This window comes from Podarcis gaigeae (genome assembly GCF_964106915.1).
Source record: "Podarcis gaigeae genome assembly, chromosome: 11".
NCBI lineage: Eukaryota > Metazoa > Chordata > Lepidosauria > Squamata > Lacertidae > Podarcis > Podarcis gaigeae.
In genome coordinates this window covers 6587694-7155148 of record NC_139687.1, presented here as the reverse complement: position 1 = coordinate 7155148, position 567455 = coordinate 6587694, and the positions used below count along the sequence as shown (strand labels likewise).

The 567455-nt window shown below is 42.8% G+C and overlaps 3 protein-coding genes, 1 long non-coding RNA gene and 1 pseudogene across 19 annotated transcripts in view; 4 read left to right on the top strand and 1 right to left on the bottom strand.

Moving 5' to 3' along the window:
- The window catches only part of AGTPBP1 (ATP/GTP binding carboxypeptidase 1), an 84307-nt gene extending 36814 nt beyond the window's left edge, over positions 1–47493 (top strand). The window contains exons 2-27 of one of the 6 annotated variants that reach the window (XM_083701901.1): positions 6264–6350; positions 11299–11426; positions 12691–12758; positions 13545–13608; positions 13890–14036; positions 15575–15706; positions 17084–17177; positions 19634–19671; positions 20528–20736; positions 23419–23596; positions 25226–25317; positions 25973–26089; positions 28406–29112; positions 30084–30122; positions 33451–33534; positions 36209–36295; positions 36378–36526; positions 37141–37228; positions 37804–37948; positions 38635–38788; positions 39119–39299; positions 40542–40671; positions 42507–42638; positions 44153–44329; positions 45002–45162; positions 47167–47493. In XM_083701901.1, the coding sequence (XP_083558027.1) occupies positions 6316–6350; positions 11299–11426; positions 12691–12758; positions 13545–13608; positions 13890–14036; positions 15575–15706; positions 17084–17177; positions 19634–19671; positions 20528–20736; positions 23419–23596; positions 25226–25317; positions 25973–26089; positions 28406–29112; positions 30084–30122; positions 33451–33534; positions 36209–36295; positions 36378–36526; positions 37141–37228; positions 37804–37948; positions 38635–38788; positions 39119–39299; positions 40542–40671; positions 42507–42638; positions 44153–44329; positions 45002–45162; positions 47167–47344 (3714 nt within the window). In that variant the 5' untranslated portion in view covers positions 6264–6315 and the 3' untranslated portion in view covers positions 47345–47493. Of the gene's footprint in view, positions 1–6230; positions 6351–7638; positions 7856–11298; positions 11427–12690; positions 12759–13544; positions 13609–13889; positions 14037–15574; positions 15707–17083; positions 17178–19633; positions 19672–20527; positions 20737–23418; positions 23597–25225; positions 25318–25972; positions 26090–28405; positions 29113–30083; positions 30123–33450; positions 33535–36208; positions 36296–36377; positions 36527–37140; positions 37229–37803; positions 37949–38634; positions 38789–39118; positions 39300–40541; positions 40672–42506; positions 42639–44152; positions 44330–45001; positions 45163–47166 lie in introns of those variants that run through there. The other 5 variants (XM_083701900.1, XM_083701898.1, XM_083701903.1 and 2 more) reach the window with 5 other exon arrangements.
- A 64527-nt stretch (positions 47494–112020) lies between these two features.
- LOC310826689 (RNA-binding protein 8A pseudogene) lies at positions 112021–112890 on the top strand (annotated as a pseudogene). The gene has a single exon. The product of its transcript is annotated as an RNA-binding protein 8A pseudogene (transcript).
- Positions 112891–128822: 15932 nt separating this feature from the next.
- On the top strand, positions 128823–287549 carry LOC310826847. Its single transcript, XR_014556024.1, has 2 exons — positions 128823–128969; positions 287415–287549. It is a non-coding gene; the product is annotated as an uncharacterized lncRNA (long non-coding RNA).
- On the bottom strand, positions 203817–392020 carry NTRK2 (neurotrophic receptor tyrosine kinase 2). 9 transcript variants are annotated; one of them, XM_083701950.1, is made up of 19 exons: positions 391048–391576; positions 369915–369989; positions 369057–369128; positions 355268–355336; positions 349132–349283; positions 336480–336616; positions 333752–333884; positions 332393–332692; positions 327924–327974; positions 326980–327012; positions 320792–320895; positions 319638–319737; positions 299129–299194; positions 265325–265513; positions 245368–245498; positions 239492–239664; positions 233306–233540; positions 211105–211263; positions 203817–210831 (listed from the first exon to the last, which is right to left on the bottom strand). In XM_083701950.1, exons 1-19 carry the CDS (start codon positions 391296–391298, stop codon positions 210646–210648), a joined length of 2616 nt encoding a protein of 871 aa, XP_083558076.1. In that variant the 5' UTR covers positions 391299–391576; the 3' UTR covers positions 203817–210645. The 9 variants fall into 9 exon arrangements, with proteins under 9 accessions (XP_083558076.1, XP_083558077.1, XP_083558084.1 ...); XM_083701951.1 differs by having other exon boundaries at positions 332396–332692; XM_083701958.1 differs by lacking the exons at positions 299129–299194; positions 327924–327974 and adding an exon at positions 391753–392020 and having other exon boundaries at positions 332396–332692; positions 391048–391564.
- A 76754-nt stretch (positions 392021–468774) lies between these two features.
- SLC28A3 (solute carrier family 28 member 3) lies at positions 468775–515645 on the top strand. 2 transcript variants are annotated; one of them, XM_083702026.1, is made up of 19 exons: positions 468775–469065; positions 479039–479131; positions 480855–480937; positions 481614–481705; positions 486295–486484; positions 488864–489008; positions 490862–490975; positions 496368–496445; positions 498915–498995; positions 500480–500560; positions 501543–501668; positions 502364–502494; positions 504061–504229; positions 505170–505367; positions 507092–507173; positions 508668–508766; positions 510390–510498; positions 511970–514818; positions 515189–515645. In XM_083702026.1, exons 1-18 carry the CDS (start codon positions 469006–469008, stop codon positions 512088–512090), a joined length of 2052 nt encoding a protein of 683 aa, XP_083558152.1. In that variant the 5' UTR covers positions 468775–469005; the 3' UTR covers positions 512091–514818; positions 515189–515645. The 2 variants fall into 2 exon arrangements, with proteins under 2 accessions (XP_083558152.1, XP_083558153.1); XM_083702027.1 differs by lacking the exons at positions 508668–508766; positions 510390–510498; positions 511970–514818; positions 515189–515645 and adding an exon at positions 508521–508661 and having other exon boundaries at positions 468895–469065.
- The last annotated feature ends 51810 nt before the right edge of the window (positions 515646–567455 follow it).

The following is a 567455-nucleotide window of genomic DNA, read 5'->3' as shown; positions in this document are numbered from 1 at the left end:
GTAGGTTTCGCAGTTGAGAATTTCTACAAATGAGGTGTCACTGTTGGAAAAGCTTCACTTTGAATCAGTGCTTGCCCTTCTGGGCTTCAGCTGGAGAACTTAGTCAGGCACTCCCCAAACTCAGCCCTCCAGATATTTTGGGACTACAACTCCCATCATCCCTAGATAACAGGACCAGTGGTCAGGGATGATGGGAGTTGTAGTCCCAAAACATCAGGAGGGCCGAGTTTGGGGATGCTTGATCTTAGTGCTTGTATGGGAGAAGGCACTTCTGAGGTATTCTGGAGACAAAATAATTTAAAGCAGAATAATAAGATTGGTTGTCGTAATCATTTTACCCGTAATGGTGTTGAGTTCAAGATTTGAGATTCTTGGTAAAATGACTAATCAAATGATATGGGGTGGAGTGAAGTGACTCAAAGATCCAGGAAGCCCATGGTTTGCAGAGAGATTCAGTGTAGCTGAAGGTCTGCATTTTGAGCAGTTACAAACCTGAGTGACTTTTGAAGATTGATTTGGAAGACTGATGCTGTCTTTGAGCAACTATAAGCCATATTTGTGTGACCTTCAAAACTTTCTCATAACAAGTTTGGATTTTAGCACGCACATTCAAAATGAATTTATGTAGCAAAACTGCAATGTAAAATGTTTAAAGTGGAATTGATTAATGTTCTCTAAAGTATTTATAAACAATAACTCACTGCTTGCTTGTATTTTATTTTGCCAGTCTTGAAATTACATTGCAAGTGCAACTAAAATTAGGTCAGATACTATTAAAATGGTTAAACTCATAAAGTTGCTGTTCACAGAAGCCACTTATATCCATTGGAGATTTCCCTGAACTGAAGGGAGAGGAACGAGATTTCTAATAATTTCCCCTTTCTACTGCAGTCTGATGTAGCACCATCTATACTTTTCCCAAAGGGCCCGTCAACAACTGTCTGGAACAGAGTTTGGTGTTCATGGAAGCCTCTGCTGGACCCAAGAGCCTTCTATGAATGGAAGAACATTGCTAGATACAGCTCATAGTAAAGTCAAAGCAGTGCAGTCTATCTGTCAAATCACATGGGCCTCCTGTGCAGCTCATTGGTTGTGTAGGAGAGGAACAACACCAAGACAGAACTAGGTCCAAGGTACACCAAAAAATGTGGTTTCTTGGGCCCACTGTGTTTTGAATGGGGGAAACATGGGGAAATTGCCTTCCATGTTTTTTACCACAAAGTAATTTTGAGGAGCAGGAAGAAAAAAAAAGAAGCTTCCTCTTACCTCCTTCATTATTTCTTACTGCGAGCGTTTGGGATTTGGAAGCAGTGCAAAAGGACACCAACAAACTAGGCCGATGCCCTTTAGCATCACTTGTTGGCAACCACCCAAGACGGTTTGCATTGCTAACAAAGCTCTTAAGCTCTTGGCTAAGCCCATCCCCTTGTCCCAACAGAGGGAAAGCGTCAAGTTTGCAGTTTGCAATAGGCAGTTTTGTTCATCTGTAGTTACGGGTTTAATTTTACAAGCATTGAAATGAACTGATTATGGAATTCTGATTATTTTAGTTTCCATCAACTCGCCGTAGCCAAAATGTATTTGTTCAGCATTTTAAAAATTATTCTATCAAAATCAACTAGAGAGATGATTACCTTTTCAAATGGACTGTGTTCTCTGAGATATTACGCCACCTTGTTTTTCTTCATAATTCTGAATTTCCCTTATAGTGTTTTTTACATGTCAGCTGCAGATCTTTCAAAAGGTTACAGGGCAACCACAACTGAGAGTCTTACTGTGCTTCATTTGGTTATCACTTAGACAGCTTGCTCACTCCACCCTAGTATATGGATGTGTCTGTCTGAGATTACGGTTCTTGATCTATGTAAAGGTCTCCAGGAAGGTATCTACTGTCTTCATAGATATCCTTGCCTCACTCGGTTTGCAGAAAGAAGCAAGCTGTCATTTTGCATCTGTGAGCACACTAGAAGTCAAAAGCTGCTTTTTTATTTCTCCATGTTGCTGTGAGACTGATGCACTGAGTGGCTGTAAAAAGAAAATTCATGTTATATTTGGCCAGAGATTTAGCTGATTTATCCCTTTATATTATATGAGCCATGAGCCATTTGCCCTTTATTTCTTATAGCAGCTATGTAGAAATGCTTTTTTGTGGCTCCATCTCATTATTCTGCTGAAATGTTTGATCCTGACTGTATGTTTAAAGCCCTTTAATTTCAAGGGTTCTTCTCATGCAGTGGCTACCCAGTGAGAATTAATGCTTGATTCTCTATGTTTGCTGTTGAACAGCAGCAGCATGGAATAATGTCATATAAAAATGACTCCCATGCTACTCTTACAACATATAAAAGGTCTCCGAGAATTGGTGAGTGTTGATATTTGTATATAGCAAATGTTGTAGGACCTGTTTAGGCAGAAAACAGACATTCTGGACTAAGCAAAATTGAGAAAGAAAGAAGAAACGGGAATGATGTAAGAACTGTAAGCAGTGTCACAAGACACCGTAGAATCATAGAATCTAGAATAAAACTGCCGAATTTGTTCATATTTAAATAATCCTAGAATCATAGAATAGAATCATAGAATCATAGAGTTGGAAGAGACCACAAGGGCCATCGAGTCCAACCCCCTGCCAAGCAGGAAACACCATCAGAGCACTCCTGACATATGGTTGTCAAGCCTCTGCTTAAAGACCTCCAAAGAAGGAGACTCCACCACACTCCTTGGCAGCAAATTCCACTGTCGAACAGCTCTTACTGTCAGGAAGTTCTTCCTAATGTTTAGGTGGAATCTTCTTTCTTGTAGTTTGGATCCATTGCTCCGTGTCCGCTTCTCTGGAGCAGCAGAAAACAACCTTTCTCCCTCCTCTATGTGACATCCTTTTATATATTTGAACATGGCTATCATATCACCCCTTAACCTCCTCTTCTCCAGGCTAAACATGCCCAGCTCCCTTAGCCGTTCCTCATAGGGCATCGTTTCCAGGCCTTTGACCATTTTGGTTGCCGTATAACAGTATAACATCAATCCTCATGAAAGACACTGGCTATCTAATTGCTGCTAGGCCCAATTCATGGTGTTGACTTTAACATTGAAAGCCCTAAATGACTTAAGGCCCAAATACTTGATGGCACTCCTCCTCAAATCAGCCAGGTCAGGCCCTATGGGTCTGTCTTGTGGGCCCTTTGATTAATTATTTAATTTCTATGCTGCTTAATATGTTAAAAATTGTAGAAGAAATTGACACAACAGAAATTTAAAATATTACAGAAGTTACATAGACATTAGTTGTATCTATCTAAATCAATAGCAATTCATTTTCCTTCTGACACACCCTCTCAGCCTCCAGGTTCTCACGCAGGGTCCAAACAAACACTCATCTCACCCACAAAAGTCTCACAAGAAGAGTTTTTGGAAACGGCAGGCATCCCCCCAGTGCCTCACTTAAGACTTGCTTTTTCTGAGCAGGCCCAAGGTGGATGGGGCTTTATCAGACTGCCCACAGCTGTGTCCCATTTAGTACAGCAAGTTTGTTGAGTTTTCTAAGGCAAAACTATAGGGGCATAGGAAGTTGGTTTATATCTAATCAAACTATTGGTTTATATAGCTAAGTATTGTCCACACTGATAGATAGTGACTGTCCAGGATTTCTGACAAGGTTATTTCCCTACCCTACTTGGAGATGCTGGGGATTGAATGTGGGAACTGCTTAATTGTTTTGTAGTATTTTTCTGTATATTAGCTATACTGCAGAATTTTGATTATATCTGTTGAGTGGGTATTTTTGTTTGTAGTAAATTCAGGTGAGTGTTGTATCTCCGGTTTTCACCTTCAGTTTTAAATTTTATTCGTCCTATGTGGAAGTGTCAATACTATACATTCACAAAACAGTTGGTCTATTTGGGGAAAGGTCTTAACGAAGTTTATGATTTAGAAAAGGGAAATGCTCATGAAAACAAAGTCAGCCACAGCCAACCACAAATGAACAGCCACACACTCCAGGTGAGAGAGAGGCCTACTCTCTCACCACCAAAGAAACACAAGTGAACAGCAGAGAACCTGCACAAGCAACACTGACACCAAACCCTACATATATTAAGTAAAATAGAAACATCGCCACCCAACCCCCACCACCCATCTTCCCCCCTCCGCCTCTTTTCCCATTTTCTTCCTAAGGTTTCAACAAATGAAACTGATTTGTAAAAATGTTACATTGGGGGGGGGGGGAATGCGAGAGAGAGACATTGCACGCACTTGTAAATCAAGAAAATCTTTAAGAAAAGAAAAGTGAAATGCACTTTAAGGTATTTGATACTATGAAAAGCAAAACAGTAGTTTATATGGAGCATGAATAGGTTTTATAATATAACAGCCAAAATCAAAATATAGCTGGAAAGGGTGGCCAGCCAATATAGCTGGAAAGGGTGGCTACCAAACAGTGCCATGTATGGATCTAGCATTTCTTATCCAGCAACCTTTGTTTTTTCCATTTTTTTTATTGATTTCCCACATTTATCTCAAAATGACACAACAAAACACACACACAAAAAGAAAAACACCCCACAATACAACCTTTGGAGCTTAAACACTTCTTCCTCCCCCTGCACATCTGACTGCAAAGGAACTTCCTGGTTGGTTAAACCACATTTTCTGTTTTTGGTTGGTCATGGCAAACATGTGGTTTCATAAACCAGGAAGTTTCCTCTGAAGCCAAGTGTGAGGAAAGGGGAAACATTTGAGTTCACAGCTCATTTATTTTTCAAGAAACCATACATCTGAGTCAGGCAATGTCTGATATCAGCTGACTTCCCTGTCATGAATCTTTCATATGGGGCAGTGATTTACAGGGCATAGGAACACACAGACTGTTTGTTTTTGGCCAGGATATGATCCTCAGAGAGCACTGAGTTGCTTTCAGAGCGATTTGTCTGACTGTGAGGATCAAGAATCAGAGTAAATAAGGGACATTCTCTGCAGGACCTGGGAGAGTTCCTCCTGCAAAAGAACGGGGTTTTTAGCCAGTAGATGCAGAGCATGCAGATTGCACAATATCTGGTTCCCATGCATTTCTGAAACTCCCCAGGCCTTGGCTGCCTTGAGGAAGGATTGTGTTATGTCAGCACGACATAATTTTTTTGTGGATTTTGTCTTTAGTTTATAAACTCCAGTTTTGCTGATATAAGTAAGCTAAGAACTTTTTGGAGTAGAACTGAGGACTAAATGAGATGAGTAACTGATAACTCCCTGATACACAACTGTTGAAATAATGTTTCTCCAGTAAAAAGGGGGGCTTATCCATTAAAAGGGTTAGCTGGAACACATGGATGGCACCTTCTTAGTTCCAATTTGTTATGAAAATCTTGATTCCAGTAATGGTAAATGCAAGCAAATGACAACTTGGTGTCTGTTATGAAATCATTTAAAGAATAATAACAGTTTAGAGACCCCTATTATAAGTAAATCTTTCGTGAATAGAAATTACAGGGGTGATTATGAAGCAAAGCATATTATTCCAGCAAAGTAAATTATTTTGAATTTACTTAGTAATATAGTTGAGAACATACTAGCATCTATTAACAAACAAACAAAAAAAAAGCTGCTCACAAAGATAGAAAATTCGGTATTCTGCGAAACATTTTCCTTTTAAAGCAGGTATGCATTCAGTAATAAACTGGATTTGTTTATCTGAAAACAACTACTAGACTTTGGAAAAGCTTTTGGCACCAATAGCTTCTTATATATAATTGCTGATACCTTGTTTTGATTGGGTAATGTTAATATCAAGCAGCTTCTATGAGGGCTGGTCAGAAAATATTACATGTGGCATTTCCCGAATGGAAAGTACTAATTTTCTTCAGGATTTTGTACGGAGCTGCAGTTTTTTCAATTTACCATTTTGGGCCAGAAATGAGTGAAAAACTTCAGCGTGGCAAAACCTCCCTATTGCCAAGAGGTACAATAGTCTCCTATTACTCTCCCCAGCAATATTTTCCACTGATTGCTTATCCATGTATTTTTCCACAGTCTGTGCCATCTTTGTCACTGCTACACCCTCTTTAGCAGGCACCTTTGCTTTTTGCTTAACCAATGGCTACAGCTCCATTTTCCCCCTGACATTTTTGTTCCCAAGCCCTTATAAGGCTCTATTTGCTGGCTATCTTGGTGTTATTTCTGCTGTGTTTTCTCAAACATTATCCTGTTTCTCACACTAGAATTTGAGTATACTTACACACACTTCTTCTTTTTTCATTTTTGCCGATCATTAGAGATGTTGCTGTGGAAGAACTAAGCTTTCCAGATTGATATGAAGAACTTTACATGATGAATAAAGTAAAAATGGCATCAGAAAAAAGGTAAGGGGATTGGGGGGAGATGCAGATGTTGTTTAATCTTACTTGCAGGATATTTTTTTTCAATAGCTGGGTTTGTATTCCTTGAAGATAGCTTGTAAATGAACCCAAAGCTATCAGGCTTATTCAGATGATTAAGAAAAAGATTTTCCGTAATAGTTGGTGACCTGTAATTATAAATTTTATTTAGATTTTATTGTGTACATATAATTGTCACTTTGATATTTTAATGAACTATACAAGTACTTATATGCTATCCATGTAATTTTACAATAACCCATTGTTTTTTGTTTGAGCAAAACAAACCATGATCCCTGGTTTGGAGTAGATACTAAGATAGAGATTCCGATGCAATCCATCAATGGCTACAGACTCAAAGGGATCGCAGTGGGAACTACCTCAACATTTGCGATAAACCATTAACTAGTGTTCACCATGATATGTGAACTAGGAGATTGGATTGGATCCAAGGGTTGCATGAGCAGACGGCTGCTCTTTTCATGTCTTTCCTTTCCCTTCTGCTTTACATACTACACCTCTGGTTAGAAATTAGTGATGGCATCCTGTAAACTGACACTTACTATTATCTTGCATGTGTGCTTATCACTGTTGAGCTTATCACTGGTTTGGGTTAGTAGTCAACATATGCTTAGAAGTTGCAGTTAGTCGTGATTTCAGTTGTATATAATAAACACAATGGAAATTGATACTCCTCTGCTGGCACAATAGACTTCTGTGTGTGCAATGGAACTTCCTCTTCGGTCTGCTCAAGCTCCTTGCACACCCTCAAAATCAGCTCCAGATGGTTCAGATGTGCAGTGGGAGGAGAGGAAATGAAAGCTACTAGCCAGCTGTTAGAAAGGAGAGTGCTCTGGTACTCAGGTCCTACTTGTGTCTCATTGGCCGCTATGAGAACAGGGTGCTGGACCAAATGTTGGCCTGATCAAGCCATATGTAAGAATGTAAGTGGGGCTTACATTATGCCAGTGGGACTAAGCACACGGAACATTGGATACATGTGCTTAAAATAATCTGAACTGCTCTGCATATAAGTTATATAATACGTCATCCATTGAAGTGCCAGTTATTTTGGAATTGGTACTTTGTTGGGGCCATTCTTCACCCCATATAAGGAAACTTGTTTGCAAATAAATTTAAACATTTCTTATGCTTATTCCAGAATCATTTGATTGAATCCAATAAAACTCTCTGAGAGTGTGTAAACTTAGAGGAATTGTAGCCTTATGACACAACATGGTTTCCATGGTAACTTCCTACGATGCAATTGTGTCTGGGTTGGACTCTAGAATAAGGTCACTATGTAAGAAATGGTTAAGCTGTAGGTTGCACTTAGTTTGTAGCTTGGTCAAAGGCATTATTAGCGGAAATAATGCAAACATGAGGCGCAGCACTCGGATCCATATCAGAGTCAGGATGTTTAGACCACTTGGGAAGTGGGTAGGATCTGACAACTCTTCTCATCCTTGGCCTGTAGGAACTAATCCCCGGTGAGTGGAAAAGCCTGTGGAATGATGATAATACCACGGGAAACATTCTTACTATTTATTTAACATTTATTTATACTTACTATTTACTTAACATCTATTTTTGCTTCCAGCTGCTCAGTTTATTTTCATATCAGCCTTGAGAGTAGTTGGGAGCTCCATAACAATTTATTTTAAGACTAGTCCTAACAGCGTATCTGTTTCCAGTTACTTAAGTTTTGCTGGTGCTCTAAGTATCCTAAAAGTAATTCTCTAGAAAATTCCTATTTCTTATACTATTAGTTGTTGGTCCCAAAACAAACTTCCATATATCACGTGGAAGAGATTAATCTTTCTGAAAGATGTAATAAGAGAGAATGTTACTTCCTCTAAACTTTTAAAATATTTTGTCTTTAAATGTACAAAGCTGCACCCCGTTTTCAGAATAGGTTGCCTGTTTAAAACACCTCAACTCCACTCTCAGATTAATAATAATAATAATAATAATAATAAGTATTTATATATAGTTTGGAGGGTTTTTTTTCCAAAACACATCTACTTTTATATGGATGTCATCCTTCCAGATTGGTCGGCGGCTTTAATTGTGCAAGTAGCACATACAATTTTGTAATCAGGATTATGCCAGTTGTGCGAAGTTGCCAATTTTGACGTGATGTAATAGTGCTTGGAACCTTGAGATAGCTTTTACCTGCTACACTGACCCTTGGTTATTTGAATGTGTGCCAGTGTATCAGTTTCTGTGTTGCTGCATGTTCTACTGCAGTATCTATGCAGGAGTACAGTGGCACCTCGTGTTGCGTAACCTCCAGGTTATGCAGGAAACCTGGAAGTGGGTTTGCCACTCGTGTGTGCGCAGAAGCAGTCCTTCGGTTACGAAATTTTCGGGATACAGCTGGGCCTCCAAAACAGATCCCATTTGTAACCGGAGGTACCTCTCTTTGTGGCTGCCTCTTACTAGAATAGTTTTGTGAATTTTAGATGAAGCTTGTTTATACCCCAACTTCCACCAAGTTCCTGGGGCATCTTACAAGTATTTGATTGAAATACAGCCATATGTCAGCAGGGATAGCCAGCACAGTACCCTCCAGATGTTGGTGGGCTCTGACTCCCTCTATCCCTGGCCATTGGCAATTCTTGCTGGGTTTGGCGAGAGTTGGAGTCCAACAACATCTGGAAGGCACCACATTGATGATCTCTGTCTTAGAGCAACTTGGTGGTAAATACAGAATCATTTTCTAACTGCAGTTGAACTGTTTTCAAGCTGCTGAGCGAAGAATAGTAATTTATCATATCTTTGGTAAACCAGCAGTGGCAGTATTTATTAAACTAGTGCCATATACTTTTAGTTTTATTGCAGCTAACCATATTTCATTGTAACGTGTATAACAAATTGTCACTTGCTGTGTAAGCTAGCTGTATGGTAAGCTGACAAGCAGAATGGCTTATGGTGCCAGTTAAATGCAACAGGAGCATTTTGTCACTCTAGAAAGGCAATGGCAAAGGAAAGTTACATAACGATATCACTCCAAAAATAATGTGTGTACTTTTACCAGTGGAGTCACATTTTGGACGTCATTAATGGCTTAAAGATTGTGTTACACTGTAGATGCTTAGAGGTAAGTTGAGGTGTGTGTGTAAAAGTGTGTAAGAGATCCATGGCTGTTCTGAGCCCTGATGATGACTCAGTGGACTTGTTAGGAGTATTGCCATTTGAGCATTCCAGTAAATAAAATAATCTGTTTTCAGATAATAGGTCTAGAATTCATGACAAACCTCATACTAACTCAATTGCTTAAAAATACCATCCTGGGTTGAAACTGATCTGTGAACATTGCAATGATTATCTCAATCTATGCAGAATCAACACTTCTTTCAAACCAACCAACCTAAAGTGCTATTTGTAACTAGTCCAGTGCAGCCCTGTCTCCATGGATGATTTTGTGTATCTTCTTGCTTTAAAGCAAGGATGGGAAGCCTGTGGTCCTCTATATTCACTCATTCCCAAGGAGTGAATATTGGCTAGGGCTGGTGAGAGTTGGGAGTCAGCAACAACTGGAGGGGGCAGCATGGGAGCCACCCCTGCCTTAAAGGCTCCTGGTAAAGACACAGAGACATACGCCTAGCCTGACAAGGCAAAATGAATTTTGTCCTGAAGTGGGGTGAGAGGAAGAGGTGAACACAGAGGTATTCTCACCTCCTGGATTTCAGATCGGGTAAAGCAAGATGTTAAGTGATATTGTTAGCATCAGATACTTGAGTCTGCCCCTGATGTGAAATCCAGTTGGCCTATTTTAGTTTGAGAGTTTCAAAAGACAGCTGCCTCTGGATCCATGGCAGAGAGTAGAATTACTTTCCTTTAAAATGAAAACATTTTACGTTATAAATATCCTTAATTAAATGTATTATAGAATGAAAAACATTGCTTAATCACATTCCTGCAGCTCAGTGTGTAAGCCAATGTAAATCACTGGGCTGCCTGATAAAGCTAAAATTTATTTGAATAAACTTCCACTTTTTTGCAGTTTATATTTCTTCTCTTGGGCTATGTTAAGGCTACATAATGGATTAATTAATGGACCTTTTGATACTAATCAGATCTGAAATTCTGCCAAGATGGGAAATTCTTGTTGTCTCAACTAGAGATGGTGTGAAAGTCTGTCTGAGGCTGGCTTGGAATAGAAACCAAGGTGTTAATAGGACCTGAATCCAAACCGGAAACAAGTGTTCAAATGTCTACCCTTCCTCTCCAGAGCTTTCAGGAATTCTTAGAAGATGAAGTTTCATGCCATCATCAGCACTCCCTCCCCTGCTTTTCGAAAGCAGCAGCAATGTCAAAAGGCAAAAGAGAGGATTTTTCTCTCCTGTTTTTCCATCAGAAATTCTGGGTGTAAAGGATTCTAGGATGGTAGCCCTGGCTAAGAGTGTGATGTCACAATGGATAACTGGGACTTGTGGTTTATTTTCAGTTGCTGGAACCTTTAAAACATGGGTCACGCAACTTTTTTGGACCAATGGATGCATCACAAATTTTGAGAGGGTGTTGTGGGTGCCAGTCAAAAATTGGCTGCCAAGTGGGTGTAGCATAACACCAAATGGCTGTGATAGGGTGGCATGGCATAACAGAAAATTAGAGAGAACAGTAATTGCTACTCCCCTGCCCCAACAATTGTGAACAGGCTTAACTTGTTCAATTTCTGCTTCACATACAGCCCTTAAAGGCACAAGGACCCTGTTTTTCCACAGTGTCAACCTTAAACAAAGACCAAGGCTACATTCTTACCTGAGAGTAATTAACTAATTATTAATTTTTGGATCATCACCCTAATGTTAAGCATTCCTAAAATACCACTCTGAAAAATGCCTGTCATATTAAAAGTGACAGTAACTAATAATAATAATAATAATAATAATAATAATAATAATAATAATAATTTTATTTGCTCCAGTCTAACAAACAATTCTCGGATTCTGAGTTTGCTGTCGCAACTGGAAAAGATCAACACAGAATGTTTGGTGGAAGCTGACACTACCAGATATGTTACATCAAAAATTCTCCACCTGGCTCAGAGTCAAGGTAAATATTTGTACATTGAAATCAGCTTTTAAATTTATATGCACTTTACTCTTGAAAATATTCTGTATATAATATATGTATGTCATCCCATATGTCATGGTACATTGTTATGTTCTGATTGTAAACTGTAGTCAGTATGCTTGCATACATAGAACAAAACACTTTTTTTCTTGCTTAGAAGATGTAGTCACTTAGCTCAGGCTGGATGTAGACATGTCAAAGAAGCATTTCAGTTTAAAACATTGTAAATTTAAACTGGGAAAACAAGTAGAGAAAAATGGGACTCCACATCGCCATCTGGTGGCACAATGTTATATCACATATATAACTTCCAGTAGCACCTTAAAGACCAACTAAGTTAGTTCTTGGTATGAGCTTTTGTGTGCATGCACACTTCTTCAGATACCTCTTCTTCAGATACTTCTTCAGGTATCTGAAGAAGTGTGCATGCACACGAAAGCTCATACCAAGAACTAACTTAGTTGGTCTTTAAGGTGCTACTGGAAGGAATTTTTTTGTTTTGACTATGGCAGACCAACACGGCTACCTATCTGTAACTCACATATATAACGCTTGCCTTTTCTTTACCAGTCTAGCTGAGTTCTCAGTATTTAAAAAGTTCCCTTTTTATAATGAGGTTCATTCCTAATAAGGGGACACGGGTGGCGCTGTGGGTAAAACCTCAGCGCCTAGGACTTGCCGATCGTCAGGTCGGCGGTTCGAATCCCCGCGGCGGGGTGCGCTCCCGTTGCTCGGTTCCAGCGCCTGCCAACCTAGCAGTTCAAAAGCACCTCCGGTGCAAGTAGATAAATAGGGACTGCTTACTAGCGGGAAGGTAAACGGCGTTTCTGGGTGCTGTGCTGGTTCACCAGATGCAGCTTGTCACGCTCGCCACGTGACCCGGAAGTGTCTGCGGACAGCGCTGGCCCCCGGCCTCTTAAGTGAGATGGGCGCACAACCCTAGGGTCGGACACAACTGGCCCGTACGGGCAGGGGTACCTTTACCTTTACCTCATTCCTAATATTAGTCTTCTTCTGTTGATGCAGATAGGTAGGAATTATTACATTGTTAAAAGGAATAATTTCAAGCATCTGGTATTTTTGCATTGTAGATTGTTATTTATTAATTAAAGTAATCACCACTGGGGATTAAAAACATTTTTTTACTATTGAACTTTATGCTTTTCAGCAGCTACTATCTGGTTGCCCACATTTGAAATTAATTTCCTGGTTTATCAAGTGCTCACATGTATTTAACTTTCAGAAAAAATCAGGAAGGAAATGACTGCAAAAGGTTCAACTGGAATAGAAGTTATTCTATCAACTTTAGAGGTACTATTTTTATTTTAAAAACTAATTTATGGTAAAATAGTGGGTCGGTATGACTTAAGTTTCTTGCACAGTTTGAATTTCTAAAGTTTGCTTCTCAGTCAGCGTAGTCACTCTGTTCACTGGATTTTCATGTTTGGGATAGACGAAGAGGTTTGTTACTTTCCTTTAAAGTAGATGTTAGAGATTTTAGCTATAGCAAATTCTTTTGAAATTAAGGATTCAAAACTTAACACAAAGTTGATGGTGTCCCAAAGTAGTGGCATTTAAAAGAATTGATACTTTTGGTTAATTGGCCAGTGCCACTGTTAAGATGTGATTTGAAAACCTAGTGTAGGGCATTGATGTCAGAGATAGAGCTGTCATTTTTTATATCTAAAACAAGCATAGGCAAACTCTGGCCCTCCAGATGTTTGGGACTACAATTCCCACCATCCATAGCTAACAGGACCAGTGGTAAAGGATGATGGGAATTGTAGTCCCAAAACATCTGGAAGGCTGGAGTTTGCCGATGCCTGATCTAAAATATTACTGAATGTTCATGGTCCTGATTCTGGAATTTTTGTACTTTTTAAAGCTTTAAGTCAAAGCAAGGGAATGTGTGGCCCTCCAGATGTTGTTAGACTTTAGCTGCCATAATGCCTGACCATTGACCACAATGGTGGAGCAGATGGGAGTTGTGAGGGCACTAGGATCTCCATCCCAGTGCTTTAAGAATGCATGTTTGTATATATATATATATCATGAAAGGTATAATATGATAACTAAGAAATACTCTGTTCATTTCAGAATACCCGAGATCTTCAGACTACACTAAATATCTTGAACATCCTAAATGAGCTGGTGGCAGCAGGTGTGTTTTTATATTGAATTGCAAATTTGTAATATCTGTCTAGGCTTGTAGTGTCTTTTATCTAATAAATGTGAATGGTTATCGTCTTAGACAGTTTAGAAACACTTACATAGCTAAGGTTTTCTGCCATAAAGAGAATAAATACTTCATGTGGCCTTTTATATATGACCGGCCTTATACATGTGACCTTATACTTGTGACTATATTTTTAAAAAGTAAGAGTTGGTAGTAAAATCTGAGTACCTTAGCATTGCTGCTAATGGCTCGCCTTCTATTTTTAGGCAGTAGCAGAAGAACAAGTGTTCTTGTTTCTAGAGGAGGGACACAGATTTTACTGCAATTGCTTGTGAATGTCAGCAAAGATTCCCCTCCAAATGAAGAATTAATGGTGCTGCTTCATTCTCTTCTTGCAAAAATTGGCCCAAAAGGTAAGTCAAACCTAACTAAAATCCTCTTGCATATGTTGTCTTTGTGGAACTGCCGTCGGATGGCTTTCCCAGGCTCAGAACCCCTGCAAAAAACCAACTCATTCTGCTACTGGCACTGTTCAGTAAAAGCCGTGATTGCTTCTTCTGCAGGTCTGTTCTACTAAGGATTAGCAGATAGTGACATTCCCACTTGTTTTTCACTTTATTGTGTTCAGGACTGGACACACAATGCAAACTGGGCCTAGTTCCCTCCCCACAAAACTGCACCCTGCCATTGGAAGAACAGTGGTAGAACTGAGTGGGGAGGCGCCAACAACTCGCTCTCCTTCCAGTGACTACTGCAGGTGTGATACCGTTTGTATGCAGCGAGATTGTGTAATGGAAGGGGGGAAATGGATAGCAAGGTGGGAAAACAAACTGAAGGTACTCTAATTTAACTACATGGCTATGAAGGAGGCTTTCAAATTCATATGGGAAACAGTTTTGGCAAGATAAAGCTAAACTGGGGCCACTTGAGGCACCTGAATTAGTAAATTGGTTCTTGCATCATTTGCACAGATTGGCTGTAGGTTGTGCAGGTCTCTTTTCCCAAAAAGTCCATGGCCAGGAATTGAATCTTGGGCCTCTGCTTAGCTTGGGCTGTTCTACTGAGCAATAGCCCTATGTAGGGCCTTCTTGGTACCAAACTATGTTACTGAGATCAACCCATGCACGGGGCTGGAAGGGAAACAAATCAAGTGAATATTGTTCAGAGACTAACATGAACTTCTCTTCCACCTTCTGTGGGTAATTCATTGTCCTGTGCTGTGTGATTTGTGGGTTCTGTCACTGCAGTCTCCCTCATTGGTTGCCAGTTTGTTTCTGGGTTCAGTTCAGTCATCACATCAGTGTTTAAAGCCCAGTATGACTTAGACCAGAGGTCGGCAAACTAAGGCCCACGGGCCATATCCGGCCCGCGGGGGTCATTTAGACCGTCCCCGAGCCGCCTCTGAACCTTACCGCCCGCTTGGCAAGTCCCCGCGCGCTGCGCTAAACTGGCACACAGACACCTCCGCCGCACCTCCTTGGTGCCAGAAATAGCGCATGCATGTGCACACGCATCTGTGAACACACACGCAATCTGGCCCGCAGAGAGAGCTCTAGGGGAGTGGACCGGCCCAGGCTCCGTAAACTTTGCCGACCCCTGACTTAGACCCCCAAATATCTTGTAGTAGTTCCACCACCCCAAAAATTGCAGGAAATGGTGGCTGAGGAGAGGGATTTCTCTGTGGCAGCCCCTAAATTGTGGACCCTCCCTCTCCACTGAGGTGAGTCTACCACCATCATTATTCAGCTTCTGCTATGTGATGAAGATGCATGTCTTTACTAAGCTCATTGTAACCTACCCAGGATCTTATGGTGGAAAGCTAGGAAATTTTATAAATAAGAAAATAAGAACTGCCGTTTTTTAATCTAAAAAGCTGTGGCCAGCTAACCCCCACCCCAAATTATAGTTTTCATGGCTTCTAATATTGCTGCTATTCCTTTTGAATTTCCAGATAAAAAATTTGGAGTAAAAGCCAGAGTTAATGGTGCTTTAAATATAACTCTTAACCTAGTGAAACAGAACTTGCAGAATCAAAGGTTAATATTGCCTTGTCTACAAGTTTTACGAGTCTACTCAACTAATTGTAAGTACCGTGACGTTCTTCTCTCAGTGTATCTCAGTTTTCAAAGATGTTTAATATGAAAGATCAAAGGACCTTCATCTCCCATTTACATTAGTGCTGAAAGCTAGTAGGCATTCTTTTTTCTTATAAAAATCTGTATGTTGGCTTTCTAACTCCTGAGCATGGAATCTTGCTGAGGAGGTATGTAGATCTAGCAATTTTAGTGGGTAGAGGGAGAAAGATTTTGCCAGCCGTAAAGTTCAGTTCTGCACATGTGTACTTTTGCCCCATTGAATTCAATTTTATATACAGCCTCCACCTTAGTTAAATGTTTAATTGCTAACATTAATCATACTTAATGATAGCCAGGATTCCCTTGAAGATTTGCCTGCAAACTTGCACTAGCATTAGCCATTATTAATTTACTACCAACATAACCCTCAAGAATGGTTAAGGACAAGGGGAATTCAGTAACAGGTGGAGAGGGGCTTAGAATTAGGATTCTTTTGGCCCAGTGCCTTAATCACAATTAAGCAAGAATTGTGTCTCAGCATAGTAAAATTTCCAGAAATGCTGAAGCTGTGAAAAAAAGTTTCAAAATGTTCAAAAACCAAGGCATAGGTTCTGATAGGTGCAGGTGCTCTGGAAACAATAGTCAACAGGCGCATATCTGCAAAACATAGTTAATATTCCAGTGTAATAGCAGATATTCTGCATTAGAGTTTATACATATACCGTATTTTTTGCTCTATAGGGTGCACTTAGTTTTTTTTGGGGGGGGGGGAAATAAAGAAAAAAAAATATCCCCCCCCCCCCAGTCCCAAAGAGCAAAGAAGCCAAGACAGCCAGCGGGATCCATCGCTTTTTAGCTGCGGGGCTGGGGTGGGGGAAGGTTGCGTGCAACCTCGCCTTCGCTCCCGGAGCTTGCTGCTATCCCGTCGGGCTCTGAAGGTTTGCGGATAGCTGCCCAAAGCCTGGGGTGCACAACTCTGCGCTCCCCGGGATTCGGGCTGCTGCCTGCTATCTGCAAGCCTTCTGAGCCTGGAGGGAACTCCCGCCCCGCTCCGAAGGCTTGCGGATAGCTTCCTGAAGCCTGGAGAGCGAAAGCCTGCATTCGCTCCATAGGACGCACACACATTCCCCCTTCATTTTTGGAGGGGAAAAAGTGCGTCCTATAGAGCGAAAAATACGGTAAGTAGCATTTAGTTATCCTGAAACTTCACTAGACATGTGCATACAGAATTGCAAGTTGAATGCTTAGTTTTGGGATTTTTATGCTAAGTTAGTGAAATATAAATAGGTAAGATGGTGTTTTGGTTATATTTGCCTTGCTTCAAGTGTAAGCATTTATATCTATAACTTTGCACTTTGGTGTAACTTTTTTTTATAAAATTTCAGCTGTAAATGCTGTATCCTTGGGCAGGAATGGACTCGTGGAATTGATATTTAAGATAATAGGCCCTTTTAGCAAAAAGAACACCAGTCTTATGAAGTGAGTAGAAAATCTGAATATATATATATATATATTAATATTGTGGACCGTATTTATTTTAACACAACATTGCTGTTTTGTGCTGCTGTTTTGTTAACTTTGACATTTGTTCGTTTTGTAGTTTTGTTTTACAACTTTAATGTAAATTGCTCCTGATTTAATTGTGATACTTTTTGTAACCCACCTTGGGGTCATTTGGTGAAGAGTGGGATGTAAGTACAAACAATAGATAAATAAAACCCAGCGGTTGTGGTGCGGAGGAGAATGTGATTTGTATGGGTCAGTTGAAGTAATTATGCTAAACGAGTCTTGGAAAACAATTGAATCGATTCATCTCTGTTTTCAAGTATTTGTCCTTGAGACTTAATATACTGAAATAGCCTATCTACTGCTTTCATAGGCCACAATCCAGAGAACCATGTGACTTGTTCTGTGTGCCTTACAGGGGTTTGGGTTTCCTCCCACCACAAGCTCCTTCTAGCAAGAACCAGCACCTGATACATTCACAGAACTAAGGAAGAATGAATTGATGATAACATAAATGCACCAGACAATCTATATTTAACATCTGAATTCTTAATTACGTACCCAAAAGACATGCCGCCTGATCATTTGCACATGTGTTTTGAATTAAGGCCCACTGATGTCCATGAGATTACCTAAGTTTTTTCTTTTTTTTCTTTTTCCCCCATTGCTTCTGAATTTTATTAACCAATGAAGATTGGGTGGTATTTGATACTTAATTGTTTATTGGTTTTTTTGTTTGTTTTTTCTATTCAAAGTTATAACAAGACATATTATCCAAAAACATATCCTTATTCTCCCCCCCCCATTTTTCCTCCCCCCCAAACCCACCCCCACCCCACCTCTCGACTTCCCTCAGTTCCAGTCTTTGGTTTCTCTAATATTGCTATTTTCTACATGTTCCAAAGTTGTATAGATCCTCAAACTGTTTAGCTGATTATTATCAGTAAAAAAAAATTGTGGATGTTTATTCAAAACCTGCCAAGGAGTCCAGTTCACTTTGTTGCGTCTTCAGAAACTTTGTGAAAGGTTCCCATTCATCCTTAAAGTCACAGTTATCCTTGTCCCGTAGCTTATTTGTCAGTTTTGCCACTTCTGCATAGTCCATCAATTTTTCTTGCCATGATTCTTTAGTTGGGGTTTCTTCAGTCTTCCATCCTTGTGCAACCAGAACATTTTCTTCAATTCATTGTATATCATTTCCCAAAATTTTTTAATTACCTTACACTCCCACCACATATGATAAAATGTTCCCTCCTTTTCCTTACACTTCCACCATATATTTGAACTAGTTTTGTACATTTCCCCTAACTGCACTGGTGTTGTATACCATCTGTACATCATCTTCATGTAGTTCTCCTTCAATAGGGAACAATCTGTAAATTTTAAGTCAGTTTTCCATAATTTAACCCAATCTCCCATCATAATGTTGTGACCTACGTCTTGTGCCCATTTAATGAGATTGCCTAAGTTATTTCAACACGGGTAGAGAACTTTTAGCCCACAGGTGGGAAATGACTTGGGCCCTCCCCACCCTGTCTGTGGCTTCCTCTCCTCTGCCCTGTCCTCCCATGCGCTAACTAAGCTTTAAAAAACTTCCGCTGTGCTGAATTTTTGTGTTGGAGGGGGGCAAGGTGGGGAGGCGTGGCAGCTGGGAAAACACGGTGAGTATAAATGTGCTCTGTGCCCGGTTCTTGTGCATATTAGCCATTCAACTCACACTGCCCCCAAGATACTTGCTGTTGCAGGTAAACCAAACTTATGGAATATAAAACAAATTAAAATTCATTTTCAACACTTGATCATGTTTAGAATTGCAGTCACATGCAGAGGTAGGATGCTTATCAGTGATCAGGAATGTTACCTAAATCTTCAATGTCTGGACAAGATACAAAGACTTATTTGAAAATAAAACCCCAAGGTGGCTATCACCGATGGAAGCGAAGGCCCAGAAAAAGCTCAACATGGAGGCCAAATGGCCAAAATATTGGGAGATTTTGGAACAAGAAGGAGACAAATTGAAATTGCAGAGCTTTGAGAAACTAAAAGACAAAGTGCGAGATTGGCTTCATTATTTTCAAATAAGGGAGGCTTACAATTTGGACAAGAAAAATGGCTTCCAGGTGGAAAAATCAAAATTGGAAACAGAACTGTTGGACCCCCAAAACTAAGATATTATCAAGGATGTACAACTTGCTGTTGAAATGGAATACTCGGGATGAAACGGTGAAAGACATGGAAGGATTGACTTGTTTTTAATTGGTTTTACTTCTTTGTATTTTGTATTTTCTATTTTTTTATTCTTTTTTGTTTTGTTATTTTTTATTTTTGTGATTTGTTTGAAACTCTAATAAATATTATTTTAAAAAAAGGAATGTTACCTAAATCTAATAGTTTGTCTGTTTTGTGTTTGTCTATATTTATATTCGCAGAGTTGCTTTAGACACCCTTGCTGCATTGCTAAAATCAAGTAAGTGTGTGCCTTAATATTTCAGAAGATATGGAATGTGAGCAGATTAAAATAAGTTTTGCTGGCAATCACCCTGTGTTTACACAGGTAAAACTGAAAATAGACATTTTAAAGATTGCAGCTTAGTAGCCAGTATTGTGCATTGAAAGACTCAGCAATTCCGTGATTATTATATCGGTGAGCTGTTCTGATGAGGGAATAGAACAAAATATGCAGAAAATGCATACATCTGTTAGGCACACTTTGGATTAATCTCTGTTTTGCAGTACTCGTCATGCTATTTGGAATTGCTTCCAATATCTATTTTTATTGATTGGGGGTTATTAAAAATTGCAGTTTGTTTCCTAAACTTTCTGCAGTTTGTTCAGAAATGTATACATTCACCCTGGCCTTCCATTTTAATTTTTCAACACTGTGAGGTTGGGATGAAAGAACGTTAGATGATCCTAGGGCACAGCGAGTTTAATAACCTAAATGGGGATTTGATTCAAGTGTCCCCAATCTAAGTCTAGTACTCTGATAGCCACCCCACACTGACTTCTGTATGTAATAACTCTTCATGACTATTGCTTGGTATCGGCAGATAAGTCTATTTCTTGTCTGTGCCAATTTTGCATATGTTCATACGTCCATTCCATCCTATAATCACAGCGATCAGCAAAGATTTTTTTTAAAAGCATATAGGGGAGGAAATATTTAAGTGCATATTTTATTACAAGATAATCTTGGTGTGTGCATTTCTAAATGTATTTTATCCTAAAAGACTTTGAAAAAAGATTTACATATTTTGGTACATTTTGGCATGTTGTAACTGCTTATAGTTTCTTGAGATCTCTTGATTTTTCCCCCCTCCAAGAAACAAATGCAAGGAAAGCCGTAGACAGAGGCTATGTCCAAATGCTCTTGACAATTTACGTCGACTGGCATCGCCATGATAGTCGGCATAGACACATGTTGATCCGCAAGGGCATCTTGCAGTCTATAAAGAGCATTACGAACATCAAGTTGGGAAGAAAAGCATTCATTGATGTCAATGGGATGAAAATTCTGTACAACACTTCACAAGTAAGTGTTTAAAAAGCTTATATTGCTCTGAATGCACAGCGAAGCGCATTTATATGTACCATTAAGATGATAATACAAAGTTGCCTGTGTGCATGTCCCAATACGTGGGTAAAATCGTAAAAGTTGTATTATTGCTATTCTTCATCAACTGAAGAATCATCATACCTCACAGGAAATGCATTCAATCTCATCCACTACTTTTGACATTATAAATTTAAATTAATCTGTACTTGACAGTTCATTACCCAATCACCTCATCTCTTAACAATTGATATCCCTGTTCTGTATTAATCTGTTTAGTCCTCTATGAATCTTTATTATCACTATCAAGGAATCATGCTCAAAAAAAGAGGGGTGGTGGATTTTAAGAAAGGGAAGAAGTACACATAGAGAAGGTACACTAAAAAAAATCTTTAAAAGCTATTTTTAAAGAATTGTATCTTAGAAAGGGTTAGTGCGGAACTTCAGATAGTTTTTGAGGGAGACTCAGATTGAGATTTAAACCAATTGGAGACAAAAAAACGATTTCAATGTATTGTACCTTAAAAGTCGAACGGAATCCGTTCTGGAAGTCCATTTGACTTCCAAAGCGTGGCTTCTGATTGGCCTCAGAAGGGTCCTGCGGCCAATTGGAAGCCACAGAAGCCCCATTGGATGTTTGGCTTCCAAAAGAATGTTCGAAAACTGGAACACTCACTTCCAGGTTTTGATCTTTTGGGAGCCAGTTTGTTCAGGAGCCAAGGCTTTTGAGATCCAAAGTACGACTACTTAAAAGTACAGTGGTGCCCCGCAAGACTAATGCCTTGCAAGACGAAAAACTCGCTAGACGAAAGAGTTTTCCGTCTTTTGAGGTGCTTCGCAAGACGAATTTCCCTATGGGCTTGCTTCGCAAGACGAAACATCGGGCGAGTTCTTGCGAGTTTTTTTTCCTTTCCCCCCCTTTTCTAAGCCGCTAATAGCCGCTAAGCCGCTAATAGTGCTAATCCGCTAAGCCGCTAAAAAGGGTGCTTCGCAAGTCGAAAAACCGCAAGACGAAGAGACTCGCGGAACGGATTAATTTCGTCTTGCAAGGCACCACTGTAGTATGATAGCATCAATGTCTGCAGTGTTCTTGGTGCTAAGGCTGAACCAGCCCACCTCTATCTACTGCAAATGCAGCAGCAAAATGAAATGCAAAAGTCTGCTGAATGTTATGCCAGTTCTTCCCTCAATCTTCTTGGGAGCAGATTCTACACCTGTGCTGCTATTGATTTGTTCCAAACTGAATTATGACGTTCTAGTTTTTACAGTTATGCAAGGCCATTTGTCTTGAAATTGGATTGTGTACATTGTTGGGTACTTGACCTACTTGAAGTTGGTTAATGTACGTAATCAGGAATTTGATCATAGACTTTTTGCAGAAGCATTTGAACCAAGACTGAACATATGTCCTTTGCAACATTTTGCAATATGTTGGTAAACTGCAGTCATTCTTGAACATCCCACTTGGGATGTTATGCTCTAGTGGAAAAACTTCCTTGCTGCTTGAACTTTGATTTTAATTCCATTAACAGTTGTGCTTCAGTGATTCCAGCATCTCTACCTTGTATCAGGAGGACATGAGATTTACCTTGTTCTTTCCCAACTTCCTTGGGCTATGGCGCCCTTTGAACTTGAGCAGTAGTTCATGAATGATGTTCATTTCACTAGAGTTATGCTACAATTTTTACTGATAACTCCAAGCCCCACGGTTATGTGGCAGTTAGCAGTTTCCAGTTAGCAGTTATGTGTCACTGAAATTTGGGTTGGTAGTTCCTATTCTTTGGAGCTCTAACCCTGTATGTGTTGCACAGGCACCAAATTTATATATTTTTCCAACACTTACTGAAAACTTTCTTTTTTTCTCAGGCTTTGATTAGACTGCATTTTATCTCCATTCTAAGTTTACTCTATTATATACTTAAGTTTGTGATTTGTATCTGTAACTGTCTTTTATTGTATTCTGTATATTGTCTATGTGAACTGCTTAGATCAGGCATGGCTAAACCTGGCCCTCCAGATGTTTTGGGACTACAACTCCCATCATCCCTAGCTAACAGGACCAGTGGCCAGGGATGATGGGAATTGTAGTCCCAAAACATCTGGAGGGCCAAGCTTGGCCATGCCTGGCTTAGATCATTTGAAGGTATGTGTATACAGTGGTGCCCTGCAAGACGAACGCCTCGCAAGACGGAAAACCCGCTAGACGAAAGGGTTTTCCATTTTGGAGGCGCTTCGCAAAACGAATTTCCCAATGGGGTTGCTTCGCAAGACGAAAAAATCTTGCGAGTTCCCGCGGTTCCCCCCCCACTTCCCCCCTTTTCCTAAGCCGCTAAGCCACTTAACAGCTGATCCGCTGATAAGCCGCTTAACAGCTGATCGCTAAAAGCCGCTAGACTGCTAATAGCGCTAATCCGCTAAGCTGTCAATGGGCTTGCTTCGCTAGACGAAGAGAATCGCGGAACGGATTCTTTTCGTCTTGCGAGGCACCACTGTATTAATAATGACAATACATAATCAAGACAAATATTCCATCATAAAATGAAGAGATTTCTTCAAGAGTTCCTATTCCTAGCATTTTACCACAGTAGAACTATAGTGCACAAACAGTGAAATTATTTGACATGCAGTGCTTTGTTTTATAATGCTTGTTTATTGTACTAGGAATGCCTTGCGGTAAGGACGCTTGATCCACTGGTCAACACATCCAGTCTAATCATGAGAAAATGTTATCCTAAAAACCGTCTTCCACTGCCAACCATTAAAAGTGCTTTCCATTTCCAACTACCTGTCATCCCTGTTAATGGTCCAGTGTATCAGCTGTATAGTTTGCCTCCTGAAGGTATGCTTAATTTTGAAACATCATGGTCTTGTGTATATCTGCTTTCCTATGAGAATTAGGGAAAAACATAGACACAGAAGCTTACAATTATCTGGTTGTTCTAGCAGCCTACTATTGAAGTCATAATACTACACAGTTCAATGCAGAATGTGTTTTTTTTTTTAAAAAAAACCAACAACCTTATATCCCCCTTTTAAAGAAAAGATTATATATTTAGATGATTGAAATTTATGCCTCATAAATAGGAGACCAAAATGTGACACCTCCGTTTTCATTTTAAGTCAAATCAAAAACACAAAGATAAATTCTGCAACAAAGTTTGTTGCCTTTTGAAATCTTTAGAATGTATAACAAGCCTGACAGATCTAAAAGAATGAGTGTGTGCTGTTAATTTTATTAATCCAGCATTCAAAACATTAAAATTATAATTTGCTTGTGTATCTCAGAAGTGAAAGTACTTTCACACTTCATCCACTTAAGGTTTGAAGTTGACAATGAATGGGTGCATTGGGGGTATGGTCTAGTGTACAGCCATGTGTACGGTCTTCTTGAAGTGTATCTAAAATAAAAAGTTGTGCTGCCATTCATGAATTGAAGACATACACTTTGGTAGAAATGGTGGGCATGGAATGGGTTAAGCCCACAGGCTATTTTTCTCACAAATACAACTTTTCCTGAATCTGCATTGCATGCATGCATGCACACATACATAATTTTCTTTGTATGCCACCTTTCCCTAGTTCAAACTATGTTCAAGGTGGCTTATAACCTGAAAAACATTTACATAATTACAAATATAACAAATGCAGTCCTAAACAATAAATAAAACACATCAAAATGTACACAACCAAATTGAACAATTTTCACTAAACATAGAATCATAGAATCATAGAGTTGGAAGAGACCACAAGGGCCATCGAGTCCAACATAAAGATACCAAAAGAATAAATAAGTAACAACAACAACCACCACCACCGCCTGCAACACACTCCCTGAAGCATTACCCCAGCCCAAGAGTCTGGTTAGCAGCCTCAGCTTTTGTAGCTGGAGTCAGTCAGGGCCCCTCCCTCCCAGTCCAGGTGGAAAAAGGCCTGCAAGGCAGGGAGCAGGTCTTCCAGGACTCACAACCAATGCAGGTTTTGGAGCATGCTTTTGTCAAGATAAATGTAATTCCACCCTTAAAAGGCCTTGCTGTAAAACTGCCGAATTTGTTCATATTTAAATATTCCTGTATAGGAACAGTTACATAAGCCATCATTCTATTCTGTACTCCCCTGGGCTTCTACTTGAGGTGCCTTATTCAAGGATGCTGGAGTGCCTCAGAAGGGCAAAAACTACCAGATTTCTTTCTACTCTCTGGATGATACAGAGAACAGCTTTCGATAGCTTGGATAGCCTTAGCTGTTCTGCCTTACATTGTTCATGTCCTCTTATGTGTAACAGATTTGTTTCTGTAACATTGAGAATCTGTGTAATTACAAATGCAGCATGTGGTCTCATTTAATTTCATAAGTAGTATTAGGTTTCAGTTGGAGAGTGAAAAGTTTCACATGCATCATTTCTTTTCTGGGATGTACATGTTGTAGAAAACGTACATCTGCCCTACTTATAGAGCATTTTATATCACAGTGGATGACGTAGTAGATGAAAGTGATGACAATGATGACGCCGAAACAGAGTCTGAGATTGAAAATGATAATGAAGATGACATAGATTTTAAGGTTAGTGGAACTCAGATATTGTGCAATTATTTTCATTAGCTTTCAGAAAAATTGCTTGTGTGTGCATCAAATCATAAATATGCTTGTTTTTCAAATCATAAATATGCTTGTGAATTAATTGTAAAAACAGTCGGGGAAGGGACAGGTGTTGCATTGTCTTGTTTCAAGCAAAGCATTTTGAAAATGCGCGTTGAGCCATTTGTCTGCACTCTCAGTGTGTGGATAGGGGGTAGTGATATATACATGGAAGCCACAACCCAACATCATTGTGCATATTAGCCCCCCGTCTCCAACCATCCCCATACTGTTTGACAAAGGAAGCTTCTCTTCTCTTCATTTGATCATTATCTGTGTATATTTTTCCTCACAATACATCACAACACTTCCAACAAATCAGGGCATTAACCAGTATGTTAGCATCTTGTTGTAAAATCATTTCAATGGGTTGAACGGAGGAAGATTCCTTCTTTTGGGATCCATTCCAGTATCAGCTTGCCAGTCAATAAGAGCTTTTGTGTGTTTTCTCTTGAGGTGCAAAAGAACCTTATTTGCAGTATGAAGAAAATACTAGACATTCTCAGTAACCTTAAACTGGAAATTGTATCATGTATCCCACAAATCTTTTAGTAATGAAAGTTCACTTCCTCCCCTATAGAATGATGACATAGAGACTGATATCAACAAACTGAAACCAAAGCAGGAACTGGGGCGATCAGTGGAAGATCTGAAAATCTATGAACAGTTCTTCCCAGAACTTATAGAGGACTTTCAGGTACAGACATTGATATCTTTAAAGAATAATAATGATAAAAGCATAGTTTAGGAATCTTGCGTTTTATTTGGCTGCTACTTCTGTTGAAATACATATCAGCATTCAAAGCTTGCAGAGTTGCTATTCAAACAACTGAACTGGAGAAAGAAAATGAATTGCCACAGTAAGTACAAGCAGAAACCATTTTAGGTGTGTCCAGTTGACGCGAGATTGCTGACATGCAGGTCCTTTGGCACCCAGAAGAAGGTAGGACGGGGCGTGCTTATGCATATTCCACTGATGCACGCAGGGGCCGGGAACAGAACCCCCACATGAATTGGTTGCCACCTGTAAATAAACCTGCACATTTGTGATTCGAGGACCTGATCCCTGCTTGGGGAATGAAGACACGTGGACACAGCTTTATTGATTACAGCATGTGAGAAGGTATTGGCTTAGGCATTGGACCACGGACAGTTTGACTCCACCCACTCAGAGAGGGGTGAGTCTGCTGAGGGTTTAACCACCAGCAGGGAGAGCCTGTTGATGCAAATACAACTATAAGCTCTCCCTTGATGTCACCGAGGGTCATGCCATGGCCCCCCGCCACACCGGGCATCGGACAGGATCCACGACCACCAGATCCCTTTAACGGAATACCCAAAAGTGATGGGGTAGGCGATGGCCACACCTTGCCTTTCCACACACCAACAACACATTCCAATGCCTAACCGCCAAATACCAAGAAAGTTGTGACGATTGCTACGAGGTAGGCGAAAAAAACCAAGAGGCCAGTGCCAATTTGCCAATTGGAAAAAAACTCCTACCAGGCCCCCTGGGCAACCTGGGTGACCAACCGTGGGTCCATAGCAAGGCCAAGAGAGAAGCTACGCCCTAGAGGAGTGGTGGGTGGGTGACACGCGGTAGATCGGGAGCGAATGGCGGGGAGAGCTGGCACGGCCACATTTGAGCAGCTAAACCACGCCTCCCCATTGGCACCCGATTGGGTGCCCACCTGGGGGGGGGGGCGTGGCGCGCCAGCGAAGGTGAGGGCAGGGGGCCAACGCCCCCTGCATGGCGCAGGAATCGTCTCCCAGTCACAAACCCTCCCCTCCGGAAGGAGGAGAGGCTTTCTGTAAGTTAAAAGTGGAGATCTTAAGGCAGGGATAGTCAGTGTGATGCTCTCCAGATCTTGATTGACTCCAATTCCCCATCAGCCCCAGTGGTCAGGGATGGTGGGAGCTGGAGTCAGAAACATCTGGAGGGAACAGCATCTGCCTTTGCCCGTAAGCTGTTAGAATGCCTCTTTTGACACTTCCTTAGCATACCCCTCCTTTTTCTTCATAACATTCCTCACTTTCTACTCATCTGATTTCAGATGAGAAAAACACCTAATTAGACCTCCCTTTTTCTTTTGCTGCTACCCTTTCATCTTCCCTGCGTGACTCCTTGAATGAATGGCCTTCACTTAATGGAATGCACTGTAACCAAGATTTCTAATAACCCTTTTCCAGCTAATTGTTTCTTCTCAGCACTCCTCCTTCAGCTATCTGCTGCTTTTGTTAATTTGTTAATGGTGACTTTGGTTTCTGTGACACTTTTTCTTCCTGGTTCTCTCGATGTCTTTCTGAGTGCTGTCCCTTTCTGATGATTTCCCCTACTTTAACGGTCTTTTGACCTTATCTTTCCATTTTGTTCCTATGGCTTCACCAAGCACCTTTATATTGCTGACTCTTTCTTTTTCTCTCCACTTCTTTTTCATCCCCTGTCCCATTTCGCATCTTACTGGAAGCGCCTTCTGAGTGAATTTTTAAATCTAAAGATAACAAACTGATTTTGCCAATGGTGGGGCTCTTCATGTCCTGCCAAAGTCCAACATACCCTTTGCTGTCAGACTCAGGGATATTCTCTTTCCCTAAATGTAGCCTGTTGTCAGGGTCTACTCTTTTCCTTCTCAGAAATGCTAAGTAGGATAAGATATTTGCTATTTCTACATATTGCTAAATTGTTCCTTAATGCTTGTAAAGTGATTCCTTTTCCATTTCTGCATTAGTGTGTAAGCTCTTTAGAAATACATCTCTATTCTCATTTTTTTCACATTCTGCTTGTTCTTGCAAACAAGTTCACCTGCATTTGGCACCTCCTTTTTTATTCTGCTTCTAGGTATTCTGCTGCTGTTGCCTGGAAGTTTCTCCCTTCTTCCACTTTTGAAAACTTAAGACTGTAAGGTCTCTGGGCAGGAGTTTTGGTGTTATTTATGCATTGTTAAATCAAGTATCTAAATGTTCCTAATAATTATTTTCCCTTCTCTTTTTCCTTTCTCTCCTTAATGTTAAGGAGTGTGACTTAGTTTCCAAGGAACCAAAGCCTTTTTCACCCAATGTAACCCTAGGAGGGCCTATTGTTGTTCCTACCGCTGGAGAGGAGCCATCTCCAGCCAACCCTGCAACAGAAGTTCCCGTGAAGGAGGCTCCTCCTCTACAAACAGAGGACTGTAACAAAAGACCCATCTTTTTGGGTCTGGTAAACCGTGATAGCAACACGGACAATAGCTTACAGAATCAAAGCGATCGCAAGAAATTGTTCTCATCATGCCAGTGCCTAAACCATGAAATAGTTAGAGACTTTGACAGAATTTCGTTGCAAAATGCTTCCAAAAATGAGCACTCTTACAGTACAAGGGCCATGACCAAAAAAGAGTGTAAAACTAGCCCCAGTGAAGTTGCCTGTAATAAACCCTTTCAACACGCTTCATCCTGCGGAAGTGTGTTGTTTGAAGGACGGTCTGTCCAGCTGGGGAAGCTGTGCTGTTCTGGAGCGGAGCCTGAAGAGGAGGAAATTTCCTGTTCCATTTCTCTGGGAGAGCGAGTCATGCTGGAGGCGCCTGATAAGCTACAACTCCACGACCCAGAACTTTATATTGAGGTAGTGAAAAATACGAAGTCTGTTCCTGAATATTCAGAAGTGGCTTATCCTGATTATTTTGGACACTTTCCACCTCCGTTTAAAGAGCCTATTCTTGAAAGGCCTTATGGTGTGCAGAGGTGAGTTTCCAATTTTTCTTAACACGTTTCAAGGATCATCTAAAGCTACGATTTACAGTGGTACCTCTGGATCCGAACGGGATCCGTTCCGGAGCCCCGTTCGCACCCTGAGCATAACGCAACCCGCATCTGCGTGTGTCGCGATTCGCTGCTTCTGCACATGCGCGTGATGTCGTCTTGAGCGTCTGTGCATGCGCGAGCGGCGAAACCCGGAAGTAACCCATTCTGTTACTTCCGGGTCGCCGTGGAACGCAACCTGAAAACGTTCAGCCTGAAGCATATTTAACATGAGGTATGACTGTGCTGTGAACAGTAAAGTTAAATAAAATATTGTTGGGTTTAATACAGAGGGGTTTTTTTGGGAATGGAAGAGACTTTGAGCGAGTGCAGAGGAGGCCATTTCCCCCTATATCCCCCACAATTCAGACTAATTCCCCCCACAATGCGAACCTCCCTGAAACTGTCTTTGGGGATTTAGAAGGGCTACAGAGGAAGTAAAGAACTGATAACACCCTGTTCCATGAGTGGCAACTCCCTTTGTGACTATTGCTCTTAGCTAATACAGGAGAATGTTTATTGAACACAGAATTTTATTTTCTCTTAAGCTCCCTCCCCCCTTAATAATAATGAAGCCCACTGAGAACTTGAAATAAATATTCTGAAGTATATATATAAAGCAGGAGATAGATGTATGCAATAGCAAACTGAGCTGAGCTGGGAAGCCCCCTGTCTAGCTCTCATTCTGCCATGAACCTCAGTAATCTGTCAGTTTCCTTATTTGCAGTGTTTAATTATAACAACAACCTGTTTCACAGGGAGGTGGTATAACTTGCTGGGTTATATAAATTGCCTTGAGCATGCTAAAGTATGATGTTAATGCTAAGATCTGTTGTTGTGAAAAAGAAAAAAAAAAGGAGTTGGACTTTACAGGTGTTTCATAATCTCAAACTTTATTCCCTTTCTTCCACAAGGAAGAAGAGAATGGCTGGCAGTCACATGCGAACTCTGATGTATGTGAAAGAAATATTGGATATTTCTCCTTCATAACATCGGGGTCTCTTGAACTCCTTTTTGGCAATAGTTGGCAGTGAATGGGTGTGTGCAGTTTCCTTGAACCTTATTCCAAATTGATAGGGCAGAAAATCATTTTTTTTAAAAAATGATCTTGTTTTCTCTCTCCTCTTTCAAAATCTTCCTTTCTTTTCCATTACATCAAAAACACATGGGATTGCTCTAATACACAGTGTGAATTGCTACTAAAGCTTGTGGTGTGGTGCTACGTAGAATCTACAGTCATTCCAGAGTCCCAGCATGGTGTGCAGATAAGTGGAGCAACTGATGCTGGTCATTTGTTGACAAAACACTCAGAAAGACTTTGGGGAACCTTAAGACCCTGCTTTCATTTGTTCATAGGGCACCAGATGCAAATGTTCTGATGTCCTCATCTTTAAACATTTTTGTGCTGTCATTCTTGGTTCTGTGTTTAAGGTTAGAATTTGACTACAACAAGGTTTACATTATTGAGAAGGTGGACTGTACCTCAGATTATTACCTGAAAGGAAGTGTTTGCCTTACAAATTAGATCAGGTTTCATTTGCTACCGGAAGGGCCAGAGCTAGAAAATGCGATGGAGATGCCCTCTGCACCTCAGTTTTGGTTCAACATTACTCCTTCTTGTTGCATGTGTCTTGTACAGTTACAAATGCAGTGACAACTAAGACTCCAGCACCACATTCATAATGGTTCCAGAGAATTTCATGTTAACATTGTGCGAGTTACAGATAAATGTAGCAACGTTCATAGTTAAAGATTTGGTTTGCCATGCACTGTACATTCAGTGAGTGAAAGATTCAAAGGTGTACTAGAAGTGTTAACACTTCTGTTTGTTAGTTAGTCATGGCTCCAAAGAATCAAAGTTCCAAAATAATAAATAAGTGTAATTACAACTTGACCACTGAGAGATATTCAGTGTCTAGCTTAATACTATTTTTCAGGTCTTGGCAATACCCCCAAATCAGATAATGTTGGTCTCTGGTATTGAGAAAAAATAGGTAAGATAATTTCAAAAAAATTGAATTGACTAGCGTCACAAGTAGACTTTGAAAGCATGTTCAAAACTATTCCATTAAAAGACGTGTTTTTCCTACTTTCCTTCTGAAACGATTTTAATATAATGACTGTGTTTACAGTTCAACAAGCCAAGGGCCATCTTGCAGAGAAGCAAACAAATTAAGCTTTTTTAAAAAACACAAAAAACCACACACACAAACAAAAAGTTGCCATTGCCATCTACCTTTGTAACCTGGAATGTACCTGAGGTGGAGTTGCCAAACAGACCATAGCTGTTGTGTTCAGACATAGTGCCAAGCCATAGTTAAAGCAAACTGTACTTCATAAGCCAGTCACCACCCATGGTTTCACATTGTGGTTTGTTGCCGGAAAATAAAGCATGGTTAGTCTGCTAAGCTGGGTTCAGACATTCATAAATTACACTTTGGCTAAACAAACCTTGACTTAGTGTCATGTGTGAGCTGGGCCACTTAACAATATGCAGAAAATATTAAGGCATAATAAAATAAACAGGGAAGCAAACTTAGAATATGTATGTCAATGATTTTGTTTAGTTGTAAAGGAACAAATATTCTAAGATAATTTTAATATATAAGAACTGAATAAAACAAAACATTATTTCCAGAGTAATTCCAAACATATTATATTATTCATTACATTGCATTATATTATACATTATTATTATTATTATTACATTACATTATTCCTGTAATCCTAAATATCATGTTTGTCTTAAGAAACAAGTTTGTATGAGCCTAGTTAGGCTTGATGGAGAAAATACAGTGGTACCTCGCAAGACGAATGCCTCGCTAGAAGAAAAACGCGCAAGACGAAAGGGTTTTCCGTTTCTGGAGTTGCTTCGCAAGACAATTTTCCCTATGGGCTTGCTTCGCAAGACAAAAACATCTTGCAGGTTTGCTTCCTTTTTCTTAAAGCCGGTAATACCCAGGGAATCCACGCTAGTGGATTTTTTCGCAAAACGAAAAAATCGCAAGACGAAGCAACTCGTGGAACGAATTAATTTCGTCTTGTGAGGCACCACTGTAAGACTAATTTCCGTAGCAATGGATCTTTAAAAAATGTCAGTAGTCAGATGTGTCCTTAACGGTGACATTAAAAAAACTAAATTGTGGCAAGTGTGTCTAGGTTTTACTTGCTAACGATTCTAAACTTATCTTCTTGACATTGTATAAACATTACTTTTGACAAGAGTAGAAGAGTGAAGCTGTGAATTAGATGTTAGTTATTAGTTTAGCTACTCATTTCTATATTTTGGTGCCTGTGCTTAATATGTCTTCTGAATGATAGTTTACAGTAGGTTTTCATTTTGTTCACACTGTCAGCTTACCACACAATAACTCCATTCTGTTTTGGCACAATTTCTACATCGCATATCAAGGCCAGTCGCGATATATTTTCAGACACAGAATGGCAATTGAGAAATATTTTTCAATGTCAAAATCTACCTCTTTGTTTTTATTATTGTACGTGCTTTTCACTCTTTACTATTCAGCTGTTGAATAAAGCTGATTTCCAGGGTGTTCAACTTTTCTGAGCAGGTATTTCCAACTGCATAGGCTTTCTGTGCCATGAGGCATAAGAAGATTTCTTTCTGACATAGACAACACATTTGTGTAGGGAATTTTGTGTCTCCTGTGCACATGGTTACAGACATGCTTGTACATCTGGTTCAAGAGTTCTTACAGCATCTATACATGGCAGAATAAAAGCACCAGATATAATGCTCCACAGAGTGGGAGCACAGAATTATTTTCGCAGAAATGATAGTTGTGTCACATGGTTAATCTTGCATTAAGTGTATGTTTTATTTATAACCTCATGTTTAAGCAGAGGTTTCCGTAGGTGAGAAGCTCGCACACTAACCCAATCACTGCACAGTACTCTTTGAAACTTTATTTACTGCAGCTGTAATTGCATGAATTGCTAATATAACTTAATTGTTCTCAAAGCTTAATTAGTTTTAAACTAATAATACTAATTGATATAATAATTGATATCTGATATTATGCACTTTGGAAGGAAAAGGAATCCAACATTTGATCTTGAATCTTTGATGTCTTCTGTATAGGTTGATTCTCTCCATAAGGAAAATAATTGGGATGTGTCCCCCAGATAGATAATCACATTCTATGCAAAATTAGATACCTCATCTCATGGTCTTTCCTTACCGTATGATGTATTTTTAATAACTGGCGTTGTACCTTTTTCGTTATGAAACATGAGCTAAGGGCTCTCTCTATTTTATAGGACAAAAATTGCCCAAGATATTGAACGGCTGATTCATCCTAATGATATCATAGACAGAGTTGTGTATGACCTTGATAATCCCAGGTAGGTTTCACAGGTAAAGTTCCTGTTTTAACTTTCTCTTTGGTCTGGTTTTCCTTTCGTTTTAAATTAATTTATACATACAGAAAATAAGTAAGAAAATGCAGCTGATCAGAAAGTGAGGTTATGGTAGCCAGTTGCTTTCCTAGACTATTCATATAGTTGTAAAAATTCTGGGAGTTAATTCCTGCTCAAATGAGATGCAGCTATAGCTTAAAATATCAGTTGTAATTGTTTGTATTTAAACAAGAATTAAAAGAACCTAAATCTCACTTTATTAATTGGTAAAATAGGTTGCTTTGATTCACTGTAATATTTACTTCAAGTGGTTTCAAATTTTGCAGCTTTGTGTAACCCATTATGTGCCTCCTTGTCTGCTGAGGACCCTCTCTATGCCTGCAATGAAACACTTGTGTGTTGCAGAGTATTCTGGGAAAGTAACTCACCATTAGTCCATGAAATGTGAATTGAAAATACTTCCCTAACACCCTCCCATGAATGCACACTGCAGGTGAAGATTGGCGTTAGTGAGCAAACTTCTGAAAGTGTACTTTCTCTACCTCTTACTAGTCTTCTCCTTGACAAACTCCATAAAAGCTTCCTAGTTATTCTACCTTGGAAACTTGAAAAACACCGCTTTTAGCCAGTAGAGCAGCAAACTGAAGCAATTAAATAACTTAACGTGTGCTGATTTAACTGCACGCTTAGATATTCATTATGCCAAATACTCCCATATTCTTGTTTATATGGAATGTGTTATTCCATTATTTTTTGTCAAGTTAAGAAACTTCTTTAAAGAAATATTATGGGTGATTCCAACGTCACATGAATGGATGTGACGGGATTTCCCTTTCCTCTCCCTCCCCTCCGTAGCTATGCATGTCCCCTCCTGCAGTCTGCTGCAGAGGTCCCCAACATCTGTGTGAGCAGAGGTCCATTGCATCAGCAGGTTGACTCCACTGAAAGTCACTCCAAGAGAAACAAAGATTACTCTAATATTTAAACATCTTCTTAAACATTTTCGTTGGGTTTAAGTAAATCCCTGAGTTAATTGGATATTTTATTTCTGCAAATAGCAGGTACCGTATTTTTTGCTCTATAGGACACACTTTTTTCCCCTCCAAAAATGAAGGGGAAATGTGTGTGCGTCCTATGGAGCGAATGCAGGCTTTCGCTGAAGCCTGGAGAGCGAGAGGGGTCGGTGCGCACTGTCCCCTCTTGCTCTCCAGGCTTCAGGAAGCTATCTGCAAGCCTTCGGAGTGCGGCGGGATAGCAGCCTGCAGCCCGAAGCCCGGGGAGCTCAGCGCTGGGCACCCCAAGCTTTGGGCAGCTATCCGCAAGCCTTGGGAGCCCGGTGGGGCTTGCGGATAGCAGCAAACTCCGGGAGCGAAGGCAAGGTTGCGCACAACCTCGCCCCCACTCCTGGACCCGTTCTGGGGGCTGGGGTCGGGGGAAGCTTGGGCTTCCCCCGCCCAAGCCCCGCGGCTAAAAAGGAAGCCAAGACAGCGAGCGGGATCCATCCCGCTCGCTGTCTTGGCTTCTGGCAAAGCCGAGAGCAGCCTCTCCCGGCTGGAGAGCTTGTGTGTGGCTAAAGAGGAAGCCAAGACAGCCAGCGGGATTTTTTTTTTCTTTATCTCCCCCCCCCCCAAAAAAAAACAACTAGGTGCGCCCTATGGTCCGGTGCACCCTACAGAGCGAAAAATACGGTATCTGTTTGAGGTTTTTGCAAAACTCTTTGTAAATTCAGTGAGAATAAGATTGAAGAAATGTTATTCTCTGGTAAACACACATCATGGTGGGTTGTGCTACCCTATTGTGTAAGAAGACCAGAAAGGTTGGGGAAAGTAAAATGTATGGCAGCCATTCCCAGCCTCAGATGTTTTGGGCTACAACTTCCATGTGTCTGTGTCAACACAGACATATGCTGCCTGGGGCTGATGGGAGTTGTAGTCCAAAACATCTGGAAGGCCACCAGGCTGGGAAAGACTGCTCTATGACAACTGAGCATTACATAGATACTTCAGTTGATGTTCTTTACCCTAGAATAGGGATGCGGGTGGCGCTGTGGGTTAAACCACAGAGCCTAGGACTTGCTGATCAGAAGGTCGGCGGTTCGAATCCCTGCGATGGGGTGAGCTCCTGTTGCTTGGTCCCCGCTCCTGCCCACCTAGCAGTTCGAAAGTGCAAGTAGATAAATGGGTACCACTCCGGCGGGAAGATAAACAGTGTTTCTGTGCGTTGCTCTGGTTCACCAGAAGTGGCTTAGTCATGCTGGCCACATGACCTGGAAGCTGTACGCCGGCTCCCTCGGCCAGTAAAGTGAGATGAGCGCCGCAACCCCAGAGTCAGCCACAACTGGACCTAATGGTCAGGGGTCCTTAAAAAAAACAAAAACCCCTAGAATAATCCTACTGATGAGCAACATCAAAACTCCTGTAGGCTCTCTCTTATTGGTTGAATCAGATTCAAAAGAAACCAGGAATATGAAGCCCTGAATAATTAAAGTCATATAACTAAAAGTGATTATTTGTAGCCATCGTAAGGAGGAACTGTTATTATTTATTTTCCATCGCGCACTTCATTATATGCACCCAGCTATATTTATAGTATAGTATAAAATTGGAATGATAAATATATATATATAACTTGCATTTCCCTGTGATTTTATTTCTTTAAGCTGTCCAGTGCCAGATGAAGGAGACGTCCTGAAATTTAACTCCAAATTTGAATCGGGAAATTTACGCAAAGTTATTCAGATCAGAAAGTAAGATGTTGTCATTTGTTTTGCTTTGTTTTTGATTTTGAAGCTGTTCTTCATTTTAAGACTTGTTTCTGTTCATCTTTAGAAATGAGTATGATCTCATTCTGAACTCTGACATAAACAGCAATCATTATCATCAGTGGTTTTACTTCGAAGCCAGCGGAATGCGATCAGGTGTTGCCTACCGATTTAATATAATCAACTGTGAAAAGACAAATAGTCAGTTTAATTATGGTAAGACCTCTTTTTCTTCACTTATTCAAAAGAAGTGCCTAGGAAGAATGTGGATTTATTCAGATGTACAAAACCTTCACAGTGCTTTCCCCCCAATGATAAAGAAATATATATATTGAAGGGTTAGATTGTTACACAGTTTTATGAACTCTCAGCAATCAAAATGACACTCAAACTTAGTTGATTATTTATCTTGGCATATTCAGAATGCAGAATGATAACTTTTTAATATATTAGATGGTATTTTCCTTGATTAAAAAGTTAAGTTTTCTTTTAACTCTATGCTCTCTAGACCATGGGTAGGGAAACTAAGGCCCAGGGGCCGGATCCAACCCAATCACCTAAATCCAACCCGCGGATGGTCCGGGAATCGGTGTGTTTTTACATGAGTAGAATGTGTCCTTTTATTTAAAATGCATCTCTGGGTTATTTGTGGGGCATAGGAATTCGTTCATCCCCCGCCCAAAAAAATATAGTCTGGCCCCCCAAAAGGTCTGAGGGACAGTGGACCGGCCCCCTGCTGAAAAAGTTTGCTGAGCCCTGCTCTAGACGGGTATATTTCTTCACTGAATGCATGCAACCATGTTGAATCACGTAATATATTTTGTTTGAAGGTATGCAGCCTCTAATGTACTCTGTTCAAGATGCACTAAATGGCAGACCCTGGTGGACTCGTGTAGGAACTGATATTTGTTACTACAAGTAAGTATAACTGTAAATGGAGGAAATAAAACATTGAATTAAATGGGCTGAAAAACTAACTTAACTATATTCGTAATTAACACTGTTTTAAAAACTAATAATGTTAGGGTATATTGAACTGGCTAGATTAACAGAGGCAATTAGAGATCACACTAGACAAGAGTTTCAAAAAGCATGGGGAAAATGCAGAGAATACTTCACAAAACAGCGCCTTAAAATACATACCTGGACTTGTTTCGATTATTGTCTGCAGGAGACTTTGTGGATATTTAAGTTATAATTAGAAAAATATTAATAATTATTCATAAAGGAAGCAGTTTGTGCTCACTGTATGTTATATTCACGTTTAACGAGGGTGGATTTGTGTATTTGGGGTGGGGGTTTGTGTTATGTTGTAAATAAAATTCCAATAAAAATTTAAAAATAAAAACTAATAAAAGGAGAATTCAAATTTCAACCTTTGTTAATTTGTACTAAAGGTAATAGTTGAGTGAGTGATGCGTCTCTGCAGATTATTTACCATAAATTGTAGCATGCACTGCATCTTTAAGCTAATTCTAACATGTTGTTTCTAGGAATCACTTTTCAAGAAGTTCCATTGCAACTGGTGGCCAGAAGGGAAAATCCTACTACACAATTACCTTCACTGTCAGTTTCCAGCATAAGGATGATGTTTGTTACTTTGCTTACCATTACCCATATACTTACTCAGCTTTAATGGTGAGTTAATTTGAGCTTAGGTAGAGGCATAATTTGTTTATGCACATTTTTACTTTAACAATTTCAAGTATTTTAGCTACATGGTTTGATAGTGATCACAAAAATAGCTAGATGCAAATGCTCTTTCTGTTTGAAAACACCTGAAATGTTCATACGTAAAGTTTAGGAAAGTAATAATAATAAAAAAAATTACTAGTAAAGCTCCTGTAAACTAATGCGGTAAAAAGTTTAGCATTAATTCTGAATAACCAGGACTTTGCAGATGTAGAGCACAACGTTGGCTCTAGTAGATTTGTTTCAGCTGTAGGCCATAGCAATGCAGATTAGAGACTGGGTTTGACAAAATGATGTTGGTACAAAAATAAGAAATGTAAACTTTAATGCATTCAGTTTGCAAGAGGTTACGGTCCATAAATGTAGGAATACATATAACACTTTACAGATGTCAAGTGCCCCCCCCCAAAAAAAGTATGGTGGCCTCTGTCGGGCGGGGGGTGGTCTTCAGAAAAACTCTGTTTTGAAATAAAACTGCATTGTTTTACAAATATACTGGTGGAGAACAGTTCTAGAACTGCTGGTGGTGTTTGCTGTCTTTTAAGCACAGGAAAAGCTAAACCTGTAGTTATGGTAAAATATGAAACAAACCCTGGCTGTAGGCTTACAGTCTAATTATTTTTGTCACGAAGATGCATCTCAAAAAACTGGACTCCACACACAATCCTCAGCAGATATATTTTCGACAAGACGTTTTGTGTGAGACTCTCTCTGGAAACAGCTGTCCCATAGTAACTATAACAGCCATGCCAGAGTCAGATTACTATGAACATATCTGTCAGTTCAGTAAGTACAACGTTTTTCTCTTTCTCACTGGGAATTTATATATATATTTGTTTTCCTGATTGCAGGCTGCTTTGTAAAAGATACGTGAATTGCATATAGATGTTCTGGAAAGCGTAATTTGTGGGCCTAATTAAACATGCCAGGCGGCCAAATCTACTTGTTCAACACTTTATGCCATATGTATATTCTACTTTAATGAATTCAAGTGCTTTAATTACATGCATTTCATGTTCCAGGTCATATGTGTCAATTCGTAATAAACAAGCTGCTGTGACTTGTGATTGTATCATGCTATTTTGCTTGTGCTGTGTTTTTTTTGTGTTTTTTTAGGAAACCGTCCTTATATTTTCTTATGTGCTCGTGTTCATCCTGGAGAGACCAACGCGAGCTGGGTTATGAAGGGAACTTTGGAATATCTCATGAGTAATACTCCTGCTGCCCAAAGTTTACGAGAATCCTATATTTTTAAAATTGTACCAATGCTTAATCCTGATGGGGTCATTAATGGAAAGTAAGTTTTTAAGTGTATTTGGCAGCAAAGGTTATGCTTCTTAGGCACTTCCAAACCAAGTTTAGGCCATGGACCTTTTGTCCTTTTGCCTCAATAGTCAATGAACAGCGCAATGAAAATGTCAGCACAGTATGCAGCAGCTGTGAACTCCATGTTAGGGATCAGTAAAAAGCGATAAAAAATAATATCAGAATAACTTTATACAAATCCATGGTGTGCCCACACTTGGAATATAGTGTACAGTTCTGGCTGTCGCACCTCAAAAAGGATATTGTAGAGCTAGAAAAAGTCAGAAAAGGGCAACCAAAATTATCAGGGGCTGGAGCAACTGGCTTATAAGGAAAGATTACAGCATTTGGGGTTACTTGCCTTTTTTCTAAACTAAATGAGAACATGATTTATATGTGTAAAATTATCCATGGTGTGGAAAAAGTATACAGTGGTACCTCTGGATGCGAACGGGATCCGTTCCGGAGCCCTGTTCACATCCTGAAGAGCACACAATGTGCGCGGGTCATGATTCGCCACTTCTGCGCATTCGTGTGACGTCATTTTGAGCGTCTGCGCATGCGCGAGCGACGAAACCTGGAAGTAACGCGTTACTTCCGGGTCGCCCCGGAGCGCAACCCAAAAACGCTCAACTTTAACCCGAGGTATGACTGTATAGGCTTTCTCCTGTCGTAACACTAGAACCCGGCGTCTTCCAGTGAAACTGAAATGTGGGTGACAGGGGTGCCCACTTGAATAAAATATTGGGGGGACCCAAGGTAAGCCCTGCCCCACATAATTATTCACATGATGTGGCACACAAACACCGTTTGAATGGTCATGCCCATCAGCTTGGGGGGCAGTGCCCTCAAAAAAAACTTTTGGGGGAGGAAAGGCACCTCGGCCTCTAAGGGTTTGCTCTTATGGGGGAAATTCAGGACAGACAAAAGTAAGCACCTTTTCATGCAGCACATAGCTAAACTGTGGAATTTACTATCGCAAAATTTAATAATTCCCACCAGTTTAGACAAATACTGCATACAAGCAGGCTAGCTTTCTAATATCATGATTCATTTTCACTGAACTGGTTTTTTAAAAATCAAACAGTTAAAACAAAACTTTAAAGAGCCGCCTTTTTTGTCTTAATAAAATTGCACAAAATAGCCACAAAAGTTGTCTCGCAAACTTACTTGGAGGGGGAAACATGTTTGCTTGGGACAGTAAGAACTTACTGAGATTGTCTTTCTCCTGTAGTCATCGCTGTTCTTTAAGCGGGGAGGACTTGAACAGACAATGGCAAAACCCCAACCTAGATCTGCACCCCACCATTTATCATGCCAAAGGCCTGCTGCAGTATTTGGCTACTATAAAACGTTTGCCCCTGGTAAGTGTTCGTATCCGTGTGCTCACCCAGTTCATTCCACTGAAGTAAAAGCATCGTAAGTAAAAGTCATTCTGGCATTGCATGAAAATGCCCCTTCCTCTCCCAAAATATATGAAATCTGTGAGGGAACTCTTTTGACAGATGTTTCTCATCAGAAACTTCTACAGTTCTACCTCCACAGATCCCATGCTCTGCTTTTAAATGTGGTCAGTATTATTAGCAGTCATAGACAGATGAGACTCTTCACTTGGTTTTCTGTAGGTGTGGCTTTCGGTAGATCAGGAGTGGCTAACTGTTGTTGGTCCAACAGCCATATTGACGCTTTGCCACCACCCCCGCAGGCCTCATGTCAGTTGTGTGTGCGGCCAATGTGTGTGCATGCATGCATGTGCATACGTAGACATGCAGGTGCACAGTACTGTTTGCTATGCATAGGTCATTCATAAAGGTAAGGGATCGCTGACAGTTTAGTCATGAACAACTCTTGGGTTGCGGCGCTCACCTCGCTTTACTGGCCGAGGGAGCTGACGTTTGTCTGCTGACAGTTTTTCTGGGTCATGTGGCCAGCATGAATAAGCTGCTTCTGGCAAAACCAGAGCAGCACACGGAAACGCCGTTTACCTTCCCGCTGGAGTGGTACCTATTTATCTACTTGCACTCTGACGTGCTTTCAAACTGCTAGGTTGGCAGGAGCAGGGACTGAGCAACGGGAGCTCACCCCGTCACGGGGATTCGAACCGATGACCTTCCGATCAGCAAGCTCAGTGGTTTAGACCACAGTGCCATCCGCATCCCAACATAGGTTATTCTAGGCAACATAAAAAGCAGTATTTATCCCTACTCCAGCATTGGATATGTGTGGAAATGTTGCATTTCCCTCTGAAAAAGCAAGCAGGTTTTATCCCAAATCTTAGTTCTGTGGTGTTTCATGCTAAGATCAAAGGTCTCTCTTTAGAGAAAATCTTTGAAGAGCAGGCAGAGGAAATTAGACTTTAGGATCCCAGGATGTTTGTATGTGAATGGAGGCAGAATGTTGGTGAAAAGGGAAAGACATGAATGCTTCAGTTACATTTAGTTGGGCCTAATTTTCGTTCTTCCTTTTTTACATAGTTGAACCATCTGAGAGAAGAGGTTTTGGAGTATTTCTCAGGATTTGTTACTTGATTTCATTGTTATGTAAAGTGACTTTTAACAATACTTAATTCCATTTCATTCATTTCTTTTTTATGTTATGTTTCCTTCTCTCTTTTTAAAATCAAAGTTCTAAGCCAAACTTCACGCTTTTGTCCTCGTTCATATGCAACAGTCCTGATCTGATAAAACATTGTGTGCTCCTTCTTGGCCCTTTGCACAACCAAACTGGGAATCTGTGACTAAGAGTTCCCGATTAAAAGCAGGATCTGATTCTGGTTTCATATCCTCATTTGGAGTTCAAGCATCATAAGAAACTGGTTAAAGAAACAGATAGATTCACTGAAGCTGCTTATGTGAGGGAAGGCAGGAGCATACAGTTAGCTCCTGAGCCAATAAACCATAGTTTATTAGCCTGGGATCATTACATCAGAACGTGGCCTGTGACTCCTTGAAGAAATGGGATTCATTACAGAGTAATAAAAGACAGCACAGAAATTGAACAAACGGTATATAATTGATGAGCTGGCATATTTGTGAAAATATCTCTGCCCCCAGTTAATTGATATTGTTATAATTTGGCTATTATTGGAATATTTGAAAACTAATAAAATATCATTACAAAAAAAGACAGTATCTCTGCCCCACTACAGATACAAGAAAGTTTCATCTTTTATAACTTTTGAAAACTTTATTTCTCATAGGTTTTTTGTGATTATCATGGTCATTCTCGCAAGAAAAACGTATTTATGTATGGCTGCAGCATCAAGGAGACCATGTGGCACACTAATCTTAGTGCTGCTTCTTGCGATGTGGTTGAAGACCTTGGCTATAGAGTGAGTTGTTGCTTTAAAAATCCAAACAAGGCCACAATAGATTCATAAATTCTATTTCTATTTATTTTGTCTAATCCTCAAGTGATAACACTGTCAGTAGTATGCCAGTAGCATTTGCCCAGAGGAGATCCATTGAAATTGAAAGACCTAAGTTAGTCATATCCACAAATTCCAGTGGGTCCACTCAGTGAGCTTCGAACATGAATACAACCCACTGTTTTGGAAAATTTAACTATCTGGTTTTTAATTAGTGAAGTGAACATAAAACAGCTTCCTTAAAAAAACAGTAAAATTTCATGTAAGAAACTATTAAAACATTGGGGATAGATAGATAAATGTTCTATATATTATTGATATGCATCATATGTAAATATATTTTAATTAATTTTCACTATCTGTTCATTCTACGGCTATAGCCTGAAACCCCAATAATATATTATTACTGTACTAAGGAGAATGCTGTATTGTGATGACAGCAGAATTATAAAGGATAAATAATAGAAGTATATTTATTTTATTTATTTTTTAATAATTTTTATTGCTTTTCCAATAAAACTGCCAGTCAGCATTTCTGAATCATAATCAAATTAAAAATAATTAACTAAAATTAAAAAAACAAAACAAATTGTAATACAAAATGTAATTATTAATTTTTCCGGGCTCCCCGTAGTCTGGACCTCAGAAGCATATCTCCAAATCTTCGTTCCTACCTCTTCTCATTGTTTTCATATTTTCCACCTTAAGAATAGAAGTATATTTATAATACAATTGGAGAAGAATTGGCAAACCAGATCCTCAACAGTTTGGGCAAGTTTCATGAGGCTAGAAGCTCCTTCCCCTCCGTTCTACATCTGGTATCACTGCAGTGGGATATAAAATCACAGCCTCCACATGCTGGGTTGTATCTCATACTGCTGTTCCTCTCACATAGTGGACTTCCATTTGGTTGTACAAACTGTGTAAATAGGGAATGCCCTGCTTTTTTAAAAATAGCTGGGTGGTAGTCTCATGAGTGGCCACTACATCAAAAAAGTTCCCCTCATTTTTTGTGTAGTTTTCCCTGCCTCTGGCTACTTTTAGGCACACGGTGAGAACTTTTTTTATTCTGCCAAGTCTTCGTGGTGTAATAATTTTTCTGCTAACTATCTTGCTGTTTTATTACGGTCATTTTCTGTGTTTGTATTGGTATTTTAAGTGGAGCTTTTTGCTGCTATTGTATTTTGTGTTGTTATAATTATATATTTGTTAACTGCCCTGGGCTCGCTTTTGGGGGAATAAATCGGTTGAAATAAATTATTGGAATGCATCCTTCTTCTATCCTTAATTTTTTATTTATTTGCATCTAAATCATATGTAGCCTGAAATCCACAGGAATTCAGTTCCGGTTATATACTTTTTCACATATTGAAAGTGGACCAAGTAACGCACCTTTTAATATTCGGTGGTTTCTTGACATTGTACCTGCTAAGCTTTTTAACAGTTTCAGACTGCTGTTAAATACTTCCTTCCTCTAGACCCTTCCAAAGATTCTGAGTCAGACAGCACCAGCATTCTGCATGAGCAGTTGCAGTTTTGTGGTAGAAAAGTCCAAGGAATCTACGGCACGTGTTGTCGTTTGGAGAGAAATAGGCGTTCAGAGGAGTTACACCATGGAAAGCACATTATGTGGATGTGACCAGGGGAAGTACAAGGTAAAAAATAAAACTGAATTGTAAAAATGGCATCTGAATATTGAATGAGTCTGGAAAAGTAATCTTGTGCATTGTCTGGATTCTCTTTAGAGGAACACTTTGAAATATGTATTATCTAAGGGCCAAACCACATATTAGGGGAAACAAACATTTTTTTAAAATGGTTCAGCCTGGCCACTTTCTTTAAAAAGGGAGGTGGAAGGGAAAAATCTGTCCAGTATCAATCTGGGACATGCCACTGATCTGGATTGTGTCCCTGCAAAGGTTTCATGCCAAAAACTGCCCCTAACCATGCCTGTAATTTGTCCCTGAATGTGCTTTGCAGTAAGCAATACCTTTGGGGACTAATAGCAGAGGAGATTTTAAAGCAAAAATTAGGGCAGAAGCATGTTCAGAATGGTGTCCCGCAATTGCATTTTCTTCAAAATAAAGTGGCCAGTTCAGCATACTTTTTGAATGGCATGTTTATCATAGCTTATACTCTGGACCCCAAACACATCTTATAAAGATATAAACTTTGGGGATCATCCGGTTTTGCATTTGTTGCTTTAATACTTTAATAAGCTGGTCTTGCATCTCTTCATAAGACAAACTGTACCAGGAGTTATTTTTAGCAATAGCGTCAGACATAATTAAACTAACCACTCAGTGAATATGTTGTTCTCTAATTAGGGCTTACAGATTGGGACACGTGAACTCGAAGAGATGGGAGCCAAGTTCTGTTCTGGTTTATTGCGTTTGAAAAGGTTGACATCACCACTAGAATACAACCTGCCATCTACGCTCTTTGACATTGAAAATGAATTGATTGAATCCAATTGTAAAGTGACAAGGTAGTACGAGCTTAAAATGTTGTTGTGCTAAATGTTTATTTCTTTCAGAATACTTAAATTCCACTTACAAAGTTGTTTTCAAGAGATTTACAATAAAACAATACATTCAAATCTGGTAACAGGAAGAGGAATACCATAGTGACCCTGTGTGCCAGGTTTACGCAGCTAACATTTCCTTCTTTCATCCTTGCCCTTCCTGGTGTTGCCCCTCCGCCTCCGCCTATGAGACTGCAGACATCACTGATGATGTTAGAGACAAGGGATAGTGGATGGAGCAGCTGGGTCTCATCCAGTCCATGATGGAGGCAAGTCTTCTCTTGCCAGGCAACAGTTCTCAGTGATGTCCTCTAGATAAAATAATAATATGAAATAGTTGGAGGCGGGGAATTTAAAATGAAGTAACTACAGCAGAAGGCAGATTTTAGTGCAAAATTATTATTTTTTTTTGGGGGGGGGGGGGAGGATGTCTGTAACAGATGGAGAAGGAAAAGCATTTTTCCCAACACATGTCCAAACCAGTTTTTCTATGTGTGCATGTAAAGAACACTCTGCATCCATAACCTGGGCTGCTGAATCTGGATCAGGATCTCTGGGTAAAGAACACAATTTCAGACAGACATTTTGTAGTATGTACCTTACTATGGCTTTCTCAGCTCTTTAATCATTTTAGCACCTAAAATGAAAGGACCAGTTTCCTTTCAGAGGTAAGTTTCAAATTATCTTTGTTGGATAGGTTTTGAGATTGATTTTTGGTAGAGTCTAGTGGCACATTTCACCGCTAGAATTGATAGTGGGCAAAGATTCTCATGGCCTGGGAAATGGTGAGATTTCCCTTTTGTCTTCAGACATGTGAAGACGCTTCCCTTTCCCCACTGTCTGTGGTTTCACTCACCTACTTCAATTGCTTTAAAGCTTTTTGCTGTGCTGTCACAGTGAAGTGATGCACTGTTTTCATTTCTGTTGTCTTTGTGTGATGCACTTTAATCGGTTTTACATGAAAGTTGACCTGACTTGCTCTGCAAAAATGTTTTGTAAGGGGGGGGGGGGAACCCTTCTGTCACATGGGAAGGGTAAAGCTTCAGTGAAGAAACTTGTCTTGTAGAAAATGTCCTCCTGATTGAATCTCCAAAACCTGTTTCCTTAGGAGACCACATTGATACCCATTGCTTATTTTTCTTTACTTGACTGCATGTTAATAAAAACACATTGAAATCTCAGTAATCTTGGAATAACATTTGTTATAAACACTAGCCTCAGTTATGTTGCTGTAGAAATTACTTTTCTATTTTTAGTTTGTTTTTTCGTTCTTTGGCTCTGACAAACTAGTTGGTGCAGTTCGGCATGCTGTGAAAGGGACAGTTATCCAATGTATAAAAATGCCCTATTCTGATGTCTGCCTAAAAATGTGTTGATGGAGGAGAGGGGAGGCATGACTTGCCCCCAGATTCCCATCACTGCTGGCTGCAGCCTTGGATTCTTCGCATCTCCAGCTGGATGCGCTTGGGATCCTTCTTGCAGTCAGGAGCCGTGATCACACAGATCTCTGTTCCCAGGAGGCTTCAAGAGAACATTCAGACCTTCCTTTCAGTGCACAATGTCATAGGTGGAGCCACCAGGGCTGATCCATGCAGAGAGGATAGAGAGAATGCATATGGCCTTTTGCCACACCGGCTTTCATGTTTCTGGGTCTATGCGTTGCGTGTTTTGAAAATTCAGAGTTCAGAATGTTTTGTTAATATAAAATAAGATTCATATTTATTGATGAAGGGCTTTGTAAGACGTTGTTGTTGCTGCTGCCAATTTTGGGGGAGAATGGTAATGCATCTCCTATATAACATTTGGCACTCAGTGATAGAATGAATGGCTATAGTTATCATGTTATTGGTCAAGAGCGTCTTGGTCACATTTTAGAAAAACTAATTAGTTAAATATGTTTATGCTGGGAAGCTGCTTCACTTGAGCATAATAGACGATAAGCCTCCTCTCCTGGTGTTCTTGCTGCAGCCCCACTACGTACGTCCTGGAAGAAGATGAACCTCGCTTTCTTGAAGAAGTGGATTATAGTGCAGAGAGCAATGATGAGCCAGATGTTGAGTTGGCCAATAATGCTGGTGACTATGAGCCCAGTCTCCAAGAAGAAGGACATTCTGACTCTGAAATTACAAGGACGCATTTGCCTTGAGACATCCTTGGAGCACAAAGAAGAAATTAAATACTCTGGATTGATTATGGAAGATGGACGCGGAGGGGTATTTAATCCTGAGATTTTGCTCGAGCAAATTAACTGCAGTCAGTCCAGTTCAAAAACAATAAATGTCTCTGGCTTTTAAATGAGTTGACACTTGTTTTATTTAAAGAATTTAGTTCTTATCCTGAGCACTGAGCTTTATCACTTGATTGCCTGTTAAATATTGTTGCATGGCTATTTGTGTTCATCCCTATAATTACCAAAAAAAATAAGTAAGAGGTTATTGGTGTTTCAGAAGGCAGCAGCTACACTTTATTCCTTATGATGCTGACTTCTGAGCTGGTTTCTGAAACTCACATAAACAGAGCTTGTTGGTTTTGTGTGTGTTTGTGCGGACATTTCCCCCTCCATATTTTGCTGTTTGTGTTTAACACAGTGCAGGGCTCACTCTGCAGTAGTTTGTTTTGCACTTAACTGAGAAAGAAAACGGATGTACTGAGTGATGTATATCTTGAGCCTTAAATAAAATGTGATTACATGATTTTACTATCTGAATATCTAATTCAGAAAATATTTGTGTTTTGCACAGTAATTCCTTTTGCCAGGCAAAGGCTTTGATAGTCTTTGTAAAGACACATCCATCTATGTCTGTACTATACCACGTCATACAACAAGTAGGAGCTCATATGGTTGCAAGCTTCTCCATATAAAAACAGTTACTGAGCATAGGAAATCACCATGGAAAGCAGGCAGGAGTCTGTTCTTCATGGCATAGCATTCTATGTGCAGCAATTTGGTGTGTGTTTTTTAATGGAGGAGCTTTCTGTCGTGTGCCTCTCCCCCACTTGTAGATTGAAGTGGTATAGTCCAGACATACAGTTGCCATCTCACCTGCTTTTTATGAGAACTAAGCCTTCCAGGAGTTATATATTTTATATATGCATTCATAACCTTCCTCCTGAACTAAATATGAAACTTGGGGAAAACCTGTTTTATTAGTAAGTATAAACTTTAATTGTATGTATATTTAGTGACAGATACCAATAACCAATAATTGAATTGTATTCAATTAAATCATCCCATTCATGAAAAGACTTTCCCTCCCTCTCTTCTCCCAAATATGTTGGTTTGGAAGAACCCACAGAACAGATTTAGAGGGCACACGGGAAGGGGGGAAGGTATGCTGTGAAAGAGGAGGTCCTTGTACAAATGGGGCAATGTTGCTGGATACATGCCTTAGTCCTGCCCCCATTTAACATGCCCATAGCTAAAATAAATTGTTTGTGCCCTGGATGCATCACTTGTACTTCTCAGTTCTGCACATGAACTCCTAGAGGGATAGTGGTGTCCATTTGGAATGGAGTTTCCAGATGCATATTTGTTGTACCACTAGAATTCAGTGTGATTCAGAGAAAATTAAAATGAGAATTGAGAATGACCGCTCCCCGCCTAAAACGGGGAGCGCCCTTTGCGTGGACGTGCGCAGCCCCAAATCTGGAGCGGCTCCAACAGCATAGGCTTGGCTTTGCCTTCCCTCAGGTGGGATACCTGGAGGTCTCCGCCTACCTCAGTCAGTTGTCCAATCCCGCCTGGCGGGAAGCATTGCCAAAGAGACCAGGCCAGGTAGGGGAGGGATTACCTGCCCACACAATAGAGGGAGGATCTTACCTGGGAATCCTCACTTGGCTCCAGAGTTTAAATGTGGTACCTAAATATTCAGATGCCCTAGATCAGGGGTCGGCAACCTTTTTCAGCTGTGGGCCAGTCCACCGTCCCTCAGACCATGTGGTGGGCCGGACTGTATGGGGGGGGATGAACAAATTCCTATACTCCCACAAATAACCCAGAGATGCATTTTAAATAAAAGGACACATTCTACTCATGTAAAAACACTCTGATTCCCGGACCGTCTGCAGGCTGGATTGAGAAGGCGATTGGGGTTGCCTATTCCTGCCCTAGATGCTCAAATTTTCATTTTGTCTTGGGTATACCCAATTATAGCTGCTGTTTCTCTCCCACCCTACCCCGCATCTTACTTTCTTGAGATTGTACATCAAATCAGATGCAAAATTGGCACCAAGACATGAATACTGAGAGGGCAGAACTCCATGTGTTACTTCCCCGTTGCATCTTCCTAGATAAAACACACCTGTTCACCCTCACAAACACCTATCTCTGGTTTGGGGGGCATTAGAAATGGAGCTGGTTTGCAGTTTTGTTTTGTTTTGTTTTTTAAACCAGCGGCTTGTTGGTCAAGAGGAACTGGTTTAATTTTGTAAATGGTCCTTCACTTACTAAGGAAATGTCTGGAAAGAAATAACCTAATCAAAGCATTCTTTCGCGCGTGTTTGTCAAATGATCTTTTTTTTAAAAAAAAAGCTTGGAAATGTTTCACATTGTAAGGTAAAATGAATAAATTTATGAAATGCTTTGAACCAAAATATTGAGAACCAAGAATTAGTATTGTAGTTCCAAACCAGTGTAAAAATTATTAAGGGCCCAACATGCCACTTTTGCTACACTTTGCAGCATTGCTGTGCCAATACTGTTTCTTGGGACCCAGGTATACAGAAATACTCTCCTAGTGGTGATATTACATTTCAGGCTGGGAGGATGGGGCATGCAATGACTCCTCCTGGCACCAGTAACATCCTTGCAACCAGGCTCCAGGATTCCCAGATGTTTGAGGAGCTAACACTCAACCAGTATCTGTTGCTCTGTGGTTCAGTAAAACTGTGGATCAGAACCTTGATCCATCCCTTTTGTGACTTACAGAAGTGGTGGTGGTGGGGATATATTGCCATAAACATAAATGAGAATTAATTGATTCTGTACCTATTTGCTGTTTGCATTGGCCAGTGTGGTGTAGTGGTTAAGAGCGGTAGTCTCGTAATCTGGGGAACTGGGTTCGATTCCCTGCTCCTCCATATGCAGCTGCTGGGTGACCGTGGGTCAGTCACACTTCTCTGAAGTCTCTCAGCCCCACTCATCTCACAGAGTGTCCGTTGTGGGGGAGGAAGGGAAAGGAGAATGTTAGCCGCTTTGAGACTCCTTCGGGTAGTGATAAAGCGGGATATCAAATCCAAACTCTTCTTCTTCTTCTTCTTCTAACAAACAAACTTCTTGTGAACATGGGGTTTTATAAATTACATTGGCATAACAACAGTACGTCATTTCTTTTCCCCATCTCCTTAATCTATGAGGATTTAACAATCTTGCAGGCAATCTGTGAATGTTCTGGAATAAATCCCTGTGTTTTAAAAAGCCTTTTAACCTAATTTTGATTTTACAAAGTGATTTTTGATGCAAGCTTGAAATGGTGCAAGTATATAGACTTGGGTTGTACTTCCCTATTAACTTTTGAGGACTTCCTGAATTTAAGAGAGAAAATTGTGTATCTTTCCAGTAATAGATTTTAATGAATGCTGGAATCTTCCTTTTAAAGTATTGTACCTCTCAGGCAAAGGTTGCCATTTGTGCCAATTTTCAGGTGTTAATATCATGTGAAATACTACACTTCTCTTAGCTGACGAAAGGCAGCAAATACTCAAATTAGGCTGTCAAAACAAAAACATTTGTAGAAAAGTCAGGAAGCCCAGGTTTTAAAATAATTATTCAATGTAATGCTGTAATGATAAATTGTGGCAATATTATTGTGCATGCCCCTGCAGATATATTATTTATCAAGTAAGTGTATAATAATAAAAAAATACTATCACTTGGTTTCAGTACTTTTTTTTTTTGGTGGAGAGTGTAAAGAATCTTTAAAGTGCGAAAGTCTTGGCATGTTTTAAAAGACATTGTACAGATTACTATAAGACATTTTTATGATTCTGATAACTCGAAGAGCAATGAATCTGATACGTTTCAAATTCTGCTTCATGTCAACATGAATATACAGTAGATTTCTTGTCAATGCATGTGTTTAAAATGCATATCCTATAAGCAGGCACAACTCTACATAAGTGGTCTACTGCTATATAGATGTGGTAACTGTTCCCTCTTCTATGTATCTCTGCATATACCATGCAGAGAGAAAATAAGCCCAAATACCCATGCATTTCCAAAATTTAAAGGCAGCTTCATTTCCATTGCCTGTTGGGTTTTGTTTTTTCATTGCTTGTAGCATTTTAGACATTATTCCATTAATATATGAAATACTGATCTCTTCAGCTTGATAAATCTATTTCAGAATTAATACATGGGTAGAACCTTTGGAATATACTCACTGAATTGGATACAAATATATAAATAACCAGTGAAAAATGAACAAATAATCAAAAATGCCTTTGGTGGGCAACGAAAAAGAAACAAAAGCTTTTTTGTACAAATACATGAAATAGATGTGCTCCATTGTTCTTTGTGTTGAAACATTACAGACATTTCTTCTCAATGCGTTAGTTATGCTCATCTTTAATGCAAAAAAAAATTAAAATCTCCTTTCCTCTCTATTTTCATTTGTCCTGCATTTTGTGTATTGGTTTCACTTGAAAATGGGCCTTTGCTTGATACTTTAAACAGATATATATTTGAAGTTAACCACCAGTACTTAAAGTTTTACTTTACTGACTATTCAGTAAGAGTAAAAATTTGGGGAAGGACATTGTGAATTAAACACCCAAAGATGAATTTTCTTTGTTTTCACAATCCTTTTGTCATTAGAGCTCTGAAACTGATGCAAAAGAATTGCAGAAGCCAAAGGTTAGATAGAGATAGTGAGGAAATCTATTAATGTAAGAAATAAAAGCTGTCCCTCTAGAATCTAGTGGAATAGCCATTCACTGCTGGCTCCACAATGTGCATTTTTGGTTTTAGATCAGATTTTTCTCAGGCTCTCACTCGTCTCATTATGGTATTTGCCTGCCTAAGGCTACAATCCTATACGCATTTACATGAGAATATGTCTCATGGGATATACTTCTGTACAGACAATTACAGCACTGCACTGTAAGCTAGTATTTTCTTCATTCCAACATATCATGTAAGGTCATGGCCACTCTTGCCTATCCTGTTTCTCATGACCACTTCACTTTTGCACAGAACATGCGAGGGAGCGGGGAGAAAGAAAACTCTCGACAAAATCATCTTTAATAGCTCTGTGGTCAATCACAAAACCAAGTCTCTAAAGGGTCAGAACATTGCTTTTCGTAGAATGAAGACGACGATCATTTTGGGATCAGTTCGGATAATTTCTCACATGCTGCTATAGGTCTGGTGGTAGTTGTAGTCCCAGGCATTCAGCAGCAGTGTGTGTGTTTCGTACACTCCCTGTGTGTTGCCTCAAAGAACCTTTCCTGAACCCAGATCTGCTTGTGAGAGAATCTTGTTTTATATTCTGAATTTTTAATTATTAAAGGATATGCGAAGTCTGGTGCTGGGCAAGAGAGATAAAAAAAGGAAATGTTCTTACTAGAGGAGTTGTTAATATTTTATTTTATTTTATTTTATTTATCAGTAGTTTCCCTTGAGGCATCCTGAAACAATTCACAATATTGTTTGTTGTTGTCCGACTCTTCGTGACCCCATGGACCAGAGCACGCCAGGCACTTCTGTCCTCCACTGCCTCCCGCAGTTTGGTCAAACTCATGCTGGTAGCTTCAAGAACACCGTCCAACCATCTCGTCCTCTGTCGTCCCCTTCTCCTTGTGCTCTCCATCTTTCCCAACATAAGGGTCTTTTCCAGGGAGTCTTCTCATGAGGTGGCCAAAGTATTGGAGCCTCAGCTTCACAATCTGTCCTTCCAGTGAGCAAGAATGGATAGGTTTGATCTTCTTGCAGTCCATGGGACTCTCAAGAGTCTCCTCCAGCACCATAATTCAAAAGCATCAATTCTTCGATTCACAATATAGTAACAGTTAAAGTGATGATTGCATATATAAAAACAATTTTAAAAAGCAATTATAAATATAAAAGCAGTTCTTGAATGTGATGATTGCATGTGTGTGTATCAGCCCATGCCTGAAAACTATGGCCAGAAAAGCCACCTCGATTGGACTGTCATTATCCCTTTTGTAACAACTGGGCTACGATACCATCCTTGTATCCCTTTGGGATATCTCACATAGCAACCTGCGATCCAGATCCGTTGTAATCTGTGGCCTGACTGCAGCTGGAATCCAATACGGGCACGACTTTCAGTTAGCCTCATATTTTAGGAATTTGCCCATACCTATACTACTTTGCCCATACTACTAGCATTTATTTACCAAAGGTAGATTAAATGTACAATACTTCCACCGGAAGTTCTAAATGGTAGACTGAGAGGCATCCCCTATCAGAATATAGGCTCTGTTTATGTTCTTGGGACGTCGATTGCATGAAGCATAACCTACTGCATTGTGGGCAGTATTAGCAATCAAGGGATCAACTGATCAAACCCTTACTGGCAAATTTGCCAGGAAAATCTGAAGCCTCCCGTATTAAATACCTTCTGGAGGATAGGTCAAATGATATTACACTGACGGTGGCAAAGTTTCTTTCGGCGGTCGCAAGAAAGAAAAGACCATCATGCTCTAGACATAACAAAATGACTACATCAGTGCCTTCCGCCTGTTGTTTGGTTGTCTTAACTGTATCTTGTTTTGAAACTGTTCTGTGGGTCTATGGACCGCAATAAAGATATTTGATTTGATATTTATTTTTTTTATATATAACAATTTTAAAAAGCAATTGTAAATATAAAAACAGTTCTTGAATGACAGGGCACTGTTCAAAGAAAACAGTAACCTTTCACTATTTTTTGTGTGGTTCTTTTTCTCAGGCTACAGGGCTGCTTGTGTGGTAAGACAGGATGACACACATGTTTTACGCTTATCTGAAAAAGAAAAAGCCTTTTAAAACGGCTTCAAATCTAGGGCTCGTGGAGAGCGATGTTCTTTTGCTATCAGAGATACCACAGGCTCTGTCAAATAGCTTCCAATAATAGAAGCATTGCTTGAGTCGCTGAGTGAGACAGGGTTTGGGTTATGACAGGATATAGCCGACGAGTTTGCATGTGACAGAATTGTCCCTCACTCCTAATGCACATGGTTGCGAGACAAAATTGGTTCTAAATCTCTAGAAAATGTAACTTGAAAAAAGAGACATTGAACCTACTTTTGCAAATCATTAATAAAAATATGTTTTAAAAAATAAAATCTCTGAAATGTACTATGACTTTAACCTGACGACTTTTCTGCAGTTATGTACTGATGTGTCTCCTGCTCTAGGTGGCAGTATCCTCCCGTCTGTTGCTTCACATCAGCAAGATTCTGCTTTTATGAGGAAAACAGTATAGCAGGCAGTTCTAATGAAATGGAGATTGACGTTATTCAGGTTGCCAAATCCCGACCCCAAAAATGCCTAATTATGAGAGAAGCCATACCTCCCAAATCCTTTCTGCCCGGCAGCAGTTTAGATGCACCCTTAAAGGTAGCTGAGCTGACTGCATGATCCTGTACATGCCTACTCAAAAGCAAGTCCTACTGACTTCAGTGGGGCTTACTCCCAGGTAAGGTGGTACAGGACTTCAGGCTCGTTTGGAGCATTCATGTCATCCTTTCATTTAGAAAATTATAATGTGATTCAGTTCAAAGATTAATAATACGTAGACTACGAACTGGGATATTTTCTTAGTAGGCATTCCTCTATCATTATAGCAACCTTGCTCATCTGTATCATACAACCCAAAAACCAAATTGTAAGGTTTTGATTACTTGTAACTCTGATACCATGGGACGCGGGTGGCGCTGTGGGTTAAACCACAGAGCCTAGGGCTTGCTGATCAGAAGGTCGGCGGTTCAAATCCCCGTGACAGGGTGAGCTCCCGTTGCTCGGTCCCTGCTCCTGCCAACCTAGCAGTTTGAAAGCACGTCAAAGTGCAAGTAGATAAATAGGTACCGCTCCAGCGGGAAGGTAAACAGTGTTTGCGTGTCCTGCTCTGGTTCGCCAGAAGCAGCTTAGTCATGCTGGCCATATGACCCAGAAGCTGTACGCTGGCTGCCTCGGCCAATAAAGCGAGATGACGCCGCAACCCCAGAGTCAGTCACGACTGGACCTAAGGTCAGGGGTCCCTTTACCTTTACCTTTAATTCTGATACCTGGAATAAAAACTGACACCGCAGGATGTGTTCTGCTCAGTAAGTGCGTTCAGTAAGTCTATATAACCGATACAACAACAAATCTAGGATTCAGCTGAGGTGTTGCAGCGGTATATCGTCATACAGCACAAATTTCCTTCAGCAATGAGAATTCCACAGGATTTAGCTAGAAAGCATTGGAGACTTACTGTATGCCCGTTATATCTGTTTGCTTCCAAATATGCAAGCAGAACAGGCTCCTAACGCAGCACTACCATTACTTGCAAAATGGAACCCCACGTCCCTCCCCAATTTCCAGAGCCGCTCCCAATCCAGGAAGACCCACAGCTGTCCGCTGTTTGGCTGCTACATGTGGACATAGTTGGACTGGGATCGCTGTCTTTTTCTGGGGTGGGAGCACTTTCCGAGCTGATGTGTTTTCCATGTGTTGGATGCGCTAAACAGGTATGCTTCCTTTACACTTTTGGGGGGACACCAATCTAAGACATGTCTCTATTCCGAGGCATTTTAATTCATGTAATGCCTACTGAATGCTTTTAGCCTGCCGCGTCGTATGATGATCAACACTCTGGTTTTATTGTACATTTTAGTGTTTTCTATGACATATATTTATTTATATGCTCATTGTTCACCACCCTGGAATCTGCTGGATGAAGAGAGGCACACAACTGTTTTCAATAGAACGCCAAAACAAATGTTCTGTGCCTTACGAACAGCTTTGAACATGTGTCTGCTGACTGCTGATGGTTCAGAAAAGGAAGATCCCAGTGGGACATTGGGGCAGAGGAGACATTTTGGATCCTAGAGAATCCCTTGTTCTTCTTTCTGTGGTTTCCGGTTTTTTCCCTTTTTGCTGCTGCCAGCTCAGCTTCCTACTTTTGTGGTTATGTTGCCACAGTCCTTCCTAAAATTAGATTGGACTGCCTGAGCCTTAGACTAATGCTGTGCACACTTTCTGCAAAATATGTCTCCTTCAATACATCTCAGAGGGCTTACCTCTGAGCAAACATGCTTACGAGTGAGTTGTAAATGACCTGGGGACATGATCCAAATAGGGATGAGAAAATGGACACACCTCTGTTGACCTCACCAAATGATGAAGGAGCTCATCAAATGCTACCTAATTAAGCCCCACTGGAAGCCAAGCTAATTAGTAACAGTATTCCTTTTTCTTTGGCGATCACTCATAGCCGAGTAAGACTGTCTTCCGTAAACACGTTTTTAACAATGAGTCCTTAAGTGACTGTGGAGGCCAATTCTGGATCCACACGTCCTTCCACAGTGGGGACATTGGTTTCCGGTTGGGAGTTGATCACAGTGTGGATTTGCCAAGCATGCCTTCCTCTTAGCACATTTCTCCTTTGTGTCCTGAGTTTGAGTGTCTTCACAGCCCATGACACCTTTGGTAAAGGCTGTTCTCCAACTGGAGCGCTCGCAGGCCAGTGTTTCCCAGTTGTCAGTGCTTATATTACATTTTTAAAGATTTGCCTTGAGATAGTCTTTAAACCTCTTTTGTTGACCACCAGGATTACGCTTTCCATTTTTAAGTTCGGAATAGAGGAGTTGCTTTGGAAGACGATCATCAGGCATCCACACAACATGACCAGTCCAACGAAGTTGATGTTGAAGAATCATTGCTTCAACACTGGTGATCTTTGCTTCTTCCACTACACTGATATTAGTTCACCTGTCTTCCCAAGTGATGTGTAAAATTTTTCGGAGACACCATGAACCCCACCCCACACTATCATGACTATCTTGCTGTGGAAGGAGAGAGAGAGATTCAATACTGATAAAAGATGAGTTGATTTGGGAGCATGCTTTAAAGCCTAATCCTTAATTCCATGTACCTTTTTCTGAGGTAAAAAATTTCACACAGGGCCCAGTTTAGGCTGGATGTGGCGGCAAATTTTTGGAAACCTTTAAAGGGCAGCAAATTGTCAATTATTTACAGGATTCCATTAATTGTTACTAGGAAAAATTCAAGTTTAACACGTATAATCAGTTGACTCAGGAACAATTAGTAGGACAGTTATGAGTGGGATCTGATACAGGAAAATAAGCCCCACCCAGGACTGCCCAAAATATATTTCTTTATTTGAAAAAGGGGCAGAGGAAAGAGAGAGAGAGAGGAGGATATTTAGGAAGGCAGAAAGAAGTTATAGAAAATTTGGAAGGTAGGAGAAGTGACAGAAGAAGAAGCGTCCTTCTCACCCCTTCAAAACTATAGCTTGGCTACTCTCAGGGGGCCACCATATTCCCCTCCACCCCCATAATGCCTTATGTGGAACAGCACATGGAGTGGAAGAATGATAGCTTTCTGGATTGCTGATAGCAGGGCTGACACCTGTCACTGATCACAGAGAAATAATGTCTGACACGAGAACAAGCAGGGGCAGGCTCCCCCACATGTCCGAGTAAGCACTCGAGCACTGAAAATGTCTCTTCCCCCATCCCACAAGGCCTGTGATAGCTGTGTCTCGCACTGAATGCAACTACCATATAGAAAGGATTCTATGAATTGGAAAAAAATAGACGTTACAATATATACAGTGGTACCTCTGGTTGTGGACGGGATCCATTCCAGTGCTCAAGTTGGATCCTGAGGTTTCCGCAACCAGAGATGCCTGTTCTGCGCATGCGTGCGGCGCAATAGAGCACTTCTGCACATGCACAAGCTGCGAAACTCGGAAAAATACTTCCAGATTTGCCACTTTCGCAACCCGAATTTTACGTTACCCAAGGGTAACGTAAGCCGAGGTTCTACTGTACAGTGGTACCTCGGGTTACATACGCTTCAGGTTACAGACTCTGCTAACCCAGAAATAGTACCTTGGGTTAAGAACTTTGCTTCAGGATGAGAACAGAAATTGTGCTCTGGTGGCGCAGTGGCAGCAGGAGGCCCCATTAGCTAAAGTGGTGCTTCAGGTTAAGAACAGTTTCATGTTAAGAACGGGCCCCCGGAACAAATTAAGTACTTAACCCAAGGTACCACTGTATATGAGAATGTCTTATTCCCCTGAAGAAAGCACTGGAGACTGATGTTCAACCTCACTTTCATGACCTATGAATGGGGTTGTGGGAGCAGGTGGTAATTTCAGCTCAACAATAGACTCCCATCACATCCCAGAAAAACCAGGAGAACACAACATCTTGTATTTCAAAAAGTGAAGGCCTTTTTAAGGCGAGCTTGTGCTCATGTTTATAACATGTGACATTCTCCTTCAAGTTTGACAATGTCTTGTAATCTGGGAGAGAGACATCCAGTTCTTGTATGTGGTGGGGAGAGGAACACTCATCATTCAATGAAGCAAATGTGAATGCGTATGAGACCGCCAGATGCAAGTCATTATCATCCCCACAATTTTGCTGCTTGGACAACACAAGAGGCAGCCTGCGAACACAGGGCTTTTTTCTTTTGGTGGTTTTACGTAGGGTGTCGTGCATTATTTTAAAAAACCCAGCTGAAATTATATGGCAAGTGAAAAAAGACTTTGGATGAGGAACATTTTTTAAAGGGGGTAGAACAAAACATGGCAACCTTCAGCTGTGTCCTAGTTGCTGTGGTTTCTATGGTTACTTCAGATGCATTGCTTTCTGCCGCTAGTTAAAAATCAGCTTCAGAATTTGATGGGTTTAGATGACTCCACCAGGGATCCACTGGCTGAGTCGAGAAAACTGATAAAGGAGGGAATAGCATGGAAGGAGGTTATCAGACTAAACTGGCTGTCCTATAGCAAATTCCGCCCTCGCTCAATGGACTGTCAGGTAGTAGATTTGCCAGTGAGGTGAAGCAATTGGCTCCCTGTTCTGAGATTTGCCAAAACGTAATGGTGGATTTCTTCAGAGGTGATGCAATGTTAGCAATTGATTTCTTTAATGCTAAAACTTTGCAAATTAATATCCCTCTTGATCCAGAAATGCATTTGTTAACCTACTTGAAAGGTACAGTCCCTAGGGATAAAGAAGTGGGGGGGGGGGGAATCTTTTAATATGGTCTGCAACACCAAAGTAGCATGGCTTTTGAATGCTAAATACGAGAAGCAAAAATAAATCCCTTGCATTAGGGCAGCAGTGGTGTACCTCAAGGCTGCGGGTCCAAATGCAGCCCCCTAGTCCTCTTTATCTGGCCCTCAGGAACCTCCCCAGACTATTGGCTGTGGGGCTGGAGGGAGTTGTGGTCCAAACATCTGGAGGGCAACATCTTGGCCACCCCCCAAAACTTCAATGTACCCCCTGTAAACATTCTTGTGGGGTAATGTGGCTTTTGGCCTAGAAAAAAAGACTCCACGCTGGATTAAAGTGTCAAGTTAGGACTGTGGAAACTCTGGTTTAAATGTCCCCACTCCACCATGAAGTTCACTGAGTGGCTCAAGGTTGTTGTGATGAGGATAAGAAAGGAGGGAGAACAATGCATGCCTTCTCAAGTCCGTGGAGGAAGGGCAAACTATAACATATAAATATGGAAGTGAGAGCTGGACCATAAAGAAGGCTGATCGCCAAAGAACTGATGCTTTTGAATTATGGTGCTGGAGGAGACTCTTGAGAGTCTCATGGACTGCAAGAAGATCAAACCTATCCATTCTGAAGGAAATCAGCCCTGAGTGCTCACTGGAAGGACAGATCCTGAAGCTGAGGCTCCAATACCTTGGCCACCTCATGAGAAGAGAAGACTGCCTGGAAAAGACCCTGATGTTGGGAAAGATGGAGGGCACAAGGAGAAGGGGACGACAGAGGATGAGATGGTTGGACAGTGTCCTCGAAGCTATCAGCATGAGTTTGACCAAACTGCGGGAGGCAGTGGAAGACAGAAGTGCCTGGCATGCTCTGGTCCAGGGGGTCACGAAGAGTCGGACACGACTAAATGACTAAACAACAACAACATATAAATACCCCCCCCCCACTGTACAAAATATGTAAAAATACATGGGAATGGGATGCAGGGGAGGTGTGAAAATGGGAATGAAATGCAAAAGTACAGTCTGTGACAGTCCTTTGTGCACTTTAAGATAAACAAAGAGACCCGGTCACAACAGCAATAATTGCTGATCACACAACCCATCCTAATTCTGCTATGTTAATTAACACCCCTTGCGGGGCATGAAACAATTGACTCCATTCAAGTCTAATCAAATAGAATCAACCCTCTTGAGTAATTCAGCAATTTCAAGCTAGAGAATAGCAACTTCGATGTCAGCAACAGAGTGTCTTGTGAGATTGCAGCCTTCTCCCGCCGGTATCTGAATGCTGCTATTTCTAATGTCATATTGATGCCTGGTTATTCCTCTTTTTGCAGAGCAACAAACAGGGCTGCACAAAGATCTGATCAAGGGCAGCCAATCAATACTCAGATTTTACAGGCAAGGAGCGTTGAGGCAAGCAATTAACACTAGGCCAGCCATGGCAGAAAGATGTTGTTGTTTTTGAAACTTGCTGCTATTGAGTAATTTGGAATCAGAAGGACTTTGATCAAATTCAACATTGTTCTCCCCCTGTATGCTGTTCTGGAGGTTCTCCTGACTCCAGACCCAATTTTGGTGGTGTTGGAAAGAGGAAACGAGGGAAAAGCCCTGCTGCACAAGCCCTTGCACAAAGTTTGCACTTGGACACAGGAGTGAAATTGGGTCCTGTTCTCATTTTAATTCAAACCTACCTAATTTGCACTTTCCAAAACAATGCATAAGCAAGGGCACAACTTTCATTCAAACTATTATTCAAAATTCACACACTTCTGAATTTTGTGATACATTTCTCCAACAAATGGGCACGAAAATTCATATAGTGGGGGAAAGTGTGTGCAAAAGTACATATAGTGAGAAAATATCATACAAAATTGCATTGTATTAAGAAATGTTACTTGCAACATGTGGATATTAGACAAAATTGTGTCTGAACTTTTTGGATTTGAGAAAATGAGCACCAAAACTTTGATGAATTTTCATGAAGTGTGTGGGTTCTTTTTAATAATAATAATAATAATAATATCACAAACTGATGTGGAAATGTGGCATATTTGAGACTGAAAGAAACCAAAACAGAAAGATTAATCCCTCCCCATTAAGGGAGCATAGAATAATAGCTCCATGTCCCATTGCTAGTTGTTTCTTATCTCCTGATCTCTCCTAGCTGCTTGACAATAATATGTAACCAGGGATCACCAATATGTTTGATCCAGTGGGCGCATATATACCTAATTTTGAGTGCTGTGAATGCCAATCACAAAATGGCTGCCGCTGTGGCATGACAGAGCAAAGGATTACTGCTGTGGGGCCATGGCATAACACAAAATGGCTGACACATCTAAAAAAGTAGAAAATGGTGGGCATGCCTTCCATATGCCTGCTCCCACACGTATGAAGAGGGGAAGCCATCAGTATTCGCCCCTGAAGTTCTTCCTCACAAAGAGAAGCTCTTTTCACCTCTCCTCTGTTCAGAAGAGATAGGAAGGCCTCCAATGCTGGTATCCAGTGAAATTTGGCATGTTTAACAGTTTGTGTGTTCAGTGCAAGAAGAGCAAACAGTCTCTCATGCTTTGTGGCTTTTTGAAGAGATTTTTAGTGAAACCATTAACAGGTGTCATCGGACAGGCAACCGTGGTGACATGCTGTCTACCCTATTGTACATCACTTTCTTGCAGTCAGTCAGGAGCTGCAGAATTTGACCTCACATTTGAACTTTCGCCTGCTTCATGTATGGTGTAGAAAGCCTTATAAACACAGACACAGAAATGGTTTAAGGTTTCCTCTGTCCTAGGCAGCCCTCTAATACAAGGGAGGGAGGAACTGCCCTGGAGCTCCCACAAACCTTAATTTTGCCCTATTGCGAGAGTATAAGCATATAAGGCCGGCATGTTCTGTAATGTTTTTCTTGACATTATTCATCCAGGGAAAAGGATGACCTGGACAAGAGCAGTTCCCATTACCATTCATTACTTAATCCTGGACATCTGGGAGCATTAGAAGCCAATTTCAATAAGAAAATAAACATTGCTGGCATTATTTCCCCTGATTTTAGGAAAGTATGTGTAGCAAATTCCTGTCTTCCCAAGGTCATTCTCATTGTTTAGTTGCTGCTGCTCCCCACCGCAAACTAGTCTAGGGCCTTCCCGGAGTTCAAAGATGCGAGTGTGACTCCTTTACAAGATGGCTGTATCCTGCCAGATACATATTATAACTAAGGGAATATTTGCATGGAGGTTCTGGATGAGTTCATGCGTCTATCTAATGGACTTTTCATGGCTGCGTAACACACAGATGCCATTACAGCGCTTCCTCTCCTCCCAATGTCTGCCAACTTTTCAACCTGCTACTATATATGTATTTGAGTCTTCAGTATTTTTCCTTTTACAGACTCCCATGCATCTTGGACTACCTTCTCTGAGGATTTCTGACCATGGTCTCTCACCCAGTAGCTCCTTAAGCTTTTTGAAATTGGCCTTCTTGCATGAAGGGGTTAAGACCACAGAATTGTATTCCTAGACACAGTTGGGTAACACCCCTTGCCTGGAAGGAAGGAGTTTAAGATTGCTCCCTACTAGCTCAGACTGCGTGCATAGAGCTATTTCACTATATTTTAAACCCCTAGATTTCTGCCTGAGTTTAGTTGCTGCTGCATGGAATAATGTGTGAATCTGACCTTTGGAATTTGTAAGTACAGCATTTGGATTTACTAGATGGTGTGGTCTGTTCATCGTGAGAGAGGTTGAAACAGGGGAAGCACTGTAAGCAGACTAAACAGAATATTTAAAAGGTCTAACAGCCTATTATTCCTCACGCTTCACTGTGCTGCATGATTCTGTGATTTTAATACTTTGCTGAGGACTCTCTCTTGCCCCATGCTTGGGTCCTAGGGATCTTCCTAGCTTCCAAATGCCTACTGTATATCACTATATTATGCAGTGTGACTCAGTCAGGAAACAGGAGCAAGTAAAGTGCATTGCACCACACTGTCTGAAACTCATGTTGTGCAAGAGTTGCTTCCTGTCAAATGTGGTGTTGTGATTTTATAGTTTGGCAAATTGCTGGCAAGTTAGTCCAAAGTCAAAGAATGTTATTGGAAAAGCAACATTTGTCTGACCAAATGCATATGTAAGGGCCACTGGAATTCAATGCCATTAATATCCCTGCTTGAATCACTTTTTCCAAAACCAAGACATATGCATTCTTTTAATCTGTTACCCATCTTCTCTCATACTTGGCCGCTACCAACTTTGTTTTCTGTTTGGTGTGCGGCTGAGGTTTGCTGCTGTCATCTGTAACACAGAAGTCAGGCTTTCTGATGGCAGAATATGAAGATCTTCTTGTACTTGCTAAATTCCAGTGTGATTTGCTAGCTGATGTTGACAGCAGACCTTTATCCTTTATTCCATAACTTCTAAATGTACCAGGGAAAGCCACACAGAACCACTTTTAGACTGATCCACACATTCTACTCACAAAGACAGTCCCAAAGGGAAATATTTTAGATTGATTGGCCCTGTCTGACCCTCTCAGCTCCAACTCTGAGTACGTCCAAACTTGAAGTAGCACTACATGTGCACAAAACTACATTTTAGCCTTTTGAGGTTTTATTGCGGGGAGCCTCCCAATTGCAGAGCCAGTGCAGAAGCAGTAAAGATGTCAATAAGAAGTTTAAGGGGGGGGGGGATGAAAAGGTGCCACAATATGCAGGGGGGAAAAGTAGGTTCCTTGGTTGAAGCAGGCAATTCAGAGTGGGTTTTCAGGTTTTTTTAGTGGAAAAGAGTTAAGGTGAACACATGTCCCAATTTACTTAGATGTTGTTGGTGTGAAGGCATCCTCTGTTTGAAGTGCTATTGGGCTAAGACCATAAAGAACCATAGGAAGAGAGAGCAGGGACTTTGTAAACTGGCCATCAGCAGCAGATTAATTAGGCACATGGTCACCCGCTCGTAAGTTTGTGATGAGATGTGCTGCATTTCTATTTAAATTCTCGCAATCATTTCAAAATGTGTGTGCATGTGCTGGATAATATATGCAAATTTTGTGTGAAATGCTGGCATCATTTGGCTATGTGTTTGTCAAACATGCAGGCAATGCAGAGCTGGCGGCAAGGAAGGCAAGACGGCTTCAGAAGGAGGCTCAGCTGGAGGAGGAGGAGCTCAGGCTTGCAGGAAACTGGCCACAGCAGCAGCGGCAGTGGCTGCTGCTGCGTCTGAGGCTGCAGAGAACGGCTATCCTCTCTCAGCCTGCTGATCTCCAGGATCAGGGCCTTGCAGAGCCAGGCAGAGGCCCACACCAGGTAGATAATGTGCCCCCCCTTTTACCCTGGGGATAACCGAAGTCTTATACAGGGGTACCTCTAAATGCGAATGGGATCCGTTCCGGAGCCCCGTTCGTATCTACAGTGGTGCCTCGCAAGACGAAAATAATTCGTTCCGCGAGTCTTTTCGTCTTCTGATATATTTCGTCTTGCGAAGCACGGTCCGTCGCAACTGCGCCTCTTCAAGCGGCTTTAGGAAAAAAGTGAACAAACTCGCAAGACGTTTTTGTCTTGCGAAGCAAGCCCATAGAGAAATTCGTCTTGCGAAGCGACGCAAAAACCGAAAAACCCTTTCGTCTTGCGCGTTTTTCATTTTGCGAGGCATTCGTCTTGCGGGGCACCACTGTAGAAGCAAACGTAACCCGTGTCTGTGCGCGTGCGCAGGTCATGTTTTGGTGCTTCTGCACATGCGCATGATGTCATTTTGAGCGTCTGCACATGCGCAAGCGGTGAAACCCGGAAGTAATGCGCTCCGTTACTGCCGGGTTGCCGCGGAGCACAACTCGAACGGGCTCATCTCGAAGCATATTCAACCCGAGGTATGACTGTAAATAAGTAAGTATATAAACACTGGGGATGCTTTTCTCTTGCGCTGCCAGCCATGGCCCCAGGGAATCCACCAACCACCACCACCGCCATTGCGCCTTCGCGTTTGCCCCAGTGCATCCCCTGCGATTGTGAATATGCTGACCGAGGTCCCCTTTGGAATTGGAGACCCGGACCAAGTGGCCCATATGCCCCCCCCTCTGTCTGGGCCTGTCCAGGATCCCTCGTGAAGCTCCATGCACCAGGCTCACTCACGGCTGAGGGGGAAGGAGGAGTGCCTCTGAGCATGAGCAAAGCGCTTCTCCCCCCCCCCCGTTGCCTGACACAACAGCCAGGCTTTCCAGCTCTTTCAATTCTCCTTTTAAAAACTAGCTCGAACCCACTGTATCGCCAAGGCTGAGGGGGTTTATTCCCCCTCCGAAAAATATTTCTAGCTATTTGAGATAGGGTTCAGCCCTGAAACCTGAGGAATTATAATTATTAGATAATTAATTTTTTGTACAGGTATTTCTTTTCCTCCAAATAATAAACTTCCAGCTTTTTACTGGATCCTGTCAAGGGCTTTGATTTTTGGCCAGGAGCACAGGAGTGTACAGCCTGGATCCCCATGAAAATCACGTCTCCTTCGAAGACAGAGGTCATTTGGCTAAGACGGGACGATATGGGATTGGGGGGGGCAACTCCCATCTCTTGCAGGGGTGCAATTAGTGCCCGCACCGTCAGTTAAGAGTTTGGGTGTAATCTTCGACACCTCCCTTTCCATGGAGGCGCAGATTGCAGCTATAACAAAGGCAGCATTTTTCCATCTCTGCCAAGCTAAGCAGTTGGCTCCTTACCTCTCTCGCCCTGACCTAGCCACTGTGATCCACGCGACTGTCACCTCCAGACTGGATTATTGTAACTCGCTCTACGTGGGGCTGCCCTTGAGACTGACCCAGAAACTCCAGCGGGTGCAGAATGCTGCGGCGAGACTCTTTACGGGGTCCTCGCCATGGGATCACATTCACCCGGTCCTATACCAGCTGCACTGGCTCCTGGTGGAGTACAGGATCAGGTTTAAGGTGCTAGTTTTAACCTTTAAAGCCCTATGCAGCCTAGGACCCTCGTACCTATGGGATCGCCTCTCCTGGTATGTCCCACAGAGGAACTTACACTCTGCAAATAAAAACATCCTGAAGGTCCCAGGCCACAGAGAGGTTAGGCTGGCCTCAACCAGAGCCAGGGCTTTTTCGGCCATGGCCCCGAACTGGTGGAACTCTCTGTCACAAGAGACTAGGGCCCTGCAGGACCTGACATCTTTCCGCAGGGCCTGCAAGACAGAGCTGTTCCACCTGGCCTTTGGCTAGGGCACAGTCTGACCCCCTCCTTTGGTAATCCTCACAGAACTTTAGCCTAATGGTTGCCATTAATTTGATTTGAATTGATTTTAGAATGAATTGAATTTAGAATGTTGTACTATTTTATTGTTGTTAGCTGCCCTGAGCCTGGCTTCGGCTGGGGAGGGCGGGATATAAATAAAATTTATTATTTTTATTATTATTATTATGGATAATAAAACATGATTATTATTTTTTTAAAAAATGTCCCCGGATTCATTGGAAAAAATCTGGTAACCATAGATTAGAAGGATCTTGCATGTAACTTCCTTCCCCACAAATTCATAACAATACAATTTAGGCCATTCCTCCTATAACTTTCAACAAATTCCTTTTTATTTAAGGAAACCATAATCTTTTCATAAAATTAGGATTTATAAGAGAAATAAATCTCTCAATTGTTCTCAAGGGGCACAGCTGCTTTAAAGTGTAATCATGGGAACTGAAACAGGTTTCCTCCTGCAATAACATTTATATTGGTTTTCCTGACATCTTACACATTATATAAAACGAGCTTTTTAGAAGCAATTTCCATTAAAAGCAAAACAGAATAGCCAAGTACTCCGGTTGCTAAAACAGGGCTTTGGAACAAGTTTCCCCAAGTTCTTTAAAGCTTGAATCACTGCTATGCATCCAAGTGCAGATTTTTAGCTTGTTTTTTTAAGATCTACAGTGATTTATCTGTCTGTCACCTTCATCATGGTCTTACTGAGGAAATTTGACTAATAAATTATATAAATAAATCATGTGAGCCATATTTTCTCATTTGCTAAGCCTGGCCACAGCCAAAAATATGCACAGCATTTCACATTTTCATCTTGTGACCTGTGGATGAAATCTCTTCTTCATGAAGTTGACTAGGCAGGAAAACACAGTGCAACTGCCTGCTGCACAATTGGCCTATCAGATGAGCCATTGACCAATAGATCAGTGTTCCAGAAAGAACAAATGAAACTGCGGGATCATTCTTCCAGACGATCTAATAGTTGAGCATTCATCTTAATTTGCTTACACAAACTTCACAAGGATGTTAGAGTATATCCAGTTTTATAATGCATTCATCCCAGTTTGTTTGCAGAGTGGTTATACAGCAACAACCATTCATTCTGATATGCTCTTGGGATGTTTATATGTCTTTCCACTCATCATCTGTTCATCTCACATATTTCCCTGTCAGTTTTCTAGCTGCAGATAAATAGGGTTGGGTTTTTTTTTTAGTTTTAAAAATTTCCAGTATGCACTTGACTTCCTCCCACAAAATACTGACAGCCAGAAGGTAATGGTTCAATGTTAGTCTTTTAAATGGGAGCTGCCCAAAGTCACGGGCCATTGCACAAGTGGGAATCCTTGCGCTGACAGGATGCTTGTGTCTGCATTGGAAACAAGTCTCTGTGTTTTCCCCATCCACTCACCTGCAGCTTTGCTGTTCATCTCGCTTAAGGTTCTGAAATATACTCAGAGTCAAGTGTGAATTTCATGCTCTTTATTCAGCTCATAGTAGCAATAAATGAAACTTTCCCCCAAATGTCTAGCTATATATACATTATTTACACAATGGGCCCCACGTGATTGGCTAATTCTGGGCTGCTCCTGTAGGCCAATCAGGTTGTGGATTTACCTCTTCCAGAAGCCGGATTGGCTGCTCCTGCAGACCAATCAGGTTGCTGATTCACTTCATCCAGGAGCCTGATTGGCTGCTCCTGCAGGCCAATCATGTTGCTGATTCACTTCCACCTGGAGCTGGGTTGGGTGGCTCCTCCAGACCAATCAGACTGCTGCATTCTGGATCATATTATTCTAGGATTCAGCTCAGTACATAACAGGTTCTCTCCAGGATGGGGTGAGAATGAAAATGAATGGAGCGTTTCTCTCTGCTGAATTGCTCTTGAAAGTGAGAAGGGGAGGTTGAGATGGCTGCTATTCAGCCTCTGCCTGAAGACGTCACTGAAAACCCAAAAGATGCTTGACTTGTTACTTCCCAAGACTGGTAATAAATTTGGCCCTTCGGTCAATATAGTGACTTGCCATCACGGTTCTTCAGCAATTGTAGTATTGTAGAGGCTGCATTGTAGCTGCAACCCTACCTAAATACTGATCATCATTTTCTCTTACTGTCCATTCTTCAGAGCATGTTTCCTCATTTCTGGTCAATGGGTTAAAAGCTGTCTTGGCTCCTTCCTAGAGAACTTGATTTTCTGAATAAGACGAACGCACAACCATGTACGGTACTTGCAGCTACATGGAACTACTACTACGCAGCAAGAAAAGACACAGCAAGAATCTTTACAGCACAACAGGATTGCTTAGAGGGCCTCAGGTAGGGAAGAAGGACATGATGAGCAACATAAAAGAACAAGTGGCCAGTAATGGGAACATCTGTAAAAAAAACCTCTGTTCTGTGCCAGACAAATCACAATATAGTTATTGTACACCTAAGAGTATTTCTGGCAGAGTCTTGTAACAGACCTTAACACAATGGGCTCCTTGGGAGGAGAACAACACATCTAAATGGATATCTGATCCAACAGATGAATATTCACAGAGGTGACTCATACCTGCTATTCTCATGCATATCCTTCTTTATAGCTCCTTTATGGCTTGATTTTGTGGTCTGTTGCATTGGCAACAAAGGCTGTAGACCCAGGAATTATAGTCATTTACTAATCCATGACCTAGGGCAGTTCTCCAGTTCCCACTCAGTGCATATAATCCATGCAGGGGACTCTGCCTCCTGCTCCCATCCCAGTGTTCATATGCCAAAGACATCCATGTCAAATAGAATGTGGGAAGGGGGTACCCATGAGTGTACAAGTGTATATATTCAAGCTGTGCACACCATCCAGAACCCTGCATGATCAGGATTCCTGAGGGCACAGGTGGTCGGTGTGTGCAGATACTTCTTTCTGATATTCTGCCCATCACATGGATGTCAGGGCTGAGAGTTCTCCCGTACCAAGGGTGAAGTTGACAGGCATGGTTCTCCTTTTCCCTCATCATGTTGGGTATATCTCTGGGGTGAGTGACACAAGCAAGCCCAGTGTGTGGCTTTGAACCAGTGGCAGAAGCAGAGATAACCCTCTCCAGTATGTGGCATAAATGCTAATGTGAATAATGTACTCCAACCAGTTGAGTGGTGTCATAAGGTCGCTTGTGTAGGCTACATCCACACCATGCATGGTTGGTTAAAGGTGCTGGAAACCGTAGCTCTTCCTAACAACTCTCAACACCCTTAACAGATTCAGTGGCATAGTGTGGGTTGTCAGCACCCGGGGCAAGGCAAGTAATTTGCGCCCCCTAACCCGTGGATTTGCGCCCCCTAACCCGTGGATTTGCGCCCCCTAACCCTAACCCCAGATGTTGCGCCCGGTGCGGCCGGCCCCCCCTGCACCCCCCACGCTACGCCACTGAACAGATTACAGTTCCCAGTATTCTGTTGAAGTGGAGTAAGAATGCTTTTAAAGGTATCATAGAATTGTGGAGTGGGAAAATACCCCAAGGACCATCTAGTTCAACCCCCTGCAATGCAGAAATCTCAATGAAAGCATCCAAGAGAGATGGCCACCCAACTTCTGCCTAAAAACCTCCAAGGAAGGAGAGCCCACCATCTCCGGAGGGAGTCTGTTCCACTGTTGAACAGCTCTCACCATCAGAAAGTTCTTCCTCATAGTTACCGTATTTTTCGCTCCATAGGACGCACTGCCCCATAGGACGCACCTAGGTTTTTTTTGGGGGGGGGAAATAAAGAAAAAAAAATATTTCCCCCCCCAGGCGCGGGGCTGGTGCAGGGGAAGCCCGAGCTTCCCCCGACCCCAGCCTCCAGAACAGGCTGCTGCCTGCAAGCCTTGCGAGCCCGGTGGGACTTCCCGCTGGGCGCGTGAGGCTTGCGGACACCTGCCCAAAGCACCGGGCGTCCTCCGGAGGGCTCCCCGTGCTTCGGGCTGCAGGCTGCCGCCCCAAGCCTTGCGCGCCCAGCGGGACCTCCGCAAGGCTTGCGGACACCTGCCCAAAGCACCGGGCGTCCTCCGGAGGGCTCCCCGTGCTCTGGGCTGCAGGCTGCTGCCCGCAAGCCTTGCGAGCCCGCGGGAACTCCGCCGGGATCGCAAGGCTTGCGGATAGCTTCCTGAAGCCTGGAGAGCGAGAGGGGTTGGTGCGCACCGATGCCTCTCGCTCTCCAGGCTTCAGCGAAAGCCTGCATTCGCCCCATAGGACGCACACAGATTTCCCCTTCATTTTTGGAGGGGAAAAAGTGCGTCCTATAGGGCGAAAAATACGGTAGTTGGAATCTCCTTTCTTGGGCAAGACCCATACACACAATCCCACTAGGAAAACCCTTAATACCTTCTGGTTTGAAATGTGTTGGTGGCAGCGGGCAGAGCCTGAGTGTGGTGACCACCTTTTGAGGCTAGGATAAAACTTGGGTTCCAGTAGCTCTGATATCGGACCTTCCAAGGTCACTTCACAGCCCAGTAATACTTCTATGGTGTCCTTAGGGATATTCCTAATTAAAGTTATTTCCAGCATAGAAACAGTACAGTGATCACCGGAGGATCTGTTTACAGTCAGCTTCTAGTTTTAGTGCTTAAAAATTAATACAAGCAACACCCCATTTATGTGTGTATACATGCATCACGCCAAACCCGGAAGTGACCTGGAAACGTCATAAAAGATGTCACTAAAAGAGCAGAACAGGGGCTTTTTCAATTAAATGCATAAAAGATGTCACTAAATGTGATATAACACTGTGACACCAGCTGGTGCTCTGGAGTCCTGGATTTCCGGACTGGATTTCCCTGTATGAGTTTACAACACGTTTAACTGAAACGCTTCTTTGATGTGTCTAGATCCAGCCACCGTGGGGTTAAAAAGATACAATAAAGAATAAAACCAGCTAAAGCTAACCATAAAATCAGATAAATTACTTAAAATGCCTGCTGAAATAAAAAGGTCTTCAATTGGCATAGGAAGTTCAAGGTGGGGAGAATCTAATCTGGAAGGGAGTTCCACCAAACTGGGCCCCCAATATTGAACAACTCCTGCTATGGCCATGGCAGACCACTAACAGTGACTCCCCTGGAGACCACAGTGACTGGTTCCTTATATATTTTCCATTTTCCCTTTAATTGGATGGAGAAATGAAATTTGTATACTGTACAGATATTTCTGCTTTAGATTTCTTTTAATTAATTAGTTACCAAAAAAACTACTGGTTATATTTTCTTTTTCTATAACTTCATTTATAAACATTTCAATAGTTTAACAATAGTTCTAACATTGCAGACCTTGACTTCCTGCCTCCTCTTTCTGCAGTTCCTTAAATTCTTTTATTCATCTATTTTGATTATATATTCTTTTGAAACTGCAGGTTATTACATCCTGCCAATGTCTTTATCTGCTTACAATTTGTTTGTAGATAGTCAATAAACCATTTCCATTGTTTTATAAAAAGCTTGTCGTTACTGGTTATATTTTCACCCTGAATATTCTTCCCACAAGTTCATTGGCCCAGCCAGTCCTTCCCCCATATTACTACTGCCCTCTTGGCTCATGGGCTCACTTCACAGTTCTGCCACTTTTATCAGCTATGGCTTCACAAAAGATGTGCTGAACTCTCTCTCCCCCCTCCCTGCCCCATGGCTTATCTACATTCTATATTTAGAGTGTACCACACAACAATGAAGAAGAGCATGGTGTTCTCCATCCCTGATACTCATATGAATTCTGACTTTTAAAGACATTATTGCTAATGTCTTTAGCAATTGCTAAATCAACATTTAGATTCCTCTAAAATGCTGAAGGCTTTGAGCAGTTGTTTGTTTGTTCTTTTAATGGCTGGGCATCATTTAAGCAGCTCCACTGTCAACAAAAAGATAAAGGTTTTTGTGAGCTTCGTTTGGGCATTTCCGTCACTTTGGCTGTGCCCATATTTGTGCATACATTGTGCACATATTGGTCACTATCATGCACCCATGTGTGCTTTCAATTTCATGCTTCCAAAATCTGCCCGTGCACCTTCTTATTATTTTTTAAAAATACAAGTTTTCTTATATACCTGATTTGCACAAAAGAGCACTAAAAATAAAATAAAATGTGTATCGCTCCATGACAGGCTAGGATTTGGAGTCATTCCTGTAAAAGGCTGCTGCTTCCTCCCGCCCCCTTTTTCCTTTCTGCTTCTTGTACCTGCAAAGGCAATTCTCCTTTTCCTTTTCAATACTTATTTGTGCAAGAGCACTTCTGTGCCATGGAGTTTGTCAAAATAAAAAATAAACATGCCTGCAGCAGACATGCCTTGAGCAACAACTTGTGGAAAAGGGCAGGCTGCATGCTTTCCTTGGGACTGATGGAAGCAGGGGGTGTGGTGATAGACGATACTCAGTAAAACAGGTTTTTTAAATCCTGTCCACACAACATGCTTCAGAGCATCCACAGTTAGTTTGCATGTGATTTTATATTGCATTTTTTAAAATAATATTTATTCAGAGTTTCACCATTACAAAAAAAGAAAATCAGAAAAATACAGCAAGAAAAAATAAGAAAAAAAAAATACAAATCTCAAATTACATCTTTTCATTTTCTTATTTCTTGGACCTCCTCACACCTCCTTTTTCGTATCCTAAGTTAATTCGTTATTCCAGCAAATTCTTCCCATATTTCTCAATTTTAATTTAAATGATTTGTCTTAACGAAAATCTAACAATCTTATTAATTAAATCCATATATCCTTTCCATCTTTTAGTATATTCTGTTATTCAATTTACCTTAATTTCTTTAATCTTATCTTACCTAAAATGCTTTAAAATTTTAAAATTTAAACCATGTTTGTACATAACTCCTTAACTCCTTTCTACTAAAGCCAATTTGTTCCTTTCCAACATATTTCCTAATATTCCATTAGTGTTACACTAATTCCATTTTTTTTTTATTATAAACTTTTCCTCTAATTTTAATCCAACATTCCTTCTTCCTGGTCACGGGTTATGTCAGTCCCTTCTATCCATTACATCCAGTCCATCAATCTGGTGATCTTATATCCGAGGCCCTTAAGTCTCTTCTATGCCCCTTCTGCAGATTTTCTTGTTCCTGTTTGCACTTATGCACTTCTTTGTCTTTTGTTGATTTCTTTTGTAGTTTCTTATCATCATCTTTGTAATCCAAAAAGTAGTTTCCCAAAAAGTAGTCGTCAACCTGTTTCATAGTCCCACCAGAGTTAAGAGCTTCCTTGACTCCAGACACTTCCAGGCAGACTCCAAATTCCATCTTCCACTGCGGCAACTTTTGCTCCTGCAGGACTTTGGATCTCTCCATTTGTGTTGTTTCAGTTGTAATCACAACTTCTTCCATCTTCTTCTGGCCTTGGACTTGCCCTGTCAAACCAGTTTCCTGAATTGGTCGCTGTATAGCTTCTTTATTCTTGTTTCCTGTTAGTCCATATTCGCTGGTTGCAGCAGTCATCAAGTCCAACTTTTCATTCATCAAATTCATTTTCTCATACAGCTGCTCTTGTCTTGCCAAGGGCAGACACCAAAACTTCCTTGCAAATCATTTCTGTTCAAGGTCAAACGTCTGGTCCGACGATCACAATCTGACAGATGTAAAATCTCAAGTAAACTGCAACAACAGACTGACAAGCTCCCTCTAGGGCAGTGTTTCCCAACCTTGTGCCTCCAGATGTTTTTGGCCTACAACTCCCATCATCCCTAGCTAGCAAGACCAGTGGTCAGGGATGATGGGAGTTGTAGGCCAAAAACATCTGGAGGCACAAGGTTGGGAAACACTGCTCTAGGGGACACAATTTCTAATTGTATCCATCTTTAAAATGTATCCAACAAAGAAGATTACTTTCGATTTCAAATACTTTGTTTCTTTAAAATGCGGAGATGCAGAAAGCGGAGTTGAAGTCAATTTGTTTCTCCTTTTTTAACTATCTGTCAAAATGCTCCCCTTTCAATCAATGGACATCTCAAACAAATTTCTGTCCTGACACCCCGTCCCCAGGTTTGGGACAATGGAAACTTAAATTCCTTTACTCTCCTCCTGCAGGATTAAACCGTCAAATCCCCCCCTTTTTTCTCCTGCTTCCCAGGGGGTTTTATTAGTTGTGGATGCAGGAAATTTCCAACTTTAAGATGATTTCCAGGCTATTAGATTGCAAGTTCTTTGCTTCAGTCTGTTTACAAAAAGCGGAAGGTGGACTTCCTGTTTAAACCTTCCCGCTTCGTTGCCTAATTCACAAATTTAGCAAATTTCTTGATCCAATTTTCCGTTTTTACTCACGGGTACTTGTTTTAGAGTCCAATTGTCATCAGGAAAAAGTCAGCGCTCTCCGGCGATGGCTGTGCGGCTTCCCTATATTGCATTTTCTTTATTGTCAGATTATCCATGGATCAGGAAAATCTGAATTTATTGGAGGAGAAATTCATTCTGCCACTTGGATGAGGAGACTGTTGTGTGGAACCTGCAAAAATAAAAATAGAGACACAAGGAACCTCAAATCCACATTAAACTCCAATATGGATGAGCCCTTTGCCTCTCTTCATGACCATTGCCTCACACTTCATCCCTCATTATTTAATTTTCCTGTTTGAATTTGCACCATGATTTCTATCCTTTTTCATTTTAATGTTAACTTTCTTGCATTTATTTCCCACCTTTCCTCCATCATGTAAACGTGTAGTAGAACTTTGGTAGTCACCCATTGAGGCACTGTCCAAACCTAGACTTGCTTGGCTTCAGCAAGGTGCTGCTCACATGTGATCCCAGGGCAATCAATGATCACCCTGAGATCTCTGTACCAAGAATTGCTATTCCCCAGCCCAATCCCAATTTCTTTTAGTGGTAGCTACATAGGATTGTTTCCTATAAATATTTCTCAGTATTCTTTTAAAAATAAATCTGCACACTGGGACAGCTATATAATGAGATAAGGTAAAGGTGAAGGACCCCTGACAGTTAAGTCCAATCGCAAACAACTCTGGGGTTGCGGCGCTCATCTCGCTTTACTGGCTGAGGGAGCCGGCGTTTGTCCACAGACAGTTTTTCCAGGTCATGTGGCCAGCATGACTAAGCTGCTTCTGGCGTAACCAGAGCAGTGCACGGAAACACCATTTACCTTCCTGCCGGAGCGGTTCCTATTTATCTACTTGCACTTTGACATGCTTTTGAACTGCTAGGTTGGCAGGAGCTGGGACTGAGCAATGGGAGCTCACCCCGTCGCAGGGATTTGAACTGTCGACCTTCCAATTGGCAAGCCCTAGGCTCAGTGGTTTAGACCACAGCGCGACCAGTGTCCCAACATATAATGAGATATAGGATGCAATTAAACAAATTAAGCATTAGAAACCCTGAATCTGGCATTTCTGCAGAAGGAACCATCATATATATTCCAGAGCCATCATTAGTGAAAGCACAAAGAGTGATGGAATGACCATCTTTTCCCCCTTGTTTTGTAAGGATGCCATACTTGTATGCAATATTATAACGAATGGGTTAATGAATCCAAATTGCACAGAACTTAATCCAAATTCATAGCTCCATCTGAAGGGTGGCAGGGAGGGGGGGAATCATGGAAAGAGGAGAGGGAGTGTCTTAGATGTTCACACCTTGTTTGCTTGGAAACATCCTGCTCTTTCAGAAAGCACATTTCAGTTGGTAAACAAGCATTAGAATTCTCAGCAGATCTTCATAGCTTGCAGGAACAAAACCTCTTCCTGCAGCACCAGCAGCCTTCTTCCAGCAGATGGGAGTTAATAATCACCTTTCTCCTGTGGGTTTTGTCCTGTGCAACTGAAAAGCAGGACAGCCCTTACTTTCACCAAACCTTCCCTGAGCAAAAGCCCAAAGTGCAAGCCCTGGATTGGGGCACTAAAATGCAAAGCACCTATCGTGGCACTAAGGCTGTGATAGATGCAATAGATAGATATCTGCCAAATGCTTAAAAGCTAATCAATGAAAGACCCTCTCCCCAAATGCCTCCCTGTGGTTATTTATTTACTCACGCGACCCTTTTTTTGGCAGGATTTTAAAAACAATCCTGTTGTTTGATCCCACAGCCTCTGTAATTACAGATGACTTTAACTCTGAGGTCTCTCCTGCCTCTGTCTCCTCTGCTGTGCCTGCTGGTATTCACTGTGTGTGGCTTTGCTACAGAGCCTCCTTTGATGTCTGAAAAGGATGTCCTAAGACAGACACATGGGAATCCAGCTTGAAAAGAACAGTGATGTGCAATGGATGTGGCGTATCTTTAAGGTTCAGTAAACTCCTGCGAGCACACTTTGTCCCTTCTCCAAAATTGAAGGGACTGTTCTTTGTCATTCTCTGGCATTTGCTGAAGATAAGGAATTTGGTAACTTCACTTGCATGGAGAGCTCATTGGAGACTGTGATACAGCGCACAGTATCCACTGCCCTCTAGTGTTTTTCTAAGTCACATCTTCTGGCACTAACAGTTGTTGCTGTTTTTGAAGCCTCCTCTGTACTGTCTCAAATTTTACCATGTAGGTAAAATGAAATGTTCCTACATTTTGGGAGTAGAAATTACCTGCAGTTTCTGTTGACTGGGTGACATATCAGTTTTTCTGAAGCTAAAATCTGCCTTTCAGCTAATCAGTAGCAATTTGAAAAGGTTTTTTAAAAACCGATTACATTCTGCTGTGCTATGTAATTTGTGTTTGCCATATCACAGTATTGGGGTTATCCCATTTCCCCCTTAACTTCTCCTCTGTGCCATTGCTGAATCCTGCCACTGGGTGCCTGTGAACATGAAGCAAGGCAGCAGACAGGGAGAAAAACAATGTTATGAGTTTGTGGGTGCTAGACCACTATAATCTCCGAATTAAGCAAAGGTTAGAATTTAATCAATGCTTGGGTGTTAAGACTGGGTGTAAGACGTGTGCATTAAGCCAGACCTGTGCATATTAAACTTTGTACTAGACAATGCTAATCTCCTGGAATCAACAAAATATTGAGAGCTAATTAAGCAAGGCTAACTTCCTCATGGGACATGGGTGGCGCTGTGCTCTAAACCACTGAACCTAGGGCTTGCTGATCAGAAGGTTGGCGGTTTGAATCCCCACAACGGGGTGAGGTCCCGTTGCTCGGTCCCAGCTCCTGCCCACCTAGCAGTTAGAAAGCATGTCCAAGTGTAAGTAGATAAATAGGTACCGCTCTGGCAGGAAGGCAAACAGCGTTTCCGTGCACTGCTCTGGTTCGCCAGAAGCGGCTTAGTCATGCTGGCCACATGACCTGGAAGATGTCTGTGGACAAATGCCAGCTCCCTTGGCCAATAAAGTGAGATGAGCGCCGCAACCCCAGAGTCGTCCACGACTGGACTTAACGGTCAGGGGTCCCTTTATCTTTTAACTTCCTCATGGTGTGATAGCCTGGGAGATGAGCCATTAAACTTTGCATGTGATGGCAAATGGAAGGGGGGCTGGCTTTCACTCTACAGAAAAAGGAAAGGCTTAGGGGTGAGAATTTAGAAGCAATGAGAGCTAGAATCTTAGAGAGTTAGCAGGTTGGATAGTGAGTCATAGGGCACAATGGCTGATGTCTGTTTGAATCCAGGGCTGTGGCATGGAACCTCTCCGTCATAGGCTCAGGTTGTATATATATGCAAATAAACCATAGATCATAAAAATACCACAGTCTCTGCTGTGCCTCATTATCAAAAGGAAACCTAAGGTAAAGGGACCCCTGACCATTAGGTCCAGTCGTGGCCGACTCTGGGGTTGCGACGCTCATCTCGCTTTATTGGCTGAGGGAGCTTGCATACAGCTTCCGGGTCATATGGCCAGCAGGACTAAGCTGCTTCTGGCAAACCAGAGCAGCGCACGGAAACGCCGTTTACCTTCCTGCCGGAAAGGAAACCTAGACCCCAGGTAAATGCATCTGGAACCCCTGAAATCTCACACCGCTCACAGACTGGGCGTATGTGTAACAATATTGACCTAGGATGAAGTCCCTTTGCACTCAGTGAGGCTTACTTCTGAGTAGGAGTGCCTGAGACTGAGTTGTCAGTAATGCTGCAGGCCAGAAAAAAGGGATAGAAGAGAATGTCAGTGGGTTTTATGGTTTGCTTGTGAAAGGTGGGGCTTTTTAAATAAGCAACATGACTCTAGATCTGAAATACAAATAGGCAGCATGTGTGGTCCAGATACAATGGAATGCAAGAACAGCAAACAACTCGAATAGGTATGGAACCACAGAGGGTTACAATACACAAAATGGATTTGAAAAATGTGGATTTTTGAGAGCAGTGCAGAAGAGCCCTTACTGAGGTGGATGGGAAAAGGTCCACATTCACAGAGTTATTTATGAGGAAAAATTCCCCAGTATTCAGGAGTACCTCACACGGGAATCTGCCTCAGACTAAGTCAGATTATTTGTCCATCAAACCTGGTGTTGTCAAGTCAGGCTTGCAGCAGCTGTCTCAAGCAAAGACCCTTCCACTTCTCTGTTGCCAGATCCTTTTAAAATATGGTGCAAGGGACTCAACCTGGAACCTTCTGTATGCAAAGCAGATGATCCAACACTCTGCTCAATTGCCTGTGTTCGTTCATCTTACTAAACTGAAGTACTGCTACTACTAATAAATTTCTACTGCTTCTAGGCAATAATCATAACAATAATTCAGCACAATTGGTTGCAGAGTCTCTTACAGTGCTCTAGTCAAACGTGTACATACATCTCTGTCCTCAACACAATCCATGTACATTGAGCCTTACGGTCCCTAGGCAAAGATAGGTCTCTGTCCTCAAATAACTTACACTCTAAAAATAGACAGTGGGGACACAGTATAGGAAATGAAGATACTAAGACTGTGGGCAAATGGAGCTGAATAGAGAAACTTAAAAACTGCAGCAAACAATTACAAATACAAAAAAAGAAAAGAAAAAATCATGAAGCATTCAGCAAGATGTAGAGCTCTCCACCTGTAGGATTTCCATGTGATCTGGGTTCAATATTGTGTGGGAAAACTATATACATAGTGCTGTATGATTGAAGGCTTCCTGCTGAGATGCCCATGCTCAATGAGTGGACACCAAGGCAGGCTGCCACATGATGTTGGGGATGGACCTGCAGCACTGTCCCCTGGCCTCTTCTGGGTATAAAACAGATTATGCAATAAGGGAACTTTTGTCTGTTCCCATTCTAAAGACATCTAAACTTGTGGACATCACCACTTCTTGTGTCAGCAAATTCCATAAATTTGTATTATGCAAAGAAGTCCTTCCTCCATCTTTTCTGAACCTAATCAATGTCATGGAGTATCTCCGTGACTTCGTATTGTGAGAGAGGAATAAGGGAGATATGGTTGCTGCATTGCTTGGGTCTTTCTTTGAAGGTAAGATGTGCCAACACTTAGATCATTGGGGTTTCCCTCTCTCCATGTTTTCCAGTCTCTTCTGTCCTTTTTGAGATGGGGCAGTCAAAACCACACACAGTATTCTCATGGAATGTCCCCAATATCAAAAAGAAAATGAACCAACTGGTTAGCTTGGGGGATCTCTTCACGTCTGCCCTCTTCAATTTGGCATTGTATCTCTTGTTCCACAGGACTACAATGGAATTTGGTCATTTATCTCTCTAAAATATGTGAAGGTACAATCATCCTCTTCCCAAAGTAGCATGCATGCTCCCAGGTTGTTAATGAAAAATTAAAAATGAGAGCAGGTTGATTGATTAGTAGTGAAGCACCTTCTTTGCAGGCTCAATTCCTTACTTCCCCAGTTTTAAGACTAGGGTCAGGTACCAGGTGATAGAAAATACTTTTCTCCGTCTAAGTCCCTGGAGAATATCATAGATGGACCTGGTTAAAGGCAGCTTTCTATGTTCCTATGAGGCTCAGCTTGACCAATTAGAGTCCCCCTCCTACAGTTTCAAACTGCATTCAGTGAACATCAGGAATCCACCTTGACAGATTTAAAGAAATATACTGGAAATCCAATTTGTTTGCTATGGAAATAAAAAGGTAAGTTTAGGTTCCAGAAACTGATTTCAGGAGGGGAAATGTTGCCTCCTAAATTTTCATTTTCTAGATGCCAAACTTCAGATTTTACTCACAAAATTTCATGCTTGTAAAACCACAACTGCATAACTGCAGAATTTTCACCTCTGAATGCAGATTTTAGCATCAAGCTGGCTGACAATCTGGGTGCTTTTGCTCTGCAATTATACATCTGCTAACAAGACAAATGACACAGAGGTCCTCTTTTGCAAATAAGTGTTATTTCTTTCCAAGGATCCTGCTGTGTAATTATTTCACATTCATTATATATCTCAATAAAGAATCATTATCAGGGTTGTAGTAAACGTCAAGCCTTCTAGATTCTATATATTGTCTGTCTGTCCTTTGTTCATTAATGTGACAAAGTCCCCTTCCTATCACTACTCTTCATGCCAAATCTTGTGAGTAGTTGCATATGCCATAATAATAGTGGGAGTATAAAGACAGTGGGTTAGAGGCAAATAAGCTAGTTGCTCTTGGGTCCCTTTTAAATCAGTTTGAAAAGTTAGTCATGATTTCAATCTCACTGATTTTAAGGGAACAAAGGGCAGCTAACTAGCACACTTCAATTTCTACTCCATTTCTACTCAGAAGCTGAATTCAATGGGGCAAATTGGGTTAGAATTGCAGCCTTACATGGTCGGCCAATTGGTGTCAAAGAAGGATAGAACTTTCTTTATGTATGCTACAACAGCAGCAAGAATACTCATTGTAAAGTACTGGAAGACACAGGATTTACCCACTCTGGAAGAATGGCAGACGAAGGTGATGGACTATATGGGATTGACAGAAATGACTGGCAGAATCCGAGACCAGGGAGAAGAGTCGGCGGAAGAAGATTGGAAGAAATTTAAAGACTATCTACAGAAATATTGCAAAATTAATGAATGTTAGAATGTTGTCGGATAGAAATTAAGTGGTTTCCAGCTGTGATGCTTTAAGAGAATATGGAGAGAAAAAAGATTTAGAAATAGGTTAAAATTTATTAATAAGGATTTGCTGAACCAATAATTTGAATTGGAATACAAAAAAGGGAGGCATGAGGAGGTCTGGGAAATAAGTTAATGAAAAATAAGTAATGGAAACTTTATGTGTTTTTTAATTATTTTTATTTTTGTATTTTTGTTATTATTTCTGTTTTTTTACTTTTTGATTTTTATTGTATTATTATTGAAAACCTTAATAAATATTCTTGGGGGGAAAAATAGAATTGCAGCCTTAGTCAGGATCCAACCCAGTATTTAAGTGTCTTCTAACATTTAATACTAGGATGTAGGTAGAGCATGAGACTGTTAATCTCAGGGTTGTGGATTTGAGCCCCATGGTGGGCAAAAGATTCGTCTACAGTTCTGATTCTATGTCTATGCTTATAAAATCCTAACTTTATGGCTGAACAAAACACAAGATGGATCATATTATTTAGCAGTAAAGTATTTCTTGTGCATGTGGCCTTGGACTGCTGGATTTTGTCGGTACAGGTGCTTGAAGAGATGTGAAAAACCAATTTTCTAAGCCTTTCAGATTTCTGGAAATCTCTTGGCTTTATGCAGCAAGTATGATCATACTTCATTACAGCTGAATACATTTAAAAACCTCAAAACACTGAACCGTGTAAATCTAGGACATACTAATTTAACCAGCATTAAATCCAGTGGTATGAGGAGGCAGACCTCTTCCTAGCATGAACTAAGGAGCAATTCTTGGATTGCTTTTATTGGTGATGAGATGACTTCACATTACTCTTAAGCACAGCATGACAGCTGTAATTTGAACATGGAGTTTCTGAATGCGTGGATATTTCCATTCATTTAAATGGGTGACACAGCTTTGTGGTGTGTATGCCCCACTGTGTACAGCAGGGGTAGGCAACCTAAGGCCCGGAGGCCGGATGAGGCCCAATTGCCTTCTCAGTCCAACCTGTGGACGGTCTGGGAATCAGCATATTTTTACATGAGTAGAACGTGTGCTTTTATTTAAAATACATCTCTGGGTTATTTGTGGGGCATAGGAATTTGTTCATATTTTTTTCCTAACAATCAGAAGGTTGATCAGAAGGTTGGCAGTTCTGAAGGTTGGCGACGGGGCGATCTCCTGTTGCTCGGTCCCAGCTCCTGCCTACCTAGCAGTTTGAAAGCACGTCAAAGTGCAAGTAGATAAATAGGTACCACTCCGGCGGGAAGATAAACAGTGTTTCTGTGCGCTGCTCTGGTTCGCCAGAAGCGGCTTAGTCATGCTGGCCACATGACCTGGAAGCTGTCTGCAGACAAATGCCAGCTCCCTTGGCCAGTAAAGCGAGATGAGCGCCACAACCCCAAAGTTGTTCGCAGCTGGACTTAACTGTTAGGGGTCTTTTACCTTCACCTTATCTCACTATATAGCTGTCCCAGTTTGCGGATTTATTTTTAAAAGAATATTGAGAAATGTTTATAGGAAACAATCCTATGTAGGATTGTTAGGTGAGCACAGCACTGGCCATTATCATAAGTACAGTGGTACCTCGCAAGACGAATGCCTCGTAAGACGAAAAACTCGCAAGACGAAAGAGTTTTTCATTTTTTGAGTTGCTTCGCAAGACGAATTTCCCTATGGGCTTGCTTCGCAAGAGAAAACATCTTGCAAGTTTGATTTTCAATGCATTCCTATGGGAATCCGTGCTTCGCAAGATGAAAAAACTCGCAGAACGAATTAATTTCGTCTTGCGAGGTACCACTGTAGATAGTCTGAACCTTCAAAATCCATGACGGGGATCCTATGGCCCTCCATATGTTCTTGGATTACAAGCTCCAATCATCCCTGCTCATTAGTCATTGTGGCTGGAGCTGAAAGGAATCAGAGTACAGCAACATCAAATGAGCCACAGGTTCCACATCCCTTATTGGCCAAGCCTGGCTTCAATAGAAGGGGCCCAGCCTTCTGGTCTTGCTTGGTCCTTTTACACGTCAAAAAAAAAGAGGACAACAGATGTCACAGATTTGCATAAGCACTGCATGTGTTAATATGTGTAGATGTCAAGTTGGAAATAATAGCTGTAAATCTAAATGGAAATACAATGCATCTCACCATAGTAGCTCGAGTAGGACCCTGGCAGAGACACATGCCCGACTGGCATGTTCTCTCCCTCCTGGTCAATCGTGGGAGCTTCAAAAGCTTTCTTCAGCCCAGACATCACAGCGACCAATGCCAACAGACATCGGCACACTTAGGGATCTGCAGAGTCTTCGCAGCTTGAGTAACAGACCTCAGGAACTCAGCATTTTGGCTAATCTACTTTATTTACATATAAACACACACAGAGCACTGCAACATGGCTCCCTCTCTCTCTAGCATCAGACAGCAAAGAGAAAAAATGAAACAAAGGACAATAGTCCCACTTCATGGAACACAGTAACACAAACATCCTGTCTCCGTCACTTCCCACTCTATGGAGTCAAAACATACACCATCATGTGAAAGACAACAATCCCATGACTGCAATCACGGAGCAGGAATTCTAACAGGAAGACTGCGCCCCGGTGACCTCAGTGTCTTATTCAGTCAGCTGTCCTGGAGCTAACTCTTGCTGACAGCTTCAAGGGCCCTGCTCTCTCTATTAATGCATTTTTTAATCTTTAAACCAGACTTGGACTGGACAGCTCTTCAGTAGATGATTGTCTGCTGGTTAGTTGCAGCTAACCGCAATGGAGCTAGGGTAGTACAGGACAGCTATGAGGTTGGGTTGCATGTGGGTACCCATGGGAGCAACTGATTGGCCAATCCCTGTTTTGTGGAAGCATGAGGGCCAATGAACATTTAACAGAGATAAATACCACATAACAATTCAATGCCCTGACTGTTAAACCCGTATGACAGAAGAAGATTGTGGGAAGAAGGTGTAACTTAGTGGAGAAGCCAGGGGTGCCATCTTGAATAAAATATTGGGGGGAGGCAGATAACTCCCATCCCACATAATTGATCACAAGACGTGGCACGTGCGTTTGTGCAGGTGCATACCCCCCCACCGTTTGAATGGCTGGCCCCCTCAAATATTTTATTGGGGGACCCAAAGGGACCTTGGCCCCTAGGAGTTGGCACAACTTTAACATGCAGAAGATCTCAGTTTCAGCCCTGGGCATTTACAGGTAGGGCTAAGAAAGGTCCTTGTCTGAAATCCCAGAGAGCTGTTAACAGTTGCCAGTCATAGCAGACAATCGTAGTAGATAGCCCATTGGTCTGTTCCATTAAAAAGTCGCTTTGTACATTCATAATAATTGGTCAAAATGCAAATTGTTGTGGAAATTCCTAGAGTGAAAATTCTGCAATCTAAAAATGATGGCAAAGGAAGAAATGCTTGCAACTATAAAGTAGAGAAAAGTGAATTTGGTGTGTGAGGCATGGTGCCAAGACAGCAGTAAAAAAAATATGCTTCATCTCTTTTACATGGTACAAAACGCTGTAGAAAGAAGAAAACATGGGATTCATTTACTATTTTTAATATCCATGAAATGTATTCTGCTTCTAAAGAGCACCAGTGGGTGTAGAGATGGATCTGAAGTTGATGCGCATACACTAAAAATTCCAGATGATAAACAGCAGAACAAAGAATGCAATCTGCAGGAATTATATAGAGCAAAACAGGGTATTATTAATTGTGGTAATTTTGCCTTTCAAAGGAGAGCTGGAAGCTAGTGGGAACAAAAATATACTCTCTGCAGCTTTATTAAAGGATTTCATAAACAAAATCTCATTAGACGGGAACTCTGCTGCAGTTCATCATTCTGTTAATATCCAACAGAAACAGGCGGTTTGGCCCAGTATCCAAGAAGATTGTGACTAGGGAAATCTTCCCTGTTTGGAATAGGGTGGCCACTTATATTTCCTCACCAAAGTAGGACAAAATAGGACATCATTTTGTATCAGCTTTGCACAGCGTGATTTTTCTAGAAAAAGAGGTGCCCGAACTCTTATGATTCTTCCTCTTTAAACTGGACTTGGAGCAGACAGCACTGCAAATAGAGGACTTCCCTTTCTAAAGGAGCCACCTCACTTTGGAAGGACATTCCCCTGCTTAGCTGAAGGGTCATAGCTGAGGAGCAGAGGATCTGCTTCGCATCCAGAAGATCCCACTTCCAATCCTTGCCTAAACCCCCAGAGAGCTGATGCTAGTTAGTGTGGACCGTACTGAGCTAGATCAGAGGTCGGCAACCTAAGGCCCATGGGCCGGAAGCAGCCCATGAGGGTCGCTTAACTGGCCCATGAGCCAGCCCTGAACAGAGCTGCCCGCTTGGCAAGTTCCTGCATGCTGCATGAAAACCGGCGCAGAGCGGTGTGGGGACTCTCTTCCGTGGCTCCAGAAATCACTTCTGTGCATGCCCAGACACCAGAACCCGCGTCTGCGCATGTCCGTGGCACCGGAAATCGCTTCTGCGCATGCCCAGATGCCGAAAATTGCTTCTGCGCAGGCGGTTTTCAGTGTCTGGACATGCACAGAAGCTATTTTCGGTGCCGTGGACATGCGCAGATGCAATTTTCGGCATCACACTGCACTGGTCCAGCCCATAGAGGATCTCCACGGGGGTGATCCGGCCCATGCCCAGTAAGCCTTGCCGACGCCTGAGCTAGATGGACCAATGGTCGGACTCAGCATAAAGCGATTTCCTGTTACCTTTAAGCAACGTGTAGGGCCTGAGCCAGTGTGGTGTAGTGGTTAAGAGTGGTAGTCTCGTAATCTGGTGAACCGGGTTCGATTCCCCACTCCTCCACCTGCAGCTGCTGGGTGACCTTGGGCCAGTCCCACTTCTCTGAAGTCTCTCAGCCCCACTCACCTCACAGAGTGTTTGTTGTGGGGGAGAAAGGGAAAGGAGAATGTTAGCCGCTTTGAGACTCCTTAGGGTAGTGATAAAGCGGGATATCAAATCCAAACTCTCTCTCTCTCTGCTTTTTAAAGACACTGACACTGACAGTTCACTTGAGGACTTGGCTGGTTTGGTTTATATGGGATAACTATGGTCATTTCTAGTAGACTGTAGGAAAAATAACTGCCTGGCAGCTAAAAAACATAGCTTTAAAAAATGTTCTGTTCATTTTTAATTAAAAAGGCATGGGAGGAGTGTGTTTTGGGAACCATGTGGGATGGTGGGGATGGGTGTGAGATGATCGCCCCCCACCCTGCCCAGACTATATTAGATCAAATACTGAGATACAGCTCCAGTCCTGCCAAGAGCACCTCACGGGGAATTTCCATGGCAGAATCTTTTTCCTGTGTGTGAGAGGCAATCTGTTTGAGCAAGTGAAATGCCTTTATTGGGCCTGGGAAATTGTTTTAAAGTAATCTATACTGTTAAGATGTGCTAATGTTCCACATCCTTCCTTGCTGAACATGTCATATTTTATATAAAAAGGCACTGGGTCATATTTACATGGGACCTTAATCTTATTACCCTTAAAACAGAAAAGTGGCTTTATACTTGTGTACAATTTGATAAGTGAGAGAAAACAGTCTTCCTGATTTCATATAATGATGCCTTGTTTATAATCTTTCGGCCTTTTATTTCTCATTTATCTTTCTCCCTTTCTTTTCTGGCAATTTGTTTTGCATGTTTTTCTGGTTTTCCTCTCCGTCTTCCACAGCTCACATTTAATTACTGGAATCAAATCCAGTTTATGTCTTTGCCAGCACAGTTTGCTTTTGTTTTCATTTCCCACATCATTACATCACAACTTGCTTGCGCTTTCTTGTGGCTGTTTTAACTTTACGCAGATGTAAAAGGAAAAGCTGTTTCAGAATTATCACGTTAAAAGATTTTGAAATCAAATCCATTCTCATCAATTGGATCGGTGACAGAAGAGAATAGAAGTTAATTACACCCAGAGCAATTTGTAATAAATCATAATGACTTGTATGGAAAACATGAGTGGATTTCTGAATGGAGTCACGAACCCAGGTTCTGCTCCCAGCTTTTGCAGTTATTTTGAGAGCTAACTTCCAACACCTTGCACTCCAAAAGGCATAACAGAGCCATGGCACATCTTTAAATCAACCAGTTAGGATAATATGTTGTTCTTTAGAGGGTGGTAGATGCCCCCTGAATTAAATCAGATGTCCATCTGTCTACTCCTGCCAACCTAGCAGTTCGAAAGCACGTCAAAGTGCAAGTAGATAAATAGGTACCACTCCGGCGGGGAGGTAAACAGCGTTTCCGTGCGCTGCTCTGGTTCTCCAGAAGCGGCTTAGTCATGCTGGCCACATGACCCGGAAGCTGTCATGTGTCAGCCACTAAAGGGAGATGAGCGCCACAACCCCAGAGTTGGCCACGACTGGACCTAACGGTCAGGGTTCCCTTTACCTTTATCTGCCTAAACTGTAATATTTTATTGAGAAGATGCAAACCCCAATTTTAAACAAATATTCAACCTTTCCTTTTTAGGGAGGGTGATTGTGCAACTTCATTCATTTCTGGATGACACAACTTCCCCAAAACTCCTTTCAGTCTAGGTCCTGATGTAGTTATGGGACTGAGATAGATGGCCCTGATGAATAATCTGACTCTCTTCAGGCCTGATGGGGAAACGTTTCCAGGTTGATGTGGTTAAACCTCTCCATAGCTTTTGACATTGTAGAACTGTGGTGGTTAACCTCTGACCCGCAGGCCTGAGTGAGCCCAAGTAGCAAATTTCCCTTCAAGATCTCACTGATTTTTGGCAGAAACAGCAAAAAGAAGGGGTGTGTGTAATAATAATACTAATAATAATAATAATAATAATAATAATAATAATAATAATAATTTATTATTTATACCCCGCCCATCTGGCTGGGCCTCCCCAGCCACTCTGGGCGGCTTACATAAAAACCAAAAATACAGTAAAATATCACACGTTAAAAACTTCCCTGAACAGGGCTGCCTTCAGATGTCTTCTGAATGTCAGATAGTTGTTTATCACTTTGACATCTGCTGGAAGGGCGTTCCACAGGGCGGGCGCCACTACCGAGAAGGGCCTCTGCCTGGTTCCCTGTAGCTTTGCTTCTCGCAATGAGGGAACCGCCAGAAGGCCCTCGGCGCTGGACCTCAGCGTCCGGGCAGAATGATGGGGGTGGAGACGCTCCTTCAGGTATACTCCTTCAGCACCAACATTTTGAATTGTGCTCGGAAACATACTGGGAGCCAATGTAGGTCTTTCAAGACCGGTGTTATGTGGTCTCGGCGGCCGCTCCCAGTCACCAGTCTAGCTGCCGCATTCTGGATTAGTTGTAGTTTCTGAGTCACCTTCAAAGGTAGCCCCACGTAGAGTGCATTGCAGTAGTCCAAGCGGGAGATAACCAGAGCATGCACCACTCTGGCGAGACAGTCTGCAGGCAGATAGGGTCTCAGCCTACGTACCAGATGGAGCTGGTAAACAGCTGCCCTGGACACAGATTTGACCTGTGCCTCCATGGACAGCTGTGAGTCCAAAATGACTCCCAGGCTGCGCACCTGGTCCTTCAGGGGCACAGTTACCCCATTCAGGACCAGGGAATCCTCCACACCTGCCCGCCTCCTGTCCCCCAGAAACAGTACTTCTGTCTTGTCAGGATTCAACCTCAATCTGTTAGCCGCCATCCATCCTCCAACCGCCTCCAGACAAAGTACTGGGGTACACTGAAAAGTTTAAATCTTCCCACCTAGCCCAGCACTCTGATGGAGATGCAAATCACCCCTTCCCTGGTTGTCAGATTACTTATTTGATGAATGGGGTTACAAGATGGCTTCTGCATGGATCAGATTGGGGGTGGGTGGGTTTGCATGCAAGAATGTAGGGTGGCCGTACCCACTGGTGGCCACTCTTACAACTCCCATGTGGACCCTGGAGGCCAACAAAAAGATCAGCCAATCTCTATTGTAGAAAATAACCTTCATTTAGACTGACTTCAACACCCGATTACCCCAATCGGGCCTGATGCCCCATATGCTTCTATCATTTCTATATATTTTTTTTAAAAGGTAAAGCGTTAGTTCTGCAAAAAGTTAGTTCTGCAAAAGAAGGACTGACACATAATGGCTTCTCACCAGTGTTGTTTAACATCTATATGACATTATTGTGAGAGAGCATCTGGATCTTGGGACTTGGGTCTCATCAATAATACAGTGGTACCTCAGGTTACGGGACGTGGGTGGTGCTGTGAGTTAAACCACAGAGCCTAGGACTTGCTTATCAGACGGTCGGCAGTTCGAATCCCCGCAACGGGGTGAGCTCCCATTGCTTGGTCCCTGCTCGTCAACCTAGCAGTTCGAAAGCACATCAAAGTGCAAGTAGATAAATAGGTACCGCTCTGGCAGGAAGGTAAACGGCATTTCTGTGTGCTGCTCTGGTTCGCCAGAAGCAGCTTAGTCATGCTGGCCACATGACCCGGAAGCTGTACGCCGGCTCCCTCGGCCAATAAAGCGAGATGAGCGCGGCAACCCCAGAGCCGTCCGTGACTGGACCTAATGGTCAGGGGTCCCTTTACCCTTTACCTCGGCTTATAGATGCTTCAGGTTACAGACGCTTCAGGTTACAGACTCCGCTAACCCAGAAATAGTACCTCGGGTTAAGAACTTTGCTTCAGGATGAGAACAGAAATCACACGGTGGCGGCAGCAGCAGCAGCTGGAGGCCCCATTAGCTAAAGTGGTACCTCAGGTTAAGAACAGTTTCAGGTTAAGAATGGACCTCCAGAACGAATTAAGTTCTTAACCTGAGGTACCACTGTATAGGCAAATTTGCCCTAAATCAGAGTTTGGAAGTCCTGACAAGTGAATGAAGCTGAACAAATTGGAGTTGATGACTACAATTCTAGGAAGCAACCCCAGTGTTACCTAGGGAGTTCTAATGCTTGCTTTTGAAGATGGAAAGGTACTCAGACTAAACTAATGTTTGGCGCATTGATGTTTTCTTAAAATTTTAAATTTCTTAAAATTAAAATGTTTTCCTAAAATTCCTTTCCTTCTGGAGAAACAGGTTATGACAGCATCCAAAAGTTTATCACCAGTGTCTGCTACAGAAGTTCTGGTTCTTTTGAGGGTCCTTATCCAAGTGTTTGTAACCTTGAGGATTGATTTTATAAAACCGTATGTGGGGCTGAAACTGAAATTGACAGAATCGCACATCCCTAGTGGTCAGGCATTCTGGGTGGGCAGAGCAGGAGGTGAGGGTGTTCCCCCATATCTCTCCAAGGCTACTGAATTGCACATTTCCTAAACAGAGGAAAACTGTTTCTCACCACAGAATTGCTCAATCACCTTCAAGCAAGCAAATGGCTATACATATATAATCTTGCCTCTTGCCTAGCTTTGACAGAGAACTAAAAAACAGCCAGCCCACATGGCCAAAAATATATATTTGAAATGTTTATACTGGCACTTCTACCATAGCTAGATCTTCCCCAGCTTTTGCTGTGATTCTCTCCTTTAATGACCTCCCTCCCTTCCTCCCTCCCTCCCTCCCTCCCTCCCTCCCTTCCTTCCTTCCTTCCTTCCTTCCTTCCTTCCTCCCTCCCTCCCTCCCTCCCTCCCTCCCTCCCTCCCTCCCTTCCTTCCTTCCTTCCTCCCTCCCTCCCTCCCTCCCTCCCTTCCTTCCTTCCTTCCTTCCTCCCTCCCTCCCTCCCTCCCTCCCTCCCTTCCTTCCTTCCCTCCTTTCCTCTCGCACCCCTATTCTCTGGCCACCTTCTTTCCCCTGGAAGTGCCTTTTCTTGCACCCCCGCAACTCAACTGGAAGTGTCACCCACTTTACCTTATTTTTGTCTCTTGAGGTGTGGGCAGGTCTACCTGCCCCTTGCTTTAGATAGCTCAGCACAGCATCACTAAGTAATCACTTTTGTTATCCAATCTTTTTAAAGCTGTTTTAAAAAAGAGAGAGAGAGAAGGGGAGGGGGGGGGAGAGAGAGGGAGGACGGAGGGGAAGAAAAACATACACACTCTGAATCCTGAATAGCTGTGTTTCTATCATCTGTTGTCATGACACAGATGACGTGGGAGCATTCCTCGGCAACAAGGCTCGATTGTGAGATGGGTTTAATTTTGGTTCAGAATTCTAATAGGAAAGGATGTCAAAAATATACATCTGGGTGGGAGAGAAGAAGGTGGGCCCCTGGCTCAGTGAACAAAGGAAACAGAAGTAGCTGGTTAATTGCCAGATTTTGCCAGTGAATAATTACATATTCATTAGTCCTTTGGTCCCTTCTATGCTTAGTGAGCAAGTGGAGAGATTTATGATACTCTCTCGGTTTTCCTCCTTCTAGTTTCTTAGCTGGAGAAGCTTCTTGTGGATCACACTGTGCAATGAAAGGAGGGGGACAGAGACATTTTGTCTGTATTCCATTCAGGTGTCTGGCCGCATGAAGAAATAACATTTGTGTGGACACAGTGAAAGCAATATATTCTCACCCAGCGCACCAAAGGGGGCTGATCACTTTCCCACCCCCAGGATTAATACCTCTTTTGTAGAGAATGGCCCGTTTCCTTTTAGAAGGCATGAAGCTTTTTGAACAATCAGCACTTTGGCTCATTTCCAGCAACGTTTTTTTCCAGTGGACCCCTGTATTGATTTATATTTTATAATTTAGATTTGTATCTCGCCCATGTATATGTATGGTGCGAAGAGAGCTAACAACAATAAAAATAAATATGGAATTTAAAAAAAACAGTAAGCCCTGTTGTTACATCTCCCCCTGGAAAAGACTTTGGCTGCAGCAGAACTGCTGTAGACATGCACTAAGAGCCAGGTAGATGTGAAAGTCACATTTCTTCTAGAGGCTTCAACATGGCTGATGAGCTGCATCGTCTTCAGACTGCAAATACTTAAATATGTTCACAAACCACTTTCTAGCACATGTTTGAACACAGTTCCTTGAGGGAAAGTTTCTAGTTTACTGGGCAGTGTTGTTTCGTAACAGGACTCTGCAAAACATGTCCTTTTGTTTAAAACATACTATTGCTTGAGTAAATAATGTACCACAAGCCATTTTCATAGAGCGTGCAAAAAACCTGTGCACTTAATTGCACAAATAAAAAGCTTTTAAAATGAGTGCTTTGAAGCTTGCTTCTACTAGCCACAGTTTAATAACCTGTCAAAGATATATTCTCTCAGTAAGAATGAGAATGGTGGGCAGACAAAAATAAGACATTTCAACGTCAACAAAATGCTCTTAAGTAATAATAATAAATCAATTCTCCTTCTCCTCTGTATTATACCCAACCCAGGTTGGTTACACAAACAATTCATTAAAATACAGAGCATAAAACCGATAAACATCATAAAACAGCAACCCAGAAGCAGAAGAAGCTACTTCTTAAATCAGGCATCTCCTTAGGCCTAAAGGAAGAAATACATCTCAACCTGATATATAAAAACATTATGTGGAAACAGGTGTATCTAGCAGAGACTGGTAAGCTATTGACTTGGGAGGGCTGCAATTTTCAACTTTGCTGTTTTCTTCACAATAGGACTTGTGCAGCACTCATTTAGGAAAGTATGCCATTAGCACAGGCATGAGCAACCTTTTTCAGCCGTGGGCTGGTCCACCGTCCTTCAGAACGTGTGGTGGGCCGGACTATATTTTGAAGGGGGGAAAAGAACAAATTCCTATGCCCCACAAATAACCGAGAGATGCTTTTTAAATAAAAGGACACATTCTACTCCTGTAAAAACACGCTGATTCCTGGACCATCTGCGGGCCGCATTTAGAAGGCGATTGGGCCGGATCCAGCCCATGGGCCTTAGGTTGCCTACCCCTGCATTAGCACATGCACAGAGTCCCACTGTATCCTCCTCTCTAAAACCTTTCCAGCAACTATGGAATTTGGTGGTACTGTGCTTTCTTGAGTGCCTTTTCAGAAAAGCCTCTGGGGCTCCATATGTTCAATGAATGTGCATAGGGCAGACAGCGACATTGTGGCAGCAGGCTTCTCCTCATTGCTGTGTGTGTTCTCATACATGTCTGGAACATGCTTATGCACGCACAAGCATAAACACAGAAGCACCTCTTGTGGCGTTTGCCCTCCTATGTGTGTGGCATCATACTGGGTTCATAGGGAAAGGGTTCACTAATTGTAAAATGACTAACCAATGGGAACCCAAGAGGCAGAGTTAACTCTGTATAAGGTTTAAGCACAGATAGAATTTGTTAAGAAAAGTTAGAGTGGTTGAGAAGACAGTCTGGAGTTAGACGAGAGAGGGAAGATACCGTAAGTCTGTAGGTTGGGCTAGTCTGGTGTGAGAGAGGGAGAGAATTTGTTAAGAGGAGTCAGTCAAACAGCTGAGATAATCAGTCAGAAGGTATTAGGAGGGTATAGACCGGTAAAGAAACTAAAGTTAAAATGTTGTTGTTTAGTCGTTTAATCGTTTAGTCGTGTCCGACTCTTCGTGACCCCATGGACCAGAGCATGCCAGGCACTCCTGTCTCCCACTGCCTCCTGCAGTTTGGTCAGACTCATGTTTGTAGCTTCGAGATCACTGTCCCACCATCTCGTCCACTGTCGTCCCCTTCTCCTTGTGCCCTCAATCTTTCCCAACATCAGGGTCTTTTCCAGGGAGTCTTTTCTTCTCATGAGGTGGCCAAAGTATTGGAGTCTCAGCTTCAGGATCTGTCCTTCCAGTGAGCACTCAGGGCTGATTTCCTTCAGGATGGATAGGTTTGATCTTCTTGCAGTCCACGGGACTCTCAAGAGTCTCCTCCAGCACCATATTCAAAAGCATCAATTCTTTGGCGTTCAAAAGTTAAGATACTGACAGGAATATTATCAGAGAAACCATAAACGTGTTAATGTTTGTAAAATAAACTTGTTTTTTGTGGTTCACTTTTAACAACTGACTGGATCCAGTGTTTTACCAGAGAGTAACTGGTTGGTGGCAGCGGGGAAGCGATCACAGTGGTGGCACAGGGATCAATAGACCGTTAAACACCCAAGGGACCCTGTGTGATCGCCACACCTCTCTTTTGTCAGACATATATATTTATTATTGTGTGTGTGATCCCACTGCATCCACACAACCATATGTGAGGTAAGAGTTGGCCCCCAAAATGGGAATTTCTTCCACAAGCTGACCTAATGAGCTCCCACGGCTAAATAAGAATTGAGAACCACAGTTTCAATGTGAAGCTGCATAAAAGCGGGATATAAACGGAAACAAACAAGACAATCACCACTGAGGCAGATGGTGTTGCTTTGAATGCTGACGGTCCCTTAATCAAAGGAGTGAAGGCACAGATGCTTCACGAAGGAGGAGGCTGGAATGCCAGCTCAGGGTAGGTTGCCATTGGTAACAACGTCGTAAGTATGCAATCCTAAGCAGACTTAAATGACAAGAAGTCCAATGAAATAAACAGCACTTGCTTGCGTACACACATGCATTTAAAGCACATTCGACCCTAGCCCCCAAGAATCATGGGAACTGTAGTGTGTTAAGGGTGCTATGTGAGGGCTAAACAGCAGTTCCCAGGATTCTTCTGGGCATGTGTGCTTTAAATGTATGCTGTGTATTCAAGTATGCATAGAATCGAAGTGTCTTGAATGGGGTAACTGTGCCCCTGAAGGACCAGGTGCGCAACCTGGGAGTCATTTTGGACTCACAGCTGTCCATGGAGGCACGGGTCAAATCTGTATCCAGGGCAGCTGTTTACCAGCTCCATCTGGTACGTAGGCTGAGACCCTATCTGCCTGCGGACTGTCTCGCCAGAGTGGTGCATGCTCTGGTTATCTCCCGCTTGGACTACTGCAATGCACTCTACGTGGGGCTACCTTTGAAGGTGACTCGGAAACTACAACTAATCCAGAATGCGGCAGCTAGACTGGTAACTGGGGGCGGCCGCCGAGACCATATAACACCGGTCTTGAAAGACCTACATTGGCTCCCAGTACGTTTCCGAGCACAATTCAAAGTGTTGGTGCTGACCTTTAAAGCCCTATACGGCCTCGGTCCAGTATACCTGAAGGAGCGTCTCCACCCCCATCATTCTGCCCGGACGCTGAGGTCCAGCGCCGAGGGTCTTCTGGTGGTTCCCTCATTGCGAGAAGCAAAGCTACAGGGAACCAGGCAGAGGGCCTTCTCGGTAGTGGCGCCCGCCCTGTGGAACGCCCTTCCAGCAGATGTCAAAGCGATAAACAACTACCTGACATTCAGAAGACATCTTAAGGCAGCCCTGTTCAGGGAAGTTTTTAACGTGTGATTTTACTGTATTTTTGGTTTTTATGGAAGCCGCCCAGAGTGGCTGGGGAGGCCCAGCCAGATGGGCGGGGTATAAATAATAAATTATTATTATTATTAAAAATCTGTCTTCTTGTTGCTTTCTGCAAATTCAGGAATGTAGCATTTATTGTCGGAAGGGGATGGGAAGTGTTCCATTGCAGCTTTCATGTGACATGACTCAAATAATCATCCATTTTTAAAATATTTTTTTAAAAAGGACACATGTGATCAAACAAGTTCTTCTAATGGTATCACATTTGTTAAAAGGCAATGATAGCCTACTGGTAATTCCTGCATAAATATACATGCAGCTCTTTGTTAAAACTGGCCATTCAGTGGAGAATGAAGCAACTGGCCAGCAACTGGACTTGGAAAGTTCATCATTAACAAGCATGGATTTCTTCCTTTTGGGTCATTCCTGAAAACTAAAACTATCCAGTGGGCCAGAGGGCAGGATCACCTGTTACTTTTGCTTCTGGAAACAGCCTCCACTTAGTGAGTTATCCCACCATGTAATACCTCTTCATTTTCCTGCTTGTATATTTGGCTGTGAGGGGACTTGAACACAGCAATCCAAAAACTCATAGCATACTGATTGTTACCTACGTGGAATTTTCTTCTTAAGAAACACCTGCCTATTGTTTCATGGTTCTGGCTAAAAGTGTGAAAAATGAGAGCCTTTATGCCCCTCCCAACATCTGTACTGAAATTTAAAAGATTTCAAGTATGTCATGGAGGCAGAAGTGAGATGTACAGTGGTACCTCGGGTTAAGTACTTAATTCGTTCCGGAGGTCTGTTCTTAACCTGAAACTGTTCTTAACCTCAAGCACCACTTTAGCTAATGGGGCCTCCTGCTGCCGCCACGCTGCCAGAGCACGATTTCTGTTCTCATCCTGAAGCAAAGTTCTTAACACGAGGTACTATTTCTGGGTTAGCGGAGTCTGTAACCTGAAGCGTCTGTAACCTGAAGCGTATGTAACCCGAGGTACCACTATACATAACTGAAGTGACAAATGCTGAAATCATAGAGCAGTTTATTCCATTCTCCTGATGTTTCCCTAACTGTTAATTTCTGCATTATATTTGAGCTTTCACATGACTTAAAGGCTTAGCTCTCAATTCCCTGTTATTTGCTTCCAGAAAAAAGCAAATAATGCAGACATGAGAGCTAAACTTGAGCTATATTCTGCTTTAGTTCTGGAACTGACTTTTAGGTTAACTTGAAGGAAAGTATTGAGCTTCTCTCTGCCTGTGCTTCAGATCAGATGCAGACTCCTTCAAGTATTGGTGTTTTGTTTTGGGTTTGTTTAAAGCCCACAGAGGAAATAATCATACCATGTAAATTTGAGCATAAGTGTATTTAGGAAAGAAATGTTAGTAAGATAATGTCATTCAGTAAGGTTAATGATAATGTTATTATATGACAGCGTATTTCCAATAGGGCCCACTATAACTAAGTCTGAAAGTTATCTTAAGTACATTTAACTGCAATAATTGCCCATTCATCTCCTGTCTACTCCTGCCTCCTCTGTCCTCTGTTGTTTCCCCTGTATTGAATTTTACATTGTAAGCACTTCAGGGCAGGGACCTACTCTCTTGTTTTCTGTGACTTGCCATGCACAATGAGGGTATTATAATAATAATAGTAGCAGCAACAGCAGCAGCAGCAGCATGTCAAAAATACCAATAGAAAGGAAGAAGAAAGAAAATGGAGTTGGCAAGAAGCACAGAAAGTGAAGCATTAGGAGAGAGGGGGGGGGTGGAATCTGGTTCTGTATTTATAGTAGGAAAAGAGTCAATATCATGACCCAGCTGGAGTCTGCAGGATGGAACAGGCAACACAGGAAGGAAAGCATGGCCAAAAAACAATGACAGCCATCCCTTGTATTACTCATTAAAATATCATAGAATCAAAAAACTGTAGAGTTGGAAGGGACCCTCAGGGTCATCTAGTCCAACCCCCTGCAATGCAGGAATCTCAGCTAAAGCATCCATGACAGATGGCCATCCAACCTCTGCTTAAAAACCTCCAAGGAAGGAGAGCCCACCATCTCTGGAGGGAGTCTGTTCCACTGTTGGACACCTCTTACCATCAGAAAGTTCTTCTTGATGCTGAGTAAGAACCTCCTTTCTTGCAACTGGAAGCCACTGGTTCGAGTCCTACCCTCCAGAGCAGGAGAAAACAAGCATCCTCCCTCATCCATGTGACAGCCCTTAAGATATTTGAAGATGGCTATCATATCTCCTCTCTGTCTCCTCTTTTCCAGGCGAAACATACCCAGCTCCTTCAACCGTTCCTCATCAGGCTTAGTTTCCAGACCCTTGATCATCTTGGTTGCCCTCCTCTGCACACATTCCAGCTTGCCAACATCCTTCTTAAATTGTGGTGCCCAAAATTCGACACAGTCTTCCAAGTGTGGTATGACTAAGGCAGAATAGAGTGGTATTATTATTTCCTTTGATCTGGACACTATACTTCTGTTGATATTAGCCTTTTTTTGCTGCTGCATCGCACTGTTGACTCACATTAAGCTTGTGGTCATGCAATATTCCATTCTGGCTACTTAGATCAGTTAATCACTTGGTGGCACTGCTCTATAGCTATACTGGCATCTCAGCTTGCTCACGTACAAGCAGACACAGAGTTTTGCTTTGTTGTGCAGAAATGTAGGGCCAGCGCAGTGAAGCTGTGCTACATTTGCTGTAATCCAGGTGGAGGCATACATAAGTGGAAGCTGGCTTTTCCAGACGTGTCCCCAGTTCTACAGGGCAAAGTATGAAATACATTTATGTAGAGATGGATCGCTCACAGATTAAGGCTTATAACTTATCTGCCAAAGACTATAAAATAAGCTTGCAGCGTGATTATTTTTCTGATCTCCACTGCCTTTATTGGCTGTGTTACTTATAGGGCCTTATATAACATCAGATCGTACCCTAGTGACTATCACAATTCATTTTCAGAATATGGGAAGTGAAAGATCTCCACACTAGAAACCAAATACATCACTGCTACATGAGCTACACTTTCAACAAACAATCAAACAGAAATCAAGGATCTCCTGCCATTTGATGACTTGTCTACTGTCAGCAGATCACTTCTGTGGGACAGAATGAAGGCATTTCTGGGAGGCCAAATCATATATTATGATGCCCATTGGAAAAATAGTACAGACTAAGCAGGTGCTAGCTTAGAGCAGCAGTAGCAGTAATAATAATCATCATCATCATCATCATCATCATCATCATCATTTATTTATACCCCACCTATCTGGCTGGGTTTCCCCAGCCACTCTGGGCGGCTTCCAACTGAATATTAAAAACCATGCAGCATCAGACATTAAAAACTACCCTAAACAGGGCTGCCTTCAGTTGACTTTTTAAAGTAAAATAGTTGTTTATTGCCTTGACATCTGCTGGGAGGGCGTTCCACAGGGCAGGTGCCACTGCTAAGAAGGCCCTCTGCCTGGTTCCCTGTAACCTCACTTCTCGCAGCGAGGGAACTGCCAGAAGGCCCTCAGCACTGGACCTCAGTGTCCAGGCTGGATGAAGGGGGTGGAGAGAACTGGATCGTGTACTATTGTCTTGGAGATCAGAATGTCTGTTCAAATCTATAAGTGCATTGACCTGCTTAATACTTAGATAATACACATTAGGTATATGATATGGTTGAACCCCTGGTTCAAACGGGGGAAAACTGCATAGATTTCTCATCAGATCTAGGCATTTCTTTTCTGGGGAGGGATAGCAAGATGGCTTTACTGACCTAGAAAAAGGCAAAGCAGTGGCAGCTATTCTGTGTGGCATAGCTACATGAAAGCTGGAAAGTCTACTGAAGTTCTTGCAAGTTAACCCTAGCCCACAGAGGGTCTACATCTTAAGGTGTGAAATGCATTAGCTAACCGGGATCCCACAATGGGTGATGTATGAAACCAATGGGGGACAGGGGACAGGTTAATAATGACAACGACAACGACAACAACAACAACAACAACAACAACAACTTATTATTTGTACCCTGCCATCTGGCTGGGTTTCCCCAGCCACGCTGGGCGGCTTCCAAGAAAGATTAAAAATACATTAAAATGTCACACATTAAAAACTTCCCTGAAGTTGCCTTCAGATGTCTTCAAAATGTCAGGTAGTTGTTTTTCTCTTTGACATCTGGTGGGAGGGCGTTCCACAGGGTGGGCGCCACTACTGAGAAGGCCGTCTGCCTGGTTCCCTGTAGCTTTGCTTCTCACAGTGAGGGAACCACCAGAAGGCCCTCGGCGCTGGACCTCAGTGTCCGGGCAGAACAATGGGGGTGGAGACTCTCCTTCAGGTATACTGGGCCAAGGCTGTTTAGGGCTTTAAAGATCAACACCAACACTTCGAATTGTGCTCAGAAACGTACAATGATAATGCTTTGAGGTTTTTTAGGATTAAACAGGACAGTATATAAAGCCTGTTAGATGATAGATAGATGATAGATAGATAGATGATAGATGATAGAGATAGATAGATAGATGATAGATAGATAGATGATAGATAGATAGATGATAGATAGATATAGATGATGATAGATAGATGATAGATGATAGATGATAGAGATAGATAGATAGATAGATAGATGATAGATAGATAGATAGATAGATAGATAGATAGATAGATAGATAGATGATAGATAGATAGATAGATGATAGATAGATGATAGATAGATAGATGATAGATAGATAGATGATAGATAGATAGATAGATAGATGATAGATAGATGATAGATAGATAAATAGATAGATGATAGATAGATGATAGATAGATAGATGATAGATAGATAGATGATAGATAGATAGATGATAGATAGATAGATAGATGATAGATAGATGATAGATAGATAGATAAATAGATAGATGATAGATAGATAGATGATAGATAGATAGATGATAGATAGATAGATAGATGATAGATAGATAGATAGATAGATAGAAAGATAGATAGATATAGATGATATAGATAGATATAGATATAGATATAGATGGATAGATAGATAGTCCTGGAAGCAAATGTGTAGTGATAAATGCCCGGTCTTGTCATATGCTATGTGTGTTGAAGAAAACTGTGGGAGAAATCACAGTATTTACGCTAAGTATGCTTTGAAGAGCCATTTGATTCCACCAGTTCATTATGTAAATGGAACCAAGTCTCCCCCATTCACATTTTGTCCTCGAACAAGAACACATCCTGAAGATGAATGAATGAATGAATGAATTTATTAATACGGTCACAGACCAGCGTCTCCTGAAGATGTAACTGAGGGTGAACAGGTTTCACATCACACTGCCTTTGTCAATCAGCCTGTGGTTGTGCCTGTTTGTTATAATTGAATTGGTGGTTCGAACTCCTTGAACTTTGTATTCCATTAAAAACTGCACCTTCTGAAAAGGAGCCCTGCTGGAAGGGTTGCGAGAGGGGGAGGGAGGTCATGAAACAAAAGGCTTTTAACTTGTGCTGTACATGATAAGGATAGACTTCCTTCAAAGAGCACTGGGGCTTTCAAAAATCACAGGAGTGCAGAGAGGTCACCCATAGATATTTGAATTATTAACACGTGTTTAAACATTAAAGAAAGATGTATTGATAGAATATCAATGTGATTAATTATTTACATACTGAAAGTGAAGCATGGAAGGGAAATTAACTGTTCATTGCTCCTTGGTAGGGGAAGGCCTTCCAGAATGCCCTATAAAAGGATTTGTTAGTGCTAATAAGCTTGTTAATAGCTTCCACAGGGCATGGCCACAAAGGCATGGAAGATGGGGCGCTCTCGGTAAAGGGGAGGCAACCTTTTCGTATTGGATCGAAGGCTCTCATCAGTGCAGGGCTTACAAAGGTTTTTCAATGCCACAGAACCTTTATTGGGCCAAAAGAGGACACAGCCAAACATCAGCGGCAAGTAGGGGGAGGATTCTGAAGCCGCCATTTTAACTCCCCACAGTGCTCTTCTGTAGTGATGCTCTGGGCTGCTGAGGGAAATGCAAATGGTGTCCCCAACATTGCCTGGTTTAAAAAAACATATATCCAGCCTACTTTGATAAAACACAAGGTGGCTAAAACGCCAAAAAAAACAAAAACAAAATTTCAAATATAAAGCAATCCTCAAGTTAAGCAAAACCACTGGGAAACCTCAGCCCTGCTTCACACATACCATGAGTTTGTTTTGCCTGGTATAGAACGTGTCACTGAACTCTCAAAGAGGGGTGTGTAAGTGTATGTGGAAACTAGCCTAGTTTAAAATTTATATGCATTGCTCAGCCTGCTTTTGCCCCTGGTCTCCCCAATCACTAGTGGGAGATGGTCCCCCACCACTGTGCTAATCCTTTTCCTACCCTGACATGTCTACCGGCAGCAAAGCGGTAGCATGATGTCAACAGCTCTGAAAGATCATTGTTAGGAATGATGTATTGGTATAGCAATTGCACTGCTTTACCCTGAACACAAGGCTCTTTCTGTGTGTTGGACGAAGCAACAAAGCAGGAGATGCCTTCAACGCTGCATTATAAACTAGGTCGACCTGTTCCCTATGCCTTCATGGTAAGGACATATGAGGCTGAATGGAAGGTAGTAGTGGCTCCAGGCACTTTTATCCCTCTCATCAGGGCTCTGCTGAAGGTCACTAATTCTTAGTACTTAGATTGCACTTTGCATCTTCAAAGCACTTTACAAGCATTATCCTTGGAGCACCCATGGGAGACAGGCCTAAGTATGTTATTATTAAGTAGACTCTTGGCCTTCTAGCAGAATAGGTCTCTGAGGAGGCTGGCCTCTTGCTTCTCTTACATGCTGCAATCTGACCTTAACATGCATTAAACAAAAAAGCTTTTGCCCCTCTGTTTGCAATTCAAGCGCATTAGGATTTGTAAACCACCATCACTAAGTACATAGACAACAGCTTTGCTTTGGTTAGGGGCTAGAGCTAAAACAACGAACACTCATTCATTTGAAAGCGCCATCCTTCTTATTCCCAATATGCTATTTGACTCTTTATATTTTCTTCCTCCTTTGATCACTCATTTCTTTGGAGGGCTAAAGTGACAATACTGTTTTAAGGCTTAAAAATACACACATGCACCAGTGTCAAGGGATGGTATGACAGCTTCTTCTACTTCTTCTTCTTCTTCTTCTTCTTCTTCTTCTTCTTCTTCTTCTTCGGCGATCACTCATAGCCAAGTAAGATTGTCTTCCATGAACACAGTCATAACAGTGAGTCCATATGTGACTGTGGAGGCCAATTCTGGAGCCACACATCCTTCCACAGTGGGGACATTGGTTTGCGGGCAGGAGTTGATCACAGTGACCTTTTGCCAAGCGTGCCTTCCTCTTAGCACGTTTCTCCCTTGCGTCCTGCGTTCGAGTGTCTTCAAAGCCCATGACACCTTTGGTAAAGGCTGTTCTCCAACTGGAGCGCTCGCAGGCCAGTGTCTCCGAATTGTCAGTGTTTATACTAGATTGTTTTGATTTGCCTAGAACAGGGGGTCAGCAAACTTTTTCAGCAGGGGGTCAGTCCACTGTCCCTCAGACCTTGTGGGGGGCCGGACTATATTTTGAAAAATAAAAATGAACAAATTCCTATGCCCCACAAATAACCCAGAGATGCACAGATTCTACTCATGTAAAAACACCAGACAGGCCCTACAAATCACCCAGAGATGCATTTTAAATAAAAGGACACATTCTACTCATGTAAAAACACACTGATTCCCAGACCGGGTTTAGAAGGCGATTGGGCCAGATCTGGCCCCCGGGCCTTTGTTTGCCTACCCATGGTCTAGATAGAGTATTTAAACCTCTTATGTTGGCCGCACATGGAGAAAGACTGGTCAATGAAGGAATGAGGATACAGAACTCCTAGTTTTTATTTTAAAGTCTGATCCTATGTCACTGTGGATCTTTGGATTAGACATGGGATCCTGTCCCAACCCAAACATCTCTCTCTTAGATTCCTGCCTTTATAGAAATAGATGCCAGGTAATATGGTTGGCATATTATGGGCTCTGGAGTACACCAGACAGAAATAGAACAGGGTATACTCACTCACCACACCTGTTGCTCTTTGTTCCCTTCCCATGTCGCTCAGAAGTATTTTTCACCTCCGTCTTGTCTTTCCACCACCACCCGACATAGTCCCAAACGTGTGAAGCAGCTCCAAGTCTGGTAGTGACAGCTTTCCTCATTTATCTAGTAAGCTGGCTATGAATGTGTGATGGAGATAAAGGAGCACAAAGTATGTGTCTCTAAAACTGAGCTTCCTTCTGAGACCATGAGCAGGCCCGAGAATTAGGTTCAATGTACAAAGACAAATTTAATTAACCGGTTCCCTTCATACAAGAATTGGGAACTTTTGCTTTAGCGGAGCCTCTCTCACCCTAAAAGATGTTAACAGGGATGATGCATGTGCCCAGCTCTGAGCAATGACTGAAAAATATGGTAGCATTTTATTATAGGCTAATTGAAATAGACGGGGGACTGTGAAATCCCACAATGCAATGGCAGGCCATCTAAAGAGCTATGCCAAGAATTATCATATCACATGAGGACTGGGTACAAAGGTTACTGCTCATAGTAATTTGTCAGCTCATGTGGAAGTGCTTGCGAAGTGTTTCCATAAGAGAAGCATCAAAGGTTGTCATAGCACAGGCTGATCCCAAGCTGGAGGTTAGGCTAGTTCATGTCAAAGGGTGGACCACCAACCCCTCTATTCCTGAAAAGGGAATATTGAATAACACCACTAATGGCAGCTCCCTCTGAAATTTGCATCCTCAGATTTTAAAAGCTGCTCAAGGGAGACTCCCGCGAGGGTCTGCCTTTAATTTTTTTACAGCCATTATAAGGCTGTTAGTATAGCCATGTGAAACAGACACTTTGCATCTTAGAGTGAGGGAAAACAGAATGACAGCTGTTCTGCCCATGACTTTCAATTCTATTCTGTGCAATATGGCTGGTTATGATTATCGCTTATTATTTACCATTTAATCTCATCATTTCAGCAACAAACCAAAGAAGTGTAACATGGCTTCAGTGGGGGGTAAGTCAACGAGAAATGGTCTTTCGGGACTTTGGAAACTTTCTGTGGTCACAACAACCATATTTAAGCTTATGTTTTCCAATAAATCTTATTACTTTCTCCTCCTGCCACTTCTGCTACCATATGAAAGCCATCTAGCTGACCACTGATTTACTAAATGGAAATATGAACTCACTTAGCCTTCACACCACATAAACACCAAAATGAGATTTCTACAATTCCAGCATTTATCACAAAAGACTCCTTAGGCGGCTGTAAGTCATTTAGACTTCAATCTGTGTTTTCATCTCATGCTAAAGTATTCAAAGGCCAGGAAGGAAGATGGTTATGCTTGTATTTCTTGGTGAGAAAATGCCTAGAAGCAAAAGGGATTTCTGTTTGGTTAAATGTGAAATGACCGGGAACCTGGCCCAGGCCCTCTGACACATGTAACCATTTAAAGACTGAGTGAGCAACTTGTTCAACACTAGAAAAATAGATCAGTTTGACCACCATTTTTATATTCCATCTCCACAGCACTTCTAGGTGAGTTTAGGGGGTCATTGTAATTTTATTGAATTTCTTCTGTTTGTTTTTATGCTATGCCTTTGGCTCTTAATTTATTGTTCATTGCTTAGAGACACTTTTGCAGTGAGAGACTAACAAGTTTACTATTACTACTACTTCTACTACTAATAATAATGTGGGAGGCAGCAGTTACTATAATAACCATTATGCATGGTGAATATGTGTGTCCTGGGCTATTGATGGTGATAATGTTAGATTTATTTCAGTCTTTTTAAAAAATGAACATTGCAAAATAAGCCGATATTTCAGTCTATTGAACTAAATAGGATTTCTTTATAAACAACTATGCCACTTGGATCTTAGAAATAATATGTAGAAGGCATTGCAACTATACAGGGAGGGAAGCAAATTTCATTTGGTCTGTGTTTTTAAGTGAACAGGCAAAACTCTTGCTTCCCAGACCAAATTGGAGTTATTCTTCAGATTTCACACTTCTCTGAAGGGGAGAAGGGGACGACAGAGGACGAGATGGTTGGACAATGTTCTCGAAGCTACCAACATGAGTTTGACCAAACTGTGGGAGGCAGTGGAAGACAGGAGTGCCTGGCGTGCTCTGATCCATGGGGTCATGAAGAGTCAGACACGACTAAACCACTAAACAACATTGTTTAGACCTTGTTTAGACATTGAACCAACACATGCAAAAGTAACATGAAGTGGAATCAGATTAGTCTGTCCATCTTTACAACTACCATAATGACACTAAACAGGGAGCACCAAAGCTGTCTCAACCTGTGGACCAAATGCCCACGGTGCAATATTCTCGGCCTCTGCCAATCAACTATGGCATTCTTCTGTGGCCATGTGCTTATTTATGTGTGTACAGGCTGAGCAGCATTATGGGAAGAAATGCAAAAACAAGTATACAGGCAGCACCAAATTCAAACTTGTCACAACCATTTCATGTTGTGTGGGGGAGTGATGCTCATTGGGAATACAACTTGCAAAAAGCAAGGTTTAACTCAGGGGTTGGCAACCTAAGGCCCATGGGCTGGAAGCGGCCCACAGAGGCCGTTTAACTGACCCCTGAGCTGCCCCCAAACCGAGCCGCCTGCTCGGCAAGTCCCCACACGTTGCACTAAACCAGCACAGCGCAGCATGGGGGCTCTCTTCTGCAGCTCTGGAAATCGCTTCTGCACATGCCCAGACACCGAAAATCGCTTCTGTGCAGGCATGATTTTCAGCGTCTTAGCATGTGCGGAAGCGATTTCTGGCACTGCGGACATGTGCAGATGTGATTTCCGGTTTTGCGCTTAGCCGGCCCGGCCCACAGAGGATCTCCACAGGAGTGATCCGGCCCATGCTTGGTAAGCCTTGCCGACCCCTGGTTTAACTTCTCCCCCACCATGAAAACAATGAATCCCCTCCCCTGGCACACATGTACTGCATTTAGGCTTTGGGAAAAGATCTCATTGGCACCAAGCCTAACTGCAACACAGCAGGAATTTTCACTCATTTGGGCAGCCCCTTCCGCTGTGCTGTGTTCCCAACATTACCTGTCTTTTCTTTTCTTTTTTTTTAAAAAGTAAAAACATAGTTGGCATTATGTATAGCTAAGCCTTTAGTCTATTTTTTCTAAGTACAAATCAGCATCTGCTACCATAACTTCTCTTACCCCAAACTTGCTGCAGGTAGAACCCAAGCTGGAATTATCTCTAGAAAGCTAACCACTGCCTGGTTATTCTGTTGCAGCAAAAACAACAGCCGGCTTTGCTGCACATTAAAGACTAGGGTTGCTGTTTATTTTCATTCCTTCTGGTTCAGAAAAGCTCTGCCAGATGGCACAATGAGGATGCAATGGAGGCAGCAAAGTATGCTCAATGATGTTAGTGCTCACCAGTGTTTGACTGGAGTTTACCTCCACTCATGTTCAAGCTGTTTCCCAGCTTATTTCCTCACCCTAAGCTATCACCCTACCAGGGATGGAAGTGGGCTCCACAAAGTGGCGATTGTGTCAATGGCTTGAGCCATCCAGATGTTCCACAAGTTGGCCAGTGCTTCGACAGGAGTACCAGTCATAAATAATAATAATAATAATATAATAATAATGTATTATTTATACCCCGCCCATCTGGCTGGGTTTCCCCAGCCACTCTGGGCGGCTTCCAACAAAACACTAAAATACAATAACCTATTAAACATTAAAAGCTTCCCTAAACAGGGCTGCCTTCAGATGTCTTCTAAAAGTTTGGTAGTTATTTTTCTCTTTGATATCTGATGGGAGGGTGTTCCACAGGGTGGGTGCCACTACCGAGAAGGCCCTCTGCCTGGTTCCCTGTAACTTGGCTTCTCGCAGCAAGGGAACTGCCAGAAGGCCCTCGGCACTGGACCTCAGTGTCCGGGCAGATTGGATCCATCAGCCTCCGAGTGCGGAGCAGAAACTTCCAATGCAGAGAGTGCAGTAGACATGGGCATGGAAGAAGGGAAATGTGAAAACTGTAATGCAAAAGTAATGTCATCTGCAGTACAACTGTGTCACATGCAAGGTGCTTTAAAAAGCAGCAATGCTCTGCTAGTGGCCATCAATAATAACTAAGCCATGCCAAGTACAGGAAGGATTTGCATAAAAGGCTAACCCAATTCACATTGTGCTTTTTTACAGCATATTGTGGCATGAACTTAAACAGAGACCTCACAAGAGTAATTGTTCTCAATTAACACGGACTGGGAGAGTATCACACATCTTTTTCAAGGGTGCCATCATCTATTACTATATTCCGTGAGAGTGCGACATTAATTTGCTCACCTTCTTTTCTCTGCAAACATCTCTTTTTAGGTGAGAAGTTAAATATTTATAAGGTTTCACTAGAGATTATTCCCTTTCTTTTGGAGATTCCTCCCCCCCCCCACCGCCTGTAGGAAACACACATCTGTCTAGCGCCTGCAAAAGGCACTTGCCCAATTAGTGCACAACAATTAAAAAAGGTCTATTCTAAACTCTTAATTGATATTTGGGGGATTCTCTAATATGGACTGCTCAGTTTGTGAGTTGCCATATGAAGCCTCGCCTATTTGCAGGATGTCATTCCTAAGGACACTGGGTTATTTCCTCATTGCTACAGGCCAGAAACTGGTATAAAAATGGCTGCCAAAGATTCATGTGGTTAGTAGGCTGCCTCCACAATGGGCATTTATTGTGGAATAGCCGTGCTTCATTCACTCACTTTTAAACAGGGCATCTGCACGGCATCATAATCAAAACCAGTGGCAGTGTTGGGGCAGGACTTTGAGGCAGGAGCCCAGGATCCCACTCAGCAGAAGGAGAAGATAGTCCCTCAAACACAGGAGGAATAAATGACCACATCTTGAAGTGAGGCAGCAGACATTACCAGCTCAAGAGGAGGCTCCCAGTAAGACCACTAAGTCCAGATTCCAAAATTACTTAAATACAATGCTGGTCAAAACACCCTCCTCCCAGAAACCAGAGGCCTTTCTCCTGGGCATGGTCGGCCAATTGGTGCCAAAGAAGGACAGAACTTTCTTTATGTATGCTACAACAGCAGCAAGAATACTCATTGCAAAGTATTGGAAGACACAGGATCTACCCACTCTGGAAGAATGGCAGATGAAGGTGATGGACTATATGGGACTGGCAGAAATGACTGGCAGAATCTGAGACCAGGGAGATGAGTCAGTGGAAGAAGACTGGAAGAAATTTAAAGACTATCTACAGAAATATTGCAAAATTAATGAATGTTAGAACGATGTTGGATAGAAATTAAGTGGTTTCCAGCTGTAATGTCTTAAGAGAATAGGGGGGGAAAAGGTCTAGAAGCAGGTTAAAATTTATTGATAAGGATTTGCTGAACTAACAATCTCAATTGGAATACAAAAAAGGGAGGTACGAGGAGGTCTGGGAAATAAGTTAATGGAAAATAAGTAATCGAAACTTTGTGTGTTTTTAATTACTTTTATTTTTTGTATTTTTGTTATTTTTTCTTTTTCTTTTTGATTTTAATTGTATTAATATTGAAAACTTTAATAAATATCTTTTTAAAACAAAACAAAACACCCTCCTCCCATGTTTTATTCCCTCCACTCAGAAAATTTGACTTTATGAACAATTTGACAGACGTGAACTACTGCACAACCCCCCCCCAGCTGTTTTTTGAGGATTTGACTAGTTATAACCTGCATTTCCTTCCTCTGTGGAAATTGGCTCTTCACTTTAACTGAAATATACTCAGAACTGAGTGTGAATTTCATGCTCTTTATTCAGCTCATAGTAGCAATGAATGAAACTTTCCTCAAAATGTCTAGCTATATATACATTATTTACACAATGGACCCTGCGTGATTGGCTAATTCTGGGCTGCTCCTGTAGGCCAATCAGATTGCTGATTCACTTCCTCCAGAAGCCTGATTGGCTGCTCCTGCAGGCCAATCAGATTGCTGATTCGCTTCATCCAGGAGCTGGATTAGGTGGCTCCTGCGGACCAATTAGACTGCTGCATTCTGGATCCTATTGTTCTAGGATTCAGCACATAACATTATCTCTTCCCTTTCTAACTGCCATTGCCTTTATACCTGTTTCTCCACCCCCCCCGGGGGGGCGAGTATCATGATTAGGAGTGCATTCCCTTACATCATGGTCCCCACCTCATATAATTGAAATGGCATTACAGTGGTACCTCGGGTTAAGTACTTAATTCGTTCTGGAGGTTTGTTCTTAACCTGAAGCACCACTTTAGCTAATGGGGCCTCCTGCTGCCGCCGCACCGCAGTAGCACGATTTCTGTTCTCATCCTGAAGCAAAGTTCTTAACCCGAGGCATTATTTCTGGGTTAGCGGAGTCTGTAACCTGAAGCATATGTAACCTGAAGCGTATGTAACCCGAGGTACCACTGTATTTCAACATTTGAGGCTTGGGAATGAAGAACAGCCCACCTGGCTACAGAACAGATTCTGAAAGCAGAGGCTGGGATTCTTCTTCTAGATTAAAGCAGAACAGCATTGCTTGGTGCTGCTAAACCACCCACATCTGGAAGCAGCCCTACTGTTTGCAGAGAAAGCGGTAAAGAAAGGAAAAGGGTGAAGATGTGGGGAGTTCATTCCAAAGCTACGGAAGCAAGATAACAGCATCCTCTGGAGCTATTTTAAGAAAGCAGACATGCATTAAGAGTTAAATATCTGCACAGTTTGACAGTCATTCTGTAGTCTAGCAATACGTGTCCCCTTTAATGGTGCCAAGAATCTAGATTTCCTTCCTGTCCTATTGATTCTGTATAAAGCCACCGGGCAGTTGGAAAGCTACACTGAAGTGGAAAGTGAGAGTACTCTGTGCCCGGGAGGCTGGGGGGGGGGGACTCTGAACACCCTGTAATTCCCCACTTAATGGTTCCCATATCTGGCCATTACATAGGGAATGTGAGAGGCTTGAAAGGCATGCAGATTGGGGTTGTGAAATACGCTGCCCTGTCACAATTGCTTGCCTTTTTAATTCATTCATTAATTCGTCAAATTGCTGCTACAGTTTTGCATCCTGTTCCCAGACAATGGAGTTCCCTGTTTCATAAAAACCTGTTAAGAAGTTTCTCTAATGCTCTCAAGAGAAAGCAGAGAAAAAAGTTCTCAAAAATGTTGCCGTGTTTCACCATTCAGATGGAAGCTGCCCTAGTGAGCTATTAGGGCTAGATCAATCATTATCCTAAGTAGGCCTGTTATGTACTGAGTTGAATAGGATCCAAACTGCAGCAGTCTGATTGGTCCTAGAACAATAGGATCCAAATTGCAGCAGTCTGATTGGTCCTAGAACAATAGGATTCAGAATGCAGCAGTCTGATTGGTCCTAGAACAATGCAGCAATATGATTGGTTGGCAGGAACTACCCAATCATGCTCCAGATAGAAGTGAATCCACAACCTGATTGGGTTACAGTAGAATTCCAGAATTAGCCAATCATGTGCAGCCCATTGTGTAAATAATGTATATAAAGCAGATACTTTGAGGGGACATTCATTCATTCCTCCTCACCACTATGAGCTGAATAAAGAGCATGAAATCACTTTGCGACTCTGAGTATATTTCAAGGCCAGAGAGCACAGCCCCAGCTAAAAATAGGGTCCCTTCATTATCCCTCTGGCTGGCTATCACATATGAGATTATAACCCACAATTTCCAGGAAAAAGCCTACTGACACATGTATTTTTCTGATATAAGTGCATCTGATTCCTTTGTGTCACAGTCTCTTTGTGATTGTTTTGGCAGAGTAACTTCTGGGCTGTTACAGACTCTTTGCCAACCCGCTCAACTATGAAAACGACCCTGTTCCAAAAACCCTCTTCTCTTTATAGATTGATTCGGTGTTAATTAAAATTGTTAATCTCTACCCCACTCCGGGAACAAATAACCTCACAAATGCTCAGTGCAGCTGTTTGTTCTCAATTATCCCCTTTCTTACAAATCAGATTTTTTGAGATCTGGCTGTTCTACAGAACATGCCATAAATGATATGCACAATGCTGAATGCACAAAGTGATCAATCTCGGCTGCAAATAACTCTGCTGAATTTAGCTGTGCCCTCAGTTCTCATCGATATACTCCCCATTTATTAGTGATGTCTCATAATATCATGTTAAGTGGCCATAACATGTACCCCATGGAGAGGCCAAGATGGTGGATGTATTAGACCTCCATGAGGCAGGCGGTGAGGACTTCGCCATGGACGAGGATGGTGATGAAAGCATCCACAAACTGAAGGAAAAAGCGAAGAAGAGGAAAGGTTTGGGTCAGAGAAGGGTTCCAGAGCCCAAGTCCGTGAGGATTACCACAGCGTGGAGCAAGATGGGGATGAGCCGGGTCCCCAGAGATCGGTGGAAGGCCGGATTCTCTTCTTCACGGGTGTCCATGAGGAGGCCACCGAAGAGGACATTCATGACAAGTTTGCAGAGTTCGGGGAAATCAAGAATCTCCACCTGAATCTTGACTGGCGGACAGGTTACCGAAGGGCTACACCCTGGTAGAATATGAAACATACAAAGAAGCCCAAGAAGCCCTGGAGGGACTGATTGGACAAGACCTTATGGGGCAGCCAATCAGCGTGGATTGGTGTTTTGTCAAGGGACCTCCAAGAGGGAAGTGAAGGGGTGGCCGTAGAAGGAGGAGCAGGAGTCCTGACAGAAGGAGGCGCTAAAGGTGGGGAGGGAGGTTCTCCTTTTTGCGATGCCTGTGGTGTTAAATCCTGGCGAACCAGAAGGAAATGCCCATCTGCACTAAGACCATATGCTTATATCTTTTTCTCCCCCCACCCCCCGGATAATTTTGTATTTGCACAGTTTGATTATTTCTTAATTACTCTCAATCTGATGTCTCAGTTTACATGAGGTTTCCTCTTATTGGTGTCCTTGGACATACGTCCTCCTGTGTCTTGGTACAAATCATTGTGCTTTTTAGTCTTTGAGAAGGGACTGTCTGAAAGCAATGTTCAGAATAAAAAGATTATGGACTTTTTAATATATATAAAAATAAAAAAAATAACATGCACCCCATTGGCAGAAGTGGGGGGTTGGCACGCTTGAACCTAACTGTGGCATAAAGCTAGGCTCCACATGGCGGGTTCATGCACCCGCTGCATTATCATACCAGAATGGGGGCTCTCCTGATTTTGGACTTGCAACTCCCTTCAGCTCCAGCCAGCATGGCTAGTGATCAGGTATTGTAGGGCTTGTAGCAGGGGCAGACTTTGGTAATCTTTCGTTACATAGCACCCTATTCATGGGCAAAATTTGGCACCCCAAATGTATCTTCTCAGTTATAGGTCTTCTCAATTTTGCACCCCCCTGGTCTTGGTGTCCTGTGTGGGGAAACCACTCGCAACACCCCCATTGTTCTGCTTGGACGCTGATGTCCAGCGCTGAGGGCCTTCTGGCGGTTCCCTCACTGCGAGAAGCAAAGCTACAGGGAACCAGGCAGAGGGCCATCTCAGTGGTGGCACCCCGCCCTGTGGAATGCCCTCCCATCAGATGTCAAAGAGATAAACAACTATCTGACTTTCAGAAGACATCTGAAGGCAGCCATGTTCAGGGAAGTTTTTAATGTGTGACATTTTAATGTATTTTTTATCTTTGTTGGAAGCCACCCAGAGTGGCTGGGGAAACCCAGCCAGATGGGCGGGATACAAATAAATTATTATTATTATTATTATTATTATTATTATTATTATTATTATTATTATTATTATCATCATCATCATCATTACTACTATATCAGGTGCTGCTTATAATTCCACAGCATCTGAAAGGCCACTGGTTCCCTGGCCCTGTACTAGGGGCACAAGCAATTCCAAGATGGAGAACTCCATGTGGACTTGAGGTAGCAAGTGATGCCAATACTTTGGATCAAATCTATTTTTGTTTGTTTGTATTCTATATTTTGTCTTGCACAAGGCTCACAAAGTGGCTTGCAGAACACGCAAACCTTCATACAAAGGCAAAAAAATTTAAAAAAATCCAGCCTTTGAAATGATTAAGAAACCAAATATACATTTCACACTAAATCTGCAATAGAATGTTATAATGAGGAAAAATCAGCCTAAATCTTCACATCAGCTAAAGGCCTATTTTTGTCACCCTTGAAGAAAAGGTTTGACATCAATGTATCAAGGAATTTAAAAGTCACAGAACATTTCCAATCTCTCTCTCTCTCTCAGAAGAAATGTATAATTCCCCTTGTGGTCTAGAACTCGCTAGGACCTTTCTAAAACTTGAGAAGGAACGCCTGTTTTCTTGTGATAAATGAGAGGGCATATGTGTACCACAAATGTAGTCCTATTTAAAGTGACGGCGTGTTTCTCATCACAACCTCCAAGGAACACAGGGAGCCGGAGGTTTCATGAGGGTCCTCAGAATTCTCTCATAGAGGTCCATAACCCTGTCTCAGAATGACATCTCCTAGTTTTCCTCAGAGGATAGAGCCACAAAGTGATGTGTTTCAGTTTGCAGGGAAGTCATGCCCTACATGGGCAAACTTTACTTCCAGACAGAAATACATACTCCAGGGAGCCAATACAGATCAAATGTGAATCCTTGGAGCACATCTACACTAGGAAACAAAAAGAGGTTTGTACACAGGATTGTTCCCATGGCTGCAGTACAGTACTCTGGGAGCTGCTCTGTCAACCAAGCAGAGTGACAGGCTTTCCCTCTCAAATGGTGGTGGATCACTAGATTCGGTTTTGCTTTAAGCGTCTGCTGTAACTTTGAAAAGTGTCAACTTGCATTCTAAAGTTTTGGAGGAGGTATGGTGGGAGTTCAGGCCTCATTACAATACCTATGAACTTAAAAGAGTTTCCCAGTCTGCTTTAATTCCTTTTGTTTGGGAGCATTCACGGTGCAGACATTTGAAAGCCTTATGACCATGCAATAAGTTCTGTTTAAATATTTGCTGTCTATTGTGTGCTGCAAAACCCTCCAAGTATCCCTGCTTTCCAGGGACAGTCCCAGATTTACAGAAGCCATCTTGATTTCTGATTTAATCCCGCAACATTCCGGTTTTCCTTGGGACATTCCTATTTTCACCATAGAAATATTGGAGGATATGGTAGGAGGTCTGTATTTTCATCAGAGAAATGTTGGAGAGTATGCAGTTATGTGACCCCCCTAAGCCATGGAAATAACTAACTATACAACCTTTAGAAGACATCTGAAGGCAGCCCTGTATAGTTTTATTATGTTTTAATGTATGTTGGAAGCCACCCAGAATGGCTGGGGCAATCCAGTCAGATGGGTAGGGTATAAATAATAAATGTATGGAATAGGACATCCCTATTTTCATCAGAGAAATGTTGGAGGGTATGATGCTGTCAAGTGTAACCACCCAAACTGCAGTAACTTGTTACAATTTGTACGGTTGCATTTATGTTGAGATGGAGCATGACTCCATCTAGGCCCGGCGTGGCAAACTGGATTCAGACAGTAGGATGTCCTCCATCCCCTGTGGGCCAAATGTAAAAGCTGGATGAGGCCACCCATTTGTCCTTCGCCTGACATCACAATGATATCAGGTGACTATTTTTTGCCAATGAAAATGATCATCAGGGCTTGTAGGGCATGAAGATGATCATCAGATGATCATCAGGGCTTGCAGAGAAGATGGAGCTATGCAGTCCCTGACAATCAGCTGATAACTGGAATTTGCATAGCTCCATGGAATTTGCAAGCTCTCATCATTCTTGTTCACTGTTGCAAAGGGCTTTGCAGGTGCTGCTGATCAGCCGATCAGCCCGAAACCCCCTTTGGCCTGATGTCAGGTGTAGGGCAGGTGGGTGTGACTTGGCCCCAAAGGCCTCACAGGTTTGTTGAGGAGGCTAGCAGGCCCAATTAACTGAGCTTTTGCAAAAAGAAACTAGGCAAAATTAACGAGACATTTAAGTGAATGGATTCATGAATGCAGTGGGGGGAAATTGCAAAGAGAAGTAGAATAAAGAAGGTGGAAAATGTATGTAAAATATCCTCCAAGCAACCGCTCTCCAACTGTCAGAGAACATATTCAAGTCGAGAAGTGTGGGGAGAACACTTAAATTTTACACGGCGCCTCTTTACATAATTAAGTGACTTACATCATTGTTCCATTAACTTTCTCAGCATCTTGAGCAGGAAAGGAGGCCAGTATATTATCCCCCAACCCTATTTCTAGCATTGAGACATGAAGAGAAAATGACTTGCACATGACCACCCAAGAAGCATATGAATAATCTACTACATAGATCTCAGTCCTTTCTTGTCTCCCTCTCTCCCCAGCCCAACAATCACCCATGCAGTTCAGCTTCGGAAGAATTCTTTTCTTCATTTTACAGCCGGCGTTTCTAGAGTGAGAGCCAATGTCTGAGAAGGAAAACCCTCAAATGGTTTTCCAGCAAACTGAATCCAGAAGAACAAAGCAGATCTGCATGAAGGACATAAAATTGTGTTTTTGGTTTCATCCAGAAAAAAAGTGGGCGTAGTCGATTTGTAAAAGGGTAAAGGATGCCGAAGCCATGATGGCAAGACCCATAATAAATCAGTTTCAGAAAAGAATCCACTTGTATGTTCTCTTGCCCAAGCCAAGTGAGATAATTGGAAGCAATGCAGGAATACAATCTTGAACCTGCTCTTTTCCTTTCCTTTTCCATACGACTTCTACACAGGGAGCTTATAGGAATACCGTATTTTTCACTTCATAAGATGCACCCGACCATAAAATGCACCTAGTTTTTAGAGGAGGAAAACAAGAAAAAAATATTCTGAATGAAACAGTGGGTGCATGATTTTTGTGGTTCATGCTGTGGCCACAGACATGTGATTTGACGGTGAGTTTGGGGTAGCCCAATGCAAAAATCCTGAGAGTCCATGTGGATCTGTACTTTGTAACCAAATTTTTGTGCCCCACGCAACTGTGGGTGCATGATTTTTTTGGTGCAGGCTGTAGCCATGGACATGCTATGTGATCTGATGGTGAATTTGGGGTGACCCAATGCAAAAAATCCTGAGGATCCAAGGGCTTTTACCTCCCCCCTCCAGGCAGCCTACTTTATCTCTAGCTCCTTTATCTCCCTCCCCGATCGCTTGCCATTCAGCTGTTTCCTTTCAACACTCCCTTCCCTCTTGTTTGCCTTAATGTCTTTTCCTTAGCTGGAGCAGTTTTTTGCTCCTCCTTTTCTTCTAATTTCTCTCCTCATTGCTTTAGTCTTCCTGTCTCCTCTCCTTGCAAGTTTGTTGTCTCCAGGCAGCCTCCTTTATTGCTAGCATCCCTTATCTCCCTCCGATCGCTTGCCGATCAGCGGCTTTGTTTCAACACCCACTTCCCTCTTTCCAAAAAAAAAGAGCATGATCTCCAGGGACCACACATTTGCTCCATAAGACGCACAGACATTTCCCCTTACTTTTTAGGAAGAAAAAAGTGTGTTTTATGGAGCGAAAAATACAGTACCTTTCAAAGGATCTTTGAGTTCTTCCTGGAAAGAAAAGTGTGAGAGGTCAAATCTCTCTTTGCTGCTCCACCTGTGAATGCTGTATTATAAAACCCATAAGAAAGAAACTGTAGGAGGCTGTACATTCCCGAGCCTGAAATTCAGTTCCTGAAATTCTAGGCAAGCTATTGATTTGCTGCAAATGGACGTGTTTTGTTAGGAAGCAAACGTGAAGGAGGAAGGCACTTGAAAGGAGAGTGGCATTCCGAGGCGCAGCAGTGGTGCAGAACACGCCCCAGCTTTGCCTGTCCATTTCCTCCCTCTGAAGCCATGCTCGGTCTTCTGTTTCAAAAGCAGTTACTGCATTATTGATTTCCTAAATACATTTTTTAAAAGCATTTAAAATTGGGCAATTAGTTACTGATTAATGCAGAATGTCAAAACAAGAACAATTGATTCGGCCAATTGATCAATTGATTCATAATTTCCTTGATAGCGCTGGATGCCTTTCGTTGTTGTTGTTGTTGCTGCCATTACCCTGGTCCTCACCTAGGGGCTGGGGAGGAGGGATGGGAGAAAGACTGCAGAGGAAGATTTACAGGCCTCCAAGGATTATGTTGGGTATGAAAGCCATTTCCAGTAATTGCTTGTTTATTAAAAGTAACCCGCTCTAAGAAAAAGCTTGTAACAGAGGAAACAGCAATAAGGAATAAAACATAATGGAGACCAAGTGTTGGGTTTAGTAGTTTTGCTATTAACCAGGCTAATAATGGAACCACAAACCACAAACCTAGAAAAGTCAATGTGAATAAGGGGAAATGATTTTGAGGAATCGAGAATAAAGGGACTCTTCAACCTTTCCATGCTACTGCTCTCCATATTCTTCCGGCTATAGCTGCCACCAGTCCCAGCCAGTATGGCCAGGGGTCAGGGATGATGGGACTTGCATTCCAAAACATTGGGAGGGCACCAGACTGAGGGGGCCTGTTGTAGTTCTTGTTTATTTAAATAGTTTTATGTGACTGTCTTTTAACAACAGGGATGAAGATTAGCATTATGAGGGAGACATTCCTGATACGCAAGAGGTCTGGAATGCCAAAAGAGGTCAAAGGTCATTTTAAAGATAAGTTCGGCTCTGCCAAGGTAACGTGTTAGCAGGCAATCAAGAAGAGGTGCTGGTTGCTATAGTTCAGTTCATACAGGTTGCAATATAAAATAAAGCCCAATGTTCCTTAGAAGAATAAGCACAGGTATTACAGTCATACCTCGGTTTACAGACGCCTTGGGTTGTGTCATTTCGGGTTGCGCACTGTGCCAAACCTGGAAGTACCAGAACGCATTACTTCCGGGTTTTGGCGCTTGCGCATGCGCAGAAGTGCCGAATCGTGACTCGCAGCGCTGCGGGTTGCGAACGTGCTTCCCGCATGGATCACGTTCGCAACCCAAGCGTCCACTGTGCTACTACTAATTTATTATTTATACAGCGCCCATGTGGCTGGGTTTCCCAACAGAGTAGTAAAAACACGGCAAAATAGCAAACATTAAAAACTTCCCTATACAGGACTGCCTTCACATGTCTTCTAAAGTCGGATAGTAGTTTAGCCTGGTTGCTAAAAGGCTGACCACTTATGCAACACCGAAAAAGAGAACCTGAGGACACGAGCACACAGATTTTCATAATATATCCTAATTTATACGTATTGATGCACAGTTAAGAGATCTTTTCCATTTTTAAAAAAATTAATAAACTTTAACATTACCCTGCACAAAAGCCCTTGCATGGATCTGCCTGCAATTTGGCAAACTTAATCCACTCTAGAGGGGCTTCTTTGACTGCAAATTTCATTTGTGAAAAGGGGGGAGAAGTTATAGGTGTTTTAGATTTTCCATTATAATAAATTGTGGGTGGGTGTGGGGAGGGAACAGTGTTCCAGATTTAATAGATCTGATCGGGACCCAATAATAAGTCAAATCAGGTCAGATCTAAAAAAAGACCAGGTTGCTTCCCAATGTTATAGATCTGAAGGCAAATCTTTTTTTTAAAAAAAAAAAATATTTATTAACAGTTTAAGGATTACAAAAAAATGAAAAGAGTTAAACTAAACAATACAATACAGAAACAAAAACACTACATAAGCACTAACCTTAACAACAACAAAAAAGACAATTAAAAACACAGATCTGAAGGCAAATCTTGTGACCTGTGGATATTCCCAGTTTATACCTAAAGTCTCATTCCAAAATTATTGTAAAAATGCTTAGCCTTAGTGAAAAAAAACACTGAAAAAGAAGGCTATATAACTAGTACATTGTATTCTTGCTCAAAACATTCCACAATTCAGAAAAGCAAGCCAGGATGTTAGCATCACAGGAGGTATTTCAAATCATGTTAAATATATTGCTGTGGTTTTCACAGCTGGTAAAAGCAGGAAGCCCATCAAAAGCCATCCTGTTAACTTTCTATTTTCTTTCAGTTCAGACAGAAATCTGATACATTATTCAATTTTAATATGCCAATCCCGACACAGATGATAGAATACATTCCCAGCACCTTTGCAAGATATTCTTGCTAGGCCTGACATCAGAAGTAGAAGATGCTCTCCTTTGTGTAGTTACTTGGGTGTAAGGACTATTGAACGGGGTGGACTGGGGACTTACTTCTGAGTAGCACTGCAGAAGTTAGAGAACTCTTCTAGCTTAATTTCAGTGGAGCTTTTATTGTAATGAATGTTAGTATTTATATTTATATGCTGCATTTATATACTTCCATTCTGTTAAAGTTTAAATTTACAATTTGAAATGTTACAAGAAAAATTAAGTTACAGTCAACCAAAGCAGCAGCATTCATTGCTGGCCTCTTCAAGTAGCTCTGTCAAGTTAGCTTTTGCCCATTGGTGCTGCTACTGTAATTCTGTTTTATTGTCGTTCTATTTTCTTTTTTATGGGAGCTAATTCTATTGTTAATTGGTGGGTAAAGGTAAAGGGACCCCTGACCATTAGATCCAGTCGTGACTGACTCTGGGGTTGTGGCGCTCATCTTGCTTTATTGGCCAAGGGAGCCGGCGTACAGCTTCCGGGTCATGTGGCCAGCATGACTAAGCCACTTCTGGCGAACCAGAGCAGCACACGGAAACACCGTTTACCTTCCCACCAAAGCAGTACCTATTTATCTACTTGCACTTCATGTTTTCAAACTGCTAGGTTGGCAGGAGCAGGGACCGAGCAACGGGAGCTCACCCTGTCGCAGGGATTCGAACCACCGACCTTCTGATTGGCAAGTCCTAGGCTCTGTGGTTTAACCTACAGCGCCTCTCACGTCCAGTTGGTGGGTAGGGGGCCCTATATTTTAAGCAAACAAATTATTTAATAAGTGATTTACTGATTCAGTTATAAACGTGATGAGGGAACCTTTTTGGCCTGGTGGGCCAAGACTCTCTCTGCCCCACCTTGTCAGGCCAACTTTGACAAGTACTCAAAACGACCCATTTGTTAGTCACCTGATGTCTTTAATCCCGCTCTCCTGTTAAAGTCCCTTCTGCAATGTCCGCAAGTGCCTGACCGCCAGCCTGGATGCCGTTGGATGCTAAAGAACTGCAGTTTTCCCAGCTCTGTGCTCAGCGAAGCTACTTTCTGCAGGGGATCAGCTGTGTGATCAAGTTCTTCCTGGACAGCTCAGACACACAGCTGCCCCACACATTGTCACATTTGGGTGGGGACAGATGAGTGGGGTTTGGAAAAATATCCTTGTGCGTCAAATTGGCACCCATGCCACCTGGCCAAATTTGGCCCATGGTTAGAGCTTCCCTACCCTCGATTCCATAAAGAAGGCTGATCGCCGAAGAATTGATGCTTTTGACTTATGGTGCTGGAGGAGACTCTTGAGAGTCCCATGGACTGCAAGAAGATCAAACCTCTCCATTCTTAAGGAAATCAGCCCTGAGTGCTCACTGGAAGGACAGATCGTGAAGCTGAGGCTCCAATACTTTGGCCACTTCATAGGAAGAGAAGACTTCCTGGAAAAGACCCTGATGTTGGGAAAGATGGAGGGCACAAGGAGAAGGGGATGACAGAGGACGAGGTGGTTGGACAGTGTTCTTGAAGCTACCAACATGAGTCTGACCAAACTGCGGGAGGCAGTGGAAGACAGGAGTGCCTGGCGTGCTCTGGTCCATGGGGTCACGAAGAGTCGGACACGACTAAACGACTAAACAACAACAACAACAACCCCCGATTAGTCAGAATATTTCTAAGCCACCAACACATAAGAAGATCAAGGCGGTGTACAATAAAATCATTAAAACATCATCAAACTATTCTATAATATCATAAATTACAGAACAAATGACCAATACTGAATCAAATTAATTCTCCAATAACTGTTGCTGAAACGAATAGATTTCCAGCAGGCCCCTGTTAATTAGATAATTGTGCTCATTGCATATCAAGATCAGCAATGAGTTAATTTCTGCAGTGCGGCACTTTGATTAAATCTGCAGGTGTTTTGAATCTTAAAGCTGATAACTGGCTACTCTCTACTTTTCATTCATTCATTCATTCATTCATTCATTCATTCATTCATGAGAAGTACTTCAGTGGTCTGGTCCTCATTCAGTGCAGTAAGCAGCTTGTTGATTGATGCCATTGTTGGCCTCTGAAGTTAAGGACAAATACATTGAGGACCATTTAAGTCTTTTGGGTTGTGTATGTATTTTGTCACCTGGTTATCATTGCAACTGAATGATAAATCAGAGGAAACCATCATCATTTCAATGAGATAACAGGACATGGTAATTTTCAGTACTGAAAACTTGCATCTTCCTGAGTAATTTAGATACAGCTGCAGATTTTTTAAGCTTGAATTGCTCTAGCAGATGGAAGGAGCCTGAATATTCACGGAGGACAGTGGCATTTCAATACAAGGTGATTGCTCAGGAAGTTTCCCATGCTGCTTGCAGCATACAGATCTCCCTGCACTTGTTTACAACACAATGATCACAAACAAAAGTCAACTATGCACCTGCTCATGCGGCTCATGAGAGTAAGAACATAAAAGACATTGAAGAGCAATTTAAAAATTGAGTGGAAGAAGGGAGAGCAGAATGTTTTCTTTCATGTGTTCTGAGAGCTTTCAAATCACTGTGAGAAGTAGATATTTGTCTGTTATGGATGTGGAAATACTACATTTCCATAGCTCCAAGTATATCAAATGCAATTTTAGCATTGCAAAGATGGAATTAGAGATTCAGAGCAAGAGATTATCATTCTGGCTGTCTTGTTACATTTCAGTTTAATCCAAATAATGCAACCATAATCTTAATGGAAAAAGTCAGCCTCTGAGATTTACAGATTGGCATGGTGAAAATGTTTGGAACCATATTCCTTTCCTTTCCTTTTTTTTGATAACTGTAAAACTGTGACTGTGTTCCTCAAACCCACTTTATGGCATATCAGATGCTGTTTTCTCTCTCTCTCTCTCTCTCTCTCTCTCCCTCTCTCTCTCCCTCTCTCCCTCTCTCCCTCTCTCTCTTGTAGTTTTGCCCAGAATACACTTTTAATGCACATTAAAAAATGCTCATCTTGCAATTTGTTTTGCAATCCAAATATACAATAGCTTGGGAAAAAAATAGTTTAGAAAAGGAATGCCAATGTAAAAAGACTACTTAAACCTATAACAGCAGAGTTTCTGCATGGCTCATCTTTACTGTTTTTTGTTACTGCTTCATCAATATCTGTAATCTGTTCCTTCAACTGGCTCCACTCTTCTGGATTTAGAGAGATACCTTTTCTGCCAGGTGTCATTCCAGCTTCTTGATCCATCCAGTATTCTCTAACATCAATTAGGACTTCACTTTTAAAATCACAAAGACTGACGTATCTCATTTTACCAATCTGAAACATATTCTCCTCTCTGTTACTACTTTGTTTGCGGGCACACACGCTAAACCCTATCTGTGGTGCCCACCCCTTTCCCCAAATGATAACACAAGAGACCAGAGTATGGGTTCAAACTGGCCACAACTTTATTGAGCTTCAGAAGTGGGGAACTTGGCACAGGCCTTGGCAGGTAACCCTCTCAGCCCGCCTGGCTGAGGATATGCAGGCAGTTGAGACCCAGTGACAGGGGACTGCAAAGCGCAAACCTACACAGCATGCCCTTCCACTGACCTCCTCCAGGGAGTTTGACCTACATGCCGCCACTCTAGGGCCAGGGACTCCCGGTTTTGCCCTTTAACGGGCCCTGCAAGCGCCGCCGCATGGGGAGGGAGCATGAATGCATCCCCCCCAACTTGATGTTAGACTAAAGGCTACCTTAAAGGTAAAGGTAAAGGTACCCCTGCCCGTACGGGCCAGTCTTGACAGACTCTGGGGTTGTGCGCCCATCTCACTCAAGAGGCCAGGGGCCAGCGCTGTCCGGAGACACTTCCGGGTCACGTGGCCAGCGTGACATCGCTGCTCTGGCGAGCCAGAGCCGCACACGGAAACGCCGTTTACCTTCCCGCTAGAAAGCGGTCCCTATTTATCTACTTGCACCCGGGGGTGCTTTCGAACTGCTAGGTTGGCAGGCGCTGGGACCGAGCAGCGGGAGCGCACCCCGCCGCGGGGATTCGAACCGCCGACCTTTCGATCGGCAAGCCCTAGGCGCTGAGGCTTTTACCCACAGCGCCACCCGCGTCCCGAAAGGCTACCTTGCCAAGGCCTAAAACCTAAAAGCTCCTGGGCCAGCAGTCAGCGGCAGGGGGCAATGCTGCCCCCCCACCACTGAGAAAAGGGACTAGTCAGGCTCGCGCGGCCCTCCTGCTGCCCCCCCCCCGCCGTGAAAGCAAGCAGGCCCATCCGTGGACTTGTTGGAGCCCCGCGCTGCCCGCCTGGGTAGGAAGGGGCACCGGGCAGGCAGCAGTGGGGAGCGATGCCCACCCCCCCGCCGCCCAAATGCAAGCAGCCCGCGGCCCAGCTGGGGTCCACACCACCGCTGGCCATCGCAAAAGGCTGGACAGGGGCTGTGCTGCCAGGGAAAAACTCCAAAAAGGCCACAACGTGCCTAACCAAGCACACTAAAATACAGTGGTGCCCCGCAAAACGAATGCCTCGCAAGACAGAAAACCCGCTAGACGAAAGTGTTTTCTGTTTTGGAGCTGCTTTGCAAAACGGATTTCCTATGGGCTTGCTTTGCAAGACGAAAATGTCTTGCGAGTTCCTGCGGGTTTTTTTTCCTCCCCCCCCTTTTCCCCAAGCCGCTAAGCCGCTTATCAGCTGATCCGCTAAGCCGCTTAACAGCTGATCCACTAAGTCGCTTAACAGCTGCTCCGCTAAGCCGCTTATCAGCTGATCCGCTAAGCCGCTAAGCCGCTAATAGCGCTAATCCGCTAATCCGCTAATGGGCTTGCTTCGCAAGACGAAAAAACCGCAAGACGAAGAGACTTGCGGAATGGATTCTTTTCGTCTTGCGAGGCACCACTGTATAGTCTAGCCTGGCAGAGGGGCAAATTCCCCCCCCCCCCCCAGGCAAAAGTAAAGAAGGCCGGTTACTTACCTCAGTTCAGCTGCCTGGATACACTCCTGATCTTGATCCTAGAATGAAGAACGGCAACAGAGGCTTGAGCCCAGGAGTCAGCCTCTTTTCTTTTTGGCCTTGGGCCCACCCCCGGCCAGCCGTCCATCCATTGTCATCCCTGGCCGAGGGCAGGTCAAAGGCCAGCTCAAGCAGGTGGGAGGCACCCGCCCAGGTGAGCCTCGCTTGGTGCCGCAAACCCTGCCCACCTGTGGGGAAGGGAGGGCGGATATTGTAGGAGGCAGCACCTTTTAGCAGTCTTCTGTTTCTTTACAGGATTTTTGGGCACTGCTTGTGTTTTCCTTTTTGCCTTTTCGTCAATTTCACTGTCTGAATCACTGGCAGGTGAGCTTGAAGACACCAGTTCTTTTGATTTCAGCATTGTTCCACAGAGCGCTCGCTCCTCTCCAGATGCTGGTCTCTTAGAGCAGTGTTTCCCAACCGGTGTTCCGCGGCACACTAGTGTGCCGCGAGACTTTGCCTGGTGTGCCGTGGGAGGGAGGCGGGCTCCATGTGCTTAGAGCAACAGGCTGCCGCCCCAAGCCTCGCGCGCCCGACGGGAGCTCCTGCCGGGTGCGCAAGGCTTGCAGACACTCGCCCGAAGTACGGGGCACCCTCCGGAGGGCTCCGCGTGCTTCGGGCAACAGGCTGCCGCCCCAAGCCTCGCGCGCCCAGCGGGAGCTCCTGCCGGGCGCGCAGGGTTGCAGACACTCGCCCGAAGCACAGGGAGCCCTCCGTAGGGCTCCCTGTGCTTCGGGCAACAGGCTGCCGCCCCAAGCCTTGCCGCCTGGCAGGAGCTCCTGCCGGGCGCGCAGGGTTGCAGACACTCGCCCGAAGCACGGGCAGCCCTCCGTAGGGCTCCCTGTGCTTCGGGCAACAGGCTGCCGCCCCAAGCCTTGCGCGCCTGGCAGGAGCTCCTGCCGGGCGCGCAAGGCTTGCAGACACTCGCCCGAAGCACGGGGAGCCCTCCGTAGGGCTCCCTGTGCTTCGGGCAACAGGCTGCCGCCCCAAGCCTTGCGCGCCTGGCAGGAGCTCCTGCCGGGCGCGCAGGGTTGCAGACACTCGCCCGAAGCACAGGGAGCCCTCCGTAGGGCTCCCTGTGCTTCGGGCAACAAGCTGCCGCCCCAAGCCTTGCGCGCCTGGCAGGAGCTCCTGCCGGGCGCGCAGGTTTGCAGACACTCGCCCGAAGCACGGGCAGCCCTCCGTAGGGCTCCCTGTGCTTCGGGCAACAAGCTGCCGCCCCAAGCGACATATAGTCAATATAGGCACAGAGTTAATTTTTTAAACATTTTCTAATGGTGGTGTGCCTCGAGATTTTTTTCATGAAACAAGTGTGCCTTTGCCCAAAAAAGGTTGGGAAACACTGTCTTAGAGGGCCAAAATCGGGATCACCTAACCTCCTGTAGCCCAGAGACTCTTTGGCACTGATCCAGAGGACTTCTGTATCCAGAGAGAGACCTCACCAGGCTTGTCTCCAGAGATTGCCCTGGAATAATGCACAGGGTGGGTGCATAATTCATAGCACACAAAAAAACCTTCCAAGTTAGAGGGGGAGCTGACCCTTCACTCAGCCTGAGAGAACAGATTTCAGAAAGCCCAGGCTGAGGTGGCCATTTGACAAGGAAGCCGATACCTGGGATCAAAAAGGAACAGAGGGGTTTGTTAGTAAATGGCTCCTTGAGGGAAGACCTCTGAGGCAGGAATGATCACTTCCTTCTCCTGAGAAAACAAGCAAGCAAGCAAGCAAGCAAGCAAGCAAGCAAGCAAGCAAGCAAGCATGCAGTATCTTCTCTGTTCCAAACAGAATTCTGCAGGAGTGCTAGAAGAATTGGTCTTAACCAAGACTTTTAGAGCATACACTTATCTTTTTCACCTCTGACTCTTCTTTCTGCAAGACCCTGTGCATTCAGTCCAAAAGAAATATGAGTACAACAAAAACTGTACATCGAGTGTACATGACCAAATATGTTGGCGGCTGTTACTGCTAAGATTACAAGTTGTATACAGTAGAAATGGAAATAATACCAAAGCAGAAACAAAAGGACAGGGGAACAATTACTAATTATCCAAGCAAAGAAATGAGAGTAAAAACCCATGTCAGATTGATTCTTTTCTCCTTGGCCAAGGTCTGATACTCTCTTTTATAACTGCTCCCTGCTTTCAGAGTAACTGTATATGCAAGCCTTTGACAAAGATCACCTTCCTGGCCCAAGCAAAATCCAATCGCCTTTTCTTTTGAAGAAGGCATATTTAAAGATAATGCTCAGTGAGCATGCTGTAAAAAAGTGTGCCAACTTCCTGACCAAATGCATAATAATAATAATAATAATAATAATAATAATAATAATAATAATTTATTATTTATACCCCACCCATCTGGCTGGGCTTCCCCAGCCACCCTGGGCAGCTTCCAACAAAATATTAAAATACAGTAATCCATCAAACATTAAAAGCTTCCCTAAACAGGGCTGCCTTCAGATGTCTTCTAAAAGTCTGGTAGTTGTTGTTCTCTTTGACATCTGGTGGGAGGGCGTATAAATGAACAAATGAATAAAAAGCCTTCATTAAGGCCATCTCTATGTTTCCATAAGCTAGTGCTGAAATGGATCCTCAGCGATGGTCATCAAACTGTATCATTACCTGCTTTTGTTGTCTCTTCCCAGAAATGGGCAGCAGAAAGGGCAAGGAGTAGGGAGTCCTTGGGAGTCTCTGTAGAATTACTTTTGTGATTTTCTCGTTACTTTATTCTGTTCTTCTTGATTTTAGATGAGGGCAGACCCACGCCCATTGTATACTGCTTTGGACAAATGCTAAATGGAAATATTTTTAATAAACAAACTGAACAAGCAGGTAGCTAGAAGTGAAATCCTGTGCATGCTACCCAAAAAAGCTCCATGGGACTTAGTCCCAGGGAAGCATGTATAGAATTGTAGCATGTAGAATGAGTGAATAGCTCTGAGCTTTAGTGATGTCACTTTTCGAGTAATACAGATCTTGGAACATTGAGTCCACTTTCATGACCTCTGGGACCACACATTGTAATTCTCCCTTCTGTGCAGATGTGTTTGACATTCTGCCCCAACATGATGTCTGAACTGAACCTTTGAGCAACTGTTTATCTAATAAATAAACATTTCCATGAGTGAAGCAGAGATAATGGCACCCTGGCCATCTCTGGCTTCACAACTGGGCAAGGAAATCGGAACTATTATACTGATTTTGGATTTTTCTCCATTATTCCCTTTCAGTACTTCTCTTTCAACAAAATCCAGGTTACCCATATGTTTTCAGACAGCGTATGTTTTTCCCCCTTGCACGTCAGCTTTTCTCTATTTTATTTGAGCCTGTAACAGCGGACCTTCAAGTCCATCCAACTAGTCTGTCACATTTCACTCGCGCTGTGCATCACATGAGCATGTGGACAAAATGTATCTCTGGCAATGCATAGAAAGAATGGCAATAAAGTTGCCAGATTGCTCTGTTGTGTTGGGTTTGCCTGTTTCTTACTTTGGGATCCGATTACCGTCTTTGATCTCCTTTTATTAATATTTTCTTGGATATAAAAATGGAATCTGCAAATAACCTCACAGCTGGGAAGATGATGATACTCTCTCAAGAGGAGACATTTGGAGACTTTTCAGTAATTATTGTTATATCAAAATATCAAGGTACAAATTCTTCCTTTGTTACTTTTATAGGATGGATGAATCTGTCAATTTTCATCTCTCCCTATTTCATTTCCCCCAGTCTTTGGTTCAGTTCACCTCATTTTGCATTAGTTGGCCTTTTTTTTAAAGTCCACATTAAAATTTATACATCTTTTCATGTGCATGTCTCCTAGTATACAGTGGTGCCTCGCAAGACGAAATTAATTCGTTCCGCGAGTTGTGTCGTCTTGCGATTTTTTCGTCTTGCGGAGCACGGATTCACTGGGTATTAATGACTTTAAGAAAAAGGAAGCAAACTCACAAGATGTTTTCATCTTGTGAAGCAAGCCCATAGGGAAAATCGTCTTGCGAAGCAACGCAAAAAAACGAAAAACCCTTTCGTCTTGCGCGTTTTTTGTCTTGCGAGGCATTTGTCTTGCGAGGTACCACTGTACATTTTTTTTGCAAGCATTTCCCCCTAATATAATGCATTTTTATATTTTTGCCACCTTTTGTTGGCATCCATCTGTCTCAAGAGACAGTGGAAGAGTGTGCCATTCCTTTAGTGCACACATTTTCATATGTGTTTTTTTGCACTTGGAAAACTGCGTCACCAAATTCAAAGAAGTGTGGATTTCAAATTATAGATGTGCTTCAGTTCATATATTGGCTTGTGGAAGTGCAAATTAAATGGGCTTGCTTGCAAAAGTGAACCAAACAAATATCCCCATCTCTACTCCCTTATTACTTCTCCTCCTTTCATATGCCCTTCACTGCCACATTTTTCATTGTAAGATTCTTGGGGCAGGAGCATTTCTTAGTGGTCACACCTGAAGATTCAACTGAGGTTTTAATGTTGACCTACTTAACCGATACATATTAGCCCTGGGAGGGCCAATGTTTTCAGCTCAGTTCTTCCCATACATAATTGTTTGGGGGTTGCACCATGATGTCATCATGGAGAAGTCCTGTATTCCCTGGATGACATTGTTTGTTGTCAATATTGGGATGGGGGGGGAAATACCTGCTGAAATTGAAATGACATCTCATGCTGTGCCTAGCGATGAGCAGAAGTATCTGAACTCAGCAGGCCCTGTTTGAAATGACAGGACACTCCAAAAGGCTCTGAGATAACTGAGAGACCTCTGGATTATCCATTATTATTATTATTATTATCAAATAATGGAGGCATACAATTTGGACAAGAAAATTGGCTTCCAGGTGGAAAAATCAAAACTGGAAACAGAACTGTTAGATCCCAAAACTAAGATTCTGTCAAGAATGTATAACTTGCTGTTGAAATGGAACACTCAGGATGAAACGGTGAAATCTGCTATGATTAAATGGGCACAAGATGTTGGACATAACATTATGTTTGCTGACTGGGAACAGTTGTGGACCACAGGTATGAAGTTTACGGCATGTAATGCCTTAAGAGAGAATATTATGAAAATGATATACAGGTGGTACATGACACCAGTCAAGCTTGCAAAAATATATCATTTGCCTGATAATAAATGCTGGAAATGTAAAGAGACCGAAGGTACATTCTTTCACCTTTGGTGGACGTGCCCAAGGATTAAGGCTTTCTGGGAGATGATCTATAATGAAATGAAAAAGGTATTTAAATATACCTTTCTGAAGAAACCAGAGGCCTTTCTCCTGGGCATGGTCGGCCAATCAGTATTAAAGAAGGATAGAACCTTTTTTATGTATGCTACAGCAGCAGCAAGAATACTCATCGCAAAGTATTGGAAGACACAAGATTTACCCACCAAGGAAGAATGGCAGATGAAGGTGATGGACTATATGGAACTGGCGGAAATGACTGGCAGAATCCGAGACCAGGGAGAAGAATCGGTGGAAGAAGGTTGGAAGAAATTTAAAGACTATCTACAGAAACATTGTAAAATCAAGGAATGTTAGAAGGGTGCTGGAATGAAGTTATGTGGTTTTAGAAGTAATGTTATAAAGGAGTATGTAAAAATGGGTTGTCAACAGGTGAGAATGTAAAGTCACAATATATTAAGATAAATGATTAAGATAAAAACAAAGATGGAAAGGATTTGCTGAATTAACTAATTGAACTAGAATACAAAAAAGGGAGGTGTGAGGAGGTCAAGGAAACAAGTAAATGAAAGATAAGTTATGGAATAATTGATTTGTTTTTAATTGTTTTTATTTTTCAGTTTTTTGTAATTTTTTTGTTTTATTATCTTTTTCTTACTTTTGTAACTTTTTGAAATTTTAATAAATATTACTTTAAAAAAAATTAAAAAATGAACTCAGCAGGCCCTGTTTGAAATGACAGGACACTCTAAAAGGCTCTGAGATAACTGAAAGACCTCTGGATTATCCTCTTTTACAGAAACTCTGCTGAGGGGATGAGCACTAACTTTCAAACACAATGTCAGGGCAGGGCTGGGAAACTCTAGGCTTCGGGCCAAATGAAGCCCTCTGGGCCTCTCTATCTAGACTTCAGGTGTCTCCTTAGATCACACCTCCTTCCCACATGCCGCTTGCTTGCTTGCCTGGATAGAGTCCTGACCTTTGTGTAACTGGACTGCAGCCTACTGGACTCACATCTGTTGCTGCACCCACCCCTGAAGGCTCTTCATGAGGAACGGTGGACCTTGGGAAGAAAATGGTCCCCCCACCACTGTTTTAAGGGGAAAGAAGAACTAGGAATAAGATGGTAGGACAATGCCATAGGCAAAGAGGCATTCTTGCTGGTGCTCTTGACGTTGTTGGTTTGTTTAAAGGACCACTTAAAAGGTCCATGAATGGCACAAAGGGAGAACAGTCAGCCTCTAATGTATTTTGAAAAGGGAAATAGTACACAGGAGTGGGAAGGCAAGGCCAAAAATGGTCTGGGCAGGGAAAGGGACTTGCCTTGCTTGCCCCAGTGATGCCACAAGAAGGCTAATAGGGGTTAGTGGTACTCAAAATGCACTCAGCATTCACACCTGCAGAGGGGCTGAGGAGCTAATTCTGTCCTGTTTCCGTACTGTTGGTGCTCAGCCATAGGTCTGTTCAGTCCCATTTTGTGTGGAATCTTTGAAAGAACGTGTGGGAAATTTGCACTTAAATTGTATGCATTCTTTCAATCATAGAATTGTAGGTTTGGAAGAGTTGGAAAGGACCATGAAGGTCATCGACTCCACCTCCTGCATTGCAGGAATCTGTTGCCCAGCGTGGGGGTTGAAAGAGATTAAGAGTCTCATGCTTTACCAACTGAGCTATCCCAGCTATATTCTGTCCACATTCTTAACGTAAAATATGCAGTTTTCAATGCATGTCCATAAAATGCAAACATTGTACACATCTTTTGTGTAAAAAGCATATTCCTGTGAACACTTTCCCTCTACTGAAACTGAATTGCAAAACCTAGAAATCTTTCGAATGTGTCTTTCTTTCCACTCTGCAAGAAGGCTCAAGAAAGTTGGATTGGATCAGTGTGCTGCAAAATGCAGACCAAGCTAATTTCTCCTCCATCCTGAAAGTTGTTTCAGTTGCTGGGATGTGTGTGTTGACGTGGGATCACATTTATTAGCAAGAGGGTGCTAATAAGGAAAAGGATAAATAAATTCCAAGCACTAATGCTGTCCATTGGAGGAAAATCACCTAGATTCCCTCTTCCTAGGGAATTGTGCACCCATGCAAACACTACAGAGAGAGAGAAAGAGAGAGAGACCCACAAGTAGTTCTTTTTAGTTATATTTCCAATTTTAAATATACCATATTGCATACAACAGCATTTTCCTTATAAGGTAAATGTCATCGTATCGGAATTCTGATGGCAAAAAGTAATTTTTCAGCATATTGCATTCTCTTAAGCAAATGTTTAAGAAAATGTCCATTATAGATTTTTCTTTTGAGACGGGGACTCAGCCACTCATTCTATACAGTGTTTCCGAGGAGATCAGATTACCCCTCTTGATAGCACTAAAGCAACTTACAGAATGTGATACCCTTGCTAGATGCATCCCATCTTACACTCTTAAAACCTTAACAGCTATCATCCTGTGATGTTTTCTTCAGTAAAAGATGAAGTATTGCTATGATGGGTACAGAGGCAAAATGTTTCCCAAGATAGATATACCTTTGATTTGTGACAGTCTTCTACGGCTTATTTTTTATGAAGCTGCTTCTAGATGTTTACTATTTAGTACCTTCTTCCTATCAACCTTTCCTGTCAAAGAACCTCTTTCAGGGCTGATGATGATTAAAGACCCCTCAGGTGTGACCCGATTTAATTGGGATATCCCAAATTTACAGAAGCTGCCCTGGCTTCTGATCACGATCTAGAATGCCCCAGTTTTCCTGGAGGCCATTCTAGGCATCACGGCATCTCCCAGAGTCGAATGGCCTACCAGGGGTCAGCAACCTTTTTGAGCCATGGGCTGGTCTACCGTCCCTCAGAGCATGTGGTGGGCCGGACTATATTTTGGGCAAAAAAATATGAACGAATTCCTATGCCGCACATATAACCCAGAGATGCATTTTAAATCAAAGCACACATTCTACTCATGTAAAAACACACTGATTCCTGGACCATCCACGGGCCTTATTTAGAAGGCGATTGGGCCAGATCCGGCCCCCGGGCCTACCCCTGGGCCTAGGACTACCTTCCTGAGGCTGCTTCAGGCTGCTGAACAGGAGGCCAAAGAGAGCAATGGTTAGAGAGGGGAGGGAAGGAGGGGTGATCAGGTGGGCAAGGAAGGAAGGCAAGAGTGTGAGCGACAGAAATGGTGGGTGGTAGGGGGAGTGCCCTGAATTTTTCTTACACAATGTTGAAGGGAATGTTATTGTTAATATTATTACTGATACCCTGCCCAACTGACTGGGTTGCCACAGCCACTCTGAGGGGCTTCCAACATAATAAAAACACAGCAACATCAACCATTAAAAACTGTTAAGTTGTGGGTGAACATATCAGACGACACAGCGATTCTTCAAACAGCTCTTGTTTATTCACAGGCCAGAACAGAACTGAACTGAAGGGTTCAGCCAGCCTGCTTATATAGAGCTCCACTAGAATGCAACAGTAACCATTTTCTGTAACTATCCAATCACTGAACGTCACTTTCGATCCCTTATTTGCATATGTGGACCTGAACTATCTAGAGTATCCCCCTGCTGGCCCAGGGTGAGAACTTCAGTACATAACAAAGACTACAAGCTAGACACAGGCCTATGGATTACCAGCCTTCGTTCCTTGATTTTATGCATGGCAGAGAGTGTTAATTGCTTGTTGGGAGGCGGGGAAAATTGACGTTGGGATCCACTGCCCCTGTGGATCCTGCTACCTGAGCTGGTTGCCTCACCGTGCCTCTTGAGCGGGCTGGCCCTGGGCACCAGATTGCCTCATCGGGTGTTTGCACCGCACTGACTTGTTGCTGCCTCAACCCTTCCCCCTCTCCATGCCTTTTTGCAGCAGCAAATCAGCCAGTGTGAGCTCAGGTGAGCAGCAAAGCCCCGTCTGCTACTGCATGGGAAGTGGCCTTAACCTGCCTAGCTCTCTATTGCGAACACTGACTGGCAGTGGCTCTCAGACCCTGGAGACAGTGGGAACTGAACCCAATGCCTTCGCCATACGAAATGGATGCTGGACCTCTGAGCGATGTGAGAAGTCAGCCTTCTTTTGAGGCTGGTGTTAAAGGGTCGAAGTGGCTTTCCATCAAGCCAGGAGTGCGGTGAGTTGTTTACAGAGGAACCTAGGGAAAACATGTCTTACGTCTTAAGTCAGCTCACAGAGGATAAACTGGAGCTATATATCCATGGCCTCTTAAATCGGATGCTTTAGACTGAAAGAGCATAGTCCAGATAACCAGGGTGGAACAGCAGAGCAGGATTATCATTATTCTCACTTGGGGACTTTCCTAGTCAAAGAGAATAAGCAGAAATTCAAGAGGTTGCAGTCCTCAAAACTCCAGAACTGTTCACAGGGAGTTCCATGGATCCAGGAGTCTCCCTGCTTCAATCATTTGCTCTCCACAAATGAGGGCAACCAAAACAGCGCCAGAGAGTGGGAAACCAGCATCCCCATCGCCACTGCTCCACTTCTGGTGTGTTTTCAGAAACTTGGTGGCAGGCCTCCAATGAGCTACAGGTATCCAAAAATCTGGTAACACAATACATTTATAAAGTGGATTAAATTTCTTGTTTTGATACAACTAGAATATCTCTCTCCCTCCAGTTCCCAATTTGTGTCTATTTTTGTCTACCAAATGTTGTCGTGCTTTGAAACTATTGTTTAATTTAAACCTGCTAAATCATTTCCAAACTGGTGTACAATCTGTTTTAATTGAGTGCTTCATGAAAGGAACGCTGTTTGGGTAAACAAAAAGTAAAGCCCACTTTTGAACAAACAAGACTAATCCATAAATCATTTTTGTGTGTGCATCAGATTCAATTTGAAATAATTTCAACACAACTTTCTGATTTGTATTCCCTCTTAAACGGGACTGAAATTCAAATTGATGACATTTTCCATTTATAAAATATTATAGTAACTTGCTGTATTGGATGAAGTGATACTCTTCAAACATTAGTGTTGACATGATGCTATTGCGCCCATTCTCCGCACTCAGTATCATTCTACAACAGGGTTCACTGATTTTTATTTTAAGTTTTATACTGCTTACCGTATTTTTCGCTCTATAACACGCACCTGACCATAACACGCACATCGTTTTTAGAGGAGGAAAACAAGGGAAAAAACATTCTGAATGAAACAGTGGATGTATCATTTTTGTGCTTCATGCTGTGGCCACAGACATGTGATCTGATGGTGAATTTGGGGTGACCCAATGCAAAAATCCTGAGAATCCCTGTGGATCCATGCTTTGTAACCACGTTTTTGCACCATTGCAGCCCCAGGCAACAGTGGGTGCGTGATTTTTTGGGGGCAGGCTGTAGCCATGGACATGCTATGTGCTCTGATGGTGAATTTGGGCTGACCCAATGCAAAGATCCTTAGAATCCATGTGGATCCATGCTTTTTAACCACATTTTTGCACCATTGCAGCCCCAGGCAACAGTGGGTGCGTGATTTTGGGGGGGGGGGCAGGCTGTAGCCATGGACATGCTATGTGATCTGATGCTGAATTTGGGCTGACCCAATGCAAAGATCCTGAGGATCCATGTGGATCCATGCTTTTTAACCACATTTTAAGTGGGGAGGGAAGGAAAAACACAGAAGGGACACGGAGCAGGAGAGGGGTGTGCAGAGAAGCAGCTGGCTAAGAATGCAGGAGAGGGGTATAACAGGAGGAGGGAGGAAAGGAAGGCAAAAGTTTTCCCTCACCTACCCACCCAAGTCAGCCAGCTAGCGCGCTCTCTCTCGCTCTCCCTCCTGCATGTTTTCAGCTTTCCCCTCTGCTTGCCTGGAGGGGAGGGGCTTTCCCTGCTCTTTGTTCCGTTTGAGCAAACACAGCAAGGAAACAGAGGTGGGTGGGCAGTAAGACCCTGAGGCAGAATGCCGGAAAGCAGCCACTTCCTCTTTTCAAGTTTCCCTTCTAGGAGATGCGCGATTTGATTTTTGCCTGCTTTTTTTGCCTCCCCTCGCACCAATTGGCTCCAGGGACCACACATTCACTCAATAACACGCACAGACATTTCCCCTTCCTTTTTAGGAGAAAAAATCTGCGTGTTATAGAAGGAAAAATACGGTACATGCCAGAATAGATTATATGTGGTTTACAAGTATGGCATCAATTATTAAAAAATAAAACCACACATAATTAAAATATACAACAATTCCGTACAACGTTAAAATAAACACCCATAATTAAAAAGGTCTGTATAGTTAAAGCTATGGTTTTCCCAGTAGTGATTCATGGAAGTGAGAGCTGGACCATAAAGAAGGCTGATCGCCAAAGAATTGATGCTTTTGAATTATGGTGCTGGAGGAGACACTTGAGAGTCCCATGGACTGCAAGAAGATCAAATCTCTCCATTCTGAAGGAAATCAGCCCTGAGTGCTCACTAGAAGGACAGATTGTGAAGCTGAGGCTCCAGTACTTTGGCCACCTCATGAGAAGAGAAGACTCCCTGGAGAAGACCCTGATGTTGGGAAAGATGGAGGGCACAAGGAGAAGGGGACGACAGAGGACGAGATGGTTGGACAGTGTTCTCGAAGCTACCAGCATGAATCTTTGAGGACTTGGAACAGATTTAGACCCGCCTTCCCCAGGTATAAAGAGTGACAACTAAAGACTTCTATGGATGTTTGTCTCCAGCTTAGCATTCGGCAGGTCATTAAAACCAACTGCCTCACACCCTTTGACAAGGGAAAAGTTGTTATAGCAATGATACACAAAGCCTGTCACTCTGGGCTTGACTAATTTCCTCCTGTGACCCTGAGTGGCTCTTTTCTGCCTGGAAATCTGACCTTATGATATGGCTGCAGGACTTTCGATACAGCGGTTTGCCAGGCAGCTGCCCCTTGAGGTTTGGCCGAATGAGTAATGAGACCCACTTCCTTTTTGAAAGGATGCAGATCCTTTTCTAAACAGAACAGCCCCTTGGGAAATTCTAAAAATGTGGAAAGAAGGAAAGATATTACCTCTAAGGCCCTGAAAGCTTAGTACCAGTATTTTTATGGGACTGTCAATGCGCGGAAGAAAAGGAAGTTTTAAGACAAAGGTACCCGGCCATGAGGCACTTACAGTCTGAATTTAGGCAGTGAGAGAGACAACCAAAAAATGGGAGAAAAAAAGTGAGGTGATAGCAGGATAAGTGAATATGGGCAGATGTAGTTGCACTTAAACTCTTCCTCGCTGGGATAAGGAAGGAGTGGGGAACCTGTGGCCTTCTAGATGTTTTGGGCTACAAGTTCCTCCAGTCTCAGCCAAGCTGGCCAGTGGACAGGGGCAGAGGGAGTTGTGTGTCGAGGTCCCCAAGCCACCCCAAATAAAACACAATTGACACATAATTTTTGTTTAAGGTTTTTGGCATAATTTTGGTCACAACTTTATTAAAATACAGAAAATGTGAGTGGTTGCTTAGGCATTGGTGGACAGACTGACATTTGCACGCCCACGAAGTCAGAAAGGGAAAACGTTTTGGGGAGAGAGACGGGACTGGGTACCATGCCCTCACCTCTCCCCAAATGCTCCCAGGGGCTCTTGCATGGCCCTAGCCCCTTGGACAAAAGCATGGCGAGCCCCTGGATTCCTTTAACGGAATACCCTTGCAGCAGCAGCATTGGAGGGGCAGGCACAGCCAATCCATACCCCTCCACCAACCAATTCCTAAACCAATGCCTAACCGCAGCCTTACAAGTTGGGACGATTTGCTATGCAGTAGGCAAAAACCAAATGGCACCCATCAATCAGCCAAATGGACAAAATTCCTACCGGGCCCCTGCCCCAAAAGCAGACAACCCCATGACAGGCATAGCAAGGTCAAGCAAACAACACTCAAAATAGGGAGGGCGAGCGGGTGATCCGATGTGCGCAGCGAAAAGAGGAAGCTCAGCGCTGTGCGCATGGCTTTTATCAGCTTTGGCTGTCAATCACGAAATGGCAACATATAAATCTCCCCAGCAACAAGAAGAACCCAATTGCAATGGTGGCCAACTCTCTTATTTTCCGCCCAGCAACAGTGGGGTGTCTTGCTAGCCCCCACTGCAACACGTGCTCTCCATGAAGGAGAACACACTTTGTAGCTGGAGGGTCACACTTTCCCTCTGGATAATGACTGAAGGTCAAGCTATAGGTTGAGGCAAACAACATACTCCAATTTCAGAACTAATATTAGAATTTCTCACTGTTAAACTGGATGTGAGGAGTGGAATACAGAAAAGCGAAAGAACAAGAAAGTATTCTCTCAGCCCTGAAGTCCTGGGAAGGTGTAAGATCTCTCTGTGTGAGGGAGGGTGGGCGCAAATCAGCAAATGATACATAACTCTAAAAGTATCCTTCTGTACAAGAGTTGCTTGGGAACATATGTGGAAAAGGCTTATTGCGCTCATGTCCAGCTTGTGGCCTTCTCATGGGTGGCCACTGTGGGAAGAGGGTGCTATACAAATACACTTTCAGGCTGATGTAGCGGGGCTTCCATTCTGCTTTATTAAAAGCACCACCACTCCGTGCAACCTCTTGGCGCAGTGGCATCAAAAACATGCTGAAGAGATGACAGGATCCAATGATCAGAGGGCATGTGAGACCAAGCTCAAAGTTTTCATAGGGCCTCGTAGGTGAAAGAAGACATTTTGTAAGGTGACATTCGGAAAATGTCAGGAGAGAAACAGTGGCTTATTTATACTGGACCAATCTCCTTTGAAATAGACTTTTGTGCTTCACAGAGAGATCCCTTTAAATGTACCATCTGGAGTAAGAACTTCCGAATACTTTCCTGCTTTTTCGTAATATTCATTAAGTAAGAACAAAGTGGCATTGTAAGATGTTCTTGACAGGGCTTTAGAAAAAGGCTTTGTGGCAAACAGGGGGAAAAGCCACACATTCTAAAATATAATGTGCTTTCCCCCTTTTTTCTGGCTGATGCAATGGACTCATCATTTGCATTAATATTCAATATCACTCTCTTAGTTTTAGTCTCTTAGCAATGGAATGTTGCTTGGACCATAATTGTGCACTCAGAACACTTGAAGAATTAATTAGGAAATGCATATCTTATTTTGTGTGTGTGTGTGTTAACAGCTGGGTGTTCTGTGTCAATGTACTTATTTGCTGACGTTCCAGCAGAAGGCAAAGCCACCATGAAAATCAGAGGAATGAAAGCCTGCTAGAACATTCTGTGCCAGGGCAAGAATATGCACATCAGTTGATGTGCCTGGTTCTCTTCTAAAAAAATATTATTATGTCATCAAAATTGCTACTTAAGAGACTCAGCAAACAAACACTCCTAAGTGAGCTAATATGATTTATGGTAGTAAGAAATAAAAACTCCATTTGCTAAGCTAACACATGACTGATGGAAATATACTGAAGAGTCCTCCAGGTTCTGACACTGATGTTTTCTGAATGTAAGTGGAACAATAGGGTAGTAAAAGGAGATTGCCAAGAATTAAAAGCTTCTTTTACAACTCTTCACACTTGTTTGTTTGCTTTTTTTGCCTAAAAGATAGTAAGAGGGGAGGGGAAGGAGGATGAAAGACAGATGAAAGGCAACAGCTCAGTGATGGAGGGGCTAAATCTGTAACAGAAGACTGCATCTTCCATTTGCCTACAGACACAGCCTCTGTGTCTGCCTCCAGTTTGCACAGTGATGCAGTGGAGCTTGAAAATGGGAGGGATGTACAGTGGTACCTCGGGTTACAGACGCTTCAGGTTACAGACTCCGCTAACCCAGAAATAATACCTTGGGTTAAGAACTTTGCTTCAGGATGAGAACAGAAATCATGCGGTGTGGCGGCAGTGGGAGGCCCCATTAGCTAAAGTGGTATCTCAGGTTAAGAACAGTTTCAAGTTAAGAACGGACCTCCAGAACGAATTAAGTTCTTAACCCGAGGTACCACTGTACACATTAGATTTCATGGGTCCATTCCCAGATCCATTTGGAAACCAATTGGAGCCTGGACTGAACTGATCCGTTTTGGTCCACTGCAACCACTGGACCATTCCAGGCTGCTCTGCTCAAACCTCCAGAGGTGAGGTGGTGGTGTTAAGCTCCAGACATTGTTAATAGCAATGCACCCACAGTCCAAGGCTGGCTATCCTGTGGCTCTCTGTATGCCATTGTACTCCATCTCCCATCAGTGTCAGCCAATGTGGTTTGGGGTGAGGGGAGTTGCAGCCCCATGGATCCTAACAATCCTAGATATTGCCCCACATATTCACAATAGTACTTAGGATTGATGGCTCTGTTCACTGTTTACAGACTACTAAAAGCAGGCAGCGTTTCAGAAGCAGAAAAGGGATAAAAGACTCCGTCTCCTGCCTCATTCTGAGGCCTTTCCCTCAAGTGCTATCAAAGGCTCAGTTTGGGGCTGGCTGAGCATTTTGTTGCTATATAGTGGGAGGGTGGGAAGGTTGGGAAATGTGTTTTCTCCTGAAACGTCCTGATATAGTGCATGGAAAATAATGTTTTCACCTCATGGTATGTATCCCCACCCACCCAAAAGTTTGATAATGTTACAAAAGTTGGGTGTCTCCCCCTCTCTCTGCTGAGCGGTGGCAAGAGGTTCCAGCGGGTTCCAGGCACTCAACCAGGGTCTGTGGTCCTTTGGAGAACCAAGATACGGGAGAGACTGTCGTAGCTTTAGGAAATATGGTTTATTGACCTATTTGCACTCAGTCTGCATGGAGGGAGTCCAGATCTTACAGCATGGTCATTTCAAGAGCGGCTTATGTCCCCCACAGAAGTACAGCCCTGGAGTCTAACAAGGCATCTCTCCCAGCCTGCCCAAGATGGATCCCAGTGTTGTTGTTGTTTCTTCTTCTTCTTCTTCTTCTTCTTCTTCTTCTTCTTCTTCTTCTTCTTCTTCTTCTTCTTCTTCTTCTTCGCCACCCAGAGTGGCTGGGGAAACCCAGCCAGATGGGCAGGGTGTAAATAAATTATTATTATTATTATTATTATTATTATTATTATTATTATTATTTCTCCTCCTCCTCCTCCATCCCAGCAACCTTTGCTGGAGACTCTCCTTTCCTGTCACCTCACACCCTTGGCAACCTTCCAAACACCCAGTCCCTGTTCACACCTCAGGGCAAGCGGGGAAGGGCAGTTCTCTTCCATTGCAAATGGCTCTCAGTGGCCCTGTATTGTTTCCTAATGCCATAGCTTGGCCAGATCATTTTGCATAGGCTAGCCCAGGAATTCCTCTGCAGCTTGTATTTCTCCCTTCACATCCCAAATAATCAACATCCCACCATTTATTAATTTCTATTTCCCTCCAAATTTATAACAAATGCAACTTATAATGCATATTTTGATAGAAAATATATCTAGAACTTTCTGTTTTAATTGGAAGTATTTTAAAATGCATGTTTAAATAGGGATTTTTCTGTGAATAACAAAAAATAAATAATTGCAGATTACTGAGGAAACGGTACACAGTGGACATATGAGAGAACCCATGTCAAAGTGACGTGGAGCAGAAAAATAGGTTGATTTTTCATCCCTAATCAAATTACCAAGAGAACCTATTGAGCTGGGTTTGACTCTCTCAGGAACTGGACAAAGTTCTGAGTGCAAACCCAGATGCTAGGAAAAATAAGAGTTCCCCAAAGATGAATTTAGCCATGCAACCAAACCCCCTGCTTGTTTGTGAAGGGGAGCTGAGGTATATGAGGGTAGCGCAGAGATCATAAAGCTTCTATGTGTTGTAAACAAAATCTGCCCTTCTTCCCTTATGGGGTATCCAAGAGCCAGAACAGAGTCCTTAAGTGGGTTCCCTATTAGTAGGAGAAAATAACAGAGACCAACCAGAGAATAATGAGAAGCAAAGCAGCTAGTAAGCCTGATCTTTATTAAAGCTGTTGCAACAGGGTGCTCCCCTCACACGCAGAAGGATGGAAGAGGACCCAGAACAAAGGTGTGCCTGCCCTTATATGGACATTTTAAGTTCCATGCCCTGGAGATCAAGACCATCCCTCCATACATCACAGAAGGGGTGTAACCCAAGACCACCCCCTACAAACATCATACCTACATCACAGAAAAGGTGGTCTACAACAGAAATTTGAATGTTGTTGTTTTTCCTGTCTGCTAGGTTATCTGGTAATGCCCTATCTGATTGCCTTTCCTGGTAGTTTGCCCATTCCTTTGAGATGATGATTACCCAATTCCTGAGACAATGGGAAGGATCCCTCACCCCCTCCCTCCTTGCAGAGAAAACGTTTAGTCAGTCTGGGAGTCAAATTGGTTTCAGGACGGTCTTCCTGTGCTGCTTCAGACATGTGGTCCACATATCTATGTACGTGCTTGGTTGGTACATTTATGAACATTTATTATATATATAAGACCTTAATTTTTTTATTACATATGCGCTTATCATTTTAAATGATGTTGTGGATCAGATATAGCCTTGAGAATGTCTCCTACTTATGCCTGGCCTGAATAAATCCTTTTATTCATCAACATATGCAGAACTACCCTTGGCATCTTGCGTTCTGCCAAGCTGGCGCAATTAGCTCTGAGCAAGTAACATTCCTTTCTCCAATCTCTAAGAGTTACGAAGGGAGGGTGCCAACACTCCTGAATGCACTTAAACCATGGGGTTTGTCTTAACTCACACATGCTTTCGTAATAATGGATCTCGAGTGGGACAGGCGCCATGTGGGGATAATTAGATAATATTTGATGGAATAAGATTTCAGCATTGTTCCTCTGAATCAGCGGGATTGGCATTTCAATGTCTGCACTCCAGTTTGGGACAAAAGTGGGGGGGGGGGATCAGAACATGAGCGAGCTGTGTTTTTTAAAATGCATCTTAAATATATTCTGTTCTACCTCTAAGGAGCTTAGGGTGGTGTACTTACTTTACTCCTACAACAACCAGTGTGCTAGGTTGGCCTCTGTGTGTGTGTGTGTATGTGTGTGTGTGTGTGTGTGTGAGAGAGAGAGAGAGAGAGAGAGAGAGGTGTCAAAGAAACCTGCCAAGCTTCATAAACAAGTGGGGTTTGAGCCACAGTCATACTAGACTAAAAAGGTAAAGGGACCCCTGACCATTAGGTCCAGTTGTGACTGACTCTGGGGTTGCAGCACTCATCTCACTTTATTGGCCAAGGGAGCCGGCGTACAGCTTCCGGGTCATGTGGCCGGCATGACTAAGCCGCTTCTGGCAAACCAGAGCAGCGCACAGAAATGCCGTTTACCTTCCCGCCGGAGCGGTACCTATTTATCTACTTGCACTTTGACATGCTTTCGAACTGCTAAGTTGGCAGGAGCAGGGACCGAGCAACGGGAGCTCACCCCGTCACGGGGATTCGAACCGCCAACCTTCTGATCAGCAAGTCCTAGGCTCTGTGGTTTAACCCACAGCGCCACCAGTGTCCCGTCATCCTAGGCTAAGGCCAGCACTAACCACAATCCCACATTACTTTATATGGAGTTTGAAGGGCACTAACCTTGGGCAGAGAACCTCTGCACCAGCCCCTCTAGAACGAATGGATATAAGTTACTCAAGATCACAGTAAGCTGCTCAGGAGAATTTCACAACAAATTATACCCATAATCAAGCATATATAAAAAGCAACAAACTGTGCCTTTCTGGCTGTTAATAATCCCTTTCTAAACTCTCCTTTTGAAAATAAAAACCAAAGCAAAGTTCCACCAGCTTTGCATTTTTTGAAGGGCTTCCAACTTCAAGCACTTCCACCAACCCAGAAAATGGTCCATATGTGGCAGAGATGTGCCTTACAGTGAATGGGAGGGAATGTTGAAAGGAATGTGCCAAGGGCTGCTGCTTGTGAGAGCAATTGGTCCTGGACTAGACAGTCAAGTGACTTAGTCCACTATATCACACACCTTCATGCATATACAGTGGTACCTCTGGTTAAGAACTTAATTCGTTCCGGAGGTCCGTTCTTAACTTGAAACTGTTCTTAACCTGAGATACCACTTTAAGCTAATGGGGCCTTCCGCTGCAGCCACATGATTTCTGTTCTCATCCTGAGGCAAAGTTCTTAACCCAAGGTACTATTTCTGGGTTAGCGGAGTCTGTAACCTGAAGCGTCTGTAACCTGAAGCGTCTGTAACCTGAGGTACCACTGTAGGTCAAACAGAGCTCCATTTTATAGGCTGTGGGCATTCTATTCCTTTAAAGCACATTCAAAACACAATCTTTCACTCAAAGAATTCTAGGCACTGTTGTTTTCACCTCACAAAGTTGTAATTCTCAGCACCCTTAACAAACTGCAGTACCCAGAATTCTTTGAGGGAATGAATGTGCTTCAAATGTGCTTTAAAGGCATAGTGTGTACACAGCCACACTGTCCTGAAAACTGCTATGGGGATACTTACCTGGCAGGGGAGACACCTTGATCATGAAGGAGGTTTTCCCAGGGTGAGGCTCATCCACTGCACTGACCCCTGTGATTTCCCCAAATGTGGGGGGGGGGGGAGGCGGGGACTGCTATGGGAAAAAAAGGAAATGTTCTGCCCCACTTTGAGACATTCAAAGGTGGAAGACTCTAAATATGCGCAGGCACATTTCAATGCATATTGGTCATGTGCAAGTACGCAAGTACCAGTGTGTAGACCAGGGGCATTGAACGCAGGGCCTCTAGCTGCTACAAGTCCCACCATCTTGCCCCCTTGCTATGCTGGTTGGGGCTAATGGGATTTGGAGTCCAACAACTGCTGGAGGGCACCACATTGGCTACCCCTGGTGCAGACACTGTGTGGACACGCAGGTAAGATGATCCTGCCACTATGCTCTCGCCCTCTGTGCTGTGCATGTCAACTGAATGTGTGGAGTCCTTCCTGAACATCTGAAAATGGCTCCTGACTTAGGGTGATGATTTATAAATATTCATTCTCCTTTGGAGTCCCATAAACAGTTGCCCTTATGTTGACATGGTCCCACTCAAGATGGCCACATTCACTTTCCATGCACTTTCTGTGCCGATTGTCAGCTAAAGATAAATATGCTTCAGTCAATACTGAATTCTGATCCTTCTTTTCCTGGCTCATTTTTTTCTAGTCTACATGATGCCATTATTTATGTTCAATTGTAACCTGTTAATCATATAATGTTTTTGACTGATAATCGCTTCTTAGAAGACTTCTAATTGTGTTCATATTAGCCTTTCTGATCATGAAGGTATATTGGGGATAAATTGCAGACCTCCTCATTATTCTTCATGAAAGCTAGGCCAATAACTGCCCTCGTATCATTGATAACGGATTCCTCTCTGTTCTATTATCATCAAAGGAGCAGTCTGAATACTATTTATCTGTCAAAATTGGAGTTGTTAACCTTGATGTTTCAGCTTGTAAAGAGGGGAGATAAATGTCTCCTTCAACAGCCACTTGAAACCTCCTGCTGTAATTTATTACAAAATTGCCACCCCAATAAAAATGTTAAATACTAAAGGAACATTCTGTAAAACAAAAACAAAACAAAAAACCTGGATCCAATCCCGAAAAGTTAAGTGCCAGAGTCAATGAGACTTGAGCACACTAGCATCTTGCATTCTTGGTATCAATGACAATGGGGCAAATTTTCCTCTGCATTGTTCCATTTCTTTCTTTCTATCTATCTATCTATCTATCTATCTATCTATCTATCTATCTATCATCTATCATCTATCTATCTATCTATCTATCTATCTATCTATCTATCATCTATCTATATATCTATCTATCTATCTATCTATCTATCTATCTATCATCTATCTATCATCTATCTATCTATCTATCTATCTATCTATCATCTCTATCTATCTATCATCTATCTATCTATCTATATCTATCTATCTATCTATCTATCTATCTATCTATCTATCTATCTATCATCTATCTATCTATATCTATCTATATCTATCTCTCTATCTATCTATCTATCTATCTATCTCTTTCGCTCCCTCTCCAAGCTAACAAGATCCCCATCAAATATTAGCATGACCCTGCAATCTGATTCTCATTGGGAGAAAAGCAATGACAAACCTAGACAGCATCTTAAAAAGTAGAAAAATCACCTTGCCAACAAAGGTCCATATAGTAAAAGCTATGGTTTTCCCAGTAGTGATGTATGGAAGTGAAAGCTGGACCATAAAGAAGGCTGATAGCCGAAGAATTGATGCTTATGAATTATGGTGCTGGAGGAGACTCTTGAGAGTCTCATGGACTGCAAGAAGATCAAACCTATCCATTCTTAAGGAAATCAGCCCTGAGTGCTCACCGGAAGGACAGATCCTGAAGCTGAGGCTCCAATACTTTGGCCACCTCATGAGAAGAGAAGACTCCCTGGAAAAGACCCTGCTGTTGGGAAAGATTGAGGGCGCAAGGAGAAGGGGACGACAGAGGACGAGATGGTTGGGCAGTGTTCTCGAAGCTACCAGCATGAGTCTGACCAAACTGCGGGAGGCAGTGGAAGACAGGAGGGCCTGGCGTGCTCTGGTCCATGGGGTCACGAAGAATCGGACACGACTAAATGACTAAACAACAACAACAACCTGATTTAGAAGACAAGAAAATGGGTTGTCCCACCATGACTCAGATCAATTGCACGGATGTAGAAACACAGGACAGTGCTAATACACCAGTTGGACTGCACTGTGCAAAACAGTTTCGTCAGGATACAAATGAAAAATAGTCATGGGACAGAACGGGAGTGGCAGCACAATGTTATGGCACCCCTCACACTGCTGCAAGGCTGCAACTGCAGTGAAGAGCAGCGTACTGCCTCTTGATCCACACTTTGGCGCAGGCATAGTGGCCTTCAAGGGGAAAAACAAAACTATCCAGCTTGGCAGTCTGATAGCTCTAAGACCAGATGAAGGGAGGGGACAGTCACCTCCATTCAAGGCAGCCCCACCACAAATGGGAATGCACAAATGGAAGTGCAGGCCCCTTTCTGCCCAGAGCTTTTTGCTGGAGCCAAGAAGGAGAGAAACTGTCTCTTTCTACCTGCGGCAACTCGGAGGCTCTGCAGAGAAGACCAGCTGGTTGGTCTTTTCAGGATCTTTTCCAGGTCTTTTCCAGGATCATTTAAGACTCTGAAAGGACCAGGAGCTGAATGTTAATTTGTGGCCATCCTTCCTTTCATTTTGAGTGTATTGTCTGATATTACCCCTCCATACATGAGGCCTTGGGCATAATTCATGAACTGTTATGGAAGAGTGTTTCTTTCCCTCTCCCTCCCCCCCTCTCTCTGTGTAATAAGCATTCGGCACTGTATATTAAAGGAGGGAGGCAGTGAGTTATTAATCCATGAGGAACCACTTATAAGAAACGTAGTTATTGGCTAAATTCCAGGAGTGCAGGGACATTGGGTTGAGAATGAAACTATTTACCACTTAGGTCCAATTCTTCCCTTCCCTTCAAAGGAAATTAGTCTGACTCAATTAACACTTAACAAATGTTGATTCCAAAGGATTAGAGAAGTGTCTAATACACAGTTTAGGGAGTTGCTTGGCTGAATTAGCTTTTTACACATGCTAATTCCAGAGGATTAAAAGCATTTTACACATATCTTAATACACATGGGTCTTGAGTGCATTCTAATACTTGGAAGTCTAACACACAGTTTTAACACACAATTTGTAACATCTATTGGACCCAGAAATCTACCACCTACCAGCTCATAACAATACAAATTAGCAAAAGCAAATTTCATGCAGATCCCTGACCTCTTTAGTCCTCTTTTACAGTGATGACATCTCCCCTTTTTGCTTATGCGTAAATGGCCATCGAATGAGATCACATCCATATAACTACTGGTTTGGCACATAGAGACCATTTGATGGGTTGCCCATGTAAGGACGTTTTGTAAAGCACTTCAGATACCAAAAGGCTTTATAGAAATTGGCAAAGGTAAAGGTAAAGGTACCCCTGACCATAAGGTGCAGTCGCGGACGACTCTGGATTGCACGCTCATCTCGCTCTATAGGCCAAGGGAGCTAGCACTACTTAAATACACATAAGTTTTGGTGACACTGTCATCCAGACAGCTGCTTGAGAGAAGAACTCTGTGGCAGGAGCTGCCCTGGACATTGGCACCACCTCTGCTCCTGGATCTGATCTGGATGGAAGAATGAGGGAGAGACAACCAGAAATGCTGCTGACATCAGCTGTGATTTCAAGAATTATAACTTTAAGAACTCGTTCTTGATCTTGATATTCCTTGCTTTCTTCAATTCCCTTTTCCTTGTGTGTCATGCCCTTTTAGATTGTGAGTCCGAGAGAACGGTTGTGTTAAAACTGATTTTTGTAAGCTGCTCTAGGAGCATTTTTGACTAAGAAGTGAGGTATAAATGCATCACTGTTGTTGTTGTTGTTCATTGTGCGTTATGTTGAGGCAACACTGACAGTGTTCCTGTGGCCATGAAATAAAACCAAGGGAAATACCATTTTTATTATATTTAATATTAGACAAGAACCATAACAGTTTGATTTTTTTAACATAAAAAATATTTCTTTCTTTCTTTCTGCATTCACAAAGTATTGATCCAGTTGCACACGTTGGAAAATTAAGGCCAAATTAATAAAACTTTCGTATCTAGTAAATAGCTATTTTATCAATATTTTAGAATACCATGGAGGTATTCACTGGTGATCTCAGTTGGAGCAGGAACATAGCACTTTTTGTAGTTTAACAACCTTCTGTATAAGGATGACTTCAAAGAGTTTGCAGAGCAACAGGGCCGACTCCTTTGCTCCTCAGATTTAGGCTCTGGAAATGACAAGTGCCTTAACTCTTTTACTGTATTTACTTTTGCAAGACGCTTCGAATGGGTACGGTGGAGTTCCACATTTTTTACAACCTATTGGCTCCTTCAAGGTGATTCACTAGCAAATTGTTCAAATGACTGGAAAGGGCACAGCTGCTCTCAGTTGAAGAGCACTGCCACTTTGAAAGGTTGGGTTTTCCTGCTAATCCACATTTTGTATTTAGACAGGAAGGAAGTAGCTCTGGCAGCGTTGATAAAATATGGGACATATTTTGGGATCATATTATTGCCACGGGCATGACGCAGTTCTGGAGTTCTGTTTCTATTAAACTAGAGCAACACAGGGTTTTTAAAGGACACAAACAAGACTTTTAACATAAAATGAAACCTCTGTGCTTTAACTAAAAGCAATCCAGACCACTTTAGGGCTCTGCAGGAAACGTTTTGGACAGCCTCAATTTTTGCATAGCCCATGAACATAGGAAAAGAGGGACAAACAAAGGAAATGTAGTGCAGAAATGCTCAGAATGAGGGGGTTTAGATACTTTGCGGTGGCCTCAATCTGATTCTGGGTTTCACCTCGATTCACCTTGCTTTTCAGCCCTCCACTTGGCCCATGCATGCAACTATTACTTGTTGCATTTGTTGTACCCTACATTTTCCCCAAGGTGGTTCACGTGGTACGTAAAGGTAAAGGGACCCCTGACCATTAGGTCCAGTTGTGGCCGACTCTGGTGTTGTGGCACTCATCTCACTTTATTGGCTGAGGGAGCCGGTGTACAGCTTCCGGGTCATGTGGCCAGCATGACTAAGCCGCTTCTGGCGAACCAGAGCAGCGCACAGAAACGCCATTTACCTTCCCGTCAGAGAGGTACCTATTTATCTACTTGCACTTTGATGTGCTTTCGAACTGCTAGGTGGGCAGCAGCAGGGACCGAGCAACGGGAGCTCACCCCGTCATGGGGATTTGAACCGCCCACAAGGGCCATCGAGTCCAACCCCCTGCCAAGCAGGAAACACCATCAGAGCACTCCCGACATATGGTTGTCAAGCCTCTGCTTAAAGACCTCCAAAGAAGGAGACTCCACCACACTCCTTGGCAGCAAATTCCACTGTCAAACAGCTCTTACTGTCAGGAAGTTCTTCCTAATGTTTAGGTGGAATCTTCTTTCTTGTAGTTTGGAACCATTGCTCCGTGTCCGCTTCTCTGGAGCAGCAGAAAACAACCTTTCTCCCTCCTCTATGTGACATCCTTTTATATATTTGAACATGGCTATCATATCACCCCTTAACCTCCTCTTCTCCAGGCTAAACATGCCCAGCTCCCTTAGCCATTCCTCATAAGGCATCGTTTCCAGGCCTTTGACCATTTTGGTTGCCCTCCTCTGGACACGTTCCAGTTTGTCAGTGTCCTTCTTGAACTGTGGTGCCCAGAACTGGACACAGTACTCCAGGTGAGGTCTGACCAAAGCAGAATACAGTGGCACTATTACTTCCCTTGATCTAGATGCTATACTCCTATTGATGCAGCCCAGAATTGCATTGGCGTTTTTAGCTGCCGCATCACACTGTTGGCTCATGTCAAGACTTAGTTATACTTTGGCAACAGCAGTCTGTTTGAAGACCGCTAGCTGAGGCAGACCGACATGCAGCAATTCCAGCCCAAACACTGACAGTGGTTCACTCAATTGTACATCTGTGACAAGGATGGCTTCTTCTTTTTAATTCCATACCCCTAATTGCCATTGAACTGTTAGCTACTAATGCTGCTAATTGCTATTTGTAGTTGTTTTGTTCTTTTTAAGTGGAAATATCAATCGAAAGTTAAATAATAGCAAAGAAAGAGGAGTTCTGTTCAGCAAGGCTTCAGGCGCCATGTGGTGATGGATGTTCATAACAATGGCTATATATCTCCGTCCAGAATTAAAGTGGCATATAAATGGTTTAAATAAACAAATAAATAAAATTTGCCAGGTAAAATTATTTAATAAAATTTCTGAGAATTTGGAGAGAATGTGGCAATTCGGAATGGTTGCTGCTGAAGATTTGGGGTGGGACCATCCTACCTCATCAAAAGAGAATAGAACTTAATCAAGTTAAGAGATTTCCCAACTTTCCCCTGAATAAACTCCAAAGACCAGCCGCAACGGGGAGTTTTCCTATTACTTGTGAAAGGTGCTAGAAAGGATGTTGGCTTGTGAGCAAATAGGTTAGTGATTTTTAATGACAGCTGAGAGAGGTATGGAGTCCTATGGTATACCTACACATTTATTTTGTGGGCTCTGTTCAAATAGGTTTTTGAAACAATACTTTTTTTTTTAAAAAACCCTGTTTACCAGAGGGAAAAGTAGAAGAAGTGAGCGCACTACAAGCAGTGATCTCTATTTCAAGCTGCCATTGACTCTCGCGGGGGGGGGGGGGGAGGAGGAAAGCTATTGTCTGTCTCCGTTCCTAATAGGCCCTCCCATCACGAAAGCTTGATCTATATTTATTACAAGTGGCCCTGTTCTGTCTTTTGAGAACATGGACATGTTTATTATAATGCTATAAAAATGGCACTTTTAATAGCGGCTTCAAAGAAACTATTTCCTCTTCTGTGCTTTTCCTCCTCCTTTTTGTCCCAGACAAATGCTAGCCAAAATCTCCCTTCAAAAATGATGTCTTTTTCTCCCCCACGCTGTACCATATGGTTGATTGAGACCAGTTTTCTCTGGCCTACTTGCCTCTCGTTCTGGAGCCGATTTATCCAAGAGACTAAAATAGGGCTAACTTTGCTGGCAAGAAAAGAAAGCTCCAGCTAAAATGAAAATTGTGGAGTCTAGAAACCAAGGGCTTCTCACAAATGTTCAGATCAGATTGAAGTGCATTATTCATTTCTGTATTTGATATAATTATTCTCACCACATAAAAAGATATATTGCCTCTTAGACAAAGGTGGATATACCTTTTTGTTTTGTTTTGTTCTGTAACGGAGCAACCTTGGGACAATGGCCAAAACTAGGTTAATCCAGAAAGTTTCAAGATTGTGGCATGTGCAATAACCCAAATGTAATCTGAAAATGACAAGTATCTGGTCAGTGATTTTAAAAAGTCTAGCTTTGCCAATACCTAACGTTTAACATATGAAAGCTAGAAGCTTTGGTCTGTGCAACAGCATGCTAAAGACCCATAGATGTGGGAACCACAGTACTTTTAAAACATTTACTTCATAAGGCAGGGTAGGGCATATTCCATATGTAGCAGGAAGGTGAGATATAAATCTTTTAAATAAGTAAATACTCCTTTCAACAGTCTCTTCTTTGAATGCTCATAATTTCATCTTTTGCTTTTCAAGCAAAGTAATGTTTGATCCTGGCCCAAGACGTTTTGCTATCTGCAGCTAGGAATGGATGGATCTGTCTATTTCAGTTCCTCTTAGTTTCTCATTTTCCAAGTCAGTCATTTATATTCCTGCAGTGTCTAAATGGTAACAAAGTCTGCCAGCCTCACCTCAGGAACCCTTATACCACGTTTGGCCATGGTATCTCAAGAGATGGCTGAACCTATGCCAAAAAATAGGTGAAATCATGCAAGTCAAGTTTTGTTCTGCCATCTTGATTCAAAATGGCGATCAGCATTCAAAAGTTAATCAAGAACCCTGTCCCCACCTCAGAAACCCTTGTGCCAAGTTGTGTGAAAGAAGAGGATGAAAATCTATGCCACAAAAATGGGTGGAATCATACCAAAGTCACATTTTGGTCCCCCATCAAGAATAGAAATGGCAACCAGCATCCAAATATTGACAACAACCTCCACCCTCACCTCAGGAACTGTCATGCCAAGTTTGGCAAGGTTATCTCTGAATGCATGGAGAGCAAACAGACAAACCACTTTCCAAAACATTATATTGTCTTATAATATAATCATATTATATAGTATCAAAAGCCTTTCTATGTCTTAGTAAAGGTAAAGGTACCCCTGCCCGTACGGGCCAGTCTTGACAGACTCTGGGGTTGTGCGCCCATCTCACTTAAGAGGCCAGGGGCCAGCGCTGTCCGGAGACACTTCCGGGTCACGTGGCCAGCGTGACATCGCTGCTCTGGCGAGCCAGAGCCGCACACGGAAACGCCGTTTACCTTCCCGCTGGTAAGCGGTCCCTATTTATCTACTTGCACCCGGAGGTGCTTTCGAACTGCTAGGTTGGCAGGCGCTGGGACCGAGCAGCGGGAGCGCACCCCGCCGCAGGGATTCGAACCGCCGACCTTTCGATCGGCAAGTCCTAGGCGCTGAGGCTTTAACCCACAGCGCCACCACAAAACATAAACATTGATTCTTCGTCCCTTTAAGGGATTTTCTTGGCACCCTTTCAAAGCAACAGGAATGTGAAGTTTCTCAACCATTGTTCCATCAAGAAGGCAAAAGTTATAAAGGACTCTGTGTTCTTCTAGCCAGTTTCTTCCTGTGATAATATCATCCCATAATGAGAATGGTAGAAAATAAGTAGAAATAAAACCATTAGGATGTGCTCTTTTGGTTACCTTATTCATCTGTAAGAAGGAAAGACAAACTCTCTCAGACTGGATACTCAGAAAAGCACACATGCCTGCAAAGAAAATAAACCCCAAAAGCACATTTGGTTGTCATCTGCTGTACAAATATTTTGATAAACGTTACAGGAAAACACTACTGCTGAATTATGTCAGAAAGTCCCTTGAAAAGAAGCTCATGCCCTGTCGGGCATTTTGAGATGTATTTATTTCTATTATAAAGCTGGCAAAGCTGTTCAAATAATGTCAGAGTTGTAATAGCACCAGATTATGAGGAGGTTTGACAATGGAATGTCAATGGAAAAGGCCCTGGGCAGAATGAAGCAGCAGTCACTTGGCAGTTATGCAGAATGGACAGTAATGGGCTGTGAATGAAACTCTCACTCACTCAAGAGGCTCTCCTTCCATCCCAGCCTTGTGTTTTGGGGGCAATCAGACCCCTCCAGTGAGAAGTATCTCTCTCTCCCTGCCCCACAATGGCCCACTCATTTTCTCTTGAGTAAAGGAGGAAATGAAAAGCTCTTGTGTGAAATTTCATCTGGCAGCCTTGGTTAGCTTATACAAATAGTCCCCTTCTCTAAATACAAGCAGATACTGGGAAAATCTGAAACAATGCCCTTTTCCCCATGTAACATTTAAACAGAAAAAATGCATACATATACAGTGAGATCCAGCAGTTTGGCCATAGATTTTCTAGTCTTCACATGCCATTATAAATTCAGAAAGAAGAATATGAACAGGGCCATATTTAGCATATGCGCCACTTGGGTGCAAAGATCCCCCCAGCGCCCCCAAATTATATTAATTTCGCATGGATGGTGCCATTGTGAATGGCAAGCGCTGTCATTGAGTCTGACAAGTGCCGCCACTGTGAATGACAAGCGCTGCCTCTGGCACGGCTTGTCTTTAGTAAATGAGCACACAAAGTTGAAAGTCCTTTAGTGAAACAGTAGGTACAGTGGTGCCTCGCAAGACGAAATTAATCCGTTCTGCGAGTCTCTTCGTCTTGCGGTTTTTTCGTCTTGCGAAGCACCCCTATTAGCGGATTAGCGGCTATTAAAGGCTAAGTGGCTAAGCGGCTAAGTGGCTTAGAAAAGGGGGGGGGGGAGCGAAAAAACTTGCAAGACTTGCAAGACGTTTTCGTCTTGCAAAGCAAGCCCATAGGGAAATTCGTCTTGCAAAGCGCCTCGAAAAACGGAAAACCCTTCCGTCTAGCGGGTTTTTCATCTTGCGAGGCATTCATCTTGCAGGGCACCACTGTATACATTTTGGTAATACCTAGGTATATATGTATTTTGTTTTATTTCATAACAGGTAGATAGTTAAGAGCATGGGTAGGCAAACTAAGGCCCGGAGGGATGGATCCAGCCCAATCGCCTTCTAAATCCGGCCCGCAGATGATCTGATAATCAGCATGTTTTTACATGAGTAGAATGTGCCCTTTTATTTAAAATGCATCTCTGGGTTATTTGTGGGGCCTTCCTGTTGTTTTTACATGAGTAGAGTGTGTGCTTTTATTTAAAATGCATTCTCTGGGTTATTTGTGGGGCACAGGAATTCGTTCATTTCCCCCAAAAAACATAGTCCGGCCCCCCACAAGGTCTGAGGGACAGTGGACCGGCCCCCTGCTGAAAAAGTTTGCTGACCCCTGGTTAAGAGCTTAGGAGACTTCAGCAGTGAGTGCCTGGCGCGCCCCCGAATTCAGCGCCCGGGTGCCCCACACCCCTTGCATCCCCGGGTAAAGACGTCCCTGAATATGAATGCCTTGGGGATCCTGCCTCCATTCCTTCCTTGGACTGAGCATAGACATTAGAGTACCCTTCCTCAGCCACAGTGGACTATTAATTCCTAACATCCCTGACCATTGAGCTTGCTGGCTGGGACCGATAGGAAAGGGTATGCAATGCTACAAAGTAAAAAATAGTAATGTTCTTCTAATATTAAAATACTCTCGTAACAGTGATGGATTTTAGCTTTCAGACTCTCAAATGTAAGAGGAGATAAGTGTATGCTCCTAAATCTATCTCTTGGGGAATTAGATGCAATTCAGCTTTTTCTCCACGGTTGCTGGAGTAGAGCACCATTGCTATGCCCTGTTGGCTTCCTTCAGACACAACATGTTTGCTGTTGCTAATGTCCTACAGGAAAAATGGCATTCTCTTTCACAGCTAATATCATTTGAGAGTGGAAAAGTATACTTGTTGACGTTCTTCCAGATGTATACTTTCTTTCTTCTATGAATCATGGATTCCACTTTGCTTCACAGACAGCGGAGGAAATTCTCATGTTTCCTTACTTCTTGGAAGACAATATTTACATCATGTCAACATCTCCTTGAACATCATGTTTTGTGAAATCCACTTTTCATTCCTGAAAGTACTGTTGGTGGTGGGTAGATTCTGTGTGCATTTTTTTTTAAAGCATCAGGCAAAATAATTCCAGATAACAGAGCAAAGAAACTAAATCTGAATTTAAACCAAACAATGGCCTATTATGATGCAAAAATCCAATACAGCTGAGAACACAGGTGTTTGGAACACGGACCTCAAAGGTGGTTTCATGTGAAGCATGCTTACTGGCACTATTACTACCACATGAAGCAAAAAATTTCATTTCACTTCACAGATTCAGCCTCTTTTTAGAACATGGAACATCTGGGCAGCTGAAACACACACACACACACACACACACACACACACACACACACACACAGCCAACATGGAACTGTCAGCCTTTAAAACTTACTAAAAATGTATAATAAATAACGACTTTTTCTCTCAGCGCCAAATGACACTGCATCCCTTGATGCTGAAAACCGTTTATTGTCAAATACGTATGGAAATGGGAAGAGAAGAGAAGCAAAATTTATCACAAGAATAAGATGACTTTAAATCGGTGTTTCCCAATGTACCCCTGGGGGGTGGGGTTTGCAAAAGGGTTTCCAAGGGTCCAGACCAGAATTTTTCATTTTTCCTTCATCATAGGTTTTATTTTACCTGGAAAAAAATTCAAAAATAAAAAGTTCAACTTACAACTTGAGTCAGAAGTCACACAGTGCTGTTCCCTATGCAGTCCTTATAGCTGGTCTTACTAATGGTTCCAATCTTTTATCCTGTATAAATGGTCTGGATTCCCACTTTGTATTTATCTTGAAAGGAAAGCTTTGGGTTGTCCAATACTGGGATGAGAGGAGACTTAATTGAGCCTACGGTGGAACTCCAGCACAGTCATACCTTGGAAGTCAAACGCCTTGCAAGTCGAATGTTTTCGCTCCCAAATGCCGCAAACCTGGAAGTGATTGTTCTGGTTTGCGAACCTTCTTTGGAACCCGAACGTCTTTCACAACTTCCACAGCTTCTGATTGGTTGCAGGAGCTTCCTGCAGCCAATCAGAAGCTGTGCCTTGGTTTCCAAACTGTTTTGGAAGTCGAACGGACTTCCGGAACGGATTCCGTTCGACTTCCACGGTACAACTGCACTTCCAAACCCATAAGGTCGCACATAGAAAGACACTACTAAGCTTATGCTCCTCTTCCCTTTTGTTGTACAGCTATTTAAAAGCTGCTACCACTTTAGATCTACTGATCTGGAATAGTGACATGGAGGGTCTCAAAAAAGTACAGGAACTTTGGCAGGTTCAACAGCTGCCATTCTGCCAAGCCATGGGGCTGATAAGCTTTTTCTCTAGCTTCGGACCAAACTGGCATATTTTTCCAATTTTTATTTTTTTATTATCAGAAAGCAGACTGCATATGAGACTGCATTTTTACAGAGACCACATTTTAAACCAGAGATCTAATGATGTTATAGGACTGGAACATAGACTGGCTTTTTGCATGGAAAAGACGAGAAGACACTGAGCTGGATTAAGGCTGGTGGCGAAGATTCAAGGCAGTTACATCATTTTCAAAGCCTCCTAACTTGCTTAACTCCCCCCTTCCCCCCGCAGCTGTACTCTGGAGAAAGAGAGGTTTCTCGACACAAATGTGTTGCTAACCTTTCTTGTCTGGAATGCTTGCACCCCCTGCTATGCCCTCATCCACACAGGGGTTGGAAGCACATCCCATTTGACCACTTGAGGTGAAACAAGAAGCGCCCCCTCTGCCGCTGGCAGAGAGGATTGCACCGATTTCCGGTGAGATCTTGCTGAAATTGTGCAGTATCTCATGCACTCCACAAGAACTCACATGATTTCAGTGAGATCCTGTGAGAAACTGGCATGATCTCACCTAAAATTGGGATTGATACCAGCAGCAGGGCAGGCAGGGTGCCCATGGGGGCTTCTGCCACCTGAGGCGGCAGCCTCACCCAACCTAATGCCTGTGCCAACTCTGCATTCCCAACACAAATTTGAATCACATTTAAATCATATGGTTTCCTCCTGGGAACTGTAGCTTGCTGGGAATTGAAGCTCTGTTGGGGTAAACAATAGTCCCCATGATTTTTTGGGGGAAGTCACATGCTTTGACCATTGCCTCAGAAGAGTGAGGAACATTCTCAGGGATGACTCACACCCTGGCCAGCACCTTTTTAATCTCCTGCCCTTAGGCAGTAGAAATAGAAGCATGATAAACCACACCAAGTTAAAAACAGTTTCTACCATGGGCCATGAGGCTGCTGAATGGGAGACAGCAACATTGCAGCTGATGTTCGGCGTTGGTGGTCATACAACAGCACACAGAGTGTAACAAGGACTGAGAGACTGGGGGAGGGGGCTCGTTTAATCTCATTGTAAACAAATGGTACACTGACAATAAGGTATTTTCTATTTTCTATTTAAATGCAAAGTGTGGATGTGACTATTATATATCTTCCAGCTAAACCAGACAATATTTTTGCTACAGAAACTGTGTCTTTAAATGCCAATTGCTGGGTGTGGGTGGGTTACACAAATTTCCATAATGGTGTGTCTAGAATATAGATAACACTGAAAAGGAATACTAGAGTTGGAAGGGACAACAAGGGTCATCTAGTCCAACCTCCTGCAATAGAGGAACCTCAACTAAAACATCCATGACAGATGGCCATCCACCCTCTGCTTAAAAACCTCCAAGGAAGGAGAGTCCACAACTTCCCAAAAGAGTCCATTCCACTGTTGAACAGCTCTTACCATCAGAAAGTTCTTCCTGATGTTTAGTCAGAATCTCCTTTCTTGTTACTTGAACCCATTGGTATGAGTCTACTCTCTAGAACAGGAAAAACCAAGCTTGCTCCATCTTCCATGTGGCAGCCCTTGAGATATTTGAAGATGGCTATCATATCTCCTCTCAGTTTCATCTTTTTCAGGCTAAATATACCCAGCTCCTTCAACCATTCCTCATAAGGCTTGGTTTCCACACCCTTGATCATCTTGGTTGTCCTCTTCTGCACACACTCTAGTTTATCAACAGCCTTCTTAAACTGTGTTGCCCAGAATTGGACACAGTATTCCGGGTGTGGTCTGACCAAGGCAGAATCAAGTGGCACTATTACTTCCCTTGATCTGGACACTATACTTCTGTTGATGCAGCACGGAATAGCACTAGGTCCCCCCCCCCCTCCGCTGCATCACACTGTTGACTCATGTTAAGCTTGTGTTCCAGTAAGACCCTTAGATCCTTTTAACATGTACTACTAGTAACTCAGGTGTCCACCATCTTACATTTGTGCATCTCCTTCTTTCTGCCTAAGTGAAGAACTTACATTTGCCCCTATTGAAATTCATTTTATTAGTTTGGGCCCATGTCTCCAATCCGTTCAGGTCATATTGAATCCCGATTCTGTCTTCTGTGTCATTAGCTACCCTTCCCAGTTTGGTGCCATCTGCAAATGAGATGAACATCTCCTCAATTCCTTCATCCAAGTTGTTTATAAAGACATGGAACAGCTATGGGCCTAGGACAGAACCCTGCGGCAGAAGCCTCTGGCAGAAGAGCAGGACAGGGTGCAGGCAGGAACAGGCTACCAACAATGTTGCTCCCGCAACCTGAGACTGGGGCTGGCCAGCTTTTATCTGCCACGAGGCATAGGGCGGCCCCAGTCCACAGGTGACTCGCCTCTCCTGGCCTGGAGGCAAGCACTCCTCCTGGAGGAACTCAGTTCCCTCTGCCTCTCTGCCCTGAGCCTCTGCAGCTCAGGAGAGGCTGGAGGGTTACCGGACCCAGAGGCAACCCCATCGTCCTCTGATGGGGCTGGGAGTGGAGCACCTGCAGGCAATGGGTCCTCCATCGCCTCAGGAGCTAGAGCACACTCAGCTGATGCCTGCACCTGAGGATCCAACACAGCTGAGGGCCCTTCAGGCTCAGGCCCCAGCCCCAGCTCAGCTGGTTCTGGAGGCGGGGACTCCTGTGTAGGCTGGGATTCCTCAGGTTCAACTTCTGAGTCCGAATCCTAGGCCATCACATACATGTTACATGCCTCTTTTTCTAAATGTTACAGGAAGATTCATTGGGGGAGAGGGAGCTTGCCTTTCAAAAGGAGTTCCTTCTAGTTAGAGAGAATTCTGTCATTAGACACCCACGAAACAGCTTTTGCCTAAGACTAGTCTTGCAGAAATCCCCAATCCAATTTTGAGCATCTTTTCCTACATAAAACTAGGAGCCATCCATTGAAGCCGAATGTTGAAAGATTTGGGACAGGCAAAAGACACAGTGCATAATTAAATTATGGAACTTGCTGCCACAAGAAGTAAAGATGGCTACCAACTTGGGTGGCTTTAAATTAGACCAATTCATGGTGGATGAAGCTATCAGTGGCAATGAGCCATGATGGTGATGTCCTGCATCTTCTGCCAGAGAAAATAAGCCTGTGAACGCCAGTAACTGAGAAGCAATTACAGCAGATTCTTACATCCTTTAAGCACATATAAAGTTATTTTTTTTCCTAGTCACATTTCACAGATTCAGTCTTTCACATTTTGGAGGATTAGATTTGCATCAGTAAATCAGGAAGCAAATTTAAGACTGCAATCTGAAAATTCAAATGTACACCCAATAATTCATTAAGCTGGTAGTAGTTGATTCTGTTTTACGGAACTATAGAAGCATCTATTTCAATCAAACCAGTCAGGATGCGCCACTGATTTAGCAATAATTAGACTCTCTTAACTAAAACATGGAGGAAAAGGTGAAATCCTGCTTCAGCCATACATAGTAATCAACCTTAAAGATACATGGAAGGGTTCTCCACCAAAAAGAAATTATATCTAATCCAGATTTTACAAACCTCAGTAATTCTTCCACATCATCCTAATTATTCCTTAGCAAGTAAAGCAATTTTAAAAAGAGCTTCAGATGACTTTCACTTCTTCCTAGATGCCATGTAGAAAAGGAAAATAAAGAATGGCAATTTTAGTGGGTTGTCAGTGCTGTAAAAATACACATAACATCTCAAGGGACGCCTGTTCTGTTATTCTTTCTGTACCAGATAACACTACAGTTTTATTGGTGCAGTTTGAAAATGCTGCATGTTTTTTTATTTAATAGTAGAGCCTTCTGGTGCATGAATTTCCTGAAAAACAACAGTAATATACACTTGGCAATATTTTACCTGTTTTATCCGCACACGAAACTTAATAAAGTCTGAAATTCAGAGTGATTTTTAGATGGGAAAAATGATGCATTGTGGAACACTTTCAGGCTGAAGTTATGAGCTCTGTGGAACTGAACTGAATTCACAAAAAGCCCGTAAGAGAAGAGGGTGCATGCAATGGTTTAAACAAAGGGCAAAAGGAAAATGGCAACCCAAATTCTGCTGCTGATGGAAACAACAGCCGTGGCAAACATCCCGGTGTCACAGATTACAATTCTGCTGGAAACTGGCTATTGTAAAGTATTGGGCTATTGTTCATCTCAGCTTTGTTTTCTGCTTCCCCCAAAACTCATGATGTCCTGCGTAGTGGTTAGAGCAGGGTTAGCCAACATGGGTCCCCGCCAGGTGTGACAACTCCTATCACCGTGACTATTGTCCATGTTGACTGGAGCTGATAGGAGTTTGGGTCAAACAACATTTGGAGGGGACCACGTTGGCTGCCAAGTAGAGAGTTAGCATCCTAAAGTTCAAATCCTCACTCAAACATGAAGCACAGTGGGTGGCCTTGGCGCAGTCTCCCTGTCTCTCACACAGCCTGTGTCATGTGAGGAGAAAATGGGGAGCTGCTCTGAACTCCTTAGAGTAATAAAACCATTATGCCATTCCAGTTTTATCAAGCCATTCATGTTCTTTCTCTCAAGTAGTTTTGAGAACTTCACCTTCATTCATTGACCAAGGACAAAAGTTTCAAGAAAACTGAAGGTGGATTTGCTAGGTGGATTTGACCCTTCCACAAGATCACGACTGGATCAACCTAGTAAGCAAATAGAATGCAATAATATACATTTCGCCCAAATTGGTGCAAAACACATCTTGAGATGAAGCCTGGGTGGTTATTTCTTTTAAAAAGAAGACCCCACAAAGACAAACCAATTAAAATTAAGCATGTTTCAATCTCTTCCAAGGAAAGATGGGCTCCCATGTGTCTATGCATTCCATACTGTCTTCCTTGATGAAATCATATTTGCAATATAATCTTACAAGGAAGACAACTTTAAGGAAATTCATTATGAACTGTGAGAACTATTCATTTTAATGATAATAACTTGCCTACACAGTCTTCTTTAGATGTGATAAAAGCCATGGGATTAGGCTAAATATTGTCATGGTAACAGTAAGAAAAAGAAATACTTTTAAAAGGGTTTCCCATAAGCGAGAACAGCTCACATTCAGTAAGTAGCCTTCAATAGAAGTTGACATCTGTTACTCATTTGTTGTTTCTTGGTTTCAAGAAAGGCAGGGATAATTGGAAATAGTCAAGTGTTCTGGGAACGCATTGAGTGAAAGGGCTCTTAGAGCTTCTTAAATACTGGTCTGTTTATCCCTAAAAACATTACGTATGTACCTTCTTTGCCCATTTACACACTGGACAGGCTAGTTGCTTAGTGTTCTTGCATTGCTGCTTTTCTTTTTGATCAAAGCGGACCTGTCCCTTAAATAAAACAAAGAGTAGATCTACTGATCTAGCTGAGGAAATACCACCCGTTTTGAAAACCCAGAGACGAGAGGAAGAGAGAATGGAGGATATGATAGAGGGAAATGCTTGCTTCCATCTGACATTTTACATTACATGTGGTTTATCTCATACTTCCCTTGCTTAGATGGCAAAAAACCACCAATGGTTATTTGACAAAAGGGCCATAGCTCACTGGTAGAGCATCCGTTTTGCATGCAGAAGGTCCCAGGTTCTATCCCTGCCATCCCCAATGAGGGCTGAGACAGTTTCCTGCCTCAGATCCCAGAGAGCACCAGTGCAGATGATGCTGAACTAGATGGACCAATGATCTGATTCAGTATAAGGCAGTTTCCTATGTTCCTCCTAAGTCCAGCCAGAAGAAGCTTTCCCCCCAAATCTATAGCTTGTTGTTGTTTAGTTGTTTAGTCGTGTTCGACTCTTTGTGACCCCATGGACCAGAGCACGCCAGGCACTCCTGTCTTCCACTGCCAAAGTATTGGAGCCTCAGCTCCGGGATCTCTCCTTCCAGTGAGCACTCAGGGCTGATTTCCTTCAGAATGGATAGGTTTGATCTTCTAGCAGTCCATGGGACTCTCAAGAGTCTCCTCCAACACCATAATTCAAAAGCATCAATTCTTCAGTGATCAGCCTTCTTTATGGTCCAGCTCTCACTTCCATACAGCACCACTGGGAAAACCATAGCTTTCACTATATGGACCTTTGTTGGCAACGTGATTTCTATACTTTTTAAGATGCTGTCTAGCACATCACCATAAATTGGTAAGACATCTCAAAATGGTGGTGTGGTCAACTCTGCAGCGCAGGCACACTGCCAGATTGGCTCCACCAGTGCACCTGTCCAGCCCTGACCTCCTGCCACCATGCTCTCCCACTTTCCCTTCCAGGTAGTGATAGTGATTCCACTGCCATCAGGCCAGGTGTGCAGCGGATCCCCTCCTCATCACTGCTCTTTCCCTGACCAGATGAGAACAGATGAAGGTGAGAGCTGTTCGTGATGTGGCTACCTTCCTCAACCCCAGCTAAACACAAAAAAAAGCTTGCAAAGGGAATTTATGTGGTTTATGTGACAGAGAGATACAAGGATTTATATGATGACGACTTTCTTAGGGCCACCATATAACCTCCAACACTTTGTAGCCAAAATCCAGGACACCATCTTCCCAGACAACATCTTTCCCTTTTATAAAAACCGTGAGAGCATAGCAGTCATTTTGGCAATTTCGCACCACAGTCCCGTCCCCCCAAGTGCTTTTTTCAGGGGGGAATCACACAGTGAAATCATGCCAGATCACAGCAATCCAAATAGCCACTGTTCTCTTGAGATAAAAAACAGGATGTCCTGGTTTTTCTGGGACACCACCAGTCTGGTAATTTACCTTTGGCATGATGACTTTTGGATGCCCCTTTAGGTTGCACTAGAAGAACTCAGAGGTGAATCGACGGTGTCAGGTTAATACTTATATTAAGGTTAGAAATGAAGCAGTTGAAAAAGGAGGAAAGAAAGATGGTATGATATACAAGATTCCTCATTTTGATTATGCAAGATGCATATAAGCCTGCATAAAAAGTAGACAATTATATTCAGACTCTGTAATACATTATTTATATTGCAGCAGAAGAGTTGGCCAGCATCTGTCTGCCTAGTCCTAAAAGGCACTGGACAAAAAACAAGAACAACAACTTGTTGAGCGGCAAATGTGTGGTGCCAAAGAGCTGTCCGTAGAGGAGGATTTTCCAGGCTTGTAAAATTAGCCACAACTTTGGTAGCAAACTTTTGGAAAACAAACAAAAGTCTTTTAAAAACAAGAAACACAAGAAAGGCCCCCTCTCCTGAGCCAATCACACTCAATTAGCTAAACAATCAACCAGCAAAAGGCGTCAATCATGCTACAAAACTCTGCAGCTGTCCATTCATTATTCATCATTGTGTATGCTTTCTGCATACCATATGGGAGACTCAGATATCAGAGATCGATAAATATAATGCATGCCAGGATAAGGAGTATAGCTAAGAAGGTCTTTTGGATGCTGCTGGAACTAACAAGCACATGTGACTGATAAAAAATATTCCCTCCCCCCTTCTAAAAATGACCAGGCCAAATAAATTAAAACTCTAGCAGATCATGGGGGGCGCTCCAGTCCAATCCAATATATTTACTTATTAGAATGTTTAAAAACCACACTACCTGAGAAGAAGCAACACTCTACACCCATAGTAGGATTTAACAGGGACTGCAAAATGTTGGGTTGCTTAAGTTTTGCTCTGTGTCTCATTTCTAATTTTTGCTGTGTTCACCTTTTTTTAAACAACAACAACATCACTTTGGTTTTAGAATGGTTTCAATTTGCAGAGGACCCCCTGTCTGGAGGGTTGATGAGTCCAAGTCCATTTAAAGATATGATGGGATAATGAGCTGCTTGTGCGTAAAGCTTGATCCCTCCGGGTTTTGGCTAGCCAGCCAACCTCTGTCTCTAACGGAGCCCCCAAAGCATGGCTCCGTCAGTCGCTGGTAGAATCCGACAGTGGGTGTCTACGGAATCTATTCCAACATAAAAGTTCCTTGACGGAAACGCGTCGTCTGGATTCTCGGCGCGACAGTTTCCGGCGAGGAGTGGGGGTGCTTATGGGAGGATCTGAAACTCCTCCGCTGTTACTGCTGGAAGAGTCCCTGAGCCATGCCTCCATCTCTCTCTCCTTAAGACTTCCCGATTTCCCCCTACTGGTGCCTTCCTCCGCTGCTGACTCTCTCCTGCCTTCTGAGAGCCTCTCCACCTCCTGTCTTTCCGATGGCAGTTCCCTGACAAAAGATGACGAACCAGAAGACGACAGAGCAGGGGCCTCAAAGTTATCAACTGAGTAGGTTCACATCTCATGTGGTCAGTCTTCTATACTATAGTGTGAAGTGATAATACTTCTTTCTAAATTTGTGCCTAAATAAATAAAGCAGCACACACACATTTCATGCAAATATCTATCCTCTTTTGCCCACCCCCTTTGTTTCAGGTCATTTAGGGTTTGTCCACCACTTTGAACTTGAGAAAAGTGTTTTATACACATTTTAAGTAAATAATCATAAACAGCCTATCAGTGAGATTAAAACTATTTTCAGGTCCTCGGCATGGGGGTTGTGGTGGGGGAGAGGGACACTGCCATGCCTGGAGATATAGAAACAGAGGCAAGCCCATTACCATGATGCAGGGGAAAATAGAGGGTAAATGGTAAATTGGATTTGAGGGCGTGTATGCAATCTTATTCCCTTGTATCTTAAATTGTCATTTATGTTGATTTCTGTGTATTCTAAGCTACTTCTGTATATCCTAATAGAACAGTTCTTTGTGGGACTCTATTTGGAATGTGCATATTTTGTGAGATTTTTTGAAGCAAAATATGTCTGAAGCTCATCATTAAAAAAACTAAGATCATGGCCACTGGTCCCATCACCTCCTGGCAAATAGAAGGGGAAGAAATGGAGGCAGTGAGAGATTTTACTTTCTTGGGCTCCATGATCACTGCAGATGGTGACAGCAGTCACGAAATTAAAAGACACCTGCTTCTTGGGAGAAAAGTGATGACAAACCTAGACAGCATCTTAAAAAGCAGAGCCATTACCTTGCCAACAAAGGCCCGTATAGTTAAAGCTATGGTTTTCCCAGTAGTGATGTATGGAATTGAGAGCTGGGCCGCAAAGAAGGCTGATAGTCGAGGAATTGATGCTTTTGAATTCTGGTGCTGGAGGAGACTCTTGAGAGTCCCATGGACTGCAAGAAGATCAAACCTATCCATTCTGAAGGAAATCAGCCCTGAGTGCTCTCTGGAAGGACAGATCCTGAAGCTGAGGCTCCAGTACTTTGGCCACCTCATGAGAAGAGACGACTCCCTGGAAAAGACCCTGATGTTGGGAAAGATGGAGGGCACAAGGAGAAGGGGACGACAGAGGATGAGATGGTTGGACAGTGTTCTCGAAGCTACCAGCATGAGTCTGACCAAACTGCAGGAGGCAGTGGAAGACAGGAGTGCCTGGCGTGCTCTGGTCCAGGGGGTCACGAAGAGTTGACATGACTAAACGACTAAACAACAACAATGTGGAATTTGTGTATTTTTTGAGGTTTTTTGGAGCTTATCAGTTCCATTGGTAGTACAGACTAAGCAGTGCTTTGAATAGTAAGCTGTCAGCTGAGGCCATCTAGGTGAGAGTCCATACACTGGAGAGAGGGGGAGAGAGAGAGCGCACACAGAGTGTGCTCCTGCTCTAAGAACTACAAGTTTGTACTGGGTCTCAGAGAAACAGTGATTGAGCTCTTCCCTTTTCCCTGCAGTCTGGTTTTTAGCTCTTTCCTCAGCGTGGCTTCAAGAGATGCAGGTGGCGCTGTGAGTTAAACCACAGAGCCTAGGACTTGCCGATCAGAAGGTCGGCGGTTCGAATCCCCGCGACGGGGTAAGCTCCCATTGCTCGGTCCCTGCTCCTGTCCACCTAGCAGTTCGAAAGCATGTCAAAGTGCAAGTAGATAAATAGGTACCACTCTGGCGGGAAGGTAAACAGCGTTTCCGTGCGCTGCTCTGGTTCGCCAGAAGCGGCTTAGTCATGCTGGCCACATGACCCGGAAGCTGTACGTTGGCTCCCTCGGCCAGTAAAGCGAGATGAGCACCGCAACCCCAGAGTCGGCTACGACTGGACCTAATGGTCAGGGGTCCCTTTACCTTTTACAGTGTGGCTTCAGCTGTTCAGAAAGTGCTCCATGCACACTTCATTGAGTTTGGGCAGACATGCAGATCTTCAAAGGTGGCGGCAGAAGCAGGGGAATTTACTGCTAAGGTATCCCCCAACAACAACAACAACAACAACAACAACAACAACAACATATATTAACTAGAGGTTGCTTCATCCTGTTTCTCCTGCCACAGAGTTAGCTTCTGCGCAATCCGTTACTATCTTTTCCCTTTATTTAGTGCATTGAAGTTTTAGGATGTTTTTGCTAGAAGTAGATATCCAAAAAAAAGTAGACATAGAAACTTGCATTTGGTAAACATTTTGTTTTCTAGCCCTGAAATGCTGAAGAGAGAAAAAAATCATACACAGTGCCTCGTTTTATTTATATTTGCCAGTGATTGCAATTTGGCACCCATCTCAAAGCCTAATCAACGGCCTCACTCGTTCCCCCCCCTTCCAAACTGTTAAAAATCTCAGTTTAAAAATGGTTCTTGGCATTGCCTTAAAGGCATGCCTGTACTCTGTTAAAGTGCAATACATTATCATTTAACAATTTTTCGTTCCTTTAGCTGCAGCGGGAGACAGGAGGGCAGCAGCAGCAGAGCCGTATTTGCCAGGACAAGGTTGAGGTGGGACAAAGTGGTGGTGAGGTCAGGGGAGCTCAGGACTGGTGATGTTCTTTCGGTGCTGTTGTTACCAACTCGAGACCTTGCCATCACTGCACACACCCCATGATTGCTAATGTGCCGCTGCCTCTCCACATTCCCCCCCTCTGCAATGCCACTCCTAGATTCCATGCTAATGAAATAAGCATTTCAAAGTGACTGAAGGGGTCAGAGCAGGGGTCAGCAAACTTTTTCAGCAGTGTCCCTCAGACCTTGTGGGGGGGCAGACTATATATATATATATTTTGGTGGGGGGGGGGGTGAACAAATTCCTTTGCCCCACAAATAACCCACAGATGCATTTTAAATAAAAGGACACATTCTACTCATGTAAAAACATGCTGATTCCCGGACCGTCCGCGGGCCGGATTTAGAAGGTGATTGGGCTCCATCTGGCCCATGGGCCTTAGTTTGCCTACCCATGGGTCTGACGGTTGAACTGAACAATTTGCAGCTTTTTTACCCACCTTGAACTGAAGTGTTTTGATTTGTCAATATTTTGGGAGAGGCAAATCTTGGGGTGGGGGGGTGGGGTTTGAATCAGAGCCATTTTGTTTCTGGAATGGTCTGCTCTGAGGGACATTTTAAAGAACCCTTTCTCCTTGAATTATTAGGTCAATTTCAGAGGGTTGTTAGAATTTTTTTTGTCAGTTTGGTCAAACTGATTTTTGCACATTCTTCATGAAATAATAAAAGTTTTGCACACCTTTCAGATGTCACATACAGTCATACCTCAGGTTGAAGTAGCTTCAGGTTAAGCATTTTCTTGTTGCACTCCGTGGCGACCCAGAAGTAACGGACCGCGTTACTTCTGGGTTTCGCTGCTCACGCGTGCGCAGATGCTCAAAATGACGTCACACGCATGTGCGGAAGTGGCGAATCGCGACCAGCGCACACGCAGACACGGGGACGCGGGTTGCATTCGCTTCAGGATGCGAACGGGGCTCCGGAACAGATCCCATTCGCATCCAGAGGTACCACTGTATAACACTTGCAGGAGAAGTAGTAAAAGGGCTCACTTAAACACCAGCAGAAAGTCACTCACTGATTTCCCTCCACATCATCCCCCCCCCCCAGCTACTTTTCCCAGCCCTGCCCCAGCGGAAGATTGCAATAATAGTGACTGGAGGACAGGGGTTACAGAGAAAAATGGGGTTGCAGTGGGTATCAGGATGAGTTAAGCACCACCCCTCCTGGCTGTCATTTCTCCTTTGCAAACTTTCCTTTGGAGGAATTGAGAATCCTTTATTTGCCACTGAATGGCCAGTTCTGCTCACAGTGGCAGCTAGATAGACAGTACTATAGAAAGGTCAAACACTGGAGTTTCCCTTCACATTGTCCCTGTGCTTCACGCAGCCTCGCATTTCATGCAGCTCCCTTCCGACAGCTTGACGCTTCGCCATAGGAAGCCTTGTTGTATAGCAAAAAGCTGATCTTGGCACTGTGCCACGTTTGGAAACCTTAGCTCTTGGGCTTCTATCCATCTTCTATAGTCTGAAGAAGACGGAGATGAGGATTGGTTCCGTTAAAACTGAGCGTCTGAATGGAAAATAAGAGGGGTTTTTAAAAACTCAATTGTTCTTTGGCAAAACTCTCATTATATAACCAAAGGGCAGATGTTGTTGTGAGGTCTAAAGCCAAAACAGGCCTTGCCAAGGATGGAGGGAGCCCAATTGTTCAGTTGAGAAAAGGCACGGAACATTTAGTGGCCAAGTGGGATGTAGAGGCAGAAGAGAATAAGCCACAGCCATTATTTCTTCTCCCCTGAAGTTTGTCTGCTTCATTGCAGGCAGCAGAAAGGCAGCTGCTATCTGGCTCTGCAGGTCCTTAAAATAACCCCTGAAGGTTTCACCTTACCTAATAGCACTTGAAGAAAGACAGGAGCATGTGGATTTATTTGCAGTGCCCATTATTGCAATTCAGTGTCAACTGCCTTTCAGTTGGAGAAGATTTGAATGTGCAAGCACATTCATCTTTGTTGGTGGAGTCTTGAACACCAGTCATCATTTCTTGCTAGGTCTGTACACGGCGTTCATGTGCAGCTAGAGAAAGCTGAATTCCTACAGAAGCGCAAGGATGCCTGGGCCCTAGGATCAAGAATATGATGAATAAGTGGAAATTTCCTGAAGATTTTGGAGGAAGCACTCTGGCTCTATTGTAGGCAGGCTTTCCAAAAATTACCTGAGCTCTTTTGGGAGAATGAAAATTTTCAGGGGAACTTCAGCAGTTTCCATCAAGATAGTTCAAGGGCTTTTTCTACTCATCCCTTGTAAAAGAAGATCTAGAGAAGGAATGGAGAACCATTTTTGGTTTGTGGGCTACATTTCTTCCTGGGCAATCTTCTGCGGACAGCATACCACTGGGAGGCGCAGGGTCAGAGAAGAAAGTAGTGTTGGGATGCGTCCGGGGAGACGGGGGTATTTGACAGGCTTCTAGCTGGCTCCTGCCACCGGCCAGCAGCTGGGCGAACTCCGGTTCTCAGAACAGCATCAATCCGCGACTCGAGCCTCAGAGACCTTTAGAGACTGAGCTCCAAACAGCAGAGTGAATACAGTAACTCTTCACAACGGAAGTGGCGGACGGAGGCATACGTACAATTCAGCATCAGGACAAAAGAAAAACATGTCTGCTTCCCTTCGTGTCCAAGCAAAACAGCAGCATAGGCAAAAGCTATATACAATGGAAGTTCCCAGCAGACTGTGCTGGAAGTAAACAGACATGTGACACACAACAACTCCACATGCGTGTTCTAAAGGTGGAATGGAACTATATCCTAACAAGTAGGTGGAGTGATGAATGTAACTTTTCTCTTTGTACAGTAGGCTAATTTTTACACATGCTCACACAGCCCTCCATAACCTTTACTCAGGCAAACAAGAGTACTCAAGAGCACAAAACAAGGTCAGTGAAGGGCATGACTTTGGCAAAGAGGATGTGACTGGGGGAGAAGTTTCTTTGCGATCTCCAAGCTAATTCATGAAGAGGAAAGTAGCTATCCTTCAACATTCATACCCCTGAATTTTATGATGCAGTTTTCCAGTGAAAATGTATACCAAAAAAGTGTATATTAGAGGAAAGCACACACACACACACATGTCTGTATAACTGAGAATAACATACAAAATTTCATTTTGTTAGGGAACATTGCTTACAAAAATGTATATATCAAGTATAATTGGATGTAAAACTGCATGGGCAAAATGAGTAAGAATTTTTGTGCTGGAACTGTAGCTTTTTGATCAATATACCACAATGTCACACTGAATTTTAAATGATGATAAAGAACTGTGTACATCACCCCAAATTTTGTCAGTGCAAATCTTCTGTGATTTTCCAAGTTATCATGGTTGCAAATTGATTTTTTCTATAAACATTTAACATGGAAATGTGTGCTAAACTTTCACCAGATTCCACTAGATTTTCAGAAGTGGCTTTTATGTCATGTGAGAGTTCACATAATATGTGAAAATGAACAGATAAAGAAACGTGAAGATGGAGTAGAGTGCCCTCTGAATGCAACCTGAGAGAAATTGAAATTGACAGATCTATCCATTCCTGCTGTAAATTAAACTCAATTTCTCAGCAGGAGCTGTGATAGCTGTGTAGTCACTGACCTTAGATAAATAATTGCCTCTGGTGTTCCTTCCTCGTAAGGATACTTATCTCATGCTGCTGAGGGTTGCAGAAAAGGGTTTGATGCTTTACAATGTTGCTTGAGTCACAAGCTTTACGGTGACATACAATAGAATAAAATGAGAATTTCCTTTTCTTAGTGATGATCATTTCTAAAACTGGCAGGAACAAATTAAAAGGATGTGGTGGCTAAGCAGTACTTCAAAATCCAGGAACATGGTTTCTCTGTGTTACCTTGGTGATGGTGCCATATGCAGGCACTATCATCCAGGTACAGTCATACCTCGGGTTGACATAGCTTCAAGTTAATAATTTTCGGGTTTCGCTCCGTGGTGACCCAGAAGTAACAGAGCGTGTTACTTCTGGGTTTCGCCGCTCGCGCATGTGCAGATGCTCAAAATGACGTCACACGCATGCGTGGAAGCGGCTAAATGCGACCCGCACACGCACAGAGGCACAGTCGCATCTTATGTTTGCTTCAGGATGCGAACGGGGCTCCGGAATGGATCCCGTTCGTATCCAGAGGTACCACTGTAATACTTAGAAGCCATGGGCTCCTCTAGACATCCTTTTTATTGTGCATTCATGCTGATTTGTACTCATGAAAGGATTAGGACAATTATGCATTATCTTGCTTTCAATTCTATTTCGTGCCTGCAAAATTTTCATAGCAGACGTACTACTTTGTTTCTAGTCTATTCATGTCCTGTAGCTTTGTGCTGAAATCCTGTATCTTTTCATACCACAAATGTTCCAGCGGCTTGTGAAACATAGACCACTTATAAACGCCATCTCCAACTCTTCGAAAGATTCCATCAATGGTGTCTCCGAAAATTTTTACACATCACTTAGGAAGACAGATGAACTAGTGTCAGTATACTGGAAGAAGCAAAGATCACCAGTGGCAAAGCAATGATTCTTCAACATCAACTTCGTTGGACTGGTCATGTTGTGTGGATGCCTGATGATTGTCTTCCAAAGCAACTGCTCTATTCCAAACTTAAAAATGGAAAGCGTAATGCTGGTGGTCAACAAAAGAGGTTTAAAGACTTTCTCAAGGCAAACCTTAAAAAATGTAGTATAAACACTGACAACTGGGAAACACTGGCCTGCGAGTGCTCCAGTTGGAGAACAGCCTTTACCAAAGGTGTCATGGACTTTGAAGACACTCGAACTCAGGATGCAAGGGAGAAATGTGCTAAGAGGAAAGCACGCTTGGCAAATCCACACCGTGATCAGCTCCCGACTGGAAACCAATGCCCCCACTATGGAAGGACGTGTGGATCCAGAATTGGCCTCCACAGTCACTTACGGACTCACTGTTAAAACCGTGTTTATGGAAGACAATCTTACTCGGCTACGAGTGATCGCCAAAGAAGAAGACAGGCAATAATGCAGTAGCAATGGAGAAGCACTGTGGAACACCCAATAAAATGGAACTGTGTCTGTACAGCCCAGTATAAATCCACCAGAATCCACCTGCAAACAACAACAACAACCAACAATTTGACATTTTATCTTAGCCAACAGGCTGAGAAGCAATCTAAATAGACTATGATTTGTGGTGTGGCATCCAATTTGCACATACTTATTTTTGATTCAGATTTGTCATGGCTAATGGCAAATACAATAAAGTTATTTGGATTGGATTGCGGGAAAAACCCCACCAGTATGAAGGGTCCCTATGTCGATCTGAAGGCTCAACTTTGCAAAGCTAAGCAGTTGTGAATCTGGTCAGTCTTTGGGTGGAAGATTGCCTAGGAATGCTACAGATAGTACATTGGAAGGAAGGTGGGATATAGAAGTCATAAAATAAATACATGCGTGTCAATCATGATTGTGATGAAAATCCAGCATGCTCAGTTGCGGTAAACACTCCTCCTGGCTTCCAGCCCTTCACCCTCAGAAGCATAAAGGATGTAAAAGCTTTTGTTTCCTTGAAGTTAAGCCCTACTATTGTGGTTATACACCAGACTTATAAGCTGAACCCTTTTAACATTTCATCACTCCCAATTGCCTGGGTTTTTTTGCTCTCTGTGGTTTGCTATCTGAAAGTCTTCAAGAAGATTAATTGTCTTATTGCTAATGATTACAGTACAAGATCAGGAAAGGCTCAAAGCCAAAGGCTTTAACATTTTCTCTCTTTCTTTGAATGGTAAAGAAAGGGACGAGAGACAGACAGACAGACAGACAGACAGACAGACAGACAGACAGACACAGAGAAAGGTGGGGTAGGTTTCTTAATACACTTTATGTTGCTCTTGATACAGCTTTATTACAGCTTCTGCTTCTGCTATCTGTTGACTTGCTATAATCTCCTGAATCCTTCTCAGTCTGTAGAAACCAAGAAAACAGCTGGTCTAACAGTTGAATTCACACATTACTTTTTCTACAGGTCTTGCAGAAGCCACGTGTCCATGAACATTCCTAGAAAAAAAGACAAAAATTCAAGTGCACACAATTCTAACAGTCATATCCCTGTTCAGATATGTATTTTGGAGTACATAGATTTGTCCGTGGGTGAGATCCATTACGTCACTGATCTTTTGCTATATATGTTGCAGTGTTGCTCCCCCCTCCTTCTTTTCTTGGGTTTTATAAACAAGAATAATGTTATACAGACAAGTATACTAAGTTTTCTCATGTCATTTGTATATCACAAAAATAGCATAATAAATGTGGGGAAATATCTACAACAGATGTTTCATTATTAGTGGTCAGTGTATAAGTTCTTGGTTCATGAATTGGTTTAAACAATTAGGAAGAAGGAAAAAAGGGGGAGGGGGAATGGCGAATGGGGTGGGATTATGCTTCTATTATTCTACTTAGTGGGGGGGGGTTATGTCAGCATTATTTGTGTGTGTTCTCTTGCTATTCACTTGTATTTCCTTGGTGGTGAGAGAGGTTGGGTGTGGCTTAAGATGTGGTTGGTTGTCTTTGGTTGACTATAGTGAGAATTGTTTTTGTATGTGAGTGGGGTGTGAGTGTTTATTTTTGAATTAGGTTAGCCAGATTGATTAACACGCTGATCCTTGTTGTTGTCTTGTCGGGCTACGTATGTGATAAAGGGGAGCCAAACCGGGTTGAAGGTGTCTTCTTCTATTTGTCCCCGTATCAGTTTCAGTTTATTGGTTAGTTTTTCTAATGCAGCACCTAGCCAGTGTGGTGTAAAGGTTAAGAGCGGTGGACTCATAATCTGGTGAACCGGGTTTGCTTCCCCGCTCCTCCACCTGCAGCTGCTGGGTGACCTTTGGCCAGTCACACTTCTCTGAAGTCTCTCAGCCTCACCTTATTGAGGGTTTGTTGTGGGGGAGAAAGGGAAAGGAGAATGTTAGCCACTTTGAGACTCCTTAGGGTAGTGATAAAGCGGGATATCAAATCCAAACTCCTCCTCCTCCTCCTCCTCCTTCTTCTCCATCCTGTAGCTGCTATGATGCAATGAGGAAAGCATTCTGTTTTACACAAGCCTGAGAGTGCTGTATAACTTTCTAATGCAAGTCAAAAGGAAACCCTTGTTAGGGCATCCAATTGGTGCAAGGCTGGGCCAGTCATAAGAACTGTGAACTTTTCCCTCGGACTTTAGGATGTGGCATGAGCTGGTGATAGCCTCATCAATGATTTGCCCCTTTCTAGCCTCTCCAAAGCCCCTAATACAGTATCAGAAACTTCTCAAACTTCTCTGAAGCGTCAACGTGGAAATCTTATTGGCTGTGAATCCTAGGGGTCTGCTCCCTGCCTTTTTCCACCTGGCCTGGGAGGGTGGGTCTCTGACTGACTCCAGCTACAAAAGCTGAGGCTGCTAAAGAGGCCAGAGACCGCTTTGTCTGTCTCTTAGTGCAGATCCAGGTCATTGTGCCTGCGCTTCCACAGCTGCCCCCTTGCCACGAACCACCCTTGGCAGGATTGGCAGCAACAGCAGCAGATATGTTCTCTGCTTATGATAATATATTATTCTCTTGTTAATTATGCTGTTTAAATGTGCATTTTATATTTGACTTCCTTTAGTGGTGGTTTCTTTTGAAGTGTTTAATTTTATTTTATTTTGCTAAATTTGTTGTGTTAAATATGCATTCTGTAGTTGATCTCCTTTGCAATTGTGGCACGCCACCCCAATCTCCAAGCACTGTGAGATTCCAGGGATTCCAGGCACTTACCCCAAATCTGTGTTTCTTTTGGGAATGAGGCACAGCAGAGACTGTGGTGTCTTTATCATTTATGGTATACACACACACACACACACACACACACACACACACAACCTGAGCCTATGATGGAGGGACTCACAGCATTAACACCCCAAAAGGGTCTTGTTTCTCCCATCTCTTTAGAATCTCCTGACCATTAGGTCCAGTCATGACCAACTCTGGGGTTGCGACGCTCATTTCACTGTATTGGCCAAGGGACTTGGCATACAGCTTCTGGGTCATGTGGCCAGCATGACTAAGCCGCTTCTGGTGAACCAGAGCAGTGCACGGAAACGCTGTTTACCTTCCCGCCGGAGTGGTACCTATTTATCTACTTGCACTTTGACGTGCTTTCAAACTGCTAGGTTGGCCTGAGGTGGGACCGAGCAACCGGAGCTCATCCCATTGTGGGGATTTGAACCACCGACCTTCTGATCGGCAAGTCCTAGGCTCTGTGGTTTAACCCACAGAGCCACCCGCATCCCTGCTTCTAGCTTACATCACTGAATTCTCAGCTCTCACCTTTGTCTTTCTAACTATCAGTCAGTTTGTGGGAAGCACCCATTTGCCCCATTTGTGGCCTCACACAGATCCACTTCCTTTGTTCCCCTTAATGGCCCATCACTCAGGTGATCACCTAATCAGGAAGCTAGCCTTTCTTAGATTTTAACCGATGCTGGATCCAGGGGTTATAAGGGTCTCGGCATACAGCCTGTTCCCCCCAAACTCATAGCATAATGTTTTATTTTGAAATCTTTAAGATGATATTTTAGTTTCCTGTTAATTATGTTGCTTTGAATGTATACTTAAATCTGACTTTTTTCAGTAATGATTTATTCTGGGTTGTTTTATTTGATGGTTTAACCGCTTTGAGATTTTCTTTTCTTAAAAATATAAAGCGGTATAGAAAATGAAATGAATACTAATAATATGAATGCTGACTCCTTTTGTGAAGTGGGCTTTAAGTATGAAATGCTTAAATGTTAAAAATCATGTTAAACAACAACAGCAATTGTAATGACAGCTGCTTTATCCTGAGGGAAGAAATTCTAGGGAACAAAAGCAACCTTGGAGCAATCATTGTTGGTATGTCAACGCTGCTCAGAGCTCAGCGCAGGGGTGGCTAACCTGGGGTCCTCCAGATGTTGCTGTTGGACTTCAGGTCCATACTGGCCGGGACTGATGGGAATTGGAGTCCAACAACATTTGAAAGGTCACAGGTTAGACTCCCCTGCTTTAGCACAACATTAATTTATTTCATACTTCATTCTATGTCCACTTGTTTCCAGCATAAAATGAGCAAGGATATGCCCAAGGGATACCCACATGCGTAATACGAAAGAAATAGTAAGCAGAGCTTTGGAGAAAGGAGGTTTTGTAGAAAGGTGAACTAGAGATGCAGAAAGTACAACAACCAACAGAAAACAAGAAGGACTAGTATGTCCAATCTCTTTTTCTGAGAATATGTAACCCCAGTGTGATGCTCCCTTGCAATAGTACAGTGGTACCTCTGGTTGCAAACGGGATCTGTTCTGGAGGCCCATTCGCAACATGAAAAGCCCGCAACCTGAAGCGCTGTATCTGCGCAGGGGTGCGATGTGATTTGGTGCTTGTGCGCATGCGTGAAGCATGGTTTAGCACTTCTGCGCATGCGTGAATAGCGAAACCCGGAAGTAACCCTTTCCGGTACTTCCGGGTCGCCACAGGACGCAACCTGAAAAAACATAACATGAAGCAAACATAACATGAGGTATGACTGTATATGGTTATTCACTCTTATTTTAAAAATACTGTATAAGATATAACCATACAAAATTCTGCCCTTAGAAATTATCTTTATTGTGTGTGTGTGTCTGGCCCATAGCAGGAGTGTGTTTATAAAAGTTTCCACAGAAGAATGTCGGTAAAGTGTGGTCACTAAACCATTTAAGCCCACTGGCTGGTTTTCCCTTAATAGGGATAAACAGTACAGGAAATTTTACTACTAAGTATCTTGGATACATATGAAGGATTTATGCATGGCCACTTTGATAGCACTTCATTAATTCAGAAAGTGGGAATGACTAATGCCAAGTGACTATTGGAAAACTGGTCGTATTCTGTAAGTGTTAGAAACTAATATGGAGGAGAGTATGTGCTGTTTGCTCTGAAGAGTGCAATGTCTCTGCCTTTACGGTGGTGAGGCATTTTTACTTGGGTGACAGCCCAGTTTATTACCTGATTTCAGTGGAATTTACTTCCATGCATTGTGCTCATTATTGGGGTGCTGCTGTGCCATTTTCACCACCACTCCTAGGCTGGCTCTAGACACATCAAAGAAGCGTTTCAATTTAAAGCATTGTAAATTTAAACACGGTACGCGGGTGGCACTGTGGGTTAAACCACAGAGCCTAGGACTTACCAATCAGAAGGTTGGTGGTTCAAATCCCCAAGAAGGGGTGAGCTCCTGTTGCTCGGTCCCAGCTCCTGCCAACCTAGCAGTTCGAAAGGACATCAAAGTGCAAGTAGATAAATAGGTACCGCTCCGGCGGGAAGGTAAACGGCGTTTCTGTACGCTGCTCTGGTTCGCCAGAAGCGGCTTAGTCATGCTGGCCACATGACCAAGAAGCTGTACGCCGGCTCCCTCGGCCAATAAAGCGAGATGAGCGCCGCAACCCCAGAGTCGGTCACGACTGGACCCAGTGGTCAGGGGTCCCTTTACCTAAATTTAAACAGGAAAAACAGGTAGAGAAAAATGGGACTCTACATCACCATCTGGTGGCAGAATGTTACATTGCACATACAACGTGTATAAATCACTTTTTCTTTACCAGTCTAGCCGAGTCCCTAGGCAACGTTACTTGAATTTAGCCTAACAGCTGCATCAAAGCACTCACTCCTCTACTGTGTCATTGACTATCATTCATCTGACCATTGGCTATAGTTGCATCTTGGCCAAAAATATATGTCAAAGGTTTTACATGGCAAGTCATTTTTAAATCTCTGTACTATTTTATTTTATTTTTAAAGAAACCTTTTGGCACAAAAAGTAGTGCAGGACGTTCCATATAATCTTTACATTTGTTAACCAAATGTATAGAGAACTATTTTAAGTATATATTTGAAGTGGCATACAGAAAGGCTTCAATCCAACACATTGGATTCAATGAGCTTAAGTATTCCTACCTTTGTGCTGGATTTAGATTTATTAAGTTGTTATATAAATCCTGGTTTAAAGTAAGCCGTAAGAATGAGCAGCAGGAATTCATAAATGGAAATAACTCTTTGTAACTATAAATGGGGTTGTGTTTTTTTCAAACTCAGCAGGGTTTGTTTACTATGGCCTATTGTTCCTGAGGACGAGCTGTCCATACATTTATGCTCATGCAGTAGTGTGTGTGTGTGTGTTGTCACACACTTTTCTGTGCGAGAAGCCCCTGTGTAAACATAGGGTGGTTCCTAAAGCAGCTGGTCTAGTGGGACAGAGCTGTGAAGCCATCTTCCCAGTAGTGGTATGACTTGGGTGTGGTTGGGGCAGGGCGGTGCTGATGTTGGAGCTCCACTGATTAATGGAGCATAATAAAGTACAATGAGGTGCCCCCCCAAGTACATGGAGTCCCCTTCATTACTGAAAACAACAGGGCTATTCCTGCTCACTTGGCATTCAGCATCAGAGATGCTACATGTGCCACAGAACTATTGGACTTGGGGAGATGCTTCATGGAACTAAAATACAAGATCTGTTGGAAGGAGTTGAGTAGAAAGAAGGCAAAAATTAGCAGTACATATTCAATAGCACGGTGCTGCATGTTTTTAAATAGTAAAGGACTGCAATGTCTTAGTGATTTCTGTGAGATGGGCTGGCCTGGCTGCTCCTCTCTTTCTTTCTTTTCTATAATTTTTTTTTATTCAAAGTTATAACAAGACATATTATCCAAAAACATATCCTTATCCCCCCCTTTTTCCTCCCTCCCCCTACCCCCCTAGAACCCACCCCCCCACCCCACCTCCCGACTTCCCTCAGTTCCAGTCTTTGGTTTCTCTAATATTGCTATTTTCTGCATCTTACAAAGTTGTATAGATCTCAAACTGTTTAGCTGATTATTATCAGTAATAAATAAATAAATTGTGGATGTTCATTCAAAACCTGCCAAGGAGTCCAATTTGCTTTGTTGCATCTTCAGATGCTTTGTAAAGGGTTCCCATTCATCCTTAAAGTCACAGTTATCCTTGTCCCGTAGTTTATATGTCAATTTTGCCAGTTCTGCTTAGTCCATCAATTTTTCTTGCCATGATTCTTTAGTTGGGGTTTCTTCAGTCTTCCATCCTTGTGCGACCAGAACTCTCGTGGCCATGGTCGCATACATGAAGATGTTTTTCAACTTTTTTGGCAGGTCTTTCCCTACAATCCCCAACAAAAATGACTCAGGTTTTTAAACAAATGTTAAATGGAACATTTTCTTCAATTCATTGTATATCAATACTTCAGTTACCTAGGGCTCACATTCCATCATACAGGATCTTGGAAGCACCAATGGCAAACCTCCCTTCAAAAGGAGGCGATTACAAAGCTAGCCATACATAGATTCTTCCAGCAGCCTTAAGGGTTTTCAACGCAAAGCCCATTTCCCAACTCCTGTATGCAGCAAATGTCTGGCATAATGGGGACCTGCCAAAGCTAGATGGCTTTCAGGCAAAATTTATACAATCTCTGCTGCAGGTACCTAACTGCGTCCCCAACTCCGTACTTCTGTTGGAAGCTGGTGAATGCCCAATTTCAGCTAGAGCGTGGTGGGCTGCCCTAAAACATTGGCTCAGGATTTCAGTGTTTAATCTAGGGAAGGGTCTGTATCAACATTTGACCAATGACGAATTTGTCAGCAAATGGCAGAAAACCATGGCTAAAAAAGCCACCTCTATTGGTCTGTCACCCCCCCCCCCCAACTGTATTACCTGGGTTATGAAGTTGCCCAAAAGGTTTTAAAGCAAAGATTATGGGACAATGCACACAGTGACTTGCGATCTCGATCACACGCAGTCTGTAGTCCGCTGGCAGCAGGAGTTCAATATGGGTATGTCTTTGAGTTAACATCTTACATCAAAAACCTGACAGTACCCAACTATTGAAGGCTTTTCACCAAAGCCAGACTAAATGTCTTCCCCTCTGCAGTGCTGGATGGTAGGTTGAGAGGAGTTCCCTACCAGGACAGACTTTGCTCGTGTGCTCAAGACATCGATTCCATAAATCATATTTTGTTGCATTGTGCGAAGTATGAGCAGGCCAGGGCTGAACGGATACTACCCTTGCTGGTGCCTTTCCCGGGAAAATCAGAGGCTCACTATGTCAGGTTCCTACTGGAAGACCGGACAAAAGCTAGAACGTTGGCAGTGGCAAAGTTTTTATTGGTGGTTGTAAGAACAAATGAGCCCTATATTCTAAACAAAATGCTTGATTAACCTGGAGGTAGGCTGCATGAACTGTGTATTGATTTGTAATGTTTTGTTGAGTCTCTGGACCGTAAGAAAGATTGATGATTGATGATGATTGTATGTCATTTCCCAAAATTTTTTAAATTACCTTACACTCCCACCACATATGATAAAATGTTCCCTCCTTTTCCTTACACTTCCAACATATATTTGAACTAGTTTTGTACATTTTCCCTAACTGCACTGGTGTTGTGTACCATCTGTACATCATCTTCATGTAGTTCTCCTTCAATAGGGAACAGTCTGTAAATTTTAAGTCAGTTTTCCATAATTTAACCCAATCCTCCATCATAATGTTGTGACCTACATCTTGTGCCCATTTAATCATAACTGATTTTACCTCTTCATCTTTCGTCTCCCATTCTAATAGTATGCTATATGCGGCCTTCAGTAGTTTCACTTTCCCTTCAATCACTTCCGTTTGAAACTTAGATCTAGTATACCTAAATCCTTTCTTACTGTCTTCTTTATGTGTTTCATATAGTTGTCGATAATGCAGCCAACTCTGAAAGTGGTCTTTGATCTCATCATAATCTCTTAATTTCCATTTTCCATCATGTTCCTTTAATAAATCAACATATGTGAGTCATTTTCCTTTCTTTCCAAGTGGTTTGAGCAGTAATGCTTCATGTGGTGAGAGCCACCACGGGGCTGCTTCTCTCTTTCAGCAATTTTAGGCAGCAAGTGAAGTCAGAGAGCTGTGACTGACAAGTGCATTGTTTGGCCACCAGGCAATATGAATATGTTTATTGTATTTTACAAAGATGCAACCTTCAGGTGAAAGAAAACAAAATCTGATGCTTATAATACAAACCTTAAGTCCCACTTCGCAGCTATTTTATACTTCCTTCTTATATATTCCCTCCTTCTACTTTGCAGTAGAGGCTAGTCTGAGAGCTGGTGACTGTCCCAAGGCAGGAAGTGAATTAAGTGTGTTTAAAATGTGAAACTAGACAAGCTCAGAGTACAGTAGTAACTCCGGTTATGTAACCCGTAAACTTCGGGATGCAAAAGTGGCAAACCCGTAAGTATTTTACCAGGCTCTGCCGCGTGTGCATGCGCAGAAGCGGTCCTCAGGTTGCGGAAACCTCAGAATCCAACTGGACCTCCGGAACAGATCCCGTCTGCAACCGGGGGTACCACTGTATTTGTTTTTTGTTTACTGAGGTTGACAAAATATGTCCCCCCCCCTTTGTGTTCTGCTGAGAAACTGCACAGAGTATATTTGATAGTCCATGAATGCCAACATGTTAGTCTTTAAGATACTGCAATGCTTACTTTGTGATCCCTTATTTCACATGTTGCTTCTTGGGTAGGGTTACCAGACGTCCCCGGTTCCTGGGGACAGTCCATGGATTTGCAAATCTGTCCCCGGACAAATTCCGTCCCCAGAATGTGCCCAGATTTGCAAATCTGTCCCCGGGAAACGTGACAGCGGTAACCTCAGCAGCCCAGAGCCAGCCTGGTAGCGCAGTTGGCTCTGGCTGGCTTCAGGAGCTGCTCACTGTTGTAGTGCCCGCCATTTTTCCTCGTTGAAAGTTCCCATATGATGTGTCTTGTGCGCAACCCATCATATGGGGACTTCCGGCGAGTAAAAATGGTGGGCGCCACGACAGCGAGCAGTGAGCAGCTCCTGAAGCTAGCCAGAGCCAACTGCGCTACCAGACTGGCTCAAGGCTGCTGATTGCCACTGCCGCTGCCACTGCTGAAGGGGAACCAGGGACATCCGGCGGTACAGATCTCCTGCCCCCTCCCCCCTTTGTTTTGACTGATTGGGGGAGGCTCGGGAGTTGCGGCTGGCCAGCCGTTGCCCAGTTTTTTAAAAACTCTGCGCATTTATGTTTCACAGGGTGAGAAAGAAGGGCTTTGCACCTTGCCTGGCAGAGAAACCGCACACCTTGTGCCTCTCCTGGGCAACGGCCGCCCGCCCGCAACTCCCGAGTCTCCCCTGATCTGTCAAAACAAAGGGGGAAGGGGGCAGATCATTGGGGAAGGCTCAGGATATGCATGTGTGCTAGGGCCCAGGGTCTTTTGCCTCTCCATCCCCACTACTGACTCCCTGTTGCTACTCAGCTTCAAAAAATTGAAATTGGATTCATTGAAAAAAATCTGGTAACCATATTCTTGGGGGAAGGAGTAAAGGTAAAGGGCCCCCTGACCATTAGGTCCAGTCGTGACCGACTCTGGGGTTGTGACGCTCATCTCGCTTTATTGGCCAAGGGAGCCAGCGTACAGCTTCCGGGTCATGTGGCCAGCATGACTAAGCCGCTTCTGGCGAACCAGAGCATCGCACGGAAACACCGTTTACCTTCCCGCTGGAGCGGTACCTATTGATCTACTTGCACTTTGATGTGTTTTCAAACTGCTAGGTTGGCAGGAGCAGGGACCAAGAAACGGGAGCTCACCCCTTCGTGGGGATTCGAACCGCCGACCTTCTGATCGGCAAGTCCTAGGCTCTGTAGTTTAACCCACAGTGCTACCCGCGTCCCGGGGGAAGGGGTATGTGTGTCCTATTTTGGGAACTGCACCAGGGTTCCTAACCACTTTCATCCAGACTTGAGTTCGGGGCACATGCAGGTGATCAGGACTGAACAAGTTGCCAGAGGCTGAGAATTTCACTAAGCGAAGCTTCCCTGGCCATAGATCTTTAGCAAGCCAAAGCTGGTGGCATCCCCCCTTCTCTGCTTTCTATGCATCATTTCAAAGGTACAGCAGCCTTCTCTGTTCCTGGATCTGCTGATTCCTCCAAGGAACCTTTCCCCCTTCCCTTCTTGCCCAGGTTCATGCAATCCTGCACAGACCTGGTGTGCTAGTTTAAAAGATGCCATCTCTACTACAGGCAGGCCAACAAAGGCAGACATTCACCAAGCTTGTTAGGAATCTGCAGTCTCTTTTCATTCAAATTTAATCGGCCAGCAAGTTCAACTTGCATTTGTGAGGGGTGAGGCATTGGAAGATGGTTTTATGGTTGCAAATAATAATAATAATAATGATTTGAGAGCTGGAGCCAAGAGGACCTCATCAGACAGGAAGAGAATGGTCTCCTTGGTAATATTTAGAATACTTTCAAATCCAAGTGCTTTGAATTAGAGCTTTCCCAGCACTTGAATGGCACTGTTAGCTCTCTAATGTATTGGGAATTACAGCTAAACATAATCATCATAGTAGCTAGGAGAAGGAAATTACCAGATGAGGCCTTGTAATTCTATACCTCTGGTTAAGATTGCTTAATTTCATTTTTATCTCTTTTTTCTCCTTTTTTTAAAAAAAACAACACAGACATTAATTTCATTCAGTGATGAATGCTGTTGCATTCCCATGTAGAAAAATGTGACAAACACCACTCAAAAAGACAGAACCGTCATCTTCAAAATTCTAAATGGATTTTAATATTTGATGCCCAAACGAATCACTGTTTATTTCTCAGTATATTTAGGATCTGTCCTACTGTCCTGAAGGCATCCAAGGAAATATGGACCTCTTGCAACTCAAGACATTTCCCCCATAAGCAATAAAAAATGAGGGAGAAGGTATTTTCTGTGGTGGTCGTACCATAGCTCTAGAATTTCCTTCTACCAAACCTGCGCCAAGTCACTTTGCTGAAGGTTTCCAAAAGACCTTGAATTTCTTGTTTTCAATTGGCCTTTCAGGAATGACATTTTATTAGCTGGATAGTAGCTCTGTTTGTTTGTATTATTTGTTTATTGGAGTTTTTCACATTTTTACAATAGCATAATTCAGTCTCTTCCTCTCCTCAATTCCTCTCCCTCCATGGACCACTTACTCTCACTGTTGAATTATATTTTTCTCAGGCTCATCATCATTATTATTTTAAAAGGATTAGTTGTTTGATTTTAATTTTAACATTTTGTGCTACTGTCTTTTTTTCTATTGCTCTATGTTTGTAACCCATTCAAGTGATGGGTGTTGTCCCCCCAAAAAAAACTCCATACTCCATAAATTCCACTCACCTGGACACGGGCAGCAGTTGCAGCACATGACGTTCCACCATCTCCAGCCTCCTTTTTTCCACTTCCAATGGTCAGCATGAAGTGGCGTGGCCTCTCCTGCTGGCCAGGGAGAGGGGGAATTAGAATTTAGCTCACCTGTGAAGTTGACCAATCATGGGTGGGCTCCGGAGGCTGACATAGTGGCGGTGAAGATGGACGGAGACTCTTGCAGGGTCTGGTCTGCTTCCCAGGCATAAATTAGGCCCACTTCCTTGCCCTTCACTGCAGTCAGATTTCAAATCTCCCTCCCTCCCTCCCTCTCATTATTTCAGAGGGTTTTCACCATACAGAGTTGATTCCATGTGAAGACCTCGCTATTGAAGTTTTCAGTTGCCATATTCAGGGCAAGGAAATTTTTTTGTCTCCAGACAAATTGGCTGGTCTGGCAGTTTTTGCCTGCCTTATAGCAACTGTCCCAACTTTGGCGGATAAGGCATTGGGCAAAACCCTTAGTCTTGAACAGTGTGTGTGTGTGTGTGTGTGTGTGTGTGTGTGTGTTGTATGGGGGACTCACCTGCTGCTGAAGGCCTGAAGGACCTTGCCTGCCTCTTTCCATCTGGGCAGAGAGGGCTCCGTTTTTGTTTATCAAATTGCTTTTATTTTTTATCTATGTCATTTTAAATTGTAATTGCTATTAAAGCTGTATTCTTAAAGGTAAAGGTAAAGGTACCCCTGCCCGTACGGGCCAGTCTTGACAGACTCTGGGGTTGTGCGCCCATCTCACTTAAGAGGCCAGGGGCCAGCGCTGTCCAGAGACACTTCCGGGTCACGTGGCCAGCGTGACATCGCTGCTCTGGCCAGAGCCAGAGCTGCACACGGAAACGCCGTTTACCTTCCCGCTGGTAAGCGGTCCCTATTTATCTACTTGCACCCGGAGGTGCTTTCGAACTGCTAGGTTGGCAGGCGCTGGGACCGAGCAGCAGGAGCGCACCCCGCCGCAGGGATTCGAACCGCCGACCTTTCGATGGGCAAGTCCTAGGCGCTGAGGCTTTAACCCACAGCGCCACCTGCGTCCCATCTATGTCATTTTAAATTGTAATTGCTATTAAAGCTGTATTCTTAGTTTTAGATTTTATGATTTATGTGGAAATTGTTTTCTATTTGGTTGTGTACTTTTTGATGTGTTTTATTTATTGCTTATGACTTTTGTTACGTTGGTAATTATGTAAATCTTGTCATGTTGTAAGCCGCCTTGAGCATTGTTTTAACTATGGAAAGGCAGCATACAAATAAAATGATGATGATGATGATGATGATGATGTATTCCCCCCTTAAAAAAAAGGGATCCTAGGGGAGGTGCTTCTGTCCATATGCTCAGTCGGTGGCAAGGGGACATAGCACTCCCCAAAGTGGTGATTCTGATGGGCTGCTCCTATTTGATGTACGCCATAGGTAAAGGTAAAGGGACCCCTGGCTATTAGGTCCAGTCGCGGACAACTCTGGGGTTGCGGCACTCATCTCGCTTTATTGGCTGAGGGAGCCAGTGTACAGCTTCCAGGTCATGTGGCCAGCATGACTAAGCCGCTTCTGGCGAACCAGAGCAGCGCACTGGTTTACCTTCCCGCTGGAGCGGTACCTATTTATCTACTTGCACTTTGATGTGCTTTCGAACTGCTAGGTTGGCAGGAGCAGGGACCGAGCAATGGGAGCTCACACCATCACGGGGATTTGAACCACTTATCTTCTGATCGGCAAGTCCTAGGCTCTGTGGTTTAACCCACAGCGCCACCCACGTCCCTTGATGCACACCATAGGGCAGTCCTATCCCAGGATCAAACCCCTGGTTAGCAGTCAGCAGGCAGACTGTCTGATTCTGGAAAACACCCAGTGCCTGAGTCAAAACTCACTTGCATCTGTATTCCATAAAGTTGTGGCCTATTTCAATCCAAGAAGTTGTCCTGAGATTCCATTCCTTCATCTCTCATCCCTGGTAGCCGACCTTCTGCGCCTGGGCATGCAAATTTACAGCACTGTGTGCAAGAAGGGGAGGGGGAGACACGGAAAACAATACACTTATTAAATTCATCTGAAGATAACATTTAGTCTGTTTAGCTCATTCATCTGTTTAGCTCTTGGGGCGTGGGTGCTGTGTAAGAACTTGAGGTTCAGTTTTCACCACTTTTGTGGATAGATGCTTAGAACCCTTAATAGCTACCTGCAGGCAGAAACAAATTTAAATGGAGAGGGCTAAATCTCACGGAAAGGTTCAATATCTTCATTTGGATATACAGTGTTAAAGATGAAACGAGACAAAAGTGGTCTTTATTACTTTTTTTGTGGTGACCTTTTTTTTTTATTTTTTACTCAAATACCCTGCTATAGGTTCTTCTGAGGAACATTCCCTTGTGGTCTAAAAAAACTGTCCCAGGAAGCTCTCAGTACTAGGTTCTGTGGTAAGGCAATCCGGCATGTTTGAGACAAAGCTTCTACCAATGATTTTTGTAAGATTTAAACAATTATGTGAGGACGTTTTAGGAGAAAAGCGCTTAATTTCAAAACAGTTTGAACACTTAACCATAAAATAATGTAGGAAAACACACCCACCTACACCTAATCTGAACTGTTTCCTTACCCTGGAGTCTGGATCTTCTGCAATCCTCTAGCTATTTCCTTCTGATTTCAGCTCTGTTTTCTTTGCAGCGAGCTAACTCACTCCCTTTGTCCATTTTAGATCTATACATGTTTTCTTCTCCAGCCAACCTTTGGCCAATCAGAAGGACAGGAGAGCCCTATTTAGGTTTCTTTTCCCTATTATTGATTCCTCCCCCCACCAACTTAAGTCTTCAGTTTTTATTTCCTCCTTAAGGTATAGATAATAATAATATTTATACCCCTCCCGTCTGGCTGGGTTTCCCCAGCCACTCTGGGCTGCTTACAGCATATCTAAAAACATAATAAAAACATCAAGCGTTAAAAACCTCCTTTGACTCTCCAGGGATAACTAAAGAAAAAGAAAAAAAGCAACAGTTGTTCAGCCCCAAAACAAATCACAAAATGAAATATTTTCGTTCTTTCACAGGGTTCCAGAATGTAGCTTTAAAACAATTATCCTCTCCATCCAGTAGAATGCAGTATGAGTAAGCACCCTGCTTTTCCTTGGTCTAGTTAGCGAGTTAGAGGGAGAGGGTTGTGTTTTGCAGAAGTATAGTATACTGAGCCCCCACCCAGCCCAGTTTATCATATCACAAGCCTGCCCCTCCTGAGACATGTTTTGCCTTTTCTGCATTCTGTGATTCATTGCACTCGATAGGACCATGCATGCAAATTTGCTCTCTCTCTGTGTGTGTGTATGCAATATAATTAGTTGGGTTATGTCTCACATTATACTTTTAAAATTAGTATCAATATAATCATTAGTGACTTAGCTTACTAAATTATATGATTTCCTCATTGTCACTGGATTCCAACTTAGATATGGATAATGGGCACTACTGTGTAACGAAGAAATAAATCACGCAGAATTAAATTAAAAGACATGCCTTCCCCCCCAATAACAGCCTCTCATTCTGCTTAAACATCACATGGACAACCCTGGCCAATCAGTGATCACATTGTGAGCAGGCTGCACGGTGCTATACAGCCAATCAAATATGACTACTTGATGACCTCAAAAAGGGCAGGTGAAGTCAGTTGAGAGTGAGAGCAAGTCAAGGTGAATGCACATAGGTGGATATTTCTTAAGGTGTGTCAAGGAAAGGGATGACCATCTTTCTACACTGTTTAAAATATTTACAAAAAAAACTTGTGAGAACCAGCTTAATATTTCTGTTTACAATTCAATGCATCACTGTCACATCAAAGTAAGCATAGCAGATCTACTGGCTGTAAAGAAGCTAAATTGCACAATCTCCTAGCATGCACTGATATTTTTTTTTTTAGGGCTTGCTGTTTGTTCATTTATTTGTTCTGTTTTTCCTAATGTACTGACTGTGGAAAAGACATCTGGAATTCTAGATTCCCCTCTCAACAACTAACTTACGAAAATCCAACCTTTGCCTTAAAAACAACTGTTTGAAAAGGTGAAAAATGCTGAGGTTACCATGCTCTTTATACTTCCCCAAGACAGCTTCAGTCCTATTTCTGACCTGGAGATATTCTTTATTGCAAAATGGAGGAAAAAGAGTTTCAGTCTTCTCTCTGCACAAATGAGCACCTAGCAGAGTGCAAAATGATGTGTTTTAAGCAAGGCATTAGTCTATTTATTGCACAGATATTGATGTGTATTGGATTTGGTCTATTTTTGAGACAGTGCCATGGTAACTAGTCTTGCTTGACAAAAGCCTTATGTCAGAGCCAAATTAAAGTACGTAGAGGCTGAACTTCAGGTAGCCCGTGAGATCAAGGCTTCTAGCACAATAGTGCACCCAGCAGCAACAGAAAAACAAGCTGCTGTGCCTTTTTATTTTCTGAAAATAACGCTCATTGGAGACTGCATAATTAATTGTCAAAGTACCCAGGGCAATCATGCCTTCTCATTCTAATGATGCCATCATTCCTGCCTGCATTTACAACAAATCAGAATGGGTAATATCAGGGGAAGGGGCACAATTTCAGGCCACAAGCAAGGGGGCGATTGAAAGAGTTTTAGGCTGTAATGCTGGACACACTTACACAGATGAAATTAAATCCCATTGAGCATAATGGGTCTTCCGAGTATAAAGGTAAAGGTAAAGGGACCCCTGACCATTAGGTCCAGTCGTGACCGACTCTGGGGTTGCGCGCTCATCTCGCTCTATAGGCTGAGGGAGCCAGCGTTTGTCCGCAGACAGCTTCCGGGTCATGTGGCCAGCATGACTATGCCGCTTCTGGTGAACCAGAGCAGCACATGGAAACGCTGTTTACCTCCCTGCCAGAGCGGTCCCTATTTATCTACTTGCTTTCAAACTGCTAGGTTGGCAGGAACTTCCGAGTATGCAAGCGTATAATTAGGCATTTAGATATAAAGGAACGTTTTACAGAACAGACCATAGATTTGAAAATTAAAAACTCTAGCCATTGCTGCAAATGGCACCTCCAGTAATCAAAGTTGGGAGACTCCTATATATTTTTAGCCTCGTACTGTACATTTGCTGTTGTTTGTACATTAGACACTATTGGGGCTGTTTTACACCATACAATCATAGCCGGAAAGCAATTGGTTAGAGCGTGGTGCTGATAATGCCAAAATCACTGACTGGGCGGCCTGCATATTCCTAGATGACTCTTGGGGTCTCTTCCTCTACAGTTCTATGACTCTAGGCTTTCAAACAACTGAAAGTAAAGCCAATCGAAGCCAAAGTCAGCCAAGACACATGGAGCTACCTAAACGTCCGTAGCAACATGTTTGCTTTCTTGGTTTATAAGTGAAAATGTAGGCGCAAGGCACAGGTACGGGACTCAGGGCAGCAACTCTCATTGGTTAGTTGCCAACCAGAGATCAAGACCACCTTGAAGTTTGATGCCTGGTGTGTGATGCTGGGATGTGGTTGCTTAATTGTGAGAAATGTAACCTTTGCATTCACACGGAGCTTCGTGGTTACTTCACCTGCTCTAGAGTTAACTTGGATCCAATTTCTGAGACCCTGTTTGGGGCTAGTCAACTTGGTCTTTTCCAAATGTTCTTGGGCTCTAACTTCCATCAGCCCCAGCCTGCATGGCCAGTGGCGATGGGAGCTGTAGTCAGGATGTCTGAAGGCTACCCACGCTTTAGTGAGTTCCATTTTCTGCTGACTACCACAGGAATTTGGATAAAGGATTAAACCCACCTTCAACTCAAAATTGCCCCAAGTAGTAGGACTCACCTGCCTGTGCTTCTTCAAATATATATTTATTTACTGCACTTATATACCACTTTCTTCTCCAAAGAGCCCAAGGTGGCATACATGGCATACATGGTTCTCCACTTCCTCATTTAATTCCCACAAGAACCCTGTGAGGTAGGTTTGGCTGAGAAGCAATGACAGGCCCAAGGTCACCCAGTGAGCTTCAAGGCTGAGTGGGCATTTAAACCCTGGTCTCTCAGGTCCTCGTCTGACACTCTGACACAACACCACACTGGTTCTCTTGCCCAAGAAAAATTATGTTGACCTCAGTGGGACTTAATCTGAAGGCATGTGAAAGACTATAGCCATAATCTCCCTATGCATTACTTAAAGCAGATATTACAAGTCCTTCTGTAATTCAAAGTTATCATTATCATCATACAATTTTTAGTACATATACAGAAACATGCCATCATATTTAGGACTGTCATTAGGCACCATCATCTCTTGTTTCATGATTTGCATCTGTGTGAGGAATAATTCTTTGAATGTGGTGTGTTGATTACAAGCTATAATTTTGTCAGCCTCAGCTTTGGGGGGAGAATATGGACCTACCACCACATTTCCAAAATACTTGCTATGTCTTCCCCATATTTGAGAGAAGAGAAAAGACAGCAGCTACATCAAAGACTACGAATACAATCTTACCACTGTTTTGAATCAACGTGACTGCATTTAAACAAATCTCATTGTGGAACAATAAAGAAATTATTAGGGCTCTTAGAACGAGGGAACATTCTGTTCGGTTGTCAGTCTTGATTCACTTTCTCTGCAACCTTTACTGAGAAGACAAATCAATAAAGATTTGAAGTTGCTCAGTCATTAAGTCATGTAAATGCATCATGCATTTAATAGTTAATAGTGCAGGGTCTGGGTGGGTGGTTTAGCATCCATAGAAGTTGGTTCAGACTAGACATGATACGCAATCCATGTCCACTGAAAGTATCTACTAATAGAATCCATTGGCACTTGCTCCCTGGAAACAAGAGTATAGGATTTCAGCCTAAGAAACATGGCAATTGCTACTGCATCTTTCCCTCAAACAATTAAAAGCAAGTTTGACACAGACACCCCTGGATTTTCATTAGGACTGCAGCAGGAGAAGCAGACAACCTTTTTCTCCTTAGCTCCTTTTTCTCCTTAGTCTCCTGACAAAAAAATCCTTCCCCCAATCTGGTGTCTACTGTTAGCTCTGAGGCAAGGCTTCTATGAGCATGAATGGCAGCCAGTAGGAGGGAAATTTTAACTGGGACCACACAGTGGGGAGGCAAGAATTAAACTCTCCCTCCCCATATTCTGCAGGCCCACACAATGAAAATCACCTCCATGCTTTCAAGAACAAGTGAAGTGCTTAATGTCCTATTTAGTTTGCTTCAAAGCTTTACATGTATGGAACCACAGTTAAATGGGTGTGAGGTGATTGTGGCTTAAGCATATGTATCACTAGGCCTATAAAAGTTTTGAAGAAACAAAATAGACTTCTGTCCGTTACTTGAAGACAAAATATATGGGCCAGATGCTTTCTAAGAGTTTGCCCTGACCCATTGCATGGTGTGGCAGTTTTTGAGAGGCTCACAGTTGGGGGAAGATGGGTTAAACTACCTTCTCATGTGTTGTGGTGGTCCCAATTACCCCCCTCCCCCGCTGGCCTGGGTGCTTAGCATTACGTTTTAAAATCCCCTGATATGGTTGCTAACCACAGGATGGATGTAACATGTACTTTGTCCTTCTGCTCTCATGGTTAGGGGAGCAATTTTGCCTTCCACAGGTTGCTTAGAGGGGCTTGTTCTCCCGACTGGAAGGCTGACTGGAAAGAGAAAATCTGTGTCACGTGGATATCCTAATTTGTTGTTCATCAGCCTCTACTTCCAGGTTATGAGTGCCTGAAATGTTGATTATAGGATTTGTGGGTATCAGTGGAGATCTGTTAAATAGGGTAACGTCAGTGACGAACATTGCATTCGATGAATAAAGAGCTCTATTTTAGAAATGGCAATCAAATGCAACAAAGGCGAAGTGCGCAAATGCCTTACATACAGAGCACTGCTCAGCAACCAGGTCTCTGGGTTTAATTTTTTTACCTACTCTGTTGCTAGGAGACGGGACCGCTGTGTTCCTACCAGTTCCACACTTGCTTGAGGATCTAGTAATTGGCGTGTGTGTGTGTGTTCCCAAAATATCACAGAAATATATTTAATGAAAGGACTGCAGCAGGGTAATGCGGATGCTGGCAAAACCTGAAAAGGCCAAAGATACTTGGAAGGAATGAGCAAAGTTCAATAGCATTCAGGAATGAAGCAGGGACACAGTGGGGTTCAACCGGCAACCTAGATAAACAGACTTAAAGTGGATCTTAACTCAAGCTGCCTGCTCAAGCCGGGATTGGGCAAGTGTGTGGGTCCGGGGGGCACTGATGTGATCTATCTGTCAGTGGAGGACTCCTGCAAGCCTGTTGCAGAATAGAGGATGACATGCTCAGTCCGTATGTAAACAGCGAGAGAGGCTCACCAAATAGCCCTGTCCATTGGCACAGACATCTTCAGGGAGGAAACTTTAGTGTCCAGCCGCACGGCTGACATTTCCCTCCTTAGGGATATTTGCACTGCATAAGCAGACACCAAGGTTGGGGCTACTTGGATTGTATGACATTGGGGTAGGGCCGGAGGTAGGGGCAAGGTTACTACTCCCCTACTCACACGTTGAGAGACTGCATGTGCTAGTCTTCTGAAAAGGAACTGCACTGCTCACATTCCTGCAGGGGCAAAACTAGGTTTCATTTCACCAGGGTCAAAGATCTAGTTTGCGCACCCCCTATGTGCATTTGCGTGTACACACACACACATACACACACACAGGTTGGGAGCTTCAATGACACCCCTCTGGAGGCTTCACCCGGGGCAAGAAACCTGGCTAGCCTCGCTGTAGCTACGACCCTGCATTTATGTAATTTAGTTTCAGAATCATAACTATTATAAAACATGAAGGCAGAGGCTGTATAAAGTGATGGAGAGGACCAGTGCTGGTGTGCGCGCATGCAGAGCAGAGATTGGGAACAGTGATGTAGAAACATTTCCCTGCTCACTGCTGCTTCCTTCTCCCCACTCAGCCATGGATGAGCTAGACTTCATCCACTATTGTATTCCCACAACCTAAGACTGGCTGAAATATTAGCAGGCAGCTGGTGGCAGAGAAATGAGCGATAGTTCCACCTATTTCTGCAAAGCAGGCCTCTTTGCCAGAGTTACAAAAATACTGAGCCGGCTAAATGTTCCAGGCATTGCACTTGTTTTTCATTAATCTTGTGAATATTTACCTATCTATTTATTTGCAAAACTGAACCTATTGCGAATGTAATATGTTTTCAATATTTTTAATTCTGGATTTTAAATTGTGTAACCCACCCTGAGACCTGCCGGTGAAGGCTGAGTAATAACGATGCTGCTGGTAGTAATAAGATTAAAAAAACATATTTCTGAAAGAAGAATAATACTGTTTTATAGATGCTTTGCTGGCATCATATTAGGAGAAGCATTCCCTTGAATGGAGAAAAGGGAGACAAGCTCCCCCACCCCCAGGAATGTGTTTTAAAATGTTCAGTGCCACTTGCTTGACAGTTCTGAGCAAACAGAACTTTGTGCCTCGTTTGTTGTCTCAGACTGGGTGGAAGGGCAGCAGGTGGAAAGGGAGGCAGGGTTTTGTTATTGCTGTCAAAACGAAAACTCAATAAATAACAAAGATGGTGCTTGCCATCTGCAGTTCTACAAATTATGCAAAATCATTGATGAGCAGCGTTTTTCCCATCGATTATTTGTTTAATGGATTAATCTAACCAGTAACCCATTACACATTCTTACGTACACATCCTTCTCTTTCCAAAGTCTTTGCAATATACAAATTCCTTCAACACATATAGCACATGTAAACTATGTTCATAATGATAATTATAAGTTTAGAGGTCTTACTGAAAGATTGCCTTCTCCCACATATATCTACCTGAACCCTGAGATCCTTTTCAGACACAGCTGCCCCAAGGCATTTTGCCGCCTGAGGCAAAGGACAAGATGGCATCCCCATCCCCATTCCACATACAGGGTTGGCTGTTGGATCCCACTTCAGCACTGGCAATGGGATAGCACCACACCTAGTTAGCTGCCACAGGCAGCTCTGTTCACCAATCCTCATAATTACTACAGGCACCTGATGCCTAAGTAGGCTGCTGCCTCACTTAGCCTAACGGAAGGGCCGGCCCTGTTTTCAGAGTCTTGCTCCAGGCACCTCCGCCAAGGGAAGTGAAATTCTCCCATACCTTTTGCGATTTATGATTTTAAAGTGATACACTATAAACCCTCTGTTTACATGGCATGTATTTTTAGCCATGCCGTGAAACTGGTTTCGAAGTGCGTGTGTGTGCACTGTGGGATGGGTGGCAGCAATTGAGCTTTTGGGCGGCTTCCATAACATCTGTTCCGCCATGGCTGATGACCTAGACTTCAAGACCAGCAATGCCAGGGGCCTCTGCTACCTTCTCCATGCAGCGTTTTGCTCAAATTTTGCGAGATTGTGGAGGTGTCCACTTCCGAGACCAGCAAGCACGGCCATGTCAAAATGCTCCTCATTGGCACAGGCATATTCACTGGGGGAAATATGAAGATATCTGCCTTTCTAACCACAACATGGACGTGCCCGGCATTAAGAGAAATGACTTCCAGCTTATTGGGATTTAGAATGGGTACCTCTCCTTGTTCCAGGACAGCGGGAGCCTGAGAGAATCTACACCTTCCTGAGGAAGACCTGGGCAAGGAGATTGAACAGAAATATGATGGGTGAAGAAAGCCTGATCGCCGTACTTTCTGAAATTGCTGTCAAGGCCGTGGCAATGTAAAGGAACTGCAGGGCAGCAGTTTCAACTGATTATGAACCAGAGAGGATTACAACCCGCAGATTGTCAGATTTGGCTTCAAACCCCAAATCTCTCTCCCTCTCTCTTTTCTTTTCCCTTCCTTTAAAAACAAAACAAAACAACAACCCCTCTCTTCCTTTTGAATTAAACAAAAGAAAAGAAACTTGTTGTGGTCATTGTAAAACAGGACAGCTGGACGCTTAATTGTATTCCTTTTGATATTATTTCACTTGTTTTGGTGCCCCTCTCACCTTGGTCCTCCCAATCCCCCTCCCCTTTCTTGGTTGCTCGTAACACTACAGCTGTTTTCTCCTCACAAGAGAAGTTGAGGATTTGCACTTAAAAAGGAAAAAAAAGAATAATATTAAAAGTGCTAGAAGGAGGGGAAATTGCAGGAGACTCATGTTGATTCTTTCTCTCTTAAGTTTTAATGCTTTCTGTGTAGAGGTAGAGGTGTTGAGGAGGGAGGTGCATCTTTTCCCAGAACAACAAACTGAACAAAAAAATACATTTAAAATTCCCGTTGCGAATTGCGGAGAGTTGCACTCTTAACCCTGCCAAATGTGTTTGTCTTGTGTTTTCTGTTGAGGAAACCTGGGAAGGGGAGGCCTGGCTCTCTCTGCCATCGGATGCTCCCCACCCCCCTCCACATAATTAATAATGTTTTTTTATTTATATCCCGCCCTCCCCAGCCAAAGCCGGGCTCTGAGCGGCTAACAACAATAAAAGTAACACAGCATTCTAAAATCAATTCAAAATCAAATTGATAATATTTCTTGGAATTTTATGAAGAAAAATCTTAAGGGAATGGCAGTGGGACGGGGATTTGAAAATAGTATAGAAGCAATCTATTCAGAACAAAAGGCAAAACTGATAGTTAATAATGTGGTGTCAGAAGAGTTTAAAATTGAAAAAGGAACACGACAGGGTTGCCCTATCTCTCCATTGCTATTTATCTCGGTCCTGGAGGTGCTCTTGAACATGATTAGGAAGGACCAGTTGATCAAAGGAATTCAGGTCGGAGCCAAACAATATAAACTTAAGGCTTTTGCAGATGACCTGGTTTTGACACTACAGGAGCCAGAATCTAGTACGAAAAGAGTTTTAGAACTGATTCAGGAATTTGGTCAGGTGGCAGGATTTAAATTAAATAAGCAAAAAACTAAGGTTTTGGAGAAAAAATTGACAATAACGGAAATAGAAAGGTTTCAGAAGGAGACAGATTTAAATGTGGTGAAGAAAGTGAAATACCTAGGGATAAATATGACAGCCAAAAATCTGAATTTATTTAAAGATAATTATGAAAAATGTTGGTCAGAGGTTAAAAAAGATTTAGAAATCTGGTCAAAATTGAAGCTCTCCTTGTTGGGTCGAATTGCTGTTATAAAGATGAATGTATTGCCAAAAATGTTGTTTTTGTTTCAAACTTTGCAGATTGTGGACAGGATGGACTGTTTCAAGAGGTGGCAGAGAGACATTTCTAAGTTTGTCTGGCAGGGCAAAAAGCCCAGAATAAAATTTAAAATATTGACTGATGCTAAAGAAAGAGGGAGGTTTGCCCTGCCGGACATGAAGCTATATTATGAATCAGCAGCATTCTGCTGGATGAAAGACTGGCTACTTCTTGAAAACACTGACATTTTAGATCTGGAAGGGTTTAACAATGCGTTTGGGTGGCATGCATATTTGTGGTATGACAAGGTTAGAGCTCATAAAGCATTCAAGAACCATATTGTCAGCAAAGCAGTATTTAATGTCTGGACAAGATACAAAGATTTATTAGAAAACAAGACCCCAAGGTGGTTGTCACCTATGGAAGCTAAGGCTCTGAAAAGACTCAATATGGAGGCCAAGCAGCCGAAATATTGGGAGATATTAGAACAAAACGGAGACACATGGAGATTGCAGAGTTTTGAGAAACTAAAAGATAAAGTGCGAGATTGGCTACATTATTATCAAATTAGAGAGGTTTTTAATATGGATAAAAAAATAGGTTTCCAGGTGGAAAAATCGAAATTAGAAACAGAATTGTTAGAACCTAAAACTAAGGTACTTTCAAGAATGTACAACCTGCTGTTAAAATGGAATACTCAGGATGAAACGGTCAAATCAGCTATGATTAAGTGGGCACGAGACAATGGTCATAATATTATGTTTGCTGACTGGGAATGGTTATGGACCACCGGTGTGAAATTCACGGCATGTAATGCCTTAAAAGAAAATATTATGAAAATGATATATAGGTGGTAGGCTTTCTGGGAAATGATCTATAATGAACTGAAAAAGGTATTTAAATATACCTTCCTTAAGAAACCAGAGGCCTTCCTCCTGGGCATTGTCGGCCAGATGGTGCCAAAGAAGGATAGAACTTTCTTTATGTACGCAACAACAGCAGCAAGAATACTTATCGCAAAGTACTGGAAGACACAAGATTTGCCCACTCTGGAAGAATGGCAGATGCAACTGATAGACTACATGGAATTGGCAGAAATGACTGGCAGAATCCGAGACTTGGGAGAAGAGCAAATGGAAGAGGACTGGAAGAAATTTAAAGACTACCTGCAAAAACATTGCAAAACATTTGAATGTTAAAAGGATGCAGGATATAAAGACAATATGGCATTAGTGACATAGCTGAAAGGAATATGTAAAAATGTTTTATGAGAAATAAGGGTGAAAAGTTAGAATAACATTATGTCAAACTTAAACAAAATGTTATAAGGGAAAAAATTGGAGACATAATAGTTGAAAGGTATAATACAGAATAAGATTTGAAAAAGGGTTAGGTATTGCTGAATATGATTGTGTAAAAAGGGAACACAGAAAAGGGAGATGTGAGGAAGTCAGGAAAGAAGGATATGAAAATAATGGGTAAGAAACTGGATATATATGTTTCTTTTTAGGTCTTTTCTTTGTGTTTCTGTTTTTTATGTTTCGTGCTGTATCTTTCTGTTTTTGCTTGATTGTGATGGTGTTTTTTTCTATTCTTTCTTTTTTTTGGTTTTGAGTGTGAGGTTTGTTGTATTGTTTGAAAATTGCAATAAATATCTTTAAAAAAACAAAAAACAAAATCAATTTAATGAGAGCCAGTGTGGTGTAGTGGTTAAGAGCACTGGACTCATAATCTGGTGAACCGGGTTCGATTCCCTGCTCCTCCACACGCACCTGCTGGGTGACCTTGGGCCAGTCACACTTCTCTCAGCCCCACTCACCTCACAGAGTGTTTGTTGTGGGGGAGGAAGGGAAAGGAGAATATTAGCCGCTTTGAGACTCCTGAAGGCGGGATATCAAATCCAAACTCCTCCTCTTCTTCTTCTTCTTCTTCTTCTTCTTCTTCTTCTTCTTCTTCTTCTTCTAATGGCAACCATTGGGCTAGAGTTCTGTGAGGATTACCACATAGTGGAGGTTGTAGCAATTGGAGAAATTCTATTGGGGTGACAACCTTTCCTGTGCTTGGAGGCAGTGGCGTAGCGTGGGGGGTGCAGGGGGGCTGGCCGCACCGGGCGCAACATCTGGGGGGGCACGCTCGCCGCCTCCGGAGTCGCCGAAGAGCCTCGGGCGCAGGCTGTAGCAGAGCCCCATGTCTTGCGGAACCGACGAGCTGTGCGCGCGTCCGGGCTGAAGGCGTCAGCTGCAGCTGCTGGGCCATGTTGCATTTTCCTCGCCTCTGCCCTCCTCCTCCTCCGGGCAAGTGGTGTCATTTGGGCGGCAGCGCCAGCGGCAACTCGCCTCAGATCACCTGACACGGACCCACCGCTGCCGCCGTGGCTACCTTACCGTAAATACCCCAGCCCAGGCAGCAGCAAGAAGAAGCTGGCAGTGGCGGCAGGTTAGGGGTTAGGGGGTGCAAATTACTTGCCTTGCCCCGGGTGCTGACAACCCACACTACGCCGCTGCTTGGAGGATAATCCATTAATTTTTTTTGGGGGGGGGGATCACTATTCTAGTTGATGAGCTTGCTTAAAATTCCCTTCTTTAACCCCTTCCTCCCCAGATTTGGAAGTGGGGGGCAGGGGGTGTTCCTCCCACAGGGACAGAGCACTCCCCTCAAAGTGGGAGGAGACACCTGCTTGCAGCTGCCTAGCAAATGATACACTTATTTTGCCCCTTGCCTTCATTCCACCTGGGCTCTGGTCCCTGTCAATCAATTACCTTCCTTGCCCCCCACTCCCTGGCAACCAGTACTGTAGCTGCCTCCTAAGCCCCTTCTGTCCTTGGAGCAAGCTAGAAAGTCTCTTGCATGTCCCTCTCCACCTCCAGCCCTTTCCCCCAGGCTGTGTAACTGCACATCCCCCTGTCAGAGCTGTTCGAGGTAGGGGTATTCTGGGGTAGGTAAGAAACTAGCCCCCCCCCCCGCCCATTTCCTTGGTTCATATTTATTCCCCTCTGCTGTGGCCTCTGGCTTCAGGTTACAGACTCCGCAAACCCAGAAATATTATACCTCGGGTTAAGAACTTTGCTTCAGGATGAGAACAGAAATTGTGCGGCAGCAGCAGGAGGCCCCATTAGCTAAAGTGGTACCTCAGGTTAAGAACAGTTTCAGGTTAAGAACGGACCTCCAGAGTGAATTAAGTTCTTAACCCGAGGCACCACTGTATAAAAAATTAAAGAAACTGGTTTCCTCTTCATTTCTATTGGCATTTTTTAAATGCTGCAGTTGTGTTACGCTATTGTATTTCACTGGTTTTTGTTTGCAAGCTGCCTTGAGGACAATACATTTGTTTAAAGGCTGTAAATATAAATAAAACTCGGAAGCCTATGAATAAAAGTCTGAAAGCTTAAATCTACGTGTATGTGCATATGCTGTGGGCTGACGCACACCTTCCCACATAGTTTACGCAGAAACCATATCAGACAAAATATAATGAAAGCTCTGGTCATCTGTTGAGTAGGAGGTAGACTGAATGCATGAGGCAATAGGGGCACGGCTCCACCAACCTTAGTCTTGATTCCTCCAAACCAACCTGCTTTCTTACAACCAATCCAGAGGATTCAATGCCTGCCTGCTTCCTCTTCCTTCATTTTGCCCTTCTACGACACAGCAGAAAAGAGGATGGGGACAAAAGCAGAAAAGTTGTCCCCTGTCTCTGGCTCTGGCTCTACTGGCCCTACAAATCTCTTGTTGGCCTCCTGGCCTTCTCCCCTTCCACTCCCAACAGACATCAGCCATGACTGGTGGGATGCTGCTGCAGAAAGCTAGATTCAGTGGCCCATGCTTCCTTTTCAAGTAAATACCGTATTTTTCGCTCCATAAGACACACCTGACCGTAAGACGCACCTAGTTTTTAGAGGAGGAAAACAAGAAAAAAAATATTCTGAACAAAACAGTGGACGTATGATTTTTGTGGTTCATGCTGTGGCCACAGACATGTGATCTGATGGTGAATTTGGGGTGACCCAATGCAAGAATCCTGAGGATCCATGTGGATCCGTGCTTTGTAACCACGGTTTTACGCCATTGCAGCCCCAGGCAACAGTAGGTGCATGATTTTTTTGGTGCAGGCTGTAGCCATAGACATGCTACGTGATCTGATGGTGAATTTGGGGTGACCCAATGTAAAAATCCTGAGGATCCATGGGCTTTTACCTCCCCTCTCCCTGGCAGCCTCCGCTAGTGTCCCTTATCTCTCTCCCGATCCCACCGATCAGCTGTTTCCTTTCAACACTCCCTTCCCTCTTATTTGCCTTAGTGTCTTTTCCTTAGCTGGAGCAGTTTTTTGCTCCTCCTTTTCTTCTAATTTCTATCCTTATTGCTTTAGTCTTCCTGTTTCACCCCCTTGCAGGTTTGCTGTCTTTACCTCCCCGCCTCCCAGGCAGCCTCCTTTATCTCTAGTGTCCCTTATTTCTCTCCCCGATTGGCAAACAATCAGCGGCTTTGTTTCAACACCCACTTCCCTCTTTCAAAAAAAACAAAAAAAAAACAAAACAAAGCATGATACGCTTTTTGCCCCTGGGCAGTTCAGCTCCAGGGACCACGCATTCGCTCCATAAGACGCACAGACATTTCCCCTAATATTTTAGGAAGAATATGTGAGAAAGCCTGGTGTGGTTTGTTTTTAAAGGAAGATGCAGGACATGAGATTAAAAAGAAAGATACTAGCGCAGTAACATGTGGCGACATGAGAGAAATTTGACCTGCCATTTCTGTTAAGATTTTGGTTGCACAAAGATCCGCCTTGCTGATCCGCACTGCAAGAATTCCACAGAACAGTATGTGAAATTTCTTGTATGCAAGGCAAGGCAACATTTAAGCAGGGGCCATTTCAGATGATCGGCAAGTAATTGCCTCCTTCAGCCACATATTATTAGCATTTGCACATAGAATTCAGCATTCTGCCTCATGTGCTACAGTCTCCCTCAGCTTCAGCTTGTAACTCTTCAATACATCCACACCGCAGCTGAAAATTCACATTTTCCAGACCCGTTTTGACCACTGAAGCACGCCCCTGGTTCCACATCTCTGCGTTTTATTCACTGTTTCCATATATCATAGTACAAGAAGCCCATTTGTTCTGCCTATTTGTGTTTCAGATCTAGAGTCAAGTTGCTCATTTAAAAATACCCACCCATGGACCCTTTGTAAGGAGCCCAAACGCATGAGCTCTGTGGGTGTCTCTCCCCGCCATGTTAGATTGCTACTGCGCGCCAACTAAACTTCATTTCCACATCTACCTAACTGCATTTCACCAATCAACATCACACTAAACTAGGTGCCCTTAGAACTAACACTGATCTTAGCATCCCGCCAGCGTTCCTTAGTCTCAGGCACTGCAGCTCAGAAGTAAGCCCCATTATGTGCAAAGTGGACCGCAGCACAGAAGAGTTAAGATATAAGGTGGAAATGGGATAACCCAAGAAACATGATATGGCAAACACACACTGTCAGGCAGTGTAATCAGTTCTGTAACCTTAAAAGGTAAAGGTAAAGGACCCCTGACAGTTAAGTCCAGTTGCTGACAACTCTGGGGAGCCGGCGTTTGTCCGCAGACAGTTTTTCCGGGTCATGTGGCCAGCATGACTAAGCCACTTCTGCCAAAACCAGAGCAGTGCACAGAAACGCTGTTTACCTTCCCGCCAGAGCGGTACCTATTTATCTACTTGCATTTTGACGTGCTTTTGAACTGCTAGGTTGGCAGGAGCAGGGACCGAGCAACGGGAGCTCACCCCATTGTGGGGATTCAAACAGCCGACCTTCTGATCAGCAAGTCCAAGAGGCTTAGTGGTTTAGACCACAGCGCCACCCGCGTCCTCTGTAACCTTACCACCATGTAATCAGTTCTGTAACCCCACCACCTTACTGCCAGTTAGTAGAGAGTCAGATTTTAGCCATGCAAAAATCAAGCATATTCACTAAACAGCAGAAACGTCATATGGTTTATCAAAAAAAGCTTATGAGAAAACAAGGTGGTTTCTGAGATGGTATGGACGTGCTCTTGGTATGCTTAGAACATGCATAGGCTATTTGAAGTCACACACCTAACAGGGACATTCACAGGAATTCTTTTTTAGAGGGGTAAGGAAGTAAAACAGTGAAAAGGGAGAGAATAGTTTCTCACACAAAAAGAGAATAATAGTGTTTCCTATCTCAGGTTCTACAAATGCTAGATACTCTGTTTTTCAAATGAATCTGGGGTTGTGGTCATTGGTGGGAGGCAACTGCCCCGCCTATAGATGCTCATGACACTTACCTAGCCAGGGATTGTTGTATTTGAATCATAGAATCATAGAGTTGGAAGAGACCACAAAGGCCATCGAGTCCAACTCCCTGCCAATTTGCACTGAGTGAGTAACCATATGGTCCCACAGCATTTGCGCTACCCAGAGGCATCTAATGCAGGTTTGTGGATCTCTTACTCCTCAGAAAAGAAGGAATTGCTGAAATCAGACCTTATTAGGTAAAACGCGGCACATGTGCTGGGCCACTTCTTCACTTCAGTTGTTATTCTTCACTATAAGCCCCTACATCTCAAGGTTGCTTCTGCAGACAATCGAGCAATGTGGTTTTTGTATATATATAGACAGTCGATGGAAGGAAACAGGACACAACAGCTCATTGCAATTCTATGCCTTCTTAAGTAATAGTCACTGTGTTATTAATTGTTTTTCTTTAGGATGACATTGTTTATTGTTGGACATCATTTTCATTAAATACACTTTAGTACAAGAGACTTTCCATGTCAGGCTGAGAGAAGCTGGTCACATGATTCACAAACAAAACTTTGAACATTGCTACTCGGGCATCACTTCAAATTCAGCCAAGATGCAATAGGTCTTTATTTTAAAAGCAATGAGTTTTGATAACAAACTGCAAAACAAGAACCACTAAATATCGGCACGGAGACGTCACAATCAAAGAAAAAAAAATGAAAAGGGATAAAGAGGGCTCCAAACACCAGGTCACAGTTTGAGTGAAAATATAGATATTTATATCAACATCTAGATCTTGCTCTTCCTCTTCCTCCCACCAGAAAAGGAAAAAGGCAGAAAAAGGTCTAGAAAATATATCTATACACATATATGTACATATACTATAAGTGGCCTGTAGCACTGGGATGAATAATTTCTAAATTAAATTGATTTGTGATGCAATTAAACCCAGTGTGGGTTTAATTTACAAAACATTCTCAGCTGTTTTATTCAACATTTGGTATTTTTTTAGTTACACAAAGACACCTAAAAGCTGTATGTAGGTCTCTGAAAATGTTTGATTTCTGCTTTCTTCTATTTTCCTGTCAAACAGCCTTGTTACGAACAGCTCCAGCTGCTCCAGCTCAGAGTTTTACTCCATTTGACACTCTTAAATCTTCTCCCAGAAAATGAACAAGCCCCCCCACCCCCCACCCCGACCTGGCTTTGAATGCATAGACGGTAAAAAATAACATATAACCATCAATTCCCAATTCTTCTCCTGAGACATATGTTAAAAAGATGGCAAAATAGTCACTTGGTTGCTTGCGTGAAATTCACAGTGTTTTCCCTGCAACATATATAGAGATTATTAATTATTATTTTTTTGCTTCATATTTGCAACGAATGTATAAAAATGAAATCAAAACAAGCGTTAACCTAAGGCTCTATGAGGATCGCTCGAATCAGAGCAGCAGTTTCTCAGCCCTGATAAGAAAAATACATCTTTGTGTGCTATTAAACCTTCACATTTAGTGACAAGCCACAGTGCACTGCCCCCCCCCCCCGGCGCACTCTCTGTTCCCATGGCAACACTTTCAATGTGCTCCCAGGGACAACGGCCACCTCAAGAAGACAGTCTTCTTAGTCAACTGCTGGCTTCCTTGGGAAGTTGCTTGTCCTGCAAAAGCCCACGCCACTCTCCAAAGAGTAAAGAGAGAAATCAGGAGACAGCAGGGTTCTTGTTGTTGTTGTTTAGGATTGTGAGGCTTGGCGCCTCGTAATTTTTTAGGATTATGAGGGAACGTGTGGGTGGGAGTTTCTGCCTGAGGCAACAAATGGCTACATGGCCTGGGTGGGGTTGGAGCGAAGAGGCGATGCTGCAGACCTTGTGATTCCCACTGACTGCTGTTTTTGAGTGGCTATAGACATATAAATGATGATTTACGTGTCAGAGTAAACAAACCCCATTCAGAAGAAGAGCCGCCTTCCTGTCGCAATGCAGGACCCTGACCCTTTGCAAAGCCCACTTGCTCCCAAAGCTAGCTGAGGGTGGAAAAGAGACTACAAAAAATCCTTCTGTGGTTCTGCTCAGGCAAAACAGCCTTCGTTGTTTCAGTTGTGCCCTTGCAATTATATCAAAAAGTGAAGCCTAGACATGAGAGGTGTCTACAAAGCCCCTCGGCTAAATTTGTTAAAGGCCGCAGGTACGCTTGCCATTTTTGCATTGCCAATATAATAAAATACAACAAAGATTTGCATAAAATTTGTGCCCGGCCTGCCTATCGTCGCATGGGCTCATGAAAGGCTTTAATCAAGATAAATGGCCTCTGTAAGAGTTTTATATCAGTGAGCTTGGGAAAGTTCTCCAACTTCTTAGACGAGCTCAGGGATTAACTCCACAGCTCCTAAGTCTTTGGAGCTTCCCTAAACTGTCTTCTGTGGGCTATCTCAGAGATTACAGATGCACATCATCTGTGATAACTGTCCAGGAGAAATGTTAGAGAATTGCCCATTCAGAACTTCTCCCGCATTGAACTTGCACATTTAACCACAAAATTCACAAAAATTCAGCTCTGCTGCACAGTGGCGGACCTCCATTTTTGGGTCCCTCAAGCTTGACCCTTCACAACCATTAAAGAGGTCTGGTAACCACTGTTATCGTTTTCAGTTGGGTTGCTCTATGACAGATCACAATTAAAAAATAATAATAACTGGAACATCTCAGATTTTGCTTAAAATTGCTGCACATGTCAAAGTCACGGGTGTAAATAAAACTTTCCTATGCTTTATAGTTTTCAGGTTACCGTGACATTTGGCATCTGTGCTACTGACACTCAGACTTGGGGGTTGTTGAACTATATACAACAACAACAAATATCCATTTGAGATAGGCAACTCAAATTAGGTCTACTGAACCCAAAAATGTTAAGCCATGTGGACTAAAGTTGCTTCTGGGTACCCTCTGGGATGAAGCTTAACCTTCATTAGTTTCATAATAATGATTTAATAATAATTTATTATTTATACCCCACCCATTTGTCTGGGTTTCACTTGCTGCTGCAGCACTTACTGAAAAGTTTGTTGCTTTCCCAGTGATTCCATCCTACCCTCTCTGTGGCACCTTTGTTTTTCCAGCTTAGCCTTAGAAATTCTACTGTGCATAAATGACATGTGAAAACTCACACAATGGAAGTTCATGAAAAATAATAATAGCAAAAGAAAATGAGGCAGGCTAAGTCAAACTCTTAGAACCAAAGGATACTCTTACAACCAGTCAGGAAGGAATTAATAGGGCTATTTTTATGCATTTAGTAAATCTGCTTTTTAGAATTTATGTGGTTAGGCAGAACTGCATGCAGGTTAGATACCGATCACCAATATGGGGAAAAACATACAATATTATTATTATTGGTTTTTATAAAAAAAAACCCTAAGGAAAAATGGATGATAAATGGATTTTGGTTACTTAGCATACTTTGTCAGCCTTCTGATCTAACTTGTCTTTTATACATCACCAGTAAGAAGATATGTGCAGTGTACACAAATGTATACATATACACAAAATCATATATGTCTGCATATGTATAAATCAAATATTTATAAAACACATATACAGGTATGTATCTACTGTGGATATATACACAATGTATGCAGTCACAGACACATATCTAATTTATATTATATCTATATGATTGTAGCATAGTCAAGAAAGGTTTCCTCTTTATTTATAAGCCTGATTGTCATATTTGCTCAGTGTATAAAGTTAGCCAAAGTTGAAAAACATGACAGATATGTACACAGTAGATGATTAACCTTTCTTTTCCCATTTTAGATTATATTTCTTACTCTTATTTTCCTGTCAGTTACCTATACTTGAATGAATAAATGCCACTGTTGCGTTTACTTAGTTAACACCTTTCCTACAAGGCCAGAAGATTTTATTCACTTAAGGTCCACATTTGCAGTACAGGCCAAGATTTAGGCACAGAACAATGGCTGTATAGAACATTTGGTCCTTTAACATGGGCATATGGGTAAGCTACTGCACACTATACTATAACACAGTATTTTTAATTACTCTCTTATGCTTTTCCAGAAAGGGGGGTGGGGAGAGGATACCATCTGGTCAAATTTTACATTTGTTTTGGTATACAGTCCTTCAGCAATCATACAATATACATGGTTCTTTTCAAGCTGAGAATCTAAAAAAATGTGTATTGAGAGGTGAAATAAGGGTACTTTTGTTAATGAGGTCTGTTTCAGTATAGGTCCCTTTTCTCTAGGAATGGCAGCTGTAGATCGGTCACACTTTATCAAAATTCCAGGCGTTCTCCAGTGATTTCTGTATTCTTCTCTCATATTCTCAGACCTGATTTGTAGCAACCCACCTCAGCTATAAGACCCAACTGCAACACCAGCTTGTCCAGCAAGGAAAGGCAAAGTGGAATTGCAGCTTTTTCGTGCTCCTGTGCCTTTAATTAAAGTTTCTTGTTTGTAGAGCCCGCCTGTTTAATGCTTTGGGATGAACTGCCTCTTCTTTGTGCCTGGAATAGCCTATTTTAATTGCCACAGTGTTAGTTCCATTCATGCTGGGTAGAGGGAGGCTCTAAATTTTTTCCTTTCCTTTTTTGAATAGTGAAATACCACTATTTCACTATTAAACTGCAAAAGAAAAATAAATAAAAGGAAATGCATAATTAAAGCCAAGTTTCCTCTACTGGAATCAAATCCGACAGGTCCTAGAAGCAAGAAACTGTTAATTAACACTGGAAAGGACCTTTATAATACAGTGCTTGGAGTCTCCCCTTTAATTCCACTTTCAACTAATCATACTAACCAATGCCTCAGCAGTGCTAAAGCAACCAAAGGTTTTGAAAAATAACTTTGGAATGTAATACATGGATGGGTGTGCCTTTTAGTGATCTCTGACATCTCAAGATTTATTTCCCACATTTTTCACATATTGGAAATGAACCAGAATGACACTTTTAAAAAGTGGTTCTTGAAAAGAATGGATGAAAGAATGGATAAGACTGAGTGTTCAACATTTCTTCTTTCCATGTAATAAATTCTCAGCAATCACTAAAATAATCTTCAAAGTCCATTTCATATTAAATATCCTCAGTCATTAAAAAATCCTGTTCAAATCTTATTTAGGAACACACATATATATGTGTGTGTGTATATATATATATATATATATATATATGCTTTCGTAGATTTATGGCTTTAGAGTTACATTGTTAAATGTATTCTTCACCAACCTTTGTCAATGACATAAGAGAGCCCAACTTCACCACTATTTAACATTTGCTATTTTAATTTAGAGGTAAAAGAACAGTTTCTTTCCAAGCTACTGAGGGACAAAAAGAAAGTGCCTTCATAAATAAGAAATGCAAGCAAAACATATATTAAACTATTATGGAAACACTTAGAAAAATAAGTGCTTAATTTTAAAAATAAAACGACAAAAAAACATTGACAAGCTGTGCGTTTATGACCCCATTTGTTTTAGTAAAAAATAACCCCTTTTTTACAGCACTTTCTCCACAAAGGTAGGAACTGACTTTGATTTTATCTCATCTTAAGGGTTTTATAATAAAAATTACCTGACATGCACATCCTAGACCTTTCACATTTGTGTGTCACGAGCTTGCCTTCTTCAGCCCAGCAGCCATGATGAAAAGTGTAAACGCACCATGCCTGTCAATCTTAAATAAAAAAAGACCGGAATACCACCACTTCATCAAGCAGACACTAGTGCGAACTCTGAATCTTAATCATTCACCAAGTTAATAACCGTCCTGTCGTTTCTCTAGAGACTTCTTGGACCCGTTTTCTCACAAATGCCATATAATCTTCGGTACCAGCCTCTTGCGCCTGCGACAATGTATAGATGCTTGAATGTAGCTAATGACCTTCCTACAACTAAATATATGTTTTCCGTCATGAATTTGCTACGCCTATTTGGGTGCACAATGAGATGAGCAACTGTTCTCAGCACAAATTGCTGGGTATTAATCAACAGGGACCATGCTGGGTTGGGGTTTGCACAGGGAGAAGGGGAAGAGGAGGGGGGGGGCGACAGCAGGGGCTCGCTGTCTGAACAGCATCATATAAGAGAAGCTTCCCTCCTATCTTACTGAAGCATTCATAGTTTAGGAATTGGCCTTGGTAATTATACTACACTTTAATATACCTCAGCCCTCGCCTGCATTATCAAAGACTCACGGGAGAACAATTGTACCAGTGGCATCAGAACAGAACGAAAGAACAGCCTATCCGAATCAGGCCCAATACCTATCTTAGTACAGTGTCCTGTTTTCACAGTGGCCAACCAGATGCCTGGACAAGCCCACAAACAGGAACGAAGAACAGCAACACTCTCCGCATGTGCAATTCTCATCAGCTAGTATTCCGAGACATCAGAAATCCCTATGGTTAAACAAGGCTGGAGCATATTGCTATGCAATTCTGGGATGTCTTGGCAACGCCTTTTACACAGACCACATGGATGCATCTATCAGTGTAAAAATGGCGGCACACTTAGATATGCCTTTACTCCTCTAAACATTTCCCAGGGGAAAGCACTGAATTCCTTCCCATTCACCAAATAATTACATCGATGTTTTAAAGTGGTATATCGGATGCCATCTGATCCTATAGTTTCTCCTTAGAGTGGACTACACAACCTGCTGATTTCTTTCCCTCTGGCTTGATCTCAGCTAAAACAAGATTCCCACAGAGAATACCAGTCTTCGGTTTTTCTGCCCAGATGCCAAAGCACGTGAAGAAGAGGTGAATCCATAGAAAGCTCCAGATATCCATACAGCAGAAGTCACAAAGTTCAAGTCATTATTTCCCTTTTTTTATCCAGGTCAAAGGCATGAATACAACAAGGCATTGTTAGTTGTGATGGGCAAAACTGAGTGTCTGTTGATATAACAGGTCAGGTTTTTTAAGGCCTTTGTCTATGCAGAGTTATAATAATGCAGAAGCCTGATTGAATAGAAATCGAGGGGCAGGGACAGAGACACAGAAAGAACGAAGGGGAGAAGAGATACATGTCAGTAATGTCACAAAGTCAATACTGTGTCTACAGAGGGAGAAATGCACACAGCTTGCCCTTTGAAAGCTTCTCCATATCTTTGTATTTAATACTGTCAGAGTTGAGAACACATTTTAATGGAGTTTAGTGGCAATTGAACACATTCATTCAAACACTCCGTAAGAGGAAGTGCCAGGAGTTTCTATCCTAGAATATCCAGGTACACTGGAGATGCCTTGGCCAAGTTCTGAAGCAGGCAGTGGATTTCTTTGATGTTGAGCCTCATATGAGGCTCCCGCTGCCAGCATCCCAACATCAGATCATAGACTTCCTTGGGGCAGGTGCGAGGTCGCTGCAGGACACGGCCCTGAGTAATACACTCAATTACCTGGAGTAAGAGAGAGAGAGAGAGAAGAGAAAGGACAAGGAGCAAGCCAATTTATTCTTTCTTTTATTGCTGATTTGGGAAATTAGTCAATACATCCTGAGAGAGTCACCCACCTCCCAATTTACATGTGCCAAACCCTTCTGCACTCTTATCTTTCTACAAATGTTCCACTTCCGGCAAATGGATCCAGCCAAATACACTGTCTTTGAGACCATTCACCACCACAGCCCGACTACATTTTTAAAAGCATATCATTTGTACAACAGCACACACCTCATTGTTTGAGAGCTGATACCATGGCTGTTTGCCGTAGGTAAAGATTTCCCATAGAACGACTCCAAGGCTCCAGACATCACTTTCCGTGGTGAATTTTCTGTACATTATGCTTTCAGGAGGCATCCAACGAATGGGTAACATGGTATGTCCACCAACCTGGATAGAAGAGTTTGAAAGAATTTAAATGGTTTTTGTGGGAAGAAGTATATGGAGAAAGGGACAATGCATGTTTTAAAATTTTTGCAGTGCAATATATTATTTCCTGTTATTGTGAATTTGTGTCTCATTAGTACAGCCTTCTGCTTCTTGTTATCCCCTACAATCTTCATCAAGGATGGATTCTTCCCTTCCAAGGCAACATTCTTTGAAACTTTCAGGGACTTTACACTATAGTCCTTTACTTCTTTTGCAAAGTATCAGGAGAGCCAAAAGTCTGACCAAGATTTATGGAGCATTTTCTTCCATCTGTATGCCAGAGTTTAGCAGTAGCATATGGATGTTTGGAGCATTCAAGTCTACTGATTTACTTTTAGAAAGCACCTCTGTATGCACTTAAAGACACGAAGAAGTGTTTTATTATTATTTGATTTTGAACTGATTTTAGAATGAATTGATTTTAGAATGCTGTATTACTTGACTGTTGTTAGCTGCTGTGAGCCTGGCTTCGGCTGGGGAGGGCAGGATTTAAATAAAGTTTTCTTATTTTTATTATTATTCTTTAAAAAATAGTCATTGTTGACTTCCCTAAAATGAAGGCATATATGCTTGTTGCATTTGTTCTTAAATGCTTTCCTGGTTAAATAAGATGGACAGAAAATGTATCAACACTTTGTGGATTACTCATTTTGTTTCACTGCACAGAATATTTGACCATGGCAATCAATGAAGATCACCTTAAACCAGGTTTTACGCCACTTCCAATAAGGAGCTTTGCATCTTACACACAAATAGGCACACAGTGGGTGGTATTCAACTAAACTGTGGTCAGAGTAGACCCATTGAAATGAATGGTCATGACTGCATTAGAGCCATTAATTTCAATAGGTTTACTCTGAGTAAAACTTACCGTAACTGCTTACCACCAGTTTTCATTCATTGGCTGTTTGCTCCAGATTGGTTGTGCCAGAACACAACAATGACAAAAAGTCTACAAGCAAAGGATTGGCTAGAGGTCTCTAGGCATCCCCTAGTGAACATACACATGCCTCAGCTCTCAAGTCACCGTGTTTCAGAGCAGAAGCCACAGCTGGTAGAATTACTCTGCACGGCAACTTGAAAAGGTGCAGCAGTCCAGTTAGCACCTAGGCCAGTGGTTCTCAACCTGTGGGTCCCCAGATGTTGTTGGACTACAACTCCCATCATCCGTGAGCTCTGGCCTTGCTAGCTAGGGGTGATGGGAGTTGTAGTTCAACAACATCTGGGGAGCCACAGGTTGAGAAAGGCTGATCTAGGCTCTAGGAACAGCCGGCTACACTCTTCCCTTGGACACATCTGGGATATAACATGAATGAAGCAGACCGGCCGCTGCTCTCTGATGTTCCTGAGGCATTTGGGGGCTTCCAGAGCACATGAAGGATTGGTATGAAGGGTGTCAGAACCAGGATGTGTAAAAATACCCATAACTGAACTAATATGATCTGTGGCCGAGATCTGTGTGGAGAGTATAGTGTTACTAATGCATTGCCAATATGCACACCAAACACAAATACAACATTCAGTTTCTGACCCTTGCTCTAAGATGCACTGCGAAAGCAAACTGCTATCCTTGGCTGCATTTCCTCAGTGGGTGGGTGAGCATTCATTAGGAGGTTGAAAAAATAGAGAGAGACCCTTCGAAATCTGTGGCTACACACCAGAGCAAAGGGCAAGCACCATTATAACATTATTAGTTGCTAGAGGCCTTTTGGTTCATTAAATATTAAGTGGCTCTTAAGCCTGTTCATCACGTGGCATCTATGACTGCTTTGCCTCCGTGAGTTTTATGGGACAGTCTTTAAAAAATTAATGAATGCTGGTTGTAAAACACGGTTTGCTCTTTTATTGAGGTTTTGTTGTGATTTAAGCTTCTCGCTATCGTAAGAAATGTAAATGCCTATTAGAAAAAGAAGGGCACCCTTCCTCTTATTAGCTTCCCTATAGTTAGATATTCCAGAAGAATAACATACACTAAATGTAGGAGCCTCATTTGATACAGAGCCAAACACATACAATCGTTACATAATCTTGGGCTGCCTCAAGTTAACAACAGAAATGTTTTGCTTCATAACTATAGATATAAATGGGACGCGGGTGGCACTGTGGGTTAAACCACTGAGCCTAGGACTTGCTGATCAGAAGGTTGGCAGTTCGAATCCCCGTGACGGGGTGAGCTCCTGTTGCTCGGTCCCAGCTCCTGCCAACCTAGCAGTTCGAAAGCACGTCAAAGTGCAAGTAGATAAATAGGTACCGCTCTGACGGGAAGGTAAACAGTGTTTCTGTGCGCTGCTCTGGTTCGCCAGAAGCGGCTTAGTCATGCTGGCCACATGACCCGGAAGCTCCCTCGGCCAATAAAGCAAAATGAGCGCCACAACCCCAGAGTCGGCCACGACTGGACCTACTGGTCAGGGGTCCCTTTACCTTTACTATAGATATAAACACACACGTACATACAATTAAGGCACTTAAGCTACTTAACTCCCACCCACCTCTACAGCATCATCCTAATCAGTTTTGTTGCACTGTGGAGTCTTCCAGAGTGCTTGTTGTGGGGGAGGAAGGGAAAGGAGAATGTTAGCCGCTTTGAGACTTCTTAGGGTAGTGATAAAGCGGGATATCAAATCCAAACTCCTCTTCTTCTTCTTCCCTTCCAAGTCTACAATTCTATGATACCTCATGCTAAGCTTATGAACAGCTGTTGTCTAATAAACAAGATATAAGTTGTATAGCCTTTTATACACTAAACAGTGATTCATATTGGTAAACAAGAACCGTCATCGTTCTGATCCCCTCTCTCTTCAGAGTTAGTTCATTGGCTTTTTTATGATCACAGTTTGGCTATCGCTCTAAATAGACAGTTATAATTCAGCATCTCATATTGATGCTGTTCCAGCATTCACTACTTCCTTGTAAGCCAATGTGGGCAATGTTCTATGCACAGGAATATTACTCATTTCGGGGTAACAGTCATCTTTTCAGTCTTGAGATTTTTAATTTGTGGTATTGTCAAATATACAAATACCACAGATTCTGCCCTCCCCACAATCCCTGCTTACGAAGGCTAAAAGAAAGGCATGTTTTCTCCAAAACGATGAACTGTTTTTTCCAATTGGTGCAATATTTTCTGGTTGTGAGGGCAGAAAAGGTAAGAAGGGGATATTTGGTCTGGAAGATACTCATCTGGTGTTTCTTATCAGCTCTTCCCTCTCTGTTACAAAGACGCATTAATGTTGGTATAATGGTGATCTGTCATTCAGCTCGGCATGCCATTAGTTTTAAACGAGAAAACTCATTCTCTTCCCATTCATGCCCACTCTGCTTTTGCTAGGGCAGAAAACACTGCCTGCTTTTGAGGGAGTGCGCTGTAAAGACAGCTATGGCACTGCATACTAATTGACACACTTTAATGATTTCTTTGCCTGTTGCTCTCTCCTCCCTCTCTGCTCGCTGCTCCCCTGACTTGCCGGTTCCTAGCACATAAGGCTTGCTACCATGGAAACTAAGTCTCCGAATGTGCAAACCTCACCACATCAACATCTCGAGCGTACTGCTGGTGAATTTCAAAAAGGTACATCAGGCTAGAAGACAGGCAAAAAGAGGGGAATTTCCTTCATGGGCAGCCTGTTGGGGGTCCTGACAGATTTATTATGGCCAAGAGATCAACCCTCACACATATATCCCACCAACACATTCTGCTGAAATGGTACATTATTATATTGCATGCGCACCCTGCTTACTACGCAAGAAATTAGCAGAACCAAAATAGACCAGCAAATCTACTTCTCTTTCCTTTACCAAGGTGGCAACTCCTTAAAGGCAGAGATCCCTTCCTGCGTCTGGGGAAGTTTAATGACTCAGAATAAATGTTTTCCTGCCACTGGAACAAGATGTAAGCAGTACAGATGCCAATCTGTGAAAACATTCTATTGAGTCAATTCATATTTTTTAAAAAGTTTTTTATTTATACAACAAGAAAAAAAGAAAAAAAACACAAATACCAAATTACACACAAATTACAAAAAAATAACCATAGACACATAATTTTCTTAGCAAACAATAAAGCATCTATTGGTCTTGACACTAAAGACCCAACCTCCCGTCTATTCCATATTTCAAATTCTTATTACTTTTTGCCAATACACACTTTTAACATAATTTAACTTAAAAATTCCTTCCAGTAGCACCTTAAAGACCAACTAAGTTAGTTCTAGGTATGAGCTTTCGTGTGCATGCAGACTTCTTCAGATACACTGAAACAGAAGTCACCAGACCCTTCTATGTAGTGAGAAGGTGGGGAGAGACCTGGTCTGAACAAAGACATTGGATTCTTATCTCATTATACATGACAAAGCCATTTTTCACCTTCTCACCCCTTGCTTTTTCCTGTAAGACCTATTGCAGTCGTTAAGAGTCGTCAACAGGCTCATCACAGCTATCTGCCAATCATCCATTCCCACCACCCTTCTGAGTAATACCCCTCCCCACCTTCTCACTATATAGAAGGGTCTGGTGACTTCTGTTTCAGTGTATCTTAAGAAGTGTGCATGCACACAAAAGCTCATACCTAGAACTAACTTAGTTGGTCTTTAAGGTGCTACTGGAAGGAATTTTTTTGTTTTGACTATGGCAGACCAACATGGCTACCTATCTATAATTTAACTTATTTTCAATAAATCTAATTTCTTATATCTACCTTGCAATTATTACTGAAGTTCCTCGAATGCTGCAACAGAATTTAAACTACTATATTTATTTTTCAGATAATCTTTGAAAACCTCCCATTTTGAAACAAATTCCTGTTTTGATTTGTTCTTTATTTTTTCTGATATACCATCTAATTCGGCATGTTCTGTCAGCTTTTGGATCCAATCTTGTATAGAGGGGATTTCATTACTCTTCCATTTTGCTGCGATCAAAACTCTTGCTGCCGCTGTCACATATAAAAAGATACCCTTCCTCTTTTGTGGAATATCCACATCTGTTATTCCCAGGAGGTAGGCCTCTGGTTTTTTGTTGAAAGAGATCTTTAGCATTTTTTGCAGTTCTGCATGGATACTCTCCCAGAATACCTGTATTTTCCTACATATCCACCACATATGGTAGAATGTTCCTGATCCACTGCATCTCCAACAATTACTTGACACATTTTTATACATTTTTGAAAGTTTCCATGGTGTTAGATACCATCCATATTGCATTTTTTGAAAGTTCTCTCTAATCGTGTAACAATTTGTGAATTTCCAATTGATCTTCCATAAATTTTCCCATTGGGCCATGGTTATTGAATGGCCAAAATCCTGGGACCACCTCACCATTGCCACTGTTACCTCCTGGACAGTCAAGGAGGAGTCGGTAAGTTTTGGAAAGAGTTTTTCTTTTAGAATTTACAAGATCAGATTCGAATCGGGAAATTTCTACTGAGAACCCCTTTTGTTTGTCAGATTTAAATTTTTCAAATAACTGATGGTATTGGAACCAGTCTGTGATGTGTTCTCTCATTTCCTCAAAGTTTTTAAATTTTATTTGGTTATCTTTATTTTTTAGAAGTGTTTTATATGTTGGCCAGCTTTCCTGAGTATTTTTTTCCATTTTACTGCTATGGCTTCTACTGGAGAAGTCCACCATGGGACTTTAGGCTCCATCAGGTCTTTATATTTTCCCCATACAGCAAAGAGTGATTTTCTTATTATATGGTTGGTAATTTTTTAATGAATTTTCGCCTTTCCATATATCAGGTAGGCGTGCTATCCCCAGCGGTTATCAAAACCTTCCAGGTCCAGGAGGTCTGGATCCTGCAACGTGCACCTATCTTTTAGCCAGGTGAAACAGGCTGCCTCATAGTAAAGTTTTAAGTCAGGTAGGGAAAAGCCTCCTCTCTCTTTTATGTCTATTAAGATCAGGTGTTTAATCCTAGGTTTCTTCCCTTCCCACAGGAATTTGGAAATTTCTCTTTGCCATATCTTGAGACAACCTGCTTCACCCAGTATTGGAATCATTTGAAATAAAAAGATTAATTTTGGAAGCACATTCATCTTTATAATGGAAATCCTACCCAGAAATGTTAATTTTAGTTTACTCCAGGTTACAAAAATTTTTCTAATCTCTAACCAAGTTTTGGTGTAATTATCCTGAAATAGGTTTATGTTCTTGGGGGTGATCCAAATACCCAAGTATTTCGCTTTTGAGGAGATTTTCAGGCCCAATATTTTTTCTAAGTCGTCCTTTTCTTCTGTGGTTACATTTTTAACAAGCATTTTTGTTTTTGTTATATTCAGCTTAAAGCCTGCCACTTCTCCAAATTCTTTAATCAATTCCAGCACTCTTTTCAGACTTTCTTTAGGGTTTTCAGTCATAACAAGTAAATCGTCCGCAAAAGCTTTAATTTTATATGTTTTGTTTCCCAGAGTTGTTTCCCAGAGTTTGTTTTCCTTTAAAGTTAACCCAGACCGCGCTGTGATCTGAAATTGTCCTTGGATGGATTTCTGCTTTTGTAATATTATTTAATAAATCCTTTGTTGTCCAGATCGCGTTGATTCATCCCGCCGATTTATGTGGCTCTGAATAATGTGTAAATTCTTTCTCTGTTGGATTCTTAAACCTCCAAGCGTCAAACAAATTCAGGAGTTCTATTAATTGGAAAAATGTAGTTGGGAGTTTGTTCTGCCTCTTTTCTTTCTTCTTTATTGTTCTGTCCATGTTTGGATTGACTACTCCATTAAAATCTCCTAATAATATAATTCCCCCCCCTAAATATTCTATGACTTTTTCTTCTAAGAATTGATAGAATTCAGATTTTCTTTCATTTGGTGCATAAATTTGAATCACTTTTTCATTATTGATCTTAACTTCTATAATCACTGTTGGACCTTTTTCATCATTGTAAAGCAGTTTTGGCTCCAGCTCAGGTTTTACATAGATTACCACCCCTCTCTTTTTTTCTTTACTTGATGCAATAAACTCAAGCCCCAATCTTTTATTTATTAATACTCCTTTATGTTTTTCTGCTACATGGGTTTCTTGCAGACAGATTAGATCATATTTTTGCTTAACCAGAATATGTTCCACCTTGTTCCTTTTTGATTTTTCATTTAAACCATTTACGTTCCAAGTGATAAATTTATAATCAGTACTTTATTTCTTATGATACGTCAACAGATTAAATAAATAAATAAATAAATTTACACATTCAAGATCTCAGTATACATAAATTCCCTTCTTAGATCTGTCTCCTAACTCTCAACTGTTTGTTCAGTTTCCTCTGATTCTCCCAACAATTGCCTTTCCCCTCCGAGCTCTTTCCAGTACTTTCTCCAGAACTTGTCCGCATCTAATGCCGACAAGCACTTTCTACGTTTCCCTTTAAAGAAAAAGGAGATGCCTTCAGGGTACTCCCACCTATAGTCCACTGCCTTTGCCTTTAGTGCCTCTGTTAGAGATTTGTAAGCTTCTCTCTTTTTTATCAATCGATTTAGGATAATCTTGTGGACGATAATATCATTTCTTTCCGACTTGAATTTCTTCTTGTTACTAGCTTGTAAAATTCTATTTCTGAAATCCATAGAGTTAAAGAGACTAAACAGTCAGCCGGCCAGTTATTTGCTTTTGCTACATTAGATTGACTCTAAATGCTTTTTCTATTTTTTGTGCTACTTCTGCTTCTTCTAGGTCTAACCAAGCTGCTAACTCTTTTGTGATTTCCCCCCCTCAATTATTTCATCTGTGTCCTCTGTTAGTCCTCTGAATCTTAGGGTATTCTCCCTTCTCTGCATTTGCAACATCACAATAGAGTCCAAAGTTGAATCCTGCTGCGCTTTCAGATCTGCTATTACTATTGAGTCAATTCAAATGATGCCTGAGAGATCTACAGGTGCTACACAATAATAAAAATCAGAACCAGAGGGAAGCTGACTCGACAGGTGGGCAAGACCCTCTGCCAGTGGGGTGATTAAGGGGTAATGGATAAGGCTGAGCTGGAGGTATTTGCCAGAGCTCACATGCAGTCCCCTGCAGGGGCAGGACCCAAATTTTAAAAATAAATTGGACTTGGAGAGCAACTCACAGTTGGAATAAATGCACTGTACAATCATCATTTTATCCTGCTCAGTCATTTGCAGGCAGGATGGCTAGGGCAGAGGAGCTACAGATGCTGTCATTCTGAACAATGGGACTGTCTCAAATTCCTGCTGCTAGTGGTCTAAGTCTAATTGAGAGTGTTTCTTCTCAGGAAGCTAATTATTACTATTTATTGAAAATAAGCTTTATTAACAAAGTTCTTCAAAACAGGGCTGCCCACCGCACCCTCACTGTTCACAGTAAAGACACTTGAAGTACCTTAGTGAAATACCGAAGCATAGTTTTGGGGTTAACAATAAACTTGGGCTAACTTCAGATGTGGGACACGGGTGGTGCTGTGGGTTAAACCACAGAGCCTAGGACTTGCCGATCAGAAGGTTGGCAGTTTGAATCCCCGTGACGGGGTGAGCTCCCGTTGCTTGGTCCCTGCTCCTGCCCAACTAGCAGTTCAAAAGCACGTCAAAGTGCAAGTAGATAAATAGGTACCACTCTGGCGGGAAGGTAAACGCCGTTTCCGTGTGCTGCTCTGGTTCGCTAGAAGTGGCTTATTCATGCTGGCCACATGACCCGGAAGCTGTACTCCGGCTCCCTCGGCCAATAAAGCGAGATGAGTGCCGCAACCCCAGAGTCGGCCACGACTGGACCTAATGGTCAGGGGTCCCTTTACCTTTACCTAACTTCAGGTGTAACTACCGTTTAGCAATGTGTGAACAAGCCTTGCACTTCCTCTTTCCTCCCACCTTCATGAACTGTTGAGTTACTGCCTTTCTCAGCCACATCATAGTTTGCAGTTACACCTGCATCATCAAATTTGTATTTGCCCTCCAAATAAAGATAGGAAGTCACAGTGTCAATGTGGTTTGTCATCTTGGTTTTGGAGTGTATGTGCACGGTTTGTTGGCACACTATGGACTGCATGGAAGAGAAAGTAATTTGTTGGCCCACTTTGCACATAATACTAAGCAATTTATTTTTTAAAAAAATATGTAATGGTTTGTTTTACAAACCATGAGTTATCAACAAGTTGTTCCACGGACAATGAAACAAATCAAGATTTGTTGCTCCAAAATATGGTTTGTTTTCTAGCTGCTCTTGCTTCACGTCTTTGTAGTTTGGAGAGCTCTTGGGTGGGGTTAATGTGTTATGTTCACATGGAATGCCAAGCCATAGTAAAAACAGATCAAGGTTCATAAGCAAACAAACCACAAACTATGGCTTCATATCACAGTTGGCTTGCAGCAAATAAATCCTATTTAAGCTGTTGGGCAGGGCTCACACATAATGCTAAACCATGGTTTACTAAACTATAGCTCAATATACTGTGATTTATTGTTATTTGTAAATCAGAAAATGCAAGGGGGGAGGGGAAGGGTCCATGGTGTGATGTTATGTGTGAACCAGCCCTTACTGAACTCTATTTAACAGTTCCTGATTTCCAGGAATCTGAGGACCATATTCAATAAATAAATGGTTCATTCTAAGTTTGGGCTCTGGTTCAGTTTTATTCCCACAACTCACACCAGCACGACTCCTTATTGACCTTGTTACCTGCCTTCAGCCATCTGGATAGGGTGGGAAACAAATGGCGGGGGGGGGGGCTCACAATAAAATTATATTTCTTTGGCAGATAAGAGGGTAATAGTACAATGCATTGGAGTTTGCAGGCAAGCAGCAATAAACAAGAGGAAGCCTGGGATGATAAGCAAACATTTTGTTTGGTTTGCATTTCGGGGGAAGTGGAGGCTTCGCTCCTCAGAAGACAGTCAACTTTGATCTTTAAATAACTTCCTCCTAATAACTGTAATTTAACCTGCCGGTGCCCAGCAGTTCTCCGGATTCCTCTAAGACTCTGGGTGGTTGCTTCGCAGAAGGCAGCAGAGAGTTTCTATGTAATTAAAATTACAGCTGCAGAGAACTATTCGTTGAGCTTTCAAATCTTGGTGCCAAAAACAACATCTCTACTTGTGAGGGCAGACTCCTGAGATGCCTGAGACTCTAAATTAAAACTCACAATGCACAGCGATAATAAAGCCACTGTTCCAAGATTGGCACAGGAATTAAGAAGGGTGACATCTGCTTTCCCCCTGAACCAGAGCTTTCAAATTCACCTTCATTCACCATGCTCTTCCATTCATTCCAGTGCCATCTAAACAAATACTTTTCCTTCAATAATTCTACAGGTGCCTAGTATAAGAGGGCAAGGATTTTATTGGATCCAGAGTTTCAGGGCTCCTTCTTGCCTCCTACCTGTGCAAAACTTAAAATTACCATCACCTAGAATGGAACAGTTTTGCCCTCAAGGGATTGGCTTGGAATTTCTATATGCTTCTGTACGGATCACGCAACAAATTCCCAATTGCTCACAAAAGATAGTGTCCATAGCATACTGGTTTCTTCTTTATAGAAGATTTGCTATGTTCTCATTGCAGATCTCCCGTATTTTTCATCCAATAGGGCGCACCGGCCCATAGGACGCACCTCGTGTGTTTTTTTTTGGGGGGGAATGAATAAAAAAACTTATTTCCCCCCCCCAGCCGCGGCTGCCGCCCCAAGCCTTGCGCACACCTCCCGAGGCACGGGGCACCCTCCGGAGGGCTCCGCGTGCTTCAGGCTTCAGGCTGGCGCCCCAAGCCTCGTGCGCTCAGTGGGACCTTCCGCCAGGCGCGCAAGGCGCGCAGACACTCGCCCGAAGCACGGGGAGCCCTCCGGAGGGCTCTGCGTGCTTCGGGTGGCAAGCTGCCGCCCCAAGCCTCACACGCTCGGCGGGACCTCCCGCCAGGCGCGCAAGGCTTGTGGACACTCGCCGGGGATGCAGGCTGCTGCCCGCAAGCCTTGTGAGCCCGCGGGAACTCCCGCCAGGCTTGCAAGGCTTGTGGATAGCTTCCTGAAGCCTGGAGAGCGAGAGGGGTCGGTGCGCACCGATGCCTCTCGCTCTCCAGGCTTCAGCGAAAGCCTGCATTCGCCCCATAGGACGCACACACATTTCCCCTTCATTTTTCGAGGGGAAAAAGTGCGTCCTACGGGTCGAAAAATACGGTATTCTCTATTTTTCATGGCCAAGTTAGGATCAGTTAGCAGAAATGGGGAAGGGGAGGGATGGACAACAACAACAACAAAAGACTTTCCCCCACAACAGTCAACATACACAGGCAATGAAAGCAAATTTATAACATAAGAAGTCTCCTTTCTATGTGGAGGGATGCTACCAGAAACTATTTTCCAGCGTGGTTCAATGGCCACTTGTAGTAAGCTCTTTGGCTTCTAGGCCAGGGCATAGCTGTCAACTTTTCTTGCGAGGAATCCTATTCGGAATAAGGGAATTTCTTTTAAAAAAGGGAAACGTTGACAGCTATGGGCCAAGGTCTACCCTACTCTCCTTCATAGGCTTTGGGCAGCTTTGTGCTAAAACTGGCACCAATGGCAGCTGCTGTGCTGGGGCTTCTGCACCTTTAATTAAATATTAAAAGTGTAGGGGCCCTGCACACTTTTACATCTGGCCATGCCGGCTGGGCCCAGTCCAGCTTGGAAGATCAATCTCACTCCACTCCCACCTTATACCATTCTTTGCTACCAGAGGCAACAGCATAATCCGTCTGCAAGCCCTTGCTTTACACAATCCTTGCTTCATGTCATTTTTATGTCCGACAACTCTGGGGTAAATGAACTAAGAATACTGCGGGGATGGGGAGTCATCGAAGGTGGGCTAAAAATAAAGGCAACCACCGTGCTGTGTAGCAAAATTAACGTTTGAGGCTAAAGGAAATCTCCACGCGGTGGTGAGAAAACAAAGGGTGTTTACCGCTAGCAATAAAGCTGAGCAAAGCCCCAAAAGCTGGGACCTGCTAATATACATACTGTAGCTGTTATCTGTTAAAGCAATACATATGCATAAACGTCCTCCAATCTAAAGTAACAACACACTACTAATTATACCATGTATGGTCTTTCCTTCATTACCTATTCATTAGGCAAGGAAACAAAGGACTCACTCTTGTCAAACGTAGACACTTGAAAATGTTGTTTACAACCTTGGGAGTAAAGCTTCTCCTAGCACAAGATAAGGCACAAGGCCTCTAGCCCCTGGAAAAAAATAAAATCCCTCTGTCATCCTCTAGAATAGATCCTGACGTGACGCAATGGCCGAACCAGGCTGTGACGTTGGAGCGGAGCTGAAAAGCACATGTGGGGGAAAGAGCTAATTTCATTTGAGTACCAGTTGCCAAAATAGCATCTAATAAAAAGCCTTCAAACTGTGACAGTTCAATATAAACACCCACAAGGATGCCTTGGCAAGCTGCTTGACTCGTCACCAGCCTCCTCCTGCTTTTCCTGTGCGAGACCTCGACACAAAACTCGCCCACACAGGTATGCAGCTGTGTAGTGACAGCGGAGACCTGCAGGTGCCTGTGAGTACTGCCATTTCTGAGGGGAGAAAGAAACCTGCTGCCATTATTTATAAAAAGAAGGGGGAATAAGAACCCTGTTGCCATACATTGACTCTTTTTAATGTATAGACATTTTATACTAGAAATAGGCAGCGAAGTCACCCTTTGGGCTTATTACACTGCCATTATCTTTCACAAACAGCAGAGTCACAAGGAAATCTACAATGCACCAAAGCCAGGGACAGATTATTGAAAGGTTGTAAGATGGAAGGCAGAACACAACATGCTAAGGAATGATTTCTTTTCTTTCTTTCTTTTGCAGTGCACAGATGGCCTCGCAAAATTCTCTACCCTATTTGTCAGCAGAGAAACTGATGGAGTGGGGCATTTCACTAAATTTCTCCACGGGGAGGGGAACCCATCCAAATTTATTGGGGTACGGCTCCAAATTTGCAGTGGCAGTATCACAGACAGTCTCTCTCTCTCTCTCTCTCTCTCTCTCTCTCTCTCTCTCTCTCTCACACACACACACACACACACACACACACACACACAACTGTTGCACTTGGGCACTCTGTGTTTGTGTAAAAGGCAGCTACTACAAAAATGGCAGGGAGAAAATTCTGTAAAGTGGCCCTTTAAACAAACTGAGGGTGTGGTCCATGGGCAAAAAAATAAATTCCCCAGAAAATGTCTACTGAATAATTTTGCTTCTACAGGGAGTAGCTAACTCTGAGCCTCTCATACTGTGCTGGAATCTGCCATTCTACTAAGAAGTACAATTTGTGCTGGAGAATCTAAGGTTAAAACCTAGCAAAAACATATAACATTTATGGGAAAAGTTAGCTTACTCCAGGAAGTATTAGCTTGCTACCAAAGCACAAAACCCCAACGTAGAGCACCCTTTAAGCCTCCAAGCAGGTAGAGGAGCGTGCAGAAGCTCAGTAGGTTACACCTTCTTGGTAAACACTGGGAAGGTTTGCTTATTTTGAGTCCACCTGGTGACAGACAAAATCGGATTCCTATGGTGCAATAAACAACCTGATACAGGTCAGTGCGGAGTACAAGTATCCGAGTTTTATTTTCCATTCATTGGTGTGTGCCTGCCCTATTGTTATATTTTGTTGTGGCTTAATTTGTGACAGGCTTTGACTTTCTGGCATTCAAAAGGGGTTGGACTTCTTCCCATCGCGGAAGAAAGTGTATCTCTTACAAAGAAGCTGTGATTGCTTCTATTATCTAATATATACACACCTTAATATTTACTTAGTTACACTTACTCTTAAGGGGGCGGGGATTACATGTTGATAAGAAGTCTTTACTGGTTTTGGGAGGAACTCAAAGTGTTTTCCCTCAGGGCTTTTCTTTTATCCTGCAAGGCAGCTGTAGGTGACTTTGAATGAAGTAGAGGGGAAAGGGGAAGTTTAACCTTTGCCTTTCCAGTCACTTGTCCTCCCTAAATCTCTCCACCCCCCCCCCCCCGCTGTGTTCCCATCTGTGCTAGAAAAGATACCGGGCTCTCATATCTGTGGCCCTGCAAGCACAAAAGGAGCTTAGGGCGACTCTGAGTTGACAAATGGCTACCAAGAAAAAGTCTTTTGCAGGCAGGTGTCTGATGAAACCCAAAACTGCTTTAACACTTTAACAAACGACAGCAAATGACACGTTGAAATTCTATCCCCACAACACGAGGTGTTTCTCAGTGACCATGAAATGTACGTAAATACAAAAGAAATGAAAGTAAGGTGTTTTATGCAATGATGTTAATGCAGGCAAGGCCTGAGAGATAGATCAGTCAGTAGAGCACAAGACTTTTAATCTCAGGGCTGTGGGTTCAATCCCCATGTTGGGCAAAAGATTGAAGGGGGTTGGATTTGATTATCCTTGTGATCCCCTCCAACTTTGCAATTCTATGATTGTAAGCCGGATCATTCCTTTCCCCTTCTCCTGCAGGCCAAATTTGTCAGATGGAAGGGGCCAGCCACCTGTCAATCATCTGATGTCATTTGACAACTCAGAAGGTGCTCCGCTGAACCCCTTTGAAGGCTGGCTGTCAGTGCAAATCAGCTGATAACTGCTTAGAGCCCTATGAATACAAACCACTTGCAAACTGACTTCAGAGTGAGTTTTAACAGATTTTACCAGTTTTGATTGGATCAGCGTACTAAATTTGTGATACGTACTGAGGGGAAAACAAGAATTACAATATGTCTTGCAGTCTATATATGGTAGCACTTACTTTGGATGTGTGCAGACAATTTAGGCTTGATTTATATAGGACCATGGTGGGATTTTGTGCCTCTTAAGCCTACAGAAATGATAAGGGCTGTGGAATTATACAGAGGAATTATATAAAAGGAAAACACTATCCCAGTTAGTTAGTAATGTGTGATTAAGGGAAGCTTGCTTTCAAATGGGAACCAAACTGAGTTTCTCCTAGTGAATTCAAGAATACCTACAAAGTTGCTGTTTGTAAATCCCCTTGAGATAAATGCTAATGAGTCAGGTGCCAAACAGAAAGAATGGGAAACTTCCTGTCTTAATGGAATAACACTGTCAGCAGCCAAAAAACACCCCAGACCTCAGCAAAAGAAGGATATGACCCCCGTCAGTATGAACACCAAACTCAGTTGAAACTGAAGAAGTTCAGTTGTATAAGGCTGCAATTTTGCAAAATGTTGAAAGAACTCTGGGGGGGGGGGGGATAAATACTTATTGCCAAGATCTGGGGTTTGCATGCCAACCAAATCTGATGCTCATAATTTATCATTCTGTTTTCTCTTTCACAGAATAAGAAAGGGAAAAAACGCTGTATGTCATTCATGTCTTAAGACATAGTGGGCTTGCTTTTAAAAAGAACTATCATGTTTTTACATGTTTCCTTCACTGGACAATAGAAGTACTTTGCCAGCCTGTCTGTTGTACGATTTCAGAGAGGCTCTAAACAAACAAACAAACAAACAAACAAACAAACAAACAAACAAAGCCTTTGTAGCTAGCACCATGCAACAGCACAACATGCCAATTATCCAAAGGTTATCTCTCTCCACAGTTGTCCCTGCAGCATCTCTTAATAGCTGTGCCGACAGAGTGCAGAATATCATTAACAATCTGACAGAGCAGAAGGGGACGGGCCTATTTGCCATGTAAACAGGCAGACAATAATTTTGGATGCAAACTAATATCTCAGCAAATCAGTGCAGGCGTCATGGAGTGCCGGTTACTAACACATTAATAAAGATGGTTATGTAGACACTGGTAACCAACACTTGCTTTTCCACTATGCACCGCAGAGCTAAGAGATCAGGCAAATGAACAGCTGATACAACTGTCAGTGGCAAATATGCAGTTTCAATAGTAAAAAGACACAAGCTTACTACACGTTCCAGTGTCTTTTGCAGCTGATCAATGTCTTGCTTTGATCATACTTTTACCCAACCTTCCTCCCAAACAAGAACGCAAAGAGTAAAAACAATACAAAGATTTTTACAAAGCAAAACCTTCAAATATCTTCCCAGCTAATTAATTCCAAGGATGGAAGAGACTTCAGATACCTGGGTAAGCAGGCCTGCTTTAAAATTCTACCTAAATACAGGCAACAACTGATTTATGCACATCCAAATGATAAACATGCACGGACGCATGGCGCTGAATCTGGAAGTGACCCTAAAATGTCACTAAAAGGCAGGAATGGGGGTGGAGATGATCCACTGCTGGAAAGTCAGCACCAGTTAGGCAGCTTGCTGTCGCCACCCCTGCTGTTTATATGGCCTTTGGTGGTTGATATTGCAGGAGGTGATGTTTTCGCTCCCACAGTGTTTAGGGCCTTGTACTTGGAATTGGGCCTGGTAGTTCACTGGCAGCCAGTATAGTGTTTTCAGGACCAGTGACACATGGCCCAATTGGTCTGCCACATTAGCTGCAGCTTCCAGGCTGTCTTTGAGCGCAGCCCCACATAGAGCATACATGTGGAGCCCAAATGCAAGGTCAGTAGGGCATGGCCTACTGCAGTCTGGCTATTCTGGCTCAGAAACAGCTATGGCTGTCAAACAAAAAAGAAATCAACTCTAGCTACTGAGGCCACTTGGGATTCCGGTGACAGATCTGAATCAAGGCGCACTCCCAGACCATGAGTGTGTCTTCACGGGGAGTGCAACTCCTAATTCCAGGACTTGAGAACCACCCACCCACAGCACTTGGATTTTATCAGGATTCAGCTTCAGTTTACTGGCCCCCATCCAGCCTATCACTGCTTCTAGGCACTGATCCAAATTTTTCACAGCTTCCTCTGGTATAAATGGAATGGAGAGATAAAGCTGCGTATTATCGGCATGCTGAAGACACCATGCTCCAAATCCCTGGATGACAACTCCCAATGGTTTCATATAGATGTTGAAAAGCATAAGAGACAGAATAGACCCCTTGAGGACCCCATGGCCTAAATGCCCTGCAGGCAAGAACAGAACCATTGTAATACAATGGCTCCAACTCCCACCCTCCTGAGTTATTCCAGAAACCTTGATCAACGGTGTCAAAAACCACTAAGAGATTAAAGAGATAAAGGAGAACCAACAGGATCACACTCTGTCCCTCTCGCATAGCTTGGTCAAGGTGACAGAGACTGTCTTGGTGCTCAAACTAGACCTAAAACCAGAGGTCTGGATAATTTGCTTCCTCCAGACACACCTGCCACTGGCTGGCCACCACCCTCGCAATCATCTTGCCCATGAAGGGAATACTAGAAACTGGGCGAACATTTCCTAAAACCTCTTGGTCCTAGGAGGACCTCTTCAGGAGAGGTTGTACTACCACCTCTTTCAAGGTGATGGACATAACTCCCTCAAGTGGTGTGGCATTTACCACTCTTAGTCAATCCCCTCCAATTGATTTCATCAATCATAATAGATGGGGATCGACAGGACATGTCGTTAGCCTCAGTACCACAAGTGTTCTGTCCATGTCCAGGATAGGATCATTATCACTGTATTTATCAAGACAATCATTTCCTCCCATGTTGGTTCAGGGAAATGTTGGGATATCACTGTCCCACTTCTGCTTTAGAAGGGAACTAGGGCCTTAGGGTGGAGCAACTTTGGACACACTACAATAAAGGAAGGCTAACTTAGAGGTCCGGGGGGCTTTGGGCACACTGGACCAATCTAGCAACTGAAAGAAGGCTTAACCACACCCCAGAAGAATGGCTGAGGGCACAGAGACTCGCCTGAGTTGGACCTCTGTCTGCTACTGTTCTTTCAAAGTTTACCTAGCAGCCAGGCTAGGCTGGTGCAGAAACCGCCTCTCAGCAACTGGGCAAGTGAAGGCCAAGGCCTTTCCTTTTTAGGCCAAATTAATTCGAATTATGACAAATAAAGTAGTAGTATTTTACCCATCTAGTTCTGTGTTGCTTCTCTCTTTTCTCTCCTACTTCCACAGTGGGCACTATAAACTACAAACAACCTAAGATTCTGATTTTAAGGCTTTCTGACATCAAGGAACCCTTCCTATATTGCTTTGCCCACTGAGGATGTTTAAATAAAATAAAAATATGTATGGCCTTTTAAACTTTGTGTATTGTCTTTGTTTGTCACTATGGTATGTATTTTTGTGTTTTTTGTATTGTAAACTGCCTTGTGATCCTCAGATGAAAGGCAGTATATAAATTTAAGAAATGTTTATAGTGGAGCTATAAACTCCATTATATGTTTATAATGGAGCCCCTTCTGTGTTGCAAAGGATTCTGGGGCATGTCCTAGCATCACCATTGTCGCATGTGGGTTGAAAACGTATCTTAGAATGTGTCCTAAAACAGTCTTGTGCATTCATTTATCCACTGCTGGGGAAGACAAGAAGTGACTGGCAAGCTGGCTTTGGGGGGAGCTGGTCTGCCACGACTGATTTATTTTTTTCCCATTGAGGAGTTCCAAGATTCCCCAGAAGAGAGTTTGAAAACCCTGTTATGGAAGGATATTTTTCCATGATAGAAAGCAAGCGCTCTGTGCAGGCCCGTCTTACCCATAGAGGCAAGTGGCACAGGGTGCCAGGGCGCCAAGTTCTGGAGGGTGCCAGGCGAGAGTCCGGGGAACACCGAACGAGCATGCTGAGTGAGCGAGGGTGCATGTGCCGCTCCCGCTGAGCGTCGGTTCAGTGTTTTCCCTTTTAGCCTGCAGACACCAAATTCTGCGGGGCGCCAGAAGGCTAAAAGGGAAAAAACCGAGCCAACGCTCAGCAGGAGCGGCATACGCACCCTCGCTCACTCAGCGCAAGCCCGTTCACTCGGTGTACTGCCTGCCGTGGCCACTGCGGCATGAAGCGACCAGCTGATCTGGGCGGCGTCGCATCCAGCCTCCGCCTCTTCCCCGCCGGAGGAGCCGCCCTCCAGCTGCTGCCTCCCTCCTCCAGCCTAAAAAAAGGTCAACAACTCTGGGAAGGGGGGGTGATGGAGGGATCTTTGCACCATGGCGCCGGATATGCTTAAGACGACCCTGGCTCTGTGATCTCTCTTCCTCTAAGCTGACACTCACACCATACATTTAAAGCACTCCTCTGCCACTTTAACAGTCATAGTTTCTCCCAAAGAATCCTGGGAACTGTAGTTTGTTAAAAGTATAGATACAATTCCCAGCACCCTTAACAAACCACCTTCCCCAGGATTCTCTGACTGTTAAAGTAGAATAAGAGCGGTTTTTAAAAAAAATGTATGGTGCAGATGTAACCTAACTTGCCAGATAGACTTATTTTGAAGCTACTGCCCTTGAGGCATTATTGTCTCGTAAAGTGTAAAAAGTGCTGAAACTTTGCGGATGCAAATTAGCCAGTGGCAAGCCTTTTCTGCCCCAAGGTCTTAAAACTGCACGTGAAAGTCATGTTCGCTCGTGTGATGTGATGTCATTTTCGTAGTGTAACAATGTACTAGCTTGGAAGGCTAAAGCTTGGGAAGACAACATGTGACAGAAATCTGGTTCAGATGTTCACTAATTGCAAAGTATGGATCACTGGAGGAAGCAACAGACAATGCAAACCAAAATAAGAGTGTTCTTTTTCGGCTCTTAATTAAAACAGTTGTATGAAAATAAATACTGTCCTTGTGTGGTGGTGCAGCTTCCTCTGCCTTGCCACTAAGCCATATGTAACAATTCACTTTTGAAGCAGGATGTCTGCAGACAATGGAACTGCTCAAAATTGGTTCTGTCCTCTCACAGAACCAGGCAACTAAGCGAAGAATGAGGTGGCTAAAGAGCACGACTTGTTGCCTTACAATAACCACAGCCACTTGCTTCATTAAAAGAAGTTAGCAACAAAGACAGCAATAAATAATCAGTTTAGCACTGAAGCTTTTATCTTTTGTGAAGTCCTTTGCGTGTTGATCAACAAATTGATCCATAAGCAATGACTGAACGCTTGTTGCTCTGCAGGGAGTTCACAAATGCATGGGAACATGATTATGTCACCATCGGAAAGTAGGAATTGTGAGATGGCAGCAACATGCAACCCATTGATGTTGTGGTGCATGATTTTTAACTGATACAGTCCTACCTCGGGTTACAGACACTTTGGGTTGCGTGATTTCAGGATGCGCACAGCGCTGAACCTGAAAGTACCAGAATGGGTTACTTCTGGGTTTCGGCGCTTGCGCATGCGCAGAAGCGCTAAATCACATTTTGCACATGCGCAGAAGCACCGAATCACGACCCGTACTTGCGCAGACGTGGCACTGCGGGTTGCTGGCGCTGTGGGTTGCGGACGCTGCGGGTTGTGAACGTGCTTCCCGCACGGATCACGTTCGCAACCCGAGCACCCACTGTATTTTCTTTCCAGTAAGATCTGGTCTCTCTCAGGCTTAAGAACAGATATGGTGGTTGTGTTATCATTGATATGACGCAGCAGATCAAACTGACCAGCCAGCATTCATTGAGAAATGCTTTTTCCTTATTCATGTCAAGCGAGCTCTCAGGTCTCAGAAGAAACTTGTAAGCTACTCGTGAGCAGGAATAAAAGAAAAGATTAGCCAAACAGCTATTTCATTTTTAATATTTATCAACTCACAGCTAGCATCTTGGATCAGAATAAGAGTTCAGTATCTTCACTGAGAAAATAATGTGCCAAAAGCTGTTTCTCAAAAGTTTTCTTCTGAAAAAGAGGCTTCCTTTTACCTGCCTCATTCCTCAGGGAGCTTTAGAATTTCTTTATAATTTCAGTGAGTGTGGTGTTTCCTGATTTTAAGTCTCAGGGGAGGAATGTCTCCCCCTGGGCTTTAATTGAAGGGTGGGACACTGGGGAGGCTGACCAATGACAGCCTGGCCGCACTCACTGATTTTGTTGTTTTAAGAAGGTGCTCCCTTTTACCTAAAAAATAAAAAAAAATCCACACTGGTTTCTTTATAAGTAAAAAGATTACTCTTTCCACAAATGAACATCGGCCAGGAGCAGAGTAGGCAGACTCCCTGGGTTACCCTGCTTAGAAAGAGTCCAGCAATGACATCCTGGGGTTTTCAGGGCAGGCGCTTGGGAAGACTGAAGAAGGCAGATCACGGGAGAGATGACTTGTAGAATGAAAGAAAGGACACCCACAAGAACCTCAGCTCATCTCAGAAGTAAGTGCAACAAAAATCTTGCATCTCACCCATGAGAATTTTACTTAATTTTCCTTTCCCCTTTGAAAATTTTGGAATGCAATTTCTTTTCTCATTAATGGATGCAGAATATTCATGAAAAAATGCAGAAGGCATTTTCCAGCAGAACGCTAGTCTGAGACTTTGGCCAGCCAAACGGCTCAAGGAAATTCATAAACTAAGACACGATTTCTTCCCAACATCTGGTGGTCAGCATGTTATATTCTCTGTGACTATAGAATTGCATTTAGGATATCATACATAGCTAGAAATCACCACTGAAAATTGTCTCGGTTTATTTATTTTAAAAGCCAAAGGATGAATTTAACATTGCACTATTATGGAACAAAGGAACCAACTCCCATCTCCCCCCTTGGTGTGCCAATCTGGGATTCTCCTGACCCCCCTGGCCAAGCTTTGTGGGGCCTGAGCAAAGGAGCGGGGAAAGCCCTGTTGTGCTTCTGCTGGTGCAACTGGCCCCAAGTATGAAAGTGGCAGCCATAAAGTGTATATTATACAAGATGTATAATATTTCAGTTTTACAGAGTGAAAGATCAGTCTAACAGTTAATGAATTGCCCTCTGGCCCTCAATTGATTTATGACTGGGTAGGGATTTTAATACAGGTCTCCCAGATAAAAGTCAAATACTATACCCACTGGAGCACTCAGCAGGATATATTTCCTAAAGTGTCCATCCTTGACACTTTAAACTCAACTCTACTAACATTTTCTGCTTTGTAGATTAATAATGGTTTCTGTATCACTCTTTGCACAAGCCACATGGCAGTTTAGAACAAAATTAAGTAAGATAAAAATAATCAGTAAGGTCCATAAAATGACACAGCCTCTAAAAATAGCAGCACAACTACTGGCTTCAGTAGCAGCAACAAGATGGCAGACTGAAGCCAAAGTTATTAAAACAACAAATCACTTACCCTGTAGTAATCTGTGCTATACACGTCTCTTGACATTCCAAAATCTCCTATCTTCACCAGTAAGTTTTCACCAACCAGGCAATTCCGAGTGGCAAGGTCACGATGCACAAAATGCTGTGATGCCAAGTAAACCATGCCAGCTGCAATCTGCTGGGCAATATGTAACATCTGTGACTGGGTTAGCTCAGTTAGATGACTCCCTTCAGCCATCAGAGCTGCATCAGGTCCATGTGCCCTGTATGGAACACAGGAGAGTGTAAGCAGATCCATTTATTCATTTCCTTTAGGTTTAAAACATGCACATACACAATGGAAGAACCATATGGGAGGTGACGATCCATGAGCCCCAATCTCTTTAATGACCATCTGTTTTGAAGAGCAGGCAAAGTGCTTATTGAGTTTATATCTCCTATAACAACAGTCCTTTTCCAGGTTAAGAATCTCAGTTGTATGATGCATGAAAACATCAAGGCCTGGATTAACAGATCTCAGGATCATCCACACTTACATGTCTAGGCACAGGTTCTGGCATTCCAGGTTCCTGTCCAAGCCCCGCTGGGACTTTCCCTGCAAAAACCCACTCTTTACCGCTAAACTGGAGCAAACAGCAATCTGTGGAAAGCCTGAATTGCTGTTTGCTCCGATTCAGCAGTAAAGAGCAGGTTTTCCTGGGGAAAGAGGCAGGGCAAGAAAACACCAAAGCACTTGGACATGGCTGGGAAAGTGTGAACACATGCCTAGAAAGTGATGCGCAAAGGGTGAGTGTGGATGAGCCCTTGTCTCTACAAATGAAAAGGGACTTGCTGGTCTCTACCAAGACTTAGAAGAACACATAGAAACCCTACATATTCTGCCTTGGGCTCCATGGAGGAAAGCCAAATATAATATGAAACTATTGTACTCAATGCTCAGTAGTACCCTCCAAAGCTCTATAGCAGGTGGTGCCATTTAAGCTCTGGAAATGGACTCTTAATAACAAAAATAAAATAAAATAAAGAAGAAGGGTGTTGCTCAAGTTATTAACAGACAAAACATTAATATACGTGAACTGTCTTGTTTTGCTCATTACACATCCCTCTGCCAGCTATAGCACAGCGGGCATAGATTACAGCATACATTCCAATACAAAGAAAACAAATTGGTGGGGTGCATTGTTTCATTAGTCCCAGAAAGAGACTTTGAAACACAAGCATCCTTTCTGGTAAAATAGTCTGCTGCTCATAATCAGGGCATAATCATCACTACAAACTGTGGAACAATCTCTGTGAGAGCATCAGTAGCAGAATGGTTTTACACCAGTGACAACGCAAATGGCGCTAGGCGAGTGTTCCTGCTGGCTCTGAGCTATCGTCTTGCAGAATAGTTATTGCACTGGTGACTGGGAGGGATGGGCTGGATAACTTTGCTACTCTTCTGTCCCACTGATTCCTAAGACCTAAGACAAAAGTTACAAAGAAAGATTGGGATGGAATGTGTCAGGAACTCGTCCTACACTCGAGTAGGACCCTGGCAGAGACACATGCCCGACTGGCATGTTCTCTCCCTCCTGGTCGATTGTTTGGGAGCTTCAAAAGCTTTCTTCAGCCCGAACATCACAGCGACTGATGCCAACAGACACCAGCACACATAGGGATCCACAGAGTCTTTGCAGCTTGCATAACAGACCTCAGCAACTCAGCATTTTGGCTAATCTACTTTATTTACCTATAAACACACACGGAGCACTGCAACATGGCTCCCTCTCTCTCTAGCACCAGACAGCAGAGAGAAAAAGAACAAAGGACAATAGTCCCACTTCACGAAACACAGTAACACAAACATCCTGTCTCCATCACTTCCCACTCTGTGGAGTCAAAACATACACCGTCATGTGATAGACGAAAAAACCCCATGACTGCAATCATGGAGCAGGAATTCTAACAGAATGTACCCATCCTAGTCCCTTCTCACTTCGGACTTGTGCAATCTGACATGAAGGCAAATGTCAGCCTTCAGCCCTTAGAACACAGAATACATACGTGAGGATACATATCTGAGGGGAGAGTTTAACAATATGTCATAAATGCTCAAAACAGAGAGCAAAAAAATACAGATGTAGTGACTGGAATGAAGTCTTCCAATTATGCGAAGTTGCATACATCCACGTCTGTTTTTTGTGTCTGTAGAACGACGTGGGTTTTTAAACAAACACATGAATAAACAAATAAGGAACTGGAGTAGAAGAGGATGAAAAAGAGTGGGAAATAAAAAGAAGGGTGATAAAGGCCAAAGCAGAAACCCAAATGGTGGGACACGATGACTTGTACTGTCAAAATCCCGCCTTTTTTTTACTGTATCATTTTGTTTGCTGAGCTGTAGAGCAGATTGCTTTATTCATGTTTAAAAGCTTTCTTCCACAATCATTGGAGACATTTTGAAAATAAAATAAAAGCTGAGTTTGAAAATGAGCAAGGAGATTTTGAGGGAAGCAACAGCAAAATCATTGTTGCAGGTGGTAGAAGCACAAGGCTGGCTTGCCATGGGCTTGACGAGACCAGCGCATGCTTTCAAGTGGCCCTCACATGAGAATATGAAGGTTGTGTCACTGGGCACTCAGATCCTAAAGAGATGAACAGCTGCACTGTTTTTCACAGACTGGAATGTCGCAAATTAACCACAGCAGCATTTCATGTGAGAAAACTCACACAGGCCTTACGATTGCACCGCAGATCTGATATAGGTCCCTTTTTAATTCCTAACTCCCATATTAAGTGCATACAGTTGTATGTGCATGGTGGCTGAAATGTAGGGCTGCCACCCATCTCTAGAAAAAATGTGATTGTCCTTTTTTTCAAGTGTCCCCTGTCCTTTGTTGTTTAGTCGTTTAATCGTGTCCGCCTCTTCATGACCCCATGGACTAGAGCATGCCAGGCACTCCTGTCTTCCACTGCCTCCCACAGTTTAGTCAGATTCATGTTAGTAGCTTCGAGAACACTGTCCAACCATCTCGTCTTCTGCCGTCCCCTTCTCCTTGTGCTCTCCATCTTTCCCAGCATCAGGGCCTTTTCCAGGGAGTCTTCTCTTCTCATGAGGTGGCCAAAGTATTGGAGCCTCAGCTTCAGGACCTGTCCTTCCAGTGAGCACCCAGGGCTGATTTCTTTAAACAGGACACCTTTTTTCATGTATTCAACTCCTCCTCCTCCTCAAAACTGTGTGGGCAGCTTTTAATATTGGCAGAAAAACAAACTGTGAAGCAGCACTCCTTCTGCAGTCACGGCACATATCGTACATAGTTAGTCTTTGTTAATAATATTTGACTATCATCCATTAGAATTATTTCCATCTAAACTTGATTTTTAAAAATAAAAATAAAAATGACTGGCTCTTCTTTTTCATTTTTGTCCAATTTATATCTATAACAGACACACAGCTGTGTGTGGCTGCCACATTTCATTTTGTTGTTTAGGCTTCTTCAGCCTAAATGGTACCCACAGGAAGGCTTCCTGACCTTCAGATCCTGGCCTGCAATTTGGCCCTGTACTGCAGGAAGCCAGCACTGTGAAGGACGCAGAGAGTTTACTTTTTCCTGGTGGCCATGGGGGGCGCTGCAGGGTAAGAAATAAATGTTCCTTTGCCTCATGATCAGCAAGCAGCCTTTTATTAAGCTGCGTCAAATGGCAGAAGAAAGCCAGACTTAAGCGCAAGTTCAAGAGCAATTCAGCATTCTAAACTTGAGAAATAACCAACAACTGAAGGCAAAGAGAAAGAGTGCAGAAGAAAGACCATGTGTTGCTGTGGTATAATCCCAAATCAAAACTCAAGAGACAAATGTAAATGAATAAGTGCTTCAAATGCTATTAAACGGGTGCCATTATTATGAATTTTTAATGTTTGCATTCAATTGTGGGAAGCTGCCTTGTGCTGCTCATCCAGTCCACATCAGCTGGCACTATCGGTCTATTAATAGCACGGATCCCTCTCCCCACCCTCTCCAACTGCAGTGCACATTTGTTTGGGAGTAAAGCCTACAGTGGGATTTACTTCCAAGTAAACATGTGTCAGGCCAAGCTGCCAGCAAGGTATTCTCCCTGTGGAAATGGCACAAGCCTTTTTGGGATGAAATGGCTGCGCTGTTAAACACAGGCTTCCTGTATCCCAGTGACCGCAATTTAGGCAGCCTTCCTCTCTCCAAAGCAAAGCATTATGGGAATGCTAATGGTATCTCACATCAAGAACTCTGTTAGCTAAAGAAGGATCTGCTGTGAAACACATCATTCCTTTAAGGCACATTCAAAGCACCTTCTTGCCCTCTAAGCAGTCTGGGCACTGCAGTTTGTTGAGGGCTGCTGGGAATTGTAGCTCTGTGAGTGGTAAACTACAGGGATCCCAAATGCTTTGAGGGAAACTATGTGCTTCAAATATGCTTTAAAGGTATAAGCATCCATTAGATGCCAGTTGTGTATACAATGGACTTACGAAGGGGAAGAAACAGGATCACAGCAGCAAGTTCTGCTACTCATCCTATGTACATTCACTAAACCATGCAGTCCTTTCATGTGGTACATGCACAGACTTAGATGTCATCTGGGAATCTGATTTCTGCTGACGTAATCGCAGGTCACATGAACACAAGGCCTGCTCTAGCTTTCTGGGGACGCTTGGTTGCAAGATATCAACAAGGCCTTATCTCTTCTCTTTCCTCCTTAAACATCGCTTCTCCCTCTATCATACTAATAAAGTGTCAAGCCAGGAGGATGGGTTAGATCCACTGGATGCCTTTAAGAAATGTTACTTGTGTGCAGAAACATGCACTAGAGTTTCAGCCTCCTAAATTTTTCAATGGTGGTTGACTGCATCTTGACGCTAATGCATTTATATATGCAAGTGCAAGAACAAAAAGCAGACAACCACCTTCACAGATAATGAAGGTTGACAGGGAAGCTGAAATTAAATGGACAAAAGTAAGGGCTCGTCCACATTGCCACTTGCCCCACAACTTGCCCCCAGGAAAACCTGCTGTTTATCGCTGAATCAGAGCAAATGTCAATCTTTTTTTCTCCGGATTGACATTTTCTCTGTTTTAATGCTAAAGAGAGTGATTTCTGGGGGAAAGTTGTGTGGCAAAGGCAAAACTGCTTGGACTCACGCTTTCTAGGAACAATTCATGTGGAAGTGAAGACAATCCCTAATTTAGACTGCAATTTTAACTCCACTTACCCAGGAAATAAGCCTGATGAAATTCAATAGGGCTTACTTCTGAGTAGGCATGGGTAGGACTGCACCATTAGAATATTAGCTAGTGAAAATGATTTCTCTGTTCAAAATGGTATCTTGAGGAATGTTTACTGTTGATGTGTGGTCTTTAGGTAATATGACTGCCAAAATACCCTTCCTAACAAAAGACCTAGAATAAAGTTTGGCATCCAAAAGGCATCTCCAGGAGCCCAATAACTGTGCCAGATCATGTGGTCCATGCAATACACTCATAGATGATCCCGTAAGCTCAGGCTGGATAGTTTTGGAACACAGGATTGGAGGACAGAGCCAGATTTTGAGAATGTGCCCCGTTTTTAAATGTTTTCATATGGCTCAATTCCTATGATCTCTCACAGCACTTGACATCTACTTTCCTAAAGTCGACTGGATAGTTTCAGCACCAGTTTTTTTTTGTATACTTCTTCTCTTTCCCATGGTTTGCAGAATTTTCATGAGTCATATGTTCCCCATTCCTGGGTCTAAATCCTAACTTTTGTGCGCTGGAAGCTTCTCCCAGCCCTAGCCTGAGATGTGTGCCATTTTATAATGTGTGTGAGTAAGCCCCATGGTGTTAAATGGGAATTACTCCCAGGTAAGAATGTATAGGATTGGAAGCTAAGGGTTGTATGTCACTAAGTCTTACTCAGCGTAGACCCACTGAAATAGTAACTTAAGCCATGAATTTTGGTGGCACATAATAAACAAAACCGAAACCCATCAACATGCAAGTTATGAAATATCTGGGCTATATTCTCATTATTGGCCAACACTGTTGGATACCTGATGGACCCCAGTCTACAAAAACTTGTGTTGTAATGCATGTATTAGTCTTTCAGGTGCTATAATGTTGTTGTTGTTGTTGTTTGCTGCAACAGACTAGCCCAACGTTATTTCTCTAAAAGCTATTTCCACTATTGTACATAATTAGCAGACGTTTCTTTATGAATTTACCTGAGGAACTTGTTAAGATCTCCATGCTTCATGTATTCAAAGACCATGATGAGAGGATCGCCTTCCACACATACCCCGTAAAACTTCACAATGTGTTCATGCTGTAAGTTAGTTAATAGTTCTGCCTCCCGGTGGAAGTCTTTGCGGGCGTTATCGCTAGCATCTTTTAGCGCCTGTGAGGAAAGAGTCAAGCAAAGTTAAGAGAAATACATCACACACTTTTCAGAAACTTGGCAACTCCTTTTTTTGTTTTGGGAGGAATCACGCCGTCAAGAGTGTTGTGTGTTGCAATATTTCCTTCTGCAATTTCTTATGCCATAGGTCACCCGGGAGCCTAAGTCGCCAGGTACTTACATGGTGGCAAGTTGTCTTTCAAGTTCTCTTCTTGGGCGATACATATTTTTTTCCATTTTTTCCATTTTTACTTACTGTCACATGGTGACCTTTCCTCCTCAGAAACATCGCACCCAAGTATCAAGCCTCTTGGCGCAGTCAAATGGAACTATTTTGTAAGGAACAGCTATGTCAAAGCTATGTACCAGATATAGCTGTATTCACACTGTAAAAAATCCCCAATGGTCTGAAAATCTCTCACAGAACTGAAAATGAAATTACCAACTTGGGAGGAAAAAATGAAGAGTGTATGTGTGTGTGTGTGCGTGTGTGCGTGCGTGCATGTGTGTAAGCGAGAGAGAAAGAGGGAACATGCTATAAACCCTCAAATTCAAACACATTTAGATTGCATTCAAACATGGGGTTTATTGCATGAGTTTTACAGATACTAGCACTTCTAGAATCATAGAATCATAGAGTTGGAAGAGACCACAAGGGCCATCGAGTCCAACCCCCTGCCAAGCAGGAAACACCACCAGAGCACTCCTGACATATGGTTGTCAAGTCTCTGCTTCAAGACCTCCAAAGAAGGAGACTCCACCACACTCCTTGGCAGCAAATTCCACTGTCAAACAGCTCTTACTGTCAGGAAGTTCTTCCTAATGTTTAGGTGGAATCTTCTTTCTTGTAGTTTGGATCCATTGCTCCGTGTCCGCTTCTCTGGAGCAGCAGAAAACAACCTTTCTCCCTCCTCTATGTGACATCCTTTTATACATTTGAACATGGCTATCATATCACCCCTTAACCTCCTCTTCTCCAGGCTAAACATGCCCAGCTCCCTTAGCCGTTCCTCATAAGGCATCGTTTCCAGGCCTTTGACCATTTGGGTTGCCCTCCTCTGGACACGTTCCAGTTTGTCAGTGTCCTTCTTGAACTGTGGTGCCCAGAACTGGACACAGTACTCCAGGTGAGGTCTGACCAGAGCAGAATACAGTGGCACTATTACTTCCCTTGATCTAGATGCTATACTCCTATTGATGCAGCCCAGAATTGCATTGGCTTTTTTAGCTGCCGCGTCACACTGTTGGCTCATGTCAAGTTTGTGGTCAACCAAGACTCCTAGATCCTTTTCACATGTACTGCTCTCAAGCCAGGTGTCACCCATCTTGTATTTGTGCCTCTCATTTTTTTTGCCCAAGTGCAATACTTTACATTTCTCCCTGTTAAAATTCATCTTGTTTGTTTCATCTTGTCTGTCCCAATTTTCAATGTTCCCTAACTATGGCTTTTTGATTGATATACCACCACGTCATGTTAAATTTCGTTTGCACTAGTGGGTGTGGTGTGACACAACAACAATTGCCACTGGATATGTCACTACTCCCCCTCACTTTCCAGGCTTGGGTGCTTCCATTCCCCCATGATTCACTGCACTGTATGCCAAACTGCCATGCAGAATTTCATTATGTGAATAAAACCCTTCTGATATTATGGGTTTCCAGGGTCGCAAAATGATTTTTTTCTGGAAACAACAGAGAAATGAGCATAAAACTCTGACTAGATTTGGCTAGTCATCCAAGAGGGGGATTTTACTTTGTGTGAAAGATCACATGAAAGGCAAAAATCATCAGGTGAGGAAACACCAGGAAGATGGAATGAAGTGCTGTCTGAATGCAGCCTTAGTTGGGAAAGGTGGAATGGTGAACTCATGTTTTTCATCTCTGAGGAGTAGCAGCTGTTTTCCATGATGGAGCTGTTGCCGTGGTAACTGTACACTGTCCGTCAAAACAGCCAAATGCACACTGTCTCTAAGCCCAGATAGATTGTTGATGCTTGAGAATTATTGCTGCTAGAACATCTTTGTGTCCCCAATCTAGTCCTTTCAGAACAAGCAGAAACTCCCTTAATCAAAATTCTGCTTGTCTCTCTCTCCCACCCCAACTGCAGTCCTTTTCGGTAATTCAGTTCAGGGAAAATGAATGCGCAGGGTGGGAGCATCTCAGTGGCAGGGCCTACCTCTCATCTATATGTGCTCATTAGAAAACCCAAAGAGGGCATCACTGACTACTATTCATGATGGCTCTGGTCAGAGTCACTAATACTTCTGAATACCAGTTGCTGGAAACCACAGGAGGGGAGATGGTGCTTGGGCTCAGGTCCTGCTTCCAGATTACCCACAAGTCTCTGGTTGGCAACTGTGAGAACAGGATGCTAGACTAGATAGGCCGCTGGCATGGTACAGCAGGCTCTTCCTATGTTCTTATGTCCACACATGCATGTGCAGGATCTCTTCCGATGTTCTCATGAAGGTTAGGGGTAGAACCATCAACAAGCACACACCCCTGCCATGCATGTTCTTTATCCGTGTGCTAAACTATAGAAAAGGCCCTAAGCCTTCTACCATATTGCTCTCTGTGGCTTTAACAGCCTTCACTTTTCCATTAAGGTAAAGGTAAAGGGAGCCCTGACCATTAGGTCCAGTTGTGACCGACTCTGGGGTTGTGGTGCTCATCTCGCTTTATTGGCCGAGGGAGCCGGCGTACAGCTTCTGGGTCATGTGGCCAGCAGGACTAAGCCGCTTCTGGCAAACCAGAGCAGCGCACAGAAACGCCGTTTACCTTCCTGCCAGAGCGGTACCTATTTATCTACTTGCACTTTGACATGCTTTCAAACTGCTAGGTGGGCAGGAGCTGGGACCGAGCAATGGGAGCTCATCCCGTCGCAGGGCTTTGAACCGCCAACCTTCTGATCGGCAAGTCCTAGGCTCGGTGGTTTAGACCACAGTGCCACCTGTGTACCCTTCCATTAAGCTACAGTGGTACCTCGGGTTACATACGCTTCAGGTTACAGACTCCACTAACCCAGAAATAGTACCTCGGGTTAAGAACTTTGCTTCAGGATGAGAACAGAAATCGTGCTCCGGCGGTGCAGCAGCAGCAGGAGGCCCCATTAGCTAAAGTGGTGCTTCAGGTTAAGAACAGTTTCAGGTTAAGAACAGACCTCCGGAACGAATTAAGTACTTAACCCGAGGTACCACTGTACTTTCTTTTAATTCCTCCTCTAGTGCTTTTTCTTTTCTTGAAGTCTTTTCTACACCACCCTAATGGAACAATCAAAAAAAAGTGTAACAGGAATATCCTGCAGCAAAGACAAAAGCCACACTTTTGCAATCAGAATTCTATTCTGTGGAGAACAACAAATTCTGTCTTATCTTGTCTGCTGCTTTCACATTGTTATGAGTTTGTTCATGGCCTCTCCATCTGCTTGCTTTTAGAGGGCTTATAGCAGCACTGTGTGTTACTCAAATCTCAGCTAAATCTTTCTGCACAGAAGCTGGCTCCAGAATGGCCACACACAAATCAAACTCTGTCCAAACAAACTGAAAGTAAAAATAAACCTGAGTCAAGTTGTTTTTTTTTTAAAGGCCAAAGTAGAGCTTCCCTCTCTATGTGTTTTCCTCTTTTTATATCAAATCATTTTTTATGAATACCCCTTCTTCTAAAGCTATTAATTCATACAAGATTAGAATATTTGCCATCCTCTCTTCCACACACCCTGAAAATGCTACCTTTTGAGATTTTGTCTTCTCACAGGAAACAGCGGCTGCCATTCCCTAACATGTATACACAATGCTGTTCTGGGTTGCCCAGCAACCAGCAAGGAGGCACGTCAAAGATCCAATGAATGAATAGCAAATGTGACAATACTTGGACATTAAGTGAGATTATTTGGCCTTCTGGGGCAATTTGCTCAGATTCTCCTCTGTCTAAAATCTTTCTGAAATGGACATATTAGTCACAAAGTGTATATTCCACAAGGAGAATTGAAGGATGTGTGCATATAACATCCCCTAAAATTCCAGCACAATCCTATATGTATTTATACAGAAATAAGTTTCACTATTTTCAGTGGGGCTCACTCCCAGGTGAATATACATATTGGTGTGTGGGCGTGTAAGAGAGAGAGAGTAAATCTTTTTGCATTATTTGTGCTCTTATGTTTTATCTCTGCATCAAGGTGACAACAATATTGTCAACTACAAAGCTACTTTGAGTAAGAGCTAAGCATTAACTACAAAGTCAGAGTTCCAGATCTGTCAACTTGCAACTGCAGTACTGCTCACACTTGCAAATTGCATTCACTCAATATGTGAAAAGAGATGGTGGAGAGTAAGACTGCATCCTCTGGTCCTGCCCATATCTTCTGTGTTCATCAGTGTGGACTAAGTCCTATGTGGTATGTGTACAACTGGAAGCAAAGTAGATGCTTCCATGCAACTGATGACCCTGCAAAAATGCTGGGCCAATGATCTCGCAGAGCCTTCGTGCATTGAGTTGTAACCACAATGGGCACACCTTCTGCATCCGAACACACAGAAGGGAGGGGCAGGCCAACAGATGTAATCCTTTACTGCTCCTGAAAAGTAAACAGGCTTATCACATAGTTTATCAAGATTCTATTGTCTTAAAGAGAGAGGAAGTGATATCACATTGTTTACAATTCAGAAAAGAAGAAATAATAAGCATTCTTAAAAAACAATTATGTGTCCCCTTTGGCTGACCAATTCATATATTTAAAAAAACACATAATAAAGACTTGAAGAAAAAGCATAATTCTTGGAATGCTAGCACTTTTCTCCAGGCACATAGTACAGTGGTACCTCGGGTTACATACGCTTCAGGTTACAAAAGCTTCAGGTTACAGACTCCGCTAACCCAGAAATATTACCTCGGGTTAAGAACTTTGCTTCAGGATGAGAACAGAAATTGGGCTTGGGCGGCGCAGCGGCAGGAGGAGGCCCCATTAGCTGAAGTGGTGCTTCGGGTTAAGAACAGTTTCAGGTTAAGAACGGCCCTCCGGAACGAATTAAGTACTTAACCCGAGGTGCCACTGTACTGGTTGACACACAAACTAAGTGCATAGGTGGCCTCACATGCGCCAAGTTTGCTTAAAAATGTAGATCTAATTAAATTATCCCCCATGCTTTAAGAAACCATTTAGGGATGAGAGCCACAGCAAGGAGCAATTTATCACTAATGTTCTGCCATGGAACACGTTTGCAGTACTGCACTAGGGCTCAACTCTCGAGCACCTGAAGCAAGAGAGAGTGCATCTTCAAACATCTGCAGAGTGCTTTTTCTTCCCTGCTGAATAAACACAACTGGAATGTGAGATCGAGATTATGACAAGGTTCTCCTTCAAAAAGATATGGCTTTCAGGTAGGCCACAACCTACTTCTAGGCATTTTCACAGGAATCTCCTGACTTCCTATTAACATTTGCAAGATGTTAATAGCAGCCTACTTTGAACAATGCAGGGCAGGTAGAAAGAACCCTGTGACTCTATGGATGTTGATAAACTACAACTCCCATTATCCTTGACCGTTGGCCATGCTGGCTTGGCCAATGAGAGCTGGAGTCCAATAACATCTGGAGGGCCACAGGTTCCTTACCCATGTTTCACAGGAACGATTTATAGCTGGAGACAATTCAATGGCAACAAACATCAACTGTTACATCCACAACAAAGATGGTCCATTTTACCTTCACTGCAACCAAGATCTTTTCCTGCTCATGACACAGATTATAACATTCGGCCAAGAAGACTTTCCCAAAGGCTCCTTCTCCCAGTTCCCTTTTGAGAACAATATTGTGTCGCTTGATGTGCTGGACAACTGCAAAATGAAGGTAAAGCAAGGATTAGAAATGAATTTCCTGGCCAAGGAAAGAGGCATTTTGGGAAGTGGGCCCAGGTAAAATCCCAGCATGTAGAGCAACAGGGCTTGCTTGCTCTGTCCTGCCCCAAAGCAGGACTCCTCTCTTTTTACCTGGCCATGTTAAGTCAAAGCAGCTAATGCAGAGGTCAGGACCATTCAGGCTCACATGGCCATTTCTAGCAAACTCTGCCCACCCACCAATCATGTGACCTGACAATCGTTTCAATCTGCCCCAACACCTTCCTCAGCTTTCTTCTTGTGAAATTGTGGGCGAACATATCAGACGACACAGGGATTCTTCCAAAGCAGCTCTTTATTTGTAAGCTGAACAGAACTGAACTGAGGAGCTCAGTCAGCCTGCTTATATAGAGCTCCAGAACAATGTAACTGTTGCCATTTTCTAAAACTATCCAATCACTGAACGTCACTTTCAATCCTTCATTTGCATACAAACTATCCAATCACTGAACGTCACTTTCGATCCTTCATTTGCATAACTATCTACAGTATCGCCCTGCTGGCCCAGGGTGAGAACTCCAGTACATAACACCTCTGGTTAGACGTAACCATTTACTTATATTATGTATGAGGTATACATTTCCCCTGCCCCAAACAAAGGGGGAATTGAACATAAAATACATAAAATGGAATTTAAATATATGGTTAGCCTTCCAGGGGCCACATTCTGATGTGGGGAGGCAAAGCCAACAGAGGGTGGGGCACAAGAATGAAATACTTTGATACTGCTGTTAAAATGGTGTACAGGTTGGGTTGAAAAGGCTTAGAGAGGGGAAAAGTGTGTTTCTTTTTGACAAGATCAAGGTCGTCTGTCATCCTGGGATGTCTTTGATCACCACAGCAGAGTGAGCTCTGAAAAAAACAATTCTGAATGCTGCTGCTTCAAGAAATAAATTAAGAGGAGGAAAACACTGAAAGACAGGCTGTGTTTATTTCCTGTCAGTTCCATTTTTTAACATTTCTTTAACAGCTGCTTCCCTTTATTGCACAGCAAAGAAAATTTCTGAGAGGGGGGGAGGGGAAAATTCATATAACCTCGGAAGATAAAGTGGGTCTTCCTTTAATTAAATCCAGCCTACTCTGTGGCTCTCCTCGCTTGCTCCTCTTAAATTAAGCTGCCACTTACTCTGTCTGTTTCATTCAACAACTAGGATAAATAAAATGTTTCATTCTAGCAAATATGATTTACACTCTTGCTCTGAGGTTAAACAGAGAAATAAGACAATTGGCAGCAATATGGCCATCAGAGCCTGGGCAATTGTCTGCTACAGGATAAAACTGTCTTGCTGTATTAAAACTTGGACCCTTCACCATTTTCTTTGATGCCTGTTCTTTCTTTCCCTGCTTACAAAAATATTTACAGGGCATGTCTACTCAAGTGTAAGCCTCACTGAATTCTATGAGACTTATCGCCATGTAAGTATGTACAGGATTGCAGTCTTAGTACTTAAAATACCAGACCATACAGACGTATGAATGTCACAAACTATACTGAACAACTATTCCTGTTTTTGAGATGTTACTTGAGATGATACGAAAAGGATAAAGTTATGACAATGCTGCTGTTGCTGGTTTATTTTTGTCTGCTTCCCATTATTATTATTATTATTATTATTATTATTATTATTATTATTTTATTTTTACCCCGCCCATCTGGTTGGGTTTCCCCAGCCACTCTGGGCAGCTTCCACAAAGACCAAAAATACACTAAGATGTCACACATTAAAAACTTCCCTGAACAGGGCTGCCTTAAGATGTCTTCTGAATGTCAGGTAGTTGTTTATCTCTTTGACATCTGATGGGAGGGCGTTCCACAGGGCGGGTGCCACTACCAAGAAGGCCCTCTGCCTGGTTCCCTGTAGCTTTGCTTCTCGCAATGAGAGAAGGCCCTCGGTGCTGGATCTCAGCATCTGGGCAGAACGATGGGGGTGGAGACACTCCTTCAGGTATACTGGGATGAGGCCGTTTAGGGCTTTAAAGGTCAACACCAACACTTTGAATTGTGCTCGGAAACGTACTGGGAGCCAATGTAGGTCTTTCAAGACCAGTGTTATGTGGTCTCTGCAGCCGCTCCCAGTCACCAGTCTAGCTGCCGCATTCTGGATTAGTTGTAGTTTCCGGGTCACCTTCAAAGGTAGACCCACATAGAGCACATTGCAGCATTGCAGACCCTATATCAGATGCTCCTGTATAGCAAGAGTGAAAGCTTCTGTTTTAGCAGGAGTTTCACTGCAAACCACTCCTGGAGCAAGGCTCTTTGAAAGGTCCCGCCCACCTGTCATATTTGACCCAAGAGATATAGGACAGGTACAGAGGGGAATAAAGGTTCTCTACCCCTGCTTTATAGTGTAAATCAAACACTGGCCCAGACAAAATAAGCAGCGGTTGCAGGCGCCACTGATCAACCCCATCCTCTTGTCAAAATGGCCAGTGGAGGATGCAACAGGTAAAGGATGCAGCCTGCCAGCTGCATAAGTTTCCCCACCGTTGCTTTTCACGTTGAAGAGATGGCTCCAAAATGCCAACAGAGGGCCCTGAAAATGTAGAACTAGGCTAACAGACTTGCTGAACTCAGAACCTGCCTCTACGAACACAGAATTATAGAACTGTCATGAAGAAAGGCATCCTAGGTGTCATCTAGTCCAAAGCCCTGCAGTGCAGGAATCACAGCTAAATCCCTGCCAGATGGCGATCCAAACTCTGTTTAAAAACTTCCAGTGAAGAAGAGTCCACAACCTTCAGAAGTAGTATGTTCCACTGTTGAGAAGCTCTTGCCATCAGAAAGTTCTTCCTAAAGTTTACTTGAAATCTCCTTTCCTGTTATTTGGAACAGCAGAAAGCAAGCTTGCTCCGTCTTCCATGTGACAGCCCTTCAGATATTTGAAGATGATTACCATATCACCTCTTTTCCAGGTTAAACATGCAACTCTCTCAACCATTCCTCATAAGACTTGTTTTTCAGACCCTTTATCATCTTGGTCACCCTCCTCGGCACATGTTTCCAATATATGAATCTTCCTTATACAATGTCCCATCAGGCCCAGTATTGTCAAGCTCCCAAGTGCTCATGCTAGGATCTTAAACTATCCATGCTACTGGAGAAGCTAAGGGGTGACCCTGGGACCTTCTATACATGGTCTACCACTGAACTGTGGCCTTTCTGAGGAATATATACAGCAGGCTATTAGTGCAGTAAATGTCCGAAACTTACTTTGCCACTGGTGGCAGACCATATAGGGGGGGGGGAATGCATGCTGGGTTTAAGGTTGATATTTGGCCATTTGACTTGGTGATGGGGAGCTACCTAAATCTCAATGTACAACAGTTCAGCCAGCACCAGTATCACAGCTTATCATTTCTAAACCGCTTCACATGATCAAATAGAATACTGTGAAAAATAAAAAACAGCACATTACAAATGAGAATCAGATCCAAATATATCAATGATTCACATTTGTTGTTGTTTAGTCATTTAGTTGTGTCCGACTCTTCGTGACACCACGCCAGGCACTTCTGTTTTCCACTGCCTCCTACAGTTTGGTCAAACTCATGCTGGTAGCTTCGAGAACACTGTCCCACCATCTCGTCCTCTGTCGTCCCCTTCTCCTTGTGCCCTCCATCTTTCCCAACATCAGGGTCTTTTCCAGGGAGTCTTCTCTTCTCATGAGGTGGCCAAAGTATTGGAGCCTCAGCTTCAGGATCTGTCCTTCCAGTGAGTACTCAGGGCTGATTTCCTTAAGAATGGATAGGTTTGATCTTCTTGCAGTCCATGGGACTCTCAAGAGTCTCCTCCAGCACCAGAATTCAAAAGCATCAATTCTTCGGCGATCAGCCTTATTTATGGTCCAGCTCTCACTTCCATGCATTACTACTGGGAAAACCATAGCTTTAACTATACGGACCTTTGTTGGCAAAGTGATGCCTCTGCTTTTTAAGATCCTGTCTAGGTTTGTCATTGCTTTTCTCCCAAGAAGCAGGTGTCTTCTAATTTCATGGCTGCTGTCACCATCTGCAGTGATCATGGAGCCCAAGAACGTAAAATCTCTCACTCCTCCGTTTCTTCCCCTTCTATACTTCACATTTAAAGTAATGCAATTAACAATGAAACAAAATATTCTCTTAAACATTAAAAGGAAAATAAAAAACAAACACCAAAATGCAGTAAAAAAACCCCCACATATAAATAACTAAACAAAATGAATGGAACAGAAGTTGCACCCACAGGCTCCCCCCCCCCACTGAGTTTCTGGTAGGATTAATAATAATTTACATACTATTATTTTTGCCCCACAGCAAAACAACACACTTCCTACAATGCTTCTGTGCTGTCTACACCTAGGCATGCCCTTTCCCTCCAAATCACATCTCTCTCCCAGCCTCCCTCTCTCAAAATCTATCCATCTATCTTCCTCTTCTTCCTCTTCTCTCTCAAAATCCCTCTCTGTTGATAATTACGGCATCCTGTGCCAAGCAGCTGTCACTAAGGAACACGAGCTGCCCCAACACTTCCGCAGTGACAATGCATGCAAGTTTATTGGCTGATTTATCGCACCATAATGAACTCGCTCACAACTTTCCATCCGTAGCCTGAGAAGCAGAGGGAGATGGGCCACGGCCTGAACATTTTGTTCCGATACATCTGAAAGGAGGGAGAAACAATCACAAGTATTTGTAACCACGGTTGCCCCCTCCTCACAGCCCACTGTTCCTGAAAAAAGTGGGCACGAGGCAAGCATCCAAGGCTGTTTGGTATTCACAGAAGGGCATGAGTCCAATCTTCCGGCAGATGCAGGACTTTGCTGAATAAGGCATGCGCAGATAAAGGACAATCACTTTTATTCAGCTCTGATTTATTCAGCTACCCTAATGAGCTTGACCATAAGATAATATTCTCCAACATTTTGAAGCCCCCCCACAACTGTTCTAAATCTATTCTGCCTTCTCTTGCTCCTCAACCTGCCTCTTGGCTTCAGTTCTATAGCTTAGTATGCAAATATTTGTGCATGCAGTTATTTATTTCATGACATATTTTTATTTTGCTCTTCCTACGAGGAGTTCAGGACAGAATCCCATTCCTCCTCTGCCATCTTTAATCTTCACAATGCTAAGATAGTGATTATTGCAAGGTCACCCAGTAACCTTTGTGGGCATGCGGGGATTTGAACCTGCTCCACCTTCATGTTGTTTAGTCATTTAGTCGTGTCCGACTCTTCGTGACCCCATGGACTAGAGCACGCCAGGCACTACTGTCTTCCACTGCCTCCCTATGTTTGGTCAAACTCATGCTGGTAGCTTCGCGAACACTGTTCAACCATCTCGTCCTCTGTCATGCCCTTCTCCTTGTGCCCTCCATCTTTCCTAACATCAGGGTCTTTTCCAGGGAGTCTTCTCTTCTCATGAGGTGGCCAAAGTATTGGAGCCTTAGCTTCAGGATCTGTCCTTCCAGTGAGCACTCAGGGCTGATTTCCTTAAGAATGGATAGGTTTGATCTTCTTGCAGTCCACGGGACTCTCAAGAGTCTCCTCCAGCACCAGAATTCAAAAGCATCAATTCTTCGGCGATCAGCCTTCTTTATGGTCCAGCTCTCACTTCCATACATCACTACTGGGAAAATCATAGCTCCACCTTAGTCTATGTCTAACATCCAAGTCACTGGTCCCATGCTGTGAATGGCGCATGCAGGAATCGATAGATTACAACACGATATCAAAAGTACTTTTTTTTTTTTAACTAGACATCTTCAGGCCCTTCTTAAACCACCCATAGTGGTCAGCTGGAAAAGCACCGTGCAAACCAATCTAATGTGGGTAAGTGGGAAACGGTTGTACATGTGCTTCACTCAGGTTTTGGCAAATGGTGGGGAGGAAGTCCCATGTGGTTTATAATCCTATCCCTTTCCAAAAGACTGTGTGCCCCTCTAGGTGTCCCACAGCGACAGGTTCGGAAGCTAGACCTGGAAACTGAGCTGGCACCTCTGATTAATCAAGAACCCTTAAGCCTACTGGTTGATTGTGGGGTGTCCGTGGTCAATCCTGGTCAATCTTTGGACTCTCAGCTATTTACCCCCTTCTCCCCCCCAAAAGCGCTCCGCAACTCTGGCTCCCTAAAAAAAGCTCAACAAACAACTTTGGTCAACCCAATGGGTAGATCACTGCCAGTTTTTTTTATAGTGGGAATAGATCACAGTCTCTTGGGAGTTGGAAATGCCTGCCATAGAGCATTAGATGGCATCACAAATAAGCCTTTTCAGGTAGCTTCTACATTGTATCTTCCATTAACAGTCATGTTGGAATGCCCTGCATGAATCCTGGTCTCTTAGGTAAGCAATAAGTAAGCTTTCCTCCACCAACATATTGCTGATAATCTATATCCTTGTTTACTTTCAATAGCCCTGCTTTCTTTACAAAACACGTCCCTTCTGCTACAAACAATTGTTGTCAATTACAACCTTTTTAAGGGTTGGTTTACCACATGCATTGCCTTATTGATTTCCTATCCACTGATAATGTAATTTAAATTTATTGCTTTACTATATACCATATTTTTCCTTCTATAAGACGCCCCCATGTATAAGACGCCCCCTATTTTGGGGGCAACAACCAATCACCAGTCCACCCTTGGTACTATCCGTGTATAAGATGACCACTGATTTTTGACATTTTTTGGAGGGGGGGAACCTAGTTTTATGCACAAAAAAATACAGTATATATTTGCCATTTAAAGCTCAATGCTTGGAACTATTGAGGATTTAAACAGCCAGTATCTGAATGGATGAACTGACAACACCAAAAAGCATCAGGCTTATCACAATGTTGGGTGATATGAAAGTTTTACATGGACTGGATTATTGACACAGCAGATCACCACTTCATCTTGCTGTGTGAAACAGTGCAAAGTTTTCTACAAAGTGATGAGGGACCTATCCCCCCCCCATATTGTTTAACTACAACTCCCATCAGCTCCAGCAAGCATGACCAATGGTCATGGAAGATGGGAGTTGTTAAACTACAACACCTAGAGGGACACAGGTTCCCCAATCCTGATCTAAAAGCACACGAAGTCCCAAATTTGCTAATCAGGTCTGAGTCTGGTCAATGCCTGGATAGGATATCTGGGGATAGCTTCTGTACACACAGCTTTGAGCAGCAGATGGAATATTAATGTAACAAATAATAAAAATGCAGTCACTGTGTACCGTATTTTTCGCTCTATAAGACGCACCTGACCATAAGACGCACCTAGTTTTAGAGGAGAACAAGAAAAAAAATATTCTCTCCCTCTCTGCGCAGCACCCCTTCACTCAAGCAGCAGAAGAAGCGGAGCCCCTTCCATGTCTCCTCCCGCTTTGTTGAAGGGGCGCTGCGTAGAGAGGATAAGTTGCGCAACGCCTCTCCAGCGAAGCCAGAAGAGCAAGTGGGATCAGGACACACCAACCCCTCTTGCTCTCCTGGCTTCAGCGAAAGCAACATGAAGCCTAAGGAGCGCAGCGGGAGGTCCCCCACTGCGCTCCAGAGGTTCACGTTGCTTTTGCTGAAGCCATGGAGCCTGCATTCGCTCCATAAGATGCACACACATTTCCCCTTACTTTTTAGGAGGGGGAAAGTGCATCTTCTAGAGCGAAAAATACGGTATATAAATGTGTGAAATGGTATGAAATGTTGACAATTAATTTGAGATGGATATTTGCCATCAGCATTTGAAACATGGCAATATTTTCTATTTGATTTTAATATTTGATATTTGAAAAGAATTGATAGAAGAAAGCATATCTGGCACAACAGAATTTAATTTTTGTGGAATGTGCTAAAAACGTAAGGCAAGTTTTGAGGCTGGCAGGTGTTGAGATAGTTAAATGAAGAGCATGGAAAGTATCGTACACACTCCTCTAGGTAAAAGAGGCAATAGTATGACTTAGCTGCTCCAGTTCCTAAGAAAAAAAAGTCTCCAGATCACAGTTAATTTGTAATATTAATCAGATTTCTTCCCACTTTCCCACTTAAGCATTTTAGGTACTGTTAAATTAATTTATATTCATTCATCTTGAGTAGCCTAGGGGAGCTGCTCACTAAGAAACCACACATATGCTTCGAAAAAGAGTTGTTTAGCATCTCTGCCAGCCACCTCAAATTCAGCAAGCGACTGTCCATTACTCTGCATCTGCGGAAGGGATGTTAATATAGCCTTGACCCTATGTTACTGGGCGCCATAAACCCCTGTGTGCTTTGTGTTTGTTTATTTAGGGCCAGACTAAAAGTGATGTTTGAGATGCCTCCAAAAGCAGCCACCAAGGGATGGGACAATTTGAATTGGGCCATGACATGGGGAGGCTTTAAGAAACACGTCTTGTTGAGCTGTGGCCCTGTTTGAAAGTCACCATCACCAAAGCGGCTATTACCTTTAGTATGAAAACCGTACAGGGCACAAAATCTCTTTCAAATGTCTTGTGCACATGTACGGAGACTGGAATGTGGCATTCTAAGCTTGGTAGGCTTTGCATTTGCCTTATACAGTGGTACCTCAGGTTACATACGCTTCAGGTTACAGGTGCTTCAGGTTATAGACTCCACTAACCCAGAAATAGTACCTTGGGTTAAGAACTTTGCTTATGGATGAGAACAGAAATCGTGCTCCGGCGGCGCAGCAGCATCAGCAGTAGCAGCAGCAGCAGGAGGCCCCATCAGCTAAAGTGGTGCTTCAGGTTAAGAATAGTTTCAGGTTAAGAACGGACCTCCAAAACAAATTACGTACTTACTGAGGTACCACTGTAGACCTGGAAAATGCAACCCCTGTTTGTTCACCTTCTCTGGGTTGTCATCAAGTTCTACCTTGCCCATGTTTACTGAGCCAGTTAAGCATTACTTCGAGCTAAGCCTTCCTTATTTTAATGGGATTTACACTCAAGTAAGTGCACAGGATTCCAGCCTTAGGGTCCTGTGTGTGTGTGTGTGAGAGAGAGAGAGAGAGAGAGAGAGAGAGAGAGAGAGAGAGAGAGAGATGTGCATTCTGGCATATTTATTTCAGCCATTTTCTCAGGGGCTGATACTAGAAATAGGTGAATATATCAGTTTTGGTTTATTTCATTTTCTCCTTTTTCCAGTCAAGTTCAGTTCTCAATATTTCCGCATCACTTCCGCATCACTCTGTGATTTATTTATTTTTTAAAAACTCTCATGAAAATTCATTAGTGTTCTTGTGCAAATTTCTCCTACTATAGACATTTTTATATGAAATGTTCCCCAATATACAGTCTTGCAATGCAATTTCACCTAACATAATGCATTCTTTTATGTTATTCTAACTAATATATATGCATCTAATATATATGTATCTAACTAATGTAACATATCCTTTAGTATATGCACTTCTGCACATGTTATGTAGCTGAAGAACTGCACTGCAAAATTAAAGTGTGAATTTTGAAAGATGGCTGAATTTTAGGTCATAGATTCAGATGGCTGAATTTTAGGTCATACTCATTTCAGTGAGTGTGAATTAGGTACATTCACCTTTAAATGCAAACTGAATCAAATCTCCCCCTTGCTTAGCTGGTACTGAAAGCATGTCTCTAAAGGGCTCCATAATCTCTGAAAGCTCTCAATGGCAACTCTGGACATGTTAAAAAGCATTATTATTCGATTTTCACCCAAACCTTTCCCCCAGTTCAACTCTTATCATCATTCACCCATCTTCCATGGCTTTTTGTTGTTGTTGCAAAATTGGAGGCAGATTCACTTCCTAACCTGCCTGGGAGTCTCTGAGAGAAGTGCCAGGAAGAAGAAAACTTATAATGTGAGTACATTACCTCCTGTTGAAAGCCAGCTAAAATGATCTGTCATCATTAAACATGGATGTTGTTAACACCAGCCAGGAAATATATCAACAGAGATGGTAACACTCCCAAATGCCTTCGGTGCTTTAACCCATATTCTGCAGATATTCTGTCAAAGGGTGTAAGGATGGAATCTATTTAATAGCTTTAATTGCCTAAGATGTGGCATGGCACAGCTGCAAAATATTGTTTAAATTTATGACATCAGCGTATTAAACAGCCAAAGACAGGCAGGCACGGGGCTGCCTCTCTCATCTTTCTCGCCACTCTTTACTAGGTTCCCTTCCCTGTTTTTGTATCTAAAAGGGGAATGTGGCACATCTGGGTTTTCTTGGTCAGCACCTAAGCAAATGAGAAGCAAGTGACATTTTAAGCATAATACTTTATCCGTCTAAGAAAACACTCCAAAAATCTAGTTTCCCTATACTTCTAAGATAGGCTGGCATCAGAGAGGTTCTATATCAGTAACGTTGGCGCTCTTATGGCTTTAAAGAGCCCTCGGAGCCCGAAGAACTGGGGTGGAGTGTTCAGAATCAAAACCTGCATAGGCCTTGCTTTACACTGTCTGCACCTTGCCATTCACACACACACACCTTGTGGCATGCTGGCTTTTGTCATGGCTGGAGCTAGTTCAGACATGGCGTGAGGGTTAACGGCCTGTCTTTGGGGAGAATCGGAAGTGAGCGCCTAAGGGAGGGATGAGGAACCTGTGGCCCTCCAGATCTGGTTGGAGCACACATCCCAAGATTTGGAGCTCAGGTATGTCTGTATGACATACCTGTCAGGTATGTCAGGTATGTCTTCATGGACAGAGCTGCAGCTTCCTGGCAGAAATTTCACTGATGTCGTGGAAGGGTTTTTTAGCTATTAAATGTGTGTTGTGAATGCATGTATTGGACCTCAGTTGATAAAATGTGTGTGTGTGTTTTCTCCCCAAAGACAATGTTTCTGTCTCTTTAAAAGCTCCAAAGGGAAACATCAAAGTTGGATGCAGCAGTCATGTACTGCTGTTGTGCTGTATTGTCCGTAGATAAATGGTAAAGTAACTGTTTGTGTGAATATGACCTCAGTGTGCAAATTATTCCGATGTATTAACTGGTGCAAGGACGCGGGTGGCACTGTGGTCTAAACCACAAAGTCTAGGGCTTGCCGATCAGATTGTTCGCGGTTCGAATCCCCGCGACGGGGTGAGCTCCTTTTGCTTGGTCCCTGTTCCTGACAACCTAGCAGGCCGAAAGCACACCAGTGCAAGCAGATAAATAGGTACCGCTGCAGTGGGAAGGTAAGCAGCATTTTCGTGTGCTGCTCTGGTTCGCCAGAAGCGGCTTAGTCATGCTGGCCACATGACCCAGAAGCTGTCTGCAGACAAATGCCGGCTCACTCGGCCTATAGGTACTAATTGTCAAATAATTCTGTGTACATTGCGGCAGCCTTTGGCTATGTGCAATAAAACTGACTGAGACTGAGACACTCGGCCTATAGAGTGAGATGAGCGTGCAACCCGAGTCATCAACGACTGGACCTAATGGTCAGGGGTTCCTTTACCTTTACCTATTAACTGCCGCAGTGATTTACCTCAGAGCTGCAATCCAGTGACTTCTCCTGGAGATAAAACTTTACTTCTGAGGGCTTCATGCCCTCCAACTACTAGGCAATGCTATCTAAAAATATCTTACTGACTTACCACCTAAAAAGTAAGTTCCAGCTTTAAAGACTACCATATCATTCTTTGTTTTTGTTCTCTGCCTTCCAAGGGAACAGCATATTCTAATTATAGCTTGAGAAAGAACAACTAAGCAGTCATTGCTAGATTTTATATTCTCAAATGTAGGGAAATAGACTTGGACAACGGCGTAGTGTGGGTTGTCAGCATGGCAAGTAATTTGCGCCCCCTAACCCGGGGCAAGGCTAGTAATTTGCACCCCCTAACCCGGGGCAAGGCAAGTAATTTGCGCCCCCTAACCCGGGGCAAGGCTAGTAATTTGCGCCCCTAACCCCTAACCTGCTGCCGCTGCCAGCTTCTTCTTGCTGCTGCCTGGGCTGGGGTATTTACGGTAAGGTAGCCACAACGGCGGCGGCGGGTCCATTTCAGGTGATCTGAGGTGAGTTGCCGCTGGCGCCGCTGCCCAAACGACGCCGCTTGCCCGGAGGAGGAGGAGGGCAGAGAGGCAAGGAAAATGCAACATGGCCCAGCAGCTGCAGCAGCAGCGGCGGGGCTGTGAGGAGGGGCTGCCTGGCGCTCCCTCCGCGGCCCTGACACGCGGGGACCGCGTTGAGCGCTGAGAGCCGCTGCCTGCCGGACGCCTTCAGCTCGGACGTGCGCACAGCTCGTCGGTTCTGCGAGACATGGGGCTCTAGGCGACTCCGGAGGCGGTGAGCGCGCCCCCCCAGATGTTGCGGCCGGTGCAGCCGCCCCCCCTGCACCCCCCACGCTATGCCACTGGACTTGGATGCAAGTTATAATCGGGCTTTGCACTGTGAGAGGCTTCATCCAGTTATGTCCAATAGACTGGTGCATTCCAGCTGAAGACTGCTCTAACTGCAGACTTGGGAAGCAAAGAACTTCACCAATCCTCTCTACTTCCTCCCACCCAGTCTTGCTTATCCTCCTGCCTGGTTAAGAGATCTGCAGAACTCAAAAGCTTGCTTACTATTTTATGACTGTATATTGCCCTAAAGTGGATTTTATATTTTAATAGGCTATGCATTGTTCTGTATCTGACTAACATTGCAGAAACGATTCATTAGGAGCAATGGCATTCTTATTTTTACTGCATGCTAGCTTGTCAGCAGCAAGGTCGTTGAATCAACAATTGCTTTCCCTCAAGCTAATTTCTGACAAACTTGCCGGAGGCAAGGAACGTAATGCAAGGAAAAACATTTGATTAATGACATGATCACTTGATAATGAATTGAAGCGAAGAGATGTTTGATTGATTTATGAATAATTCTAACTATGTGCTCGTCTTCTTACCAAAAGATTTATGAGAAATTTGAAAGGCAAAACTAAAAATTATACAAATGAATACATTAAGTTGAAGATTAAATGGATTCCCCCCTCCCCCACCACACCCTGCTGTTACCCTTTGGGCTAACTCTGGTTGTTCAGATAAAATTACAAATGGCCGAAGCACTCAAGTTGTATTAACTGATGGCAGAATAGTTTGATCTTTTAACATTTATGCATTGCACTGAACGCATTCCAAAGATGTTCTTTTGCACAAGAAAACTGGTTAGTGTGGACCCAAAGCACAATGTGCAGCCAGACACGGGAATCTTCACATCTGCCCAATACATTAAAAACAGAGCCATACCACTTTAAACAGTCATAGCTTCCCCTCAAAAATCTTGGGAAGTGCAATTTGTTAAAGGTGCTGAGAACTGTTAGGAGACCCCAATTCCTACCAGAGACATATTCTTAGAGTTCCCTGCAGAGAGGAACTGATTGTCAATCAATTCCGTGAACAGTAGATCTGGGAAAGGAATAGGAGTCTCGTAATACCTCTCTTGGCATGTAGTGAAGATGGGGCTAAATTGGACCCCCCCCCAGTCCTTATTTTCCAGGGATGCCCCCGAATTTGCAGAAGCCATCTCAGCTTCAGACTTGATCCCTGAATGTCCCACTTTTCCTTAAAAAGGAAAAGGTAAAGGACCCCTGACAGTTAAGTCCAGTCGCTGATGACTCTGAGGTTGCGGTGCTCATCTCGCTTTACAGGCCAAGGGAGCCGGTGTACAGCTTCCGGGTCATGTGGCCAGCATGACTAAGCTGCTTCTGGTGAAACCAGAGCAGCACACGGAAATGCCGTTTACCTTCCCGCCGGAGCGGTACCTATTTATCTACTTGCACTTTGACGTGCTTTTGAACTGCTAGGTTGGCAGGAGCAGGGACCGAGCAACGGGAGCTCACCCCGTCACGGGGATTCGAACCACCGACCTTCCAATCGGCAAGCCCTAGGCTCAGTGGTTTAGACCACAGCACCACCCATGTTTCCTTAGGATGTCCTTATTTTCATTGGAGAAATGGGAGGGTATGGAGTTATTCGACCCCCAAAGCCAAGGAGAAAAGTAACTATTCATTTTTTTGAAGACATCTGAAGGTAGCCCTCTGTAGGGAAGTTTTTTAAAAAATGTTTAATGTTTTATTATGTTTTTATATATGTTGGAAGCTGTGGCAACCCAGTCAGATGGGTGGCCAATAAAAAATAAAACTACTACTAGTACGACTGCTATGGGATGGGATGTTCCTCTTTTCAACAGAGAAATGTTGGAGGGTATGCTAAATTGGCTGTGCTCTAATGTGGAAATGTGGCCTCTGGCTGAAAAAGGTTCCTTGCTGCTGTATCAACTATATCTTGCCAGCTGCAATGGCTGACATAATAGCCGTGTTCCCTCATTCCTCCACAGCGTCGGTGAGTACATAAGGGGAATATGACTGAACTTGCTGCTCCTGCCGGTAATGCCTTTGTGCACCTCAAGGCATACAAACAACACCCACATGTTCAGCTGAATGGGTGAAAGGGACTCCTATGTGCCAACAGGAGGAAGCAGTTGTTGGCACCTGTCTGACTCGAGAGGCAATGGAGTGTGCCTCCAAGGGTGAAGTCAAGCCACTGGAGAATCACAGCGCCTGCAGGGACCGGCAACTTATAACTGTTGCCTCCTGCGTTGCTTTTGCTGCAAGCCTGGGCAGTGTGTCTGGAGGTCCTGATGTGGTCCAAAGGAAAGCAGAGTAATACTAGCTTGGATGCAGGGGTTTCTGAAAGGAGAGTGCAAGGCGCCATTCAACTCTTTAGGGACTCCACTCTGGATTTGTGTAGGGTCAGGAGCAGAAGAAGGCGGGTGCAGGGGATGCGCTGCGCACCGGGTGTCAGCCATAAGGGTGGGTGACATCACCGCGCCACCCCCCCACCCCACGCTCACTGCGTGGGCAGTGGGCTGCTAGGGACGGTGCTGCCGTGGGCAGCTAGCAGTGCCCCCCCGATGCTCGCTGCACAGGTGACTAGCGACAACACTCCTGATGCTCGCCAGGCAAGTGGCTAGGGACGTTCGTCGCGTGGGCTGCTAGCAGCACCCTCCCCCACTCTCTGCACGGGTGGCAGGTGGCTAGGGATGCTCACCATGCAGGCAGCTAGCGGCGTCCCCCCATGTTCAATGTGTGGGTGGCTAGCCCCACGCCCATGCCGCTCCAGGTGCCAGGGCAGGTAGCTCTGTCCCAGTAGGGTTTACTCCTTAGACATTTCTTCTCCCAAAGATGTTCTGCAAGGCAGCAAGTAAGTATGCAGTATGTGCTGGGAATTCCATGCAACCCAGAACCACACAGGGCTCTTGGCTGCATGGAAACCCGTATGTACACACAACTGAATGCATGCAAGGTCCAGTTTCATGAATTTGGCTGAATGCATACATCTTTGGGTATGTTCAGAGGCTCATGCGGACATCAGGGCTGGGATCCGATGGTGCAATCCTGCTCCCTCTCTGTGCATTAATTGAAATGTGGAAACAATCATCAGAATAGGACAATTTCCAGAATAAAATAAATGGTAAATAAGAAATGTAGTAGTAGCAACAGCAATAATGGCAATGGAAATTCTGGATTTCAGCCAGAGGGTAATTAATATATCTGACTCAGTGCATTCATCAAGGGGGACTGGAGATTTCATTTATTTGATAATATTGACTGCTTACTTTGTGGAGATGGACTTTTAGCACTTGGTTCTACTCAAAGAACAGGCCTTCTTGTGACACTGGAGCTAATAGCACTAGGATGAGCTGGCACCAGTGATCATCAGTACTTTGAAATTTTCTTGGGAATAGATAAGAAGTCAATGAAAATTAACAATAACTCAGCTCTTGATTTAAAATGGTAGAAGCCACCCAAAGGAAAAACTTGGAACCAACTGATTTGAAATGAAACCTATTTCATAGCCAGCTGTGCTTAGGGTGGGGTGAAGGTAGGTTCTGAAAAAACTTTTTGACCACAAACTATTTTATATGTGTTTGTTTGTTTGTTTGTTTGTGCATGTACTAAACTAAGCCTCACATTCCTGGCAGATAGTTCAAACACTTGCAAATAATTTCTTCCTTTTCTGCATTAAGTATTGAGCTATACTGCTTGGTTTGTCCCAACAGTAATTCCAGTAAGAAGTTATATTTCACCTTTCTCTTGAGCACAGATCAAGAAAGGCAAATTGTCAGAACAGGCTTCAAAGAGTGGGAGAGTTCACTCCATTTGGAAGCAAACTAAAGCAACAAGGAGTTTGCAGAGAAATAGCAGGTGTTTGGTGATATCCGCTGCCTGTTGGACAAAGGAATTATGCAGCGGGATCAGTTAAATTAATTGTGTTGGGCTCAAAACTTGTACAGGCAATATATCACACAAATAGTTGGGAAGCCAGTCTGGCTGGAAACTGGATACTCAATGAGATAGTCCTTTGGCCAACCCAGCACAACAATTTCTAATGGCCATGTAGTCCAGGGGTCAGCAAACTTTTTCAGCAGGGGGCCAGTCCACTGTCCCTCAGACCTTGCGGGAGGCCAGACTATTTTTTTTGGGGGGGGGATGAACAAATTCCTGTGCCCCACAAATAACCCAGAGATGCATTTTAAATAAAAGGACACATTCTACTCATGTAAAAACACACTGATTCCTGGACCGTTTGCAGGCCGGATTTAGAAGGCGATTGGGCCAGATCCAGCCCCTAGTTTGCCTACCCATGGTGTAGTCTTTGAGGATCAGAATCCCTTTGCAATTCTTCTCACTTAATGATATAATTTGCCCTTTTAATCCTCCCCCCCCCCCAATTCCCAATTTTTGGCTTGCTTTGGTTTAGGTGTCAGGAAAATGAAGTGCATTCTTTCCCCCAAGGAATTCTGGGCACTGTAGTTTGTTAAGGGTTGCTGGGAATTATAACTCTGTGAGGAGTAAACTACAGTGCCCAGAGTTCTTTGAGGGGAGAAATGTGCTTTGAACATGCTTTATAGTTATTGTGTGTATGCAACCTTAGTTCCTTTAGTTCATGTTAGCTGCTGGTAACCTTTCCCTGGACAAAGGTTCTTCTTCCACAATACACAATGCAGTTCTATTGCTTGAGCCATTTATATTTACCATATTAAGAGACCTTACTTCAGTGTGATGGGCTCAATTAATTTACCTTCAGGTATATTTTATCGCTGTTTTTGTGTAATATTAATGGCCATTCCCTGGTGAGTCTATTTGTGAAACATTTCCACCACTTTCTCCCCCACGCCCCATTTCAATTTTGAAATATTAGCAGCCAAGGCATCAGTCAGCAGTAACAGTATCAACGAAAGGGCAAAAGGACGATAAGGGGATATTGCATCTCTCGCCAGAATTTGTAAAACAAACACAGGGCCCTCCAAATAGCTGTATGAGCTGCTTTCAATCTTATGGGGTCTTCAAGAGTGAGAGTGTAATCTTTAAAAAATTAAAACACTGCCACCCATCCTAACACCTGCAGATTACTTCACTGCAATGCCATTCTAACAGTTATAATTGGAAATTATAGGTCATTCCAAGGTGAAATGCTGCTCCTCACACAGCAAGGTTTTTGCACACAATGACCTCATATCAAAAATTGCCTTTTCATATTCAGAGCCTCCTTGTGAGTCTGTGACTTCAATTGCTACTCTTATCCATCTACAAACAGGTAATGCAGGGAAACCAGGTAGACATTCTTGATCTTGTTCACCAGCCCATAGAACAATCTCAAGGAGATGGTTTAATTTGAAGGATAAACCAAAATGGACAGAGCCCAGCAATGTGTGCAGACTGGAAATGAAAAATCCACCATACATGAGATGGAGATTTACAGCGATATTTAAAAGAGAGACGAGTTAAAACACTCCAGGTATAGAATGAATGGGAGTAGGAGCGCTCTGCAGACTTGAAAAGGAGAAGAGCTATTCTGAATCATGTAATGTTCAAGGTTTCAAGTACTGGGACCAAATCTCAAATTCTCTGCTGGTTCAACAATCATTCATTCAATTTTTTGAAGCTAGAGGGTTGGGTTGTACAGTGGTACCTTGGTTCTCGAACGTAATCCATTCCGGAAGCCCATTCAACTTCTGAAACATTAAAAAACCAAGGCGCGGTTTCCAGTTGGCTGCAGGAGCTTCCTGCACTCAAAACGAAAAAACGTTTGAAAACTGGAACACTAACTTCTGGGTTTTCAGCATTCGCGAGCCGATTTTTTCATCAACTAAGCTGTTCGAGAACCAAGGTTCCACTGTATAGAACAAGCCTGCTCTTGACAGGCTAAGATTACTACAGCAGCCAAGAGGTCAACTTTGAGCTCTTCCTTACCAACACAGCCTGCTAGCTATTAAAATTTTAAATTTTAAAAGTTTTTTTTTAAGAGAATAGGCTGGCATCCTGAGTTTGTTGCCACTGTTGGGAGCACTGATAATAGGGGGGAGCAACTAACAATGGGGGGAATTAAAATGATTCTCATAACAGTAATCTACTGTTATGTAGAAGGAGCGTCTCCACCCCCATCGTTCTGCCCAGACGCTGAGGTCCAGCGCCGAGGGCCTTCTGGTGGTTCCCTCACTGCGAGAAGCCAAGTTACAGGGAACCAGACAGAGGGCCTTCTCAGTAGTGGCACCCGCCCTGTGGAACACCCTCCCACCGGATGTCAAAGAGAAAAACAACTACCAGACTTTTAGGAGACATCTGAAGGCAGCCATGTTTAGGGAAGCTTTTAATGTTTAATAAAAAAAAGGTAAAGGTACCCCTGCCCGTACGGGCCAGTCGTGTCCGACTCTGGGGTTGCGCGCCCATCTTGCTTAAGAGGCCGGGGGCCAGTGCTGTCCGGAGACACTTCCGGGTCACGTGGCCAGCGTGACAAAGCTGCTCTGGCGAACCTGCACCAGCGCAGCACACGGAAACGCCGTTTACCTTCCTGCTATACAGCGATACCTATTTATCTACTTGCACTTAAGGGTGCTTTCAAACTCCTAGGTGGGCAGGAGCTGGGACTGAAAGACGGGAGCTCACCCCGCTGCGGGGATTCGAACCGCCGACCATACCCACAGCGCCACCCACGTCCCCAGCGCCACCCACATCCCATGTGTTTAATAGGCCATCGTATTTTGATATTTTGTTGGAAGCTGCCCAGAGTGACTGGGGAAACCCAGCCAGATAAGCAGGGTATAAATAAGAAGTTGTTGTTGTTGTTGTTGTTGTTGTTGTTGTTGTTGTGATACAATCTATGGCCTCATTCTGCTTTTTATATATTGCTCCAGTAATCAACAGAAAGGGTATCAGTGTATTTGCCTTGGCCACTGTGGCACAATGGTTAGAGTGTTGGACTATGGACTGGGAGACCAGGGTTCAAATCCCCACTCATCCATGAAGCTCACTATGTCACCATCTCTTAGCCTAATCTACCTCATAGGGTCCTTGTGGGGATGAACTGGGAAGGAAGTGAACCAGGTATACCACCTTAGATTCCTTGGAAGATAAAGGTGGTATATACATGTAATAAATAAAATAATAAAAACATACAAGAGAAACCATTAATTTTATCCAAACATCTCTAAACTTACCTGAAAACGAAACAAAACATTTGCATTACAACTTGACCTTAGGCATTTTGCAGGTTTAGCTTATGCCTCCTTGACATGTATTTAAAATGGTACCAGATTTTGATCTTCAGAGCCTGACGGATTCAAATGCTTGGAGAAATCCACCTGTCCCCATTTCTCCCACCTCAAAAGCTCATTTAGACTGCAGTCCTACCTGCACCATGAGAGAAAGCCCAACTGAACACACAATCCAAATGAAATTGATTATGAACCATAATCAAAATGAAAATGTTTAGGACTGCATTGTTAATTTGCTCTTTGGTTCTCATACACAATTCAGGAGAGGAAAAACCAGCGACTGAAAGACATATAAACAAACACCTGTACTTACACGTGTCGGGCTTGAGTTGACTATTTGTGATCCCAAAATACTGAGGGTTTTCAATTACGGGAATCTTTGTCATTCCAATAATTACTGCATCTGGTCCGCCCTCGGAAGAAGATGGAGTGTTACTTCCATTAGAGATGTGATGAAGAGGACTCGCTGAATCGTCGTCATTGCTGATAACTGAAGAAGGACCTAAAGTTAGAAACAAAGATGTCCCTGTAACTTGACATAGTTTTCCCCTCCCTCTATCATTGCTCTGGTCCTCACTATCTTGCTTAGAACCAAGCATACTGTAAGGTTTTGCGCAGAGGATGCGGGGAAAAGAGCTTTAGACCAGGACACCCAGAGGCCTAGTCCCTTAACGTCTGCCCCTCCAAGGCAGCAGACCTACCAAAGGTTGAGTTGTGGGGCCTGTTTACCTAGCATTGACCAGGCTGCTTGCCTCCGACCTCAACAGCTGCCGCTTCTGGAAGTTGACCTTTTGCCCATCACTTTGGCTCTGATCCTGTTACCACTTTGGAAGCTGATCCACAACAAACTGTGGCAATTACGTATAGACAGTGTTGACTTTTAGAAGGTTCCGAAGACGGTTTGCCCTGCTGTTTTGCTCCAATTAAAACTCTCATTCTTTTCCATTTGGATGGCATTTTGTACTTTTCAATAAATAAAGTGCCCACTCATACAGCACATTAAACTCAGCTATATATGAGGAGCATGTAAATGCAACAAATAAATGAATAATAAAACACAGCAAATGTATAGATGACGACTCATGTCCTAAGCGGGTCTCCTTGTCAGATACTGGTGACTATGTAAGCCATGGAATGTGGATGCAATGGAATGGATGGAGAAAAACAGCTCATCAGCAGCTCAAATGCACCTTCTCCCAGAATGGCTTGCATGGTGAGGGAGGCGACAGCGCTAATTTGAGCTGCCTTATACCGAGTCTGGCTATCTCGGTTTCTGAGCACAATTCAAAGTGTTGGTGCTGACCTTTAAAGCCCTAAACAGCCTCGGTCCTGTATACCTGAAGGAGCGTCTCCACTCCCATCGTTCAGCCCGGACGCTGAGATCCAGCATCGAGGGCCTTCTGGCGGTTCCCTCATTGCGAGAAGTGAGGCTACCGGGAACCAGGCAGAGGGCCTTCTCGGTGGTGGCACCCGCCTTGTGGAACGCCCTCCTATCAGATGTCAGAGAGATAAACAACTACCTGACATTCAGAAGACATCTTAAGGCAGCCCTGTTCAGGGAAGTTTTTAATATGTAACACTGTACTGTTTTTAACACTTGATTGGGAGCTGCCCAGAGTGGCTGGGGAAACTCAGCCAGATGGGCAAGGTATAAATAATAAATTGTTGTTGTTGTTGTTATATCTCGCTCAGCACTGTGTACTCTGGCAATGGGGAGCCTCAGGCCCTGAGGACAAATGCAACCATTGAGGTCACTCTCTCACTGGTCATTCCTCCTTCCCAGGCCATGACCACACATCCCTTTACTAGTTCCCCCTTTTGCTCATGTTGTATTGTAAAATCACCGTCCAATGCAAAGTACTCTAGAGGCTTTTCATAAATCAGAATTCATAAATCAGAAAGTTAATTCAATCCACTGACTATCTTGAATTCAGTTATATATGACACGGTGGTTCCTACCCCCTTCACTTTACCTGAAAAGCAATGACTTGCACCACAGTTACTATGGCTGCTTGCCACTACACCAGGGGTGTAGTGGGAAATCTTGAAGCTGGAGCGTAGTGTAGTGAGAGTAAACGCCACTGAACTCCTCCTCTTACTTTGGACCCCAGCTTAGAAAATACTTCAGGCTTCAACAAAAGTTCTTCATCCAGCTAAAACGCAACCTTTAGCACTTCATTAGAAATGCAAACAAGCTTGCAAACAAGTGTTAACATATCACCTGCTGCTGTGAACCAGGAAACCCATCAAATAACAGGAAAGAAGTCTCCAGTCTCTGCTTGATGGTGTTCCTCATCTTCTGACTTCCTCTATGCTACTCTGTTACAAACAAACTTGTAAATTTCATGATAGTCACTTCAGCAGATGACTTGGAACTGAAATTTGATTCTACTTATGGCCAAATATGTCTCCTTTCTGCTTCAGCGAAGACAACTGGAGTAGCATTTTGTTTTCTTTGCAATTGCTTGTTTCTATGGGTACCTTGCACGAAATGTTGAGTTCCTTTTACTTGTTACTTTCCATCATATTAAAAGTTGAGGGGCTCCTCTGCAGAGCAACTCCCTGGCTCCACCTGGCTCTTCCGGAATGGGATTAGCTCTTAGAGAACTAGGGCATACAATAACAACAGCTCTAGAACAGGCATAGGCAAACTTGGCCCTCCAGATGTTTTGAGACTACAATTCCCATCATCCCTGACCACTGGTCCTGTAAGCTAGGGATGATGGGAGTCGTAGTCCAAAAACATCTGAAGAGCTGAGTTTGCCTATGCCTGCTCTAGAAGAACCCCCAAGCTCTTAGGGGAGTGCTGCACCACTGAGAACAGGCCATCTACCTAACTCCAGGACCTGGAAACCACCCATCAACAATGCCTCCATCTCGCCAGGATTCATTCCCAGCCTCTTGACCCTCATCCAATTCCAGTTATTACTAATTCCAGGCCTCTTCCGAATCAGATGAAAGGAGAGACAGAGCTGGGTGCCATCTGCATATTGATGACTCTCCAAATCCCTGGATGATAGTTCTGACCATCTTCATATAGATGTTAAAAAGCATGTGTCCTGCACAAATGCCAAGGAACTGAGCAGAAGACGCCCAATGCTACTGTCCAGGATCAGTTCTGCAGCTACAAGAGGAGGGCCTGTAATATGGTGTCAGTACAGGAGGATACAATAGTTAATGGTATCTGGAGGCTCAGGGGACTTCAGTGGCTATAAGTGTCTCTTACCAACTGCAGCTTGTTTGACAGGGAAGGCCATTCCTAGTCCAGGCAAGCCTTACCACAGCAGTCCATGTGTTGCTTGCTTCAAGACTGTATTACTGCAATGCACTCTGTGGGGGGCTTTCCTCACACTTGAACCAGAAACTATAGTTAGTGCAGAATGCTGGAGCACGATTGCCGACAGGTGAGGCCCCGTGCTCAAGAGATCTGAAATGTTGCTGATTTGCTGCTGGGCCAAGTTACTATTAGCATATAAAGCCCTTAACAACTTGGACCAATTCACTGTACTCTTTTAAGCACTTGCTAATAACATTCTGGTTTAGACAAGCCCACCCAGATGCTAAGAAAGCTGAGGTAATCTTGATCTGTTTTTAACTTGTTTTCTGTTCTTTCCTTTTTCTTCTTATTTACTTTAATTGACTATAATAATCTCAAAATCAGGAAAAAAGAAAGTTGAGGTAATCTTGATCTGTTTTAAAGTAGAGTTATCATTATTCTTTAATTATTCTTTATTAAATTTATATACCGCCCTACACCTGGAGGGTTGTGATTTTTTCTTGATTTTACTGTCTTATCTTTTGTAAACTGCCTTGAGGTTTGTTTGTTTTTACAATCAAATGATGTATGCATTTTATCAAATGATATCAAAAGCACAACGGGATCAAGAACCAACAGAGTTGCACTCCCTCTTGTCGCTTACCTGATAAAGGTTACCAGTCAGGGTGACCAAGGTAATTTCAGTGCCATCTATGATGCCAGAGTGAAATGGGTAGCTTCATCCAAGCAAGCCTGAAACTGTTCAGCTGCCATCTCTCAATCCTCTTGCCCTGGACATTTGGAAGTGGATCATAGCTATCTAGAATTTCAGAGTCCAGGGAGGGACTCTTGAGAAAGGGATCACTGCTGCACCATTTTTTGGGAAGAGAAGTATCAACCCACCCCCATCTCAACCAATTCATATGATCAAACCTTCCTGGCTAATATTTATTAGCCATGATAGGCAAGGGTCAACAGAACACACAGCGCATGAGGCAGTGTCCAGTGTTAGTTATATTTTATATTCAGAGTAGAACCAGTAGAATTACAGTGGTGCCCCACAAGACGGATGCCTCGCAAGACGAAAAACCCACTAGACAAAAGGGTTTTCCGTTTTGGAGGCGCTTCGCAAAACGAATTTCCCTATGGGCTTGCTTCGCAAGACGAAATGCCTTGCGAGTTTTTCTGACTTTTCCCCCCCCCCCTTTTCTAAGCAGCTAAGCCGCTTATCTGCTTATCCGCTAAGCTGATAAGCCGCTAAAAGCCGCTAAAAGCTGCTAAGCCGCTAATAGTGCTAATCCGCTAATCCGCTAATGGGCTTGCTTCGCAAGACGAAAAAACCGCTAGAGGAAGAGAATCGCGGAACGGATTCTTTTCGTCTTGCGAGGCACCACTGTAATGGACATGATTCACTTAGACCCAGAGTTCAACCAATGACATGGCTGGAACTAACTTAGTTGAATGTAAGCTGTGATAATCCAGACCCCTGCCAGTATCCTGTCCATATCCTCAGGCCACAACAAGTGAAACTGATCCCACAAACCAATATTAGATGGTGCTCTGAAAACCTTCACCTGACCTACATTAATGCCACACAAACAGCCACAATGGAAAACAATGAAACAAAAACCGGCATCATATTTTAATATCCTAAAAGAAGATAATAAAATACTCCAGAAAAAACTGTGGCAATGAATGAGCTTAGTGCAAGTGTTCTGATTTCGCAATGCCTACTTTTCCCCCCTTTTGTCCTCTATTTGTTATGTAATTAACAGATGGCAAATCTCTGTGTGTCAGGAGACAGCTAAATTTACACCTCTTTAAATACCTTGTTTGTCAGCTCCCTTGATAAATGTGAGTAAACTGGCGTACAAACTGTTTTAATGCTTGCTTATCTGACAGACTAGCTATTAGATGAAAAGCTGCATCCCATTTCCTTAATGCACTGCCAAATTTACACCACAGTCAAAGGCTATGCTATAGAGCCAACACTTAATTGAACAACCAAATGTATGCGTGAGGTTTCAAGAATGCAAAACAATTTTCAGAAGGGAATTTAAAAACACTCACTTCGAATTGGAAGTAGCTTTCACTGTTCCATCAACTCTCCCATAAGCACAGTGTGTGAACTTTGAGGCAAAGGGTAATTTTCCACCCAAATGCCGAAATTCTGCTGCATCTGGTTCAAATGGGGTCAGCTAATTACTTGTCAGAAGCAGAAGGAACCTTTTGATAACACCTATTATTGATGTTGTTTTCACAAATCCAGCTTTGGCTTACAACCAAAAGTTGGAAAAGTACATTTAAAAAAAATATGGCTAGAAATGCAGGTCACTAATTGCTAATAGTAACCACATATGGAGTTCCGCTTGATGTTGCCAGCTGAATTCATGTTTATTTTTTTTTCTTATTTTTTAAAGTCGGAAACTAAAAACAGATAAGAAACAGCAATCTGCCTAGGAGAGAGAGAACATAGGAGAAATACTTCCTGCTCTAGCTTTCCGTCCTTCCTCCTTATATCAGATGTACATTCTGAGTTGCATGAAGTTGTACGTGAATCATTTCCAATACAGAGTCTAGCCTGGAGATTTGGAAAAGCACTGTATTTCTCCATGTATAAGACTAGGTTCCTCTAAATACAGTGGTGCCTCACAAGACGAAAATAATTCGTTCCGCGAGTCTCTTCGTCTAGCGGTTTTTTCGTCTTGCGAAGCACAGCCATTAGCGGCTTAGCGGCTTAGAAAAAGGGGGGGAAGGGGGGAAACTCGCAAAAAGGGGAAAAACTCGTTTTTGTCTTGCAAAGCCAAGCCCATAGGGAAATTCGTCTTGCGAAGCACCTCAAAAACAGAAAACTCTTTCGTCTAGCGAGTTTTTCATCTTGCGAGCCATTCGTCTTGCGGGGCACCACTGTAATGTCAAAAATTAGGGGGCGTCTTATACACTGATACATCTCCCCCCATTTTCTTAAATCTGAGTCCCCCAAAATGTCTTATACGTGGGGGCATCTTATAGACATAAAAATATGGTAGTTATCCATGTTTCTTATGTAGGTTTCTCCCCCCCCCCCTCCTCAAAAAATGCATAGATTGTGACTGGCCCTTCTGGGGTGTGTCAACGTTCTGGTGGAGGAACCTTTTCCTGCTGCACACAGCATGGAAGTGCCAGAAGCCACCATACCATCCTCTGCCCCCACCCAAGAGCCTCACTCCCCCACAAAATGTCCACTGGCTTACATTTCCACAGAGAACTCTCACTCCAGGAAGCCATCTGTAGTGTCATGCAATAATAGCAGAGTACTTTACTTGCCCACTCAAAAAATCTGCAAGTCCACGCTTCCCAGTTGCTACTGCACCCAATACATCTGATATCAGAGACCCAGCCTGACTGAATTCCATTGCTGTTCCCGCTCCACCTCTTGCCCAACAAATGCTGGGGCAACTTAAGAAGCTAGACTGTGAAGGCTGCATCAACGTCTCTGAAATATTAAAGCAATAAAAGACTTCATTCTTTGCCAAAATGAGTAATATGTTGGGCAGTGGTTGTTTTTATATTTATAGCTTTACTTATTGTTTGGAGTAAGTAGGTCTTATAGAAGCTGGGTCTACTTCAGAGTTAGCCAGCATGCTGCCTTCCAGATTTTGTAGATTCCAGTGCTGGAGACAGCAGGCCTGTGTGCGCCAATTGGGGGGGGGGGTCGCAAGTAGCAAGAGTGCTCTGACACTCAGGTCCTGTTCACTGGCTTCCCACTGGCACCTGGGTGGCCACTATGAGAACAGGATAATGGGCCTTTGGTCTGATCCAGCAGGGCTCTTATGTACTCCTCATTGGTCCCAGCCAATGGGGCCATTGGTCAGGGATGATAGAAGCTGCAGTCTGCCATCTGGAGAAAATCCTATTGCTTACACCTGTTCTACTTCTGATTCTGGAAATGGCACGCAACACATCCTAAGTACTTATCATCTTCTCTAGTTCTTTCTACCCTATCCCATAAATTCCTGTGTGCCTCCCATATTCACTTTTCTCTCAACACCCTTGCAACAGGATCATTCTCCCCTTAGGAGGTTGGATTCTCTGACTTCCTATAACTCTTCCAGAGGCTACAAGAGCCTTGCACTCTCTCTCTCTTGCATTCCTATATGTTTAAGCCAGGCATGGCCAAATTTGGCCCGCTAGCTGTTTGGGGACTATAGTTCCCATCATCCCTGACCACTGGTCCTGTTAGCTAGGGATGATGGGAGTTGTAGTCCCAAAACAGCTGGAGGGCCAAGTTTGGCCATGCCTGGTTTAAGCCATTAACAGGATACAGCAGAAACACTTGCACACAGCCACAGCTAGAGGACTTCCCAACAGTCAAATGGTGAGACCTGTCTTTGAAAGGTTATCTTTAGGCTACATACTGTAGCCAGATTTTCTCTAGAATGCTGAACATTAAAGGTAGATTCTCATGTTTGCTTTCTGTTTCCATTGCACATATGGTTTTTCCAGTTAGTTTTTTTCTTTATGGTATTGGAGGGTGTATTTTTGGATGACACACCTAGAAATGGAGTACCTTCCAAAGCAGGCTTGCTGGTCGTCCTTTTTTGAGTGGTGTGATACTTCTGTGGGTGGCACTGACAATGCTGAGATACAGTTCCTTTGCTTTCAAAAAGGAAAAAGAGGGAACCCAATGAACTTTGGAATTTTTCATTCATCCTTGTCCACAGCATCTGTGGAAACAACAGTGGGGTAGGCCTCCGTGCCTTGCTTGCAAACAACATAAGGAGGTCCTTCTGGTCTGGTGGGTCTTGCCCTACATTGACAACTGCCCCCCCATTCTTAATTTTCCAGAACGCCATGAAACATAACAACAATGGGTGCTCTCAGGCCCCGTCAGGTATTTAAAATGGCAGCTTTCCTGATCTGGTGCAGCAGGACCATAGCAGACATTAGCACTGGTTGCCTTCACTAGGCCCCAAAGGACTACATGATGAGGCTAGGTCAATTTGTGGGCTTCCCACAGGTATCCGGCTGGAAATTGTTAGAAACAGAGAGAATGTGTGCCAATTTACTCTTCATTTCTAATACCCTGTTCTATTTACCAAAGCTGACTGGACTGGCAGTGGAATCTTACTTCAACACTTGTGATGGGACAGGCCGGCTTAGGGGAGACCATACCGCACAAACAGCTTTAACCTCCCTCCCCAAAATCTTGCTGCTGTTCTCTGCACCAAACATTTGTCATCTGAAATGGCTGCCTCACTCTGCCTAATGGTAGGGCAGGCCTCATGTACTGGGCTTTATTCACACCATCATTCCTTAGTGTTGGCCTCCAGCTCTTTTCCTACTGCGTATCATTGTGCTGCTGGCTTTGGTGTCCTTGGCTTTGGCAGCGCCCCTGAGTTTTGAGTGTCACTGTAAGCACATGACCTCCTCAGCTTATGGGAAGAAGCTCCAGCTCCTGGAAGTTACACAGGAAATTTGCAGCACGCTCAAGCAAGAACACTGGTGTGCCATGCGCCCAACCCTATGGCCTCATCTACCAGGGGAGAAAATTGTAGGGTCATGCTGGAGCTCACAACGTATTTCCCCCAGGAACATTCCCAATCTATTTGTACCTATATTTAACTTAATAAATCTTGTTTGACTTCTTCAGACGGCTGATCTCTCTTGAAGTATGTCACTTTCCCTCCATTCAAGCATTCTGGGTAGCCTGCCTATTTCAGCGACATCTGCAATGTAGTACGTGGAGGATTTCCTCCTGACCTTTGACAGGAATGGGCTGGCTGCCTATGCAATAAAGTTCAAGTTCAAGAACCAACTTGCAGGTTTCACTCCCCCTTGGCTGAATGGGATCCAAGCTCAAGGTCACAGTTCATGAATCCTGGTGGAATGAAACACTTCTTTATACAGCTTTCATTCCACCTATCAGGCCATTGTCATGTTACACCTTTTTTGGTTGACAGGGAAATATATTTCTCTAAGGCTTGAAGAGAACGGCAATGGGTTACCTTGTAGTTCGACTTTGATGAAGAGGAAATGCATTGAAGTGACATTTTTAGTGTTCAGACAAATTTGGCAATAAGTCATAGCAAGGGCAGTGAAACAGTTGCATTCTGGTTCATCCTAAATAATCAACAACAGTGTCAAAGGGTTACTCTCGCTAATTTAAATAGAACTTTAAACCTTTCATAAACAGATCCTGCATAATAAATGTTGATGTCAAACACGCCAGTTCCCTAGAGAATGATGAAATAAACCATTGCCCGATTGAAATGAATATATACTCCTTTCAGCTACTTGTATTTTATTATAGCTCTGCTATCAAAAGTGCTCACGGCTGCAAGTTTGATCCAGAAACCATTTTATTATGGCAACCAATGTTAGTGGCCTGTTGGCATACAATGAACTCTCCACGTGAGATCAGACTGTTGTGACTCTATGCTCACTTCAGACCATTGGAAGGTCTCTTAGACCACCAGCTCAGTATTGTCTACAATGAGGCTCTCTAGGATTTGAGACAGAGGAAAGACATTCCCAGACCTATAGGGAGAGGCCAAGAATCGAACCTTATTAGTCCTAAATGGAAGGTAGCAGAAACACTGGTTGCTGATAAAATCAGACATTCCTGATTGCCCTTCTGTTCATACAAGGGTTTTTTTCTGTAATCAGGTGGAAATAAAGGTAAAGGTAAAGGTACCCCTGACTGTTAGGTCCAGTCGCGGATGACTCTGGGGTTGCATGCTCATCTTCCTCTATAGGCCGAGGGAGCCGGTGTTTGTCTGCAGACAGCTTCCAGGTGACCAGCAGGACTAAGCCACTTCTGGCGAACCAGAGCAGAGCACGGAAATGCCGTTTACCTTCCCGCCAGAGCTGTACCTATTTATCTACTTGCACTGGCGTGCTTTCGAACTGCTAGGTGGGCAGGAGCAGGGACCGAGCAACGGGAGCTCACCCCATTGCGGGGAGTCGAACCGCCGACCTTCTGATTGGCAAGCCTTAGGCTCTGTGGTTTAGACCACAGCGCCACCCACGTCCCTAAATCAGGTGGAAATACACAAATTAGAGGAGTGGCATTTCAAATGTGAAATGTGCCTGTCTGCATCATTCTTCCTTATCCTCCTTAAAACACATACATCCTCTTTTGAGAGTGGAGAGTATAAATCAGTGAATGATAAAGAATTGTACAGGGAGACACAGACAGCACTTGGGTGTGTCTCTTGCTTGTGTTTGGTAGTTGGGCCATCTTGGCTGTGGGTCCTGGAAGACCTGCTCCCTGCCCTGCAGGACTTTCCCACTTGGGCTGGGACGGTGGGACCCTGACTGATTCCAGCTACAGAAGCCGAGGCTGCTGAACAGACCCTTTAGCTGAGGCATTCTTTGGGGGGGGTTGTTGGGTGGGGGGGGTTATTGTTGTTGTTGTTAATTTTTTGTATTTTTATTTTGGAAATTATGATTTATGTGGAAATTGTTCAATTTGATTGTATACGCTTTGATGTTTTGTTTATTGTTTATGACTACTTTTGTTTGTAGTTATGTATTTTTTTATTGTTGCAAGCGGCCTTGAGCATTGTTTTAACTTTGGAAAGATGGCATACAAATACAATGATGGATTGATTGGCACAGTGGTGCAACTAGGTAATTTTGGAGAGGGGACTTTATGGTCTTATGCCCCACACCCTTCAACACCTTTAGTTCAGAGCTTTCCAAACTTTGTCTCCTGGTATGTCCCACAGAGGACCCTAAGGTCCATGCATAATAATAGCTTAAAGGTCCCGGGCCCTAAGGAAGCCAGACTATCCTCCACAAGGGGCAGGGCTTGTTCAGTGACGGCTCCGACCTGATGGAATGCTCTGTCCCAAAAGACTAGGGCCCTGCAGGACTTGATCTCCTTCTGCAGGGCCTGTAGGACAGAACTATTCCACCTAATTCAATCAGAATTAGGCTGATCCTCTATTCCCTTTTCCCTTTCCTCTTCTATGAAGAAACCCTTTCTGGGTCCCCAAGTTTAAATTCTTATTCACACACCTCCTTGCTGGCCCTAGTAGGACCAACGTGGCCAGTTAGCATTGGTGATCATTCGATGTCTACTGTCAGGGTCCCCCTCCCCCCCAAAAAATGACCCCTGCATTTTAGAATATTAATGATACTGATGCTGCATTTTATGTTGTATTCTATGCTGTTTTATGCTGTTTTTAAGTCGCATTTTAATCAATGTTTTATATTTGCTGTTAGCCTCACTGAACCCGATTTTTAAACTGGGAAGGCTGAGGTATAAATAAAAAAAATTATTATTATTAAATTATTAACACATTAGTGTGTTGTCTGCAGTGTGCAGGTGTGTCGCGCGAATCCTATCCACACTTTTGGAAAGGGGTTAGTTTAACCTCCGGTTTGCTAGCAAAACCGAACTACCGCGTCACGAAATGACGCTTGTCTAAAAAGTGTGTCACCAATGTGAAAAGTTTGGATATGGTAAGATGACCCTGCAGCATTGAGGGCTCTTCTACTCATTCAGCTAAGTGGATCTGTAACAGTGAACCATCCAGACTTTCCTAACAGACTGATCCTGTGCATGTTTACTCAGAAGCAACTCCCACTTAGTTCAGTTGGACTTCCTCTAAAATAAATGTGAATGAGATTAGATTATTAACTCGTAGCCTCATTATACATAACAAGTCCCATGTGAATGAGGATCAGAGAAGCCCTCTCTACGTGTTACGCACATAGAGGACCCTGGCGGGCAGTAGCTACTCATGTGTAGAGGTTCCTCTTCAGAGATCTCTCTGCAAATAGAGGGGGCAGGCCAAGCTTTGCTAAGCAACCCCCCCTCCACTATGCATGAGTGCTCTCCAGACCAGTAAAGCATGAAGTCTTGAAATAATCAGCGCATGATTTTTAGCAAATGACGTTTTCTGTCCTGGAGAGACAATAGTTCATTTATACAACTGCAGATTAATGTTCTGCTGTTAAGAATGAGTTAAAGTAATACATCTTCCTTATAGTCCAATGCCGTGCAAAGAGGGAAATGATGGATCTTTGGTCTCTTATATTACAAAGAGCGACAGTTTCATGTCTACATAATGTTTAATTGAAAATCTATGAAAATCCATTCCTCATTTTTAACCCCTGAGAAATTAATGCAAGATCAAATCTTGAAAACTCCTTGGTTCATGCTGAGACAAAACTATCAGTGGGAGTTTTGCCAGAGTAGGTATTAAGGACTTGCATGACTTGGCCCACAGTACCAGAGAAATATGAGCTATTAGCTCAATTCATCTATGTCTAAAGTACATTGCTCAAGCCCTAACATTCTGCTAGAGCCTGGCTTTGCCAGACTGTTTGGCACAACCACTAGGGCTTAGCAGCTGTTACAGATTTGTGAGGACGGCAGGACTGAGTTCTTTCTAACAGTTCTAAGGAACAAATGAAATGCCTTCTGGTCAACGTGCCCACAGTATTTGCCTCCTCACAAACCCAAAAGACAAATCGTAACGTAAACCAAAGTACACAACTTAAAAGATGGATCACCCCTCCAAATGAATTTTATGAAGACAGTACAAGCCCCAAAACAGCACTGAATGCAACAGCACTCTCCCCATCCTTTCAGCTCAGCAGGTTAGGAATTGAGGAGACCTGCAGCATTTGTTAAAGCACAATTCTAAACATGTCTACCCAGCAGAAAGTTCCATTAACCTTATTATGTAATATTTGTCAACATAAACTACTTCCTAGATGGGGTGTGGGGGAAGAAGAGTCATGGAGGCTGCACTGAATTTTGGAGAGGGGATAGGATACAAACAAATAAAATGGATGAAGTTCCTGAAACAGAAAAGACCCTTTGGCTTAGGAGTGAAATAAAATTAGCTGAGGTTTCAGCCTCATACTCATTTGCATAGGTAAGCCCCACTGAACTCAATGGGGGTATGTCGCTGTGATGGGATAATGAGCTGCTTGTGCGTAAAAGCTGAATCCCTCAGAGCTTTGCATAGGTCTCAAAGCTCTGCCATTACGGGAGCCCTCAAAGCATGACTCCCTCAATCACTGGCAGAATCCGTCAGTGGGCGCTTCCGGAATTTACGCCAACATAGGAGTTCCTTAACGGAAACCCTCCTTTTGGAATCTCTGCGTGACAGTTTCCTGTGCGGAGTGGGCGTCCCCAGCGGAGGTCCAGAAACCTCTCCACTGTTCTCACTGGAAGTATCTTGGAGCCATCCCTCCGACTGAGTTTCTGCGGGAACTCTCTCTCTCCCCCTGCTGGTTCCTTCCTCAGCATCCGAGGGTCTCCTAACCTCCTTGAGCCCTTCCACCACCTGACTCTCCGATGGCAGTTCCCTGACAGTAGCTATAGGATTGTGCTGTTCAGGCTTTTAGATCCTACCTAGGTATTAAAAGCCAAAGTCTATAAAATGTCTCAAATTCAGAAAGTCTTTTAATTTTGCATTCTGTAGTACTTAAAAAAACAACACTGGAGCATGAAACTTCTTCAGAGGTCAGGACAGGGAAAACTTTCTGTTATCATGGTGAATGTGTAGCTTTATCTCTCCACTTATAAATAATGAAAAGCTGGCATCCACTTTGACATTAAAAAACCCTCTAAGTGACCTTTTCTACAGAAAGTTGCTGTTGCAGTAATAGAATTATTATTATAGGAGTATTGTTAATCACTTTTTTTTTGCAAACAGACGGTAGACTCAGGTTGCATTAACACAAGCAACAAATGCCTTCAGGAATGCACACAAACAGCAAAGTGTATTTCGTTTGAATAAAATACATAAGAGGGCTTGTTGAGCAGGTACATTTGAGAAACGCTCTAGGAATCCACAAAAGAATGGCTGTGGATTTATATATATTGTATTTATGTTTGTGTAAGGTTAGAGCAACAGAAGGTTAAACATCTGCATTTTCTTCTGGGGCTTTAAATATATGATATATATTGCGAAAACAAGGTAATGGAAAAAGTATTTTGCATATGGCTGATCATGGATAACTACATTTTCTTTGAAATATTACGTGAATATCGTGTTTAGGCTAGAGAAGAAACAGAAACCACTGCTTGGTCATCAGTCCATTACTTTTGCAATCTAGGCCAAGGCCTTCCACACTATTTGTTCCTATATATACTGTATTTTTCGCTCTATAGGAAGGACACACCAGACGATAGGACGCACCTAGTTTTTTGGGGGGGGAGGAAACAAGGGGGGGAAATCTGAATCCCAGAAGCCAGAACAGCAAGAGGGATCTGGGTTCTGGGATAGCCACTGGGATAGCTGGTCTAGCTTTGCGCGAAGCCTCCGCAGGGCACAGGGAGCCTTCATCCCCTTGCCCTGCGGAGGCTTCTGGGACAGCCCACGAAGCCTCCGGAGGGCAGCGGGATGAAGGCACCCCACTGCCCTGTGGAGGCTTTGCGCCGCTAACCCCAAAGCTAGAACAGCGAGACAGAGCACTGCGCAGCACTCCGTCTCACTGTTCTGACTTCTGGAACAGCCCATGAAGCCTCCGCAGGGCAGCGGGGTGAAGTAACCCTGCTGCACTCCAAAGGCTTCAGGCAGCTATCCCTGAAGCCTGGAGAGCGAGAGGGGTTGGTGCGCACCGACCGCTCTCGCTCTCCAGGCTTCAGCGAAAGCAATGCGTAGCCTCCGGAGTGCGGAGGGAACGCTCCCTCTGTGCTTTGGAGGCTTCACGTTGCTTTCACTGAAGTCAAGGAGCCTGCATTTGCTCCATAGGACGCACAAACATTTCCCCTTAACTTTTGGAGAGGGAAAAGTGCGTCCTATAGAGCGAAAAATACGGTCGGTGTGTGCGTGTGTGTGTGTGTCCCCGTGTCCAGCATATCATAAAATTTCAGGGCGGTGAACGTTATTAAAACCAATAATGAATGTGATTGGCTATTTAAACAGCTGCAAAGACAAAAACCTTCAAGAGATACCTTGAAGTGACTAGCACATGGGAAAGCCCCTACGAAGGCCCATACCCTGGCAGTAAGTGCACTGTCAATAAAATCCTGGCTCTATTTTTTCCTCACTGCTGCCTCCTCATTGGCCCAGAGGAGGGTGAGGAATTACAGCAGCCACTGCTTGCTTCCTCACAAGCAGCTAGAACAATAGTAAGGAGAAAGATGAAGGCAGAAGGCCCAGCATATGGTGCCCCAAAGCTCCCAAACTCCGTAGCTAACCCTGGGATGTACGAGACCCAGCTCTCTGTTCCCGTCACACTCTTGACACTTGTGAACATTTCTTCTGGCATTTAAAGATATAAAGTGGAACGGACTTCATTAAGCAGAAGTTAGAAAGATTTGGCCATTTAAACGGAATGAAAGAATGTTTAACACAGAATGGGGGAGGTACATGGATTATCTAAAAAAAATATTGTAAACAATTAAACACACTAGCTAGCTAGCAGGATTAATTTAAAACCGAGCAGTTAAAAGGTGACTTTGGAAGAAATATAGAGAGTAACAAATAAAAGGAGTTAAGGGGGAGATGCGGTTTTGAAAATGTTTTTACAAAAAACCAAGGAAGGGGAGGAGGGAAGTCAAAACAAGTATGTATGTAAATATAATTGATGATGATTACTGTTAAATTGAACACTGAATAATAATATGTATAAAAATAAAATAAAAGGAATGGAAGTGGGTGATTTAGAATGTCAGGACAGAGAAGTTGTAATAATCCAAAGCTCTATATGTGCAAATGGAATAAAAGCTCCTATCCCCATTCACTTACATGAAGACTATAGTTCCAGATTCCCATCTCTTTGTGTATTGAAATAAAATGGGGAGTACATTATGGAAAAATGAACTCATATGTGCATCAGAGCCAGTGTAGTCTCACAAGGGATCGCTGGATCTGGATTAGAGCAGGCATGGGCCAACTCAGCCCTCCAGATGTTTTGGGACTACAACTCCCATCATCCCTAGCTAATAGGACCAATGGTCAGGGATGATGGGAATTGTAGTCCCAAAACATCTGAAGGGCCGAGTTTGCCTATGCCTGGATTAGAGTATATAAAAGTGCTCTTACTAGAAGGAGTCCTTTGCCCAGAAGGGCAAGGAAGAGCCTGTCTGGAAAATTGTAGAAACCAAACATTTTGCTGAAAGTATTAATCAAATACATTGCTACTATACCCAAGGTTGCAGGGTGAGCCCAGGAATATTCTGCCACTATGGAATTATCATAAATGAACATAGGAGCATAGACATGGGCCTAACCATGGTGAAGAAACCCTGACATGGAAGTTTGTGATTCTTAAATTGGCCTAATTTCTTTTGGATGGTGAGACAGTCTAGCAATGTGTTTCCAATAACAGCACATTCCACACAAGAACATTCCACACCCAAGAGTGATCTGCATATTAAATATACAGTCATACCTCGAGTTGAATGTGCTTCAGGTTAAGCGTGTCCGAGTTGTGCTCTGTGGCAACCCGGAAGTAACAGAGTGTGTTTCTTCCGGGTTTTGCTGCTCGCGCATGCGCAGATGCTCAAAATGACGTCGCGCGCATGCACAGAAGCGGCGAAACGTGACCCGCCCACATGCAGACGCGCCGTCGCGTCTTGCATTCCGTTCGGGAGGCGAATGGGGCTCCGGAATGGATCCCATTCGCACCCTGAGGTACCACTGTACCATCCAACACCATCAGCTATCATGTCTGTTTTAAGAAAAAAATAGTTGTCCCCTATGGCCAAATTACGCTGATTGTTAAGATGCTGAGGAGACTTCTGTCTTGCCAGAAAAGGGGGGGGGGGGGAAGACTGCACATTTTGCAAACACAAACAACTTAGATTGTAAAAATCTGCATCTGCCAAGTTAGCAGAACTAGAATATTCAAAACCATGGGAAAAACATGACATGACTGTACAAATAGCAAGAAAGGGCAATGTTGAGGCATAATTGCTTTAACACTCATAGGATTGTTTTCTCTTCCCTTCAGGAAAAAAAGCAGATACGACTGCCCATAATAACCCACTTGCATTCACATCAACCAAAAATGTTTCAGAGTTTTTCCATTCCATTTCCCTGCTATGTTATAAAAAGAAAACAGCTTGTTTCCAGTGTGCCTATGCAGAATCTATTCTAGTTCTGTGAGAATATATATATTTTTTATGTGCAAAAATCTGAAAAACTGACCCAGTTATCTCAGTGTGGTTCTCCTAGTGACCTTCTCATGACAGAATGAGCATGAAAGCAAGGAGCTGGGGCTGTAAACTGACAAAGCGTACCATGGGCATAGCCGGGGGGGGGGCAGCTGCCCCCCATCAATCAAAATCAATACAAATCTGAGGTTCTGCCTCCCCCTAACAAAAGCCTGCGCCCCTAACAAAAATACTGTCCACGCCCATGAAACGTACAGGCCTCATCTAAAGGAATACCCTGAGGCATATTTAAATAAGGTGACTTGCCAGATATGGTGGGAAGTTCTAGAGCAGCGGTTCTCAACCTGTGGGTCCCCAGATGTTGTTGGACTACAACTCCCATCGTCCCTGAGCTCTGGCCTTGCTAGCTAGGGGTGATGGGAGTTGAAGTTCAACAACATCTGGGGATCCACAGGTTGAGAAAGGCTGTTCTAGAGAGTCCAGCTGTTCCATTGTCTTGGCAAGGGCACTCAGGCAAAATTGGGGTTGATCAATTCCTTAGGCACGTCAGGGCCAAACAACACTGTGCTATGGCTATGCAGCTGTGCAGGTGCTGTTGTTTAGCACAAACTGCCAGTGTAGGACCTGCAATGTAGTGTTGTGTGTTGGGGTTAACCCTTTGCTCCCTGCTAGGATCCTCCACTTAGATTGGAGGCACACAGATTAGCCGCTGGAGCAAGCAGCAGAAGAAGAATGCCCTCCACTATCTCAGGCACCATTAAAGTGGAAACACCACCAGATTGATGAGTCCTGTACACATCTCTGGTCCCTGTCATTTGCCAGTTGAAATGACCTCTTTTGTCAGAACTGGGACACGTTCCACACATATCCTGATTAAGAGAAGGGTCCTAAAAGGCAATAAACCTCAAAAAGTGAAACTGAATAGCATAACAAACAAACAAACAAACAAACAAACAAACAAACTTACCTATGAAGCCAGTTCTATGACACGAAACACCAATGGGCACCCATATGCCAACAGAAGATTTTCCTGGCACCAGCAGGGTCTTCCCCTTTCCCTGGTGAAATTAGGCTTGAAAGCAGCCTTCTATTGTAGCAATAGGCAGCTTTTTTTTCAAGCCTAACTGCGGTGCAAGGGGTGACTTTTGGGGGAGAATTAACTGCTGCATGGTGATGTATGAGTGGTTGCAGCACTTATGTGGGGTTCCAGATTCTGCCCACAAGCCCCCAAAGACTGGTGACCCCTGATCTACAGTATTAAAAGGTAAAAAAGGTAAAGGACCGCTGGACGGTTAAGTCCAGTCAAATGCGACTATGGGATTGAGGTGCTCATCTCGCTTTCAGGCCAAGGGAACCAGCCTTTGTCCACAGACAGCTTTCCGGGTCATGTGGCCAACAAGGCTAAACTGCTTCTGGTGCAACAGGACACCATGATGGAAACCAGAGTGCATGGAACTACCGTTTGCCTTCCTGTCATAGCAGTGCCTATTTATCTACTTGCACAGGTGTGCTTTCGAACTGCTAGGTTGGCAGAAGCTGGAACAGGGTAACAGGAGCTCACTCCGTTGCGGGGATTCAAACGGCTGACCTTCCAATCGGCAAGCCCAGGAGGCTCAGTGGTTTAGACCACAGCGCCACAGCAGTGCAAGTAGATAAATAGGTACTGCTGTGGCAAGAAGGTAAACAGCTTTTCTGTGTGCTCTGGTTTCTGTCATGGTGTTCCATTGTGCCAGAAGCGGTTTAGTCATGCTGGCCACATGACCCAGAAAGCTGTCTGTGAACAAATGCTGGCTCCCTCAGCCTTACAGTGAGATGAGTGCCGCAACCCCATAGTCACCTTTGACTGGACTTAACCGTCCAGGGGTCCTTTACTTTTTATCTTTACAGTATTACCTAACTGGGAAATCATATTTGTTCCCCTTCTATTAAAGTTGTTTTAAGAAACTGGCATAGTTCCAACCGTCATGGTTTCTTACCTGTAAGATGTTTCTTATCAGTTCATTTTGACATTGCAGTGTTTAAAACAAAAGTGAAAGAGACATTGCTAAGATGCTTGATCCAGGAATGCAAGTAACTATTTACTCCTTCCTCAGTCGTTCTGCCTATTCATGTAGCGACCTCATCCTTTTTCTTATCCCCTCTCTATCTGCACATTCCCTTCGTCCGTCCCCCCCCCCCAGTTCTAAACCTAAAGAGTATCCCACCCCCCATTCTACCATAATGCAAATCAGAAAATGCTTTGGAGACTCAGTTTAGTAGTCTAAGGGATTCCCAATTATCATCAAAATGCTAAATAATTGTGGGATGCTGGATTAACCACATATATTTGCCTCAGCAAAATATTACATTTCTCTTACTTTCAATTCGGAAATGGAGTGATTTTTACTTGTCTGAACACACCCCATACTCTAAATTTCAAATAAATTTATGAGAAAAACTTTACCAGCTACATATTTTAGAAAAGCACCAGACTATAAACATACACAAATATCTACAAATTTCAGAGAAACAAAATAAAAAAATAGAAATCAAAACATAAGAATGATACATCAATGGATTCCATTTCTGGTTAGACTTTCACTGATGAAGGACTAGGTGGATGCTACATACATTTACAAAAAATGCAAGACACAATGGTAATGAATTATAAAACTTTATTGGCCTGTTTAAAAGAAGTTTAGAAATTTCAGCAAGTACAGTCTGTCCATATTGTCAAGATCGTGCTTTGAAATAAAATCAGTGATTGTCAATTATTTACAAGAAATTTTATATATATATATATATATATATATATATATATATATATATATTCCTTTTAAGATGAATTGCAGGCAGAGTATCTAAAGTTTCACATTGTTTATGGATTACAGCAAATGATGGGAATTTTCCTCTTACTCAAATGGAACTACAATCTGTATCTAGTACTGTTCCAGTGAGGTTCCACTGCTACAATAGGACTTCTGTTTTCTTCCTCCAACACCCCCCCCCAAAAAAACCCCCACCCTGCTCCAGAGGGTCTTCCAATCCTCTAGACCTAATTTTGAAGGTCTATGGGGGAATGACAGGAGAGAAAAAGGAAGTTCTGTTGTGCACACAGAAGTCCCTTGCAACAGCTGGGCTGCAGCACTGGATACAATCCTATGGTCCAAAAGAAATGGTGTCCTCTAATAGCAGCTATATTAAAGCTTTGATATGATTTAATTAAATTGTAAACAGCCTGATTATGCATATGTCAGGAATTATGGGTGTTTGGATTTGATTTAAACTCAAATCAATTAAATGCTGCATATGTCAGCATCAGCTTGTTCCGGCTAGGAGAATAAATCCTGCTATTCTTCCTCTGTAAGGCACAGTACTGTATGAATGGGCTAGCAGAGTATTGTACACATTAAACCATAGCTAAAAATCAACAATGGTTTAGTGTGAATGTGCAGTTGGTAGACACAGCTGAAAATTTCTCACTGTGCTCCTCCCTGCCTCTTGCGATGTCCAAACCTAGGCTTGTGCAGAAAGCCAAGAATAAAAAATTATGTTCCCACTTGTTTCTTTGGAGAGAAACAAACTAGGCTTTGGACATTATGACAAGCCAGATTCTGGCTTGTTTCCTGGTAGTGGGAAGCCATGAGGAAGTGAAGTGAAATTTTTTCATTCATCTTAAACTGTACCTTGTTCGATGAGACATATGAACCAGGCGACTGGCATCCCATGACTGGGTAGCTTCACTGGTCAAAATCTTCAAACCACTTACTTAAGAGTAGTGACCCTAAAGTCAGTGTGACTTTTCTAAGATAAGTGCTTGGAGGATTTCAACTAATGATACACAGGAGAGCAGGACTTTCAGGAGAACATTAATCCACTTCTACGATAGGAATCTAAATGGGTGGTATTGTGGGAGACTTCAAGCTTACACCCCCCAAACTCACATGGAAGCAATAATTTAATTAGAGGTCAGAACAATCCAAATTCTGCCTGGATTGACCCCTGCATTGTGGGCATGGTCGTCAGGGGGGAAGATTGTGGGGAGAAGAAACCAGGCCCTGCTCAAGAAGATGGGGAATAGCTTAGGTTCCAGTGGGCCTGTGGTCAGTTCTGTGGTGCCTCAATTCTAGGCCCTATGTTGGTTACCACCAGTGGAAACATTGCGGGTGGTAGCGGCCCTGCCATGCTGCTTTCTTTAGATGCAATGGAGCCCCCACAGCAGCAGAGCTTCCCCACCTCCCAGGCCACAAATCACTTTGTGACCCTTATGTGAAGACCGCTCTAACATCACTCCACATGGAAATGCTTATGGAAGTGGTCAGGCAATTTCTTTCACACCAACAGATGGGTCCTTCTGGTGCATCCTAACTCTCCCCAGTAGAACCAACTTAGTAGCCTACAATCTAAAACCAGGAACCCAAGAAGAACTAGTTTGGGAGTGTTTTTCACTCCACTTGATGAAGGCAAGATTCATTTTCTGACTCTCCCCCACCCCTTTTCCAGAACAGTCCTGTTTAATCCACACAATTTACGTAATTACACCAGTTCATTTTTTCGCTTTATTTTTAAAAAATGCTAAATGAAAATGGTCACAATTCATCTTAATGTGTCAGCTTTACTGTGTCATTTGCTAAGAATGGTTCTACTAACTAAAGAATGAAAATGAGTCAAAGCCTGAGCTATATAGTTGGACAGTAGTTAGCTATATTGCACGAGGAAACCCAAATTATAACATGATAAAATGTAAGCAACGCGTACAAATTAATTTCTAGAAAATTTAAAGGCGGGCAGCTACCCCTTTTAAATGGTGACATTCCTTGTGAATTTTATGTTATGGAACACTAATGTGTCTGTGATTAAGTGGGCATTCAGGGCTTGATCAAATATATACACTCTACACAAGGCACCATGTTCTAGCCATGCATGCCAATAGCAGAGCTCCCAATAGAATTCAGCAAGAAAGGATACAGTTTTATTACAGACCTGAAGCTGCTCAACCTAAGTAAGTGAATAGTTTCTGAACATGATAGTAGTTTCAGATTCTGGTTCTTAACACCGCCCCCCCCCCCAAGCAAGAGCCAAGGACTGATTTTTAAGGTATGCTGCAATTAGCCAGCATGACAGTTAGCTAGGCACAACTGGTAGCAATAAAAATACACTATTCTACCCGTTCAGGTTTTATCAATGTGTAAAACAGACTTTCAGCATTCTACAAACCCTTTTTACCGCCTAGCAAGATACTATTAACACCACTTTAGCAATGAAAGCTACGCCTTTAGCTATTTTAATGGCCCTGGCAGATTTCTTGGGATGATTTTCACTGTGGTTTAAGGGGTCAGTAATTGTATAATTAACCATGATCTTTGTAAACTCAACACTATTTGGACAGATTAAAATATCCAGAGTGACAGGCAGGGTCATTAGTAATCCAAATGAAATAAGCATACTGCAAGTTCCAACTTCAAAATTTGGCTTCAGTAAGCTTTATCTGCTCCCATATTGGAAAGGAAATCGGCAAGCAAAGCATGCCCTATTTCATTATTTAAGCATGGCTACTGCCAAAACACAAACAGCGAATAGCCATGTGCTGTAATCCATAACACATTATGAGTAACTATAGCATGAACAGTGCATTGGGTGACTAATGTGGAATACAAAAATACCCAGATTATCCTATATTGCCTGTGTGCATATATAAATTGGTGGTGCACAAATCAATTCTGTTTTATCAAAATAAATGCCTTGATTACATAGAATCCAAAATAATCTGTCAGTACACGTAGAGCTATTCCAAAATCGTACCTGTGTACCTTAAAGTTGAACTGCAAAATACTACAAGAATGTTTTATAGAAATACTGATAAAGATCCTAAACCTATTATGGGACAAGTAGTGCATCTGGAAGCTTCTTTAAAGAATGGAAAATTGAGACTATTTTGAAGTTTGGCAATTCTCAGTTTGGTATTTAAGATATCCATCTATTAATGTTTTTTACACACATGAGAGTTTGCAGCTTGGATGAGACTGGAATAAGCTAAATAGAGCATTTGTTTTGTTGCCCACCTTTTGTTTAATGGTTTTCAGTCCATTAACACCAAATATAAGTTCATACCAATCAGGAGAAAGAATCAGTCTCATTCCCAGAGGTGAATTATATTGGAGATGACAAAGGACTGGCAGGGATAGGCAACAAGATGTTAGACACTTATTCTGTGCTCCTTTGCTCCACAGAACACTTTTCCTTTGAGAATGAAACCTTTTGGGCAACTGCACCAGAACCCACCATGCTTTTTATATTTAACAGAGCAGGCTGTGATATAGTGAGAGATGTGCCACTTTTCAGAGAGGTCTGAAAAGGGGTTCCTTCTGTCTCAGATGCCACCACAGCACCTAGGCATATGTCTGGCATCTACCTTTGTTCAAAAAAGAGAAATAGGATATATATATATATATGGGGCAACCTAAGTGTTTAAGGGTGGTAATGCTGTATGAGAGTAATCGCAATAGTACTGCTGTTGGGTTCAAGACCTAGAAGACCATGCAAGTACTTGAACTGCACATACAGCAATTTAGTATATTTTATTTAATGGTAGCAGTGGTGGAGAGTCATATAATGTTTTCTGACTAACTGATTTCTTGAGAATAGCAAAGAGTGATCTTTGAACATGAGATGGCACACTGCTAAACAATGCCTTAACTGCAGCATGTTAAGAGGCAATTTTTACAGCTTATTTTCTCTCCAGAGACACCAGCTCATGCTAAAGACTACTTACATTGAGAGAGCTTTGCGGAACTACTTTTTATTGGTTTTAGAATGTTTGATCAAAGTCCTGCAAACATGCAAGTGCTCAGGTTTTAAGTGAGCAATTGCGCCATTGGTATGAATGTTATAATTCAAAGGCTGGAATATAAGAATCTGTAAAATGAGGACATAAAACATTTAAACTTTTTTTAGTACACAAAGCATTTGCAGTTCACCTTTAATAAATATTATCTATAAAATTAATTCTCTTTCCAGCTAAGTTCAAGCAAACAATCAAATTGAAATAATACTGTGGAACTTTGCTAAAATGCCACTTTGTGAGCAGGATCGTTGCTACAGAATACAACAGTTTATTTTTGTGCTTTCTTTATAGCTGCCTGGGGCTGATTTTGAAATGAAGTTGCCAAAACAGTGCAGAGTCCTCCAAACATAACTCATCTCTACAAGAGAGGTCCAAGGAGTGTAGCAATTGACAGCACAACAACATGTCCACTGCCTAGTGAGAAGCATATAGATTCAACACGCCCCCTCTCTTTTTTTCCTTATTTCATTTACCCTTCCAGTGGGATCTTATGAAACAAAACAGAACCTAAAAGAAACAAAATAAACATATGAGAAATCATGCTTATAACAGTCAAACAAAATTAACAAAATGAATCAACATAAATATTTTTTAAAGAATCAAATAAATATGGAATGCATTTAACAAAACACATGACATGACCATAAGGGGGGAAATGTGCTTGACGCTTAAGAAAAAATATATTTCAACATGACTTGCATGCATGGATTTCTCTTCTTTTTCCCTTTAAAAGGCATTTACTATTTAGTGTATGGTTATATATGCATTGTGTGAACAAATAAAATATTCAAAATAGAAAGCAATGTAATATGAGCAGCACAAAAATGAACCTTGGTTACGGACATGGATGCCACGATTCAGAACCACATACAACTGTGTCTGGCTCAAATGTTCAGATCAAGGCACCACCACAATAACCAAGGCTTTGTTTCAGGGGGAACTCAGTTCTGGCACCTCTCAGGTGGGCGCCATTGCCATCATAAGAGAACCAGGGAAGCAGTCATGGTGAGATCCAGCACCTCTTTTTCTAGAAAAATAGCACTGACAACAACATAGCAGAAGACCAGTGCAAGTCCCTTCCCAATCACACTGCTGCATAACTTGGGCCTTCCACATTAGCATCCAATCTTGAGGAGATCTGGTTTGTGTGATTTCCACCCCACAACCCCAAAGTGGGGGAAGATCACATGGATCAGAGAGCCACCCAGAAAAGAAGACAGGCCACAATAAAAAAAAATAATAAATGGATGAGTTCTCATCCTGTGAAACATTCTCCAATGTGCTTCAATCGTAAAGGAGACTTTTGGAACTTCTACCTGCTCCAAAGTTTATCAATACAGGCTGTAGAGCTTTGAAGGGTGTAAACAGCAATTACTTCATTTGCATTCCACTTGATTGCTAATTTAACACCTGAGGCAACAGTACTATTTGCTGCTTCACTCACTGTAGGTAATGACACATGTGCAAAAACAAACTAGCTTATTAGGAGCTATTTCATGTTTCCAAGAAGGTTTGCCTAAATTCCTTTTTGCTGAAACAATCACTACAACGTGGAATGAAAAGCCAACAAAAATAGAGAGAGTAAAAGGGATTTGGCTAAACCACACACAAAATTATAATCTCAGAGCAAGTGTAATCAATTTAGAACTGCCAGGATTCTGTAACGGGGCGTTCTCATAAGCTGTTTTGAAGGAAAGGCTTTAGGACATTAAGAAGATTAATTTCATAAGGTAATATTTGCTGTAATGACAACTACTTCTGAGGAATACCACATTCACTGATGTGATTAACACTTCACTGTGATTTATTTTTAAGTGGCCCTCTTACCTCCCCAGTAAGCTACTCACATCTTGCCAGGGACAACACAGAGACATGCTGCAACTTCCAGCACACCATGGCTCATTCCAATATCTAATAGAGGAGGTGTGCACAAAGCATTTTGAAATAGAGTTGAAGTAGTGGGGCAATCATGAACTGTGATTTTTTTAGCAGAAGGATTTGTACTTCAGGATCACAGCTAAGCACCACTTGGAAAATCCAAGACACTGCTTAAAGCAGGACACAAGAAAGCACAAATGGTGTGTGCTTGGGAGCACTACTGACACCAACCACCATACTGATCTTATATTTGTCCCATCAAAGTGGCTGTTATACACAAGCAGGGTGAAGCTGAGAGCTCTCATCTTTCCCAGGGTGTCAATTTTACTTTCTAGCACTGCATGATTACCAGTTTAGCAGATTTTGGGGATGTTGCGGCCGTAATTCTTATTGTTTTATTGTTTATTAAATTTGTACACCGCCCTTCATTCAAAGATCACATGGTGGTTCACAACTTAAAAATACCAAACGGGAACACAAAATACATAATAAAACAAAAGCAAATCAGTAACCCTCCTCCTACAAACACATTTAAAAGGCCAAAGAATGTTTAATCAGCCAAGGCCTGGTCATAGAGAAACGTTATCCCCTGGCTCCTCAAGATATTTAATGATGGCACCAGGCGAGCATTCCACAAGCAGGGAGCCACTACGGAAAAGGCCTGTTCTCATTTTGCTGCCCTCCAGACCTTTTGTTGAGGGGCTACATTAAGAAGGGCCTGAATCGCAGGGCCTGGGTTGGTTCATATCAGGAGAGGTGGCCTTTGAGGTATTATGGCTGTGACTTTTTAGCTTTATAGGTCAAAACCAGCACTTAAAATTGGGCCTGGAGATGAAACTGGCAGCAAGTGCAGTTGGGATAGGATTGGTGTAATATGCTCAAACCATCTTGCCCCATTGAGCAACCTGGCCGCCAAATTCTGCTCCAGCTGATGTTTCCAAATTGTCTTTAGAGATAGCCCCATGCATTGAAGTAACCTTGCTTATGTTGATTTCAAAAAAGCATCTCTCTCTCTCTCTCTCACACACACACACACACACTACATTTTGATTAGCAAACTGTTTACATGCAGGTTATAGGAGAATACAGCCATGTGGATTCACAGGTGATTATAAAGAGTTCTCATCAATAGTTCCTCATCAAACTGGAGGGAGGGTTGCTGCAGGGCTCTGAACGTGGCCTGGTACCTCATATTTTCCCCATCATGTGAGGGATAGGCGAAGAATGAGTGTGTCCTTAATTGGAATGGGTTTGGAGGAGAGCGACCAAAATGGTCGGCGGTATAAAAACAAGTGCTATTAGGAAAGGGTGATGGGGCTAAATATGTTTAGCCTGGAGAAGAGAAGACTGAGCGCGGCATGGTAGAACTCTTCAAATATCTAAAGAGCTGTCACACAGAAGAGAGAAAAGACTTGTTCTTTGCTACTCCAGAGGGCAAAGTTAGTGCCATGCCTGCTCCTGATGGCTCTACAAGACCAGATGTACAAAGCACAAAATGGTGAGAATTGTCAAATGGGAAGTGAGGCCTCAAGTAAATAAAGACAGGAATGAGATGAGATCTGAGAGAAGCTGAAGAACACAACCAGAGGAAGAAATGGAAGGAATCAAAGTGAACAGAAAGAAAGTGAATTCTGACAGACTGAAAGACCTGTGCCAGATGGACTTGTGCCAGACTTAAATAGAAACAGTTAGCTGACATTATTTGTTAATAAAATCCACTATTGCCAAGGAAGCCACAGTGGTTTGAGTTGTGTCCTTCTGGAACGCTTTGTTTTGTGCATTTGTTTTTATAATGGGTCATTGACTGGTTATGTGAATAGTTTGTTGCTGTTGTTGTTTACTTTTAAGAGATAATGGATTATTTTCATAGACTTTGGAGTTATTGCCAATCCGCCCCTCTTCTCAATTACAGAACCCTAAGGCTTTACACTAGGGCTACATCCACACCATTTAAAAAACATGGCATTCAAAGTATAGCTTTCCCTAAAGAATTCTGGGAACTGTAGTTTGCTTAGGGTCCTGGAAAACATAGTTCTGCAAGGGTTAAACTTAAAAGTCTCAGGATTTTTTAGAGGATGCAACATGCTTTAAATGTATGATGTGCATATCACATAGATCTAATGGACTTAAGTCATTACAGGAAGGGTAGATTTTGGTTTTACATTAGGAGAAGCAGAATGGTAAGATCAGTTTGACAATGGAAACAATTATCTAGAAAGGTGGTGGGCTCTTGCGATCCAGAGGTCTTCAAGCTGAGCCTGGACAGCGCTGGATTTCATGCACTGAGTTGGGCTAAATGGCCTAAAATGATCACCACGACTCTGTGATTCAAATTGGAGACGCAGAGTCTGAAAATTCTTCTGGCTTTAAATTCTGACTAAAATTGAACTCCATTTCTGTCTCCCACTATATTTCCTCATATATCTCAAGCATATTGGTGTTATTTCATACCCTATGCAATCTCAGCTATTTTAAACAAGATGCAGACATAATCCGTAACAAGACTTGTATCTGTGACCCATTTAAATGAAGAATGATTTATTAGGAGAGAAATGAAGAATAGCGGAGTGTTAAAGGGAAGCAATATAAAAAAAAGAAGGATGCTGCTGCAATGTTACCTAAAAAGGAAATTTTATCAAATTTGTTCAGTTCTGATTCCAAGAAGAAAGTGAAATGAAATAATTTATCCTGTTCAGTTGCTACTTCGCAATGCTTGCTAATGTTGCCGCCTTGTATTTATTTATTTATTTATTTATTTATTTATTTATTTTATCAGAAAGCCAGGGAATGTTCCTGCCTGGATTTCTGGAAACTGTTTCCGTGTATCATCATCATAATGCCAAGCAGTAGATAAAATATTCAGAAAAAGCCTCTTAATCTAAAATTTCATGGGAAATTATAGCTACAGCTAATACATAAATTTCTCAGAATTCTATGAAGTTTGCCTTTTAAGCTTCCTTTAGCTATCTCTCTCTCTGTGTGTGTGTGTGTGTGTGTGAGAGAGAGAGAGAGAGGGGGGGGGAGCTCAAATCTCTCTCTCAGATGACTGCCTTTTAGGAAGGGTAACCTCTCTACATTTGCAAAAAAAGGTTACTGTATTTTTTGCTCTATAAGACTCACTTTTCCCCTCCTAAAAAGTAAGGGGAAATGTGTGTGCGTCTTATGGGGCGAATGCAGGCTGTGCAGCTATCCCAGAAGCTAGAACACAAGAGGGATTGCTGCTTTCACTGCGCAGCGATCCCTCTTGCTGTTCTGGCTTCTGAGATTCAGAATATTTTTTTTCTTGTTTTCCTCCTCCAAAAACTAGGTGCATCTTGTGGTCTGGTGCATCTTACAGAGAGAAAAATATGGTATTTTAAACTTATGATAGTGTTTCTCAAATTGTGGGACACGTTGTTTTCTTAATCGTACCCACAACCTGTATGGTTTTTGTAATCACAGCTACCAGCAGCTGTGTTGAACACTGAAGACAACTGCTATATTCTTGCCATTTTATTTTTTTAACTGGTTGGTGGGGTGAAGTGGAAAGGGCCAGATTCTGGCTGGAAGGGGAGAAAGAGGGGAGAACCCTGAGTATGAGAGCAACACACACATCCACATAGCTATGTGTGATGGATTATGCCTCCATGTATCGACAATATAATAGAGATGAGGACAGAAAGGTGAATAACATTGGAAGTGAGACCTGTTCAAAATGTTAAAGAAACATCATTGTATGGTGTTTGCTATATGAGAGGCATGATTAGCAGATCAAATACTTCTGCTTATCTTCTATGATGTGGGCTCTCCACGTAAGTTACTATTCCCCACTTCCCATACAGAATGTTCAGCTGTGAGCACGACAATCAGTAATATGCTTGAGAGCTTCTGGTTTATAGGTAAAATTTGTAGAATACTGGCAGTCCACTCCACTTTCTCTAATGGCAAAGGAAAGCATAGATTTAGTTATGAATCCTTTTACCTGCAGTGTAACCATCCACCGGTACATTTGTACAGGATCTCACCACATTGATTGAATTTCCCAGTTTTGACTACACATGTAAGAAACAAAATAAATCTTGCCCTAAGATAAATGCAGCATCCAACAAGAAACATTTAACCTATCTGCATGCGATTCTGGCTGGTTTTCTTACATGGTAGCTGAAACAAATACTCAGGCCCAAATAACAGGTAGTAATCTAGTGAGGAGCCCTTACTGTGTAACTTTAGACAATTTCTAATGATTACACTCCATTCGCACATTAATTAATCAATGCACAGGAAGGTTAAGTGAATCATCAAACAAGGTCACATATCCTGTCAATGGGTGAAATGAGCATAACACAAGAGTCTTGAGTCCCATTATTAGTCTTTCTTGAACTGCCTCAGACACATAACCATTGTGGAGCTATAGACACAACCTACCAAAACACCACAATATCAGACTACTGCATTATTATTGTTAACATTTTTGTCCACAGTCCTCAACACAGAAAGAAGTATGTATGAGACACATGTGGTGGTGGTAGTGTTTTTTAAAATGCAGTTTCTTGTACAACTAATAAAAGTCACATTCCTTATTAACTGCCAAGCCATATATTCTCAACGTCTACAGAAACAAAGTTTATAATTTAAGGAGACACATTGGAATAATTAATGTGATTGCTATTGATAGTGTTCATTCATATGTTTAATAGCTTAAATAATCTATCCACAAGTTCATAAAATAAAAGTGTATCTGTGTGTGAGAGAGAAATGGAATTGTACACGCTTTAATTTTTGGAAAAGTGTTAACACTGATCTCAGTATAAAATGAATTAGTGGGGTAGGATGTTAAGATGTGACCCACAGACTCAGCATTTCTGACAGCAAAAATATGGGCAGGGTTAATAGCCTCATGCCCTGCCGGCAATGATTGCGGATTTCCTTAAACTCTTTTGCAGTGGCCTTGCCTGTAATGGGCTATTTTAGGCTACTTGACGGTGTTCTCTCCCACTGAAACCTTGAACAGCATATACATCTTCCTGGCACAAGACAGAAAGAGAAATATAAATTGTATTCAGCATTTTAATCTAGGATTTACGATGCATTTCTCAAACGCAGAGTCATTACTCTCACATTGCCCTGTGCAATGTCTAATAAGCACTTCCTCCTACGATTCTGCTTGTGTTGAAGATATAGTTCCTTGCTTTTTTATTGATTAGTGAGAATGAAGGGCATTAAAAAGACTACAGCTTTTGAATAAACTTCCTTTCAAAACGATACGCTGGCAGGTTTTGTGCTATGAATTTACATCTGGCTCACATTGCAAATAATTGCAAATAATTGCAATGGGCTGCATCATAAAACCATCCTGTACCGATACTGAAAAAGATGGCGAGTACAGATCTATATGAGATCTGGTTACAGTGGCAGCTCTTGCTAAGAATAGCAAGACTGAATTAAATTAAATTAAAATTATGTTGTATTGAAGTTATCGGAAAACTTTACAGTGTGTTTAAAAAAATGGTATTTTTGCTATTACTAGTGTACCTAGAAGTTTATTCTCATTATGTGTAAACCCCTGCACCTACTACATCGATTCTACAAGAACCTGTTTTGTAGGACAACATTCCTGTCGAGATACAACATGAACCCACCCTCTGCACTTTCTGGAAACATTTGGAGATGTTTTTGTTCCAACAGACTTTCCCAGCTGGATGGAAAGGTCTCGGCTCTGCCTGAGTGCCTACTTTGCACTGTTTTTAAATTCATGAACTGTTATTTTCTGTGCTGTTTTTAACACTTTTTAAAGCTGTTTTATTGGTATTTTGTACATTGAAATTGTGTTTGGAAGGTGATAGTTAAAGAAATAAATATGAACCTGCACCATGCATTTTGTAAAGAAATGGACACAGTGTCATTTTAGACAATTTCCATGGAAACGTACAGGGGAATGAATTCAGCTAAAGCCACCACTGATGTGAAAAGAGATGGAAAATGAACAGGATATAATGCTACTACCAGTGTGGATGTTGTCTCTACCAGACGCCTAGATACTACACAGAACTAGCCATGGTTTCAATGGGATTCAGCATGCTTAACTCTGCTGGATCTGGGGCTATATATGCTTAAGGAATTGAAAAACAAAAGAAACCCTTGGTATATTTCCAAGTTTAACTAGCTCCAAGTTAAACTTAAGAAGACTTTTCTGGAAATTCAGCCCAAGTGTTCGAGAAGAATGGAATGGTAATTAAACATTACCAAATTAATTAACATCAAGTTAATTTGAGAGTTGAGCTACGTTGGACAGTAGGCTATGGGTGACTTACTACATGGTCTACCAGGAATACCACTAGAAAGCTAAATATTAGAGACTAGGGCCCTGTGGAACTTGACATCTTTCCACAAGGTCTGCAAGATGGAGCTGTTCCGCCAGGCCTTTGGCCAGGGCACAGTCTGACCCCCTCTCTCCTTCTGTAATCTTCATAGAACTCTAACCCAACGGTTGCCATTAATTTGATTCTGAATTGATTTTAGAATGTATTTTGATTAACTGACTGCGATTTTATGTGCACTGTGCTATTTTTACCTGTTGTTAGCTGCTCTGAGCCCGGCTTTGGCCAGGGAGGGCAGGATACAAATATATTATTATTATTATTATTATTATTATTATTATTATTATTATTATTATTATTATTAAACCAGGGCAATCTTATTTAGTGACATTTGCATTTCTGCCACCAGCACAAATAGATTTCAGCTCAGAACTCCTCATATAACTAAGTTTGCTGGCTTTTTTATAAAAACAATAACAAACCAGTCCAGTCTGCCAGTAGTCTGCCATTAGAAACATAGAAAGCTGACTTATAATACCAGGAAACACTATTTGAATTGTCTTTTATGCATGATGGAAGCTGCTTTCTGAGTGTATGGCCCTAAAAGGCAGTCTAAAAATATGTTAAATAAGTATTTGCCCATCCAGCCCAGCATTGTTTACTCTATGAGGCAAAAGTTCTCCAGGGTCTCATGCCAATGTCTTTCCCATCATTTGGAACCCACAAACTTCCTAACTGGAGACATTAGAGATTAAAGTTGAGGTTTTTGAATGCAAAGTATATATACTCTGCCACCCCTCATCTATGACCCTTTCCCTCTTTTTAATCGCATTAAAAAGATTCCAAGAAAATTTCCATACCCAGAAAGGAAAGGAGCAGAGCTGCTTTCCCCCACAGCTTTCACATACTGAAATGGTATCATGAGTCAGTCCTCATGTAGGAACATAGGAAGCCTCCTTATACTGAATCAGACCAGTGGTCCATCAGTAATGTCTATGCTGACTGACAGTGGCTCTACGGTGGCTGTAGATGCTGAGACCTTATGACCATAGAATCTGGGACCTTTGGCATGCACATCAGATTATCTACTACTGAACTACAGCCCTGACGTAAGGGGCTTATAAGCTATGTGCTTATTGTACATCTATGCATTTTGATTATGTATTAGGATTTATCATATTGTAAACTGTGCATAGTAAGTGACCTATAATTAGAATGGAAATATAAATACATGTTGATGTCACCAGTCAATCTGCAAAGTACTGAAGCAGTTTTGTGAATGGTTCAATGGGTCTTTGGAATGAGACTCAAAGAGTCCTAAGAAATCCTCAAACTTTAGGGCAAACAAAGGTATGATTAGAGAATATTTCTTCAGAGGCTTAAAGGGAGAAGGCAACATACACATCACTGGAGCTTTGTTATTTAATTTTAAGTGCTGTGGGAAATCTGTGCCAGTGCTGTGGCACATATCAGAGAGTCCATAAAACTCTGGGCTGGAGTCACCAGATATAACAATATGTTCTACTGAACTTCTTCATTTCACAAATTGGAGACAGGTAGTATTCCTCCTTCTCCTCCAATTGCTATGTCTCTTAGGATGGATGGATGTGAAACTAAAATGACCAATGAAATATATGGGACCACACAACACAATAATGGTAAGAATGTTTTGCGCTAAGACCACTACTATGATGGAATCATTTCATAGTATATCCATTTTTAATAAGAAAAATGGATTTTAGTCTTTATCTTCTGGTCCATGAGCTATGAGTCTATACAACTAATGGTCTCACCTTCATTATCGCAGTCTTGCAATGACAGCCACATGTGGTCTACCAGACCAACTTGTTTAAATTCAACTGCAACGAGATGCACTGGCATTAATGCAACAGAAAAGGGTGTTGATCAAGCTCAACATAACTTAAGGTCATTTAGCACAGTCCATTGCTCACACCAGCACCACTCACTCCAGTTTAACAGTCTGCACCTAAACTATTTATTCATAAGAACCTCCCTCCAGAGGGTGATTATTTACTACAAAGAAACTGAAGGAGATCTCTGCATATTCTTCCATGTCATGAACAGCCACCTCTCTGGCAGGAAAGAGGTGGGAAATATACATAAAGCTAGACAAGATGCAATTAACCTACATGCTTTTTGTTATGTAAAAAAGCAACTGAGGGTAAGACTGAGCAAGCTCAGGGTCATTTGAGATGAGGCAAAGCATTTTAGCAGGTGGCTTTTGTAGAGGCTGTGGCAGGGAAATAAATAGCTATATTTCCCTTCCCCACTCAATTTCCAAAGCTGCCAAGGCTTCCCCTTGGCCGATATTTACATAACAAGAAACTTGCAGTTTAATTGCATTGATGCAGTTAATGTCACATCTAGTTTAGACCTGATAGAAGGGCAGGAAAAGACAGGGCTGAGATTACTACATTTTAGCAGATAGTTGTAATTCTGAATTAACTGACTGATTTTTTTTTAAAAAAACTGTGTTTGTATGTGCATGCCATAAAAATGCAAATAACATGTCTGGTTTTCCCCCCCCAGCCACCCTGATTGCCTTGTTGCTAATTGTGGCCTGGATCCAAAATGCCATTTCTGGTGCACAAAAGGGCTTAGGGCATACCCACAATGACTTTTTAGTCCCACACCAAATCAGAAACCACTTTTTAAACTGCTCTCTGCTTCAAAAGAGAGCTGCTCTTTGAGAAGCACAAATTCAAAGATCCCTCTGGCACAGAGAAATGATCATGCAGTTCTTTGGATCCAGGTCTATGTTTGCACACATCAATTTCAGTCCTGTTTCAGTCCTGTTTAGATGGGAAGTGAGTTTGTGTGTTTCATTCTAAATGAATGTTTTAGAATTTCTATTTAGATCCAGCATTTGTCAGCTTCTACTCCAGAGGACTCAGAAGTAGGTCAGTAAGTCAGGGCAAAAATTCATGGCTGGAACATCCCTCTTGTCTTAACTGCTTTCTGCAAGGGGGGGGGGGTGTGCAGCTGGGTAAATGGAATAACTTCCAGCTACTCATCGAGAGGAAGATAGTAGAGGAAACCAGTACCAATTCCTTCTGAAATTAAAGGCAGTGTGCTAAAGTTAAACTAGTTTGTGCAGAAGTAGTAAAAGACTGTGTAGTTTTTTCTTTTGTTATGGAGGGAGGAGTAGGAACTGACTGGGTGGGTATGCATGGACAGGAAAAGTACTCTGTGAGCACGTATTCTTATCTATAAACAGCTGAGGAGACTGGGTGGGATGCATAATTGTGACTAAACTTGGAATCAGATCAGGGGAAACCAAGACTTTGCTCAGAACAGATTGAAACCTGCCCTACTTTATACAACAGCTTTGAGTCCAGTGATTCCATTTCTCTTAACCTTAAATGACATGGCATCTTTCATGGCATTCAGGCAGCAAGTAAGGGCATGTTTTTGTACATGTGGGCATAGTCTGTATATCTGCATTATTAGGGTCAATGTAACATGTGAGCTGATAGCCCATAGATGTCAGCCACAGTTGGGGAACAGTTCACATGCAGAAGGTTCCAGATTCAGTTCCTGGCATCTCCAGGTAGGCTGGGAAAACTTGTAACCCTGGTGTGATGGTGTCAGTTGAGTGTAAACATTGCTGAGGTAGATGGTCTGACTTGGGATATGGCAGCTTCTTATTGGCCAAATCTCAATTTCAATTTAGTGCAACAAAATGTGTTTCTGTGTAAACTCTGTATTAATCATGTCACTATCACAGAGCTGAAGTGTGTACCGTCCTACATAAACAAAGAATGAAACTAGAGACAGGCTGGCCACATAATATTTTGCAATGGGAACTTCAGCAGCAACTGTTAACTCCCGATGCAAACTAGTGATTAGTGGGGAGAGATGGGGAGAAATTCAATTCAGTTCACATCTGAAGGTGAATCGACCTAATTTAAACTTTTTGAAACAACATGTAAACCAAAATACAAAATTCACTCAAAACCACACTTCTCTGAATTTTACAGTGCAGTTCTCCAATAAGCAATGCGTACAAAAATGCATGAACTGAGGTAAAGTGTCCATAAAAATATAAATAATGAAGAAAATAACATTCAAAATGCATTATATTAACGGAATTTGTTTTTCAAATGTGTGTATATTAGACAAAATTGCATGCAAATACATGCATGTTAGGAGAAATTCACACAAACGTGCTGGTGAATTTTTATGAGGATTTTAAAAACAAAAGTTGCAAACTGCTATAGAAATGTGGAGAACTGAACTTAAAACTGGAAAAATGAGAAACTGAAATTGATAGATTCACCTATTCCTCACCCCAAGCAATGCATTTATATAGCACCGATCAAGCATTACCTTCTCCAGCCAACCCTCTGCATTTTAATAGCCATTCAGGTTGACAAGACTTTTGTATAGCATTATTTGGAGGCTGACAAGGCAAGGAGTGCAATCCCAGCCCATTGGAATGCATTTCTGTGGCCATCTGGAAACGCTGTTGATTTTTATGCAAATGAGGGTAACTGTGACAGGTTTGGGTCAGAGGAAGCAACTGAGGAGAATCCAAAATGCTGGATGGAATGGCCATTCAAAATTGGGCTGATTGACATGGCAGGCATTAAAGCCTACAAGGAATGTCTCAGGACTGACAACATATGCCAGGGCATTCCCATGGTCGTTTATGAAAAGCAGGCTTTATTATGAGAGTATTTACCTAAATTACCACCTTCTCCCTTACCAGCCTGTTTGCTGCCGAAGATCTACCCGAGAGGCCCTTTTCTGTATGCTGCTGTAGTGGAAGTATGGCTGGTGGGGAGTAGAGAGGGGCCTGTCAAGAAAACTGGTTTTTATGTTTAGGCCTTTTCTAAAAAGATGGCTCCTTTTGCTCAGCTTTCTGGGTAAATCAGCTTATGAGAATGTAGTTTTCTCTCTCACTAATAGCACATGCACCTATGTTATCTCACTGTCCCAGGTTTTCAAGGCTATCTCACTGCCATGCTAATTAAAGTTAAATTATTTCTTCAGCTTTGCAGTCGCACATATACTCTTAGACTCTAGGTTCTGGAAAGCTACAACCTATGCACTTTCCAATTGGCTATGAATACACTGGAATATTGTTAGGCAAAATCCTAGAAGTACTGTATATTCCTCTGCAGGGTGCAGGGTGGGATAGCCTATATGTAGTAGTTGGGCTCTTGGTGATTTATACAGGTCATAGTTCAGTTCCCCATCTCAACAGATTCCTACGGCCATTTGGTAACACACTTCATTGACATAGAAGGCAGCAATGCCTGTAGCTGATTCAACAGAGCTAAGATGTCCTAATGCATTCTTATGGCCATTTGACAACTCAATTTTTATGCATATGAGGGTAGATGTTGGGTACAGCAGGGCAGGCCTTAAAAACCTCTGGATGAGCAAGCAACCACCTTTGATTTAATGCTTTCCAATGGCTATTCAGAAATACATTGTGTTCCCATAGCCATTCATTTAGTGTATCCCAAGAAACACAGGGAGAGAAGGCAATAGAAATGGATTTTTCTATTAGTGGCTTTTTATGAACAACATTAAATCAGTATTACATACATGAAACCTGCTTAAACTGTAAGTATAATGTCACAGGGATTAATAAAATTGAACAGCATAGAGTCCCTGACTGATGTAGTCTTATGAGCCACTACAAATTTGGATCTGCTATATTTAACAGCTATTGATTACTTGTGCCCTTGATAGATGATAAAGCCAAATGCTTCTAATGCCAGTATTATGTAACATATTTAATCACCATAGATACGTTCCTTTCCCTTTCCATTGCTTATGTTTTTACCTTGTCCAAATATCTGATACATCTTCAAATGCCTCCTATATTCTTCTCAGATTTGGTAGCCTGTCATGAAAAATTCACCCTATCTAGTGCCCTAGTTTCTAAAACAAATGTTAAATTAAGATAGACACAGACATGTCTATTCCTCTTTTGTTTTTGGACATCTCACATACTGTATATTTTCCTACTTCCATATAAACAATCCAAACTTATTTGTCTGTTTTTACTGGAAGGCATCTGAATTATTCAACTGGTTTACACCTGCAAAGTAAATGTAATTTGCAAGCTCGTGGGATGAAGGCAATATCTACACGATTTAAATAGCCAAGGTATTGTTCATCCTTAAAGTCAAACTCCAAGTTCTTTCTATTTCCCCCTCCTGTGCAACTTCTCAGTGAAGCCTGAAAGCAGGATCTGAGCAACTGACATTTGAAGGCTTACTGTCTCTGACAGTGAAAGGAGAACACAGCCTTATCTTCCTTCAATTTATAATCTCACGGAGTGAGACAATCTATGGGAATCTGCAAAGAGAAAGTGGAAGGTGGAAGAAGGGACAAGGATTCCCCTCTCTCCACTGGTTCCATTCCTAATCACCCCCCCCAAAAAAAAATAAGTGCTAATCAAAATTCAGTTACATGCATTCATTTTGTGACAATCATTCTAACAGGAGCCAGTAAATTAAAAAGAGGTGGACTAGAAAGATGCAAATGTACTAGTATTTAATAAGAATCATGAATGGCAACTGATATCAGAGGTGGAAATATCCCATTCTCCCTCTAAAGCAATGTCCCACTAATACGTCAAGTGAATGCGAGTCAGGGTTTAGGTTAGCAAGTCAGGGTTTAACTGGCCAAAGGGTCATCACTTTCAGATTTTTCAACTAGTACATTTGCCCATAGCTTTGGGTGTAGTGAAGCTTCCTTCAACTATCTTGCATTCCCAACTTTAGCACTCTTGTTTTCTAAACCTCTGGCCTCTCTCTTTCTAGTTCATCTTTCTTTATCTTTGTGACATTGTAGATGACTCCAAGCTAAGTGGACCAGTGGTCTGACTTGTATAAGACAACTTTCTATGTTCCATCAGATCAGAACACCACACTGTTCACTTGAGAATAACACTAATTCGCAGACAAATCCTAGTTTTCTCTTTTTTTCTCTCAAGGGAAGGATGCAGCTAGTGCTAGGACATTAAAAAGTAGTATGTCCCCGGTGGACAGTCCTGTGATCCTGCTGCATATCATGGCAAAGGATAATACCTGGTGAAGATCTCAAAAGTGGCCCAAGAAGCCAAGGCTGCAGCACTCCCTATGGAATAAGCAAGCATGCCTTCAACAGTTGCAAATTGCAAGAAGTAGAGGGCAGATCTATACTTTCCTGAAGCCAGTGCACCAGGAAGGTCATAGACACTGTCCTGCCAAAGATAACTTCTTCCAAAGTAAGAATAGGGTCTGTGTTGTCAAATGAGCTTCATCCTGTTTACATAACACACGAGAGCTCTGTATACATCAAGAATTTCCCCCAAGGAGTGGCAGGCAGTTGGCAGAAGAAAAGAAAAACAAATCTTCCACCCTGTAGAAAAGGCCAGGTCAGTCTTAAGAATAAAATATTTAATGGGCCTAAATAGTACATTTCCTAGCAGGTAAAGACACAGTTCTTTCCCTAAAGGCAGAATCCCAAACTCTAATACTCAGCTTGCTGAGGTGACCACCACCAGTCAGTCTTCAAAATCAGGATCTTGAATGTAGTGGGTCCAAAGGCTTTAAGAGGTTGGGTACCCTGTGAACTGGAGGGGGGCTCATAAAATAAGCTGACAAACTATGCAAGATGACAGTAAGTTTTACAGGGTACTGGCAAGGGCTGATATCTGCTTCTGTAGAGTTCTTTGTTTCAACCCTGACTAAAGGCTATTTTGGAGGAAACCAAATCCACCACAACCAGTGCTTTCCACCCCTAGAAAAATGGGTGCCGGAACACACCATGAAGTTGTTACAGTAAGTGCTACGCTTTTTAACAACAACAAAAAGAGGTGCAGGCAGTGGCATAGCGTGGGTTGTCAGCACCCGGGCAAGGCAAGTAATTTGCACCCCCTAACCCATGGATTTGCGCCCCCTAACCCTAACCCCCAGATGTTGCGCCCGATGCGGCCGGCCCCCCCTGCACCCCCCACGCCACGCCACTGGGTGCAGGTACTGTGTACCATTGAGTACCCCCTGAAAAAAAGCACTTACCATAACTTAAGCCTAGACTGAGTTCTTTTTACCATACCACTGGCATCAAGCTACAAAAACATCCAGGTGGTACCACATACTTTTTAGTCAAAAGGACATAGATGCAAAGAGGATGTAGATCACTTCTGTGGAATAACTAGGAGCTTAGAGGCAGCCCACTTATTCTCCAAGTCAGTACAGCCCAGATTGTGTTAAAGCAGAGAAATGTGAAGGAAGAGATTTGAGGTGCATGAATGTGGCTCACGAGCTCTAAAAACCACATGCATTTTGGCCACCACTGCACATTTGCAGCCATGTTGACTAGGACACAGTGGCCCCTGATGAGGTCTGCAAAGTATAATATACTAGTGCCAGATGGATCACTATTAATCCATGGAACTTATGCTGCTTTCCTTCTTTTTTGTTTGTTACCTACATACCATGGTAACAAACAAAAGCAATAACCCTCCCCCCCCCCAAGTTTAAAAGGCCATAGATTGTTAAATTAGCCAAAGGCCTGGGAAAAGAGGAATGTTTTTGCCTGATGCCTAAATATATATAACGAAGGTGCCAGGCAAGCCTCCCCAGGGAGAGTATTCATCACCAGAGAGGCACTACACTTATTTTGGAAGCAGGCATATATTGGGTCAGTCCAGTGGCGTAGCGTGGGGGGTGCAGGGGGGCCCGGCCGCACCGGGCGCAACATCTGGGGCTTAGGGTTAGGGGGAGAAAATCCACGGGTTAGGGGGTGCAAATCCACAGGTTAGGGGGTGCAAATTACTTGCCTTGCCCCGGGTGCTGACAACCCATGCTACGCCACTGGGTCAGTCTCAATAATCTGAATTTGAAGTAGAATCTTGCCCAAGTTGAAGTATGAAATATTCATTTCCAGAAGCTTGGACGAAGACTGAAGACATGTCACAACATCGTGTTAGAGGAGCGTCACAAGTACACTCACCAAGTTCATGCTGCTGGGAAACAGAAAGACTCATTCTATGGACACACTGAGAACCAATTACAAAAGGAGTGACTGATTTTGTCATCCTTGCAGATGACAAAACTATGGATCTACAGGGCAGAGCTTGTTATTTCCAAATGTTTAAGAAACAGGACCTAAGAACAAAGAAAGAAACAAGCATGCAGGTAGTTGAGGAGTGGATATTTGTAGATCCCCTTCTCCATGAGAAAAGCTGCTGGACACTCCAAGATCTTGGTGAAGAGCCTCAGAGTTCAAGAGTGACGGAAAGGCAAAGCATAGAATTGCTGGTACTGATCCTTATACCTGAAACAACAGAATCTGCAGTGTCCATTCTAGGTGGGGATGTGAGGACAGGTTTTGCTAAGAATGACTGTGGCTAGGTGGTGCCTCAGTCAGGGAAGAAAAGTATCAAGAGTCTCTGTATGAAACTTGTACTTGATCAGAAACTGATTGGCTCATTTAAAAATCTAAAACAACTCACGCTTCCCTGCTTTGTGAAGGACCTGGGAAAGGGCCCATACCCACCAGAAGGCCATACTGGCAGTGACTTTTTCTGGCAAGTTACAGAGCCTTGATGGGGGAGAGATGCATGCTGCTGCTGGTGAAAATATATGTGCATGGTCTGTAAAGGTTGGTCTGACGTGACCATAAGCAATTTCATACGCAATTTCATCTGGTCAAGGCTAAACCAAGGATGAAGAAGAATTCCCTCCATGGAAGCCTGGAGGGAGAGAAGGCAGGTGAACATTGTCCCTGTTTAGGGAAGTTTTTAATGTTTTGTGTATTTGTCATGTTTTTAATATTCTATTGGGAAACCCAGCCAGATGGGTGGGTTATAAATAATAATAATAATAATAATAATAATAATAATAATAATAATAATAATAATCTACTCTCGCTTCCTCACTTGTTTTCTTTTTTATAGGCTTAAGAACAAAATGCCAGGTCCTGCTGGAGCCTATCATCTGCAAAATAAGACAGGATGAGAAGAGGCCATGTCTCATCCAGTTCTGGACTGCTTTCCTGGCCTCAAATGACAGCGTTTCCCAACGCTGCCTTTCTCCTCATGAAGGAAGAATGGCTAGATAAGGCTTCCTAAATGTCTGACAGGATACAGCGGGGGCAGGAGGTCTTTTGGGAAAAGAAAAGGTGACAATGTGCATATGAATTGGGGAGGGGGGCACAATAGTGGTGACCTTGACAGAGAAATATCGACCATGATTTGCCTTGTGACTAAAGGGATGGAATTGGAAACCAACCATTCTGAATCATTAATGAATTCCAATTCTCTACTTTGAACTTCACCTCTTTGTGGAATGAAGTGAAAGTCTCCCCCCCCCCCCAATTTCTTCCTAAAAAATGCATGCTATTCCTAACCAAGCACCTTTTTGTTCAGCTTTGGGAAACTGCTTTCTAAATGTAACTGTTTAGTACAACTGGTCTGTATTGGATATCATTTTTACATCTGCACAAACCAACAACGGCAAAATAAGGCTACTTGGATGGGAAAGCGGCTAGTCCCACCAGTAACATTCATCAAAGATACTCTGCAATGAACACTCTGCAGCCCTGTTAAGCCAAAGTATTTGAGTCATTTGAGCTTAGCAAGTTGCCTAAGTTGCCTGATATTTTAAGTTACTGGCAGAAGTGCTAATATTACAAGAGGCAGCTGTAGGAGCTTGAGCCTGAGCTTCTGGATAGGAAAGAACTCCTCCTGGATGTTCTTGTCTAAGAGGCAATCTGTAGCTGCCTGTAGAACAAGTGAGAGCTGGACCATAAAGAAGGCTGATCGCCGAAGAATCGATGCTTTTGAATTCTGGTGCTGGAGGAGACTCTTGAGAGTCCCATGGACTGCAAGAAGAACAAACCTATCCATTCTTAAGGAAATCAGCCCTGAGTGCTCACTGGAAGGACAGATCCTGAAGCTGAGGCTCCAATACTTTGGCCTCCTCATGAGAAGAGAAGACTCCCTGGAAAAGACCCTGATGTTTGGAAAGATGAAGGGCACAAGGAGAAGGGGACGGCAGAGGACGAGATGGTGGGACAGTGTTCTCGAAGCTACCAGCATGAGTTTGACCAAACTGCAGGAGGCAGTGGAAGACAGGAGTGCCTGGTGTGCTCTGGTCCATGGGGTCACGAAGAGTCAGACACGACTAAACAACAACAACAAATAGAGCAAAGTGGTCCATTGTGATGATGGCAACACCTAGTGATGTATGATGTTTTTACTATTTTTTTGTTGGGAGCCACTTAGAGTAACTGGGGCAACCCAGTCAGATGGGTAGCATATAAATAAAATAAGAACAACAACAACAACAATTAGTGGCTGGGGCCTTCATTTGGAGCAGGGGTGGCCCACAAGATGCTTCTTGGATTCCCAACTCCCTTCAACTCCAGCTAACATAGTCAGATGATGGCAGCTGTAGTCCAGCAACATCTGGCAGACCACAAATCCTCCATCCTTGTTGTAAAATATAATAACACTTTATACAATGTTATAGGTTTGCTTTAGAACTCAAGACAGGGTTTGTCACAGAAATGGACTGGGAAAAATCTTTGAAATAAATATTCTCGCTGATTAGTTAATGCAACAACAAACTTCCAACAGCCAGAAACTGTCCATTAAAAAAACGTATTTGAGAGGAACAGGGACATTTCATTTAACTCTGGCCCCAAGGACAATGTAATGCTATTGACAGCAGTGAAAATTAGTACATGGTGTCAAATTCATGCCTTCCTACAGTAACACAATTCTATTAGCTTACACAGCGATATCACCATTTCCACTCTTAATGTGTCAGGTCCTTGCAGCAATTAGGAGGTGAATGGTGTTTCCAACTCTATCAGGCTAGGTAGCTAGAAATGAATACCTATGATTTCAATCTATACAGCAGAAAACAGCGAGAAAGGTTAAAAAAACAACACCCCACCATTTTTAGTTTGGTTGAAATACAAAAACAACAGCTATGTTTTTTCTATGGTGGAGGGAATGTAAATTACTCAAGAACATAAACAGGCTTTCAAGGATAAGGAGACAATCGTGATAGTACCACTAGGAAAAGAAAAAGTGGCATAGGAGCCACTGGTGTGTGTGTGTGTGTGTGTGTGTGTGTGTGTATGAGTGTAGAGGTGCTGCACTTTGTGTGTGTGTGTGTGTGTGTGTGTGTGTGTGTGTGTGCTATGCAAAAATCATGATACAGTTGTACCTCGGAAGTTGAACACCTTACAAGTCAAATGTTTTGGCTCCTGAACGCTGCAAACCTGGAAGTGAGTGTTCCAGTTTGCGAACTTTCTTTGGAATCCAAATGTCTGATGTGGGTTCCATAGGTTCCGATTGGCTGAAGGAACTTTCTGCAGCCAATCAGAAGCTGCGCCTTGGTTTCCAAACGTTTTGGAAGTCGAACGGACTTCTGGAATGGATTCCATTTGACTTCCGAGGTATGACCATATTGGAAAAACAGGGAAGCCGGACGGTGCTTCTGTGTCTCCCTGAATTGAGTGAGCAAGCGCTCTTTCCTCCCTCGTGTGCAAGCCACTGACAGAAAGCATTGTTTTGTGAGGCTAGCTGATGCTGTAGCTTAAGGAAACCCACCCTTCCGGCTCACATGGGCCAGAACAGCATGAGGGCATGCCCAGCTGGGGGGCAAGGAGGCTTCTGCGATTCAGCTGAGAAGTTCAAGGAAGCCCCACCCCCACCCCTCCGGCATGAGTCAGAGTGGCATGGGGGTCAGCTGTAGGGCTGGGCCATGTATCTCAGCTGCTTCTCCCTCCCCACCTTATTTCTTTCTTCCTCCTTATTGCAGACATTGTAATATATCATTATATCATGATATTTAGCTGGTGATATATCACATTGTTGAAAACCAGGTATCACCCAGCCCTAACAGTGCCAAAATATTTGAAAGAAAGCACCAGTTGATATAGTTTCAAATGTCTTTATTAGTAGTAAAATATTCATAATTATGATTAATAGGGTGTATGCGGGAGGAGAGCTTGTAAAAACTGCTGGGAAATGCAATTCATCTCTGCATACTCTCCGCCCTACTTATTGGTAAAAGCATACACAGGATAGGCTTATAGGCTTAAGAACAAAATGCCAGGTCCTGCTGGAGCCTACCATCTGCAAAATAAGCCTATAATTGACTTTTTATTTCTATTCTTTGTATATTGTATTGTTGTTTTATTGCTATGGCTGATGGCTGACGCAAATAAAGATTCAGTCATTCATTCATCCATTCATCAAGGTGTTCAAAACTAAAGGAACAGGCACTATAATGGTGCTTGGCTGGAAAGGGGAGAATACAAAAAAAACGTAGTACAGTAATTCCATCTAGAAATGGAATGTATCCAAGTTCCAAGGGACTTGGAAAAGAGTTAAGAGCCTCGGACAGAAGATTACCAGGTTGATGGACTATATGGAATTGGCGGAAATGACTGGCAGAATCCGAGACCAGGGAGAAGAGATGGTGGAAGAAGATTGGAAAAAGTTCAAAGACTATTTATAGAAATATTGTAAAATTAATGAGTGTTAGAACAATGTTGGAATGAAGTTATATGGCTTTAGTAGAAATGTTATAAGGAATTAAGCACAAATAAGTATTATAGTATTAATGGAAAATAAGGTTAAAAAATGTTAAGATAATTATATGATAGAAAATAGAGAAAGATGGAAAGGAATTGCTGAAGTAATTAATAGAAGTGGAATACAAAAAGGGAGGTGAGAGGTCGTTGAAACAAGGGAATGAAAGATAGGGTACTGAAATGGTAGGATGTGTGTTTTAAATTGTTTTTGCTCTGTTTTGTTTAGTTTATTGTGTTAATGTTGTGTTGTGTATTGTTTATATATTGTATTGTATTGTTTTCTCCTTCTTTTATTTTTCTTTCCTTTTTTCTTTTTTGTAAGGTTTAAAAGTAATAAATATTATTTTTTAAAAAAAATAGAAATGGAGTATCCAATTTTATAAACTGCCATTGAAATGTGTCAGGCTACAATTGAACAATTTATCCTTGGTACAATATACCATATTTATCCGTGTATAAGATGGGATTTTTAACAACAATATTGTTAAAAATTGGGGGTCAACTTATACACGGATAGTGCAGAGGGGGGACATGCGATTGGTGGCAGCCGTGAGCAGGAGATTGTAATCAGCGATTGGGTGGGTGATTAGTAGCTGCGGCAAGGCCTTGGCAGCAAGTGGGTGGGCGATTGGCATCAGCGGTCAGGCAGGTGAGAGATTGTCAGCAACCCCCCCCCCCATAAAAGCCCAAAAACTCTGGGCAATCCTCCCCCCATTTCCTAAATTTGGAGTCCCCAAAAATAGGGGTTGTCTTATACACGGGGGCATGTTATACATGGAAAAATATGGTAGGTGCTGTATTGAAGTCAAAGTAAAACAAAGGATATTGCTTCAGTTCCCATTTGACCAGAGCATCTTTAATGCTCATTCAATGTTCTTTTGGCTCCTTTTTTGGTAAGCTGCCTGGCTCCCTTTCCCTCATGAGGCTCCTTTGAAGCACTAGTTGCTTGCAGAGATATATGTTAGCTGACTCTAACGCAGGATTTGGAATTTATAGGCTAGATAAAGGGAATTGCTAATGCATTCACTGGCACAACATCACCCCAAGAGGATATAGTCTCTAGATCAGAGTCCCGAAGGAACCCTAGCTACTGTGCATGCATGCTACAGTTTGGCACACACTGCTTTCTTTGTTTCCTTCTTTCTAGGATGAAACTCTGCTGTTCCTGAGATCAGGTAAGATATATCACAGCAATAGGACATCAGCCACCACCCCTAACTGTGTCACAGAATCAGACAGAACCCAACAGCATAGTGCTAAGGTAACTCTTTTTTTGCGTTGCAAAATGAAGTGCCCAAATATCTGTCCAGCTCTTTCAGAGACTTCCCTGGTTCAAGTGAAAGGCCAAGAGTAAAGGGGTTTCAATGGGTACAGTAACGGAAGAAAACACCCAAAGAACTCTACAGCAGGAGTTCTAATGTCCACATGGAGATACTCAGTGCTTTTTTCTGGGGTATGCAGGGGTATGCATACCCTTAAACATTTTGTGAATCTAAGTTTGGCCACATTGAGGGGCAGTATTTCAATATGAGTAGGAAAATGAGTAGCCCTAAACATTTTTTTAAAGAAAAAAAGCACTGGAAACTAAACACACTTTCCTGCTTTGAGGTCATGTTGAAATAAGCACCTGCTAGTCCATCTACTGTAGTTCAACTAACAGACTCCATAGAGATAATCAAAGCAGAAGGACTGTGAAAGTTGATGGAGCTGGATCCCTATCCCAGTGGCGGCTTTGAAACCTTATGGGTGTGTGTCTCCACAATTCTGGAGGCTAATGTGTAATACTGTTAGTACAGAAAGAGATCCCTAACCTATAGCAGGAATCCATATGTGATATATGCACAGGAACCTCTGCTCCAATCTGATGCATATTTGCCTCTTATCATCACAATAAATTGGTGAAAGGCTCCAGGAACTGGACCATAGAGAAGATGGGTGCTCTTCTTTCCAGAGATCACAGTCTTCAGCATGAGCAAAGTAGTGATGGGTGTCATGGCTATAGATCCAGAAACAAGGGAATAACAGAGGTGTAAGGTAAAAGTGAGGTGAAGGAACTCAGGAAGAAGCAGAAGAGTCAAGATCGAGTAGCAGGAAGTGTCATCAATCACAAGGATGTCAAGGGAGACTTTGAGAATAAGGAGCTCCTTCACTGGGAAGAGGCATGGTAGATTGTCGAAAACCTTTTAAAAATGGAAACCTACACTGAAGGGCTCTGCTGCTGTGACAGCAGTCACCATAATAACTTAGAATAGAAGCAGAGGATGATGGAGAGGAGCTCATCACTCCAGATGTTGGTGGGGTAGTCATGGGAGCGGCAGAGAAGTCATTAAAGCATGCACGGTATGGGAGACCTTCACACACAAAAACTGCTAGAAACTTCTGAAAGGTACTCCGCACATGCACAAAATCCATGTGTGTGCATGCGCAGAGACTATGAAGAAAAAATGCCCAAGTAATGGGTAGGATATGAACTAGAGAACAATTTAAAGGTAAAGGTAAAGGTACCCCTGCCCGTACGGGCCAGTCTTGCCAGACTCTGGGGTTGTGCGCCCATCTCACTCAAGAGGCCAGGGGCCAGCGCTGTCCGCAGACAATTCCGGGTCACGTGGCCAGCGTGACATCGCTGCATCTGGTGAGCCAGAGCCGCACACGGAAACGCCGTTTACCTTCCCGCTGGTAAGCGGTCCCTATTTATCTACTTGCACCCGGGGGTGCTTTCGAACTGCTAGGTTGGCAGGCGCTGGGACCGAGCAACGGGAGCGCACCCCGCAGCGGGGATTCGAACCACCGACCTTTCGATCGGCAAGCCCTAGGCGCTGAGGCTTTAACCCGCAGCGCCACCCGCGTCCCAGAGAACAATTTAGCAGGGTACAAATGATTGCTACATAATACAGGAGCACTGTATTATTGTGTGCTTTAGTTTGGCCCTTATGTAGGTATATTTAAAGAACTGTGAGAGAGATTATCAGTGAAAGATGAGCTGGATTTGAGCCAGGTGAAAAATTTAGCAATGTAGTGCTATTTTTTGGCACGTTTCCCTAAGGGTTGTAGTAAGAGACTGCAGTGAGGACCAACATTTGGGGAATGGGTTGGAAATATAATAGCATTGCATCTGTAAGGATGGATCATTTGGGGAATGGGATGGAAATATAATTGCATTGCATCTGTAAGGATGGATCAAACATAAAGCTCTTGACTGGTTTGCATCAAATAAGTCAGATAACAGGGGTAGGATTATGTGTTGATAAACTGCAATCAGGAATGCTCTAAGATAATTCTTTTTCTAAACACGTCGAGCAAACTGGATTGATAGACCTAGGCTCTTTAAAGACTTTGGTTTTAACGCTCTATTCTATCGTGAGTGAGAAGACAAGCCCCTGTCCCTCCCCCCAGCTCTTCACCTCAATCCCTCTTGAGCTCTGGGTCTTATGCAGTCAATTTGGTTTTGGTTTTCAGGGGGGAAAAGCAAAAGGAAGTTGGGCATGCTTTGGACAGCTGAAGCCACATAGCGGCTAGGAAGATTAGGAAGTCCCTGATCTGACTCAAGATGCCTTGTCCACAACACAATCTTCCTAAAACCACCCTGTTTGGATACACACCTTTAACTATCACAAACCTTTAAAAATCTAAATCCAGTGTCAGATTTTTAAAAATTAAACCCCACATTTCATTCATTTAAATCATTTTGAGTCTAATATAGAAAGGGTTACTAATGGAGTTGATTTGAATTGGTCTAAATTAAGTATGAGAAAACCTGTGTGCTGTTTTGGTGCACAGGCCATCAGTGTTCAATACAAGCATTCTGTTGGCACTGAAGTTCAACACACTGCTTTTTACATCGCCACAGTTTAAGCTTTTTAATATAATACGCATAATCTCATCCACGAACTAATCTGTTTTTCAAAACTCCACACTGAGCACAGGGATTCTAAGACTCAGAAGTTCTGAATGAACTTAACTGGCATACAAACCAACAGAGAAATTAGGGCAACCCAGTCAATCACCGTAAAAGAATACTAGAACTTTTCTGCTGCTCTAATGGAAAATTCAAAAGAAGAAGAAACAAAGGGCAAAACCAGAGCTGGAAAGTGGCCATATTTTTGGCAAGTACCGTTTGTAGTCCCTAGTGAAGTTATTGCTTAACCCATCTCCATAACAGATGCACAGATTTTCAGATGAGATATATGAGTTGCAGCGAGGACCTTTATATAGATCAACTAGTGTAGTGATATATCCGTCTCTTGGGTGAGGAACAAATTAAAGGTGGAATGAATTACATCAATAGCTCCCCCAAATGAACTGAAAAAACTTTGAATACGTCTTAGGGCTTGAAACAGTTTGCAGCCAAATTCACTGCATTTGAAATTTAGAGTAGGCAACAACACTCAATGATCTTTCTGAGCAAGGATGTGCTTTCAGACAGAAAGATCTCATTAGCTTACATTTGATTTTTCTTTAAACATATGTTGGCAGCAACCCTGAGGGAGGATACATCACTATGGTAAGCACTTTCCTAATTTTACACTAGTGATGGTAATGATTTTTAGAATAGTGCTAATATGGAATTCTGAGGTAGTGAGCTGAACTTAAGCCCCTTCCAGAGTTCAAAGCTAGTTCAATTTCTTCCATTGTTAAAGGAACAAATACTGTTACTACTTCACATTTACACAGTAGCTTTTCTGTGTGATCAAAGTAACTCACTTTCTGAGCAGAAAAATCATGTTCAGTAGAAATATGGCCTCAATAACATAATATCTCTCTGGTTTTGTGGGTGTATACAAATACAGATATATGAGAGAAGGGAGAGATGGATGAGAGAAGGCTGAGAAGATGACAGGCTCCTTAAAAAAATCGTATATATGCCTTAATAAAAAATGTTTAGCGGTATATGTTCTGCTCTTTATAAAATGGTCTATAATTTGGTTAGACTTATGAAATATACAATGACATTGTGTGTGCCATGTTCTATTGAAATCGAATCCAACAGTATACAATGCAACTGTATACCATCTAAAGTTTATATGACCCACTGAGATCAATGTGGCTTATTCCCTGTTGCTTACACAGATTTCCTATTGAGTAAATCTGACTGAACTCGATAGGACTTGCTTCTGAATAAACAAGAACAGCATCCCATTGTTTATTGTCCACATATTTTAAACGAAGCAGGTTTGAACAAGGCCTTTTAAAAGGTAAGCAGTTGGGGAAATGGCATTTAAGGGACACGGTTCACCTTTGAATGATAGCTGGGCCCAAACCAGGATCCTGACTCTTTTTTTATCATAACTGTGCCGACCCCATTTGTGCAGCTTCCCTTGGTCTTGCAAAGATTGAGCCAAAACAGGGCTCTTTGTAAACAAAACAATACCCCTTTTTGCGTGACTTTTCAAAAGTTATGCCATAAACATAACATTTTCATAAGTCTAAGCTATTTGAGAAAGAACCCAAAAATACGGGTTGTCTGTAGCCATCCCAACAGCAGCTTTAATAAATTATAATGATTTAAACTTCCAAAGAGACCTGTGAAGTTGTAAGTTAAGGTAAATACTGCACCTTCTTTGAAAACCATTTCTTATCATTTTTAATCTTATTTCTCAAGGTATTTCCTTGCCATTAGAGGGACTGTAGTGACCTCTGATGAACGAAATAAAATGTCTGACCGAATAGATTTATAGACCTTGGTCATGAAACTGGATTTCTTAAAATCAAACTGTATATGGGAAATAAAACTTTTTTGTGGTTTGCATATTTGCAAATAAAATTTTATGTTGACAAACTGAGAAGTCAGCACCTTCAGGGGAATTTACAGAACTTGAAAAATTATTTGCAAGTCGTATGACCCTGTTTGATGGCCTCATGAAGGGGCTACATGCATAATCAAAACACTCAGCATAATTAGCCAAGATAAGAACCAATACTGATCACTGCTGGGAAGCCCGGGTGCAGCCTGAACTTATAAAAATTGGATGGACCTGAGTGATGCCCTGGCCTACCACTTCAGCCATGCCTCCAGCTGGTCTCATGTTGGCCTGTTCAAATGGGCACTTCCTGCTGAGAGGTGCCACTGCAGGAGAGGCTCTGATGTCCCCAATTGGTCATAACATGGTAAAGATGACCTGACCAGGCTGTGGCTCTAACCGCTACTTGCCAGGATTCCCAAATAAGTGGCTGTTGTTTGAACTTCTCCAGCCACTAGCCAGATGCTTTTGAGAAGCCCACAATCAGGGCATGAAGGTCGTAGCTCTCCCACAAAACTGACTCCCCATAACTGGTATTCAGGCATATACCACCGCTGAACCTGAAGGCTCTATTTATTTACCACAGCTGATAGTAATTGACAGTCCAATTTGTCCAATCCACTTTAAAAACCATCCGAGCCAAGGGCTATCCCCACATCTTGTGGCAGTGAATACCATAAATGGATTATTCATTGTGTGAAGTAATGATTTTTGTTTGCAGATAGGTAGCCGTGTTGGTCTGCCATAGTCAAAACAAAAAAAATTCCTTCCAGTAGCACCTTAAAGACCAACTAAGTTAGTTCTTGGTATGAGCTTTCATACCATGCATGCACACTTCTTCAGATACACTGAAACAGAAGGGTATCTGTTTCAGTGTATCTGAAGAAGTGTGCATGCACACGAAAGCTCATACCAAGAACTAACTTAGTTGGTCTTTAAGGTGCTACTGGAAGGATTTTTTTTTGTTTTTATTTTTGTATGTTCGGAATCCACGCCCATTAACTTTATTGGATGATCCTGAGTTCATGTCACCCAACAGCTGCCTTAAAACACAAGACAAAACCCACCTAAAATATTCCAAACATTTTAGTCTTTCCTTGTAGATGTCCCAAATGAACCTCTAAAGCCTTTTGGTTGCCCCTTCTAAACCCCTTTCAGGTCTGTGCTTTTTTGTGATGGGACCGTTGGACTTGTACATATTGTTGTATTCAGCTAGGCCTAAAATTGATTCAAGTGAAATTAATTATCTCAAATTAGTCATGTCAATTAACTTCACTGGATCTACTCTGTGTAGGACAGCATCTCTACAAAGCAGCTGAATTATAGTATAGGACTTTTTTCCAGCCAGAACTCAATTCTGGCACTTCTCAGGTAGGCACCATTGCCATTATAAGAGAATGAAGGAGGTGTTAATGGTGAGTTCTAGCACCTCTTTTTCTAGAAAAACAGCACTGGTTTTATATAAAGGAATTACAAGACTTGCTGTATTTTTAAAAAATATTTTCCCTAATAATCATAGTATGAAATATGACTGTGCATCCAAACAGAGTTACTTAGGAGGGAGATGATATGGATATAAATTGATTGTATTTCTGTTCACATCTGAGAGAAAGTTGTATTAATTGACATCATATAACCTGTGGAAAGTTATCATTTGTTCCTGGAAATATGAAGATGAAATGGGTGCATGTTACCACACATGGTAGACATGCCCACATATGGTAGACTGACTGGACAAATATGAGAAAAGATAAAGCAACCACTGACTTACAACTGCATCTTGACCCCTTTCTATTCCTTTACAGAGAATTAATGACATCAGTGACCACTGCTGCCAAATCACTTCCTATATGAAAAATATATTTGGGGGGGGGGGGGAGCAATCGGAACTCTCACTACTACTGAATAAGCACACAAACTATTTGATCATGGCGTAATGGTTAAAATGGTTACTGAAGAGTGAAAGAAGCGGCAATGAAAATGAACAGTTCGGTTTTTCAGTAGCAATTTGTATTAATCATCGGAAGAGTAGGAAACTGAAGACAAAACACCTTTTGCAGAAGGACACAGGAGGAGGAGCCCCCACAACTCTGTTGGCTGAGAAACACCTTCATTGCCTGGTGGTTCCACTCTCCCCCTCCTGTGACATGCACTCAAAGTATTACAGCACTCGCCACATCCATGGAGACTATGGATAATGAGATATAGAAAGTAATGGCCTCACTCTGAAATGGTGCTGAGGGAGAAGCAGAGAAAGAAAGCACCCATGGCCATAAAGGGACCAAGGTGCACTTAGGGGAATTTCAAGAAGTGGGCATTTTGGGCTGCCTTAAAATGCTTTTGTACCAGAACATACAAACACATACAAACATTTAGCACAGCCCCAGTATACATTTGTTAGTAGAAGAAAGGGTATAGGGGCCCAGCACTTTGTACTGCTAATATGCACTGCAGACTTCAAGAATCATGGAGAAAAAAATTGCTGTATCTTTCAGGAGGAACATTAAAATACACCTTCCATTTTCTGAGTTAGCATGCATACTGTATGTATTTTGTACAAAGTTTACACATCTAAATGTAAAGGGACCCCTGACCGTTAGGTCCAGTCATGGACGACTCTGGGGTTGCGGCGCTCATCTCGCTTTACTGGCTGATGTGGCCAGCATGACTAAGCCGCTTCTGGCAAACCAGAGCAGCGCACAGAAATGCCGATTACCTTCCCGCCGGAGCGGTACCTATTTATCTACTTGCACTTTGATGTGCTTTCAAACTGCTAGGTTGGCAGGAGCAGGGACCGAGCAACGGGAGCTCACCCCGTCACAGGGATTCGAACCGCCGACCTTCTGATCGGCAAGACCTGGGCTCAGTGGTTTAGACCACAGTGGCACCCGTGTCCCTATGTAAATGTATATAGTGTGTATAAAAAAACAAAAAGCAACAATCTAAGCCATTGAAGTAAAGAAATAAAAGCAGCCCCTCTTACCTTTCATTCCAAACTTGGAGTGCCTTCCAAACTTGAGAATAATGAGCAAAATAACTAAGCCAGTGCACACTAATGCGGCAATCCCAACTACAACATAGACCTAAAAGAAAAGAAAAGTGCATTAAACCCAGTATTGAAGTATTGGCAGTATTTGAACATGATATCAGAATTGTCAAACTGGAAAAGCTGAACTCTTGCCACTCAGATCCTATGGGTGTTACACACCTAGGCTGCTCTTACTAGGGATAGTCACAACGCCCTAATAAGAGCTGAGAATTTAGAATTTTAATCCTTAAAAAAAAAATTTAAGGTTGCCTCTTCAATAAAAGAGACTTCAAAATATGGCTTCTATGGATTTTTGCTAAGGAAACCAGAACCAGGAAAATATCTCAAGATCATCTGCTCCTGTGGATACAACATCCAGTTTATCTTGGCTTTAAAAAGGTAAAGGACCCCTGACAGTTAAGCCCAGTTGCAGACAACTCTGGGGTTGCGGTGCTCATCTTGCTTTACAGGCCAAGGGAACCGGCGTTTTGTCTGCAGTTTTTCCGGGTCATGTTGCCAGCATGACTAAGCCGCTTCTGGAAACCAGAGCAGCGCCCGGAAACGCCATTTACCTTTCCACCAGGGCGGTACCTATTTATCTACATGCTTTCAAACTGCTAGGTTGGCAGGAGCAGGGACCGAGCAACGGGAGCTCACTCTGTCGCAGGGATTCGAACCGCCAACCTTTTGATCAGTGGCTCAGTGGTTTAGACCACAGCGCCACCCGCGTTGACCTTTAAATTACTTAAATTATGTGGGTGCTCACTAGAACATTCAGCTAAAATTACACCATATTTTTCATGCCAAAAGAGGGAAACCCAAAATATTTCAGGCTGTAAATGGGAGTTGTTTCCATGCAGCTTGGAGGCTGCAGCTAGGTAACATCACTTAATGGTAACGTATGAAACAAACTTTGCACACTGTTTTCTATCTATAATTTACCAACTCTTTGAAAAAGCAATTGTTTCACATTATATAAATGCCTGTGAAAAGCTCTGGGGTATAGTCAAGGTGGTGTCCTGTTACAAGCTAAAACACCACAAACGTATCAGATCCCTTGTCAGAAAGTCTGCTGAGATTACAAACCAGGAAACTATGTATATACTTACAGTGATGCTATCTTCATTGTTTTTGTCGGAAACATCCGTAGAAGTAACTGGATTACTATTATTTGTAGTATCTTCAAAATTATCCGTTGGCGTTCCATAATCCTCTAAGAGAAAGAATGTATTTTTATTTACTTCCCTGACTGTAACTTTTTTTTGTCTCTATGAAAAGTACTAAACACAGGAAATGAAAATTTACTCTAATTCTATAATGTATTGTTCAGTGTTCTAAGTTTTGTTTGCCAAAAATGCAGAAAGCCAAGAACTTTATTTGCTCCTGACTTTCTCAGTGAATGCTCTGTGGTATGAAAACTTGTGTTGTATCTACTCTTCAAATTCAATATGTACTCTGTTCTTTCTTAAGTTATATTCTAAACAAAATAGTAATATTGTGATAGTAAAATGCACTAAATACAAACTTCTTCTGTTATTTGTATAGTACTTCAAAGAGTTAAAATAAGTTAAGCAAAAATACTGTCCCCTGCCCTAAGAATCTTATAATAATCTACCATTTAAGGGGAACGAACAAGAAAAGGGAGAGAGCAGGAACAGGAGGAAATAGAGTTCCATATACTTGCTGCACAATCCTAAGAATCTATATTCAAAAGTAAATTCCACTGAGCTCAATGAGACTTAGTGTTTAGTAGGTATAGGATTACACACGTAATTGGTGGTAAAAATTAACTGTGCAATCCTATACTTGCCTACTCAGAAGTAAATCCCACTGAGTTTAATAGGGCTTATTCCCAAGAAACTGGGCATAATAACGTTCCAGACAATGAGACAAATCAAGGGGTTTGTGGAAAGAGATGGAGTTCAATTGGAATTTAAAGGAAGAAGGAGAGGTATCATCTCCTAAGAATTCTGTGAGGGAGTTCTAACGACATGGACCAGCCAAGAATAATGCATAGGGTAGTTTAAGGCCTGTTTTGGGCAACTGAAAGTACATCATTGTTTCCCTGATTCATCTAACTTTCATTTTGAGTATGAAAAATGTATCTTTTTGCTTGAGTTACAGTTCTTCTTTCCCAGTGAAATAAGTTTTGCAAAAGCTCAAAGGCGGGAAGTATTTTCACTGACAAGAGATAGGTTAAGTTGAAATGCAACAAAATGTGCATTAAAACATTAAAAATATTTTTCAGAAAGTTTTGCAATTTGAAGTATCTTAAAATGCCAAAAAAGTTATTCTCCATTTGGTGGAAGGGGAAAAGGTTAGATTTATTAAAGCAGGCATTTGGAAATACAAAGGAATGAACAAGTAATTAATGAAAATCTGTTCACGGAGCATAGAACAAAAGATCTTCACTTAATATTAACGAATCAAATATTAAACCTAAGTTATGCATAACTTTGCTTATCCTTGAACTGAAGGAAATTGTTTTAAAACTATTCCAGAACAAATATATTCTCTTCCCATGAGATAGTAATGCTTCTTGTGTGTAGAACTTTTCAAAAGGTTTAATCTGCTCATTATCTCAAATCGCAGCAAATGCTGTGCTTATTTATGACTAGTTACACTTCCTTTCATGTTCTGCATAATACCTCATTCCAATGTCAAGATCCCACAATGGGAAAATGAAGTCCACACCACCTGGTGCTCTGTTAATATCACAAGAAGGTGTGTATCCAAACAGGAAAGGTGTTCTACATCCAGGGAAGGGCAAAAAGTTTCTTCCTTGAGCCCAGAATGGCTAAGCAGTAAAGGTAAAGGTAAAGGTACCCCTGCCCGTACGGGCCAGTCTTGACAGACTCTGGGGTTGTGCGCCCATCTCACTCAAGAGGCCAGGGGCCAGCGCTGTCCGGAGACACTTCCGGGTCACGTGGCCAGCGTGACATCGCTGCTCTGGCGAGCCAAAGCCGCACACGGAAACGCCGTTTACCTTCCCGCTGGTAAGCGGTCCCTATTTATCTACTTGCACCCGGAGGTGCTTTCGAACTGCTAGGTTGGCAGGCGCTGGGACCGAGCAGCGGGAGCGCACCCCGCCGCAGGGATTCGAACCGCCGACCTTTCGATCGGCAAGTCTAAGACGTGCCAAAAAAAACTGCACGTGAAACTTGTGAGATCATAGGGGTGAGGTGGGGTGCTTTGCATTACATTCAAGAATCTTTCAAGACTCTTGTAACAGAGTATAAGCAAAAAGGTGGAAAGGAGGTTTCACTTGACACATTAGTGGTTGTGTTGCCATGATATAGATATACTGAGAAACATTAACATTGCCACTTGGACAAAAGCCAGGGGTTCTTCCACTTTCATTAGTATATATTATCACAAAATAAGAGAGGGCAAAAGAAAAATCAGATTATATGGCTTTTGAGCCAAATCTGAAAACTAGAAATAAATAATCATCCAGCAGAATGTACAATGTAAACATAAAAAACATGTAGAGAAATATATAATTTCACCCAGTACTAGGTGGTTTTTCGTACAAAATGTTTTCTGTTTATGGCTTTTAGAGTTGCACAACTGGAGTTAATCTTTTTATATGCTTTGAATGCAGAGTTAATTTTTATGATTTGTTTTGGAAAAAATGATGCAATCAGCTCCACGCATAGGAACGGAGCATTTAATGGCAGAAATTCCATTTGTTATAATTGTATACAATCGACAGAATCGAGCCACTTTGTGTGCTTCAGACTACCAAGGTGATTAACTATAAGCTAAACTTAATGGCAGTTTACTCCCTTTAAGTCATCTCACTCTTTCCCCAAAGTACATAAGGAAGATAGGCAAGTTTGATATATTCCCTACCAAATATATTTAGATGTGAGCTGGTATCATTTGAGCAGGTTGTTTCTTTAGCTGACATTAGGAGGGAGGAGCAGCTTGCCCAGTGCTGTGAAGCCAAATCAACAGCCTCCAGCCACCATGGTCACTGCCAGTTACCAGGAGGAAAAGGGGTGAGGCACTGGAGAATTTGGGTGAACAAGTGGGAGCATCCTGCATAGCCCTAACCTCACCCCTTCCCGCTGCTGGGAGACTATTGCTGCAGCTTTTCCCCACTGGGTTAGTTACTCCTGATAGGACAGTTTTATTTTATCATTAATTTTGACAATCCAGAAAAATCAGAAATGACACAGAAAATTAAGTGAGGGAGACTTCATCAGTGGGCTGTGGGATTCCCTCCTGCCCTGCTCCTCCACTATCACAGGCAAGCTGCCCAAATATTTATCCAAATAATGGGTTCTTGAATGGTCCAAAACTCCCCTTCAGAATTGATTTTAATTAGTATTAGGAACTACTCATTCCTCTTACAGGTAATGTGGTAATCCAATTGCATGCTAGAGTTTATGGTTAATGATGTGGAATAAAACCGAATTAATATATAAAATTATATATTACAATTAATATATAATTTATATTGGTTTTTTAGACAATTTTTGGCACAGGGCTATATATTCAGCAAGAATGAACAAAACTTTCCACTCCTGAAGGTATACAAGTATTATAGAAACAATGTTTAAAATGGACTTTCATAGATAAAAGGCAATGGTGCCTTTTATGATGGCATTATCTAAAAATTTAGTTCTTATAAAAGGAACCATTTTTGATCTATTAACAATAGGTTAGCCTTTTGAAGAACATTAATTTGCAAATAGCTTCAGCAGCAATCCTACACACAATTGGGCAGCTTACAGGTAGGACTTAAGCAGATTAACTGTGTGCAGGATCATAGCCTCCAACAAGCACAGTTTTAAGAAATTGTTTTAAAAAGAAAAATAGCTGATGGGAATTTTTATATGGTAAACAGTATTTTTTTAAAAAAATATAGTAATTAATAATTCTATGTAGATATACAAAAAACAAGAAATATGAAAAACAAAAGTATGATATTTTCCATAAATATATAAAGGGATTGTTATATAAGAAGACTTGCTTCAGTACACACAAAAAAGAAAAATTGGAAATTTCCCTTAATACGAATTTCTGTTTCTCTAAGTCTCAGAGAGGGCAGCCCTTAACCTTGAGAAGGCACCTGGAACATGTAGGTAGGTCAATTTTCATTGCATTGCCAGGAGGAATGGATACCCTGTCCTGCCAGAGCAGACTGGAAGAGGGCACAAAACCTTTGGTCCCCACTCAAAACCAAATAAAAAAAAACATCCATACCAACAGGCACCAATTATTTCAACCATTTCAAAAACAACTGTTTCTCAAAACAATAAGAAATGGAAAGAAGGAGGTGAGCAGGGAGGTGAGTTCACCCCAGGCACATCTGTCTGCCTCCAACGTATGTACAATGTTGACAGAAGCTCTGGTTTGAAGGAAATCCATAACCGGCTGGCTAGTCACAAAGAGGTCGCAGGTGGACTATCTTCTAGGAAATTCAGAGAAGAGAAATTCCATTTTCTCCTGAGGCTCCAGGAGGCCATTCCTTCACCTTGGCACGTAACAGAGAAGCAGAGTTAAGGGTGGGCTTCCATTAGACAGCACCTTATTAAAGCACAACATTGTGCAAGACCGTCTTATTAAAGTCCACATCTGCAGTATCTATTCTGTAATGCTTGCTGAATGCATGTGATATTTTATTCTTGTAGATTGTAATGCTGTCGTGGTTTGAAATACAGCTGTAAGCCATTTTATGGAATAAGCTCTCTTGAAAAACAGATTGTATTTTTTTTTTTAAGGTAGTAAAAACAAATATGGGTGGAGACCCATTCAGCGACGTATCAAATGACTAAGGACAATTAAGCCAAAAGACAACAGATGCTGCCATCTCCTTTAGGGAATAGTGAGTTTCCAAGTCTTTGATAAGTCAAAGCAGTATATTCCATTGAACAACTAGAAACTGTATCCTTGGATACTCTGCTACCCAACATTCATAAGCTAACTGTGGGTTTTTTTGGTAGTAAATAAACCATAGATAAACTGCTGGACAGAGTTTGTAAGTTGCATTTGATATTTGTGGATATCAAAAGTGTTTTACTGCCAATTTGCCTGGGGAGACAGATGCTCTAGGAGCACTTTTAGTCTGCTTTGCCCTATGACAAGAGGAGAGAGTGGGAATAATAATAATAATAATAATAATAATAATAATAATAATAATAATAATAATAATTTATTATTTGTACCCCACCCATCTGGTTGGGTTTCCCCAGCCACTCTGGGCGGCATCCACAGAGACCAAAAATACACTAAAATGTCACACATTAAAAACTTCCCTGAACAGGGCTGCCTTCAGATGTCTTCTGAATGTCAGGTAGTTGTTTATCGCTTTGACATCTGATGGGAGGGCGTTCCACAGGGCGGGCGCCACTACCGAGAAGGCCCTCTGCCTGGTTCCCTGTGTCTTTGCTTCTCGCAATGAGGAAACTGCCAGAAGGCCCTTGGCGCTGGACCTCAGCATCCGGGCAGAACGATGGAGGTGGAGATGCTCCTTCAGGTATACTGGGTTGCCTCACAGTTTTTGCTACCAGAACATTTATTCTAGTACAGTGGTACCTTGGTTGTTGAACGGCTTGGCTCCCAAACAAATCGGCTCCCGAACACCACAAACCCGGGAGTAAGTGTTCTGGTTTGTGAACATTTTTTGGAAGCCAGACGTCCAAAGTGGCTTCCAATTGAGTGCAGGAAGCTCCTGCAGCCAACAAGAAGCCGTTCCTTGGTTTTTGAACGGTTCTGGGAGTCGAATGGACTCCCAGAACGGATTAAGTTCGACAACCAAGGTACCACTGTATTTTTATTTTAGATGAAAATTGCTACTTTCCTTCACTGGCAAGACATCTGGCTCCAGACTAGGTGAGAATGGAGTGCTCTTGAAGAGACTCTGTGCACATATACACACAAAGAAACATCCCCAGAGGCCCTTCTCAGGCATGTTGGGCAGGGAAGGAGAAGCCTCAGAGAGCTCTTACAGCTCCAACTTGACCTGACTGTTCATCTCACAAGGCAGAGCTTGACAGGAAGGGCCGCCATCTTGTCCCTCTCCCTTGACAGCAATGAAGATTGACCCTGCTGACATTCTCCAGGAAAATGTGCCACCTCAGGATTAAAGATTGCCCTTCAGAAAATTCAGAAGAAATTCATATCTATATTAAATTCAAGGCAAATTTTGAGGTTCTAAATCTAGCTGAATAGTATCTACTGTATTCATGATTCCAAACTGTATAAAAGTCCATCTTTCACATGTTTCAGTCATTTACATGATCATTTGAGGTTATATACATATTTGAAGTAGAAAATAAAAATATACCACTATAACCAAGATGGGTGTAGAACGAACTACCTGGATAACAAAAAGAAAAAGATATAATTAAGTTACAAATATAGCATAGAGGTACAGTTAACCAATTAGCTTTTAATCACATGGTCCCATATAACATTAAATGCAGACCTAAGTTATACACACTTTTATCTTCTAAACTGTTTCCAGAGAAAAACAAAATACACTTATTTGCGCATCATATTCTATACCACACATATCAGCTGAATTCACCTATTTTACATTATGCATGCACATTTATTTTGTGAAACACCCTGAGATCTGCAGATATAGTGTGGTATACAAATTTAATAACTAAATAACTAACTAACTAAATAAACAAACAAATAAATAAATATATTGTGCCTTGGGAGAACATTCATTCAATATTCAATATTCCTAAAATGAGAATTCAGATTCAACTTGAATGAACAGGTTTGCACTGGGGAATTTTTAATGTAATAATTATCACTTTTCTAAAAGAAAAAGAACATAGCCATGTCAGGCTGAAACACAACAGTCTAAATAGCACCACTCACTACTGAATTTGTAACTTTTAAAGGTTTTTTAAAAAACATATCTAGGAAGCTGAATTTTCCAAGATGATGAAACAGTTTGGGCACACAAAATCTAAGTCACTTATTATTTCTCTAGAACAATGAGAACAGCTTGCAACTTGCTAAGATTAGCGTAACTTGAGAATAGCGGGCCCTGTTCATATATTTTATTGATTGGAAAACCCATTTATTTAAGTGTGTTTGAACCTCTCTCAATGATGCAAGGTGAAAATGTAGCATGTTTTAATGGCCAAGTAATCATTGTACCAGTTACTAGTAAGATGTCATTATTATGAAATGGTGGAAAAGCTCAGATATGATCAGGTGCCTATGAGAAAGACTCCTGGGAGCTTGCTTGTGAGACTCTGGGGTGCCTACCTGTAAGATCTGTCTCATCTGGGAATGGGGACCAGCATTCCGGATCCTGCACTGTGGAGGAAGAGCTCTGTGAGAGCTTGCTTATGAGACACTAAGTGCCTAGCTGCAGATTCTGCCCAACCTGGCCTTTAGAAAGGGGGTAGGCCTGAAAGCTTTTTCAAAAACCAACAGCCCAAGATCCACTTTGTGCCTGTGAGGAAAACTTTTGTGAAACTGCTTGTGAGATTTTGTGGTGCTTACCTGTATAGTATATGCCACCTTGCTTGGGGAAACAACGGGGGGGGGGGGCATTTTGGCCAGTGGCATAGACAAAGCCGACCTTTTAACTTCTGCTTCTGACTTGCTGTAGATTATAAAACCTCAAATCACATCCAGAAGAGATAACAAGGAGTGGCTGACAAACTGCCCAGAGGCTGGGGTGGGAAACTATGGTGCTGCACAGGTAAATGAAACCTGTTTACATGTCCTGCATCACCCCAAGCATGGAGTGAGTCCACCTACTCCTTTGCTATTTAGCTGGTTAACCTCAAAATCTTGGACTGAGAACTTCGGGACATTCTGTTACTTTAGACCTCTGAACGTGCTGTTACTTGGTGACCATTTTCTGAACCCTAGACCTTTTCCATTTCAGCCTCAGATGGAGACAGCAGCCAAGATGCATCTAGAGGTGAACTGGGAAGGTCAGAGACCATGCTTCCTTTTAGGGGCTCTTCTTTTTATTCATTTTTTAAAAAACAATTTCTTTAGTTTTTGAACAATCCCGCTTTTCTTAATGGCTGTTATTTTTTTGTGGTTTCATAGTTTGTTGTTAACCTCAAATTGACGAAACATTGTCAAAGAAATTTTTTTGAGAAGGTATCTCATCAGAACTTTAACTTTCATGTTGGACTTTTTCCATTAGCACTGCCACTCAAATCAGCCTCACTGAGGTCAATATGTAGATTCTTGATTACTTCTTTTTTTAAAAAAAATTAGAGGTTTTGGAACTAGATGTGAGCCATTTTAATAATTAACATGACAAAAAAAATCTGTTGTCTGTCTGTCTCTTAGAAGAACTCAAGCCAAGCTTTACTTCAAAATGCTTGTGCCCAGACTGAGAATTCCTCTTTACAACTTTTGGGCACACACTGTATACTAACCCACCATCTGGATGATAAGCTTTTCTCTGAGATCAATTGGATAAAGCAATTATTAATGAAAATTAACCTTCTTTTGTGACTATGTATGCATATATCACCATTGTCTCTAACAGTTAATGTGGTGGCTCCATGCCAGCAACAGAGGAGTGAAATGTACCCCCACACAGAAAACACACATCCTTCTTCTCCATATTCAGAACACCCTACGCATGGGATTCTCTCAAAAGGTTTGTACATGCACCGTTTAAGGGTCATAGCTTAGTGGGGTCCCAAGTTCAATTCCTAGCATTTCTAGATAGAGGTGAAAGACCTTCATATGAAATACGGGATAGCCTTGCAAGTCATGAATGCAATTACAGTAGATTATATATGTTTTATTTGTCTTTATTCTCATTGTGGAAGAAGGCAAACATAAAATATAAAACAAAGAGTTTGTAAGACACTGCAATATTCCAAGAGTGAAGCTATCTTGGAGTGGGGTCTACACATGATTTAACCTAGGATTGATTTCTTAATACTTGTCAACAACTATAAGCCACATGAAAAACTGAACTTTAGGTAAAGAATTTCAGGCAGACCAAATACAACTGACACCCAATGTGCTGCAGACCTGCACAAGCAAGCTTCCAGGGTATCAAGCGTTTACTACAGTCACCCTAAGATGCCAACATCCTCATGGGCATTTACCAACTGTCCAGCCCTCAATCCAGAACCTTGTCAGGATGCTTGAAAAGGATATGAAAAGGAGCAGATGCGCCGTTACAAAATTTGCCTCATCTACTGAAGTTTCTTTCTGCTTAGGTAGCAATACTTTAATGCCACTGACATTCAGATAATGGAACTGCACAGTAAAGCAAGTGAACAAAATGTTTTGCTTAGATTTGTTTCCTAGGCTAGAGGTACAAAGTTACCTCTTGCCATGCTAACCTGTAGGAGACAATGGTCTTTTCTGTAGTCTAGAGTAGGCATAGTATGCAAACTCAGCCCTCCAGATGTTTTGGGACTACAACTCCCATTATCTCTGACCACTGGGTCCTGTTAGCTAGGGATGATGGAATTGTAGTCCCAAAACATCTGGAGGGCTGAGTTTGCCTATGCCTGGTCTACAGCACATCCCTGCTACTGGACTCCAACACAAACAAGTCAAGGATTTTAGTAAGCCCTTAGGTGTATCCAGTGCTTTTTTTCTTAAAAAAACTGTTTAGGGGTACTCTCATTTTCCCACTCATATTGAAATACTGCCCCTCAATGAGGCCAAACTTAGACTCACAAAATGTTCATGGGTAAGCATACCCCTGCGTCCACCCCCCGAAAAAAAGCACTGGGTGTATCTTCATCTACCCTGCATTGGCCTCCCCTGGGAAGTTTTAACCTACTTTGCAGAGTTCTTTTCCTCAAGCAGGGAAAAAACCCCAACCATTTAGATCTATTTAACAAGTATTGGAAGTTGATTGGTATTTTCCTTCTCTTAACAGGTGAAACTATTACATTATTAAGGAAGGTATGAGATATGAAGTTTAACCATGGAAAACAAGACAGTGGTGGTGATTACTGGCATATGAAGGTCTATAGAGTGCCCCAAGGGATTTCACAATGTATTATGCCATTTCACTACCACTGTGCTTGAGTTTATTCTTCCTTTTCACCACAAAAGCAGCAAAGAAACCTACGGTTTTTAAAATCTCTGAATATTTGCAAGTTTGTTAAGTCTTAAAAACAGTATAAAGTAATGATAAAAGAAGAGATTATATAACTGGCATCACAAGAATAAAGCAGCTTGGTTTAATTAACTTCACAGGGAGATACTGTATAACAGCATTCTATGAAACTGCAAATGTAGCTGAATATGGGAGCCCTAAATGTTTTTGTTTAAAGGTAAAAAAAAAATCACTGTACGTTGAGGAACTTATGCTTAAATTATGAGGTTTAATTTCTGGAAGAGCAAGATATGATAACCTCCATGCACCTCCGTGCATAGGTAGAAGTAATGCATCTCTTCAGTAGTAGTGAATAATGAGGAAGGCAGAAGAATACAAAAGCATGCACACACAGGCACACCCCCCCCCATGCAATGATCACTTATCCTTCTCATTTTGAGAGCCTTAAGCTACACATTAAGAAAATAATGTGTCAATTAACAAAGATGCTTCAGTGCAGACAAACTTCTCATTTCATAGCACCCATAACCTAGGAACACTGGATTGCAATTTGGATCGCTATAATTAGTATTTCAGTATCCAGCAGAAAAACAAACAAACCATGCTTGAAGTGAAAGTTAAGCAAATGAATGAAATCATTATTGTCTCCGATGGGCAATACTGTATTTAACTCGCAGTGACATGAAGATTAAGAAAATAATACTTTGTACCAGAGGCTTTCAATCTTTTTGAGTCCACGGCTACCTTGACCAACTGCATTCTTTCTGCGACACTCCTGTGGGGCTCAGGAGCCCAGTTATGTCCCCCCCCCCTTGCCTGCAGAGCTGGCAGCCTCTCACCCTTTTTCAAACGCCCTCCATTGTGGAGTGTTTCCCTCAGTCTCCTCTCTTCTCCCTTCTCCTTGGGCGTCCTCTGGGCAGCCACAGCTGCCGCCCCTGGTCTCTGAGCTGCACCCCCCTACCCCAAAGAGAGCTGCCTCCTCACACTGCCCCACAGGGACCTGGAAAGCAACCCCCTGGCCAGCCCAGAGGCACCATTCGCCTGGGGAGCTTGTAGTCAGGGCTGCTGCAACAAACAGCTGTGCAAGCCTTTGGGAGGCAGAGATGCAAGAGGGCAACAGAGGGAGGGAGGGAGGGAGGGAGGGAGGGAGGGAGGGAGGGAGGGAGGGAGGGAGGGACAGAGGCCAGTGTTGCCTGTGGCACCCCTGACTATCATTCAAGGCACTCCAGGATGCCACTGCACACTGGTTGAAAACCACTGCTTTATATAATGATTTCAGTCAGTTGATAATGTTAAATTACTAATTTAATGAGGCTGACCAAAGACGGTTTAGTTCATCATGCAAAGTTTAGGTTTACTTTCTCAAATCTGCATTTATTTGCTTTTTAGCATTTAACTAGTCTAACCTTACGACTTAACTGCACACATACAATGCAAACCTATGCACGACTATTCAAAAGCAAGCTCTATTCCATTCAATGGGGCTTACTGCAAGATAAGTGTGTATAGGATTGCAGCTTTAATAGAAATATGCCACCCAAGGGCTGCACGCAAAACTAAAATAAAAAATTGCTCATCTTAACTTTCAGTAGCATCATTAAGCAAACTAAGAAGAAACAACAGCCCTACTTAATTAATGCTTCAATGATAGTATAGTAATATTATTACTTACTACCTCCAGGATCTTCCATAAAGTACGCAGAAATGCTGGCTTCATCTTTTCCATATTGATTCTGTGCCACCAAGGTATAATCACCGTTGTTCACATGAGTAGGGTTGTCCAGCTGCAGGCAGCCGTGGTATTCCGTTTGATTTACAACATGTATTTTAGTCCAGATATAGACGGACTCATTCAACTTAACCCCATCATGCAACCATGTCAGGATAGGTTGTGGGTTCCCCCTCACGCTGAATGGAATACACCAGTGGTGGTCCGGATATGGAATTTCAAGGTAGGTGATATTTGGTGCAACTATATTAAGAAAAAATAAGAGTAATGTTAGTATACTACATTTTCTCTTCCTTGAAAATTCATCAGTTTGTTTTAAATCATTAAAGCAAAGCAGCTGGCATCCATATAAATGCAATGAATAAATGAATTCCAAAAGCAAATTTGTTATGTTATATATATATATATATATATATATATATATATATATATATATATATTAAAGCATTCTTTAGACGAAGTTATAACAGAGGATAATTTAAGCTATGGTTTATGATTTCCTTCTTCACTTTTTGGAGGGGCAGTGGCTTTTTCAAATTGTTCAATCACTAGTGTTTCCTACCCACTTCACAACTGAGTTTATTCTACCTAAACCTTTAATATATTTCACATTTACATACACCTATTTTTCTGACAGTGCAGTCATATCTATTTCTATCTGAAATAAGCCACTACTGCAATGGGTCTTACTTCCTCATAAGTAGGTATCTGACTGCTGCTTGAACCTACTCTGTTATAACGTTATTCCAGCAAATTTTGTAATATTTACAGCAGAAGTTGACATAACTAGGCAAGGCAAAACTTAAAATGCAGCACAGTTCCCTTAAAACTTTGATATTTGCATGTTCTGAGAATTAGAACAGAGAGGAAAATGAATGATTTAATATTGTCTGTGGTCACGCTCTTCTCTTGCCTTAAGGCCAAAAGAGAGCAATTCTGCACCATTAATCAATTTTCTGCCATAAACGATGGAATTGGGCCAGACCAAAAAGAAACAGATTGTCAATGTCCTCCGATTTACTGAAGCTCCAACTCTAAATCTCTTGCTCAGATTGCACATATACAATGAATTCAGGGAATACCTTTAGCAACCTCAAAGGAAGATGTTTGTTGGCATGTTGAGGGTGACAATCATAAGCATTTAATGACTCTTCTCTTCAGTGCTAATCCTTACTAATATATACTTTATAAACTTTTATCTTTTTGGAGAAGGCTGAGCAGAAATTCTAAAATTGTTCTCTACTGATGCCACTTGGCTACAATTATCTGCAGCTAAAATTTTACGTAAGTTTATTTACATACAGAACACCACGAGGTCAACAGAAGCTTGGTCTTCGCCCACAATGTTTTCTGCTACACAAGAAATCTGTACACCACTGTCATTGGATGATATATTCTTTATGGTTAGGGAAGCTGGGTTCTTATTTGTGTCATTCTAGAAGAAAAGCAAGGGAGAAATAAAGAGGTTAGGAGTGGTTTCGCTACCATGATATGATACTAAGAAATTAATTTGAATTTAAACATATTTACAAAACAGTTTATTCAATTTAAATAAAGCGCCTATTAGTTTGAAGGCTATATTTTGGTTTGTAGCCATGTAATTGCTGTCTCATGAATTACTCATGGGAGGCATTCTAGAGGCTGGGTGCTATAACTGAGAATGTCTGCTTATAGCAAGTGACTCCTCAGAAGACTTTACAATCAGCGTGGTCTATACAGAGGAGGTGATCTCCTAGGTGCCCTGGTTCCAAGTTGTTTATACAGTATTGCATCCCCAAATAAATATATTTTATCAGGAATAGGGAATAGCCCTGGGTGTCAAATAAAAAAAGCCCTAGTAACCTCCTATCGAATTATACCTTCCAGTGCTTAATTGTTACAAGAGTACTTCCACTGCGCTCACTATGGTTAAAGGTAAAGGGACCCCTGACCATTAGGTCTAGTCGTGACCAACTCTGGGGTTGTGCGCTCATCTCGCTCAATAGGCCGAGGGAGCCGGAGTTTGTCCACAGACAGCTTCCGGGTCATGTGGCCACCATGACTAAGCCACTTCTGGTGAACAGAGCAGCACATGGAAACACCGTTTACCTTCCCGCCTGAGCGGTACCTATTGATCTACGTGCACTTTGATGTGCTTTCGAACTGCTAGGTTGGCAGGAGCAGGGACCGAACAACGGGAGCTCACCCCGTCGCGGGGATTCGAACCGCCGACCTTCTGATCGGCAAGTCCTAGGCTCAGTGGTTTAACCCACAGCGCCACCCGCGTATGGTTATGTAACTATAATTCTAGCCACAGAAACTAAACTGTGAACATACCCATATACATATAAATGGATGCAAAGAAATGCCATAGACCATGTATGAATTAGGCAGGATAATAAGTTGCCACATGACTTGTTCCAATTAATATGCACACATGGTATACTAACCCACATACAAACAGGAGTGAGAGGTGGATTAAGGGCATACTCTCACACAGACACACCTATATGTGTTGTTGCTTTACAGAAGCCCATCTATCATGTGAAGAACTGAAACAGTATTTCATATCCTATCATCGCCTCAATTTGCTCATGTTCAGGTGAGCAAAAACTCTAATGCATTCTTAATGAATTGTAGGTACATTATCATTAGCATTTGTCATAGTGAATAGTTTTACTAGCGCATGAAGAATTTGGCTAGAAATCAAATATTAAACTGGTTCACTGTATGTGGGTTCTGATAATTATCCGACAATTTTTCTGAGATGAGAAAATTAACCACATGTATTCAACACAAACCACAAATTCCATTCCATTTGCATTAATGGCCTCCTAATCTAGGACATTAAATGACAATAACCAGCAGAAGTTTTCTTTCACTAAACAGACATTATAAATATGTTTGTATTTTTGTATAAAAAGTAGATAGTGATAGGATTGTGAAGGAAAGAGTGTGCTATCTGAGGCAATTGGCAATTCCTCACAATAATCGGGGATATGATCCTGCCCAACATGGGTCAAGACAGTGGGAGCCTCTGAGAATGACCAGTGAAGAAGAAATTACATTTTGCAGTTACTGCCATTCATCTGCCCTTGGGCTTCATTCCTGGCTAGCATCATTATTGTGATGTCAGCCTAGAGGCAACACATAGTGGAAAGGCCACAAAAGCTTATAAGGGGAAGGTGACAATACGCCCAGTCAAATGTGAGCAGCTTCTTCCGCTGATTCAGGCTGTAGGCCAGGCATGTCCAAAGTCAGTTTTGGGGGCCTAACCTGGCCCACCGGCCGGTTTAATCTGGCCCCTCTGGCAGTTTATTTCTTGGGGTAAAATCCTAAAACAAACCTTAACAACTTCAATCCTAAAAGAAGCTCAACAACTCCAATCCTAAACAAAGCAACAAAGCTCAACAACTTGAATCCTTCACTTCATCAAATCTGGCCCTCTTCGAAAAAAGTTTGGACATCACTGTGTAGGCTCTGCAAGTATTACTATAAAGGTAAAGGTAAAGGGACCCCTGACCATTGGGTCCAGTTGTGGTCGACTCTGGGGTTGCGGCGCTCATCTCACTTTATTGGCCGAGGGAGCCGGCGTACATGTGGCCAGCATGTCTAAGCCGCTTCTGGCAAACCAGAGCAGCACCTGGAAACGCTGTTTACCTTCCCACCGGAGTGGTACCTATTTATCTACTTGCACTTTGACGTGCTTTCAAACTGCTAGGTTGGCAGGAGCAGGGACCGAGCAACGGGCGCTCATCCCGTCGCTGGAATTCGAACCGCCGACCTTCTGATCGGCAAGTCCTAGGCTCTGTGGTTTAACCCACTGCATCACCCGCTATGGATGTGGGCAATTCATTAACTCACAGGAATGATGAGGAATGTCTGCGGGGTTCCTGACAGGCACCTAAAGAGTTCCAAGCTGCATAATTTCATGTAATCTGCATTACTGCATCTGGCACTTTTACTTCAGGCAGGATGTTCCTTAAATTCCCTAAAAACCAGTACGTATGCAGCTTTGGCAGATCCAGATACTTCAATATGAAACTCTTACCTCATGTTTTGAAACAATATTATTGAAAACCCAAGCTATACTTGGTGATGGACTTCCAGTAGCCTCACAGTACAATGTGACACTCCTTCCTTCAATAACAGTGAGGTTCTGTGTGTTCAGCCTAACTGAAGGCAAGCCTACGAAGCAAGAAAGAGAGAAATCTCTATGCCACGTTTTCAGCAAATATCACAGGTGAACCATATGCATCTTGGTTCTCATAAACTATTTGAACATAACACTTGTGAACAGACTTTTCAAATATTATTTTGGCATATCAAAACACAGTTATATGAAGAAATGGGTACCAACTGAGTTCTTAAGGCTCCTCAATGGAAGCCACCGAAAATGCATCATAATAAGGAAAACTCCATGAAGTGACTATAATATGTCCATGACGCCAACAACATAGAACTTCCCCACCACAAAGTAATTTTTTTTAATAACAATTAGTGTGTAATGTTTTTTGAATCACTGCTGCCAATTATTATATACCAGCAATGAAGAATTATCATCAGGACCGCAAGATTTAGTTCAGCAGAGCAATGAAAGGCTTAAATGCAGGTTAAAATTTTCTCCATGATTAATCATTGGTACTCACACAATCAGTGCAGGCCACACAGATACTCTGAATCCCTCCTCCCTCTGGCAAAATCAATGAAAGTGAAACTTCTAATAAACTTTCTTTTTAGTTTGCAACCTTCAGCTTTATAGCCAGATTTTTTCCATTTCAAAGTGAAACCACTAGGGTTTTCATTCTGGCAAGAACCACAAACAACTGAACCAGGCCATGCTCAGTTAAAATCAATGTCAGTATGTTGTTTTTCTTCAAATCTGGGTTTTCCGCAATACTTAAGGGATTTGAACTTGTTCATTTTAAGTCATTTTGAAGTTGGTTTGCTTTGTATACAGGAATATCCTATATTCTGGGTTCCCAATCTGAGGAGAAATATTGCATTTCTAAACATGAAATGTAATACGTTTAGTAAAATATCACTCAAAAGAAACTTCCTTCCATATCTTGAAAAATATGCCTATATTGAGGTTTTGCTTGGCATCACCAGGACTGGGCAAGCAGCCTCCCTCTGCTCACTGACTGCTCTCCCCATCTGCTTGAGACTGCTCACTAGATTAGAAGAAGAAGAAGAAGAGTTTGGATTTGATATCCCGCCTTTCACTCCCTTTAAGGAGTCTCAAAGCGGCTAACATTCTCCTTTCCCTTCCTCCCCCACAACAAACACTCTGTGAGGTGAGTGGGGCTGAGAGACTTCAGAGAAGTGTGACTGGCCCAAGGTCACCCAGCAGCTGCAGGTGGAGGAGCGGAGACACGAACCCGGTTCCCCAGATTATGTGACTGCCGCTCTTAACCACTACACCACACTGGCTCCTCCCAAAACTTCTCTGGGTCTGGCCTTGCCAGGGCTGCTCATGTGTGCCATTTCACCCACAAGAAGGAGACAGATCTTGCTCACTGATTTCAATACATTCAAGTATTGTTATTAAGATATCAGACCCTCCAAGTGTCCCTATTTTCCAGGCACAGTCCCAGATTTAAAGAAGCCATCCTGGTTTCTGATTTGATGCCAGAATGTCATGCTTTTTCTTAGGATATCCCTATTTTCATCAGAGAAATGTTGGAGGGTATGGAGTTCTGCAACCCACGAGCCAAGGAAATAAGTAACTATACAACCTTTAGAAGACATCTGAAGGTAGCCCTGTATGGGGAAGTTTTTTAAAGTTTAAAGTTTTATTATGTTTTTATTTATGTTGGAAACTGCCCAGAATAGCTGGAGTCCTTTACCTTTTTTTTATGTTGGTTAAGCAATTCTAGGCATGTTTGTTATCTCAAATAACTGAGAGGGCATGGCAGTACATCTCTGTACAGAGATTGTAGGCTCTGTATCGACATGAGTTTATTTCTGTAACCGTGCCTCATTCTGTTTCTACTTTCCAGTTATGGTGTAGTTGTTTCATCATGTGCTGACAGGCATGCCAGTCTTGCAAGGTTGATCCTATTGTATTGCAAGGTTTAATGGCTCCATTAGCCATTAAATATGTGATCTGTATTAACTATCAAGGCTCTTGTATTAATATAAAAAGCCCAGAATAACTTGGGTCCAGGATACCTTAATGACTGCATGAGGCATTCTATCCCAGCATAACCTGAGTTAATCTAGAGGAGTGCTATTACTTGTCCCTTGTGTTTCAGATGCCCAACTGGCTTCAATTATAAGATGAGTACAAGCGACTCCCCATTTACGCAGGGGTTACGTTCCTGGGTACCATGCATATATGTGAAATAGCATATACCAGTAGTAGGTAACACCATGTAAAAAGCCAAACTCATAAAAATCTGCCAAACTCCACCACAACTGCTCCCTTCTAACCTCAGATTCCAACTCTCCACAGGCCTTAAAGGTCAGTGCAAAGGCTCCTAGGATTGCTAGCTATTTTCCCTCTCTTTTCATGCCCTTTTTGCAGTTTAAATCAATTGATTTGATTATTTCCTGGCACTGTGCATATATGTGGTTGTGCATGAGTCAAATGCACATAAGTGGGAAGACACCTGAATCCAGCAGATATTTGACAGGCACCCTCAGTCCTAACTTTCAGATGTTTCTTGAAAACTTTTTCTAATGATGACTGGCCTGTTCAGTTGTTTATATTTTTTTCAAGGTTAACCAGACATTTCAATATTTATTTTGAATTGTATTATGTATCTTATGATTTATTGTATTATGCATATTCTGCTGTATACCACCTTGATATTTTATATGCAAATATTTCTATAAACAAATAAAAGTATTTCCAATGTTCAGATTTGAGTGCTGTAGCTCTATCCAAGCAGAAGGGTAGGGTATTAACAGGCGTAGGGGACCTCCTGGGTTTGTTGAAGTGCAGCAAGAGGAGAAAAACCTAAGGTGGGGAACCTCAAAAACAGCCCAACAAGGACTGAGAATGATCAAGAGCTATGGAATGTTAACTGACTATTTATTGCAAGGATGAGGAAGATGGAAAACTGGGTGGGACAGGGAATAGAATGAAGTATCCCAGAGACGGGCATGACTGGCTTACTGGACGAATGAGCAAGAAGCGCTCTACACTGTCACATTTTGTTGCAGGCAGGCCCCCTAGTGCTATATTAATAAGAGGGACAAAAAAAAATATTGAAGGAAAGTATAATGTACTTAAAGTTCGATAGAACTGAAATGACAAATCATTTTCTGGCCTAGCAAGGTTTTACAATGAACACATTACTTAGGCAGCTTATTTTGCGTCCAAGGATCAGTTTGTGGGAATTGTAGACAATTCACTGTCCATTCCATTCGCAAAACTGTACATTAAACACTATTGAAAGCTCCATTACTCTTCCTCTGGATGTAGCAATCTGTCGACAAAAACGTCCATCAGCTTTTATTAACTGTCAACGAAACCTATGGAACAGTTAGATATGAATGACACTAGCTAAGAAACAGGCAGGAGCAATAATATAATTGTTTCAGTTCTGAGCAGCTTGTGGCCATACTTGATTGCAAGAGGAAATTTAGAAGATAGGCTCCTTTTTGCAGGGACATTAATTTCAAGCACAATCTCCACAGCATCTGTCACGTGAAGTGAAAGCTCATACAAACTCCAAATCACAGGAAAGTCTTCATATCAATATGTAAAATTCAAATGCAGCCTGCTAAATACTTAATATCAATTCAGAAAGGCCCTTTTGATATCAAAGGCACAGTTGTCAGAAATACTCGAAGGGCTCTCTCAGCTGCTGCGCCCACTCTCTGGAACTCGCCGCCTCAGGAGATTTGCTTGCGCCCCCCCCCCCTTGATGGCACTCTGCCAGCACGAGTTTTGCTTTGTTTCTGCAAGCTTTGAGCTATGACGCTAGTTGAAATTTGCTTTTGCTGCAGCCCTTTGTTTTTATGATTGTATCTCCTGCTTGTTTGCTTCTGTTTTCATTTTATTTTTGTGTTTATGCTTTTTCATATGCCTTTCTGATGTTTTGCATTTTGATGTTAGTTACTTGGAAAGGGTCACATTTTGACTTAGAAAGGCAGGGTGCGAGTACCCCTTTTAAGAACACAGTAAGTAATAAATGTCAAGACATCTCTTGTACAAATTTTTCACTCTGATCCTCTTTTTAACTAGCAAAGGGCATACAACTCTCCACTTGCAATCATGCTGTACTGCCCCTTGTGGGGCTACAAGGCCTTCTTAATGCAGCCCCATTAGATACCTGTTGGACTTTGCCACCTGGTGGTAAGCAAGTAGAACTGTAATGCCTGTAAGTCTCATCAGGATAGCTTGCACCCGCTTGCACCTCATCTAGGTAACATTTGGGGAGGGGGTGCAGTTTTGGGAGCTTCCTTTAATTTACTGACAATCGTTTCATGGTGCTTAAAGCTGCAGAGTATTCTCAGACAATAACAAAGGGGTAGGGAAAATCTAGGGTGGGGGGCATTCTGGCTGAAGAATGTGGGACAGAAGAGGCTATGATCACTCCAGTATAAAGTAGAAAGCAAAATATATTTAAGGTTAGGTTGATAGCTTAGATTTTTCTTCATCAACTTTATTTCACATACTTGTGAATCCTATTGGTATTAGCATTATATAAGCATGGATGTCTATGCCAGGAACCAGTTATGAATTCAGATAGCTGTTTTATTCTGAAGCAATATAATTTTTAAAAACACAAATTTTGTAGAATAATAATGCTCCAAATATTCCTGTCAACCACGCCAATGAATCAAGTCTTGCTAGAATCCAGAATTTATCAGGAAATGACATTTGGGTAGACAAAATAACAACATTCTAGAAGAGATTTCTTGAGCCAGCTAAGGGACCTGGATATACAAGTTCAATAAAAACAAACATACATATAATCCTGCTGGAGGCCACTTCATTATTGTAGCATTATTGCCAAATCTAAGGAACCTTACTTGTGGGTGTTCTATTTCTGACCCAGATGTCCTCAGAATACATCTCAACTAAGACACCTATGCAAATAAAACTTGGAGTTTATTAATTCCACAGTCATAAAAAAACCAAGATATTTTGATGGATGCAGAAGACAAAAAAAGGACTAAAATTTAATTAAATGACATTATGGGACCAATTGCTTCTGCGCCCATTATAAATGTTCACTAGTTCTTCTAAAGAATAGGCCTTTTACTGTGAAACATCCTCCCTCCGCTCACCAGCAGGAAAACGCCATCTGACCTTCATTAAGGTCTTTGAAATCCTTATCTAAAATCTACTTAAGCATCTTCTTGGAAGTGTTCTAAGACACAGACTAAATAATTTAGAATGGGGAACAGCAAGCATCTATTACACTGAAGTTTCAAATATATTTTTATTGCTTCATAAATCTGTGTTCATATTCAGGTACTCATTCACTGTGACAACATTTCAGGAGCAGACTGATACTTCTCAAATCATGGTGAACTCTCATGCATACCACAATTGCATACCTACTCATGGCCGCATGTATTCTGTCTCCAGTTTAGAAGCTGTACTTTTCTGTATTTCGATAGAGGGTTAGCAGTGGCTACTAGCCATGATGGATGCCTATGCTCTATCACCAGCTCCACAGATTGAGGCAACAATGCTTTCAAATACCAGTTGCTAGAAACTATGGGAAGCTCTTGTTGTGCTTGCTGGTTTCCCATAGGCGTCTGGTTGGCCACTGTGAGAACAGTTTACTCTGAGTAGAACTATTGGACTAGATGGGCTACTGGACTGACCCAGAAGGCTATTCTTATGTTCTTATGTATTCAAAGAAAATAATTAACAGGTGAGAGAAGAAGAATTTACAAGGTTCTCCAACACAATAGAATTTGACCAACCACTTGACTTTGTAACTTGTAAAGTAGCACTGTATGCGTTGGCAGCTAAGATGGTCAGGAGAAAAGAACTAGATAAAATAGCAGTCAATTTCAAAGATGATTCGGACATTTAAGCTGGCACATTCTACTTGAGAACCCCTTTTATTCTATCATATGCACCAAATAATTTTTAGGAGACGTGATCGTGGTTAATTGTATCTGCAGTGCCTGATGTTTTTATGGTTTTTATGGTTTTCGTTGCTTTTCTTTTTGTTCCCTTTGTGAATGATGCCCTGGCCTTTGGCTAGTGCAATAAAGTTTATGAGGAGGAGGAGGAGGAGGAAGACCAACCACTTTTAATTTGCTTTTTAGAGTGCACACATTGATTTAAGAGGAATGTTTTGTGTTCGTGTGCATGAGGCAGACACCACTGTTGTCAGAATTACAGTTTAAGCCCTAATACTTCTGTTAAAACCTGGTCTTTCACCCCCTCCTACAAGACATGCATTTCATGTATAGCAGTCACTCAACTGTGTCAAGATAAACAACGGATTGCGAGAGAAGCAAATTCAGATACAGAGGTAAATGAAAAGTTGCCAAGACAGATTGACAACATTCCAAATGACCCAAATAATTCTATTGGGTTATTATGATATTTTGGGGTTTGTTGCATTAGTGAGATTAGCCAACCACTTTGTTACACACTTTTCTCAGATATGTGGAATATTATTAACAAACCTAAATCTACCTCCAGTGTAACAATGCCTTTATCCTTTTTCATCTTTACACACAACAATTTTAGATGTAGCCATACAAACTAGATCTAAGTTCACACTGTGGTACCTTAAAGCAGGGAGCAGCTATGTCCTTTGCAGGTAACACAGGACTGACTTTACACTCACACTGATACTGTTCAGTAGCAACAGGCAGCGTCCCTCAGTACAGTGGTACCTCACAAGACGAAATTAAGCCGTTCCGCGAGTCTCTTCGTCTTGCGGTTTTTTCGTCTTGCGAAGCACAGCTATTAGCGGCTTAGTGGCTATTAATGGCTTAGCGGCTTAGCGGCTATTAACGGCTTAGTGGCTTAAAGAAAAAGGAAACAAAGTCACAAGAACTCGCAAGACGTTTCGTCTTGCGAAGCAAGCCCATAGGGAAAATCGTCTTGCGAAGCGACGCAAAAACCGAAAAAACCCTTTCGTCTTGTGCGTTTTTCGTTTTGCGAGGCATTCGTCTTGCGGGGCACCACTGTATCAGGAAAAATATACAAGGTGGCCTCATCCTGCTCAATCTCATTTCAAATAAATCATTTAGAACTTATTCAATAACCAACAGAATGAAGCCTGCATTTGTTTTATGAACACCTCATTCAGTGTCAAACATGAGGTGCTAACAGACACCTACAACTACAAAACTCTCTACCAGTTCACGCATGGCCCGAACACATGCATATGCTATTCTTTAATTTTTTTGAAAATAAAAATCATGGGGTGGGTTATTTTAAGAAATTATTGCAAATCTGGCTTGCAAGCGTTCCCCCACCACAAATAAAGGTAAAGGGATTCCTGGCCGTTCAGTCCAGTCCAGTCGCGGACGACTCTGGGGTTGCGGCACTCATCTCGCTCTATAGGCTGAGGGAGCCGACGTTTGTCTGCAGAGAGTTTTTCCGGGTCATGTGGCCAACATGACTAAGCAGCTTCTGGCAAACCAGAGCAGCGCACGGAAACGCCATTTACCTTCCCGCCGGAGTGGTACCTATTTATCTACTTGCACTTTGACATGCTTTCGAACTGCTAGGTTGGCAGGAGCAGGGACCGAGCAACGGGAGCTCACCCCGTCGCAGGGATTCGAACCGCCGACCTTCTGATCAGCAAGTCCTAGGCTCTGTGGTTTAGACCACAGCGCCACCCATGTCCCACGTATAAAAGAGCATTGTGCACAGGTGTATCCACAGACAATTCCTGTTACAGGAACATGGCCCCATGTTGGGGAGTTTTCAATAGCCCAAGACTTTTCCCTACTCTCTACCCTACACACAAAGTCCAGATGTCAATCGTCTTCCGGAAACAACCTGTATATCTCCACTATTCAGAAAATAATTAACATGCACAAAAAGATCTTTCAAATGCAATATTACCACCTGCAAGAAAATCCCTGCAATTTACAACTATACAGCAAATGAACAGCACCAACCATGCAAAGATGATGGGACAAGGCCCTATAGGGATCTGTGAGACATATATTACCTACTTTTGCATCAGAACATTACCTGGAAGACTAAATGGATTTTTATAGCATAAGTAACACTTGGGTAGGAAAAGAAGCCGCTTTAAACCTTGCCAAGTATCATGACTTCACCACAATGATTGGAATCCTTTTGCTATTCTTTTAAACAAGAACATTCCTTACAATTGATTAGGTGAATGGAATTAACTTCACATTTGGTAACAGTTAAAAAAGCAGTCACACCCTTACACTCCATGAACGAAACCATGGACACTACCAGACAGCGTCTTCCAATGCAAGGAAAGGCCTCTATGAAGTACAGCCCTAGATTCCTCGAGAATTCTGAACCCCTTCTTCCATTTTCAAAGCAAGTAAAGCGTCAAGCATAGTGCAGAAGTCTCTCTTGTGCTAACAGAATTTTAGCGATCTGCAAATACTCGCCACATATTGTCCAACTCTTATCAGCACTAGAAAACTTTGCAAAACCATAATCAGAAGCCTAATTCTGAATTAGGTAGCATTTCTGGGCAACTCAAACAAATGCAACATGATTCTGTTTCTGAAGCAAGCAGATTAGCCAAACCAGGGAGTCTTAAAAAGAACAAGCAAGTTTTGGCAAACAAAGGTATCACACTGAAAGCCAAGCCACACATAGATGTGATTATTAAACCTGCACTTGTCTGCTTGGTTATAATGATAAGGTCACTGGGGGAAGCAGTGTTTCAGGCTAAACAGAGTGTAGCTCTACAGAACCTAATATTGCCACATTCTACTGCTTAAAGCCATTTTCCCCAACTGGGGAATGGAAGGGGGGAAAGGAGCACAGCAAGATTAGGTCAGCCAGCAGGTGGGGGGCTTTTCTCCCCCCACATATTCCATGTGGTATAAATTTTTGACACCCCACCCCCACTCTAACTTTATAGCCAAAAGGGCAAGCATGTGTTTAATAAATGCATGTAGGTCTGGTTTGGTCCCAAGATGCAGATATCGGGTTGTCTCCAACTTAACTTGTACTCACAGAAAACCCACTGGAATTAATGGGGAAAATTCAACACAGCACTACAACAGTTGCTCTATCACTCCAAGCTTTTCAGCTCACCAGATGAAACAACCCTCTTCTCATTCCTGCTCTGACATGTTGTTTTGGGGTTCTCCTGCTTCCCCTAGCCAATTACCAGGGGCACAAGGGAGAGGAGAATAGGGGAAAGTACCACTGTGCTAGCGTGAGTCGTAGATTCATAGAAATGGGGAGTTGGAAGGGAACCTGAGGCCCAGCCCACTGCAATGGGGAATCTCAACTAAACCATCCATGTGTGCTTTTCCAGGGGGGAGGTTACCGTGGGGCAAGGTCCAGGACCTGAGTTAAGGGTCGGCAGACAGTCCTCCTCGGGTGAAGCGGGGTCCACAGCGGGAAGCCGGGCAAGGACAGGAACTCTGGGGGAACAGGACTGGATGCTGGCCGAAACAGCTCATCAACGACGTTGCTTCCGCAACCTGGGACCGGGCTGACTGGCCTTTATCTTCTCTGAGGCCAGGGGCGGCCCTGGCCCCCAGGAGCCCCGCCTCCTCTGGCCTTAAGGCGAGCACTCCTCCTGGGAGCAACCAGTTCCCTTCGCCTCTCTGCCCTAAGCCTCTGCAGTTCAGGAGAGGCCGAAGGGTTACTGGGCCCAGGGGGAGACTCACCTGTAGGCACTGAGTCCTCAACCACCTCTGGAGCCAGAGTGGATTCACCTGGTGCCTGCTCCTGAGGATCCGGCACAGGTGTAGGTGCTTCAGAATCAAGGCCCTGCCCCAGTTCAGCCGGCCCTGGAGGCGGGGACTCCTGTGCAGGCTGGGATTCCTCCGGTTCAGCCTCTGAATCGGATTCCCAGGCCATCACACCATGACAGATGGGCATCCAACGTCTGCTTAAAATCTCCAATGAAAGAGAGTCCACCCACCTCCCCAGGGAGTTTCACTGTTGAACAGCTCTTACCATCAGAAAGTTCTTCCCGATGTTTAGTCTTATAGTTTGAAGCCATTGGTTTGTGTCCTTCTATTAGTGGGAGTGATTAGCCAAATCCCGCCCAAGTTAGTCACACCCATAAATTTTAATGGGTTTACTCTGAGTAGGACTAACATTGGCCACAACCAACAGAATGTAACTGCTACACACATACAATACTTCACTGCAAAAATTATACAGGAGCTTGAACATTTACAGTGACACAGATTTTTCCTTATTTTAATGACATAATCATAAACTACACAAAAACACCCTGTTTTGCTAACTAAACACTTAACAATGCCCTCTAAATGACATTATTTTATATACCACCTCCAAATGAAGTCAACAAATGGCAAGCTAGCAGCAAACATAAACAGTATTTTTAACGCAACTTAACAGCTGGAAAGAAGGAAAGTCCCCTACAGTTCATCAGCGAGCAGTCTAAGAACCAGCTGAAATATACTTAAGAAGAGAGAGAGAAGTATGCCAAATCTGACCCACTCTTCCTAGTTCTCTTTGTTAATATTTTACCAGGGTTAGAAATAAACTTCCATTGCACACTTAATGTTTATTTTCAGCTAAGCATTAAAAGCAAGTCTTTGACCATTTAAACCATAAAAAGAGAGTGCATGCAGTACCACCAACGATTTCTATTTCTTGCTACACTGGTCTGCTAATATGAATAACCTTACCAAGAAACCACAACAGTCTCACTTCATTTCCCAGCAAGTAATTTATTAGCAGCTGGCTGCTGTAAGGTCTTGCGTTACTAACACTTATACTTCCTTCTGTACAATACTAAATTTGCAATATATTGAGGAAATTATAACCATACAAAATGTAGAACATCTGTCAAAATAAATGAACAAACGACTTTGACTTCCTACATCCTTGATTCTTTTTTTAACAAAAAATATATTTGTCCTCTTGCAAGTTCACAGGAATTCAGAATGAAGCAATGGCAATTAATTTAATTATTACATCAAATAAATATGTACAACAATGTTGCTTTAAAAAAGCTAAGTCAAAGAAGAAGTGGGTGTTCATCTCTTGGGATGAATTATCTGAGCAGAAAAACAAGTCAAAAGCAGTCTGTTTCAACAGAACAGGAAGAAAAACGAGTGACCATGCATTTGTTCCTAACCTTGAAAACAACACATTACATGCTTCCTGTTTCTTGGTTAAACCATTTCTTTATTCCTACTTTTAATGCAAAGTGTGTATTTTTAAGCAGAAAAATTAGAAGCATAAATCTTTAAAATGTTGCTTGCCTCAGAGCTGGAGGACTCTGGAAAGGATGCTCAGGTCCCTAGTTTGTCAGCTGAAAGCACATGGATCAGTTCTGGCAGGACTGCTTGGCGAAAATTTGACAATGAAGCCTGTGCACTCAATCCTATGCTATTCTCTTAGGCAAAATTGCTTCCCCAGAGCAGCTAGACCAGGCATAGGCAAACTCAGGCCCTCCAGATGTTTGGGACTACAATTCCCATCATCCCTGACCACTGGTCCTGTTAGCTAGGGATGATGGGAATTGTAGTCCCAAACATCTGGAGGGCCAGAGTTTGCCTATGCCTGAGCTTTTAGCACCCTGAATGCAAGGGCACCTGGAGGGGCAGCATAACAAAAATAAAGGGGGAGGAAGGGATATCTCTGCCATGTACTCCTTAGAGGGAAGTATCTCACGAGTAAAGAACTAGCATGTGGAGGAAACAGAAGTTAACATATTTTTCTATAAGCTCAGCAGACCTAAAGCCTATATAATATCAGTGCCCTGAGAGGAACAGACATTTCTGCAACTGGTATAAGCCACTGGATGGCATGGACAATGTAGAGTAGATGGTATTTTGGACCTTCCCATTTCTACAATATAAGCTTCAGAAAAGGCAAGACACCTAATCGTTCATATAAATCCACAGGCTTGGATGCGAAGTGTTCATCAATGAATGTAAGGGCTTTTGATTCAACAGAAGTTCCTGCAGGGAGGAGGGAATTTTTTTCCAATTCTCTCTCCCCACTTCTGTATCAATGAAATCCTCCCACAAAAAAGTTCTCTTTTTAGCACGTGCAACTTGCTGACTAAATATTGAAAAGTGGACTGACACATTTTGAAATTTTAAAAAGATGTAGAATGGGAACAATTCTGTGGTTCATTCAACCTGAAATTATCTGTTTCAGCTTAACAAACGGTCACAGTGTAACAGAATATCAACAGTTGTCAAGGTGCTCATAAAGCAACACAGAAAAGATGGACTAACTTTGGAAGTTTTATCCACTCTTCACCAGGGAAAATAGGACTTTACTTGAAAAATCATTCTAACAAGTGAATCCAAAAAGTGACAAAAGTCACATTTCCAGTAGAAATCCTGCACACAATTAAGACTGATTAAGAAACAGGTATGCACAACTTAACTTTAAACATTCTCCTGAAGTATGATTTTTATCTTTCACAAACCAGACTAGCACCTGGATTATAAACAAGAATCTAATCCATGAAGAAATGATCTAATAAAAGTTTGATTAAATGGGGTTTGGACAGGGAAGGTGCTTAATGGGTTGTGCTCCAAAACTTTTAGCAACATCAAACACACATGCCAATCATTCTACATTAAAAGTGCATTACCGCAGTTTGTGACTGGCTTCTCCCTCAGAGATATGTTCTGGTTGAAGTCATTCATACAGTAAAAATCCTGAGCTTTTGGAAACTTGGTCTCTTGATATATCTTGATCCACATAATGTCACAGTTACACTTGAATGGATTGCCATCCAAAATCCTACAAAGATTAAAAAGACAGGAAATATGGTTTTCTTTTCCAAAACTAATTAATAATATACAAGACAGTATGTACAAATGCATTAGAAAAAAAAGTTGCTCCAAATTAAAGTTTAATATGAGACCAGGCAGGACTGTCACCTAATTAAGAAGTCGTTAAGGCTGGACTGAATGTTACCTGTCCTTGATCTGCTCTGTGATGGAGAGCAATTAACATAGCTCTTTCCCACTCCCACCTGGCATGATTGCTCCATCTTTAACATACCTAAACGCAAGGGTGTGAAATAGGACCTACGTGCATTGTGCATAAGCCCATACATTTCAATCTATAAATCAATACAATCTGTATATGAATAAGACAATATTCATGCAAGTCTTGTAGCAGGCATTCACAGATGTATGTGGGAGAGGAAAGGAATACTTATTCTAACATGGCACTTGATACTGTCAATATCATACATATTTATTTATTTATACATACATGTATCTTTTAAAAAAAACTTGCCAATATTCTAAAGCTCCCAATTAATTAGGGACACATTTTTAAATAAAATGTTTTCTAACCTATTAATCCAACTGATGAATAGACTAAATGTTTCAGCCCAAGGACCAGGTCTTGAACTGGAGGAAAGAGATGTGATTCCACTGACTTCAGTAGCGTTCTACCTTTAGTTTGAGCTGTGCTAAGCACAGAGTCAACCTGTTGAGCAATTCCATATATTTCAACAATATCAGGAATATGAACCGTATGTGATTTCCAGTATTATTTGTGGAGAAAGTATATTTTAAAATGTTGTTCATATTCTGGTGTAAAGTTAGCTCCCTTTATATTGAAGCACCAAAGAAAAGTATTCAAAGTAAGTGATGCAATTATTCTAAAAAGAAATAATCTGTAGATCTCTAGGCAATGATGCAAAAAGTGTTTAACTAATATCAAAGAGTAATAACAAACAAAAGCTGAACTGCATACTCTAAGCATGTAAGCACATATTGAGGAATTCAAATGAAAGCTTTGCAGAACTATTCTAATTAAAACACACATGAAAGCCACAAATCAGCGCTAAGTGCAAAGATGCTGGAGACAAACACAACACAGAAGATCCAGATGTCTGGCTCAGGAACGGAACATTATCTCAACTTTGCTCATAAAAGCATACCTATGTTTCATGAGGATAATTTTTTATGTGCTGCTTGAGCCGCCAAAGACATTTCATTAAAAGAAGAAACAAACCAGCACTAATTATAATAATCTACAGGAGTTATATTTGATTTGACCACGATCTTCAAAATCCTTTTTGCCAATGCAATCTCAGCAGAATGTTCATAACAGTTCAGATGTTTCCAAAGCTCTTGATTTGGACTGGACCCAAGCCAAAGTAGATAATTCCGATCAAAACAGACTGTTCTACAGATTTGACAAATTCTCGCTAACAGACTGGAAAAGTTAAGACCCCACTCCCACAAACCTTGTGGTTTGGGTCAGCACTGGATTTCTTCCAGGGGTGCGTGGGAGACAGTACAGAGGGAGAGGATGGGATTTGCAATAAAGAGAGACAACTGTACCAAACGACTCACGTCCCACCTTAATTCTCCTTTAACACGGGGCAGTGGAGAAGGCTGGGACTTGGTCTGGTCTTCCCAGTGTCCCCTCTCTCATAAAATGGAATGCTGAATTTCTGGCTTCTGAGGGATAAACTGAGTAAAATTTACATACATGGTTTGTTTTTATTTTTGTTATGTGAATAGCAGTGAGAAGTGAAGCCCGAAGAGCCTCGGGACTGGAGATGGGGAGGGAAAGGAAGTTTCACTCTCTTTCCCTCTGTCTCTCTGCCTGCCATGGTCCTAACAAAAAATGTCTCTCTGGAGCTTTTGATTTCATTGAAATTTTCCATTGGCAGAAAGTGAGGCTTCTCTTGAAATGTAAACAGTGGCTTCGGAACATAAATCTATCAATTTGTCACCAACTAACCACTAGACAAGAAGTTGCAGCCAATTCTGATTCCTTGGCAAGTGTATCTCTACCAGCTTGCTAAACTGTTGGTGGCAAATCTGGGTTTACAGCTACACAGAGTACATGTTAATTAACCATGCATATCAATGGTAGCCTTTAGCTAGCAAATACAAAAGGAAAAAGTATCCATGGGTCAGTCTTTCAACAGCATAACTACAACCGTTATCTGCACTCAGGCAACTCAGTGGGTGCCAAATTCCCACAGCCTCAAGATAGCATTCACACTTTCCTGTCATGACACTGCCACGCTGCCAATCTAAAGCTTTGCCCAGGTCTAATCCAGGAGTACAGTGGAACCTCGGGTTGCAAACGTGATCCATGTGGGAGGCACATTCGCAACCCACAGCACCATGCCTGCGCACGTGCGGGTCGTGATTCAGCACTTCTGCACTTCTGCACATGCCCGAGAGCCGAAACCCGGAAGTAACCTGTTCTGGTACTTCCGGGTTCTGTGCAGCGTACAACCCAAAATCGCATAACCTGAAGCGTCTGTAACCCGAGGTACCACTGTATTGGAGGAGACACCAAAAGAAGGACTTGGCAACTGCTTAATAATAATCATCACACTTCCATAATACAGTACTTAATTTATACCCAGCAGGAAATCAGGTGGACACAGAGATGAAAGTATATGCATAGTAGATTAGGGGTTTGTCACCCCTCCCTATTCCAAGTATACTTATTTTATGCTGATTCGTGGCTTCATGTTTATTTTAACTTTTATCTGAATTTCTTATAACCTTAAAGTCTTTAAATCCCCACTGTGCATACTGGCCTAGCCTTTTAAACACTATTCCGCTGGTTCCATTTAGGTAAACACATGGAATTGCATGCAGGCGCATAAACAGGCCAGCAGAAGGGTGATGGAAGACTCCATCCTTCCTCTGTGCCCAGCAAAGAAACCATCATGCTGCAAGACGGGAGAAGCTACATCATCCATGCAAAGAAATGTAAATGCTACTGCAGGAGGAACAGAGCTCTCTCACCCTCTTCTGCCAGCCACAATAGGCTAGTAAAAGAAAAATTGCAGGCTTATAACCTTTGTTTACAAGGCTGTGCTTGTCAGATTATAAACTAGCTCCCCTTGGAGATTTAGTGGGCCATTCAGAAACATTTCCTCTGTCTTCGATATAGCAGCACATTTTAGCAGCACAACCCAGACTTGCCCAGCTCCTAAATCTTAATGATCAGCTCACAGCTGTCAACATTTCCCTTTTCTTGCAAGGAATCCTACTCAGAATAAGGAATTTCCCTTTAAAAAAGGGGAAACGTTGACAGCTATGGATCAGCACAGTAATATTTCTTTCAGATTATTGCTACCCATTTATTGTTACATTTTATAATAGGTTCTCTACCCTTGTTATACCAATAACTTCCCATCTCCCCTCAAATCTCTACTTTATTAGACTGACTTATTGTTATAGCATCCAAATACCTTATAATCAACAAATTCAATCTCTTAAAATGTACTTAAAGCTATGGCCTTTTAAAACCTCTCTCAACTCATGTCTACCATGACATCTAAAACAAAGTGTTTGTTTGATTACAGGGAAGTCAAAGGACAGTCAGAACAGGAGATTGGATTATTTTCCTCTGTAAGAGTAATTTCATATCTCACTTTCATTGCACAGAAGAATCAAGTTTTGTAACTGGATGCCCCACCTGGCACCTACAGATATATGAGGCAGATTCCACTATCAAGCCAACTTTTATAGTTTCAATTATATGCTCAATTTAGCCATGAGCAAAGTGGGTGCTCCTCATGTCTTATTTGAATCACAAATTGAAAACTGAACTCACTTAAATCCCGGCTAGTGCTAGCACAAGTTCTTTAAACTTTTGAGAGTCTATGTGCACCCAGATGAAAGATCAAAAGGAGCATTATAAAATGCCATCATTCGGCTGTTTATGCCAGCAACGTACATTAATATGAGCTGACAAAAAAGTATCACATTCAACTGAATAGTACAATCTTTACTATAGAGGTTGGATTAGCGAAAATACTCAGTGGAGCAAAGGAGTTGCTCACACATTCAAAAGACTTCTTCATATCTCAGCTTAAAAGGTAAAGGTAAAGGTACCCCTGCCCGTACGGGCCAGTCTTGCCAGACTCTGGGGTTGTGCGCCCATCTCACTTAAGAGGCCAGGGGCCAGCGCTGTCCGGAGACACTTCCGGGTCACGTGGCCAGCGTGACATCGCTGCTCTGGCGAGCCAAAGCCGCACACGGAAACGCCGTTTACCTTCCCGCTGGTAAGCGGTCCCTATTTATCTACTTGCACCCGGAGGTGCTTTCGAACTGCTAGGTTGGCAGGCGCTGGGACCGAGCAGCGGGAGCGCACCCCGCCGCAGGGATTCGAACCGCCGACCTTTCGATCGGCAAGTCCTAGGCGCTGAGGCTTTAACCCACAGCGCCACCTGCGTCAGCTTACTGAGATATAATTGACCAAACATGGTCACTCTATTTTCTCAAACAATAATCTTTCTCATCCAGCTGCTTGATGACTACTACATTACAAAAATATGCAAACTAATGCTGCCTCTTGAAGTGTAATCACATTGCTTTCCAAGGCCATAGTAGATTTTCCCTTGTCTATCAAATTTCCATACCTGCACATGCCATGGGACCTAACTAAGATTAGGATCTCCTTGGGAACTTCTAAAACCAGTAAATCCCTAAAAAGCAATATGTAACAAATATTTTAAAATATATATTTACTGGTATTACAGCTAATGAGTTGAATCCATCTAAATTTTACTCATAGCAGACCCTCTGAAATGAATGAACCTAAGTTACACATGTCCATTCAATTACAATAGGTTTCCTCTGAGTAGAATTAACACTGGTTTCAACACAATGAGTCCAGGTAAGATAATGTGCCTTCAGACAAGTTTAAGAAGCAGCAGGAAATAAAATCAAACACAAATCTAGTTTTTAAATCCTCCAGATAGTCATAGTTTACTTCTTCTCTATCAACTGATTAAAACAACAAAATTTTCTTTTATTGTACAACTTCACCAGAAAGACAAGTGCAATAAAGATGTGAAGAAAGTTCCAAAAGAGCAGGACAAAGACAAAAGAACAAAAGGTCCAATCCACACAGAAACGTTTTAGAGCAACAGGATGTGAATTCCCATGACCATGGTATGTTACCTACTGACTGCTTCTTCATAAGCACAGCTCAAGCATCACTTGATCCACTTTTACAAGTTTTGTGATACTGCCCCAGTAACTCAAAAACTTTAATTAGGTGAAGCGATTAAGTCTGCTGCTTCACCAAGGGTTCAGTAATTCTCATCAGGTCAAAGGGTCACGTGATGCTAGGCCTGCTCAAGGGCTTCCCACAGTGCACAGTTTACTGCCACTGCAATTCTCTAGTGTTTCAAAAGTAAATTGATCTGCAGTGTGGATTCTGTGGTTTGAGGGGCAAGAGAGAAGAGCCCCTGTTAAAGAGTTCTAGCCTAGGAGTCCTTTTCACAATACAGCGATTGCATGGAAGTCTCTTTAAATTGTCTCCATGGGATGAAGTGAGTTGTTTGTGTGTATTGTGCTCATCACATGTATCTGTTCCATATTCTTTACCACCACAGTCCCCAAACATTCCCAGTTACGGCTTGTGGAGTATGGAGACAAAACTTGTGGTAGTGACCAACCCATCTCATTCACCAGAGCACACAAATGTCTTTAGGCCTGCGCAAAGTAAAATTTACCTTTTCTTAAACCCATAAGTATTTCCTTGATATACTCCGTGTCCATTAAATACTGGATAATGGTTATTTTTATTTATTTATTATTACATTTATATCTCACCTTCCCTTCAAGGAGTTCAAGGCAGCACACAAGCTTTCAACACTCTCCATTTTATCCTCACAAGAACCCTGTGAAGTAGGCTTGGGCTGGATGGGTGATGATAATGGCAACTACTACAACAACCAACCCTCAACATTTAAGAAACAAAACAAAACAATTACTTACAGATCAGTCAAGTTGAGGTGGCGGAAAGACTTTCTGGACAAACTTGAAAACTTGTTTCCAGATAAGTTACTGTAAAGAAACAGAATGTCATTATTAAAAGTAAAAAAAAAAAATAATCTGAAACAAAAATATTGCAATATATTGTAAGTTGGTAAAGCTACCAACTCTCAGGTTTTTTTTATTGGGTGATGGCCTATACAACAATACAGACTGTACTTTAACTTGAAGATGAGACACAACACAAAGGCAAACACTCATCACGATGTGCACCTTTAAACAGGTCTATTCATGTAGAGGAAAAATGTGGATTAAGTTTTACTCCAAAGACATTCTCAGATGTTGACTACATGCTCAACTTATTCATAAGCAATATACATGTTTACCATGTATTCTTTGATCCTTCATTGAAAACTGTACTTACCTAAACCCTGACCACATGCCAAATAAGAAGTTTCATAAGCTTTTTATATATCCTTTTGAAATTGCATGAAAGATCACAGGGAAAATGGCAAAATACAGCCATTAGGCCTTTCACGTCAATTAAGCATTCAGGGCGTCATACTATAATGAGCTTTAATGTCTTCTACTAGATTGAAGATCAGAGGCAATTTTGCTCTAGATTATGTTCACATGGTCATCTGTGCTGTGGGGGTGGGCACACCTTCACTGAAGAAGAGACAAAGGAGGAAAAATAGAATAGAATAAAATAAAATGTTCCCAGTGAGCAAGGGAGATGCTTAGTAGATGCTGTAGTGGTCCCTGTCATCTATGTTCCCAATTAGACTACAAATCTCTGCAGACCTGGACCTTTTTTTTAGGGCTGGAAACCATAGCTGTCAACTTACAGATTTGAAAATAAGGGACCAGCAGCCTCGAAAATAAGGGATCAGCTGCCAAAATAAGGGTTTTTCCGGGCACAGGTATGTTCAACTTCTGAGCCCTTCCGAGCCAAAGGCAGAAAGCCCAGGCAGCAGCCAAACGAAGCCTCATCAATAAGGGACAACAGCGGGACATGGCGCTGGGATAAGAAACTGTCCCGCCAAATAAGGGACGATTGACAGCTATGCTGGGAACAAGTGTAGAAGCTGCCCTGAATTGCCAGTTTTGCCTCCCCACAACCTCCATCCCAGTTGAGTGCACATCTGGCTGAAGTAAGGGATATGAAGATACACTGCACAGCACCTGAAGCTGATGCACTCCAAAGAGAGGAAGTAAGGAAGGCACTGTCATCAAAAATTAAAACAAAAAATAGTCGTAGTAGCATAGTCAACTCCTGGTCATTAAAGTGCTATTAATATGCTGCTTAGGACACAAGATGGGGGAATTAAATTCACCTAGGGCAGTGAAGAAAAAATATTGGAATAGTCCTAAGGAGATACAGTAGTACCTCGGGTTCAGAACTTAATTTGTTCCGGAGGTCTGTTCTTAAACTGAAACTGTTCTTAACCTGAGGTACCACTTTAGCCGCTGCGCAATTTCTGTTCTCATCCTGAAGCAAAGTTCTTAACTCGAGGAACTATTTCTGGGTTAGCGGAATCTGTAACCTGAAGCGTCTGTAACCCGAGTGTGGGGAAATGATTGCTTGTACATAAGAGCATGAGCAAAGTTCTCATTATTGCAGGGTGATTTCATAGCTAAAAGCATCCTTGGTAAATAGCTCGTGCTGTCCCAAATGATTGGTCCACGTAACATAGCCTGATCGTCTGCATGGTCTAGTGCGATGGCCCTTATCTGCTGGCTGAGAACAAGTTGCATTCCTTGTATTTTGTATCTTTCTGACTTTACACAATAAAGGCTGTGCTGCAGCAGCTCTAAAGCAGCCAGAATTCTTCAACCCATCTCTGTGTGAGACTGATTCTTACTGATGGCGAGCAGGTTCTCGTCACCCAAGGTACCACTGTATTGGTCTGGTTTACAATGCTGAACTATATTTTTGTATTATCTTTTTCTTTTTCTTCTTCTTCTTTGGCGATCACTCGTAGCAGAGTAAGATTGTCTTCCATAAACACGGTTTTAACAATGAGTCCGTAAGTGACTGTGGAGGCCAGTTCTGGATCCACACGTCCTTCCCCAGTGAGGACATTGGTTCCCAGGTGGGAGTTGATCACAGTGTGGATTTGCCAAGCGTGCCTTCCTCTTAGCACGTTTCTCCCTTGCGTTCTGAGTTCAATGTCTTCAAAGTCCATGACACCTTTGGTAAAGGCTGTTCTCCAACTGGAGCACTCGCAGGCCAGTGTTTCCCAGGTGTCGGTGTTTATACTACATTTTAAAAATTTGCCTTTAAATTTTTTAAATTAAAGAGTCTTTAAACCTCTTTTGTTGACCACCAGCATTACGCTTTCCATTTTTAAGTTCAGAATAGAGTAGCCACTTTGGAAGATGATAATCAGGAATCCGCACAACATGACCAGTCCAACGAAGTTGATGTTGAAGAATCATTGCTTCAACACTGGTGATCTTTGCTTCATCCAGTACACTGATATTAGTTCGCCTGTCTTCCCAAGTGATGTGTAAGATTTCTCGGACACACCGTTGATGGAATCTTTCGAGAAGTTGCAGATGGCATTTGTAAGTGGTCCATGTTTCGCAAGCATACAGTAAGGTTGGTAGTACAATAGCTATGAGCCTCAGGATCATGTACTCTCGCTTCCTCTCTCTGCCTTCTGCTTGAGTGAAGATCAGATGCTTTCGATTCTACTTGTAATGAACTGCATTGAATTAGGAGCTGCACCCAGTGTTACATGCTAAGCCATTTGTAGTATATATGGTTCTCCTCTTTCTTAATTAATCCCCACAACAACTCCATGAGGTAGATTAAGACTGAGAGGCAGTGCCTGGCCCAATGAACTTCATGGCTGAGTGAGGATTCGAACCCTGGTCTCTCAGGTCCTAGTCCGACACTCTAACCACTACATCACACTGGTTTACAACTCTTGTCATTCTTGACTACTGGCCACATGCACTGGGGCTGAATGGAGTTGGGGGTCTATCAACAACCAGATGGTCACGGGTTCCTCACCCATAGTTGAGGGTGAATTAGGTGTTTGCCGACTTTATTATAATGTGCAGCTTTAATAAGTGTATTAGGCAAGCCCTGATTCTTTCAGCAAGGGAGTCAAGCAAGACTTCATTTTACACTGTTCCTACTTGTGCTACTTTTTACCATTTTGTGTAACTGAGAAATCTGCCACGTCAGTTATTACACAGTTGGAGTAACATGAATGAAAAGTTGATTGCATTCTTTTTAAAAGGACTTTAAGCATATGCATTTGAGGGCGATTTTTACAGTAGAACATGATTTTTTGTTTTTACACATTTGGCATGTTTGTGAGCTTAAAAATTTATTGCAAAATTTAGAAAAGAGCAAAACAACCCAAAGTGACCAATTTAGTATATTTAGTAAACAAAGCTCAAAACTCTGAAACTTCCAAACTTGCCCAATATTTATGTGCAACGAGCAGCCATTCATTGTTACTAATGAACATACAAAACAGAAAACAAATCACTGGAAAATGTTCTCCCTCACAGAAGTGTTTGCTATTCATGATCTGGAAAATGTGAATTTGGTTGGTTCACTTTAAAATACAGACTGAACTGAATCCCTTCAGTGTCCCTAGCATATACTTGCATGCACTGAGCATCAATGCCCAAAAGTTTTGAAGAGCACATACTGTACAATACTTATTCAGGCACTTAAATACACAGTGACTGTTCATACAGCACGATAACAAGTCATTAATGATTTTGACTGCTGAATTTACAAACAGGTGGCTTTGCTAAAACAGTGCTGTTCAATGGCTTGTTAAGTGTTATTGTTTTGAAATTTAAAGTCAGTGAGAATGCCAGAACTGAATCAATGATGCTGTAAGTTACATTTAAGCCATATCTACTGGAATGTTTATTTTCCTTTGTTTACATTATTACTGATTTCAAATAATCAAGCTAAAGGAAAGCATTTTGGCTATACAAATTTCATCTGGGGAGGGGACAAAATGTATTCTTTAGCATCAGACGTTATTGCAGTTGCTTTAAGTGCTCGCCGCTATCATTAGTATTTTCACATGAAATACTGTTGGGAATCAGTTTATTTTAAAAAAGGGATTTTAAAGGGAGTTGAAAGGCTCCTCCTGTGACATAATTAAAGCCAAAATAGTTTTCTTAGTTGGAAAGTTCATGCAGTTATATCAATCTTCATTAAAATGTCTGCCAAAAAAACAAAAACAAAAATGGTTTCCAAATCCTAGATGTGCACCAATTGTTATAAGACAAGAAAGAGTGAAATGCATAAATGTATGCTGTCACTCTGATGATTTAAACTTCAGTAGAAAAAGCAAACATTACTCCCTATGAAATCACTTGGATTTTTGCCACCAATGTTAATGAGACTCAAGGATTTACAGTGGTGGTGGGGGGGGGGGTTGTTTTGGGTTGTTTTTAGCTTAATATGAAAATGAATAATGACTCTGTCTGAATGCCACGCAAAACCAGTCTTGCTCAACCTGGGTCCCTCAGCCATTGGTGGTCCACAACTCCCATCATTCCCAGATCGAATGGTCTGAGATTATGGGAGCTGTAGTCCAACACCACCTGATGGACCTAGGCTGAGGAAGGCTGTGGTAAACAAATATTCCGATTGAGTAGAACGGGCCACAGCAAGCCTCCTCCCCACTCTTCCTCCAGTGTGGTCACAAGGACTTCAAAAGCTTTTGCTTCCCCCCCTTTTTTTTCTTTTTTGCTTAACGCAAGGATGGGAAGCCTCTTTCAGTCTGAGGGCCACACTACTTTGTGGTGGCCACATCCCGGTGAGGGACAGGGTCCAAAGCAAAAGTGGGCAGAGCATCCAGTGTAAATGCAACCTTTGTACAGTAGACTATGTTCTACACACATTCCTCTATATCAGGGGTCAGCAAGGTTTACTTTGCCTGGGCTGGTTCACTCCAGCAGATGTGATTTCCAGCGCCGCGGAAGTGAGTCCCTGCACCAGGCTGGTTTAGCATATCATGGGGACTTGCCAAGTGGACAGCTCGGTTCGGGGGCGCCTGGTGGGCCGGTTAAATGACCCCTGTTGGCTAATATGATGGGATAGTGAGCTGCTTGTGCGTAAAAGCTTGATCCCTCTGGGGTTTGGCTGGTCATCCAAACCGAGGCACTAACGGAGCCCCCAAAGCATGACTCCGTCAGTCGCTGGTAGAATCTGACAGTGGGCGTCTACGGAATTTACGCCAACATAAAAGCTGTTTGACGGACATGCGCCTTCGTGACTCTCTGCGTGACAGTTTCCGGCGAAGGGTGGGAGTTCCTAATGGGGGTTTTGTTACCTCTTCGCTATTCTCACTAGAAGTATCCCAGAGCCTCCCCTCCGCTGTGACTCCTGCACTCCCCCTGCTGGTTCCTTCCTCTGCTGCAGATTCTCTCCTATTCTCCTGGAGCCTGTCCACCACCTGTCCCTCCGATGGCAGTTCCCTGACATCCACCTCCCCCCCAGGGCCCCCTTCACCCCCTCCCGCCTCCTCTCCCACTGGCGGTGAGGGCGGAAAGCCCCTGAAGGAACTCTCCTCGTCATCCGAGGATTCAAACACTTCTAGCCACGGCGTACCGTCTCTCTCCCCGTCTTCCTCTTCTTCGTCGGAGTCGGCTTCCTCACCCACCCCTGACTCTGGGAACCCTTCAAACTCTCCTTCCTCATCGGTGGTCCCAAAGTGTTCCCTTCTAAATCGTGCTACGGGTTGCGGTTTTCTTGGGAAACGCTGATGAAATGTTTCTATTAAGACCTCGTCATTGACTACCTCTGCTGGTACCCAAGTGTTTTCCGACTCTACTTCCCCCTCCCATTCTACCAGATATTCCACCTGATTCCCCTTCCACCTGGAATCAATGATTCCTGCCACGTTCATGTCGCGCTCTCTCTCTTCTATCACGGGCGTTTGGGTGGCCTCTCTCTCACGCTCCCCCCACTCACGTCCCTCTCGGTACGGCGACAGTAATGACCTGTGAAATACTGGGTGTAATTTCATGTGACTGGGCAGCCTGAGTTTGAATGCTACTGGGTTGACCTGCTGTATGACCTCAAAGGGTCCCAATCTTTTGGGTCTCAATTTCTTACTCCCGCCCTTGAACGGTAGTCCTTGGGTGGATAACCACACCCGGTCTCCCACCCTTATAGTTTCACCTTCCCTCCTATTTCTGTCTGCTTGCTTCTTATATTCTTCCTTGGCTTTCTCTAAGTTAAGTTGAAGCTGACGGTGGATCGCTTCCATCTCTTCAAAAAAATATTCCGCCGCCGGCACGCTCCACCTCTCCCCTCCCTCTCCTGGGAATGCCCGGGGGTGACACCCATAATTTGCCAGAAAGGGACTCATCCCTGTGGACACGTTCTCCGCGTTGTTGTAGGCAAATTCTGCTAGAGGTAACTTATCCACCCAATCATTTTCTCTGTCTTTTACATAACACCTCAGGTATTGTTGTAAAATCCCGTTTGCCCTTTCCGCTTGCCCATTTGTTTCTGGGTGCCGGGCAGTTGAGAAATTGAGTTCTACGTGCAGTAAGCTCATAAGTTTCCTCCAGAACCTGGAAGTAAATTGTTTCCCTCTGTCGCTCAAAACCCTCAAGGGGGCACCATGCAACCTAAAAATATGTTCTACAAACAACTTGGCGGTTTCCTCCGCTGTGACCGCATGTGAACAAGCTATAAAATGACACATCTTGGTTAATAGATCTACCACCACCATGACAGCTGTTTTGCCTTTGGATTTTGGCAGGTCCATCATAAAATCTATGGATACTGCCTCCCATGGCCTTTCTGGCGTGGGTAAGGGTTGTAATAGCCCCGCTGGCGCCACCCTCTCTCCTTTCGCTCGCTGGCACCTGTCGCAACCCCTGACATATTCCCGTACGTCCTCCCTCACCTTGGGCCACCAAAACTCCCTGGTAACCAACCACATGGTTTTGTGCTGTCCAAAATGTCCCGCTGTGGGGCTGTCATGCAACTGCTTGAGTACTCTGCCCCTCAGTTCCCCATCGGGTATGTACAGTGCCCCTTTGTAATACAATGCCCCGTTCTTTTCTTCAAACCCCCCTGTGTTCTCCTCTGTCCTCCTGAGCTCTCTGAGTTTCTCTTGGGCGTATTCATCGTTCTCAGTACCCTCTATCAGTTCCCTCTGCCCCACCAATGCCGCCCCACACACCCAGCGGTCTTCAGGGATTACATGCCTTGCCTCAGGCGCTCCCTCCCCCTCTAAGTACTCAGGTTTCCTGGAAAGAGCGTCCGCCCTCACGTTCTCGGAGCCGGGCACGTAACGAATCTCAAAGTGGAATTTGGAGAACTCCTGGGCCCATCGCACTTGTCTCTGGTTCAGCACTCGGGCTGTTCTCCAGTATTCCAGATTTTTGTGGTCAGTTCGGACTTGAACCTTGTGCTGCGCCCCAATCAGCAAGTGCCGCCATTTCCGGAATGCTTCATGAATGGCGAGCAGTTCTCGGTCGTATACTGTGTAGTTCCTCTCGGATTTGTTCAACTTCCGCGAGAAGAATGCACACGGTCTCCATTCAGACGTATCTTTTCCCGGCTGGAGAAGAACGGCCCCCACCGCTCGGTCTGACGCGTCAGTCTCCACTCTCATTGGTTGTTGTAGATCCACGTGCAAAAGTTGCTCTTCCGACGCAAACGCCTGCTTTAAACGTTCGAACGCCCGCTGCGCTTCTTCCGTCCAAACAAATTTCTTTTTGCTACTAAGACAATCCGTGATGGGCGCTGTTAAATGGGCAAAGTTTTTGATGAACTTCCTATAGAAGTTTCCGAAGCCCAGGAACCTTTGCACGTCCTTCTTGGTCTTTGGTGTTTTCCATTCCAGTACCGCTTGAACCTTGCTGGGATCCATGGCCAATCCCTTGTCAGACAACCGGTACCCCAGGAATTCCACCTCCCTGGTATGAAACTGACACTTCTCCAGTTTCACCCACAGCCGGTTTTCTCGCAGCTTGCTCAGTACCTCTCTTACATCTCGCACATGCTGCTCCTCATTCTCTGAGTACACCATGACGTCATCTAAGAACGCTACGCAGTTCTTGTAGAGCAGTGGCCCCAGGACGTGATTCATGAATGATTGAAAGTAGGCGGAGCCCGCTTGTAATCCGAAAGGCATAACCCGGTACTCAAAAGCCCCCAAGGGGGTGAACATAGTGGTCTTCCACTCATCCCCCTTTCTCACACGTATCAAGTTATATGCCCCCCTAAGGTCCAGCTTGGTAAAAATTTTCCCTTTTCTCACCCGTGTTAGAATGTCATCAATTCTAGGCATAGGGAAAGTCACTGGTTCTGACACTGCATTTAGGGCCCTGAAATCACATACAAGCCTGGGCCTGCCCGTGTTTTTTTTGTCCACAAAGAACACTGGGCTGCCCCCCACCGCTCGTGACTCTCTGATGAAACCTCGCTTGAGGTTCTTGTCAATGAACTCCCTTAACTCCTGCATCTCACTGTCTGACATTGCATACAGCTTGCCCACTGGCAATTGTGCTCCTGGGAGTAAGTTAATTTGACAGTCAAAGGGTCTGTGCGGGGGCAGTTTATCTGCTTCTTTTTCGCTGAATACGTCAATCAAGTCAGCGTATTGTGGTGGCACCCTCCCCTTATCTATCACTTCCATCCCTGCTAGAGTGGCCCTGGCCCCTGCCTGAGCCTCTCCCTCCTTGCAGTGTTCTAGGCAATGTGCTGATCCAAAGGAAACCACTCTGATGCCAGCCTACTAGCGGATCGTGTAGTGCCAGCCAGCTCATTCCCAAGATAATAGGAGCTCCTCCCAAGGTGGCTACGTTAAACGCTATCAGTTCTGTGTGTCTTGCCACCCTCATTATCATTGGTACAGTTTGTTGGTTCACTTCTCCTCCCAACAGCTCCCTCCCATCAATCGTGGTAACCTGCAAAGGCTTACTTAATGGGATAGTCTGTATCTGGTGTTCAGCTGCAAACTCCTTACTCATGAAATTACATGAGCTACCTGAATCCAATAGCGCTTTTATCTTCAGTGGGTGTCCGTTTGCCAGTTCCAGCAACACCTCTATCACAAGCGCTGGTCTTGGAGGTTCCGGCGTGGGCACATTCACTACTCCCTGGCCTGGCTGCTGTGCCCTGATGTTGGCAACCAGGCGTTGGCTTTTACTTGCTCCGTGATTTCTTCTTCCTCCTTCCCCCCAACAGTTCCCGCCATCCCTTGCCATTCCTTCCTTTGCGGACAGACTCTGGCAAAGTGACCTGGCTGTTAGCAGAGATAGCATCTCTTGCCGCTCTTTCCCTCCTTCTTCCGCCCTTCACTGGTGTTTGAAACTGCGCGCGCGCGCGCTGTTCCAAGTTCCATCGGCTCTGCTGGCGGGAAAGGCTGCTCCGGAATCTCTGGAATGCGGAAGTCCTTCCAACGTTCCCCCTTTCCTTCCCGCTTTTCCATAGCTCTAGCCTCCTGGCGTGCTCCTATGGACAGCGCTGATTTAGTCAGCTGATCCATAGACTCCGCCCTAGGCGCCCGGGAAAGTTCATCTTTCACTGCCGGAGAGAGACCTTCTTCAAACAGCATTTGAATAGGTTCACTAGCAAGGTCCCACCCTAGTCTATGAATCAGCATGGTGAACTCAGTCCAGTACTCACGTACAGATCGGCTCCCCTGTTTACACGCCATTAACTGTCTGCGCACCACCCCCTGCTCGATCTCGCTGGAAAACATCAAGTCCATGGCGCGAAAAAACTTCATAGTGTCCTTTAAGATTTCATTATTGGCTGCCATCAGGGGCCGAACCCAGTCCTTCGCCCCTCCCTCTAGATGGCCAATCACGTACGCCACTCTAGAGTTCTCATCGGGGAAGTCATCAAACAGTAGATTGAGAGCATATTGCATCTCTGTCCTAAAGGCTTGATAGTTCCTGGGATCCCCCCCAAATTTCTGCACCAATCCAGGCACCCGTCTGGCAAGTGGGGTGGTTTTCCCTTTATCCGCATCTTGAGCCCTCCTCTCCTCGAGCCTTGCCGTTTGCAGCGCCAGCTGGACCTCCAACGCCCTGTACCTTTCTTCCAGGCTTGGACCTGCTCCAGCTCCTCCGGTTCCGGCTGGTTCGCTCATGATGCCCTCTGCTTGCACAAGCTGCTTTCAAAGACTGTCAGATTGCTATGATGGGATAGTGAGCTGCTTGTGCGTAAAAGCTTGATCCCTCTGGGGTTTGGCTGGTCATCCAAACCGAGGCACTAACGGAGCCCCCAAAGCATGACTCCGTCAGTCGCTGGTAGAATCTGACAGTGGGCGTCTACGGAATTTACGCCAACATAAAAGCTGTTTGACGGACATGCGCCTTCGTGACTCTCTGCGTGACAGTTTCCGGCGAAGGGTGGGAGTTCCTAATGGGGGTTTTGTTACCTCTTCGCTATTCTCACTAGAAGTATCCCAGAGCCTCCCCTCCGCTGTGACTCCTGCACTCCCCCTGCTGGTTCCTTCCTCTGCTGCAGATTCTCTCCTATTCTCCTGGAGCCTGTCCACCACCTGTCCCTCCGATGGCAGTTCCCTGACAGCTAATAATAATAATAATAATAATTTATTATTTATACCCCGCCCATCTGGCTGGGCTTCCCCGGCCACTCTGGGCGGCCTCCAAAGAAAAATTAAAATACAATAACCTATTAAACATTAAAAGCTTCCCTAAACAGGGCTGCCTTCAGATGTCTTCTAAAAGTCTGGTAGTTGTTGTTCTCTTTGACATCTGGTGGGAGGGCGTTCCACAGGGAGGGTCCCACTACTGAGAAGGCCCTCTGCCTGGTTCCCTGTAACTTAGCTTCTCACAGTGAGGGAACCGCCGGAAGGCCCTCAGTGCTGGACCTCAGTGTCCGGGTAGAATGATGGGGGTGGAGACACTCCTTCAGATATACTGGACCGAGGACGTTTAGGGCTTTAAAGGTCAGCACCAACACTTTGAATTGTGCTCGGAAACATACTGGGAGCCAATGTAGGTCTTTCAAGACCGGTGTTATGTGGTCTTGGTGGCCACTCCTAGTCACCAGTCTAGCTGCCGCGTTCTGGATTAGTTGTAGTTTATGGCCCATGGGCCTTAGGTTGCCTACCCCTGCTCTATACACTCCATCCAAGGAACAAAGGGGCAATATCAGAGCTCAAGAACACATTTCAGCAAGGCAGACAAGGAAGTAAAGCAGGGTTGATGTGGACTGAGGGGAAGGGTGTGTGGCCTGACAGAGGGGCGTGCAGAAGCCATATGTGGCCCCTAGGCCTGAACTTCCCCACTCCTGGCTTAACCAACAGCTCACCATGTCATCTGAAGCAACAAGCTGCCATTCATGTTAAATATGATTTGTTTGAAACAAGCCAATTGTGGTTTAGCATGACATCCCAATATGGCCTATGCAATAAGTTTCATGGACAAAACTCAAGAAGCCACATCTTTCAACAGAACATGTAGCTGCATAACATATATTCAAATGCTTCTGGTATTTAGGGCTCTTATTTCATCACTCAAAGTCCTGGAACTGCCACAGGCAGACCGCTTATCAAAAGGCGGAGATAAGCAAACTCGCTATACTCTGATTCTTTTATACAAGGGGAGGCCATTATGTTCCATCATTAAGGGTTTTTAATGCAAAATCTGTTTCCCAAATTCTCTATGCTTCAAACGTCTGATACAACGGTTTATTTCCTAAGTTAGACTGGTTCCGGGCAAAGTTTCTTCGGTCCCTATTACAGGTCCCAAACTGTGTCCCAAATTCAATTCTATTTCTGGAAACAGGTGAATGCCCACTCTCCACCAAAGCATGGTGGGCTGCCATGGGATACTGGCTCAAGATCTCAGTATTTGGTCTGGATAAGGGATTATTAGTACATTTAACCAATGAGAAGTTTGTCAGCCCATGGCTGAAAACTATGGCCAGGAAAGCCACCTCAATTGCACTGCCATCATCCCTCTTATATCATCTGGGTTACGACACTGCTCTTGAATCCCTGAGCCAAAGGCTTTGGGACATCTCACATAGCGACCTGCGATCCCGATCTTATGTAATTTGTAGCCTGGTCACAGCTGGAATCCAATACAGGTACGACTTTCATATATCCTCATACCTTAGGAATTTGCCTGTACCTACCTATCGGTGTTTATTTACCAAAGCCAGACTAAATGTATTTCCCTCAGAAGTTCTAAATGGCAGACTGAGAGGCATCCTCTATCAGAATAGGCTTTGTTTATGTCCCGAGGACGTCGATTGTATGAAGCATATCCTACTGCATTGTGGGCAATATGAGGGATCAACTAATTGAAGGGAAAATCTGAAGCCTCCCATATTGAATATCTTTTGGAAGACAGGTCAAATGATATTACACTGGCCATGGCAAAGTTTCTTTCGGAGGTTATAAGAAACAAAGATGATTATGCCCTAAATAAAACAAAATGACGGCCTTGGTTTTTTCCATCTGTCTGTCTGGTCGTTTTAACTGTATCTAGTTTTGAAAAAAAATTGTGGGTCTTTGGACGACAATAAAGTATTGTTGTTGTATAACATAAATACAAGAGTAAATATCCACAGGCATATCACTTGCTGTATCACTAACATTTTTCAGATACATTAGAATGTGCATCCATGTGTACATGCTGCATATCTGTAGTATACTGCTTTTGACAATATACAAATATGCACATGCATTTAAATGGCTATCTCCATCAGCATTCTGCTGCTAGCTCAGGTGCTGTGTGTCTCACAGGAATACATGATATTTTTATGTGTAAATATAAAACATGGAATTTGCAAAGTGGCAATTAGCAGGTCATTGGTATCTAATATTTTTCTTCCCTTAGATTCCAAGCTTGAAATCCATGGCTCTTTAGTCATCATACCGTATCACAAGCTGTTAACAATCCAGAATGAAAAGCAAAATCAGCAACCACTTTTTTACTTAAAACACACTTCCAACATATAACCAGATATATCTACATTACTGTAGATGATTTCCATTTATCATTCTTTCTAAACTGAACTTGAACAATCCACTGCCATCAGTATGGTAGCAAAACAGGGCCAACCACAAACAATATAGTGCTTTCTGCACGCAGAAAAATGGAAGTAGTGCATTAATGAAAAAGGAAATTAAGGTAGTGCTAAAATGGTTCAACAATGCTCAATGCTTTCGAAGGTGTTAGAGGATAAATAATAAAGTAAAGGGGAGAGCCATGGATTAGCCTGCTTGAACCCATAACAGGACAGATTAGGGTCAGGATCAGGATTAAGGTTAAAAAACTTTCCACTTCTCACAATGCAGAGAGGTTTCAAGAAGAAGGCAAATGAAAACAGCATATTTTCCCTTTCTTTTTTCAGACACACCCACTTTGCTACGTAGTGATACAGGTACAAGGCTGGCAATCAGCCCCAAACCTGTCATTTAGAACAGCCAGGAAAGACTTTGAGGGGATGAGAAATATATTGTTTTCTTTTCCCTCTCCTGAAATCTACACAGACACACACACGTGAAGAAGAGGAGGAGTTTGGATTTGATATCCTGCTTTATCACTACCTGAAGGAGTCTCAGACACGTGAACAGACCCGTGGACACCTTTGCAAGCCACAAAAAATGTTTGTTCCAGGTTGGTGTGAACCCTGATCCTTGAAGCACGAATGATTCACTGCAATACTTTGGGGCAGGTCACAGCTTGCTATTTTTAAACAGCATCCCTCTAATTTTCTTCACATGGATTGCAAATAAGGTAATGATGTATGATAAAGTTTTGCGTATTCTGGAACCATTAAGTTTTTACTTACATGTAATGCAGGCTGGGATTTTTCAGGAAAGCTTTGGTTGAGACAAACTTCAAACCTGAATTCACCACAGTTCTGGCAAAAAACACAAATGCAAGTTAGAATTGTCAAGTGATCTTTAATCCTTTTTAATGCTGCATAATAGTTCAAGCTTCTGCCAACCTAGCAATTCGAAAGCATACCAATGTAAGTAGATAAATAGGTACTGCTGCAGTGGGAAGGTAAATGGTGTTTCCATGCGCTCTGGTTTCCATCACGGTGTCCTGTTGCGCCAGAAGCGGTTTAGTCATGCTGGCCACATAACCCGGAAAGCTGTCTGTGTACAAATGCCAGGTCCATCGGCCTGAAGTGAAATGAGTGCCACACCCCATAGTCACCTTTGACTGGACTTAACCGCCCAGGGGTCCTTTATCTTTTACCTTAATAGCTCAAGGTATTTCATGATTATTTATATTGGTTCAGTAACCACAGCACGTCTAATGCAGCCATGGCCAACCTGGTCCCTTCCAGATGTTTTGGACTACAACTCTCATCAGGCTCACATGGCCAATGCTCAGAAATAATGGACATTGTAGTTCAAAATATCTGGAGGGCACACATTTGGGGAAGGCACATAGTACTGTGATTCTAAAGATTATTAAGCGCTACTGCCCTTATTAAACCGTCCACGGTGTATGTGAGAGCTTCAAAATGCAATGGAAAGGACATATATTCTTTTTCATTTGCAAAGTTGTTCTTTTCATTAAAATAAATAGGGATGCCCAAATATGCAGGAACTCTGCCTAACCCCTACAGAGCATATGCAACAATGGACAAAGACATGTGGTTTATAATAATAAACATGAAAAATTATATACTCACAAATTTCTTAATCCAACGTAGCTTCTGACATCACTTTCATTTATGCTTTCTAATTTCCGTTGGTTTGCGATGTAACTATTTAAGAGAGAGAGAGAGAGATGCATTATTGTGGTGGGGAAGGTCTTGTTGGGAAGGTCTGGAGTTGGGGGCCTGCTACACATGCATAGGCTCCCTATATGATTTTGAATCCTGGCAGCTGGGGCAGAGGTGGCCTCAGGAGATACAGCAACAGGGACAGGGCAGACTGGCACACCCCTGTTCTTTCCCTCACACACTGGTAATTTCATTACTACTAACTACTAACACCCAAATAGGGCTACAGGCTTGCAGGAGCATCATAAGAAAGAAGAATACAAGCATAAGGTTTAAAGAGGTCCTGTTCTGGCACTCAATCCATTATACCACAATGGATTTCACTTACTCCTTTCTAGGCTGATTATTTTCTCTGAAAAAGCAGAAGAGATAACTAGCCAAGTCTAATGATCTTAGTCCTAATGAACTCTGTGCGTCTATCACATCACACCCTGAGTAAAACACAAACACAGAATGCTCGGCTACCAAGCATGGATTATAATTTGACACTGTGAGTTAAATGTGTGCAACAGAGATCTGATGAGAAATAATTGAGTTTAACCTTAATGGAACACTGTAAGTAACTGAGGGATCTCAAGCCTTAAAGTGTGGAGACAAAACTACAACGAAAATTGTTTAGACCGGAATATTAAAATGTAAAATTACAAAAACTGATCTGTACAAATTTGATACAAGTTATTGACTGTCTGCTAGTTTGGATTCATTTTTAATCTTAAACTTTTCTTATGAATGGCTAATATCTGTCCTTGTGAGTTGTGAACTGTGTTATACTACTGTGGTTTGTACGAGTCCGCTGTTTTATTTGATTTGTTTTGTTGTGTTGTGTTGTGTTTCATGATGGGCGTAAAGCCGAATAAACATTTTGATTTGATTTTTAAATGACCAGACATTTAACGTTTTATCACGCCCTTGATTCAAGGGAAAACATCTGCCACCACTTCCAACGACTGTGCATCTTCCCTCCAAATTCATGCCTAATAATGACCTCAAACCCTGCTTAGACTGAAGGTTATTGAGAAGTCTAAACATCAGCCACTGTTGGTATACATTGGTCTTCTTGCACAGTACACCAGTATCATGTGCATCACATCAGAGTGACAGCACAGCAGGGGATGAACAGGAAAGCCACAGAAAAAATAAATATAAAATAAAATAGAAATTACGGGAGAGGTTTATTCACAATCTCCCCCCTGCGAGCCATCACAGGCAAACTCATCTAAACCTTTAGTGCTCATTAAGAGACAGTGCAAAACTCATGAAACAACACTAGAGATAATAAGGATAAACCCCTTGTTGATCGTCAGTTCACATCAGAGCAATTCTCTCCTCAAGCTAGGCAAAGGATCTCACGCTGAATGTTCAAAACCTGTTTACAAAATCAGGTTGTTTCGTGAAAGGATAAATTAGGGTTGTTACTAAAGAAGCCTCTTTCTTATTATTTGTTTACATTAAAAAACAAAAACCAGGCTCCTTCTTATGTACACCCTCCCTACATTCTCCCCAAAGCCAATCTACACATTTCTCCTCCCATTATTGTCTTTCAACTAAGTATGTAACCCCCTTATGCGTGCTTTTTTTGAAAAAAAGAAAAAACATTAAAGCTGATAATACTCCAGTTCAGCACAGGTTAACTACCAGCCTTTCAGTTTTCTTAATCTACTTTCACAATGTTGTTAGTATATACAGAGCCATCTTCCCCATTGGTGTTAGTGGTTCGTTACGCCAGGGCGCCGGTCTCTCAGGGGCGCCCTAGCGAGTGGGGGAGCCGCGCGGCTTTGCCAGCAGCCTCCCCTTTTCCTGCATGCCCGCCAGCTGCACCCCGCCAACTATATGGCTGGCGGGTGTGCAACTTCCCTCCCAAGCCTCTGCATCTGTGAAAGACGGCCCTGCTACCGGTCGTTGTCCTCCTCCTGCTTCCTGGCAAAAAGCGGCGTGCAGCCTTCCTGGGCTGCCTTCTCAGGCGCCATGTCCGCCAGCAAGTTTTCCGGCTTGATCGCTGCCACCACGCCGGGGATCGGCGCAGTGGGGGAGGCAGAGGACATTTTCCACCGCCCCCTCCCTTGTTTTGGAGTTGCTGGGGGGGGGGGCACCAGAGGGATCTTAGCACCACAGCGCCAGATATGCTTAAGATGGCCCTGAGTATATAATCATATTTTTTATAAGATATTTATTGAAATTTTCCAGAATAATACATTGTAAAACAACAAAAAAGAGACAAAAAAAATACAAAAAAATATGAAAACTACTAAAAACACATAAAATTTCCCTTTACCTATTTTCTTTTAACTTATTTTCCGGACCTCCTCATACCTCCCTTTCTTATATTCCAGTTCAAATTATAAATTCAGCAAATCCTCACCATTAGTTTTTACTTAATTCAGAACCTTATTTTCCATATCTCTTAAAGCATTACAGCTGGAAACCACTTAATTTCTGTCCAACATCATTCTAACATTCATTAATTTTACAATATTTCTGCAAATAGTCTTTAAACTTCTTCCAATCTTCTTCCGCCGACTCTTTTCCCTGGTCTGGCCCTGAGTATATAATCAAATGCCTGGTCTCTTGGGTCCTGCACTCGGGTCACAAAAATGTGACACAAGCTGTGGATCCTCTACTATGCAGTGCTAAAACCGAGAATTGCAGCTGGGGGGGCATTTGAAATCTCCCCCCCCCCCATGGGCTGCTTCTTACAGCTCCAAGTTTAAGGGGAACCTTGGAAAAATGTGTCCTATGGTGCCCCCTTCTTGAGGTGGAAATGCTCCAAGCATTGTCAGGTAGCATCCTCCATGCTGTTTCTTTGTCTCTTTTCCCAACAGGGAGCAGACTGGATAGATAAAATTCAGCATGGGACAAAGATCCATGGCTTGAAGGCTTACAGGCTTACACCAATCACTGCTTTGGATGTTTGCCTGTGGCCCTCTGCTGGGTGGACCAGGAAATGCACCCCACTTGGTTTACCTTAAATGTAAATTCTCTACAAATAAATATCAACATAGGAACTGTAATTTAAACTTTCTACTCAGAACCAGAAGGTCATGCTTATGGATTGATCTTGGAATTATTATTTTAATTCTCTTTTCATTAGCAATCTTGGGTAGAAAGGAGGAGCATGTTGGAAAACCCTGCGGATAACAGAGATATGGAGAATTGCTGTGTAGAACAAACAGGATGAGCTCAAAACCAATAAATTCAAAGCATAACAGTACATGTTATTAGTTAGGGAGCCATCATTTTGAAAAGGCAAAAAGCCACAAGACAATGTAGGCCATCTAAACAAATAGAGAATTCTACAATGAATACAGAATAAGAGAATTTGATCTAGTTAAATTTAAATGGTGACACGATGACAGTAATAAAATAACAACGGAGACGAGATATAATAGGAGGAAGGTATTTAAATTGAAAGACTGCTAACTATAAAAAATTGTCCTTATTTTTTCAAGCTGAAAGCCTGAAGGCTTCACTCTTATTAGAGAAATAACATTTTAGAACAGAATAGAATGGGAGCAAAGAACTACACTGTGATAGGATTTGGGGATTTTGCTAGGTTGTTTGCAGATGTTAATCTTTCACTTCACTGCTATGATCTTCTGAGATCAAGTACTGATTCTCAAACCCTGCCTAACTCGATGTTGTTGGAAACATGTGCCCAGTAAAGTTAGGGGTGACTCTCAGTGGACAGACTTTGTCACATGCTCGTAAGAGCCAACTCCTAGGGACCAAGGTCCCTTTGCACCCCCTAAAATATTTGAGTTGGCCGGTCCTCCACAAAGTTGATGGGCATTGCCATTCATATGGTGTGTGTGCAGTGTCATGTGATCACTGATGTGGGGCATGGCTTAGCTGCCCCCCCCCCCCACCAATATTTTATTCAAGCTGGCCCTCCTGCTCAGAGTAGCATCACTGACAAGGAGCAGAGTGGTGTTCAGGAAGGAATTCTCCCAAAGGGCCAGAGGATAGTAACTATGCAAAGTTGAACTATGCAGAGTATATTACTTGCCTCTGCTTGGAGCAATGTTCACTTGCCTGAATAATTTAGAGCCGTCTGCTTTGCAAGCACTTTGGTATCAACGCACAGTACTGCTTTTGCTTCACTCCACCAGGTGTTGCAGACTACAATGAGGATCACCTGGGTTAATTGGGGGTGGGGATGACAGCAACTGATGTGTGCTCTCCATCCCAGCCACACGTACAGATCTGTGCACGGACTCCTGAGTCAGACAGAGGTTTGAAGCAAAACCTCTGCTCTGGCTAAAGGCTATTTCTGCCTCTTTCACAACTACTCCACCTTGATGTTACTTATCAAACATTAATATTCCTAAAAGCTCTGACATTACCATGGCTTTTTGAGGGCAATCTTGAGAAATGTAGCGTGTTCTGCTCTTAGAAATAGCTTTCCTTTTATTTAATTGAATAGCCTTACAAGAAAATCACTCTAAGGCATGAGCCGATTATGGAAGCCCCAATGTTCCATTTGTATGCCATAGGAAAATGTCAACAACCCTGAAATCTAAAGCTTTTGTAACCGGCCCAGTCCAGCCCCATTGCTAGAACTTAAGCAGAGTGTGGGGATCACAACTGACCTACAAGATAAGTACACTTTCTAATTATTTTAGTCTTTAGGCAAAGCCACAACAATCCTCAATGACGACCTTCTTCTTATCAACATGCAGTACCTATCTCCATGCTTCCGCTCTTCTCTTCCAAATTCCTATTACTGTATTTAGCTGTAAAATTTGGCATCTGCACATGGATACTCTCAGAACCCAAACCGGGAATATCAGGGTAGGCTCTGTTATACATGGTAAAAGAAAAGGTCTAGAGCTAAACAAAAACAGTTTCCATTACCCACCGTTTCGCTGAATATTCTCCAGAGAGAAGGCGGTCTTCTCTCAACAGTTTTCTGGGCTGGAGTAGGAGAGAATTTTTCGTGGGATGGGCAGGGAAATTATTGTTTTTAAACAGCTCAGTTAATACAGAAAGTGACTATTTTTACTTTATGATGGTGGATGAAGCAAACAATGGGGTGGCTGGAAAGTAGTACAGTTCAAGCCCATTTCTTCCTGTAACAATATTAAACAATAATCACAGGTAACAAAACTGGGGATGGGAGCATGGTGGGGCTGAAATTCTACAGCAATTAACGTATGAGTTTAAAAAATAATTCTTGGAGGGGAGAGCAAAAGAATTATTTTCTATGATATTTCAGCCCAGCTCAAAAAACAGCTACCATCTTAACCAGGCTAAAATCCCCAAAACTAAAACCTGGCAAGTTCAAGGGCTATGTATTTGGTATGTATTCTCTCAACCCAAAACAAACACACAGAGAATCCTTTCATCAGCTAAATTAGTTTAGGATGAAGTCTACGTTTGTATGCCGTTTTTATTTTCAAAAGGCCCCCTAGGTAGCACAGGGAAGTTAAAAAGATATGGTTAAGACAATAAAATAGAAAAGTACAAATGTTGAAGTTCAAAGAAGGGTATGTAATGGTTTACAAAGCAGCAAAATAATAAATATCAGGGGGCAGGAACACTATTCTCAATGGTCTTAAAATACCTTAAACTCCTATCCTTCTCAATGGTCTTAAAATACCTTAAACTCCTATCCTTCTCTGCATAATACATCTGAGGGAGACCAACAACACTCCTGAGACCACCTCTACCAACTCAGGGAGAGGTACTATTGGGTAGTCAGTTGGATGGCACACAAAGAGAATCCAAATTCTGTCTTGCAGGCCCACAAATAGGGACAAATACTTGAAACTCAATGATTGGGTACCTGGAATAGGGCAGTGATCTTACAAAAGATTATGGGGGTCCCACCAGCTGCAACACATAATCCAACCTGTCAAGCCAACCAACCTAGCTTGCCAATCATGCAGAACATAGCCTTGGATGGCTGAGGTCTTGCATGCACCTTACTACAGCCTTAAAACCAACTTGCTTAGGGCCAATGAAATATATTATGGACACTGAATGTCCAGTATGTAAGAAACTTTAAAAGAGATGAGACTGCAACATACAGAAGGTCCAATTATATAATAGACAACGAACTTGCATTTTTATATGCACATATATTTAAATACTCATATATTCCCACCAGAAATTACTTTCCTCGTGTGTCTTATTCTTTAAAAAAGATGTTACATTTCTGAATACTAGAACTGATAATTAATCTTTCCAAAACTAGCTTATGACACATACAGCCACAAGCAAAAGCAGTTTCACTCAGCCCAAATATTTTGGAAAAGCTAAGGAATATCAACAAACTCATAACACTAATACACTTCATGCTTTAGGACCCTTTAACATAGTTTGTTCCAAGAATCACTTTTAAAAAATTTAACATGGCATGTTTATAGTCTTTTCCAATGCTTCAAAACAGTTTGATAGCCAAAATATGTCTACCTAAGCCTTTTGATGTTCATGTCTTGTACAAGCAACATTGAAATTGCCCCACACAATTCAGAGCAGCAACAGCACACTCAAAAACCCACCACACACTAGCATGAACTACTTAGGTAAAAAGAAAGAATACTGCAATTTGCCTCAAGCTCTACTGCCATAAATCCCCTTTGTGGAAAACATATTTACAAATACACACTTTCCACCCCACCTCCCATTCTCGCCCTCCCCAACAAAACACTCCTCGGTTATCTGTTGAGCTTTATTTCATTGTGTTGGGGTAAAGCATTTTGAAGGTTAATGAACAAACATTCCTTAGTGAACAGCCATGTTTCTGGGATTCAGCTAACTTTCACTTCAACTGTATTTGTGCTGGCTGTTAGGGAAAAGGAGAAAATGTACCTAACCCTCTTCTTGAAACAAGGTAGACTATATATCAAGGTTGGATCCAGATTTCCAATGTGCCAAGTGTCACTGATAGGATGCCCTCCATGGAAAAGGGGGGCAATTTTTGAACTTTTCCCTTTCTATGTGTCTCCTGAAAAGCTGCCCTGTGACCCTCTGAAACAGCATAGGAGGTAGTGCTGGGATTTGAAAGAGGAAATCTGGTTCCATGAGCTACTCTTCTAGGGCACTGTGAATGAGGGTCAGTAGACTGATGCTGAATCCTACGAAGACAGAGCCAGTGTGGTGTAGTGGTTAAGAGCGGTAGTCTCGTAATCTGGTGAACCAGGTTCGCTTCCTTGCTCCTCCACATGCAGCTGCTGGATGACCTTGGGCTAGTCATACTTCTTTGAAGTCTCTCAGCCTCACTCACCTCACAGAGTGTCCGTTGTGGGGGAGGAAGGGAAAGGAGAATGTTAGCTGCTTTAAGACTCCTTAGAGTAGTGATAAAGCGGGATATCAAATCCAAACTCTTCTTCTTCTAAGTGATTCCCAGGGATGAGAACTGGGGAGTCTGTCTGTTTTAAATGGGGTTGCACTCCCACTGAAGAAATAGGTATGCAGTTCAGGGTTACTCTTAGAACTCTCTTTGTCCATAGGGGCCCAGGTGGCTTCTCTGATAAAAAGCATCTATCATCACTTCAGTTAGTGCATCAAGTGCGGCAAGAAATCCTAATTTTGCATATACATTGGTGGGGTTTGCACTGGCCAGTGACTGACCAGAAAGGAGACCTTGAGGTCCTAGCCGATAGCTCAGCAAAGATGTTGATGCAGCATGCAGCTGTGAAGGTCTGTTAAAATGGTGAATGGCATGACAGGGATTGTTAAGAAAGGGAAGGAAAATAAAGATGTCAATAAAACCATACAAATCTATGATGTGACTGCTCTTGGAATATTGTCTACTGTTATTAGTGAAGGTAAAGGGACCCCTGACAGTTAAGTCCAGTTGCAAGACTCTGGGGTTGCGGCGCTCATCTCACTTTACTGGCCGAGGGAGCTGGCGTTTGTCCACAGACAGCTTCCGGGTCATGTGGCCAGCATGACTAAGCCACTTCTGGAGAACCAGAGCAGCGCACGGAAATGGCGTTTACCTTCCCACCAGAGCGGTACCTATTTATCTACTTGCACTTTGACGTGCTTTCGAACTGATAGGTAGGAAGGAGCAGGGACTGAGCAACGGAAGCTCACCCTGTCACGGGGATTTGAACCGCCGACCTTCTGATCGGCAAGCCGTACCGCCCTTCACCCGAAGATCACAGAACAGTTATAAGAACACAAAATTCATAACATAGTAACAAACAAAATAACAACACAGTTTAAAAGGCCACACATTGCTTAATTAGCCAAAGGCCTGGGAAAAGAGGAATGTTTTTGCCTGGCACCTAAAGATATATAATGAAGGTGCCAGGCTGACAACGTACTCCATAACTCCCATTCAATGGTTTCATGTAGATGTTAAATAGCATGGGAGATAAAATTGAACCCTGAGGAACCCCACAAGGAAGTCTCCATAAGGCTGAAGAGCAAATGGTGCTACCCACCCATAACTCAGACAGCTGCTCCTGAAGGATACCATGGTTGATGGTGTCCAAAGCCACTGAGATAATAATAGTAATAATAATATTCTGATCAGCTTACTTCAAAAGATATTTTCTAGTTGGAAAAGGGCAACCAAAATGACCAAGAGGTTGGAACAACTCCCCTGCGAGGAAATATTACAGCATTCGGGGCTTTTAAGTTCAGAGAACAAGCAAGTAAGAGAACATGAGAAAGGTGTTTAAAATTATACATGGTGTGGAAAAAATGAATAGAGAAAAGTTTTTCTTCCTTTTTCATAATACTAGAACACAGGGACAGCAAATGAAGCTAAAATGCTGAGAGATTCAGAAGGAACAAAAGGAAGTGCATCATACAATGCATAGTTAAACTGTGGCATTCCCTCCTTGGCATGGCCACCAACTTTGATGGCTTTATAAGAGGATTAGACAATTTCACAGAGGATAAAAGCTACCAATGGCTACTAGCCACAATGTTCTATCTTCACTGTCAGAGGCAAATGAGTTCACATTTCTGCCCAGCCGCAAAGCTTAGCCTTAGTTGGTGACTTTGAGCAACTCACTGCCTCTCAATCTCAACCTACCTCATATTAGGGTTAGGAAGATAAATCCAGTAGCTGGAGAACCATGTGTGCTGCCCTGAGATGCTTAGGAGGAAGGGTGGGATAAGAATTAGTTTAATTGTTAAGCAATGGTCAAGGGCAGGGTCACTCTGAAGTCTATACTGACTACAAAAACCCTCAGCTGCTGCTTGGAATCTGTTGTACAATAATCCTATGGACCATCGCCTAATCCTAGCTGTCTCTTTGGCTCCCCCTTGCTAATCAGCACTTGAAATTTGACCTTGCTGGCACTGCTGGACAGCTCCCTTGCCAGGTCTCTGGTTCTCATAGGACTTCAGTTCTTAGCTGACCACTCCCCTGCTTTGTCTGGGAAACTAGGAATGGGACAGGGAGAGCGAGATACATGCACACATTAGCCTGAGAGTCTAGCTTGAGGAATTCAGTTATTGCAAATCGGCCTGATCTGCATCTCCTGGACTAATGTTCAAAACGGAACATAGTTAACCTTCAGATTTCACACTTCTCCAGGTGTGCAATGCAGTTCCCAGCTCCAAAAATATACCCAAATGCACATAAAATGCATACTTTAACAAAAACATTTACATTTAAAAAACACATTTAAATGCGACGAAAGACATTCAAAATAGCATTTAAATATTTAAATGCAAAGTTGCTTACACATTCTTGTTTTTAAAAATTTGCAAGTTAATGCAGAAATGATCTGGAATAGACTTTTGAATGAACATATATAAAAGTGATACAGATTGGAAACAAACTGATCCATCCCTAAGTGTGACTGCCAATCACAAGGATCAATCACCTAGCTCATGTCCCATCCACCCTTGCTCCTCCCACATGTTCATTTGGTTGATTTCCAGTGCCTGCTGGCGATTTGCCCAGGAAGCCTGATTTTACCCTATGGTATCCTCCATTTCACACAGCAACTGCTGACTTCACACCAACAGTTAGAGAGAGTGGGAGGAGGAATGAAGAGTTAAGAGGCCATAAAACTGCCATAAATCCTACTAATGCCCCAGTGGCAACACTTAGGGGCAAGATGCACATCCCAGTGGGATGTAATGGAGAACATGCTGCCCCATCACAGAGATATTCAAGGTGGGGGGGGGGTTGCTATTTGATAACAAGCACGAGAAGAGATTGATACAAGTGGAACCATCACTGCTGTGCAGCGAGTTCTGTTAGATCAGGCATAGGCAAACTCAGCCCTCCAGATGTTTTGGGACTACAACTCCCATCATCCCCAGCTAACAGGACCAGTGGTCAAGGATGATGTGAGTTGTAGTCCCAAAACATCTGGAGGGCTGAGTTTGCCTGTGCCTGTGTTAGATTAATGGAGGAAACTTTGAAGACAGAGGGGGCAAAGATGCAGGGTCCTGCCTCTCCCCAAGTCCTTTGACAAATGCAGAGAACTTGGGAGAGCAGCCAGGAAACACCAGCACATAAGCCAAATTCCATCCTTCCTCACCCCGTCAATGCACATGCCACATAATTAGGGGAGGGGCAGGCGTTGGTGGTGAGCTGAGACAGAATCTGAATAGTAGACCGGGTCAGTATTTATGAACCCATTAAAAAACCTGGTCTCTTGTCATCACAATAAACAACTTTCTCCTACCATATCTGAGAATCACATAGTCTAGCACCATGCATGCAAATACTATCTGCTTCAAGGCATGGAATGAAGGCTGGCTTATGCCACTGCTAAATGGATTCAGCTATCACCACTCCAAACTAACTGGGAGCTCTCAGGTGGGCAATTCACCTTCAACAGGGGTTTCTATAGACCTGTTTCTTTTTTCACCGGGGGGGGGAGGGGGTAAGGGAGGGGCAAAGGGGAAAGGGAGCTCCCAGCAAGAAGCCCCTAGCCAGCGCAGACCAGTATCTCTGTAAACCACATCTATCAACCTGTCCCACCGGCTACTAGACTGCTCAGTCGGGGCTTGCTGCAAATTCGAAAGAAGTATATTGTGAGGGCTGATAAGATTCTGCTGCTGGCTGACTGCTGCTTTCCCAGATACTTTCATAATCATCACCTGCTTTATGAAACCATTATCGTGCTGTGGACTTCATAACCGATTTGGAACGAAATATTGAAAAATCGCCTGGGTCTAGTGGTAGAGCATCTACCTTGCACGAGGAGGTCCCAGGTCCTATCTCCAGTTATCTCCAGGTAGGGCTGGAAGAGATTCCTGCCTGAAACCCTGGAGAGCTACTCTCAAGTCAGTGCCCAGCTAGATGGACCAATGAATTGACTCAGCTATATTCTTATCAATGGTTGGATGTGACAACCATGATAGCCTGGTCTCTTTCTTTCTTTCCTTACTTTCTATGTACCATGCAAAATAGTTCTGTGTACAACAGGGTTGGGGGCTGGGCTCAAGAATCCAATTCTGATAGAGCCTTTATGTTCCTCAGACTAGTCCTGAAAGAAAGCAAAGAATGTCAAATACTAAATGCCACTTAAAGTACCTTCAGTTGTGGCTTGATTCTAAGCTTGGGATATTAATATTGACTTCAACTGCAAAAGAAAAAGAAGAAGCCAGGACCCTCTGTCGGTATTGATAAGTGAGAAATATACAGAGCTATGCAGCTTGACCTCCTTGCCCTTCTGCAAATCCCTAGTGCTACAGTAGTCAGCAAGACCTCTTTTAAATGGGGATCAGGTTCCTCTTGAACCTACAATAAGGAGTTTTGCATTAGTGAGCACAGGAGCTTGTTCTCCTTTTTGCCTTCTTCCCCTTAAAGCAGCCATTTGATGTTTGATGTACCTTATGCCACTTACCCCACAAACACACCCCGGTCCCATGCATAGAGCTCCATAAACTATCCATTATCTGATACAGAGTACACCATAAAACACTTACTTTATTATAGGTAAAGGTAAAGGGACCCCTGGACAGTTATGTCCAGTCATAGCCAACTCTGGGGTTGCGGCGCTCATCTGGCTTTATTGGCCGAGGGAGCTGGCGTACAGCTTCTGGGTCATGTGGCCAGCAGGACTAAGCCGCTTCTGGTGAACCAGAGCAGCGCACAGAAACACTAGAGCTGTACCTATTTGGGCTTTCGAACTGCTAGGTCGGCAGGAGCAGGGACCGATCAACGGGAGCTCACCCCGTCACGGGGATTCGAACCGCCGACCTTCTGATCAGCAAGCCCTAGGCTCTGTGGTTTAACCCACAGCGCCACCCGTGTCCCTTACTTTATTATAGTAAGAGTCTATTCTCACAATCAATGAGATCTATTTCTAAACATGTCATCAGTGTGAAAAGACCATTTTTTTTCTGTCCTGAATGACTACTTCCTTCATATTCCACGACCCATATCAAAACTATACACAACTAATTCATTTGCAAAAGTATATCCCATGCTTCTTTATTAATTCCAGGCAGGTTACAGGCATTACGAATTCTGTGAACAATAACAAAACTGCAAGTTGTAAAACAGCTGTACAATCTGCAAGTAAAATTAAAATCAGCTTACAAACTGTAGGACTTGTAACCAAAGACAATGTCACAATTTTTCATAAAATCCCTAAGAACGCTTCCCAGCTTACCATAAGAAGGAGATTATAACTGTGGCACTAGAACAACAACAACAACAACAAAAAGGTTCTAGCCCATCTCACCATCAGTCTAAACATACAACATAGCAAGTAGATGGAAAAAGATTACCTCAAATAATTTAAGAAAGCAGGGAAACACTTGTGGAAGGTGGAAGTTTCTGTGCTCTACAGATCCCAAGCCATTCAGGGGTTAAATTTTTCTAGTAGACACAGCGGATGCAGCAGCCCAGCCAAGGAAAAATAGGTTCCTGGACATAGCCCCACTTCAAGAGGAGTGTGACCTCCTCAATAACACACAGAGCTGCTCCTCCTAAAACTGAGCAATCGCCAGTATCTCTGTATCTTATCTTAATTCAGTTTAAGCTTCCCTCTGTTCTTGCCACTCCATGCTAAAAATTCTGACTGAAACCAAACTTATCATTCCAATAAGATATCAGCAGTGTTTATCTGAATTCATACTGAGCACATCATTTGAGTTTTTCCAAGCCAGAATCTCTTGGAAGAATTTGGTAAAGAGAAGAATCATACTAAAAATTTGAAGTTGTTTTATAGATCATTTTCTTATGTGCTGAAAAGAAGTCATTCTTTGTTACAAGACACTATGCAAGGTTTCCTCGGCAACTCTGATAAATTAATCCATAAATTCCACACAGTCTGATACATCACCTTTTTTTTTCAACCATTACACACTGACTAAAATGGCAGCACCACAATAAAATCCTCTTAAGCAAATAAGAAATCCCAGATAAAATACTGAGGCAAAAAAAATTAGTCATGAAAGGATTCCTGGTTTGTTATCAAAATTGAACAAGTGGGATCTGCAACATAATGTTGCATTGTATACCCACCTGCAAACAGGAGCGCTCCTGTTCAGAGTTCCAGTCAGCCAGTCCTCCTTGAGTGATGAGGAAGGCATCTTCCTCCCCCCTGCCCCTCCAATGTTTTATTTTTCTTTTCCAACTGACACTCAAAGCTCCATGGGTACCAAGTATGTACTCAGTTTTCACTGGTCTGGTGAAACAGGGGTGATGGGAGGAATTGAAATACTTTATTGTCACTTGTACAAGTTGTATACAGTGAGATTACACGAGCACCCCCCCCCCAGCTCTCTTAGTCTTAATTCCCCTCGTTTACTGATGCACACCCACCAAACCTGAAAGTCACTTGCCCTGTTGTTATCTTTTCATTCAGCAGCTTAACAGCCCACGGATAGAAGCTATTCTTTACCCTGTTGGTGCGACTAATCATGCTTCTCTATCTTCTATTTCTTCAAAGGAATTGCCACCTTAATGATATTTCATACTTTTGCAATGCTTGAGGTGCCCTGATGCATGCTAATACCCCTCCCTTGCTGCTCTATGGACACTACCCAAGTCTACTATTAGATGATTTATGCATTTTATACAGTACCCCACAACAGTTGTGTTTGCAGTGCTATCCATATCTAGTATCATAGGGTCTTTGCCCCCCATAATGAGAGCCCATGTTACTGTTTTAGCAGTAACAACTGCACAGATTCTTCTCACTACTTCTGTGGGTGGGAAGCAGTGGCAGACCTTGGGATCTCAAATTCCACCACTGCCATATGCAACTCCAAAATTTGGTGCCCCAGCCTTTCACCCTCCATTCTACATTATAGTTGTGGCCTGTGCTTCCCCCCCCCCCTTAAAGAATGTTTAGGGGTACTCTCATTTTCCTACTCATATTGAAATACTGCCCCTCAATGAGGCCAAACTTAGATTCACAAAATGTTTAGGGGTATGCGTACCCCTGCGTCCCCCCAGAAAAAAGGGACTGGTTGTGGCGCCTCCTGCAACACCCTCAAGGCTCCACACCCAGTGCGACCAGTTCAGTCGCTCTTCCCTAAATCCTCCTCTGTGAGAAGGACCCACACAATTAGCTCTGCACATATTGTTTCTGGTCCTCAGGTGTTTGCCACAAGGCATGAGATCTCTCCACAGGGAAGTGGTTCCCATGGTGATTGTGATAAGCATGACCAGAGTCCAATTTTCAAAGTTTCACAGATTAATACAGTGACTTGTGGCTGAACCAATACAATGTGAAAACTGGTGCAATCAAAATCATTGGATTTCCCCCCCCCCCCCCGGTTGAATAAGGCTATTCTGGGTTAACAATTATCTGAACATTGATGGTGGGCTTCTTTAGCACTAAATCAAGGTTCACAGTGTCTTGACCAGGGGTCAGCAAACTTTTTCAGCAGGGGGCCGCTCCACTGTCCCTCAGACCTTGTGGGGGGCTGGACTATATTTGGGGGGGGGGGAGGAATGAACGAATTCCTATGCCACACTAATAACCCAGAGATGCATTTTAAATAAAAGGGCACATGCTACTCATGTAAAAACACACTGATTCCCAGACCATCCGCAGGCTGGATTTAGAAGGCAATTGGGCCGGATCCGGGCCCTGGGCCTAAGTTTGCCTACCCACAGTTTTGACTCTGCTTTAGGCAGTACTAGTATAGATGTCTTTTGAAAAGATCTGACTCGCACCTTTTTTTCTTGAGCAAGAAGGAAGAGGATCTGCTCAGAAGTACCATGTGAGTAGTCTAAGCTATCACAACAAACAATACAACAATATAACAAAATACAGTGGTACCTTGGGTTAAGTACTTAATTCGTTCCGGAGGTCCGTTCTTAACCTGAAACTGTTCTTAACCTGAAGCACCACTTTAGCTAATGGGGCCTCCAGCTGCCGCTGCGCCACCATTGCACAATGTCTGTTCTCATCCTGAAGCAAAGTTCTTAAACTGAGGTACTCTTTCTGGGTTAGCAGTCTGTAACCTGAAGCGTATGTAACCCGAGGTACCACCGTATTGAACCAATATAGGTTTATTTACAGTTTTCTATGATGAGGGCTGCAACCCCAGAGTCGTCTGCGACTGGACCTAATGGTCAGGGGTACCTTTACCCTTATGCGCCATTAAAACCAAGATGCGCCATTAAAAGTGTTGTGCTCCCTGTCTTCTGAAGCTTAGCTTTTCCCAGTGCAATATTGGGCATCATCAATCCCATGTCAAAAAAGGTTGAAAGGCCAACAGGAGGCCATGGCAACCACAATAGTGAAAATGCAAAAGCTAGAAGACCTCCTCAGGTGTTTCTATTAATCATGTGGTCTGCCCCTAGACAGCACAACATGCACCAGTAACTTGATTTGAGTCTGAAGAGGGCCCCCTTCATCATGTGAAATGTTTTCAATAAGGTAACGGGAAACATGGTCCATCAGGGTTTCTAAACCCATTGGGAACCCTTTGTGAGATTAAGGAGACCCCCTTGCCTGACTTTGCACTGAAAAGAGTTGCCGGCATGCACAGCATCATCAAGGGGGCGGAGCTGGCCCTTCATATTCCTGCAGCCCCCCCCCCCCTTGTATGTTCACTAGGTTGCCTAGATAACCTTGCCCCTGCAAATGTTTTCTACTTACCTTAAGACAGCTTGGCTATTTTAAACAATGAATGAACTGGCCCTTTAAAAGTTACATCACATAGTTTCCCGGGCACATAAAAGTACGAGGATAAAAATGCCTGCATGATTTCCTCCATTGCAAATTTCTCTGGCCTGAAGTATCAGTGTAGATATGACCACAACATGCAGCCTGGTGTCCGTTCTATCTCCATCAAGACATTTATCTGGGTCTGTTCAGATAACACTTACTGGGGACACATTGCAACCTGCTAGAAGTCTCAGGCTCTCGCCCGTGTTTCTGCTGCCTCCTCACGAAGAGGAGAAAACAGCACCTGGTGCGAGTGGTACAAGGTGAGGAGGTGAAGGAGGAAAACAGATTCAACCTCAGAAGAATTTTCTGTAGAAGTTGGCAGTGGCCATTGAATAAAAACAAATGGGGAAAAAGAACGAGGGTGCTTTTATTGTATTACGCAAAGAGCATAATGAGCAAAACATGGAAGAGACCCAAGAAATTAACAGGACAAAGCTTCACAGGAATGCAAACAGCATCTCTCCCTCCCACCCACCCTTTCTGCACAAACTTACAAACCTTGCTAAATAATTTATTATTTAAATTGCACAATGTGCCTCATTTATTAACAGGTCTGAAGTGGTTTACATTACAAGCACATTACAAATTCACGCTGTGGCTTTTAGATATACATAATATACACATACACAATTTGCTTTTTCAATGCTATGGCGAGGAGTTGAATAGCTGCCTGTTTTTTTGTTGGCACATTATATGCATTCTTAAATAGAACAATTAATTTCAAACGTTGGTTGTCTGAAGTAATAGCTTGACAGAAGAACTGCTAATCTTAGCTACAACAATATACAGAAGTCTATAAGGAAATAGTTTGATAGGATAAGCTATTGACATTACCCCGATTTTTGCAACTGAATATTTTAGCACAAGAGAAAATATTAATCAAGAACTCTAAGAAGCCCATTAGACATCTTGTTAATGTTTTAACTCTAGAAATTCCGCTGCGGGGGGTGGGGAGGAATCTACCTTGAAATGCCTCTAGTGCGGATTTTGAATTCTCTGTCTTTAACAAATACCTTACACTTGTTCCTCAGCTGTTAGTAACAACAGCAGCTAAGCAAGGCCTACATTAATTTCCCTACTATAGTGTCTCACTGCAAAGATCAGAATATTTGTGTAGCCAATAACCTGCAACAATCATGTCAGAAGTAGATTATTGCCCATTACGGAGCAATAACCATCGCAAGTGTGTATACGTAGCAGAAGCTTTTCAAGCCCACACCGGGACCCCAAGGAACAGAATCAAACACAATCTCATTATAAGCACAGGCTTATAAGACCATGCCTGTCGTATTCATTAAAAAGATAAGCAAGTTTGTGAATAATCTACTGAGAGAGATTTTTTAAAAAAAGATTCTGCAAAACACTTTAGGCAAAATTCCTTCTTCTCCCTAACTGGTTCAATCAGCCCAGTCCCAAACCACATACATAAAGCCAATGATATTCTCTATTTCTACCCTGTGAGTTCTATGTCAGCTTCTGTGAGGAAACAGTAATTTATCTTAATGTCTGGCAGCCAAAAGAATGTAGCATTTTCACCTAGGTAGGACATCAGAACCTCACATTTACAACTTATTCTGAGCTGATCTTATCCCTCCCACCCACCGAATTACTCCACTGTCCATCCTTCTACCTTCCGGGTGTTGTACCATACCAAAGCATGGGAAGGTTGAAACCGAGCAAGCCCTCCATTTTACAGTGTATCTCCTATTCTACAGAAAAATTCCACTGGCTCCAATAACAAGGCCCTAAAGGCCCCCACAAACCCACAAAAAAAGTTTGCCTCCTAAATTAGCTGAGATTTACCAATCATAGGAAAACACATGCAATAAAATCACTCCCAATATTTTTAAAGAAAAAGAAAATCACAAGTTAGGAACATCATGTTTTTAACATGGGAAAAGAATGCAAAACTCCACCTATTATAATATGCAGCACATATAACAGAAAAAGCTATTATTTAATGCCTGATGAACTAGCACGAGACATACCAGGCTGGAAGCATTCAATTATGTATGTAGTTTGTGTGTAGTTTTGGAAGCCACATATAAAGCGTTGGTTTATTTATGGTGCAGTTGCCACATAAATATTACAAAGAAACCCTAAAATAATTCCCACATTTAATAATGAGTAATAATGAACAACTTTGAGCTGCTCATCCTTTGGTGTCAAGGCCAATTTCAATGCTTTGTATCTTGAATTTGTACAATAAGATCTCCTGGGAAATTAGCCATTCTTCTGTAGATGATAGCAAAATCAAATGGTGGTAACAGGGGTTGGGGGGACAAATACTGCCAACAAACTTCAGAAATGCAAGGAGAAAATGAACCTAACTTGTATGTTTTCAGGGTAATTTCAAATTAAATAGAAATGGTTAAAGAGAATACAAGGCGATAATTTTTTGTGATTGATGGTGTCAGTGAAAGAAGGAGGAGGAGTTTGGATTTGATATCCCGCTTTATCACTACCCTAAGGAGTCTCAACGTGGCTAACATTCTCCTTTTCCCTTCCTCCTCCACAACAAACACTCTGAAAGGATGGGGTACCAAATCAATGTCACCTTTCTTGAGTTGAAGATGAACAAAAAACCATTAAAACAAACTGTCACTATCACCTTCTGAAATATGTGCTTTTATTATTGTCAAAGAAAGAGATACAAAATAAAATAAGCCCTTTGAACAATGTCATAGAAAACAAATCCATCACTTTCTACCAAACCCAGACACTGGGAAATGCTGCAGAAGAACTACAGTGAACTGTATATAGGCAGCCCAGAACAAGGATTTTTACGAAAATGATAATGAAGGTAATGGATTTTTCAGCTAAAAAAAAAAAACTGCAAAGGAAAAACTTTAAAAATGCTTCTTGAACACAACCACGTATCTTGAAATTCTGCAAATAAACAATGCGCTCAATGTGGAAGAGTGAATAAAATGTCTTTAGCAATCTTGTACATCTCTTGATTTACAGTTATCTCTTATTGAAGTATATAGTCTATACTCAGCTACCTATTTCAGAGGGAAAGAAGCCTGGGTTGAAAAATCAGCATTGTGTTCTAAAGGATAAATAAAGTACTTTCCGATTGCCTTTCCAATTAAAATAATCCAGCAGCTCTAATTTTTAAGAGGGACTCAATTTGCTATAGTAATAGTAAGGTTAATACAATGGTGTAATCTAGAATTTCCCAAACTTTTTGAATTTGCCCTCCACCCTGACTGAAACTTACTTTACCTTCTTCACACCCCAAGTCACTAATGCAGCACCAACTCTGTTCTACAAATAAGCTTGTGTGCTAGAGGAGAACATCTCTGATCATATACAAGGAAATATTGTTGAAATAACACAGCAGCCTTTCAAGCTTCTTTCTCTCACTCAATTGGGCAAACAGGAGCTACCCCACAGACCCAGTATTTATCGCTGATGGTCCTCTGCTGCAGGGCATTCAACCCACCCAATTCTTGGTTGGTGGTAGGAGAGATGTGCCCACCTGTCCAGTCACTCATTGGTATAGCATAGCTTCCATGCAAAGTCTCCTATGCCCCCAAAGGGGAGGCCCACACCACAGTTTGGGAACCTAAGAGGTAACCCATCCTAGAGGAAGGAAAAGTAAGGAATTCTTTATTTACACTACTACTGTTACACAATTCTTCATATACTTTATATGGAAGAATATGTAACAGCAAGTGAGGACAAAACACACCATCTATGTCGTTAAGGAGACATGAAAACGGGCAAAGTCTATGAAGAGAAAATAAATCTCATCTGCTTTTCTTGTCTCTGAACAGAAATGATACAAACAAACAGTGTTTTGGTTTTTGCCTACTACACACAGCTAGCCTATATGCCCTTGTTCCCTCTTATTTTTAGAACACTAACAGCTTGTGAAAACCCAATAATAAGGAGGAATGTTCAAGTTCTCCTGCCTCTCTCCGCAGCAAAATCTGACAGCAGGTTTGTAACAGAATACTAGCCTTGTACTAAAATGAACACCAATCCATGTCCTTTATTGCTTTATCATCTAGTTTATTCCCAGCAAATTGGGCTGTGGGCAATTAAGATTTATAAGCTAAATGCTTTCCAAATTATATCTCAGGGAAAGTCAAATCTAAATTAGATCAGCCGAGGCTTTTAGGCTTCCAGTGAGTTGCCTTTTGAGCAAGTGCATTGCTATACAGAGACCATCTCGTCTTACACAGCCTTTACAAAAGGTCTCAGACAGTTTCCTTAATGCAGAATCTCTTTAGGAACAGCCCATTTGCCTACGGCTAGGGTGCCTTTTTCCAACACACAGGAATGGAGTGAAATGTTTTGGTAGTGCAGAAAGATTTTCTGAAAGAGATGCCAAAAAGAGGTTAAAAAAAACCATTATCATGCTCAGATGAGCGGCTCACAACGCAAGGGTGTCCATCCTTCTCATGCCTATTAGCTACAACAGACTGTCGCTGGCTCTGCACCGAGGCAAACATAGTGGTTGGTCTTTATGTGACTCCATTCTCTAAGGGTGGGCAGAAGCGATCTACTGGCATACGGTCACAGCACCAGAATGGTGACTATACAAAACTTGTGGCAGATAAAATTAGATATGCCTAGTCCGAATTGAACAATTTATAGGCTTGTTGCTATGAGATCTTGTGTGTGTTGTTAAAAGAGAGGGAAGAATCATGAGCCTTTAATGTGATGAATGCTTTAAAAAAAAGACACACCAAAAGAATAGGTCCGAATGGCCATTTGGCATATAAAAGCGGGTGTTATTGGAAATAAAAAATAGGAAGCTACCTGTCTGCGTATGAGAAATCTGAAAGGATTGCCTTATTTAGTTTGCGCACACGCCAGATACACGCGTGTGTATGTAAGCCTGTACCTTATCTATGTGATATGGTGATACTGATAGGATATTGGGAAACGGTTTATCCATCGAGAGAGGCGTCGGAGCCTCCCCGCTCGCTCCCGCCGCCCCCCGGCCGCCCCGAACCACTCACATGTCGGTGACTTTCTCGGGCGCGCTCCTCTTGCCGAGCACCGGGAAGGACGTGAGGTTCCCGGCGGGCTCCAGGCACCAGATCTGCTCGGCGCTGCACGTGCACGACGCGGGGCAAGCCGAGGCCACCAGCCCCCGCCAGGCGCCCAGCACCAGCCAGCACAAGCTCCAGAAGCGGGTGGCCCCCGGCCGCGGGGAGCCGTGCAGCTGCTGCTGCCGCCGCCAGCACCACGTCCTGGGCCAGGCCCCCATGCCGGCGCCGAGGAAGAAGAAGCTGCTGCGGGCGCTGCTGCTGGCCTCGTGCTCGCCCTCCCGCCCGCGAAACGCAATCAATCCAGCGCGGCGAGGGCCAGCCAGTCACTCGGGCATCGTCGAGGCTCCCGAGCGCCGACCAGTCGCCTCAGCGGCCGCCTTCTTGCCTCGCCCCTAGGCGGCGACGGCGCCTCCTGCGCTCCGGCGGCCGGGGAGGAGAAGTCCTGTGAGGCGGCGCGGGAGAGGCGAGAGGAGACCGGCCGAGGCTGAGAGGGAGAGAGGGAGAGAGAAGGGTCAGCCGGGCAAAGGCGCGCGAGGGCTCGCCTGCCCCCCCCCCCCGCGCGCGCCCCCTCCCGCTTCCCGCCCTGCGCGCGCGTTGCCCCGTGAACAACAAGCAGGGCGCCGCATCCCCAGCGCGCTCTTCTCCTCAGCCAGGTGCCCGCCGCGCTCCTACCTAGGAGCCCCGGGGGGAGCTGCCACTGCCACTGCCTGGTCAGCCGCCCTCCTGTGGGCCAACACCGCAGGGAGGGAGGGAGGGAGGGAGCGGGCTGCGTGTGGGGGTTTGCGGTGGGGGGAGAAGGCGCTTCGCTGCCCCAGGCGCCGCTGCCGCCGTCTCCCTCCTCCTTCCCTGGCCGCTGCGAAGAGCGGCTCCAGCCTCCTGCTCCAGCCCCAAAGCTCGGGGGCTGCCACCGGCCAAGTGACGTGAGGCTGACGCAAGGAGGGGTAGAAACTCCTTGACCAAAAAAGAAAAAAAGGGGGGGGGGAATGAGCCCAGCCTCAAATCCAAAATAAAAACGGGGAGGGAGGGAGCGAGGCGGGGGCTGCTTCGCAGGAGAGAAGAGCCCATTAGTCAGGCGGGGATCTGGCCGCGCGCGCGCATCCGGGGCGGCAGCGGGAGGGCGCGCCGCCCTCCGCAAAAACACCTTTCCCCGTGTCTGGCGTGTGGGGGGGGGGGCCTTGTGGTTGTGGTTGTTGTTGTTGTTGTTGACAACCCTCCAGCCTCCCTCCGCTGTGCAAATCGCAGCAGCACTCGTCGCCCCCCCTTTCCCTGCCCGCTCCCCCCCCCCAAGAAAGAAAGACGCAAAGACGTGATCGGAATCGAAAGCCAGGCAGGGGGGGACTGGCTCGAAAAGGATCTCGAGGATCGGCGTGAGAGAGAGGAAGGAGGACCGGGAAGGGGGGGACCCCGGTGGGCGTCTTGTCGCCCCTCTCGGCGCCCAGGTAGCCCACATGGCGGAGGCGGCGAGGGATTCGCCGGGGGGGGCTTCCACCCACCCACCAACCCGCGCGCCCCCTCGCCGCTGCTCCCTGCAGCAATTTTGGCCACCTTATCCAGGTTAAGGCGATGGGCTGTTCTTTTCGAGATCGCCTCGCCGGAGACGTAGGATTGGGACCCGCGAAGAGGCCCGCTTCTCCCCCCCCCCCCCAGATCCCCGCAGGCCAGGCCGAGAGGCGCCTCCCGCTGTCACGTGTACGCAGGGAGCAGACACGCGCGTAGGAACGGGGCAGGGAACGCAGGAAAACGGGATTCTCCTTGATGCTGGGATAATGGAACGCGGCCGTTTTTTAACACCCGGGCGCGCGCGAGAGAGAGCGCGATGGATGAGGGACGTGGAAAGCGCTGGGCGGTGGAATCTGCCTTTCCCCGCAGGTCGGCTCCCTCCCGCGTCCGCCATCCCTTCTCCGCAGTCATCTCGAAAAAAGGGACCAGCGAAATCCACCGCAGTGCCATCGGCGCCACCGGCGAGCTCTGGCGCCACCCGGTGCCCGAAGTGGGAAGTGCTGGTGGGAATGGGCAGGCAGGCGGGCGGGCGAATGCGCGTCTTTGCGGCTCCCTCGGTGCTGCGGGAGGGGGGGCGGGGGGGGGGGCGGGCAGAGGAAGGTCGCTTTTGCTTCCCACGAGGAAGCCACTCACAATCCTGGATTGTCACACACGCACACGCTCAGCAGCCGATCCCCCGCGCGCTTAGCGATGGAGAGAGATGCCTTGCAGGGGGAAATCAACCATTGGAAAGGCTTCACAACTAATTCACATCTCTCTAGATCTGTGGGAGGATGGAAACCCTGAGGAGGAAGTCGTCTCTTTCCCCCCGTGCACACACGTGAAGACTATACGCTTCCTGCCCGAATAATAACGATGATACCTGCCCCTTTGTATTTAAGAAGCGTCCGAAAGAGCTTACTGGATCACTCTGCTAGCACAGATGAGAGCAGAGCTGATACTGGTGCAGCCATTTCCTCCTTCACATAAATAATTTTACATGAGGCTTCCTTCATATATTGCTTTGCTTTCCCTTTACTGAAGTATTGCCCAGGATTCCTGGTGAGACCGTTCATCTTGAGCTCGGGAGAAATGCAATAATTCAGCAGCAGACACACTAAAAGGTCAAATGGTGGTGCAGTTAGGCAATCTTAAGGGTCTTATGGGAGCCCCTCACATTGAGATGGTAATAGGTATTCACTTCCCTGCTGCTTTGGGGGTCCTGCTCAGTCTGTTGAGTGGGGGCGCAGACCTCGGCCCCAAAGTCCAGCCCTGACAGCACTATGGGCAACAGCTCAGCAACCAGTGTGGTTAGAGTGTAAGGCTTAAGTCCCTGGGAAACCAGGGTTCAAAACCCCACTTCAACCATGAAGCTCACTAAGTGACCTTGGACCAGTCCCTGCCTCTCAGCCTAATGTTGAGACAGGATGTGGAGGGGGAGGTTCACATACACCACCTTGAGCTCCTTGGAGAAAAAGGTGGGATATAAATGAAATAGGGACGCAGGTGGCGCTGTGGGTTAAAGCCTCAGCGCCTAGGACTTGCCGATCGAAAGGTGGGCGGTTCGAATCCCTGCGGCGGGGTGCGCTCCCGCTGCTCGGTCCCAGCGCCTGCCAACCTAGCAGTTTGAAAGCACCTCCGGGTGCAAGTAGATAAATAGGGACCGCTTACCAGCGGGAAGGTAAACGGCGTTTCCGTGTGCGGCTCTGGCTCGCCAGAGCAGCGATGTCACGCTGGCCACGTGACCCGGAAGTGTCTCCGGACAGCGCTGGCCCCTGGCCTCTTGAGTGAGATGGGCGCACAACCCCAGAGTCTGTCAAGACTGGCCCATACGGGCAGGGGTACCTTTACCTTTACCTTTATAAATGAAATAAACAGGTCTTTAAAAAAAACACCAAAAACCTGCTATACATTTACTGTACTCCAAAAGATATATGGAGGTCCAAAAAAACTACTTCAGAATTCTTGAGGGTCCAAATATGTGATGTTAGAACTTTTGACTCCCCACCACCAACACTTTGAATAGTGATACACAATACAAATCATTTTAAAAACTCATGTGAGGCTAGGGATAGGGGGGAATTAGATTCTGTTCACATTTAAAGGTGAACCTACCTAATTCACGCTTTCCAAAACAACACATGAGCCAAAACACATCAATATTTGGAAATCTGCACGTCCCTGATTTTTGCAGTGTAGTTCTGCAGCCAAGTAATGTGAACAAAAGTGCATATGCCAGGGTAAAGCATGCAGAAAAATCCAGGTATTAGTGGAAATTGTTTTATTAAAAAAGGTGTCCATTAGGCAAAACTGCATAGTAAAATGTGTATGTTAGGAGAATTAAACACTAAAAATCTGCTGAATTTCCATTAGGATTTTTAAAAAGGAAGATATTGTGGAAATGTGAAGAACTACTTAAGAACTGGGAAGCGGGTGGTGCTGTGGGTTAAAGCACAGAACCTAGAGCTTGCTGATCAGAAGGTCAGTGGTTTGAATCCCCGCGACGGGGTGAGCTCCCTTTGCTCGGCCCCTGCTCCTGCCAACCCAGCAGTTCGAAAGCATGTCAAAGTACAAGTAGATAAATAGGTACCACTCCAGCAGGAAGGTAAACAGTATTTCCGTGTGTTGCTCTGGTTCACCAGAAGCGGCTTAGTCATGCTGGCCACATGCCCCGGAAACTGTACGCCGGCTCCCTCGGCCAATAAAGCGAGATGAGTGCCGCAACCCCAGAGTAGGTCACGACTGGACCTAATGGTCAGGGGTACTTAAGAATGGGAAAATGAGAAATTGAGGCAAACTGAAATTGACAGAGTTGCCCACCTGTTATTTCACAGTAGCCAACCAGATGTCTTTTGGAAGCCTGAAAGCACAGCTGCCCTATCTCCACTTGGGATTCAAGGCCGTCTGGGGCAACAGAGAACATACCTTTGCCCTCTTCTCTTTGTTCAGCATACTTGATCCTATCGTGTTCTTTGTTGCTCATGAAGTTTGATGCAACAAGAAATGATTCTATCCTTTACTTTTCCGGAAAAGGGTTTTATGATCAACTTTCTGTAAGAGCTGAAAGGAATGTGAAATATAAAGATTCAGGTCTTCCCATTAATCTAAGCATAATTCAAATTTCATCAGATTCAGGTTGCAGTAATGAAATTCACATTTTGTCATTAAAATACATTTGTTCCCATCTATGGCTGATCCATTCAGCAGAGATACAACATAGTATGTTTGAGTGGCTATACCCAAAGTTCAGCATGAAATATTAATAGGAATTTTAAGTTTTAAATGTTTTGGCATGCTAAGTACTGTTTATTCAACGGGAGAAAATTATGCTTTCTTCTCCTGTTGAAATCACAGTGACTTAAGTAAGACCGAAACCTTATACTCGCTTACCTAGGAGTAAGCCCCATTGGAGCCTACTCAGGACATGTATAGGATTGTATTGTCAGAACACTTTTAACAGTAGTCTAGTTTCTTGCTGCCAAACTCTATGTGGGATCTAACATTTTATGAAATGCAGCTGTGGTGATGATCAGGCTACGAACCTGATGGGAACAGCAGCTCTGTTGCTGGGGATGTTTAACTTCCATGACCGAGAGCCAGTGTGGTGTAGTGGTTAAGAGTGGTAGACTCGTAATCTGGTGAACCGTGTTCGCTTCCCCGCTCCTCCACATGCAGCTGCTGGAGGACCTTGGGCCAGTCACACTTCTCTGAAGTCTCTCAGCCCCACTCACCTCACAGAGTGTTTGTTGTGGGGGAGGAAGGGAAGGGAGAATGTTAGCCGCTTTGAGACTCCTTAAAGGGAGTGAAAGGCGGGATATCAAATCCAAACTCTTCTTCTTATTATTATTATTGATCAGCTAACTCCTTCCCCAGTTGCTCTGTTGGGAGAAACAGTGGATGATTTTATTTGGAAAATAAATTCATATAGTCCACCTCACCCCACCCCACACATATCAAGTTGGCAGTTTCACCCTACAATGACATTTGTTAGGTTTCTTTCTTTTTCTTAAGTCCGTGTAATGATCACCTATGCATTATGCGGACTTCACTACATGGTAAACCCGTACCTGGGATATACAACTTGATTTAATTGTTTTTATTTATTATTTATTCAATTTGTTAGACATCCAATAGTTACCACTCCCTTTAGACTTTGGATTGCAGGTGCAGGTTCAGACAATGAAATGCTTCATACATTTCAAAAACAAACAAATTCATCCATAATTAAAACTACTGTGTCCAGAAAGGGTAGAACTCTTCTTCTTGAGATCAAATGGCCAGCCTAGTTGGATTTGGCACTGCAAGTGGATCTTACACTTTTAAAAAATGCAGACACAGGAACCAAGGGCACAATCTGGATCAAGAGAATGGCATGGACAGAAGGGTTAAAAAATACCTCCCTCAGCACCGCAGTACCAATTTGATTTGCTGCCGCTTCCTCCTCACAACTGTATTTATCCATTAAAAAAAAACTATGGCAAATCTGTTTACACCTCTCCCTCTGCCAAAAGCACCTTGTTCTCTATGGGGAGTGATTTTGGGGGGTGGGGGGTGGATGGAGCAGCAATCTACCCAATTAACTGCAACCTTCCGTTTGAAGAGGTACAACCCATACACATGCTCATTACCTCTGTAAAAACTGGGAAATTGGCATGGATTATGTCCTTCAATATCAATTATTGCATATAAATTTTTGTTTTTAGCTTTGAGAGGAAAAATAGTTTACCACCGCTTTACCTCAGCCTATTTGCATATTTACATTTAGGGTAAAGAATCAGAATATAAAGTGCTGATGAGGCTTTTAATGCAAAATGAGCTTGTTCTTAATGCCCATTTTCTGGTAATCTGGAGCTTACTGGAAGCTCAGTCTCCAGGGATATTTAAACTAAGGTAGGCAAAGCTTTCGAAATCATATTGTAAGAATAATCCTGTGCGGCCATGATCAAGCTAAATCATCTCATAGGCATTTTCAGTCTCTTATTTCTAAGAGTCCAGGAACCTGAGCTATTTAACAGAAAAGCTCAAATACGCCCTGATGTCAAAATACTCATATCATATTGATTAATTAGATCATGTTTAATAATGTTAGACAAGCTAATGTTTATACAATCAATATAGAATCTGATGGAGAAAGCTGTCTTCATCACCTTTATTCCTCAATAGTGAAAAGCCCATAATCACAATGGGCAGGAGGGCAAAGACAGAGCACATATATTGCAGGGATCCCTCGAGGGGATGAGACCTTCTGAATCTGCTTTTCTTTAAAAAGAAAAGAAGCATAAAACCCTCAAGCAAGGCACATGCAAATGTATGTAACAGGTCGTTTCCCCCATTGTTTGTTACAGGAATACAGGGCCGGCCCTCCCATTAGGCAGGGGGAGGCAGCTGCCTCAGGCATCAGATTCTGGGAAGGTAGGACAGAGCTAGCCTGTTGCCCTCAGGCCTAGGAGAAGACGCTGTCCCAGTGCTGAAGTCCATTCAACTACCAGCCCATCCAACTGCTGTATGTCAAAGAGGGTGGGGAACATTTTATTCTTTACCTAGATGCCAAAATGCACTGGGAAAGCCTTGGGTTTTGTGCAACCGTCAGGGGGAAGCCCATAGCTAAGTGTTAGAGTACATGTTTGGCTATCAGAAGGCCTCCAGATCAGTCCCCAGCATCTCCATGTAGGGCTTTAGCTTGAAATTTCTCCTGCCTGAAACCCTGGACAGCTACTGCCAATCACTGTAGACTATACCAAGCTGGATGGACAAATAGTTTGGCTCAGTCTAAGGCATCTTCCTGTGTTCTTGTAGTTTATAGGGAGAAGGCAATTTCAGGACACTGTTGGCCTTTGTTCCATGAAACACACAGGAGCTATTGAGAACTGACCCCATTTGATGTGGACAACCCACTGGCATCCCCATAGCCCCACCCTAGATACTATTTCTGCATCTAGTGACAGAACCTAGAAACAGGATCATACATAAGGTAAAGGTAAAGGGACCCCTGACCATTAGGTCCAGTCGTGACTGACTCTGGGGTTGCGGCGCTCATCTCGCTTTACTGGCCAAGGGAGCCGGCGTACAGCTTCTGGGTCATGTGGCCAGCATGACTAAGCCGCTTCTGGCGAACCAGAGCAGCACACGGAAACACCGTTTACCATCCCGCCAGAGTGGTACCTATTTATCTATTTGCACTTTTACGTGCTTTCGAACTGCTAGGTTGGCAGGAGCAGGGAATGATAGTTAAATACAAATGAGAGCAGTGGGGTTATTTCAAAAGAAGACTGCTTCCTGTCTAATGTTTTATCCAACACAACTGGCCAATGGTGACTTTTAGGAGCCTGACCTGGGTTCCACATCCAGCTCAGTCATACATAATAATAAGAGACAAAATGTGTGATCTTTTTCTATAAAAAAAAACCAAAACCACTAAAAGCTGATCTGGATTGGAACCATTGCATGAAGGAGTTGGGGGTTTCCCCCATGCTGTTTTCTTGGTGATACACACACACACACACCAGCAAGCTGGTATTTTCACCATAAGAGAAACGGACATTAACAGAAACAGTAACCTTGAATGGGTGGATTTTTATCTGGAAAACTGAGCAGGAGGAAAGAGTCAAGCCCCCTTCCCCCATGCCCAAGGCCCAGATCTAGATCAGGATCCCCTCCCCACGATTGCTTTTAAAAAGAAAATTAACACCTGCAAATACAGTCACACATATTTGATACACCATCTAGTTGAGACCCCATACCTTCAAATTTAGTTCTTTGTCTACACATTGAAAAACAGTAAACTGCTTCCCATGTCTGGGTAGGTCTGTCCTGAATCTAATGTGAATTACTGTATTTTTCTGTCCCTCTATTTTGGGGGACTCCGGTTTAAGAAAATGGGGGGATGGCCTCCGTGTATAAGATGCCCCCACATTTTTGACATTATTTTTAAGGGGGAAAACCTAGTCTTATACATGGAAAAATAAGGTACTTTAATACTTGAAGGAGCGTCTCCACCCCCATCGTTCTGCCCGGATGCTGAGGTCCAGCGCTGAGGGCTTTCTGGCGGTTCCCTCATTGCGAGAAGCAAAGCTACAGGGAACCAGGCAGAGAACCTTCTCAGTAGTGGTGCCCGCCCTATGGAACGCCCTCCCATCAGATGCTAAAGCGCTAAAGCGACATTCAGAAGACATCTTAAAGCAGCCCTGTTCAGGGAAGTTTTTAATGTGTGATATTTTAGTGTATTTTTGGTTTCTGTGGAATCTGGAGGTACAAATAATAAATTATTATTATTATTATTATTATTATTATTATTATTATTATTATTAACCCTGAGCTCTGGTATTAGAAGAGGTGGAGAAAAGCCCCAGTCCACATTCTGCGCACTGGAGCACTGCTTTCCTCTTTACCACAGTTCCTGGAGCCTTTAAGTACTGCAGATTCCCCATCATACACACACACACACACACACACACACACACACAATCCTTGCCGGGGGGGGGGGGGGAGATGCGCCTGGTGAAACTGCTGCCTGTGATTCTGGGGTAAACAAAAAAACAGTGGCTGCTGTGACCGGGTTATGTGAGCTCATTGAAAAGCCCAGGCAGTTTGCACCAGAATGCCACAGAATGATAAGAGTCCCCAAGAGCAATATATCCTGAAAGGAAGATTTCCTGGTGGTTAAAAGGCTAAAAGCTTTGTTAAACATCGATGTCCATGGTCATTGATTGTGGATTTAAATGCTCTTTTAAGGTTAACCACTGACGCAGGGCACTTTTTCTTTTCTTTATTCAGTATCCACAAAAGAGTAGTTTAGCAAACCGTCAAATTATTAATTTCATCAATGGCCAATATAGTTTTTTCTTTCAGTCACTAGGTGCTGGGCTCTGTGAGAATGCTGGCCATAACAGAGATGTAAGGCCAAACAATTCTCCAGCTTAATCAAATTTCCATACAATGGTACACTCTGTATATAATTACTTGGGTGCGAGCCCCACTTAATATAACATACATTACTTCTAGGTAAAAATTCAGAGAATGGGATTGCCCAGTTTTATTTGGGTAGAGCAGAGATGGGGATTCTGTATCCAGATGCTGATGCCCTGCAACTCCCATCATCCCTGACCATGAGCCATGCTGGCTGCTGCTGCTGTTGGGAGTGGGACTGCAGTAACATCTGGGAGGAAACAGAGTCTTCCTAGCCCTGGTTTAGAGAGAAAATGACTTCGAGTTTCTCATAAGGTGGATCCAGGATACATGTTGGCTGCGTTTTTAAAATAAATGTATTTTACTGACTTTTGTACAATCTAAATGATAGAATAGGGGACGCGGGTGGCGCTGTGGGTTAAACCACAGAGCCTAGGACTTGCTGATCAGAAGGTCAGCGGTTCGAATCCCCAGCGATGGGGTGAGCTCCCGTTGTTCGGTCCCTGCTCCTGCCAACCTAGCAGTTTGAAAGCGCATCAAAGTGCAAGTAGATAAATAGGTACCGCTCCAGCATGAAGGTAAACGGTGTTTCCGTGCACTGCTCTGGTTCTCCACAAGCAGCTTAGTCATGCTGGCCACATGACCCGGAAGCTGTACGCCGGCTCCCTCGGCAAATAAAGCGAGATGAGCGCCGCAACCCCAGAGTCGGCCACGACTGGACGTAATGGTTAGGGGTCCCTTTACCTTTACCTTTAAATGATATGATAGAATAAAAGGGTAACAATAAAAACAAAACAAATAAATGTATTCTGTAAACCAGCATAATACAAACACAGCACCCAGGCCTAGTTAGTGATCTAGCAGCAAACTGGAAAAGGAAAGAACAACAAGCTGTAGTTTGTGGGTAAAAAGAAGAAGTTTGGATATGATATCCCGCTTTATCACTACCCGAAGGAGTCTCAAAGCGGCTAACATTCTCCTTTCCCTTCCTCCCCCACAACAAACACTCTGTGAGGTGAGTGGGGCTGAGAGACTTCAAAGAAGTGTGACTGGCCCAAGGTCACCCAGCAGCTGCAGGTGGAGGAGCGGAGACGCGAACCCGGTTCACCAGATTACGAGTCCACAGCTCTTAACCTCTACACCACACTGGCTTCCCAATAGCTGCCTCTTCATCCCACATGGCAAACTGTTTTTTGAAAATTGTAATTTGCCATGCAGCTCTGTTGTTCAGAGGTGGCGGGCAGATGAACTCCAAGCCCTTGGGTGCCCCTCAAGTAGGTCTTTGGATTCCAGTGGAAATACCATGGCTTGGCTTTATGCAGCTGAGTCCTGAGGAATCTCAGGCTCAAATGGTCCCTCTTCCCTCCACACACAATGAGATTCTTACCTTTACTTCTTGGTAGATATGGGTAAAACCATGTCTTGTGCATGCTTGAAACACAGGGTTGAAGACCAGGACCAAACCCTGGTCAGGCAAGCCCAATCTGCAGTTAGTCCACTTGGACAAAATGGCAAACCATGGTTTTCTGAGAACCAAGAAAGGCAGTAATTGGGGTACAGTTTGTGAGGGGGAAATAGAAAGAGAAGACAAGAGGATGAGCACAAGCTTAAAACAGGACATAGCCATCCAGCAATGCATATATCTTCATGCTTAGAGGAATTTTATAACCTAAACGAATACAGAAACTGATTTCACCATTGTAAAAAGAACAAACACATTATTATAACGGCACACTACAGTTTTGCAGTGGCACAGAGAAATTTTCCAAGCTGAATGGACTGCTCCATGGAAACATCTGCTCTGGGGTGGAATTTTATACTGGATTCCACATGACAGCTGATTCATTTGCACTGACCCCACAGAAAACATACTGGGTTTTCTCCAGAAGGTTTCCCCCCTTTTATAGGAACTGAACTGAACAACCCACTCATCCTAAAAAGAAAACATTTCTGTGGAAACCTCAATCCTGGTTGAAAACTGTATCAAGAAATGTTCCTCCCCCACCCCCGCACTCTGCAACATTTTCATGTTTGAAAAATTCAATAAAAACTAATCCCATAGATAACATGTAGGTGTATTCATTGCAGCCATTACTATCTATACTAACATAACAGCATGGGTCATATATAAATAATGGGGCACTAGAAAGAAATTGTGGTTCAATTATTAATAGATTATTACTGTCAATAAACAAGTATATAAATTTCATTTTCTTACAATAAGCTGCGTCCATTAGATTCCCCTTCCCAAGTGCATAGAGAGACCCGTGGTCCCTGAGCTTGCATAATATATTTATGGAGTTCAGAAAATGGTTTCAGTTATTCTATTTAAAGAGAGCGGAGCAAGAAGCTTAAAGCTCTGTTCTGTACTTGGTAAAAATGTCCAAGAGGCATTGCTATTGCCTTGCGCATGAAGGAAAAACACAGACACAAGAAGAATAGTCCAGAATGCACCAGGGTACCAAAGACTGCAAGCCAAGTGGCAACCATAAAGATAGGTTTCAACTGGTCTTGTGTTTTCAATTAACTTTCCACCCCAAGATATCTGAGATTATATTTTGATATTCCAAATATGTGTGTATGGAAATACTTGGAAAGAAAGCAAGATTTAAAAATCATATGAAAAGAATTAACAATAGGGTATATGTATACACCCTATTTTTCTTCAAGTAATTTGGTTTCTAGCACACCCAAAAGAAGCAATAATAATAAAAATCTGATTTCAAAAGTGATAGACAAGGCAGATTCATACCACACAGTTATGTTGATGGGCTTCAGTTACTTATCTGAAACATTTTTGTATATTGCCATGGATAGTGATATGCAGGTGAAACTGAGCAAGTACACAAGGCTTTTGTTGGTTAGTGTTAATGTGATCAGGATGCTGCTCACACAGGTTCTTTTGCTTTGTTTTACTACTAGATCAGGAACCCTTGAGGGAAAGCACATCATAAGCTAGCTGTTGGGATCAATAAAACGACGTGCACGAGACCTAAACTTTGAAGAAGGATGAGAAATTAAAATAGGAATCCTCTTGCTAGAAGTCAATGGAGCAACTCATATGTGCTGTCCAGGGGAAAGAAAGGAGTCTTAAATCATCCACTAACAGCCTCAGTGGGACTGCTCGGTGCTTTCATGGCTTGTCATACACCTAACATTTTCTAATTTCTTAGGGCCATGTTTTTTACCACAGCAATAACCTATAGGCAACTCAGGCAGCAGCTCATGAATTCTGTTATTGAAAAGATGTCACCCTTTCCCAACATGTAAAGCAAGCCCTTTACAGGATACACAAATGATGAAGATGATGGTGATGGTGATGGTGATGATTCATGTAGGAGGATCACAGTAGCTTCCACTGCATAGGGTTGGGAAGCAGGAGGTGAGTTTGAATCCCGCCAGGGGAAAGAGGAGGGAACATCCCCCCACACACTTGTTGCTGGGGAAGGACTCTAGCTCAGTAGCAGATTCTACCACACGTCCAATCCCCAGATTCTGCAGTTAAGGGGGCTGGGAAATACTTTGACCCCAGAGCAGCTTGTCACAGCAATACAATCCTGGCAGTTGCATCTCTGATGCTTGCAGGGAGGTGGCAAGGTCAGGGTTGCCCGGGCACATGAACAGAACCAATCCAACCCTCACCACGGCCTCCCCCCCCCCCCAATTAAGTGAGAGTGGCCATTGCTACAGCTTGTCCTGAGTGAGCTGCTCCTGCAGCCCTAAGGTCTGAAAGCTCGTAGTGCTGCTGTCAGTTAATGTCCACAATACTGGATGAGACTATCCCTAGCTCCTAGCCATGGTGGCAGTGTCCTTCCTGCACTGTTCCACTAGGGTCCCTTCCAACTGTACAGTTCTGTGATTCTATGTTGGAAGCAGTATGGGCCTGAATGTCAATTGCTGGGAAATCCCAAGTGAGGAGAATGCTCAATGCTGTTACACTCAAGTGCTGGTCTTAGGGTTCCCAGGGGCTGTCCACTGTGATAACATGATGCTGGACAAGATGAGCCATTAGCTTGGTCCACCAGGGGCTATTTATCTTCTTACTGAGCTGGACAGACTATTGGCCCGACCACGTAGCTTCTTATGCTCTGATGTGCATCGGAAAGCTACCAGAGTCAACTCCTTTCTTCCACTGATTTTAGGGTGAATGTGGTTCAGACCCACACAAAACCATTTTGTGTGGTTTTCAGCCAACGTCAACAGCAAGGGAAAGATAATGACAGAGTGCACCTTGTTGCCTACACTTGGAAACTATCAGGACCCCTGGTTAGACGGTCTCCGTTTCCACGTGTTTCTCCACCCCCTACATATTTTATGCAGCGTTCCTATTCACTTACAAACATCTGTGACAGCAAAGGATTAAAAACAGCAGGACCTCCGTAAGTGCTGATTAAATTTGCCTTTGAATGGGGAGAAGTCTTAGAAATCCTCCCGGTTATCTTTATATTAAACACCGCTTCCCTCTGCATGGTGCGATTCTCCTTCCTGGGTTGAAAGTGCCCTGGTTCAACCTCCAGATTACAAATTGGACACTGACACAAAGCTGACATCATAATTAATTAACAGGGAGCAGTGGCCCCGCTGGTTTCTCTGGCAGGGGGCAGGAGAGAAGAATGTGACTGACAGAACTCTGTTCCCCACCACCACCCACTGCCCCGTCCCTTACGCAAACAGAAGTGCGTAAATGTTATCGGGGTGCATTTCAATATTTTGTGATCTATTTAATTTCCAAGGAAATTAAACTGACTTGCATGGAAGACTGGCAGAAGCTGGTATACGAAATGTAACATCCCATCATAACCAGGCAGCCTTAGCCGCACATGTAATGATAAAACAGTTTTTGTTTCCTGCGCTGTGGGTTAAACCACAGAGCCTAGGGATTGCCGATCAGAAGGTCAGCAGTTCGTATCCCCGCAACGGGGTGAGCTCCCGTTGCTCAGTCCCTGCTCCTGCCAACCAGTTCGAAAGCACATAAAAGTGCAAGTAGATAAATAGGTACCACTCCGGCGGGAAGGTAAACGGCGTTTCCGTGCGCTGCTCTGGTTTGCCAGAAGCGGCTTAGTCATGCTGGCCACATGACCCAGAAGCTGTACGCCGGCTCCCTCAGCCAATAAAGCAAGATGAGCGCCACAAGCCCAGAGTAGTCCACGACTGGACCTAATGGTCAGGGGTCCCTTTATCTTTAACATATGTATACATGATTCTGAAGTCATGGAATGAATCCTACTTTATCACACTAGGATGATGTATGCATTCCAGTTTAACAATGTAATCCTACAGAATAAATGTCTCCTCAGAAGGAAATCCAACTGAGGTCAGTGAGGTTTACTCCCAGGCTGCAATCCTATACACACTGGGAGTAAGTCCTATTGAACTCAATAGACCTTACCTCTGATTAGACCTCCATGGCGCTGAGCTATAAATCAGTTTGCTCAACTCTTCTGTAATTCAAGTGATGTTTAGTAGTCAGATAAACTGGGTAGGCAGGTTACCTAAATCTTACTTTCAATTTAACACCAAAGCCACAGATATTTTCACTGCTGTCTGGCTTTGTGCCTGCATAAGTTGTTTATATTTCTAAAAACTATAGTATATGATGCCTTTATTATTCCTTTCTCACCCCACAAAATGAAACTCAATATAACCCATTCAGGAGCACCAGGTCTGCTTCACCAGAGAGTTTCTGCCACGAAACCTTCCTGCCACTTTACCTCTCTTCTTCTCCCAGTAAACAACAGCTACCCACCTGCAAGGAGACTAGTGGATTATAGTTGCTAGTTGTGTATTAACAAAAAAATCTCAGCGTTTCAGTAATAAAAATATTATCTAGATGCTATATTCTGCATTCATCCATCTGCAATCTGAATTTTGGGGTCAAATTCCCAGTTTCAAATCTCACGTAATCTCAGAAGTTTAGTTTCCATCAATGACTGGATTAATTACCATTTACAACATACCTTCAATTGTTCCTGCACATTTTTGGGAGATCACTCCCCCCTCCACCCTCACTTTCATGAGCAGTTGAAAATATCAGCTTTGAATCATTGGTAAACTTAAGTTTCAAATTTTGGAACTGAAGAAACTGAAGAAACCCATAATACCCAGTGGTTGTAGAAAATGTATGTATCAAATATAATTGTGGAGTAGCAGCAATGTTTTTAGAACAAATCAGAATCTGAAACAACAAATCTGACAACCAGGGGGGAAAAATCATTTAGGAAATCTGAACTGAGATCAGATTGGATCTTATGGGGTTCCCCAAGCCTTAGCTTCTACCTATGGGGAATGTTGACAGACTTGTTAATGTAAATATCTGAAAGATTCCTTTACAGGATGCTGAAATTGGGATTTAAAAAAAAATATTTAAAGAACAGATGCTGCAAGGGAAAAGAAATGAAAAGCATCTGGGTCCCCTGAATAAATATTTAAACTTATGTGTGAAACATTCAGAGTTTATCTTTTACACAAATCTAGAGATGATTCAACAAAGCTTCTGCACTGTCGGGGTAAACTTTTTATTCTTGTTAAAAATTTAAAAGACATGCACTTAACGTCCTTGGCATTAACTGAAGTTATGGTAGGCTCATAAAACAATAGGAGATATGCTATTAAAAGCAGGCAAGTAATAAAAGGAGACAATCTGAGAGATGGAACCAGAGAAGCCTTTCCCTTTGATACAACATACCAATTTGGGGAACGACAATGTGAGACACATACACTACCTGTGTAGTTTTTAAATATGAAAAGAGAGCTTGATTTCCTCGTTGTTATTATTATTGTTGTTTTAAAAGATCAGATGCAGGCTCACTTACTGAGGGTTCGACTATGTGATAACTGTGTCCTTACATCTAACCTGCAGCTTTAAAAAAAACGAAAATTGCACCAGCTGGTGGGAGGAAGGAGCAGCTGAGAAGGAATGGAATTGCAAATGCAACACGCTGGCTAATAACTGTTAGTGAATATATAATCGGTTATAATGTCATTCAAAATATAAGAATAAGCCACATCAAAATGCTGTAAATATCATACAACGCATCTCACAAAATATACAAGTAACTACAAGTTATGTATCAGAGTCAAACAAAGAATCAAACAAATCAATCAATAGCGAGGAACACCAAGCCGTCTCTCAAAGGAAGACGTCTCACAAAAGACTCAAAGGAAGACATCTCTCTGAAGTTTCAGAAGGACAGTATATCCGGAATAGTTCAACTGTTTCGGAATAAAGTCTTCATGTAAGGCACTGCAAGCAATGAATGACAACAAAACTGAGCAACCTGTTATTAGCCAGAATGTTGCATTTGCATTTTTGTATATTGTTACATTTTGCAACACAGGGGTTTGTGTTTGCTCAAATGAATGGGATTGTAGCAGACATGGACAGAAAATGTAACCATCTCCTTCCCTCTTTGCATTGGTAGTTCATTCCCCATTAGCACCAGCAGGAATTCCCCTTCCCCAAGAAGCAAGTACAGTCATACCTTGGGTTGTGAACGCTGTGGGTTGCACATTTTCAGGTTATGGGTGCACCGAACCTGGAAGTACTGGAACGGGTTACTTCCAGGTTTCGGTGCTCACGTATGCACAGAAGCACTAAATCACGCTTTGCACATGTGCAGAAGCACCGAATCGCGTCACGCGTGTGCGCAGATGCGGTGCTGTGGGTTGCAAACGTGCCTCCTGCACGGATCACGTTCGCAACCCGAGGTTCCACTGTATCAGCTTCAAAAGAAGGATTTTCTTCTGGACCTCTGTGGGTATGTGCATGTTAAATTCCATCACTGTGCCTTATCACCTCGCACCCTAATTCTACCCGATGCAATTTGCATTAAAAAAATACACCACCTGCCTCTTAACATCATTTAACAGAATGCCTAGTGTGGCCCTCGGTTTCCTCCCCTATTTATAATATATTTATTTTAGAGTATTTATATTCTGTCCTTCATAGCCAATCTTTTCCAAGGTGGCTAAAACAGATAAAGCATTAAAAATACAGCAGCACTATCAAAACAATGACATCAGAAAGCAGTAGATAACAAGTTCACATTTTAAAGGCACGGGAAATTAAAAGGGTCTTCATCTGGTGCTGAAATGACAAGATCAAAACCAGCTCAGCTTCCTTGGGGAGCCTGTTCCACAAATGGGGCAACCTGCCAAGAAAGCCATCTCTACAGACCCCACCCAACAAACCTCAGATGGCAAGGCCTTGGAAGGGGATCTCAGTGCGAAACACTCTTGAGAAACTCCCTAATCCTCAGTGCTATCCCACCTGGTCTATTTCCATGGGGATTGGACCGGAGTTGCACCAGTGAGTTGCAGCCCTGCCATCTGAATTCTAAAACATAATTACTGCAACAAGTTCAAAGGCTCAGGATAGATCACATACACCTGGTTAGACTAAACAGCCAGGTTTTCCCAAGCAACCCTCCAAAGGTTTCTCTTTCACATGAGGAATTTTCATGTATTTCCCAGCACTCAAAGAACAATACTTTGCAGCTAGAAAACATGCTTTCCCTTCTCAGCTGATGCCATCACTGCTAATGTGGTCATGGTGTGCTTAGCACTTTCTGGAATGTGCCTGTAATAATCTGGAGCATGATTCTGACCCCCTTTCCACTGCTCCCTTGGCTTGTGAGAACAGGAAGCCACTGCTCTGCCCATCCAGGCCTCAAGGAATGTTCTATTCAAAGGGGGGGGGGAGCAGGAGATAAACTGTAGCGAAAACTTTACAGTTAAGGTGCATTAGGATGCTTGATTCTTGTCAAGTTTTACAATGTAAACTGCTTTACAGCACTTTTTTTGTTGGAAAGAGGTAAATAAACACTGTATGTCAATTAATAATAAATAATTTGGGTCACTGATTAATGACATCACACCCGCCGTTAGAGTAGACATAAGTGCAGTAGCCCTGGAGAAGACTATTTGTCAAATAAGCAGGTTTTGTCGTTGAAATCCTGAAATCCTGTTTAGTCAGCTCTTCTGTTTATACCAATAGGGACTATGGATCCAAAAAAAAAAAAAAAAATGTGCATGCCCATTAAATTTATTTCCTGTTTTCTGAAGCATATTTTGATTGACAGGTAATTCCTTTGTTTTGTTTTGTTTTGAATAATGGTGGATATTAACCACATAACAAAGCAATTTGCTTATTTTAGCAGGATTTCTTGTACTCCTTGGTTTCTAATTATTTCCCCCAGCAGGTGATGTTAGATGGAGGGGGGCGCACAGGGAGAGAGAATATGCACTAAAATCTACCATATAACTGTATGAATAAATCAATAGACTTTGACTTGTTTATCCGCAAGTCTTCCAGAAAAGCTAGTTCTTGCATTTTGGGAATTGGGACAACAGGCCATTCCATCAGCATCCATTACGCTGCACTTAAGTTCACGGGAGGGCAAGGAAAGTATCTGTGTGTCCTTGTTTATTTTGTGCATAATTGGCAATAGACGTGAAGAAAGTACATTATTAATTCCAACATGTTCCCAAACAAATTCCTCCACTTTGCAATGAGGTCCAGATCGACTTCCCTCATCCTGTGCCTCTTTGTCTGTTTTCTTTGGAGTCCGAGCGGCCCTTCGCTTCATAATGCTCCTTCGCTTATCACTGCTCTGTTATTTTCAGACTTTCCGTCTTTGGATCTCCTTAGCTTCCAACTAGGAACGTTGCTGAAATGCAAATTCCCTCCAATTAATATCACAAAATCCCCTGAGAATATTTTTGCTAGACTTGAGCACATCTTCAAAGTTTTTTCATCTAGCGCCATGGCCAGTTCCTGTCTAAATAAGTGTATTTGTGCGAAAGGAATTCAGTGTGTGATGCAATGTTCTTTCATCGTCTTGGAAATTCAAACAATACTGGGCAGCACATGTAGTGTGGAAAAAAGATTAAATAGAAGCACACATTTAGGCTCACCATTGGGGACTAGAGACTGTTGCCATGGATGGAGCACCTGAAAAAATAGCCAATGTATTTGTGCTATTAAAACAGAAGAATGTTTGGCTTCAGGGTTAATAATCAGGACTTGGGATCAGTTTGAATGCTTTATACTAGACTTTCCCAAGCTGGTGCTTTCCAGATGTTTTGGACCAGAACTCCCATCAGCTGCTTTCCTCTCTGGCTTCACTCTTTCACAAACCGTTCAGGCATTGCCATAACGAAAAATACATTGTTGTGCAAGAGTTCCCATGGAAGTTATGCATTTGTCATAGGCAGTGGCGGAACTTCATGCTCCGGCACTGGGGGGCGGAGAGCAGGTGGGGGTGTGGCGCGCCACCCGCAGGGGTGTGTTGCCCAGCACGGGCAGGGGGGCAGCTGTGATAGCACCCCACCGGGATCATGCTGTCAGGGGCGGTGCACTCCCCCCACTCTCCTCTTCCTCTGCCAGTGGTCATGGTCAAATCCCCCAAATACTGATACACACACATACTAGCTTTCTTGACTTCATTAGCATTTGTAGTTGAACCAGTGTGTGTGTGTGTGGTGTCTCACATATACATATATGATTTTATTTATTACATTTATGTATCACATTTTCCTCCAAGGAGCTCAAGGTGGTGTACATGGTTTCCCTCTCCCTATTTTATCCTCACAACAAGCCTATGAGGTAGGTTATGTTGAGAGACAGCAACTGGCCCAAGGTCATGGTGTGTGGTGCAGTGTGGTGTAGTGGTTAAGAGCGGTGGACTCGTAATCTGGTGAACCGGGTTCGCGTCTCTGCTCTTCCACATGCAGCTGCTGGGTGACCTTGGGCCAGTCACACTTCTTTGAAGTCTCTCAGCCTCGCTCACCTCACAGAATGTTCGTTGTGGGGGAGGAAGGGAAAGGAGAATGTTAGCCGCTTTGAGACTCCTTCGGGTAGGGATAAAGCGGGATATCAAATCCAAACTCTTCTTCTTCTTCATGCAGTGAACTTCATGGCTGAGTGGGAATTCAAAATCTGGTCTCCTAGGTCTTAGTCCAGTGCTCTAACCATTGCACCCCATTACACTGACACACACTCTCTCTCAGACTCTTCCTACACACACACACACACACACACACACACACACACACACACTTATTGATCCGAGACCATGGCTGGAGGCTGCTGCTCATCTAAGGTAGTCAGGAACCAGCTGCTATGAGGATTTAAAAAAGGAGTCCAGAACAAGAAAGAGGATAGGCCCAGTCTGAACACAGAGACACCCTTGGATAATGACATACAAGTCAAGTACTCAGAATGTTTAGCAGAACAGAAAATTTGTCCCTGCTTGAAAACATGACAAAGACATTCTAAATGGAGCCACAAGGTTTGATCAGTAAATTGGTGTGATTAACCTACTCATGTTATCATAGGTTAAAATCAAATGTTTCCATTAGCTACCTTGTAAATGCCAATGCACCGGGATTATACTTCAATATTTCAAGATCGACCTGTCATGCAAAGCTGAGGCTATAGTTCTCCGTTCCAAAGCACTGCAAGCAGATGGCATAAGACTGCCCCAGTAGTGAACACATCAAGTATTTTTCCTTCCTAAAAGCAATTTGAAAAGGGAATGTTTTACTCATTCCATTTGAGTGGTCCTGTGTTCTACAGCAGCTCAGTGACCTTCAAAAATAGCATCTGATCTTGTGTGAGCTTTCATCGTTACATGAGTGAAAGTGAATCAATTATTTTGCGGTACACTTCCTATCAGTCAGCAGAAGCAACCTTGCTAAACCTAAAAGCCATGAATGGACATTTGCATTAACAAACACCCAAAAGACGGTGAACAAAAGTAGCGCTGGACAAATGTGTGAATTTCAGCTTCTTACTTTTCCAGTTCCAATTTGCCACATTTCTCCATTTGTTATTTAAAAGAAAAGTCCTCAGGAAAATTTTAGTGCCCATTTTTCCTAACATGCACCTTTGTGTATGCAATGCTGTGGAATATACACATTTTTGCAAGCCATTTCCCCTGGAGTCATACACACTTTTATGCATGCTTTCCCCTAACAATATGCTTTGCACATTGTCTTGGAAAGTGCAAGTTGGGTAGGGTAACATTTAAATGCAAACTGCATGCAAATATCAAAAGGCAAAATCCTCCCCTGTGCCCATAAGCAAACTGCAACCTTTGCTAAAGCAAACAAAAAAACAAAAAAACAAAACAGGGTTAAGAGTTAATGGATGGTCACATAGTTAACTTAAAAGTCACATATGACTTTTTCCCTACATGAGTGACTCTTGGTTGGAGAGAGCCAAAACTTCACAAGTGTCCATTTTGCAGCACACAGTTTTTGAAGCATGCCTTATAATGAAGGAAATGAAAAAGAATAATTATAGTTTCCAAAGAAGATGAATGGAGAAATCCACCATCATCAACTTTCTCCAACAAGCCTACATGTGAGTGCTTACAGAGTGGCCGTTTACCCCTTCCCCAGGTGGGCAGAAGATGTGACCCCATAATAATAATAATAATAATAATAATAATAATAATAATAATAATAATAATAATTTATTATTTATACCCCACCCATCTGGCTGTGTTTCCCCAGCCACTCTGGGCAGTTTCCAACCAAATATTAAAAACAATACAGCATCAGACATTAAAAACTTCCCTAAACAGGGCTGCCTTCAGTTGTCTTTTAAAAGTAAAATAGTTGTTTATTGACTTGACATCTGCTGGGAGGGCGTTCCACAGGGCAGGCGCCACTACCAAGAAGGCCCTCTGCCTGGTTCACTGTAACCTCACTTCTCACAGCAAGGGAACTCCCAGAAGGCCCTCGGCGCTGGACCTCAGTGTCCGGGCTGGATGATGGGGGTGGAGACGCTCCTTCAGGTATACAGGATCTCTGGCAGCCAAAACATGTGTTCACCAGCTGTGTGAGGGTTTCCCCTACTGGCTGGGCTGTGGGGTGGACTTTCACTGCATGGGGTATGTGTGTGCTGCGACTGGGACTGTAACAATACCAACCCCAGCCAGACAAGGGCAGGGCAGAGCAGATCATCCAAAGCCCTGTTGGTAGGAGCTAGCCAGGGTAGAAAGTATCATCATCATCATCATCATCATCATCATCATCATCATTGTTAAAGCTATGCCAGCTCCCTTGGGGGATCTGTGGGCCTTTGGATCTAGCACATCAGCAATGCCCCATCTTGGAGGTTTACACACCCATCCACTGGCAGGTAGACTTTCAGCTGCAGTTTGGCACCTGCCTGGGCAAAGCTGGGACTTCTGCTGCAGCAAAGACTTCCCACCATCCTCATTCCTCTCCACAGTAGCAGAGGCTGAAGGAGAGGAAACAACATGCAAGACTCACCTCCCCTAACCACCAGTGTGTACGTGTAGGATTAGACTCTTAATCTTTCTGTAAAAGAGAGTAATAGCAGATTTCATAGGTACTTTTGTCAGTTTCCTCAACCCCCTTTGTTATCTGATCAAAGTTCCCGACATTTCAGCAAACAACTGCATCTACCCATCCGATTCACCACTCGGTTCATGTTACTGGATTATTTACCTGAGTGATCTCATGACTCAGAGATCATTAAAGATACTTGGTAAGTGACACACACATTGTGCTCTTTGGAGAATGAATGTGTGTGTGTGTGTGTGTGTGTGTGAGAGAGAGAGAGAGAGAGAGAGAGAGAGAGATCAAGGCTTTGAAGCTGTGTACATTCACTGTAGTAAGTAAAGGTAAAGGGACCCCTGACCGTTAGGTCCAGTCACAGATGACTCTGGGGTTGCGGCGCTCACCTCACTTTACTGGCCAAGGGAGCCGGCGTACAGCTTCCGAGTCATGTGGCCAGCATGACTAAGCCGCTTCTGGCGAACCAGAGCAGCACACGGAAATGCCATTTCCCTTCCTGCCGGAGCGGTACCTATTTATCTACTTTGACATGCTTTCGAACTGCTGGGTTGGCAGGATCACTGAAGTTAGGGATAGACTAAAACATTCTGCTGCCTGAGGGGAAGGCCAAGATGGTGCCTCTCTTCCATCCATCCATTCAACTGGCCCTTGACACTTACTTCAACACTAGTGACAGAAAAGCAGTCTCCACCACACCTGGAGGCAGGAGGCTGGCTTGGCGAGTGCAGGGCAGGCTGTTTGGTACATACAGCTTGGTCTCTCAAGGAAGGAAAATGAATTTGCCAGAAGGCTCAGAAAGAACGGCTGAGGAGATGCTGCTAAAAGCACACATCGAGGAAGGAGGCTTGCATGCAAGTAGAATTGCAGCTTAATTTTAAGTCTCTATAAGCTACAGTGCAAAAGCAACAGTAGGTGGCAAACATTTAACACAATAGCAAGATTAAAATCAAGTTATTAAGAAGCCATGCAATGCGGTACCCAAAGGAGTTAAGCAAAGATTGCTAAACTGAGTGGGATTTTATAACTGGGGAGAACAACTCTGAGCCATCAAACAAGGAAGCTGAAACAGGCAAGGTTAAATCAACAAGAGGTGTGAAATTGCCTGATATGCCAGAGGAGGAGGAATATTTACTACAAAATAGAAGGGCACTGGCAGAGGATTGTACCTCAGAATCTAAGCCAATAGAGGCTAAATTAGAGTAGGTTTCTTCAAATACTGTGGACATTAACAGAACAGCAAATGTGGCCATGAAAATGAGCCTTGATAGTTAAGCAGAGATGGAGACCATAAAAATGGTGGTTGAAGACCTAGAATTGTGGTTGGAGGAACAGTGTACTAGGGAGCACTGAAATAGTAATTTCTGCATACAGGAGGTCTCCAAGAGAAAGGAGGAGGCGGCAGACACCCCGACATTTCTAATTCATTTGCTTAATACCATGAACTTAGGAGTGACCCTCTTGCTAGATGATGTTGAGCAGGCAGACAGCATGTCAGGTCCAATATCCCACAGTGACAGCCTGCCAAGAGACATAACCATCTGCTTTGAACACTACCGCAACAAAGTGATGGTTTATAGCTCTGTGAAACTGTAGAGAACTTAAATGTAAGGAAGCTTTAAATGAAGTTTTCCAGAGTATTTGTCCTGAAGCACTGAAGTGGCGGACCATGCACAGAGAGACAGGAATTCTATAGACATTGGTGTTCCCATTTAAACTTGGAGTGCAAAACAAAGAGAAATTCCTTACAATGGGAGATGAAACACAGGGCAGAACTTCTGCTGGAACATCTAAAGGTCCTGCTGCCAGAGACAAGGTGGACTTAGGGGGAAAGACGACTTATCTTGCACTGTTGTCACTTGAGAGTGGAAAAAATCCAGTGGTGATTCATAAAAATCTTATTTTTATGCTAATGGCAGCCACCCACCAAGAAACAGCGACTCATTGGAAGTTACTCCTACAGTAAAGGGATGAATGGATAAAGTATAGGCAACAGTTTGTGCTACGTATCTAACACAACACCAAAGAGCAGTCAAGGATATTTCCTGTCATGACAAACTCCATGGGACTTGGTTTCTCTTTCTCAGTTATGTAAACTGCAATGGCTTTGTCATCTTCTCACCAATGATGCTTGATGTCCTGTGGCATAGCTACTTCCATAAAACTTGAATAACTTGATCCATTACTGAGCTTTAATCTGTATCACATTTGTGGTTTGCTCTGCATACACCAAAGTTTGTTGACTGTTATAATTCAGAGTTATTTGTTTTCTTGTACCTCAGGAAACAAGAAATATTTAGCAACCCCCACAATGCATCTGCCATCTTTGGTGGCCGGCTCATTCGGCCTAATCGTAGGTCTGGCCCTGATTGAAATAAATGAGACTTCCAAATAAATGTTTGTAGTACTGGACTGCACGACACTGCTATTTTTTATTTTTACTGCTAAGCAACCTTTAGAGCGTCCCAGGCAAGTTTCCTTCAGTAATCTTATTTCCAGTTTGCAAGTTACAGCCTGATTCATTACCCAGCTAAGCAGAAGTGCTTGGATTTATAAAGAGTGATACAAAGACATCTTTGTACTTTCCTTTAAGGCACACATGGCAAAGAGAGCAGTCAAGACAGTGAAATTTAGCACAAGCAAGAGCAAATTCTGGAGGGTCATAAATTGAAACGGGGAACCAAAAAATAGCACTGCTAAAACCATTTCACTGGCACTTTCTTTGGCAAAGGCTACATAAATGTGTTCCGTATGTGGCAAGCAGGAGACAGACATAAACAAACAGAACCTGGCGCTGATGCTAGTGTGATACATGATGTTTCTCAGATAGGTTTCTGCAACCTGGTGCCCTTCAGGTGTTTAGGACCTCAAACTCCCATCAGCCTCAGTCAGCATGGTCAGTGGGTAGAGATGATGGGAGTCATGGTTCAAAATATCTGGAGCCCACCAGCCTGGGGAAGCCTGCTCTAAAGATAAATCTGCAGAGAACTTCTTTGTAGACTCTGATCTGTTTACATAGACATGCATTATTTGCAACCCACATCCATAAGTAATTCGGTGTATGCTAGACGCCCTGCCATTCTACACAGTCTATAAAGCTAGGTGTGATGGCCTGGGATTCGGATTCAGATGCTGAACCTGAGGGATCCCAGCCTGCACAGGAGTCCCCGCCTCCAGAACCAGCTGAACCAGGGCTGGGGCATGAGCCTGAAGGGTCCTCACCTGTGCGGGATCCTCAGGTGCAGGCATCAGCTGAGTCTGCTCTGGCTCCTGAGGTGATGGAGGACCCATTGCCTGCAGGTGCTCCACTCTCAGCCCCGTCAGAGGAAGCTGGGGTTGCCTCTGGGTCCGGTAACCCTCCAGCCTCTCCTGAGCTGCAGAGGCGCAGGGCAGAGAGGCGGAGGGAACTAAGTTCTCACAGGGGGAGTGCTTGCCTCCAGGCCAGGAGAGGCGAGTCACCTGAGGATCGGGGCCGCCCTGTGCCTTGGGGCATATAAAAGCCAGCCAGCCCCAGTCCCAAGTTGCAGGAGCAACGTTGGTAGTTGTCAGTTCCTGCCTGAACCCTGCTCTGCACCCAGCTTTGACTTTTACGGACTGCCTGCATACTGCTTCATCAACCACGGACTGGACTTGGAGCTTGCCTCTTGATTAACCCCCAGGACCAGCACACTAGCAGAGGAAATTGTGGGCTGGTCTCAAGTTGTGCAACTTTTGGGAAAGATACCCACATGCCTTTCTCAATCATTGCTTTAGTGTGCAAAAAGAGGCAGTCATTAGATGTGAATATATTTCCCACAGTTAATACTCTGGTTAGAACGAAATTCCATAGCAAAATGCTGTTTCTGGAAAAATCCCATTTCTACATTTCCTTGTGCTATCTTGAAGATGTTCATATAGATTCACACACACACACACACACACACACACACACACACGAGTGTGGCTTCTCCTGTACCACTCCAACCAGTGTGTTCATCTAACCCTTGAAACCATGGAGCGGGGCTACCTCCCTCTTCATATTAAACAAGGGATATCCAACATGGTGCCCTCTAGATCAGTGTTTCCCAACCTTGTGCCTCCAGCTGTTTTTGAACTACAACTCCCATCATCCCTGACTAGCAAGACCAGTGGCAAGGGATGATGGGAATTGTAGTCCAAAAACAGCTGGAGGCACAAGGTTGGGAAACACTGCTCTAGATGTTGTTGGACCAATCAGTTCCAGCCATCATGGCTCAAACTGTAAGTTGGAACCCAACAACATTTGGAGGGTGCCATTTTTTTGTGTTTTGCTTTATTTATGCTTACACACCAACAAAATACAAAAAAAAGAATTTACGTCATTTGTTACAAATCACACCATTAACCAAAAAGGATAAATTTATATAAATGACAATAAATCTTCTTGTAATTCATTGACTTCCCGTCTTCTCCATACTTCATTTCTAGTTTACTAACTTTTTGCATAAACCTATCTATTCATTTTACTGTAAAGTATTATTTCTCCTGTATCTTTATTTCTTACTTGGTACAACTACAGAGGTTATTCAAAAGCAGCGACCAAGTTTAGACTTCCACAGTTGTTTTTAAGATATGTTTTAGGAGGTTCCCATTTTGTTATAAATACTTGTTTGGACTTATCTTTCATTCTTTAAGTTAACTTGGCTAATTCTGCATATTCGGCTAATTTCTGTAGCCATTCTGACCTCGAAGCTTGGCAACTCCTCATAAAGATTCATTTCCCTATTATGAGTCCTCCTTAAATCTGACAGTTGTCCCTCAGTCCTTCTCTCCTGCACCCGAGTTCATGATAAAGAGAAGGCAACCAAGAAAAGGCAAACCCAAGCTCTTCCTCACAGCACTGCTGCTCCATGCTGCAACCAAGCTGCCTGGTGAACCTAGTACACTATCTCCTTGGGGACTTTTAGTGTCCTTTCTTCAAGGTATTTGGCATAGTGGCATGATATTTTGGGAAGCATTGAGCTTGGCTCCCATCCATCACAGTAGTTTCTGAGGAAGTATTGACACAGAAATATATTCTGGACTTTTTATTGTATCAACTTCCCTACTGCATGCAATTTGTACATCAACTTCCTTTGATGCATCACGCATGCTAACTCCATTCACATATGGAATTCATTTAATTGATACGGAACTATTTATTATTTCTGCTACATGCAGTTTTCATGGATTGTAATTTTATTCTGTTACATACAGCCTTTGTAGTCATCGTTCAGCTTCATGGAGACTTACTTTTGCATTGTGTTATATTTTCTTTGATACAAGGGTCTTTTATTGTTTATTGGTTATCCATATTTGTATGATGGATTATTATATTATATTATAGGTTTGAATCTACTGTTGTATATGTGTTTAATCACCTATTTATCATTTTTGTCTTTTATTGGTTTGTGACAAGACTGTTTTGCTTGTGTTATGGGTTTGCAGGTATGTGCCTAAGACAGAAGTGAGAAACTCTTTTCAGACCAAGGACCACCAGCCAGTCCTGAGTGGGGTCTGGCAGTGATCAGTGGGGTGCTGCTACTGCTTGCTTATCCATTTGTCTCCAGCATAAGCACAGCTTACTAGAAGGGCAAAGCAATGGCGACTTTAGCACAGTACAAACACATTGTTGGGCATTCCAGTTTGGTTCTGCTGGTGCATTTGTATTGCACCGACTCTGCCCCACTCCCTCCGAGAAAGCCACAACAACACCAGTGACAGGCATCTAGGTAAGCGCTGCTACCTTGCTGGGACCAGAGGCAAAAGTAAAGCTGTTACTGATTTTCTGTCCTCTGCTCCCAGACGACCTTGTGGTTACCATGGGAAGTCAACTAGGTCCTGTTGGTCCCAGTTGTGGAGATTCAGCAATGAAGAAGAAGAAGAAGAAGAAGAAGAAGAAGGAGGAGGAGGAGGAGGAGGAGGAGGAGGAGGAGGAGGAGGAGGAGGAGGAGTGTTTGGATTTGATATCCCGCTTTATTACCCGAAGGAGTCTCAAAGCAGCTAACACTCTCCTTTCCCTTCCTTCCCCACAACAAACACTCTGTGAGGTGAGTGGGGCTGAGAGACTTCAGAGAAGTGTGACTAGCCCAAGGTCACCCAGCAGCTGCATGTGGAGGAGTGGGGAAGCGAACCTGGTTCACCAGATTACGAGTCCACCGCTCTTAACCACTGCACCACACTGGCTCTCAGTTAATTAAGGCACAATGCCAATCTTAAACAAAACACTAGGCTGGCATCCTATCCACACTTACCTAGTAGTAAGCACAAAAACTTACTATTAAACACTAAAACTTACTTTTGACGTACACATGGATACCATTGTAAGTTAATTATACGGTGGATTCTTGATGAGCATGTGGACATCAGATGCTGCACAGCAGAAGATATGTCTAAGCCTCTTTGCAAAGTTTTCGCATTTTGCATTTGTAATTTTGGGAGGGGATACTTTAACATTGTGCAGTAGTATTTGCAAAGAAAGAAACAAAAAACACTTCTAGGGAGGACCTGATCTCAGACAAAGCCATCACAGGAAAGATGTATCCTGATTAATGAGGTGGGGGAAGAAGGGCAAATTATAGCAGTTCCAAAGACTACTAGAAAATAAGACAGAAGCAGGAAAAATGCACTAAAGGGGAGGGGGCCACAGAAACTCTTAAGGGCCCGGGGGGGGGTTCCTACTGCCTCATATTCAAACAATTTGCTTATCAATCACATCTCTAACTTAATTCATTGGCTAAAATCACTGGCAGGTGGGAGCAGCTGGCTCATTTCACAGAAATCACTGAGAAGAGTACTGTGATGGCCTGGGATTCCGATTCAGAGGCTGAACCGGAGGAATCCCAGCCTGCACAGGAGTCCCCGCCTCCAGGGCCGGCTGAACTGGGGCAGGGCCTTGATTCTGAAGCACCTGCACCTGTGCCGGATCCTCGGGAGCAGGCACCAGGTGAATCCACTCTGGCTCCAGAGGTGGTTGAGGACTCAGTGCCTGCAGGTGAGTCTCCCCCTGGGCCCAGTAACCCTTCAGCCTCTCCTGATCTGCAGAGACTCAGGGCAGAGAGGCGAAGGGAACTGGTTGCTCCCAGGAGGAGTGCTCGCCTTAAGGCCAAGAGAGGCGGGTCTCCTGGGGGCCGGGGCCGCCCCTGGCCTCAGAATAGATAAAGGCTAGTCGGCCCGGTCCCAGGTTGTGGGAGCAACATCGTTGTTGAGTTCCTGTTCCTGCCCGGACCCAGACCTGACTCTCCAGTGCTCCTGTTCCCCGCCCAGCTTCCTGTTTCGGACCTCGCCCCGCTCCTTGTGGACTGATTTCCAGGCTATTGACTCAGGACCGGACTTTGACTACGCCTATGGTAACCTGCCCCCCGGGATCAGCACAGGTACCTGCACATTTTGCTTCATAACTTTCTTTCTAGGAGGGCTAGAGAATTACTTTTTTAAAAGAAAGCTCAGAGCCTGGAATGGGTGCCAGTGAAGGACTCTGCAAGTGCCATGGTGCCCACAAGTGCCAGGTTGGCAACCTCCAGTCTAGTAGGTACAACTGGTAAAGTGTCCCATCACTTTGGTGTACTTTTCACTTAGCAGGGATAGTACAGAATAGGAAGGAAGCTGTTAACACCTGATAAAAGACATAAGACATATTGTCTTAATGTCCATCTGTTTCTTATAGGTGCACCTCCATATGATGAGCTGCTTGTGTCAGCAGCTTCTGAACACTGAAGGTAAAAATAAAAATAATAGCCACTTATTTACTGTAAATAAATGTTCCCTCCCCAAGCAGAACTGCACTGGCCTGTTAAAACCCCCCTAGACCATGTTCACACAAATAGAGGTAGGGGAGGCATTTAATTCATTTTGTATATATAGGCAAACTCACATAATTCACCATTTCCAAAACCATGTGCACACTGAAAATCAGCCACCCTTCAAAGTTTGCCCTTCTGAATTTTGCAGTGGAATTCGCCAACCAACTAATGTGTCCCAAAATGCTTATAGTAGGAAAACTGTGCATATATTACTGAAGATAACATACAAAAATGCACTATATTGGGGGGGAGGGGAAATGCTTACAAAAATGGGTATATTAGGGCCAAAAGAGCACAAAACGCTGGTGGATTTTCATGAATACCTAAAAGAAAAATTGCTAACTGATGTGTAAATGTGGAGAACTGAACTTAATTTGAAACCAAAATGGACAGATCTTGTCATGTGGAATCTGGCCCATGAAGTTCAGTTTCAAGCACCGATCCTTGCAGCTGCTTGGCTCACATGAAATGTGCCTGAGAGAGCCATTGTACACAGTATGCAGAACAAGCTGGTGGCATTCTGGGATGCGCAACTCAGTTCATACAGATAATCATTGGCAAGCAGCTATGGAGAGAATTAAAATGCACAAGTCATTTTCTCTGTCTAGAGGTTTCCTCTCCAGACCAGGCCTGTGAAAAAACCCCATCCTCTCATTTGTAGAAATAATGGAAGAGCCACTTACTGCACCCCATCCCATCTAAACAAGGTTGTTCAAGCAGCTTCGTGACTGTCTTTTCCATTCACGCTGTTTAAAATGAACATTGTGGCTCTTCCACGTCACTTTGCTCATCTACCCGTAGCAAGAATTGAAAACATAATTAGGTCAATGAATAACTGTGCGCTGTGCTGCATTTGGCATTTTGTAAATTGCAATATTCTGATTGATTCTCGACTGCAGACTCTTAATGCATAGCAATCCTTCATATTCATTAAAAACAGCAAAACCCACATTTGGATATCTCCATTTCTTGGTGATAGGATGTCATATATTACGCTACCTAACACAGAGTCATCTATAATTCACTATGCAGTCACCATAACCATAAAGTTTGAACATTTGTAGTTCTAGTGAGTAATTGGCTGGTACAAACTAGGAGCAGTAAATCACAACTGTGGGAGATGGCTTTCCTTTCTAATCTTAGGGATCATCAGTGCCTATTAACAAATGACTTAACTGACTCAGAAAACTGGGGGCAGGAATCCACTCAGGGTGGCTCCAGACATCAGAAGCAGGGTTCAAGCACAGGGCTCATGAAATTATAGAGCAAGTCTTCTAACTAAAACCACAATATTTTCAGTGAGCAAAAAGACACAGTGAGCATACAGTGGTACCTCGGGTTAAGAACTTAATTCGTTCTGGAGGTCCGTTCTTAACCTGAAACTGTTCTTAACCTGAAGCACCACTTTAGCTAATGGGGCCTCCCACTGCCACTGCACCGCCACTGCACAATTTCTGTTCTCATCCTGAAGCAAAGTTCTTAACCTGAGGGTTAGCGAAGTCTGTAACCTGAAGCGTCTGTAACCCAAGGTACCACTGTAGTTACCTAACATTTTTTTTATGTACAGACATGAAGTCACGGTTCAACCCTGGCTGCTATTATTTATATACCATCATTAATATGCATGGTACTTTACACAGTGACATTAAAAACAGCAGGTCTCTGCCCTGAGGAGGCTACAATTTTAACATTTGACAGAATGGTAGACAACAGATGGAGGAGAGAATGAGAGAGGTGAGGTCAACTGGGGAAGTATATGTACAAATGCAGGTAAACAACTTTTGGTTATCTTGAACAAGCCCACACAGCAGGCAGAGAGAGGCCATTCTAACTAGGGAGTATTCAAGCAAAATGTGGCATACATGCTTGGATAAAAGACTTGTATTTCTCCAGTTGATGTAGTTCCCTAAAGAGATTAGCATGATATCATCAGGATAGCAATGGTGGCTAGTGTCCATTGGGACTGGGAAGGAAGAAGATAAAGAAGCGAACATTGGGCATTACCCTCAGCCAATGGCAGGTGGAACAAACTAATTCCACTTTCGAATGGCAGATGAAGGTGATGGACTATATGGAATTGGCGGAAATGACTGGCAGAATCCGAGACCAAGAAGAGTTGGTGGAAGAAGATTGGAAGAAATTTAAAGTTTATTTACAGAAACATTGTAAAATTAAGGAATGTTAGAAGGATGTTGGAATGAAGTTATGTGGTTTTAGCAGAAATGATATAAAGGATTAAGTAAAAATGGATAGTTAATTGGTGAAAGAAGAGAGTGTAAAATTACAGTATGTTAAGATAAATTATTGGGATAAAAACAAAGATGGAAAGGATTTGCTGAAATATCTAATTGAACTAGAATACAAAAAAGGGAGGTGTGAGGAGGTCAAGGAAATAAGCAAATGGAAAATAAGTTATGGGAAGGTTTGATTTGTTGTTGTTTTTTTCCTTTTCTTTTTTCTTTTTTTTCTTAATTGCTTGTATTTTTCTGGGTTTTTTAATTTTTTGTGCTTGTCTGTATTCATGGTCTTGTTTTTTCTTGCTTAATCTAGTGTTTTCTTTTGTAATTTTTAAAACTGGAATAAATATTATTTTAAAAAGCAAGCAAACTAATTCCACTTTCATCCTGCTCCTCTTCACTGCTGAGCTGTACAAAAGGCAACACTGGGACTAAGGAGGAAGAAGCTGACAGGCAGCGGCATCCACTGGATGGGTTGTAAGTAAGCACGGAGGAGACATTGGATTCAGTATGCATTTAAAGCCAAATCTATCAAATCCACACTTTGCAAAACAATATGCAAACCAACACATAACTAACATTCAAAATTCACATTTGTCCAAATTTTGTGATGCAGTTCTTTGGCCAAACAATGTTTACAAAAATACATACATTAGGGGAAATGATGGTGTTGGTGAAAATAACATACAAAAAGGAATCGCTAGGGGAAATCGCTTGCAAAAATGTGTACATTAGTCAAAACTGCATATAAAATGTGTTTATTAGGAGAAATTCACACTAAAATGCAGATGAATTTTCATTGTGTGTTTATGTGTGTGTGTAATTACTGCAGAAATGTGGAGAACTAAATTTTAAATTGGAAAATCAGAAACTGAGGGAACTGAAATTGACAGATCTTTTTATCCCTAGCTGTAAGAAAGAAGGCAGGTGGGGGCTGATTGAGGGTAGACTGAAGCCTCCAGCGTAGGACAGTCATAGGATTCAGTGATCCAGCACTTGCCCTGAACAGCATCAATATTGCGATTGTGGGACATTGCCATGGTGAGTGACAGCATCCACAGAATCAATTAGTGACAGAAGACCCATGGATGTTTGAAGGCCTCTTTAAGCCAAGCCCCAGACCTACGGCAATCCCTTACTCTCCACCTAAGCTGCCCTTCCACTGCTGGAGAGACCAACGGGCAGGGGGAAAGCTATTTCAGGAAGGCAGCAACATTTGCCAGAGTAGTTATTTAAGTAAACATATAGTAAGCCCCTTACTTTGAATGTGATGTTGGATATTCCCCATTTTGCCTCCCAGCTGCCCGACGGTATGCAGCGAGTGAGGCTATATTATGATATATGACATTTGGCACATCATATGAAAAATGAAGTTTTATCCCCCATCACTTTAAATGTACAACAGATGTTATGCATCTTTCTCCTTTTACAGTAATTCATCACAATGCAAAAAATAAATAATAATAGTAATAAAATCTGTAACACACCTATGGAAAGCTTCTTATTATTATCTAAGTGGCCAGGAGGAACTCTGGTAATTTTATTTAAAATTCTGGAAGTTCCCCTCCAAATGCCCAGTGAGAAATGCCCCCTCCAGCAGGTGAGAGTACCAGGCCAGAGACCTTCTAAATCAGACCTTCTTTCAGTGTTGGGGCCCCAGGAGCTCTGAGCTCTTAGGAAATTTCCCCAATGTTTGTGTATTTTTGTATATTTGATATTTGCCTGGAGTTCAGTGTTCCCACCTCCCCATTTAACTGAAGTGAACCCAAAATATTAGTGACACCGATATTTATCTGTTTCATTGAGATGCAAAATGAGCATTAAAAAGTCATTCTTGACAAGTTAAAATCAGTTCCTGTTGAACTTCTGGTGCCTTCTGAAGACTCCTTCTCCAGCAGGCATTTTAACTGAATTCTGATTTTATTATTTTAACTGATTTTCATTTTAATTGTATTGAGTTTCTTATACAGTTTCTTGTACAATAATTGTCATTAGGTGGCGTATATAAATTGTCAAAATAAAATGCATAAAAAATAATAAATAAAGTTTGTTATTTCATCCACCCACCCACCCATTTGGAGATCCTCGCTGTCTTGTAAAGTAAGAAAAATAAATCTACATAGCCATAATATGAAGAAGCAAGTAGCAGGAACATGTGTCAGCAGATTATTCCAGCCTTCCCTGACCTGGTGTCCATTAGATGTTCCGAACTATAACTCCCACCAGCCCAAGCCACCGCATATTGTCTCTCTCTGTGGCTCCAATTGCAATGTTGAAATTTCAACATAACATGCCCATGCTGGCCAGAGGGCTGATGCCACACCTGCTTGCCCATCAAATGCCACTCTCTGGATTGTCATTAGAGAAGCCTCTAGCTTGTGGGTCCCTGGATTTCAGGTTGAAGATCTCAGAGGTAGGAAGGCCTTCTGAGAACACCCAAACAACACAACAAGCAAAAGTAAGAAACTTGAATACATAGAAAAAAGAAGTCTTCTTAACCATCGTTTTTTCTGATATGTAAAATCTGTACTGGTGTCACCAGGAGGTTTTAAGCGAACTCCACTGACTTTGGAGGAAGCTGACGGTAAAAATGTGTGTGTTGGGTACAAACCAAACAGGACTTGTGCCACACATCCCTGCTCCCAGCAATTCAAAAGGCTTATCCCAAGTATTAGATTCCCAGATGCTCTGGTTTATACTAATCCATTAGCTATTACAGCTGCATTCCGTGGCTTTTACAAGAACTTACACAGCTGTGAATCTACACGGTGTCTCTTAAAGTGATGACTGGCTTTGGAGATTAAGACTCCCATCTCCGGAACCACAGGATGAAACATCTCCAGAGGCAAGGCTGCGGCCAAGGAGAGCACCTCAGCCTGCTTAATCCTAGCAGGTCTCTCCAAGAGAGGATAGTAAGAGGTGTCTGCAAAGCCTTTCCTCCTGCAGTAATCTATAATTGCCAGGAGATGTTTGTTTGCTGCTGGAGATGGGAGAGAAATTTGATTGAGTTCACATTTAAAGGTGAGCAACCTCATTCGCATTTTCCAAAACAATAACTGAATCAAAACAAAGCAACAAAGCCATCCTTTGAAATTTCCACTTCTCTAAATTTTGCTAGGCAGTTCACTAGCCAAGTAAAATGTGCACATTTAATAAAAAGAGCATACCAAAATGCATTACATTAGGGAAGATTGATTTGTACAAATGACTACATTGGGCATGTGAAAACATGTATTAGGATAAATTTGCACTAGCATACTGATGAATTCATGAGGGCTTTTTAAAAATTAAATTGCAAACTGATGAGAAGATGTGGGAACTGAATTGAAGAGTAGAAAGGGAGAAACTGAGAAACCAAAACTGATTGATTCACCTATCCCTATTTGTTGCAAACATTTTTTAAAATCCCATGAAGGCTTCTATTATTGCTTGTCTTTATTCATTTGAAAAGCAGGACAGACTGCAGAATTTATACACTTCCCACTGAAACATTTACATTATTTAGGATATAAACAAGGAAGGATATTTCCCAAACACTAGCACTGTACACTTAATTTTGACTATACATGATTAGCATATACAGGTGACTCCCCACTTAGATGGGGGTTATGTTTCTAGGTACCATGAAATTGTGTATAGTGGAGAAGCCTGTAAACACTCTCTAAACTTCTGGAAACCCTTGAAAAACCCTTAAAAACATTTACCAGCAGTATTTACCAGACCCCCCCCCCCATAGGCCTCAAAGGTTGGTGCCAAGGCTCCTGGGATTGCTAGCTCTTTTGGTAACATTTTTGCAGTATGGGGCCGTTTTTGCCATTTTCTCACCTTTTGGCAGTTGAAATAGAATTATTTATTTATTTCCTGGCACCACATATGAATTGAACATGGATGTATAGCCATTTACCCCAAACAAGAAGTAGCACTGCTATTTCCCATCATCTGCCTGTGAAATGGGTTTGACAGGTACTGCTGCAGGTGTTACAAGAGCTACCCTTTATTTTAGGGTAAACTGATTTGCAGAATCATACCCCGTACACAAGAGTAGTACACCAAGAATTTATTTATTTTTTCAAAAGCTTCTAATGCATTTTTGGAAAACAATCATGTGTGGACTGGTACATAAGTTAATGAAACATGACTTCTATATTTTCGCATGTTGACATCCTGTGACATTAGTATATGAAGCACAGAGAAATTACCATTTTAAATTATGCTCTCTAAAAGGCTAATGAAGTCGCAATTTCCCACCTCTTTTCTCCCCCACTATTTTTTCCTTCTTCTTTTTTGCCGCTGTACCCCTTCATAACCCTTGCTTAATAGCATAAGCTTTCACTTAAGCAGGCATGGCCAAACTTAGCCCTCCAGCTGTTTTGAGACTACAACTCCCATCATCCCTAGCTAACAGGACCAGTGGTCAGGGATGATGGGAACTGTAGTCCCATAACAGCTGGAGGGTCAAGTTTGGCCATGCCTGAAAGGCACACTAGGCATACCTTCACTTAAACATGTAAGTGAGTGGGATTCATTTAAATTTGTTTTGTTACCTATTCAACATTCCACATTAACTCATCTCTGCTGAGAGTGAACCTAACCTTCCTAAGGTGGGTGGCTGACGGGGGAACAGCAGAGTAAAGCATAGGTCCCTCTCTGCTGGACTCCACTGGCAGGGAGGGATCTCCACTGCTGAAAAGGATCTCCTCTGTGGTGAATACAGGATCTCCACCCAGGTGGGTGAGAGACCATCACGGTGCAAAGCTATACCAGCCAAGGACCCACTGCATCATATTCTAACCCAATGTCAGTAGAAGGGCTTGTTATGTGCCAACCTGAAGCTGATAAAGAAAAAAAAGAGGGGGAGAAAATTGGCTTCTCTCACCTTTTGTCCTGACCAGCAGGAGCCAACAGGGCTTTAGAAGTGGTAGTGGCCCTCTGATCATCCCCCAGGCAGGGTTAGGACAGCTCTGCCCAAAACACTCAAATTCAACTGCCTCATGGTAAGGCCAGCTCTCTTAGTCGCACAGAAAGGGTTGAATTATTATATTTCACCTCTTAGAAGTCAACAAAATACAGTGGTACCTCAGGCTACATACACTTCAGGTTACATACGCTTCAGGTTACAGACTCCGCTAACCCAGAAATAGTGCTTCAGGTTAAGAACTTTGCTTCAGGATGAGAACCGAAATCGTGCTCCGGCAGCGCGGGAGCAGCAGCAGGCCCCATTAGCTAATGTGGTGCTTCAGGTTAAGAAGAGTTTCAGGTTAAGAATGGACCTCCGGAACGAATTAAGCACTTAACCCGAGCTACCACTGTACTTCTGAGACCCTTCCATTGCGACCTGCAATGACATCTGAGATAGTGAATCCAAAAGTATTGTTTGTCATGCTCTCTTAAGATCAGCAAATAAAGCTCAAGATAGCCAAATGTGTTTCCATTTAAGCAGTTGCCTAATGCATAAAGGCAACACTTGCTAAATGTTGTCCAGGTGCCTAGTAAATAGTATGTGCGTTTATTTCAGCCTGACTGTTGGGCTAAAAGGTGTTGACAGGTAATGAAACTTAAAAAACCAGACTGCGTTTCACATAGGCTGGGCGTCCATCACCTGGGGAACGGCAAGACAAACCATGCCTGCCCCACAACTGAACCCCACCAAGCTATAACAAGTGGAGATGAGCATTTTATAGGTGTTCTGTACTGCATTTGTTTTAAACATCTGAGGACAATTTCACTGTATACATTGGAGCCACTTACTGCAATCAACAGATGTACTGTAATCAAACCATCAAGAATCACCAGCATATTTTCTCCCAAGAATATGGGGGGTACATGGGGGTAGACTGTGACAGACATAGTTCAGAACATGAACGTTACAGTGACACCAATGAAAATAAATAGATCCTGGACTCTTACATTATCAAAGTCTGGGAAGAGCACTATGTTGGCTACGTCTTCCTTAACTGCCTGCACCTATTTGTCTGACTTTTCCCCCAATTACTTTTCTTGGGGGTACTTCTACAAAACATGCCGTTTTCATAACAAAATTCCTGCCCACAAAACTACAAGGCAGGAAATAAAATCCCTCTTAGTTCCTCCACCCAAAAAATAAAATAAAATTTAAAACTGTCTGGAAAAATAAATAAAACCTCGACCTATTTGTCTGTAATTTAGCAAGTTTCTTACTTTGGGGAGCTCTCTTGGGTATGCTAAATTTCATGCAAATTTTAAACCACTCCCACCTGTTCTACTTGCAGGAAAATTACTGCAACTGTCCTGAAATTTGAAAGTACGTGTATCTAAGTTTTGGGATGCAATTGCATGTTGACCTTTAAGATTTGAAGAGCTCTAACATGTCAGGGACTGGCAGCGCTCTGACAAGTGTGGGGGGTTGGTGCCGCCCACAAGGCAGGAGCCATGGTAGTGGCGGGGGGGGAGGAAGGGTCAGAACAGCCTGAGGCAGAGGAAGAGACCATTCAGGTGAGGGACAAGCCAGTTAAATCCCCAACATCCTCTGCCCCACAGTCTCCCAAGAACCAGGAGGGGCTTGAAGAGGGAAGAGCAATGGCAGCTTTCAGGTAGTGGAAATCTCAGGTTGCGTACATGCGCCCCTTCTGATGACAGTACATAAGCTGGTGGAGGGTCATGGTCTCATTGTGGCTGCAACTGCTCTGCAAAGCACAAATCTCAGTCCAGCTGCCTAGACCAGGGGTAGGCAACCTAAGGCCCGGGGGCCGGATGCGGCCCAATCGCCTTCTCAATCTGGCCCACAGACAGTCCAGGAATCTGTTGGGATACTGCCAGGGAGACATAGGCCATCACTGCCTCCAGCCGGACTCCGGACGTCCATCGATCTCCCGTAGACGTGCAGTATCAGCAATTAGCGACACGAAGCCTCAGAAATAGATTGCCACATTCTTAGGCTGGTGCACACTCTATCAGCAGAATTCACACAGTGAAAGTTGCACAGCAGGAGAGCATATTTACAAGTTTATTCAGCGTTGGTCAGAACAAAGAAAAACATGACTGCCTGCTAGCGTGTTCAGGCACCGAGAGAGAGAAACGAAAGCAATAGCAAAACATAAACATCCTGTGAACAGGAAATACGCAGACTCTGACGCACAAAAGCCTGCTCCCTTTTAAGGTGGAACGGAAATATCCTAACAGAATCAGCATATTTTTACATGAGTAGAATATGTCCTTTTATTTAAAATGCATCTCTGGGTTATTTGTGGGGCATAGGAATTCATTCATTTTTCCAAAAAAAATATAGTCCGGCCCCCCACATGGTCTGAGGGACGGTGGACCGGCCCACAACTGAGAAAGGCTGCTGACTCCTGGCCTAGATTCTAGAAGTATGTGCATGTGTGTATCTGGGACACCTTAGGAGCTGGCATAAGTGTGTGCTTTGGACAATAACTATCAAATGTGTGCCTTCCTTGGCTGGGGGGTCTCAGGACCTAAAGTGTTGCTTGCCATTCAGCTGTGTATTGATGCTATTCACATTCTTCTGTTGGATTACTGAATTATTTTTGCCTATTACACAATGAGGACAGATAAAGAGTGCTGAAGAGCTTTTTATTTTTATAAGCATTGTTTTTTAAAAAATCTACAGACAAAATGGAAGGTGAAGCTTGAGTGGAGTTACTGAGACTTAAATATATTCCTCATTCCCAGGGAATATAATGTGTGTACATTATATTTTTCTCTGTACATCAAGTGTGGGTGATGGGGGGTGAGTTCCTGACCAGTTTGGGGTTGGTTCCTGCCTGCTACTGGAATGTAGCCCCCAAAACTTTCCACTGGGGTAATATGACCCTCAGCCAAAAATGAATTCCCATCTCCATTCAAGTCCTTCCTTCCTTCCAAATTTAAAAAGAAAAACAAAACTTCAGTAGTTACATCAATATAGTAATATTATCCTAACTGGAATGCAGTGGAGACAAGTTCATGGGAAGGTTGGCAAAGTTATGTTTAACGATCAACTTCTCTGAACTTTTAAGAAGAGGCGAATCATACTCCGTGAAATTTATTTCACACAACTTCCCTTGAGCAATTTGGCACATATCTTTAGAGTGAGCCACACCTTGAAGCATCTCCCTTTGATAGCCAACTGCTATAGCCTTATAGCTCATTGTTTCGGAGAGTGAAGGATTAATTCTTAATTTGTTTAGACAGTCAAATAAAATAATAATCCTGCTTCCTGAGGTATTGCACAACTGAGACATTTGGAAAGTGATTCAGTCTCAAAACAAACTTTAAACTTGTCCCAACATTGTCAGATCATGTAAAGCAAAGAGGACACAATCCACCAGGAATGTGCATGGTACAAACCTCCTGCAAACAAATGCAATACTTAGGCCAAGTGCTCATTACACAGTCTTCCTCAAACTGATGCCCTCCAACTGTTACAGTCTACAACTCCCACCAGCTGCAATTAGCATGGCCAATGATCAGGGATGAGTGGAGTTGTAGACTAAAATATATAGAAGTTTGGGAGGGCTGGGTTCTGCATGGTTTGGTAGCCAATCATATGCCAGGTGTCTTGGACAAGATAAGCATCCTCTTGCTCAGCCTGAATGGGGCTACTCATGGAATTCAGCAAGAATAAGGCCTCATATACACTATACCTTGAAATGGAACAGGAAGGAAGGTATTCAAAAGTTGAACAAAGGATGGGTGTCGAAAACACTCCTTGCTTGGGATACCCTTTGGTCTGGAGCTCACCATGCCAGGAATAATGGAGTTTCAGAAATGCAATTCACACTGTGGTCTTTCCCTCCTCCCATACTGACTCCTAGAAATCTGGCTGGCTTCAACATTTTGCACCCCAGCAGAACATGGAAATGATCTCACCTTTCTTTGTAGTTCCAGTTATGCTGCTGGCACACACCCTGGGATTACGTAGCCAACACACATCTGCCTTTTCAGGGTTTGAGGCTTTTTTCCCTTTTCCACAAATGGCTTCATTGCAAAGAGGATTAGATCACACATTATCCACTTGAAATGCAAACATGGTTTTAATTGTGGATGTTTTCATTTCTAAGTGCCTGTTTAGTGGAAGAGATTTGCCTTTGAGTCTTAAAATGTGCTTCTTAGGGATGTGTTGTTTTCTCCCCTCTTTGTGCTGGTCTTGCAGTTGGTTCCAGATACTATGCTGAAAGACATGACCTCTCCTTCTGACAGATCTGGTGTCCAGTCTGGTTCTCCTATTTTGTTTTTTTGTTTTTTTCTGAATAATTTTTTATTAACCGACCAATCACATCAAATCAAACCAAATTACATAAATTCCAAATTACACAGCCGAATTTTAAGTTTTTGTAGGGGGTACCCATATTTCAAGTTTCGAAGGGGATCCAATCAACTTCTTGCTTCTTGCTGCTGTTTTAATGTCCACAATGGTTCTCCTATTTTGGACCATTAACCCTATGCAATCAGGCGTGCCAACTCTAGGGGGCCAATGTGTTTCCGGACCCTTGAATCTTTGTTGGAAAGGGGCTGGGCCCCTTCAGAGTTGAGGGGGCCCAGTGTGTGTCATGTGTTGCATCTGGCTGGCTTTTCCAGAGTGCTTTGGCCTTTTCCAGACAAGGTGACGTTGTGCAGGATGGAATGATTTCCATTTATTAGAAGAGAATTTAAGCTATCTGCTCAACATGTTGCCTAATTAGAAACACTGGGGGTTTTTTTTCCTTTCTACTTTTCATGCCCCTCCCTTCCTCCTGTGTTTATTGCAACTTCACAGGAGCAACAGCACTTCTGAGTCTAAAAGCAATTTTTGTTATTAGGCTTGAATTGTGTTTATTTAATTATTAATTGGAGCATTTCTATACTGCCCTTCAATTCAAAATTTCCAAGGTGGTCTATAAAGACTCGGAGCCAAACCAGACACAGCACCATTCTGGGGAATTCTCCTTCATGCAGACAGGCTAATCAAATTGGGATCACAGTGTGAGTGAAGACCTGGAATTTACTTTTAAAGAGCCATTAACATAATTTCTAATAGCATGGCTGGCATCACATCAGGTTTGGTCCACATTATCCATATTCGCCCAAAATATGTACATGTGGAGAAGGGGGCAGTGGGACACCACTTTTGGCCCACCTGCAGCATCTTGCATGGCACTAGCACCACACCCCAGGATGTTTGCATGTTGTTCTGGCTTCTGCATGGGTGAAACCAACACAGACTTCCTGCCTGCAGGTGTCTGGGGTGCATGGCTTCTCCTACACATGCCACTGTGGCTGGGACCCGCAGCACAGTCTCACCACCCCTTGCTCCACACTTAGATTCTATGGAGCACAAGTGAGCAGGGCTTATAAAACCCAACAGCCAACAGTTATTCACAACAAAACACAATTCTCTCTCCCATAAGAGAAGCTCTTCTGAAAAATAATAAGATAAGTTGACAATATTCTGGCCTTTAACACCCAAGATGTAGCCACCTTTTTCTGATTGCATTTTTAAATTATATATTGTAAAACTATTGTAAACTTTGCTTTACATTTTTGTCACCCACCCTGAGACCTCTGGGTAATAAATTTATTACCTTCAGCGAGGTAATAAATTGTTGTTGTTGTTGTTTCAGAAGCCAGGTCCTCTAAGCAAAGACCGGCAATTAGAAATGTGCAGCAAATGATCCTGATTCAAAGCTTCACAATATACCCAGTAAGAACTATTTTCCCTGAAATGTAAGGAACAGTTCTGGGCACATAATGAAGTCCTCAGCATCAAAATGTGCAGGGAAATGAAAGGGAGGTCTCTGTGTGAGTTAGAGCTGTGTCACCTTGAGGTTCAAACACTCAGGTCACCATTGAACTAGGCTTCTTGTGTCTACTTAGAAGAGTATCTATACAATATGAAATCGAAACTGTTCCTGTTATATGGTCAAGAGCAATATCTGCATCAGTCCACATGATGGAAACATTTCCATACTAAACAATAGTCATTTCAATCAGTAAAGCATTCCCCTTTCAGGCTGAAATTATGTGCGCATACACCTGGGAGTAAGTTCTATTGAAGAAAGTGCAAATTACTTCTGTACAGGATTGCACTGCAAATGACTTGCTAGGTGAGTAACTTAAATAAATGCACCAATGTATGTTCTACAACAGAACTTGTGAGGTGTGGCCCTCCAGACATTGCTGGACTACAACTCCCATCATCCTTCACCATTGGCTATGCTGACTGAAGCTGATGAGTCTTGGGAGCTGGACACAAGTTCCCTACCACTGTTCTATGGGTTTGTGCTGTTAGAGATTTCTGACAAAACCTAGCTTTTGTCAGAAATATCTAATTGTCTTGCAGGTGGCTTTTCCAGGGTCTGGCCTCTTTGCCAGGTCACGTCAGTGTTTCCCCCTATTTTGGGGACTTGGGTTCTGCCATGATGCCCACTGTCTTCTTAAAAGTACGAGTTTCAGCTGTTTTACACCAGTGGTCTCAGATTATTCCTCTAGGATTTTAGGGTCAAGACTTGCTTAAATGATATGTTGCCAGAGAGGCATAACCTCATACGCTACGCCATTTGTCTCAGATCTTCTGTCTTTCAGATGGAAAACATAAAACTCAAGGGCTTTCAAAGGCTTGTCCAGATATTGCAAACAGTTCAAGAACTGATTGCATAAAAAGGGAAGAGACTCTAAAAGAACCAGATGGTTTGGGTCCTTCTCTATGTCAAATTCTTCAGAATTAAAGATGTATTTAGTGAGGTGCATTGCTAGGTACTTAAAAAGGCTTTGCATTGCATTTACATATAGTAACTTCATTTGTAGAGATACACATTTAGCATCCTGGGCAAATTAAGATGGTGGGTGGATGTGAATCAGCAGCGCTGCTTTACAGCACATGCAGCAGCCCTGTAAACAAAGTTCTTCAAAAGTTGGGAATGTAAGAAGCCACCTTATACTGAGTCAGACCAGTGCTCCATCAAGCTGAGCATTGTCTTCACTGACTGGCTGAATCTCTCCAGGGCTTTAGAGCCTGACCTGGAAATGCCAGCGATTGGATCTGGGACCTTTTGCATGCAAATTAGATGCTCTAACTTTGAGGTAGGTGATCTGGAGGCCCAACACAAAAGACCTGGGACTCAAGTGCCCTCAGCCCCCTGTCCTTAACAATGTCATGGTTGTCTACTCTGAGCTGAATTTGGCAAAGGGAAGGGAAGGGCAAGAAAGATGAAGAATCCAGAAAGCAACAGCTATAGAAGCTCCATTAAATCATCACTCTCTAAGAATGCCACATGCTTTGTAATTTAAAACCACAACTGTCTTCCTAACTCTGAAATCATGAGCGTTTGAAACCTAATTCTTTTTTGTTTGAGAACCTTTAATTCCCTTGACTTTATGGGGTGTATCAATATGTATGAATGCAATCTATATTCTAATAGTCCTCAATGCGTAAAAATAAGCCCCAAGTCAGAATTTCTAGCCTCACCCCAAGTTCAATCACACATTAAGAATGTTCTTAAACAGAGGCCAAGCTATGTTTTGCAATTGTTTTTGTTTTATCCAAACTCTGTGCAAGATGACAGACACCCAAATTTTCAATCCCCGTCTGCCACTTCTGAGCAGAGAATGATAAATACATCATATGGGATTGGAGAGGAATCTGTCTCCTAGGCAGTGATTTATTATTGCTAGTGTACATTGTCAATTACTCATAGGCACTGCAAATGCCCAAACTTTATGTTTATGGTAACTGCACAGTAAATAATAGATGACTGTGTAATATATGAGTACCTATCAGTCTGAAGCAGAGATACCAAGCATCAGAATATAAGTCTCCACTTTAATGTGTATCAAAGATTTCTACACATTAACTATCTTCCTTTAAAAAATAAATCAGAACATTGACATTTATAAAAGAAGCAAATGGGCTAGTAATTTATTGACCAAATTTCAATTTTAAAAAGAAAGTGCACTCTTAACCTTTTGACACAGAATAAACGGTTCCCTAATAGCCAGGGGGGAAATGTCAAAAACTGAAAATTGACAAATATATATTACTGTAAGGTTTCAACAGGAGACAATAAACAGGCAAACAATGAACAGAGCCAATATATCTTGACTACACAGGAGAAAATGATAAGGTTCTCAGGCAGAAAAGAAGCAAAATCAAAGAATTCATCTGTATAAATTGTGGTGGCCCCTACTAAGAGAGTGATTTGAAGACTGCATTCTGAATGCGACCTATTGTGACGTATCCATGCCATTGGCTACACCACACACCCAATTTGCATTTCAACCTACATTTACTAAGCCTATGGTAAGATGGCAATTGTATAGTGCATTTTTTCTTCCTCTACAGGATGCAGCTGTTTGTTATCCATTAAAGTCCACAATATATCCCCAACACACTTATTCAGGCAGTCTTCTGAAGATGCACATGCAGTGTATTTTTTAAAAAAATAATTTTTATTAACTGGCCAATCACATCAAATTAAATCACATCACATAAATTCCGAATTACAAAGCCAAATTTTGAATTTTGTTGGGGGGACCCATATTTCAAGATCCGAAGGGGAATTCTTCTTGCTGCTGCGTTAATGTCCAAATCAGTCCAAACAGAGTTCATAATTCTATCCCATCTTATCTTGCTGTTTCCACATCACATCTTGTTCATATATTTTCTCTTTTTTCTTTATGATCTCTTCTGATAGTCTCCTTATGCCAATAAACACCAATAGTAATAATAATCCTGTGTGAATTTTCCGTTCTTCCAATCCTCAAATCAAGATGGTTTCCATATATCATCTCCTTCATAGATAACATCGCTCTTTCCATCATAATCTTGCAAAACTGTCGCTCTTAAGTCCCACTGAGGAGTTTAATCCACAATATATAAACAGCTTTGCTTCTCTCTTTCCCCTCCCAGACTCAAGACCTCCGACAGAGCTTCTCAATATGGCGACGGCATTTTTAACTGCGTCATTCCAAAGCTCTTATACATTCCACGCTCTTCTTAAAACAGGCTTTGCTTTGAAAGTTTATCTCCACACAGCCTTAAATCCACAGCTTAAGTCCTTAAAACGACATTTCTGACTCATAAGGGGAGGGGATTCTTGTTTAATCACATAAGAAAAGAAAGGAAAGTTTTTTTCCCCTCCCCCATCAGTCATTTGCCGTACCGTGTCTTGGCGTATCTTCTCATGTTTTATTCTTGTCTTGTTTTATCAGAGATCTCTTCTGTTAGCAGTCTTTACTCCCCCTTCTTCCTTGAAATAGATGCACATGCAGTGTAGATGGGGTAGGAGCAGGCTCTCAAGGCTCACCTCCAGCGTCTTCACCAACCTTCTCTGTATTGCACAGGGAAGGTTTTCAGGGGACTACTACTCGTGCTTGTTTGGCTGTGCTCTCTCAGGGGCCCTGATCATACAGAAGGGTTTACTCAACTGGGATAGTATTTGTGTGCATCTGCACTTTAAGAATTCACTTCTTCAAGCAAAGCACCTATATTCAATGTTGAATCTAAGATATGCGCACTAATATATTGGGCAATACATTTATGACACTGGGATGTTAGGGTGCATCAGAGCAACAAGAGCCATGGCTTAGCTACTGGACAGGACAGCCTATACTGGCATGCCTTTTTCCTGCCTTTCTTTTTGCTAATTCTGCTGTCACCTGTCAGGCACTCAAATCCTGACTGACACTTAATGTGGACAAGTTGAAATCTTTTAGAAGAGAGGAAAATGAGAACTCTGGTCCTCCAGCTTCTGTTGCTGAGCTGGAGTTAACTATGGACCCTTCTAGACATCCTTTTTATTGTGCAAGAAATTCCTTCCAGTAGCACCTTAAAGACCAACTAAGTCAGTTCTTGGTATGAGCTTTCGTGTGCATGCACACGAAAGCTCATACCAAGAACTGACTTAGTTGGTCTTTAAGGTACTACTGGAAGGAATTTTTTGTTTTGTTTTGACTATGGCAGACCAACACAGCTACCTATCTGTAACTGGAACTTTTTATTGTGCATTCATGATGATGTGTACTCATTGTGTCATTGGGGTCACACACAATCCTGCTTTAATTTTTTTGTGGATTCTAGAAATTGTGCAAAATGCAGCTAAATTGTACTCATTTAATATGTGCTTTATATTATTTTTCCCATCAGATATGCATTTTTGTGTCTTTCTCAGTGTGTTTTTCCTAAAATACACTTTACTTTACTTTACTTTACTTTACTTTACTTTACTTTACTTTACTTTACTTTACTTTACTTTACTTTACTTTACTTTACTTTACTGTTATGTAACTGGATAATGGTGTATAATCAAGCAAAGACTGGAGGGGGCTGAAATGAATTTTGCACAAGGCCGCACAACCAAACATCTATCTTAGATCACAACACACTTTCCCCAGTGATCCCAAAGTAGGTCTTTCTCTCATGATGACTTACAGCCCAATTGTATATAAATATTTCGCATGTATATTTAAAACTGATTAACCAGTAAAGAAGGTGAAACCACCCATTAACCAACCAGCAGCCTGCAAAGAGAAACCTCGGATAGTTACTTGCACCAAGTATGATCTGCATGGAGACATTTATTCTTGATTTAAGGCTTGCAGGAAATACCAGGACTCTGCCAAAGTGTCTAAGAGAATGTTAAAAGATCCTTTCTTCATTCACATGTCTGTTTCCATTTGCGCCACAGATTCTGGGTCCACTGAAGTCCTCTCCCCACCCATTTTTCTTTTCTGAAATATGTCATGTTGAAAGCAATCAATGAGATGTCATAATTCCAGTCTATAAACTAAATGGGAATAACAGGTTGGAGCGACCGTAGACTAGTTCTGCAGATAATGGTTTTTATAGACTTCATTAAAAGAGAATGTACGGCAGCAGGGAAAGACACAGCAAAGTTTAATGTGTCTGGGAACATGTTAAACGGCATAAGAGCTTACAGACAACAAAGAAACAGCAATTGCCAAGGTATATCTAGCCAGAAACAAATGGCATGATGGGACAAAGTCCGATCACTTTTTAGTCCCATTGATTTCACTGAAGAGAGATAAGCAGGAGCTTTTATTACAGACCATAGTAGACATAATGTGGGAGTTCTGTGATTTGAATGATCCATGGTTTTTCTTTTACAAGTAGTCATGGGAGGAGCATTTGGATAAGGGAGAGTGGTTCATCTCATCTTAGGGATGTCAAAGAATTCTGATTAAAACAGAAATGGAAGCGGAAACTGCCGATCTTCAATTCTTCATCCCACGTTTGGAAAAGAAATAAATCCAATGTTGATTGGCATTCACTGTTCTTGCTTTCAGCCTGCAAATGTTATGCAATTGATTACTTTGCCCCCTCCCCATTTTCATTATGTTTCCTTTGCACTGAAACCAATGAGGTGGAATAATGCGATGTAATTTGTCTACATTTTTTTGTAGAAGATGACCTGCAGTGGAAGAGAAACAGAGCTGTATGCAATGAATACAGAGCAGAATAGAAAAGGATACCTTCTTGCATCCCTGTCCCCTTATTATTATTTTCCCCTAGTTGAGCAAAATAACAGCTTCCAGTTTTGATTTTCAGGAAGAAAACAATGTAGCAAGAAAGGACTAAATCCCTGTTCCTCATATAGAAGTCCTAACCTTGTCTTTCATAAAAGAAAACAAATGGGGTTTGGTGGGTCAATCATGGAACATAATCTTTTGGCTTTTACCCACTGAAATCAATTGACATTTGGATGGATCATGATGAAACAGTGGAATTAATAAGGTCAAGAAAAAGTTTGAAATAATTGACAACTGAAAAGAGGAGTTAAGAAGAAACAGTGAATGATGCAGGAGCCCATTTTAATTCAGCCTATCTGGATTTGAGGTTGCCCACAGCCTGCTTCCAATCCCTCAGCTGCAAAGCATAGATCAGTTTTTGAAATTAATCATTTTCTCAACAACCAACTTCACTGGATCATTGGGGAGAAAAAAACAGGATAAAAATCTAAATTATCATCATCTTGCTCAGCAAATGAAATAAAAAAATATGATGAAAATATTTGCCTATTTCACTTACTCAGCCCTCACTGAAAAAATAAGAGCATAGTCAAGTCAAAATGTTGCTGTTCAACCAATTAGGTGATCACAAAATAGTAGATTCTAATATTATAACAATGGCATTACCACCAGTTTCTGTTTATAACATCTCCCAGAACCAATGGAATAAAAAAAGTTGAAAGGTCACCACAATCATCAATATTAGTTGTTACAAAATGTATTATCAACTTCTGAGCTGTCACAGCGAAATGCAGAACTGAGGTTGTTACACACTTGTTAAATAAAAAAAAAAACACTGTTATAAATATCATCCAAATTAGATAGAAATATTCTAAATTATCTTTCTCCTCAAATCTTCTTGCAAACCCTGCATGCTGAAGCTTTCACCTTTGCTGCAGCAAGCAGAAAGTCTAATTCCACATTTCTGAAAACGTAAAAAAACAAAACCCAAATAATGGAAACCCTCTTTAATTGCCTGACCATCAAGAAGCTATTTGTGGTAATCAGGACAATTGCTAGAAACCACAACTCCGAGTCTTAATGTAATTAACCATTAACTGCTTTCTTTTGCACACCATCTGGAAATCCCTCGGCAACTGTAACCCTTATTGCACAGTTGACAACAGAACCATATTGTCTGCATACTTTAGCATCAACAGTCTGTGGAATAAAACTGGGACTGGTAAGCAAGCTGTCTTCTGAAACGCTGGTAAACAGGGATAGAGTCAATAGGACACTCTTCGGAACACCTTTGATAATAGAAACCACTTCTGAAAGTTGACCTTCAAAATGACTCTAGGCTGATTTGGACAATCATATGTTGGCTTAATAAGACAGAATATTAAGCCAACTTCAAACTGTGGCTTCATATCCTGTCCTGTTCCAAAACCGTTTGTGACAGACGAAAGATGGGTGTTGAATAACATGATTGATTTTATGGGTGTGTCCATAGATAAATCTCTCCCTGTCACTTACACCAGGAAAGTCTAAAGTTAACTCTTTACAGTAGCATTTGTGTTTAACAGCAGCAAGCATTATATTTCTGTGAAGGCTTCCATTCATTTCCCACCCAGAGGTCCAAAGTATGAGGAAGCACTTATGGAACAGAACCCTTTTTTTCCTGGAGGGATGCAGGGATACACATACCGTGAATCTAAGTTTGGCCTATTGAGGGGCAGTATTTCAATATGAGCAAGAAAATGAGAGTACCCCTAAACATTTTTTTAGGGGGGGAAAGCACTGAACAGAACTATATGCTTATTTAAATTACACTCCACAAGGGTTTAACACTTTATGAGTGAGGGCCCCCTCCATTTTATCTATTTACATCTTGAGGGGAATGGGCTTGTCAGACCTTACAGCCTCTTCCTGATACGTGTGACATAATGCGCACACATCAAGCCCCCACAATGTTGGGCGGAACACAATGCCTCTGCAGGTAGACCTTTCCTACACAGAATGGCTATTAGTGTTCAAACCAGCAACCCCCATTTAGCCCCTTCCAATATTTAACTTGCCCACTGGGAATCAAAACCAGGTTGCCTTGCCTGGCTAACCCCACTCAGATAGTTCAAAACCCCAACTGCCATCACTGTCATTCCTTTTCCCACTGAGCATCAAATTCCTATCTGCTCATTAAACTGTCAGCAGCTTGCTTAAATTTTACACCTTTTCTCCTGGTTGTCTGCCAGTCTCACCAGCTCTTAATGGTTGCTGGGTCACCAGGAGGCAGGTCTAAAGTCTTTCTGTCACAGCCTTTACCATAGTTTCCCAATCTGGAATATGTGCAAAACTACAACTAATAGAACACGTTTTTGTCTGTTCAGTCTCTCACACCAATGAAGGAGAAAAGTGGTTGTGTGCTCAGCCAAAAGGTTCATTCATATCTCAAGTTTATTAAGCTGCACTGGAAGGATATATCCTGAAGCTAAGGCTCCAATACTTTGGCCTCCTCATGAGAAGAGAAGACTCCCTGGAAAAGACCCTGATGTTGGGAAAGATGGAGGGCACAAGGAGAAGGGGACGACAGAGGACAAGAGGGTAGGACACTGTTCTTGAAGCTAGCAGCAGGAGTTTGACCAAACTGTGGGAGGCAGTGGAAGACAGGAGTGCCTGGCGTGCTCTGGTCCAGGGGGTCATGAAGAGTCAGACATGACTAAACAACAACATGGTCAACTAAATATGGCCACTGACTTTGCCACATGTATCAATATAATGTCTCCTGATCAGAGTAAATGTCTGTCAACACTGGTATATCAAAATGTTACCCCTAGTGTCTCCTAGTGTGTGCTACCAAATAAAATGGTAGCTTTCAAATTGTTGGCAAAAACAATGCATAACTGCTTCCTAGACAATTAACTTTTCTAAATCTGGCATGTTTTTCCAAGATTATGCAAGTTAAAATTCAGCCCATTTTCCTAACTTGGTCAATAACAAGTGAAGTTCAGAAATGGTACCAAACTAACTGGCTGATCGTTCCTGGGGTGAGATTTATCACCTGCTTTGAATGTAGGAACTACTGTATAATGCTCTGCTCTCATGCCTTCATGATCTTGCCAAAGGTGTTTCCATTATGGGCCAAGAACAACCCTTCCTTAAATTATGGTTCAGCCTGTAGCAGCTTGGCAGCAGCCCTCTATAACCACCAGGCCTCTTGTCTGCTGGTTCTACTTCACCACACCCCTTTCTAACTCATCTCAAAGCAGCATCCCAAAAGGCTGGGGAAAACTAAGCTCTCTTCCAAGGTTCTTGTCTTTCTGACTCCCTTTAGTGATGGCTTCTGAGCATGGTTGAATGTAATCATGTAATCCAAGAGGACATGTAATGCAGCTCAAACAAAATATAAAAGTATGAGAAAAAAGCTTATATAAATAACAGGGAGATATTTGCCCATCCACTGCAGAACCAAAAATAACAAGGGACTGTTTATTATTTTGCATCTTCAAACCTATGATTTTAAAAATTCCTAATACAAAATCATGGGAAGTGGATTTGAACAGTACAGTCTCATCCTGGTCTTCCTCTGAAATTCCACTCCCCAGGCCTAGTGACTACTGGGTGGTTACTAGAGAACAGCTGATACCTCCATCACTGAAAGCTCACTAGGGGAGCCAATCCTGTCAGGGGAGTCTCTCTTTAAGAGCAAGAATGGCAGGTCTTTGTAATGCAAGTTTGGGGCTTTTTTTGTTTGCTTTTTCCTTTCTCAGCATACACTGTAGTGACACTTACAAAAATGAAATCTATAGTTCTTAGAATCTTAAGTCCATGCTTTTCTGGCTTGTTAAAAGTTATATTTGAATATTCAGCAGTGTGTGTCAAATAATCAATTTTAGCATTTGGTTTGCTGTGTACAACAGACTCAGCAAGAATCGATGAAGAACTAGATCTCCTTTGATTATGTTTTTTTTATTTTTAATAATTTTTATTAAAGATTTTCCTTGTTTACAAAAGCACATGCATTGTCTCTTTCTTCAGGTTGTGTTTTCAGATCAGTTAAATTTGTTGTGAGAAATTGGTGTTATATGCAGCATAGGGTTGGGAAGAAAAGAGGGGGGACAGGAGGGGGGAAGCTTATGTTCTTTTACTTAGTGTATGTGTGGGGGTTTTGTGTCAGTGTCACTTGGGTAGATTCTCTTTCTATTCACTTATGTTTCCTTGGTAGTGAGAGAGGTTTGGGTGTGGTTGATTGTCTTTGGTTGGCTGCATGGGGTTTGTTTGTGCATGTGTGAGGGGGCAGTTTAGTTATTCAACCACCTTTGGCCATTTCAAAGTGCTCTTTCATGGCTTGGAGACAATATTCACATTTCCCTATCTTTTGTTAGGAATATACTCTGCTTTTACAAGAAACTTAGGTATTTAGCACAGCAGGAAGTTGAATTTCACTGGATATCGTCATCATCAAAATTATGAAAGAAGTCTGCATGTACCGACTTTTTATGGACAGCTAAATCCATCAACAAACTTGTACTTCCCCCAGCCTCCTCACGTAAGGCCCCGTGCCCTCAAGGAACATCTTGTCCACTGCTGGCTTCATGACTGAGTCCCTCCGTAAAACTTTCCAGCCACCCTCGAACATTTTATTTCTTTATTTTTTTATCGGATAACAACTGACACAACTTCATTAAAGTCAATGGAGCGACATGATTTTACACCAGCAAAAGAAATCTAGGGTTTTCCTGTGTGTAGGGAAAGAGATAGGGGCCAAGCCGCAGAGCAACAATGAACACCCAATGAAAGTTTTGACTACAAAGTTTAGTTGTGTGGGGTCTCTTGCTAAAAGGCAGAAAGCCTGAGTCCAATAAACTTCAAGCAGACAAGAAGTGCCTATCGTGTTCCAGCTGATGTCTTTATCTCACTGAATTATTCCTCTATCCTCCTTTGCAATGCTCAGTAATAAATTAATAATTTATGCTAAGTGGAGCTGGCTGCTGTAAACCCAGCTGATCAAAACAGAAAATGCAGTCGAGCTTCATGAAAGCGGTTCCTGAAATCCTTGCAGCTTTAACTGTGAACAGAGCCTCTTCGGTACATGTGGACAGGTTAGGTAGTAGTGGGGGTGGCATAGGAGGGCAAGAGAGAAAATGGTTTTATGAAACTAGGCCATAATATAAATTTTCTAAATCCCCTGTCTCTAGCAAATACATAATTACTCTAATCTGGATTAAAGTCCACTGGCATTTGGGAGCTTTTGCCAACCTGATGTGGTATAATGTTTGGAAGATGCTGATGGGGCATCAGTCCATTTGGGGTTTGTGCTTATTTTGGTACTTCCATTGAATAATGAACCACAAGCTATTAACAGTGGAGGTTGGTCTGCCTTCATGCTTGCATCCAGTCAAGGATATCAGTTTCCTCTTCTCCCCTGGGTGTCCCACTGAGCCCCAGCCACCACTGGGTATAAAACCTAACATGGCCAGTAGCCAATCTATTCTGATTATCTTCAACATATAAATGCTCTCAGGATTGTAAATGCTTGATGTACATTAGTGAGAATAGCCATTGGCAGGCATCCTTTGCCTTCCAGTTTAGTGCTTAACTGAGCAAGAGGTTTGCTTCATATCTTCACTGCACATATGCTAAGCAACACACTACTTACTTCCCCCCAATAGGAAACATGCACGAGCAATGTTAGTCAACATTGTTCCCTATTGCTACGATGTCATGATTTTTATTTTATTTTAATGTAAAGCACCAATATGCTGGAAACTGTAGAAATTGAGCTCATAATTTGATTGCACATGGCATTCAGCCCTTGCCAAAGCTGACTGATTGAGCCATAAGTCTTTTAAAAAGAGAGTGATATGCCATGACAACAGCGAGGAGAGCACTCTTGCCACGCTGGTAACATCTGCAAAGTACTTGCCTGCAAAAGTAACAGCTTCTGTACATGTGGTGCCTCTGTTCAGAGCCAAAGTCAATTCCCGTGTGTTCTGAGAAGTATCCCACTAAAACTGCAGACAATATTGCTCATATTCAGCACAGCGCAGGATCTGCTTTATCTGTGGCATCAGGATGTTGTTGTTTAGTCGTTTAGTCGTGTCCGACTCTTCGTGACCCCCCTGGACCAGAGCACGCCAGGCACTCCTGTCTTCCACTGCCTGCCACAGTTTGGTCAAACTCATGCTGGTAGCTTCGAGAACACTATCCAACCATCTCGTCCTCTGTCGTTCCCTTCTCCTTGTGCCTTCCATCTTTCCCAACATCAGGGTATTTTCCAGTGAGTCTTCTCTTCTCATGAGGTGGCCAAAGTACTGGAGTCTCAGCTTCAGGATCTGTCCTTCCAGTGAGCACTCAGGGCTGATTTCCTTAAGAATGGATGCGTATGATCTTCTTGCAGTCCATGGGACTCTCAAGAGTCTCCTCCAGCACCAGAATTCAAAAGCATCAATTCATCGGCGATCAGCTTTCTTTATAGTCTAGCTCTCACTTCCATACATCACTACTGGGAAAACCATAGCTTTAACTATACGGACCTTTGTTGGCAAGGTGGCATCAGGATACAAGAGGTTATATAGCCTTGCCCTATGGATCAAGTGGAACGAGAGTTGTGCCAAATAGTTGTCCTGTTCTTCTTTTTTAAAAAAGCACACAGAAATTCCTTGTGGGAAAGACCTGTTCACCAAGTAAAAACACTCCCTTAATGGGCAGGTGGAAGAGATGTTGTTGTTTGGGGGCGCATTGTTCAGTACAGCGGTGGACAAAACGTAGCTCTGGATCTGCTGGATCAGGGGCAAAGGAAGGCGGCATGACACCCGGGGCAGGCGTTGCTACGTAGGGCGCATGTGCGGTGTCGCTACATACAACACATGCGCTGTATGTAGGAACGCCGCACAGTGGCGTAGCGTGGGTTGTCAGCACCCAGGGCAAGGCAAGTAATTTGCGCCCCCTAACCCATGGATTTGTGGCCCCTAACCCATGGATTTGTGCCCCCTAACCCATGGATTTGCGCCCCCTAACCCTAAGCCCCAGATGTTGCGCCCGGTGCGGCCGGCCCCCCTGCACTTCCCACGCTACACCACTGACGCCGCACATGTGCTGTACTTAGCGGTTTGCTGGCAGCGCTGCTCCAGCGCCATACGGACGGCGCCAGGATCCTCTGCTCACAGCTGTAGCAGGAACAGAGGGATCCCAGCACCATCCATACGGCGCTGGAGCAGTGGCACCGGCAAACTGCTATACAGCGCATGTGCGGCGTCACTACATACAGCACATGTGTGCAACGCCACACATGCGCTGTACTCAGAGGTTTGGCAGCGGTGCAGGGAACCTCTGCTTGCGGCTTTAGCCGTGAACTAAGGATTCTCCACCCCCGCAGACATGGAACCCGGGGCGCACCGCCCCTGCCCCCCCCTGTTGCGACGCCACTGGCAAGGATTCTAACTCCCCATGGTTTACCAAGAGCAGCAACAAAATAATACCCCTCCTGCCACTGCCCTAAATCATACTGTTGAAATTAAGGCTTAGGGTAATCCGGACAGAGTTTTTGTGTGGAAGAACTGTAAGCTCTGTGCACTGCTGATATTCAAAAGATATTTCTGGGCTCAGAATTCTATGATTCTGAGTATATGTCTTTTGTGCAGGGTTTCTAGAAGTAAAATTCAGACACAAAAGTTGTTGAGCTTTTTTCTGGGAAATGAAACTTTCTTTTGGGAAATCAACCTCAAAATCCTGGACATTTTGCCAATTTTCAGAAATTTCCCCCAGGTGCTCTAAGGATATATACACACATCTACACACATGAGCTGACCGGAACTGATAAAAGTTGGAGTCCAAAACTTCTGGAGGGCCTCAGGTGAAAGACGTTTGCTGTAAAGCTTCAGTTACTTCCAGAACTTACTCATTCCATTTGAACTTCCCTTTTTTTATAATATTTTTTATTAGTTTTATGAAATACAGAAAAAAGAATAAAGAACGTATTATAAAAGTAAAAAAGAAAGGTTACAAATTTTTCTTACTCCTTTTTCCAAATCTGTTGGACTTCCCCACGTCCTCCCAACCCTGCATTCTCTGTGATGCATAACGTCTGCAATTTGTTAACTTATTTCAATACTTATTATATCTTCCTTTTTATCATGTTACCCAATTTCAAATATATTATAACCCGAATCATGTACATTTTCATTTTAACACAATAAAGTTGTTTCATTATTCTATCTCTGACTCCTTGTACCTTAATTTCCATTTCTTTAATTTAACCTTACTGAAGCTAGAATTTCCTAAAGGGTGCGTTTTTTAACATTCATACAACTTATAATGTTTTTCCAAATAGTCTTTAAATTTTCTCCAATCCTCCTCGAATGTTTCTTCTCCCAAGTCTCGGATTCTGCCAGTCATTTCGGCCAGTTCCATATAGTCCATCAACTGCGTGTGCCATTCCTCCAGTGTGGGTAAATCTTGTGTCTTCCAATATTTTGCAATCAGGATCCTTGCTGCTGTAGTAGCATACATAAAAAAAGTTCTGTCTGTCCTTCTTAAACACTCTCCGGTCCACCATGCCCAGAAGGAAGGCCTCTGGTTTCTTAGGTAAGGTAAATCTCAGTACCTTTTTTAGTTCATTATGAATCATTTCCCAGAAGGCCTTCACTTTCGGGCAGGTCCACCAGAGGTGAAAGAATGTCCCTTCCGCCTCTTTGCATTTCCAGCATTTATTATCAGACAGGTGATATATCTTAGCAAGCTTGACTGGGGTCATGAACTTCCCAATATCAAGCTGCCTTTGGAGAGGTAAGATGATAAATTGTGGATATGATATTGTGTTACATTCATCCAGACAAATCCAGATCATCAGCGTTCATGAGCTGCTCTTTCTCTGACTTCCCTTTATCTTGAATCGAGAGGAATTCTAACAGGGGACAAAGAATAAAATGAACAAATAACCTGTTAACTGCAGTCCTCTTAACACTGATATTAAAAAGTCACTGAAGAAAGTTCCTGGCAGCTATTTTCTCATTCCTAATAGTACTCTGGCAAGTCGTATAATTATTTGTTAAAATTCCACCCTCTCAATAGCCTCTATTTTTCAAGGATCTGAAACACTCATCTGTTGCATGAAATGGGCTTCCCATTGAAATTGTTTCAAAAATACCATATGGTGTTGGCTAGTTGATAAAAAACCAATTAGCATTTTTAAATAACTTGCAGAGAGATTTTGTGCTTAGGATTTACTTAGTCTGACCTTTAATACAGTGGTACCTTGGGTTAAGTACTTAATTCGTTCCGGAGGTCCGCTCTTAACCTGAAACTGTTCTTAACCTGAAGCACTACTTTAGCTAATGGGGCCTCCAGCTGCCGCTGTGCCGCTGCTGCACGATTTCTGTTCTCATCCTGAAGCAAAGTTCTTAACCCGAGGTACTATTTCTGGGTTAGCGGAGTCTGTAACCTGAAGTGTCTGTAACCTGAAGCGTCTGTAACCTGAGGTACCACTGTATTTATTTTGCCTTATTTCCACCTTTGCTAGCCTGATGGACTCCCCTCCCAACAGCCATTAGCCAGAATTGCTGGTTAAACCTTTTGGAGCCCCAAACGTCTGGTGGACCCATAGCTGGAGAAACCTGTCTTAATTTGGTTTTTTGTCCCACAAATGTTGTTTCCCCTTCACAGAACTTTCCTTCCTGTTCTTAGTCTTATTCAAAATGTCTTTCATCTCTAAATCATCTTCTAAAGTTTGCTGGTTTCTTCATATTTCTCACCATTTCTTTCTTCTGGTTCTCTCTTTGACCTTGTTCATTTTCTTCTTCCTCTTTTTCTACTTGCTGCCTCAGAATGGCTCTTGTGTCTTCATCTCATTATATAGTTTGTTTATTTATTTATTTATTTATTTATTTATTTATTTATTTACTATTATTATTATTATTATTATTATTATTATTATTATTATTTCATTCAAGCCACTGATTAAAAATGATTTTAAGCTGTGATCCTATATGCACTTCCTGGTGGGAGTAAGCCCTTCTGAAAACAATGATATTTACTTCTGAGTAGCCATGTATAGGTCAAAGGTTAAGTCATTCAAAGGCAACCTGCAGTGCGGAGCTCATCTCACTTCAAGCTGAGGGAGCCGGCATTTGTCCAGACATCTTTCCGGGTCATGTGGTCAACATGACTAAACCTCAACTGGTGCAGCGGAAATGCTATTTACCTTCCTGCTGCAGTGGTACCTATTTACATGCACTGGCGTGCTTTTGTTTTTTGTTTTTTTAAATATTTAAATATTTATTAGGATTTTTCAAAATAATACATTATAAAACAAAAAGAAAAAGAAAAAACGAAAATACATAATACAGAAAATACAAGAACAGAAAAGATAAAAACACATAAAATTTCCCTTTACTTATTTTCTTTTAACTTATTTTCCAGACCTCCTCATACCTCCCTTTCTTATATTCCAATTCAAATTATTAGTTCAGCAAATCCTCACCATTAATTTTTGCTTATTTCAAAACCTTATTTTCCATCTCTTGGGCATTACAGCTGGAAACCGCTTAATTTCTATCCAACATCATTCTAACATTCCTTAATTTTACAATATTTCTGCAGATAGTCTTTAAACTTCTTCCTATCTTCTTCTGCCGACTCTGTTCCCTGGTCTCGGATTCTGCCGGTCATTTCTGCCAGTCCCATGTAGTCAATCATTTTCATCTGCCATTCTTCCAGCATGGGTTGCACTGGCATGCTTTTGAACTGCTAGGTTGGCAGAAACTGGGACAGAGCAACAGGAGCTCACTCTGTCATGGGGATTCAAACCGCCGATGTTCCGATCAGCAAGCCCAAGGGGCTCAGTGGTTTAGACCACAGTGCCACCCGTTCCCTTCAATCCATGTATATGATTGCACGGTTAATCTCCAGAACCACTTCTAACATCAGTTCAAGAAATTTTGATTCACTTCCCTCAAAAAATAAAATAAAAAAGATCTAATTCCAGATATATCTTCTTCTAGGTCACGGAGGGATATTTTCCACCTGATACTTCTGCAATATGTTCATCTAAATTATCAATGTCTTCTTCCATAAGTATGTCATTGTTGGGAGGGGTAGCTTCTCAACTGTACTTATTACGTGATTATGAGCTCTCATTGAAGCCCTCCAAACTTTTAACATGGTGTGAATCATAGAAAGTAACTCGTCGTTATTTCCACCCGTATAATTAGTCTCCTGAGACTTGTCTTGAGGTTTCAGATCTCCAACAGCACCAGTCTTGCCTATTTGCTAATCATCTATAGTAGACAATCTACCTCATTCTTTCCATTATATAACACCTACAATGCTGGATTACCCAATATGTAACCCAGGCAGGCCAGCAAAGCAGAGGCATACAACAATGTGAGGGGTTTGTTTTAAGAATGTGATATCTGGGATTTTTAAAAAATGCATCAAAGTAGTTAAAATGGGGAAAATCAGAACTTCATTAGCCTTCTTTGTTGCCCACTACACAGTCTTCCCCAATCTTTCTATTCTCTTTTTATTGCTCATCCCCACCTAAACCAGGCAGCCTCCTAGGAATGTATATCAAAATAATGTGAGGAAATCAGATCCTGTCTTGTGTTGCAATAAATATGGGTTTTGTTTTATTATTTTAACATTTTATATTACAGTTTAGTATTGTTTTTATTTTGAACAACATATTGAGGGCACCATCTTTCCAATGCTTACCAGTGATTTCCCCCCTAGAAAAACAGGTGCCAGTACTCACCAGGAAGTTATTATTGTGTCACACTTTTTTACAACAAAATAGAGGTGCTGTTTCTGCAAACCCTTGAGTACCCCCTGAAAAAAGGCACTTGGTGCTTACGTCTTCTAAAGGCCTCAATCTGGCTCTGATCACCTGTTCCTAACCAAAAAGTGTCAGAAACCTATCCTCCTGGTTTTGAGAAGTTCCCACCACTCCTGTCAGCACTCTACTCTCCCAAATCACCAAATCAATTTCCCCTCCCCTTTCCTTTACCACTGCTGTGAGGAGAGATGAATTTCTAGTTAATTGTGTGATCTCATTCACTGCTTTCATCTTCATCAATTGGTCCAATCTTATTTGCATGCTCCCCACACCCAACATGGTTAATATTTGTGATTTCATTCCTAGAAGAGTTTGTGCATATTCAAATATGTTCCTATAAGTGTGTGTTCAAAATAGTGTATATTGTAATGTTTGTTAAGGAATCATTGGAGGGGTTAAGATAATAGTGCTATTGTTTGTTTCATGTTTGACTGGGGGGGTCGGGCCTTAATGTGTCCCTGATTTTAAAAAAATATTAATTCCTAAAATAATAAATGATTGAACAAGGGACAATAGCTTCAACATCCTGATTGTGCATTAAGCATTTGTGTCGTCTTTGGAGAGATATGGATATATTTTCTTTAACTCCTCTCCCTCCGCCCGTGTGTGTGTGTGTGTGTGTGTTTTTTTTTTTAAAAAAACTCCTGTCCATACAGAATGAAAAGTGAAAGAATTCAAGTAGAATACTGCCATCAAGTGTTTTCTAAGTGTTATTGCTGAGAGAAAATTTTATCAGCGTACGTAGCTGATCCAAAATATGGCTGTGCAACTGCTTTCCATCCAGATCTTCCTCCAGTGTGCTCTGATTTTCAGAGATATTTCTAATTAATAGCTACATTTCAGCCTGTGTTTTGGGGTATGATTTGTCTTTTGGAGAGATGGTGGTGGTTCTGAACACTGCCTGTTTTTATTTCGTGGAATTAGTATTGTGTGATGCCCACAATATTTCTTAGGCTTTCAGATGTGCTTTCAGTCCCCACAAAAAGGTCAGGAACCCCTGCCTTAGAGCAAGTGTGCAATAAATGAGCAGAAAGTAGTTTGGAAATTAAAAACAAATCCTATGTATCCACTTTAGCTGTTGTGGTACAGCTACTTGTTCTGGCACAGCTTAAAAGCAGCGCCCTCTACCTAACAAGTGAGGCACAGCCAGAGGCTTCTGCAAAGCCTCTTATTGACAGGCAGCCTAGCATTAATTTTCCTTTATCCTTAAGGGCCAAGGGCTGATCAAATGAACTTTAATAGATGCAGCCAAAGCATTGTCAATACTTTGCGAATACTTCTGGTGAAACTGATGAGTAAGATTAATAATAAAGCAGAAAACATCTCCTAATGGTGTGGAGAGGGGTGAGCCTTTTCCTCACTCCTTTCCAGTTTTTCTTTTTTGTTTAATTATTTTTGTTTGCTTTGCATGCATTGCCGCATGCACACCCATGTACAGTGGTACCTCAGGTTACAGACGCTTCAGCTTACAGACACTTCAGGTTACAGACTCCGCTAACCGAGAAAAAGTACCTCGGGTTAAGAACTTTGCTTCAGGATGAGAACAGAAATCACGCGGCGGCAGCAGGAGGCCCCATTAGCTAAAGTGGTACCTCAGGTTAAGAACAGTTTCAGGTTAAGAACAGACCTCCAGAATGAATTAAGTTCTTAACCCGAGGTACCACTGTACTGAGTCATGAGAAGGCCAGGCATGTAAGGGCTTAAAAACTCAGAACAGCCAGCCACTGCAGCCCCCGGCTCCTGAGCTTTCCCCACTGCAAGTGGGTGGTGAGCAGGGGCCTGGTAGGCAGCTGTCTGTTCACTATTTTGGGTCATCGCAGGCCGAGAAGGAGGGATGGGCAGCAATGCCGGCAAGGAGGAACCCACTGGCTTGGCTAGCTGAGGCTCACACTACAGATTGGCACTACCAGCAGCCAACTAGTGTGGACCCAGTAGGGCCCAGGTCAACCGGCAAGGAGAAGAGGTGAGGAACATGTGACAGCAGTTGGCCAGTGGGACAGTGTCCAATGAGCGTGTGTGTTCATTTGTCTCTCCTATCTATGAGAGAGAAATATGAAATGGTTGGATGCTTTGTAGATGCATTATTAATAATACCTTTACCTCAGGGGTAGGGAATCTTTTCATTTTGAGAGCCGCATTCCCTTCTGGACAACCTTCTGGGAGCCATAGACCAGTGGTGGTTGGGGCCAGAGGTGAAAGTGGGAAGAGCAACAAATGACTTTTACTTTTGTGCAGAAGGCTAGTGGTTTCTTTCTTTTCTTTTCTTTTCTTTTCTTTTCTTTTCTTTTCTTTTAATAAATGATTTTTATTAGTATTTTCCACACAACAACAACACAAAAGATATCAAAAGATAACAATACACAACACACAAAAATCAACATTCGAAAACTAAAAAAGACAACAAAAGCAAAACAAAAAACAAACAAATCCATATCTTACAAGTTAATATTATAAACACTAAAACAACAATAACAAGACATTGACTTCCACCAATCCCACAGCACCTCCTTTATCTCTCATGTCTTCCTGTTTTCCTGTTTTCTTTATCCTCTCTATCCTAACATCTACGGTAAATATAAATCCTTCTTTCATATCCTTTCACTTCACAAGGTTATTCCAGACTCAGCCAGATTTCTGCCCTCAAACCTTGACTTTTGAGGTATTCATTTAGGCACTCTCATTCTTTTTTTACTTCACTTTTTGGTTTTTGTCTTATATCTGTCAATTTGGCTAGTTCTAAGTATTCTGAGAGCTTACATAGCCACTCTTCCCTAGTGGGTAGCTGATTCCCTTTCTAGTGCTTAGCCACCAGGATTCTTGCTGCAGACGTTGCGTATAAGAAAAAGATAGTTTTGTCTTTTGGAATATCGTCATTTAAAATTCCTAAAAGGATGCCAAGGCTAGTGGTTTCTAAACATACTCTTTCATCCCTCTTTATCCTCCATCCAGGTGAGCAAGAGGCGTGAGCAGCGTTCAAGAGCATATTCCAGCCAGGCAAAGCACTCCAGCAGGGGACAAAGCAGGACCAGCCAAGGATGTGACTGGGGAGGGAGTATGGCTTGGGGACAGTGCCAAGAACCAGGCAGAGAGGCCTGGAGAGCCACATTGGCTCCACAGGGAGGAGGTTCTCCATTTCTGATTTACCATATGTTGTGTCCTGTGAAACGATGGGCACATTTTGAATTCTGTGACATGCGACTAGCCTTGGTGTCAGTGTTAAAGGTAAAGGGACCCCTAACCATTAGGTCCAGTTGTGACCGACTCAGGGGTTGCGGCGCTCATCTCGCTTTATTGGCTGAGGGAGCCGGCGTACAGCTTCCGGGTCGTGTGGCCAGCATGACTGAGCCGCTTCTGGCGAACAAGAGCAGCGCACAGAAACACCGTTTACCTTCCCGCCGGAGCGGTACCTATTTATCTACTTGCACTTTGACATGCTTTCGAACTGCCAGGTGGGCAGGAGCAGGGACCGAGCAACGGGAGCTTACCCCGTCGTGGGGATTTGAACCACCGACCTTCTGATCAGCAAGTCCTAGGCTCTGTGGTTTAACCCACAGTGCCACCCGCGTTCCCGGTGTCAGTGTTATTCATCTGTAAAATGTGAAAATATGTTTTGAGTTCAATGTCATGGATTGCAATGAGGCCAAAGTAGATGAAAGTCATGACATAAACACCTGGGTTTGAATTCAGCATTGCGCTGCATCAAATGTTCTGTCCGTGTGCCTCACAGACATCCATTTTTATTGTTTGTCTTGTGATTACAAGCAAATATTATTTGATGCTAGAGCCAGACACCCAAACTCTGAAGTCTGTGAAGTTGGATGTAATGGAAATGACAGCACATGTGCAAGAGTTTCTAGGAATAATGAAACAACACAGGTAAGCTTGTGAAGAGACCTTTAGCACAATAATAGAGATTGCAAAGAAGTGGATGTAGAACTTAAAGCATCTGGACCAGAGCTTTCCAAACTGTGTGTCACAACACATTAGTGTGTCGGCTGCAGTGTGTAGGTGTGTTGCACTCCCCGTGCTCCTCCCGGGGCTGGAAAGGGGTTAGTTTATCCTCCGATTTGCTAGTAAAACTGAATTACTATGTCGCAAAATGATGCACATCTAAAAAGTGTGTCACCAACTTGAAAAGTTAGGAAAGCTCTGACCTAGACAAACCAAACAACTTTGGGAACACCCACTCCATACAATAAAAGCACATTCAACACACATTTAAAACAAATTAGTTCCCTCAAAGAATCTTAGGAACTGTAGTTTGTAAATCTGTGAGGGGAAAACTGCATTCCCAAGGATTCTTTAGGGGAAGTCATGTACTTAAATGCACTATATAGTGTGGCTCTTCCAGGAAAGCGTCATTCCAATCATTCCATCCAATCCACAGAAGGGATCTACTGGTGGTCCATCTACATGCCCAACTTGGATTTGTTTATGACATCATCTCGAGGACCTGTTTCTATGATGAAAACCAGCCTGTTTACAGTTTGTTGGTGTCCCACACTGAAGAAAGAGACTTTCAAGCCCGTGCTAATTCTATTGATTCTGAAAATTTTGGGGATTAATCTGTTACTCGACTTTTTCAGTGCTGTTCTCTGTGCAAATAATGTGTATTAAAATGTATATGCTAGGTTAAAGTGTGCATAAAATGCACACCAGTGGAAATTATATAAAAAAATGCATTATGTTGTACAAGCAAACCCCAATTTGTGCAGGGGTTGCGTTATGCGTCATCGTATGTGTCAGGGGCTCAGGAGCAGAGGCACAGGAGAGGGAGGAAATGGAGAGTGAGGGGGAGGAATCCGAGGGGAGCGTAGGCGGTGACAGTGATCAGAGGGATTCCATGAGCCTCTCCAGCGAATCGGAAGATTCACAGAAGGGAGCGCCGATGGCCAGGGCAAGGGGGGTGCCAAGGGGGAAACCCCAGAAGGAAGGGGCCAGCGGGGACTCCCAGAGCAGCAGTTGGAAATCAGGACCAGCTTCCCCACCAGAGCGCAGTGGGGGGGAGGAGTCCCAGGCATCGGGACCAGTGTTTTCACCACCAGCGAGAGGAGATGAGTCAGGATTGACCACGCCTCCATCGGAGAGCGGGGAAACGGTCAAGAGGAAAGTTACCGGCTGGTCGCGCGCGCCAAGTTCCAATGTACAGGCGAGTGGCACAGCAGGTAGCCCGGATAGGGAGCCAGGTCCTAAAGCCCGCCGGAAGGAGGGGCAAGACTCAGGGGGGTCAGCGTCAGAAGAGTCCAGAAAGGAGGAAACCCCAGGGGGCAGAAGGACCCAGAGGAGGAAAGAACAACGGAAGAGGTGGAGTAAGGCTAGAGTCTTAAACTGGTGTCTAGGAGGCGGAGACTCAGATGGAGCTTCGCTGGTCTAGGTTCTAAGACGTAGAGTTGCACGCTGCGGTGTGGAAATGGAAACCAATCTTCAATAAAGACTTTTATACGTTATTACTGACTAGCGTTGGTCCTCTGTGAGCTGGGACCTGGAGGCAACTCTGACAGTATGCGTCAACAGAGTCCACATAGACCCACCCTGCTTTGTTCTGCACCTGCCCCTCCCCCATTCCACCCTCTTCCAGGTCCAAAAATGGAGCATGCATGCAAGGTCTTGTATGCTTTGAACGTGTGCAAAATGGTTATTACCTGTAAGAAGTATGTGCTAGGTTTTCTTAATATCAATGTGGTCAATGGTTCTACTCAGAGAGGTGTGTGTGTCTGTAATCTTAGCCTGCATGGCGGCACACCTGTGAGCTGTCAACAATTCAGCATACCTGCGGTATGTTAGCAATAGCAGGGGGAGTTTACCTGCTGCACTGAATGCAGCGATGTGATAGGATAATTGATTATTTTGAATACTGTATTTAAGTTGACCAAATGCTTTGTATCATATCTTGCTATCTTACTCTCTTATTTTATACTCTCTGTTTGACTAGGGTAGTGTTAAAGAATTTGGAGGAGTGTGTAGTGGTGAGAAGGGGTATTTTGCAGCTGTTTGATTATTACTTAAAATAAAGCCAAGCAAAGATATTGCGGGCACGTTTTTATTCCATCGTCCCAGCCACTGCGCAAACTTGGGTGGCAAAGAAAGTCCAGCAGTATGCATAGTATGGCGTGCAGTTTACAGTATAAAGGTAAGAGTCACATCCATTACTCTGCCTACTTTTCCCTATGGCCCCACCCACCACAGACATGTGGCCCCTGGAAGGTTGCCCCATGAGGGATTGTGGCCCTCAGTCTGAAAATTGTCTCCCACCCCTGTAAAATAGTAAAAAAAAATTACTATGATAACTGGCTGCTCCTGCATAAATGTGCACTGGTGCCTTTTTCTAGACTGCCACAGAGATTGCAAAGCTGCAGTCTGTTACTCTGAAATAAGCTGAAATTACATTCAGATCTCTGCTAGTATAAATATAGAGTGTTCAGCATAATCAGTGAAATTGCCTCACATTTGCACCAGTTTAGGGTAGATGAGACTTTCCTCAAGTGACTTTGGAACCATAATCTTATCTCCTCTAAGCCATATAATACTTGCAGTTAGAGTGTAAGGGCGGGGAGCCAAATTCAACCCATAATTCCCTATCAGTCACTATTATGGCCGTAATACGATTCTCATCCATTATAGTTTGATGCTGACAATTAATCTTTTCTGTAGCTGCTTTAGGCAGCTTTGGAAGGTAATTTTCTTTCAGCTTCCATTTGGAATTGTGAAATATATTTTAAGGTACTTAAGTGTAGAGCTGAATAAAATTGATAATCAATCATAAATAATGAGAGCTGCCCCTAAAGGCATCAGTAAGTCAGAAACAAATAAGCCTTGTTCATTTCTCTAACTTCTTAACACTTGCTTATAACAGGATAAAGAAACCCACATCCATGGTGAAGAAACCCAGGTCCAGGAACAAGACATCTCTAGCTGGTCCTCAAGATTTTTCAATATTTTTTTCTAATATAACCTATCATGTGATTTCAGGTGGCATAGCATTCAGTGTGTGTATTCATTTTTTATGTTATTATTTTAATATGTCTAGACTGCTTTTCTAGCTATAAACCTTCATAGTAGTTTACAGATAAAAATGGTTACAGGAACTACAAAGAAATATTGAAACAGCAGGTGTAAAATAATTTGTGCAACACAAAGGATGGTCAAGAATATTTCAACAAATTTCCTAAAAACTGCAAAGTATTGAACCTGACAGGCCTCCTATGAGGGAATTCCACAACAGTGGTGCCAACACTGAAAAGACCCTGCTTCAGGTGCCCATCAATTAACCTCTGTCGAAAGCAGCAGATAGAACAAGACCTTGTAAATTATCTTGACAGCAAAAGAAAGGGGTGGTTCATATGGAGAAGGCACTGCCAAGAACCTGTGGTTCTACAAAAGATGTTGGACTTCAACTACCATCAACCACAGGCACCATAGCCAGAGATGACAGGACCACTTTCCCTAAGCCTTGTCTAAAAACACATTTAAGCAAAACTCAAACAAGTATTTATTAGGGAATGGAGGAACACCAGAGTTTTTGCAGAAGCCCAGAAACTCTAGGGGAACTGAAGGAAAACCTCTCAAACAACCCAATGAAGATTGAACATGCTCAATAGCCACAGAAGGCTGAGTCCGTGTTGATGGAGGGAAATGGAAAACTGGGGGGAGGCGGGGAGCAGAAATGACATTCCACACTGCAACATTAAGTTGCACTCCCACTTGTAAATAAATGAAGAGACCGCAGTTGCTTGTCAGGAACCAGAGACAAAGGGTCACCAAAAGGGGTGAAAGAAGTGGTTTGGACCATCAAACAAGAATCCCCTGTGCAAGTCCACAAATGCAAGAGCTACAAGCTCAAATTCTTACCTGAATAACAACAGCTTGTAGATACTGTGTATTCCAAGGGAATACATTTTTTTGCATACCTCCAACTGTACATAGATATACATGTCATGTTCAATGCTATATAAGTCCCTTACATTTATACTCATATTGTACTACTTTGGCTATGTGTTTAATAAAATATTGAATTCTTGCATTGTGAAAAACAAAGATTATGGTGAAAAGTGAAAAACATGAATTGGGGAAAAAACTAGAGCTTACAGAACAAAACCAACTTCAGATATGAAATCAGCACGTCAAAATTAGAACAACTGCAGGTATCAATGCAACAAAAAAATTGTTTCCCAGTGTAATCTTTCCCTTAACCGCATTTGTTCTGCTCCATGTGATTCCCTCAATGGATTTTCACAGGCAGAGTTCCAGATCTTTTTGCACCCAACTCACAATCCTAGTGAAGCAGATATCCCACCGCTACCAACAATTGAAGCGGATCCCACTGCTATGTATATAGGCTATCTTGTGGTTTTACACAAAGTACAGCTTTGACACTTGGAAACTCGGGAAGAAGCTGAACAAATAAAGATTTGTTTTAAAGGACAAAGCTGGTAAAACAGCTGATTTGACAGGAGACAAAGTTTAGGAAACAGTTAACTTATTTACAATTATAGTAAATTTAGTGGATGCTACAGCCTTTTAAATGAGCAAACGCACAGCTTCTTTTAAACTTCAGTTGCTTATATTCAGTGAGTACTCTTCAGTTAGATGCTACAGGTTTCCAGACTAGATTGTACATGTCCAGCTTATTTCGAGTTTGGTTACTTCAGTCTCATAAAACTTACTTGTGGAGGTGTCACAGGTTAATATGTTGGTTCTTAAACAAGGTGGTATTTTCTCTGTCCGTTTCCCAAACTTCTTTCAATCACACTCCAGCAGCATAACAGACCCAGGGGAGCCCCGAATTCTTCTTAACTGGTTTGGGAGTCTTCTCTATCTAGAAGATCTCTCCCCTCCTGACAGAAATGAGACGCAAGGAGGTTGTCTCCTCACAGCTTCTACTTCTGTTCAAATTCTGCCTTCCTGTTAACTGCTGTTTAAATACTCCCACAAGACCCTAACACTGTCATTCTATCTAAGCTCAGAGACTCTTTTCTCTAGCTGCAGATATTTTCCTCAGAGCGAATGTTACCCATGGACCAGAACCAACACCTTCTCTCCCTCTTAAACTATCTGAACCTTCTCTCAGAAACGGCTCCTTTTATTTTCCCTCCCAAAGTGCTGGCTCCACCCCGCTCTGTCTTGATAACCAATCAGAGACAGGCTCCAGCCCTCGGGTGGAATTCTGAGGCACTGCACCACCTGTCCATCTGTCTGACTCAGTTGTCCACACACCAGATGTCATGGAGGACATGGAGGACCACCAGAGGGCAAAGAACGCATGTGGGTGGATGGGAGACCAACGGGCAGGGAGGACTTGACTTCTTCTCCAGCTCACATCAACTTCTAACTTTCCAGGATGAAATGCTTACCTCACATAGGAGCCAACTCCTAGGGACCAAGATCCCTTGCCCCCCCCCAAATATTTAAGGAGCCCCCTGCCCAGTTTATGGGCATTGCCATTCAAATGGTGTGCAAATCTTGTGATTGATTATGTGGGGCAGGGTTCACCTTGCTCACCTAATTTTTGATTCAAGTTGGCACCCTGGTTGCCTCATAATTGAGGATAATATTACAGGCCACTAATAATATTTCCAAGCCAGAAAAATGCAAAAATAGGAAGTGTCACTAATTAAAAGTTCAAAATTCACAATAAGCAAATTTGGAAAATCCGGTTTAATTAAACGGATTGTTTCTTCTTACTGGTTTTTGGATAAGGGAGCATGCTACTATTTTGCTAAAACAAATTCTAGACAGGCAAAGCTTTCCTAGAATCATGGAATTGTAGAGTTGGAAGGTACCCTGAAGGCCGTTAAGGCCAACCCCCCCCCCCCTTGCAATGCAGGAATTACAATATTTACAAAATTTCACACCCAGCTATTCCTAGAAGGCTCAGGACTCGAACTTCCTGATGGAAGGGAACCATTGCAGCAACTTTCTACAATTAATCCTGAACTTTCAACATTTCCTCCACACCCTTTGTGAAGCAGAAGGCTGGGACTGGGACTTCTGAAGGTCATTTGACAATTTCTATAAAAACAGAGGCGATAGTGAGCTATGGAGCGAGCTAAGATTGCTTCTGGCTTTATAAGTCAAGTGGCCTGTGTACATGCTAGCAAACTGAGGTTTGTTTAGTCTTGTGCCTCCTACATTTAAAAAAGCAAAATGTGCACTTCTGTCTACCCTCTTAATAATTAAAATATTGTTGTTTTTTTCAGGGCAAACATCCTACAGCATTTGAGGACAGATTCTTCATGACATCAACACTAACCAATCCATGCCATGCACAACCAGTTTTGGTGGAAAACTAAGAGAAATTATCTGTTCAGGCCTGCCTCTGGTGAGAAAAGACAGTGCTGAATTGGAAACAATGGAGGGTGCTTCTTTTGTGATCACACTGCCCTAAAAATGTGGTATCTCTATCCTAGGTGCCATCTCTGTAGAGCTGAGGCCACCTCAGCTCCCTCAATATTTGTAGGCAGGGGGCCAAGCCCCAATATTGAGGCCTCCTCCCGACGATGCATGCCTCCTTGGCCTCCTGACGATGTGCGCCTTGCATGCCACATGCCACCAATGCCACTCCTTGCCTATAAATGCAGCCAAGAATGCCTCAGACCACCAGAACCATCCATTCACTGGCCACCACCTTGCCTTCACCATCTCTCTGCCACCGTGAGAGCGACTAGGACAAAGCTTCTGCCTCTGCCAGAAGGCCTCCATTGAGGCCTGCTGCAGCCACAGACATACTTCCAGAGCACAGCATTGTGTGAGCATCACACATGCAACACTGCCCCCCCCCAATCTGGGGTGCAAGTCAGCACCTCTGGTTTCCATTCCTTATTGCTGACAAACATCCCAGAATCACTCAGTGACAATGATCTATAGAGGCTTTGACACGGTCTCTTGAAGTTAACTTGTGTTGGAGGATGTGGCAGTTTCTTAAGATGGCACCTTCTCATCAAGTCTCTCATTGGCTCAAGTTAGAAATAATGATGGCAGGTCCATGACTGGGTCTCCCATGCTTTTTCTTCCAAAGGTGAATTGAGTTGCAGGGTGTGCAAATCAGATTTGGGCCATGGTGCTGCAGGAGAAGCGATTAACTCTTTCCGCTTCTCCCATTTAAGTTGGCCCCTTCCCAGTTAGCATTTGCCTCATGGTGAAAAACACAGTTACCTGTATGTTGTCTTCAGTGAGGCAAATGACAGCTGAGGGGCAATTTAAATCAGGAAAATGGTATTTTGGGTGGAGGTTTAGCTCCCCTGTTCCCACGCTGTAGCCCCAGCCCAATTCCTCCTGCAACTACATTTATCTTTTAAAAAAATAAAAATAGTGGTAGATTTGATCAAAGTTTTCATGGTTCTGGTGTGTAATTTAGCTAGTACAGTAATCAGCATTTCCAGGCATAGGTACCAATTCTATAGGACTGGTGTGTCTTTTGACACACACACACACACACACACACACACACCCATCTGTTGGGATGGGGCTGAGCCCCTCCCCCCCCCCATCTTGAGGGCTCGGGCCTTGCAGCGGTGGGGGCAGCCTTCAGCAGGCTTAGGGCTGGTGGTGATGCTCATAGCAAGGAATGAAACATACCCAAGTGTTGTGCAAAAGGACCAAATTGCCCCTGTAGCTCTCAAGTAGTCACTGGTGCTTATAGAATAAGGTGAGGACAGGACTTAATAAAACTTAGTTTATACAGACTGAGAATTGTCCCATTAATGCCACTCTGGGCTCAAACACAAAAAAGGGTGGGATATAAATCCAATGAATAAAAATAATGTAAGCTACAAAAACTATTTGGTTTGGTTATGTCCTACACTGAATAAGAGGCAGTGACCACATTTGCACCAAAGATTTAGTCAAAAGTGGAACCTTTGAGGCGTAAGGCTTTCCTGTATCTCATTTGTAAACAGAGGATAGCAGACCACCCAGCTGACATGATTCCTTTTGAAAAAGCCCTTTGATGTAATCAAATACCTTGTGTTTTCTCAGGTTAACTCCCCAATGTCACTATTTCAATTAGTGTGTATTAAATCACTGGTGAAACAAATCTGCTTTTTTTAAAAAAGGGGATTTCAGAGGTAAGGAAAGTTATGGGGAATTGCATTAAAAAGTGTGAGGCAAATGACAGCAAACGCTCAATAAAGAGCAGGCATCATATAATCTCCGTGCAAGCAAATCAGGGTGAAAGCTGAACAAGAAGCCTTTTTGAAAAACTGTTGTATTTTTCTAATCTCAACCATCACGTGTATGTCTTGCACATGCTGCAAAACAGTAAGGTAAAGGTAAAGGTACCCCTGCCCGTGCGGGCCAGTCTTGACAGACTCTGGGGTTGGCGCGCCCATCTCACTCAAGAGGCCGGGGGCCAGCGCTGTCCGGAGACACTTCCAGGTCACGTGGCCAGCGTGACAAAGCTGCATCTGGCGAGCCAGAGCTGCACACGGAAATGCTGTTTACCTTCCCGCTGGTAAGCGGTCCCTATTTATCTACTTGCACCCGGGGGTGCTTTCGAACTGCTAGGTTGGCAGGCGCTGGGACCGAGCAGCGGGAGCGCACCCCGCAGCGGGGATTCGAACCGCCGACCTTTCGATCGGCAAGCCCTAGGCGCTGAGGCTTTTACCCACAGCGCCACCCGCGTCTGCAAAACAGACTCCCCGCTTATAGCCTTTTGGTTTTGTTAATGGTTAAAATAAATTGATCTATTTTTAAAAAAAACATACGGAGGAAAGAATAGCAGAACTCCGTGTAATATGTGCTTTGATTCCCTCTGAGCCTAAATTTAAGACAAAGTTATCTTTCCTAGTTTTTAGCATGCTGCCCACTCATTAAAGACACTGTTAAGTCAAGCTGCCACCTTTCCTTTACTGAAAAGGACACCTGCACAGCGGTTAATGTTCCATGTCCTTCATCTAGTCATTTTGTGGCATATTCTGTATGAGTCTGAGCATTAGCAAGACACAGATTCATAACATCTTAGTGTACATAGTGTGCATTCTGCACCATTCCTAGCTGCTGTGGGTGGCCATATATATATCTATATCTACATATATCTACATATATATATATATATATATATAATATCTATGCCCTGGGTCTTGATCTGGTTTTTGCTTCTTGATAGTATCGAAGACACACAGTTACAACTTCAGATGAAAGTTGTGACCTTAGCATGACTCATTCTGGAATAGTTACATAATCGAGCACCAAAGCGTTCATTAGCAAGAATCACACCAGGAAATGACTGCGTGGCCACAAGCCAGCAGCCGTAAAGGAGCACACAACTATTGTAACTGTTCACGAGAACTTGCAAGTGTTTCATGATATCAACAGAATTTCCTTACAATTACAGTGTTTCGCTGGTATTGCTTCTTTTAGTATGTGAATAGTAGTCACAAGTGGAAGCACTGAACTCTATAGAAGGATAGCCAGCTCAAAGCCACAAAGCCACCCCCACAAACATGCGCACATTAGACGTAAGAATAAGGCTTTGCAAGGCAGAGCAGGTCTTTCTGGCCATCACCCTGAAGCCCTAGAAAATGCTCTCGAGCAAGGTCTCTCTAAATTCCTTGTAATAAACAAAAATCTGTCCTTATTCTCTTATGGGGAACACAAGAGCCCTTACAGAGTCCTTTGTAGGTTCTCCATCGGTTGGAGAAAATAACAGAGGCCAACCAGAGAATATTGAGAAGCAAAGCAGCTAGTAAGCCTGATCTTTATTGAACTGTTGCAACAGGGTGCTCCCCCCACACGCAGGAAAGGAGGAGGACCCAGAACAAACGTGGCCTGCCCTTATATAGACATTTTAAATTGCCTTCCCTGGAGCTCAAGACCACCCCTCCATATATCATACATACATCACAGAAGGGGTGTAACTCAAGACCACCCCCCACAAACATCATACCTACATCACAGAAAAGGCGGTCTACAACAGAAATCTGAGTGCGTTGTTTATCTCCTGTCTGGCAGGTTACCTGTTAATGGTCACTTGACTGGATACCCTGGGGAGCCTGGCCAGTCTTTTGTAATGACAAATACTTAGTTCCTGAGCCAGGTCACAGGCTCACCCTATTCATACACAGACATACCGTTAAGACAGGATTTGTGAACGAAAAGACAATGGGGAGGCTTTTCCATTTTCCTTGACTTTGCAGAGAAATATCTGAGGTCAATTTGGGAGGGACAAAATGGTTTCAGGACTTTTTCTGTGGGGTTTCAGACATGTGGTTTATATATGCAGTTATGAACATATTATATATATATATACATGTGTGTGTGTGTGTGACCTTAATTTTTTTATTTCACCTTCATAACAGAATATAAGGCTTTCTGTTTGTTTCAAGTGGTCTTCCAGAGAGAAGCAGAGTTTCTGTTACTGGAACTTGGCTGTTGTTTTGATAGCCAAATGTTGCTCAAGTGTGTTATGGTGTGTGCCTTTGCAACGGCAGTTTCCCCTTGAAGTTTCTTTGCTCCAGTACAGCCACCTTAAGGTTACTGACAGTGTGTCTTGGGAGGTTGAAATGTTCCCTTAATCCTTTTTTCAATATTGCCACAAGCCAAGACAATGACATTTGCCCTCTCACACACCTTAGGCGGCAGGCCTGTACTTGCTTATAGGCAACCTCCCAACACAAAACAGTTACTCACTGGTAACAAAAAGGCACATGACAGAGATAAGGGCACAGGTACAAGCACCTGTGGCAGATATAGACTTCAATGCTACCCCCATTTCTACTCTGGAAACACTACTAATTATATCATCCCCAACATCAGGGCATTATTCAGCTGCTCATTTTCCAATGCAATATATGCAATATGTAATTTTGCATGGTTCACAGGGAAAATAGGCCAGCTTCTGTGCAAAGGAATAAATGGGTGCAAATCTGGGATTTGACTATTTCAGCCTCATAGGGCACCCTGTAACTCATTGTATAAAAAAACTTCAAAGGGAAACTGCAGCATGAAACTGCTGAATTAAAATTTGTTAGAAATAGTAATGTTCCCTCTTGTGGATTGAATCATCACAATGGATTTTTTTTCACACCACATGTGTTAATTGGTTGTTTGTGTTAATTATTACAGCTGGTTCTCTGTGTATGTACAAATGGCCAGTGTTAATAATTGCTTTAAAACGTCACTGTGTGTACTTTTCTCCATTTTTCCCCCTTCTTGGTTTATGATCTTCCTCCCAGCCCTGTGTATATAAACCTGCAACTCATAATAGTATTTCATGCATCTGATGAACTGAACCTCCATCTGCAAAACCTTATGCCATAAAAATGTCTTAGCCTTTAAGATGCCACAAGACACTTTGTTGTTAATTCAAATAGTAAAGGATCCATCTCAAGTTTGACAGGTTTTAGTATGTTGTACACATTTATTGTTCTTAGCACTGAATTTTTAGAGGTAACAAAGAATATTGTAAATATTAAACATTTTTATACTCCATTGGTGACAATCCTATGTATGTTTCCCACTGTTTATGCTGATTGATAGAAGTACACAACATATGGTGCAATAAATGCACAAATAGAAGCTTAAATATGCTTTCCCCAACATCTGCTTTGTAATCAGCTATGGAACCACAGTTTGTGGGTCTTCTACATGCACAGGGTACCTCTGCATTTGTGCACTGGGCAGATGCCAACACTGAGGCATATAGAGAAACTTCTGCTTGTATGAAACTCCAAGAAAGTGCACATCAGAGTCTCACATGTGCCTACAGACTTTGTTGAGTGTTCAGGTAGGTATAGGGGTTCCTCTTGGTAGTTCTACCACCCTCAAGAGGTTCTGGAGATGGCAGCCTGGGAGTGGGCATTCTCTGTGGCAGCCCATCCCAAAGAGGTGTGTCTGGCACCTTCATCATTTGGGTTTTTGTCATATGCTGAAAATGTACCTCGTTACCCTGCCTTTGACACTGGAGATATATTTTAGAACCCACCCTATTTTCTTGACTGCAATTTGTTTTAACTTATTTTAATATTGTTTTTCTAAAATGTTTTCTAAAATGTTAATAATAATAATAATAATAATAATAATAATAATAATAATAATATGCCCCACCCTTTCCGGCCCAAACCAGGCTCAGAGTGGCTAACATCAAATATATAACACATTAACATAAAATCAGGCAATCAATTAAGTAAGAGCTGTTCGACAGTGGAATTTGCTGCCAAGGAGTGTGGTGGAGTCTCCTTCTTTGGAGGTCTTTAAGCAGAGGCTTGACAACCATATGTCAGGAGTGCTCTGATGGTGTTTCCTGCTTGGCAGGGGTTGGACTCGATGGCCCTTGTGGTCTCTTCCAACTCTATGATTCTATGATTCTATGATTCTAATTAAAGTACATCCTAAAATCAGATCAGGATCAGAATAAAATCCAATCAGATGGCAACCCACAGATTAGGGTTGGAACCTGCTATTGAACCTGGTGGTGAAGGGTGGGTAGGAAATTTATTATTATTATTATCATCATCATCATTCACCCCAATTCAGTGACTCTAGCTTAGCACATATCCACCATAACCCCTCTCGCTGGGAACTCCTAAGCAAAATTCCAAGTATTCAGTTTATTTTGGAGCTCATAATGGAATGTTTCCTGGGGATCTACAACCCTGGCCATAGAGGGGTAATGATTTAACAATCATATGAAACTCTTTTGGGTTCAAAGCCATGTGTTAATCATCATCTCAAAAGTTTCACAAGCTTGGGTTTTCACACTGGTTGGTGTGAGTGACTCCTCAGAGACACAGGAAGGTGGAGCAATGAATTCAGCATAAGAACCCTGGGAGTGGCTATAGTCAGGTAAACTTCTAGTAGTAAGAAGAGCTACTGTACACACAGCTTAACTTGATATGGTTGGTGGCTGCATAGGACCACAGCCACAGCTTCGAGAAGTTCTTTTTTTAAAAAAACAGCAACAACAACAGGCTTGCTGTACCTGAAGAAACAAATGGCTATACGGGAAGGAAATGGCAGTTTTGCCAATAGCTACAGGAACCCTGCATTTGAGGTAAGATGAAAAGGTTTTCATTCTGTGGAAGGCTAAAATGGCACAGTAAGGTTTTAGGGAGCTTATTTGATCAACAGGGACAAAGGATTTTGCAATCCCTGGTACACCTGCCAAAATGTATCCTACCTGTGCTCTTGACCAAAAGGCTGAATACAATTGGGGTATTGTGAACAGAGGCTTCCGTCACTGCTTTGTTTGTCACTTACTGTATCACTATAGCAGACAGAACAATTTTTGGCATGTTTGTTTTTTTGTTTTAACTTTGGAGCCTTGCTCGTTTTGCTTACAGATTTTAAACATTCTCCTGCCTCCTGCTACCTTTCACTGACTGAAATTGTGCTCAGCAAATTATCATGGTCATTTTGGCTCCATGCCTGCTTTGGTAGTGTGGTAAAGTGCTTAGGGTGGCGCTGTGGGTTAAACCACAGAGCCTAGGACTTGCCAATCAGAAGGTCGGCGGTTCGAATCCCCACGACGGGGTGAGCTCCCATTGCTCGGTCCCTGCTCCTGCCCACCTAGCAGTTTGAAAGCACGTCAAAGTACAAGTAGATAAATAGGTACCACTCCGGCGGGAAGGTAAACGGCATTTTTGTGCACTGCTCTGATTCGCCAGAAGTGGCTGAGTCATGCTGGCCACATGACCCAGAAGCTGTACGCCGGCTCCCTCGGCCAATAAAGGCAGATGAGTATTGCAACCCCAGAGTCGGCCACCACTGGACCTAATGGTCAGGGGTCCCTTTACCTTTACCTAAAGTGGTTAGAGTGCCAGACTAGGGACCATGGAGTTCTGTGGGTGACCACAAACAAGGTGGTCACCACCTCTCAGCCTAACCTACCCCTCATGGGGTTGTGATGAAGTGGAGAGGGAGGAAAGTGGTTACATGATCCTACGAAGGTTGAGATAGGGTACACCCATTTCTCCCCCAGGTAGAGCTGCTCCCCAGTCAAGGGAAATAGCCATAGCCTGGACCGTAGAGTTCAGTAACAATGCAACTGCTTTGCACCCCATAAGTCCAGGTTCAATTCCTGGCATCTCTGAGTAGGAACAGCAAAGGCCTTGTCTGAAACTGCAAACAGCTGCAGCCCATCAGTGTAAACCAGGGGTGACTGGCAGATAGGAAGGCATAAGAAGGAAGGATGTGGTTTTCCTTCCCCTTTTATCCAGCTATACTATAATCTGCATGGTCAGAGAATGAGCCAGGTTGAGCTCTAGGAGGAAAGAGAAGCCAGGAACAATTGCCTATTTAAAAAACAGGCTTTATGATTAAGCAGTATGCAAATTTTGTTAAATAAATAAACCAAATGGGTACAACCCTTCATAACATTGAGAAGAAATACAAACGTTTGTAAAGTATTTTGGGATTTAACATTCTAAGATTCAAGGATCAGAACCTGCTTTTTAAATAAACCCATCATTCCTTACCCCCCATTTTCTCAAAAGTATGCTATCTTTAATGTAGCAACAATATGCCATTAAAAACCAATGTAAAATGGATTATTTTCTAATAGTTTGTAGTACATATCATGACATAATCCTCTCTAGGTTTACCAGGTCAGGAGCATCCCATACCTTGATATTTCAGAGCGCCAACCTGAGACCCATCGCTGCCAACTTTTCCCTTTTCTTGCGAGGAATCCTATTAGGAATAAGGGGATTTCACTTTAAAAATGGGAAACGTTGACAGCTATGCTGAGAACTAGAGGAGTGCCGCGCTTGGGGCAAGCCCAATGAGGTAATTAAGCATGACACATTAATCACAGTCGCTGAGAGCATATCATTCAACGGAAGAACCGGAAATCTAACAAATGAGAAAGTATGTCGCTGGTTGATGGAAACCTTAGCTCAAAGGGTCCTGCTGAAGTAAGGGCAGTATTCCTTCTCATGTGCTTAGGGAACCTGGGTAGGGAACATTGAATTTAGACTACAGTGGTACCTCAGGTTACATACGCTTCAGGTTACAGACTCCGCTAACCCAGAAATAGTGCTTCAGGTTAAGAACTTTGCTTCAGGATGAGAACAGAAATCGTGCTCCGGCGGCATGGCAGCAGCAGGAGGCCCCATTAGCTAAAGTGGTGCTTCAGGTTAAGAAGAGTTGCAGGTTAAGAACAGACCTCCGGAACGAATTAAGTACTTAACCCGAGGTACCACTGTACTTGTTTCTGGCCAACAGGGTTTAAGTGCCCTCAGGCCAGGCAGCTCATGTGAAGGCTATTGCAGGAAGAGGGAAGCCTAGTACGAGGATTTTAGATGGGGACTGTTCTTGTGAACTGCTCTTGTGAACAGTTAATGATGCAATTGTCATACAGTACTCTATGCATTCAGTTTCCTTTTGACATCACTACCTACAAACATCACCACCCACAGCTTATGCCATTAGACAAGACATTATTGTTTGTTCAGAACCACCACCACCCCAAGAAAATACATGTAATAATTTATACATAACATTGACATCAACCTTCTAGATCACCTGACTGGCATATAAAGCAATCTGGCAGGAGTGTGAAGTCAGGACAAAACAACTTCCCCAGCCTCTACTGTACTTTAAACAGAAACCACAAATACACACTTTATTTGTGTTTAAGACACAGGATGTAATGGGAGTTGTAGTCCACCAGTGTAAGAATGGCAAAGATCTTCTTTTTCACACAAGGAACAGACCTTTCCAAACTTCTGCTTGGCACAGAGATTAAAAAAATTATTTCTCAAGCTCTGTGTTCAGGACTCCTGGGGAGCTGTCAGAAGACAGTGAAAAAATAAAGTAGAAAAATATTGCAGAGCAAATTTTGTCAAGTATATAAAATCATGGTAAATAACCCCACCACCACCACCAAAAAACAATTACCGGTACACATCATTAAACAAAATATCACTAGATGCAGTGAAAATAATACAGTGGTACCTCGGGTTACATACGCTTCAGGTTACATACGCTTCAGGTTACAGACTCCGCTAACCCAGAAATAGTGCTTCAGGTTAAGAACTTTGCTTCAGGATGAGAACAGAAATCGTGCTCCAGTAGCAGGAGGCTTCAGGTTAAGAACAGTTTCAGGTTAAGTACGGACCTCCGGAACAAATTAAGCACTTAACCTAAACTACCACTGTACAGATCTGAAGGACTAACTGGAACAAATGTACTTTAGAATTACTTCTTTAAAAACTGAAGCAGACATGAGAGGCTCTGACTTTGATTGAAGTGGTAGCACTGCTCAAGTCTTCCCGAAAAATGTTATTCCAGTCTTACTCTTACCTCTGCCCCAGAGCTATTAGCTCCACTCAGCACTGGCAAGTGTCCATTTTAGCTCATAGGGTAGAAGACATGAAGACCAACAGCCTGGGAATCCAGAGCCAATGAGGCAGAGGCAACTATAATAAAAAATAATAATAAAATTTTATTTATATCCCGCCCTCCCCAGCTGAAGCTGGGCTCAGAGCGGCTAACAACAGTAAAAGTAACACAGTTTACATAAAATCACGATCAATTAATTGAAATACATTCTAAAATCAATTCATTCTAAAATCAATTCAGAATTAAATTAATGGCAACCATCGGGCTAGAGTTCTATCAGGATTACCAAAGGATTTTCCAAAACTAATCATGGTTTTGTCCAGTGTTTTTTTCTGGGGGTACGCAGGGGTACGCATACCCCTAAACATTTTGTGAATCTAAGTTTGGCCTCATTGAGGGTCAGTGTTTCAATATGAGTGGGAAAATGAGAGTACCCCTAAACATTCTTTAAGGGGGGAAGCACTGGTTTTCTTCCCCTCCCTGCTGAGCAGTGGCGTAGCGTGGGGGGTGCAGGGGGGCCGGCTGCACCGGGCGCAACATCTGGGGGTTAGGGTTAGGGGGCACAAATCCATGGGTTAGGGGGCGCAAATTACTTGCCTTGCCCCGGGTGCTGACAACCAACGCTACGCCACTGCTGCTGAGTTCAACACAGGCAACAGTGAGAGGAGGCCTGACACCCAGGGTCACCCTGGCAGTCAGTTGTGAGTAAGAAGGCATGGAGGTAAGGGGCTGGCTGGAGGCAAGCTGTTGGTGATGGGGCACTGCCACTTTTGCCCTAATGAACCAGCGTCCACTGAACCCATCCCTGGAAAGGAGATTGATCAGGAACCTATTGCACCTGCATATTTTCTATTGCAGGTGGTGAGATGGATAGTGGCTCCTTATGTTAAATAATGGGACACGGGTGGCTCTGTGGGTTAAACCACAGAGCCTAGGGCTTGCCGATCAGAAGGTCGGCGGTTCGAATCCCCGTGACGGGGTGAGCTCCCATTGCTCGGTCCCTGCTCCTGCCAACCTAGCAGTTCGAAAGCATGTCAAAGTGCAAGTAGATAAATAGGTACTGCTCTGGCAGGAAGGTAAGCGGCGTTTCCGTGCACTGCTCTGGTTTGCCAGAAGTGGCTTAGTCATGCTGGCCACATGACCCGGAAGCTGTACGCCGGCTCCCTTGGCCTGTAAAGCAAGATGAGCGCCACAACCCCAGAGTCGGTCACAACTGGACCTAATGGTCAGGGGTCCCTTTACCTTTACCCCATCTCCCAGTGCCAGTGATCAAAACTGGGGTGCCTTGTGGCTACTTTAACTTTTAAAAAATATGGAGTTAGCCAATCACAGACTTCCCGTATCCTGCTGTGTTTAGACCCAAGTTTCACACCTTAGGGATGCACTAAGAGTTTAATCATTAAGCTTAAACAAAGAGCACCATTCATTCATTCTAGAGTGTAAATAAGTGAATTATCAGCTTATAGCAACTGCTTACATACAGCTATCTACTTCCTAATGGTCAAAAGGTCATAATAGGAATGCTTTCTAGGCTACTAATGGGAGTGGCCTTGCAGTGACTTTGTTCCCTCCCTCCCTCTATGTTTGCAAAGGGCTTTTCTAAGACCATCAGCAATTAACAAGTGGTTAATTGCTTTAGCTCCAAGCCAAGAAAAGCTTCACACACTCATTTCTGCACAGCAAAAGGTTCTCAAACACAGAATCACATGGCAGGCTATTTATGTTAATTCTAGCCAGTTGGCTATCATGAGTAATTTGAGGCAGCATAGGTTGGCTTCCCTATCACATACACACACACACACACACACAGAGAGAGAGAGAGAGAGAGAGAGAGAGAGTTACTGAAAGTTGACAGTACAGTGGTACCTCGGGTTACATACAATTCAGGTTACAGACTCCGCTAACCCAGAAATAGTGCTTCACGTTAAGAACTTTGCTTCAGGATAAGAACAGAAATCGGGCTCCGGCGGCGCGGCAGCAGCGGGAGGCCCCATTAGCTAAAGTGGTGCTTCAGGTTAAGAACAGTTTCAGGTTAAGAACGGACCTCCGGAACGAATTAAGTACTTAACCTGAGGTACCACTGTAGTAGGAAAGGCTCTTGCATCTGAATTCTCCCCCTCTGCTCTGAATCCAACCCTGTGAGCCCAAAAGACGAAAGCAGTCCTTTAAGTAAGCTACTTTGGAGATTTGATGCCAAGCTGGCATTCCCCTAAACCTGGTTATACCTTTCCTCTTGCGTATGTATCATACTGTCATACTGTTCTGGTTACTTAAGGTTCAGCTCTCAGAGAATCTTCTCACTGGTAATATATATGATAAGTAATTTTTCCCATGGTGTACACACCTGTTCTTCATGTCCCCCACCTCATCTCTCACAGAGCAGGTTTTGCGTGCTTTTGAAGCATTACAGACACTATTCATTCTATTATTTCTATGTCATTTCCAACATTCTGAAGGCATACAGACATGAAATATGGAGACTTCCCAGCATGACTTTCCCTTAGGGCATAGCAGATATTTGAACATTCCAGTAAGAGGTTCGACATTCATTTCAAATGGGGTTTGTGAGGGATAATTTCTCAGTGGATTTTGCTCTTGCGATATAATAGTATTCATTGTTCTTTTTCTTTCTAAACAAATCGTTTCCGTGAGCTGCCTTGACTCACAAAAGTGACACAGAAAGGCTGGAGTGGAATACTTGAGTAAATAAGTAATTATTTTTCAAATAGGGACTTGCCTAAGACCATGCAGGAAGCTCACACCAGAAGTGAAATTTCAAGTGGAGATTGTAGTGTGTTTTTTTACACTTCATACTTAGTCACTGCACTCTGCTATGCGGAACTGTGGCTTCTTTCACAAACGTGCCTTTCCCGTCAGCAACTGGGCAATGCAAATCTCTTGAGGAAATACACGTTTCTCTGGTTTAAACTCTGATGCCAAAATAGGACCGCCCATAAAACAAATCCTGGACTAATGTCAACCTCCTGAATGTTAAAGCCTCATAATCCAAAGCACAGCGTACAATTAAGCAAAGAGTGGTTTCTGACTACATCAAAGATAAGGGTTGTTTGTTTTTTTCACAGACAGGAAACTTCATTTCCTTCTGGGCAATTTTCCTTGGGGTCAAATGCCAGTGATGGGTAGGAGCAGAGGCAAACATGGGCAGAACAATGAACGTGTATTTTACCTTTGAACAGCAGGCTAGTTCCTACACACACTCATACAACCCTCAATATCCTCTATCCAGACAAACATGATCAGCATTATCAGAGTGGACAGTTAAAATTTAGCAGGTGGGGGGGACAGTCAATAAGGGAGCAAAACAGGAGCTGTGCAAACACATCCACCTGCCAGGGAGGGGCCAGGTCCAATTCCCCATCCCTGATCCAGAGTCAGAAACTTAGGCTGGGTTTAAAGGTAAAGGGACCCCTGACCATTAGGTCCAGTCATGGCCGACTCTGGGGTTGCGGCGCTCATCTCGCTTTATTGGCCAAGGGACCTGGCGTACAGCTTCCAGGTCATGTGGCCAGCATGACTAAGCCTCTTCTGGTGAACCAAAGCAGCACACGGAAACGCCGTTTACCTTCCCGCTGGAGCGGTACCTATTTATCTACCTCTAAAGGGCTCAGAATTGCTCTCCTGTATCCTACAGCTGAGGCAGGATGATGGCAATATGCTTTGGCATGAACTCTGAACCAGGAACCTCTTCAGTAAAAGCCAAGCTGTGTACACTTTACTGTTTACCTTGGCTCCAGTGTGCCCCCACTGCTATTGTTCGAAGCTGAGCAAGCAGCGCATTAGTCACAATCCATACCTATCCAGTAGTTTCTTGACAAATGCTGCTGTTTAGCATTTCCCCCTCAAACAAGCTTCCATCTGCGTTGAAAATGTAAGCTGCAGTTTGTCAATTGGAAGTCTACTCAATAGTGATCCAGAGTAGATTCCAATGTATAGTTAGCAGAGTGAAAACTTAAACACATTGCAGGATCCCCCAAAATAGACCAGAGGCAATTGTATTCCATCCAGCAAAGCTTTACTGCTACTGAAGGCAAATGAGCATAATGGTCACAAATCCAATAATGATCAGGATTGGCACTCTCCATAAGAAATCCAGTTGCAGCAGACTTAACTTAAACTTACAAGTTGCTTATAATAAGCATATAGCATACTATGTACAGAACACCACACCAGAACAAGAGACAGAAAGAGAAAGTGTGAAAGCCATGCTCCTTCTGGCCTCTTATTATAGTACCAAAGGTGTCATGGACTTTGAAGACTCGAATTCAGAACGCAAGGGAGAAATGTGCCAAGAGGAAGGCACGCTTGGCAAATCCACACCGTGATCAACTCCAGCCCGGGAACCAATGTCCCCACTGTGGAAGGACGTGTGGGTCCAGAATTGGCCTCCACAGTCACTTACGGACTCATTGTTAAAACCGTGTTTACGGAAGACAATCTTACTCGGCTACGGGTGATCGCCAAAGAAGAAGAAGAAAGACAGAAAGACAAAACAGAACCAGTTTAAATCAGCTGTACTCAGCTTCCCAGAAGGAATAACCCAAACATCAGGAAACTTCTGTTTGCTTCTTTCACACAGAGAAGCTTCCAGAACCCTCTTGAATTAAGTAGAATAGGGGGAAGACACTCTACACATCAGATCAACACTTTCTGCACCAAGAAATGCAAACTGACACAGTTAAGCTGAGGTGTGTACATTTGTGACATCTGTGGTAAGACATCCTTGTCCCCTCTGATGTATACAGCAACATAAAATTTTTACTTGAAATTGTTTTAACAAAATGCAGCACAGGGAAAGTACTACACCTTGCTGCCTTTTAAGCCACTGGTGTGTACTAGCCCAAGTTCCCAAAAAAACCTCTCAGATATTCATATCCGTGAACCTTAGGTGATCCCTTCCCTTTTTGTTTCTGTATCATTTTTGCATACCTGCCTACATGACTAGTGGCATGCAATTATCTTAAAACATGCATCTGACACAAGCAGTTTCTTTAACCTGGGCAAGATCTGTTTTCATTAAGAACTTTACATTTTCATTTCCTGAAGGCCATGTCAGAGCAGATGATTCAGAAGCCACTCCTGCCCTCGGGATAGAAAGAAAAAGTATTTGCATATGGCATAGCAGTGAAGTCAGACCTATAATCATGCCGCCATTATGACAATGGCGGATTGGGTCCAAGGAAGCAGTGCTTCTTTTCATGGCCTTGATCCAGAACAGAGAACTGACTCATTTCAGTCACAAAGAGAGATTCTAAAGGAATCCAAGCATAGGACCCATCTTTGCTGAGAAGTGTGATCAAACACAAAGGAGAGCAGGGCTCCTATACCTTGACCAGTTGTGTCGTGTTGGACATTTCGGCAGGCACAACTCATCATGCAGATGTGATACAACAGCGGCATCTGTTGAAATTGCTCTATATGATGAAATGGAAGAAGAACATCACCTTCCTTTGTTCTTTTATGGTCACCCGATTGCAGCTTTCACAAACCTGGTGCCCTCCAGACTACAACTCCCATTAGCCAGATAAGAAGGCGTCCTTCCAAATGTTCTGGTTCCACAAAAGCTCTAGGCAAAATTGCTAGTGTGATCATTACAGTGAATTGGAGACCACAGGTTTTGAAAAAACATTGTAAGCAAGGAGAAATCATAACCAAAGGGCAACATATAACAAAACCACATGATTGTTTAGACTACACAAGCCCACAATCTAAGACTAAACTTTAAACAGCTGCTAGATACAGTACTATGTAGTTCAGGGTTTTAGTATCTAAGTTTACAAGTATAGCTTTACCCACTTGTGAAGAACTATGAGAAACGGGGGGAAATTGCATCAGTCAAAATTTATGTCAGTAAAATATTATATGCATATGAGCTCTGGCCTATTTGGAATCTGGTACAGCTGCCAACTTTCCAAACAACCATGGGAGTTGTGCCTTTAACAGCAGTTATGTAGACATTAACAGACATTAACACAGGGATGGGGACTTGTGGCCTTCCAGATGATGTTGGGACTACAATTCTTATCATCGCTGACTATTAGCCATGCTGATTGGGACTCTCAAGAGACCAACAACACAGGTTCCTTATCTCTCCCACAGTTTAGTTCAGTATTTTTTGTGGACAGTCTAGACGCCTGTTGTGGGACAACTCATAAATCTTTGAGATGGGTCATTGGGAAACTGAATTAAACTGGACCAGAATACTATGAAGTCAGTACTAAATACTAGGAATCCTTAATTCTGCAGCTCCATTAGGTGCTCCCATGGTTCCTATAATGCTGTTTGAAACCTCCAGGTATAGGGCAGTATATAAATTGAAACAACAACCTGCTCACCAAAATTCACAACCAACCTTTTCAGATAGTCAAGCTGTGTAGATGAGTAGCAGAGGGTCGACAGCACTGTCTATTCTATGCCCTACAAGAGCTCACTTGAACGTTGTAAAAACAGACAATACAACTGCAGGCTCTCACATAGACAAGTATGGTGTTTCACTGAGGATGAATGTCTGAAAGTGTCTATTGTCTCTCTTTAACTCTGCTATCTTCTTATTAAGGCATTGCAGTGGGGATGTCCTCACTGTTGTTGTCCAATGGGCTGATAAAGGTTTGTTATTAACTTCCAACCGGAACAAATCCTCTGTTTTCAATTGTTGTGCCTTTTAGGAGGAAATCGAAAGTGACGATACAAACAAAAAGAATGATATAGCAATGAGACACAGGAACATGGAAAAAGGCAACCCCCTCAATCATAACCAGGTAAGAACTACTTATTTCACCCACTTACTACAAGCACTTCTGAATCTGAATACCAACCAAGCTAAGGGCCAAGCTACACTTCTTGTTATAGCAGACTTCCTCAATGTGGTTTCCTCCAGATGTTGTTAGACTCCAACGTTCATCAGCCCCAGCCAGCAGGGCCAACAGTCAGGGTTGATAGGAGTCTTGGTCCAGCAGTGGCAGGCTTTGGGCTTTCAGATTTCAGTGGTGCCCTGTGCAACACCAAAATCCGATGTGCCCCCTCCTCTCACATCTCATTCTCAGTTATTGTTGCAGTGTCCTCTGCGACACCCTCATGGCTTGGCCCCCAGTGCAGGTGAACCAGTTGCACACACACACACCCCTTAAATCTGCCTCCGAGTTCAGCAACATCTGGAGGACACCAGGCTGGGGGAAGCAGTGTTAAAAAAATCTGGATTAAAAAAAAAATGGGTGGGGCCAGGAGGAGTTTACCCATTTCCACCTGCCCCACAGTCCTGACAACACTCACACACAACATCCATCTTGCAATTGCTGTTGGGGGGAGAATTTTCATTTGGACCATGGTGCAAGGGGAACCTCTTCCTGTGATCATGATTCGGATCCCCTGCTGCTTTCTTTACCTTTTTAAAATAACACGTAAAGGTGATGGTGTTTTTAAACATAACAGCCCTAAACCCACAATCCTATGCAGTGTTAGGCTAGCTTAAGGTCATATATGTCAGCAGAGGTAGATGCCTGGGACTGGGCTGCAGGAAAGAATGGAAGAGAATTTCATTTGTTTGCGTGTTCAGACCCAGAAACCTCCCCCCTAAATAAATTCACACATGACTCAAAATTTTGGATTGGTTTTTGGCAGAATTTAGGCCACAACTTTATTGATTACAGCAAGTGAGTGGTTGCATAGGCTCTGGTTCGACTAGCTCCCTGCACAGTTGCAGATAGCGCTGACCCAGGGCACCAGCATAGGTCAGCCTAGGGTGAACACCTGGATAAGCAGAAAGCCGGGAACAGGCTATGTCCACCACCCAAATGCCCCCCTGGACTCAGGCACGGGCACAACCCCCTCTCAGGGGTTGACCAAACCATGGAGTCCCTGGATTCCTTTAATGGAATACCCTTCACATAGGGATGGCGAGAGTGTTCTCCCACCAGAGCCGTTCCGCAACCTTACAAGTTGTGACGATTTGCTACGCAGCAGGCAAAACCCAAATGGCAACAGCCAATCAGCCAAGTGGGGAAAATTCCTGCCGTGCCCCTGTCCCAACGACAGACAACACACAACGGCATAGCAAGATCAAACGCAACAAGCTCTAAAAGTAGGGAAAGGTGGGCGGGTGTTCCAATGCACACACCGAAAGAGGAAGCTCTGGGTCATGTGCATGGGCATAAATAGGTCCCTCGAGCCATTTGGACTGTGTCCCATTGGCCAGATTGTACCCAGCTTCGAGGGACCTACCAGTCAGGTGTTATGGCTGACCAAATGTTCCCACCCACAACACAGGGTGTCAGTTGTCCAGGTCTCACTGCAGTACGTGCCCTCTTTAAGGGAGGACCCGATTTTCCATCTTTAAGCAAACAAATCTTAATTTTCACCTCTTGGATATGGATTGCATGGTAATTATCCTTCAGATTGTGCACTCAATTTTGCAAGAAACAGTAGCTGAGGGTGACATGTTCAGGATTCTTCTCTGTTTCTTCCCACCTCCCCCGACCCATCCAGCTTGACACAGACATCAGTATTGAAGGTGACCAGGAAGTGGACAAACATGACTCAGGAGAAAACAAGGACTCTGGGTGCAAAGGGTAAAAAAAATCATTCCGAATTTCCCAATACCACTTTCCTCTTCAAGTGAAATGTCACCACATAGATGTGTTCTGTTTGCCAAATCAACATTCAACACCGTAATTCCAAAGGTGTCACCGATGTGCAGAAGCACTTGAACCTCAGCCAAAACTGTTATTGTTTCTTTCCTCTAAGTAACACAGAGGGATGTATACAGGGCTGCCCCATTTTATTCTAACAAAATTTTGGGAGGAAGAGACTTGGAGAGATAACGACTTTCCCAAAGCCAGAACTTCCAGCATTTAAGGCCCCATATTTTATACAGAATGTCAGAGATCGGGGGTGGGGAAACTCAGGACCAAATGCAGCCCTCCGGGACTTACTTTCTAGTCCTTGGGACTCTCTCCAATCTCCAGACCACAAACCCTCACTGCGGGCTGGAATGTGTCCTTGAACTGTAATAAGGTTTCCTGCCTGTCTGGATAAAAGGCTGAGAATCAGTGTGCCAATATGTTTTTGAGTGACTCTACTCTGCAGACAGCACCTTACAAATCTGTGAAATGGGTCCAGAGCTTTGGGTCCAGTCTGCTTCCTTTTGGGCTACTTGGAGAAGTAGCCTGCTTCAGTTCGGTATTCCTATTCCTCTGTTTGTCTTCAATTTTGTTTGCTTTCATCCACCCTCTTTTGTCGTTCTAGGTGTTTTGAAAAGAAATACGATTCAGCCTTACACTTTTTCAGGAAACATAAAACCAGAATTCGATATGTTATTTATGGAATACTAATAGCAGGTATTTACTGGACATCACAGAAAATGACAATCTCTTAGTTTTATAGAGAGTTTGGATGTGTGCATGTCTGTTTGAAGTCCGAAATTAATTACACAAAATGGAATAACCTTATTAAACAGCAACTGAAACTTATTTGACGATTGCATACCATGTGGAATAGTAGAGCTACTTATTATTAGGATCTACAGAGGGAAAGATATGATGTACACTTACATCATCATCATCATCATCATCATCATCATCATCATTACATTTATACCCTACCTTTCTTCCAAGGAGATCAAGCTGGCACACATGTTTCTCCCCCACCCTCAACAACCCTGTGAGGTAGGCTGGCCTAAGGGACTGCAGCTGGCCCAAGCTCACCCAGTGAGTTTCATCACTGAATGAGGTTTTGAACCCTGGCCTCCCAGATCCTGGGACGCAGGTGGCGCTGTGGGTTAAAGCCTCAGCGCCTAGGACTTGCCGATCGAAAGGTCGGCGGTTCGAATCCCTGCGGCGGGGTGCGCTCCCGCTGCTCGGTCCCAGCGCCTGCCAACCTAGCAGTTCGAAAGCACCTCCGGGTGCAAGTAGATAAATAGGGACCGCTTACCAGCGGGAAGGTAAACGGCGTTTCCGTGTGCGGCTCTGGCTCGCCAGATGCAGCTTGTCAACGCTGGCCACGTGACCCGGAAGTGTCTCCGGACAGCGCTGGCCCCTGGCCTCTTAAGTGAGATGGGCGCACAACCCCAGAGTCTGTCAAGACTGGCCCGTACGGGCAGGGGTACCTTTACCTTTACCTCCCAGATCCTAATCCAGAGATAGACCTAGTCTAGAGTCCCACGAGTTCCAGCCAGCGTGGTCTAGAGATAGACCTAGTCTAGAGTCCCACGAGTTCCAGCCAGTCTAGAGTTCCAGCCAGCGTGGTCAAAGATCAGGAATGAAGAGAGTTGGACATCAACAACATCTGGAGAGCCACAGGTTCCCCATCTCTGTCCTAGTCCAACACTCTAACCACTGCACCAAATTGGCTTGATGTGATATACATCTTTTCAGTATAGCTCAGTTGGTAGAGCATGAGAATCTTAATCTCAGGGTCATGGGTTTGAGCCCCACATTGGGCAAAATATTCCGGCATTGCAGGGGGTTGGACTTCTTGATGATCCTTGTGGTCCCTTCCAACTGTACAAATACTTTGATTCTTTGAAATCTCTTTGTAAGATTTCAAGAGACTGCCACCTACTTCTAAACCAACTACAGTGTGACCCTACACATATCTATTCAGAAGTCCTGTTGATGGGATTTGCTCCCAAGTGTGTACAGGATTTCAACCTAAATTATCTAAATTACCCCAAAAGCTCACTGGAAAAACTTGTTGGCTCCCTGAACCTCCCACATTTTGAGAATCATTGTTAGGGCACCTGCTTTGCATGCAGGTTCCAGGTTGCATGAAGATTCCAGGTTCAATTCATGTTCTCTCTAGTAGGGCTGGGAATGTCTGCTATCTAAGACGCTGAGACCCATGGCCAGTCTGAGTAGACAATATTGAGCTACAAGGACCAATGGGTCTGACTCAGCAGAGGTCAACCCCCAAATGTTCATGCGTTCAAAAGCACAGTTGGTTTGTAATTATTTTATCTCAACATGAAGCCATACTGGCATTGATATCATGATAGGTAAATGAACTTACCATATTTTTTGCTCTATAGGACACACTTTTTCCCCTCCAAAAATGAAGGGGAAATGTGTGTGCGTCCTATGGAGCGAATGCAGGTTTTCGCTGAAGCCTGGAGAGCGAGAGGGGTCGCACTGACTCCTCTTGCTCTCCAGGCTTCAGGAAGCTATCCGCAAGCCTGTGGAGCCCGCGGGAGTTCCCGCCGGGCTCCGAAGGCTTGCGGATAGCAGCTTGCAGCCCAAAGCTGTTCTAGCTTCAGGGTGGCTGCGCAAAGCTACCCCGCTACCCTGCGGAGGCTTGAAAGGCTGTCCCTGAAGCAAAAGCAGCGAGACGGGGTGCTGCGCAGCCCTCCGTCTCGCTGTTCTAGCTTCAGGATGGCTGCGCAAAGCCTTCACCCCGCTGCCCTGCGGAGGCTACAAAGGATGTCCCTGAAGCCTCAAGCCTTTAGAGTGCAGCTGCACTCCAAAAGCTTCACGGATCTTTGAGGCTGGCAGTGGAGGAAAGCAGCGCTTCCCCCCACCGCCAGCCCCACAAGCTCGGGGGGCAGCGGCAAGGCTGCACTCAGCCTTTGCGCTGTTCCCTGACCTGCTCTTGAACACACCTTGAACGCACCTTGTTTTAGAGGGGGAGAACAGGAAAAAAAAAATTCTTTTTCTCCCCCTCCTATGGTCTGGTGCGTCCAATAGAGCGAAAAATACGGTATGTTTCAGCAATATTGTTTTGTAAACCCCTTTTTGTAATAACTCTCCTGGAGTAAATACATGTTCACACTGTAAGTTGTAAAATGAAGTTATCAAAGCTGGCTGTTCATTCCTACCTTTTGCACTTGGATCAGTAAGGTGGTTCCTCCCACCTTAATCTTTAATGAAAACACAACGAAGAAAGTATTGCAGAAACGCCATGCATTAATCTCACATTACCCCACATGTAGGCACTTGCCTCACAGTGCAAAACAAAGCACACTTTATTTATTTTTATTTTTTACCATGGGAGCTAATATTTAAGGATTCAGTTTGCATGTCTCTAGCTATTTGCATAACACAGACTCTGGGGCAAATAGTGAGAAAAATATGTGAAAAGGCCTCTCTAAATAATTGGTTCCTTTTCATAATCACTTCTGCTGTTGTCTGAAGGACTTGGGCACTTGTGTGCAGAGGAGAAACACAGATCTTATTTTACTGGTGATCGCAGAGACTTCCTCATTTAAATATACCATGGGAGGAAATGAGCCAATAATGTATCCATTTTACCAAATCATGAAAGTCCCTCAATGGGAGCCAATTCTGTCTTAAATGATCACATTATATTACAGAATAAAGACTGGCTTTGCTAAGTCATGGCTTTTCTTTCATTAGAGCCTCTGGTTCTTCCAAAGTTCTTCCATGAACCTCAAAATAGCTTCCATTCAAATGACTGAACCTACCCTGGACCTACCTAGGACGCGGGTGGCACTGTGGGTTAAACCACAGAGCCTAGGACTTGCTGATCAGAAGGTTGGCGGTTCAAATCCCCGTGACGGGGAGAGCTCCTGTTGCTTGGTCCCAGCTCCTGCCAACCCAGCAGTTCAAAAGCACATCAAAGTGCAAGTAGATAAATAGGTACCACTCCGGCGGAAAGGTAAACGGCATTTCCGTACGCTGCTCTGGTTCTCCAGAAGTGGCTTGTCATGCTGGCCACATGACCCGGAAGCTGTACGCCGGCTCCCTCAGCCAATAAAGCGAGATGAGTGCCGCAACCCCAGAGGTGGCCACAACTGGACCTAATGGTCAGGGGTCCCTTTACCTTTACCTTTACCCTGGACCAGAATACAGATTGTGGTCTAACAGGTAGCTGGGCCTGCCCTAGACTGACCAGGTCTCCTTGAAATACTTCATGATAGTCTGATAGTCTACAGTTCTTGCATTTCTGCTTTGATGGGTAAGGATGCTTCCACCATCCTCCCTCCTCAATAATAATAATAATAATAATAATAATAATAATAATTTATTTAAACCCTGCCCATCTGGATGGGTTTCCCCAGCCACCTGGGGCAGCTTCCAACAGATTATTAAAAACACAACAAAACATCAAACATAAAAAGCTTCCCTGAACAGGGCTCCCTTCAGATGTCTTCTAAAAGTCAGATACAGTAGCATCTTGGCTTACACGTAAACTTCAGGTTGCGAAAGTGGCAAACCCGGAAGTGTTTCACCTCGTGCGCATGCACAGAAGCGCTCTACCATGCTACGCGCATGCGCAGAAGTGGTCTGCCGCCACACACCCACATGCGCAGAAGCAGCCCCTCAGGTTGCGGAAACCTAGTGATCCAACTGGAGCTCCAGAAAGGATCCCGTCTGCAACCGGAGGTACCACTGTAGTTGTTTATTTCCTTGACATCTGAGGGGAGGGCATTCCACAGGGAGGGTGCCACTACCGAGAAGGCCCTCTGCCTGGTTCCCTGAAACCTCGCTTCTCGCAGTGAGGGAACCGCCAGAAGGCCCTCGGAGCTGGACCTCACTCTTCCCCGGCATTCCAGCATAGGAAGCTGCCTTAAGCCAAGCCAGATGAATTGGGTCCATCTAGCAGCTAGATTCTAGCTCAATGCTGCCTACAGTGATTGGCAGGTTCCTGCAGGATTCTTTCCGCAGCCTCAACTAGAGATGTCAGGGATTGAACCTAGAACCTTTTGTGTGCAAAGCAGTTGCTCTTCCACTGAATGCTTCCCCCAGCATTTGCTTATCTCAAATGGAAAGGAAAATTGCATCAATAAGTGCACTGGCTTATGCAAGTAGCACTGTTTGAAGTGCTGTTTTCCAAACAAAGGCTTGGATAATTATAGCAAAGATGTTTGAGGATTTTGTTGGGAGAGGAAACAAGGGAGGACAGGTATTGTACGCAGTGGGCATGCCTCATATATGGCATATCTGATTTATGACTATGCTTGTTTCCATGACAGCTTATCTGGCCATGGTAATTGCGGCCTGTATCTTGAATTTTCGCAGAGCTTTGGCCCTCTTTGTACTCACCATCCTGGGCATTTTCTTCATCTGCTGGGACTTTTTGATGGCCAGATATGAGGACAGAATCGCAGAATCGCTTTCCCCTTGTGGAAAGTTTCTGGATACCCAATGGTTTTGGCTGAAATGGTAAATATTTTGGTTTCCTTTCTTTGCAGATGAGTTAGTTGCTCTAGCTAATAATCATCACATAATGTATTCATTGAAATCACACTTTGAAACCACTTTGATTTATTAATTTTTAAAGAGGCAGGGAATATAAATGCAGCTTTATGAACACCGAGGATGGACCTTTAGGTGTTAGTTCTTGGTAAATGTTAGTGCCTTCTTAACCCTGCAGAAGTCTAATTCAATATATATATAGCCATAAGACGGGTAGGCAAGATCTGGCAACATTTGAAGCCACCTCTGCAACTGTCTTTTTTCACAGCAGTTTGATGTGCAGCACTTAGCAGATTTCAGTGTTTAGCTCATTGGTATCAAAAGGTTATCAAAGTCCCCCTAGGAGGGAACCTCTCCTATTCACTCCCACAAGGAGTAGTGATGGCCACCAACTTGAATAGCTTTGAAAGACACATTCATGGATGATAAGACTATCAGTGGCTACTAGCTAGGATGATGCCACCGCCCTCCACTGTCGAAGGCAGTATGCCTCTGAATGACAGCTGCTGTGAATCACAAGTTGGCTGAGGTGCTGCTTTGGGGCAACCCATAGACACCTGGTTGGCCACTGTGAGAACAGGATACTGGGCTAGATGGGCTTTTGGCCTGGTCCCGCAGCCTGTTCTCATGTTCTTGCGTTCTTAGCAAGAGTAAGCCAGACTAGTTTTTCCTTGCTTTTTGGCAGCCGTAAATATATGCCTTGTCTTGTTTGTAGGTAAACAGGGAAGAAATATAGGGGGGGGGGTTGTGTGTTGATGATTTATATCTGTTTATTTGTTTAAAGGTAATTATAAAGTATTTTAAAAACATTTATGTGGGACGAAACATAACCCGAGAGGTCGGCATGCCTCTCAAAGGTCATGTACCGCTGAAAGATGAATGCCTATATTCACGCAAACCTGCAGGTGGCCTTAACATTCTGATCTTATGCATGTTTTCTTGGGAGCAAGTCCCACTGAGTTCAACAGACCTTAATCCTAAAACATATTGTTACACACACTCCAACTGATGAGCTGAAGGAATTCACAGGAGTCCCAGCCTTGGGTTGGGTTTTGTTGGAAAGGAGGTCACTGAAGCCTTATGGAGTCTTTGTGACATATGGTTTATTTTCAAATATATAGAGAGTGAGCATAAGATGAAAAGTTCACAGCATTGACACTCTAATAGACCTTGCCACACCATTAGGTTTTTAGGTGGAGCAACAATACCACAGCCTTGGATTCTCACAGACAGCAGATGAGGCCTTTGTGTGACACCTGCTCTTGCCAGGGGAGGGAGGGAGGCCTAGCCCCTCATCTAAGCATCACCTGCTATGATAATGAAACTTTGGACCAAGTTTACGTAACAAAGCCAATCTTTAACAGACCTAGATAGTGGCATTAATTTAACAAAGAAAGCAGTTTGACCATACCCCTCAACTGTCCTGGCAAAACTGGGGTGTCCCTTTTTTTTGCAAGAGCCCGGCACCCACTTTGGGCATAGTCATCTCATGCCACTATTTCACCCTGAAAAATGACTTTTTCAGGGTCGCAATCTCATGCAGTGCCCAAAAATGGGTGGTTTGGGGCACTGTGCTCTTGTGCATGGTCTCTTGAGACCATGATCTTACACAGGTCACATGACTTGTGTGGGAGTGCAACCCTAGAAGATATGCACCCAGGTTTTTCACCTGAAGGGCATGGTTTGACTATATGAACAGTCTTTGCAGAAATACTATCTTATAGATATAAAACACAAGCTTGAAGAAGCCCCCAAATCCATTTAGTCTAACCCCAAACTTATTGCACTATGCATGGCATTATATTCTTAATCTGCATTGATTTCAATGGGATGTAAGCATCCTAAGCTATGCATAAAAACGCGTAGTTGTATTTTTGGTGGAATTTATTGCTTTCTTAACCTTCCTGGAAATAACCTCAACTCAAACCTTCACTGGTTGGGAAAGAGCCAAACTAACCCCATCCCATTCAAGTAAAAAGTGGGAAGCAAGGTTCAACCACTGAGCAAGGTTCAACCAGCCATCTGTTGTGACCTGCATGACAACCCTCCTGCTGTCACACCCTAAGGCAAGTAGCAGAAACAGGAGAGTGATTGAGCCTGTGGCGGGCAGCTGTTCACAGAGATGGCGGGCTGCATTTGGCTTAGCATATGTGCTTTGTGAGGAAGGGTGGTACCAGAATAGTGCTTCTGTTTTGCTACTGAAAGTGATTTGTGGTTGTTCCAGATTTAGTTTTATTGTGCCCCATGGTGAAAGGCATGTAACCATTTTTTATATAAATAAGTTGCCTAAAGCTGAAGGGAAAAGAAATTTCGACCAAGATGATGGTTGTAAATCTTTTTACCTAGGGCAGTGTGGATATCACTAGCAGCTGCCATCGTGTGCTGGCTTGTCTTTGACACTGCCAGACAAGGAACCAACCAACTCATTTCCTTTGGCGGCCTTATAATGTATGTCTTCTTGATGCTGATCTTTTCCAAGTACCCAACGAAGGTGAGTCCTACATTTGTTTTGTCTGTGGCTTCATGTACTAACACTACAGACTTGGACCCCTGGCGAATGAGCTGACTTGCAGCAAGATTCCTAAATAATTATGTATCTGTTGCCGACAAATACCCAGTTTGGGAGTCAAAGGCTTGATGTGAGTACTTTTGATACAATTTATTAAAAAACACTCTAGGCAGATGCTTTTATCTCCTATGGTCACAACTGGGCCAGGTCACTCAGAAGGAAAAGATTGGGTTGCACCAGAATCTTGAAGGTGCAGCCTAAGTTTAAGAGGGCTGAAAATACCCTAAACCTAGTCAGGGCTCCGGAAACATATGGAAACAAGCCACAGAATATGCAGAGTTAGCCTATCTTCTGAAAGAATTAGAGATAAACCTAGGCAAAACTTCATTTTAGAATGGGATCATTAAGAGATACTTTTAAAATAGTTGCTGCAATCTGAATACGGTAATAGCTTTCGAGTAAACTCTGTAAATTTATATTAAGAAAAAAGATATGAAACACTAAATAGTGTGTTATGAAACAACTAAACAAAATCATGCAATATTAAAAGAAATAAATATGGAAGGGACGGGAAGTCAGATGTTCGTGAAGGAAATTTATTGCTTGAAAAGTATATACTTTTTGTGGTGATTGATGTTGGTAAAGATGATTATGAGTTTTTGTTGTACAAATATAATTACGAACAATAAAGCATAAAAATAAATAAATAGAAACAAGCCACAATGAAGGTTCACCAGCATACCCAGAAATGCCAAACTGCATCTTTAATAGAATCCAGTGTCCTCTTCACCTTGTTTTATGAATATCCCAGCTTTTGAGAGTTCTGGTTGGGGGGGGATACATCATCTGCTACAATCATCTCTGCTATGATGACAATAGAAGGTTGTTCTCTGATCACCAAAGAAGATCAGTTAACTCTGATTTTCGCGCCAAGAACCAAAGCTTTCATTGGAATCATAACCTTAATCCACTGCCCTAGTTCACCACAAGTCACTGAGCTGTTTCCTAAGATTTTTAAGTCTCTTTGTATATGAGGAAATAAGCAACATAGAAGAGGAACTGCATACAGATACAAATTTTGATACTTAAACCACTTTTCTGGAACAATTAATGGCTTGATTGTAACCCATAATCCTCCACATAGTATTCGTAAAAGCACCAAGTGATAATAAGCCAGTCATCTTGTGTTTTCCCATGAGTCTTATTGCCCCTCATGGGCCAGTTCTGTTACAATGAAATCCAAACCTGACCCCATTAGCTTTAAAATAGTCAAGATTCATAATCTGGGAGAAAACCGCAAAACAGAGGATAGAACTGTTCATAGTGGCATACTTCATATTCTAAAATAAGTATGTTCTGGAAGCTTAGACTGTAGAATTCTTCCAAATGGTCAAGTATTAGAACCACAAAACACGAATACACACATGTGCCTTTAACAGGTTTTTTTCCCTTATACAAGAAATTTTAAGCCGTAATATATAAGATATATATGGCAAGGTGCTAGGAGTTCAAGAAGTGCATTCTACTCCCCTCCCTTAATTTTCCTTTTCCAATTGTCAGTCAGCATTGCTATTGAGCATGCTCAATCCTCAAATAACTGTTTTAGGAAGGTGTTTTCTTCTGGTCCCCTTAGTTTTAAAATGTTTTTGGTACTTCTGCAAATCATGGAGTTTCCCTGTATCTGTACGTTTTGCTTTCATATTTGTTAGTGGCCCTGTTTGGATGTAACCTTGTTCATGCTCAGCACCTGAGATTGCTATTAGATTGGTCAAATTTGCATTCTAAATCCAGTGCCTGTCATTCTTTTTGCTTTCTTTGTTTTGATGCATGGCTAGGTTGTATGGAGACCAGTAATTTGGGGGATAGGATTACAGTTTATTCTTGGACTAATAACTTTGAGGACAAAAGTAGGATTCGATGCATTCAACTGGCTTGGTGGTCAAGTGCAGGTAAGCCATTTTTTTTACCTATATGCATCAGCAAGAAGAGCTGTGTGGGTGGCTGCGGGAGGGGAAAGAGAGCCCATGTGAGTGGCTCCATGAGGAGCTATCCCAAAGGAGGTTTATCTGCCACATCCTGGGGGCTGAAGCATACTCTCCAACGTGCTGCTGAGGAAAATCAGGATGTGCATCTTTTGGGGCTATGCAAGTCACATGGCTCACATGAGAACACCCCCAACCCCTCAAACACACGTCTTTTGGGGCTGTGACGTTTGGGTGATAGAGTGACTGCTGCTGGTCACATTAAAGGGGGACAGAGAAAGAGAGAGACCTAGATCTAAGTGATCCATCCCATGGTGGACAAGAAGGCGGGTGATGGTAGTGGGGAAGAGATAATCTTGTTAGGATATTGATGTTCCATTCCACCTTAAAAGGAACAGGCAAGACTGTTGTGTGTCACATGCCTGTTTACAGTCCAGCACAGCCTGCTGGGAACCTCCATGTGCATAGCTTTTGTTTTTGTGCTTCCTGCTCTTGGACACGAAAGAGAGCAGACATGTATTCTTTGTCCTGAACTATGCTGAATAAAATGCTTGCAAATACGCTTTACATATGCCTCTGTCCGCTACTTCCATTATGAAGAGTTATTCACACTGCTGATTAGAGTGTGCTCAAGTTTCTGAAGGCTTCTGAAGCTATGAGTCACTGATTGATGCTGTTCCAAGGGAGACCAGAGTTCGCCCGGCTGCCGGCCAGTGGGCTGGAGCCAGCTGGGGGCCTGTGACTTGCCCCCATTCCCTGGACGCATCCCAACAACACTCACTAGCTCAGTGGGGCAACCCCAAACATCAGCGGAGGTTGACTGAGGAAACCCAGAAGTAAGCTTAGAACAAGCAGTGGCACCGCGGTGGGAGCTCACTACCTGATATCACACTGCCGCTCAAGGAGCTAGGTGACATGTGCAACCCCCCAAAAGGTGTGTCTTTTGGGGGCCTATTCTCATGGGAGCCAAAACAGGATACCCTGGGATCCAATCGGACGTCAGGATGTCTTCTGTAATTCCAAGGTGTCCTGCTTAAAGTGGGACAGTGGAGGGGTTTTCTGAAGGGAAGCAGCAAAGTAGATCACTTTGATGAGGCCTCAGACACATTCCCATCCAGCAGAGAATCAAAGTGATGAGATTTATGGCTACATGGCTAAAGAGTTTATTTCTAAGCTACGCAGACAAAAAACACATCCTCTCTCTATGAAAGCAGAGAGCAACTGAACAACAAAGGAACAAAGGAATAGGAAAGCACTAACGTCACATCCGTCTCCCGTGAGACTTCCAACAGCCTGGAAGGTCTCTGGAATGTAAACAGAGTCCTGTGACTCCAAGCAGCTCCACAGTGGCAAAACAGAAACTAACATACACGGCTAATGGATTGAAGCTGACGGCGGCTAATGGATTGAAGCTGAATCCTGACAAGACAGAAGTACTGTTTTTGGGGGACAGGGGCGGGCTGGTGTGGAAGACTCCCTGGTCCTGAATAGGGTAACTGTGCCCCTGAAGGACCAGGTGCGTAGCCTGGGAGTCATTTTGGACTCACAGCTGTCCATGGAGGCGCAGGTCAATTCTGTATCCAGGGCAGCTGTCTACCAACTCCACCTGGTACGCAGGCTGAGACCCTACCTGCCCGCGGACTGTCTCGCCAAAGTGGTGCAGGCTCTAGTTATCTCCCGCTTGGACTACTGCAATGTGCTCTACGTGGGGCTACCTTTGAAGGTGACTCGGAAACTACAGCTAATCCAGAATGCGGCAGCTAGACTGGTGACTGGGGTCGGCCACCGAGACCACATAACACCGGTCTTGAAAGACCTACATTGGCTCCCAGTACGTTTCCGAGGACAATTCAAAGTGTTGGTGCTGACCTTTAAAGCCCTAAACGGCCTCGGCCCAGTATACCTGAAGGAGCGTCTCCACCCCCATCGTTCTGCCCGGACGCTGAGGTCCAGTGCCGAGGGCCTTCTGGCGGTTCCCTCATTGCGAGAAGCAAAGCTACAGGGAACCAGGCAGAGGGCCTTTTCGGTAGTGGCGCCCGCCCTGTGGAACGCCCTCCCATCAGATGTCAAAACGATAAACAACTACTTGACATTCAGAAGACATCTTAAGGCAGCCCTGTTCAGGGAAGTTTTTAATGTATGATATTTTAGTGTTTTCTGGTTTCTATGGAAGCCGCCCAGAGTGGCTGGGGAAACCCAGCCAGATGGGCGGGGTACAAATAATAAATTATTATTATTATTATTATTATTATACACTAAGAGTGAGGAACCTTTGGCCCTCCAATTACAGTGGTACCTCAGGTTAAGAACTTAATTCGTTCCGGAGGTCCGTTCTTAACCTGAAACTGTTCTTAACCTGAGGTACCACTTTAGCTAATGGGGCCTCCTGCTGCTGCCGTGTGATTTCTGTTCTCATCCTGAAGCAAAGTTCTTTTTATAAAGATTACCCGCTGTGGGATCCCACAGCTAATTCTCCCCTGGTCTCCTTGCTGGCCCAAGTAGGACTAATTTAGCCAGCTAGACCTGGTGATCATCTAATGTTTATTGGATGGATTTCCCCCCTAAATTGATTTTTTATTTTATTGTTATTTATGTTTTATACCATATTTTATGCTGTTTCTTTGTAGCATCAATTAAGTGTTTTAAATTTGTTGTTAGCCGCCCTGAGTCCGGGTATAAATAAAAATTTATTATTATTATTATTATTATTATTATTATTAAACCTGAGGTACTATTTCTGGGTTAGCGAAGTCTGTAACCTGAAGCATCTGTAGCCCAAGGTACCACTGTATGTTGGACTACAACTCACATCATCCACAACCATTGACCTTGCTGCCCAGCCTGCATGACCAATGACTGGGGATGATGGGAGCTTGAGTCCAACAGTGTCTTGAGGCCCACAGTTTCACTGGTCTGGATTCACACCTGTAACCATTTGGATAAATGAAACATACAGAAATATTTTCTCTCCTGCCAGGAAAAAAGTCAGGTGAAGAAGTAAGTGCAGGAAGTGCAGCATAGATTATTTTTAGGAAACAAGGAAATGTACTGGACATGAACCTGTGTAAATAGATACAGTACCTGAAGGAGTTGTTTATGGTGAATGATGTTCATTTATTTCAAACTACTAGACCTATAACAATGCAGCTCTACAACTCTTGAACATTTTCCATTTGCTGTTCAGAACAAGTACATTCTGTTACCTTTCTAAAAGCAGTAAGCTAACCACACTGACATTTAACTGGCGGCTTCACAATGCTTCCATCAGTTTAAAACCATCAGTCCTCTACCTTTTATACTAGCAGCTGCTTTTGTGGGAAGGGAGTGGAAAGCACTGCAAACACACCAGCAACTCTCTGGAAGACCCAGGTCCAAACACTGAGGCTGCATAATGACTATACATTTAAAGCACTGTTGTTTGGATCAGGAAAAGCTCAGGCCAACTTAACACAAAATAAGAATGATGATGGCCACTTCTCTTTGTACTCTGATGTGATGGAAATGCTGTATAAGAGACTTGAGCATCATTTCCAACTGGCTGTGCATGTGCAGGGATGCAGAGCAGGAGCAGGATTAGGATTCTGCCTGCAGGTTTAGAAAGCCTCATTGAGCTCAATAGGATTTACTCCCAGGTAAGGTCCCATCCATACGCTGTTTGTCCTGTGATTTCAAGTCATGAGCCCAAGAGGCGGTTTTTTGTTTGTTTTGTCCTGCCACTTTCCCCAGGAAAACTCACTCTTTACTGCTAAATCGAAACAAATGCCAATCTGGCTTTCTGTGGATCAATCTTTGTTCTGATTAAGCAGTAAATAGTGGGTTTTCCAGGGAAATGGGTGGGAGAAAAAACAACAACCCACCTGTCTTTGTGAGTGGAAATCACGAGACAAACGCAAGTATGGATAGGCACACAATAAGTCTATGATTGCATCCTTAGCCAGTCATCAGTTCACCCACATGTATAATCTCTGGCAACATCTCTGGCTCCACTAGGTAGTCCCACTGTATTATTCTCAACAGATCCACCTACTGAGGCAGACCAGATGGGACTAGGGATGGACGGGGGCAATTCGATTCAGTTCACATCTCAGAGCAAAATTACCAATTCACATTTTCCAAAACAATATGTGCATTGAAACACACCTTCAAAATTCCTCAAAATACACACTTATCCGTTTTTTGCAATGCATTTCTCCCCCCAAGAGATGTGTACACTAATGCAAAGTGTGAAAGTAACATGCAAAACTGCACAATATCAGGGGAATGCAGCAGCTAGACTGGTCACCGGTCATGGCCACTAGGACCATATAACACCGGTCCTAAACAATCTTCACTGGCTCCCAGTACGTTTCCGATCACAATTCAAATTGTTGGTGCTGACCTTTAAAGCCCTAAATGGCCTCAGTCTAGTATACCTGAAGGAGCATCTCCACCTGCATCATTCAGCACTAAGGTCCAGCTCCGAGGGCCTTCTGGCGGTTCTCTTACTGCGAGATGTAAGGTTACAGGGAACCAGGCAGAGGGCCTTCTCGGCAGTGGTGCCCGCCCTGTGGAACACCCTCCCATGACATGTCAAGGAAATAAAGAACTACACAATTTTGCAGGACATCTGAAGGCAGCCCTGTATTGGGAAGTTTTTAATGTTTGACATTTTATTATGTTTTTATATGTTCTGGAAGCTGCCCAGATGGGCGGGGTATAATAATAATAATACCAGTTTGGAAAAATCTATATAGTAGGGGAAATTACATATAACATGTTGTAATGGTTCTAGGGGTTGCTCGTGCGTAAGCCGGTGCTTATCTCCCCGGCTGGGTGCAAACACCTGGCTGGGTTGCCAAAGTGAACCTTTTCTGTCCGGACAGCCACTCACCCGTGGCTGACTCAATCGCTGGCAGAATCCATCAGTGGGTGTTTCTTAAACTTCTTCCAGCAAAGAAGCTCTTTGACACCTAGTCTCCTCCTACTCTCTCTGCGCGAAAGCCTTCTGCGCAAGGAGGGTGTGGGCAACGGAGGACCCCTACTCTCCCCGCTGGTTCCAGGCAAGGAGTCATTGGACCGCCTCGCCGCTTCCCCCATCTGTCCCCCTTCTCCACTGGTGCTACGCTGATTCTCTTCCCCAGAAGATGGGCTGCTTCTCCCGATCCCTGGATGCTCTCTGGAATCCCTCTGGCTTTTGCTCTCTCCCTCCGGCACTGATGGCAGTTCCCTGACACATGTATAGTGGAAGAATTTTGCACTAAAATGCTGACAAATTTTCACACTTAGTGTGTCGATCGTCTGTAGCACATTGTTGTCTAGGAAATATTTTTTGCCAGTGTTTTGCTTTGTTTTTAACAGTTTTTCTCCTTTTTCTTTTAAGACTTTCTTGGAATACACAGATGCTGGCTCTAAGTTTGTCTTTGGTGATAAATACACTGACCACTTCTTTGCCTTCAAGGTAAATAGTTATTCTTTACGTTTCTGGTATAGTGTCAACTGCACAAAGGCATGTAAATTTGGGAAATGTACAAGTAGTATCTGCAAGAAAATGCTGCAGTGTGTTTCTCATTTTAGTACTGTATTGCTGTTCAGGGCTTAGCCAGTCATTCCTTTCAAGCAAGTCCTCTGCTGGGGAATGGAATGGTGGCAATTCTATTCTGCTGAAATTGTTTGATACACTGATCAGAGTGTTGGGTTTGGAGGAAAGAGGTCCAGCTTCCCACAAGATATATTTCTGTACTTAATCTAATTAATGACACACATGAATGAGATCCCCACTCTCTCTTCCTACTAACTGGTGAAACCACAGCCATGGGAACAGGATTTGGCACTGGTGCTTTAGTTGAGATTCCTGCATTGCATTGAGTTGGACTAAAAAACACCCAGGGTCTGTCCCAACTATACAATTATATGATTATCGTTGCTGAGAGGAGCAAACTTTGTTAATGATCTGCAACAGCACAGCCTCCAGCATAAATCTAGACTTTTTGCTTATATAACCCTTATATAACCCTATCACACATTCTTTTGATTTCCTTAATTAATGGTACAATTTTCTTAATGATAAGTTTCAAAAGAGGAATCTGAAACTATTGGGTGATTCTCAAGAGGCTGCTTTAAAAAGAAAAAGAAAAAAAGGTAATCTTCACCCTAAGTGTGCCCTCTAATTCACAAAAGGAATCAATAAAATCTTTCTCCAAGCTCCCCGCTCCTGCCTTAGACTCAGGGATGAGCCCAGCAATACTTGACCTCTTTGGAAGGGGATGTTGCCCAGCAACCAATCTTTTTCCATTTCTTTGGTACTTGAGCAGATGAGAGCAGGCAACAAGGTCTTACTCTCTCTTATTCCATTTCTCTCTCAGCTCTTTCTCCATTGGATTGAGGAGATAGGTCAGGCCAGAGAATTGGCCTTCTGGAAGACACTTATGTCCACCTCATCTGCATTTTTTACAACCCTTCTGGAACTTTTCTCCAGAATTCTTCATTCTGAGAATGAAGTGTTCCCAGTCCCCCACTCATCCCCTAGCCCTGTTCATTATTTCTGTTTGTGATTACTCCCTTTTCATCGGCTGGCAAATGTATTGAAATCTGCTGCTTTGAGAGGTGCCCCTTTAAATGTAATTCATTCCCCCAGTTTACCACCTGGGATTTCATTTAGGATTCTTTCCAAAGGGGTGGATTCCTGTTTGTCTGTTTTTTTCAAATGCATGTTCTATATGTGATTTAAGGGGGATGAAGAGGGGCATGCCTGCTTACTCACTGTTTTGATGGCCACAAACACGTTTCTCCACCTTATTTTCAACCAAGTTGCTTTTGACTCTGTCCCGGTAATATGCATGGAATGTATCAGGCAGATTTTTATTTTCAAGGCACTCGGTGTTCCTGCGCACCCTTGCGCAGCCCTAGTGCTTTGGTGCACTATCAAAGGCATTCTTGAGAGCAGCTGGTCCTGAATGACAAAGGAACCGAGCATTGTTTATGTGGCTTATTAAAAGGCAAAAATATTAGATGGAGAGGTGCTGCAAAAGCGTGCTTGATGTGATTATTGTCAGCGAGACAAAATTGGCCAAGACCTGATAATCCCAGCCTGCATATACATCTAGCAAATTTGTGCCAGGGAGCGTCTTCAACCATTAAACCATCATATTGCATGCATCTGCCATTCTATCCCCTTTCGATGCTCCATTCGGTATTCATTCTCTCACCCCTTTATTAGTATGCAGATATATCTGTAGCCTAACGTGGCTTTCACTTTGGGCACCAGCTATGGGCCTCCCTTCCTTAAAGAACACAACAAAACACAAAAAGAATTATCCTTTTGCCACAATCACCCATGCTTGGGCAACTTCCAGTTAGGCTGCTGCATATGGGTCTGCCCCTGAAGAGAATGCTAAAATATGGTACTGGATGATTGGCTGGTTCCTATAGAACTGACTGTATCTTGCCTGTAGTAAAGAGTTTCATTGGCTGCTTGTGCAGTTCAAGGTACTGATTTTGACTTTGAAGTCCCATATGGTCTAGGCCCAGGTTATCTCAAAAACCACATCTTCAGCTGTCTGAACTTGCCTGTGTTTTAAAATAATACGCAGAAGCCTTGTTGCAAGGGCTTCCCTTTCAGAAATGAGGCGAGTTGACTACCGGGGACAGGGCTTCCTCTGTTGTGGCACCCAGACTGTGGAATGCCCTTGTCAGGCACATCTTTCTACCTATTTTTCCCCGCCCAGGCTTCTGAGTTTTTGCAGCCAGTGAATATTTTCTGGTCTGTATTTATGTTTGTTCTTGATGTACTTTTGTGGTCTTCGGCTTGCCTGAAGGCTGTAGCATAGGTATATCCTCAGATTTTAGAAGTGCCTACCTATTGTTTCTCTCTGGAAGTTTAGAAAGAAGAAAGTCCTTGACCATGGTTTGATTTTTCTCTCCTAATTAGGTGCTGCCTATTGTCATTTTCTTCAGCATGGTGATGTCTATGCTTTACCACCTTGGATTCATGCAGTGGCTTATTAAAAAGGTAACAAAGCCCCCAGGTACTTTCTCTAATACTTTTGGTGAATTGTAGAATACCCCTCTCTTCCACTCTGTCTCTCACACAAAGAGGGCTCCACTCTGTGCCAACAGAGTCTGATTCTGTGGCTTTTGAACAACTTAATACTTTTCACCTCCACTATCCAACAAATCCAGGCCCTCACCTGAGTGATATGAATTGTTGCCCATAGAAAGGATCTCCCACTCCTTGTCCACAGTAGCAGCAGAGCATATCCAGGTAGGGCTTGGAGATACTCCTACCCAAAATCCTTTGTCAGTCAGTGCAGACCAGGTTTTCCAAACTTGGGTCTCCAGCAGTTTTGGACTACAATTCCCATCATCCCTGACCACTGGTCCTCCTTGCTGGTGGGAGTTGTAGTCCAAAAACCCAAGTTTTGGAAACCCTGGTGTAGACAATACTGACCTAGATTGACCAATGTTGTGATTCAGTATAAAGAAGCTTCCTATATTCCTAACACTTCCATTTATTTTTTAATTTACTCCATGTTTTTCCCACTCACCAGTGAACTCCCCATTCAAATTTCTTTGTCTTCTCTTCTCTGAAATCCCAGCAACCCAAATTGTACAGCTTTCAACCTGTAATGATAAACACCTGCCTGGCTGGGCCCACCCATCAATTATGGGAGCTGAATAGCACAAACTTTCTTTTCCAGCACTAACCTATTGCATAGCTTGAAGAAGAAAGCATCAGGCATAACTGTGATAGGTTAGCTTTAAGTTTGTAAAGTTGGGGTAGAATTCCTAGCCTGTTGTTTCTGGGGAGATTAGCAGATGTAGGTACCCTAGAGATTCTTTTACTATATTCATAAGTTGTAAGAGACGTTATCCAAGCTGTATTATCTGAATTTAGTAATGTGCCGTATGTGGTCCTGTGACATTACACAGATTTATTATTCAAACCTATGGTCTCCGGGAGAAGATTCTAGGGGCCATCAGATATTCTTCTCCAAGAGCAGAGAGAAAGCTCTAGGCTTGGAAAGCGAGATCCATTGTCAGATGCCCCCCTCTCCACTGCCACAAACTTCCATAGCCCTTGCCCTTCCCATGTCCTGCTGAAAGGAGTCCAGGTTGGTACTGGATAAGGTAGTCAAACCACTTTCATTTCCCTACCACACCTTGGGATTTCAGTCTTATTTCTAGATTTGCTGCAACAGCACACTACAACTTGACAATTTCCAAAGTACTGCTTAGATTACTTTGGCTGGATCTCCCTGACAACTGTCTGCATCTCTGCCCCATGCACTGTGATTTCTTGCGCTGCAGTAAAATTATGTTTACATGGAATGACAAAAGGACCTCTCCTTGTTTGACACTGGAAAATAGTTACTTTGGGAAAGATGTGTAATCATCCTCTAGACATGGCGATGACGCTTCTAGAATTTCACAAATGTGGATTAGCTTGAGAACACCAGGAAATTATTTTTCCGCGTTGCATCTTTCTTTTCTTAGGTTGGATGGGTAATGCAAATAACCCTTGGGACGAGTCCAGTTGAATCTCTGGTTGCAGCTGGCAACATATTTGTGGGACAGGTAAGCTGTGTAACAGGAAAAACAAACTAATAGCTTTAGGGCAGGGAGTGGGGCAAGGCAGATGAAAAACTTTACCCCTTTATGGTCCAGCAAAGTATGTCCACCATAGTCATGAATAGCAGTATCCTTTGTTCTTGTGATCCCCATTAAGAACTGCTTGAATTAAACAGTCTGCAATTGGCAAAGACATTGGAGAACAGGCAAAATCTTGGAACCCTGGGGGCAGATTTTAGCCACCACTTCACTAGTGCTTCCCAATACATATTTTTTACCTTCCATGCAGCAGGTAATCAGTCTTATATGGTACTGATTTACATCAGTTTGGAAAACTTGGGTGCAGGAAAGTCTGCCTCCATAAGGGCGATTGAAGAGCATCACAGGCACTTGTGTACACTAAACAAAAGGGACAGGAACAAACGGCCAGATTCTAGATCTAGATGTACAGATGATGTGACAAGTTAATCCCATAGATTTAGCTAGCTATTATGTTATATTGTGTAATATATTCACATCTTCAACTGGCCAAATAGATTGACTGTGATCATTCCGTTAGAGCACAAATGAAAGCAAAATGATCATTTGCCTACTTTTAAGCTCTGATTGAATTGTCACTGACTGTTTTTGCATTCCATTGCCCCTTAAAACCAGCCTTTACACTTTCACCCTCTTACACTCCTGCAGATCCCCCTAAGTGCATTTGATGAAGGGGTCTCTAGTCCACAAAAGCTTATGCCGTAATGACATTTGTCAGTCTTGAAGGTCTTTTGCCATTGCCTTTAAGACTCTTGCTGTTTTTGCTGAAATAGACTGATATGGCTACCACTTTGGAAACTGCGCCTATCCCAATATTTCTAGCTTACAGAAAGGAAAAGGAGATGGTTTTAAATGTACTCAAGTGTAATTTCATACTATGGATAAAATATAGCAATATGAGGCAACATCTAATACGTGCTGGCTTGCTTTTTTGCTTCTTTTCCACCAGACAGAATCTCCCCTCTTGGTGAAGCCTTATTTGCCCTATATCACCAGGTCTGAACTCCATGCTGTCATGACGGCAGGATTCGCCACCATTGCTGGAAGTGTCTTAGGAGCATATATTTCATTTGGTGTAAGTATAGAAACATGCTAGCTCTTAATTACTGTTTTCCATCCCCACTTGACTAGTAACAAAGAGCGTGAAATGGAATTAGTTCTCCCTAACCACGCAGAAGACAAATCTTTCATTAACAGCACTTTCCTGGGAGAAGGTTCCATTGAACTCAGTAGGCCTTGCTTCAGAGTAGGCAGTTTTCCTGCTGCAAACCAATGTGACTATCCTGATTACATTTAAACCAGTTAGTGTTTGCAGCTAGACATGCATATATCTTGATTCAGGCAAGCCATGAATCTTTTTAAAAAGATATCACTCATACCTTTTGACCTATTTATTTCGTCAGCAGGGGTGCCATCTAGGGAGGGCAAGAAGCTGAGCCCAATTTTCAAAAAGAGGGTTGGCCCCCCTCAATATTCCGCAGCCTGCTGAGCTGTCAGGCCCTCCCACAGCTGGTGGAAAGCTGCACCGGCCTCTGTGGTGTCAGGAGATGCCACAGGGACCAGCATGCCTGGCACGAGGTCACACTGGCCTGCATGGCATTGGGAGGTGTGCATGACATCACACAATGCACATGTGACATCACATGTGTGTTTTGGGCCCCTGCAATCTGCAGCAGCCTGGTGCCCATGTTCAGCAGGGTTACCACAGGAATGATATTCAGCATCATGTGCCCAATTAAATGTTGTCCTTCTTCACCTTTGACATTTCAGATTCCAGCCTCCCACTTATTAACAGCTTCCGTGATGTCAGCACCAGCAGCTTTGGCTATTGCCAAGCTCTTTTGGCCAGAGACCGAACACCCCCAGATAACTGCACAGCAGAGTGCAAAAGTGGAGAAAGGGTAAGAAGATTTATACTTGCATGGTGCAAAGGCTTAGGCAGAATTGGGAAGAGTAGGGTAGCTCTCTCTCTCATCACAAAAATATAGGATGTCAATTTGCATAAAATGTGTATGCACTGATTTATAGGGCGAGGCAAATTTCAAATGCATTATAAGAAGAAATATAACTCATCCTAGTGGAGAAGACTGTGATCAAGTGGCCTTTGTGGCAGCTTGGACGGCTGTCCTGGTGCTAATTGTGGGTGGGTGACTAACAACCTTTTTTACGCTTCTTGTGGTTCTTTATCTTTAAGCTGGACTTGAACAGGACTCTCAGATAAAGGGCTGTCCTCTGCCACTCTAGGGAAAAGACAATATATAGAGTTGTTATACAGACATTCAAAAATACAGTTGCAGTAAATTGCATAACAAGCCATTTCCTGCCCTTTCACAACACCTTAAACCAAATGCCTGGGTTCAGATAACCGTCTCACTTTGCCTAACAGTAGGGGCGGCTGTAGCTCAGGACATTCAGTCACGGGTTGCATCTTATGCTGCTTGGCCCTGAGAAAGTGTGCACATGAAATGCTTCCAAGGCTCCGTAAATGCTAAATATTGTTAACAAGATTAAGTACAGTTTTACCTCGGGTTACAGAAGCTTCAGGTTATAGACGCTTCAGGTTACAGACTCCGCTAACCCAGAAATAGTACCTCGGGTTAAGAACTTTGCTTCAGGATGAGAACAGAATTCGTGTGGCGGCAGTGGGAGGACCCATTAGCTAAAGTGGTACCTCAGGGTAAGAACAGTTTCAGGTTAAGAACGGACCTCCAGAACGAATTAAGTTCTTAACCCAGTATACCTGAAGAAGCGTCTCCACCCCCATCGTTCTGCCCGGACGCTGAGGTCCAGCGCCAAGGGCCTTCTGGCGGTTTCCTCATTGCGAGAAGCAAAGCCACAGGGAACAAGGCAGAGGGCCTTCTCGGTAGTGGCACCCGCCCTGTAGAACACCTGCCCATCAGATGTCAAAAAGATAAGCAACTCCCTGATATTCAGAATACATCTTAAGGCAGCCCTGTTCAGGGAAGTTTTTAATGTGTGACATCTTAGTGTATTTTTTGTCTTTGCGGAAGCTGCCCAGAGTGGGCGGGGTACAAATAAATTATTATTATTATTATTATTATTATTATTATTATTATTATTATTTAATAATAATAAATTTTATTTATATCCCGCCCTCCCCAGCCGAAGCCGGGCTCAGGGCGGCTAACAACAATCAAACAATCAAATAATCCAACATTTTAAAAACATTTCAATATAAAAATTAATTAAAATCAAATTGATAGCAACCATTAAGCAAAATTCTGTGCAGGTTGCCAGAAGAGGGAGTCAGGCTGCGCCCTTACCAAATATTATTATTTTATTACCCAAGGTACCACTGTACTGGTTCTGATCATTTTTCTGGTTGGTGGTTTTTTTAAAGGGTGACTTCTGTTGTCATGGGGGCGGGCAGGTGACAAGGGTTCCTACACCTGCTCTTTTACACATCACATTAACCTGCACCTTTTGTTCTTGTTTTCTCGGTGAAGAGATTCCAAAAACCTGTTGGAAGCAGCCAGCCAAGGGGCTTCTGCCTCCATCCCTCTGGTGGCAAACATTGCTGCAAATCTGATTGCCTTCCTTGCCCTGCTTTCTTTCTGTAATGCAGTCCTGTCCTGGCTGGGAAATATGTTCAACTATTCACAGTTGAGCTTTGAGGTATTAAGTGCTATAAGCTTTTTTGTTGTTGTTGTTGTTGTTGTCATCACTATTCAGTACAGCCGTGGTAGATGAAAAAGACAGTAGATTATAAAAAGGTTATTTGCTTCTACATAATATAAGAAACAAGGACAACATACTTAAGTTTTACTCATGTCCTATAAGCTTTTACCTAAGGCATAATCTCTCTCTCTCACACACACACCCCTGACATAAAATAAAATAATTATATTTTCGCATGAATCCCATTTAGCCGATGCAAAGGGAGTCTGACTGGCCACTTCTCAGGGATGTTGTAGTCCTGGACTTCCTACACGGCACCGAGTGAGGCTCAATGACCTTTGAGGTCTCTTCCAACTATGGTTCAGTGCTGCTGCTCATTAAACCAACCCTTCTATAGTCTGCAGTTATATCAATAATTTTTATTTATTCTTTTTTTTTTAAGCACCATTCATTCAGCAAAGTCCTTCATTCAGTTCCTCGGTGGAGGGTGTTGTCCCCTTCCTCCGTCACTTGTGTCCTTGGACTGTATGAGACAGTGGAGATCCATAATCACATTCCCCCTTTTCTGTCTTTAAATTTTATTAAAACACAACTCCAGAGAGGGGTGGGTGGGTGGCGGTGATTAGGGAAGGGGAGTTTAATGGACTGCCCAGTTACCTGCTCCTTTCTGTTTCTCATTGTTATGCATGCTTTGCACTGGCGCCAATGGCTTCACAAGACAAAAGGTGGGGGAGAAATGGCTCGGCTAATATTGACTTGCTTTCTAAAGCCCTACTGATGCATTGGTGAGCCTGACCAGCTTGGTTACCACAGCAAAGCAATGGAACACAGGAGGCGGTGGTTGTTTTTATGTAAACAAAAAGCCCTGAGAAATACCAAGATGTGGTTAATGTATTTATTGGCTTTTAGATCAACCCTCCCCCCTCTCTCTCTTTAGGTCATTTGTGCTTATGTTTTTATGCCATTTTCATTCATGATGGGAGTCGACTGGGAAGACAGTTTTCTTGTTGGTAGACTTCTAGGCTATAAGACCTTCTTCAATGAATTCGTGGCTTATAAAGATCTTTCAGAACTGATCAAACTGAGGAAGGCAGGAGGGGGAAAGTACATTGGTGGAGAGAACCAATATTTGAGTGTGAGTATTCTTGTACAGTTCTTTGCATTTATTTGACCCAGCCTTCTCAGAGGTTCCAATTGTCACACCGAATAAAATTGATTTCTGATTTAAAAACCACTTTGGTTAAGCATGGGTTATTATAGCAACACAGAATATTTTTCTAATGCCCATTTAATTCTGTTACCTCACAGCACCCAATCTGAGCTAAGCAGCATAATCTCCCATTTAGCAACAGGGAGCAGGGCACAAATGTGGAGGCAGGGGGATAAGATGACTGGGCTAATTCTTATTGCTGCCCCAATCTCCAGGAACCGTTTCAATAAGGGATGGTACAAAATACAATTCCCTAGGGATCTGAAGACAGTGGCAGAATATTTTTCTTTACAGCTAGTGCATCTTCCTAGGAAGTACTTTGAGAGTTCTGAATCCAAGACTTTCTGCCTAAAAATGCCACATTTTCTTTCAGAGTGAACCATTTCAGACTGAACCTGAACTGACAGTCCATTTTCATTGCCATTTTGGAGTATCAGGAACTGATTTCCAGTGGTCTAGGCTGCCATTCCGTTCATGGTGAAGTGGTCATTTCACTACTACACCCAGAGCAAGTTGAAAGCCTGTGCTGTCACTGCAATGAAGCACTTTAATTTATTTATTTAACTTTTGTGCCACTTCATATTTCAGCAGAAATCGTTGTGGTTAGGCTTGAACCTGTGTCTCCTGGTTTGATGCCAGGCATCATAAAGGGTTCTCTGCTTTGGTAATTCCAGAACTATTCAGCAGGAACATGACGGCATAGTGAAAAAGAGGTTGGAAGGTTCACTTTTAACTTTTAATTTTTCTCAGAGCCTTCTAATAAGTCTAGATACAGGTACATATCTCCAATAGAGTCGATTCTGCTACATGTCCACCCCCACAGCCTGCAACAAGGAGGCTTCCCAGCTTTCAAACATTTCCAGGAAAAGGTTGGACAAAAGGGACCTTGAAATGTGTTTTTCTACATAGGCAAGAAGCGACCAGAAATATCTACAAATTGTTGCTTTAAAACATGAGGGGGCAGTCATAAGCATATAATCAATTGAAATGCTTGTATAATTTTATTATAACCAGGGAACAGTGGGTGGGAAGAGTGAAGATATGCTCATACTTGTATCTCTTGCAGTTGGAAAACAATGTGTATATACAGTATATACCCAATAGAATCATCAGGGGCCTCTTACCCATAGAGGCTAGTGGTGCAGGGCGCCAGGGCGACAAGTTCTGGAGGACGCCAGGGAAGAGTTGGAGGCTGGACGCGGCACCTCCTGGCATCAGCTCGCTACCCTCACCCGGCTCCGCCATGCTGCGCCGAAGCAGCACCATGCCTGGAGCCTCCACCTGCTGTGGCCACCATGGCATGAAGCGGCCAGTTGAGCCAGGAGCCGCCGCGTCCAGCCTCCGCCTCTTCCGTGCCGGAAGAGCTGCCGTCCAGCTGCTGCCTGCCTCCTCCAGCCTCACAAAGCTGGGCGCGTTGCCGGGAGCGCCGTCCTCCCCAAAAAAGGTCTGGGAAACGGGGGGGAGGGACGCCAGAGGGATCTTTGCACCACAGCGCCGGATATGCTTAAGACGGCCCTGAGAATCATTTAAAGAAAGGCAGCAGTTTCCACAGCAGAGAAGCTGGTTAAATCATATTTTGGTAGATTTTGCCATTTCAAAGGGTAAGATGATGAAACCTAGCAAGATGTTTTCCTTTCTTCAAATTTTAGATTCGATCCGAAACCATTGCCACTTATGCTCTCTGTGGATTTGCAAACTTTGGCTCTTTGGGACTCGTAATTGGAGGACTCAGTAAGAAAACATTTACTTCTTGTTTGGGGCATAGTATTGGACAAAAATAATCCGAACCCAAACACTCCTGCTGCTGCAATAAATGCAGCTGCAGATGGCTTGGCAGGACCAGTGGCGTAGCGTGGGGGGTGCAGGGGGGGCCGGCCGCACCGGGCGCAACATCTGGGGGTTAGGGAAATCCATGGGTTAGGGGGCGCAAATCCATGGGTTAGGGGGCGCAAATTACTTGCCTTGCCCCGGGTGCTGATAACCCACGCTACGCCACTGGGCAGGACTGCACTGCTGACCTGATATCTGTCTAGCTGAGTCACTGCAGAGAGGGGGAGGGGTGTGATGGCAGCAAGGTTGTGCAGTGGCAGCAAGAGCACTGGATTGGCTCTGCTGATGTGTTTGAACCGCACAGGCCTCACGACCAGTGTGTCCTCCCCTCTCCATCCCAATAACATCTGATCTTGTGCTGTACTGTGGAGGTCCTCCAAGCATCTCTCTAGCTCAGTGTGATGTCAGAGACACTCTGCACCTCTCTCCTGAGGTGCGGAAATTTCAAGGTCATGAAAATCACCAATTCTGGCTATCTACAAAGAGTAGCCAGAACTTATGGGCTCCGGATGATACATGAGAATGCATCAACCTGGTGCTAATGCCTAAGGAAGCCATTGTCATACCAAAAAGGCAAAGGTGTCCTGCACTGGACGTGGGTGGCGCTGGGGTCTAAACCACAGAGCCTAGGACTTGCCGATCAGAAGGTCGGCGGTTCGTATCCCTGTGACAGGGTGAGCTCCCATTGCTTGGTCCCAGCTCCTGCCAACCTAGCAGTTTGAAAGCACGTCAAAGTGCAAGTAGATAAATAGGTACCGCTCTGGCGGGAAGGTAAAGGGTGTTTCCATGCGCTGCTCTGGTTCACCAGAAGCAGCTTAGTCATGCTGGCCACATGACCCAGAAGCTGTACGCCGGTTCCCTCGGCCAATAAAGCGAGATGAGCGCCGCAACCCCAGAGTCGGTCACGACTGGACCTAATGGTCAGGGGTCCCTTTACCTTTAATGTGGAAATTGGCCCAGAGGCTACTGGACTCTTTCCTGGCTGCTTGGTCAAGTCTAGCTGGTGCAGGGATAGTCAGAGGCAGGGCCAGATTTAGGTTTGATGAGGCCCTCAGCTACTGAAGGTAATGGGGCCCTTTATATGTCCAGCTGTCCCATGTGGCTGGTTTTTAAGTGTTGAGTATACGCCATGCACAACACAAAACACTGTTGCTGTATGCAAGTTTTATTTTATTTGCTTTTTATCTTATATTTTGGAAATGTACATCCAATTTTTTTTCCTTTAAATTTTTCTGGGGGCCCCAAGAGTGTGGAGCCCTAAACTATAGCTTGTTTAGCTTATACGTGAATCCGGCACTGGCTGGAGGGTTCAGGAAAACCTTGACTGGAACTGCTTCACATTCCAGAATGCAAGAACTGATAGTGGATGTCGTTTTCCTCAAATCTCTTCCTCAGCATCCATGGCTCCTTCCCGGAAGAGAGACATTGCCGGCGGGGCCTTGAGAGCCATGATTGCTGGCACGGTGGCCTGCTTCATGACAGCTTGCATTGCAGGTACCATATTTTTTTTCTACCACAGGATGGCAGTGTTTTGGTTTGTGTTCTTCAACAGGCCCTGCTGACTCCAGGACATTTTGGTGTGGTGCTAAACTTCATTGCAAGGATGTATTCTGTCAAAACAAAATAAAAAAATTCCTTCCAGTAGCACCTTAAAGAACAACTAAGTTAGTTCTTGGTATGAGCTTTCGTGTGCATGCAGGTAGTTCTAGGTATGAGCTTTCGTGTGTATCTGAAGAAGTGTGCATGCACACGAAAGCTCATACCTAGAACTAACTTAGTTGGTCTTTAAGGTGCTACTGGAAGGATTTTTTTTTATTTTTTTTTTACTATGGCAGACCAACACGGCTACCTATCTGTAACTGGATGTATTCTGTGTTCATCTCCTTATTATTATTATTTTAAGGTTAATTTTTCTCCCTTTATCTCTTATCAGTAATTTTAAAGATCTATATTAGCTGGCATGCAAATTGATGGCAGTGCATCTATTTGAGAGGGGTAAAGGAAAAGGAAAATAATATTTCCAGCGCTGCACTTCCACCATACATTCTCAAATTGGAAAGAAGAGGAACGTTTTGTACTAATGAACCTACAATCCATCTCAAGCTCTTCTGTATTGCACACATGCGTGGCTGGAATTTCCACTAAAATCAGTGAAACTTTGACTTCGGGTTCAGATGGTGACAGGGCAGACAGCTGCCTCTGAAGCTCCACAGGTCACACAATTTTAATTGGTTTTAACCTGTTTTAGATCAGTTATCTTATCTTGAAAATCAGAGGACAGAAGAATGTGGATTCCAATAGCAATTAACAGGCCTGGAGCTTATTTGTCTTGTCAGCTTTTTTTTTACTGAGTGGTGATGTGGGAGGCAGCTGAAACCAGTGCTCTGTAATTAATGAGATTTTTAACTTGGTTTTAATACAGCTTTTAATTGGACTTAACTTGTTTTATCCTTTTCATTTTGGAGACCTGAGCACTGCGAAAATGTGGTGTTTATCAGTCTAGGCTGCTTGTTCCTTGACAGCTAAAACTGTGGACTTTTATCTGTAGAAACTTCAAATTGATACACTCTGGACTGGATGTTTTAACCAGAGATTTGATTTATTTTTGCGCCCAATTGAAAGGGCAGCAAATTGTCCTCACAGCCTCTGGCAAGCCTGCAGGCAGCCCACCTGCCAATCCAACTGTGAGCACCCTGCAAAGACCTACAAGGCCAAATAAGTCCCTTTTCTATCGGGATGAACAAAGGACAAATGCTCTATCAACTGTCCTGGCCAATATGTAAGATCTGCCTGACCATTTGTAAATTCAATGGTAGCACCCCCTGTTGGAAGTCTGTCTCATTGGCTAAAAATCATATAAAAAGCTTGTTTGGGGATCAAATTTGCTTTGTTGTTTTAAAATCAGTGTATGCATTAAACCACCCTTTCCAAAGACTAAAGGTTCTGTTAACATTTGGCAGCCCGTATATTCTAGTTCGGTAGTGCTTTTGGAAGCATCACATTAAGTACAAATAGACTTTAAATTTCTGAATCAAGCTCTGGAAAGGGAGAAGTTTGTAATGCAACCAAGAAATATGGTTGTTACTTAATAAAGGACGGTTTCTTCTTTATTTTCAGGAATATTATCTGTTGCAGGAGATCCATGCACTGCTTTATTTGAAAACAACTTCAATATGACTAGCAATAGCACAGAAATAGTTAGCTGCTGCTTAAACCTCTTTAACAGGTAATTATAGAATGGCAGAATCTCACTTCAGAGAATCACCTCTGAAGTTCAATTACTTCTCTTACAGAATACAGGAATACTATATGCAATACTGCAAAAAGATTAATACAAAGATAATGAAAATGTAGCTCAAAGGTTAATGCTTCAGACTTCGAGAACATTGTCGAGCTATCATTTTAAAACTATTAATCTTAGAATTTGAGGCTGATTTCTATGCACATCACCTCTCACCAGCTGCACACAAACAAAGGCCACTTTCATAAATAGCACTTCCATAAAGTATCATTTAGTAAGCGATGTTGGAACCCAAGAATGCCCACTTCACATCTCCCTTCACAACAGGGCTCACATAGCATGACATCCAAATGCATTATTTAAGGCTCCCCCCCCCCCCCATGATAAACCATGAACACAGCAAGAAATCATGGTTTAAGCTTTTTTGGTTGGCACAGGGACTAGCCAATCAGCACTGTGCACAGCCAACTTCTTCTGGAAACAGAAAGAACTTGTTGGCCCTAAGCTTGATTCTGCAAGGAAGTGTGTAAAAGGTAAAGGTAAAGGATCCCTGACAGTTAAGTCCAGTCACGAACGACTGTGGGGTTGCGGCACTCATCTCGCTTTACTGGCTGAGGGAGCCGATGTTTATCCGCAGACAGCTTCCAGGTCATGTGGCCAGCATGACTAAGCCGCTTCTGGCGAAACCAGAGCAGCGCATGGAAACGCCGTTTACCTTCCTGCAACAGTGGTACCTATTTATCTACTTGCACTGGTGTGCTTTCGAACTGCTAGGTTGGCAGGAGCTGGGATGGGACTGAGCAATGGGAGCTCACCCCGTCACGGGGATTTGAACTGCCAACCTTCCAATTGGCAAGCCCTAGGCTCAGTGATTTAGACCACAGCGCCAGCCGCATCCCTAAGGAAGTGAGTACATCTGGCCAAAAACAGAGAGTAGCAGATCCACACTGGGCTCACCACTCAAACTCTGTGCATTGGTACACAGCCTAAGCCAACCCAGAGACTGATTTATTTATTTTAAGGAACCTGCTAGGTCTTTGGCTTCAGATGTTTTGTTACCCACTCTCATTGCTCATCCCAGAGCAGAGCACATAACCATTTTAGAATATAACACCTAAAATAAAAGTAGAATAAAACACAAAACATACTCTCAGCAACAAGTAAAACAGTAAATCACAACAGCCTCCTGCATTAAGTGCATCTAGTGATGAATAGGTACCCTGAAGTCCAGCAGATATTTGAGATGTGCCCAATAGCCTTGGGTATACTGATGGGAGAAATCAACAATAATAGCTCATGGATGCAGTGACTCTTTTAGAATACTTTTAAAACTGACAGTCTTCAAACACAGGGAATATGGTGGTGTGGCTCAGGTTAGGGAACCCATAGAATTTATGCACAAGCATTTAAATTACTATTACAATAGTATTAAAACTTATTTTCCCTTCTCCACCAGTGCGAACAGTTCCACAGAGACTTTTTTAAAAGCAAACAACACCTTGAGATCCTTGAATGGATGCTGCAAACTTCTCAACCCATCTACATTTAACTGCTCCTGGACGACTCCAGAATTTTAAACTGGGCACTTTATGTAAAGAGACAAGCAGAGGGATTTACTTCACTGATGGACTGGTAGGGAGACAAAAGGACAGTGGAGTTGTCTGGTGGTTGTTGCAGACAAGACAAATCTTGTTTCCCAGCTTAAGTAGATTGGCAGCTGTGTAAATGCTGCAGTTTCATTGGGGCTAGTGGGTAAGTATCTGCTCCGTATCTCTGATGAGCTCCTAAGTCCTGATATAAGGGCCTGGTCATGATGAAGGGCATGTTTAAACTTTTTAAATGCTATTTCAAATATTTATGTAAAACTCTTCCAAATGCCATGTTTGCCTACACCTCCCGACTCTCTTTAAGATCAGGTAGAGACATTTCAATCAAAGATCTTTCTCACACTGAACATAGAAAACTGCCTTATATATCAAGTCAGGCCGTTGGTCTATCTGCTCAATATTGTCTACACTGACAATATTGTCTACACTTACAGGGATTCTGTGGGAATGTTCAGGGATGCAGGAGAGGATATATTGTCTGATTATATCCTTATCCAACTTGTGTTAACAAGTTCCACAATTTCAGCAGAGTAACATTCCCCTTATTTTAAACTTTGCAATGGATGTGTTTGCTCAGGCTCGCTAAAGCCTCTATAATAACTGTTCTGGTATTTCCCCCTTATTCCCTCATAAAATATAAGAGACGGCACAGTCTTTTACAAAAGTATAAAAAGAGTTTACTCACATTCTGTTCACAATCGGATCCCAGAAGGCAGACTTAGCTTAATGAAGTAACATACACTTGGAATCTATTTCATAAGAAGACCGTCCCTTTGTCCTCTCTTGGCTGGAAGCCAAGAGGACATCTTTGGCTTAGTAGATGTTGTGTCTTCGATGCATGTGGTGGAAGAGAGAGAGATGGCTGCCCTGCCCTGTGCTTTTGTCATTACCTGCACAGGTGAGACCACACCTTCCTCTAGTCACATGCAGAGGAAGTCCGTCCTAGCCCAGAAGGAAACAGGAAGTTTACCTGCTGGCTGGACAAACATTCCTCCCCATGTGTAAACATGTTCACTCTAGGAATGTTGTACTTGACTGCTCTTGTGTTTCACATCCTACAGATTCAGACAGTGTACTTTCCCAGTCCTACCCGGTGATGCTGGGGACTGAAACCAGGACCTTCTGTATACATAGCAGATGCTCCCCCCCATGACCTTTCTCCTCGGTTACAGCCCCTTCTGTGGTCTTGCTCTATTAACGCAAAATTACCTAAGTGTGATCTTAAGTATATATCTCAATAGGACTTTCTCCAACTAAATCTGCTAATATTTGCCATCTGTCTTACACTTAGATTTTCACTGATATAATTGTGGTTATAGGGATTAAGAGATCTGATCTGGAACTAGCTTTGTATTTGCCTTGCATTAAAGCATCCCTCGTATTTCTCCATACCAAACATGACCTCGTTTGAGGAAGCCAATATGCTGCTGTCCAAACGTTGCTGGACTCCAATCCCCGACAGCATGTTCTGTCAAGGATGATAGGAGCTGTAGTCTAAAAACATCTGGAGGACATCACTTTGACTAAACTAGTTATTATTCTTATTTATTTTTAAAAATACTGACTTATTTTGGTGACAAATCACTACTTGGGACCTGTTGGAAATCTAGCTGGTTTTCTTTCGATATTGAACATTCCTGGAAAGTTATGTGTCTTTAGATTCAGGTGGCAAACGAGGGATGATATTCCACATGACCAAGAAAACAACAACAGTTCTTCAATTTCAGCCAGCGGGGCAAGATTTTACGAAATCTGCAGCAAATTAAATTAAAAATGTCAATAAATAGTTAGAAATTAATGCCTGGTTACTGTAAAACAGCAGGGTTTTTCTTCTGAACCAACTGCATGAGCTGCTGTTAGCAATGTGACCACCAACTGTTATATAAGAAAAGCTTCATAATATAGAACTCCATGGGTCTCACTGCAATCATTTTTACATGACCAGTAACAATACTCTGGTGCTATTTACTTCACCAGAGGTTAATTAACTCTACATTGTTATCACTTCTGGTGGAGCCAGATAAGGGAAGCACTCCTCTGGTACCTATTTTACAATATTAAAAGATGTTAATGCTGCAATCCTACCACCAGCATTTGGCTGGCTGAGGGGCCATAGGAAGCTGCCGTTCCACAGGTGGAGATGGTGGCTTGCCAGCACATACCACTCCAGAATGCCCACAGAAAGCTCTGCAGGTGTAGATGTCCCACTGGTGGTGGGGGACAAAATGAGATGGTGGTGGTGTACTGGAACAGGCCTTGGATCTGTAGGAATCTACCTTCTGAAATGCCCCTAAATAGGTCCCTAGACTATGCCAGATCCTGCTCAGGTCAATGTGGTCAATGGGAGGGGGGGAAGAAAAGGAAAAACATTGAGAAAATCATCAGCATTCCATCTCTTGCGATGGCTGCATCTTACCAGCCGGACACAGGACGTGGTGGTCATTCTGCCATGGATTCTCCCCAACACTGACATCTCCATAAGATTATTCTGTTATGCCACAAGTCAACCATTGGTAGAGAACCCGGTGTCCCCCAGATGTTGTACTACAAGTCCCATCAGCCCCAGCCAGTTCAACCAAAGGTCAGGGACAATGGGAGCTGCAGTTCACCAACTTCTAGAGGGCACAGTGATGGCTGCCCTGCACTTTGGAGTATCCATTGCAGATTGTTTCAGGGTAACTATGCAGAAGGGACGCAGGTGGCGCTGTGGGTTAAAGCCTCAGCGCCTAGGACTTGCCGATCGAAAGGTCGGCGGTTCGAATCCCTGCGGCGGGGTGCGCTCCCGCTGCTCGGTCCCAGCGCCTGCCAACCTAGCAGTTCGAAAGCACCTCCGGGTGCAAGTAGATAAATAGGGACCGCTTACCAGCGGGAAGGTAAACGGCGTTTCCGTGTGCAGCTCTGGCTCGCCAGAGCAGCAATGTCACGCTGGCCACGTGACCTGGAAGTGTCTCCGGACAGCGCTGGCCCCTGGCCTCTTAAGTGAGATGGGCGCACAACCCCAGAGTCTGTCAAGACTGGCCCGTACGGGCAGGGGTACCTTTACCTTTTAACTATGCAGAGGACTGCAGTGTGGACCTCCTTAATAGTAAAGGGACCCCTGACCATTAGGTCCAGTCGTGAATGACTCTGGGGTTGCGGCACTCATCTTGCTTTATTGGCCGAGGGAGCCAATAAACCAGAGAAACGCACGGAAACGCCGTTTACGTTCCCGCCAGACCGGTACCTATTTATCTACTTGCACTTTGACGTGCTTTCAAACTGCTGGGTTGGCAGGAGCAGGGACCGAGCAACGGGAGCTCACCCCATTGCAGGGATTCGAACCGCCAACCTTCTGATCGGCAAGCCCTAGGCTCTGTGGTTTAACCCACAGCGCCACCCTTGAACCTCCTTAATACTTTTTGCCAATTTCATTGCACATCTCGGAATTTGTTTCACTGCATAGTCAAACAACCTTCAAACCATTTTACAGTTTGCAAAAATATTACTCTTGCAAGAATGTCAAGTGTTAATAAAATTTAAGAACTGGTTATCTATTTATTGTCTAGAGTCAATAAAACTACATTGTTTCTTATAGAATTCTGTCTTCGTACAAAAAATATATTTTAAAAAATCCCTTTTACAAGAATATTGAAATGGTTTTCTTATGCTTGGAAACATTTTCGCAGGACACCTTTCCTACTTCCAGAAAAACATGTTAATAGCAAAGGTAATTTTGACTGGCATGTTTTTAAATGTAGTAATGAAAAGAATCCTTTGTCTGAGAACACAATGTTTTCTCTGGCTGCACGTACAGCTTTCTTGGTCACGTCCTTGGTAAAGACATTCCTGTGGGGGGAATGTGTGAGTTTTAAAAGTGGAATTAGGGGGTGTAAAGCTAATCTGAACTTCTAATAAACTGAAAAACAACATAGCAGTGCTATGAATCGGAGTATTTCAGCAACTGAGCAGTCATGACTGCAATTCCTTATTTATTTTAGTAACTGAGAAGAAGAAAAATTATCAGTCATTACACTTTTGCAAAATAATCATCAATTTACATAGATCTAAGACTATTCAAAGGAGAATAAAGAGGGGGAGTGTGCAAAAATAATAAATTCTGATTAATTTCCTAATCTGGATATAAACTATGAAATCAGGGGTGGGAAACCTCAAGCCAAATGCAGCTCTCCGGGTCTCTGTCTGGCTTTTAGGACTCTGGCCAGGCCACACACCCTCTCCAGGAAACACCAATTGCTGGCCTTGTTCTGCTGCTGATTTTGCTTGGCTGGAATGTGTCCCTGAATGATGACAATACATCTTGTGGGGATGGAGCACATGCATGTGTGTGTTTGGCCACAGTCAGTTTTGCAGCACCCACCATTGTCGTGTGGCACCCAGAAGGGTGCTCATGCAAGAAGGCAGCCCTTGAGCCGAAAACAGTAAATAATTTTATGAATTGCGTTGTTTATTTACTAAACAATGCAATTCATAAAACTATCAACTACACCTACAACTGCATTAGGACATAAAGCATATTGCATTTCCATGTTCCAATACCTAACAAAATCACTCAATTTCTCAATGGTCTACTTGTCTTCTACTTTCTCTGGCTCTTATAAAAGTTGTTACAATAACCAGTCAAATATCAAGGGAATGTTTTTGTTTTTACAGTTACAGCTTAAAGAGGTTCTTGCTTGTACCCTGTTACCTAAAAATAAGTCCCACCGAGTATAGAGGCATACAGTACTATACAGTAAGTTTCTCAGTCCAAAACTGTTAGGTCTCATTTTCGGAAATACAATCGTACCCTGTTTTGCGGTCGGGATCCGTTCCAGAGCCCCGGCTGCTAGCCAAAAAGGACGCAGGGCAAAGCGGTATGCGCTTCTGCACATGTGCTTCTGCACGGTTTAGCGCTTCTGTGCATGCGCGAGCGGCAAACCCAGAAGTAACTCATTCTGGTACTTCCAGGTTTGCCACGGACGTTCGCCGCAGGTATTACTGTACTGAAACAGATCTGACCAAAGATGCTACAAGAATAGCACAGTTGATTCAATGCAGAATAACGTGTGTGTGTGTGTGTGTGTGTGTGTGTGTGTGTGTGTACAAAGTAAGAAGATGAGCTTAGCGGGGGTCAGCAAACTTTTTCAGCAGGGGGGTGGTTGACTGTCCCTCAGACCTTGTGGGGGGCCAGGCTATATTTTTTTCGGGGGGGGAAATGAACAAATTCCTATGCCCCACAAATAACCCAGATGCATTTAAAGTAAAAGCACACATTCTACTCATGTAAAAACACCAGGCTGGCCCCACAAATAACCCAGAGATGCATTTTAAATAAAAGGACACATTGTACTCATGTAAAAACACACTGATTTCCGGACCATCTGCGGCCCGGATTTAGAAGGCAATTGGGCCTGATCCGGGCCCCAGGCCTTAGTTTGCCTACCCATGAGCTATAGGTTTAAATAAAGTTAGACCTTCTTTCATCCAGCAAAGTAGTGGAGATGCAGATGCCTTGTCATTTCACACTGCCTTTGGAAACACATTAATAAATAAAATGCAAATGCCACAACATTTGTGTGCTATTTTTTCCATATTGCCGGAGACAGGAATTCACTATAGCAACCAACAGACATTGGTCACTAGGTACATGAGGCCAAAACCATGAAGAGGAGTTTGGCTTTCATATCCCACTTTATCACAACCCTAAGGAGTCTCAGAGCGGCTAACAATCTTCTTTCCCACCACTTTCTCCTGGGCATGGTCGGCCAATTGGTGCCAAAGAAGGACAGAACATTCTTTATGTATGCTACAACAGCAGCAAGAATACTCATTGCAAAGTATTGGAAGACACAAGATCTACCCACCTTGGAAGAATGGCAAATGAAGGTGATAAACTATATGGGTCTGGCAGAAATGACCGGCAGAATCCGAGACCAGGGAAGAGAGACGGCGGAAGAAGATTGGAAGAAATTTAAGGACTATCTTGGGAAATATTGTAAAATCAATGAGTGTTAGAATGATGTTGGATTAGAAATTAAGTGGTTTACAGCTGTAATGATTAAGTAAAAAGAAAAGAAAGGTTGAAAATTAAATGAAAATTAAGGGTGAGGATTTGCTGAACTAATAATTAGAATTGGAATACACAAAGGGGAGGTATGAGGAGGTCTGGGAAGTAAGGTATAAGAAAATAAGGGAATGAAATTTTACTTGTTTTTAAATTGTTTTTAATTTTGTATTTTTTCATATTTGATACGTTTTTTTGTTTGTGTTTTGTTTTTATTGTTGTCTTCTTTGTAAAATTTTTGAAATGCTAATAAATATCTTTTTTTAAAAAAAGCAATCTCCTTTCCCTTCCTCCCCCACAACAAACACTCTGTGAGGCGAGTGAGGCTGAGAGACTTCAGAGAAGTGTGACTGGCCCAAGGTCACCCAGCAGCTGCAGGTGGAGGAGCGGAGACGTGAACCCGGTTCACCAGATTGCAAGACTTAACCACTACACCACACTGGCTCTCATGAATATTTACTGTATTCTTCTATAGCTGGCTTATCAGATTTTGCAGCCCAACTCCCAGCAGGCTCATCAGTGTTGCCAATTGTAGGGTTGGTGGGAATTGTGTTCTAACAACTGGAAAGCCATTGGAAAATGAAACTCTTTATTTCAAAGTTGTGAGTTCAAGCCCCATGTTGGGTGAAAGATACCTGCATTGCAGTGGGTTCAGTGCTTTTTTCTAAAAAAATGTTTAGGGGTACTCTCATTTTGACTCAATAAAATCACCATTTTATAGTTCAAATAGGGAACAATAAATACAGTAAATGGACAGAAGTACAAAGGTTCACAAAATGTTTAGGGGTATACGTACACCTGCGTACCCCCAGAAAAAAGTACTGTGGGTTGGAATAGATGACCTTTGCTGTCCCTTCCAACCTTATGTTTCTATGAAATTCCTGCTCCATATTAATCTTACTAAGGGCCAAACTACATAGACCATAGGAGATCCAGGAGTGGAAGTCCTAACAACTTCACGTTGACTTTTAAAGCAGCCACAGGGATCTACTGGATGGATCAGGTAATCAGTAGAGGAAGGCTTTTGATAAGTGGGATTCTTACCACATGGGTGAGAAGCTTGCACGCCATCAACAACTTTATATTTTCAGGGTTCTCAGACATGCAGAGGCTTCTAAGGGCATCCATACAACTCCACGTAGAAGAAGAAGAAGAAGAAGAAGAAGAAGAAGAAGAAGAAGAAGAGGAGTAGTTTGGATTTGATATCCCGCCTTTCACTCCCTTTAAGGAGTCTCAAAGCGGCTAACCTTCTCCTTCCCTTCCTCCCCCACAACAAACACTCTGTGAGGTGAGTGGGACTGAGAGACTTCAAAGAAGTGTGACTGGCCCAACGTCACCCAGCAGCTGCATGTGGAGGAGCGGAGACACGAACCCGGTTCCCCAGATTAGGAGACTCTTAACCACTACACCACACTGGCCCTTTTTAGACCTTCCTGCTCAGTGTGGGGGGCAGAGGAAACTCTTGCAGGACATTTAAAGCTATATAGATAGCTATATTAAATAAAAGGTGCACAGCCTTCAAGTTTGTTAAAAGAGAGCAAGCATTGACTTGCATACTGTAGAAGTTGGCAGTTTTATTTTCATTACTTGGGAAAGAAAATGGGGGAAATAGCAAAGGGTCCAAATTGAAATACTATTCAAAACTATTTGAGCTACTGAAGTTTAAAATAAAGTTGGAACATTTGCGAAAATTGTCATCTAATGGTAGCAGATACAAATACAAACAGTTATACTAGCTAACTTTCCAAGAATTATTAATTGTGCGTACTGAAATTATTGTTATTTAAAGACATCTGAAGGTAAGCCTGTATCAGGAAGTTTTTAATGTTTGATGCTTTTATATATGCTGTAAGCTGCCCAGAGTGGACAGGGTATAAATAAGATATTATTATTATTATTATTATTATTATTATTATTATTATTATTATTATGTATCTCCCCATTCATAAAGGAGTTCTCAACTTGTTGTAATCTAACTAAAGAGAACCTTGTAGCAACTTTGCCACACAGATGACGTTCCTGACTTAAGTTGATAAAAGCTCATGGGTAACTGACTGCAATCTTAAACACACTTACCCGGGGGTAAGTCTCCTTAAACTCAATGGACTTGCCTTCTGAGTGGACATGTACAAAATTGCACTGTAATATACTCTGTGATGGCTGGTTGGTCTTTACTTTTACTCTAGACACACTTTGTCTGTGTTTCAGGAAAGAAGCACTAGGTGGCAGAATTTCATCAGGGAAATATTTTTTTCACGCTCGCAATTCCTGCAACAAGTGCAGCTTGCTGATTTTGTCCCAAATAATTTGATGTGTGTACCTCTTAATCCATGATAACACTTTTCCATTTACATTCCAAAAAGAAATGACCCTTGCTGGTAAATCGCAAAAGAAATAATCTGTCGACTATCTGAATGCTGGTGGCTTCTAGAACATCATATTGGGGCTTCTAGGGTGACATTTTGTTCATTTACTCACTTGCGTTCATATCCATAGAACTTGAGGTGGCATGCATGCTTCTCTCTCCCCCCCCCCTCCATTTTATCCTTACAAAAGCTTTGTGAGGTAGGTTACCAGGGGGTGCTTTCAGGGATGAAGGTCTCAGTCCCAGAAGATAAAAGCCTTTTACCGAAACGCTTCTCCAAAAGAGCAGGATTCAGGGTCAAACACAAAAATCAGTCTCAGTTGATCCACACACTCCCATAGCTGTCAACGTTTCCCTTTTTTAAAGGCAAATTCCCTTATTCCAAATAGGATTCCTCGCCAGAAAAGGGGAAAGTTGACATCTATGCCCCCCCCACACACACACCCTGCAGACCCATTTCGCCAACCACAAATGGGATGGAGAATTGTTAGAAGGTCATTTGTGCTCAGTCCTAAAAAAGATAAAAATTCTTTGATGGCAAGCATGGTAAAATCATATTTCAAATAAAATTAATGGTCACGTTTCTTTTTATTTATGTTATGTGTGCACAACGCTAAAGAAAACCCTTATCCCCTGAAGATGCTGAAAATCCTATACGCAGACTTAGCTACATATTAGGGCTAAATGTAGCATTGTAATCCACTCCCGGGCTTAGTAACTTGTGTGATGGGATTCAGAGCCAGTACTGTACAAGGGGGAGTGGGGAGGGAGGGTGATTGCATTCTAACCAAAAACCTTATTATTCATGAGATCTGGACATATACACCCATGGCAGAAGACCATTTCTTTATGGTGGGTTTGCTTTCATGGCAATCCCCTAAACAGAAATATTCCTCCTTGTCCAACAATCCCCACCACCACCGCTTCTTCTTGTCTCTGTGTTAATACCCCTTTCCCAATCACTGTGTTGTTGTGGGAGATGGTTACTGTTATGTACTGAAGTTCTCACCCTGGGCCAGCAGGGGGATACTGTAGATAGTTATCAAATAAGGGATCGAAAGTGACGTACAGTGATTGGATAGTTTTAGGAAATTGTTACAGTTACATTGTAGTGGAGCTCTATATAAGCAGGCTGATTGAACCCTTCAGTTCACTTCTGTCCTGGCCTGTGAATAAACAAGAGCTGTTTGAAGAATTGCTGTGTTGTCTGATATGTTCACCCACAACTTAACAGTTACTTCCTTCCATTGCTCCTACCCAGACCTCAGCGCGAGAAACAACAAACCCAAGGACACTCACAGACCTGTGGGCTGAAAACAGGCTGTGCTGCTCTGCTCCCTTCTCTTCCTGGACCCCCTCAATTGCAACATATAACAGGGAAAGAGGACGGGAGCAAATGTCTGTTGTGTTCTTCCCTGGGAACATTTCACACTAAGGATCTAAAAATTACCTTTCTGTTCACTTTTTTTGAAGTGCCCAGGCCACCGTCCTCTTCACTTGACTTACCACACATGCTAAATTTCCATTTGTGAACTTTTCATGCTTCTGCCTCAGTTCTTAAGACAGGTTCATCGCTATGGTAACCGAGAACCAAGCTTCCTTAATTTCACTTGCGCAAATCCTACCCATTCAAGAAGGCTGTTTTACAGGCAAATCTCCCGTGGAAACAATTTCATATTAGCTTAGAAGTGAATGCAGCACCATTTATTAAAATCAATGCTAAGCACATACTCCAAGGTGGCTATTGAGGAGTGCAGTTCAGAGCTGTAGATTTATAATAACAAAGATTCCAAATGAGCTTTTTTCTTAAAAAATAAAAATAAAAGTCTTATGAAAGACGAGAAGGGGAGAACAGTTCTCTAGTTCAGTACGCAGCTCTGTTTCATTTTATCATTGTAGTTGTTTACTGAAAAGTTATTTGGAAATTTCTCCATTTCCCATCTATTACCACTTATTAAACAGGGCATATATAGAATTATAGAAGCATAAAATTGTAGAGCTGGAAGGGTCCCGAGGGTCATCTAGTCCAACCCCATGCATTGCAGGAATCTCAACTAGATCTTACAGGACAGATGGCCATCCAACTTCTGCTTAAAAACCTCCAAGGAAGGAGATCACACCACCTCTCATTGGAGTCTGTTCCTCCTTCAAACAGCTCTTACCTTTCAGAAGGTTCTGCCTGATGTTTAGTCAGAGCACAAGAAACTAAGTTTGCTCTATCCATCAAGGGACAATCCTTTAGAACATCGGTAGGCAAATTAAGGACCAGGGGCCAGATCTGGCCCAATCACCTTCTAAATCCGGCCCACAGACGGTCCTGGAATCAGTGTGTTTTTACATGAATAGAATGTGTCCTTTTATTTAAAATGCATCTCTGGGTTATTTGTGGGGCATAGGAATTTGTTCATTTTTTTCCCCAAAATATAGTCCGCCCCCCCCCCCAAGGTCTGAGGGACAGTGAACTGGCCCCCTGCTGAAAAAGTTTGCTGACCCCTGCTTTAGATATTTGAAGATGGCTATCATATCTTCTCTCAGTCTCCTCTTTAACCCTCTTTTCCCCGTGTTCCAAACATACAGCTATAATTTACTTTACATACAGTGGTACCTCGGGTTAAGAACTTAATTCGTTCCGGAGGTCCGTTCTTAACCTGAAACTGTTCTTAACCCTCTCAATAGCCTCTATTTTTCAAAGATCTGAAACACTCATCTGTTGTATGAAATTGGCTTCCCATTGAAATTGTTTCAAAAATACCATATGGTGTTGGCTAGTTGATAAAAAACCAATTAGCATTTTTAAATAACTTGCAGAGAGATTATGTGCTTAGGATCTACTTAGTCTGACCTTTAATACAGTGGTACCTCGGGTTAAGTACTTAATTCGTTCCGGAGGTCTGTTCTTAACCTGAAATTGTTCTTAACTTGAGGTACCACTTTAGCTAATGGGGCCTTCCCACTGCCGCTGCAGCATCGGAACATGACTTCTGTTCTTATCCTGAAGCAAAGTTCTTAACCCGAGGTACTATTTCTGGGTTAGTAGAGTCTGTAACCTGAAGCATCTGTAACCCGAGGTACCACTGTTGAATAATAATTATTATTATCTGTTTTCAAATAATTTGTATATACAGTGGTAAGGTAAAGGTAAAGGTACCCCTGTCCGTATGGGCCAGTCTTGACAGACTCTAGGGTTGTGCGCTCATCTCACTCTAGAGGCCGCAGACACTTCCGGGTCACGTGGCCAGCGTGACGAAGCTGCTCTGGCGAACCGGCACCAGCGCAGCACACGGGAACGCCGTTTACCTTCCCGCTCTACAGCGGTACCTATTTATCTACTTGCACTTAAGGGTGCTTTCGAACTGCTAGGTGGGCAGGAGCTGGGACCGAACGACAGGAGCTCAGCCCGCCAAGGAGATTCGAACCGCCGACCATGCGATCGGCAAGTCCTAGGCGCTAAGGTTTTACCCACAGCGCCACCCGCGTCCTATATACAGTGGTACCTCTGGTTAAATACGCTTCAGGTTACATACGCTTCAGGTTACAGACTCCGCTAACACAGAAATAGTACCTCAGGTTAAGAACTTTGCTTCAGGATGAGAACAGAAATTGCGTGACGGCAGCGGGAGCCCCATTAGCTAAAGTGGTACCTCAGGTTAAGAACAGTTTCAGGTTAAGAACGGACCTCCAGAACGAATTAAGTTTTTAACCCGAGGTACCACTGTATATACAAATTATTTGAAAACAGATGTTAATAATACTAATTATTCAACAAACCTCAGTTCTATACAATCCCTCCAGGCTGTTTTCAGGCTACAATCCTGTCAAATGGGCCATGTCTATAACAGAGAGCCTGGTTATATATACACAGGACCACTCTCAAAGCTAAATCTATATTGCACAACCAGGTCCCTCAATGTGGCTCAATGGGTGAGGAATGCTATGGGGCTGTGTACTGACTTGCAATGTATTTTGATTTTTTTTATATATCTTTTTATTGAATTCTTCACTGCATAGAAAAAGACATAAAACATTAGAAATAAAACATAACAACACACAAACAAAAAAGAAAAAAACCACAAAGACCAAAAATTAACACACGTAACAATTAACAGACGAATCTACTTTAAAACAAAAATTGACTTCCCTCCATCTCAGATTGGGCTGTTCAGACCCCATATCTCTCTGCAGTTTTTTTCACTAAATCTTTACGTCGCGGGTTTTATATTTGACTTGCAATGTATTTTGAATTAACACTCCTGTTTTCTGTGCTCAGGGGTTCCTGTCCTGTTGATGTGGACCGGACGAGGACTAAATGTCCATCTCACGTCTCAGGTGGAGTCGTTGCTTAGAGCTTAGAGCTCCACTTCCAGGTTTTCTTGCCAAGAAACATTCCTCACAATATCAGTGTCCAAACATCAGGAAAGTGTTTAAAAGTGCAGAACCTGGGGAATAAATGTAATCAAAAATGGAAAACCTAGGGAGGAGTAATTTCTTAGGAAGTACAGTTGTATCTCTTGTTAAGAGCTTAATTTGTTCCGGAGGCCCGTTCTTAACCTGAAACTGTTCTTAACCTGAGGTACCACTTTAGCTAATGGGACCTCCTGCTGCCGCCGCATGATTTCTGTTCTCATCCCGAAGCAAAGTTCTTAACCCGAGGTACTATTCCTGGGTTAGCGGAGTCTGTAACCCGAAGCGTTTGTAACCCGAAGCATTTGTAACCCGAGGTACCACTGTACTGTTCATTTCACAATGCAGAGAAGTGGCTATTGAATCCAGTCACTCCTTGATTTAATGAATTTGTGCTCTCTGACTCCTACAGCATCTGCCTAAGATCCTATATACCTTTTTCATGAGGAGTTTGCTATTGATGTAGATAGGTCGTAAATAAAAACTACTTTGGGTTCTTCAGTTTGGTTATTAGTAGAAATAAGCGTAGGACTGGAATCCTATGCATACTTGCTTGGCAGGAAGCCCAACAAAGGATTGTGCTTCATGCTTCTCTCTTCTAAAAAAAGTAATTTGGCTTTTCCCCGCACGACATGTATTCATTTCAATGCAGCTACCAAACAGAATGTTCTGAAAGGACTTGAACTGGAACAGTCCTTGAGCAGCTTTCTTCATCAAAATTCTTGGTCTGATTGAAAAACATTGAACGACCCAATGTAAAAGAGACATGAAGTCTCCTTTTCAAGTCATCTGCGTCTTTCCCTCAACAATAGTTGTTTTTCATTCACTGGAGGGCATCGCAATAATAGACAATTTCTCGGAGAGGTTTTATATCTATATCTTTCTATATATCTAGCCATAGAAAGAACATCTGGGACTCACAATTGCCTCTCCAAGCTTAATAAATTAGGACAACTTATCTTAAAGCTATTGCATCCTTGTTTGTTGCACCCAGGTTTTCCCTACCCTCTCTGACTCACCGTTCTTGCTCCTCATTCCTCCCCAGCCCCATATGTGCTATTAGTAAGGAAGATATTCAGTTCACTTTGCATTTTAATTTAAGATGAACCTACCTAATTTACACTTTTTGAAACAGTGCATGGACTGAAACACAGGCACCCTTTGAAATTCACACTTCTCTGAATTTTGCAATGCCCCCCCCCCCCAGTAATATGTACCAAAAAAATCATGATCTGGGGAAATGCATAAAAATTCACATATTAGGGGAAATAGCATACAGCAATGCTTTATACTGAGGAAGATTGTACCGCAAAAATGAGGTACATTAAGCAAAACTGCATACAAACATGTATATTTCAAGGATTCTGTTATTTTAGGCTTCTCCAGTCCACGTGGCTTAGAGTCACCCCAGCACAACAAATCCACTTTCAAAAGAAATTGACTTTTTGCAGTTAGGAAAGCATCAAGGAAATGCATTGAAAAGTGTGTGATGGACAAGTAATTAATGGCAAGATGTATAAACACACTGCAAGCAAGTCACAGGATGAATGCTCATTGTTGTATAACTTTCCCACAAACAAATCTGAACATATGCTCAATAAAGAACTGGATATAATTTAACTTCTGTGTAAGATTGTACATGCAAATCAGGATGAATCTCAGTGAATAGGCTGTAGGAAGGAACATAGATGTTGCTTTACACCAATTCAGCCCATTAGCCCACCGAGCTCAGGGTTTCAGACAGAATTCTTTCCCAGTCCTATCGTGAAACGCCAGGGATCAAACCTGTAACCTTTCGGATGCAAAGCAGATGCTTTGCCACTGAGCTACAGCTCTTCAATTATTAAATCATCTGTCCTCATCCGTTTTTGATGCTGTGTAAAATGTATTTTAAATAGATACTGGTATACATAATTGTTTCATGACATGAGATATTTTGATGGCCCTGGCTAGGAAGACATAATTTTTGGATCTAGACCCACCTGTGAAGAAACTCAGAAATCTAATCTGGGCCTCAGTTTAAGCATCAGTTTTCAAACATTATTTCTACATTCAGATTAGCCAGATGGTGCCTGTGAAGGTAAAACTCCACAGTGACAGAAAACCCGCTCATAAAAAATATTGTTTTACATGCAATCAATGAAAAGGGTCTTTTTCTTTTAAAGGAAAGAGCAGAACGGAGGCAGCGGTCTTCAGTAATATCTGTTTATTTTCAAGGATTCAGGTCAGGTAGGTGATGTAATCTGTACCACAACAGTGAGATTCACCACTGCAAACAACAGCCTATAAATCCATTCTCCACTGCAACTGGACACCTTTTATTTCCTTACTTATTAAAACATTTTTAGTCTGCTTTTCAGCCCACAAGAACGTATGAGACCACAAGGTAGCATACGTATGGTAAACAAGAAAAACGTATCATTTAAAACAGAAAAAGGCTTTTTAAAAAGATGGTGATTGTGACAGTTTGCTTCATTTTTGTCAGCTTCTCAAAGGACAGTTGGTTATAATGGCCTCTGAGAGAGGAGAAGGAGTCCAGAACATTCATACGAGTAATGTAAACAAAGAGTTGTGGGGTTTTTAATCCATTTTTGTCAGAGGCATTCGGTATCAGATTTTAACATTCTTCAATATTTAGAGAGCTGGTCTTTTACCCAGGCATAAAAAGCTGTTCCACAGAGCTGAGCTGAATCTCAAAAGCTTTCTGGCTGACTTCTGTCCCATGGGAGTGGTTGCAGAGCCAGCCCTACTGTTGGGTGGGGTGAAGTGACTGCCTCAGGCAGCAGAGTTTGGATATCACGAAAGGGGGGGAAAAAGTGCTTTTAAATTTATTATTGTTGTGTTTTTACTACCAGAGGAGGGAGAAGTGCTTGTGGGATTTTCTGCCATGGACACCAAAACAAGTTGACTAGCTTTCTGTACCATTGGCTGCTCTGACGCAGGCTGACCTTGAGAGGCTGGATAAGAGAGAAGCATTGCTGGTTTCTTATCATTCTGGACAGAAATGAGATGGAAAGCACATGGCACCAAATTCAACTCCCAAGATATTCTGTCTCAACAGTGAAACTGCAGCCACATATTGCACAGCCTGAGTTTGACGGTATGAAATTACACCACACCCAGGAATCACAACAGTCTAGATGGAAACAGAATGTGAGGAGCTCTGAAAGGATATCTGACAAAGAAAGAAGAGAATGGAAAAGGAAATTTAATGCAATTAAGAATTATGCACATTGGGGAAAACAAGTCCTAACCACAGAATACCTATGTTGCTTAAAGTGGCACAGGAAACAATGTGTGAAGTCATGGTCAGAGAAGCTCACTGACACTACCCACTTTTTAAAAAGGCAGATTCAAGGGACTAAAAATAAAGCAATTATTATAAAGTTTCTGTGGAAATTCCATGGGGCACCCATCCTCAGAATACAGTGCGTTGTGCTAGTCACTCCATCATAGAACTGATATCACAGAGCTGAAGAAGGTAGAGAAAAGGCCAAGTAAAATTATTGGCTTGAGAATCCTGATCAGAGCAGGGACTCAGCTGCATTGGTAAAGAAAAAGCAATTTATATGCATTGTATATGCAATATAACACTGTGCCACCAGATGGCGACGTGGATACACGTTTTTCCCTACTGGATTTCCCTGTTTAAATTTACAACGTGTGTAACTGAAACGCTTCTTTGATGTGTCTAGATCCAGCCCAGGAGGAACTTAGGAAGAAGTTGATGGCTTTTCATTTAAGCAGAAAGGCAATGAAACGGGGCACAATAGATATTCATAAAAGTATGGATGCTGTGGACAGGAAGACAACAAAAACAGAGAATTATTCTCTCTCAAAACACCAGCACCCAAGTGGAAATGGACAAAAGGTGAGTTCAGGGCAAATAAAGGGAACTATTGCTTCAAGCAACACACAATTAAACATACGGAATTCATTTCCCCCAGGATGTTGTGATGGTCACAAGCTGAGAGATGGCTTTTAAAAGGGATTAGACAAATACAGGAAATACAGGTCTATTAATGACTCTAATAGCGAAAAGTGGAGCCTTCATTTTCTGAAGTACTATACCTCTGATTAGCAGGTGCGGGAGACAAAATAACAGGGTCCGCGAGCTTCCCAGCAGCATCTGACAAGTAGGCTGTCCTTGAAAAAAAGGGAGGGAGTAATGTCTATATGGCACAGTAATCGTGAAATTATTCCCCAAGTATGGATCCTTATGCAATCAGAATGGCCGGTATCCATGAATATGCGGGTAGAACCAACAGGCTTGGGGAAACCTCAAGGCTTGCAGAAGGACTGAGTCAAAATGCTCAGGAGCCATTGAATACCAACTTACCATTGAGGAAGTAGGAAGGAAATAGGAAGCCGGGGATGAGGGCCAAGGGTGGCTGAATGGAGTATCCTGCAAAAGGGCATGACTAGCTGGCTTGAATCCTGAAAAGGATTTTGCCACACTGCATAATTTTGTTGCAAGTTCCTTTCTTCATAGCCCAGGTGGAACTTGCAACATCTTCAAATGACTAAGGAAATTGAAGGTGTTCCATATAGGGGGGAAGCAACTAAAATGAGATGTGATTTATTAAAAAAACAACTTTGGCCTGATACAGCATAGCAATACTTGCATTCTTACATCTCTCGTGTCATGGACTACCTGAGGGCCACCTGGGGTAGCATCCTTGAGCAAAATGACCAAGTTGGTCCCAAGTTCTAAATAAAGAGAAGAACAATCGGAAGGAAAGTGGACTTTTTGCTGTGCCCAGGTGTTAACATAATTAAATTAATGTTATTTCCATAGGCCTTTATAGAATCATACAGTTGAAGAGTTATTTACTGATCTTATTTCAGGCGGGTGGAGGAACGGGTGCGTGTTTCATCTCTGCAAAGCAGGTTGGTTTCTACACACACTAACAAACTCCTCTCGATCCTTCCTTCAGGGCAGCACAAGGCCTTCTCAGAGTCCAAGGACGCATCCAACCAGACAGAAACACTTGGAGTGCAAAGCAGGGCCAGAGAGGGGCAAGTCTTGGGGAAAAGGGGTGTTGTCTGAGGAGAGTCCCAAGGGTGACAGGGAGATGCCCAGAGAGCCACATCTCTTGTGGGCCCCACCATCTGACACTGGGCCTGACAAGAGGCCGAGTGAGAAACCTCCCCGTTATCTGTGGTTCTCTACGCCTGCAATCTATGTTATCTACCTTTAACAAGAAAGCAAAAATGATCAGTCCTCTCTCTCTCTCTCTTTCTCTCTCTCTCTCTCTCTCTCTCTCTCTCTGTGTGTGTGTATGCGTATAAAAGTCCACTTTTTAAGATCAAGACATAGTTTATTCATTGCCAAACTGCCCTTTAATCACAGCTGAACAGGTCTTCATCTGAATATGTGCTGTGCGATGAAGGGGAAGTTAATCCGGCCTTTTGGCAATTTGTATGCAATAATAAGCTAAAGGAACTATGCCTAGTGAATTAAAATGTCTCAGAATGACTTATGCAATTGGCCTCTGCAAAGGAAGACTCTGAATACAGGACATAAAATGGGGGCTTCAGTTTCTTTAAAGAGTGCATAGAATTTTCTTGAGCGATGGGAAGCCATCCAGGCCAGCTGTTTATCCATTATTTCATCTATTAATGGCCTGCTCATCTAGTGCTTTTACTAAATTATCCCTTTGTGTTTCTGGATATGTGGGGCATGGGTGGCTTGTCATTTTTTTATATGTATTAAGGCTGCCACTTACAAAGTGTGCATCTGCAAGAACGAGCCTACAGGCTTTATTGCTGTAAAGTTACTTCCTTTATATTAAGTGTGAATGGAAGCTTTTCTATTGCTCTTGCTCTGCCTTTAAATACACATAACATTTGCCCTATTTATGTGCTTGCTTTAGAGGGGCATCTTTGCTCCTTTGCTGGAAGGGCCAGTCCAAGGGTGGCAGTTCTGCCACTTGAAGTGAAAGGCAAGATTGTGCCGTCTCCCCATTCCATACACTGATTATAGCTGACAACTTATCCTTTTTTTAAGGGAAATTCCCTTATTCCGAATAGGATTCCTCACAAGAAAAGGGAAAAGCTGACAGCTATGACACTGATGCTGACTGGACTGACTGGCCAGAGAACAGGAGACTGGCAGAACTGCCACCCTTAGCCTCTCTAAGCTCAAATGGGGTATGGAAGGATGAGTGGCAGGAAAGATTTTGCAAACAACAACAACAAAAAATCATTTCATTTGGTAGAGCTAAGCCCTGGTTGCCCTAATGGATCAAGCCCCCCTGACTTTTTCAGAGAGGAGGAGGAAAGAGCAGAAACAATGAAGTGAACTAAAACATCAGAGTATTTTAGGCATTTCATTGTAGTCATGTTGGGGTGTTATGGGAAGGGTAGCATCTCTGGTGGGCAACATTTTGTGCTCCTTTTGGGGTAGTTTGTCCACCCTGCACTCAGCTCTCACCTCTGGCTCCTAGAAGCTGTCAACAGGTAACAGCAGCCACACCCTGGGAAACAGAGTGTCATTGGCTCTCAAGACAGACAGACGCCAACAAGTCACATTGCAAATGTATCCTCTCAGTGAAGAATGTCTGCTAGTAATTTGAAGGGGCCTTAGCTGCAGGGGGTCCAATTCTGCACATACTGTGCACACAGTACTTATCCACCACTGCTGGATGGACCCGTCTGCAGGGCAATGATAAGGAACAGAGTTGAAATGGTAAGCAACTAGTTTTCTAGTTGATGAGCCTAGGCTAAGAATGGCTAGCACAGATTTGTAGTAGCCACAAATTGCACAAGCTCACAGCAGACTTGGGCATTAGTACCTCTTCCAAGACACACAGTTGGGCTTCCTCACTGGAACATCAGTGACAGATTCTGCAAGACCGAGACCCAGTTGGCAACACAAGGTCACCAGTTGTGCCCTTATACTGATGGGCAGTTGCACACCATACATTTAAAGCACATTCAATGATATTTAAAGCTCATTACTAGAATCCTGGGAACTGTAGTTTGTTATGGGTGCTGGGAATTGTAGCTCTATGAGGGGGAAACTACATATCCCAGGGTGCTTTAAATGTGCATTGGATGTGCTTGTGTATATGGTGTGCCTATGTAGAATGTGCATAGCATATAAGTAAACTTAGTTTCTTGATGTGCTTCTGAAGTCAAGCTCCAAGAGATATTCAAGAAGATCAGGCATTACCAAGGAAGCAAACCAATGAAAGGAAACGATTTTGTCCACTGACTACACACATGCCTTATGAGGAACGGCTAAGGGAGCTGGGCATGTTTAGCCTGGAGAAGAGGAGGTTAAGGGGTGAGATGATAGCCATGTTCAAATATATAAAAGGATGTCACATAGAGGAGGGAGAAAGGTTGTTTTCTGCTGCTCCAGAGAAGCGGACACGGAGCAATGGTTCCAAACTACAAGAAAGAAGATTCCACCTAAACATTAGGAAGAACTTCCTGACAGTAAGAGCTGTTCGAGAGTGGAATTTGCTGCCAAGGAGTGTGGTGGAGTCTCCTTCTTTGGAGGTCTTTAAGCAGAGGCTTGACAACCATATGTCAGGAGTGCTCTGATGGTGTTTCCTGCTTGGCAGGGGGTTGGACTCCATGGCCCTTGTGGTCTCTTCCAACTCTAGGATTCTATTCTATGAGGCAACCATTCAAGAAGGAAGGGTCTAACACTGTTTCAGAGCTGACAGTGATCCAAAGCAAGCTGCCTGACTGAATGGCCCAATCCTAAACCTCCTTTGACTACAAGGAACCACCTGCACTACCCAAAATGTTGTTGTGCTCAGGATCATATTAATATTTGAAAGCATGTACATGTTGCTGTGTTGGTAGCTTAGTCACACTGTGCATAGAGAAGCGGGCAGAGGGGCTGTGCTGTAGACCCCACTACCAACTTCATGTGTGACATTAACCCCACCCCTTGGACATCTACATCTAGAAAACCATCTGTGTCAAGATCATACCAGGGTTCAGATCTAGTGGAAGCCTATATGTAAACAGCTGTTAACACTTAAGAATCTCAATGCAAACAGCTCACAGCAGTGCTTGGGTGTCTGGGGGCAGGGCCAGCAGTACAGCTCCACCCTGCTAATCATGGTGCCCCCCCTTCATACAATTTGATGGAGACTCTGTGTGTGTATGTGTTTGTGTGTGTTACACATTTCCCCAACCTCCCATCCCTATGAACTGTAGGGCTAAACTACACATTATATGCAAAAGTTTATGCAAAATACCCACCTACCATAGTTATAGGCTGCGTTCCAAAGAGTCTGTGAAACTAAGTTTCCTGTCCCTCCCCCAGAAAGTCTCCTTTATGTGTTAGGGGAGCTTCTAAACAGCCACAGGTGCTGAGCATGTCAGAGGTAATAAACATGGTGGGCTCTGCTGAGTGAAAAACACAAGGTTCAGAGCTTATTAATTATACACTGTTGCATCAGCCAGCATAAGGCCCTCGGATAAAGTGCCCCTGCGTGTTCTGAAGCAGTTTTAGTGCACATGACAACCTTAACACTGTAGAGAGTAAAATGCATATATAGCTAATCAACGTGTTTAGATTAATTATAGGGGGAAATCAAGAGCACTGAAGATTATGAAGACGTAGAATCATGAGACGATCACCATATCATAGCTGAAAGTAATTAGCAGCCAACAACATAAGCAGAAGTAAAGCACAGCACACAGAAAATGCTTGGGCAAAATTTCAAGTATATGCAGTTCTTCTATTTTTCTAAATGGTTGGTTTTTGTCCTACTTGCATTTATTGATATGCTTTGTTAACTGACTTCTCTTCCCTCTCCCAGAATGCTTTCCTAAGTGTTTGTTTTAAGCCTCTTTGGACATAGCTCACTGTATAAAGGTGGCATAGAAATAAACTCTATCAGTCAGTCAAGATGGAAGATCTAGGCAGCCAATCAAAAAGAGGCATCCCAAGTTGTAAGGAGAAAGGGAAAAGCCCTTCATTTGGGATGAAGGACAACAGATCCCTAGAAAGCTCTGTTTGCTCACAATTAGATATTGTTCATATTGTGCATAAGAATCTTGAAATTGCAGTGACATTCACTCATCATGCTAGATCAATAGCTGGCTATCAATGGAGAAAGGGGAATGTGAGCAGGCAAAATAGCCGCTGTAGAAGGGAAAGAAATAAGTATTGTAGTTCAGCCATTTAAGGTCTAGCTTTCATTAGTATTTTTTTATCTATGCATCTTCCCATGTGCTACAACAAATGTAGGCTTTTCTTGTAATTTTATCAGGCATGTGCTACCAATTCAGTCACGCAGAAGAGCATTTTTAAACCCAATTGCTTCCAAGCCAGTTTGATCTTCAAGTGCAGGACTGGCATACAGTTTATCAAAATTGGCTCTGGTGCCTGCAGTGAAAGTCCACGTACACTTATGCAGAAGTTAAGTCCTGTATGTCCAGGAAAAAAGTGTGCATAGGGGTGCAGCCCTAGTTGTTTAAACCAGGAGTGGTGACACTTTTCAGCCCAAGGGGCACATTTCTTCCTGGACCGCCTTCCAATAACTGCATGTCAGCAGTGGCTGGGGCCATAAGCAAAAGTGAGTGGAGCAGTAGATATGGCTCTTATATGCTACAATAGGTCCAAGTGAAAGTCAGGCTTCTACATATACGGACATTTCTGTACATTCTCCATTCAGGCAAACAAGAGAGATTATCACAGTAAAAGGACACAATTCGGCCTGGCAAAAAGCAATCAAGGAGGGGAAAGAGCAGGGCTGGTGAGGGGGTGTGGCCTGGAGGAAGGGGGTGTGGCCTGGGGATAGTACCAAGTGTCAGATGGAAAGGACCGTTGGGCCAGTGGCGTAGCGTGGGTTGTCAGCACCCGGGGCAAGGCAAGTAATTTGCGCCCCCTAACCCGTGGATTTGCGCCCCCTAACCCTAACCCCCAGATGTTGCGGCCGGTGCGGCCAGCCCCCCTGCACCCCCCACGCTACGCCACTGCGTTGGGCCACACATCTGGCCTCTGGGTCTGAGACTGCCCACCTCTGGTTTAAACATTCCAGAGATGAGTCAGATGTTGAAGCGAACCAACAGCCACAACGACAAAAGTTGGTAACAGCTGGCAAAACCAAATGCTCTCTTTTTAAAAATAATTTTTTATTAAGAATTTCAGCATAACAGTTTATCAAAAACATATCATCCTCATTCACCCCCTATTTTTTCTTCCCTCCCCCCTCCCCAAACCAGAAACCCACCCTCACACCCACCCACAGACTTCCCTCAGCTCCTCTCTCTGGTTTCTCAGCACATGTTAATCTCTGCATCTTATAAAATTGTAAAAATCCTTAATTTATCTACTGTATCTATATGTTACCAATAACAAATTTGTGTATGTTTATTCAAAACCTGCCAAGGGGTCCAATTCATTTTGTTGTTTCTTTAAGTACCGTACTTTGTAAAAGGTTCCTATTCTTCTTTAAAGTCACAGTTGTTCTTGCAAAACCAAATGCTCTTAACTCTTATATTATTAACGTGAAAGAAAAATGTATTAATATCTCCGACAGGCAGCGTTTACAATTCCATAGGAAAACGCAGTGATGGATGAATGTCCGAGGAAGTCCACAAGAGGGTATGTCTAGAGCATTTGTGTAGATCACCCTTCACAGACCTGTTGCCCTCCAGATGCTTGGTTGTCTGTCACCCTGCTATAGGTGCAAGGTCTGTGCTATGAGAAACAAAAACCCACTTGCTTTTTCCTCCTCAAATTATACACTGTTTTCGCTCAGTTTCTCAATAAAGTGTTATCAGGACTTTCCTCCCCTGGACTCTGGATGCATTATTTAAGGGAGTTTGCCAATAAGAGGAGTGCAGACGCTCCCAGGATCTGGAGCCAGCTGTGCTTCCCAGCCTTCATCAATTTGTAATCTGAAGTATTACTTGTGACCCTCATTGTGTGCTTTTCCAGTGGTAAAACGGGAAAATCCTCTGACTGTTTTTCTTCGCTTGTTTCAATAGTCTATTTGCACCATTTTGCTTCTCTCTCTCATTAAGATGCTTAATAACATCAGCAAGGAAAGGCATTAGAGCCCGACCTTTGTGCTCAGTTGTCATGTGTTTATCCAGTTGCCTTTTCTTGTTTATGCTAATAAGAAAAAGCACTAATAATAGATTATTACATTTTTTGAAAAAAACAAAAACATTATGTTCCTATGCTTCAGAGTAGAGATGGCGGCTTCAGCCTCCCTGACCAAGATCCTCATGCTTGATAATGAACGTACATGCTGTTTAATTGTGAAATAAGGTTCCTGGCAGAGGGGGAGGGGGGGTGCCAGAGGAGATTCTTCAGCCAGACACAGAAATGGTTTATAAACGCTGTTTAGGACAAATTATAAATGTGGACAACAATACAGCTCTCTGTGTTTTCTTCTCCGATGCATATATTAACAGCTATACATGGGAAACAAATGCTGCTTTGTGGAAAATGAATTATGCAAATGCAATTTATAGCATTAATTTGGACTTGTAAATTTAATCCACTCAAACATAAAAAGGGGGTTCGTGCAATGAATATTTCTGAGGCAGTTTAATACATTTAAAATAAATATTGAGCAGCTGACAGGGAGGGAAGAAAAAGCACTATGCTCTCCACATCACAAAAGCCGCAGCTTTAAAACAATCATTTAAGTCCCTAATGAATATTTACTACCTGGGGATCTTACCTCCTAAGTAAACGTGGTTTGTAAAATACTCATTGTGCAACTATACAGGTGGCAGGTTTTGATGGCTGCACATCAGAAGTGTGCATGCTAGAAATGTATTAGGGAAATAAGTTGACCTATATTGAGAGTAATTTTTAATAAAGCACTGTTAAGCACAAAGCACTGTAAATATTTCTGTAGCAAAGCGCAGACAATGGATATTCAGTCAACAGCAAATTGTGAAATACAAGGTATCAGCTTTATAATCAGTTTGCAAATTCAGGTTCACACACACACACCCCTCCCACCAGTGGTTATACTATGATGCTGTGTACCATACTTTAGTCTAAACTCAGGAGTGTGGCTATAAACTGACTGTTCAAGAAGAACTTAGTGGCTACCAGAAGGGTCCCAAAATGTCTAGGCCTCTTTTGTAAGGAAAGTATTCGCAGGAATGTTAGGAAACTTGCAAACCCTGTAGTTTGGCGACATATTTTGTTTGCTTAGTATTTCAAAATTCCCGAAGCCTCTAATTCTTCAGAAACCACATTTTTTAAGTCAAATTGTAAAGCATTTGTGAAAATTAAAATAGGCAAAAGGAAGCTAACATCACTGTTTTACCTTCTATCAGAATGATTGTCACAGCTACCTTTTCCAACACCTTCTGCACAGTCCACCTCTGATGTGGAGACCTTGCTACACTCTCAAAGCAAATGTGTGCACACAAAGGCTACAATCCTGCAACAGATAACTATATGCACACCCATCCACAAAAGCAGGGTGGCTCAAAGAACCTGCAGTTTTTGGGTGATGTCATAAAACTGGTTGCTTACATTAGGCAGCCATGAGACCATTCTACTGGTTGTTGTGGATGTGATGGCATTTGCTTCCCCTGGACAGTGCCCTAGACTAGGCTTGGAAGTAAGAAAACCCACTGACATCATTTGGTCTTTGTCTAGGGCTCACCTGACAGTTTCTGGAACAAAGTAACTGATGCCTTCACATATTTGCCAGGGGCGTAGTGTGTGTGTGTGTGTGTGTGTGTGAATGAATGAATTAATCTTTATTTGTGTCAGCCATCGGTCACTGCAATAAAACAACAATACGATATACAAAGAATAGAAATAAAAAGTCAATTATATAAAATACATTTTAGGGTTTTGAATCAATAGTCAAATAGTGAATCTTATTCTAATTGCCCGTAGTGTGTGTGTTGGGGGGGGGGGGCTGCTGCTCACTCTTCCCTACCTGAGCTGCTTTGTGAGGCTGGGATCATTTCAGCCTCACAAAGCAGCTCCGTTTGCCACCCATTCACCATGAAAACATGATGCATATTTGCATTATAGTACATTGCACCTGCAAGACAATCAACCTGGTAACCGTATATACTAATAGGTTACACCTCCAGCCAACAGTAGGTGCTGTTCCATGTCATTGATGCTTAACTAAGGTTATGTGTTACGTCTTGGAAAAGCTCCTAACAAGAAGAGATCTATGCTGAAAGTAATACCGTTGGGTTAACTTCCAGGTCTCTAATAAAGTATGTTACTTTCTACAAGTACTTCAACTGGGGCAGCAGTTTCAAAATGGCAAGAGCCTTATTGCCTGAGAAGAAATTTATTGGTCACTCAGATGAGCCTTCAAGCAGTGAACACCTGGCTGATTTTGAGCTTTTGGTCTCAGTGAATGAGTGGACTGGTCAGAAAACAGCACAGTACCTCACAGTGTTTTAGAGAGTAATGCCAATGTATGTTACCTTCAGTTTTTCACTAAGCAAGCATCACAATACAAAGTTTTGCAGTGAAGTAGATGCTAAACACCATAGAACTATAACTATTGTCTGGTTCTACCTTAACAGTTCAAAAGCACCCCTAAGTGCAAGTAGATAAATAGGTACCGCTTTATAGCGGGAAGGTAAACAGCGTTTCCATGTGCTCCGCTGGTGCTGGCTCGCCAGAGCAGCTTCGTCACGCTGGCCACGTGACCCGGAAGTGTCTCCGGACAGTGCTGGCCCCCGGCCTCTTAAGTGAGATGGGCGCACAACCCTAGAGTCGGACACGACTGGCCCATACGGGCAGGGGTACCTTTACCTTTTTACCTTGGCTTGAGGCTCCCAGGAAAGACTTGGTTGAAGCAGCGGTATTTGCTGGAAAGGCAGGGCCTCATCCAAAAGAGCAGATCACTCCCAGTCAGACAAAGTCAAGTCTGAGAGAGTGGTGTCAATATACAAGCATTATAACAAGCAAGGCAAACCATGGTCTGTCAGGACCCTGGACAGCTCACTGTGGCAGGTGTGGCCCAGAACTCACCAATGGAGAGCTACTGTCACAGCAGCATGCTGAGGCCTTTTGAAAGGTGGCTTGGCTGGGCTTGCTCTTAACTCCTCTACCTCTAAGGAGCTGTCTATTTCTTAAGGGGCCATTACCTGGTTTTGCATCCACCGATACCCAACTGCATCCAGACATGGAGACTTCATTGAGATTGCTCCAGCTTTGTGGAAATCCATTCCACAGAAAATTATAGACAGGTACTTTCTGCTTTGTTTCTGATTCCTACTGTTCTGTTGAATCACGCTTTTGTCAACTAAACTGTTATTCATTTTGCCTGCGGCTACATTATGAAGAAATTTTACATACTGTTTAGTACTGCTTTTATACTGGTTTAAGCTTACTTGCTATTTATTTGTAGATGTTCATCATTTTTACGGTATGTAAGTCTTTTTTTTAATAATTTTTATTGATTTTCCAATTTTATCGACACAACAACACTAGATAATACATACAACAACAGACACACACAAAAAACATAAATCCTATTTTCTTAACCTCCTTTTCGTAAGCCTCTTTTCTCGGACTTCCCCATACCTTCCCCTTTTTGCATCCTAGTTTCATAAATTTTCCAGCAACTCTTTTAGCCAATTAAAATTTAAACTTATTCTCCTGTTCAATATCACATTAAATCAAAAAGAATAAATATAGCTGTAATTATACATCTTCCTTTCCCTTCACACTTTAACACTCCTCAATTTTATAGCGATTTTTAAGATATACTTTGAACTTCTTCCAATCTTCCTCCACAGTTTCTTTCTCCTGGTCACGGATTCTGCCGGTCATTTCTGCCAGTCCCATAAAGTCGATCTACGGTATGTAAGTCTTCACATAAAAGTAAATAAAAATAATGTCATAGGCAATCATTCTGTAATGCCACAAACCACGGCATGAAATCACATGTCACTCAGCAGTGCTCACACAGCCACAATGCACATTCTGCCAGGGGAAAGGATCACAATTTCTTAGGAACAAAATATTGTTATTTGACGGCTGGGTCCTCTTGATCTAAGCAGCAACTGTACAATTAGTGCATACCCACAAAATGTCTGAAATGGTTCATGGTATACTTCATTAAAAGAAATCAAATTTGTAACAGAAAACAACCACAACAACAGTATAGCAATTAGAATGAATCTAGTGTGTTGTGGCTAACTAATCTTCTGCAATTAAAACATGTGTGGCCTCTTTTAGCATACCTACATCATAATTTGAGATAGCAACATAATAAGAATTCCTGGGAGAAATGCACAATCCAAATTCAAGATAAGCTACTCTCTCGCTCTCTTAAATTACCAAAATGTTTGTCATCACTGAGAGATGCAGAAAGGTAAAATGCAGCACAATACTCTTCTTTTAGGACAAGCCATAATTAGATATGAATTAGATGAAAACACTGTATTTACTGCTGATCGCCATGTAGGCTATTCATTCATCTTCAAAGTTGAATACAGCAGACCATCTATCAACTTCAACCACTTGAAGTACAGAACAAAAATATCAGATTTCCCCCTCTTCTTTTAAATGTAACTTTGCAGAGTGTTTACAGATTCATGGTGTTTTAAAAGGCTCACAGCTACATTGTTTCTGAATTTTAAGGATAACGGTTTTGCTTATCTAAGTGCACTCGGGTATCAGGAAGTAATGACTGTCATTACTGATCTCTCTTTTCTTGATAGTCACAAGTAATTTTTACATTGCTCCTGCCAGTGAAAATATTTGAAACCGAGGCAGTTTAGGGCTTTAAAGGTCAGCACCAACACTTTGAATTGTGCTCGGAAACGTACTGGGAGCCAATGTAGGTCTTTCAAGACCAGTGTTATATGGTCTCGGCGGCCACTCCCAGTCACCAGTCTAGCTGCCGCATTCTGGATTAGTTGTAGTTTCCGGGTCACCTTCAAAGGTAGCCCCACGTAGAGCGCATTGCAGTAGTCCAAGCGGGAGATAACCAGAGCATGTACCACTCTGGCGAGACAGTCTGCAGGCAGATAGGGTCTCAGCCTACGTACCAGATGGAGCTGGTACACAGCTGCCCTGGATACAGATTTGACCTGTGCCTCCATGGACAGCTGTGAGTCCAAAATGACTCCCAGGCTGCGCACCTGGTCCTTCAGGGGCACAGTTACCCCATTCAGGACCAGGGAATCCTCCACACCTGCCCGCCTCCTGTCCCCCAAAAACAGTACTTCTGTCTTGTCAGGATTCAACCTCAATCTGTTAGCTGCCATCCATCCTCCAACCACTTCCAGACACTCACACAGGACCTTCACCGCCTTCACTGGTTCTGATTTAAAAGAGAGGTAGAGCTGGGTATCATCTGCATACTGATGAACACCCAGCCCAAACCTCCTGATGATCTCTCCCAGCGGCTGCATGTAAATGTTGAAAAGCATGGGGGAGAGGACAGAACCCTGAGGCACCCCACAAGTGAGAGCCCAGGGGTCTGAACACTCATCCCCCCCCACCACTTTCTGAACACGGCCCAGGAGGAATGAGCAGAACCACTGCATGACAGTGCCCCCAGCTCCCAGCCCCTCAAGACGGTCCAGAAGGATGTTATGGTCGATGGTATCAAACGCCGCTGAGAGATCCAGCAGAACTAGGAAACAGCTCTCACCTTTGTCCCTAGCCCGCCGGAGATCATCAACCAGTGCGACCAAGGCAGTTTCAGTCCCATGATGAGGCCTGAATCCCAACTGGAAGGGATCCAAATGGTCCGCTTCTTCCAGGCGTGCCTGGAGTTGTTCAGCAACCACTCGCTCAGTCACCTTGCCCAAGAATGGAAGGTTTGAGACTGGGCGATAATTGGCCATTGTGACCGCATCTAAAGATGTTTTTTTAAGAAGCGGTTTAATAACCACCTCTTTCAGCGGGTCTAGGAAGGCTCCCTCACAGAGGGAAGCATTCACCACCCCACGAAGCCCATCGCCCAGTCCTTCCCGGCTAGCTTTTATAAGCCAGGATGGGCAAGGATCCAGGAGACAGGTGGTTGGCTTCACTCGTCCAAGCAGCCTGTCCACATCCTCGGAGGTAACAGATTGGAATTGATCCCACACAACTTGACTAGACAGGACTCTAGCACTCTCCCGCCCCGGCCCTGCTCCCACGGTGGAGTCTACTTCTTCCCGAATCTGAGCGATTTTATCTGCAAAAAACTTTGCAAAATCATTGCAGGAGAACATGTGGCCCGTACTGGGCCCTGATGTTGCAGGTGGTTCCGCTAAATTGTGAACCCCCTGAAAATGTCTCCTGCTGCTGTTTTCTGCAGATGCAATAGAGGTGGTGAAGAAAGTCTTCTTCGCCGTCGCTATCGTCACTTGGTATGCTCGACGTTGAGCTCTAACCTGTGTCCGGTCAGATTCGGAATGAGTTATCCGCCACCGGCGCTCTAGCCATCTCAACGATTGTTTCATTGCCCTCAGATCCATGGAAAATTTCATTACAGTCCATCACAGCACAGTTAAAAAAAATGTGCTTACCCTGCTTACCCACAACAACTTTAAAGCCTCTAGCAAAAGCGGTCCCTTTCCATAGCAATCATGCTCACATGATTTACAAGAGCTTGTGGAGCAAAATATGTCACTGCAAAGTATTTCCTGGGTAGTGTAGAGCAGGGGTAGGCAAACTAAGGTCTGGGGGCCAAATGTGGCCCAATCGCCTTCTCAATCCGGCCCACGGACGGTCCGGGAATCAGCGTGTTTTTACATGAGTCGAATGTGTCCTTTTATTTAAAATGCATCTCTGGGTTTTTTGTGGGGGCCTGGTGTTTTTGCATGAGTAGAATGTGTGCTTTTATTTTAAATGCACCCCTCTGGGTTATTTGTGGGGCATAGGAATTTGTTCATTCCCCCCCAAAATATATATATATATATATATATAGTCCGGCCCCCACAAGGTATGAGGGACAGTGGACCGGCCCCCTGCTGAAAACGTTTGCTGACTCCTGGTGTAGAGAATAATTGATAGGAATAAGATTGTGTGGACCTGCTTTTGAATACAATTGCTTTTCACAGGTGAATCATACAGAGGGGGCATCATTTCCCTCAAACAACTGAACGTTGATGTGCCTGTCCACACTGAAGAAGGCTTTGTGTGAGCTGCTGCTTGCCCAGAGACTTTGACACAAGCAGAGTCCCCACACCACTGGGCGTCCCAACTGTGTGGAAGTCTCTGCTGAAGCACCTGCTCATGGGTTGGGTTCTTCAGTACAGATGTTCATACCAACATGTGGACGTCCAGGGATGGGGCCAGCAGTGTACCCAACACATGGGGAAGGGTGAGCTGCACATCATCAGGCCTTTGAAATTGTGTGATGGCTCCTTTCATGTGATTTACATGTGAAGAGGACTAAGGGTGCTGCCTAAGTACCCAGGTTTGCAGGTGCCCACAAGCTGCAGTTCTGGACCTTAAGGGACGGTGTGATTCCCATCAAGAACAGACATTTCCTCAGCTAACCAGCAGCCTGGGTCCTGCATTGTTATCATCAGCTTGTCACATGCCTTGCTCAGGAGTTTCCCCCAATACTGAAGAAATTATAACTTGATGAAAGAGCCTAGAGGAGATGAAAACAAATAGGTAACACCCTGCCCTGCATAGGCTGCTCCCTCTTTAGCTGCCTTCATTTTAGTTTGAATAGTGTATTTTATAGTTCGGCATGTTATTATTTGATTCGCGTTCTTCATCTTGCAGTGATATGTGTATAGATGAAGAGTGACTATAACTATTTTTAATTAAATAAAAAACAACTGGCTGAGATCCAAAGAACAGTACAAGTGGCTGGTAAGAAGTGTACTCCTGGATCCAACCAAAAGCCCATCAAGCATTTTGTTCTCACACTGGCCAACCAGTTTCCCCACAAGTAGAATATATGAGTGCAACAGCACCCTCTGTCAGTTTGCGTTGATCTGGTGTGTGGAGATCTTTTCTATTCTAATTAATTCAAGAGAGTTTTGGAAGCTTCTCTGTGTGAAAGAAACAGGCAGAAGGTTTATGATGTTTGGGTTATTCCTTCAGAGAACCTAAATACAGCTGGCTTAAACTGGTTCTGTTATCTCTTTCTGTCAAGGTCAAGCTGACTATACTATAGTAGCAAGGCCAGAAGGAGCCTGGGTTTCACTTTCTCTTTCTGTCTCTCTTCCTACTGGTGTGGTTTTCTGTACATGGGTAGTATTGCTTAGTCTTAAGGTTTAGTCTTATAAGTTATTGTAAGTTTAAGTTAAGTTTGCTGCAACTGGATTTCTTATAGACAGTGCCAATTCTGAATGTATTGGATTTGTGACCATTATGCTCATTTGACTTCTGCTGGATGAAATATTAATTGCCTCTGGTCTATTCTTTGGGAATCCTGCAACATGTTTAAGTTTTTGCTCTGCTATATGCTGGAATCTGCTCTGGTTCAGTTTTGAGTAGAATTTCATGACACCTTCCACACTGGTGCTTCTCAGCAACTGACAGACTGGTTTCAACCCTGGAGGCATCACAAAGCCAACATGACTAGTATCCAAAAAGAATGAGAAAATATGTCAATTTTTGTTTCCTTGTTTCTCATTTTTCTCCACATTTCCTTATCGGTTTATGGTTTTTTAAAAAAGTCATTAGGGAAATTCATCCACATTTTAGTTTGAATTTCTCAGGTTTCTATGCAATGTTGCCTGCTATGCACATGTTTTCCCTAACATAACACAGTTTGTATGTTATTTTCACAAATATATGCATTTACATATGCACTGTACCCTAGTATATCCATAACACGTAAGTTGACTGGAGAATGGTCTGCAAAATTCAGCAAAGTGTGAATTTTGAAAGATGGCTATGTTTTGGTTCATGTGTGTTTTCCCCCCAGAAAATGCAAATTAAGTTTGCGGTTAAATGGGAACTGAATTGAAGGTCTCTCCCATCCATCACCACTGATAGCCTTATCCTCCATGATTTTTTAAAACCATCCACGTTGGTGTCTATCACTACTTCTTGTGGCAGTGAATTTTCAGGGTTTAACTCTGCAGTGTGCAAAGTGCTTCCTTTGTCCATATGGAATCTTCCAACACTCAGCTTAATTGGATAACCCCAGTTTCTAACATAACATGAGAGTTCTAACATAACATGAGAGAGAGGATGGGGAAATTCTCTATCTACTTTCTCTGTATAATTGTATATACCTCTATCATGTCCACATTTTTTCTCAATGAATTCTCAAATGTTGCAGCCTATCCTTGTAAGAAAAGTTCCACATGCTCACAAGTCAACTAGACATGCATAAAGTAGCCTTGTCTTCCTGTTTATATAGCACTTTCTCTCAGTGCTTAAAGAACTAAATGATTACAGCAGTGCTCCTTTCAATATTACAGCCGTAGGACTGTAGCTGAGAGATAATGACTTGCCCACAGCCAACTAGTGAGTTCATGACTGGGTTCAGATATGAACTATGGAACAGTCAACACATAGCTCTTGCTCTGACTCATGATGCCATACCAAGGTGTCAACAAATTGCTCTCTTCTTGCTCTACACCTCCTTTTTATTCCCTGCTCAAAGAACAAAGGGGCATTCAGCTAGATTGTGTATGAAGTTGTCTCCAGACAGGTGTGCGCAGGCACCTAACATTATCAATGTCACTGGTGCCCTAAATTTTAAATGCTGCTTTCAGAACACATCACATTGTTTATTAAATGTGAAATTTACTTGAAGGTAAAAATTAAATAAACCTAACATTCCACTTTGGATGTTAGCGTCTTAGAAACCTAAAGGGTAATACAAAAGTCTGAAAGTTCAGATGATAATCAGCACATTATTATTCCCTCAGTGCTCATTAAAATGGCAGGACATTGTTTCGTGAAAGCGACAGGATGCTGACTATGGTGCTAATAATACAGTGATCCTCTCTCTCTCTCTCTCTCTCTCTCTCTCTCTCTCAAAAATTTGTCTTCCCTTTCAAAAGGTTATGGATTTATGGGAAACAGGGTAGCTTTGGTCACCATTAAATCAATCTCACCTCACATCTTTTCATAAGTGTGAAATGAATTTTGAGTGATACTGATTATAGCAACTGTAGCCAGGCCCTGGTTAAACCTAATTACAATTTCATGCAGTATTGCACTCGATTATTGTTTCCAGGTAATGTGGCCTCTGTCTTTTTTTTTTTTAAAGCAACAGCCTTTACAAACAGCTCCTTGCTAATGAATAGAAATAGTTTGGGGAGGGAGGGGTGGAATGATACAGTCTCAAATGACCTCTTTTGCATTGTAAAAAGATATGTGCATTGATAAATACACTAGGATGTGCTATTATCCATTATTCAGTTCTACAATTAGTGAACACCTGGCATCAGGAAAGTGAGATAGCTGTTTGCTTCCCTTCTGAATTAATGTTGATTGCCCAACAGACCCCACAGAGCATACCAATTTCCCTTTGTTAGTAGGGTGGGGAATGGGAAGCCACACAACAAAAATAAGCAGCTTAATATTTAGGGATTGTGAAACTGAACATTAACTTTGCAAGGCTACTACAGGCGGTTGATAGATCACATTTTACAAGGATCAGAAATAGATTGGTAGTGGAAATGGAATGTTGGTCCTGTACATTTCAAACTGATGAAGAACATACAAACACAAATGTCCATGTGGTATAATAATGCAGGGAATTCCAAAGGGCAAAGGAAACACTTCCCCCTCTATTTTATGTTACTCATTGGGACAAAACAAACAGCTACTTTATAAGTTGCCCACTCAGGATTCGGGCAGTGGCTCTCCAGGAACCTTGTCAACCTTGCCACATGAAGAGGCTGGGTATTGGATCCCGAATAACAGCTTCAATGCTGCACTTAGGTTTGGTCAAGAGAAAGGGAGCACACCTATGCTCAGGACTGCAGCCCTTGGAAAGATGAGAGCATGAAAAGAAATGACGACAGAAGCTCATATTATGAGATCTTTTTGCACAGCTCATCTATAATGACATTATTTTGTTCCTTTTGGCAGCAGCAAGAATGGAAATAACCAGGCACTGGAACACTATCCAGTCCAGAACTGGCTTTCAGTGATTTGGAAGGCAGTGCTATCCATAGAGCAGATGCACCAAAGGAGATTGGGCAACGGGTTAAGAAAGACCTCTTCTTAGAAATGTGATTCCCATTTATTTCGTCAATAAACAAGGGATCTTTGGGTGCTGTCCCAGAGTTCCATTTCATTTGGCTAGTAGCCTTTTTCTACAAGTATAAATCCAAAAATCCAAAATATTGCAGCTTTTTGTGCGACTTGCAAAAGAACCATTATCAGCTTCAACCCTTAAAAAAAGCAACCTTGTGGCTTTTATGCGGTGGTGGCCAGTGCCAGGGAGACCAATATGAGGTGGAGCAAGAGCCAACCAATTCTACTCGTTGTGTTGCCATCTCCCTGCTGGTTGAATAAGGGCAACACTGAGGCTTCGGAGAAGGAAAAAGCGAACAGGCAGTGCCAATGTCTGGTTGTCTGTAAGAAGGCAGACTGGTAGGGGCTGGCGGAGGACAAACTCAGGCTGGTGGGGCAGCGCCCCATTCACCCTTACGGACAGGTCTCTGCTGTTTTTACACTTTAAAAAATGACATTGAAAACTGTTCACATTTTCCACCGGCAAATACAACTGTATCTCTGATAGAAGTGCCATGCTGCTGTCATAAAGGTAGGCAATATCTCTGCCCTTCCAAGAATTTCCCGCCCCCCTAAACTTGTATATTTGGCACAGCTGTGGTAAATTTATTAGCCACCCTTTACCAGCAGGTCCCAAGGCAAGTCCCAACAATTTAAACATATAGTAAACAGTTAAATTAGTCACAGGAATGTGGTGGGTCATGAAAACGCACATCTGAGGTGTCAGAGACTAGTGTAAGCCACAAGCAGTATATTAAAGTAGCCATACACACCTCTGTGAGGAGGGAATTTCACAGTTTAGAGGCCATAGCTGTCAACTGTCCCTTATTTGAAGGGACAGTCCCTTATTCCAGCGCCATGTCCCGCTGCTGTCCCTTATTGGTGGATGTCCCTTAAATGTCCCTTAAATGATGTCCCTTAAACTTCAAAGGAAGCAGCTCCTCTCCCTCCCTCCCTGCCGGCCAGGGAGGAGGGAGGCTCCAACTGTGTTGCTTGGCTGTGTTGCTCACCCAATAAGAAGTCTAAGAACGACTGGGGGGGTGGAGCTTGCATGCCTTGTGTGTGGCTAGCTAATGCAAGCTGAGGGGTTTTTTGAATGCTGGACGCCATTTTGTTGCACGTGCTGCTGCAAACTTTGCTGTGCAAAGCCAGGCCGGGGAGCCATCTTAAGTTGAGGCTGCATAGGCCTTGTGGTGCATGTGATTCAGATTCTATTCAGTTGAACCGCTGGTTACAAAGCTGGTTGGACAGGGTTCTCGAAGCTACCCAGCATGAGTTTGACCAGACTGCAGGAGGGCAGGAAGACTGGAGTGCCTGGAACAGGTGAGGCTGCAGGTCCCTTATTTGGGCTGCTGGTCCCTTATTTTCAAAGCTGCTGGTCCCTTATTTTCAAATCTGTAGGTTGACAGCTATGTTAGAGGCTGCCGCAAAGATTGCCCTTTCCTGAGCCACTATCCCCCTCAAAAAAAGGGTCATGGAACTACCCAGAAGGCCCACTCTGCTGATCTTAGCTAATAGTAGTAGTAGTAGTAATTTTATTATTTAAATGCCACCCATCTGACTAGTTTGCACCAGCCACTCTGGGCAGCTCCCAACAAATGGAAGGAGGAGATCTCTCAGATATTTGGGGCCTTAGTCATGTAGAGCTTTAAACACTAGTGTAAGCACCTTGAACAATCCTCAGAAACGAACTGGCAGCCAAGTCATCTGTTTTAAAACAGGGGATATATGAGGGAACCCCAGTAATCTGGCTGCTACATTTTGGACCAGTTGAAGTTTCTGAGTTCAGCCTCACCTAAAGCACATTGCAAAATCCAATCTAGATGTCACCAGATGTCCTGATCCCCTGGCCTACCTGGCAGACAGTGTGCCAAAACGAAATTCCAAGTCCAGAAGCCAATCCACGCAAGCCAAGTCCAAAGATCAGGAAACACAGTCCAGGGTCAGTCCAAGTAAACCAAGATAGGAGTTCAGGATACAGTTCAGAGTCAATCTTGAAGTAGAAACCTGTGAAAGTCCAAGGAGAATCCCAGGCGAGGTCCCTCAACATGGGCAGTTGAGCAGACACAGCACCTCAGCTCTGCTGCCTTCTGATACTGTGCCTGTTGATGGCAGCACCTGGCCTTGATGAGGCCTGTGACCCTCACCTGCTCTCAGCTTGCCCCAGCTGAGGAATCACATGCCTCCATCCCCACCTGGCCAGCTAGTGAACTGGGCCACAGGCCGTGGCCTGCCTCTGCTTCCTGGAGTGCCCTACGTCTCTGGACCCGCTGTGTTCATGGGGATGGGGGCCTCTCTGGGTCTGGCGAGGGGTCCCACTGCTCTGCTTCGTGGGCACTAGCCCCTGTCACCTCCTTATCCCCTGTCACCCTCTGAGGTACTACCTACACCAACCTCTCCTTCCCCATCCCCAGCTTGCTCCCGTGTGACCCACTCCCAGCTGCACCCCTTGGCAGGATCCTCTTCCTTTTCTTCCTCCCCCCTGAAGTCCTGCCAGTTCACGACACCAGAGCATGGCCAAGTCGTCTCTGTCCAAAATGGAACATAGCTGGTGAACCAGCCAGAGCTGGAAAGAGCCAATCCCAGCCATCAAGGTGTGTCACCTTGCACCAGTAACCAAGGTGAGGAAGACTGCAGAGCATGGGGAGAGGAGAGTTAACTCTTCTAATCCAGACATGATCCAATGAAAACTGTGGGATGGGAAAGCAACAAGCCTTAGTAAAAAGAATCCCATATACACTCAGTGGGAGTCCCCCATCATTCCTGAAGGCTAACTGCAACACAGAGAGAACTTATTTTCATCAGGGTTGCATCTGGGGAGGAAAGGTTAAACCTTCCTGCATGCTGTGGTTCTGATGAAAATAGGGGTTGGGGCCTTTAAGAACCCAGGTGGGTTGCCAATCACACTATTAATGTAACAATTCTTTCTTTATTAAGAAGAGTGATGACTTTAACTTGCAGAAAATGAAGCTAAATTCTTTCAATCCTCAATACAATTTCAGATGCGTATAGTAAAGTAAACCCTTTCGGCTTCTATATAACCTATCTAAATTTGTATTGTTGCGATATATACCCTTGGCATCAACTTTTATTGATCTGTGATAATGGATTATATTAATACCAAGTATTTTTGGGTTTAGCCTTCAGACCATGCCCTGCAACTACTGATGGGCCAATATAACAAATATTTAATCGTACATACACACACACACACACACTTTTTTAAAAAATCAAAAATTAATTTATGCAATACCTAAAAACACCTCTTTTGCCTTTTAGGAGAATTGTGTATTATAAATGTACCTGGCAATAATGACTAATAAATTGATTCTGAGAATCTACCCTTGGAAAGATCATAGTGAAGTAGGGGTTGAAAGGGAGGATTATTCCTGCTCTACAGAGATACATCTCAGATCCTCACTCTCAGTATGAACAAGGCTTTTCTATGGAACAGATCACCAGTTTACCATCCTACAGATGCCCTTTGGTTTAGCACACTTTTTTAAAAAAATGCCATTAAGAAAAGCCTAATTAACATATTTCCTATAATTTTAAAGCCGGTCCATGGGGGTGGGGATTCACTTCATTCTTCATCTTGCAGGTAATGTCATGATTCATCCATACACAACTCATTCTTTTTTGTTACATGGTTTCCATGGAAACAGTTTTCTTTCAAGTGAGAAGTACATCTCATTTTGATTATACAAACAGCACTCTCTTATATAGGTAAATACTCTGCTATCATGGGCATAAACATTTCATTTATTGTACCTACTCTTCTCAGAATGTGTTCTTCTTCAACCAAGACCTAGTATTTGCATTTTGCATTCGTTTTTGTTGTTTTTATTTAACTCTCTTAAAAGTATTTCTGTGTAAGTCTGCTATTTAACCCCATATTGATCTCATATGTGCATGAATACCTATTGTCATTGAAGATTAAGACATACTAGTCAGGGGGCTAGACGAAAATGTTATTATCTCTTTCAAATAACAGAATAGCCACAGAAAACTCCTGATTCCACCCAGGTACAAAATCCAGTATTACTTGGTGACTAAACTATCCAAACCTCCCCCCCCCCTTTTTTTTTTGTTTTGTTTAAAGGAATAACTAAATAAATCAGCACAGCTGAAATATTTGCTTGTTCACATATTTGGTCACTCAGCTCTACATCTAAAAAGTTTCTGAACAATTCAGCCTGAGTGATGAGGATTTGAGTAGAAACTATTCTGTCTTACAAGATAGTTCCGATAAAGTTCAGCTGATGAACTTTGGAGATGTCAGTTTCTGCAAAGTATTCCATGTGGATCTAAGTGTTTTTTCCTTGTACAGTATTTGAGTCTGCCATGGTTTCTCTTCCTTTCCCCCCCTCCCTTTTCCTATCTCTCTCTCTCTCTCTCTCTCTCTCTCTCTCTCTCTCTCTATATATATATATATATATATATATGGTTGTTCCTGCTCTGAATTGCACCAGTTATAGGAACGTTAGGCCACTTTGTAATGAGATTCTTGCCTAAGGATTGGTTGGAATGGGAATTTTGTTTGTCTTCCTGTGAGCCAGGCTATATCCAGTAGTTATTTTCAGGGGTGTACTAGAGCTTGAAAGAGCAATTCTGTCTCAGTTATATGGCTTTCTTTGCTTCACTGTTTACTTGAGGGCAGTGAGGACTACTGTTAATACAACAAAAATTGTATGATGCCTGGAATTACTGGAATTCTACTTCCATAAAATGGGTTGCATTGTTGGTCATGAGTTGCCTTGAAAAAGCCAAAGTGAACAAAGGTCTTCTTTGATTGTGCAACAGTGCATGTCAGGAAAGAGAAGCATCTCCATATAGTTAGAACAGTAGACCACAGCCAAATAGTGTAAACTGCCCAATTCATATAGATCAGCTGGCAGACTCTTCCAGGGTCTAGTTGGATAGATGTGCAGTGATCAAAGGTTCCATCAGTTGTGCTAATCTTGCAGTAACCACTGGAAAAGACTTTGTTCTTTATATATCATTCTAATAGGCTGAAATCTAAAACAGGCTGCTTTGATTGTGAGGGATTCCATGCGCAGTGCTATGCAAACCACGGTGATCAGCTGATTGTCAGGGCATCTGTGCACAGGACTGTGGAAGCCATGATAATTGCCTGATGGTTGGGGCTTTGCGCAGGGCTTTGCAGATGCTGCTGGCGGACAGTGCCTATGAAACCCCTTCTCATCCAGTCATGTCTGTAGGGCAATTTGGTGTGGCTTGGCCAAAACAGCCTTGCAAGCCAAATGGGGCAACCTGGTGTGCTTAATTACACCCATGGACCAGAGACTCCATGCAGCTGATCTACACTGACTTGGCTTTCCAGGGTCTCAGGCAGGGAACGTCCAAAGCCCTACCTAGAGATGCCAAGGATGGAACGTGGTGCTTTCTGCATGTAAGCAGATGCTTTCCTATACAGCTACTTCATCAGATGCCTCCATCATCCCAAACCAGGCCTGAAAAAAGGAAACGCTGAAATGCCACTATTTGGCAATGATGTCATCTGGATTGTCTGTTGCAACTGAGTGAATAAGTGATGTCAATGCCAGATAAAATGACTCGTGGGGAAGCAGCCCTAATCCATTACTTTGCGTGAAGAAGGATCTTCTGTTTAACACACAGCAACGGTCTGACATTAATCTCTACGTTAATCAGAGTAATCTCTAGTCCATGAAAGCTTATGTCATAACCAATCTGCTAGACTTCAAGGTGATGCAAAGCGCTCTTAATCCCTATCATCCAAACACTGGCTGCTGTCCAAAGAAGAGATATGGTGTCTAAGGGTGGAAAGCCCACGCAGTTGGCTTTGGTTTTGCCAGACTCCACCGGATGAAGAGGCAAGCTAGCGCTAAGATAAAATGCACACTAAAACAAAAGAACAGCTTTCAACCTTGGAGGCTGAAAGAGCTACTGCTACAAAAATGTCAAAGAAAACACCATCTGTGTGTGGTTATTGTGGTTTGGGGTCCCAGGATGTTCAAAGCAGATGGTACTTCCATTGCCACTAGATGTGTTGTTAAACACACACACACACACACACACACAAATCACATATGTGCATAAATGGATTATTGGTTTGAAATCTCTTCAGACAACCACTTTTCCTGTTTCCGCTTATTGCCATCAGCTGAGGAAGAAGTATATTTAGGTTTGGAACGTCCATGCATTTTGAATAAAAAACTAAAGGAGATCAAGATGAGATGGAAAGAGTACTTGAAAACTTTCTCCTGTTTTTGTAATGGGGTGCATGACCATTACGCAGGATGTACTACAATCCTTTTAAAAGGCTCAGTGGTAGAGTACATGGTTCGCATGAAAAGGTCCCAGAATCACTCCTATTTTTTTACTGTGCGTGGGTGATGTCTCAGAACATCAGAAAAATGTTGTTAATCAATACAGAACACGACGCATAAATGTCATTGGCTGCTCATAACTACTTTTTCTGGAGCGGAGCAGCCCACCCTGACTTTGCTTGGGTCTTTAAAGTAATAGTTTTCTGATTTTCTGCCTTTTTATAAGTCCTTGAAAACTAAAGAAACTTTAATGACCACCTGCGTCCCTTGACTATACATCACGAATACAAAAAAAACCCCTCTATTCTCAGATATTTTGCTATTATTGAAGGAAATATTTCCCGTTCTTCAATTTCAAGGACAGTACAATATATAAAAACATGATAAAAGGATGACTCAAGGCCAATTTAAAAACTGAGCTCTTCAGTGCAAAGGTTGTTATCCAACCAAATTAGAGAAGACCCACGGCTATCAATAGACATATAATGTGCATCCATTGATTTCAATGTATCTTGCTTTGAGTATGATTAACTGCTGAATACCACCCAAAGTCTCAGTGACCTAGCGAACTATTTTAATATATAGGGAGGCTGATTCTGCAATCTTATACACACTTAGGAAAAGACCGCACCAGATGTGGCAAGATTTACTTCTTTGTAAATGTGTTTAGGATTGTAAATTCTTTCAACTTTATTTTTTCCTGTGAACACAGGATTTTATCAGATCTGTCCACACAACACTATCCCATATTTACTGATTATTCCTCATCCCACCGTTTCATGTTGTTTGTTTGTTTGTTTTGGGGTTTTTTGCCAATAAGTGTCACGGTCCGGTTCACGGGTGATCGAAGTCCTGGCTGGGGATGGCGGGACCAGGGGCAAGATGGCGGGGTGGGAGCAGGAATGGGAGTCCAGAAGCCAGGAGTCAGAAAGCCAAGAGTCTGAGGGTCCAAGAGCCAGGAGTCAAGAAGCCAGGGGTCCGAGGGTCAGGAAGCAAGGAGTCACGAAGTCAAACACAGCAAGGCAGGGAACATGTTGCTGTGGCAAAGTGCTTAAGGGAAATGCTGCCCTTATATCCCTTCCCGGCTGTGAGTTACCAATCAGCCTCACCTGTAAGGTCACACCTTGCCTCTTCAGAACAAACTTTGTTGTTGTTTAGTCGTTTAGTCGTGTCCGACTCTTCGTGACCCCATGGACCAGAGCACGCCAGGCACTCCTGTCTTCCACTGCCTCCCGCAGTCTGGTAAAACTCATGCTGGTAACCTCGAAAACACTATCCAACCATCTCATCCTCTGTCGTCCCCTTCTCCTTGTGCCCTCCATCTTTCCCAGCATCAGGGTCTTTCCCAGGGAGTCTTCTCTTCTCATTAGGTGGCCAAAGTCTTGGAGCCTCAGCTTCAGGATCTGTCCTTCCAGTGAGCACTCAGGGCTGATTTCCTTAAGAATGGATAGGTTTGATCTTCTTGCAGTCCATGGGACTCTCAAGAGTCTCCTTCAACACCATAATTCAAAAGCATAAATTCTTCGGCGATCAGCCTTCGTAGGAAGGCCCCAATCCTGCAAAGTCCTATTGGTCACAGGGCCTGGCTCCTGCACGCACACCTGACCAAAAGGAAGGCAGAGAGGTGGTCTCCCATGGATGGGAACTCCACAATCTGGTAGTAGCCACCAAGAAAGCTCCCTCTCGTGTTCTCACCAAATGTGCCTCTGGCAGTGGCAGTGGCAGGACCAAGAGAAAGGTCTTGTCAGAAGATATCAAAACTTATGCAGGATCATCTGGTAAGATATGGTCCTTCAGATAGCCTGGACCCAAGCCATATAGGGTTTTGTTGGTCATGACCCACAGTTGGAAATGTGGCCAGAAATGGCCTGCTAGCTGTGGAGCTGTTGTAACAAGGAATTTCTCTTTTCCCTCTTGTCAGCAACCTGGCTACTGCATCTTGGAGGAACTGAAGTTTGGAAACATTTTCCAAAGGCAGCTCCATGTTGAGCGTGTTCCAATAACTGAAGCAGATCAAATATTCCCAGTAAAATAAAGCGGGCGTTTGACTTGTACAGAGTTTTAAAAGAGGTGGTTTACAACAAAGAGAACACTAAGGCGGTCCCACAGAGAAATCTGATGCATGTTTACTGAGGGGGAAAAGCTCCACTGTGTTCAGTGAGGCTACCTTCCAGGAAGGAATGGGTGAATCTGTCAATTTTTAATTCTCTCTGCTTCTCATTTTCCTGAACTTAAAGTCCAGTTCTCCACATTTTCCACATCAGTTTGGGATTTTTAAAAAATTCATGAGCGTTTTAGAAATTCAAATTTCTCCTATACACATTTTTGTATACAGTTTTGCCTAATATTCACATTTTTGCAATTTCCCCAAATATAATACCTTTCACAAATATATTCATTTTTATGCACACCCTGCCCTACCGCATGCATTTTGTACATGTCACTGAATAGAGAGCTGCATTGCAAATTCAAAAAAGTTTTGATTTTGAAGGTTGGCTGCGCGTCAGTTAGCACTGGAAAGTGTGAATTATGCAGTTTCGCCTTTAAAAGCCAAACGATTTGACTTCTCCCCATCCCTGCTTCTAGGTCTAAGTGCTCGTCCAACTGCAGCCCCCAACTCCTATAGCATATGTGGCACCAGCATGCAGAAACTTCAGCACATATATGTACCCGCATTCTGGGTTGCCGCTGCAGTATTTGTTAACTCACATTCATAGTAAATGTTATTGTCTAGAGAAGTTCCTCAAATGAAAGAAATGCTAACAAATCCCAAATTAACCATTTGTTAGCGGAAGAAAGTTCATCACACTGCGCGTCCTTTTTTTCAAAATAACTTGAATCATTTTAGCATTGTGCGCATCGAGGACTGCACCCCGCCTCAATTAATTAAGTACGATTACACTTGAAATGTGGACTAATTACTCAAAAAGCATTAATCAATTTGTTAAGAACTCTCAAGAAATAATGCAGATCTCTTTACTCCTGCCCCTGTAAGATTTATGCTGCACGGCCATAATCTACTTATTGATACAAATCTCCCCCCCCCCCCTTAGTTAATTTAGGGGAAACATTGTCAAAGTACCCTAGGATGAAAGGGATAATAAATAATTTTTAGACTCAAAGTTGAAGTGGATTGATTAGGAGCAATTTTTATGTTTTGCACAATAAAAAGATGAGCTCCCAGGGTTCGCAGAGCCAATTTGCAGAGCAACCTCTTTTCTCTAATTGCTGCTAGACTAATGTAGAAGCACACTCCTAGGAAGTAGAGAAATCCATTTACCCAACCATGTCATTTAAGTAGGGCGCACAAGTACTGGATTTTTCTATTTACCCTTCCTATTAGCCCTGCCACACTCCACCTGTGACCCTCATTTTATGAGGGCAGTGCTCTTTTATACAATTTTGCCACTATAATAGAGGCCCACTTTAAAAATTTTCAGAGCAGACCAAGAACATTTTTTAGGGGGGAAAAAACATAATTAGGGTCCTAACCAATTTCACTAATTCCTGGTAATGCATTGTCAGACCAAACTGTTTGATAAAAGGTCTAATAAATCCACATCTTCAGGAGCAGAAAATAACATTTCCTCTATTACAAGAGCGTAGTGACTACCTACGTCGGATTACAGTTTGACATTTCTGCTACATGCATCTATCTGCCCTTGAGCATTTGAACACACAGAGCAATGTCTCTAAGTGAAAGCAGCTGGGAGGAGGAGGGGGGGGACATTAGTGGAGCCAGCTGCAGCCTGAAGCACACCAATGAGGGAGAAAGCCCCCTCTCGCTCAGTGGGACTTGCCCGCTGTAAGAGATATTATGACAAGCAGTGCGGACAGGTATCCACCATCACTTGCATATGGAGCCTGAGTAGCGCAGTTGGTTAGAGCATGGTGCTGATAATGCCAAGGGTGCAGGTTTGATCCTCATGTGGGACAGTTGCATATTGCTGCATTTGCAAGGGGTTAACCTAGAGTTCAAGACGCAGGTGGCGCTGTGGGTTAAAGCCTCAGCGCCTAGGACTTGCCGATCGAAAGGTCGGCGGTTCGAATCCCTGCGGCGGGGTGCGCTCCCGCTGCTTGGTCCCAGCGCCTGCCAACCTAGCAGTTCGAAAGCACCCCCGGGTGCAAGTAGATAAATAGGGACCGCTTACCAGCGGGAAGGTAAACGGCGTTTCCGTGTGCGGCTCTGGCTCGCCAGAGCAGCGATGTCACGCTGGCCACGTGACCCGGAAGTGTCTCCGGACAGCGCTGGCCCCTGGCCTCTTGAGTGAGATGGGCGCACAACCCCAGAGTCTGTCAAGACTGGCCTGTACGGGCAGGGGTACCTTTACCTTTACCTTTTTAACCTAGAGTTCAGGGGTCAGCAAACTTTTTCAGCAGGGGGCGAGTCCACTGTCCCTCAGACCTTGTGGGGGGCTGGACTATATTTTGGGGTAGAGAAAGTGAATGAATTCCTATACCCCCACAAATAACCCAGAGATGCATTTTAAATAAAAGCACACATTCTACTCATGTAAAAACATGCTGATTCCTGGACCGACCGCGGGCCGGATTGAGAAGGCGATTGGGCCAGATCCGGCCCCCAGGCCTTAGTTTGCCTACCCATGGCTACTACTAGACAATCCGCAGGGTCCCTTCCAATTCTATGATTCTATGAAACAGCAGAAAGCAAAGATTGCCAGTTCTTCAAAGGGGAAGGGGCAAACGGCACAGACATAGGACTTTATGGAATATAGCTCAGCCACGTTTGGCTCCCTAATTCCCAGTCTAAAGGGGGAAAAGGCCCATGGAGGTAATTATGCCTGCAGCGACAAGAGATGAGGGCTGATATTCAGAACTTGGTCTTTTCATCTTCACTCCATGTTCAAAGTGACCCACTAACAGCCCTCTCCTATGCAGTTACAGCGTTTCAGATAGGGAATATTTCCATCCACAAAATTTATACACAAAGTATCAAATGTGGTGACAGTAATAATAATACAACAAAACAACAACAACACAAACTGGCTTATAAGTATAAAACCAAATTTACTAGAATAATAGCTAGAATAGAGATAGGCTTGTAACCATTTAAACAACAACCATACTAAGGTGCCATGTGCAAGACACAGCCTGGAGATACTGTAAACATGGAGTGGATAAATGTACAACTCTATCTTAACAAGTTACGTGCACAGTAAATGTTATGCAGACTGGATAAATGAACCGTTCAACAAGTAGCGTAAGTCCAATCACAGAACGGCAACCCCGTGCCGCCACAATGGCAAGGGTAGCACACTGGAGAATATGAAAAAGCTTTTTCAAAGATTGAACTGGATGAGATGTTCTTCGATGGGTCTTGAGTTGGAAACACAAAGCCGTGTTCAATCACGGGAAGGCAAATCAAAGCCACCACCCTGGTGAGAATAACACAAGTGGGCAAAAGGAGACCTGTTCTCCGGATATATTCCAGGTTTCGCTGCACACTTCATCAGTCCAAAAAGCTGCATGATACAAAATAGCACTCCAGTTACAATGTGTGGTAAACAAAAAAAAAATAGAAAATGTCAATCTCATACTATACCTTACCCAGTTATACAAAACAGTTTGTTTCTTTATCCTTCATTGTATGTAATATTTCCATCCACACCTGGGGATGCTGGGGGTTGAATCTGGGACCTCTTGCATGCAAATCAAATGCTCTACAACTGACCTACAGCCCTTCCCTGAACGTTGGAGAGGATTGGCTGCAATAAAACTTGTGGCTGACCAGGAATCTAGAGCAGGGGTCTTCAAACTAAGGGCCGCGGGCCGGATCCGGCCCACCAGGATCCTAAATCTGGCCCGCTCGGCCATTGCAGAACCCGCCGCGAAGCCATTGAGAAGGAGACTCAACACAGTTTGGAGAGCTTGCGCTGCAGTGCCTTTAAGCAGAGCAGGCAGGAGGGCAAGATGCGGGTTCGGATTTGTCCGCCTCCCTCGATCCCCGGACACCATGCTACTTGCTCGTGCCCTGCGCTCCGCCACCCTCTCCGCCGTGGTGCGCCACCCAATCCAGCCCCAGCTGCTGTTGTCCTTGCAGCCCAGTTTGGCGGCCCCAGTCACCTCCTCCTCCAGCCGGGCTTGCCCCCCGTCACCTGCGCCTGTGGTGGCCTCCACACTGATGGTGAGCTACACAAGAAGGGCAGGGAAAGGGGGAAGAAGGTCGCTCGCAAGGAACGCAGGGCTCCAGCGCTTACTCGTGAGGAAGCCCCCTTGGGGTCACTGGGGATCGTGTCCGAGGAAAAGACGGCCGCCATCGTCCTAGCGTGTTTTTGTCCTGGGAAAAGTGCTTGGGGGCTGGGCTGCGATCCAAGGTGTGCTTGCTCGCGAGGATCCAATTAGCACATGCTTGCGAGGAATCCCCCTCAGCATCGGGTTGCTCACGAGTAAACGTCTGCCTGCCATCCAAGAGGAGCTCAGGTGGAGGCAGGCTTTGAAAATAAAATAAAAAATGAATGCGGTGAAAGTCTTTTATAATATTTTAACTAGGATTTATATATTGTAAGGTTTGAAGCATGAATTTGGTAATATTATTGGTTATGAAAAGTATTTCTTTTCTTTTGTCTTTTTTCTAGTTTGCATTTTGGAAAACATGTATATAAATGTGTTTACAGTGTTATGTATTGTTCTTTGTTTCTCTTTCTTTTTCTGTAAAGTTCATTTAAAAATAGACTAGAATAGACTAGAATAGAATAGACTAGAATAGAATAAAAATGGGTATGGGTTCATCCGAATCCCCCAACCCCCAGAAGCGGGACTGAGCAGTTACTGAATTTCCATCCCACATTTTTTCTCCCAGGAGCTCAAGGTCTGTGGTTTTCACCCTCCACATTTATTCCCCACAACCCCCAGTGAGATGCATTCAAATCAAGCAGCCTCACTAATTTCTGTGCATCTCTCCCCTCTGAGAGATATCTTAATCTCAGAAACCATGCACTCAAAATTACAACCATCTTTGGCAGCACCTAGGTCTGTGAACAGACTTTTCCCCAAATAAAACATCTGAAATCTCCAACCAGATCCAGACTAACTGGTGGACACTTGCATCACTTGCTAAGACTAGCAGTGACAAATATGGAACTGGATATTGACGATCACATTAGCCAAAAGCAGGCCCATACTTCCTACTGAAATACTTAAAAGTTTATGGTTCAAGTAGGTAGCAGTTGAATTTTTTAAAAAATAATAATTTTATTTTTAATTTTATAAGTTTATGTTGATTAAAATCATTCTTCATTTTAAATATTTTATTGTTTTTCCTGGTTTTTTGTGCACTAAAAATAGGAATTAGTTCATATTTTTTTCAAACTATAGTCCGGCCCCCAACTGTGTCTGAGGGACAGTGAAGTGGCCCCTTTTAAAAAGTTTGAGGACCCCTGATCTAGAGCATCAGTCTTAATGAAGGTTGGTGTCCTTAAATTTTTATGGTGTACGAGAATCTGTCCAGAATCTTCTTTGGTGACTCCTCCTTGAGGCTTTACCTTCCTTTGCAGGATGCCAGAGTTGCGTTCCCTTGCTGTTTGGGGTTTTTTTGCGCAGTTCCTTTAACTGGGATTATTGTAAAGTGAAAACAAAAGATGGGACGATCAAAGATTGGATTGAAACAGAACAAAGAAAATACAATTTCCTTTCAGAAGGAGAAATCAAAGCTGGACAAGTTTAGATTTCTAAACAAAACGGTTTCATTGGGAGATTTCCTGACATGAGTGAATTATGCAAAACAAACAAGACTCCTGTCAGTATAAAAAAAAGTCACATGGGAAGTATTCCCCAAACTAGTGGAAATATTAAGTAACAAATTGGTTAATATTAACATGTGTGTTAGTTAGTAATTGGTTTATTACTAACTTTGAGTTGCTAATTATGAATATGGAATTTGGTGTACATTTCACTTTTAAAAATCACTTATTATTTCTAGAGCTGTGATAGTAACTAGTCTCTACATGTTAAATCTCAAATGTAAGCTTTTCTGACGTGTACTACAGAAATTCCCATTTCTCTCTCCAACAATATCACTCTAATTTTTGTGTATTATACTTATTTTGTTTACAAAACCTTTTCTCACACACCCAGGAGGCAATATTCTGTGTTAACCTTGGCATTATACATGTTTGTAATGTATTCCGAGAACTCATTAAGACTCATGCTTGGCAAAAATCTCATTTTAAGTGGTATAGTTGTTAAGCAACTTTACAATTTAATTAGAACCCTCTACTGCATTTCATTAGAAGGTTATTCAGTAATTACTCAGCAGGTCTTGGGTGTTTACAAATGGAGAAGTGACAGTACATAACACTCTTAAATTATAACTGCACAGCGGGAGAAGATGCTTTAAAATGAGGAATACATTGTTTTAAAAGCAGCATGGGAAAATTCAGTGTCAAATATAATCACCTTTTCCTAGCTATAGTTCCCTTATCAGACAGATGCTTCCATATTCAGAAAATTGAAGTTATTGTATAATTTGCCAATGCCTGCTTTAAATGTACCTCTACAACAGAACTGATAGTAGCCGCCAGGAGCTGCCAGCAGCAGGATTTTGGTACCACATGGGTTGGGCATGTCTCCAGATTCCACATGATAAATCCGTCATCACAGACCTGGTTGTATCATTGCTTTTGATATCTGAGAAATTGAACAAATAACATTCTGTCCATGCCATTGTGATAAGATTGGACCTAAAACCAAGTAGCAGATGCTATTAGGACTCCAAACATTTGTTGGGTATTTCATATCCCTACTTCAATGTGAGGGTCTAGGGCAAATAGGTAAAGGTAAAGGGACCCTGACCGTTAGGTCCAGTCGCGGACGACTCTGGGGTTGTGGCACTCATCTCGCTTTACTGGCCGAGGGAGCTGAGGTTTGTCCACAGACAGCTTCCAGGTCACACGGCCAGCATGACTAAGCCGCTTATGGAGAAACCAGAGCAGCACACGGAAATGCTGTTTACCTTCCCGCCAGAGTGGTACCTATTTATCTACTTGCACTTTGACGTGCTTTCGAACTGCTAGGTTGGTAGGAGCAGGGACCAAGCAACAGCAGCTCAGCCCATTGCGGGGATTCGAACCACCAACCTTCCGATCGGCAAGCCCATGAGGCTCAGTGGTTTAGACCACAGTGCCACCCGCGTCCCTGGGCAAGTAGTTACTCTGCCCTAATAAATTAGCACATCCCCAGCACATGAATTACCTGGGGTTGCCATATGTCCGAAATTTCCCAGACATTGCTGGGATTTGGCTGTCAGAAAGTGTCCGGGTGGAAATTGCTGGAATAGCTGGGAAAATCCGGCTATATGATTGCTCAGGTCGTGCCAGAGTGGACGCGGGTGGCGGTGGCTTCATGGCCTCTCTGGTCCTTCCTGGGTTTTCCCATCCGATGTGGCTTGAGCAGCTGTTGGGGCACTCTGCTGCCACTGGGGAAGGGTCAGGCAGGACCAGAGAGGCAGCGGAGAGATGAGCCTCCCTGCCTGGGCCTGATCCCAGGCACAACCTTGCCAATGGCCACTTGGAGGCCGGAAGCCTGAGAGGGAGAGGGGGCTCCATAGCGGAGTCTGCTCAGTGGCCCAGAGTCACCCCCCAGCACTGGCAAGCAGGAGCGCTGTTGCAAACCATGAAGCTGGAGCAGGTGCTGGAAAGGAGTCAGGCAACAAGAGGAAAACAACCTCCGTTTGGCTGCGGCCTTCACGTCACGGGTAAGTCCATTTTCAAAACATGGCAACTCTAGAATTACCCAGTAAGAACTGTGGTATTATTAACAGAGGTACTGAATAACGAGTATAAAAATTTGTCAAAAATGTATAAAATGTTGCTGGAATGGCATACAAAAGATGAAGAGGTTAAATTGGTAATGATACATTGGGCCAGAGATTTTGGGTATAATGTACAATATGATGAGTGGATGAAATTATGGAATGAAAGGTTAAAATTTACGGCCTGTACTGTGTTGAAGGAAAATATAATGAAAATGGTATACAGATGGTATATAACGCCAGTAAAACTGGCCAAAAAGGTATAAACATGTAATAAGTGTTGGAAATGTAAAGAAAAAGAAGGAACATTCTATCATATGTGGTGGGAGTGCAAAAGGGTGAAAGGCTTCTGGGAAATGATAATGAACTGAAAAAGATGTTGAAATATACGTTTGTTAAGAAACCGGAGGCCTTCTTACTAGGATTGGTAGGTAATGAAATAAATAAGAAATATTGTAAACTTTTCCAATACACAGTAACAGCAGCGAGAATACTTCTGGCTCAAAGTTGGAAACAGGAAGAAATTCCAACGGTGGAAGAATGGAGAACGAAATTGACTGAATACGCAGAACTGGATAAACTAACAGGGAAGATTCGATACCAGAGAGACCAAAAGTTCATCAAGGACTGGGGGAGATTTACAGATTATCTGACAAGCATATGTGATGAACAGATAACGCTTGTTGGTTTTCAAGAGACTCTGTGAAAAATTAAGAAATATTGTAAAAAAGAAAGTAAGAAGGGAGAGGTGATATTTAAAGGCAATATTAAGTTTAGAAATGCGTTAACAATATAAATTTAAATGAAAGATTGGCAGAGAAACTGAGGGAAATCAAAAAATCGACGAATGTATGATAAAATGTGAATTGATTGTACAAAATTGTTTTGAAAATGAATAAAAATGTTTTTTAAAAAAGAACTGTGGTATTAGTTGGAAAGTAGCCTTGAATCCAGATCCCAATAGGTTTGTGTCGAGTCAATCAATGTGGCTGATAACACCTTGTCTCTAGCTTTGAGTATTTTCCTGAGGGTCTCCCTGTCAGTCATTCAAATTTACAATTCTTCCAAGTTTCTGTGTTTTCATTGCTTCTCTTATGGCAAGGTTGGGAATCCTTTTCAGTCTGAGGGCCACATTCAGGGGTGGGCAATGATATATATAAGTAAAAAAAAAACCCTGCCCCTTTTCCCTTATGGGGTACCTAAGAGCCCATATAGAGTCCTTTTGTAGGTTCTCTATCGGTAGGAGAAAATAATAATAATAATAATAATAATAATAATAATAATAATAATAATTTTTTATTTATACCCCAGCCAAGGCTGGGCTCAGAGCGGCTTACAAGCAATAATAAAAACAAGATGAATGATTACAACTTAAAAACAAAAATAAAATACAACATTAAAATATTAAAATGTAGCCTCATCGCAGGAGAAGGAAAAGAAAAAAGAAAGAGAGGGAAGGAGGGAGGGAGGGAATCAAATTGGCTCCAAGCCAAAGGCCAGGCGGAACAACTCTGTCTTACAGGCCCTGCAGAAAGAAATCAGATCCTGATATTGAGAAGCAAAGCAGCTAGTAAGCCTGATCTTTATTAACTGATGCAACAGGGTGCTCCCCCCCCCCCACAGGAGAGAGGAGGAGGACCCCGAGCCATGCGTACAAGACCTTATATAGACATTTTAAATTTCCTGCCCTGGACTCCAAGACCACCCCTAGAAACATCATACATACATCACAGAAAAGGTGGTCTACAATAGAAATTGGAGTGTGTTGTTTTTACCCTGCCTGCTGGGTTACCTGTTAATGGTCACTTGACTGGATTACCTGGAGAGTCTGGCCATTCTTTTGTAATGATAATACTTCATTCCTGAGCCAGGTCACAGGTTCACCCTATTCACACCTTAAATGCGCCCTTAAGGCAGGATTTGTGAGGACAGAGACAACGGGGAGGTTTCTGCATTTCCTTCGACCTTGTAGAGAAATATTTGAGGTGATTGAAAGAGTCAGAATGGCTTTAGGACTTTTCCAGTGGGTTTTGGACATGTGGTTTATATATTTATATATGTGTTTGCTTGGTACATTTATGAACATTTATTATATAGAAGACCTAAAAATTCTTATAACACACACACACACACACACACACACACACACACACACGAGAACAGTTAGGGCCAGAGGCAACAGCAATTGGGGGGGGGCATCACGATGTCCTGATATCATGAGTGTGGGTTTTATACTTCCCTCCTTAAGATGGGCAGAAGCTTCCCTGACTTTGAGAAGGAGGTTCCAAGGCTCTTACAGGATGCTGGAGCCCTCTTCCCTCCTTCCCAAAGCTGGGTGGGCTTTGGGAAGGCGGCGGGAGGGCTCTTGGACCCCTCAGAGCATCACACCTCCCTCCCTAAGCTGAGCAGAAGCTTCACTGGCTTTGGAAAGGGGGCACCAGGGGAACACTTAGGGGACTAGCCTCGCCCCCCTAATCCACAGATCACATGCCACAAGCCACATTCCTTTCTTGACAACATTATAGGGGCCGCATGGCAGTGATGGCCGAGACCAGAAAAAGCAGGTTGAGCAATGAATGTGAATTTCATGTTAGTGCAGCTGGATAGTGTCTACACACTTACACACCCCTCTCTATTCTCCATTCAGACAAGCAAGAGTTATTATCAGAGTTCAAGGACACGTTTTCTTCTCAGAGGTTTTAATTTCTGTTTTAAATTTTATATAATGCGCATTTTATTTAAGCTCCTTTGAGACCTAGATGATGTGAAAATTTTAAAGAAATGGATTTTCCTGAAATCAGGAATGCAGGTTTCATATATTGTTCTGCGGAGCAGTTCCAAAAGTCAAAAGGTCCCTTCGCCACCCACTCCGATTATTTCAGTCAATCTCCCTTACTTTTTAGAGATTTTGTGTAGGAAGTGGCTGCACCCAAAGGCCAATCTGCCTTTCGAAGATTCTTTTTTTTAAAAAAGGGTATATGTTCCAACTCGCCCCGAGCACCCACAAAATTCCCCTTGAAGGGACTGGACACTCACACATTTCAGTGCCAGAACCATGCACACTGCATGCGACCCACGGCCCTGGGCACCCATAGTTGCAGAGCCAAGCTGGTTTGGGGGCAAAAAACAGCCCTGCGAGGTTACTGACCCAAGGTAGGAAGTGAGCAAAGAAAATGATGAGTTAAGTGCACATGCTCATAGTATTTTCTTTTTGTTTATTAAGGCCATTTGTGATTCAAATCCTCCACCAATCTATTCAGCATTCCTCAGCATGCCCTCTTTTTTTCTTTACAAGGCAGATTAGCAAGAACAGGGTTTTTTTTTGCTGCAGCACTGGGGATACCTGGGGCCTTTCTCTCGGGCTGTGGAGCATGGGGTCCTCAGAATACAATGGCCTCTCAGCTGACTTTCCTGTTAGCTTAGAATAACTCTGTAAAGGTTCAGACCTAGAACGTACCTTGAACTACAATCTGCAATCTAATTTTTTTACTCATATGTGACCATTTTCTTGTCTTTCTCTTAGTTGAGCAGGTGTAAGAAAAGACAGGGCTCCTATAGCGGGATCAGTTGTGTAGGAGCAGGATTTGGGGCAGGTATTGGTTATCATACAGAGGGTGTCTGCAGAAATTCCCTTCTATAAAACTACTGTATTAAAAGGTATAAGAAAGGCAAAAGTTGCTTCTGGACATCTTTTCTTTTTTTCTAAATGAAAGATTGAAAATGGTGAAGATGCCACCACTACAACCCACTTTAGGTCAGTGTGACTCATTTGTTGCTCCCAGTGCGCCAGCTGAAAAACAGTATTCCAAAAGTATTAGGATCAACCAACCCAATTAATTATGACTTTGACAAGCTTACAAAATAATGCAAGCACTCAGTGTGAAGAACTCACATATTGTATCACTAAAGGTACAATAAACCTGAATGATGGGGGATATGCAAATATCTGCATCAGAAATGCCATCCTGAGAGATGCCTGGATCTCCAGACAACAAATGATCACAACCTGCAATTATTGCACAAAAAATAATTGCCTAAAATGTTTTGGATCCAACTGGGTTGATTCACAATAGATGATTAAATAAACTCAACTATCAGCTATTTTAAGATTCTAGATATTATCTGAGCTGTTTGACTAATCAGTTTATAAATAAGATCTGCTAAAGGCACATAAGTCCTAACACTGTTGCCACGAAGATTTTAACAACCTTAGCAAAGAGGGAGATCAGGTAGCAATGGTTTATCCTGCTAGTTCCTTCTGCTTTCTCTAATCCTAGGGCAGTAGTGTCCAAACTTTTTTCAGAGGGCCAGATTTGATGAAGTGAAGGCCCGTGAGGGCCGACCAAAGTTCAAAGT

What these genes read in the sequence shown, in the direction of transcription:
- NTRK2 (XM_083701950.1), bottom strand. Translation starts at nt 391,298, where the DNA reads ATGGGGGCCTGGCCCAGGACGTGGTGCTGGCGGCGGCAGCAGCAGCTG. An exon ending in TGTTGACCTCGTGGTGTTCT is followed by an intron (nt 332,693 to 333,751) that starts GTATGTAAATAA and finishes TTCTTAATATAG; the next exon opens with TTGCACCAAATATCACCTAC. An exon ending in GATCTTAACAAGTTCCTCAG is followed by an intron (nt 233,541 to 239,491) that starts GTAAATTCATAA and finishes TGTTCCATACAG; the next exon opens with GGCACATGGACCTGATGCAG.
- SLC28A3 (XM_083702026.1), top strand. Translation starts at nt 469,006, where the DNA reads ATGGCTATACGGGAAGGAAATGGCAGTTTTGCCAATAGCTACAGGAAC. An exon ending in AAGGACTCTGGGTGCAAAGG is followed by an intron (nt 480,938 to 481,613) that starts GTAAAAAAAATC and finishes TTGTCGTTCTAG; the next exon opens with GTGTTTTGAAAAGAAATACG. An exon ending in GGCTTGGTGGTCAAGTGCAG is followed by an intron (nt 490,976 to 496,367) that starts GTAAGCCATTTT and finishes TTTTCTTTTAAG; the next exon opens with ACTTTCTTGGAATACACAGA.